This window comes from Cloeon dipterum, chromosome 2, assembly GCF_949628265.1.
Source record: "Cloeon dipterum chromosome 2, ieCloDipt1.1, whole genome shotgun sequence".
NCBI classification, from domain to species: Eukaryota; Metazoa; Arthropoda; class Insecta; order Ephemeroptera; family Baetidae; genus Cloeon; species Cloeon dipterum.
The window spans coordinates 10,557,700-11,116,037 of NC_088787.1; the positions used below are offsets into that span (position 1 = coordinate 10,557,700).

General features: G+C 38.7%; 41 protein-coding genes and 4 long non-coding RNA genes across 69 annotated transcripts in view; 29 read left to right on the forward strand and 16 right to left on the reverse strand.

The window, feature by feature from the left end:
• The window catches only part of LOC135936299 (uncharacterized), a 2,145-nt gene extending 1,423 nt beyond the window's left edge, over positions 1-722 (reverse strand). The window contains exons 1-2 of the long non-coding RNA XR_010574306.1: positions 475-722; positions 1-413 (exon numbers count right to left, since the gene is read on the reverse strand). The exon at positions 1-413 is cut by the window's left edge and continues 714 nt beyond it. This is a non-coding gene — a long non-coding RNA (uncharacterized LOC135936299). The remainder of the gene's footprint in view (positions 414-474) is intronic.
• A 3,085-nt stretch (positions 723-3,807) lies between these two features.
• Positions 3,808-9,454, forward strand: LOC135935721 (protein bric-a-brac 1-like). 4 transcript variants are annotated; one of them, XM_065478263.1, is made up of 8 exons: positions 3,808-3,954; positions 4,019-4,204; positions 4,674-4,858; positions 5,197-5,406; positions 5,469-5,628; positions 6,192-6,305; positions 6,356-6,418; positions 8,302-9,454. In XM_065478263.1, exons 3-8 carry the CDS (start codon positions 4,676-4,678, stop codon positions 8,670-8,672), a joined length of 1,101 nt encoding a protein of 366 aa, XP_065334335.1. In that variant the 5' UTR covers positions 3,808-3,954; positions 4,019-4,204; positions 4,674-4,675; the 3' UTR covers positions 8,673-9,454. The 4 variants fall into 4 exon arrangements, with proteins under 4 accessions (XP_065334335.1, XP_065334333.1, XP_065334337.1 ...); XM_065478261.1 differs by lacking the exon at positions 8,302-9,454 and adding an exon at positions 6,541-7,410; XM_065478265.1 differs by lacking the exon at positions 6,356-6,418 and having other exon boundaries at positions 8,302-9,452.
• Positions 9,455-10,431: 977 nt separating this feature from the next.
• Positions 10,432-15,881, forward strand: Tsp97E (Tetraspanin 97E). Of its 2 annotated transcripts, XM_065478267.1 has the most exons (7): positions 10,432-10,695; positions 10,762-10,929; positions 12,375-12,473; positions 12,532-12,669; positions 12,914-13,039; positions 13,200-13,300; positions 14,336-15,881. In XM_065478267.1, the coding sequence occupies exons 1-6, from the start codon at positions 10,636-10,638 to the stop codon at positions 13,272-13,274; spliced, it is 666 nt and encodes a 221-aa protein (XP_065334339.1). In that variant the 5' UTR covers positions 10,432-10,635; the 3' UTR covers positions 13,275-13,300; positions 14,336-15,881. The 2 variants fall into 2 exon arrangements, with proteins under 2 accessions (XP_065334339.1, XP_065334338.1); XM_065478266.1 differs by lacking the exon at positions 13,200-13,300 and having other exon boundaries at positions 10,435-10,695.
• A 133-nt stretch (positions 15,882-16,014) lies between these two features.
• LOC135936608 (chorion peroxidase-like) lies at positions 16,015-26,048 on the forward strand. The gene is made up of 12 exons (XM_065479488.1): positions 16,015-16,245; positions 17,645-17,879; positions 18,536-18,627; positions 18,808-19,311; positions 20,536-20,715; positions 20,767-20,963; positions 21,020-21,215; positions 22,608-23,101; positions 24,743-24,913; positions 24,982-25,180; positions 25,609-25,717; positions 25,836-26,048. Exons 1-12 carry the CDS (start codon positions 16,236-16,238, stop codon positions 25,915-25,917), a joined length of 2,469 nt encoding a protein of 822 aa, XP_065335560.1. The 5' UTR covers positions 16,015-16,235; the 3' UTR covers positions 25,918-26,048.
• A 595-nt stretch (positions 26,049-26,643) lies between these two features.
• On the forward strand, positions 26,644-38,981 carry LOC135936632 (uncharacterized). Of its 2 annotated transcripts, none has more exons than XM_065479511.1 (5): positions 26,644-26,837; positions 33,170-33,312; positions 34,871-34,928; positions 35,000-35,071; positions 36,319-38,981. In XM_065479511.1, the coding sequence occupies exons 2-5, from the start codon at positions 33,172-33,174 to the stop codon at positions 36,651-36,653; spliced, it is 606 nt and encodes a 201-aa protein (XP_065335583.1). In that variant the 5' UTR covers positions 26,644-26,837; positions 33,170-33,171; the 3' UTR covers positions 36,654-38,981. The 2 variants fall into 2 exon arrangements, with proteins under 2 accessions (XP_065335583.1, XP_065335584.1); XM_065479512.1 differs by lacking the exon at positions 26,644-26,837 and adding an exon at positions 29,427-29,515.
• Positions 38,982-40,410: 1,429 nt separating this feature from the next.
• On the reverse strand, positions 40,411-122,383 carry Scp2 (Sarcoplasmic calcium-binding protein 2). Of its 2 annotated transcripts, none has more exons than XM_065478774.1 (7): positions 122,323-122,383; positions 95,246-95,317; positions 75,425-75,477; positions 55,221-55,340; positions 51,492-51,606; positions 43,562-43,659; positions 40,411-41,954 (listed from the first exon to the last, which is right to left on the reverse strand). In XM_065478774.1, exons 2-7 carry the CDS (start codon positions 95,301-95,303, stop codon positions 41,838-41,840), a joined length of 561 nt encoding a protein of 186 aa, XP_065334846.1. In that variant the 5' UTR covers positions 95,304-95,317; positions 122,323-122,383; the 3' UTR covers positions 40,411-41,837. The 2 variants fall into 2 exon arrangements, with proteins under 2 accessions (XP_065334846.1, XP_065334845.1); XM_065478773.1 differs by having other exon boundaries at positions 121,981-122,359.
• Positions 122,384-130,717: 8,334 nt separating this feature from the next.
• Positions 130,718-134,386, forward strand: LOC135936297 (uncharacterized). The gene is made up of 16 exons (XM_065479058.1): positions 130,718-130,733; positions 130,788-130,846; positions 130,901-131,003; positions 131,062-131,306; positions 131,362-131,436; positions 131,497-131,671; positions 131,723-131,819; positions 131,875-132,092; positions 132,220-132,298; positions 132,567-132,687; positions 132,754-132,863; positions 133,530-133,598; positions 133,708-133,741; positions 133,802-133,878; positions 133,946-134,048; positions 134,101-134,386. Exons 9-16 carry the CDS (start codon positions 132,287-132,289, stop codon positions 134,358-134,360), a joined length of 786 nt encoding a protein of 261 aa, XP_065335130.1. The 5' UTR covers positions 130,718-130,733; positions 130,788-130,846; positions 130,901-131,003; positions 131,062-131,306; positions 131,362-131,436; positions 131,497-131,671; positions 131,723-131,819; positions 131,875-132,092; positions 132,220-132,286; the 3' UTR covers positions 134,361-134,386.
• Positions 134,387-136,000: 1,614 nt separating this feature from the next.
• On the forward strand, positions 136,001-136,374 carry LOC135936155 (uncharacterized). Its single transcript, XR_010574289.1, has 3 exons — positions 136,001-136,090; positions 136,143-136,221; positions 136,291-136,374. It is a non-coding gene; the product is annotated as an uncharacterized LOC135936155 (long non-coding RNA).
• Positions 136,371-138,791, forward strand: LOC135937485 (uncharacterized). The gene is made up of 9 exons (XM_065480637.1): positions 136,371-136,610; positions 137,050-137,789; positions 137,840-137,878; positions 137,936-137,966; positions 138,031-138,089; positions 138,143-138,245; positions 138,302-138,546; positions 138,601-138,675; positions 138,729-138,791. Exons 2-9 carry the CDS (start codon positions 137,202-137,204, stop codon positions 138,789-138,791), a joined length of 1,203 nt encoding a protein of 400 aa, XP_065336709.1. The 5' UTR covers positions 136,371-136,610; positions 137,050-137,201.
• Positions 138,792-138,834: 43 nt separating this feature from the next.
• LOC135936154 (uncharacterized) lies at positions 138,835-142,228 on the forward strand. Its single transcript, XM_065478868.1, has 13 exons — positions 138,835-138,901; positions 138,954-139,050; positions 139,105-139,322; positions 139,516-139,594; positions 139,661-139,710; positions 139,770-139,805; positions 139,857-139,977; positions 140,050-140,159; positions 140,494-140,562; positions 140,683-140,716; positions 140,778-140,854; positions 140,904-141,006; positions 141,067-142,228. The coding sequence occupies exons 3-13, from the start codon at positions 139,260-139,262 to the stop codon at positions 141,309-141,311; spliced, it is 987 nt and encodes a 328-aa protein (XP_065334940.1). The 5' UTR covers positions 138,835-138,901; positions 138,954-139,050; positions 139,105-139,259; the 3' UTR covers positions 141,312-142,228.
• Positions 142,229-143,279: 1,051 nt separating this feature from the next.
• LOC135935624 (MICOS complex subunit MIC13 homolog QIL1-like) lies at positions 143,280-144,303 on the forward strand. The gene is made up of 3 exons (XM_065478097.1): positions 143,280-143,354; positions 143,411-143,555; positions 144,039-144,303. The coding sequence occupies exons 1-3, from the start codon at positions 143,335-143,337 to the stop codon at positions 144,225-144,227; spliced, it is 354 nt and encodes a 117-aa protein (XP_065334169.1). The 5' UTR covers positions 143,280-143,334; the 3' UTR covers positions 144,228-144,303.
• A 27,847-nt stretch (positions 144,304-172,150) lies between these two features.
• Positions 172,151-173,383, reverse strand: LOC135937486 (uncharacterized). The gene is made up of 4 exons (XM_065480638.1): positions 173,222-173,383; positions 173,086-173,170; positions 172,742-173,032; positions 172,151-172,305 (listed from the first exon to the last, which is right to left on the reverse strand). Exons 1-4 carry the CDS (start codon positions 173,381-173,383, stop codon positions 172,151-172,153), a joined length of 693 nt encoding a protein of 230 aa, XP_065336710.1.
• Positions 173,384-174,788: 1,405 nt separating this feature from the next.
• LOC135937139 (uncharacterized) lies at positions 174,789-216,635 on the forward strand. Its single transcript, XM_065480227.1, has 4 exons — positions 174,789-175,124; positions 205,500-205,640; positions 213,604-213,694; positions 215,704-216,635. The coding sequence occupies exons 1-4, from the start codon at positions 175,083-175,085 to the stop codon at positions 216,030-216,032; spliced, it is 603 nt and encodes a 200-aa protein (XP_065336299.1). The 5' UTR covers positions 174,789-175,082; the 3' UTR covers positions 216,033-216,635.
• Positions 216,636-220,917: 4,282 nt separating this feature from the next.
• LOC135936661 (GPN-loop GTPase 3) lies at positions 220,918-223,088 on the forward strand. The gene is made up of 5 exons (XM_065479547.1): positions 220,918-221,144; positions 221,637-221,833; positions 221,892-222,035; positions 222,091-222,270; positions 222,749-223,088. The coding sequence occupies exons 1-5, from the start codon at positions 221,100-221,102 to the stop codon at positions 223,014-223,016; spliced, it is 834 nt and encodes a 277-aa protein (XP_065335619.1). The 5' UTR covers positions 220,918-221,099; the 3' UTR covers positions 223,017-223,088.
• EndoG (Endonuclease G) lies at positions 222,980-224,633 on the reverse strand. Its single transcript, XM_065479546.1, has 6 exons — positions 224,536-224,633; positions 224,010-224,216; positions 223,752-223,945; positions 223,465-223,701; positions 223,229-223,409; positions 222,980-223,175 (listed from the first exon to the last, which is right to left on the reverse strand). The coding sequence occupies exons 2-6, from the start codon at positions 224,199-224,201 to the stop codon at positions 223,080-223,082; spliced, it is 900 nt and encodes a 299-aa protein (XP_065335618.1). The 5' UTR covers positions 224,202-224,216; positions 224,536-224,633; the 3' UTR covers positions 222,980-223,079.
• A 78-nt stretch (positions 224,634-224,711) lies between these two features.
• Positions 224,712-228,398, forward strand: LOC135936542 (proline-, glutamic acid- and leucine-rich protein 1-like). The gene is made up of 13 exons (XM_065479393.1): positions 224,712-224,923; positions 224,978-225,042; positions 225,104-225,255; positions 225,314-225,417; positions 225,476-225,547; positions 225,600-225,818; positions 225,948-226,075; positions 226,136-226,318; positions 226,378-226,479; positions 226,643-226,787; positions 226,848-227,024; positions 227,583-227,786; positions 227,841-228,398. Exons 1-13 carry the CDS (start codon positions 224,810-224,812, stop codon positions 228,384-228,386), a joined length of 2,211 nt encoding a protein of 736 aa, XP_065335465.1. The 5' UTR covers positions 224,712-224,809; the 3' UTR covers positions 228,387-228,398.
• A 922-nt stretch (positions 228,399-229,320) lies between these two features.
• Positions 229,321-235,884, reverse strand: LOC135936541 (uncharacterized). 2 transcript variants are annotated; one of them, XM_065479391.1, is made up of 18 exons: positions 235,626-235,884; positions 235,067-235,265; positions 234,923-235,014; positions 234,706-234,855; positions 234,422-234,650; positions 234,053-234,215; positions 233,845-234,001; positions 233,635-233,792; positions 232,840-233,005; positions 232,611-232,775; positions 231,885-232,031; positions 231,525-231,836; positions 230,593-230,769; positions 230,269-230,490; positions 230,006-230,212; positions 229,761-229,948; positions 229,625-229,704; positions 229,321-229,573 (listed from the first exon to the last, which is right to left on the reverse strand). In XM_065479391.1, exons 1-18 carry the CDS (start codon positions 235,671-235,673, stop codon positions 229,494-229,496), a joined length of 2,940 nt encoding a protein of 979 aa, XP_065335463.1. In that variant the 5' UTR covers positions 235,674-235,884; the 3' UTR covers positions 229,321-229,493. The 2 variants fall into 2 exon arrangements, with proteins under 2 accessions (XP_065335463.1, XP_065335464.1); XM_065479392.1 differs by lacking the exons at positions 229,321-229,573; positions 229,625-229,704 and having other exon boundaries at positions 229,875-229,948; positions 230,006-230,061; positions 230,112-230,212; positions 235,626-235,880.
• Positions 235,885-241,471: 5,587 nt separating this feature from the next.
• On the reverse strand, positions 241,472-242,480 carry mRpS18C (mitochondrial ribosomal protein S18C). The gene is made up of 2 exons (XM_065477888.1): positions 242,457-242,480; positions 241,472-242,035 (listed from the first exon to the last, which is right to left on the reverse strand). The coding sequence occupies exon 2, from the start codon at positions 242,027-242,029 to the stop codon at positions 241,547-241,549; it is 483 nt and encodes a 160-aa protein (XP_065333960.1). The 5' UTR covers positions 242,030-242,035; positions 242,457-242,480; the 3' UTR covers positions 241,472-241,546.
• Positions 242,481-242,671: 191 nt separating this feature from the next.
• Positions 242,672-243,465, forward strand: LOC135937488 (UDP-N-acetylglucosamine transferase subunit ALG13 homolog). Its single transcript, XM_065480639.1, has 2 exons — positions 242,672-243,051; positions 243,270-243,465. Exons 1-2 carry the CDS (start codon positions 242,672-242,674, stop codon positions 243,463-243,465), a joined length of 576 nt encoding a protein of 191 aa, XP_065336711.1.
• Positions 243,211-249,169, forward strand: LOC135935496 (uncharacterized). Of its 3 annotated transcripts, XM_065477885.1 has the most exons (7): positions 243,212-244,974; positions 245,039-245,233; positions 245,284-245,506; positions 245,561-246,266; positions 246,316-246,674; positions 247,771-248,394; positions 248,459-248,703. In XM_065477885.1, the coding sequence occupies exons 2-7, from the start codon at positions 245,049-245,051 to the stop codon at positions 248,555-248,557; spliced, it is 2,196 nt and encodes a 731-aa protein (XP_065333957.1). In that variant the 5' UTR covers positions 243,212-244,974; positions 245,039-245,048; the 3' UTR covers positions 248,558-248,703. The 3 variants fall into 3 exon arrangements, with proteins under 3 accessions (XP_065333954.1, XP_065333956.1, XP_065333957.1); XM_065477882.1 differs by having other exon boundaries at positions 243,211-244,974; positions 247,771-249,169; XM_065477884.1 differs by having other exon boundaries at positions 243,211-244,974; positions 245,045-245,233; positions 247,771-249,169.
• Positions 249,170-250,289: 1,120 nt separating this feature from the next.
• Lipt1 (Lipoyltransferase 1) lies at positions 250,290-255,091 on the reverse strand. The gene is made up of 4 exons (XM_065477525.1): positions 254,471-255,091; positions 252,922-253,029; positions 252,622-252,832; positions 250,290-251,936 (listed from the first exon to the last, which is right to left on the reverse strand). The coding sequence occupies exons 1-4, from the start codon at positions 254,948-254,950 to the stop codon at positions 251,581-251,583; spliced, it is 1,155 nt and encodes a 384-aa protein (XP_065333597.1). The 5' UTR covers positions 254,951-255,091; the 3' UTR covers positions 250,290-251,580.
• A 749-nt stretch (positions 255,092-255,840) lies between these two features.
• On the forward strand, positions 255,841-259,629 carry LOC135935296 (deoxyribodipyrimidine photo-lyase-like). Of its 4 annotated transcripts, XM_065477521.1 has the most exons (10): positions 255,860-255,947; positions 256,148-256,208; positions 256,291-256,399; positions 256,456-256,582; positions 256,638-256,763; positions 256,855-257,057; positions 257,343-257,501; positions 257,663-257,861; positions 258,460-258,894; positions 259,113-259,629. In XM_065477521.1, the coding sequence occupies exons 3-10, from the start codon at positions 256,304-256,306 to the stop codon at positions 259,274-259,276; spliced, it is 1,509 nt and encodes a 502-aa protein (XP_065333593.1). In that variant the 5' UTR covers positions 255,860-255,947; positions 256,148-256,208; positions 256,291-256,303; the 3' UTR covers positions 259,277-259,629. The 4 variants fall into 4 exon arrangements, with proteins under 4 accessions (XP_065333594.1, XP_065333593.1, XP_065333596.1 ...); XM_065477522.1 differs by lacking the exon at positions 256,148-256,208 and having other exon boundaries at positions 255,841-255,947; XM_065477524.1 differs by lacking the exon at positions 256,148-256,208 and having other exon boundaries at positions 255,927-255,947; positions 256,295-256,399.
• Positions 259,630-263,342: 3,713 nt separating this feature from the next.
• On the reverse strand, positions 263,343-264,087 carry MED10 (mediator complex subunit 10). Its single transcript, XM_065478674.1, has 2 exons — positions 263,904-264,087; positions 263,343-263,838 (listed from the first exon to the last, which is right to left on the reverse strand). The coding sequence occupies exon 2, from the start codon at positions 263,833-263,835 to the stop codon at positions 263,422-263,424; it is 414 nt and encodes a 137-aa protein (XP_065334746.1). The 5' UTR covers positions 263,836-263,838; positions 263,904-264,087; the 3' UTR covers positions 263,343-263,421.
• Positions 264,088-264,214: 127 nt separating this feature from the next.
• Positions 264,215-272,399, forward strand: IntS6 (integrator complex subunit 6). Of its 2 annotated transcripts, none has more exons than XM_065478672.1 (14): positions 264,215-264,806; positions 264,865-265,107; positions 265,169-265,246; positions 265,641-265,880; positions 265,942-266,131; positions 267,008-267,363; positions 267,721-267,873; positions 267,934-268,161; positions 268,428-268,674; positions 268,980-269,180; positions 269,246-269,382; positions 270,029-270,359; positions 271,350-271,652; positions 272,051-272,399. In XM_065478672.1, exons 2-14 carry the CDS (start codon positions 264,991-264,993, stop codon positions 272,221-272,223), a joined length of 2,754 nt encoding a protein of 917 aa, XP_065334744.1. In that variant the 5' UTR covers positions 264,215-264,806; positions 264,865-264,990; the 3' UTR covers positions 272,224-272,399. The 2 variants fall into 2 exon arrangements, with proteins under 2 accessions (XP_065334744.1, XP_065334745.1); XM_065478673.1 differs by having other exon boundaries at positions 264,215-264,657.
• A 1,479-nt stretch (positions 272,400-273,878) lies between these two features.
• Positions 273,879-278,247, forward strand: LOC135935498 (tenascin-like). The gene is made up of 12 exons (XM_065477887.1): positions 273,879-273,944; positions 274,362-274,481; positions 274,539-274,694; positions 275,213-275,347; positions 275,413-275,550; positions 275,609-275,755; positions 275,880-276,008; positions 276,903-277,043; positions 277,107-277,247; positions 277,548-277,688; positions 277,765-277,899; positions 278,088-278,247. Exons 1-12 carry the CDS (start codon positions 273,887-273,889, stop codon positions 278,168-278,170), a joined length of 1,524 nt encoding a protein of 507 aa, XP_065333959.1. The 5' UTR covers positions 273,879-273,886; the 3' UTR covers positions 278,171-278,247.
• On the reverse strand, positions 278,210-285,808 carry Shark (SH2 ankyrin repeat kinase). Its single transcript, XM_065477886.1, has 12 exons — positions 285,669-285,808; positions 285,382-285,500; positions 285,105-285,248; positions 284,879-285,046; positions 284,440-284,624; positions 284,291-284,378; positions 282,611-282,972; positions 281,931-282,276; positions 280,954-281,316; positions 279,398-279,566; positions 279,213-279,339; positions 278,210-278,686 (listed from the first exon to the last, which is right to left on the reverse strand). Exons 2-12 carry the CDS (start codon positions 285,458-285,460, stop codon positions 278,474-278,476), a joined length of 2,244 nt encoding a protein of 747 aa, XP_065333958.1. The 5' UTR covers positions 285,461-285,500; positions 285,669-285,808; the 3' UTR covers positions 278,210-278,473.
• A 298-nt stretch (positions 285,809-286,106) lies between these two features.
• Roc2 (Regulator of cullins 2) lies at positions 286,107-299,550 on the forward strand. The gene is made up of 2 exons (XM_065480144.1): positions 286,107-286,285; positions 298,711-299,550. The coding sequence occupies exons 1-2, from the start codon at positions 286,132-286,134 to the stop codon at positions 298,890-298,892; spliced, it is 336 nt and encodes a 111-aa protein (XP_065336216.1). The 5' UTR covers positions 286,107-286,131; the 3' UTR covers positions 298,893-299,550.
• LOC135935803 (facilitated trehalose transporter Tret1-like) lies at positions 286,728-293,541 on the reverse strand. 2 transcript variants are annotated; one of them, XM_065478360.1, is made up of 7 exons: positions 293,338-293,541; positions 288,842-288,964; positions 288,656-288,779; positions 288,327-288,500; positions 288,136-288,270; positions 287,660-288,077; positions 286,728-287,585 (listed from the first exon to the last, which is right to left on the reverse strand). In XM_065478360.1, exons 1-7 carry the CDS (start codon positions 293,512-293,514, stop codon positions 287,174-287,176), a joined length of 1,563 nt encoding a protein of 520 aa, XP_065334432.1. In that variant the 5' UTR covers positions 293,515-293,541; the 3' UTR covers positions 286,728-287,173. The 2 variants fall into 2 exon arrangements, with proteins under 2 accessions (XP_065334432.1, XP_065334433.1); XM_065478361.1 differs by lacking the exon at positions 293,338-293,541 and adding an exon at positions 290,163-290,304.
• Positions 299,551-301,792: 2,242 nt separating the features above from the next.
• OstDelta (oligosaccharide transferase delta subunit) lies at positions 301,793-306,621 on the forward strand. The gene is made up of 11 exons (XM_065478826.1): positions 301,793-301,939; positions 302,100-302,293; positions 302,501-302,632; positions 302,694-302,848; positions 302,995-303,134; positions 303,218-303,390; positions 303,571-303,767; positions 304,871-305,080; positions 305,276-305,672; positions 305,764-305,859; positions 306,244-306,621. Exons 1-11 carry the CDS (start codon positions 301,930-301,932, stop codon positions 306,460-306,462), a joined length of 1,923 nt encoding a protein of 640 aa, XP_065334898.1. The 5' UTR covers positions 301,793-301,929; the 3' UTR covers positions 306,463-306,621.
• Positions 306,622-307,148: 527 nt separating this feature from the next.
• SMC3 (structural maintenance of chromosomes 3) lies at positions 307,149-313,563 on the reverse strand. The gene is made up of 18 exons (XM_065478411.1): positions 313,437-313,563; positions 313,234-313,309; positions 312,987-313,165; positions 312,769-312,927; positions 312,594-312,705; positions 312,354-312,535; positions 311,908-312,275; positions 311,236-311,553; positions 311,015-311,114; positions 310,566-310,871; positions 309,978-310,348; positions 309,288-309,636; positions 308,796-309,152; positions 308,453-308,589; positions 308,213-308,396; positions 307,847-308,026; positions 307,511-307,651; positions 307,149-307,456 (listed from the first exon to the last, which is right to left on the reverse strand). Exons 1-18 carry the CDS (start codon positions 313,449-313,451, stop codon positions 307,385-307,387), a joined length of 3,606 nt encoding a protein of 1,201 aa, XP_065334483.1. The 5' UTR covers positions 313,452-313,563; the 3' UTR covers positions 307,149-307,384.
• A 219-nt stretch (positions 313,564-313,782) lies between these two features.
• On the forward strand, positions 313,783-315,804 carry Sas10 (UTP3 small subunit processome component Sas10). The gene is made up of 9 exons (XM_065477895.1): positions 313,783-313,991; positions 314,054-314,243; positions 314,299-314,417; positions 314,468-314,606; positions 314,660-314,789; positions 314,845-315,063; positions 315,272-315,357; positions 315,413-315,624; positions 315,683-315,804. The coding sequence occupies exons 1-9, from the start codon at positions 313,878-313,880 to the stop codon at positions 315,770-315,772; spliced, it is 1,299 nt and encodes a 432-aa protein (XP_065333967.1). The 5' UTR covers positions 313,783-313,877; the 3' UTR covers positions 315,773-315,804.
• A 3,034-nt stretch (positions 315,805-318,838) lies between these two features.
• Positions 318,839-324,639, forward strand: LOC135935505 (WD repeat-containing protein 48). Its single transcript, XM_065477893.1, has 9 exons — positions 318,839-319,082; positions 319,145-319,361; positions 319,894-320,402; positions 320,862-321,047; positions 321,640-321,957; positions 322,084-322,195; positions 322,515-322,671; positions 322,733-322,912; positions 324,112-324,639. Exons 1-9 carry the CDS (start codon positions 319,035-319,037, stop codon positions 324,413-324,415), a joined length of 2,031 nt encoding a protein of 676 aa, XP_065333965.1. The 5' UTR covers positions 318,839-319,034; the 3' UTR covers positions 324,416-324,639.
• Positions 324,640-324,989: 350 nt separating this feature from the next.
• Positions 324,990-325,859, reverse strand: LOC135935507 (uncharacterized). The gene is made up of 3 exons (XR_010574225.1): positions 325,487-325,859; positions 325,224-325,422; positions 324,990-325,166 (listed from the first exon to the last, which is right to left on the reverse strand). It is a non-coding gene; the product is annotated as an uncharacterized LOC135935507 (long non-coding RNA).
• A 1,359-nt stretch (positions 325,860-327,218) lies between these two features.
• On the forward strand, positions 327,219-329,651 carry LOC135936812 (E3 ubiquitin ligase RNF121). The gene is made up of 7 exons (XM_065479779.1): positions 327,219-327,340; positions 327,515-327,555; positions 327,632-327,773; positions 327,829-327,983; positions 328,042-328,270; positions 328,459-328,592; positions 329,033-329,651. Exons 1-7 carry the CDS (start codon positions 327,290-327,292, stop codon positions 329,253-329,255), a joined length of 975 nt encoding a protein of 324 aa, XP_065335851.1. The 5' UTR covers positions 327,219-327,289; the 3' UTR covers positions 329,256-329,651.
• A 796-nt stretch (positions 329,652-330,447) lies between these two features.
• Synd (protein kinase C and casein kinase substrate in neurons protein Synd) lies at positions 330,448-350,087 on the forward strand. 9 transcript variants are annotated; one of them, XM_065477399.1, is made up of 11 exons: positions 330,448-330,676; positions 343,322-343,724; positions 344,134-344,322; positions 344,448-344,459; positions 345,813-346,039; positions 346,456-346,648; positions 346,727-346,834; positions 347,123-347,164; positions 347,235-347,371; positions 347,907-348,094; positions 348,556-350,087. In XM_065477399.1, the coding sequence occupies exons 2-11, from the start codon at positions 343,362-343,364 to the stop codon at positions 348,660-348,662; spliced, it is 1,566 nt and encodes a 521-aa protein (XP_065333471.1). In that variant the 5' UTR covers positions 330,448-330,676; positions 343,322-343,361; the 3' UTR covers positions 348,663-350,087. The 9 variants fall into 9 exon arrangements, with proteins under 9 accessions (XP_065333471.1, XP_065333476.1, XP_065333475.1 ...); XM_065477404.1 differs by having other exon boundaries at positions 330,450-330,676; positions 346,456-346,576; XM_065477401.1 differs by lacking the exon at positions 330,448-330,676 and adding an exon at positions 339,197-339,235.
• Positions 350,088-351,162: 1,075 nt separating this feature from the next.
• LOC135935338 (alpha-N-acetylgalactosaminidase) lies at positions 351,163-366,952 on the forward strand. Of its 2 annotated transcripts, none has more exons than XM_065477601.1 (10): positions 351,163-351,181; positions 358,871-359,036; positions 363,898-364,072; positions 364,464-364,638; positions 364,885-365,141; positions 365,388-365,585; positions 365,643-365,807; positions 366,252-366,324; positions 366,391-366,515; positions 366,616-366,952. In XM_065477601.1, exons 2-9 carry the CDS (start codon positions 358,873-358,875, stop codon positions 366,504-366,506), a joined length of 1,323 nt encoding a protein of 440 aa, XP_065333673.1. In that variant the 5' UTR covers positions 351,163-351,181; positions 358,871-358,872; the 3' UTR covers positions 366,507-366,515; positions 366,616-366,952. The 2 variants fall into 2 exon arrangements, with proteins under 2 accessions (XP_065333673.1, XP_065333672.1); XM_065477600.1 differs by lacking the exon at positions 351,163-351,181 and adding an exon at positions 356,712-356,863.
• Positions 366,953-368,893: 1,941 nt separating this feature from the next.
• Positions 368,894-369,933, reverse strand: LOC135935340 (uncharacterized). Its single transcript, XR_010574206.1, has 3 exons — positions 369,792-369,933; positions 369,375-369,601; positions 368,894-369,312 (listed from the first exon to the last, which is right to left on the reverse strand). It is a non-coding gene; the product is annotated as an uncharacterized LOC135935340 (long non-coding RNA).
• On the forward strand, positions 369,905-375,141 carry UbcE2H (ubiquitin conjugating enzyme E2H). Of its 2 annotated transcripts, none has more exons than XM_065477604.1 (3): positions 369,905-370,013; positions 370,435-370,791; positions 373,534-375,141. In XM_065477604.1, exons 2-3 carry the CDS (start codon positions 370,573-370,575, stop codon positions 373,864-373,866), a joined length of 552 nt encoding a protein of 183 aa, XP_065333676.1. In that variant the 5' UTR covers positions 369,905-370,013; positions 370,435-370,572; the 3' UTR covers positions 373,867-375,141. The 2 variants fall into 2 exon arrangements, with proteins under 2 accessions (XP_065333676.1, XP_065333674.1); XM_065477602.1 differs by lacking the exon at positions 369,905-370,013 and adding an exon at positions 370,185-370,332.
• Positions 375,142-379,421: 4,280 nt separating this feature from the next.
• Positions 379,422-481,439, forward strand: Mid1. The gene is made up of 3 exons (XM_065477935.1): positions 379,422-381,057; positions 474,668-474,944; positions 476,531-481,439. The coding sequence occupies exons 1-3, from the start codon at positions 380,170-380,172 to the stop codon at positions 477,343-477,345; spliced, it is 1,980 nt and encodes a 659-aa protein (XP_065334007.1). The 5' UTR covers positions 379,422-380,169; the 3' UTR covers positions 477,346-481,439.
• A 12,039-nt stretch (positions 481,440-493,478) lies between these two features.
• RpL35A (ribosomal protein L35A) lies at positions 493,479-496,169 on the forward strand. Its single transcript, XM_065477896.1, has 4 exons — positions 493,479-493,622; positions 493,992-494,277; positions 494,530-494,685; positions 496,089-496,169. The coding sequence occupies exons 2-4, from the start codon at positions 493,996-493,998 to the stop codon at positions 496,110-496,112; spliced, it is 462 nt and encodes a 153-aa protein (XP_065333968.1). The 5' UTR covers positions 493,479-493,622; positions 493,992-493,995; the 3' UTR covers positions 496,113-496,169.
• A 453-nt stretch (positions 496,170-496,622) lies between these two features.
• LOC135936251 (cryptochrome-1-like) lies at positions 496,623-508,130 on the forward strand. The gene is made up of 11 exons (XM_065479006.1): positions 496,623-496,839; positions 501,479-502,031; positions 503,618-503,726; positions 504,053-504,195; positions 504,258-504,442; positions 504,850-505,079; positions 505,134-505,301; positions 505,362-505,502; positions 505,563-505,714; positions 505,768-505,970; positions 507,364-508,130. The coding sequence occupies exons 2-11, from the start codon at positions 501,835-501,837 to the stop codon at positions 507,600-507,602; spliced, it is 1,767 nt and encodes a 588-aa protein (XP_065335078.1). The 5' UTR covers positions 496,623-496,839; positions 501,479-501,834; the 3' UTR covers positions 507,603-508,130.
• Positions 508,131-508,618: 488 nt separating this feature from the next.
• On the forward strand, positions 508,619-512,206 carry SCCRO (defective in cullin neddylation 1 domain containing SCCRO). The gene is made up of 5 exons (XM_065479646.1): positions 508,619-508,837; positions 508,916-509,129; positions 509,794-509,962; positions 510,841-511,054; positions 511,754-512,206. Exons 1-5 carry the CDS (start codon positions 508,835-508,837, stop codon positions 511,931-511,933), a joined length of 780 nt encoding a protein of 259 aa, XP_065335718.1. The 5' UTR covers positions 508,619-508,834; the 3' UTR covers positions 511,934-512,206.
• A 446-nt stretch (positions 512,207-512,652) lies between these two features.
• On the reverse strand, positions 512,653-518,235 carry LOC135936503 (protein takeout-like). Its single transcript, XM_065479333.1, has 6 exons — positions 518,101-518,235; positions 517,879-517,971; positions 517,329-517,476; positions 516,600-516,733; positions 515,793-515,945; positions 512,653-513,181 (listed from the first exon to the last, which is right to left on the reverse strand). Exons 1-6 carry the CDS (start codon positions 518,177-518,179, stop codon positions 513,021-513,023), a joined length of 768 nt encoding a protein of 255 aa, XP_065335405.1. The 5' UTR covers positions 518,180-518,235; the 3' UTR covers positions 512,653-513,020.
• A 14,542-nt stretch (positions 518,236-532,777) lies between these two features.
• LOC135936487 (uncharacterized) lies at positions 532,778-537,800 on the reverse strand. Its single transcript, XM_065479317.1, has 4 exons — positions 537,626-537,800; positions 535,784-536,549; positions 534,413-534,818; positions 532,778-534,172 (listed from the first exon to the last, which is right to left on the reverse strand). Exons 1-4 carry the CDS (start codon positions 537,697-537,699, stop codon positions 533,142-533,144), a joined length of 2,277 nt encoding a protein of 758 aa, XP_065335389.1. The 5' UTR covers positions 537,700-537,800; the 3' UTR covers positions 532,778-533,141.
• Positions 537,801-538,401: 601 nt separating this feature from the next.
• LOC135936489 (uncharacterized) lies at positions 538,402-540,362 on the reverse strand. Its single transcript, XM_065479318.1, has 3 exons — positions 540,201-540,362; positions 540,044-540,092; positions 538,402-538,917 (listed from the first exon to the last, which is right to left on the reverse strand). Exons 1-3 carry the CDS (start codon positions 540,212-540,214, stop codon positions 538,642-538,644), a joined length of 339 nt encoding a protein of 112 aa, XP_065335390.1. The 5' UTR covers positions 540,215-540,362; the 3' UTR covers positions 538,402-538,641.
• Positions 540,363-558,338: the final 17,976 nt, after the last annotated feature.

The following is a 558,338-nucleotide window of genomic DNA, read 5'->3' on the forward strand; positions in this document are numbered from 1 at the left end:
GTCGTGTAAACAGGGCTAGCAAGTAATTCGATGTTTGGTAAATGGCGAACACAGAAATTTTTCAGTTGCATATAGGGTCGAGTTGTTGGAAAACACAAAGATTTCAAGCTGGAAAATGTGCTTTTTACGTCCTCGATGTCTGTGAAATCTGGAAAATGCTCGTCTTTAAACATAATATAAAGGTATTTTAAACTGCTGAGAGTGTTGCAAATTGTCTTCACGTCTGAGTATCTGAGCTTGAACGGGTATATCACAAGTGCTTCCAGCTTTTCCAGCTTACAGATTGCGTTCACCATTTCTTCACTTGCAACGTGTTCACTTTCACTTGGATCAAAATCAAGGAATGTCATTTTAATCATCAATGATTTTATTGGTTTCGAATTAGTTTCTCTCTCTGAAATCCTTTCAATGACCTGTTTATAAAAATTAAATTAACTATAATATATAAGATAGGAAATTAAAGCGTCTTATTACCCTTGTACAATTGCTTTCCTTTGAAGAATCGGGGGAAAACGGCATCAGACCATCCCTTATTACCAATCCCACTTCCATTTCCATTGATATTGACTCCAGCAACTGTGTCAGCGCAGACAAGCGTGTATTGAAATCATCCATCAAGCCACGTGTTTCTTTAGGTGGTTTTTGTTTCATTATGGCTTTAAACAGATCTCTTCGTAAAACTTGAATTTTATCATTTTTGCAAGGAGATTGGTCTGATTCTTCTTTAACTTAAATAAATAATATATAATTAATAGAAGTCTTCAATAATATTTTGTAATTTTATTTACTAATATGGTTGTTGTCTAGACATAGACTTTCCAGACGGCCATCTTCAACGTAGGAGCAGATATTTTTAGTGGTCTGCTCAAGGGACAGTTTCCTTAAACTGATGTTTTTCAATCGTAAGTTATTCAACCTTTTATAGGTCATTTCCAATTTCTCCTCGTCATCTTCCATATCGGAGCTTCTGCAGCACAGAAGCCGAGAAAGTCATCAATCAAATCATTCTCAAAATATTTTATCAAAAATAATAATAAACGAGGAGATAATATATAGCAAAATTCCCTAAATGTGGTTGGATGTAACTTGAAAATAAATTTGGGCATTGGTACACACACATTAAACAAAAATAAATATAGCTTATTGTTTAGAGCATTCAAGACAAACAGAATGGCATAAAAGTGAACCATTCATCGGCATAACCACGAAAAATTAAAGAGGTTTGACACCGATTTTGCGGAATTTTGTCAAATTTATTATAACGCTTTATGATGTATTCTAAATAATACTTGGGATTTCCCTTTTTTATTTTTGATATCGCACCGCGAGCGAGAGCAGCGAAAAGGAGGAGAGAAAGTATAAAAATATAGACTTCCTTGCCTAGTTGCGTTGATCTAGGACAAAGTGGACGTAAATTCTGGCATATATATAATTCCGTGAAACATCGCATTGAGTGCTTACGTGAGATATTTGTTGAATTTATTGAATTGTGATGAAACACGTAATAGAAATGCTCTAAAAGTAGAATGGAATTGGATGCCATAAGAGAATTTGAGTGTAAATTGTGCGGCATCGGTCAAGAATTTGACAGCTCATCCGCACAAAAATTTTCGAAACGCGCTAACAATAAGAAATGAAGCTGCGAGTGTTGCTATAAAGATTAATGCCCAGGTAAAGTTTTGTTAATATAGAGATAAGGAGATTCCACGATTGGCCCCGCGGTGTTACCTCTTCCGATAAGCAAAGAAGAGAGAACAGTTTGAAATTTATTGATACGTTTTGAGCCTAAGTAAAGGTAGTTTTTAAAGCAAATTTTGAAGAAAACAAGTGTTTAGTTTGTAAATAAATAGGGAGTTGAAATTTTCTATCATCTGTTTTCGTGTGTTATTTTATTAAGTTTTTTTTATAAACGCACTTCCTACAGTGTGAAAAGAATCGTGCCAATGTAAAATTGTTAATATTTCATGTAAAATGCTTCTGTTAAAAACTCACCTAAATTCGAATGCACAAAAAGGTCTAGCACACGCACGTGGGTAGCCAAAGCACTGACTAAGAGTTTTTTTTTTTGGTGAAGGGAGAGTAAAACGCACCACCTGACGATAAAAGCGCCACATCGCCACCTTGTGATTCAGGGTAGTATCGCATGAAGGAGCGGGAAAATCTATTTATAGGGAATCGCTGTTAGTAGAAGTACGCGTCAGGGTTGCTTTGTTAAATATGGAATGATATTGTGGCAGACGCTTTACAACGCAGCAGACCAGGTCAAGTCACGTCAATTTGCAAAAACCTGAAAACAATTTAAGACTTTTTAGGACTGATATATAATTATGCAGTTTTAAAAAGCAAAATTGATAAGGATAAGGGTTGACTTGTTTATATCGCTTTAAACAGTGATTGAAAAATTAGGAGTTAATAATGAGGAGCAATGAGCGCTTCCATAAATTAAGGCGGTTGACGAATTTAAAGAATTTTGATAATTTTCCATTCACCCTCTCATTTTTAATGCAGCGGCACAACTTGAAAAATTGCAAGTTCGACATTGAAATTCCCCATCATTTAAGAACGAAGAGAATTCTTAAAATTCTGATTTTGTGCTTTAAAAATTTATTTCGAATAAAAAACATATTTCCGTTCCGCAATGAAATCTGTCCATAACTTTAAAATATAGGGCAATATTTGATTGGTGGCTTGAAATGTTTGTCAGACAGGCTAAAAACAATGTCAGAAAAAGATTAAAACCAAACTGAAGGAAGTGAATAATAGGTTTTTGGTAACTACTACATCACAGCAAGCGCGTAAATTGCCATAAAAAAAACATTTCTGCCGTCGCATTTGGTTTTGAGCTTTGAGAGGCAGAGATACACATACCTATACTGGGAGCACGCGTTTCCTCTGGCACGGCAAACGTCCAACAATTACTCCACCGACTTTTTGCGCCTGGTATCATGCATTTTCAATTCCTGAACGGCATTCTAGATGCAGGACCTATATGCACGTACAGATTGAAGGAAAACACATTAATAATATTTGAGAGTGCTGTGCTGTGTGTGATCCAAATATAATGAAATAATTTTATCAAATGCTAATAAAGAATACAATGACTTTTTCTGACTCGATGAGAAAGAGAGGATTATTAAATTTATATAAGAGACGATTCATAATTTTAGGCAAATTTAAAAAAAAAAAATTGAAATCGTGAAGAATTACACTACTTGTCACTCAACTCCGCGAAGAATCTTGTTGGCGAAAAATTCCAGTTTTTCTATTTCAAACCACGCACTTAAGTTTTTCGAGTCTGATTTATTTTCATTTTCTCTTTTGTCACAACCTGCTTAATGTGGCTATTTAGTAGTAAAATTTAATTACATTATTCTTTGCTGCCTGAAATAAAATAAAAACATGTTCTTTTAAACTCATCCAAAATACGTAAAATAAAATATTTGAATTTGGCAAAGAAATCGTCCTTCTCTAAGGGATTAGACGAAGACATTTTTTTAAAAAAAATATATATTTGAAGGCAAAAATAAGAGCAGTAGTTGTTCCAATGAGCGTGAATGTAGATTACAAATTAACATCCGTGCATTGTGCAGTTTATAAACTACAATTGACGCCCATGATTATTTACTAATTTCGCAGAAAAAATGAATAAAAAAGTGACGGAAACTGTCGCGCCTTTTGAAGCAGTGCACACTGTGCCGAATTGCATTGCTCCAGAGCGGGTTGCGTTGAAACTCAAGGGGCAAAAGCTACAGCAATGTAGAAGATGGAAAGAGGCGTTGAGTGAGCGAGGAAAACCAGCAGGCCACTCCCCCTTCCCGATCTAGCACCAAGGAGTAAACATCTTCCTGATCATCCGATTCTAACGCCACAGCCACATTATCTCGGACATTTTCCCTCCTGAGTGCGGGCATAATCTGGACCCAACGAATTTTCTACCCCTTTATCGTTGCCAAGGTATGAAGTAGATTGTTCGAGAGGAATATTATGCATTATTAACTACTATCTATCTTCTGCGTAGGATTCATGACAGCTCGCTGCATAACTGCATAACATAAACACGATTGACGAGGCCGTCTGACTTGCCCTGAAACTTTTCGGATTTCATCAGATTTCATTTTATGTAATAGATTAACAAACAAGATTTCAACAACCCTTCCTATTTCTATTGGGAGATATAGAAATCGTCGCTCTTCTCTTTTTGCTGGTGCGAATAGTTTTAACTGAATACAAAATCTGATTATAACCATTTGGAGCCGAACAAATTATTTTTGTGAGGTAGATTGCTGGCACTTAGTTTTCTTTGAGAGGAAATTAATGTGCGTGCACTATAAGCAGGAGCTATATTTGAAATGGGAAAGCTGGTAACTTCATTTTGAGGGATTTGGAGTCATTTTTTACTGTTGAAAACACTGACCATGCGTACACTACACACATAAATTTTCAAGCTGATAAGATGTTGTGTACGCCAACACGCATTTTATTACTTCAAGTCTTTTTCATGGTTTATTGTAACTTTCTTTGGATTTTGGTTCACTTAGCAATGTGCTCACTCAGTTAGCTGCAGTTTAATTGAAATTGAAATTAAGTTTCTTAATTAAATTGTACAGATGGATGGATGGACCATTGTGCATGCCAGCTACAATTCAAAATTTCTAATTGTTGTTTTCTTTTAGAAATGGACAGTCAGGTGTACTCTCTAAAATGGAACAACTTCGTGCCGAATATCATGTCCTCTTTCCGGTCGCTGAGGAGAGACAGGGACCTGGTGGATGTCACCTTGAGCTGCGAGGGAAAGAGAATCTCGGTCCACAAAGTTATCCTGTCAGCTTGCAGCTCATACTTCAGGACTGTTCTAAAGGTTTGCCATTTTTGCCATCCATTATCATTGAAAGAAATCAAATTTATTAAATGCAAATTTCGACCAGAATCACGCTAAAATATAATATTTATTTTATCGTGTTTAAATAGAAATAAATTATTCTTTATTTGAAGTTAAAAATGGTCTATTTTTGCTTAATGATCATGAAGTAAAATTTAAAAATCAACAGTAATTTACGTCCAAGAAGATTTTTTCTCAGTTAATTATCAACTCATTGATTTAACTTTAGTTGTGTTATAAATTTTAATGGCTAGCTCTCTTGTTCCTATTTAAAATCGAATTTTGCTCTAAATTGCTCGGGAATGTGTGTGTTTCAGGAAAACCCTGCTCAACATCCGGTGATCATCTTTCGGAACGTTTCGTTTGATGATCTCCAGGCCATAATCGACTTCGTTTACAACGGTGAGGTGAGCGTGGAACAGAATCGGCTCACCGCTTTCCTACAAACAGCCGAACTGTTGGAAATCAAAGGATTGACCAACGAAAGCTGCAACTCTAAGACTGCCCAGAAGACTGAGCCTTACGAGGTGAGTTATTATTTATTTGGAATGTACAATTTTGGAGTTGAATAATTGGGTTTTATTTTTAGGCGGAAACATATCCTACTTGTAGTAAAGAGGAACCTGAAACTCCAGAGAAAGTTTTCCCTAAAGCACCCACTAAGAATTTAGAAAGGGTCAATGAGAGTCCTGCAAAAAAGAGGAAGCTCTCTGAAGTTGAAATAACACCTATTGAACCATTAGGCAGGGGTAATCTTTTAACTCTTCTTTCAAAATAGTATTTTTGCCTAGTCATTATAATTTACTAGCGTCACTCACAATAATGAAGATAGTTATTTATTTACATTGTTTTGTAAGATTTGTAAATTTCAAATGTTTTCAACAAAATTAACTTGAAGCAAGGCAGTTTTTTTTAACTGAAAAATCATCAGAATTGTGAAAAGTATAGCTTCAAATTTTGATTTTTAATTAAGGGATTGCTATTTTATTCCTTTGGAGCTGTGTAACTCACACTGTCAAATTAAAAATAAATCACCTCTGGTGATCTAAATTTTTAAGTCCTCGCTTCCTGTAAACATCCCAAGAGATTCCTTATTGAGTTAATTCTTAATTTTTTATCAACTACCATGTAATAATTTCTATACCTATAGTCCGTTCGCTGGGACGGGAATGGCTCAGAAATACCGGGAAATCCCTGTTTAAATTTAATACATAGTAATTTGTCAATTGTTAGCTCTGTATTCTTATCATTTCTTTTCTGGATAATTAATGTGGGGGCTTGAATTAAATTGATTCATTTGATCTTTTTATAGAAGAGGAAACGACCGCTGCACCTGTTGCGTTGGATGAAGCAGATCATGAGTTATCATATCGCTCTGTCAGTCCAGAATCTCAAGCAGTTCTGATTAGTGACGAAGAACTTGATGGTAAGTTGAAATATAAACAACTCGATACTGGGCTAAAATTAAAAAATAAGGTGATGGGGATCTAAGCATTGTGGCGGCAGCTGGGTCTGAAAGGATTGAGGACAATGGCATGGGTAAGACCCCTTTAACACAATACTTGTCTTTCTTTGTGGAAACGCTGCCCGCTTTATCATTAACCTTTCCCTTTTACCCTGGGCCAAAGCTAAATTTTGTGTTCTGTTGATTTCTTTTGCAGCGAATGAAAAAAGTGTGGCTGAAGCATACAATCGGAAAAGAAACACGCGGACAGTCATTGGCCAAAAATCATGTTGCAGTTTGTGCAATGAAAAATCATTCCCGGACATGCCCTCGTGCAAAGCACACTCCAGCCAGCACTTTTCCAGCGCCTTTGCCTGCAACATTTGCTTCAAAGTTTTCCCCTCTAAAGAACTACACAAAATGCACATGTCAAATTTGCACTCTGACCGATTCAAATGCAGCATTTGCTCCAGAGTTTTCCCCTCCAAAGAACTACACAAAAGTCACATGTCAAATTTCCACTCTGACCGATTCCAATGCAGCATTTGCTTTGAACTATTTGGCAGCATGTCCCGACTGAAGATTCACCATCTCAAAACCCACCTCAGGTGTCTCTAAAACCCGCATTTTTTCGGTAAAAAACCCACTGCGTTGCAAAAAATGCGCATATTTCCAAAACACTCATTTTTGTTAAAGATAAAAAATTCTTATGATGGATGACCAGAAATTGGGATTTTTACTGCCACTGGTTTCATCAAAAGACCAAACGTTATAACACTCATCGTAATTTTCCGAAATTTCTGAATTTTTGGTGCGAAATGTGACCTCTTTGGTGTTAAATTCGGAAAAATGTGGAAACCCCAAAACTGTATTTTTTTTTGCGCAAAAACCAGTGGTGTATTTTTGCGTGCTGCAAAATTGACGGGCCCTGCAATTAATGATGTGTTCCTATTTTCGTAAAAATCCTTACTTTTGTATGTGTTTTATGTGAATGAAGTCCTGAGTTCATTTTCCCTGCCTGAAATTCATGTTTTTCCTTTCATATTCATCCCAGCTCTTATTTTAAACTTGCTTCTACGGCTTTTTTTAACAAAATTTCCTTGCTTGCTACTTGTACAGTGCTTTTTGTTTATAAATTGAGTTTGAGGGAAATTTTTTCGAATTGTGTGATATCTGTGATCTTTGGCGCTTGGCAATTTTCGCAGCTGCAATTTTCTCTAATTTATCAATGTCTTATACGTTGTTTCATCAAACATTTAGAAACCCCGCAGTCATTGCTAACTAACGAGCAATTTTTTGTCATGTTTGGATGAACCACAAGTTGGATTTTTTTATAATGTTTTTCTTTTTTATCCTTTCAATCAAGTTAATTGTGTTTATATTTATATGTGATGTTAATAATCCAGTTTTATTCCCAACCAAGAGATAGTTACTACTAAATTTAATGAAAATCTGAGTTTTTTTAGAGCATATTCCAGGCCAACAAAACATTGTAAATTTTTAATAATTTTCAGGTTTGTTTGTTTCGCACCATACATCGAAATGAGCTTCGCTTTCCATCTCTGATAATAATGATTCCTAATTTCACGTGATTTTGCTCTAATAAAGATTGTCTAGTCCTTTCCACCTTAACAAGCTCAAATTGAGACATAGATCATTTACGTCCTTTACTCTGCAACCCAGAGCGTTCATGTTCGTTCCCGGGAAACATCCTGCCCACGCCAGAGAAGCAGAAAAGTATGCTGGTCGAGATGCAGCTTCGATATAACGACTTGCTGCGTTTTTCAAAATTTACAGCAGTTTTTTGACTGATTTCCCGTCTGAACTCAACTCAGAAAATCATCTGTGGCATTACTTTCGGCGTGTGTTAATGTACGACTTGATTTGTCGACGTTTAGATCGCTTTTGTGTTCTGTCTTTTGGTTACCATTATTGTGTTTGATTTATGGAAATAAATTAATTAATAAATAATCCACAGGTTCTCAGTTTCCGTCGCTCGTGGCACCGCACGACTTTAACATCTCAAATGAGTCACGCGTGACCTCGCATCCCTCAAACAAAGAATCGGCACCAACCCCCATCAAATGCACCGGAGGCTATCGTTGCAGCGAGTGTAATAAAGTGTTTTCCCGTCAGAACCACTGCAAATCGCATATTAAGGTGCATCTCGGTGAGACGGTTTGTCACCTGTGCGGCAAAACGTTTCCGTTCGTGTGGAACCTGAAGAGCCACTTGGAGTTCCACCAGGGCCTCACCAAGTGTGACATATGCAACAAGACTCTCGGGGATATTTACAGTTTGAATGCGCACAGAAAAAGACACTTCCGCGATTCAACTGAACCGATTTGAATTTTTTAGAGATCAGTTTGGTAAATCGTAGTGCGTATTACTTTAATCTTCACAGCATACTGTGCAGTGGAATAATAAGAAAACGTAATTTCTAAATAAATGCAGGCCTGCAGGGAAAGAACATGGTTCAGCCAACCTGTTTTAGCTTATTGGTCATAAGAATCGATTGTACAACATTAGTGCTGGTCTTTGGAGGTGAAAGATTGGAAATCGATTTTTTTTTAAATTTTAATAACTTTTGCATCAAATAATTTAGCTGATTCTCAAGTCAATCGGTAACGAGATTGTATATAATAAGGGAAAAAATGGAAATGAATTATGCATTGCCTGTTTTTTTCCTTTAGTAGAAAATTTGACAAATACACAAGAGACTTGTTAATTTTGGTGGATTTTCTAAGCTTAGTAAACGACACAGAGCCAACATTTATTTCCAGCCCAAATAGCGCAACAACAAACACGTAAATAGTATCCTTGTTGCGAGAAAAGGGCAACAGTAAATTTGACAATGAAAATTTGACTGTTGAGCGATGCGCAATTTCAGAGCTGCTACGAGGAATTAGACCATTTTGACCAAAAAACGAATAAAAAATCGAAATATACAGTCGAAAGTTTCAAATCTTTATTTTCTTCTTGCACAAGCTGTCAACAATTTCTCTTAAATATAAATTGAACCTAAAATATAGTTTTTCTGGGGCTTGATTAATTTTTTGTCATCGTAAACTGTTTGAGAATTTTGTAGAGGTCACGGGCAGAAAATCCAAAATAAATTAAGCTGTCAAATAATTCAAAAATGTTTTTGTATCTGAAAACAATAAGAATAGCTGGGAAAGATTTAAAATGATTGATTTTTGTGTTAGTCCAAGAAAATAGACTAAAACGTAAACTTCACAATCAGGAAACCTTTATCTTTTTTCCTGTTTCCATTGGTATTTTTGCTTTCAAACAAATTTTGATTAGATCTGAACAAAGCCTTTGTTGAGGTATGTGTCCATATTTTGCAAAATTTGTCTGGGATATTTTGAAATTTAAAAGTTTTGATTCAAATAATGAGAGGAATTTCGGGTCATTTTAACTGTCCTTAATATCCTTCATTAAATAATTTTAATTTCCCCGGCCTTTCGCATAACAACGAATCATTTTTACATATGAGATTTATTTTTTGTTATTTTAGGAAACCATTTTCAGGAAAGATCTTCATAGGAATAAAAAATGAGCAAAATTTGGATATATCTTCGGATTTATCAGCAATTGAAAAAGCAGAAAAATTTAGTCTAATAAAAAGTTTGTTTTTTAATTTAGGAATAATAAAAAAATCTGCATCGGACGATTTTTGAACTAAATGATTTCATTTAGTACCAGCAGTCTTCTCTTATTATGTATTTGGTTTATTCTGAGATATTTTGCAGAAACAGGTAAAAATACATTTTTCTTTAGCAAATTTTAAGCTTAAATAAATAGTAAAAAACAATGAAAATTTTTTTATTAGGGTGCTCTGTGAAATGCAACCAGCCGATTTTTTCTGTAATTAAAAATCAACATTTTATCAAAATAATTTGTTTTCTGAACAATATTTCCTGCTTTGTTTAGGATTTGGGTGATTTTGAATTCAGGATATTTTTTTTCGTTTCATGATTTCCGCTATGCGCGGCCTCGCGGGCCTCGCGCTAGGAAAATAAGGAAGGCATCGAGCAGTGGGAGGTGGGAGTGGGAGTGTGGTTCGCACATTCCGCGGCGCTGCAGTCGGCCGACGAGCTTGCTTAACCCTTTCGATCATATGGTGTATTGATCAGCAGACGGAGAGACTGATTCCGGATTTTTCTCCGGACGTGTGGCCGCGACCTTCGTTCGGACTGCGTCTCGCACCCAGCCGAAAAAAGAAAAACCGAGCCTGAGCCCGGCCGGGTTGACACGAACCTTCCTGAAATCGAATTCTCTGGACAAGCAGCGGAGCCCCGGATTAGTCATGTGCGGCGGATTCACTTGTTCCAGAAATGCCCTCACAGCCTTGAATATTATTTACATAGTAATGCAATAATGCACACTCTGCTTTCTCACCACTTGCTAATCACCTTTGTATCTGACTCGACAGGTTGTGGCCTTTGTGCTGATCAGCGTCGCCGTTTACGGCAGGGCCTCGTCCAAGGTTACGGACCTGCCGATTGTCGGCGGCATCATAGCATGCGGAGTCATCCTCTTCGTCGTGTCCATCGTGGGACTGGTCGGTGCCCTCAAGCACCACCAGGTCATGCTCTTTTTCGTATCCTTTTCTGGAAAAAAAATTATGCAACAAAGAGTTGAGTTACAGTCGATCGATTAATTTTGAACTTTGTTCCTCCTATTATATAATCTCAAAAGTGGAGGAAAAATTAATTGTAAATAAGATAGCACGACAGCAGGGCTGTAAAATGGGTCAAGTTGTGATCCTCTTTACTTAAAACCCTTCTAACGGATTATTTGTTTCTAATTAATTCCATTATATCAAAACGAGATAAACAAGAGAAGGCATAATATTTATCCGTGATTAAAATAGTTCCTGCATGTTCCAATGAGAGATTTAATAATGGTCTGAAATTTTTAAAATTTTGTTTGAGCGCCATCTTGATATTTTGATGTTAGGGGGGAATACAGAGATGTTAAAAATACCAAGTTTGCCTTAATAATTAAATTCACTTTTTCAGCAAAATCAGGGTGAAATCGAGAGAAACAGTCCTTTTGGTGGTCCCAAAAAATCTTGAATTGAAATGATGGTTGTAATATCATTATTTAAAGTCATCATTTTACAAATTTCTAATTTTAGTAATTTGAGTTCATTTTTTTTTTAATTTTGAACATCCCAAAGTACCAAGTTTTGGTAGTCAGGGTGGCGAAACTTTTAATTTTGAGGTACACAAGATAAAAGGTTGAAAAAAGGGCATTTTTAGTTCGGCCCAGTGAACATAGTGAGAAATCCGAAATTACATGATTTGTTGATTTTTAATCTTGGAAAATGCTGGAGGTTACTCCTGAGGTCAGAAAAGACCATCATGACCGACCAGGAAAGGGCTGGGAATCTCCCAGTGTTTTTTTTTTGTGGTTTTTACCAGTTTCCTGCGGCTTTTTTATCTTAATTTAACAAGCTCGAAATTCGCCCGTTTTGCCAATAAAACCTCTGTTAAAAACGGCATCTATAAATCTGGGGTTCACAACGTGGAGCATTTTAAAATGAGTTTTCCCCATTGAAATTATTATTTAAAACAAATTTTGTTAGATTAAATTTATATTCTTAATTTGCATGTCCATTGTCCAGCCACTTCATCGACGCCTGATAGGCTCTGTATTGGTTTGACCCAGTTTGACCTGTAAGGAATAAAAAAACAATTTGAACGGCAAAGTCAAGTGCTTTCAGAATATGTTCTATTTGACCCTTTAGACTACTTCAGGGTGCACGGGAAATATTTTGATGTACTCATAATCTTGTTCCTGACTGCCCTGATGGGCGTTTTGCTCCAAAACCTTGACAAAAAAGCGAGCATTTTTCAATTTTTTTTCGCGCCTAGAACAGAGTATGAAAAATAATATTAAATTGTTTTTTTTACAATTTTGGCGTCAAAATAAAAATATTTGTTATATCTGATTGACAAAATTGCTTTTGAATCTAAAAAATGTTCAAATTTTGCAGAAAAGTTTTATGAAATTAAAAAAATTCCTTAGCTTGTGAAATAGTACATGCTCATCCTTTTCATGCTGTTCATTGTCCAATTCGCCGTGGCCTGCGCCTGCCTGGCTGTCAACACTGATCAGCAGAAGCAGCTGGCGGAAACTGTAAGTTGTAAAAACTTCCTAATTTCTTTAGCTCATAGACAGACATTCATTTTATCAGGGCTGGAAGAGTGTTCCTGACTCAGTCAGGTCGGATGTGCAAGCGACCTTCACGTGCTGCGGATTTTACAACAGCAGCTCTCCGAATGCTGTCCCTGACTCACCTGGAAACCTCGGCCATCCTGCTTGCAATGTTAAGGTGCGTTTGCATTTGTTAACTTATTGCCTGCTTGATTTATTTTTTTAAATGAATTCTAGTAGAATATTTGTCTTAAAGAATTTTACTTCTGTTTTTAACATAATTATTTTCTTTGTCCTCGAATTTCACAAATTGTTTTGATCTATTTTCTCTCTAGCCAATGTCAAGGCTAGAAATATAAATTGTTGAGAAAATGAATGCAATTTTGTTTGTATGTTATATTAGCATGTTTTTCTTTGTGCAGGAAAACAAGTGCTGCGTGCACGACAAGTGCGATAATTGCCAGCCATGCTTTGGCAAAGTTGAGGCCAACATCAACAAAGCCTTCAAGACCTGCGGCACCATCGGCCTTGTTTTCAGTTTCACTGAGGTAGGAAGAGCATTTTTTCACTACTTGCAATATTTTCCTTAGCGTAATTTGGATGGAATGGGATTTTTCCGGACTGGTTTTTAACACACATGATTTTGTCGTTTGTGCATGTTTCATTGTAATTAACCTGTGGTGTGGTGCGTCTTGGGTTCGGTTGCAGTTCTTGGGTGTCTGGCTAACTGTCCGATATAGAAACCAAAAAGATCCTCGAGTCATCTCTAGTGCTTTTCTATAGTAGGAGAGGTGCGGGAGAAGTTGGAGGTAACATCTATAAATGGATCACTTTTTAAATCTTTAGAATGTTTTGATTTTTGTTGTGGCTTTCTTAATTTAAAAATGTCTAACGCTCTGCTTTAATTTTTACTTTTAAATTAAACGTATCAGATCAACTGCTCGAAATTTGATTTTGAAATTTAAATATGCGCTGCTAACAGGAACTAATTTTTAAATCTTTAATTCGCCAGTTTTATAAGCCCTTAAAGTTCGAAGCTGCCAACAGAAGGCGCCACCGTATATTTTCGTAATAAATTTCTTTTTAAGGCACTTCCGCTGCGATTACAGACTCAATCCTACTACTGTGCAATCTTTACTTTCTTTTGACGTGCTGAAAACCAAAATCTACTAAGCCAATCGCTGTAGAATCGTGAAAAACTATTGTTTGAATTGCAAAATCTTTTCCAACGATTCTTTGGCGATTGGTTGAACTGATTTTGGTTTTCAGCACGTCAAAAGAAAGCATATTAAGTGAAGAATGCACATTGGTAGGATTGAACCTGAAATCACAGCGAAAATGCCTTAAAATTAATTTTATTACGAAAATATACGGCGGTGCCATCTGTTGGCAGCTTTGTACTTTAAGGGCTTATAAAATTCGCATAATATTTCAAAATAGGAATTTAATTTGGATTTTTTGAAATTAAAACCAAGCGCTGGTTTGACGCAATGAGCACCTTTGGCCTTTAAAAAGCTCAGAGAGTTTCAATTACTAATTTAGAAATTTATTGCTATTTTTATTAATTTGTAATTTAGCTCACTTAATCTTGCATTAATTTTTTTACTATATTCTATCTTACTTCAAGTTCCAAATCAAATAGCTCTTGACGTTGAAGGCAAATTAAGCTTAAATTGTTTTCGCAGAAATTAAACAAATATCTGTTCGACTAAAGCAATTGTATAAATGAAAAAAAAATTAAATTGCAACTGGATAATCACTAACCCTGCCTTAATTATTTTTTCTTTTTGAAAATATTTCTTAAAAGGTTATATGATGCTGAAGAATTTGGCGTTGTTTTGCAGTTGGTGGCCATCTTCGTCGCGTGGCGATACAGAAACCAGAGTAGAGGCCGACTACTTGAGACTGCAAGCACTCCCATCTTCTCCCCATACAGGATGCACCACCGAACAGACTACGTAATGTGACACTCTCACTGATCTCGCCTTGCCACAATGCGCGCGTTTCCTCATTTTGCGGCAACTGAATTTGACAAAAAGAGTAAAAGAAAGACTATAATTTGAATAATCAACATGATGAGCTACTTAACCAGCGCTGGGTAGACTGCGTAGCGTATTACACGGTTAGTTTGTAGTAGTGCTACCATGTGATAATGTCTGTCTATTTTGTGTAGAGATAATTTGCTTTGTGTCATCATGGCGGACGAAACTGGCTCATTTTCTCTTTACTGTGAAAATCAAAAAAGCTTCAAGACCCGTTAGTTATTTTTTAACTGTAAGCTCGGATGCATAGGAAGGATTTACTAATTTCCAAAGATTTTGTTTAGTATGTTGTACTTCCTGCTTTCATCGTGCCAGTGAGGGTCCAAATTCTATACTGTTTAATTTTTATTTGCAACCAAACTCTAGTGCTCTCTTATTATTATAGCTTAGTAAGCATTACAAGGAGAATAAGTCTCTTAAATCCAGTGTATTTTTTTAATTACCTCTTTCCTCGATGTAAAGGAGCTTGAAAGGAGAAGTGCAAAAAATATTCCAACCTCTAAAAGCCTACTAACCAGTGTTTACAAGGACACTCGATGGAATTGGCGTTTTAATTTTTGGCGAAATTATTGAACTCGTGTAGTATCCAACTAGTTACGCCAGTTTTTATTCAACCGAGGTGATATTTTTAGGTTGACTCTTCCTGACATGATAAATCGTTTTTATTTTCCGGAAAGTCCCTAGATTTTAGAATTTCTTAGGGAAATGTATAAATAGCTCACGGTTCAAGACGATGTTTTCAAATATCCTGAGCTGACTACCAGGTCATGTAGTTCCATTTTTGTTATTAGGGAAAATACTTTTTTTATTTTACTGTTTTAAGTAACTTAATTTTTCCCGAAATTAAAATTACGCAAGAAAAACTGGAGATTCCATTACCTTCCAGAATATGTTAGGGATTTGGCTCTTCGGTAAGTCATTGTAAAAACTTACAGAACGGGGAAAATATTTTTAAATCAATTTTAGGCCATTTTCTAAAATAATTTATTGCTAAATTCGTTGAATTGAAATTGTTCCACCCCTGTACATGGCTCACATGAGGAAATTCTACACGAATTCAATGGTTATCCAAGAAGTAAACAAAAACCTTACTTAAATACAAAGTACAATGTGAGATTTTCAAATTCTAAAAATTTGATTGTATGTCAATTCGAATTCATTCCATTGTCTGCTGGTTAGTTTCAAATGGCATCGCTTATTTATAATACACACAATTCACATACAGTTTTAAAAAAGGATGTTGTAGATTAGCGCTGTGCTTGTACCAACTGATGGACATAACCCTATCTAAATGTGCAATCTACACATAAATAAATATAAATAAAGAGATATAATGATGTGTGCTAAATATACTGTCCGTTTTAATTCGCACGCAGAACCTGAAAAATTATTCATCTAATCTCCATGGTGGTGGTGGTGGTGGGGGCGAAATGAGCAAACCTGGAATGCAAAAATGAGTTGCAAGGCTGTAAGAAGCGCGGTAGGAGGAGTGGAAGAGCAAAGCCCGAAGCGCGCGGATGCCTGCTCGCTAACAGCACTTCTTTTCCTGACACTGAGGAGTTCACAATATATTATACAACCTCGACCTGTCGAGTGAGTGAGTGAGTCGGAGAGCAGTGAACATGCCCGAGTGCAGAGAGAGGGACGCAGCCAACGTTAGCAATAATTATTATTGATCGTCGGCGCAGGTGCTTGTTTTAAAATGATTCAAGGTAAATCATTGTTTTATTTGATTGGGGGGTTCTAATGAGATTCTCCTTGAAGCGACCAACGTCATTTTAATTGCTCGAATTTTTTATGTCTTCTCTGCAGGGAAATTAATATTTTTATAGACATTATCTTTTATGTTAATAGATTATAGCTATAAGAGAAATGTCATCACTTTCATATCGGTAAAAAATTGATTTCTGATTTTTTTAGACTTTTTACAACATTTTTTTTATGGGAAAATTCTTTTGTGGAGATGAAGATTTGACTAAAGCAGTTGGGCTTAAACAAATTGTTTTAAAATGTGTAATAATCAAAACAGGACCTTAGTTAAAATTTATCAATTTTTTCCAAAAATTTCATCGCTTGGCCATATTTTCTTGGCAGATTTCGATTCTTCTCGTCGAGATCTAACACGACGTATGACGCATTTGAGGGAAACTCTTTGTTGAGGAATAAAATACAATTTTAAGTAAGGAGACAGTCCTCACCATTTGAAATTTGTTCTAAAACTTGGGAGTCACCATTCTAAAAATAAAAATCTATTGCTACCTTGGTCAATTTGGCAGAAATAGAATCCTTCTTGAGATTATTTGAAGCATATTGGAAAAAGGATTTTTCGTAATTTTGCAGAATCCCTCTTTGCAAATTTATCAAATTGTTCTCATTGGTCTATTTGATTAATTTACCAGTTGATCTTTGTGGACAATTCTATATTCGAAAAATAAATTGATCTAATTGCTACAGTTCCTTAGCACGTCACAATACGAAAGTTAAATTCTGGAGAAAGTAAATATTAGAAAAGTAAAATTAAAATGCATTTTTCTGCTCTTGTTTTAAACTTACAGAAATGCTAAAATCGATTTAAAATATTTATTCAAAGTCGAGAAGGCTAAGGTTTTTCTCAATTTAAGAGGCAAATCGATAATTTAATAAAATTGACCTGTTTTCCCTTTAGTCATTTACCGAATTCTTATTTCTAGCCCCGAAAAATTAGATATTCTATCCATTACAATCTACAAAACTTAAAAGAAATTGCCAATTGGCTAGAAATTAGAAGGAACAAATAAATTTCTATCCACCGGCCCCACCGCATACGAATTATTATCTAAATGGTTTAAATTAAAAATGGAGAAGATTTTAACTACTTGCTGGTGTCGACCGGTCTAACCACTTGCGGAACAAGACAGTGCGTACCATCACATTGCAACGACACAGGTCAAGTGCGCACCTGCCGTAGGTCGTCCCCTCAGGACGAACGAAATTCACGCTGCGACTGCTTAATTAGAGCCATTAAACGCGCTCGTTCGCCGCTCGCTCGCTCGGCTTCCATATACGAATCGAGGAGTGTTTTGTGAGGCAATAGCGTTCATCTCATTAAAAGTAACTGTTCCTTATTCGCAGGTGCGAAATCCTTTGTCCTGCTGCTCGCCGTTTTGGCCGCCTGCGTGACCGCCGAGCAGGCCGACGAGCAGCCTTTGATTTTCCCCACCGAGGAGAACAGCACCGAGCAGCCGGCCGCCGCGCTCGACGCCTCCGCCGATAAACCGCGGCCGGCGCCGCTTGCGAAATGCGCCGGCGAAAAGGAGATGTGCAAGCCGCCCGCGGGTTGCGCGCTCTTTTATGCTGACGACGATGAGTAAGCGTGTTTCCTTACGAAAATTACAAATTGATTACTATAAATCAATCTAGAGGCATATGCTGGGGAAACACGCGGACGTGAAAAGGTTTGGGATTTTTTTTAGCATAAATCTGAATGAAAAGCACTGAAAAATCAACATTAAAATTCATCTTATATCGTTGACGCTAAGAAAAAACACTCACATGATATTACCTTTTGAATAGAACACAAAAAATGCGAAAATTTGTTGCATATTGCACTTAAGATTTTCCAGAAAAATTATATCAGATTTATCAGGAAGCTGTTTATATCATGAACCTGTTGGTTCTAGCCGCTCTAGCAAAAACACGGATTAAATGCAAAGTTTTGAATTATTTTAGCTGTTTCGTCTAGGTTTTAATTCGATAATAAGCATAAAAATGTTCTCATTTTTTGAAGGTTTCTTTTTTCAAAATTCGTGAAATTGTAATCAGGAAGTAGGTGTTTAAGCTCTGATTTAACCACATAAAACTATATTTTTTACTTTGTAGCAGATTTTATCTATCCTGCTGAGCTAGCAACTGTATACAATCTAAATTTTTCAGCAACAAACCCGTCCAAAATTACCAAACTGTTATATATAGCAATAAACCATTGAAAATCGTGTTGTTAAATTTAAATAAAAAATGTTTCAGGGAAAATTTGCAAACGTGCATCCTAATTCCTGCGAATGAAACTACCAACGCTACTCTTGGTCTATGCTGTGAGAATGTTCTTTCAAATCGAAGTAAGTATCTAAAAATGTATTATAGAATAAATCCCAAAATTTGCTTATAAGAATAATTAGGAAAAAATACCAAAACTTATCCGAGAATAACTTTTTAAAACTCATGAACATTTGATTGTTCAAAAAACTGATGAGATTTATTTACCTTCATTGAAATTTTACTGAAATTTAAATCTTAAGTTAAGCAGCTGCTGCTCACGGACGACAACCGCGACCAACTTTCGCCGGGCTACAACACAGGCCCCGAGCTGGGCTTCATCAGCGCGGCCGACCTGTCCGCCAGTTCGGACAATGGCAAGTCATTCACGGACAAACTGGAGACGCTGGAGGCGGAGTTGAAGAAAAGCGGCATCAAAGTGGAGTCAGACACGCCGTCCGCCGGCCACCTGCGCGTCTTCAACACGACCAACGAGGCCCGCGAGTTGTCCCTCAAGGCCCTGCGGCTGGCCGCGGCCACCAGCGCCCTCACCAACCGGCTCGGACTGTCCAATCCGAACGGCGAGCTGCGGCAGGTGGACTTGCAGAACTCGCGGCTGGGCGAGTCGTGTCCGCCGGTGCCCGTCTGCCCTGTGATCGGCGGCAAGTATCGCCTGCACGACGGCACCTGCAGTAACCCGAGACGCTCGTGGATCGGAAGGGCCACCAGTCCCATGCAGAGACTGCTTCCAGCACATTACGATGATGGTGATTTTTTTAATAATTAAATATTAAAATAAAAATCTTTAAAATAAATATATATATAGCGTGGATAAATGTCAAAACAATTATTTGAAATGAAAAAACTTCATTACAGCATTCAGAAATTTTTGTTTTTTAAAAGGAATATTTTAGCTCAACACCTTGAATTCATTTTTCCATATTATTTATATTTTTGAGATTAATTTGCAGATCGAAAAATCTTGACAAAGCTCGAGCAAATTTGAATTCTATATTAATCAAAGTTTTTACAAACTAGAGTACTATGTAAAACACACACACATTATCCATTTTAATTCTAATTAAAAATAAAAACTACTGTACTGTATATTGACTGTTATATTTTAAATATTTATTTATTTACTACGAGTATTTAAAAGCGAATTAACTTTATATCGTTCATTCAACTTTTTATAGGTTCTCAATTTTTTATCGTTTTACACAATTCCACTGACCCACAATAATATTTATTTTTGTAATTCATATATTAAAATTTTAGGCACAGTTTTATACCAAAGATATTACAATATAATTTGTTCAATATGAGGTCCTAAGATCTTGGTATGAAGCATAATGAATATACAAGCGCTTCTCGCACAAGAAGTTTGGTGCGGGTGGTTTCTAACGAGAAAATTTTGGAAAATTGTCAAATTGGACGGCAACTATGGAAAAATCGCAAACTGGTACCGATCTCAGGGTGCGGTACCCTGAAAAAAGTCATCGGGGGAATTCAGGCGAAAGTACTCGCCAACACTTTTCATTTAAGGCGTCACTACTTAAAAACCGACAACTCGTCGAATTGATAGATCATTTAACCAATCGACAAACCGCGTTTTTTCCCGTTGGAAATCTATCTCCTCGTCCATTTTTTTTTAGAGAAATTGAAGAATTTGGTGCAAAGAGACGCAGAATTAAATTCCGCACAACTGAACAAGCCAATTTTGAGAATTTCGATCCGAATTTTTTTTAATACCCTTGTGAAGGTATTCAGGAAGGCAAAAAATCCGAACTTTCAACCCCTATAAAAACTTCCCTTTCGATTGCAAGGAAAACCGAGCGAGAACTTTATTTTGATGGGGGAGGGGTTGCGGAAACCATGGTATTACTTTCGAAAAAACCTCCTGCCGACGCGTAATTACTACATTTTAAACGATTTTTGGTAACAATTGAATAAATGAACTTCCATTACAACCTCCGTACGATTTCCGCCAGGCGTGCAGGTGCCACGGTCCGCTAGAGATGGAGGTCCTCTGCCCAGTCCTCGCCTGATCAGCATCCAATTGTCCACGGACGGTCACAGGGCTCCGCAGGACCGAAGATTGACAGCGCTGGTCGCCGACTTCGGCCAGTTCCTCGACCATGACCTCGTACAGAGCCCCTCTTTTCAATTGAGTAAAATTAATACTATTCGTGTAGTGAAAAACTAAATTCATTCATAAACAGGAGGTGGCGGCGGGATTCAGTGCTGCTCGCAGGACGGCGCGTCCGTGTTGCCGCCGCACCAGCGACACCCGCAGTGCATGCCGATCGAAATTCCCTTCGACGACCCTTTCTTCTCCAGATTCAGACAGGGCTGCATGAACTTTGTGCGCACCATGCCGGCCCTGACGCACAACTGCTCCCTCGGAGCAATTAACCAGGTACAAAATCCAAATCCACATACACCAAATTAATATTTAATTCTCTGCGCTGCCAGATGAATTCAGTTTCGCACTGGTTCGACGGCTCCACAATTTACGGCTCAGAGGGACAGGCGGCGCGGAATTTGGTTGGACCAAGGGGCACCCTCCTCAACAATGGTAACAGAGGCTCCCTGGCCCTGCTGCCGGCGCAAAACGGCGGCTGCACGCGCAGGAGGCAGACCGAAAACCCAAACTTCTGCTTCGTCGCAGGTAAGTGAGGCCCCGCGATTAAGAGTTTTTTCTAATGCGATTTGCACCTCGTGTCCGTCTTAAATTCAGGGGCTGCCAATTTTTCAATACGCAAAGATTCTCCTGTTTTTTTTTGCGCAAAACAGCTGGAAAAGGTGGTTTTTCCGCATTTTCAGCCACATTTCACGCCAAAAAGTTATAAATTTTGGAAAATTACACGATTAGTGTTAGATTTTTGGTCTTTAAGTGAAATCAGTGGCATTTTTACTGTATTTTAAAATCCCCATTTTTGTTGATCCATCATGATAATATTTTATTTTCAATAAAAATGAATATTTTTCGGAAAAAATGCAGAAAACTCGCAAAAACATTTTTTGCAATGCATGCAGTATTGGGTTGTTCCGGGGAAAATGCGGGTTTTTACGAACCCTGCTTACATAATGGTGAGTTCTGCTCAAAAAGATTTATAAAAACTCGATTCAGGCTTATTTAGGACCAAAAAGTTGATCGAAAATAGGAATGGTGAATTGACCAGTTGCATAAATCCTTAGTTATTAAAGCCGCCAACAGATGGCGCAACCACAGACTTTCTTAAAAATTTTGTTTTAAGCGGTTTTAAGGCATTTCCGCTGCGATTTCAGACTCAATCTAGCTATTTTGCTTTTTTTAATTAATTTGCTAATTTTTGACGTGCTGAAAACCAAAATCGGTTCAGCCATTCGCCGTAGAAACGTTGGAAATATTTTTTTATTCAAAAAATAGTTTTTCACGATTCTACGGCGATTAGCTGAACCGATTTTGGTTTCCAGCACGTCAAAAATTAGCAAATTAATTGAAGAATGCACGGTAGCTAGATTGAGTCTGAAATCGCAGCGGAAGTGCCTTAAAATCGAAAGTCTACGGTGGCGCCATCTGTTGGTGGCTTCGAACACTTGGGGTTTATGCAACTGGTGAATTGGCCGTTAAAAAATTCAGGACATATTGGAAATTTTGTGTTTCCTCTTGACGAAAGTTCATCTGCTTAAAATTGTACGATCTAAGAGAGATATATTGAATTATTTTAATGCAATAAAATATTTTTTGTTATGATAATTGCGGTGGTATAACAGCCATAAGCAAGTTTTGTAAAATACCTAGAATGGAAGTGTTACTAATCAAAAGTATCTGTCACTTGATATTTACGTTACGTCTCTTTGTTAATATTTATAATAATAAAAATCATGCTTTTATCTGAATAAGTCGAAAAATATATTAAATAAATAAAAGATAAAAATATATTAAATTTTTTTGGTATTACTAGCTATGTAAATTCAAACATTCATTATTCTATATCATTTATTTTGTTGTTTAATACACTTATTTTTAGCAATTTTTAACAATTAAACAACAAGATTATTAATTAAATTGTTCAAGGTGACAACCGAGTGAACGAGCAGCCGCTGATCAGTTCTCTTCACACGCTGTTGATGCGCGAGCACAACAGGGTGGCCGGAATCCTGGCCGCGATGCACCCCGAGTACAGCGACGACGCCGTGTACCAGGAGACGCGGCGGATCGTGATCGCCCAGCTGCAGCACATCGCGTACAACGAGTTCCTGCCGGTGGTGCTGGGCCGTCGCTTCATGGAGACGTACGGCCTGCTGCCCCTGGCCTCGGGCCACTCGTTCGACTTCAACCCCAACTACGACGCCTCCGTGACCAACGAGTTCGCCGCCGCCGCCTACCGCCTCCACACGCTCGTCAGGGGCGACCTCAAGCTGTCCAATAACGCAGGAGACTCCCGCATACCACTCAGGGATACCCTGAATAGTCCTCAGGTGCTGCTGTGGCCCGACGCCGGAGACGCTCTGCTCTCGGGACAGTGCAGCCGGCCGCTCGGCGCCTTCGATCATGTCTTCAGCGAAGAGGTAATTATTATCACTTCCAATATTCTTTGATTCAAATGGAAGGATCAGTAAAATTGTATCGCATCTTTCAATTGTTCCATAACTAAAATAATTCATCGTTCTCATGGCTTAATTTTTTTTAAATTAATATTTTCAAACCGTTTTCTCTCTTTGAGGGGATTTTATGAGCAAAAATATGCAGTGCAAAATTTTCAAAGACTCGAAAAACTTGTTTTTGAAGCATGTTATTGAGTAATTGATAATTTAATGGTTAACAAGAAGAATCTTGATAGTTTTAAAGTGAAATGATACTGGGCAACAATTGAAAATTATTTAAATTGTTGGATGCCTTAAACAATTGACCGATACACAATTTGTTCAACAATTTGCAATAATAAAAAAATGACCTTTCCTACAGTAAAAATTCAAATTTTGCCAATTTTCTCCAAAATGTACAGTGCTCGAACATATTTTCTTGGCATATTCCGATTCCTCTCGTCGAGATCTGTCCAACGGTGTATGCCACTTATTGGGGAAAATCTTGGTTTTGAAATTAAATCGGATTTCAAGTAAGGAGACAGCCATTACCATTTGAAAAGCACGGTAACTTTCCTGCCAATTTTCTGAAAAAATTACAGTGCTCCTTAGGTCAATTTAGGCTTTAACTGAATCCTAAGGGATGAGTTTATGCACTGGCAACAAGCATTTTCCATGCTTTTCCAGTATCATTCCTCTTTAACCCTGTATTTTAAACTTAAAAAAGTGGCACATAATTTCGTTTTTTTACCGAAAGGTTTTTTCTAGTGTTAAGTTACAATATTATTATTAATAATAAAAGTATTACAAATTTAAATTTAAATACATATATTCAAATTTTCTTCAAATGATTTAATTTGAAATTATTTTGCACTATTCATTTTTATTATTATATATTCAATATTTGTATAATAATTTTCTATTAGCCGTATATTGGAATATTAAATTTTAATACAGACAAAATAAACTTAGAAATTTTAATTTCTTTGGTCAAATTTTTGTATAAATTAAGCCAGGTTTCCATTTTACAATATATTTTGTGAGGATAAATTAAAAGAAATATGGCCTATCCTGTGTGATTAACAATTTAAATTTCTAAATCAATGTCTATCTGAACTCAATAAAGTAACACCAACAAAACATGAATGATAATACAATGTTTTGTTTCAAGAGGAAAAATATTTATTGCAAAAAGGGATTGATTTTTAACGTGAAAATGGATATGATTGGGTTAAAAATCAAAAGTTTATATAAAAATATATATTTCTTTATGTAAAAATTCGCTTTCCTATTCGCTAATTCGCTAATTTATTCAATTTAAAATGGCTTTCCTCTGCGCGGAAATTAATTCTGGATGGTCAGCTAATAGTGAATTAATTTCCACGCAAAGTAGAGCCACTCAATTTAAATGGCCCTCAAAAGCAAAATTTTGACGATTTAATTTCCTGTGCATGTCTTAAAACCCCAATTTTTCGATTATTTAGTGAAAACGCTGAATTCCTTTTGCTTGTTTTTATCGTTTTTATATTTTATTTAATTTTCTGGAACACATTTTTTGTGACATTTTTTCTTCTTGGTGATTTTCCTCCTTGTGAATGAGAAAAAAAAACATTTTAATTTCCTCAGATGACGCAGCACTTGTTCCAAGGCAGGGGTGGTTTCGGCCTCGACATCCTCAGTCTGAACATCCAGCGTGGCCGAGACCACGGACTGCCCGGCTACAACTCGTACCGGAAATTGTGCGGATTGAAGAGGGCCCGAGACTTCGCCGACTTGACAGACACGATCCGGCCGGAGGTGAACGCAAAAGAAATATATAATGATGGACCGTTCGTTTAATGCGTATTCGCGCCGGAAATTCGCAGGCGTTGCTAGTGCTGCGGCGGATCTACCGCAGCGTCGACGACATTGATTTGTACGTCGGCGGAATTTCGGAGCGGCGGTCGTCAGGCGCCCTTCTGGGACACACCTTTTTGTGTTTGGTCGGAGATCAATTCGCCAGGTTGAAGAAAGGCGATAGGTTTTTCTACGATTTGGCTAATCAGCCAAGTTCATTCTCTGCAGGTATGAAAATGTGAAAATGTTTAGCTGCATGAAAAAATGACTTAAATGCGTATAATATGTATTGTTTTAATGCTATTTTTTAGTTAAAAGTAAGTTAAAATTAGATGAATAAATAAACTATATATATATTGTTACTTTTAATTAATTGAAATATAATTGCTTTTATTTTTTTATTTTCACAAATTTATTTAATTTTTAAAATATTTAAAATACCATAAGTTTATAAAATTATAAATAATCAATATTTTTAAATTTATGTATTTTAAATAAATTTATGTTGAGTGTACATTCTACGTAATCCATTAATGATCATAATTAATTAATAGAATGCCTTGTACTATAGTGTCAAGTGTCAAGTCTCCTAAATTTTTGCTAATTGTATGTAAGATTATTCATTTATCATCCCTTCCTAAATCTTATCTCCGCAGATCAACTGAACGAAATCAGAAAGACGAGCCTGGCCCGGATAATCTGCGACAACTCCGTCGGGGTGACTCGACTACAACCTCTCGTATTTTGGCAACAGGATGATGCCAGGTACGATTCAAGCCGCATGCCGGTCACGTTCTCCGACCCGATTTTGTTGTTTTTCCCCGTCGAAAATGAGAATCTTCTCGTCACGTACTATTTATTTATTTTTTTTTGTATGTTTCAGAAATCCGATCGTGTCCTGCGACTCGGCATTGATTCCGCGCATGAGTCTTGAACCGTGGATTCCAGAGGTCCCAAACACGTGAAATGACGTCAACGTTTAATATTTAATGTCAGGGTCCAGACCCTGATACCATTCAAATTTCACGTTGAAATTTCATAAATTATTGTATATCTTTCTATTACTGAAATAAATTTTTATTTGAAGGAAATAAAAGTGTGAAAAATGATTTTTCAAGTTTCCCCATTCAAATGGTGAGCTTAATTTTACTTTAAACGTTTGTTTTTAGGAAAGTAGCTGCCTATTTTTAAAAATTTCCTATGCAAAAAGACATATTTTGTAATTTAATTTAGATGGCTTTTATTGAGACGTCGTTTAGACTAATTAATTCGTGTTTATTGTTAAAATTTGGCATTTTTTTAGGAAAAAATTCAAGTTATTCGTCTTTTTCTAAAGGATAATTTGCCACAGACACAATTTTGATTATTCTGCCTACTCTGATCAGCAACGGAGTTTATTTTTTTTATTTTTAATAGATGTGGTTAAATTAACTAAAAATATTTAAAATACTAAATTTCCCTCTGTTCTCTTAAAAAAGACATAAATCAACTTTTGCGATTGCTCCTGTTTGCAAATTTTGTTGTTACTAATTAAATCCACCATAAGAATAAAAAAATATTTTTATTGTGTTTTGTTGTTATTACCATTCCAGAAATAAATTGTTTGTGAATGTTCTAGGGGTGGTGGTGCGGCGGCAGAACGCAACACTTGTTGGCGTGCTTGCCTCCACACAGATATCGATTGTGCCATTTCGCGAGGCGGAAAACTCTTGAACACCACATCAGAGGTCTCTGGTCAAAGTCAGTGCCGGGCGCAAGGTCTGCCAGCAGTCCTCGGATGTCCTCTTCATTGTCAAATCAACTTGGCCCCGTCGTCGAGCAGTAGACCTGCCGAGAGGCGAATCAACCCCGACAGCACCCTGATTGCGAGCAGCGTGATTATGAGGTAAGTGCGGGCTGTGGACATTCGATTGGTGAGAACTGTGATGCCGACTCGTCGTGTTTGTTTTCGTTTGCGAGCGGAATCAGCGTTAATACGCAGTTGATGAGCATTACACTTGGCACTGATCTTGGGCTTTGAAACTGAAAGTCAGATGCTATTCCGGTGCGAAAAATAGCACGGTGGAAAATCAATACGGCAGCTGCCAGCTTGTCAATTGCGCACAATATAATTTTACGGCCTCTCCGGCACTGCTCTTTTTTTGCAATTTCGAATTTTGTCGGGATCAAAGTGTTAGTGTTATGGCGCGTGCTAAAATTGAACCTCAGTGCTCAGTGACCAGGCGTTAAATTTATTTTTATTTTGCTGGAAAAATCTGTTGCAGCAGGGTTTTACACACCATTGATTTTGGGGGTCAATACAGGGAATGACTGATAGGTTTGTGTGAGTGTGAAAGGACAAAAAATAAAGTTTATAAGTGTTATGCAACATGCTGGGTGCTGCAGTTGCGCCGGTTGCATACTCTATTTATCGCGATTGTGAGTGGAATAATTTACAACACGTTCGATGGGAAATAAACCTATGAATAATCGTTGTGTGTTCCATGACAGATTTATAAGCTTTTTCAGCTAAATGAACTTGTAAAGTGTTGAATGTTCAACTCACAATCAGCTATATTTAAAACACGGTGGTTTTTTAAAGTTGTCAATCAAAGCAGAAGCATGACACAACATTAAGATTAAAAAATGTTCATTTTCAAACAAGCCAATATTGTCTAACAGCTGTTTATTTTAAAAATAAAATAAAAATATTAAATACATTTATAATATAAAACTTTAATTATTTCTGTTGGCTTTGTTTGATTATGAAATTCATTCTTTTATTTTAATTGGTGAACCAATATTTTTATATTCAATTCTAGTGCTTTAAAAAGCCCACTTATCTGTTGCATTAGAGATCCAGGATCCTTTTTAGCGTGTCAAAGGTTTATATATTTACTCGTTGAAAAATTATGGAGAGCTACGTAATACTTTTGCATTAATCGCAAACAACATTAAGAAGATTATAGACACCTTTTCTTGTGAAATTTTCTAATGATAAAATAGGTTTTCACTCTTCTTTTAGATTTAGATGACAGTAAGTAGTGCTCTTCTAACAGCCTAAATTACAATTTATTGATTTGGAGGGAGATGAATACATGGCAAAATTATTTGTTAATAAAAGGTATTGACAAACTTTAAACTTTGTGTCATAAAAAAACTAAAGTAATGCCAACAGATTTAGTTTTACGTGAATTTTTGTAGAATATTTCTTGAAATAAACTATATTGATTAAAGCAGTTAAAATTCGCCAATTATTCAAAATCTACGCTTTCCAATCAGCAGTTTTCTTAAGAAATTTTAAATTAATCTGAAATCATTAGAACTTAAAGATAATAAATTTTTAACAAAAATTTGAACGTTTCTGCACGTTAAAATTTTTGTATTTAATATTTTGACGATTGTGGTGTATAGTTCAAGGGCTCTACAACGTAATTTTAAGCGGCGATTGAGCATTTTTACGGTGGCTGGCGCGGCTGACCAAATTTTAAAAGTGCAGCTTGATAGTACTTAATGGCTCGGAGGTACGGATGCCATTTTATTAATCCCGTACTATTTAATTTTTCTACTTTTTGGCTGGTGGCTGACGCAGCTTGGCCAAATTCATACGTGGCCCAAAATTTATCAGCTGATTGTGAGATTTCTATTTAAAAAATAGGTCAAATGTTTAAAAATTGTGTTATTTACGCATATTTCGTGTCTGGAAGAAAACTACATAGATGTATCAGCGAAATCAATAAGATTAAATACAATAGCTACAATCGCTCTTCAATATTTTTTATAGAAGCCATTGTAAAATTCATCTTTTGAAGTCGCCCAATTATTTTCTTTACCTTTAATAGAATATAAAATATTTTACCGTCTTGATGACCCAACTCAAGCTCATCACAACTTCAATTGAAAGTTGATGCGATTTAAATTGCAAATTTACAGTAGAACTCTAGATAGGCGATGTTGCTAGTCTCCTGTTCCACTTGTTAACTTTTCAAAGAGCTATCTGCTGGTGCTGGTATTTGAGCTTATCAGGAGGCAATAAAAACAAGCGATGAGAGCACCCTGGAGGAGCGACTTTTGCGTCAGCAACACGAATAAGAAAAGTTGCAGCCTCCTCGGAGATGCAGTGGCGAAACTTCAAACGTATTATTTCAGGCGCAATAAACAGAGATGGGCAGGCGAGAGGCTCTTGACCCAGAAAGGCGCTTTTAATTATTTCCCTTCCACCCGTGCGCCCCTCGCAATTAGCGCCCATTCTTGTGTGCGACTGCAGAGCGCAGGTAGGCCGATCTTACTTTCATCTGCCAGAGAGAAACCCGGCATCGATCCGCAGATTGTGTTGGTTGGCTCTCTGCGCCTCCCACACACACACACACATTCACATTCGCCGGCGAGGATAGCAGCCAATTACGCACGCAGTTTGTTTGGTCGATGGCTCGCCCGCCGGCTGGATGAATGGCTTGCCACCCGGCTAGTGCGCGACTTAATTACTGTCTTCCGCGCGCCGGTAATCAACTCGGCAGCCAGACAAACTGTGCAAACCGTGGTCACGGCCGCTGGAACGCACGCCGATCGAAAGTGGCGGAGAAGGTATTTGCTTGTGCGGATTGTAATATCCGGATGATTTGACTAATGCCACCGCACGCCTTTGGTTGGTTGTTTGGTGGTTGCCAAAGCTACTGCGTTCAGTCAGGGATTACTCAACTAAACCGTAAGCTCAACTTTAAACCAATTGACTGTCCATTTTCGGTCTAAACACTTATTCAAAACTTTTTTTTATAAATTGTTCAATTAAGTTGATGGAATGATTATTTTATGGAGAGAGCAGTGCACAAACGTTTTCCTCTATTGATGCCATTCAGGTCCTTTGACGACTGTATCATACTATGGTTTTTAAATAAAAAATTTTAAGATGGATCATACTCTAAAACAAGGTGCAACAATTAAATTTGAACAAAGAGACTGTCATTTCTGACCAAAATTAAAGTGGAATGATACTGGGCAACAATTGAAAATTATTTAAATTGTTGGATGCTTTAAACAATTTATCGATAAACAATTTGTTCAAAAATTCGCAATAATAAAAAACGGACCTTCCTACAGTAAAAATTCAAATTTTGCCAATTTTCTCCAAAATGTACAGTGCTCGAACATATTTTCTTGGCATATTCCGATTCCTCTCGTCGAGATCTGTCCAACGGTGTATGCCACTTTTTGGGGAAACTCTTTGCTTTGAAATTAAATCGGATTTCATGTAAGGAGACAGCCATTACCATTTGAAAAGCACGGCAACTTTCCAGCCAATTTTCTCAAAAAACTACAGTGCTTCTCAGGTCAATTTTGGCTTTAATTGAATCCTAAGGGATGAGTTTATGCATTGGCAACAAGAATTTTCCAGGCTTTTGCAGTATCATTCCTCTTTAACTCTTTCCTGCAGTTAACAATTCTAATAATTTTCAAGTGTTGTCTAGAATAAAACCACATAAGTTCTCCCTTTCGCACGCATTAGAAGATTTCCTCATATAATATAACTAATCTAGATTTCCGTGATCGGAACTGCAGCAACGAAAATGGCTGCACAAAATAAACCAAAATGAATTAATCACTTATTTAAAGTGTGACAATATTTTATGATATTTAAAATTTTCAAATTAATGTTTTCTCTCGGTACACAAAGCAATAATTATGGTAAAACGATTTTCTAACATTTGTCCTGCCAATCTACTGTGATTTGATTGATGGAAAATTATAGTTGCAAATGTCAAGCTTGTCATCACAGCAAGTGAGCTAATTCTGTTGCAAACAATCATATGAGCGTTGATTGCGTTATTCCAACGTCAGTGAGCGCACGTGTGCAGTGAACTCAAACTGATGAATAGTGATAGCAGCCCCTAGAAAGCGAAGCAAAGCACCACCTGTCCCCTGAATTTGAACAAAGCTCACTAGAGTGATGCATGCAACCTTTGTGCATAGGGTAGCACTTACTAGTTATTTCCTCACGGAAGACAAAATTTCTGTATCCAAGGTCTTCCAAAAATCTATCAACAAGATATATCAAATTAATTAGCCTCGCCCCAATGTAAGAGATATATATATTATGAAGTTATCAGACATCAGATGAAGCTTTTAGAAAGTTTAATTAAACTATTAATTAATTGTGCTTTAGAGAAAAATTTAAAATATATAGAAAGTAAATATTATAAAATGTAACATTTTAATTTATTACTAAAATGTTTTTTAATAAAAAATAACAATAAAATTTAATAAATCTATTAACATAAATTTTATAATAATCTAAACTCAAATGTTCAAAATTAAAATTTTAATATATGTTTTGTTTCTTTAATTTGTACAATCACAAAAACTTTAAAAAAATATTTTTTATAAAGAAAATAATTTTTTCAAACTAACATTCCTCTTGGTGTGCTCATGTCTACACGTTTTGCAATTAACAAATCTAAAAATTCAGATTGAGAGTGCTCCGAAGCAGCTAAAAAAGATCTCTGTCTGCATTATTCATAATTCTGAGTGCTCGGTAAAAGGAGGTGGGATGCAGAGCTCCTCTCATCTCATCTCATTTCGCCTTCTTCCTATTACAGCCACGTGTGCAGAACGAGAATCCATACAGCCGCGCTTTTTTCCATTGCGATCTATCTCATTAGTCACGAATGTCGGGCGGAACAGAACAATGTGAGTGAGGCTGGCTCACAATCTGATCCGCCGAGCTGTTGCTGCTGCCTCGATCCTGAATTTGCATTTGCGCACGCAACCAACGCCAGCGGCTGAAATAACGACCAGACTTTATCAGCATAGGGCCTGCAAACTTTTATCTTTCTTTCCACCTGAGAAACTTTTACGGCACACTTTCATGCATGCGTCTCCTTTCTCGCAGAACAGTTGAGCGAGAATTAGTTTATTTTAAAAAATGTTTCAACGCGAACCTCATCAAAATCAAGATTTATTTATTTTACATGTCATGAAATAAATTAAATTGGGAAATTTTGGAGACTCTTTTTGACATTGGACCTATTTAAATTGTAGAAAGTAGGACAAATATTGTAAAAAAATTCTAATTCACCAGTTGCATAATCCCTTTGTGTTCGAAGCCGCCAGCAGATAGCGCCAACTTTTGTAATTTAATTTAATTTTAAGGCTCTTTCCGCTGCGATTTCAGACTCAATCCTGCTGCTTTGCATTCTTCACTTGATATGCTTTCTTTTGACGTGCTGAAAACCAAAATCAGTCCAGCCATTCGCCGTAGAAACGTTGGAAAATATTTTGTATTTCAAATTGTAGTTTTTTACGATTCTACGGCGAATGGCTGAACTGATTTTGGTTTTCAGCTCGTCAAAAAGCATAATAAGTGAAGAATCATTGGCTAAATTGAGTCTGAAATCTCAACGGAAGGGCTTTAAATTTAAATTTATTACAAAAGTATACGGTGGTGCCATCTTTTGGCGGCTTGGAACACTAAGGATTTATACAACTAGTCAATTTCAAAAATTTTCATAGAGTTGCAGACTGCAAAAACCTCTGCTCTAAGGAAATAATGAGTTTTTAATTTTTTCTGGACTTTTCAGAAAACATAGAAAGCACTTCCTAATTTTTACAGTTTGATTTTGACACAGAAATGCGAGCTCGGTCTCTGTTTTAATGGGTATCGAACCTCAGAATGCTGGTTTTGATAACATTATTCCACTCAGCGTAATGACTTCGGCGATTTAAGACATAAAATATAAAAGAATAATTGATATTAGCATTGAGATGTTGCTAAAATCACAAAATTTATTGTTCCAAGGGAAAAATACTATCAAATTTCATATGGTTGTGTAGACACTAAACAATATTAATGTTTTCACCCCAAATTAGGGGTTAAAATAGTCACATTTGTTTTTATTTCTGTAGTTTTATTGTTTTCGTGATGTTAAACTGTCTAGTGTAATACCGCAGTATCTTTTTTATGTTCACAGTCTTTCCTGGTGAGTTGACATTGAAAGTGACAATGTCACAACAGCAATGAAATATTCAATACGCGGCGGCGTAATAAATTTCCCAATGCGGCAGTTAGCATATGCAGTACATACAATTTCCTCCATATAAAACGTAATAAGCCATTCGTGTCCGGCGCCGCGCCTCAACAAAACACGCAAATCGGCTCCTGTCTCGTGTAGGAAGCAGTGAACAAATTGAATTTGTGTCCACACATATGTAGTCCCGGATTGAGAGAGTCACGTAATGTTTCAGTGATGGAGTCGAGTAAGAGCAACAAGGCGCCGGCAATGATTCCTGGCCTGACGAACACGCCCCAAGGCAGTCTCGAGTCCTTGAGCGAGTACACGGACGCGCACGAGGACACGCCATCGGCGCCGACAGAATTCCTGGCCGAGGTGAGACCGACCTTCACCTTCACTCACGCTAGCACAACTTAAACGGGGAACATTAATGGCTTTTGCCTTTCGTGTTTAGGGCGGAATGTATATAAAGGAGAAAAAAATAATGTCCCAGTAAAATTACTCTTAATTTCTGTCAAAATAAAGTGCCTAGGTGCGAAATAATTTATTTTAACGGCTTTAAATATTTAAATGCTTTCTACAGGTTTTGCTGTGTTTTTTGTAGATGTGGAAATTTTCAATCTATTGCGATTATCAAAAATTTTACTCAAGGGATATCAAGGGTTTTCAATAAAAAAATCTTTCCTTCCTCTCCAAAACTCTAGAATTTGCGGAAGTTCTTTTTTTCAAATCGGTGTTTTGGTGATCAAGCTAGAGATTTTAGTCTGTTTCGATCCTGCAAATGTTGCAGCTCACATAAGTATGCAATGTTGGAATTTTGTAGGGTGTCAAAAGATCATAGCTGCCGCAGTATTTATTAAGAAAAAAAGTTATTTTTAAAACCATGCGTGGTATTTCAATTAAAAAAATAGATAACGGAATAGATACAAGGAAACAATTAAAAAATCATAGAATCTAATTGTAAGTTTAAACAATTAGTGTTAATCAAAAGAGGAACCGTTTGGCAATTTTCTACAACATTTACGCTGCTTGGACCAGATTTTTTTTGTTAAATAAAATATATTTCCAGAACGGAGAACGCACTCACAATATGAAATTCATTTAGCCGCATCTTTATAAAAAAATGTACGTTGCTACCTAGATCATTTTCGGGATTACATTGTGCATTGTCAACAAAGATTTACAGTGGTTTTGCTGTATCAATTTTCATTAATATACATTTGTATCTCTAAAAATAAAAAAAAAATCTTGAGTCGTTAAAAACCGTTTTATAAAAAATGTTTTACAATTGTAATAATTTTGATGTGATAAATTCAGAGTTCTCTTAAGCGGGAAAATATTTTTGCACCCTATTTCAGAATTTTTAATTCAACAATTTTATTATTATTTTTTAAAAAAAATGTGATACCATATTTTATATTTTATTCGTATTATTTTTACAAACGTTGTGTTTTTACAATTTTTCCAAGGTTATTATAATTTATAAAAATATTCAACACCAGTGGATATTTTAACTGATTGTGAGCTAGAATTAGAACTGAAGTGTTTCAATGCTTTGTTTGAAAATCAATAATGTGAACCACAAATAAAAGCGCTTTTATTCGCCGAGCCACCCTGCAAACAGATATTTCCCTACAGAGCAAATTTTGTTCTTCATTTCACCCCAAAGGACTGTTTTATTGCGGAGTGGTGAATAAAACAGCAGGCAAATCAATATATATGCCCCCAATTCCTAAACTAAACTAAACTATAAAGTGCTGTAAACAAGCTGCGGACCGACTCTGCGTAATCTATTGGCGGCGGCAGAGAATTGCGCAGCGTGCTAGATTATTTTTCACTGGTCCGTCTCCGCATTATAGTAGCATATAGGCTTTCCGGTCTCTTTTACAGCAGAACACACGCCTCTTAAATTTATCGTTGCCTCTTTTTGCAGTTTCTCTCCGCCATCATGATCAAGGACTACGAGACGGCGTTGAAATATTGCAAACTAAGTGAGTGTGCGAGCCAAAAATCACGACGCGAAACACGATTTAAACATTATGCCCTTGTGTGCGTGTTTCAGTTCTGCAGTACGAGCCGTACAACGCCACAGCTAAAGAGCTCTACCCGCTGATCATTGAGAAAATCCGACAAAGTAAGTTAAAGGAATAAAGCCAGGCGTAAATAAAAGTAGCAGTGATTTTCTGCAATACCAACAAAGAGTTAAAATAATAGCTATGCCCTAATTCACTAAATGATTTCAACCACGCCAATCAGTTTTATCCACTTTAAAACGAACATATTATTATGTTAAAAAATAATAATTAAATTTTTTACCCCATAGTACTATTTTACCTTCGTGTAAACTCATCCTACAGCAAATATTCATCAGCAAAAATTAAAAATTTACTTGTTTCAGAATTTCTGTATTTTTTTATCTTTTGTAACATTTTTATTTCATTCTGATGTTTCTTAAACTCTAATATTAATTTTAAGAAATCTTGAAGTTAACAAAACTGTTTAGAGAATTGACAAAGTTTTAAAAATGAAATTATGTTTTTTAAATTAATGTTCAGCAGCAAAAAATATGGGTTAATGTTTTGGACTTTTCTTTTTCAAGCAAATTTCTAACTTCTTAGAGTAAAAATTTAGCCGGTAGTTGGGTTTTTTAAATCAGGCACGAGATTTAAAATACCTTAAAATCTATGATAAGAAAAAATTAATTTTTTGCTAAATATTTTTATTGGGATTAAGCCATGTTGGTGTTTTGAAATTCGATTGTTAGAAATCGCCTAACAAGCAATATTTTCTCTAATTTATTGCCAAACAATTTTTTCAATTAATTGCTGTTAATTATAGGATGCCAATTGGTGTTTATTCTTAATTTTTGCCATTTTTCAACTGTTATTTTCTTTTTATTTTCATTTTAATTATTTTTCCTGATCATAAAATCACGTAGATGTGTGAGAGTATTTTGATACAGATATATTCATCTATATATACATTTTAGGTTTTCCAGCCTTTTAATTTTTACTCTCAAAAATCTTTACTTCCAGAATATACATAAAAATTAAATATAAAATTACTGAAATAAACAAATTAAGTAAATACATTTGTTAATTACAATAAAGAGTTTTAATTTTCAATTTTAATTCGTTTTTATCTCTCCACACAAGTCACGTTATTTTACAAACATTTAAAGTCAAGAAAATCACAATAGGAGAAATAAGGCATTTGTAGTGCTAGCGAACAACCCGCTTAAACATTACACAATTTAAATTTAACTATAAGTAGTAAAAATAGAAAATCAACAGGTTTATTTTGCTCTTAAGTTCTTCAAAGCAATAAAAAATGCTTGGGTAGTTAATATCAAATATTTTAATTCATTTATTCCTCTTGCAGGCACACAAAACGACGAGAGCGGCGAGGACAGCAGCGGAGAGCCATGCTCGGACGGCACGACGGCGTCCTACTCTAGCCTGGAAGACGAGGAGGTTCTCGAGTACGACAACAGTTCCTTCTACAACAACGGCAACGGCAGCTCGTCGTCGCACGGCGAAATCTCGTCGTTCCTCGACTCGCCCAGCGAGGACGCGAGCCACAAGATGCAGCTGCTGGCCGACCACGTCAACGGCAACAACCTGCTGGTGGCGCCGCCCACCAGCTCCGAGGAGTCGTCGCCCACCGAGCCGGCTGGACACTCGCTCCTCGAGCCAATGTCCAAGATGAAGCTGTAGAATTTAAATCCAACAACCCAATCTCGCCCATTCACGTTGTAAAGCGGGCAGAATGCTCGAATTTCATTAACCTTGAAGCACAACTGATATTAAACCGCATATCCTACGTCTTTGGAGGTTTTGTAAAACAATATATAGTCTAAAATATTTTATTTTGATTAAAAATTTGGTTTGATGTTTTCTAAGAAAAAAAAAATTAATTGGCTGACAGTTGGAGCTTGCATTGATGTGAAATATTTGATTTACAAACCATTTTCCTGACCTCTATAAAACTGAACTGCCTGTAATATTCTTTTGGAGAGCGAAAATACGCTAAAGAGGGACAGAATATCGATTTTCATGAGTTGAAATAATGACAGCACGTTGAATAACATCGTGATTGTAATAAATTATCTGATATAATTCGTATGGACAAAAAAACCAGTTTAAACCAATTCCAATTTAATTAGAAATTCGTTATTCGTGTCAGCAATCGCCTACTTCAGTGTTTAGAAATATTTTCAATAAATAAATAATCCCAAGTCTGCCTACAACTTGAACCATTTTGATGAAAACGAGGCATACTATTTTATAGAGCGAATGTCCAGCACAAGACGCATTTTTATAATTTCTCTGATCAATAAAATAAAATAAAAATTTAGTTTGGGAACATTTTCCCGTTTGATTCTTGATGTTTCATCTTCTGAAATAGATGGAGCACGCAGAGTCTGAAGCGAAAAAGTGGAGTCAGGGTGCCAGTCAGGGTTTTATGCCTGTTTACACAAAAGAAAATGCCCACAAATTTACAAAAGAGGTGTGTCTATATAGCATCTCGTTGCATTTTCATCCGAGAAAGTATGTAAGAGCTGCACATTTTTGAACCGTGTTACTAACTCAACCAAATTCGTAAAATTTAATCAAACGTCTTAATAAAATTCGAAAAATTATATCCGAATGTGGCCAAAAGAAATGACAATAAGGCTGTATGTGTGACTGATAATTATGGAACTAGCTTATAGTCAACTGAAACTAATTTAATTTAGTTACATACATGTTATAATTTTACAGCACTCCAAATTTGTGAATACGTAATAAAATTTCGGACGTGAGTGAAGTTTATCTTGGTGTGAAAATAACTGGGAGCAAAATTATTGTTCACTACTAATCACTTGACAAATTAATCGAAGTCAAATCTGCTTTATGAGAATTTTACCCACTCCCTGTATCGAATTTGTAATGAAACTCCTTCATATTCATAATGAAAAATAAGCCTAAAACCAATAAAAAATAAATCTCTGGGAAGAATACTTTAGAACTGGTCAAGTGTCGTTGAAAGATGAGCTGAGAATTCCACGAAACTTTTTGCCCAGCGAAACAGATTGCTTGTGAATATCTGATAAAAAGTTTGGCTGCCGAATTGAGAGAAAAAGTGGTCCAATATCTCCTCCCGAGCAGCTGATTTATATGCGCTGCTTCCCATGCAAATTGCCGAATCTGCCACTTGCGACGTAGAGAAGCTGCTTTAAAGTTTGCGTCTTGCTTTTCCTAAGTGGAGGCGGCCGTCTTCAAAATTAGCTGAATCCGCTTCTGTCATCCTCGTTTCTGATTTATGCTTGAGTCGGCACATCGAATAATTCTTCAATAATTTTTGTTATTTGTTTTAAAATTTCTGATGTCTAAATAAAAACGCCTCGATTGTGTGGAAGATTTGATCAATTACTTAATCTCAATTGTTCATAATTGAAACGGATACTTCTTATATTCTTAATATTATATTTCTAAGAATTATTATAAACTCTCTATATAACTGAATTTAAAAGTGTAACTTTTAAAACAACAAAATTTAAAGTCAAACAAATAAAACGAAATTATGATTTGTAGCCTAAAAATATATTTTCGATCAATTCTATCTAATTGTTTTCAAATATAACCATAAATTCAAGCATTATTTAGAAATTCTAAATCGTTTAATTTCTCTTTAGACCAAAGCAAAAAGTTTGGGTATTTCTGTAGGAGCAGCTGCCCTGTTTCTTTATGCGAGTGGAGCGGGCGCTACAGGCAGGCTAATTTGCATGAGAGTGGCGCATTTGGTGGCGTGACGCCTTCTTGTTCAGTTCCATTTCACATATCACGACTTACAATTGTGTCTAACTCGCGCGCGAGAGAACCCACTCGTTATACATTACACTACGTCTCTCGCCGTCTGTTCGTTCGTTCGTACGTACGTCTGCATATGTAATATTCCACGACCATATATACATATATTCTGCTCTCCATCTCTGTATGTGTTTAACGTGGATGTGTCTGTATCGTTGCTATCAAAATAAATCCATCCTTGCAGAAAAACAATGTTAATCCCGGGTGCGGGCGCGTGTCTCTTTCCCGAAATCCCCATCCTTGCAGCTGCTCTCGCTGAATTAATCTTGCTCTCGTGTGGAATTAAAGCGCACGCTGCTCCAGTGGAGATAATTTGAACAGCTTCCCTTCAATTGCCAGCTCGGTACAGGATGACGTCCGGAGGATCGGAGTAATCACCTCTCTGCGGTAGCTGTGCTCGGTGAAAAATTAATATACATTGGTACAGAAGGATTTCATTTTTTTTTAATTAAGAACAAGAATCCAAATTCATGGACTCCATTCAATTCTATTCTATAGGAAGCGAGGAATCTAATTAGAAATATTCATTTTTATTTTCATTTATCATTTTTTTTTTAATATTTTCAGTTTTTAAAATTTCATCAACTGCGAGAAACTGTCTATTACCGCATATTTTGCACCAAAATTCAGTCTAAAGATGAAAATTTGTGGTTTTTTGTTTGTGAAAAATCAAGTCACATCCAGGATTTTGTTCCTGAAAAAAAAAACAGGAATGAAAAATTCCTCTTCCAAATGCTCTCGAATTTTAAGAACAGATAAAATATATTATTAGAGCTAAACAACACTTAAAGAGGAATGATACTGCAAAATCCTGGAAAATGCTTGTTGCCAATGCATGAACTCGTTCTTTAGGATTCAGTTAGAGCCTAAATTGACCTAAGAAGCACTGTAATTTTTCGAGAAAATTGGCTGGAAAGTTAGCGTGTTTTTCAAATGGTAATGGCTGTCTCCTTACTTGAAATCCGATTTAATTTCAAAACCAAGAGTTTCCCCAATAAGTGGCATACACCGTTGGACAGGTCTTGACGAGAGGAATCGGAATATGCCAAGAAAATATGTTCAAGCACTGTAAATTTTGGAGAAAATTGGCAAAATTCGAATTTTTACTGTTGGAAAGTCCTTTTTTACTATTGCAAATTGTTGCACAAATTGTTAATCAATCAAATGTTTCTGGCATCCAACAATTTAAATAATTTTCAATTGTTGCTCAGCATCAGTCCACTTTAAATTGTTGGAATCTGCAAACAAGAGGCTCTGAAAATCTTCAAAAACTCATTTTTTGTGCTGAATTTGTTTTTTGCAATGAGTAAAACGAAATGATGATCTAATGAGACAATCCTATTCAGAAATTGCAAATGAGCTATATCAAAAGGACCACAAAATAATCCGCCAAAAGCCGAGCAGCGGCACCAACGGCACGCGGCCAGTCGAGGGAATAAATTTTAATTAGGCACTCGTCTGCCAATTAAGTGATGAGGATGATATTCAAAGCCATTATCATCATACAGCCGCACCATGCAAATTAACGGCGTCATTAACTCGTGCTGCTGCTGATTGAAAGCGATTGTAAAAGCGGAGCCTAATTAAATGTGTGCGCACGGAACAACAAAACAACGAGATATTTCACGGAGCTCTAACTTTATTGGACCAACTACACCTCAATCATTACACTTGAGTCGCGTATATATATGTATGTACCATAATTAAATCGCAATTGGTTACAAATGTCAACAATACACTGGATTATTTATAATAGCGTAATAATGCATAGCCGGTGAGTGTGTGAGTGTGTTTGTGTGTGTGTGTATAATTATTAACTAGATATTTCCATGCTCGCAATATATATATATATTTATTTTATGTATATGAGAGTAATAACAATGTGTATCGTCGTCCGCAGCGCGCGGACTGACAATATGTAAGCAGAGTGTGTATGTGTACGCGAGGCTGGAATCGACTTGAATGGATTTTATTTATTTTGCTCGTCGACAAATAATCCGATTGGAGAAGGCGTTCGTTCGCTCGCTCTCGCGCGGATGAAACGATCAAAGTGCTCACTCTCAGATATGGCACGCCTTCTCCTCTGCTTTCAGAGATATGTTTAATCGTGTTTTGTTGCATATGTTGTTGGGAAGAGAAAATCGCATCCGCGGTTGACTGGCTCGAACCGCGGATCCGATTCTCTTCCCGAAGCTTCTCTTTTTTTATATTGCACCGGTGATGTGAGCTGATTTTCGAATTTCGTTTAAATTTTATTACACACGTGAAAACATGGCACAATAACACCAAACAATCAAGAATTAATTAACACTTTGAGGAATTTTTTTCCAGCTTGCCAGGGTCCACAGTCAAAATGTATCTTGCTGCGGACGCTTGGGAAGCCTGACTAAAAAAGCAGTTCGCAGTTCGCAGTTTAATTTCTGGGAAAATAAAACGGAACCGAAATTAAAGCCGCGCGTGGCAGTCTGTATGCATAATATTGGTGTAATGTTCACGCTCTTTTCACAGTTGGCTATTGCTTTGCGTCTGCTTGTGTCACGCTCTTTTAAAACTGCATCATCTATTGATTTAATTAAAGCAATTTCCAACGTTTCAAGAACAGGAGAAGTTTCTCTTTATTAATATTATTATTTAGTTCGGTGAAGATTATTCGGATTAATTTAAACTTGCTCTTTAAATTAGCCGCCAGATGTGTGGGCGGCATTTTTTCTTTTGCTGACATTCCAGGTCTGAAATTAATGTTCCAAGAGAGGAAGAGAGGTGGCAAACCGGAACTCTTTTGCTGCTTTTATTAAAATCCTCGTTTTAAGATGTTTGAATTACACATTGGTTATTTAATGCGATTTGCTCGATCGGCTAGTAGTAATTAGAGAAAGACTAATGTGATAGAGAAGGAGAGAAGGGTTAAAATTCAAGATACAACGCTCGTTATTTAGTTAATTGAAGACTTGTGCGTACGGGTACAGCGCACTGCTATTTTTTGGGATACACAACGTGATTTTCGCACCGAGGTCAAGACTGAAGTGGTGAATTAAGAAGGGTGGCTCTTTACTCGAAGGTCACCTTGCCGAAGATGAAGTTGCCAGGCGCGTTGGGGTCCTCGGAGGCGAAGTACTGCTTCCACAGCTCGGCGAATTTGGCTCGGTCCACGATCACGGTTTTGTTCTGCACAACAAAAAGCAAACTGTGATGCTTTGGCCTCGACGATTAACCCCAAACGTGATTACGACGCTCTGGCGGGAGTTTTAATTTGGTCCGCAATAAAGCCAAGTGAGAAACGCATGTTGTACATATTCATTACTTGGTCTGGTTGCTCTGGCCGTAAATTCTAGACTTTTTTAGTGGAGGTGTGGTGAGAAATAAATTATTTAGACAGTAGTCGGTAAAAAAAGGCAAACGGAATATTGCTTTTAATGAAAATAAGTGGAGAAATTTTGTAAAATAATGAGTTTTACAAACGAGAACGTGCATATTTTTTTCCTACTAAAAACTTCCATCAATTATGAGTACAATGCGTGAATAGTAGAGCCATTTTGCCAAATTTTAGTTTAAAAAAATCTTGTGTGTTTATCTCTTTATTTCATTATATTTTAAAAAATGTCATTTTTCGCTATCGTAGAACCTTTACAGTCAATCAATTCACCAGTTCCGTTGCAATTTTTAAATCTCAATTCTGCCGCTGTGCTTTAAGCCTTTAAAATGATTTCTTTAGATGTGCTGAAACACAAATCAATCCAGCCGATCACCATAGAAACGATTTTATTGCTCAAAAAATTGTTTTTTTACATTTCTATAGCGATTGGCTGAACTGATTTTTGATTTGAACACGTCAAAAAATCGTGTTTAAGTGCAGCAGCCAGAATTGAGCTTTAAATCGCAGCGAAAAGTGCCTAAAAATTCATAAAGACTAAATTAAAGCAAAAATTGACCAGGTAGCACTGCAATTTTTTTTTAGAAAAGCGACTGCATATTTAGAATGCTTTCCAAATGGTAAGGATTGTCTCCTTTCTCTAACTCGTATTTTGTATCACAACAAAAAATTTGTCCAAAAAGTGATAAACACCACAGGATAGATCTCAATCAAAGGAATCAAAATCTGCCAAGAAAATATGGTCAAGCGCTGTAAATTTTAGAGAAAATTGGCAAAATTAATTTGAATTTTAACTGTAGCTAGGTCCTATTTTGATTATTGAGCATTCTAGATAAAATTGTTAAAACAAGCATTTGGAACGTACATTATGCCGTAAAAATTTATTCAATTTTCAATTGTGGCCTAGTGTCAATCCAATTTATAATAAATTACTCAATAGCTCTACATTTCCTCACAATTTTTATAAGAATAACTGGTCTGTATGATATTTTTCTTTAATTTATTAGTTATCCCAAACATCCTTTGTATGTTCTTTTCTAAAAAATTAATTATTCAAAAAGCACTCTCACCAGCTAAATTTAAAATGCCAGAGCTTACAAGAAAAACGTCAGCACGAGGAACCCTCGTCCTAAATAAAGTTTTCGACGACCAAAGCAACCAATTTTTTCAGCATCGATATTTAAAAATTGGCCAGTGCGGCGGAGTACTTTGTGATGCCAGTATGGAAAGCGGCGATCATTGTAAAAGCAATTTTGCTGCTTGCCGCCAAGCAAGCTGTCAGGGGATTTGGCCAACAGGGTGGGGCGCGTGTCATCAAACGCAGCTTAAGCGACGTGGAATCCCGCGGGGACAAGGGCGCCTAATGGAGTCAGTGGCACGCGGATCGGATTATTTTTCGTACCTGAGAGAATCGATTGAATGCCTCTGAACACTCAGCAGGGCTCACCCCGTAAGACGAACACACAGTCGTGAACTCTTCCTCGTCGATGCATCCGTCACCTGAAATTTTAATAAAAGGATGATTTTCATTCCATTCCAGAGCAGCAATACCCTACAATTAGAAATTATTTTTACTTATGGTTAATAGCGTGCAGGCTGTAATTTTGCGAGTATTTGTTTGAAAAAAATCTGAAAAAAGGTGGTTGAATATTTTAAACCCTTTTTTATTGGATTTTAATGTCAATATTAAACCCTTGAGATTTCCTCTTCTTTTGTCGTCCCCCTTTTTGTTTTTTAATCATTAGCAATAATAAGGTATTCAACTAGTTTTGTTGAGAAAAAATTGATTCTCAATTCTAATTCTTGGCTTACATATTTTAACCAATAAGGGATAAATTTTATCTTTTATTTCAACCACCCATAATGGTAGCATTTTTATTGGTAACCTTTTTTATCTTGAAATAAAACATCGGGTCTGCAGTTTGGAATTATTTAGTGGAGAAAATTTGTCACCTTACACTCCCAAAATCAACCCCCAAAGCATTTTTTTAAATGTTTCTATTGTTGAAAGCTCTTTTTTAGTAGTTTGTTACATTTTTATTTGTATTTAGTTTATTTCCAAGCAAAACCAAATTTCAACCCTAATTCATCCCCTTAAAATAATATCTTGTTTTAATTTATTTTCACCAAGATTTTAGCAGCTTTACTTCAAATAAAACATATTATATTGCGTCGGGTAGCCTGGATTTATTTTATTGAACCATTTGATATTCTTCAACCAGATCTAAAATCAACCTCAAATACAGTTATGACGAAGGAGCATTTGTTTTAAATTGCGATTTTTCCCGAAAAACGTTTAGGTCAGAAGCAAAAAAAATCATAATTTTTATTCCATAAAATCTTTTGCAGAAAAATATAATTTCAACGCGTAAAATTTTAATAATCTTTTAATCTGAACTCTATAACACAATTTAATAACAAGGCAATTTATTCAAATTGTAACAAAAACGTCAAAAAAATTAATATATTTATTTACCCTTTGAGTGTTCTCTTTCTCCTTTTCCAAAGAAATTTTTCTACTGTGGTTGCAACTAAAGGCAGTCTGTTCTATTCGCTTACTTAATAATTAACCATAGAGACCTTCCACTCGGCTCAAATTCCCACAGCTGACAAGAGTAAGACACACACGCCCACGACAGCAGCAAACTATAATTTCTAGTTTCGCACGTGATTGTTGACTGCAGTGCGAGTTTGGCTAACCGCGACCGAGACACAGAGAAATGCATGCAAGATGCTTATTTTCGGGTCGATTCTCGCGGATGTTTGCGCTAAATAATGGTTGTTCGACACGCGTTTGCTAAACGGGCGACGCTAAATGTACTAATGAAATATTCAGCAAGACGTGCGCACGTACACAAATGACAACATGTCTGTCCAACTGCGCGACACGCATAGCCGAAAGGGGAAATGAGAATAAATTTGATGAATGAGCCGAATATTCATATAGCTGGTATTTTTATACAAAAAATTTGATCTGATGTAGCAGTCAAGAGAAATGCATTAAATATTTAAGCGATTTATTTTGTTAAATTTAAATTCTGTAGGAATGCATTAAATTTGATTGATATGGTTTTCCTCCGTCTATTACATTAAAATTACAAAATTATAATGTGTATTAAATTAATAATACTTTCTGCAACTCTTCTCAAAGTCTTTTATAAATTTTTTAATTATCTATATTTATACACATAATTCCTCGATATTATTAAAAAAGTCATTTCAATCTGTGTCCTGCACTGACTCCCAATGTTTAAATTTGACTAGAGAACTTTCAGATGAGACCGATGAGCTATCAGCTTGTTCTATTAAATTACAAAAAATATCAAACAATTGGAAGATTCAAAAGAGCAATTAATTAATAACCTTCATCAATATTGCCAGTTACCATGATGCCCCATTTATTTTCTCTTCCAGCGTATGTTCCGCATCATCGCTAGCTCTCGGTACTCATTACACGAGAAAAATGGTACAATTTACGCCGGCGGAGGGCAGAACGTGGCCGCTGCTTTTCCGGTGATTAGAGACGCGAGCATGGAAAGAAAATAGCTATCGGCGCCTGTTCATCATCATCACCGTCACCATTAACTCGGTCTGGCTGAAATTTAATTTGGCGCCGCTCGTCAATTCTTTATTATCAGCCGCAGTTCGTTTCTTTTTTTTCCTCGTCTCCATGCCGCCTCAGGTCCTTTCCGCTCCAGCAGCACGCCGAGAGCGAATTTATTGACTTTTGCCGCGCCGCCCTTATATAGCAGTGGCCCGAATATGACACACACAGCCTCGATCGGGCCGCGGACACACGGCAGCAGGCCTAATGTATCTGCTTTGAAGCTCGGGTAATCCTTTCTCTGCGGCGAAATGCCAGGCCCCGAGACCCGAGACCGTCTTTTAACGGCGCAGGGGTGAAGGCTGAAGGCTGGAGAATGAAATTTGATGCGGAGAGGCGAGCGTGAAGCAATTCTTTGAGACGCGCGCCGCCTGTTTGTTTTGACCCCGGCGGTCGTAAACGATTACACAAAGAGGATGCGCTAAACAGCATAGCCAGGCCGGCCGCCGTTATGCTCTAGCATTCAACCCCTTCGTTCTCGTCGTGATAAGGGTATACGAGACATGAAGCTAAACAAACCTTCGCAACTTACAGAAAAAATGAGCGTAAAAATGTGCTCAAGTAACATTTACTATACTTGTTCATTATTAGTTTGTGTCAATTCAAAATATATATTAATTTAAATAAATATACAAGAGATAAAAAATATAAGTTAGAAACAAACACACTTAAACGCAGCGGGGGCCAGATGTGCGATAGAATTGATTCCCACTGCGCAGATGCAAGATGGCGTCTGAGTGTGGGAAACAAAAAGCTCTCTTTGGATTGCCGTACGAGTGTCAAGAGTTTGTTTTTACGACCCAAAAGACACATTTAGTATAGGTAACGCAAATAATGTCACAATATTGACGAAAACTTGGTTCTATTTGCGCATTTCTACAAGACCGTTTTTTGCGCTTTATAAGTGCAAGTGGGCACAAATCTGGCCTTGGTACTTTAAAAAAAAAAATTATATATAAAATAATGAATAAAAAATAATATGAAATAAAAATAAGTTTTTTATTTTTGTGTTTTTTGTTGTTATAATTTTTTTGTTTTAACATTTAATACAGTTGTTTAAAAAATTTTGACAACATTTTTAGTAAAAAATATATACATATATTTTGACTACAATCGTATTTATTAGAACTCGTAATACATAACTATTAATGCAATGTTTGTCTGCCCGAGCAATAATTATACAATTTTTTTTACAATTAGATGAAATTATAGATTGCAATTATTCTATCATATTTTATTCAATTTAAATATTAATAATTCAATGGCGAAAAAGGTATTGAATTTTATAATGTGTAGCTGTTATTATTTAATGTTGAATTTTAAGAAACTCGAGATACATGTATCTCGAGTTACATTATAACCTTAACTTCAAATAATATTATCGAAATACTGGGAAAGAGATTGAAGTCTCCCAGGTTGTCATTTAAATTACCGAGAAAATTGAATCTTGAGTTTGCACTTGCATGCTTTCCAAGTGGCTCCCTATTAAAAATCAGGATTTATTTTCGCCATTAAGACAATTTATCTCATAATGCGCACACCGTTAGATAGATCGCGATGGAGTGGAATCGAAATCAAGCGAAATATCACTGACAAAACCAATTAGTTTTTCGAGATATTTGGTAAATAAAATTTTTAATTTAACTGTTAGATTATTACACATTGTGTAGTGACAAACTACATAGTATATGTACTATTATTGCTGCAACTCCACAAATAATAAACCCGAGGAACTACTTTCCTTAGCCAACAATGCAAAATGTTCGTTATTGTTGCCTGTATAGCTCCTGCAATTTTAACCAACAGAATAAAAATTGACGTAACTATGGAAAAAATCATCCAAAATTTGAGCATAGCTCAACAACCAAACGCGAATTCCCTTGTTGCAAGAAAAGGGCAACAATCAATTTGAGAATAAAAATTTAGGTGTTTGTTGAGCGATGTGATGAATTGTTATTTTGGTTGATAGTCTGATTTTTTGTCGTAGATATCCGCGCAGATATGGCGTCCGGTGGAGTATGGCGCGAAAAATCGGTCACATGAAAATGTGCGTAAAGAACCAAGTTTTCGTCAATATTATGGCATAATTTGCATTACTTGTACTAAATGTGTCTTTTGGGTCGTAAAAACAAACTCTTGACACTCGTACTGGAATCCAAAGAGAGCTTTTTGTTTCCCACATTCAGACGCCATCTTGGATCTGCGCAGTGCAAACCAATTTTATCGCACATCTGGACCCCGCTGGTAGATATAGTACAAATAATCTAAATAATTTTGCCAGAATTTTCCAGAAGCCCAAAATAAACCAAGAGAGGATCGCCAGCAAGGGAAATTTTTAAGTGACACTTGATCGGTCAGAGAGAGTTATTCTGTGCGAAAGATTTACCCTTTTCAACCTTGACTGCCAAGTGCTGACAGCATCTTATTGCTGTGTGCTGACCTATTTGCCCTGCTGAGCGGCAGCAGTTGGAACACAAAAATGCCCAGCTTTGATCAGCGGTGTATTGTTCTCGCCGGCACTACTTGATGCACTCACTTTGGCCAGGAACTGCACTCGACATGTGCACTAAATGAATCCGGCCTAACAAGAATCGTGACTCTCTCTTTCTCTCTTTCTTTCTTTCTTTCTTGCGAGCTGCTTCTCTCTGCCGAGACGAAATATTAAATTGCATCCGCTTGCGACGATCTGGACAATAATAGCACACGTCGTCCGACTTTAATGAAATCCGCGAGACGTGTTATTTATTCGCGTGGCAACTTTTTTATTCTTCGCCGTGCTGTGTGCTTTCCTCTGCATTGCATTATTTTAATGAAAACGTCGAGCAGCAACTTTATGAAAGAAGCGGCGAGTGCAGTTCATCAAAACGATGCCATTAATATCAGTCCTCGGCGCCCCTCCCTTGTGAGTCAACTGTGTACAGCCAGCATCCCGTCGAGCAGCGACCTAGATGCTTGATTTTAGCCAATTCCGGCGCCCGCCCGCCCGCCCGCTTCTTTCTTTCTCCGCATGAAAAAACTCTTTAATTAAAACTGGGATGAGCTCCAGAAACATAAAAATGAAATGCTGCTGTTTGCATAAAGAGATAACCCATTTTCTACGAACTCTTTCACACTTAACAAACATTTTTGCTTTTACACAGTCTTGATTTCTAGGTAACAAAATAGAAAAAAGTCAACTTGGTATGTTTATTTCCTCTTGGAAGGCGGTGAACCAAGAGCATTTAATTTTTTTCCGAAATCCTCTAAATTAGTTAGAAGAGCACACAGATCTGAATTTGAAAAGCACCACTTGGTTTGAATTCGATTATTTTGGATTCTAGAAGTGCAAAAGGAACAAACTAAGCTCCATTTGAAAGCGTATTAAGCGGGCAACAAATTGGTAAATAAAAGTCAAGGTCAGGGGTGACTAAAATTTTGCCGAAATTAAAGCCCCAAAATATTTTTAACGCAGCGTATGTACAAAATTTTCCGAATTTTATGATTTACCCACTAGAACCTCGAATCTACGGTCATTTTTCTTTTGCATGATTATGTGAATAAATTAATTGCTTTCAGGTAGCTTTCGGAGGCTCTCAGATAGAGTCATAATTTTTGTTACTTATTATAAAAAACTCAAGAAAAAAGCCTGAAGGTAAGAACTTTTGAAAAGTCACAATTTCTTTTACACATTTAAAATTCTTGAGAGCTAATTTTTTTATCCGTCATTCCAGTCAAGAAAGAAGGAAAAAATCCAATTTAAAGAAAGTTCCCTCCACTTCTCCGATAAATCAAATTTAAAAATTTAATAAACGAACTCTCCGCGCGACACCTGCTGCAGAGGAAAAATGGAAATGCGCTTGTTTTCGCCGGAAATCAATTTTCGCGTCGAGCTAGTCGATTTAATTACGAGCCAAAGGAGTTGTTCGGCTGCTTTTCTGCTCCATTTCACTCGCTTTATCGCTGAAGTCGGTGGCTTGCGGTGTGATGTATAGCATTTCGCGTGATTTTGCTCTCGTTTGCTGTGTGTGTGTCTGTTAATCTGTCCGTCCATCGAGCGCCGCGCGTCTGCATTGCAGTCTCACTTTATTTGCCGTTCGTTCTTATACTCGCTCTCTCTCGCGCGCGCCGTATCGACTCATTTGCATTTCAGAATAATCCCATTCCACTTCGATTAGAGCGAGCGGAAAGATTTGGTTTGCTTAATAACCATCTCGTTGGAAGATGAAGATATGAGAGAGTGCAAAATGATGTCAATCAGATTAAATTCATTATGTATTGGGATTTTTTTTGTTACAGATTTCAATTTTAGAGCGGAAACTATGAATGGGTCAGTCTGTTAACACAGTAAGGAGTAAGGATCAAAATGATAAAAATAATCATCAAATAATTCGCTCTCGCTGAAATCATCGGGCACATAGTTTATTCTTCTGCAATAAGTGTATCGCCAAAAATTGGTTGACTGAATTTTAAAACTTAAGATTTGTTCGAAAACCAAATGAATTACATAACTTTCATTACTGGTTATAAACTTAAATATTTACTCAAATATAAAAAATATAAATTTTTTCAATGCGAAATTGAATTTACCTTTACAGAAAAATTTCCCATCGTTTATTTTATTTGCTAAAAATCATTTTCAGATATCATGAAGGTAGAAAAAATATTTTGGCTTATTTGGAAGTATTTTTTTTTTAATTTAGAACCACAAATCTTGAAGGAGAAATTTATTGTATAATTTTTCTCTTTGAATAACTTTTTTGAGACTTGAAATATTTATTAACCTAAAAATCACAAATCGCAGCCTGATTTTGAACATTTAATGTGCATTGGATTCCTTGGGTCAAGCCTTTTTAAAAAAAAAAAATCGGTCAAGGATAATTTTGATGATTATTTTATAAAATTTTCGGCGCTATTTGGATTATTTGAAACGACTTTGCCATTTAAAAAAATATGCCAAGTCTTCCAGAGGAAGTACTAATTGTAGGACACGTTTTAACTTGTTTGAACCTTTCAGCAGAGTATATTGTTCGCTTTTGGTCACGACGATTTCCTTTTTGAATTTTCTCCCTTTTTTCAAATCTGGGATTAAATCTGTCAGAATCGCGAAGCCCTATGTTTGCTGGGTACACTTATTTAACAATCCCGTTGCAAAAAAGCCAGAGGCATGACTTGCACGAGTGGCATGAATAAATCTATTCAGCATTCTGTGGCAGCAAAAACGTTAGCAAGAGAAAAAAATTTGTTATCCCAATCGGCTGAACCGTTTCAGCAGTGCTGAGAGAAAATTATTTTATTTGTGAAAGCAAATAAGAATTTGTAAAATTAAGCATTCGAATTAGATCTTGAAGTTCTTGTATTTTATGAGTTATTGGATCGATCTTTAATCTTCTTAAGATAAATAATACACTAACTAATATCAAGGACCCCCGGGAGAGAATTAACCTTTTATGTAAGCACACTCAAAATGACAGTTGCTGGTCAATTGTATTTATAATTATAATGCGAAACTTTTAAAATCTAATAAATTTTTTATATATACACTTTTAATTATTTACATTGTTAAATCAAAAAATATAATAAATTTAATAACAAATTAGTTGCAAAATTTTAAGTAAGTTTAATAAGTAGGGTTTAAATATTTTAAGCTATATAACAATTGTAAACTTATATATTATTTACTCTTTATGTTTAAATATGTTTTTTAAACTACTTTTTGATAATTAAGATACAGTAACATAAAGGTTCTAACCTGAAGTATCCTCGAGGTCGAACATGAAGTTCATGTAGCGCTGCTGCCACTCGAGTGCCGGTCCCGAGTTGCGGGCGTACTCGTCCCACATCATGCACCACTCCTCATGGCTCACCTGAAATCCGATTTAACAATAAAAATCCGGAAACAAAGCTCGTTCAACGCGCAAATGTGTTGCATTGAAAGCTTTCCGAAAGCACTTTCCAAAAGTGATGACGGCGGGCCGATGAATGCAGAGTTTCCGCTCGCCATTTTTCACACTCACACACACAAATACGTGCTCTCTGCGATAACTAGGCGCATTGTGTTTGCATCAACAATTGAAAATCGATGCTGCCTGCGAGCTGCCTCTTTGAAAAACCGCATCCGCATTTCCACAGCCAATACACGTTTTCATCTCATCACAAAAGTTTCAGAATCCCCGGCGAGGGTGTGCATAATAATGAAAGCTGTTTATGCGAAGTCACTCATTCTGGCGAGAAAGAAAGTAGGACGTGCCGCCAGGAAAAGGGGAGAAGACGAGAAAAATGGGATTCCACTTAAACTTTCGTTCTTGGCTGGGTTTGATCTTGATTCGCGGGGTGGATGGTTTGCTATTTGACTCTATTGTTCATTCAAACAACACCTAATTAATATTTTGAGATATAGAAGTAATGATGTACTTAAAAATCAATTATTTGAGCAAAGCGACCAATTAAAAAAGCAAAATTTCAGAATAAAAAATAAATAGTAAAAAAATCACAAATTATGAAATTCCTCACAAGATGGCACCACCGTTCAATTACAGGTTCTGGCATTTTTTTAGTGATTTCGGATTCAATCCCTCTGCTGTGCATTCTTGGCTTAAAGAAATTTAATTTAATACGTGCTGATAGCCAAAATATAATCAGACAATCGTAGTAGAAATGAGAAAAAAATTCCAGTGGGGTCCAGATGTGCGATAAAATTGGTTCCCACTGCGCATATACAAGATGGCGTCTGAATTTGGGAAGCATCATGCTCTCTTTGGATTGCTGTACGAGATACGAGAGTCAAGAGTTTTTATTTACGATCCAAAAGACGCAATTAGTGCAAGTAATACAAAATGCTATGCCACGATATTGACGAAAACTTGGTTCTTTTCGCGCATTTTCACGTTACCGTTTTTTCGCGCCATACTCCACTGGACGCCATATCTGCGCGTCGCATGAATCTGGCCCCCGCTGAATTTTTCAAGACTTAAATCTTTGCTCTCATTCCTACCACGATTGCGACTGAACCGACTTTGTAGTGGTCTTTACGTCAAATAAAATTTTTTACTCCGAGAACGCACAGCTGCAGAATTGAATCTGAAAATATTGCAGTGCTAGTAACCCCAAACATCAATTCAGAAATAATTCCTGATTTTCGCTTGATTTGGAACCGATATTATTATAAATTTAAACGGCAACCTTGTTAAATTTTAGCTCTTTTGCCAATTTTCAGGGAATATAATCAAGTCATAAACGTGGAAAATGATTTTTCGATTTTTTCAGTGCTGATCTACTTTACGTAACTGAAAAATACACCATTTGTTAACTCATCAGCAAAGTTTCAAAATCGCCAGTGAGGGCGTGTGCATAGTAATGAAAGAAGGCTCCTCTATTTATACAAAGTTCACTCTCATTCCGAGCCAGCGGCGCGAAAGTGGGACGTGCGCGCCATGAAAAGGGGAGCAAAACCGCGAGTCCACTTAAAATTTCGAGCTTCACGGCGGCCGGTAACATTTTTTGATCTTGATTCGCAGCGGAGGAGGGTTTGCATTCCGGCTGCTCCAAGAGGAGATTATACAGCAGCAAGCGAGCTGCACGAGCTAGTTTTTCTTTCTTCCGTTCTGCTTGCAGCAGGGCAAGCACGTATGAATAAATTTGCAGGGAAAAAGAGCGCCCGCCGCGCGCGGTCGTTCGTTTCACAGTGCACACATTCTTAATACAGCGAGTTGCATGTGATGGAGCCGGCAAGCAGCTACTTTGCAGCCTCTTGAGGAAAAACAGCCGTCCTTGGCTAACAAAGAGGAGAGAGAGAGAGAGGACGACCCTGCAGGCCTGTTGTATTTCGCAACACTCGATCTTTCTTGGCAAAACACGGCATTCACGTGGAACGTGCAGCAATGGGGTTGCTCTTTCTCAATTTGCTCTCACTTGAATTGGCGTGACGAGCCAATCTGCTCCTTTCACATACTGTTTAAAGAAAACCGTTGGGGAGAAGCAGGAAGAAAAAATCTAGGACATGGAAAACATTGTACCTAATTGTTGAAATGGGGTCAGATTTATTCGGTCTTTTAAGAGCAAAAGCCTGGAAAATCCTTGTTGCCAATGCATGAAATCATCCCTTAGAATTAAGCCAAAGTTGACCTGTAATTTTTTTTGAAAATTGGATGCAAAGTTAGCATGCTTTTCAAATGGGGAGGACTGTCTCCCTACTTGAAATCTGATTTTATTTCAAAACAAAGATAGTTTGTTTCCCCAAAAAGTGTCAATCTTATTAGAAAAAATGTTGTTCAAATTTGTTCTACAGTTTGAAATAGTCAAAAGATGACCTTGCTAAAAGTAAAATTAAAACTTTGCTAATTTTCCCAAATATTTACAACGCTTGACTTCATATTTTTGGTAGATTTCGATTCCTCTAGTCAAGATATCAAACGTATTTTGGGGAAACTCTTTTTTGTAAAATAATATAGAATTTCAAGCAGGGAAAAAGTCCTCAACATTTGAAAAGCACTCAAACTTGCAGACACTTTTGCCAAGAATTTACAGGTCAATTTTGGCTTCAACTGAAACCTAAAGAATTATTTTATTTATTGACAACAAAGATTTTTCGCGGACTTTTGAAGTATGTATCGATAATCCTCATTAAATTGTGTCTTGGGGTGACACTCTCTACGGGAGACTAATTCAAAGATCTTTTAAAGGTAAATTTGCCAAAATCTTAACAAATTATATGATTTAGAAAAAATGTATTTTAGCGTCAAAAATGGAATAAAATGAACTATTCTGGACCCAAAAACTATATATCATAAAACAATTCAGAGAAATAAAAACTAAAATATTTGATAAATTTTTTCTCACAGCCTATAGCTATCAATATATTGGCATTGTAGCAATTAAGTTTCTTCTAAACAGTTAAAAACCAAATAAAATAATTACAGTTTTGTAAATTAAACATTTGAGAATGAATTTTTCTAAAAATTTAAAGCGTAAAAAATCGTATTAAAATGACGCGTTCTAATTTTTAGCTGGATTTTCTTTCCCTTGAATATTCTACTACCAAAATTTTAAAATAATTAACATTTTTTGTCGTCTGTACGTGGCCGACCTTGTTTGTTAATAAACTGAATATTTTGAGATAAAAAGCACCTTAACTGTCGAATAATGTAGGAAGCAGAAATACTCTCTGCAAATAATAAATGAAACTTTGTCCCAAGGGCAGGCAACATTTACGCCCAGAAAAACTAAAAATAGATTTTTCTTGAGTAAATGATTAAAATAATCCTTTAAAGAATTTGTAGTTCATGTTTAGGGACTTCGTATTACCCAAATAAATTATTGTTTTAAAATTTTTAAGTTTTACTGCCAATTGAAATCAGAAAATAAATATCTGCCTCGAGTTATTGTTTCATTTTTTAAATATCTTGCGAATTAGATGTAACATAATAATGTTTTAATTATATTTAAGCACTTTTAAAGGTGAAAAAGGGTGTTGAATTCTCACCTGGCCGTCCTTGTTGGAGTCGGCGCGGGCCCTGAGTCCGTCCCAAACGTTGATCAAGATGTCCTGGGTCTGCTGGTGCTTGGGGTCTCCGGGGTTGAATCCTCGCATGCGGCAAATTCGCTGAGGACACCAAGATAAAGAGAGATAAAGTGAATTGAAACTCAGTGGCAGTGGCAGCAGAGAGAGAGAGAGAGAGAGAGAGAGAGAGAGAGAGAGCTGCTCTTCAATAGATTTCGCGAGAGACCAGCAGCAGCAGCACACTCTTGCTGCGCTGCCGGAAAGAAGAAATAAGTCGAGGGCTTTGCGACTGCGAGCAACTTTCTTTGTAGGCCAATTCCCCGAAAGACTGCCGGGAGAGCAGAGTGGCCGACTGGCGCACTGACTGCGTGTGTGTTTGCCTAACTCGTCATTAAAAGCGAGTGCCGAAGAAGCCGATGGACGAGCCAAAGCACAGTGTGTGTGTGTGTCTGCCGTCTGCCTGCAATCGGGTGCTTTGTGCGCGCTCAAAGAAACACAATTTAGTGTCTATGGCAGCTAGTTGCCGCACTGCTTCCATCAGAGAAAAGACCCTCCGCTCTTTATTGCCTTTATTTGAAAACGATCCTCTTTCGAGAATACAAAAGCCCCAGTATCAATTCTCACTCAATTTCCGTTTTGTGGCTAATTTTTAACATGATATATTTTACTTGTAAACTTTTATTTATTATCAAAAATTTACACGCAATATTGTTAAATCTTCTCAATTGTAAAATTTTCAATGTTTGTAAATTACTTATTATTTAATTAAAAATTATACTAATTTTATTTTTAACATTAATTTATTTTCATTTCAAATTATTAAATGAATAAATAAAAACTTTAATTTTTTATAAGTTTTTATATATTTTATCAACACAATATTTCTAATATTAAAATGCACAACTATACATAACATAATAGTTTATGCAGTAAGAAGTTACCATCTGCTATAATTTATTGTTTGCTTGTATTATTGTAAGGTTAAATTTTGAAATTCAACTAAATCAAGTGCATCGGAGCAACAAAACAATTTTGGCTTCATTTTGTCAATTAAAATCCATGACATTCACCCCAGTAATCTATCTGCTTAGAAAAATAGTTTAAATTAAATTTTCATTATTTTATTGGCGTCATTGGTCATTAGTCATTATAGAGCTGTAAAGTTTTTACGATCGACAATTTTTTTCTGAGCTTACAATCGTTTCAGGACTATTAAATCAGCACGAATCGTGGAATTTTAAGCCATTTTAATGACAATTATAATCGTCTAAAACTTAATTCCTTAAAATGCAACAAAAACAACCAACTTAAAATTATTTTTCCCCTCTGAGCTTTAGACCTGACGATGTTTTGGTCATAGCCATGGATTTTAGAAAAAAAATGGATAATGAAATAACGTCTGGATGAAACAGACTTGGACAAAACCGGACGGAAAATTAAGCGAGCTTTGTAAAATTCGCCTTGACTTCTGTGCCAAATGAGGAATTTTAAAAACTTGACAGAATTGAGCGATTTCAGCGGCAAGCTGGCGAGCTCGCAGTCAAAGCGGTTTTGGTCCAAACTGCAAAGCAAATATGCCGAAGCAGATTGCATTCCAAGCAGGCCGTGCGGGCGCATCCAAAGAGGAAGCGAGCCTCGACCCACTCTATATGTGTACTACATCCGAATTCATGTAAAGCCATTTCAAATTAAATTCAGCCAGCAGGCAGGCATAGGCAAAGCAGGCAGCAGGCGGTCTTAATCCTGCAAGAAGTTACGGGTCGCGCGTTTTAAGCCCTTTGCTCGCCACGAGACTAGCCTAATTGTGAGCGAGCCGGCGGTGTGCTCTCTCTCCAAATTTTTCAGAGTGCCGAATTTAACGAGGAAGCCCCCTCGTATACTTGCTACACTGCTTTTCGTCGCTTATTAGCCGAGGGGCCAGATTTGCGGCTGGTTATTATGCATATTTATGGCGCTTTAGCTCAAGATGCTAATTTGAAATTAATGAATTTAAAGGAGAGAGGGAGAAAGAGAGATTTAATTATAAACCCATTTTTATTTGTAGATGGAGGGCGACAAAAATTCATTTGAAACTGACAGTTCCATTGTTCCTAGACCCTTATAAATTATATAATTTGTAAAATTTTGAATCGAATATTCATAAAGTTTAATAGATTTTTAATATTTTCGGGGGATTTTTCGTATTCCTTATGTAATTAATTCAAGCATTATTTGTCAACTTTTTCATTCAATAGCAGGTGTTTTGCTTTTAAAAAGAATACCAATTTTTTTCGCTTTTTTTAAGATTTTTAAAATTTTACATTAAAATCCTCAACTCTGACTGTGAAAAGTACAAAAAATTGCTATCCAGTTCCAGTACAAAAACAAATATTTCGATGGTATACATTAATTGCTTTAAATTATGACCAATAAATAACAACATAATTTTATTTTTTTTTAAAATCACAAGACTAAAAGTGCATGACTTTCAAAATACGCATGCACCAAATACGCGGGTTCCTGTTGTCTGTTTCGTTTATATAAGAAAATTTAAAATCAGCACTTGTCTCGCAAAAAAGCCGTCAAGAATGTTTTCTTTTAGAAAGTTTGAGATTGGATAATTAAAGAGATGTCTATAGCGAAAGTGGTCAACTTCAATTTGTGAATATTTTACAATGCTAACAAAATATAGGGAAAAATAATTTCCAGCGTTTTCCGAATGTATGGCGTCTTTTGAAACTCAGTGAGACGTAGAGCTCGAAAAATTAAATAATTTTTCAAAATAAAAACTAAATTACATTTTTTCTAATCAGGAAAATGTTTCGGAAAAAATGCTCGAATTACTTTTCACTCTACATGGTTTTCCTAAACAAATAATGCTGGTTTTTGTGACCTCTGTGGTGAATGCCTTATTTATTTAGTTTCAGGCCAAGTTTTTGGAACCTCGCCAAATTTCTTTCCTGGTGGTGCAAATGAAATGACGCGAATTATAATTTAATATGTTAAATTTTATTCCATTAACCTTTGTCTGGCTGTAAACCTCGGTTTTTAAGTCTGCATATATGTAGTAGAGTGATGATTCCTTTTTATTTAATTCTAACTGACTATGTGGGGAAAATTTGCCTGCAAATCTCACCCCAATCTCATTTGCGGCCATTTAATCTGTTTCGAAACTCGGTGTACACACAAACACACACACACGCCGCCTTTCTGTGTTGTACACTCCCTCGCGTTGTGAATAATTCAGCGGAAAGGCTGAAGAATCGTGCCCGGCCTTGTTTCGTATGTACCTGAGCACTCTCTCGCAAAGTTGTTGAGCTAATTCAGCCGCCGGCTTTTGCTGCTTTTTACCCCTTTCGCCCGACTTTTTGCGCCACTCTGCGCTGCAACAAAAACGCTGTATGCGAGCTGAAAGACAGCTACTCCGTCAGGCCGAGCCGAGCGCAGAGCGCAGTCTGCACACTGCAGCCGCTAATGGCCCGACGGCACTTTGCCATTGTACAATCACCATGCACCTGTCTAGTGCCTAGCCGGTTCATTAGTTCGAATCACCTGCGCTCTCATTTTTAAGCTTTTTCTGCTCAGCGTGCGCGCGTGCTATGGCATATTATGGAGCAGGCCGTTTGCAACTCCTATAGCTGCAATTTTGTCCTGCTTGGCCTTAGTTTACATGTTATATTCTCACATAACGCGGAGCCTATGATTGATTCTTATTAGTCACCTTTGTTACATAATTACATCTCACTATTATCTGAGTTTCTTGATATTAATGAACGGTTTCGTCATCTACTATCTGTTATGCGACCGAATTATCAATCAAGGAAATAAGTGACAAAACCCATGAATTGTATGTCTTATGAAGCGTTTGATTGCTGATATAGAGCAGCTAATTAAATAAATAATATTTTTTAGAAAACAATTTACAACAGAAACAGAAACAACAAGTCAAAGTATGTTTGCAAAAAATTAAGTAATAATACAATTATTTAAATGTAAAATAAATAATTTAATAATTATAAAAAAATTTAAAAACTAATTCAATTAAATTTAAAATAAAACATGTGCTTTTAAATTACTTTAATATTGGTAGAATGCTATTTCTTATTTTAGTCATCAAACAAATCACCTTAAATACCCATTAAAAATACAGAGTAAATCGTTTTAATAAACTTTAATTCAAACTATCCTAACCCTGTTGAAAGATCGTGACAAACATAAAAAATTAAACAAAATCCAACTAATTTTTTTTTTTAATTAGTGGAAACGAAGCATGAAAAGTAGTTAATTAGATTGTAAATGTCTTCCCTATAGAGATTCGAGGGATACCTAAATTGTAGCACTGTCGCCATTGCAAATAAAAAAAATAAACGTTTGATTTCAACCATCAGGATCAGGAAGCCCTTCTTTTGAATTACAAATTAATCCTTTTTACAATAAAATTCATTTAATTTGTGACAAATCTTGTGGTTGCAATGTATCAGAGCTGAAAATCTGGGAAAAACAAAATTTTCCTTGAGTGACGTTTAAATTTTCAAAGTTTGCATGCGAATCAAGCAGCGAGCACTGTCACCCTACCAAAACTCTTGATTTAATTCACTAGTTGATAAAAAAATAAACTAATAATTCGCGCAAAGTTGGATAAAATGCGACCAGAGGAATTGAAATCGAGCGAAAAAAACATTTATTGATTTAAAGAGGAATGATACTGGAAAAGCCTGGAAAATGCTTGTTGCCAATGCATAATCTCATCCCTTAGGATTCAGTTAAAGCCTTAATTGACCTAAGGAGCGCTGTAATTTTTTGAGAAAATTGGCTGGAAAGTTACCGTGCTTTTCAAATGGTAATGGCTGTCTCCTTACTTGAAATCCGATTTTATTACAAAACCAAGAGTTTCCCCAATAAGTGGCAGACACCGTTGAACAGATCTCGACGAGAGGAATCGGAATATGCCAAGAAAATATGTTCAAGCATTGTAAATTTTGGAGAAAATTGGCAAAATTTGAATTTTTATTGTAGGAAGGTAATTTTTTTATTATTGCAAATTGTTGAACAAATTGTTTATCGGTCAATTGTTTAAGGCATCCAACAATTTAAATAATTTTCAATTGTTGCCCAGTATCATTCCACTTTAAGCGTTAGATTTCTCGATAAAATCTGACATTTAATTAATATTAATATTTTTCTGATTTTATTGAACATGTAGAGATGGATTGTTGCTATATTCTCCAAACGATAGATTTAATGGACCGCTTCTTTCATTATTTAACAATGCAAAAAATGCTATTTTCATGGTTGTCATGCTAAAATCTTTCAGGTGCGGCCTTTAATTCACTTTTAACGCCCTGTTTTTCATTAAAAACTTTCCCTGGAATGCTATGGGAGCAAGGCAACAGCGAAATATTAGAAAAATATTGTTATCAAAAATAAAATCTTGCGGACAGGCAATCCAAGTTGAATTATTAATTTAATTGGAAGTGATCTGAAGAGCAATCAAGACTGCCTTAAATTAAATAAAAATATAAATTACTCTTAATGTATTGTTTGTTGTAACGATTGGTGGAGAAAGCAGAGAAATTCCTCAGATAATTGGCTCTCCTCGAGGGCATATTGATTAACACGGCCTAAGACGCTTACAATTAGCCGCGTGATTAATTACCTGTTCTCTATAAACGCGATTAATATTCGTGGGGCGATGGCGCGGGAAGACGACCGCACGCTGATGCAGCAACCTTGCCACGCGCGCGCATAATAATCATCTCGGCAAGCGTTTGCTGAGGAGGCAAGCACGTGCGGTAATTAGAAATCAATGCGCTGCAGACAGGGTTTTGATGTGAATGAGTGACTAGCCTCGCCATTTATCTTACTTTGGCCGAGCGCACCACCGTGTTCTGCCCGATTACGCCTGTTATCAATATGATTTTATTAGTCCGCTCCGACGCACAGATTGCGGAAAAAGCGCCAGTGCGCGCCACTCGCGGCTAATGGGCTCTGCTTTGTGACAAATTGTCGTTATCGGACGGCATGTTGAGCGGACATCAATAAATCGGATGAAAAATTAGCTCTACACGCCGCGCCAAAATACGCCCGGCCGATTAGCGGAATTAGCCAAGCGTGACTATTTAAACTAGAATATTGGCGACGAGAGAAGAGAATTACGCGTTTTTGCAGCGCCGAAAACAAAATGTTAGCCAAGAGTCCCTGGAAAGGAGAGCTACGGCATTTTTAATCCAATTTAAGGGATGGCAAAAAATGTGAACGAAGCGTTTCAAAACACCAATAAATCATTGCACAAATTGACAAATTTGATGAAATCGAAACTCTAAATTTAGCAAAGTAATTAGCTTGATAGCATTCTCGTGTGTTATTTGTTTGAAATATTAAAGCGAATTTAATTTTAACGAACATGATGCAAATATTTAACTTTACATAAATTGCAAGCATGTATTCGATATTTTCCTTAATTATTAAGAGCGTCAAAATATGCATCAAGTTTATTTTTAACCACACTTTCCAACCTTTCAAAACTGCCAGAAATGTCTGAAATCAGCGGGAGCCAGATATGCGATAAAATTGGTTGCCACTGCGCAGATCCAAGATGGCGTCTGAATGTGGGAAACAAAAAGCTCTCTTTGGATTGCCGTACGAGTGTCAAGAGTTTGTTTTTACGATCCAAAAGACACAATTGGTACGAGTAATGCAAATTATGTCACAATATTCACGAAATTTTGCTTCTTTTCGCGCATTTTCACGTGAACGTTTTTTCGCGCCATATTCCACAGGACGCCATATCTGCGCGTCGCACGAATCTGGCCCCCGCTGTCTGAAATGAATAAATTTTATATCATTTCCCTTCAGTTGAAAATTATTTGTTGACATTTTTAGTTCAACCGGCTTTGATAAGGAAAAAAACAAATTTGAAACTAAAACTTCTTCAGTAATTCTATATTTTATTTTGGCCTAAAGTTCCTCGATGTGCAGCAAGCGCAAAATAATTTTTAATTCATTTTCCGTCAAAGCAGACTCGGAACTCTCCGCGGCAAAGAGAATCTGTGCAATTCCGCCAACACAGCTAATCAAATTACCGCACGGTCTCGCCTTTCGGCTTTGCGCGGGCGGATATTTGCTTGGCTCGTCCAAACCCCCAACATGTCGCTTTGAACAGGCCGAGAAATCGTTAATTTAATTAAAATTTGATCTGATCAGAGTGCGAGGAGCGCCGAAAAACAACGGCCCCTCTGGTTTCCTTTTGGCTCGCACTCAAATGATAGATTATGCTGTTTTGGTGCCACTCGGCGCTTTTGGCGTGATTTTTAATTAAATTTGCTCTGCGGCTCTCGCGTGTCGACGGCTCTCGAGATGTTTTCAATGAGAGACTAATCAATCACTGCAGACGCGCTCGCACACGCGCTGCTTTATTTTTTTCTTCCTTCTGCTCTGCAACAAAACGCCGGCGTCTTTATTCGCGGAGAAGCGGCTTTTGAAAGGCCCTCAATGGCAAAAGTTTGCGGTTTATTGTCATCTCGTCGAGTGGCTGCGAGACAGCCAATCACTTTGATCTTCCTCGAAAAGCAGTCTGCTGCTGCTGGAAAAGTTGGCTTCTTTTATTCAATATTGATACACCAGGCCGCACCCAAGAGACCAATAAATTTGTAATTGTTCTGCTGCTGGGTCAAACTGGGTCAAGCGGCGAGAGAAACTTTATCAGGAGCAGCTGGGCCGTTTCTTTTTTAATGTACGGTTTGGGAAAAAGAGACTCTGAATTATTGACGAAAAAGTATTAGAAATATGAGCTTCCAAATAAACTCGCATCTACAAACATGTAATAAACCAATCGATTTTTTATGTACACAAAAAAATATAAAATAATTGCATATATAGATATAAAATATAACGGTTTAATTTTTTTGCAAATTTAATAATTTAATAATTAAATAAAAATAAAAATTTTATTATAAATAATTTGTTTCAAGTAATTATTACAAATTTTGTTATCAATAAAACAATAATTTTTATGTTCTTTCATAAAATACCAACTAACATATTTATTTCAATAAATATTTTCAGCACAAAAAATATAAGATGCAAGAGCAAATTTTTGGCAAAAAATTCGTCGTTAATGTTAGTATAATTTAAGTAATTTCCATCATCGTGGGATATTTACTCCCAGCTAAATCATTTAAAATTGCAAAGAAATAAAATAAATTAGTCAATAATTGATGCAGTTCTTATTTTTTTATCATTATCACATAAATATGAAACGTAATATATTATAATTATGTCTTAAGATGTTCCATCAAAATGCCGTTCATACCAACAACTTAGAGGACACGTATATCAAAAAGATAAATAATTTGATGTGTGTTCAGCTATAAATTTTGAAAATCAGAGTGCTGTTGGAATTTTTGGAACCAGCCGTCAAACGAAGGAATAAGAGAGCGGCCAGTACATTGTGTGAAATCCTAACCTAATATTAAAGTGGATTGTAACAGGGCAAGAATGGAAAATTATTTTAATTGTTGGATGAAATAAGCAGTAAAGTTGATTGATAAGCAATTTGTTCTAGAATGTGCAATAGTAAAAAAGGACCTTGCTACAATAAAATTCAAAATTTTCAAATTTTCCCCAAAATTTGCAGCGCTTGATTACATTTTCTTGGCAGATTTCGATTCCTCTCGTAGAGATCTGTCCAACAGCGTATTAAACCTTTCAGGGAAACTCTTATTGTTGTGAAATAAAATAGGATTTTAAAGAGGAATGATACTGGAAAAGCCTGGAAAAGTCTTGTTGCCAATGCATAAACTCATACCTTAGGATTCAGTTAAAGCATAAATTGAGCTAAGGAGCGCTGTAATTTTTTGAGAAAATTGGCTGGAAAGTTAGCGTGCTTTTCAAATGGCAATGGCTGTCTCCTTACTTGAAATCCGATTTAATTTAACCAAGAGTTTCCCCAATAAGTGGCATACACCGTTGGACAGATCTCGACGAGAGGAATCGGAATATGCCAAGAAAATATGTTCGAGCACTGTAAATTTTGGAGAAAATTGGCAAAATTTGATTTTTACTGTAGGAAAGTCCTTTTCTATTATTGCTAATTGTTGAACAAATTGTTTATCGGTCATTTGTTTAAGGCATTCAACATTCAACAATGTAAATAATTTTCAATTGTTGCCCAGTATCATTCCACTTTAAGTAAGGAGACAGTTCTTACCATTTGAAAAGCATGTCAACATTTCAGCCATTTTTCAAAAAAAAATTACAGTGCTACTTAAGTCAATTTTGGCTTCAACTAAACCTCAGGGAATAAGTTCATGCATTATTGGCAACAAGCGTTTTCCAGAATTTTGCAGTACCGATCCTCTTTAAATGAAAATCTTGTCTATAGAGACAGTTTCTTCATTGAAAAATCCTTATCAGCGTTCTCATCTCGCCTCATTCTTGCGCGAATGAAATTAAGCACACGTTTGCCATATATAATCCGGATTAAATGCTTGTGCACGGCTACACCGTCTCGTTGCATAAATAATTGATCTCTCCTGTGCAAATCTGATTTCGCCAGAGACGCCGGCAGAATGGCAAACTCGGAAACGGTAGCCTTTCAAAAGGGTTGTTATGGGAGCAGTAAAATTCGAGCATCCCTTGCAAATTTCATGCTTGGCCCTGCCTATTTTGCCTGATGGCTTGTCCGTTTTATGCTCGCTCTATTGCAACTCCCGCGGGAAAGCGCGCTTCCAATGTTTTTCAGAGCTTTCCAAACGGTATTGCTTTCTAACAGACGAAGAAAAGTAAGTTTGGAGGAGCTGAGACTCGGCCAAGCGCAATCGCTGCGCAAAACTTGTTATGCAGGCTCCTCCTTGAATTGGCGATTCGCAGAAACTGATTTTCTATTTTTCAGAACCTATATATAATGTTAATTGTATTAGTTAATTCGCTGAAGACTGGATTACACACGTAAATTATTCAAAGGAAGGATCATTTACTTTTATTTTTTTCATTTTAATCAGCGGGGGCCAGATGTGCGATAAAATTGGTTCCCACTGCGCAAATCCAAGATGGCGTCTGAATGTGGGAAAGAAAAAGCTCTTTTTGGATTGCCGTACGAGTGTCAAGATTTTGTTTTTACGACCCAAAAGACACAATTAGTACAATGTCACAATATTGACGAAAACTTGATTCTTTTCGCGCATTTTCACGTGACCGTTTTTTCGCGCCATACTCCACCGGAAGCTGGGGATGCCATATGTGATCAAGAATTTTGAGACCAATATATTGAAACTGTAACTTTATTTAATTCACGCAAATCCAGTTCATATCACGGGTCCGTTCCTTTCGCTTCATTTCGCACAAAGAAATAAAAATAAGTTATTATTTCATTAAATAATTTTTACGTTTTAAATCCAGTTTTCAGCCAATTAACTAATGCAGTACGTTTTAAACCAATAATAGGAATTCAGCCATACACGGTTTAATTTTATATCAATCCAATGAAAGAGGTTTTTGTAAATCATTTGTTTCAGATGCGTCTTATTAGTTTAGCAATTGCAGGAAATTTATGTATTAATACAGAGATTGGGCTATATGCGCTGTGGTAGCAACATTTAAATTATAAACACCAATTTTCACTTCATTTGATTTGATACATTATTATATTATCGACCCTACAGAAGTCAATGAAATTAATGATTACAGCTCATACTAACTTTTAAATGAAACGCATTTATTTGTAGTGGTTGCGGAGCCGAGCTTCCACTCCTTTTTCATTTTTAGTCTAGGGTATATTGTTATTAATGATTGTTAGAAATTCGTTAATGCAGCAGAGAGAGAGAGAAATTTTGAATTTAAATTAGTTTTCGCCGGACACTCAAGCCAACAAGTCGCATCTTAATTGTTCCGAGCGTTTAATCGAGAAGGACCCGGCTCATTCGGGTAAATTCTTTTCTAATTTTAAATTGTTCTTCAAGACAAATCTCTTAAAATTGCCAATTCTAAAGTCGTTTATCAATTCTGTTTAAAGGTCCTTGTATTCTGTTAGAATTAGTCGCCAAGTGACTGTCGTACAAAGAAGATTATTTGCAGAAAATCCCGCAAGGTTTTATTTCCACCTCCTAACCCCTAAATATTTATATCTTTAAAGTTTAAATTAATAAATACGTAAAAGAGCAAAATCTTAACCTTTTTGTATTATAAAAAAAATTATTTAACAGTAAGTATTTAAAAAAATTATAATTTAAACAAACAACAAAATCTTAAATTTTATAAATGTAATTTAACAATAAAAATAATATTTAAAAAATGTTTTATTTTTTGGTTGTACTAGTTATTAATCTTATTTGCATATTTTGTGTGTATATGAAAAAGGGTCATTAGAATTGTCTGTTTTTTAACCACTTTGGTCTATCTAAACGGTTGGTAATTGATGATTTTCTATAATATTTAACTGAACATCAAACACACAATTCTGCAAAGGACTTATAAAACATTGAGCTAAAATTTTCCATAATGATGATGCTCTACTTAAATAATTTATACTGACTGATTATTCAGCCTTAATATCAATTGTGGCTTTAACCGATTCCATTTAGAGATAAGTTTATGCATTTGGCACCAAGGATTTCCCGGGGTTTTGCCGTATCATTAAAGCTTGCAGAAAAATCGTATGAAAAGGAGTGCAATAAATTTCACGGCCCTTAACAAGCCTGCCAGCTCTATGGAGTCTCTCTGCCGCTTGCAATTTGAACCGATTAGCCTTAAAACCCGAGGCACCGTTCGTTTTGCGGATACCACGAATGCAGGCCATGGTGTGTGTGTATACAAACACAAACACACATATATATGCAGAGACGGGGCTAAACTCAAATTAATTACCCTCCCGCGGCCGTGTGCTGCGGGCTGGTTGCGAGCGAGGGCTCGGCGCGTGCACTTTCACACCGATGCTGGAGCGCCAGCCAAACCTCGAGCCGCCCCTCAAAGAAGCCGGCCCGGCCAGGGCAAGCGTTTGCATTTTAGTAAGCTCTGTAATGCGGGCGCTCGCTTGCTCGTTCGTTCTTTTCTTTTCCGTCGGGCACACACTGCGGCACACGCAGCCGTCGCCGCGCCTTTTGCCCCTGGACGACGAGAGTCCGTCGGTTCACAGTCGGTTTCGCCCTTTGTTTCATCAACACGGCGCCGCCGTGCCATTTGCTCAGCACTTTGCACGGTGCGCGCGTCTTTAAATATGTATATGCAACGGCCGGCTGCAACGACTTCTGCCATTTCGCAATCTGTTTGCAAGAGAGCCAGTCCGCTTGGGGATCGTTGGATTAAATGGCTGATGTCGATACGTATGTCGTCTTGCAAATTTGCACGTCTTCTATTTCTTTGATAGTAAAAAATTCTTCAGCGTGATTCACGAGAGCGAACGTTGGAATAAAATTAATTTAAATGGGAAAGAATCTGGGACCAAAATAATTTGATTATTTAAAATTACTGTTTTTTATTGAAAAAGTTTGATTTATTATTTTAAAACAACATACAGCCAAGGTTACCTGATCTACATCGAATAGTATAATTTTGTTTTTAACGTCTTTTTTTAATTTAAAGTTAAGATTTACGAAAAATTTGTTAAAAATTCATTTTACCTTTACCTAAAATTATATGTAAAAATTAGGAACAGGCGTAAAATTTCCCCAGATACCGTTTAAATTTTTTAAGAAAATCGGCTCAAAAGTTTGGAATGCTTATCCAGCCCGTATGCATTTTTCCTACTGTTTTTAGTAATTATTTTTTTCACAATTTAGCGAATATTCCTCTAAATTTGCTCTACATTGGATAGATCGCAATGAGAAGGACAGAAACAAAAATTATTAACAAAAAACGTACATCCGGTTTTTTTCCAAAGGCATTTTGGTTAAAAAGTGCAAAGTTATGGTATAAAAATTTTATCAAAATTACCGGACTTCTGGACAACTTTTCTTTTGAGAGAATTCGGCTGTTAAAATTTTAAAGTTTAGGACAAAAAATAAAAATTGTCAACTTCATTGCCATTCTTGAAAACCTTTTTTTAATTCGTGCTTTCGGTACAATTCCCCCTGATAAAATCACATTTTTATCCAACTGCAACAGACACGCAAGAGTTATCCAGAAAAGCGAAATTGTAATCCGAAAACGATTTATTTGGTCCAAATTTGTAAAGTTGTATAAGTCCTTAGTGTTCGAAGTAACCGTATACTTTCTTAATAAATTTTGTTTTAAGGCACTTCCATTGTGATTTCAGACTCAATCCTGCCACTGTGTATTTTTCACTTAATATGCTTTCTTTTGACGTTCTGAAAACCAAAATCGGTTAAGCCAATCGCCGTAGAATCGAGAAAAGCTATTTTAAGAAACATAAAATCTATTCCAACGTTTCTACGGCGAATAGCTGGACTGATTTTGGTTTTCAGCACGTCAAAAGAAAGCATATTTTGTGGAGAATGCACAGAAGCAGGATTTAGTCTGAAATCACAGCGGAAGTGCCTTAAAATTAAATTCATTACGAAAGTATACAGTGGCGCCATCTTTTTGGTGGCTCCCAACACCAAGGGTTTCTGAAACTGGTGAATTGGCTCTGAAACTATCTGAACCCGTCTTTTTTACACCATTAAACAGTCGAAAAAATCCATCTCAATAATTCTCAATTCAATTTCATGAAATATTTTCTTTATATCTATCTCAATTCATCATTTATAACGTATTGATTTTCCTATAGGGCATTAAATTTAATTTCCATTACGGCCATTTTGTCTCATTTCGGAGCTCATCCCCTCGAAAGTTAAATTCCCAGCACTTCTACCTTATTTCGCAGAGCGGCTGGTGCAAATCAAGCCCGATTACGACGGCGGCAGTGGCAGTTCCCAGTGTGCCGGGCCGTTGCTGCTTTTATGGTTGATTTTCCGGCTCATTTACGGCGGCACAGAAGCGGCCGGAAAACGAAACAGGCTTTCAAAAGTGAAAAAGTGGCGCGGCCGTGCTGATGATGAGAAATTCCGGCAGCACGCGCCGCAGCCTCCCGCCCGGCCGTACCTTGCCTTAATTGAATTTTCATCCGTTGCCAGCTCGACAATCACGAAAGCGAGCGGCAGAGCGAGCCGGCCACGCGGGTGGCATACACTCCACGGGGCTCAACTGCTCTTGACCCTCGGCGCACGCACCACATCAAACTTTCAAACTCGAAAACTGTGCCTGCCCGCTGCTATAGTCTCGTTCAGTCCTTCCTCATCAGTAAATGAATTAAAAGACAAATATTTTCCATAGGTGTAGAAGATGATGTTTTTAGAAGCGGTTGAAGTTTGTTAAAGATGTGCAACAAAATTGAAAATATAGCTTTTGGATTCTGAGAGTGGAATAATCATGATAAAAACTAGAGGTCTCAGCCGCTAGATTTAAGGCGGCGGCTAGCGGGACCAGCTTTTTGCCTGGCGGCGGCTGGCGCTGCTGACAATATTTTAAATGTAAAATTTTGTAACGAGTAATTGTATATCACTCGTTGAATTTTGTGTATGATTGATATATTTCGCCATCTAAAGGATATATTTGGAAATATTTGTAATTCACTATTAGAATGTTTGTGAGCCGGCAAGAGCGAATGCTCAAGCCTGGCATTAGGAGTGCGTGTCTGGCCGAGTGCAGCACGTAGCTCGTTGAAGGTGGAATGGCCACGACGGGCCATGTCCACAAATGACGCACGCTTTGATGCGGATCTGCGTACCTTTGTAATTTGAACTGATGTTCAAATTAATTTTGTGAGTATTTTCTTATTGTGAATTTCTTTCCAAACTATTGTTATTCTTTTGTGAATTGTAAATTTATTATGGCGAAATATGTATGTTATAAAGGCAACCTGGCCGATAGGCTGTAGCGTGGACACGGACCAGCTACTATTTTGAATTAAGGACGAACCGATAGGATGTTTAATGCTCGGATCGGATACGTACGAAGAAGAGATTAGCTCCATTGAAGATCGTCGGTTGAAGACTCATTTGTATATTTGTTGAGCATGAATGTAGATTACTAACCATGAAACCAAAATTTATAATTTAATTGCCACACGTCATTTAGAATTAAATCTGACGATTTTTAATTGATTTTTATCAAAACAATCAGTTTAGTTCTCCTCTCGCCCCCAAAGAAACTTCTATTCGTTAGAATTTGATGGTGCTTAACGGCCGGTAGACATTTTTCTCTTGCACTTTTAATTTTTAACCCATTTTCACCAGCGGCTGGCGTTGCTGGCGCAGTTTAACCAGATTCATGGCGGCTTTTACCTGAGTGTTTTTTTTGTGACACATATTAATTTGGCTGTTTTAAATTGATGTTTCAACGTATTCCAAAATCGCACCTGTACATATTTCGGATTGATGGAATAAAAATTATTTTGAATTCAATTGAATTGTCTGGCGGCTGCTTACGTGACCCAAAATATTCCATCTGGCGTGGCGCAGACCTCTAATAAAAACCTATTTTTACAATTTTCTCGAAAATTTAGGGTATAAAATCAATTAATCGTATTAGGTTTTTATTCCTCTCGTCTCTTTATTAAAGTGATTTGGTGCAAAAATTTAGAAAAAAATCATAAGGGATCTTTCTACAATTATTTTCTCAAGTTTTCCCAGATTGGCTTTTAAATTCCCGTTAATTTGGACTCCAAATTGTGCATGCCAATTCAAATTGGCGAGCACTCTGCCTCCCTATTTAATTTCTTCAGGATTTATTCCACCAGCAGGAAAATTTACCTTATAATTTGCACACTTTTGAATTGAATGAGATGAGGAGAACGGAAATGGAGCGAAAAAACATGGACAATAAACCTTTCGTTTTATTTTTTTAATTGCTGTGTTTCTCGCCCAATTTGATTATACCACATTTTAGAGATTGCTCTGTAGCGGATCACTTTGATAGAGCCTGCAATGCGCAATTTTGTTTATTGTTGTCCTGTAAATATCCACTTTAAGATTTAAAGTACTCTCGTCATCTCTGCAGACAATTATTTACAAAAATATTAAATGAAATATAAGTTGTGTAATTGCTTAAAGTATCAAGGAAAATCTATAAAGGATTTTAACTTCTTTTAAAGGCCTGGATTTTGTAAAATTTATAGCTATTAACACAAACATGGTTCAACTTGTAAATTGTTTCATGGTATTTTATGTTTTAAAAAGTTTATTTATTTTTTATTTTGGACTAATTATTCACTTTCTTTTGATTCTATTAAAATAAGCAACGTGTAAATAAAGTTCATTTTACGTATAAATTGTTCGAAAAGTCATGCATGCACATCTTTACTGCTTTACCATGCATTGGTTACAGCATAATTTTACGATTGTTTAGAATATTTTATAAAAGCTATAGATAATCAAAGTGTAAAACTGAATCTTCGTACTAAAAGGGCATTTTCCGGTTTTTATGGCGTATTAAAGCAATAAAAAAAAATATTTGAACGAGCGTATGACCGACAGTGGCAGTGATTCACCTCAGAGCAAACTATAATAAAGCCTCTCGTCTGTTATCGTATTAAAAGCGCGGTGACTTCTGTCACGCCAGATGGTTTATTACTCGAGAGATTTGACACTTAACTTATCTTCATTTGCTCTCGAGCTGACATGCTGCATGAGCACCGTGACAAACTGTAAGCGCGGGCAGCGATAAAAAAAATACGAATGAAGCAAACTTGGCAATCGCAGCTGTTGAAACTTTATGATGAGTTAAAAAAATACAATAATAAAATCGAAGCAATTGAAAATACTCGACACCAAAGAGCGAAATTAATTTGTTGCAAAAAATATGTAATAGGCTATAAAACATCAAGGCAAAAAGAGTAATATTGTAATATTTCTTCCCGATAAAACCGACGTGAAACTGAGAGCTGGAAATAATCTTGATAATAAATCAGACTCGTCGAGCTGTTGATATTTGTTTTGGAAAACGGCCAAATGAGGCACCAAAAAGGGACGAGAAAGGTGAAAATAAAGTTGATTCACATTTTGTATTACTGCGCCAAATAAAAATATACATGTCTGGTAATACCTTTAAATAATCCTAAATGATAAAACGATTGGATTGAGCTAAAATCTACCGATGAATTTTTAAGAAAATTACCTAAATATTTTGTGCGCTTTTCAATTGTCTCTCCTTACTTGAAATTTAATTTAATTCACATCTTTAGATAGATCTCGTTGAAATTACCGAAATTAGTAATGAAACTTTGTTCAAACCGCTTTAAATGCTGACAAAATTGGTAATATTGAAATCTACCAACTGCTGCGTGTGTTTTTAATTCCAATTAATGATTTATTTCTAATTAAAAATCACTTTCCACGCCTCTCGTGATTGAAAAGGTACAGAAAATACTTTTCTTTGCAATAATATCAAGGATCAGACGAATCCAATCTTAACTAACTAATTAACTAAAGTAAATGTAAATTCGAATTTGTTCTGCTAAATTATAATTAACTCTAAAGGTTTGAAAAAATAAAATATTTAAGATCTATACTTATTTTCCATTCCTCACTACTCCTAAATTGTTAGAGCTTTTGGTAGGAGAAAAACTTCGGGTATTTCGTTAAAAAAATCATATTGAAAATCCTATTTTTTTGGTGTGTAGTGTCCCTAATAAATGGCAAAAAATTTAATTTTGGCAATGTATGAGAATTATGCAAATGCATCACAAACAATGCACCAAAAAAATATTTTGCACAAAACCGTCGAAAATTTAAAGACCCTGTAATATCTAAATTTTCTTGATCATATAATCCTCTTTTAATTTTTGTACCATTTCCCTTTGCTTCGATATTAAAATAAAATTCCAACCAACCGCTTGGCAAAACCAGTACTAATTAATTGCTTCCCTGTCTGATTCAATTCCTTTATGTCAAATAAGCATCGCACATTTTTCCAAAAGAAAACAGCGCATTCCACGGAGAGGACAACAATGCACGGGCGATTAGCCCCGGAAAGAAGGCAGCACTCTCGAGACACATTTCTCAAGAGAGCAAACGTCTTCATCCCAGTTGCACGACAGCGGCCGACCTTCATCCCACCCTTTTTGGATGTGTGACGCTTTTTGCCCGGCGTTATTTGCAGCGTGGAAAAAAAATAAGACACGAGAACCACCCACCCATCGAGCGAGCAGCTCGGCCGGACGAGCCTGCAAATAAAATAGCAGCGAGACGACGGTGGCAACGACATTCTCTGCCGCTTTTTATGGTGCACCACCGCGCGCATGTAAATAAAAAGCAGCCCGCCCCGGCAATTCCGTCTCGTGTGCACTTTCCGCGAGATGCTGATGCGCCGATATCCTGCTCCAGACCCAGACAGACACACCGAGCAATCAGTCTGGCCCGAAATGGATAAAAACGTGTTTCTATATATGGATATTGTTCATCATTAGTTTAAAAAGCCGGTATTCAATACGCGATTTGCAGCAGTCTGCCTCCAACATCGACACGGCCGACATTAAAATATCGTCAACAGTGCAGCACGTTAAAGTTGAATTTTTTACTCTTTTACGTGACACATTACGAACAAATTGGATTGAAAAACTCCGTGCCAGATTTATTTTTTTTACCGTTTTTGCCATCATCTGCAGGGTTTGCCAATTTCGCAATGTACAAAAATGCACCACTGGTTTTTTGCACAAAAAACCAGCTGGAAAAAACCACCAGTTTTGGGATTTTTTGCTTTTTTCTTAATTTCGCGTCAAAAAAGTAAGAAATTTTGGAAAATTACGCTTAATGTTAGAATTTCCGGTCTTTTGGTGAAACCAATGGCATTTTTACTGATTTGTAAAATTCCCTATTTTTGGTCATCTATCATGAGAATTTTTCAATAAAAAATAATGCATTATTTGTGTTTCGGAAAACTGCGCGAAATTGCAGAAAAATCATTTTTTGCAATGCAGTGGGTTTTCCAGGAAACGCGGGTTTTTGCGAACACTGATCATTTGTGAATGAGAACTAGGCTTTTCTTCTATTAATAGCCGTCATACTTGAGCAATTGATTATTTCCTATTTAAACTGTAGCATGAGAGGGTTAATAGGGATAAGGGAAAGTACCCCTAAAACCTTCAGCTGTTCAGGGGAGGTCGAAACAAGAGGAGAAGCTAACGGTGTGCAATTTTCCCAGTTCTAACTATTATAGATGCCGAGATTTAGAGTTGACAACAAACAAAAAATATAACAAATTCTAGATTTTCGAAAATTGATAAAGTGCAAAATTCCGTATAATTAATCCACAATTTGTATATTGTTTTATAGTTACATTGAAGACGTATAGGAATTAACCCTACTAAATTTCAACCGATATTGTAATTGAATGATGACTCGAAGTTTCATTATTGTAAGGAAGCAGTTACATACTTATTTTATTTCCGAAAAACGTTCAACAAAATATTCAAAAAAAAGCAGGAAAAGATAAATTAATATAAATAAATTCTCAGAAAAACTATTAAATAAGATTAAAAAATATTTATTAAATTTAAAGTAACTATGATACAAAAATCAAAATTGATATGATATAAATTGTATTGATTTTATTAATATTACTTGGTAAAGCTTTTTTAGCACTTATGTTATAATAAATCAATTTAATGTTACATTAAATATAATATTTGACATACTTGAAATACATACTTGAAGATACAAAATTTTTGTATCATCAAGTATGTCAAAATGTACAACTAACTTGACTATCATTAGATTTTCCCACGCAAAATTAACGTTATCGCTTGCGCATTTTGCCTTTTTAAACCTTCTGATTATCTCTGATGAATATTACTCGGTGAAATATATTATGAATTGATTGAACAAGCGATGCGACAATCTTATTTCTGTTTGAAGGTCAAGTGGACTGGGTTCCAACATTTGACTTCCTATTTATTTTGCTGGTTTGCTCCTTCCTAGCAAGCATGAATGAATTTTTCGGGACAAATGTCAAAGAGTTTCAATAAAAAGACCGTATTTCGGAGGCAACAACATGAGGTGGTCCTTTTCTAAAGCTCGTAAGCCCGCACGTTATCCAATTGCAATGTTTAGATTTTTAGAGTTATTAGATGATCATTTCATGAGTAAAAATTTAAATTATTTTAAAACCAGCTAATCGAAATGGAAATAATTTAACGAAATTAATTAAATAAATATTGAATGAATTTCAAGTTCAAGTATCAAATCAGAATTTGAAAAATGATTCTCTCAGCTTACCTCAATGGCGAGGTCAAAGTCCTTGCGCTCGATGGTGCCGCTCTGGTTCACGTCTGAAATCAGAAAATTAGCAAGGCGTCAGTGGTGCATCTCGTCGAGTGCATCTCCTCGTCCTCGCTTGAACGAGCCTTGTTATTTGAAATTCACGCTGCCACACGAGCAACGAACGCGGCGTGGCTGCGGAAAATATCTCTCGAGCTTTCAAACACACACGTGATGGGAAATTTCCATTCGCTTGATGGTTGAAATATGTGTTCTCCAGGTGGAATAGAAAAACGTCTGACTTGTGGAATGAGCTCTACTCGCGTGTTAACGTTCAATTTAGACCTCGATAGCAAAGTGAATATGTACATATGTGCGCTCTCGGTGCGCATATATATACCGCATACCCCTCGTGTGCTGCAAATGAGTTTCTTATCTCTTTACAGGCGGTTGGATTTATTCCTGACAAATCAGATGGAAAATGTTTCACAGAAAATTTGGGAAAATCCTGTTTAACTTTCTAAAAATTAAGATAGAGCTAAAAATTGTATTATTTGCTGTTCAATAATGTACTAATTGTCATAGTCAACAATGAAAAATGTTCTTAATTTTTGTCTTTAAATCTCTATTGTTAGTACATAATTTCATAATATTTACATATTTGGTTTGTTTGTAAGTCCACTAAATTTTCTGGCTAAAGAAGTCGTTCTTAGGTTTTAAGCTACGAAATGGCGATGTGCTTTTTTTATTGTTGTCATTTTTGTATGAAAAATATATTCTTTGGAATAAAAATTGTGCCAAAACGTTAAAATTTTGTAACATTTTCTTCTCTACACTCGGCAAAACTACAAACAAGTTATGACATTTTCGAGTTTCAAACTGTGTCAACTAAACGGATGGTGAAAACAATTTGATTTTTATAGGTCTCAAGTTGTTCCTTGAGCGGAACTATTGACAACTACAGATGAAAATTAAGAATTTACTATAAAATAATGATATTAACAGATTTCAACACTTCCCGATCTAATTAAATCATTTTTTGACTTACTAATTGGTTCAAGTCGTCTTTAACAATATTTTGTTTTAATTTGTTCACACTTGCCCTCTGCGCAGTTTGGAAAAATTTAAGTACAGTAAATTCCCAAAAGATTAAAATATATTATCATTATAAATTTGTTTTTTTTAAGTACAGAAACAACGATTAAGAAAGAAAATAAAAGAAAAATCCGCGAGATATATTTTGCGTCGCTACTTTTGCTGCAAATGGGAAAACATTTTGCCACAATTAAAAAAGAAAGGCCTGCATAGCCTGGTCACATTTAAAATTTAAACTATTTTTAAATAAACTCATGCCAATCCCGATTTTTCTTCACTCTACACCTAACAAAAACTGTAGTTTTGCGTACAGAAAAGTAAATTTTCTTGATATATTTACAAGGAAATAAACTTGACCATTTTTTTATTTAGAAACTAAAGATGTATGAAAATATTTTCTATCTGAATAACAGCGTGCTCTATTAATAAATTGTTTAATATGCGAAATTCCGCCAAATTTTCCGCAAGCTTTGTCACTGCGGGCAAGCCGGCCGTTTTAGCTTCTTGGCGTTCAACGCTGCGAATTTCGTGAAAACTTATCCCCGCAGAGCTGCGTCTAATTTAAAGATAAGTCACAGCGCAGTGGAGTGCTTTGTAACAGCAACAGCCTGAAATATTCACGCCGCTCGCCATGTCTCGTGATGCAAATGGGCACGAATCCACACGCAAACAAGTCAACAAGTTAAATTATGTATCGTGAGCGCGCGAACTCACGAATTCGTCCCGTTCGTTCTTGAAATCCGTCCAAATCCCCGTCCGCAGGGCCATAAATATTGCGCAAACACAGAAAGAAGCCCGTCTGGCCGGATCTGACTGCTCTTTTTGCGTTATTAGCCTCGTCGTTCATCAATTTCTCTTGCAAGGCTCTGGATCGCGTTGTTTGCCGTGCCGGGCGAAATATTCCTGAGTGAATAATGCATATATGACAAGGTTGTTTGCGCAAAATGTTAAGAAGGTTGGTGCCCGTAGTTTATTTTTGTAGATAAAATCAGGCAAATATTTGACTCGTGCTTTTTTTTCTCCTGCATGCTGCTCAGCAATCATCTTTCTTCTTGCATGGGCAATGAAAGAAGGAATAGCTTCAATAATTCATCAGTCTGCTGTTAGCAATGTAGGTCAATTGAAAACCTAACGAGATCTATTCACCGTGCAAAAAGTGGCATGATTTAATCTTATTTCACAAAAGGCAAAGATTTGCAGCCCCTTCACGTAGCTTTGAAGAACAGAAATACATAATTATATGTTTATTTGTTACGTTGATGTTGATAGATGTAATTGACAATAGATATTTTTTGCATGTTTTCTCTTTTTATTGCAATGTTTATCACCTGTAGATCATCATTTGGAGCGTCGAAGGTTGCACATTTTTTCACGTGACAGTCAATATTTCAAGGAAAACTGTCGCATGATTTTTTTAGTACAACACAAGTACTTGAATCTCTGCAGCATGACGTTCTTCAATCTCTCTTTGAACAAAGGGCCATAATTTACAAAGCGATTTTTAAGAAACGCTGAGCATATTTAATTTTGAAAGATAATTTATACAAATTTTCTTAGGGCCGAGAAAATATTTACATTCAACACGGAGCAAAATTAACTGATGTTCGTTTTATCTTTATTTTAGTTCTGAGTGATTGCATTTCTGTCTGTGAAAAAAAAACTGGTGAAATAATATATTTTTAACCGAGTTTCTCTTAATATAGCTCCTTACAGGTACTCAAAGACAAGATTTTGTGCACATCAGGGCCATTCCTGAGCACCCAGGTAGCTTTACCTGGGTTAATTTACACAATATTCTGCAAGATCTTGACTCGGCCGTTCAACGGTGTGCAAATATTGCAGATCTTACTACTTCAGGGCCGGTCAGGCGTCGTTAATTTAGTAATATCGTTCACTCAAAGGTTACCCTGACGCCAGGGTTTAATTTCTTACTTCTTCTGATGTTTTTTCTCACTATTAAGAGGTGACCTAAAACCTAAACCATGTTCCGTTATGTTTCCTTGTGTCAAAAAATCATTATTTCTTCTTCTCAATTTTTTTTTAGAAATTCAATACACACTTGAGACAACATTTTATTCCATGCTTCGAAAAATCGAAGCAACCTTTCTTGAGAAAAATTGTATTAGAAAAATAAACAATTTTTTCCCTACAACCTGATGATTACAAAGCCTCTTTATGAACCCAAAAACTAATTATAATGAAGTAACGTGAAAAACTTTAAATTGCAGACCCAAAATATAATATTTTTCCAACCAAAAACCCGAAATCCGAGTTAAAAAGCCCATAATTTAGGAATGAACGGTGGAGCCATCTATTAGCTGCTTCAAACGGTCAACTGGCAGATTAAAATATATTTCAAAAACTGTACTTGATATGACATATCATGTTCCTGAACATTCATCAAACAGAATTAATTTCAAAAATTGAGTCAGCTCTGAATAACTTCAAAGGTGCTATCGTTGGGGAGAAGTTGTCACTTCAAAAGTAGCACGCGGCGGAGAAAATGAAATTAAAACACATAATTAGTGCCTGCACTTGCGCCGAGGGCTGCGAGTGTCAGAGAAGTTTGCAGAGGGCCGACTTTTGCGATTAACCCGCAACTACTACTGTGTGTGCTGTGTGTAGTATAGGGCCGGCGTGCGAAAATGAACTGGCAGAGCAAAGAGAGAGATTGCGTCTCTTTAATCTGCTCGCTGCAAACGAGATTTCATTCGTGCAGAGAGAGAGAGCGAGAGCGGCGAGCAGGACGAACAAAAAGACGCGATATTTCACGAAGGCTGCAGCTTTTCTTGTTGCCGCTCTGGCAATATATCTGAGTGAGCGCGCGCGGTGGCGCATAGCGGCATCCATCCGAGTACGTATAATGTGTAAAATAGTGCGGTGCTCCGGCCACGGCTCGGCCTTTTATGAACAGCAGCAGATAGGACGGCACGCCCGCACCGCACCGCACACATTAGCCCAAATACGGACACACACACACACACACAGACACACACACGACGAATTATCGCCCAATCTTAATAATATTTTGCCCCTCTTTGCTCCTGCGATATCATAAATTAGACGGACGCCATTTCTCTCTTGTGTTGGGGAAAAAATAATACGGCTAAAATAATGCTTTATGGCGTGTGCGACCGACGGACCACCCTCGTCCCTCAGGCAGCTCGGAGGCAGGTCCAGCAGATCATTGATCACGCCTGATCGGTTTTTGCGCTAATGATGCTGGCATCAAGCTTCGATCCTCCTAATATTTCATATTTTACGCTCATTAACTTCACTTCTTACAAACTTGCTGTAAAAAAGTCCTTTTCTAATTCAGCTATTAGTGGAATAGTTTATAATTTTTCTTCGGTTTTCTTGTGCCATAGAGCAAATTGAATTGTTTTTTGGGCATTGCAAACGTTATATTGTCTTTTTGGGAATTCCAACAAATAAAAGAAATACACTTACTTTAAATCGAAAAAATTTGTAATTAAATTTCCATATCCAGATAATTTTTTAACATTAGTGGAGTTTGAAAATTTCAGAGTGAAAAGAAATTAAAAATAATAATCTATCATAGTCTTGTAGCTTGATTCATTCTTATGTTAATACGACGGATTGATTTTTTTATTTCAAGAGTTTATTTTTTTCTTAGCTGAACTTATCGGTTTTTGACAAAAATCTCACCAAATTTCCAAATTACCATTAATTATATATTTTCTATTGATTCCATGAGAAAACGCTTAAATTGTGCAGAGTTCCGATGACCGTTTTTTAATTTCCTAGGAATTTTAAAACAAAATAAAAATGCGATCAATACTCGAAGATTGACAAATTTTCAATGTACGCTTGATTTTTGCAAGTCTTCACCAGCCAACTGTTATGTGACCGTTTCTTTTTCACACAAAAAACTAGTGTTTTCTTCCCTTTTTTCGAATTTATACCGAAGATGTACAGATTTAAAAAATACATGGGGTGAAACTTTGGAAAAGTTTGTATTTATATCTAAGTCATCAATTGAATTTTCCGAAAAAAAAAAATAGTTTTAAAATCTTTTTAGTGCAGAGCTACTTTCCATTTTTTGTTTTATTTTCAAAAATTTGTTGGAAAAAGGCTCATCTATATTGCGGAATAACCACGAACTAACAGATGATTTTTTTTAAAAATATAACTTTCCGTAAAAATTCGGTTATTTTAAAAATTATTCCTAATTTTGGGAAAGATTCACTGAATCTTAGAACTATTTTTAAATGTTTTATTGGGATACAAAATTAAACACAAAAATATAAAGAAATACATAAACGCTGTAATATATGAATACCAAGAAAAAAACTAATGAAATGGCTAAAGGGATGTAGTTTTAAGACAATTTTCTAAGCTTTCAATCGTTGCGGGACCATCGGATAAACTCAAATCATGCATTTTTTAGCCATTTTGAACCAAATTTAAAATCGCATTAAACCCGTCCAAAATCGTCTTTTTGCTTCATTTTTGTAAGTCACACACAGTTGGTAAAGTATTCCTTAAAAATTTACATTTAGGCAAAATCGTAAGATATTTTCAGTCTTAATAGCACATTGTGATAATGATAATAAACAAGTGTTAATTGGGCTGAAACGATGTCTTGAAACCCCGTCTAAATCAATCCAGAAAGACCTTACTTGCGGGAAAAATAATCGACTTTATGTAAAACATTACTATATATAAAAACGTCTAAAATACACCATCCAAGAAATGGCTCTACTCTGTGTGGACTGTATTGCCTTCATATGGATTGCTGCATAAGGAAAATTAAAGAGCACATATAATCATAATCCTATCCTTTATCTATTCCGAGTGAAAAGCTTTTATCGTAACTCTCTTTATTTTAATGAAAAAAATCATAGGGTAAAAATTAAATTTATTGTAACATAAAAGAGTCTAATAAATCGATTTGCCGAAGCAAATTAAATTAGATCAAAATCTTTCTCTTTCTCTGTCAAGTCAAATTGGCAGCAAACACAAAACATGTGCAATCAAGTCAGCTTGGTATATAAAAATGTTTCGCAAACAAAAGCCTCGTTTGTTACAGTGCAGGATTTTTCACATTATTCCAGCACTGACAACTCGTGTTTCGAGTGCAGTAATTACTACAGAGGAGAGGGAAAAACTGCAGGACGCACTGGGGTCTCTTGGTGGCGGAATTATCACCGTAATTCCAGGCGCGCAGCCGGAAACATAAAGCTAGACAGCAATTCCGTCATGCCGCAGTAAAAACGCTCACACACACACACGCCGAGGAAAAATTACAGACGGCAATATAAAAGAGAGTAATTGTAAACCACGCAGCGGCGGGGCGGTGGTGGCGGTGGCGGCGAATCATGGGCAAAAAGTGGCGTCGGTGGAGCAGCGCACTGCCTGAGTGAATAAAATAAAAGCTCGAGGAAACGAGGAGCAAGGCGAAGTGGCAAACAACGCACGCCGGCTGAATCAATTGCAAGGGAGTATGAATTATAAAAGAGTCCGGCTCTTTAGCTGCGAGGACGCTCGCCCGGAATAATAATAATTGCGGCCGGCCGGAGAAAGCACGGCTTATTTTGCAATTATCCGGCTGGCGCGGTGCTGTTTGGCCCGGCACCGCACCGCACCGCACTGACGAGCACCGCCGCCGCCACCGCTTTCATTTACTCTTGGCCCACGCTCAAATCTGCTACTGCTCCATATGGTATCATCATTAATACTCGCCCGCCCGCCCGCCCGCCGCCCCACTGGCAAACACCCACCACTATACGCTGCTTTCTGCAGTTAAAAATTTATTCCCTTAATGCACACGACAAACGTGTTCAGCCACCGTGAGTTATAGCCCTCCGCAGCTTATGCGCGCGGATTTGCTTTCCACGCGCAACGCGCATTCGCAACTATTGAAATTTGGAAATTGTACCCAAAATTACAGTTTTATAACGTTCCTTAAAATTTTAGTGATAATAATTTTTATAAAAATTACAGGACATGAATATTTTTCTTATTTTACTCGGTTTGTCTACAAGATTTTCACTTTTTTAAGATATTTAATTCATAAACGAGTCAATATTGTATGAATTAAATAATTTGTAATTTGGTAAATGGTTACAAAATGTGATATCCACATCGGAGATAGAATAAAATAAAACGTTCTAAAAGTTCTAAAAAGTTCTAAAAGTGGTATAAACTTGCACAGAATACATAAAAATTAAAACAAAAGACGAGGACCGAAAACGGGAAGAGCCGCCATTTGCATTGACATCAAGATTTTTAAAATTAAGATCACAAAATTTGTCCTATTTGGTCATCAAACTGAGAAATTGCTGAAAATATCCTTTTACAAACTTGTCTCCAAAATCCCTCTGCCAATCAAAAATGAAGAAATATTCCTTCTTTAAAAAAATACGATAAAAATAGAGAACTCATGAATAAATTGATTCACTGTTGGTTAGATTTCTACAAGGGAAAAAATCGTCGACTATTTATTAATAAAATATTTTAAAATTTGACTATCGAATTTATTTCTGAAATAAATAAGCCAATTTTTGCTTCTTATTACAGTTAAATTGATTAAAATTTAAGAAAAATTAAAAAATAGGAAGTATCCCGTTTTCTTTTCTTGAATCCGATACCCTTATGGTCAAGAGTTTTCCTTCTCTGCTTATGAGACATACGTTATGTATAACGCTCCCATAAAAGCTGAACTTTCGAGACTTGCAACTATTGCATTAAAAAATCTATGCAGCATTCTATTCATGATATTCTAAATATTCATAAAATTGCATACAAATGTGTGTATTTAAGTTTTAATTTTACTAAATTTTTCAATTAAAAAATAAAGCTTAAAATTAAGGCCAGAATTAAAGGCTAAAGTGAAAATATTTCCACTATTTTGAATATTACATAGATTTTAAAAAGGATCTTTAGAGACCATAAATTTAATTTAAATTTTACCACTCCCAAGCAAGGAGTGGTTTATTGAGTCTATTGTTTGTGGAATTAAGCAACAATTAATCTGGAGCTGCTCTACAATTTCCAATACATAATCTAACAAGCAAACTTTCAAACTTTCTGCAAATAAATAATATAGGATTGAGTCCGCTATAGAATTTTTACAATTATTAAAATGAGCAAGTTCAACATTAATATCACAATATACTCCACAACCATAATGTTCCTGACCAAATAAGGCTGGTGCCAGTGGTGTATGGCGTGAAAAACGGTCACGTGAAAATGCGCGAAAATAACCAAGTTTTGATCAATATTGTGACATAATTTGCATTACTTGAACTAATTGTGTCTTTTTGATCGTAAAAACAAACTCTCTAAACTCGTACGGCAATCAAAAGAGAGCTTTTTGTTTCCCACATTCAGACGCCATCTTGGATCTGCGCAGTGTAGACCAATTCTATCGCACATCTGGACCCCGCTGCTTATATATTATGATGTCGTAAATCATTGAAGGACTGAGAAACCAATTTACATTCAACTATTGAAATTTGCATTAATTCTATTGTTTCACATAATTTACAGCGATATCAATTTAACAGAAGCCCCTTTTTAACATTCAATGGTAGAGAGTCGGCCTGCGCATGAATAGAAGACGCGCGTTTGTTTGTAAAACGGAGTAAATCAAGCGGCGCAATAGGCATGACAGCGCGCGGGTCCTCGACGCTGCTTCAGCCGGAAAATACGGCGGCCGACGCTGCGGTAATACCCGTTGGAAGCTGCGTCTTTCGCAAACGCTCGCGTGCCAAAAAATAAAATTATGCCCCCCTTAATGGTAGCCATAAAAAGTCGGCCGGGAAAAAGCCGCAGGGCCACTGGGCGAGATCAGCGCTCGGCGCGTGCATTTTAAGGGTCCCAGGCCCTGCTATACTCTTTGCTCACTCGTTCGCATTGAATATTTATTTTGTCAACAGCAGCCCTCTCGAAATCATTTCGCCGATATGAAACACACACGAACACACGCCTAACAAGCCGAGGGATGTAGCGCCAGAGCAGCGCCTGATTCGATTTGACCCGTAATTTGATTTCTTGATTGGACGCTGGCCTTCTGGGCCAATACACCGCCCGCCTCTTGCGGCAAAACCAATTATCGGACACCGGATGCCTTGGCCCCAAGTTTAACAGACACTCGCAAACTGGAGCAAGGTGCCTGAAATTTGGAGGAAACGGGAAAACAATTAATGATAATCGCCGGACGTACAACCTCAGGAAATTTGATAGAAGGGACGTGGAAAATTAGGAACACATGAGATTTTTTTATTAAAGCAGAGGATTGGTACTGGAAAATCCCTCAGAAAATTCTTGCTGCTAATGCATAAACTATAATCCTTAAAAATTGAATTCCAGTCAAAACTGACCAAGAAATTTTTGGAGAAATAATGTGACTGCAAAGTTAGCGGGATTTCCAAATGTTGAGGAGCGTCTCTCTACCTGTAATCATATTTTATTTTACAACAAAAAGTTTCCCCAAGATGGTCTATAGATCTCGAAGAGAGGAATTTAAATCTGCAAATAAAATATGGCCATGTGCAGTAACTTTGGGAGGAACTGGGCAAATTTTGAATTTTAGCTGTAGGTAAGGTCCAATTTTGATTACTGCACATTGTTATAGAACAATACAATTTTGACCAACTGCTTGTTCCCCAACAATTCCACTCAAAACGGGGAGAATCGCCTGCGCCTAGGAGGGTGGAAACTTGTAGAACTATTATCTGATTGAAATAAAATATTAAAATAGGTGCAGTTCACTTGCAAAGTTTCATCTTAATTAAAATGCAATTCAGTTGTATTTCTCCAAACAAGTGTCATTATAAATTATAATCAGATTAAAAAATATCAATGAAAAATCTTAGTGTGATCCGTTTCTTCATGAATCTATCAGGTGTATTGAAATTCCGGACATACATCCTCAAAGTGAAATAAAGAAAACAATCTGAGGAAATGTCTAGAATTTTAATTCAAAATGAATAAAGTAATTTACACTTCCTAGTATAAGGCTGTTTATAGCAATAGCGACATAATTGCTGAAATTAATTATTATAAGACATGGATATATAGCAGTTGAAGTGCATCGGCGGTCAATTCATTTATAAAAGAATATTGAATACCTTCTTTAATGAGTGTTAGAGTTTTATAAATATTTTTTAAAAAATTATAGTGATAAAATTTAATAATGATAATTTTTATAAAATTCATCAAACAAATTTTAAAATTAAAAACAAAATAAATAACACAATTTTAATTAATAAAGTTAATTTCTGTTTAAAAAATAATTATATGTAAACATAATATAATATTTTTTATATAGTATAGTATTTTTTAAGCTATAAATTAATACAATTAATTTTTTTATGTTTTTGATATAATACGTCCTAAAATATCCCCTTGAATCAATAATAATATTATTATTTCGAGTATGGAAACAAGAAGAACAGTGTTAGCCGAACAGGCCCGGCAATAATGCCGAGAAATTTGTGTGCCTTTGTCAATGAGAAACAAAATCCGCTCTCCGCACGTTCCGCAGGCGCGCATATTGTTTTCCAACATGCGAAACAAAAACAAAGGGGTGGCTTGATTGTGCGCGTTTACGAGTGCCGACCAGCGAAACAGAAACTTTATTCAAATTACACCGTGCTGCCAGAGGCAATTTCCAAAGAGCCCTGGTGCTGATTTTTCTGTTATTTCCGTAACAGGAATGTGCAACCAGCCAACCACCTCAAGTGGAAATAATCTCGCGATGAATTCCATTTACATATATGTGTGTGTGTGTGTGTGTGTGTGTGCCATGAGTCATGCATTCTTTAGGAGAGCATATTGAATTGCAAACGTGTTGTTTACTGGAGGGAAATTTTGGTGCAAGTCATAGTATTTTACTTTTGACATCTCCTGATTTCGACTGAATTTATTTATGATATCGACGAGATTTTCTGGTTTGATTTTTAGTCCAAGGGTCTCATTCTTTCCTGTTGGTTTTCTGGCAATTTTCTCTAAATATTTCACTAACATTAGGACAAGAATTCCAAATTAATAACCACCCTCTTTAATTCAATGACGTCAAAAAGATCTCTTTGATTGCACTCGTATAACGCAATTATCAATTCGCTGGCTCTGCCAACATTTTAGTATCTTACAACTGAAAGAATCGGAATGAATGCTGTTGTAGTGTAACGAAACACATTTTTGGAAAAGAGGTTGAAAAAAGTTGAAATGAGAGATTTCAAATAATGTTCTACTCGATTTTAAATTTTTGCTAGACTTGCATAGAGGCATGTTGTTATTATTATTCGAGGTTACTTAGCGGAAAATGTGTTTCTTTTCAATATTTTTCCTTCCAAGACCAATAAAACTGTTGTATCGATTCTCACTTAGCTCCTCTGCGTTACGTCGTAACCCGACCAGGCTGCGCATGATGGCTGCCTCAAGAGTCTCCGCGCGAAAGTTTTAGTGTGACTTGAAATAGTAAAAATGACAAATAACCATACCAGGTGAATATTTTATCAAATAATGACGATGACGAGAGATTTACTGCCCACCACGACCTTGGCGAAATGTTTACATCGATCTAATATTCAGGAATCTGCCACCAGGAGCGTACTTGCGCTGTTTAGGGAAATTTTTCACTGTCGAATGAAGTGTTTGCCTTTTCCTTGCAACAAGTAAAGAAATTTGAGTTTGCTACGTAGCGATTTTGACTCCTGACTCTGGAAACAAATATGTTGAATATATTTTGTTACTGTTGCGCTAAGAGCACGAGCTCATATTAACGCCGGCTCAAAATTTCAACGTTCTACCTGCAGAATAATTTTTTATAAAATATAAAGAGCCACAATCGCTGAAAACAACAAATTGCTGTCGATGGATTTTGATGAATTTTTTACGTTAACTATGCACTATATAACCGACCAAGCAGTTGAGATAACTCCGACTTTCCATTTTTTGCTGGTTTTGCGGGCGTTCAAAGGTCAAAATCTGGGAATTTTGAGTTCTTCATAACTTTACTCAGAGTGGTCCTAGAAGAAAAATTTAAAAAAACCGTAAACTCGTCTCAACAAGGCAAACAACTTTTATATTGACCTCAAAGTGGTAGGTTCATAAAAATTAATTCTTGGACTTTAAACTCAAATTGGAAAATTAATTATATTGAAATTTTTTCATAGCCATTTTGTAGTGCATAAAAAATTAAGTTTCAAACCTTAAGAAATGGCGTTTTTCTTCATACTTTTTTAATAAAAAAATGAAAACTTCGAAACCCCTTGTTTTTCAAAATTGGTAAAAAAACGATGATCGACCAAATCTCGACCTCTAATCATCCGATTCTGAAAAACCACATACCGTTAGACTCATCTCGACGTCCCAAAATGTACTAAAGGGGTAAGAGACCAACCAACCCCCAACCCCTTTTAACCCCCTCAATAGCGTAAAATTTAGAATTTTTTCGTCCGTTTCAACTCCTCAGCACGACGTTGACGAGTAATTGTCTTCTTCAAACCAATTCAGTTACTTAGTTCACTCAAAGAAGAGTCAAACGGCACGTATTTTTTGTAAATAGGACCACCACAACCCGAGATTCGGGTGCACAAAGTTTTTTATTAAACAGCCTCGAGGCACTGCAGCAATCTTCTTGCTTCTTTCGTGATGCACTTGAACAGTACACTCACTGTCTTCTACAGATCAATCGGTTTGAATGAGCCCCGAGGCTGCTGAGATAAATCAAAGCGGACCGTGAAATAGGTCGGATAACATGCAGGCGCCGGTTCATTGAAGGAGCCATCAAGCGACAATGGCTGCCGTCTCTTGCCCGCCGACAAAGGGTAAAACGTGCGGTCAGCCTCGTTGACAAATCTCTCGGCCGGCGAGCGGAGATTTGCCGGCCGATATGGTAACTTATCTTTCCGCTACTCGGATTTCTTTGTTCAAAGACGGCTTTTTGCCTCAAGGATGGAGCCGAAAGTTTGCTACTTTCTTGGACGGAAGCCGACATTTCCGCTGAAAGGGAAAGGACGCGATACACATTCATCAAACGCGCGCGCGACACCGGCTTTCGTAGCTACTGCATGCTCCACATCCACACCATGTACAAAAGACGGAAGTTATTTTGAAATTTACGACCCCACAGGCCCTAGCGACTCCAATTTAGGCGATTGGATTTGCGCTACGCCAAATATCTTTCTTGCCTTGACATTTGCCCGAGCAGGAATTCTGCCAGTAAAAATGCTATCAATCCGGCTACGTGATCAATGTTTTTATAGAGGGTATTGGGAAAGTGAATTGAACTAGATGGAAAAGCGTCTCAAAATTGAAGGGAAAGTTAGAATTTAAAAGGGTCGCGAATGAGCTATTTAAGAAGAACGAATGATTCACAAAAATTTAAAAGGTTCCAACTGCTTTTCTTCCTTCGTGGTCATTTAAAATTTAAAGTTGTAAAAACAAAATTAGGAAAAATTCGTTGTTTGAAAATGAAAATTGCTATTTCCTTATACGGTAACAAAAAGAAATTGTAAATAAATTGTGCATAGAGACAAATATCAAAATCGATTTTAGTACGAATTATACATTTTTTTTTGATCATTCAAGCAAACAGAAAATTTTCTATTTACCTCCAGCAAGGTATTTTTTTAGGTTTAGGCATCAATCCATAAATTCCTGCGTGAATGGGTAAAATTGGAATTAATAGTTTTAATTTAACGTTCATATTTTTTTTTTAATTAAAAATCTAAATCACGTTTTGTATTAAAAACAAGTCTTGTCGCCAAGCGAACAGACTGAATCACCTACTTTCTGCTTGATACAATTAAAGCCGTGATTTATTTCCGAGGAGCTAAAGAGTCGCTCTATTTCTTAACTGTCGTCTCTGTTAATCGACATTTTGTAGCGATCTTTGTCTCAGGCGCTTCATCAATCAATGAGTTTGATCCTGTTCGCTCTGTTAATGCTCTGCAGTTGCAAAGCCTAGTTAAATTGGATTTTTATCGAGTTGATTGCTTTTCTATGGACTCTGTACCAACCAGCGAGGAGCACTCTATTTGTTTTCAGCAAACTAGTTCAGCCAGAAAATAGAACCGGAGAACGAATGAAGCACCAAACACACAAAATGAGGCTGAAAAAGTTTTAAACGAGAGATTTGAAATGGTTTTGCTATATTTAAAATTTTGTTAGAGTATACTATTCTGATTTTTTGGTATGCTGTTAGCGTGCTTTAGAGTTGTCCAAATTACAAAGCTTGCCGGAAAATTTAACGCAACTTTCTCGGAACTTGGCGTTCACAAAATATCTCGAGTTCTAATGGTGCTAGAACATTTAACTTTGTACTAAAAAATGTCAATTCTAGAGATCTCTCCAACTCACAACTTTTAAATTTCAACCATATTTTGTTGCAATTTTCAAAAATGGAGTGACCCGAGTGACCTTTTAGTTTATATTTTCATTTTTTAATATCTCAAATATGCCCTAACTGTGTCTAGAAATTTTCACGATGGAGAAACTTTTAATAAAATGCATATCTCATTAAGTTTTGTCCCTACTTTTTTTAAAATATAAAAAATGAAAAAGGTACCGATTCAAAATAAACTCTACAAAATCACGTTTTCACTCCAGCAACGTCCATGCATTTTACCCTTTTTTAATCGATATTAAAACAAAGTCCCTCATTTAAAGCTTAAACTCGCCATCGCGTTTGTTTTGATTGCTTTAACAAAAAGCACTGAGCACGCACATTTCAAATCCAATAAATCCGCGGAACCCGCGTTTCCCCACGCTTCATAAATCCACGGGTGCGGAATCAATAGTCAGAATCACGAAAAGCAAACAAACGTGAGTGCGCATCCGAGGCGTGACGTCGGCCGCAAAAGAGCCGCGTGCGTGCGAATTAGAGGAAGTGTGTGTGTGTGATGTGTATAATTTGTCGGACAGGTGGCCGCGGGCACGTTCCGCTGCTCTCGTGCTTTACAAGGGCCGTCGGTCGTCATTTGGCAGAGTGTGAGAGTGCAGAGCAGAGAACACGGCAGCCGCCGCCGCCACCGCCGAGATAGCATCGCGAGAGAAATGAGCCGCGTGTGTGCATTGCATATGTATAAGGAGGTCGAGATACAATCGCGTGCTAAACTGATTAAGGGGCCCCGAGATTTATCACGCCCGGCTGTGGGTGTGCCCCGGCCGGGGGACCGCGCGCTGCTTATTTTTCATCATTACATTCGCGCAGTGTCCACCCGCGGTGGGTGATGCATTGCCTGGAGCCGCGCGACACGCGAGCCGACAAAGGCACCCACACGCGCGGGGACATTCATTAATTGTCACCGCAATCGGTCTTGCATGGAACCTTGAACAGAGTAAGAGAAAGAGCCTTTGTGCGAGTGAAAAGACGGTTCGTTCTTTTGATTATGAAGGTTGGGAAACGCAATTCGAATGCGAAATCGAGCTTTGAATGAAATTTCTTTATTTTAATTTGATATATTTGACTCCAAGGTGGCCATGGAGATTGATGTGAGGCAGTATTTCCCTGATTCACATTTAAGGGGATGGACATATTTAAGTGTAAATTGACTTTTATGGAAAAGGTGAAAATTAATCTCTCGGAGTCTTGAACAATTCTTCTTTTTATCAGTAAGTCACTTTTGTCGATTAGGACAAACAGAACACAAGGACCTTGAACAGAATTTAAATCGAAATCGGAGTAAAATTCTTAACAACAATATCAAATTTAAAATGTAACAATTAACATTATAAGAGCAAACGAAATGAACAGAACAATCTGGATTAAAATGGAATGATGCAGGGCAACAATTGGAAAATTATTTGAATTGTTGGATGCCATAAACAATTGATCGATAAACAATTTGTTCAACAATTTGCAATAATAAAGAAGGACCTTCCTACAGTAAAAATTCAAATTTTGCCGATTTTTTCCAAAATTTACAGTGCTCGAACATATTTTCTTTGCATATTCCGATTCCTCTCGTCGAGATCTGTCCAACGGTGTATGCCACTTATTGGGGAAACTCTTGGTTTTGAAATTAAATCGGATTTCAAGTAACGAGACAGCCATTACCATTTGAAAAGCACGCTAACTTTCCAGCCAATTTTCTCAAAAAATTACAGTGATTCTTAGGTCAATTTAGGCTTTAACTGAATCCTAAAAGGGTCGAGGCCTTAAAAATAATTCACCAGTAAAATATTTAAACTCCTTTGAATGTGTGGTGCTGAGTGAGAGACATTAATTTTGGCTCTTTCTGCCGCAAAGTTCGTTTATCAAAATGCTCCGTTTCATTGCTGGCGAGATTTGAGTCACGACGAGCCGCAGGAAATAAAGTTACAGATTACCCCAGTGAATATATAGCTCACCCGAATCTAAATTATTTCTCAGGGTAACGTCTCCGTCGACAAATCTTACGATCTTCATCGCGTGCAAGTTGGCCCGGCATCAAACTATTCCGACGAGCAGGTATAACGCATTCATCAGGCTGATTGGGTGCATCGCAAGAAAGGACTCTTTGGGTTTGTTTGAAGGACATGATTTCGCCGCTTATCAAGGAACAGTTTAGAACCCGACTAATGAGATTGCTCGGCTGATTGTGGGCCCGGATGGAACTGCAGCTCCGGCCGCAGAATTATTATTATTATTGCGGGCCGCCGTGCCGAGTTCGAGTGAGGAAATTGTGCCTTCAAAGAGAGCTAGGGCACTCAATTGAAAGTTATTAGGCCAAACGTTATGCCTGGCAAGTTTCAATTTCCATCTGCACGCCGCAGTCTGCGGGTGGGAGTGATATACTTTGCCCCAAAAGAATTTGTCTGAAATCATCTAAAATGGGTGAAAATGATACGACTGAAATTTGTTTTGTATGAAATTGTAATTTAAGATGTAGGGGAAATCAGCGGGGTCCAGATGTGCGATAAAATTGGTTCGCACTGCGCAGATCCAAGATGTCATCTGAATGTGGGAAACAAAAAGCTCTCTTTGGATTGCCGTACGAGTGTCAAGAGTTTTATTTTACGATCCAAAAGACACAATCAGTACAAGTAATGCAAATTATGTCAAAATATTGATGAGAACTTGATTATTTTCGTGCATTTTCACGTGACCGTTTTTTCGCACCATACTCCACCGGACGCCATATCTGCGCGTCGCATGAATCTGGCCCCCGCTGGAGGAATTGATCACGAATTTTAAATTTTTTATGATCTTCCATAGCTTCCATACGCAAATTATATTTTTGAACTCGTCTTGGCTAGCTTATTAAAAAATTAAAAAAAAATCCTCAACTTCCACCCATTGGAACCGTTTATAATCGTCACCGGGGTCCAGATTGCGATCTGTGTTGGTTCCCGCCGGTCAGAAGTCAATATGGCGTCGAAATAATGGTGGCCAATCGGGAGACAGTCCAGCGGCCAATCAGAAGCGTTAAAAAAGAGGCGTGGTGACCTAATAATTAGATTCAAATTTTGGTTTATTACGGATCAGCAGGGCAACTGTGCCCCATACATCCACATCCAGAACTTAACAAAAATATAAAGCATTTTTTTGTATTTGATAACAGAGGGAATAGTAAAATCAGTCTATCATATCAGTATTTGGCAAGAAATGTTTGGCTCAGTTTTTGTTTGAATGCACTTGATTACGTTCCCGCGTATTTTGTTACATTTACATTAGCCTGATGTGCCATCTAGTGGTCGATTCGCCAATTACCGGGCTAATCAGCTGTTAGTAAAGAAACAACAACAAAAATATTCATTATTTTCATGAAAATTTTCCAAGCGGATTTCATTTTACGTTTGAAACTTTCCCGACATTAAAAACCAGATGCCATATCTGACCATCGCGTGAATCCTACTCGTACTAACAAGTCTTAATTTTGAATCAACCATTTTGAACTAATTCTTTTCAGATAAAACAGGCGCTCCCTGCGGCTGGACGGACAGGCAGGCGAAGGCAGACTTCCCGCTGGACCGGTCCGTCGTGCAGGTTGCATGCACCGCTCTGTGAGCTCATTCATGAAATTGAATTCGAGCCAAATGTCATTCTGGCCGTCAGCACGAGCTCGAGAAAGGTTGCAAGAAGCTCTAATTCCTCCAGCGTCGTCGTCGCCGTTCACCGTCTTAAGAGGCTGCCGCTCGACGAGCGAGTAATTGCGCGCCGCTTTGTGACGCGAAAGTCGCTGTTTATACCAAACTACTATTAACTCGCTCTGCGACGAGTAGACTTTTATTTCCGTTTTTGTTGCGCAGCGAACGTTACTCGCCCGACCGAGATTAATTATGAAACAAAGGAGCGGCGGGCATTCTGCAGATGCAGACCCGACAAGCGTGGAATTCGCGGTGATATTGCATTTAAAACGATCTTATTAATTCGTAGCTCTGTATACTCTATCTCATTTGACCCACTTTAGCACGTTTAATTCTCTCCGCTTAGCAATTATGAAACGGCTGTTTGTGCAACGAGACTGCTGTGGGTCAAATGGGAACAAATTTATTATTTATACATACCTTTTATGCTTCGAACAAGAAGCGAAGTGGTTTGCATTTAATTGGTGTCGATGGGCTACTTCGTGTAATGATAATCTTTTCATTTTCCAGCTAATCCTTAAATAAATTGGACTTGTGATTTGAAAATTTAATGAAATTTTTAAATTTCCTTGATTTTTTAACATTTAATGCTCAATTTTTGACAGAAATCGCTTTAAATGTACTAAAAATTTGAAAGTATTTGCGCAGTCAATTTTAAAAAAAAAATGTTATTGTTTATTCTTGGCTAATCAATACGTACTATACATAGAATTGAAACATAAAAATTCTAGAAATGGCAAGAAGTCCTAGCAGTATACCACCAAAATTATCCTGAGCCTAAGAATCGGCTTTAATTTTCGCGGGTTTCAAGTAGCACGCACTGCCCGGCAATTTAGATTCCAAAGCAAGAAAGTTCTCCCACACTAATCCCTACTTAAAAAATCGTTGTAGTGATAATCAACTCTGCAACAACAGTAAATTTGATTTTTTAATGAATTTATAACTAATAATGCTCTTTTTCGGAAGAGTTAAATCAAACACAGGTAAATTAGATTCAGTCAACGCTAGAAATAAAGAATAGTAGTCGAGTAACCATTTTTTAAAACATGAAATAATCAAAAGAGGAACTTGCAACAGTTAAAATTACAATTTTGCTTATTTTCTCTAAATATTTTCTTCGCAGATTTCAAGATCTATCCGACAATCCATCATTATGTTTTGAGAAACTTTTTGTTTTTTAATAAAATAAGGTTTCAAGTAAGACAGTCCTCGCCATTTGAAAAGCATGCTAACTTTGCAGCTAATACTTTTCTAAAAAATAAATTACTGTTGAAACTAGGTCAATTTTAGCTTTAATTGAATCCGCAGGGATTAGTTTATGTCTTGACAGCAAGGAATTTCCGGGGTTTTCCAGTAAGACAGTGAGTGAGTCTTTTGAAATAGACTCCTGACATTTAAAGTTCTCATTCCCTACGAAAGTTCTCGCCAAACTTGTTGGGTCCACGTCCACACCCCATTCTGGTCGCAAAACTAAACAAGTTCCATTCAAGAGAAACAGTATTTTCACTCAAGCTGTTGACTTTGCAGCGCGGGAAGGAGCTGCTTGCTTTGTGATCGTGTGTGCCTAATTCAGGTGCCGGCCAGGCGAAACATGTCCCAAAGGGACACGCCCTCACCGACAAGTCGGCCTCTAATGACTTTTCACTTTGCAAGAAGTGGTGGGTGTTGTTTAACAGCTGGCAAAAGTTGGACACTCACCAAAGAAGACGTTGAACACGTAGAGCAGCTTCTTGCGCCGGAAGTTGGAGATGGACATGGTTTTTTTCAACCCTGCAACAGTAAAGAGACGAATGAGAAGTGCATCTCCGGCGCAATTGCGGCTCAGCGGGCAATTTGTCTGCGCTTGGCAAAGCACATTTGCTCATGCAATCTGTATTTCCATGCACACCCCGTGCGGGGCTATAAGACTGTTTGAGAAGCATAAATCAGTCCGATCGGGGGCAATTCTGCAGCCATATTTCGCCGAGAATTGCCGCTGCCGCTCGGCTGGATAAATACGCGGTATAAATCAGCGCGAACAAGCACTCCCGCACACACGCGGATGCTGAGGAGATGTTTCGCCTTTCATTATATTTGCTTTTATCGCGGCGACAAATATTATTTCCAGGCAGGCAGCCATGCAGCCGCGGGCTGCTGGCGCGTCGTCAACGTAATTAATTCTGTTATGCAGGGAGATGAGTTATACAAGGTGCTAATAACAATTTTCGTCTGCTGTGGGGTGCGTCAGTTTATTCCCACGTGAAAATATGACCCAAGGGGATTGAAGCGAAAGTTACAATCCTGAGTAAAACAAGGAAAAGGTAGATTTAATAAACTGCAGGATGAATAAATTGGAATGTTTTTGGTCCGGGTAAAAATACTAAATTGGGACAAATTTCTAGAAATGATACAGTGCACGGCACAAATTAAAAGCCATTTTTCTCTTTCCTAGTATTTTAGCCTCACGCATATCTGCATTAGTTCTAAACGAGGTTTCCAGCTCTAAAGTTATTGATTTTTTGTGGAAATCCAACCATTTATCATCTAGGATTGGAAATTTTAGATAGTATTCGACAAAAAAGACACCAATTTTATTTATATAGTTTTGGCTCGCTGAAAATATCCATACTTTCAGGGATTTTGCAGATCCTTTTGCTTCTAAAAAAGTGCTTTACGATTAAGATTGTTTCATAAGTGATTTTCAACATTTTTTGACGAAAATGAAATACAAATTGGAATTTTCCTAGATCCCAAAAGCTTCAGAAGTCAGCAACTGACTCTATTTCTCAAAAATAGATTTAAAACACATTTCCTTTTTAATATTGTCTTTGTAGCACAGAATTAACTGGCCAAATTGAGCTAAACCATTTGGTTCTGAGAAGAAAACCAACAAAATTGAGTGTTGACTTGAATGAAGACGAAAATTATTTATTTAAATAATTCAAAGAAAACTAGAAACTGTTAGAATAGTTAAATCAAATGTTAAATATGTAATATTTCTTTTCTATGTAGGTTTCACCGGTACCCCGACTGTCTTCAATCCTCAACCCTGGTTTTATTTTTTATTTTGTGAACCGCGTTTTTTAAACATAGTCAAAAGTGATATTTAATTTACCATGATAAAGTTCAGGCAGTTTACCATTGTGATTTTTATTTTATATTATGCTGCTGATGAGGCTGTATTGTTGTAAATGGAAGTAAACAGTTCTCCATCAAAAACACCCAATTTAAAATGTTAAATTTTGTGAACTAATTAAAAACAAACAGCCACGTATATAGTAACAATACATCAAACAAACGATTGGACGCTTTTTATTTACATCGCTGGTTTATAATTCAAATTCAGCAAAAACACTAAATCAGTCAGTCAGCCACAAACAATGTTTGTTTCACGTGCAATCAAACCGAAATTGCCACAATTCCGTTGTAGCCTCGAATGTAATTTAACGGTCTGGGATGCTGAGTGCTCGATTGGCGCGCGTGCAATCAGCTGTGCAGTGGGCGAGTAAGCCGTCCGATAAATTAATCATGACTCATGTTAATTAATGGATCGGCCAGCTTTCAGGCGAATAATAATTGTTTCTGTGCTTGTCGTCCGGAATATTTCACCCTTTACTTTAATTGTCGCTGCGCTGGCTGCCCGCCGCGGGAGGGGGCTTTTCCTGTCCACTGATTCGGATCTGTTTCGTGACTGTGACAGGCAGCCGGCGCACACGACAATTTTTATGCAGCCCAGCGATTAACATCAACTTCGGATGTCATGCCACGTATAGTGTGCGTGACGTTCGCATCTCATGTGTAATTCTCGAGGCCCAACTGGTGATAATATGATTGATTTGAACATAAAAAGTGTAAGTTATCCATCATGGCGTAAAAAAGCAGGCGAAAACTAAATCGGTTGGCTATATTGGAAAACGGTTCAATCTCATTCCAAATGTGCCACTCTGTTGAAAGTTTTTTGAAGGGGAACGTTTTAGACGGGAAGATCATTTAAAATGTGTGGAGCATGTCTAGTGGAAATAAAAATCCGTAGGAAACGTTTCTTCCAGAAGAATGAAATAAATGGAGGTCAAAATTAATTAGACAGATCGTTCAAGCGTCTTAAATTGCTCATCAGAGCCAACGTGACTGTGGCTTTTTATAATTTGAATCTTTTTCTGAATAATTATTGCTATCCAACGCTGCATGCCGTTTTTTTCAGGGAATCTCTTGGTGATAAAAAGTAAAAGAGATAGTAGGATGAACCATTAATTGAAAAATACGAAAACTTTAACGCCATTTTTTTTTTTCAAAATTTACAGAACTTATTGACCATTTGTGTGACCCCTTAGTGTTCGAAGCCGCCAGCAGATGGCACCACCGTATATTTTCGTAATAAATTTCATTTTAAGGCACTTCCGCTGCGATTTCAGACTCAATCCTGCCACTGTGCATTCTTCACTTAATATGCTTTCTTTTGACATGCTGAAAACCAAAATCAGCTCAGCCATTCGCCGTAGAATCGTCGGAAAAGATTCTTTATTTCAAAAAATTGTTTTTCATGATTCTACGGCGATTGGCTGAGCTGATTTTGCTTTTCAGCACGTCAAAAGAAAGCATATTAAGTGAAGAACCCACAGAGGTAGGACTGAGTCTGAAATCGCAGCGGAAGTGCCTTAAAACTAAAGTTATTACCAAAGTATACGGTGGCGCCATCGGTTGGGGCTTCAAATACTAAGGGTTTATACAACTGATGAATTGCCTATAGTTTAACTTACGCTTAGAATCCTTAAGATTTAGTTTAAGAAATTGCAACAGAGATTATTTTGTGATTTTCTTCAGAATATTTTCAAAAAAAATTTTTTTATTCTTAATGGCATCCTGAATTGAAGGTGGCGATTGATGTCATTTTGTGGATTGAAAATTACATTAAATTAATAATTTGGTTTTCCGAAATGTAAGCCAAACAATATTTGATGATTAAAAACGACCTCCATCGTTCAATTCTGGCGACCCTTTAAAACTGTGATGCTTTTTTCTATTTTCAAGTTTTTAACTGTCTGGCATCAATTGTGCAAACTTCAGTGAGGTGTGACTCTCGAAATTGGACCTTGTGCAAAGCCAATTACGGATCGTGTTTGCTTTCTATTCATCAGCGTCAGCGGCTCTAATTTTATTATTCTTTTTTCCACACCCGAGCCGAGTGTCACCGCGCGCGCACTATGTTTGCACAGTGCGCAAATTAACTTTCCGAGAGGCGTATGCACAGACGAACAAACAAACAAACAAACAGTAAAACGGGTTGCTTATCTCGATTATGCATCGGTTTCCAGGTGGGACTTAATTAAACGAGTCGCCGGCACGAAATGTATAAGTGTGTCTGTGCGTATATGGAGCCCACACTCGCCTATTTCGCGCGCAGCGAGAGAGAGAAAGAAAAAGCGAGCAACAATTGTTATCACGTCGGCGTCTGCCGTGTCTTATCGCGCGCGGCAATGGCTGGCTTTTTGGGCTTTTTGCCGGCGCCGGCAGCTCACCAGAATGCAGATAAGTCGGCTCCGAATGTGGTGCACAAGCGCGTTTTCATGACCCGCACAAATTGAAAAGGATTTGATGCACCTCTGAAAGAGCCGCAGATTTGTTCTTTTTCGCTGCGCAATATCGCACGACGCGCTCTGCATATTGAAATCGCGGAAATTGCTAAACTTGTTCGCCCCAAGGGAGCTCCACGAACAAGAAGAAGAGCGCAAAGAAAAACTTCACTGAGAATTTGATTATGAAATATGAATATTCGGATGTCTTGAGAGCCAATTTTTATTAATGTAAAAACTTTTATAGATGTGAGTGAATATGAGCTGAAATTTAATACATGGTCCAGATTTTAATATCGATTGAAACACGCCTATACCATGTTTACTTGCCACTCGGTTTACAAATCACAACGAAAAAGTATTGCGTGTATCAAAATTTTATCTTTTTTTACTAAAGGGTCATGAGGAAATGTCAAGATAATTCAAACGACAAGCATTGTTTACGTTTAAATTCGTTAGAGATCGAGATTTGGTGGTGACTTTTATTGCAAAAGTCGAAATTTCGAGTTTATGAGTTTCAAAGTGGAAATTCTCGATAGCAAAAGCAAATATTAGAAAAATCACGCGTGCCTGTTACACTTCTTAAAAGTGTTTCTTTAGATTTAAAATTATCAACTTAATTCTAAAGTATCAAAACTAGAAAACGATCCATAACCTTTGACCTTGACCGATGCCAAAAATATGATAAATTTGGAGTTCATTCGATATTTCTTGAGAGGAGAAATCAAATGTAAACCACAAGGAGTTGAGACATATTGCATTTTTTCCCAGAAATGAAACTTTTTACATGTATATTTTGTTAATTTTTCTTGAAACGTGTCCACAACAATTGTTCTTCCTTTTTTAACCGTCTAAGAATTTCATTTCATTTCAATTCAATCCTGTAGAGAATTTGGAGCTAAAACTGAGAGGATTATAAAAATATAGAGGATTCTCCCTGGATTTCCCCAGGCCCGATTGAATCAAAACAAACTCATGTTCCACATCAGCACAATAAAAACAAAAAACACGCCCAACAACAATATTTGCACTGCCTCTCTTTCAATATAGGGGAAGTAAATTTTTTTACCCAATTTCATTGAGACTCATGGGATGGTTATGTTTTGAAAAATATTTCGGATGCAGAAGCAACGTTGCCCCAAGCCTTCCCAGACACAGCTGATTGTGAGGAAAAATACAAGCGCAAAAAAGAGATTAAAAATGACTGCCTGCTTTTAATTAGAATTTGAGCAACAGTTTGACGCAATAAATTATTTTCAAACAGTTTCCACCTTGTTTACGACTGGCAATTATTACGGCCAAGATGAATTCAATTAGCCGGAAAAAGTTGATTAGACGCGGCGGCGGCGGCTTGGCCCAAAGTGTAATGGAGTGGAAAATGGTTCGGCCGTTATTGGCGTATATAAAGTGGCCGGCCGTAAAATCTCTAAACTCATTACGGCTTTAATGCAGAGACGAGAGGCGTGCTGGCTGCATCAGGTCTCTAGTTGGTCACGCGATTATTTGCCAACTTGACAGCTTTCTTATATACGCCTCCGTCTAATAAAAAGACCCGTAAAAACAGGTCAAAGTACCCGAATATTGCACGCTGTTCAAACTGAACGGGAAATACACCTGACAAAAAGAGCAAAACGCCAGATTAAAAAGCGTTTTTGTTCCTGTAGTTAAGTTTTTTGTAGCCAATCAACAAGGAAAATGCTTTTTTAACAACTTTTTTTATTTGCTCTAAAATTCGTAATATTGTGTCGATGTGTGGACTAGATTTTTTTCTTGGGGATGGATATCCTCGATTCAAGCACTCGTTTTGGTTGGACTTGTTTAATTTCCAAAAAGGCTTATAAACCGCATTTAATGTCGTTAAACATAAATTGTATACCAAAGTGTTTAGCACGCAAAATAGTTGCCGCTAAACTTTTGGGAATTTCCAGCAGAGGCCAGATTCGTGCGACGCGCAGATATGGCGTCCGGTGGAGTATGGCGCGAAAAAACGGTCACGTAAAAATGCGTGAAATGAACCAAGTTTTCGTCAATATTGTGACGTATAATTTACATTACTTGTACCAATTGTGTTTTTTGGATCGTAAAAACAAACTCTTGACACTTGTACGGCAAGCCAAAGAGAGCTTTTTGTTTCCCACATTCGTACGCCATCTTTGATCTGCGCAGTGGGAACCAATTTTATCACACATCTGGCCCCCCGCTGAACTTAACATGCCATAATAAATTGTAAGTTGAATTTATGTGGGAAAACTCTAGGATTCATTCGTAACATAAAAAATATGGTCATCTTTGTATTGACTACAAGGCAGCCTTTTTTCAATGAAATTATAAAGCCGAATAAATTATTTCCACGTAACAGGGCTGCAGTTTATAGCCGGAAATAGAAGGCAAAATAAAGACGACCCTGAGTAGTTTTTTAGTATCTAGTAAATTATAACTAGTAACAATGAATATTTTTCGTTATTATAGAATATTTATGATAATGATTTCCAACTGTGAACTTTAGGATCGCACTCTAGTCATGCTAGCAATAATTATTACTGACGGGAATTATTAACGTGCAGGGTTATAAAATGAATGAATTGGAGTTACTTTTTAATGAGGTTCCGAAAAAAATTTTAGGACTAATTATCTCGCGAGAGTAGCTTGAATTTATATTTCAGGACAAAGGTGACGCTAATCACATTTGCATAATAATGAATTATTCCTCGTTGCGGCGGCGGCGGCGGCCTATTCACTCAAGGAAATTCAGCCTCGTGCGCTTTTAAAGGAGAGTAAAGTAAAGCGCGGGCGAAATGTGTGCATGAGTAACGGTGGCGAAATTCTCGCGCTAGTCGTCGGTAATTGCCGGCGGCTGCAAATTGCAATTAAAAGTAAGCGGCCGGGCGGCTGGCTGGCTGGCTGGCTGCACACTGCACATTCAATAATTTAAAACTAATTAGGCCGCCAGTAATTCTCATTTGCAAACGAATTGCCTGCTCCGAAGCAAGACGCAAAACATGCAAATTGAGCCGATCTTGAGCGTACACGCTAGTTGCGACCGAGAAAATAATTGAGCCAATTAAATGCGGCTGAAGGGAATTGGCCAGATGCTTCGTGGGCGGACAATCAAACCGCCGCTGCCACCGCCGCGGCTCATTTTTTATTCATACTTTATAGCCTGCTCATGTTAAATTCATCCGCAGCAAAATTGGAAATCAATGAGGAATTCTCTGCTTGTTGGGTTTGCTCGTCGGCCGCGTCCCAGAACACAGCACACAGCCAACAGGCCGCAAGCAAACCAGAGTACGTGGAATCCATTAAGCGATTGCTGCTAATTTTGTCGTCGAATGAACAATAATTGATCTCTGGAAGTAATGGCGAAAGCGTGTTTAATTTCAATTAATTGACCTGTCCAGGCTCTAAAAAATGTTCACGTGACAGGTCTAAAAACCTCTGATATAATTGCTGTTTTTCGTCCTGTACAAATATTTAAGGATTAAAATATAATGTGCAATAGTAAATTAAGATAGTTGACTTTTTTGTATATTTACAATTGGCCGTTAAATGAATGTAAATTGAAATCATTCCTTTTAGCTGTTGGAGCTTCATTTTAATAGAAGTAAAAACAGATTAAATAGGGGAAGTTCAATTCTGAAACGATTCAAATAACAAAATGTTTTGAACGTTTTAAAAAGGATTTACAATATGAGCAATAATTGAAATGTTCTAGCATTGTTAGCTCAAGCAATCTGAGTTTTGAAATTATTTTTTAACAATTAGACTCACCAAAGAGAAAAATCTAAAGAGAACCTCAAGCTACGTAACAATTCCGATTTTGCCAGTGTAACATAAACTAACTGACCATTTTTCGCAGCAGATTTTGAATTAACTTGACGAGACCTATCGAACAATTAATGTTTTTGTGACTGTTGAACACTTGATTAATTAAAAAAAAAATATTTCAAGGAGGAAGACGGTACACAACAATTGAAAACCACTCAAATTTAGTTGCCAATTGGTTGGAAAAATTTACAGTTTTTGGATGTGCTGTAAGAAATAGTTTGTTTTGAAGACCATCAATTTTTAAGTAAGTTTCGCAACGGTAGAAAAAAAAACAAATCCAAAATATGTACTGCAAAATCCCGGGAAATCCACGTTTTCATTGCTCAGAATGATCCTTATAAGATTTCATTTGAAGCCAAAATAGAGCTGGGTATTCCAAAGCCAAGAAACGGGTGTTCGGCGGTGGGAAAACTGTCACCGCCGCCCGCAACATCTACGTGTGGTTGCCCCGCGCGTTGGCAGAATTTTGTGGGTCGAGACGGAAATATATCTGGTCCCTTTGGTGGTGGACAGCGAGCTATGAACTTTTTAAATGCTGGGAATAAATTAAAACAGACTTCATCCTCGTTGTTCTATTGAATTCGTCGTTTTAATTCTCCCAATATGAACACAACGTCGAGTGGTCGCCTCTATTTTTAAAGTTAGCACGCTTTTCAAATTCCAAATGGTGAGGGCTGTCTCCCTACTTGAAATCTTATTTCATTTCACAAAAATGTTTCAATCACCGCATTTGATAGATTTTAAAGAGAAAATTCGGAATTTTCCGAATTTTCCGAAAAAAGGCAAACGCTGTCAATTTTGGGAGAAAATTGGCAGAATTTTTATGGTCCAATTTCATTATTGCACATTAACAATTTGATACACCCCTTACTGTAGACAACAATTTAAATAGTCGCTCAACTTAAAAAAATGATTCTTTTGGCAGAAAACTATAGGTTTGTTTTGCTACGTGGGTATTTAAAGTGGAATGATACTGGGCAACAATTGAAAATTATTTAAATTGTCGGATGCCTTAAACAATTGACCGATAAACAATTTGTTCAACAATTTGCAATAATAAAAAAAGACGTTCGTTCAATAAAAATTCAAATTTTGCCAATTTTCTCCTTAATTTACAGTGCTCGAACATATTTTCTTGGCATATTCTGATTCCTCTCGTCGAGATCTGTTCAACGGTGTATGCCACTTATTGGGGAAACTCTTGGTTTTCAAATTAAATCGGATTTCAAGTAAGGAGACAGCCATTACCATTTGAAAAGCACAGTAACTTTCCAGCCAATTTTCTCAAAAAATTACAGCGCTCCTTAGGTCAACTTAGGCTTTAACTGAATCCTAAGGGATGAGTTTATGCATTGGCAACAAGCATTTTCCAGGCTTTTCCAGTATCATTCCTCTTTAAATTTTAATCCTATCCCTTTTGTTAGTACGAGTGAAAATGTCACTAAAACTCTGACAATGGGATGCAGATGCTATTCATATTATGGTAAAAGTATTACAATTTAAAACAATTCTTTCCTTCCAGGGCAATAAAGTGAGCAGAAAACAAGGTTTTCATGTCCGACCGCAGCAAGCAAGGAGTAGAAATATAAAAAAATAAACATATATAAGCGGGCTTAACATAAATTCAATTAAGCAGCCCACTGCGTAGAGCGACACGCACCGCAGTTTTAAGCCGTATGTAAAAACGAGAGAGAATACAAAACAAGCCAGAGGCCGAATTCCTTATGCAAACTTGCCTCTTCTGTTATCTTTTTTAATTCCCTTCGCAAACACTTTATTCGACATTGGCTGCGCAAATTAATGAAGATCCAACACGCCGTTTCGGCCCCATTATTTTTGCCATCAGCGCGCACGAACGCGATAAATCCAGAGGAGCGAAAGGCGTGGCGGATGAGCGGAAATAAATTCGCTCATTTCGCTGATAATTTGACATCGAACATAACGATCGCGGGTGCAGCAGCAGCAGCAGCAGCAGCCAGCCAGCCGCGGCGTGTGCCAACAGATGCACCATCAATTACTCGTGCGGCCTGCTGCACCAAGTGACACGCCGCAATCGTGCCATTCCGTCCGTCCGTCGCGGCCGCAGCAGCACACATTGTGCCCCGCTAACAATGCATATAATAATACATATGTATATGTACTATACACACAACAATCGGCCGCATACATTTTAACTGCGATTCCAGATCCAGACATCTCTGGCAATGATGATTTCAATTCAACGAATTTCAATTGAAAATTGTACAATTTGATAAAATCTTAAATTTCCAAGTTAGACGTTTCCTTTGAATTGGTTACTCTCTATTATGATAGAATGGAGCCTTAGATATATTTATTAATTAATACAAAATAAAACATCAAATTATCTCATTTAATATTTTGTAAAAAATTTTAAACTAATTAATGTCAAGTAAAATATATTGACCTTTCATAGCAAAAACTTAAATAATTAATAAATAAAAAACAAATAACTTGAAAATTGCTTTAAAAAATATTTAATAAAACAATTTTTAATTAAACTAAAATAAGTTCATTTTAAATTCAAGTTAAACCATTAGTAAAATTAATATTCGCAATTTTTCTTTGCTCAAATTGACATAATTTCTATTGCCATTTTTACTGTTTAAATGGTTTTTCTGGACCGCACTAATGCTTTTACGTGGTAAAAGTTTAAAATTTTGCGAAGTTTAAGCATCAAGGTTAGGGTTTAAAGTACTATTAAATTTCAATGAATGGAAAGAACCAAGACTGAGCCTGGCGCACTTTTAAAAAAATCTAAAATCACTTTCAAGTCATTTTAAACGTGTGTGAAATTTTCATAAGTGCAAAACTTGATCAGATTTCTATCCTTTCCGAGAAATTTGACTAGAAATCTGGAAAATGATTTATATTTAAACGCCAAATCTCGGGATCTGACTGTAAAAATATGAACTGTGTATCAATTGGCTTGTCTCGACCTCTCCTGGTGAACTGGAGAGGAATGCTCAAATTACTGATTTTGTTTTCATAAAATAAATGCTTAAAACAAACAGAATTGCATAGAATCCTAATGAAACTAAAAATTTGTTAGCTCTCCGCTCCTACTCTGACTTGTGAAAATAAATTTAGACAAAGTAAGTCAGATGAGTTGACTGCCTCCCTTTAAAAGTAGAGCTTTACAGACCAACAATAAAAAAACATTAAGCATTGTGTAGCCTATAGCAAGTGGTTCATTAAGACTATTCTTCGTGGAATTTAGCAACAGTTTATCTGCTTCAATGCACAATAATGAAATCAGGACCAAGTGACTGTTTAAGTCCAGATTTTGTAAATTTTTTTAAAGAGGAATGATACTGCAAAAGCCTGGAAAATGCTTTTTGCGAATGCATAAACTCGTCCCTTAGGATTCAGTTAAAGTCAAAATTGACCTAAGAAGCACTCTAATGTTTTGAGAAAAATGGCTGGAAAGTTAGCGTGCTTTTCAAATGGTAATAGTTACTTGAAATCCGATTTAATTGAAAAACCAAGAGTTTCCCCAATAAGTGGCATACACCGTTGGACAGATCTCGGCGAGAGGAATCGGAATATGCCAAGAAAATATGTTCAAGCACTGTAAATTTTGGAAAAAATTGGCAAAATTTGAATTTTTGCTGTAAGAAAGGCCGTTTTTTATTATTGCAAATTGTTGAACCAATTGTTTATCGGTCAATTGTTTAAGGCATGCAACAATTCGAATAATTTTCAATTGTTACCCAGTATCATTCCACTTTAAGAATCAAACTGTTTGTCAATGGTTTTTTGCTTGATTTCGATTCCTCTCGTTGCGATCTATCCAAACGGTTTGCGAATCGTGAGATAAATTTCCCTCTTCGTGAAATAAATCCTGATTTTCAATGGGAAGACAGTGCTACCAATTGATTCGCATGCAAACTTTGCAACTGGTTTTCTCACAAATTTTAACGGCAGCTTGGGAAAAATTTAGCTCATCTTTCTTTATTTTTAGAGAGTATTTCGTGCATAGATATAACGGATTTTGCTCAATTTTTCTGTAGACCGTGCGATGGTTTTCATGTAGCAAACTATTTTTTAAGTTTCGTCCGCAACTGTGCAATATTGAATAAATTCAAGCTTAGTTTCAAATAAGTGGAATCTCATCCTAAGCACAGCAGGTGATAATAAATGACTTTCAGCTGTGCAACTAGTTAGAAAAGCCCATAAAACACGCAGCCTTTTTACGCGAGTCACAGTTACAAATAGCATACACCACAATTCAGGCGTTTTTGGACAGCAAAACACAAAAGCTGCGCGTGAATGAAAAGCACATAGACACGCAATAACCTGGCGTAAAAGCGGCTCTAATGATCACTTTCTGGCCCGGATAATGCAGCAGGAGACACCCCCTGCCCTGGAGGGCGGCGTGTGCTTTTTCTCCGACGCACTGCTGCCACACAACAGCCTATGCGTACATATATGTATATTTTTATGAGGCACGCACTCACTCTCATTATCATAAATCTCAATTAGTGGTGGTTGCAGCACTGGGTCGACGCGCTTTTCGTTCGTTCGTCGTCGGAGAATCGTAACGATTTTCCACACGCCAGTTGGAATGACGAGCCGCCGCAGCCGCCGGGCTCGAGGACGCGAACGCCTCGCACTTTTGCCTCGGAACCAAGGAGGAAGGAGAGAGAGAGAGAAAAGACGTGTACGTGCGCTTAATTAAATGGACGTGTAAACAGCCTCTCACGCTGCTGAGCTAAATATGAAATAAATGGGACTTGGCACACTCACGCGCGGCTCACTACACTTCGCGGGCAAATCGGTTAAGGGGAAAGCTGCGTTTGATCCGAAAATGTTTCAGAATTATAAGAAGAGCTGAATTTCAGAATTCATCTTAACTTTTTACAATTAATGCAAATCTATCAGTATTTATTTGATTTCATTCTTGGCAAGGGTCTTTAGAATTTTTGACCAATGCTGAACCCTAAAATAATAGGCCAAAATACCAAAATTGCTTGCTTTACAGGGGCTAAAAGGAGAAAATAAGAATTAAACTAGTAAAAACTCTAATGCTACCCCATTTTGATTATGGTGATATCGTGTTCTGTAACCTTAGCGCGGAGCAACTGAATAAGCTGCAAGTTTTACAGAACAACCTCATGAGGTATATATTTGACGTCAAACGCGCGCAAAACTTGTCATCTTTGTATAAAAAGTGTCGTATCTTAAAGATTACAGACAGACGTCAATTGCATGTATTAACACAAACACATAAGATTTTGTACAATAATTGCCCTGAATATTTAAAATGTTATGTTACCCCCATGCGCGATGTTGACTTGATAGGCAGGTCCAGAGCTCATCGATTGAGGCTTCTGGCTCCGCGTGTAAATGTTACTGTGCCTGAACAGTGCTTCCAAGTGCAGTGCTATCGTCATTGGAATAGTCTTTCACCAAATTTGTGTATGAACGAGAATTCAAGTGCATTTAAGAAGAAAATTGAAGAAGCAATATTCTCAAGCTACCATTAATTATTACTTCCTTCCAAATGTTGATCCTACATAATTGTATCATTACTTTATGGATGTGTGCTGATTTGGGGCAGAGTTGCCCTGTCAGCCCATAATAAACTTAAATTTTGAAACTAAAAGGATTTTTTTTTTTCAAATCTAGTTTTTCAAACGGTTGTAACTTGATAAATTGAAGTTAATGGTGAGGAAAATTTTGTTTATGAATCGCCAAACAATTCAATATTGATCATTGACGAACCATGAGGTCAAAATTCAAGGTCATTAAACGTGATTATTAAGTTCAAGAAATTCACCACATATCAAAGGACAAATTTTTTACATGCCAAAATACGCCCCATTTAAAGACCGTCTTTGACGAAGTTTCTGAGCACACCAATCGATTCTTGAGGGTCCAATTAGGCAAAGTGGATATTTTTTCCAACCTATTTGCGAAGCACAAATTTAATATAACTTTTTTTACCGCCAAAACAATATGAGCCTATCTGCTAGAAGTGCGTATGCGTCAGAGCTTGCTGGATCTGACAAAGAAATCATTCGTACAGGCGGTCTAACCAGCTCTGACGCATGCGCACTGCTCGCTTTTATATCGTTTTGGCGGGAAAAAAGTTCTATTTTGTGCTACGCACGTCGCGCTGGACTTTTTGGTCTGAAAAAATATCCAATTTGCCTAATTGGACCCTCAAGAATCGATTGGTGTGCTCAGAAACTTCGTCAACAACGGTCTTTAATGGTGAATAACATATCTAAAAATGTTTACACGGTTTTTTTAATCTTTTTTCGAGATATTTTGGGCCCAAATTGAAATAACGTGGGTTTTGCACCCGAAAAAAGAAGGTTTAACTTGAAATTTTCCCAGATTTCGAGCATGAATATTAAAGATTTTTCAGTTAGTTGAGGGTTGGAAATCCTGCCTCCAAGGTTGGTTTTTGGGCTTAATTTAACTCACTCTAAACATGAAGAACTTGAAGTCAAAATTCATGTTTTTCACCATTACAAAATATTTTTATATTCCAAAGTAAAATTAAATTAAAAAGAATCACTTCCTGCCTAAATGACATGAACCTTTCAAAATTAGTACCTAATTGTAAGCTTTTTTTCTTAATAATTAATCAGACAGTTAAGGGGAAAGGTTGACACATTTTAATTTCGAGTCAAGTTGGGCGACCCCGCGGCAGCTTCGTGCGCTTCAAACACATCGCTAATTAGGCCGCCGCTGCTGGCAGTTGGCAAGCGACTGGCTGACTGACTGACTTTTCAAAAATTGTGCCATATTCAGAGTGGGCAAAATATTATTTCACGTGCTTATAAGCACGACACTGAGTGAGAGGGGAGACTTGGGCCCATTAAAAAGCGACGTGCGCGGCAGCAGCAACGGCGGCGGCGTTCGCGGAGCTTGCATAATAAGGGAACCCGTTGAATAAATACGTACACTCGAAACGAACTCTTTTATTCGAGAGGCGCGCCCGCTGCTTTTTGCCTTTGAGAGCTGATTATCATTTCGCCCTCGCGTCAGACCAGCGAGCTTTTGTCGCAAATTCATTAATCACGACCAACGTTTTGAGCCAGCTTCCATACGCGCACAACTCGCACATTTCACTTTATTATTTACACTACACTCTCGGCATTTATTTTTGCGGTGAACGTCACGTACTTTGAATAATTATTATCATCGTGTTTTGTCAAAGAGCAACAGCTGCGTTTTATCCTGCCCTTCGTTAATGCGGATTTTTGTTTTTCTTTTGTTTATTTTTAAACTGACTCGTCTCTGTCGTGCATGACATGTGTGCTACAATGGTTAAAACACTTAAAAAAAAAATTGGAAAGAGCTCAAACTTGTCCAGAGTGCCGGTTAAATTACCGTAAAAGTTTGCCCCGAAGTTTGCATGCTAACCAAGTGGTTGAGCATTTTATCCATATTGAAAATCACTATTTTTTTCTTCAGAAGGAAACTTTCCTCCTAATTCACACAGCATTGGATAGATCGTACCGAGAGGAATCGAAATGAAGCGTAAAATTATTAATAAGTCAATTAATTTTAGAGAAATTCTAAAATTTAATCACTTATTGGTCCTGATTCGATAATTTCACATTGTATAGATAAACTAACAGCTAAATTCCCCAAAAATAGACTCAATGAACCACTTCCTGAAGCCAAATGGTCTTAGTTGTTGGCCTGTGGATCTCCACATCATGTCATGTGCGTCAGTAAATTATTTATAAAAATAGAAAAAAGAAAAATATAGCTGCGGTAGGGAGTCTAAAAAATTAATAAATCACGAAACTGCTTTGCTCAGTGAAGAATCGACTAAATATGGGTGTCTGCGAGTGAAATTTGAAGAGAAAAATTAAATCCCTCGCAGTTAGGTGCGCATACCTCATAAGCAGTACTGTACCTTCAAAGCAAAATTCATGCCACTCTACCCTTTGCATAACATAATCAAGAAGAGCGAGAGCAAGTGAATAAATCTTGTGAAAGCCACTTGGCCTCCCTGTGATATAACTCTCCCTCACAAAAATTCACAGAGCCTAAAATTCCATTCTTTATTCAAACCTACTTTCTCGCAAAAAAATTTGCAGGGAAAAATCCAATTATCCTTTCTGACGGATACAACTGCTGCCCTCACCAAAAAATGGGTTTTCAGCAAAGCCAAAGCACCTTGACGTATATTTTTCCGTTTGAAAAGTTATCAAAAGCCACACACTAGGCATTAAGTTTTGGGAAACTCCGAGGATTTTTAGACAATTTTTTGGGAAAATTGTTTATGGTGCAAAACAGCGGGGTCCAGATGTGCGACAAAATTGGTTCACATTGCGCAGATGCAAGATGGCGTCTGAATGTTGGAAACAAAAAGCTCTCTTTGGATTCTAATACGAGTGTCGAGAGTTTGTTTTTACGATCCAAAAGACACAATCAGTACAAGTAATGCAAATTATGTCAAAATATTTACGAAAACTTGGTTCTTTTCGCGCATTTTCACGTGACCGTTTTTTCGCGCCATAATCCACCGGACGCCATATCTGCGCGTCGCATGAATCTAATTCCCATCTGGTGCAAAAATAGACAGGTTTTTACACCTAATCAAATTCTCTTCCTCGAAAATCTTACATCTTTTGGTCATAATACCTATACATAAAAAACGTGATTTTTTTCATAAAAAATCTAATTAAATAATAATTTCTGAGTGTAGAACAATATCCACTGATCGAAAAGCCGCTTTTCATTGCAACAAAAGCACGTCCTCGCTGCAAAAATAAATTTTCAATTTGCATAGTTGCCATATAATATAGAGGACAAAAGCGCTGCTGGACTAACTATTTGCGTTGCATACCACGGCGCGGAAGAGATGCTCACAGCCGCAAGCCACATATTTTTGCTGATTTTCAAAGTAAACGCGGACATTCCTGCGAGCGAATAAATAATGGATGGTGGCGCGTCAATGTAACTTTTGCTCGCGGAGCGCGCACGTCTTTAATATCGCAGAAACTTTGCCATTTGCAACCACCAGCCTTCCTCCACCGCCGAGTCAAACTTGACGGTTATTATTAGCGTATCACATAAAACACTGCACGTCCCTGGCACGATAAGAAGAGCAGACCTCATTTGCCGGCGCGCGCAGATTAAAAATGCCGCATTTCTCAGCAAAGGCATAAAAGTTTCTCCCTTTTTTACGCGAATTCCACCGCAATTGGCGAAAACACAGCGGTGCTGCCGGAATTGCTCAAAAGTTACGCCGCCGCAGAGTTGCTTGCTTAAATTTAATTCGCGCGCCCGCATGTGTATTTGTGTTGTGTGTTGCAGGTGCGTCATTCCGGGGGCGACAAATTCAATTTCCTGCTGTCGCACAGGGGCACGCGGAATCGAACTTCTTGCTGCTGAGAGACGATTGAAAAATGGCCACGCACGCACGGAGAAAAGAAAGTCTTTTGTCACCGAGGAGGTGTTAAAGTGCACCTGCACACCTAGTGCGCGGGCGGCTTGTTACTTTCCGCAGCTGGCGGTATTGGAAAAACGTTGCGGGTGCGTGTCGCCCTGTCAAATTTACCCCGCGTGTTGCAAAAGTCCTGTCAAAAAACGATTCCCTTTCTAGTCTCTTGACGGTGTAACTATAGGCGCAAATGTACACGTAAATAAACATAATTAAATCAATTTGTTTGTTTGCACAGCACATAAACCTATTCATAAACAGCGAAAATGTTAAGGGATTCCCAGAGGTATTAAAAATCCCTGAATAACAACAATAATAATAACAAGAAGAATTACTACCACAACACCCATTTACAATTTAGCTTTCCCGATTGCTTAATTTCATGTTTACATTAGCTGTTTGATTATTTATTTAACTGAATCTAAACTGAAAAAGGGAGAATAACATAAAAAATTATATCGAATGAGCTAAATTTTTCCGATAGAATTCCGAGAAAATCCTCAGAAGGGGAATTTACCACATGATTCCCACACGGTAAAAAAGATCGCGACAAGAATTAAAGAAAAATCAAGCAAAAAATAAAAAAAACAATCCCGTTTGATTTTTCGATACATTTGGCAAAATATGAAATTAAACTGTTCATAGGTCCTGATTGTATTTTTGTATGTTGTGGTTATAAATTGTTGCCATATTCCACAAAGAAAAATATCAAGCGACAATTTTTGAAAAATAAAAATGCAAAATTTCATAAATTTTTGCATCTATAGGGCTGCCACAACAACAATTCTGAGACATTTCCACTCTGATTTTAAATTTAATTACGTTCTAGATGTGCTGAAAATTAAAACCAGTTGGACCAATCACGGTAGACACGCTAAACAAAAATATAATAATTTTGAAATGAAAAATAATTGAAGTTTCTACCGCAAAATGGTTGAACCTTTTTTCAGCACATAAATATATATTGAATTTGCAGTCTTAAATGAAAAGTAGTAAGATTAAAAGCGCAGAGGACCAAAAACTCGCAAATTGACGTCGGAGCCAGTTTTAAAGAGATTTTAAAAACGATTTTTGTCACTTTATCGTCCAGAATGAGTCATCAATGCCTCAAAATTTCGTAATAATTTATCCACGTTTTAAGACATTATCTCCCTTGTGCTTATCTTTTTTGGGCTCGCCAGATTTTTCATTATGAAAAGTATATTTTGTGGTGAGTGCATTGAAAAGTATGTTTAATAGAAAAACGAGTCTGATTGTCAGAGAGGCAGCAAAACTATTCAAAAAAATAAGTTATTGTAGTGTTGTAGGCACCTAGAGCGTTTAATAAATTTTATCTTCTCTATAAAAAAGTGATAAAACGCGTACCCTTTATTTCTGGTTGTGACACCAAATCTATGCGACTCTCAGTCAAATTTTTTCGCTTTGAACCGGAATTGCTCGTACAATAGCATCGTCCGTCAGGGAATTGCTTGCGACAACCAAAGGCATGTGGTTTTTTCTCCCCAAAGTACGGCCGCACTCAATAACTCTGCATACAAAAGTGTTTCGACCACTCTGCGGTACTAACAGAAAAGCCGATGAAATTCGTTTTCGAACACTAATGTTGACAAGGCTTATTCTAGCACTTGAGTAATGGCCCATGAAGGAGAGTGGAGAGGCTCTGGGTCCGCAGTGAAATCCGGAGTGCCGGGGCTGTTTGCTATGGCGGTCTCGCCTCGCTGTGCGGCCGGGAAATAGGGTCAAGTATTGGCTTTTCGACGACAAGATATCATTCAGCCCCCGTTACCGATGGACATTATTGGATTGCTCGAAAGTGGGAAACGCAAAAAGAAGCCGCTTAACAAAGCCAAAATTCTGGTCTTCTCGAAAATCAAATTATTTAAAAATATTTTTTGCTCATAGCAAAGACGAATATTTTATCTGTGCGCCAGATTTCATCCCAGACACCAAACCAACTCAAATCATGAAATTTTAAGTGTGTGCCAGAATTTAAACAGACTCTAAAACCGTCTTTTGCTCCCAAAACTGTCGAAATAATGCCTGGAAGAATATAAAACTCATAAAATCGAGCAAAGTGGCACACTGTAGATGATTTTAAGATTTATTTTCATCGTAAAATTAATTTTTTCCTGTGATATTCGAAGTAGAAATTAATAGTGGGCTTTAAATCACAATTTTCGCATATTTTGGCCATGTCGTTTTATTAATATTGTTGATTTTGCTATCGGAAACAGGAGCTAAACCAAATATTGGACCTATATATTTTGAGCTAAAATATATCAAGGAAAATTTGGTTTACATAATTTATTAAACTACATATTATTAACAAAATTTCTGGCTTATGAAGGGCCTATAGGAGTAAAGAAATCAGACCATGAAAAATTTCCCAATTTTGATCCATTTTCATTAAAAAAAAATCGCCCCGAAATCCATCTGAATTTTGCCTAATAGATTTTTTAATTGCGAAATCTTTTAAAAATTGCTATAACCTTAAAATCTTCATATTATTAGCATGAAAAATAGACAAAAACAGAATTGGCTTCAAAAGCGTCTGAAGAAAATTCGTAATGTTTATTTCGAAACAAAAACCCAAAATGTTGCAAAACCTATACTTATTAGTAAATAAAAATGTAATTCTTATTTCGCTTTCAAATTAACACTAAAAAAACGTGAAAAGAAAAACTTTGCGAGATTATATTAAAAAATTAGCTGGCTGCTCGTTACGGCAAAAACTGGAAAGATTGAGTGTTCAAGGAGAAGAAGCGAGCGCTCGGAGGCTTTGCAAACAAAGCTCTTTGTTCTTTTGGGCGTGCAGTGGCCCGCCAAGATAGGTGCCAAGCTATAGCTGTATATTTCCCTCACACCAGCAGCACAGCAGCACTTTCATATATTTCGCCCAGCGAAAATCATTGCCCGCGCGCCACCATCGTTCGCTGCGTTTTTTACTTTACACTTTTTACGCACAGGTCCCGTTTACGAGCGATAAACACGGTCCATTTTTCACCCTCGCCAGCAATAAAAAAGGCAATTATTCGCGGCAATTTTTATTTTTTATTTTTTGCCTCGGCCGCAACCGCATCAAATTTAAACACTCTCACTGGATCCACTTTCTCCCTTTTAATACACAAAGAGCCTTATGATACTTTGACACGAGAGTACAGTGAAATGCACGCTGTAAAAATGTCCCTAATGTAAAAAACCGCAGTTAGTTCAAACCCTTTAGCTCTTTGTGCGATGCTGCTTTGCGATTGATCGTAAATATTTCAAACATTTGTGATTTTTTAATGTAACGATAGTTTTTATATATTAATTATAATTCTTAAGTCACTAATAAACTTTTTTTAAATTTTAAATATTTTTCAAAAAAAATTTAGATTTAAAATTATGTCCACAACATTCCTCTCAAAAAGTTCAATTGTAAGACTAAGAATTCTTAAGCCACCCCAAAACGGATTTATACAACTGTAACCTGTCATTTTGTCAGACGAAAAGTGTGTATTTTAATATTTCTGTATATTGAGTGCCACTAAAATTTCTCATTTTTAAAACTATATTTTTGCACAAGGAGTTAGAGCAATTTATGTCCAGATGAAAATATAGCAGAGATTTCATACAATTCTTGAGAGGGAAATGAATAACCAGACTTGCTGATCCTCGTTAATTTCAGAGTTATTTTTAAATAAACAACCGGCATTGGCGCCCTATTTAATGAAATAGGGCGCGTACTGGATTCGCAGAAACTGGTAGATGTAATTTAAAAAAAAAATCTCAAAAATCAACGAAGAGCGAATTTTACTACCGTAAAATTGTTGGAAATTGGACATTTCACTGCTACCTTTAATTTAAACACCACACACCTAAAAGGATTTAAAATTTCAGTATTTTTTCATCCTTGAGGTTTAAGGAATATTTTCTAAAAACTTCTGTAAACTTCGTAATTTCTAATTCAACCCACATATTTTCAGATTTCACTGTTTCGGAGAAAAATGTTACACGCGTTGACGCTGCAGTTCGCCAGCAGTGACAACCGAATGAATGAGTCACAAACATCCGTTTTATTTTGCCAGATTCTACATCATTCCAGCTTGAAATTGAAACGAGTTGATTTTCAAACCTTTGCATATGAAACATATGGATTTTTGCACCAAAACCTTGGTAGCACTTTAAATATGGCTTCAAAGTTTGTTTGTTTGTTTGACACGATCACGAAGGGAGGAATTAAAAGAAAAAATCGAAATAGTGACAAACTTTGACTTTTGATTCTAGACTGTGACAAAACCAAAAGGCACTTCTTCAGTCCAATTTATTGAATATGGAAAGGGTGAAATGTATGATTTTCGAAGTAGTTCAATATTTTTTTGAACGAGAATATAGCAAGCGTTACTAACTTTTTCAACGTTTATTTTCTGGAATTTACTAATTTTTAAATAATTAATAATTTTTTGAGGCTAAAAAACCTTTTGAGAACACAAAATTTAATATAAAATTATTTGCGTGCTATTTTTCAGATCGAGCTTGAGAGGAAAATCAAGATATAAACACGAAGAAGCAAATTAGTATTTTTATTTTTGTCCATTTCAAAACGATTTAATGTTTGTTTGGTGAAATAAAGTCTATTTATTTGGGCTCGAGGAAAAAATAAAATTCCTCGTGTCTTTAGTCTTACATTTTCTGTTATGTTCGAAAGTTTAAAAATCGACTTATAACTCAGCAGTAGGGTAGCGGGTTCTGCACGAAACGCAACAAATGAACGTAATGAAAAATATACATCCCAGAGCCACGCGCAACGGGAAAATTCGATGCGAGACTCTTTACTTTTACAGCTGCCGACAGTGGTGGGTGCGTGTTGTCGGTCATGTCGGCGCGTTCTTTCCCGGCCCAGCGTTAAATGGAGCACTACGGCAGGGTGCGATACAATCTAAACAGCCGCCGTCGATTCACGTATAATTCAAACAAAACACACACACGTACGCGTGCCGCCAGAGTTTGGTTGGCAGTTGTAGCGGCGCCGGCCGTGTTCCCCTGCGCGTAAAATTTTCTGTATTTCGGCGCGGAAATTAGTAGAGTTGCGGCCACAATGTTGTACTGTGAGTAATTTAAACGCTTTTAGCCGCAGGCTGGTGTGTGTCGCATTATTTCATAATAGTGTGCGACAAGAGAAAGCAGCAGGCAGGCGAGTGCGGGATTAAATTACGACCCTGCTTATATGCAGCCATTTAGCCCTCACGCGCGTTTACTGCCACGCGTACAATTGTCATAATTAGCGGCTATGCCGTCGACTTTTGGGCCTTGCGTTACTCCCAGTTTACGCTTTGAATAATAACAAGACAGAGCCGGATCCATATAAGCTTAATTTCTAATAGGATTCATGCAAATATTTAGACTCCCATGAAGATGCATTTTTTTCGAAAAAAAAAGGTTTCCTCGGATTGTGATTTATTGATGTTCCAGTAACAGTAATTTAATACAATTTGGATATATAAAAGTCAGGAAAATAAGATAGTTCAATTTGTAGCTCTTAACATATCAGTTAAATAAGCCCTTAGTGTTGGAAGCTGTAAACAGATGGCGCCACCGTATACTTTCGTAATGAATTTAATTTTAAGGCAATTCCGCTGCGAGTTCAGACTCAATCCTGCCACTGTGCATTCTTCACTTAATATGCTTTCTTTTGACATGCTGAAAACCAAAATCGGTTAAGCCGATCGCCGTAGAATCACGAAAAACAATTTTTTTAAAATATAAAATCTTTTCCGACGTTTCTACGGCAAATGGCTGGACTGATTTTGGTTTTCAGCACGTCAAAAGAAAGAATATTATGTGAAGAATGTACTGTGGCAGGATTGAGTCTGAAATCGCAGCGGAAGTGCCTTAAAATTAAATTTATTAAGAAATTATATGGTGGCGCCATCTGTTGGTGTCTTCGAACACTGAGGGTTTTTGCAACAACTGGAGAATTGTTTTGAAAACACAGAGTTTCTCACAAAGCACGCAATTTCAGTCATTTAAATTTTCCCCATCACTTATAAAAATAAAATTAAACCATGAATATTTAAATAAATAAATAAAATAATATAAATAAAGAGAAAAATCATTAAGAAAAAAAAATTATTTTTATAACTTCAGAGCAATCATTTATTCTATTTCAATAATTTGATACTCCCGCCAGATTAAACGTGCATGATTGAAAGAGATTAATTTGCAAAGTTAATTTAAATTTCGAAAGAACATACTCGCACACGTGGTTGACTAATTATAACTAATTATGCGGAAGACGCATGAAGAGAGACTCTGTTTTACACACCTGGGGCCTAATGAAATGCGTGCCATGCCGGGGCCCAGTCATAATCGGGCTTTTGCGCGCCTTTGCGAAATTAGCCAGCCAGCCTGCCTGCAGAGCCGAGCAAAAAGAGCGAAAGGGAGCTAGCAGGCTATACGCGGTGTCGCTTTAAAACGCGGCTTGGCGGGTTGGGCAGCAGCAACCCTAACCTAGCATCCTGCGACTGCTGTTTGCTCTTTTCCACGAGACACGAGAAGAGCAAAGGAATGCAGCACGGCGGAATTTCATCGGAACTGCATTGCGGATGGGTTTCGTTTAAATTTCGCGTCCTTTGCCACGGGTGGCGGATGAAATTGTATAAGCTTGCGAGCGAAAGCAGCAGGGCGGTTTGCTTTGACGATATGCTCGACAAAACACCAACATGCGTGCCTCTATTCGTATGGTAATGCACGCGGTGGCGTCAAATTCCGTGAAAATGTGTAAATTAATAGCTATGGAAATGGCTCCTTCCGGTTACACGGTTGAGAATTTTAGAGAATACGTAAGTGCGCAAAAACTGGTCAGAAAACAGAGAATTCGGAGCTAAATGTTAGGATTACTACGTTAAAAAGTCTATCTCCCGTAAGACTCGTTGAAAATGGTCTCTTTATATTTAACCTTACTAGTTTTAGTTACCAACTGCAGCCCGCCCATTTCATGGAATAATTAATATGGAGTTTATTCTTATTACAAATAAATAAGAAAGGTGATGAAATTTTTTTAAATACTTTTTACTGATTTTCACGTTTGTAAAATCGTTTTGTCTTTTCTTTGTTAATTTCCAATTTTGTTTTTTTTTATATTTTGCTGTGTGAATTATGAATTCCGTGTGTATTTTTCAATGAAAATTAACTGTAGAAAACCATTAGACAAAATTAAAAAAGCACCAGTTTCAATCACGCATGTCCTATTTTTTTTTCATAAATCCTGCTTTCAAAATGGCATTTTAATTACCTTTCGTCAGTTTAATTTGTGCTCACAAAATCATTTTGTTCGTTTAATAGTATTGCAGCAGCTGGCACAGTGGCAAATTTGCATTCGCCTATATGATATGCAAATGAGAGCAAGTTACTTTGCAAACACTCAAAGTTGACGAGTTTCAGATTTGAGATAAATTTGAATGCACACACGTATATAAGGGTGAAATTACAGTGCTTTACATTTAGATGAAAGCTAAATTAGATCCTGCTTCAACAATAGCAATATATGGCATACTTCAAACCAGGTTTATTCGCTAGTTTTCAAAGGGGTGAACAATTTTGTTTCACACATACATTCTTGATTTACAAATTTCAGTATGGTGGAAAATTATTCCAAGGAAATTAAAGGTATTCCTGGCAGTCGATTATTAAATTATATGGAAGACGCAAGCCTTAATAATCAAAATCCCTCACTTAATTAATTTATTTCCCAACGGTTGAGTCTCGGCTGAAATTAATCTTGTCGGAAGAAAATTTGTCAAGAAAACCGGATGAGTGATTTTCAAAGCACTTTCTGCTTACTGATGTTCGTGATTCATTTTACGCTACATGGATTCATTTTCCTCAAAGGCTTCCTACATTGAAATTGACAAGGGAAATCTTGAAATCATCCCAGGGAAGCATGAAACAAGAAAAATGTCGTGGAAATTGTTGAAATTTTAAGCAAATTCCTGATTTTGACTGTTGATTTTTTTGTATTGTAGAATAATCATTGTTTCTCCTTCAAACAGTCAATCCCTTAATTAATTGATGTTAACAATGCATTTTCTATTTAGATGAAGCCCATGTAGTTAGAACACTTCAAATTTGACCTCAATTTTTTTTTAAATAGCTCGAAATTAAGCCCCAATTATTTGAATTGGAAATTTAAATCAACCGATAATTTTACCGAAACTTCTGAAGACTGCAATAAGATGAACATACGATTGCTGAATTACGAATTTTTAAAGTAGAAACTGATTAATTTAAATCAACTAAATTTAAAAAAAAAGCTGCAACAAAATTGCGGACAGAAATCTCCGATTTTCTTTGAAGTCTTGATTTCCTCTCAAACTGTCAAACATTTTAACTTTGAATTAACTTTGACCCCAAATAGTGACCTTCGTCATTGGAAATGTAGCTCCTCTTGAAGGAGTAAAAACGGATGTGAAGTCTATCAAAGCCCAGAAAATAAATACGTGCGTTAGCTAAATTTTCGTTTTGAAGAATATTGACTGTTTCAACAACGTTTTCACCAGGAAATCGAATTAAAACCTACTCTATTGGTAAAATTTATGTGGAAATTGAAAATTATTAAAATTCTCTTCTCAATAAAGCATAAAATTGTTTAGTATATCACTTCCCAAGTTTCTCTCAGCCTTAAGACCAGAGACAAATTAGCTTTCTAGTTTAATTTTATTTCTCACGTCATGTGTGTAAACTTAAAAGCAAAGTTATACAACTCAGGGAGATAATTTCCGAAGTTTTTAGCCGAATAAATCGATCTTATAGGATTACATATGAAAATTTTTAGAAATCGTTTCCCGTGTTTAATGTGTTCAGGTGCTCGGCACCCCGCAAAGTTTCTAAAGCGACATAAATTGCGAGATTACACGGAAGACGGCATGCACAGCGCACGGGTATTTCCTTCAAGCCAATGTTCCGAAAGCTTAATCTCACAGGTAATGCATGCAGTTTAAAACAGGGTTTGCACAGTAACTGTGTCGCTGGATTTCCAAAAATTGAAAAAAAAAGGAAAGATATATTCTGATTTTTCCAGAATCAGAGGGAAACAAATACATTCTAAGAAGTAAAACATATTATATGTCAATATTTTATTTATATTGCTCCACGTAAATGACTCGTTTAGTATATATTTGAAGGATTCTTTTTCAAGAGAAATAGATAAATATTTTATCTTGGAGAAGTTTTAGAAAAAATATTTTTCGTCTGTGAACGATGTCTCCCAACATTGATTGGTTTAAAAATTAAAACCCACCGTGGAAAGTTTAGTGAAACATAAAAAGTTTAAAATATTCTTGGAGCAGGGATTTTTATGTAGGACTATGAGGATATTAAAGTTATATTGGAATAAAAGCTACGTTTAAGGAAATTTAAATTACTATTACCAATTTAAAAAAACGGATATCCTATTAATATTAACGTCTAAAAACAACCATGGGTTTTGTTAAATAACCGCCCTTTAGTCAAACCTTGTTTTAAAATTCAGCAGGAGTTGCGAATTACCACACAGATCATGCAGCACACGAAAGACAGACAGACAGACAGACATTCCCTCTGCGGCAAACGGCAGAGCATGCGGAAAAAATTGGTATTGGTGTTCTCACCTGCCCACTCCATAAACTTTGTAACAACAGGATTATTAAATAGCTCCGTGGTGAATGATTTCTAGTGCCAACTAGCGCGAACAACTAACGGGGAGGGGGTCCTCTAGGCAGGGCCGACAGGGGTGACTGCTGCGTTAGCTCAACTGTTTTTTTTTTCTTACAACTTGTTAGTCAAAAATTGCGGCTAAATCTGCTCTCAACTAACGCAAAAACTCACACGCACGCACACACCAAGAACAAACTGAGAAGCGGCAGCACTCTAAATTGTAAGTCGCGGGGTGATAGAATTTGTTCTGTTGCGTGAGTTTGGCTTTTTTGTGTGTGTTGCTGCAAAATGGGTACCTGCGACGAGACGGAGAGCGAGCGAGCGAGCGAGAGAGCGACTGGCCCGACTGCCTGCAGGAGATCCTATGCGGCGAACGGCGACCCACTGCTGCAGTATACCCTTCGCCTCCGACGCCACTTGCGATGACAGCCCCAGCGCCTCTGCGGCCAACCCCTGCATCAGGCGGCCGCCCTAGTCCCACCCGCCCTATTTTTACTGCTTGCTTCTCTGGGCGTTTTCTCCTGCATAAAGGAAAAAAACAGGTCGAGTCGACAGAATTATAATAAAATTCATACAAAAGAATTAATATTTTTTCTTAAGCCCTGATCACTGAAAGCAGATTTTTTTCGAATCTTTTGATTAATACCAGGAACCTAAATTCAACAAAAGTAGGACAAAAAGTCATGGAAACTGTCCAACTTCATCTATATCGAGTTGCATTCTCATCCATGCAACAGATATTCGCCCTGAATTTAGATTTTCATAAATGATTGAATTTTAATGTTTCCCTGACTTAAAATATTCACTCGGACGATCAGAACGAAAAATTATTATTTATTTTTAATTAAATTAAATTGCGTCAAACCTAGGCCTCGCCAGCAAACTTGACACTCGAACAACCCATAAATTTATGGAAAAATTTTACATTTCATCTCAGATTTAAAATCTAAAACCGGAAAATTTTTAAATTCAATTTTTACATACTGTTTTTTTGGTGGAGTAAAAAGACTTTAAAGTCAGGATTAAATTTACAATTTTTTTTCAATTTGACCTTTGAGGTTTCGGAAAACTTTTCAACACGTCTTCGTCCTTTTGTGCTGAAAAGCATTTGTTATTTTGGTTTCAATTTTCCTTTAGGGGTCCTAAATTTCTAATAAAAACTTATTGGGCTTATTTTTGTCAGATCTTTGAAGTTTGAAAACGTTTTCTGGCATTCAACTATTGGTACTCGCCTAAAATTTAGTGTCAACAAGCAGTTTGACTAAAAAATTCACCATTAAATTGAATTGATACAAGACAACAATGGAAATTCAATTGAATAGTTGACTAAAATTGGCTACAATTAGCAGTTGATCAAATTATTTGTTTATTTCTGCAATGAGTACTAATTGACAGTTGTATTTCAGAATTTGCCAAATTTCACGAAATATGAAAGGGTATTTGCAGCGGGGTCCAGATTCGTGGTATGCGCAGATATGGCGTCCGGTGGAGTATGGCGCGAAAAAACGGTCAAGTGCGAAAATGCGCGAAAAGAACCAAGTTTTCGTCAATATCGTGACATAAATTTCATTACTTGTTCGATTTGTGTCTTTTTTATCGTAAAAAAAACTCTTGACACTCGTACGGGAATCCAAAGAGAGCTCTTTGTTTCCCACATTCAGACGCCATCTTGGATCTGCGCAGTGGCAACCTATTTTACCGCACATCTGACCCCCACTGGAAAATTCCCAATTTTCAGGGCATATTTAAGGTAAGATTGAAGAACTTTTCTGAATTTGTCAGTATACTCTGATTTACTTTTAGGGGCCTTTAAAAAGAAACTTTTCCCAATTGGATATCAAAGTAAATCTAGAAAACCTTTTGAGCATTGAGCGTAAAAATCAGATTTAGATCCAAGTCCTTTCTTTTGCGTCATAAAATTTGCCTAATAATGTCTCATGAAACTGCCTCTTTCTCTCTATCGCCTATGCGTAAGTCGTGAATAAACTGAATGCTGCACTTTACGAGCTAATTTCTGCGCCAACTTCTGCCATTTATGGAGCTAATCTCCAGTGCATGCTCGTCTCGTTTTTCGCAATGCCGGTCACGCGTGGACCGGTGCCGAAATTTAGGGCCGCGCTGCTGCCATTGCTGCTGCTGCTGCTGCGCCTCTTTGTTTCTGAGAGGCCGGCGGCTTGTTTATTGTTTCTAATGCGACAAAGGGTGCTTGGGGTTTTTCTCCGCTCGTCTTTCTCTCTCTCTGTAGTTGCTGTGTGAGCGACACCGCACTGTATCTAAAATGAGTCAAGCTGACAAGGAAAAAGCTGGTCAGCGACGTAGTGACGAGGTTAAACCTTGTCGCGACAAGGATAAAACTTGTCAAAGTGCGATGACACGGTTAAAACGTGTTGTAATGAGAGGTTTTATCCATGTCAAAATATCCTGCTTAAAATGACATGGTTAAAACTTGTCAAAACGCGATGACACGGTTTAAACGGGTCGCAATGAGAGGCTTTATCCATGTCAAAATTTCCTGCTCAAAATGACACGGTTAAAACTTGTCAAAGCGCTGTGACACGGTTTAAACGTGTTTCAATGACAAGTTTTAACCATGTCAAAATATCCTACTCAAAATGACACGGTTAAAACTTGTCAAAACGCGATGACATGGTTCAAACGTGTCGCAATGAGAGGCTTTATCCATGTCAAAATTTCCTGCTCAAAATGACACGGTTAAAACTTGTCAAAACGCGATGACATGGTTCAAACGTGTCGCAATGAGAGGCTTTATCCATGTCAAAATTTCCTGCTCAAAATGACACGGTTAAAACTTGTCAAAACGCGATGACACGGTTTAAACGGGTCGCAATGAGAGGCTTTAACCATGTCAAAATTTCCTGCTCAAAATGACATGGTTAAAACTTGTCAAAGCGCTTTGACGCGGTTCAAACGTGTTGCAGCAAGAGGTTTTATCCGTGCTACGACGCAGGCAAACCGTCAATCTCGCGTGAGCTTCAAATCTCAGACTTAGAGCAACACCAACGGTCATTAACGATGTGCGTCCAGTTTTATCCGAGAATTCAGTGCGATACATTTGATTTTTAGTGCATATTCCCGCTCATGGTCGGAAGCTTTGAGGAATATGCACATTAATTATCCAAATTGTGCGAAATTTGGTGTTCGTGGTGCCTCTGGTGCTGGATTAAACCAAAAAGGTAAGACGCATTTTTATTTAATTGGGATAAATATCATAATTCAATGTCGCGCGGCGAACACCTGGGGCGGCGGTCAATTGGGTGGCCACGCCGGAGGCGGCCAGCACCGGGGAGGGGGGCATAACTTATCGGGGCGGCCGGTCAGAGGTAGTGGCCACCACCAGGAGCGGCCGCAGCGGAGGCGGCCATAGCACCGGGGATGGCGAACGTTTGAGCGGCTGGCCAGCGGTAGTGGCCAACATCGGGAGCGGCCGCGGAGGAGGCGGCCAACACCGGGGGGTGGCGAGCGGTAGTGGCGTGACCGCAGCGAAGGCGGCGAGCTGTAGTGGCGTGGCCGCAGCGAAGGCGGCCAGCAGCGGCAGGCTACCAATGACGCTTGTCAATTTGACAAGTTTTTTCCTTGTCAAATTGACGTTTAAAATTTTTAACGAGGCAGCCGCCGCATTAATTGGAAGCATCCAGCGTTAGCTGCGGCGGCCAGCGTGCGGCGGCCTGCGTAAAGCGGCCGTGGGGTGACAGGCCAGCGTACGCGGTGGTCACGGGGTTGCAGGCCAGCGTCCAGCGTACGCCACGGCGGCCAGCGTGCAGCGGCGGCACGGCGGCAGGCCAGCAGTGACACGGTTTAAGCTTGTCAAATTGACGATGACCGCGTTTTAACGAGTTTTAAGCTAGTCAGCGACGTGGCTCTGACAAGCTTAAACCATGTCAAATTGACGATGACCGCGTTTTAACCAGTTTTAAGCTTGTCAGCGACATGGCTCTGACAAGCTTAAACCATGTCAAATTGACGATGACCGCGTTTTAACTAGTTTTAAGCTAGTCAGCGACAGTATGCTCTGACAAGCTTTTAGCTAGTCAAGAGCTTAAAACCGTGACGAGTTTAAAGCTTGTTAAAACGCGGTCATCGTCAATTTGACAAGTTTTTTCCTTGTCAAATTGACCCATTTTAGATACAGTGCGGTGTACACAAAGGCGCGGCGGCTGCGAATTGCGTGTTATTGGTGCCAACTTTAGTGTCTCGCCCAACAACTTTAAGCAGTGCGCGGTGTGGCAGTTTCTTTTACTTAAAAGAGATTAATGAAGGAGGAAGTAGATCGATTAGAAAATTTAATGCAATTTTCCTACATAAGATAATATAGTACTTAATGCAACAAAAGAAATTTAATTTTTTCAACTGTTAATTATTAAAAAAACGCTTTGATCAAGTAATCTATCTTGATCGAAAATATTGATAAAATTTATAAGCATAAGACTAATTCTTTTCCGGCGCAAAATAACTGTTTTTAGTTTATTAAATTTATTTTAATTTAATGGTAAGAACTTGAGTATATTAACTGAAACCTAATTAAAAACTCAAGCTTAACCAAACGATCCTTAAGGAAAAACACAGCGGGGGCCAGATGTGCGATACAAATAGTTCCCACTGCGCAGATCCAAGATGGCGTCTGAATGTGGGAAGCAAAAAGCTCTCTTTGGATTTCCATACAAGTATATCAAGAGTTTGTTTTTACGATCCAAAAGACACAATTATTGCAAGTAATGCAAATTACACGTCACAATATTGACGGAAACTTTTTTCTTTCTTCTTTTTGCGCATTTTCACGTGACCATTTTTTCGCGCCTTTCTCCACTGGACGCTATATCTGCGCGTCGCACTAATCTGGCCCTCTTTGGAAAAACAATTTTATCTGCGGTGGTGGGAATTAGGCAAAATTATTTAAACACTGTTAATCTAGAGAATATCTGAATCAAATTGCTTTCCATTTAGCAAACTGAGAGGCTATCACATAATACAACACGACGGAGAGTTGTGAGCGGCAATTTGGCAGATCAGTCGACAAACTGAACACAGATCAAAGCAGCGGATGGTAAACACACGCAAGAGCAAGTCCCAAAGGAGCCTTTCGCGGCACCAATCACCGCTTTGATATACGTTATTCTGGCCTGCTCGCCCGTGTCCATTTAGCACCAACAGGTTGGATTTGCGGTGTAATCATCATAATTAAAACCCCTCATAATTAAACAGCAAAGTCTGACAAAATAAATAGCAAACAAGAGTGTTTGGACGGGCAAAGGTGCCAAATCGGTCGACCCGCTAATTGATGGAGAGCAGAGGCTGCTGTTCGTTGACACGTCGCAAGCGTTTTATTTTTTTTTATCAAGACGGATGGCTTGCTGATCCGCCGTTGGAGCTGGCGGCCCAGTAATGGCATCCATATCGTGTGGGTGAGCGGGCCAGACCGTTCGGTGTAAATGCAGCCGGCACTCACTGGCCAGGACAGGTGGGTGGCAAGGTTGACCCACTTTTTCTTCTTTGCAGCTTCGAATGGCAGTTGGAAAATACGAGTTATCGCCAGACACCTTACTGCGCTGCGGTTGCCGAGTGACTTGACAATGAGCTTCAATGCCCTTGCAAAGAAATAAAAATTTTGCACTTGCTCAATAATTAAATACAAACTTTTACATAAAACATTTCAAAATATTTAACTCTTTTAAAACCATAAAATAATAAAATACAGCTTTAAATTAATAGGATGTTTTTAATCCATATTTCATTGCTGCACATTAAAAAAAGTCAAAATATCTATAATCTCAAACAACAACTTATTCAGATCCTTCTTTTATTGGCCTCATCAGATTTTGAGCTGAATCAAAAAGAGAGCAGAAATTCCACGAAAAATCTTGCTACGCAGCGCTTTGGAGGTGGCAACCCAGCGTGAGGAGAGATTGAAGACGAATTTTTCCTTGTTTGCTTTCTACTCGACGAGTCCGGCGGAGGAAAAAGTGAAAAGTGCCCTTGGGTCTTACATTTGTGAAACGGCGCCTCGCAGACAGACGTGCTGTGGCCTTTTCAAGTGTGACCTTTGGCGCAAAGCTAAATTTGGAACGCATCACCTGCGTCCAACGATTGCGTATAAATGAATGCTGCAAGCCACCAGCATTAAAGCGGATCGATCGAATTTTTATTTAATCATTTCTGCGAATGAAATCCTTCTCCATTTTCTTCAAAACTTACACAAAGCCAATTGCAAAATAATTCCTAAATTTTATTAAAAAAAAATTAACTAAAAAATTGCACCATCTCCGCACTGAATTGCAATTACCAAAAACGTGGAATTTATTTTATTTCTTGCAAACATTTCATAAAAGCAACATCATTCGTAATTGATAAGTTTTATTAAATATATGTTACTTTTTCGTTTTCTGTTTTGAAATGAAAATATTTTTGCGCACCAGCATATTTAATTTATTTTTCACAATCTTGAGTTCTGCCTCGTTTGTTCTCGCACACTATGGCGGTATGAAATCTAGCCACTTGTTTTACGTTTTCGAATCTGCCAGTGACGGGGAATTAAAAAAAAATCCGTCTGTCTCCTATAGAGCAGCTTTGACAATGCACGCAGATGTGGAAAAATAGGGGCTTGTGAGGTATATATGTGAAGTGTGAGCGCTTGAAAATGAATAATATACTGCTGGTATGACAGCTCAATAAAGAACGCGTTTTGTGCGATCGGTGGCAGGCCACTTATCCAAAGAAAAACTTGGCTCTCGCGGCGACAGCGTGTCTGAGTCTGAAGACTTGTTATAGTCCACTCAAAAGCAGCATTTTTTGACATCTAGGACATATGAAAATGCGTGTGATGAGCTACAACCACAAATTTAAATGAACCAGAAACAAATCGCACCTCTCATAGAATAAAAAATGCGCTACATTTGAAAATGGTGCTTCACTAAATAATATAGTAGGCAGAGTACCGCCAAATTGATCGCCTTTTGTAAAATATTTAAAGCAAAACATATTATGTCGCTCAATGCACAGCAACAAAATTTGCATTTTTCGAGCAAACCAACGTTGCCACTGTATTGAAACGGTACACGGTTAAAACAAACCATATCATCCGTTTCGTTTTTGCTTCCTGCTCTGTTCGCCATCGACTGCTAAACAGTTGACACGTACAAATCGTCAATATGTGGAGCAGAAAAATTAAACTCTTGGTAACCACTGGAACATTAATTATTTTATGTGGTATGGTAAGTAAGAAACACGCACGAAAAAGACAAATGAAAGTCTTAAATCTGCTTTTTAGTTGGTACAGTCGTCTCAAAGAGGACTACCAAAAAAGCCAATGAAAGATTTAAGAAATTCGCATCAAGCTTCAAGAACTCGTAATTTAAAGAAATTAAATTGCTTTTTATTCACTCTGCCCGTTTTTCCAGCGGAGTTTAAACGCAGAAGAATTTACATTATCAAGTGCTGCGGGAAAAAAACGTGTTTACCCGCTCATCCAAAATTACGCGCAAGCATCATCAATTTTTTAATCTTTCTATCAATATATTTATTCTTACGCTCTCTCATCAGTCAAAAAATTTGGAAAACCACACAACCGTATCATCCACAGAAGTTAAAGAAACTTCCCAAGCGCCTAATCTAAAACAAACAACAGTTGACCTTCCAGAGCCTTCAATTCAAGCAACAGAGCAAACCACAGACCCTTATGACGCAAATAAATTAACGGACACTACAGCAAATCTGAATCCCACGGCAGGTAGAAGTGCAATGATTTATTTCGATGAATATAAATTGAAATTTTGCATTTTATATTTTTTCAAAGCTCAAAACATATATGGCACCAACATAAATATTTTAATATTGTTATATCTGCACCAATTTCGAATATGATCCTGCCATACTGCATGTTATAGAGTTTCTAGACGTGAAGTCAATTTATTTTTTATGTGCACTAAACTAACGACATTTATAAACAACGAATAAGTAAATTTGCCATCAAAGCAAAAAATATAATATTTCATTCGAGACTTCCGAAATTAGCTGGAATGATTTTTGTTCTCAACAAAAATCACATGGCACACTTTAGCAGCATTGAACTCGAAATTGGTGCGGATAATTAAAATGTATTGGAATGCCTTCTGTTTGCAGCATCAAAATTGATTCCGAATCCAAATTTTCTAAATTGAAACGAATCATATTTCCAGATAAAACAGATTTTGTTAAGCCAATATCAAAAGAAATAAATCCGTCCACTACATCTGGTGATGATGTAACAGAAGAATCGACATCGGCACTTTCCAATTTACCGGAAACAACTTTTGCTGCAGAGACACTCTCAACAGAACAACAATCGTCGAGTACTTCAACTCCAGCAACAATACATCAAGAAATTATTACAACACTCAAACCATCATCTGCAGCTACAACCACAGCAAAAATCACTACCAAAGCCTCGACTAAGGTATTAACAAATCGGCCGACGACCTTGAGAACATCATCAACCAAAACCACCACCACGTTTAGACCTCTTACCAAAGATGTGCGCAGCAATGCTAAATTTTCTTTCAGCTCTTGTATCAAATTTTTAAATTAATTTTTTAGAGACTATACACATGCAGCTCTACCAAGTGCACAAAAAATGTAATTTAGCTTATTATCTTCGTAAATATGTTAATTTTTTTTTGTTTTTAGAATTCGTTGGCAAAAAGTGATCCAGCATTCGGTAAAATCTTATTATAAAACTTTCTCATCATATTTTAACAACGCACAATTCAAGTGTATCGCTCTACTTGGTACAGTGCATGCGGGAGTTCATTCATTTTCGGAACACAACTGGTAACATTTAGCCAGCTATCGATATACAGTATAAATTATTTTTTTTTAAATCAGGTTGATTGGGAGGAAAACTTCAAAATGTGTTGCAGTGTAGGAATGGTCCCAATTTCAATAGAAAATGAAGGAAAGCGCTCTTGTATGGCGTCACAAATGAACCGTGAGAATATTTTAACTCTCTCTTTACTTTTAATTTCACTATATGATTAAATTTGTAGATAACTGGCCGTTCAGCATTTATTATTGGACATCTGGCAGAAAACTTTTCCACCCAAACTCGACTTTCGAATTTTGTCTTTCAAGGGGTAACATAGTAACAAACAAAACACCTAAAATGTGGGCTCCTGGCGAGCCTGTGGGAACGTGGGATAAACTGTGCCTTATGTTGGCGCTTGACAAGGATAAAACGAGTGCGTTGTTTTACGCCAGAAACTGTACAGAAAAATTCATCTTCGCTTGCCAGGTGGGATAGGAAATTGTTGAAAATATAAAGGATTTTTCTTTAATTAATGCATCAGGGACCGATGACCACCACTCCAGCACCGAATCCTCGCTACAACAACTGTAAAAAGGTGTCGAATTGCACGAAAAATGTAATAAAATCTTAAGGTTAATTTTTAAATGGTATCTAATGCGGACTTAATTTTTTCCAGAGCGCCCTGTTCACAGAATTACCAAATAAGGGCGTTGAATTGACGAGTCTATTTCACCAAAATCAATCATAGTAATTTAATTATGTTTATTTTGTTTATTTTAGATTTTGAGAAGTATGGAATGTGGTTGTTTCAATCTGGCAGAGCGTATTTGATCAGCCCATCTACTGCAACTGTACGAATTTATTTCTTATTTTGATTTAATTCTAAGCCACCTCTCAATTAGTGGGCAGACGCTTCCGCTACTTGTTGCAGTATTGGAATGAAATTGCTCAGCATCGACTACACCTTCAAGTATGACAGCCTGACTACTATCTTGACAGGTAGATTATTATACATTTTGACAAGTTTAAAACAACACCAATTGCATGTAAATAGAAAATAAAAGTATTGCCGATACGTATTGGACATCTGGCGCGAGAATCGGGGACAAGAACATCTTTGGCTGGTGCGCGACCGACAAAAGGGTGAGAGATGCAAAGTGGGCACCAGGCCTGCCAGGAAGCGCGGACGACTGTGTGGCGGTTAATTTGATAGACAACAAGGTCCAGATTGCAGACAAGAACTGCCAAAATACCTACAAGTACATCTGCGAGGTAAAAAAAAAACAATAATTTCTTCCTATTCTGACATTCAGATTTAAAAACCGCGGTGCACTAATTGATGACAGTTTACAATGTTATGTAGTAAATGAACTTATTTATTTTTAAAATTTAAATAAAGGCTAGAGACACGAGAACGTCGGCAACAGCTGGTCGGGCAATATTAAACGAATGCGGCTTACTTTACAATGTTACTGAAGGTATGTATCTCTTCAATTTTCTTTATTGCAAAATTCATAAATAATTCAAACAAAAATACCAATTTAGAACAAAGTGACTCTCTGTGGTCATCAAAAACATTCGATCTGCGTCTAAAAGTATATTTAAATATTAGTCAAAATATTTTAACAAGCCTGTAACTGCAATAAATTATAGTGCTATGTAAAGTGCGTTGGCGAATTTGGCAACTATGTCAGCTATGTTTATTATCATAGAAAATTTTATGTAACATTTTGGTCTCGGTTTTAGATAGTGGATGGTCAAATAGTGACACAAGAATTGATTAAATCGGCACAAGATCTTTCCCTCAGCTCCGACATGGACACGTACAACAAAAATGTTGCTGCTGCCTCAATTTGCGGAAATCAAGGTATGTAATATTATTTTGTTTCGAAACACAGCACTTACATTTCCGAGGAATTTGTGTTTTCATCAGTCGGCATGGACGAGTGTGACACTGCATCGCTCGCGTTTTCCTGCGTCCAGGATGAGTCACCGGATATTGTGCAGCGCGCCATACTGAATGTAGAAACAAGCAATGCAGTGGTACGATTTGAAAAGTCTTATTTATTGCAAAGCCAGACCAATTATTATTTATTTTAATGGCATTATGTGAGATGGAATGTGTTTCTGTGCTCTATTGGCAGTGCAGACTGTGTTATCGGGCGTAGTGAGCAACCCCAAGTTCCCCCTCCACTTTGGGGCTTCCTTGATCCTGCCAAATTTGCCCATTCGTGCCCCTAAAATCGTTGAAAAAGTTCAAATAAACTTCTTGCACGTTGCATAGGTGTTATTGCACTTTAAATTAAACTTCCTGTGCGTAATAACGGATATCTTACTCATGCACGTTGAAGGTGAAATTAAAATTATATTCTTTGGTTAAAATCATCAAAATCATCTCCAAATTATAATTCCTGGAACCCTGCAAACACGTTGTACCCCAGAGGTGCACCTCCTTGGATCCCGGTGCTTCCCTACCTAAAATCCCGGTGAAAATTTTGACCCTAGTCTGGCAATGAAGTGCAGAAGGTGCTCCCTATATAGCTTCTGTTTTAAAAAATTTTATTGAATTCAATTCACAATCCTGCATACATTTTAATCATTTTTCCTCAAACAGCTGGTCCTGCTCGTGAACGAGCAATTTAAATTGTTCAAGAGAAGCACAAATGCTGTTTTTGCGGTGCTGAAAAGCGTTTCATATTAATGTTTCAGGAATTTGCAGCATTGCCATCAGCACAGGCCCTTTGCTACGATAGCTCATTGGGGAAATTTCAATTCAATGTGCGTAGAATTTCTTGAGTATTAAATCATTCTTACCGTAACAAGTTTAAGATTTTCAAACAATATAATATCAGCACTGCAATTATTTGTATTTGCTTTTTGTGTGTAGGTTAAATGTAGAATGGCCTACGTGAATGAAGATCGTAAGATAGATTAAAATTCACCAATGCTAATCGTAATCGGGCTTCGACCTATTATTGCAGCAAACCCATGCGGAAAAAGAGCATTTTACAATGTTTGTGGGGGACGTAACTACATATTGACTAACTTCTACCCCACGGTATAAGGCTTATTTCATGTGACCAGGCGGTTTACAAAAAAAAATCTGGTTTTAATCCATTTCATAGAAAAACATTGATTATGCTTCTGGGGCGTGTGTGGAGTGGGGCCTGAAACTCGCATCGTTTGAAACATATGAAGAATTTATGTGTGTCGCTGAACTATTTGCAAGTAAGTCAAAATTAATTAATTATTATTTTAATTTTAAGAATACGATTTTGAGTGTCAAATCAAACTGTTTATGCGTGGACATCTGGTTCTTTCTGGATTGTGAGCGACAAGCCCGTCTGGTGTGGTTCAAATGCTCCTTTGGAGACGTCAAAATATCCGTGGAACCTTAATGGAACTGGAGAGTTGGCGGGAACACCTTTCAGTACAGATTTCTTTGTCCAACTAGTAATCCCTGCGAATAATCCTAAAGCCTCGTTTTTAAAGACTGTTACTAACAGTCTACAGCCAGGTGGAAGTATCTGTGAGAACTAAATCTAATAAAATTGTGGTGCTTCAGATTTAATCTTATTTTTCAAAGCCCTATATTTTTATTTTAAAATGTCTTTTCAGTTTAAAACTGAATTTTTCAATTTCAACTTAGGGAGATTCATTGAATAGAATCCTGGCTGGTATATTGTAATTTATTATGGTTAAAACTTGTAAAAGAAATTGTCATTTTGGTTGTTTACTGTACATAGCTATATAGTAATGATAGGTATTTTAAAATAGAAGAAATGCACACAGGGTTCATCTTTAAATTTTAGAAACTGTTTCTTCAATTGAAAGAATATAATCATAGGTATTGTTGCGAAGTTATCATACCCGTCTGAAAAATCGATCGTTACGCTTCTGGAAAAGAAGTACACTTGAATTATACGTCAGCGAACAAAAGGTACACCTGCAGTTTTCGTGATTTTACATGAGGGGTTTTATTTTGTCTGCTGCTCTAACCAAGCACACACCGTTTTATCGAGAAGAGGATAAATGGCCCTTTAATTGCCAGCTATATATATTCGTAGCTATATTATTTTAAAATTTAATATCTAAAGCGAAGTCAGATAATGTTGAATATATTTAATAGCAGACAGGTTACTGGACAAATGAATGACATAATATGCATCACTATCCATTTTTTATTTTTTTTTTTTTTTTTTTTTTTTTTTTTGTTAAAGATCTTTGCCACAGTATAAATAATTGATGGTGGAAGAGCAGTTTGGCTTTATAAATCAGCGGCTAGCGAAAAATTCTTGACAAATTCAGAAACATAAAAATGTGTCTCAATATTAACGCTTAATCTGAGGATCTCCGCAATTTCGGAAGACAAACTATTACGTTTAAAATCAAATTTCTTGGTAAAGGACTTATGACAAACTAAAAAATGAATGCTAATTTCGGCTGAAAATAACCGAAGCCGAAAAATCCGCTGGAGACTCCTATTTCACGGCACACTCTGTAAAGCAATGTAGGCATTTGGCTGATCACTTATGCCTAATAGGTTGCATACCTTTGGAACTCTTTGTTAACGCAGGCTCCACCAGAGTGAAGCACACGATTGATGAGTTTCAGAGTTCAGATGCATGCAAAATTGAATCAAACTATTTATTTATTTAACCACAATTTCTAAAATTCTTTTAGCAAAGTTTCCATCCCAGCAGCTGTCAACCAATATATAGTACACGTATCTTAATTATTTAACTTTTTGTGAAATAGGTTCTACACACGACGATCATACTTATAGTTCTTTTAGCAGATATCCGCTGCCCCTAAATCCAATAGGGATGTATTGAATTGTAAAAATGGTCAAACTAATAAATTTAATGAAAACGTCAGGGCAGAAAAAATACAGGCTGAGCTGATAAAGACGAATTCGGGTATCGTTAAGGAAGATTAGGGGAAAAAGCAAAAAGAAACAAGCAAATTGTAGACTAAAATTGTTCATTGAAAGCTTTTTATCACTTAAATTATGTCAAATTGATCGTCTTCTGGAAATCATTTTTCAGTCGCTCACTGCACAACTACAAAATTTGTATTTTTCGAGCGGACCAACGTTCGAAACTGTATTGAAACGGTTGTAACAAACTGTATCATCCGTTCTGTTTTTACCTTCCTGTTCTGTTCGCCATCGACAGCTAAACAGTTAGGACGTAAAATTTGTCAAAATGTGGGGCAGAAAAACGAAACTTTTGGTAACTTTTGTAACACTCATCATTTTATTTGGCGTGGTAAGTAATGAAAATATGAAAAAAGACAAAATAATTTTTTTATGTTTTTTAGTTGGTCCAGTCTTCTCAAAGAGGACTACCAAAAAAACCAATAAAAAATGCAAGAAATTCTCAACAAGCTGCAAGAACTCGTAACTCAAAGAAATTAAATAATTGCTTTCTTAATCTTTATACACGCGTCCTCTCTCCCGTTTTTCCAGAGAAGTTTAAAAACAGAAGAAATTACATTATCAAGTGCTGTGGGAAAAAAACGTGTTTACCGGCTCATCCAAAATTACGCGCAAGCATCATTGATTTTTTAATCTTTCTATCAATATATTTATTCTTACGCTCTCTCATCAGTCAAAAAATTTGGAAAACCACACAACCGTATCATCCACAGAAGTCAAAGAAACTTCCCAATCGCCTAATCTAAAACAAACAACAGTTGACCTTCCAGAGTCTTCAATTCAAGCAACCGAGCAAATCACAGACGCAAATAAATTAACGGAAACTACAGCATATCTTGATCCCACGGCAGGTAGAAATGCAATGGTTTTTTCCTCTTGAATAAAATAAAAAAAAATCAATTTTTATTTTACCCCGTTTTCAAATGTCAAAACGGATATGGCACCACCATAATATATATTATTATTTCTGCGCCTATTTCGAATCTGAGCCTGTCATACTACTGCATGTTCTAGAGTTTCTAGACTCTAGACGTGAAGTTAATTCTTTTTTTATAAGCACGAAATGACCGACATTTAAAGAACGGAATAGGGAATTTTCATCAAACCAAATCAGTAGAACCAATAGATGGAACGATTTTTTTCCCCAGCACATCAATAGGAAATATTTCGCGTCTGACGACATCGGAGCGGATATAGGCAATTTAAAATATTTTGGAATGCCTTCTGTTTACAGCTTCAAAATTCATTCCACGTCCTAAATTTCTAAATTAAAATGTATCATATTTCCAGATAAAACAGATGTTGTCCCACTGGTTTCACACGAAACAGATCCATCCACAACATCTAGTAATGTTGTAACAGAAGAATCGACATCAGCCCTTTCCAGTTTACTGGAAACAACTCTTGCCGCAGAGACGTTATCAACAGGACAGCAATCCGCAATGACTACAGCCAATTATCAGCAAATATCAGCCACACAAGATTTAGCAAATCTCACTACATCTTTCAAAATTTCAAGCCCCGCGTCGAGTGCTTCAACTCCAGCAACAGTAACTCAAAAAATTACTACAACACTCAAACCATCATCAATCACTACTAAACCATCATCGATCGGAGTATCAACAGTTCCAACCACAACAAAAATCACTACCAAAGCCTCGACTGTAGTGGTAGCGTCGACTAAGATATCTACAAGCAGCTCAGCCAAAATTACATCAACTACAACAGCAAAACCAATAATTACAACAGCAAAACCAACTACAACAGCAATATCAACTACAACAGCAAAGCAAATTACAACCGCAAATCCAACTACAACAGCAAAACCAACAACAACAGCAAAACCAACTACAACGGCCAATCCAACTACAACAGCAAAACCAACTACAACAACAAAACCAACTACAACAACAAAACCAACTACAACAACAAAACCAACTACAACCCTTAGAGCATTAACAAATCGGCCAACTACCTTGAGAACATCTTCAACCACAACCACTACCACGTTTAGACCTCTTACCAAAGAGGTGCAGCATGCTAAATTTCCAATTTGCTCTTTATAAAATTAATTTTTTAGAGACTATACACATGCGGTTCTGCCCAGTGCACAAAAAATGTAATTATAGCTTATCTTCGTAAATATTTTTTAAGTCTTTTTTTGTTTTTCATCCAGGACACGTTGGCAAAAAGTGATCCAGCATTTGGTAAAACCCTTATCCTTATATATTTTTACATTTTTCTTCATATTGTAACAACGCATAATTCTAGTGTATCGCTCTACTTGGTACACTGCTTGCGGGAAATCATTCATTTTCGGAACAAAACTCGTACAATTGTGCTAGCTATCGCTATACTCATAATTATTATTTTTTTAATTCAGGTTAATTGGGAGGAAAACTTTAAAATGTGTTGCAGCGTAGGAATGATCCCAATTTCAATTGAGAGTGAAGCAAAGCGCTCATGTTTAGCGTCTCTTATGAATTGTGAGTTCCTTTCTATTCTCTTTCTTTGCGCAGTATCATTATCATCGAGTTTCCAGCAAAGTGGCCTTTTAGTATTTATTATTGGACATCTGGCAGAAAACTTTTCCATCCAAACTCGACTTTCGAGTTTTGCCTTTCTAGCGGTAACATTGTGACAAACACAACAGCTAAAATTTGGGCACCTGGTGAGCCTGTAGCAATGTGGGATAGGCTGTGCCTTATGTTGGCGCTTGACAAGGACAAGAGAAATGCGTTGATGTATGCTAGAAATTGCACGGAACAATACATCTTCGCTTGCCAGGTAGACAACTCTCAAACCAAACTCACTATTTGATGTTTTTAAATTACGCTGTAGGGCCCGGTGACCACAACTCCAGCTCCCAATCCACGATACAAAAACTGCGAAAAGGTTTCAAGGTGCACGAAAGATGTAAACTATATCTTGTATCGATATAAGCTTTGGAGTTAGAGTCATACTTTCAGAGCACCCTGTTTAGAGAACTGGTCAATAAGGCTGTAGTATTGAATGGTCTGATAAGCCAGTAAATTAAATTATTAAAAATAATAAATAATTCTTAATTGTAGATCATCAGAAATATGGAACCTGGTTATATCAGTCTGGCAGAGCGTATTTAATCAGCCCTTCTGCTGCCAATGTATGATTTTTTTCTTCCACTAAAATCATGGATTTCAAGCTTTTGGATTCAGTGGACAGATGCTTCAGCTGCGTGTTGCAAAATCGGATTAAAATTGCTCAGCATCGACTACAACTTTAAATACGACAGCCTGATATCTCTCTTGCAAAGTAAAATTGAATTTTAACGAGCGGAGGAGCCAGGTAATCCAATCGTCTCAATAGAAGATAAAAACATCGCCGATACGTATTGGACATCTGGCGCGAGGATCGGTGATAACAAAGTTTTCGGTTGGTGCTCGAGTGACAGGACAGTGAGAAATGCGAAATGGGCACCAGGCCTGCCAGGAAACGCAGACGACTGTGTGGTGGTTAACTTGATGGACAACAAGGTCCAGATTGCAGACAAGGACTGCAAAAATACTTACAAGTATATTTGCGAGGTAATTAAATTAATTAAAATTGCTTCGTTTTTCTCTTCCCGTGGATAATTCTGAGAATAGAATATATTCAAATCCATTAAATTGAAGATGTAGCAATTTTTAACTACATATCAGCTAATAATTTTATGCAGTTTAAATTTTGGATTTTAAAAATGTACCTTTTAAATTATTTTTTATTGTATTATAAAATCAGGCGAGAGATACGAGGACATCAACATCACCTGGACGTGCGATATTAATCGAATGTGGCCTTCTATACAATATAACTGAAGGTTAAATTAAATTTAAAAAAAAATTTAAAAAAACTGCAATTCAATAAATAAATTAACAATTTTTAGATCAAGTCGATTCGCTGTGGTCTTCTAGCGCATTTGACTTGCGTCTAAAGGTATCTAATTTTTTTAATTGAAATTGAAAACATTTATTTATCTTCTGAAATCTCAAAAGTGCTTTGTCAAGTGTGTTGGCGAGTTCGGGAATCTGGTCAGATTTTTTAATTGTACATTTAATGCACTATATTTTTCCGCCAACTAGATAATTGATGGTCGGGTTGTGACGCAAGAAATGATTAAGTTGGCCCAAGAACTGTCTCTCGGCGCTGATATGAACACGTACACCCAAAACGTTGCTATTGCCTCTGTTTGTGGAAATCAAGGTATTGTTTTGATGATTTCCTGCCAAACACAGCGCTTACCAGGAATTTGTTTGCGTCACGCGATTTCATCAGTCGGCATGGACGAGTGTGACACTGCGTCATTAGCGTTCTCCTGCGTCCAGGAGCAGTCCCCGGATATTGTCCAGCGCGCCATGCTGAACCAAGAAAATAGCGGCTCAATAGTGCGACGCAATTATTATCATACATATAAGAGTGCTTCATAATTAATTTAATTTGTTATTTTTAATGAAAATATACAATATAACCAAAAGAAAATCAATAGGACCACAGAATAAATCAGCTCTTTTGAATAGGAATAATTAATTTTACATGCAAATGGCAAAATATTGCGAGACGAGTGTCTTTTAGACATTTGCCAAAATGACGAACTTCCAGGATATGAATTAAAATATCTAAAAAGGAGCGATAAAAATATTAAATCATAGAAAAATGATTAATTCTCTTCAAGGAAAAATAGATCAATGTACATTTTACAGTTTAAAATAACATTTTCAGGACTTTGCTGCGTTACCATCAGCACAGTCTCTTTGTCGGGATCTCTCATCTGTGGCCTCTAATTTGAACGTATGTATTTTAAATTGAAATTGGCATTTGCTTACTTTAATTTTATGCACATATTTTGAAACGGTACCCGTTTATCTGACATTACACTAATTTCATTACTTGACATGTGGCACTGTAAAGATCGAGTGCAGGAAAGCCTATGTGAATCAAGATCGTAAGAAGCGTGATCTGCTGTTGGCGTATTTAATTACAAAAATTTCCTTCCAACATTCCAGCAAATCCATGTGGGAGAAGAGCGTATTACAACGTTTGCGGAGGTCGGAATTACGTTTTGGTTGATAACCCTTGGACGGTGAATGAAATTCAATAAGGACAAGGTAATTTAATTATCATAAATACAGAAAGGTATTGGGCCAGCCAACGCAGCGTGCATGGATTTGGGTCTGAAACTCGCTTCGTTTGAAACATTTGAAGAGTTCAAATGTGTCACTGACATGTTTGCACGTTAGTCAACAACTCAGTTGAATTATTACAGACTTAATAATTAATAAATTAATTAATCAGTGCCATCTAGAACAATCTATATGTGGGTATCTGGATCTTTCTGGAATATGGCGACCAAGCCCGTATGGTGTGGCTCAAACACCCCTTTAGACACTACAAAGTATCCGTGGAATCTTGATGGCAATGGGAAACCAGCTCTTACGGGACCGGGTATTTTCGTTCAAGTAGTAATCAAGTCAAGTGGTTCATTTTTGAAGAATATTCCTAATAATAACCAAACTTGTGGCAGTCTCTGCGAAAATTAATCATATTATAATAGTTCTATTTTGATCGCAAAAAAATATTTGTTGTGCTGCATAACCTGTATAAAATCACGCACAATTATAATTCGTTGAATAAACTGGTTTTCATTGAATAACGTACAGCTATAAGTAAAATAATTTAAACCGTGAAAAATACAAAACGATTCTGAATGCTATTTTACGTGTGTCCGTACGTAGGACTTTATTTAAAATGGAATGATAATGAATCACTCATAAAACAAACCACTCCCGAATCTTGTCAATCAACCGGGACCACCGAGAAATGAAAGAATTATGAAATTTGTAAAAATTTTGAGGATGAGGATAGACATGTATTTACTCGATTTGCATGCCATGGATATCACTATTTGTTATGTTCAATTCAGATGTATAATTATTGTAGGATAATTGTAAATTTAGATTTTGTGGTGAACAGTGTGAAAAGTATCATATTTTGAAATGCTTAGCAAAGAGAATTAATTTAAGGAGAAGCAGCAAAGAGTTGTAAGAATTGATTGTAGGATTAGTGTCGCACGCATATTATGCGTTTAATAATAAATTCATTCAAATTTGTATAAATAAAAAATGATACAACTTTCACTAAGTTAAATAAATATAAAATATATCATACAAATATTTTGGGAAGTGCCACCTGCATTGCAAAAGGGCACGGATCTATGTAGCTAACAGGTTTTCATCGTGGAGAAACAGGAAATCTGAATAAAATTGCATATTAATACTATATTTTGCAGAAATTTTAGCATTCTTGGGTCTCAAATGGCCAGTGGCAAGGTCACCGACTCTTGATTTTTTAATAGTTAAAATTAAGCTAAATAACTCCCAATTTTAACTGCAAGGAAATTTATGGAATGAATACTAGGCCTGAAAATTTTGCAAGATATTAATAGGAAATAAATTTATCGTCCCTTCTAGAGACTTATTTTCGAATTTTACGAATTTTATTTATTTAAAGAAACAAATTATATTTATTGGAAACCTTACCAGCCCGGAAAAAGAAGAATTATCACCGCAGGGTTTGACAAAAAAACTTGTCCAGTGGGTTTTCCCGGAAATTTCGTACAATATTCAGTTTTTCAATGTCTTTGATATTGATACGTATGGGAATTTTGAGTCCCTCTAATTTATAATTGATAATTGGTATTATTAAGGGAATTTTTTCCTGCAAAAATCTCAGGAAAACTTGCCCGTTTCCAATTTAAGCATCTCCTACATCATAAGAAGCACGAAAACTTTATATAAACGGCAAAAATTATCCAGAAAATTTTATAATGATGCTCGTTTTGATATAAGCACCAGCCGTTAATTCTTCGGAATTGGCTGGACTTCCAAAGATTACAAATAAATATTCTTCTTAAAAAAAAAATATATAGATTTAAATCAACATTACAAGTAGCTTTCTCTGATGTCAAATGTTTTTCTAGCCCTCCGAAGCTCAAGATTTTTAGCACAAAAATATAGTTAACTAAGACATTTTTTACTTATTTTTTAAGTCTCAATTAAAAAAATTTACCTTTGGTCAGTGGCTTTAACGAGTCATAATCACGTCTAGAAACAGATAAAAATTATTTAAAAATAATCGAGTGGGCAACTTAGAAAGATTATTTGTGCTCTAATTAGCTTTTAGACCTGCACTTTTTGGTAATATTTTTGAGACTTAAAAAATTCAAAAAATAGCTACAGTCTGGGAAAAAATGAGGACGGTAAACTGTGCGAACCCTTTATTGAAAGGTTTTTCTGAGCTCTTTTTAATTAACAGTGTATGTAGTTATTTAATTAAACGAGAATGATATTAAACAATATTTAAAATACTGGAGCGCCTGTTCAAGTCGATGTAGGCATTTTGCTCTGCACTTTTGATACGCGGGTTGTATACCTTCGAGCTGATTGTTCCTGCTGGCCTCACCAGAGCGAAGCACACGACAATGAGAACGCCACGCGCCACGCCCCCTTTTACAGTCGTTTGTTGACATTCAGAGGTCGAGGCTGCCGGTCGTGCACCGAAAAAATGCTGTCCCGGCTTTTCTCGTGAGTGTTTGCCGCAGAATTTCGGGGTAGGAGTTTCAGAATTGATTTGTTCACAGGTGGAGCGTGCGAGGCGGACTGGCCGGAGGTGCCGTCTACTACAGCACCCAGGAAGGCCTGTGGGGCGATGCAAAGTCCACCATTAGCATGTACGAGAGGACATGTGACAAAACTAAGAGCCTCGTTAAGGACGTTCCAATTGAGGTTCGCTGCATTTATATTTCACAAATCAAGTACTAACCGAAGAATGAATTATTAATTAGTTTGGTTGTCATTATTAAACAAAAAATATTCCTATTTTATGGCTAACAATAAGGAAAATGTTGATCAGGTTAAAACTAAAATTTAGTACTTTTATCAACAAGATACTTTTCAAAGCAACCAGTTACATACATGTCTCACTGAGTAATAGTAAATTAAATGTTTTGAAATAATTAATCTAAAAGTTCAGGAAATATTTTATTCAACTGCGTTAAAATTAAGCTTTTAAATCCAACTAGACCAGCACAAACAGACACTGCTAAGTTATTAAGAATTGCTACAGATATTTCAAAACTCGTAGTTAAACAAAAGTTTAAAAAAAATAGATTTTTCCAGAGATTTTTAATTTTTTACCACTTGGAAACTGTTCATGTTCAACCTCATTTAATTGTATTCCACAATTAAAAATAAACTTATTATTTGCAGTTTCCAACCATTGATGTACCCAGACCCACTGAAATCGGAGCATTTTGCCGTGTGAACTGGAACAAGGCTGTCTACGCCGCTTTTGATGGCTTGTCAGCGGCCCCCAAGAAAATTAGGCAGTGGACATCTTGTGGCTATGACAGCATAGTAAAGCTCATCAACGAACCACCTAAGCCAGTGCAGGGATAAGCATGTTGCGTTAAAACTCTCCTAGTATTAGCGTGTTGAGAAAATTGTACAGAAATAAAGCGAGCATTAAATCTTACGCCTAGGTATTTACCTCCACTCTGCCCTTAAGCAGTAATTTTAGAAAAAACTGATTTTATTTAATTAAATTTTTCCAATTTAAGTCAAAATTTACTGCACATTTCTTAAACTTGTTTAACAAAACAGTAATAAAATGACTATTGCAATTAATTGTTCGTTGCAGAACTATGTTTAATCCACCGCTAAACACTACCTGCTCAAATTATTAGTAAATCAGTTAGTATGTTTATCGTTGAAAGACCTCTCTTACTAATCATCAAAATAATATCACAAAATTTAATGTTATTTTACTCTGTCGCACCTAATTTTGACATTTCACGTCCCATAAATTGTTAAAAAAAGGAAATTGTACATTTTCATGAACAATATTGCGACTAGATATAAAACCAGATTTTTTACCAGGTTGTGTAAATACGGAGAGAAAAATTCGAAAAATTCATTCATCTCACTGTATAATTTCCGTAATCAGACAAAACACTATCTTTTCCAAATTATAATTAAAACGGACTTCATTCTCGTTGCTTTAATGAAGTCCGTTTTAATTAAAATACAACAACCACGAACTCGAGTGAGTGGTCATGATGCATTTTCTGGTTAAAACTGGTGCCTGTGTCTGAACGAGTAAAATGATTATAAATTACAGTAGCACCATATTGCCAACCATTTCTCAATTTCATTAAAAATAATATTTTAACAGACGTTTTGATGCGAAATTTAATTATTAAAAGGAACCATAAATCAACGTTTCACTCAATATTAATTATTGAATTTCAAACAGATTGTTCCAGCATGATAGAGTGGTTTTGAATTTGAACGTGTGTGGAACAAACTTTTCACAAACGCCGGCATTTGATTACTAGGAAAAATGTGCCCAATTAAAAGTCACTTTTCCTTCATGTCCTGCCGCGGTAGCAACACATAACAAATCCGTGTCAAACTTGAATGCTGACGATCGATTCGCTGCGAAATGAAATTTATTTCTTGCTTTTGCAATTTCTCACAAACATTGCTAATAATTTTCTCCAATCATCCCAGCATGTATGTTGGAAAGACAAAGATGCAGTGTAAAACAGTGCAAAAGCAGAGAATTTCGGGAATAAAGTGGGGTTTGGATTCGGTCTTTATATTTTTTAGAGATAAATACAAAATTTATAGCACAATTATGCGATTGCAACAGTTTTAGATTTCAAGAAATTAAAGGCGATACATGCTGTGTGTTATGGAGGAATCGTTTTTTTATGGTTTTTACGTCTATCGAGATAAGCGACATTCTCATTGGGAGCAACTCGCGACCCAATATCATATATACCTTAAATTAAGTTTCATTTTAATCCATTAGAACCACGAATCAGTTGCCGTAAGATTTTGATGATTTCCATTGGTTTTTTAATTTATTATACGTATATATGAGATGTGTTGCATGATGCACAATTTATTTTATGTTTTGATGAATACAGCAGCCTGAAATGAAGGAAAAACAAATTCAATAAAACAAATTACAACAAGAAATAAATCCCCACCGACACATCAATATAATATATGAACCTCCATTATTTCTACAGGTTTGATCCGCGAAAATTTTCAACCATATTAGATTGGCATCAAGGGATAAGCATTCGGTGCAGAGTTGACATGGCTCACAAACAACGTTAGATCAACTATGACACATCGTCGATTTGTTACTAGGAAATATAATACGTGTCCAATTAAATTTTTCCAGGCCTTTCACTTCCTGCCCTGTCGATAGCGACACATTCCGAACTCGTGTCAACTTTAACACATAATCTACGATACTGCGGTGATGACGACGTGCGGCAAAATTAAATTAATATTTCTTGCTTTCGCGATCTTGGTGATCGTTTTCGGAGAGTGCGGTAAAGTAAGTGCTTTTGCACCTTGCTTTTCTTTCATCTAATAACGAAATGACTGCGTATTTTTTATTACAAGATAAGTGGCCGCTCTGACATTCGGGATGCAAAGAGATCCAACATCAATGTTGTTAAATTAAATCAAATAGCAAAATCTCGTAAGTGGGATATTTTAATTACTTGTTTCTACTGCCCCAATTCAATTTTGTAGAAAAGGCAAAAAATGTTAGGCGGATCCATATTATTAAGTGCTGTGGAGGGAAATCCTGCATTCCAAAAAAATTAATTTCTCATGTGAGAACCATTTTGTTCAATTTTAGTTAACTCTTTTTATCTGAACACTTGAAACTCAGTCAAAAATTGTTGATAACCGCACGACTCCAGCGAACAAGCCTCCAGAAATTAGAGCGACGACGCTAATACCTAGCCGCGAACAATCCGTTGCAGAACCTTTTACTGAACCTTTGAAAGTGAATGTGGAAACCACAGAATCCCAAGGAACGAAAGATAAAACTGACTCTATACCAGGTATAAGCATTTGATCATGACACTAAAACTATAGGCGCGAACAAGTCGTTGCAGTACATTTTACTGAACCTTTGAAAGTGAATGTGGAAACCACAGAATCCCAAGGAACAAAAGATAAAACCGAATCTGTACCAGGTAAGCATATGATCATGACGCTAATAACTACAGCCGCAAACAATGCGTTGCAGAACATTCTACGGTATCTTTAAAAGTGGAAACCACAGAATCCCAAGGAACAAAAGATAATACCGTATCTACAGTATCTACATCAGGCAAGCATTTGATCATAAAGAAAAAATGCCCTTTTTTTCAGCGTCATTTTAATTTAAACAATAAACTACAGAAACAACGCTGACCACAACCTCTTACACTACGAAGGCCCCTATTTACTTAACAAACAGGCCAACAGTCATCAAAACATCTACAATTCGTACTACAACCATATCTGTACCGCTGACAGCTGAAGTGCGAAAATTCCTTATTTTCGCTTATTGTATTTATACATATATACATAATTTGTTGCAGAGATTGTATTCTTGCAGTTCCATTCCATGCGACAAAAATTCATTTTACGTAATTTTCCTCGTCTTAATAGGGCTGTGAGATTTACTCGATTATTTTGGAATCGACAAACCTTTTTAGAATGTTTTTGGTGAAAAGAGTCAGTTTTGCGCTTCGTTTAAAACGCAATAATTCACACTGTCTTTAAATGGCACTTAATTTTAATTTTTGCGGGGATAATATGGTATTATATTTACACCAGTCTAATTTTGCAGATTAAAATAGCTTAATATACATCATTTGGAATTATAAAAAATGAAGTCATAAAGTTAGAAACAAATATAAAATTTTATCAATATTCACCACAAATGGTGAATTTTATGTTTTTTAAATTTCAATTTTAACAAGAATGGCTTTTGTCCTGTTTAGCCATAGAAGAAAAGTTCTAATTTTTCTCAAAATGCAAAAAATAACTCTCCTAATTGAAACAAATACTGCATTTAAATGATTTAAATTAATTTTGTAAATTGTGTTTCGGTAACGTTTCAAACCTCTGTATTTTATAAAAATTGATGCATTGCTTACACGAAATCACAAACTTAATTTACTACCAAGTATAACGTGTATCATAATTATTATCTCGAATTAATTCAAAACTACAAAACGCATTAAAATTTGTTACATAATATCCCCCAAATATAAAAAGGCTAAATAATATACCATTAAAAAATCAGCAAATACACGGAGCTACATTTGAAAAGGTTTTGGACTAAAATGTAATGAAAGAATGTGTCCAGGATGTAATATTTTACATGAAAATTTAAATATAAATGAAGATAAATTAATGAAATTTTTCCAAAAACGATTGAAAAAAAGATTTGTACTTTTACCAACGGATTTTTGGCCGACATGCAGTTTAAGACCATTTTAGATAATATTATAATGATGGTTTATTGATTTGAATCTGATTATTTGATTGGATCGTAGCCCAGAAATACAATTTATCGTCTAAATTTCACAGCCCAAATTAATTTAAATTGCACTTTCAATGAGTACAAATTTATCCACTTAGAAACATTTGGAGGCAAGTGATCCAGCAATTGGTAAAAGAAGCATTTATTTGTAACTTTACATAATTTATTTCACGAGCAACTCAAATTATCTAGAATATCGCGCTACTTGGTTCAGCGCCTGCGGCAACTCTTTTATATTTGGAACGCAATTAGTACATTATTCTTGTCGACAGAATTATTATTTTACGCAGGATTACATTTCATTAGCTTACGTGGGAGGAAAACATCAATAAGTGTTGCAGTATTGGCATGATTCCGATATCAATAGAAAATGAAGAAAAACGTTCTTGTATGGCGTCCCTCATGAAGTGTGAGTCCTAATTTATTGTTCGTCTAAAGATAAATGTCGTTGATTATTGGATTTTAGCCGACTGGCCTTTTAGCATGTATTATTGGACGTCCGGCAGAAAACTGTTTCACCTCAACTCGAGTTTCGAATTTTGTCACTCTGGTGCTCAAATTGTGACGAGAGCGACAGCTAAAATTTGGGCTTATTTGGAGCCTTCGCGATTATGGGATAAATTGTGCATTCTCGTATCGTTTGAAAAAGACCAAGCACGAGCGCAATTGTTTGCAAAAAACTGTTCTGAAAAACATATTTTTGCCTGCCAGGTACGCAACTTATACACGCGGTTATATTGTCTTTATTTTTAAATATGAAAATTTTAGGGCCCGTTGACCACTACTCAGCCACCTAATCTGCGTTACAGCAATTGTCAAAAGATATCAAAATGTGCGAAAAATGTGAGACTTTACACTGCATATAAAATATATGTATTTTGACTTGGAAAACTATACAATAATCTTCAGGACGCGTTATTCACTTCATTGCCAAATGGAGGCGTTTTGTTGAAAGGTTTAAAATGTTTTATATACAACCAATAGTAAATAACCAAGTTTGGAAAATTAATCAGATTACATGAGCTATGGATCGTGGTTAACATTGTCAGGCAGAGTTTACTTGATCAGCCCATCAACAGCGACTGTAAATTATTAGCTTCGAATTGGCATTTTACAAAAGTTCTTAGTGTTCAAAGTCGCGAATAAATGGCACCAGCTGTTACCTACTTTTTTTAAGGCACTACTTATTCCGCTGCGATTGAAGGCTCAATCCTTCTGCTGGGCATTCTGCACCTAAAATTGTATCTTTTATGAATCTAAAATTGGTTCAGTCAACCACCGTAGAGCCGACGAAAACAATTTTTCAATCTTTCCTACGGTGAATGGTTGGACTGAGTTTTGTTTTCAACTCATCAAAAGAAATAATTTGAAGTGAAGATTGCACAACATAAGGATTGTGTTTTAAATTGCAGCAGACGCGCCTCAAAATAAAACGTAACCGCTGGCGCCATCCATCTAAGGGTTTAATCATATTGTGAGTGTATGCATTTTTATATAGTGGAAGGATGCTGCGGCTGCGTGCTGCAGTATTGGACTAAAACTGCTTAGCATTGACTACACCTTTAAGTACGACAGTCTTGCCACTTTCTTGCAACGTAATGAAATTTTAACTTTCACTGATAAATACATTATTTCATCGACTAGAAAATAAAATTAAAAACGACATTTACTGGACTTCTGGGGCAAGAATTGGGGACAACAATATTTTCGGATGGTGCGCGACCAAAAAAAGGGTCAGAGATGCCAAGTGGACGCCGGGTCTTCCAGGCAGCGCTGATGACTGCGTGGCAGTTAGCTTGATGAACAATAAGGTCCAGATTGAAGACAAGAGTTGCGAAAGTAGTTACAACTATATTTGCGAGGTAAAATTCAAACTTGGTCTTTAAAATTAATATTGTTGCTGTTGTTTTCACACAACTTGACAATTTAATACTTTATTTCACTGCATCTTTTTGAAAAATTCCATTGTTCATTTTAGGACGAGATTTAATGAATATTCACAGTTAATTTGATTGCAAAGTTTGAAATACCTTCCCTGGTGCGGTGAAATTTCAGTTTCGGAAAAAGGTCTTGCGGCTTGTGCTATTCCATGTTATTCTGTTTGAGAATGTCATGGCTCATTACCAATTATTGCTTTAGCATAAATGCCATTTCTCAATCAGAGAACCAGCATTAAAAAATTGAAAAATGAAAAACGCAAAATTATCTGTCTAACAAATATGCCCTCTGCCATCTCTGACAATCGTGGGTAGGCAGAAACGCCGATTATTGTTAAGAAATAATAAAAATTTCGCTAGTTGTTGATCCTAACCAATAACGATCTGTAACTAATAATGCTTTTTGTCATTAATATAATAAGGGAAGAGATATGAGTACGTCATCAACTGCTGGCCGCGCAATTTTGAACGAATGTGGTTTACTTTACAATATAACCCAAGGTATACTTAAAACACTTAAGAATCGTGTAATCGCTGAAATACAATCCAATTAAATATTCATCAATTAGAACAAGTTGATTCCCTTTGGGCCACAAAAGAATATGATATACGTCTAAAGGTATAGATGATATATTATCAAATAATGTAAAAAAAACTAATGACATTTTTGCTAGTGTTATATGCAGTGTGTTGGTGAATTCGGCAACATGGTTTTATTTATCAAATCCAAAATTGCACATAAATGAAATTAAATAAAATGTTTCTTTAGATGGTTAACGGTCAAATATTAACACAGAATATGATGAACATGGCTCAAGAAATGTTTTGGGAAAAAAATTCAGACACGTCCAGCAAAAACACCGCTACTGCTATCAAATGCGGAAATCAAGGTATGAATCTCGTTCTTTCCTTTGCACTTTCACGCTGTGCCAATAATTAAATTTACGTCTACTTCATCAGCCGGCATGGATGAGTGCGACACCGCATCTGTCACTTTCTCTTGCATCCAGGATGAGTCACCGGATATGATTAAACTTGCTTTGTTGGAAGTAGAAAGAAGCCAGTCGGTGGTATAGCACAATAGGGTTCAAAAGGACAAAGTCAATCTCAAATTTAAAAATACGATAGCAAAAAGAGCGAGTTGCAATGAATTATTTATTTAAAACGCAAAAAATCATCAAGCAATTTATAGATTTATTTAGAAATCTTGCACGATTTTCTTTTGGCCCTGATGGTTTTTTTATTATCTAGAAACACACACACACAAATATATATATATATATATACACACACACACACACACACACACACACACACACACACACAATTGCGCTATAATCGATACGTGATATTTTGCAGTTTTTGTATGGCTCGTAATAAAAATACTATAAATGTTCTATATAATCAGGCCTCAATAAATCAGAGCATTTAAGATCTGTTCGCATATAATTCCGATCTTAATTTACATCGTTGATAATTGTATTTGATTGATATTTATTTCGCAATACCATTAATAACATAATTAATCCAGCAGCTAGTTTGCATTTATTAAACACATTGACTCGCCCCATTTTTATTTTCTGTTTCTTTTCGACTTAACATAAGAAATTAAATTTAAATGCTATTTGATTTCATATTCCCAGGAATATGCTGCTTTGCCATCAGCACAGGCTCTTTGCTCAACAGCGCTATCGACAGACAAAGTAGTTGTGCGTATTATTCGTATATTATTAAAATATTTATCGAAGCAGGCAAAATAGAAGTTCGTCTTGTTTTCTCTTGAAAAGCTCTACATATTGAAAACTCTCCTTCTATTTTTATTTATTTTTCCTTTGAGCATTAATAATAATTAACTATTTCTACATGTGTGCTGCTGTTAAGGAGTCATATAGGAATCGATATTTGAATGAGGACCGTAATATATGCATGACTTTTCCCGATAATTTAATTAGTTTCCATGCATAATAGCAACCCCGGCTGGACCTGTATTATCATATTACAACGTTTGCGGAGGGCGAAACTACCTGTTCGATAACAACACTGTGTTTAAGGATTCGGTGAGCATAGAGGATATAGCACCCGATCATTGGGATCTTTTACTAAAATTTTATTGAGAGATGCTGTAAATAAGGGATGGTATGTTAGGCGTTCCAAAAATCCCATAGTGATAAACTGATTAATATAAACTTTTTGGTTAATCCAGGAATTAGAAAAAAAGCAAAAAACTATTAATTTTTTATTTCTCCAATGCAAGATTGTGCTGACATGATTTATCTGCCTTTAATTACAATTTGTCTCTTATTCCCCCATCCTAATAAAATACATAATACACTCATTAAATTGAGCCACATATGTATTTATAGCTTATTTAAAATATAAATGCATTTTGTAATAATTAACAGTTTTTATATACCGATTAGAATAAACATTAATGTAATTCTTAGGCTTCAATCGATCGTGCACTGCAATTTTGTGTTCGTTTGGGTTTGAAACCCGCATCTTTCGAAACATTCGAAGAATTCAAATGTGTCACAGACCTGATAGCAAGTGAGTAAAACTTAATTTAATTCTATTATTATACTCTCTACATTCTTTGGTATTGATATGATTCAACAGACTCACAACCAACTCAAAAGTTAAGTCTTTGGACATCTGGATCTTTTTTGAACGTGCCCGAGAACCCTGTCTGGTGCAGTTCAAACACTCCTATGGACCCGTCTAAGTACCCTTGGAACCTCGATAGCACCGGAATGCTGCAGGGAACAGACTTCACAAAGAATTATTATGTTCAAGTGATCATCACTCCCAATGGCTCGTTTTTGAAAACCGTTCCAAATAACGTTAGTAGCACCTTTGGATCATTGTGTGAAGATTATTGACCTAAAATGGTCAATATCATTTTTTACGGCCATACATTTTAACGGCCAGCTTTAAATTAACTTTCAGTGAAAAATTGAAATGTTTGACCACATTTAAAAAAGGAACACATGAAGTTTGTTTTAGCACTTTGGTAATAGGTATAAAAAGCACCACTTTTGAACAATTTTCACGGTTTCATTCCCGTCCTTTCTTCAAACTTACCCAAAGACAAACCTCAGGAGAAAAGTACCTCTTTTACTTTATTGTACTATCATTGAAATAAAAAAGCTTTTTCAAACTGATTAATTGCAGCAGTCTTGATGTTGAACGATAATGACCATATGATTTGAAAAACTTATTTTTTGTACGAGTATACAAATATTGGCTTGCATTATTGGGGCATTGCTAGCAGTGTCAAGGAAATTGAAGATGTTTTAACACTTCGAAGATCTATTACTAGCTACCCAATGTCAAAGATGGTTAATTAGGGGACTTTGTAATGCTATATTAGCCCAGCGGGGTGGGAGGCGCACTCGCAACTTTGCTACACATTAGCTTTTCGTACCTTCCCAGCGGCTTTAGGGACAATCAATAAAAGAGCTTGGTGAAAGAAGCCGAATTAGGTCCAAAACTATAGAAGAAACAATTACTTATTAAAAGAATGTGAGCTAGGCATCATCATTAAATATTAAATTTAGTGCTGAAGCACACGTGCCTGCTGCGGTTTCCATCGGGATGATTCATTTGCACGCGCGCGTCTAAAAATTTCACTCCACGCGCTCGGTGTTTTTCCTTGCAGCCTTGAGCATCATCAACAACGAGTGTCCTCGCTCCTTATGAAAACCACAGCCAACTCTACATTAAAATTATCCTGCTCAGGTTCAAATTTTTCGAGCTGATATTCAAAATATGCAAATCAACCAGCCGTGAGAAAAATGCTGGCCGGATTATATTGAATAGACGACACACTAAAAAAATATAATATCCATTTCAAAGAGCATCGAATGGACAATTAAAATATACAGTGACATGTTTAGACAATAAACAAATTTATTGAAAATATTTATACAGTAAGAATAAAAATCAATAGTACAAAATAACCCATATTGAGCAATTTTTTAGGATTTATGAGCCAGTAAAAGTTGAATCTGCGGGCATTTTCCTATAAATTTTAATTAGGTTGATAAATATCAAACAAATTGACACGGCGGTTCTCGACAACATAGCATCGAATTTGACAGAACGACGTTTTTTACCAGGAATGCACGCGTGTATCCAATTAAATTTTACTAGGTGTTTCACTTCCTGTCCTGCTGATAGCAAAAAATTCCGAAACTCGAGTCAACTAAACACAATATTTTTCGTTAACGATGATGAGGGGTGGCAAAGTGAAATTATTTCTTGCTATTGCTATCTCAGTCTCTGTATATAGAGAAGTAAGTGCTCAAAACCTGATAATTTTCTCTACTTTATACTTCTCAAATCCTTATAGATAACAGGGAGCTCTAAAATTGGGAAAGCTGAAAGATCAATCAAAGCTGTTGTTAAATTCAACCAAAACACAAAATTTCGTAAGTTAAGGTTCTTCAATTATTTCCCTCAAATTCCTTAAATTAATTTTGCAGAAATAACAAAAAATGCCAGAAGAATCCACATCATCAAGTGCTGTGGAGGGCAATCCTGCATTCCGAAAAAATTAATTTTGCGAGTGAGGAGCGTGTTTTACAATTTTGATATAACCCCTAACCTGAATTTTCAAAACACAGTCGAAAATTTCTACTAACCGCACGACTCCAGTAGCTAGCGTAGTAACGACGTTAATGCCTAGCCGCGAACAAACCACGGTTCAAGAACATCCTAATCCTACGGAACCTATGATGCAAGTGAAAGTTGACACCACAGAATCCCAGGGGAAGACAGAAAATACCGGATCTATGCCAGGTAAACATATAATCGTAAGAAAAAAAGCATTCTTAAAAATAAATCTTAACAGAAACATCAGAAGCTAAAACGAGTGGTGCACCATTATCTTCTATTAGTCCCATTCAACCCCAAGAAACAACATCAACTGAATCAACATTGACCTCATCGGCATTAACCTCATTGAAAACTACCGTGGCAACCACCCTGATATTTTTAACAATTAATAGGCCAATAGGTCAACCCCAAGAAACAACAGCAACTGAATCAACATTGACCTCATCTTTATTTCCCTCATTGAAGACTACCGTATCAACTACCCTGATATTTTTAACAAATAGGCCTACGGTCATCAAAACATCTACAACCACAACCCCAACGACATTTGTACCTCTTACAGATAAAGTGCAAAAATACAGCTTCTGTGTTGCTTGTATTCATGCCAAATTTAATTGCAGAGACTTTATTCTTGCAGTTCCAACCCGTGCGAGAAAAATGTATTCTATATATAATATATAATTTGTAATTGTAACTATGCAAATTTATAATTTTTAATGTTTAGCAACTTTTGGAGGCAAGCGATCCTGCGATTGGTATTAATATTATGGATTTAATTTAGATATTTTCGAATGTTGTACAATTCTAGACAATCGCGCAGCTTGGTACAGCGCCTGCGGCAACTCGTTCATTTTTGGAACGCAACTGGTAAATTCTTACTCTGGTTGTAAATAAATCTATATTACACTTCTACTAGGCTACGTGGGAGGAAAACTTCAATAAGTGTTGCAGCATTGGCATGATTCCGATATCAATAGAAAATGAGGCAAAACGCTCTTGTATGGCGTCTCTCATGAACTGTGAGTTCCCAATTTTTTTTTGTCTCGCGCGCCTTAAGATAAATGTCGCTGTTTATGGGATTTTAGCCGACTGGCCTTTTAGCATTTATTATTGGACGTCCGGCAGAAAACTGTTCCACCTAAACTCGAGTTTCGAATTTTGTCACTCTGGTGCTCAAATTGTGACAAATACTACGGCTAAAATTTGGGCTCGTAAGCAACCTGTGGGAGAATGGGATAAATTGTGCCTTCTCTTGGCGTTTGAAAAAAGCAAAGCGAGCGCGCTGTTGTACGCCAAAAATTGTGAGGAAAAACACATCTTCGCTTGCCAGGTTCGAGGGCAGGAATATTTTGATTGGACTTAATTTTTTTTTAAATTTGACAATTTAGAGACCACTTACCACAACTCCAGCACCAAATATACGCTACAGCAACTGTCCAAAGATTACAAACTGCACAAAAAATGTACAGATTTATTAACGAAAATTTTTCTTCGCAAAAATTATTTTTTTCAGGCCGCACTATTCACATCATTGCCAAATGGAGGCATTTTGTTGAAAGGTCAGTATTTTATATTGAGTATATAAACATCATTTGTTAGCAATAAGAAAATAAATCAGATTACCCGAGCTATGGAACTTGGATAACCCTGTCTGGCAGAGTCTACTTGATCAGTCCATCCACTGCAACAGTATTATAATTTCTAGCTTTATTTGCATTTACTTTCAAACCTTTTTTAAATAGTGGATGGATGCCGCGAATGCGTGCTGCAGCATAGGACTTAAACTGCTCAGCTTTGACTACGCTTTTAAGTATGACAGCCTCACCGCTCTCTTGCAACGTATTTAATTTAATTTAGCTTATGCGAAAGTAAATTTGTTAATTTATACGGGCAGAAATGAAAATTACAAATGACATATACTGGACATCTGGAGCGAGGATAGGAGACAACAATATTTTCGGATGGTGCGCGTCTAAAAAACGGATGAGAAATGCAAAGTGGGCTCCGGGCCTGCCAGGGAGCGCAGATGACTGTGTGGCGGTCGACTTGATGGACAACAAGGTGGTCCAGATTGCAGAAAACAGTTGTCAAAATGCATACAAGTACATCTGCGAGGTATAATTTTACATTTAACAATTCAAAACTATATAGTCGCTTTCCGCTGTCCCAAAATTTGTATTCAAAACACCATTTTTTAGCATGTGAAACAATCTAATGGAGTTGATTATTCACTTATTTTATGCATATCTGTTAAAATAGACTGCAGACGATCACAATTATTGCTTTACGAGAGATTAACACTTTTAGGGGAGAGATGTGAGTACATCATCAACGGTTGGTCGCGCAATATTGAACGAATGTGGTTTGCTTTACAACATAACTCAAGGTAATAGTATAGTTGTATTCGAGAATTCAGAAATATGACAACTAAATTTACCAACGAAAAGAACAAGCGGAATCCCTTTGGTCTACGAAAGCATTTGATCTATCTCTCAAGGTACCAAGAGAAAAAATAATTTAAAATATAAATCAATCTCATATTTCTATTGTCTGTCAGTGCTATATGAAGTGTGTAGGCGAATTCGGCAACTTGGTCAGTTAAATAATTAAAAATTGTGACTGAATGCTCTATAAAACAGAGTCACTAGATGGTGGACGGTCAAATAGTGACGCAAACAATGATGAATTTGGCACAAGAAATGTATTCTGAAAGAAACTCAGTCACATCCAGCAAAGATACCGCTGCTGCTATATATTGCGGTAATCAAGGTATTTGTATTGTGCTTTCCATTCCACTAGAACACAGAGATAAATTTTGTGTCTCTCTCGATTTTACCAGTCGGCATGGATGAGTGCGACACAGCGTCTCTCACATACTCCTGCATCCAAGATGAGTCACCAGATATGATCAAACTCTCCTTATTGAAAGTAGAAAGAAGCAATTCGCTGGTATGGCTTTAGGCACAAGAGATTTTTCTGATTTAATATCAATTCACTTTTTTTCTCGAAAACTCGTAAACACAGCTTTTAGATACTATATACGGAATTTTCAGTCACAAAAAAGGACCAATCCAATATTAATTTCGCTTCTCCAAAAGAGCAACAATGATATGATAAAATACCTTAATCGTTACTCCACAGGAATTTGCTGCTTTACCATCAGCACAGGCGCTATGCTACGCAGGTCCACTAACTTCAACCACAGTCGTTGTGAGTAAATTACACAACTATTTCAAATCAATGACAATATTTTTTTTATGCTGTTCTTGTTTGCTCATTCATATTTATACTCTTTAAGCGTAATTACTAATATTTAATATTTTTTGTTTCATGTGGTGCTGTAAAGGAACTATATAGGACAGACTATTTAAATGAAAATCGTACTATGACCTATCCCATGAAAATTTTAAAATAATTTTTACATAATAATAGCAAACTTCATTGGTTCGCGAACTGTACCGTATTACAATGTTTGCGGAGGGCGCAATTATGTGATGTATAATGATTCTACAATGGGTTCCGGGGTGAGGAATAAATGCATGTGTATAATAATATAAAGTGATACATGCTTTACTGATTTAATTGTTCGAGTGGTGAATATTGGATTTTGACGGTGATATGGCTGTTAAACTGACTGACTATGTGTGCATGTGTCTGATCAAACTGGAGTAATACAAATAGCTATTAGGGCAACAATTCTAATAACAATTATAAAAAATTTAAACTATTTTGGGTGTGTGAGAAATTGTCAGAATCTGAATGTATGAGTTGAAAATGAGCAAAATTGATATAAAAGGGACAGTGGCGAAATACAAATTTCAAAATATGTGCTTTTTTAATTTTACCTATGATGTATTCCTTTTTAAGTGATAAATTTGGTGCATATATTGGAACGGGACAGCAACAAGTAGTGAAATTAAGATCATAAAAATAAAGCAACACCCACTACTCAAATTTCTATCTACAAATAAAATTACCGATACCACCTTTTTGTTAGGGGTAAATTTTGGCTTCGGCCCTATCCTTAAGCATCTTAGCTTATTATGCCCTTTGTGGCGAGAATTTTCAATGGGTTTTCAGTGTAGTTTCCCTTTAAAATTTTAGTAGAGATAATTTGCTAATTTTGTGCTTTTATACTGTTCAAAGATTTTAATATTATAATGTTATTTCTAGACCACGATCAACAATATAATCACACAGTGTTACATCCTTGGTCTGAAACTCGTGTCATTTGAGACATATGAAGAATTCAAGTGCGTTACGGAATTAATTGCGAGTGAGTTAAAAATTAAATACAATAATATAGCCATGAGTTTCTTTGGTTTTAATTTGGTTCAACAGGACCAACTCAGAATTTTTCTCTTTGGACATCTGGATCCTTCATGAATATGCCAGATAAACCTGTCTGGTGCAGTTCCAATGCTCCTATGGACCCATCGAAGTATCCTTGGAACCTTGATAGCACCGGAACGCTGCAAGGCACAGATTTTTCTAAGAATCATTACGTTCACGTGGTCATCACTGCCAAAAGCTCATTTTTGAAAACTATTCCTGACGGCTTTGTTAACTCTGTTGGATCTTTGTGTGAAGATAACATCTTATAAACAAAATTTGGTCATAATTTAGGTTTGAAAACTTCATTAATCTGGGACACAGCTTTTTGGTTGATATAAAAAGTAAATAAAGTTTAATCACAATCAGCAGAGACACAAAAATGTTTATCATAGCACTTTGGTTGTCAATTTATCCTTCACATTGGCTCTGTTGAGAATTGCTGCTTGCAATAAAAAACCACATATATTTCGCATCACGGCGATTTCGCTACACATTGTTTTAAATTTTTATCTTTTAAAAATGTCCTAAGTTTGTTTTTTTCATTTTGACCTGTATTTTAATCTAGAGAAACACAGTCAACGTTGATATGAAAATTTTCTAGATGGAATATTTGAGTTTTGTATTTTCAAATAAAAAATTTTGCTCTCTGATGGCTTCTTGTCAAAAATCGATTTTTATTGTAAATCCACGCAGCACGCACCCTTACATGATTAGATGAAAAATATTCTTACAATTAGTACGGAGAATCCTAGAAATTGAAATCAAAATAATACTATCTTTCATTACTCTATTTGATAGTGAATATTCCGATCACATGGAATCTAACTGTCAGAGGTATGAGCTATTATAATAAAAAAAACTGTACACGAGGTGGAATCGAAAATAATGTCCCTTTCGGACTCGATTTTCCCCTGATTTTCTCTTCTAAGACCCGATTGCTCTTCACTCTTCATTCAAAGACACAGCGTAAAGACTATTGGATGGCCAGCCAACGTTATACATATAGGGAACAATGAAAATTATATAGTGAAATTGGATTTAAATAAAACCTCTTGGATTTCTAATAAAAGATTTCCCCGTCCATTTAATAAAGTGTCCTTTTTCCTGCACTGCAAAAGGGCGCAGATCTTGGTCTGACCAGAAAAAGGCCAGCGTGATAAGGCACCACAAGAAGCGAGTATTATAAAGAGTCAGTTTTTACAAATAAATTGGGTGTGCTTGGATTGTTTTCAAAGTAAACAGGCTATGAGTTAAATATGTAATTTCTCAACACATTTTGTTCAATATTAAATGGCGAAGTTTGCATTTATTCATCTATTCTCGCTAAAAAAACGGGTGACCACCAAGAAATATCTTTTACAATAGAAAGACCAGGCATTTGTCCCCAAAGCCACCACGGAGGCGCAAACATACGCCAGTAGCAATAAGTCGGTGCCAATGTTTTCAATGCCTGTTCAAATTTTCACCATAAATTAACCACTTTTGCTATCTCTGATATTAGACAGTCAGTTTTATATCCTAGAAATGCTAAAATATCTTCCGTTTAAAATTGCCACAAAACAAACAATTCATATCATATATCATTTTCCGGAAAAAAACTTTTCTTCGCAACTATATTTTTACCTCCGCAAGCTTAAGTGCGAAGATGCCTACTTCTCGCTTATTCTATACATAATTTGTTGCAGAGATTGGATTCTTGTAGTTCCATCCCAAGCAGGGTTCGCCAATTTTGCTATGTGCAAAAATGCACCACTGGTCTTTTGCGCAAAAAACCAGCTGGAAAAACCCAAAAGTTTGTGAGTTTTTCCGCATTTTTACGAGTTTAACCCGAAAAAGTCATATTTCGCGCCAAAAGAGTAGGAAATTTTGGAAAATTAAGATGAGAGAGTTAAGATTTTCGGTCTTTTGGTAAAACCAGTGATTTTAATACTGATTTTTAAAAACCCCTATTTTTGGTCATCCATCATGAGAATTTTTGATATTCCATTGGAATGCATGTGTTTCGGAAAATGCGCAATAAAACAGTTTTTTGCAATGCAGTGTTTTTTCGGAAAATGCGTTTTTTTCCGAACCCTGATCCTATCCCATGCGATAAAAAAAACACTTTACGTAATTTCCACTCAATAGGGCTGTGAGATTTACACGTTTATTTTGGACGATATTGTTGGATCTTTTTGTACTGCGTTTAGTGTAAAGAGTCAGTTTTGTACAAAATTTAGCACTTCGTTTAGAACGCAATAGTTCACACATTCTTTTAATAGCACTTTAACTTTAAATTTTGCGGAGATATTATGGTAGTTAAATTTACATTAGTCTAATATGAAAGGTTATCAATATTCAGCAAATGTTGAATTTTTTCGTTCTAAAATTTCAATTTCAAGAAAGGTGATGGGTAGCATCGCTTATCAACGCAAATGGTACTCCTTAAAACTGTCCCACGCTATGCCATCCCTATATGCACTCTCGCTCTGTCATGTGTCGTGTGGGACAGAAAAGCCATAAAAGTGGCACAACAGCAAGACGGGCATTGTGCTTGGTGATGCGAACCCTTTGAAAACGCGCTTCACCCGTCCGTTTTCGCCGCGGTCGGAAAGTGAATAAATGTTTTTGTGCAAAGCAATTTGCGATAAATGACGTCCTTTTCTAACCTTAAGGGAACATTTTAATTTTCTCTCAAAATGGAACCAAAATTTTGACGTCCAGCGTTAGAAAGCGGCGCGTACTTTCGGCTTCGTGGCCCGCAATTTGCGTGGCTGCACGCAGAGAGCGATAAGGAAGGCGTACCTGACCTTCGTGATTCCCAAGTTGATTTACTTGGACCCCTGGACCAAGGCAATCATCGGGAAGATGGCTAGAACCCAGAACAAAGCCCTCCACTTCATCTATGGTCGACACGTCCCGCCGCCGAAAAACCAGAAAATAGTGCTGTCCGTCCCAGTCCGGTTGGTGTACAACGACCCAAGAGTATGTGCGGCCTCACGCAGACTACAACGCGATGGCATGCATCATCGTGGGCCGCGTGCTTCGCGGCGACGACCCGCAGCATCCGCGGCTGCAGCATCCACCAGCGCGCACCGAACTCGGCCAGTGTGTGTTAGATTATCGAGTCATCGCTTTTTGGAATGCTGCCCCACCCGCATATTGAAGGACTGTTCGGCGACACGGTTTCCTTCCAGCGTATGTGAGTGCGTGTTTCTAGTGCAGCTTCCCTTCCTGACCAGGCCCATTTCGCCATTTCGGCTCTGCCCTCCGGGTAGAGCTTTGGCGAGATGTTGGCTAGGAATGGTGCCTTTTCTCACTATGTGCTTTTTGTATTTTTTTAAATTAATATTGACAAACTGTTTTTTAACATGTGTGTACATGTTTTATTATGATGAGAATAAAAAAATATAAATGAAAAATGATTAACCCCTATCCTAACTGAAAAAATGGCATTTAAAATAAAATTTTAGAAATTATGTTTAGAGATAACTTAATTTTCGCGATTCACGTCTAAAATTTCACTCCACGCGCACAAGTTTCCTTGCAGCAACCTTCGCCTCCTCGTGAAAATCACAGCCAACTCTACATTCAAATTGGTTTGAAATTTTGGGAGCTGTATTTCAAAATATCTAAATCAACCAGCCAAGGGAAAGCAGCTGTATTATATGCAATAGAAACGACAAAAAAACAATTACATCCATTTAAGTGAGCATCAATATGAACAGTTAAAATATAAAGTGACAAGCTTTGAAAATATAAAAATTTATTAAAAATATTTAATACAGTGTAAATAAGAATGAATCGAACAACGTATAAATATAGAGCAATTTTTAAGGGTTTATGAACAAAAAATGAATTTGCTCGCAATTTCAAATAAAATTTAATTGGGTTGATAAATATCAATCACACTGACACGGTTCTCTACAACATTGCATTGCATTTGACAGGAAGACGTTTTGTACCAGGAATGTATGCGTGTATCCAATTAAATTTTACTAGGAGTTACACTTCCTGTCCTGCAGACAGCAGCAAATTCCGAAACTCGTGTCGACTTATTAACACAATATTTATCGTTAGCGATGATGAGGGACGGCAAAATGAAATTACTTCTTGCTATTGCAATCACATTCTTTGTATATAGAGAGAAGTAAGTTCTTAACACCTGATAATTCTCTCTACTTTATACTTCTCAAATCCTTATAGATAACAGGGAGCTCTAAAATTGGGAAAGCTAAAAGATCAATCAAAGCTGTTGTTAAATTCAATCAAAACACAAAATTTCGTAAGTTTTGAGGTACTTCAATTATTTCCCTCAAATTCCCTGAACCAATTTTGCAGAAATAACCAAAAATGTCAGAAGAATCTACATCATCAAGTGCTGTGGAGGGAAACCCTGCATTCCGAAAAAATTAATTTTGCGAGTGAGGAGCGTGTTTTACAATTTAATATAACCCCTAATTTGAACTTTCGCAACTCAGTCGAAAATTTCTGCTAACCGCACGACTCCAGTAGCTAGCGTAGCAACGACGCCAATGCCTAGCCGCCACGAACAAACCACGGTTCCAGAACATCTTACGGAACCTATAATGCAAGTGAAAGTTGAAACCACAGAATCCCAGGGAAAAACAGAAAATACCGGATCTATGCCAGGTAAACATAAAACCATAAGAAAAAAGCATTATTAAAAAGAATTCTTATCAGAAACATCAGAAACTAAAACGAGTGGTGCACCTGCATTCTCAGAACCATTATCTTCTATTGGTCCCATTCAACCCCAAGAAACAACATCAACTGAATCAACATTGACCTCATCGGCATTAACCTCATTGAAAACTACCGTGGCAACCACCCTGATATTTTTAACAATTAATAGGCCAATAGGTCAACCCCAAGAAACAACAGCAACTGAATCAACATTGACCTCATCTATATTTCCCTCATTGAAGACTACCGTGTCCACTACCTTGATATTTTTAACAAATAGGCCAACGGTCATCAAAACATCTACAACCACAACCCCAACGACATTTGTACCTCTTACAGATAAAGTGCAAAAAATACAGCTTCTGTGTTGCTTGTATTCATGCCAAATTTAATTGCAGAGGCTTTATTCTTGCAGTTCCAACCCGTGCGAGAAAAATGTATTCTATAAATATTTTGTTCTTGTAACTATGCAAATTTATAATTTTTAATGTTTATAGCCACTTTTGGAGGCAGGCGATCCTGCGATTGGTATTAATATAATGGATTAAATTTAGATATTTTCGAATGTTGTACAATTCTAGACAATCGCGCAGCTTGGTACAGCGCCTGCGGCAACTCGTTCATTTTTGGAACGCAACTGGTAAATTCTTACTCTGGTTGTAAATAAATCTATATTACACTTCTACTAGGCTACGTGGGAGGAAAACTTCAATAAGTGTTGCAGCATTGGCATGATTCCGATATCAATAGAAAATGAGGCAAAACGCTCTTGTATGGCGTCTCTAATGAAACGTGAGTGTCTAATTTCTTTATTTTTCTCGCCTAAAGATATATATTATGTCTCGTTGCTTCTGGAATTTTAGCCGACTGGCCTTTTAGCATTTATTATTGGACGTCCGGCAGAAAACTGTTTCACCTAAACTCGAGTTTCGAATTTTGTCACTCTGGTGCTCAAATTGTGACGAATGTGACAGCTAAAATTTGGGCTCGTATGCAACCTGTGGGAGAATGGGATAAATTGTGCCTTCTCTTGGCGTTTGAAAAAAGCAAAGCGAGTGCGCTGTTGTACGCCAAAAATTGTGCAGAAAAACACATCTTCGCTTGCCAGGTTAGAGGGCAGAAATATTTTGATTGGACTTAATTTTTAAAATTGACAATTTAGGGACCGCTCACCACACCAACACCAAATATACGCTACAGCAACTGTCCGAAGATTTCAAACTGCACAAAAAATGTACAGATTTATTAATCAAAACATTTCACCGCGAATTTTATGCAAAATTTTTCAGGCCGCGCTATTCACATCATTGCCAAATGGACGCATTTTGTTGAAAGGTCAAAAATTTTTATTGAGTAAACATATTTTGTAAGCTGTAAGAAAATAAATCAGATTATCCGGACTATGGAACATGGATAACCCTGTCTGGCAGAGTCTACTTGATCAGTCCATCCACTGCAACAGTATTATAATTTCTAGCTTTATTTGCATTTACTTTCAAACCTTTTTTAAATAGTGGATGGATGCCGCGAATGCGTGCTGCAGCATAGGACTTAAACTGCTCAGCTTTGACTACGCCTTTAAGTATAACAGCCTCGCTGCTCTCTTGCAACGTATTCTTTTCACATGGCTTTTGCGAAAACACATTATTTGTTAATTTATTTTGGCAGAAAATAAAATTATAAATAATATATACTGGACATCTGGAGCGAGGATAGGAGACAACAATATTTTCGGATGGTGCGCGTCTAAAAAACGGATGAGAAATGCAAAGTGGGCTCCGGGCCTGCCAGGGAGCGCAGATGACTGTGTGGCGGTCGACTTGATGGACAATAAGGTGGTCCAGATTGCAGACAAGAGTTGTCAAAATGCATACAAGTACATCTGCGAGGTATAATTTTACATTTTACAATTCAAAACTATATAGTCACTTTCCGCTGTCCCAAAATTTTTATTCAAAAACCTTTTTTTTTAACTTGTGAACAATTTAATTGAATTTATTACATTTATATGATGCACATGATCTATGTGTTAAAATATACTCCAATAAACGCTCTCACTATTATTGATTTATGCGAGATCAACACTTTTAGGGAAGAGATGTGAGTACATCATCAACGGTTGGTCGCGCAATATTGAACGAATGTGGTTTGCTTTACAATATAACTCAAGGTAATAAGTTGTATTCGAGACACCGGAAATGTTTCAACTAAATGTATTACCTCTAAGAACAAGCGGAATCCCTTTGGTCCACGAAAGCATTTGATCTATCTCTAAAGGTACCAAGAGAAAAACAAATGTAAAATATAAATCAATCTCATATTTCTATTGTCTGACAGTGCTATATGAAGTGTGTAGGCGAATTCGGCAACTTGGTCAGTTAAATAATTAAAAATAGTGACTAAATGCTCTATAAAACAGAGTCACTAGATGGTGGATGGTCAAATAGTGACGCAAACAATGATGAATTTGGCACAAGAAATGTATTCTGAAAGAAACTCGGTCACATCCAGCAAAGATACCGCTGCTGCTATATATTGCGGCAATCAAGGTATTTTTATTGTGCTTTCCATTGAACTAGAACACAGAGATAAATTTTTGTGTCTCTCTCGATTTGATAAGTCGGCATGGACGAGTGCGACACAGCGTCTCTCACATTCTCCTGCATCCAAGATGAGTCACCAGATATGATCAAACTCTCCTTATTGAAAGTAGAAAGAAGCAAATCATTGGTATGACACAAGAGATTTTACTTGTTTAAAATCAGTACTCTCGTTTTTTGGAGAATTCAAAACTCGCACACACAACTATTAAATAAGAATTGTCGCCTTCGGTGACAAAAAAGGACAGATCCAATAATTTCGCTTATATCTATAGATATATGGTAAAATAATTTAATTCTAATTTATTTTCCCCAGGAATTTGCTGCTTTACCACCAGCACAGGCGCTATGCTATGCAGGACCAGCGTCATACACTGTCACTGTGCGTGAATTAAAATTACCCAAACTATTTCATTTCAATTAACAATATTTGATGCTGTTCTTGTTTACTCTTTTATATTTATATTCTTTTAACACAGCACGTACTATATTGTTAAATATTATTTGTTTCATGTGGTGCTGCACAGGAACTTTCCAGGACAAATTATTTAAACGAAAACCGTACTATTTCACCTATCTCAAGATTCTTTAAAGTTAATTTTAATATTATAGCAACCCCCGGTGTGACGCAAACTGTAGCATATTACAATGTTTGCGGAGGGCGCAACTATGTGATGTATGATCATTCTACGGGTCTCGCGGTGAGGAAAAATTAATATAATATAAAGTGATTGATCTTTACCGATTTAATTGTTAGAGTGGTGATGCGTAAATATTGAATTTTGAGGTCGTGATATGATGATGATATGTATGGCTGACTGTCTGTGTGTGTGTTTGTGTGTGTGTGTGTGCATGTGTCGTGGATCAAACTGGATTAATATATGTTTAGCAAAGGAGACAATATGCTAATAAATATTACGAAAAGTTTGATTTATTCCGAATATGTGATATAATGTCCGAATATAAAGTTGAAAATAACCCAAATTGATGTTTAAGGAGCAAAAAGTGATATAATAAAATTTCAGACTATGCCAGTTTTCCCGTGCTTGTTCAAAATTCCAATGATTATAATTGAATTTGTTTCCTCTTTGTCGTCTTTTCGAGTTAAATTTGGTGCAAATTGGAACGGGTCAACTCCGATAAGAAGTGAGATTAACATTGGGTTCTAAAAATTTGGCCAGTGGCCTTGTCGTGACACTCTTCGGCCTGATCTGCCCCGACACGCCCGCCTGCAGACCAAAGGCGCAGCGCGCGGCCGCTACCCAATTTGAGAACTTTGTGCGATTTTACGCGTCTGATTGCAAAAGCCAAATTTATACATAAACGGTTCTTCTTGGGAAGCGGCCGCGCGCTGCGCCTTCGGTCTGCAGGCGCGTGTCGGGGCAGATCAGGCCGAATAGTGTCATGACCTATATAAGAAAAGCAAATATCAACAAATAAAGCAGCACGCTACTCAATTTTATATCTAAAATAAAAATATCGACACCAGGCTTAGAGGTAAATTTTGGCTTTGGCCCTATTCTTAAGAATTTCGCAAATGCACTTGACCGTGAAAATTTTTAATATTTTCAGTATCATTTTTATCTTTAAAATTGGTAGAGATCATTGCATATTATTTCGAATTTAGTGCTGTCCAGTTTTTTTTAACATTAATGCTATTTCTAGACCACAGTCGACAACATAATCTCACAGTGTTACGTTCTTGGTCTGAAACTTGTGTCTTTTGAAACATATGAAGAATTTAAGTGCGTTGCGGAATTAATAGCAAGTGAGTCAAAAACTCCAAATACAAAATATAATGTCCTATTTTCTATGGTTATAATTCGGTTCATCAGGACCAACTCGGAATTTTTCTCTGTGGACATCTGGATCTTTTTTTAATATGCCAGATAAACCTGTCTGGTGTAGTTCCAATGCTCCTATGGACCCATCAATGTATCCTTGGAACCTTGATAGCACCGGATCGCTGCAAGGCACAAATTTTTCTAAGAATTATTACGTTCACGTTGTCATCACTGCCAAAAGCTCATTTTTGAAAACTATTCCTGACGGCTATGTTAACTCTCTTGGATCTTTGTGTGAAGATAACATCTTATGAACAAAATTTGGTCATAAAATTAGGGTTGAAAACTTCAATAGTAAATGAGACACGGCTTTTTGTTTACTTTTGATATAGTTAATGTTTAATCACAATCAGCAGAGATACAAAAATGTTTATCATATAGCACTTTGGTTGTTAATTTATCTCTCACATTGGCTCTGCTGAGAATTACTGCTTGCAATAAAAAAACACATATATTTCGCATCACGGCGATTTCGCTACACTTTGTTTTAAATTTTTATCTTTTAAAAATGTCCTAAGATTGTTTTTTCCTGTCGTCGTAACTAATGTGCAAAACCACTCAATTAATTGGCTTACTTGAAATAAATATTCTACTCCAGGCGAGACCTGCCACGTGACCTCGAATATGATTGCATAATCCACGTTTTGCAGCTCTGCTTAACAATTATGGTGTTCCAAATTGACTGTCAAGTGAATATATTGAAAGAATTTTGCTTTCAAAATTATTTAAACATTTATAATAGTCATGAAAATTTAAAACTTCTAGGGGAGTTAAATTTCATTCAGCTATATTAAATGACAATTCATTATTGCTAAAAATATTCGCTTTACTTAATCAATGGTCGAATAAATCTAAGATTATAGCGATTTTAAAGAATATTTTTTAATTATTAGGTTCCATCTGAACCTAATTTTGCTAGAACCCCACAATTTTTTAATTAAAACTATTAAATTCTAAGGAATAAAAAGAAAATCACAACTATTTCATAGAAAACAATATTGAATTCATTCAAATCTAAAGCTTTTCACTAAATCACACGAGTTTACATTGCAAACGGGTTGTTCTTCGGGCTGGTCCTGATGCGAAGCTCGTGGCATGACCACAATGACCAGCACCTCGTCGGGGCTTGGGCACAGCCTCAGCAGCGCAAGCAACACCTTGTAATCAAGTCAGTGGCACACCTAAATTTTTCGAATATGTTAAAAGATGTGGGTTTCAAACATAAATCACACAAGATCGATCGTAACTACTACGCATTGCATTAAAATTTAATTTGATCGGTATAAAATTGTCTTGTTGCTACTCTCTTTAAATGGTAAAATTTCGTGTCGTAAGGCGTTTTTTCTGCTGATCGTCTTCATTCCCATGCTGAGTAACCGCCGTAACAATAATATCAACAGAATTTTCATTTTCCTCACAGTCAGCTAACGAAACAATCGAAAAATCACTAAAAAATGAACAATCTTATAGTATACCAACTAATCACCGAATAATTAAAAAACTAATCATCAATAAATTCCATTTTCTACTTAAACCGAACAAAGAAATTTTACGTCGACGCTCGTAACTCGCATTGTCCTAAGCGACATTCGAAAGTATAATCAGATGATCTGAGATTGTTGTACAACGTTCTGGCCTGCTACGGACCTTAGGGGCGCCATGACAAGGCGCCCAGAGCACCGTAACCAACCACCGTATTGCGAATTGAATGTAACGCGGAAATTTTGCGAAAATTTCGACAATTTGTTGTTGTCATAGTCTTCGCCAAACTCACGGACGTGAGCCTGGATCGTCGGTGCCGGGGCCGCAAGCCATGCGCCCGGTGCCGGCGACGCTGCAGTCATCGCGGCGAGCTGGGGGGTCTCAACCCCTTCAACGTTCTCATGGCGCCCCTAAGGTCCGTAGCAGGCCAGAACGTTGTACAACAGAGATGTTGGAAAAATCTTTCGGGGGAGGCAATTCAGAAGGGGTGAGCAGTGCCAACAGCATCTTTGGTTAAGTTTGACAATGGACCACCTCAACGGCTGGCATATCGATGGATGGGGGAAGGGGTTGTGGTTCGATTATTTGCTGAGGTATCATTGGAACGTCAAAGCTTCCGTGGTCCCCTGCATAAACCCATACTCCTCGCTGACACGAGCATAAGACGCTGAAGACACCCAAAGCACAAAACACCTAAAGCACGTACAGAGCAATTCTGCCAAAATCTTAAAAGATTTTTTATTAAATTTGAATTTTTTTAAAAAACCATACCTGCAGATACATTAATCCATGAGTCGTTGGCTGGTGTTTGACTGTCTTGGATTGTGGGTGCATCAGACGTTGGGTCGGTGGATGCAGCAGATGTTGCGGGCCTTCTCCCTATGGACCAAAATATGTTTGTAAAATATTCAGCAATTTTCGCTAATATGAACTTGGTACGGAATATTGAGAAATTGTAATTGCTACTGGGAGTATGTTTTCGGTCTTCTCGTGCTGGTAAAGGGCTCTGTAGCAGGATAGGGAGTAAAGAAAGAAAAAATTAAGAGTTGCAATAATTATTTATCGCTTGAATCGGCAACTGTTTTCTTTTCCTCTCTTTCCAGGGTTGCTCTTTCATTTTTTAAGAGACCCCTGAGTGAAATTCTCAGGTGATTGTGATTCTGGAATTGGATTTACATATATTCTGGCTGAGACTGGAACATCAGTAATATCCATAGGAAATTGCTTTATTTCAATACCAACAAAGAAAAAATTCTTGTTCTCACGTGTCCGGTAGAGTATCAAGTGAATTTTACCAGTTTGGTTGCATGGGAAATCATTGTAGCACTAGGGACAATGCTTTGCATGATATTAATTTCACAATGAAGGTTCACTGAAAAATTTAGTGACCTTTGATACACTACTTGAACTTTTGCCATGCGAGATGAAAAGTTTGCGAGGGTGGAGCTTTAAAAAATAACGCACGTCAAAAGAATCAAACAGCTGTCGAGTTCTTCCAAAACTACCGTTTGCTCAACTTGTTCTAATGATGTGGAAAGAAGAATTGCTTTTGTGTCTAAAATTGAAAACCATTTTTCTCATTTACCGACGCGATGTAGAGGCTTTTGTGCGGTGCGCTATGGTTTGTGCTAAAAAAAAGTTGTTTTTTCATTGAATAAATAAGGGGTGCATCAGAGGAAGAAACTCAAATGATAGGCAGGGTTCGCAAAAATTCGCATTTTTCCGGAAAAACACTGCATTAAAAAACGTTTTTGTGGGGGTTTTCTGCAATTTCTGAAACATGAAGATCAAAATTTCTCATGATGGATATAAGATAATTACAAAATCAGTAAAAAAAGCCACTGGTTTAACCAAAAATTTTAAAACTTCATCAAAAATTTCTGGCTTTTGGCGTGAAATGTGAACCTTTTTGTAGTTAAATTCGGAAAAATGTGGATAAACCCAAAACTGGTTGTTTTTTTTCAGCTGGTCTTAAGCGCTAAAAACCAGTGGTGCATTTTTCCGCATTGCAAAATTTGCGAACCCTGATGATAGGGTTATCAAAAGTTGGTTGGACAGTTATCTCACTAGTTGTGGTGCTGCTCCTACAAGACTGGCACGTGCAGGCAAGAACATCACAGGAAAAACAGGCACAACCTAAAAGAGGAATTAATAGTTTCGATTTAAACACTGAATTTTGAATATACCCCCAGTGCTGTTTTTCCTAGTCAGGTGGGTACTGTTTCCACAACCAGTCAAATGTTGGCCGACTGCATAGATAACTAAACAAAACTTGAGCCAATATCATCAAATATTAAAAATTAATAAACATACTATTCATGCATTTGTAGATGTTCTTGTACATGATGACTCGGTTTTCGTCATTACGCTCTCGCTCTATTACACTAACTTTTGCTTCTCCAGCACTTAGCTCAATCTTGTTCAGCGACGCGTCATTCTTAAATTAATTTATTAGCGTCATAAGTAAAATAAATCATATAACAAATGCCTTGTGCAACGCAAACACTCCATCAATCATCTCAACCCTCAATCCCTCAACATTGTCTGTTGCTTCGTAGAAAATGCACCCATCCGTCTCGCTCCACATAGCTGTTGGGTTCGGGAATGATCTCCAATCAAACAGCAAATCTAAATTCATAATAAATTTAAATTAAACATGCTATAGTAAATTTTATTATTTATCTATTTTCAATTAACAATTTTACAAATGTTTAATTTTTTTCAAATGCAGTACACTTAATTAATATTATTTAAGAATTGCGTGCGGCACTATTGTCTCGACGGTCAGGCGCCCGCTGGGTGAAAGGCGACCAAAGGACCCAACGTCCTTTGGGTGCAGGAAGCTCAGGCGTGCTGCCGAATTGCCCGTCGGCGCGCGCGCGCAGTGCTAATAAGCACATGAAGTGCTTGTTAATTTTTCGGGTTTGACCAACGACAGATACACACACGCTATTCTCTTGACTCTCTCGCAAGTTGCACCCAGATTATTTGATTGATATTTTTTCTTTTAATTTATTGAAATTCATATTAAAAATATTGCACGCATTTAATTTATAAGCTTTACCATTTGCTACCGCCATTCCTCCTCCAAGTTTCAATTCGGTACTTGATTCCACAACTTTCAGACGTGGTCCGTTTTCAAAGATGGAGACGTAACCAGAGCTCCTTCGGAGGACTACACTTTTCTGCAAATTTAATAGGTTGAGCATGATCATGTCATGTAAAAGACTTGCCTTGCGAGCGAATTGCAGCTTGTTGTTGCCGATAGAGAGCCAAGCATCATCTCCTTCCGTCTCAAAGTAGGCTGTATCAGATATCCAACTGAGCGTCACATCTACTTGGTGAATCGCCATTTCTGAAATAAACCGGGATTAGTGGGATGTAAAAATTCAACAAATTCAAACTTACCTAAGCTAAGTCGTGAGGATTGGAACGCATCCACATTGTAGTCCGCATATAGTTGACGAGTCTCTAACCACTCCTCCAACCACACCTTGAAATAAATTAAATTAGCGTCAAAAAGTATAAACAAAGACAAACAAACCTCTCCGATTTTGCCACTCTGCAGTTTTGCGTCCGGGAGGAAGTGAAGTCGCTCATCCATACCGCTCGAACACTCGCAGAAATCTCGCATCTTGGTGAACTCAAGAGCATTGATGATTTGGAGCGCCTTGACGATAATCATTAACCCGATATACCCGGTCATTACTGCCTCGCGCGATGATTCAAGTGTTATGTTTATTATTTTCACCCCTTTCCTTCCAAAATGTCACGATTCCCGAGATAGTTCATGCGTGACTCAACAGGCAAGGTCGCATTCAATCTACAATCAAAAATATTCCAGCTTTGTAACTCGACAGACAGCGCTGCGTTAAAACTAAAAAATACAAAATATCAGATAATCCAGCTCGACTTGCTGATCGAAATGCTACGTTGCTGTTAGTTATGTTGTTGTTGTTAGTTTTAAACTTTTTATTGATTGTTGTGCGTCGTCATAATCAATATTTACAGCTAGGTACGTGGGCATATCACTCGCTCCAGAGATGATTATTTTTGTTCCCTTCCAGGTGTGAGTGGCGGCTTCTCGAAATCCATAGATTTCAGACTGGCACGTGACACCCCAAGTGGTCTCACATCCACCCCCCCCCCCTACCCGAGCCGTCAAGGTGGCTTTCGCCGGCTCCGACGAGGCGCGCGCTGAGGCAGATCTGCAGGGTTGCAAAACACCCGCATTTTTTTAAAATAATGCAGTGCTGTGTTAAAAACCGTTTTTTCTTCAATTTTTACCAGTTTCTTGCAAACCATGTTTGCACCTAAAATTGCAATAATTTTCTAATTATTAGCTCATGACCTCGACTTGAAAATTTTTAGAGATAAATTTTTGGAGAAATTGAGGCAGCAAAATGGCAATTTAAAAGAAAAAAAATATACAGAGTAGAGTAAATTTTGACCACAAATTTTAGATTTTCATAGGGGAAAAATGGAATAAATTCATTTCTTTCGTAAGAAATTGGTAAAAACCGGGTGGTAAGCAAATGCAACCCTATACAGATCTGGCGTGTCATGACCATGACAGGATACAAACAATGCCTTTTTTATGTGATAATGATATCATATCGTAAGGAAAAATTGGATAAGTGAATACTCGTATGTACAGCAAACTAACCACACCGCCCATGATCTTAAAAGTAGAGAGACAATAAATAGTATTTTTCAGATAAATAGAATTGTTCATTTCAGCAAGTAGGACTTTTGTTTAATTGTTTGATCAGTTCAACTCTACGTACTACAATAAAGTAGAGAGCGATTATTTTGTGTCCTACAAAAGAGAGTAGATTAACAATTTAGGATATTACTTGATAAGCATTAAATTAAATCTTTAGGGTGCGTAGATACGGCATGCTCTTTCGCGTGAAATAATTGGCTATCAATAACAAGTAATTCTATTGCAGTAGCTCATTTCCCAGTTTCCCGCCTGAAAACAGCAAATTTAAAACACTTTTGTTTAGGGGAAGGTACTACATACTTTAGGTTAGAGGAAAAGGTTACTCTTTACAGAATTTCAAAGAATTCGGGAGGTGCTTTAACTATAAGTAGCGCTGGTGGCACTGCTCTTGGGTGGCATCTGCAACGATTTAGCGCAACTAACTCAAGGGCTAATACAACAGGAGGGAGCACCAGGCAGCTGGACCGGCGCGCGGGCGGCACGGCGAACGGCGGCAGGCTGCCCTGCCTCTGGCTGGAGCACTGCACGCAACGCACATGTCAGATCAGTTTGTCAGGCTCCGTCTGCCGTCTGCACTACGTTCAATTCTCGTTCACTGACAGAGAACAGAAAGAAAAGAAAAATAATAAAAGCGGGTTTTCTGCGGAAAAGCGGCTGACTCGCTTGCTCCTAAATCAGGATGGAAAACAAGATTTGTATCAGCACCATTGAGGGGGAAGCTGTAAGTACCGATTTTACTTTGTATACAAATTTCTAAATTAAATTGTCGCGGCGACTCCTCGTTTTGGTGAATTTTATTATGAGAGGATTAACAGATCAGCTTCATCAGTGACAGGATTTGATAGGCTTTTGGTTTTTTTTTTCAGAAACATATTAACTTTTTAACTATTTGAATACACATCGGAAAAATATGGCTATTACTTCTGCGTGAGATGCTATTGATAAAATATATGTAAAATTATAATTACAATCTTATATTTAAAAAAATATCCGAGAGACTGCTCTAAATTATTGGTTGGAAATAATAATTATGCCTCGGATATCGTGTTGGAAATTCACATTAAGCGCTGGTTGGATGGTTTGTTGTTTAATGCAGTTATGTAATATACATAAACGGGAAAATAATTAGCTTGTTTCAAATTTACTGACAAGTGTATTAACGACCATTTAAACCACATGGCGGGCGGAGATGATCTAAATAAACTGTGGGAGGCAAAGTCAAGTCATGACTGGATGTTTACACGCATTAATCAAAAGCCACCAAAATGTTTGCTGCGTTGCGGTTAAAATTAGAAGGCTTAAAGATTTCAAAACTGCGCTAGGCCCAATAACTTTTCATATTAAAAGCAGATCAATTTGTTATTCTGGCCGTGCGCAATATTTCAGATTTGCATACAACTAACTAAATTAACCTAATTTAAATATCCTGCATGCATTATATAAATGTAACCAAATAAACTATATGGAAATTTTCTAGCACACAGCAAAAATGTGAAAAATAATCTACTGCTATATGGTGCTTTTTCTCAGGAAATATCATCAACAGAGGATTTCCTGCTTTTTTTAATAAGTAGTAGTCATATACTTATTTTAATTTCATGACTTCTGAAAAATTCGAAGTCACAGTTAGTAAGAAAAATTGGTGAATTTGTGATATTACGTCACTTATGATTTTTTTATTTGCGCTCAGCAGTCAGCACTTGATAAAGTTAATCCTTTTCCGCGGACAGGATAACAATAATTCTGGATTTTTTGCAACTAAAGTAACACCGAAAAAAGTCTGAGGGGCTGCCAAAACAGCTGCTGTCTAGTTTTAAAAGAAGCGAAATAATTTTTTCTCTTGCATTTGCGCTTAACTGTCTGGAATTTTAATCGAACTGAAATAAAAGCCGTTAAAATTTTTGCACAATTATTCGTACGGGTTTTTGCAAGGCCGTTTTTAACTCTAAGAAAGAAAGGAGTAACCAGTGTTGAGTTTTTTTCATGGCAAATAGGAATTATTGTGAAATTTTCACCAAAAATATGCCAATATCACAAGCTTCAAAGGGGATTTATTCAAAATTTGCCACACGAAGAATCTTGAGCTGGAGCGCTCTGGGAAAATTGACATCCAGAACGCTTTTGATGTCTGAAATCGAAAGAAACACGTCAATTTTTAATTATATTCTGGATTAAATCACTTCTGGCGTACGTATTTGTTAACCTTTTGGAAATTGTGCCGTTTATTTATTTTTCTAACTTCTCATGTAGTACACAGGATGCCAAATTTTAATTAGAGTTTAAGGTTAGGTTTTAAACAGATCTTTGAGGAAATTGATTATTGCAATATACCGTCCATTTTCCTATTTTATATCTTAAAAAACAAATTGGCACACTAGGCAGTCTATGTTTCAACTGTTCGCACTAAATTTCAACCCATCAACGATAAATCACCAATTTTGGCCCAGTTTTAGCTTTGGTATTACTGTTGACACGATCTGAATCCGCCAGCAATGTTAATTTTCCCATCACTTAGAGAGAATTCTTTCTTTTTAATTAGTTACATGAGGGTGTGCGTGATAAAGGGAACGGCGGGTGACACACATCTACATTCGTTTGTGTGTAAATCTGCCGCGGAAGCTCGTTGCCGGCGTCGAAGGCGAAAGAGGATGAGGGCAAAGAGTGTAACCCCCGTGCAGATGAGCACCACGACATGATTTACATAATATCTCCTCTGCATGGCATCCGAGGGTCCCTTCTTTCTCTTGTCGCGTTAATTAGAAGCTCGCTCGCTCGTCGTGTGGAATTTTCACTTTGCTTTTGCTCCTCCCTGCGCCTCAAGACTTACAAAGGCTGAGGGAATTCTATTAAATTCGCTCGTTAAATTTTATAACCTTGAATGCGAGTTTTTGTCTCCAACGGATCATTAATCTTTATGGAGCGGAAATTATTTCAAATGGTTCTGCATGACTTTGGCTTTTTTATTGCTCACCGACCGTTATAAATGCAAATCGACTCAATTCAATTATTTTCACATTAGCTTACACAAGCTGATGGCTTCCTTTTGGGGACGCTGTATTTTGCAGCGATGCGGAGATTGTTTTAAACCCCTACAAGTGCACACATGGTAAAAAATAAGGTTTACTGTCTTCTGCTCGCTGCCCAATTTTCGTTCTAGAAAAAGTTAGATTGCTTTCTGCACCATTGGAAATCGATTTGTCCGTTACACAGAAGTTTGCATAATCATTTTGTACTCACTGGAGGGTAATTTATAAAAACAAACACACGTGATTGTAACCCATTATTTTCTGTTAGAAAAGAATGATTTAAATATGCAATTTCAATGAATGAAGTTGGAAGTTTAAACTATCTGGAAACCTTTAAAAGCTGAGGTAAGCCCATAATGCATTTTGGTCGTCAAAAGTGAAAATCTGTACAAAGCAGCTTTTTAAGGCCATTGGCATATAAGCCTGCAATTTAATTTGTTTTCCCGAAATTTTGCTTTGGCTCCTTTTCTATATAATTCTAAATATTTCCAAGGCACTGCTCAAACATTTTTTTTACATTTTGCTTGCAAATTTGTGTATTTCAATATAAACACTTAATTTCGTGATTCCTGCAACTGAAAAATTAATCAGACAAAGGTCATGTTAACTCAAAAACAAAGAACCAAATCTTGATGGCTAAAAAACTAGCAGTTATTTTAGCAAACAATTAGTATTGAAGTAAAATCTGACTTGTCCTCTTTGTGTTAACAAAAATGTCGAATTTTCTATTATCTAATTTATTTCCTTATATTTTATTACATTTTATTTCTTTCGTTTTTTCTCATGATTCGGCGGGCTGTATAGGAGTAGCCGAAACCGGGTCGAGATGATTTAAAATTCGATTTGTTGAGAAGTCCTATTTTGCTTTATCATGAATCATGAACATTCCTCGAGTTAAGGATTTTTTCAGATAATTAGAATTGTTCGTTTCAGATAGTAGGGATTTTGGTCAGTTAAACTCAACATAGTACAATAAATAAATAAAATCTGAAAAAAGTGTTAGCTAGATTTGACTCTTTCCTTTAGGACTGTTTTTTGAAAAATCTCTACAAGGATAGTTATTTGGGTTTCCAGAAATCGTTGCCCTTAAAAAATACAAATTTTCTACAAAATTATTTAATCATCGATAAAACAACCGAGAAAATTAACTCACAAATAATGACAGTTGAAAGAATTACATCTGTTTATTGATTTTCGTGTATTCTTTGCAACATTTTTATTACACTTTTTGAAACGATGCGATACGCAGTAAGAGTGTCGGGAAATGGAAAAGAGCGACCAACGATGTCCCTTTTTGCAATCAGGGAAATCACTTTACACGCGCACAACAAGCAAGATGGGAATGGGTCAAATGTGTGTTTACGAGCGGACTGAGAGCAGGCTCATGCCATCACAATCGCACTCATGCAAATCCGCGCGTTGGATGAAAGTGTATGTCGGACGCCGCCGCCGCCGCCGCCGCCGCTGGGTAAATAAAACTCGTGAAAGGGCATGTTGTTGCATACGCATTCAGAGGCACCGTGTTTGCAATGTCGACCGCGCTGTTTATTTTTGTTATTGTGCCCAGAACTTCTGTCTGGGGATTTGAATGTTTAAATATGGACTGGTTTATTCGTTTTCCTAGTCTGTTTTGCATATCGGGAAAAGACAAACGACCAATTTGGCTAATTGGTCCATTAGTATTAAGACGACTAGTTAGTTTGCGCTAAAAACGCTCACGAGCATTTTCTTAATTACGTTTTGTGCTCCGTTGCAAACTTTGCTTTGCTGAAGTTTTCCAGTTGACGAGTCTTGGGCTATTTAGACAGAGAATATACCGCCATTAATATTAAACTGAAGCAATTAATATAGGAAAATAACGCAGAGGGTGTGCTACTAAATGGAGTCTAGCGCGTCATGTGCTGTAAATTAAGCACGGAAACTTTTCGCGCTGAATAGCATGCGTTAAACGCGTAAAGCAAAAACCAAAGTTTAAAACATTTCTCTATATACCGACGCAAAAATAATTGCCTTTCGTGCCCTGGAGTTCAAAACAAATAAAAAAGCGCACGCGCATCTCTGAAGCTCTGTTGTCGACAAAAGTCTGCTGCGTTTACCAACTTTTGGTATCGCTTTGTTTGCTGCGGTTTTCATCACTTTCAGCCGCGATTTCTTTCAAAGATAAAACTTTTCATATTCGGCCGTGGTTTTATCAAAAACGCCAGCCGGCGTCTGGGTCTGGAGTCTGGACGAGGACAACACGCGCTGATGCCGTTCCTCGATCGCTTTCTTTGTTCGACGTGTGTTTCTTTTATTCCCAAAGTGCCTTTGATAACTTAATAGAACAAAGAGTTGCCCCAATGGAGCGCGAACTTCTGATACGCCAGACACTGTTTTCTTTTTTCGCTTGAGAAGCTGAAGCAGTTGCGAGGAAAATATCGATGCGGAATATGAGCAGCGGCGAAAGTGGTACGTGTATTCCTGGCACGTTTCGCAACCTGATCTTACTTTTGCGAAAAAGAAAATGTTATCGACACTTCCTCATCTTTAATAGACCGAGAAGGAAATATGTATTTCACAAGCGAATATCAAACGATAAATGGATCCGTACAGAACATATCATTAATTAAACTGTCTTGTACATTCAAACATCATTTCATAACCAAATTTAGCAAGATTTTAGGACTAAAAAATTGAACTTCGGCCAATTTATAATCGGAAATGGGACTTAATTAATTTCGGTTGTTTTTCATCAGGTTGAAAACTAAGAACACTTTATTGTGCCTTAATTTAATGGGGTGCGTCAGAGGAATATTTTTCATATCAATGCACCCCCATGCTGACATAATTTCAGATAAATAAAATTCAAATTAAATTGACAGAGCGTGAGAGCTGGCTGGATCTGACAAAGAAGTCATTCGTCTCTCTGCAAGTGCTCAAACCAGCTCTGACGCATGCGCACTTCTCGCATGTAATTTCATATCGTTTTGGCGGTAAAAAAAGTTCTACTTGTGTGACGCACGTCGCGCTGGACTTTTTGGTCGAGAAAAATATCCTCTTCACCTAATTCAACCTTCAAGAATTGATTCGTGTGCTCAGAAACTTGGTCAAAGACGGTCTTTAAGGGTTGGTCACCATATTCAATTGATTTTACAGCTGACAGGGTTGCATTTTCTTTCATTGCCTGGTTTTTTCTCCTCGTTTGTTTTACCAATTTCTTGCCAGACATAAATTTTGCGTTTGATCGATTTGTGCAAACCCTGCAATTTCAGGATTGGTTCTTCCATTCGAAACCAATCGAGCGTAAATTTGCATGAGCGACATTTTGCGTGCACCGTTTCCAGCCCCTTAAGGTGCTCTAAGTGACTGTTGCAAATCCTTGGAAAATGCACTTGTTGATTTACGGCTCGAAAATAAGCGGCAATTCGACCCACAGCACTCAATTCCCTGAGGGAGGAGAGAACGCTGCGCAATTCACCGGCGCCACATGATCGCCGCAATAAATAACGCATTTATGAATTCTGGAGAGCTTCCAGCGCGAGGAAATCGAGGTCGTACCGCCGCCACCGCTGCACACTCACTCTCTTTACGGTCAGTGCCGTAATGACCGTGAGGCGAGCAATCATAAAGAGTTGAAAAAGCCGAGAGACCCGCACGCAATTAGAGAATTGGCTCGCTATACTTGCGCTCGCATAAACATGTGCACTCGCCTCGCCGGATGCTGAATAATGGAGAAATTTATTCCCTCGCGGCCGCGTAAAGGACGCTTTTTACGCTGGGCGACGGCGATATGAAATATTTAATGGCTGCGCAACTGCTGATGAGAAAAGTGCTGCCGCTGGCTGCAGCGCAGGAGAGAAAAAAAACAATGCAAAAGCCTGTTGAGCTGCTTGGAAAAATGTGCCGATGATTTGTGAGCGGGTGACAGAAAAAATCACATTATACGAAATGCGAGCTGACGCTGGTGGAATGCTCAATGACAAAAAATCTCCGCGGCGTTTGTTTTCATCGTTATGCAAACTGCCTGGCACGGCTATCGCGGCGGTTGCCCACATTCATTTTGCGCTGTTGAAAGCCAGAATTTTTTTAAATGAATAATTAAATTGGGTCGCTCTGTCGCATGTAAACGAACAACTCTTATGAAAGTGGGTCAGATAATAAAGGGAATTATAGGAAAATACATCTGAGGAAAAATCTATATTATGGTTTTACAATTAAAAGATATTAGAATTGTTGGCTGAAAGAAGATAATTTACAACGCTTTTGGCAATATTTTCTTGGCAAATTTTCGATTCCTCTCGTCGAGGTCTATCCAATGGTGTGTAACGGTTTCTGGGGAAACTTTTTATTCCGTGAAATAAAATAATATTTCAAGTACGGAGACAGTCCTCACCATTTTGCTTACTTCGCAGCCATTTTTAATGACACTTTAATCAAGTAGGTCAATTTTGGCTTTAACTGAATCCTTGGGGATTAGTTTAAGCATTGGCATGGAGGATTTCCCGGGGATTTGCAGTATCAATCCTCTCTCGACCCTCTGAACTGCACGATGGTCGCTATCTTGAACCATGAATGTTAAATGGAATGTTGCAAAATGCTAAGATTATATTTCAACGCAGAGGTGTTTCCTAATAAATGAAACATATTTTTTTTAATAAAATTATTGATAAAATGATAGCCATGCATCGTGCCCTTCAAGCAAGGCAAGCGCACCAGGAATTTTGGCTCATACATGACAGCGGATGGGATACCGCGAATTCTGCGGCCAGTTGTTTGTCGCTGAAAAATCGAGAAGTCCCCATCCGTCGCGGCCCTGTTTCTGAAAGGAGTGGAGGGAGTGTAAGTGAGGGAAATAACGTGCTCTCCCCCCTCCACTCGCAGCGATAGACACAAAATAAAAGGAAGGTTAGGAATGGGGCGTGGCATGTGAAATTAAATTTGGAGTTACTTAAATGCCTGAATGAACAAAGAGGTTGAAAAATCAGTCATTTTTTAAATCAGAAAAATAAATAAAATATTTACACGTTAAAATGCAAAGTAGCAGGATTTAATCAGATATTGGAGAGAAACTTCAAAAATTGGAATAGTTGTGTAATCTGTTGAGGGCTGACAAACATGCGACGTTAATGGTCGTCTCACAATATATATTTATTGTTTATGCAACCTGCTTCTTGGTAACAACATGCCGGTTGCCTACGCTTTTATCTCTTTTTCCAAGCTAAATATTATTCAGACAGGTTTACCCACAATAATTGAAGTGCCCCAAAGCATTTCGATGAATGTTGACAAGCTCCTATGAGAAAGTTTTTGATTTATATTGACAGAAGCACAGAATTTCAAGTTTTGTTGCCGCGCTACAATGCCACCACTCGCTCGAAAATCCGGCTTGGTGATCGATCGCGGCCAATTCATCTCCTCCCATCCGTGCGCTGTTATTTTATCTCGAGGCGTCGCTTTCGTGCTCTTCCTTTTTCTCGGAAAAGAATAATGACAATATGAATGGAGAGGCCAATGAAAACAAGGAGAGCGTTCTCAATTAAGATTCATCACCGTCTCCACTCGTCCTCCAATCAATTTCCTCTCGGCTGAGTGCGCTGGAATTCGGCCTATTTTCGCACCGAAGATGATTGCGATGGGTGCGGTGTGCGTGCGAAAACTAATGGGAAAATTCCACTCTTGCAAAAGCAATCAGCCAATCGGCCAACCGAAAATTTTTAACGACCTTATTTGCTGCGTAAACCCTCAACGCAGGCCTCATTAGCGAAGACGGCCGTATTAATCGATATATTTATGAAATTAATTTGATTGGCAAGTTTCTCCGACAACTCCCACGCGGCATCGACTTGTCGTCTCAATCAGTGCTTCTGAAACTTTTACCGAATGTCAACAACTGCTGCGTGGCCCGACTGCTCGCCCGGCGGACGCGATTAATTTCCAGATTAACTTTCGGACCGTACCGCGTGCGGCACGTTTTTTATTTGAGAATAAGCGTATCATAAAACGAGGGATTTTGCTGTCGTCGCCGCTTATAATCCTTCGGGGAATTTTCCCTCAGCATCTCTCAGGCCGGTCTTTATCGATTTAGCCTCGAGAGCATCATTAGGGGACAAATAATAATATTCTGCGCCCCCTCAGCTTGGGGCACGACAATAAATTCGCGAATTCCGCTGTCACTCGTCCTCGTCACATAAATCCTGACGACTGATTGCAAGCGGAGCTGCTGAACAAATGGATGAGAGCAAAAAAAATGTCAAGGAAATGCTGCATTTGTTGATTCAAAAGTGCTTTTGCGTTGAAAGTCTGCAGAGGGTTTATAGCTTTGCATCAAGATAGAGATGTAATACAAACAACTTTTTATCACTTTTGCATTCAGATCAAAAGAGGGATTTGATTGCATAAAGGATCACTCCAGCTCTATTGAAAGCAGTCAACGTTTGAATTTAGGATTCTAGTGCCGCCATGAAAATTTTATTGATCTAAGTAAGTAAGGTCGGTGAATTCAATTTCATAGGACGTGCTGAAATGTTTGTGAGTAACTTTGGCAGAAACGAACGCACAAAGTTAGGAGTGAACTCTGCAGATGACGCAACTGATGACCTGATTTTCATGAAACTAATTTTCAAATCATTCAGTAAGAACATTTTCGGACATTAAACTGATTACGTAGCCAAAATGCGAGCAAGAACTTATGTAAATAAATGTTTCCATTTAAAAAGCAAAACTGATTTGATCAACATGTTTTTATATTATTTAAAAATGATAAGTGCTGAGCTACAAAATTGAATTTCTGAATAATTTAATTTGTTATTTGAAAATTAGTGCAAGTTAATTTTTTTCATTCTTGTAAATAAAAATCACGAAAAACGTAAAATGTTTTCAGCCATCCACCGTAGAAACGTTGGAAAATATTTTATATTTCAAAAAATAGTTATTCACGATTCTTGGCTGGACTGATTTTGGTTTTCAGAACGTCAAAATAAAGCATATTAAATGAAGAATGCAAAGTAGCAGGATTGAGTCTGAAATCGCAGCAGAAATACCTTAAAATTAAATTTATTACCAAATTATACAGTAGCGCCATCTGTTGATGGCTTCAAACACTATGGGCTTACACAACTGGTCACTGGTGTAATAAAAAATTGTTATTTCGGGGAATATTATTAAAATTTCTAAGACACAATTCCAACAATTAAAATTTAAACTCGCAATTACATATTACAATGCATTCTTGAAGTTTTTATTTATTGCTTCGAAAAATTCTTAACTTTCACTACATTCACTGTTATAGAACTATTAAAATAATAATGGTTAATTTATTGATTCCATATTGCCTGTTGAATTTGATCCTCTTGAATTAAACGAGTGAAAATTGAAGATTGATCCTGCTAATATCTCCACTCCCCAACCAGTGGAGTTCATTCAGAAAAGTCGCCACCGAAGCCACGACTAATCCTGCACTTTCTTCTCCAATTTCCTCTATCAGCCGCAACGGCTTAAACCTTTACTGCCATCCGTCCAGAGATTGGGTTAATGCAGCGATAAGGCGGATAATTTGCGAGTGCGCTTCACTGGAATTCGCCGTCATTTGGCAGCCAAATTGCCGCAATTACGGGGGTCGCAGCGCGCTATATCTGGAACGGATCATTTATTCAGCAGCCAATCCAGGCCTTGTGCTTATCTTGCGCTCTCATTCCGCATGCCGTCTCCCCTGATTATATGTATGTGTGCGGCAACCGTGCCGACCTCTCTCTCTCTCGTTACGCATTGCGCGTCGCCCTGCTCTAGTCCTGGATGGATAACAATCCCGCCCGATGACGCCTGCTCGCATTCAGATAGATAACGAACAGACGCGATTTGCAGCCCTCTAATGAATTCGAAATGTTGCGAAAAGCACTTCTTTTTGTTCTAACAGCAGTGCTTGGTTCGCCAGCATTACGGTTGGAATAATGGTCTCTGCTGATATTTTTAGAGCTATTCAAAGAACGCCTAGATGTGAATCCAGGGTTTTTTCGATCAGTAAACTTTGCTGTTTTCCCAGGGTTTTCAAAAATTGAAGACTTAAAAGGATATTTTTCCTTTATTAATAATTTTTATTTAAATAAACCAAATGAGGAAACACAAAATTGAGCTAGGCTAAGTTAATGGCTGTGAATTGTTAAGTTTATTTGTTCTGAGTTTTTAACTCATATTCGTCTCGGGACCATTAAATGAAATTTTGTAAACCATATAACAAATCCGTTTAAAAAGAATTTAAAAACCATCCAAATCGGTTAAAAATACTTGCAAAAGAGTTAAGGTTTTAGGCTTGTATATGGGAACATTTATCTACATTTTAAAATTTCCAGAGGAATTTTTAAGCAAAAATATAATTATGTAAACCTGTTTTCCAGCAGTCCCAAAAAGTATTCCGTTGATACAAAAATTCGGGGATATAATAAATTTTGCAAGTTAATGTAAAAATATATCTGTGAGATGTTACACCCTGCTATCTCTTTACCATTTTTTATCATTTTTAAGTGTAGTAAACTTGCTTAATTTATTCAAAAATATATATTACATAATATCAAGAGTCAGAAACACACTGAAATCCGGTATTCATTCAAGAGGTTGAAAGAGATATTTAATTGTAGCGGGGGCCAGAGGTGCGATAAAATTGGTTCCCACTGCGCAGATCCAAGATGGCGTCTGAATGAGGGAAACAAAAAGCTCTCTTTGGATTGCCGTACGAGTGTCAAGAGTTTGTTTTTACGATCCAAAAGACACAACTGGCTCGAGTAATGCAAATTATGTCACAATATTGACGAAAGCTTGGTTCTTTTCGCACATTTTCAAATACCGTTTTTTCGCGCCATACTCCACCGGACGCCATATCTGCGCGTCACATAAATCTGGCCCCCGCTGCATATATTTGTATTTTTGCTTCAACTATTATAAAAGAAACCAACTGTCCAAGAAGAAAAATAAAAATTTGTTGAAATACATATAATGCTCATCCTCATCGAACAAAACAATCAAAAGCCTGTAAGTACGTGTGAATCATGTTTCAAACGATTCCTTGAAAGCTTCTGTATCGACCAAGAAACTTTATAAATCAAGTTATATCCTCCAAAAAACGTCTGGAAAAGTCAATTATTTTTGCTACACACAAAAAATCCATCTCAAATTCACAGCATGGTTCTTATTATTGTTACGTTGTTATGGTAGCTGAATATTTCTCCGAAGTTTACAAAATATTTTGTGTGCAGCGGCACAAAGAGCCTTGAGAGGCTGCCTGCCGGAATCTCTTTGAAAGCGTCGCTAAATTAAATTTGCTAATTTTATCCACCCATTTTTCTCGACGCATCTTCAAAGAAACCCACGCACCCGTGTTAAAATGCTGTTCAGCTAACTGCTATCACACGCATCCTTTCACTTTAAGTGGATTCTCGGAACTTTTTGCCCGCACACACGCCCTTATAGAAGTCGAACACGTGCCGGGCAAAGTTTCGCCATTTGTTGGAACTGTGCAACTTTAATGCACCTCATCAAAAATTTGCTGAGAATAAAGATCCACTCTCTTTAACAATTCACGCCAGTCTGCGTGAAAGTCAAGCAGAAACTTTCCGATCCCGCCGCACTGTTTGCCTAATGCAATATGCATTAGCTAATCTCGTCGCTTATCTGCCGAACACAATGGATCCCCAGGGAGATCCTCTTTGATTATAAAATGCCGTTTCCGCTCCGCCGCCCAGAGTCTATTGATTACCCCCCTTTTTCCGCTGCTCACTTTTCAGCCGCATTCTTTTCCCATCTAGGTGAGGTTATCTATTTTCCTGACAATGAGATTCATTGCACCCGCGTACATGCAATCAGAAGTGCTGATGATCGATAACCTCGACGTGCACAGCTTGTCTAAACTGCGCTGTTGTACTTAAAAGCGGTGTGATTAACTGATTAATTTCAAATGCAAGTCATGTCGCAATGAAAGAAATAATTTCTCAGCACGTGCTTCACGTTGTTTTTTTATGTTCCTCGTTAAATCACAATATTTTGAAATAAAGGCACATAATAATTACTTTAACCAGTGGGTAAGAGGAAATTGCTGAGTGAGCTTGGGACCATAGAAAAATTTGAAATAAAATCCCAATGGAATTAACCAAGGACCAGGGGGCCAGATTCTCGTGCGACGCGCAGATATGGCGTCCAATGGAGTATGGCGCGAAAAACGGTCACGTGAAAATGTGCGAAAAGAAGCAAGTTTTCGTCAATATTGTGACATAATTTGCATTACTTGTACTAATTGTGTCTTTTGGATCGTAAAAACAAACTCTTGACACTCGTACGGCAATCAAAAGAGAGCTTTTTGTTTCCCGAATTCAGACGCCATCTTGGATCTGCGCTTTAGGAACCAATTTTATCGCACATCTGGCCCCCGCTGCCAAGGAAAAAACAAACAGATTTTAATTTATAAGTCGGGGATTTTTGCTCTCATGGACATAAATATAAATCTCCCACTATTTACCAAATTTTGGAAAGTATTTTAATAAAGATGGAGAAAAAATAAGACAGATTTTTTAACCGCCAAGGACTGCGTCCTAAATCTAAATTGCTGTATTTATGGTAAATTTTATTCAACCCCCTTAAAAATTTCGAAATTAATTTGAGTAGTAATTTTTTGCTGGTTCTTTAATTTAAAATAAAAAAACAGCTCATCTCCATTTTTCCACTCTTATCATTTATCATTTTCTGCTGCTGACTAACAAAAGTCACCCAGAACGCGGAATAACGCCTGACTATGGACAAAAGGTTTTTTTTCCAGCTGTGCATGCTAATTGGCAATTAAAAGTTAAGAGCATTTCAAACATTGGCGTTTGGAACTAATGTGCAGTCTCACCATTCAACAAAAACAAGAGCTAAAAGTAGTTGGTATCGGCTCTCATTTCAACCGACACGTAGGCCTGGTGCTGACTGCCCAGCTCTCTCGCCTACTTATTAAAATATCGACCGAACAAAAGCAGCTCTCTCACTGGCAGTGCAATTTGTTTGCTTTTAATTATATTTCCCTCACGTGGTGGTGCTGCTGATGTTGGTTGTTTGACAGAGAGTGAATGGAAACTCTCCGAAACGCTACAATACACAGAGGAAAAGGGATACCATTATTCAATGATAATAGATACAAAAAATCTGATTGTGGATTCAATTGTGGCAAAAGTTAGACCAGTAAGCATTTACAATTTTCTAGAATAACATTTTTTTAATCAACATCTAGTCAAGACAAGTTTAAACAAAGTAATTTTTCACCGCATGAAAGAAATTTTTCTTGAAAAGAAAATTAAATTATCTTTTTCATTTGCGCGTGGCGTGGAAGAATGGGATTGTTCAAAGCCTTGCTCATAATTCATCTTTTCATCCCGTTTCCTTTATGTAGATCACGAGACTCGCGAACTTAATTGAAAATGAAATATGGAACTTATTCGCTTCACCTTCAGGCCTTTGAGGATAAGAGAGATTGTGGCTAGCCGCGCGAGGAAGGGTCGCAAACACGAATATGGCCGATGACAGAGGCGAAACATGCTTTTCCCTGTAGGCCGACGTGCGTGTGCTCGTATAAATTTCCATTGCAACGATTTATATGCGGTTTCGGCCCAGATAAACACCCGACGACAACCGCCTCGGAGATATCTCCCCGCGGAACCAACTTTGCGCGAATTTATTGCCGCGCGACGGTAGCCAAAGGCGCGCCTCCCGCCGCAATGTTTGTATACACACAAAAAAAGTTGGCACTAATTAGCAAAGTTGCCAGCACAATGCGACACTGAAACTTATCGCTGCGTGCTCTCGTCGTTTCATCTTTTGCTCTTGAATTTTTGCCCGCCGGCTGTCGTGCTGCTGGGAAGTCGACCGAGGTGAAGCAGCACTTGTTGCGACGCGCGCCATGATGAGAAATCGCCGGGTAAAACTTTTTCTGACACGGTTCGCCGTGTCGTTATTAAACTTCTTTCCCTTTTTGCCACCACAATAGCTAGTTCCGTGGCTTGTGCACTACCTTTTTATGTAGCAACAGGGTGTGGCTAAACAGTTAATGATTAACAAAAAGAATTTCTGGAAATAACTAGAATTGTCTATTATGACTTATAATACAAGTAAAAAATATTTGAGTTAATAATCAAAGCAATACGTAATTTTTTACCTCAAAGAACTCGTTGAGTTGCTCAAAATCTTATTTCTAGCCTCTTTTTACATACAAAATGCACTAGGTAATTTTTGCTGGTTTTTGTTTCAATTTGATTAGTCAAAATTGTACTTCAATTTGTGTTAGTCATATCGAATTTTAAATATATCCAGCTGAAAATTCAATTTATAGATAACATAACCTATTAAATGAACTTTTCTATCAGCGGGGGCCAGATGTGCGATAAAATTGGTTCCTAATGCGCAGATCCAAGATGGCGTCTGAATGTTGGAAGCAAAAAGCTCTATTTGGATTGCCATACAAGTATCAAGAGTTTCTTTTTACGATCCAAAAGACACAATCAGTACAAGTAATGCAAATTATGCCACAATATTGACGAAAACTTGGTTCTTTTCGCGTATTTTCACGTGACCGTTTTTTCACGCCATACTCCACCGGACGCCATATCTGCGTGTTGCACTAATCTGTCCCCCGCTGTTTTTTATGATTTATTTTCCGTGTTTTTGGAAGTAAGCCTTTGTCTAGTTTGTTTAAATTTTTTCTCATGTGAAAAAACCGAACAAAAAATTTTGCAAACCCTGCGTAACAACAACGACGACCATTTGAAAATCAGAATTTGCAAAAATAGCATTTTCCTAGAACGTATTTTTACAGATTAAAAAGTAATAAAAAGGGGAGACCATCCAAAACTTTGTCTGCATTCAACCATCAATTAAAAAAAAAATCACTTTTTCAGGTGTTTGACTCTCATGTCATGACGTTGTATGTTGCCAAGGTAACACCACTGGGGGCTATAACTGAAATTTTCGCTTCGTTTGGCCAATTTGTGTATGAAAAATGTACGTCCGGAGTTGAAAAATAAAAGGGGATGTGCGCTAATTAAAAAAAGTCAACCCCCGGCTTTGTTGCAGCAGAATATTGTGGAAATGTTCTGACTGATGAGTGGAATAAAAATGGCAAGAGGCACTTGAGCAACAGAGAAATACGCGTTTTCCCTCTGGCATTTCGAGAGCGCGCGCGTAAAATTTTGTTTTGAATCCTGCGTTACCTGTCCGCCATCAAAGAACGCACATGCAAAATATTCCATTCCGCCTTTGAGTCCCTGCTCTTATTGGCTCTACGGACAGCGCTGGTCTCGAAAGGAGCCTAATTGAAGTTTCTCCCTCTCTCCCTCGCTGTCGGCCTGGCACACAGGAAGCAGCCTTTCCGCGGACAGGTGCAGATGGGGGCGTAATCTACTTTTGCACCTCAAAAGGCCACTTGCCCGAAACCAATTTCGCTGCCGCTGCTACCTCGCAAAGCACACAAGTGCTCTTCCATGTGCACGTCGCTCCAAATTAATAGGCAAATCACCCAGCAAAAATCAATTCGCTTTTACCTACCTTCCTACCTACCTGGGTCTTTTTTTAACTGTTTAACAGCCCTTTTTAATGTTTAGTATCATTTACCTAAGATTTATAGCAGCAGCCTGCAAACCAGCCTCAAGATTTTTAAACTACAGCTTATTTTAATTTTTCCAATATCTCTTTACATATAGACCACTTTAGTTTAGAACAAATTTATTGTTACTTATTTTCCCGCATATTGATCTTCAATGAAGCCATGGATAGACAGAAAATTTTGCGAAATTAAGGGCCAGGCTAAAATTTTAATGTTTTGAAATTGAAAACGTTGGTAAATATTGACTGATAAAAACAGAAGCGAGAGAAAAATAAAATGGATGGTTAAAAATATTACAACCCTGATTTTAAAGTTAATATTTCATTTCTATATAAAATTACCCTACCCCGAATTTTTTTGAAAAATTAATAAATGGCCGACTTTTGTGGACACTTGAAGTTACCTCACGTTCTCGCACTGAGCAACAGCTTCTTTTAATCTTTTAAATCTTAACCTGAAAAACAAAATCCACACCCTGAATCATGCGGATCATTGGTCTTTGAAAACGGTCGACTGCTCTTTGTTTGCCAAACGCGGCAAAACAAGAACAACTGATAAATTCCTCGATTTTCGCCACTCAGCAACACTAACCCTCTCTTAACAAATTCATAAGACAAAAATTCCTTCCATTCGTCGAAGCAATTTATGGACACGACACTTCAGCTTTAAAAAATAACAAATACGATGAAAAAATATTTGACCAGTTGTATAAAAACTTAGTGTATGAAGCCCCCAACATATGACGCAACCATAGACTTTCTTAAAAATTTAGTTTTAAGGAACTTCCGCTGTGATTTCAGACTCAATCCTGTCACTGTGCATTCTTCACTTAATATGGCTTCTTTTGACGTGCTGGAAACCGAAATTAGTTGAGCCAATCACTGTAGAATCATGAAAATGTATTTTTTGAAATTATAAATCTTTTCCAACGTTTCTACGGCGAATGGCTGGACTGATTTTGGTTTTCAGCACGCCAAAAGAAAACATATTAAGTAAATAATGCACAGTGGCAGGATCAAGTCTGAAATCGCAGCGGAACTGCCTTAAAATTAAATTTATTTCGTAAGAATACGGTGGCGCCATCTGTTGGCGGCTTCGAACACTAAGGGATTATGCAACTGGTGAGTTGGGCACCTTTTTATCAATAACTAATCATTTTTAACAGATTTTTAAAAAAATTGATTATGTCTTAATACATATTTTTGCAATTTGCGGGTGATTTTATTACTCACTTAACTAGTTTACAGATATAACGTTTTAAACTCAATTAATAGTGTCTTCGATGTAGAACGCATTCGCTGTAATAATATTGAATAAACTAAATATGCCTACACCTGACATGCGTGTTGCAACCGTGTAATTACAACCGTGCTGAACGCACAATGCACCTGGTGCTTGATGTGCCGTGCATTTTGCCGCTAACGAGCTAACTGATCCCGTGCCTTTGTCTCTCTTCATCACTCTCTCGCTTTAATTAATATTATGTCTTGTCGCGCACCGTATTGCAGCGAATTATCGATCAGTAAGCTGGAACGGAAAGCTGGCAGGCCTTGGGCGTGAACAATCATTATCGGAATTATTTATATACTATGCAAACCTCTGAACACGTTTCCAAAAGCAGCACGCGCTCACCCCGTTCAATATGCGGTATAAGTGACTGTCAAATAACGGGCATAAAAGCAGCGCTCTCAAGCCATCAAAGCAAATTTATGGCGGCTGCTGATGCTCGCGGTTGTGAATATTCAACACTTTGTATTGTACCGTGTTTGAGCAGCGAATCGTAACTGCTCTGGGCCAAAGAGGAAGGCATGTTTAATAGGCTCTGCGTGATAATTTCGAGAGCATGTTATTACTTTCGCTTTTCGACGTTTATAAGGCTTGCTTAATTTAGAGGAATAATGGTCCATATAAAAAGTTTAGAAGACAATTTTGCCTCTAGAGAATTTTTATAAATTTTGGGGAGTAAAAATACCATGACGTGAAGAATTCAGCTATCTTGGAAATTTTCAACTCAATTTGTTTGAATATTAATTAGCATAATTTGTTATTAATTCTATTGCATCGCAATGACGAGTCCATTCGGAGTTGAGAGGATTGCTTTCGGCAGTCTGAATCGCTACTTATTGCTGCTTTGCGCCTTTCTGGCACGCCTGAATTTCACGGGATGAATGTCTTTAGCGTTTCAGTAAAAGAGTCCGGTGCGGGGTACACGAGCTTGTCCTTTTCTGGACATCGTTAGCCTAATTTAGTTGTTGGAATTTTATTCGTCGTGTTACTAAGACGCGAGTTACATGCTATCCAACCATCTCGAAAATAAAAAAATGAAACAAAATGTGCTGATATTATCAAGAGCAAAACATGTGAGAAAAGGCTCTGTCCAGGAGGACAATGTCAAAGTGATCCTTAAACTAGGAATTTATTACTAACAATGGAATTGATTTATTCAAAATATAATTATAAAAGAATTTTCAAGTGCTGGGATGCCTAAAAGCGCCCTTGAGTCAACCAAACCGCAAGTATGGTGCCCAAGGCCTGTATGTATAGTCATTCACGCATTCACTTTGCGCATATTTCATAATTTATCATGCGTCGACAGTGCAGATATGTACTTTTTCGAGGACGCCGGGGCGAAAAATAATGACACGCCGAGAGCATGCTGCAAAAAGGCAGCGGGAGCGTGCCGAGGAAATTGCGTTTGACAGGCGAGACGCGTCTCCTCCACGCCTCTTGGGGCTCCTGTGATAGGGATGCCAGGCTCTGCGCGTGTCACGTGGATTTCCTGTTTGCACATCCCCTTATCAAGGCCATCTTTGGAAAATTAACACGTGGCGGAACTCCGGGTCTGATTTCCTACACGTGTGACGTGATTTATTAGAGGGTTGCTCTCAGGGTCGGATTTCCGGCGCAGCACTGGCAACCCTGCGGGGAGAAATGCTGGCAAAGTGAGAGGCGAACATCACTTTGCTCCTGCCATCTTTGACCCTGCTGCTTTTGTTTTTGTTGCGCAACATAAACACAAAAGAAAAGAGATGAGGGTGAGTTTATTTTTGCATCAAGCTCTGTGGAAAACAATTTATACAGGAAACTCTCCTTTGATAAAAAAAATCTTGCGAGTTTTCTGGATTTGAATCATAAAGGAAATCTGTTTCTGCCCCTATTGAAGCCTCTGCAGAACACAATTTTCGAGGTATTAATCATATCTACCATGTATATTTGTAAAGTGATTAACCTAAAAGCCGTGTTCAATCCATTTGAAAGCTTGTAGGGTGGCTTTTGAAATGCCTGAGGGACCACCACATCTGACCACATCTAAAATCCCGAGCATGGGTATGACGGGGTCTGGTTTTGAAGAGTTACACAGAATCCGCAGGTGAAAAGGGCAGCTGCGTGGAAAGCAAGCCACCCGGCAAACCGCTCAAAGGCAGAGAGTGCGAATTAATTACACAGTGGCGGCTGGCATGCGGCCAAGTCTACGCAGACTCACTCGCGGCTAGATTGAACGCAGTGTTGCAATTTCCCATTTATGCCGTGCCAGAAGGAAATGACAAACATATTCTTTGGCGACGACTGAATTCCCTAAAAAAAGATTGATTTCTTTTGTGTTATTCGCGTTGACTGTTCTAATTTTTTTCTGAATTCAATTTGAGGGAATAATTATATTTTGCACCTCAGAGAGTTACCACTGTCATTTTTTTTAACTTAAGAGTTTAAAATATTTTATTTGCATATTAGCCAATATATACGAACCATTTTTGCTGTCAAGATGCCCATGGTTAAAATATTAGACACAAATATTCCGACTCCAATTTTTTATGGTCAGATCAAGACACTATTATTTTAAGTCATATAACATTAAAAAATAAAGTTTCTTGATATAAGCCTTTAGTGTGAGAGATGTGTAAAATCAGCGGGAGCCAGATGTGCGATAAAATTGGTTCACACTGCGCCGATCCAAGATGGCGTCTGAATGTTGGAAACAAAAAGCTCTCTTTGGATTGCCGTACGAGTGTCAAGAGTTTGTTTTTACAATCCAAAAGACACAATTAGTACAATGTCACAATATTGACGAAACTTGATTCTTTTCGCGCATTTCCACGTGACCGTTTTTTCACGCCATACTCCACCGGACGCTATATCTTTTGCTGCCATTACTTTACTCCTGGTGTGAAATTGGTTTTGAATTCTGGTTTCATGTCAATATTATAAAATTTCAATTTTTTTATTGATATGATAAGAAAAAAAATAATTCATTAGAAATATTCGCTGCTTGGCTTATTCTCAAATGATTGGGAAGCAGTAATTTAATTACTGTTTATCCCTGGAATCTGAAATGAATTGCTTAAAGACAAACACAAGTGCATACATGTCATGGAATACGCATTAATGAAGGAATTTGATAGGAGTTGCTCTCATCCCACATCAGATTTGCCGAGGGCCGCTTGTTTCCCCAGATGGTACGTGCGTAAAATGAGCTGTGCGCGTTGTACAATAAAAGAAGAAAAGTTGGCTGTCGGCACACAGTAATAACAAGGCGTACATTCGATATCGCACGCGGCAGCTTTACGGCGGGCGGCTACTCAATTTTCCACGCACAGATTCCTCGTAACAAGAGCTTTTTGTCGGCCCATAAATGTGTGGAATGTCTAATGGAAAAACATATTGGACGACTCCTCATGTGTGATGGAATGAGCTCTGCCATGCTCTCTTGTTTTATTATTGGAATCATGCGTTCAACTATGCTGGGAATTTTTAATATTATTTTGCATTAAAATCGCTCTTGAGAAAAATATCTCTTATAAGAGAGTTAATAAACGAAAGTCAAGGCAGTTGGCTGACCTGCCACCTCGCTTCCGCTGGCTGTCGCTGTGGCGCTGCTGTCTCGATCATAGGCCAGTGCTACGTCAAAGAGCAAATCAGAGAACCGCTCCCTTCTTTGATTGGTCGCCGGCATTATTGTGGAACGTTTTGAAAGATTCCCACCAATGGCTTCTATATAATACGTTTCCGCAAATTTCCGAACTAAAAAATCTAGTATGAATGACTTGCATTAATTTTTTTCACCATTAGGATTGATCTAGGAATATTTTTTGGATCAGTTTAGGAATAATCAAAAAAAAAATCTATGGATATTCGTTGGCTCGCATTGTTAATAAGGCACTCTCATCAGGAGCGTCAAAGGAATGAGAGGTCTTTGAGCAGTTCGAAGATTTAATACTGGCTACCCAATGTCAGAGATGGCAAAAGGTGGTTAGTTTAGTGACTCGATGAAATGCACAAATTGCTCAACGGGCGGGGAGGCGCACCGGCGCCGACTCGCTACTTGCTGGTTTACACCTTTCCAGCATGCGTGATTTGGCTTCACGGAACGAATGTCTAGCGTTTCAATGCAGTCCTCGGTGCAGAGGCAAGTGGCCCTTGAGTGGGCTGGGTCCCTGTGCGGCCTGGTGCGCCCATGTTATCCGTTCGCGGTGTTATTGGGACCCGGGTTTCAGCATTCGTGCTAGTGCAGTGCGCGTCCTTCCCGGTCCTCCGGTCCTCGGACGGGGATAAAAGAATATTCTTGAAGATTAATCTTCAGATTGATCTCCAACCATTCTATGACTTAACCCAAGATTAATTTTGGAATAATAAAAAGATATTCCTGGATTAATCCAAAGATTTATCCTTTGGATTATTCCAGAATCATTCCAAGATCATCTGGAAGACTATTTTTTCAGTATCAACTTAGAATGTTCTTATAGAATAGTCAAAGATTAATCTAAGGTTGTGTTTTTGGGAATATTCTTTTCTGCCATCCTCAGAATATTCCGGCCAAAAAATTTCTGTGCGGGAAGTTAACAGAGGGTTTCAACACTTTTACATCTCATTTCATCGCAATTCTACCGACGTATTGACCACATATAAAAGGATCCTTTACAGGTTTCACTGGAGCAATTTGTCTCCTTCCACTCGCTTCGCTCATCCCTTGAAGCAAAGAGGCCAAGGAAGCGAGGAACCTGATTGCGGATGTTCTTCCGAGAACAAACAAGCTAGCTTTCAAAGGATCCGCGCGACGCGAGGCAAATATCCGTTTCTCGCCTTAAATCCATTTCACCTCTGCACACGTGCCATGGGCTCGTGCTTGCGCGCGGAAAATACTTGTAAATAAATTGCAATCCTTGTCAGGCGGGCAGGCAGACAGGATGTTTGGGGAACGTCCGCTCTCGGTATTATATAACATGTTCTCTCTAGGAAATCGATTCTCGCGTCGATGCGACCACGCGTTTTGCTGTGTTTGTTGTTACACTGGCGGGTACTTTTTGTTTGCAAGGGTGTTGTTTGCCCAGCGCCGCAATAATTAATCGAGAGACAAAGCGAGGCGCACGCTCCATTTCATAAACAGGTTGCGGCAACCGACGATTGATGGAGAGTGATATGAGTGTGATTTGGACACACACATAAATATTGTTTTATTTGTCATAGACTCTGCTTTATTTATGAAGCCACTTACAGAGGATGACACAGGAAACCCCTGGAAAATCCTTGCTGCCAATGCATTAACTAATCTCAAAGGATTTATAATATGCCAAAATTGAACAACTGTTAATTTTCGGGAAAAGTGGTTACAAAGTTAACAAATGGTGAGGACTTTCCCTAGTTGAGATCCTCTTTTGATTATTGCAAATTGTAAGAGCAGATCGTTTAAACCGACAAATTAAACAAATTCTTTTTGTAGCCTAAAATTCTATTCATTTTCAATTGTTGCCCTGCTTTATCAATCTAATTTTATAAAGCACCTTATTTAATTAAATTGATTTTGAACGCTGATATAGCGAGAATATTCCCTAATAATGAAAAATGCATCAATGCATTTTGATGGAAAAGAAAACCAGCCATAGTCATTTTATTACTAATTTTCTGCTGCGTATGGAAAACGCGTTTTGAAGTTTAGATGATTCTATATTTTCCCTGCTGGACGGGTCATGCGCCTTCACATGAACGAACAACGAACGTCCCAGTTTGCACAGTTAGCAGGAATGCAATTTTCCGCTGAGCTGCCCGAACCGTAAGTAATAAGCTCGTGTGCAAATAGAGACCAACAGAAGAGTTCGTTATTTGAACACGCGCGCAGGCTTCAGTGCACAATTGCGCTCTTTGTAGCAATTAAACAAAATGAATTGCGTCCTCTTGTGTGTGCGCACGAGACTAACAATAAGTAAGTGGAGTAGATGAGGGCGGACCTCTTCGAGTCATGATTTAATAATCTACACAGAAACTTGATTTAGCCATCTGCGTCTGCTTACTAACTTCATAATATTGCTCCGTGCAGCGGAAAATTGCTCTGGCTGTGCTGCAAGAGAGCAATTAATACGAGAAGAGTGAGAAAATGATTTATCAAAGGTATTTGTAATTAGATTTCCCGCACTTTTCCGTCCGTTGCATTTTCTGTAACGTCCGATTTTTATTACATTATAGGATCAATTTATGACTGAGTTGCATTTTCTTCTCCTTGGGCTTTTTCCAACACGATTTATCCCTGTCCAGTTTCTTTTCCTCAAGAAATGCAAGGGATTAATTCTCGGAAAAAATTCCAAAATTAATGGAGGTGAGAACAATTTTGCTGATTTTTTTTTTAAATATGCTATTCCTGCCCGCAATTAAATTTTGCCAGAATTTTCTGTCAACCCATAGCTCAAGTCAAGGCAATGTGAAAATTATTTATAGCAAACAAAATGTACAATTAATGTCTGCAAAATATAGTTGACAATTCAAATAAAAACCAAAATGCACTGCTTTTTTCAAAAAACTTATGGTCTTTGAAAACCTAGTGTTATTCCAAATTGCTAGATGAAAATTTTGCAATTGAAAAATGAAAATATTCGCAAACGAAATTAATAAAATAAATCTGGTGTGCGCTATTGATTGATGTACAGCGCCACACATGCGCTTGTTCTTATTTTAGTCACCGAAATGAGGTTCTTTTGAACCGTGACAAGTCAATCAAAAGTTTTATGCGAGACTCGCCTTTATATTCCCTTGCCCCTAAGGGCTGCCTCTAACTCAAATTTAAGCCCACAAGGGAGGTAATGCAAAACCGGATTTGGCGAGAGAAGTCTCTCTTGCTCTGCTCCCAAGATGACCTGGCTTTGCGTATGTATGTACGATTCCAAGCCACAAATATATCCCGGAAAGGGTGGCCTTTAGCTGTTTTCGCCCTCTAACTAACCCGTCGCAGCGAGAAAGCAAACAGAGCTAATTCCCGAGGCCCGACCAACATTTGCATTGCAAAATTCGAAACTTTTGATATCGGGTTGGCACGCTATCCGCTTGTTGCTAGCTGCTTTGCGTAAATGCGTTACAGCTCGCACAAAAGCGCAAACACGCCCAGGTGGTGTGTGTATTTACCCGGCTGCGCCAGCTGTTCTGCTTTGTAGTTTCGGATAAATAAGGGAGACGGAATTCCGTTTGTAGCTGCGCCCTTAATCGCGGAAAATAATAAGACGCCGAGCAGTGCGTTTACAGCGATTGAACCGCTGCCAAAAGTTTCTTCTCGCGCACACAGCACCAGTTCTGAAATAGTCCATAAATTTTTTATGGGGAGCGCAATTCGTTACACTCGAGGAAAAGCAGAACTGGTGTGTTAAGTAGAGCTGTCAAACAGCCCCAGAATTTCACAAGAGCTCGTTAATTTTAAAAATTCGAGTAAAAATAGCTAAGGACTCGAAATGAATTTTGTGCTATAAATTTACTGATTTTTTTATTATTTTTCAAGCAGCTAGACTAAATCTGGAAATATGTACATCGATATACAGTCTATTTGATATTGAATTGAATGCTTTTAATGCGACAGATGCCAATTAGTTTGCTATAGTGACAAAAGCCACGAGTTTATTATATATGTTTTTCTATAAAATGTATGGGACTATACAGAGACGCAGAGTCTTGTTTACTGCCTCACATTGGCGTGGTTTTAATTCCATTTCCTCGGCGTAGAAGCGTTGCAGAGGGAAGATATCTACAGTGTCATATAGCGTGAAAACGAATCCAACAAAGGCAAGTGAATTGCGCGCTTGTAAAAGGGAGTGTAAAAAGTGTGTTCATATATCTCCAGCTTGCAAGGCTTTCGAGGCTTTTTCTGACACAACTAGAGTGAGAAAAAGCGTGTAAAAAACTGGGAGACGGAAAGTTGGTCTCGCACATTGGCTATTGGCGGCACTCTTTGAAATCAATTATTTTATTTTTAACTTATATTCTAGTAAATTCAGGAAACAATTCTAGCTTTCATCTATCCGTGTCCATTAACAAGAAATGATTGCGTTTTGTACAGAATAAGAAATTAATGCAAATAATTTAAAAATTAGGTCGCTTGCTGTTTTATCCGCAGTCTATTTCATATCCAATTTCGAAAGCTTGCTGTCAGCCATGTGCAAGCATGCATGAGAGAATACACTTTGCACGATTTGTAAGCAGTAAAAGCAATGCATAAATCAAAGAGACAAGCTTCTTTCTAAACAAAAGATGCAACACACATTTTAACGGAGGAAAGAATTGTGTGCCAAGTGGATCTCGTCAGAATAATAGAGGTTCGTGAAATGAAAACAAATGGAGATCCGAGGGACTTAATGCATATTCTGTTACTGAGAGTGTGCGCGTATGAATTATTCCAAGCCCACGTGCTTACAATCATTTTCAGCTTAAGCTGGTGATGCAGTGCGCTCTTTGCTTAAGTCTCTTTTTATCCGAAGTGAAGAGCGTTCAAAACATAAAAGTTTGCGACTAAATTTTAGGTTTGAATTTATTTGGTCGGATCCTGAAAATGAAAACAAGGATTACGTTTAAAAATTTAAATGTTTTGTTCTGGGTTGACTATGTTAGGTGCTGATGGCAAGTAATCGTTATTGGAATTATTGAAGATTTTCAACGTATTTTTCAATAATGTGCAAATGGGAAGATTCCTTAATCATGACGTTTTCAAGACCAAATTCCCTGCAGCGCGTTATAAATAAATAAATGCATTCTCATTATGCTCCTTTTGTAGTTTTTCGTCAAGTGATGTTTGCAAGGCATTCTACGTCATCGTCAAAGTCTATCGGGAAAACTATGCTGATAATTTGCAAACCAGGATTGCTCTCAAACAGTTTGAACATATTGAAGCAGCAGCAATTATCAACTCGGATAACTCTAAGGTGTGTCAACTTGCCGAGTGCCTCAAGCAACTTCAGAGTCGGTGATTTCGTCTTGAACTCTGAACTCTCAAACACAGGCACAAGCTGGATATAAGACACACTAGCAAAACACATATAAGTGTGGACATATACACATAATATTATTTATTTTAATTACGAAAGTTTTGAAATTTTTAAACTTCTGAAGCATGCCCGACTGGCAAACCAAACTTAAACGACAAGTTGTTGGATTCGTTGGCCGCAACTCTTACTTTGCCGCAGGCAACTGTAAACAGTTTAATCCGTGCCTTGTCTACCATGGTTGCTTAGGCCCAAACAAGATTTATATATATTATTATGGTCTTTTCTGTGATAGAATTAGAAGAATCCGGAAACGATAAAAGTCCGTCCAGCTGTTTGTTGCCTTTATACATATGTTCGTGTATTGAAGTGTGTATCCAGCATCAGCAGCAGCTGGCGCGTATGAATAAGGTCTTATTCCCCCAGGTGGCGCGCTGCTTCAGGAAAAAACACCTACATTCAAGGGCTCCAGTGGTGGGAGACGCGTTGCAATTAGAAATCAGGCTGACCAATAAAATGGCCTCTATCAGGATGGATAAACTCTTTAAGTTTACAACAGACAGTAGATGATGATCGCATTTTTATTGAGTACGGAATGTGTGGAAATCTAAATATTTGGCGTTATTTAAACTCAATCTTGCTAACTTATTGTGACAGATAATTATTTTCATCATCATGGAGGACGCTAATTTTCTAACATGTCCGCTCTCCAAAATCTTTGCACGTCCTCAAATTTAGCAGAACTATAATGACTATATCAAAGCAAATAGAAAAATTGCCTTGCTCGTCGGAGCAGTTTGGACTGGCCAAGGCAAAAAGAAATTATCTTTCCCTGGGATTATGTGAGGATCAAGATAAATGGCATGCAGTCTGTCGGGCTTGTCTGAAACACGCGCCTTGCATTTGTTATCGACCATCCCGTCGCGGAGGAATTGGACAAGTAATAGATTTTCCTCTTTCCTTCTACAAATGAAGAGAGTATAGAATATGAAGATTTATTTTTAGGTTTTTAGGTTCCTTTATTTGTGACCCACTTCTCATGAGCTTTAAATTTTAAATTTTCATTTGCTCTCATCACTAACAGCACGATATTGTATTCTTTTTTCAAGTGTTTTTCTCTAAATTTTGCTGTTCCTGCTTCATTCCATATAGGAGCTTGTTCTTTATTGTGTGTGCACAGAGTGTTAATCCTCTTTGTTTGTGGCTGTGTGTCGGGCCGAAATTAATCCCATGCAGGCAAAAGAGCCACAACAAATTCTGCCGCCGCGCGGTGCTTGCACCCTATATCGCGATACAAATGAAAAGCGACGACCCCGTGACCTCAACAAAAGCAAGCGTGGGTGGTACGCTAAACTAATGAAATAATTGATCTTCCCCAGCGGATTATACTAATCACACGCGGCAATTTTCCGACGCATGTTGCGCCATGCATCTAAATTAGCTGCTGGAACGGCTGACGCGCGTAAAATATGGATTGCTTACGGCCGGGCGACAATTTATGCCCAACGGGCTTCAAATTTCACAAGCATTTTTTTTTTTGCTACAGCTAGGATGCCATTAGTGCGGTTTTAAACAGAATTCGGCACTGTTTAAGTTTAAATTTTGGGTATTTCTGCCCGTAATTCAGATTCAATCCGGATATTTTGTGCGTTTTACATGGTAAAATATTAATTTGATGTGTTGTTAAATATAAACCGATTTGAATCATTAGTTAAATATTGATGTAATTTAAAAATACTTTTGTGTCGTTCTAACAATATTGGCTAAACTCTGATTTTGATCATCAAATAAACTCAATTTTAAACGATCGCCGGATTTTATCCAAAATAGATTGACTATGGAGAAAAAACCAGATAATAAAAGAAAATATGCAAACCCTGAATTTGTTGAACAACCCTTAAAGACCGTCTTTGACGAAGTTTCTGAGCAGACCAATCGATTCTTGAGGGTCGAATTAGGTATAATGGATGTTTTTCGAAATGTCGAGCGCGACGTGCGTAGCACAAGTAGAACGTTTTTTCACGCCAAAACAATATGAACCTATATGCGAGAACTGCGCATGTGCCATACGCCGGCTGCTATAGAAGCTGGCGTGACGCCTATCCTCGGCCACACCAGCTCTGACGCATGCGCAGTTCTCGTATATATAGGTTCGTATTGTTTTGGCGGGAAAAAAGTTCTACTTGTGCTACGCACGTCGCGCTCGACATTTCGGTCAGAAAAAACATCCACTTTGCCTAATTCGACCCTCAAGAATCGATTAGTGTGCTCAGAAACTTCACCAAAGACGGTTTTTATAAGTATACCTTAGAGTAGTAGAAGATACAGGAAAACTTTATTCAATACCTGTATAAAGCATTTTCAAAGTATGTATCTTTTCGGACAGATTCTGCTTTTTTGGCCGATCTCCGGGGGCTTTGCACAGACACCATTTTGGACGATTTAAGTGAAAGCTTTCAGGACAAAAATTATATTTATTATAGAGTCAGAATAATAACTTGTCATTGAGAATGAAAGGAATGAATGAAATCGGAGATTTCTTCCACGTAACGCAAATATTTCCAAACAATTTCAGCGTAAAGTTTATTATTTGCCCAACAATGACAGTTCCATTTCTTCCGCTTTTCCATCCCACTGCGCGCTCTCCTATACCAAAGAGCAGTTTTATTTTTTTCACCGGCTCGATCGATGGAATTGTGCTGACCACCGGAATGAAATATTATAGGCCCGCTATCCAGTCGTGGCGGGAAATACATTTTACCGGCAGCGTTCTCCATCGACCTGACGGCTTGATTTGGAATAAGGGCCGGGAGGGTTATTGGTCCGCGGCAAACAGCAAAGTTGGCCCGTCCGTCGTGCGCTTGCTGGCTGGCTGGCAGAAAGGGAAAAATATAGGGTAGGCGGTGCGGCCGCCGGAAATTATGGGCAGGAAACGACGAGGCGAACTCCATAGCCCGAGAGGCACTCAATTAGTTTTGTCTCTGAAGGCTAATTGGACGTGAAAGAGAGAAGAGAGACCGCGGCTTGTTATCCGCAAGAACGAGCGCGCAGAAAGGAAATCCACTTTTGATTTACATTGCTTTCCGAATAATTGCGTGTCACGCTTTGACGGAAGCAGCTAGCGGCGAAAGTTTCTTGCGCACATTGAAAAGGATATGAAATATACCGCACCATTGTTTTACGAAAGACATTTTCCGCCTGCCAAATCAGAAAATGGGAAATTCAGGCTCGACTTGTCAGGGAAAGTGAGATGGGAGTAATTCCCATAAACAGATCAGTCGGCTACAAATTGGAAAACCACTTTCGGACGGCGTTCAGCGCGAATAAAAAAGTAACAGGCCAGCGTCACACAGACAGTGATGCATTCAAGCTACCTCTCTGATGGTATTATGCATGTTTCGGGCGGGACGATTTCGCGCCGGCTGGCGCCATTCATAACGACCAGACGCGAGAGCTCTCAACAAATCGGGTAGGGAAAAACGGTAAAAGCGGCTGAATGCAAAATGTGTGCAGGGGGAAAATCGGAGTTTATCGATTTGCAATTCCTTTGTTACGTACTGCGACACGACGGGGTGGCACACGGCACAGGAAAGACGACAATTTGCACATCTTGCGTTGCGTAATCGTGCTTGAATTGGTTAAAGGAGAAGAGCTGTTGGATTAAGTTGCAATCCGTGCAGAATTGGAATTGCACACGTATAAAATCCAAGTCGTTAAATGAGATCAAGCTGTTGGAATTTTTTCTTGTTACGTTATTGAGGAAAATGCCTTGGATGTCAGCGTTTGATTGATAAATTTTGGTAATTTTATACATAAAATCTTGAAATAAATCGAAAGCTCGTGATCAGCATTATGGGCGTAGTCTATGCCCTTTGAGAACCTGCTGTGTTCATTGCAGCGGGGTCCAGATGTGCGGTAAAATTGGTTGCCACTGCGCAGATCCAAGGTGGCGTCTGAATGTGGGAAACAAAAAGCTCTTTTTGGATTCCCGTACGAGTGTTAAGAGTTTGTTTTTACGATCCAAAAGACACAATTAGTACAAGTAATGCAAATTATGTCACAATATTGACGAAAACTCGCTTCTTTTCGCGCATTTTCACGTGACAGTTATTTCGCGCCATACTCCACCGGACGCCATAACTGCGCGTCCCACGAATCTGGTCCCCGCTGGTTCATTGTTGAAATATTTTCATAATTTCGGTTTTACAAAAAGTGCACATTTATCTATATCGAAACCTAAAATTTTGTTTCAGGCCTCCGTTGTCGGTCTAGTGAGCGCTCCTTCATGCGCCGACACAAAAATTTGCAGCAGCGTTGAGGACGACGAAGACAACATTCCAGTTGATCCCAAAGCGTACCCTTTTGCTTTGGTTCTGCGCCTCAGAGTGATGCAGGTAATTTTCTCTCTGTGTTCTATTTACGTTTCTCACAAGCACCGAGCATCAATGTATTGATGGAAATCAAACAGAAAATTTCATACAAATATTCTCAAAGGATTTAATTTCTGGCAGGTTGCGCAAAATCGAGCGCGGAATGCGGCATACTCATTACGCTCAGGCACACAATGCGCGTTGAAGTTGTGTTAGAGGGTCCAAGAATAAATTTGTTGAATGGGGTGCGATGCGTTGTACATTTCCATAGAAATTTCAGTCCCAGATGCCGCCGCCGCCGTCTGTGCTTGCGTAAACGTAAACAAAGGCGCGCGGAATGCGAGAATTTGCATCATTTGCATGGCATTTCTCTCAACAAAAGAGGCTGCTCTGCTAAATTGAAGTGCGCGCCCACTGCTGCGTTTCAAATAAATGTCGCAGCGGGTGAGCGAGAAAACGCTCAAGTGCTAAAAAAGCATTAGTGTGAAAAATGCGTTTGACAGAATAATGTATAGTGTTTAGCTGTGTTTCTGTTTTTTTTTTTTTTAGTGAAAATAAGGCAAACCTAAATAGGAAACAGTCGGAATCAAAAAACAATTAAAAAAGCTCTAAAATCTCAATTTCTGACAGATTGAACAAAAACATTTATCGCATTTCTTGGTCGGCTGAAAATTTCAAACCAAAGAAAATGAACGCACTGAAATAAATTTGAAAAAAGTAGTTTCCAGGGCTCTATAGCTACTTATCACATTTTTAAAATTCCAAAATCCCAAACTCATTACCTAAATTTTAATTAGAAACCAAAATTAACAGTAATAAATAACCTTTGACTGCGACCTAGGCGTTCGTTTGATCTGATTTTTGAAATTACATCTCGGGGAGGTGAGGTACTGAAGTTCAAAAGTTTTCCAAAATTGTACCGTAAACCCCACAATCAATTTTATAGCGCAATCAATCTACCAGTATTAATGATTTCTTGAGTGTGCTTGACCTCATGCCACTTTTGTCTTGCGCAACCGTGATATTTCGTCATTTCGTCATTTGCTTTTCACAATAACCCATCAGAATTAATACTATCTCTCGTGAATTCACGCTCTAAAATGGCTAGCAATATGTCAGCCGAACAATTTAATTAAGCGTGCGCTCCAATTCCATAGGTAGACCACAACAAATCGACCATGCTCGGCGCTGGAAATAATTTTCGATTCGCACGCACCAGTAACAGTAAAAAGCAGCGCCGCATATATATACTTTTTGCTTTTGTTCGGCCTCGTCACACTGGGATTGAGACTGCAGCTTTTCCGGCCGGCGGCTATACTTTCTGCACTTTGTCCCAACGACCGACACCAGACGTCGGCATTTGCAAACGTGTCGCTCGACCATCAAATAAAAGCTCGGCAGCTGAGAGGCAGCCACTGCATTATTTGAGCTGGTTTCACCACAATTCCAGTGCAAAGCGCCGCAGCACTTACTTTGGATGGCAGATGGCACGTAAACCCGCTGACGCGCTTGTTCAGAATTAATTCGGCGAAAAGAGGTCACGCTCGCAGCAAAATAACCGTCCAAATGAATGAAGCCTGAACATAATCTGACTCTGTTCTGCATCATGCTCATTTAATCAGGGTGGAAATGAAGAGCATATATATAGAGAGAATTAATTTTTATCAAAGGGATGAAGTGCTTTTAAAATTCAATAGAAGGGTACTGACTAAAAATATCATATTTTAATGATTAAAAGGCAGTGTAAAATTTTATCTATTGAGTGAATATTGACACGATCCAGGCATTTTGTTGGCAAGAGTTTTCAAATTTGATGAAATTTCGTGGAATATTCCAGGTCAAAATTCCAAAGATTGCCCATTTTACAGGGGCTGAAAAGTTTGCAATTTATGGAAAAGGTGTTTTTTGGGCGAATTGTAACTTTTGCTTTGATGCGGTGAAAGAAAATTGAAGCATTTAATGCTTAACAACCTGACAATGCTGACCAATTTCGTATGTTAGAGGCACTAAAATCATGTAAAATTTAACAAAATCCCGGGTATATTGATGGGAAAATAATGTTTAAATTGGATATATAGCATAAATGTGTCTCGTTTAATGGAGAATCAATGTTTATTTTCCTTGTTTACCTGCAAATTATACCTGAATATGAAAAAAACGTGGGTTTTTGCAATCCAGTAATCGAACTCGTTTGCAAATCGTCTTGGTAGCGGAAAAATTGCGCAACTTTCAACAACCAAACGGGAATTTCTTTGTTGCAAGAAAAGGGCAACAATCCATTTTACACTGAAAATTTGGGTGTTTGTTGAACGTTGCGCAATTTTACCGGGACCAGGACGAAATGCACCAATTTCGCGCTGAAGTTGGCAGTTCGAGGTGTCGATTGTCATGATTTTGACACTTCCGAACTCAAAATTTAGCAACAATCTTCTATAGATGGGTCAAATTGACATTTTTAGCCTTTTTGACCACGTCCAATTGTGACCGGCATACTCGTCGCAGCTGAGCTTTATGATTTATGATGATAAAAAACGAAATTAAGTGTATAAATTTTTAAAAACATAGGTATCTCCATTTAAGCCCACAGACTTAGCTTTAATTTGGCTTCAAAAATCAATCCTCAGAATTCCTCTTTGCATTATAGCAACAAGCATTTATTTGTCTGAGTGAGTTTCAAAGTGTCATTCCTCTTTTATCCCCGCATTTGTTCCTGCATACCAAAATCATTTATTCACGTGAAAGGTCTGGCTTCAGACAAAAAGGAGGACAGAGACAGACAGTTGCGCAATGTAATAAAAAGTGTGTGGAGTAAAACTGTGCCGCAAGTATAAATCTTTAACCCTCATCTATTTCCAAACAACAGCAACTTGCCGTCGGTCGCAGCCATTTCATCCGCAATAAAAGTGCAGCGTGTAGCCGATCGAGTTTCAATTAGAAAGAAGCGAGTAACTTTTTCTTCTTTATTCAAGCCTCGATATATTTTTCTTTTCCTGCGCGAGAAAATAAAGCTGCCAAGCGCTCTGCGCAAATTAAACCAGCAGCCGCCGCCGACGCTGCTGCTGCCAGGGTGAATATTTATTTTGCAGTGGATGAAAAAGTGAAGCTGTCTGACTTTCGGGTGGCTGGCCGGATAATTTCATCTCGTGTCTGATGGCAGCGATTCGGGGGTAATGGCCCGTCGTTTGGCGGCCGCCGAGCACACGGCGGCGGGCACTAATCACGCACGATAACACTTCTTTCAACGCCTGCCGGGAAAGATACAAAATAATACATCATGCTCAGTGACTGAGTGAGCGAGATAAAGTATCAAGACAAGTGCGCTCCCGACGCCTTGCTGCTCACTCCCGAGAATAATGATGTGCGAAAAGCTGTGAAACTCGTCGGATCACCGTGTTCGTAAAGTTGCGACTAATCGAGTTAAAGTTCTTATCCTTCTTCGTCCGCTCGATTAACTTTTTAATTGTTCATTACAACTTTTGAATCTTGATGTCTTTAATAATAATTATTTGTGTGAAACATTAAATGTTTACAGCAGTCGTAAAATCTAATCTTCCCTGAAATTTGTTTACATTTACACCCATTCTATTTTATAGATTTTCAGATTTGCAATCGACATTAAGTGATAAACAATGAAAATTTACATTCATTTCTGAGTGAGAGTGATGTGAAGTAAAACCGTTCAACCCACTTTAAAAACATTTTAAGTTTGGTAATTTGGTGTAAAACTTTTACATGAAAGAAACATGTTAAATTAAATTGCAATTAGTTTTTTAGACCATTCAATTTTAAATGTTTACAACTTTCCATTTGATTTTTTACCAGGATCGAGAAATCTTATCTATCTTTAAAGCTATACGAGAACCAGAGACCGATTTGATTGACCTAAAAATTTCAATTTTACGATTTTGCGATCAAACAATCTCGATTACAGCCGAAAAGTGCAGGCAGAATTTTATTTTAGCACTCTCGCAGTATTTATTTGTAGATCCGGGTCTCCACTTGCTATGGAGTGGCAGGTCACTTCCTGACAAGATAAATAATGAAAAACGTGAGAGACGGAGAGCTTTGTAAACACATGTCTTCGTAGCAAGACAGGCCCCTCTTTTTATTTCTGGCTAACCGAATGCGTCATATTCAGAAAAAATAAACCTGCTTTGATTGAGGATTTTTACTTGTGCAGAAACTCTCTAGCGGAAATCCTGCAGAAATTCTATCGCAAAACTACGAAAATTGGCTCTACCACTACCACCCTGTGAAGATTTAATTAAATAGATTATTAGCTAAGAAAGAAACTTGAAGAGAAAAGTTAACTCGCGGAACGTTATCTTTTCCGTACAGCCAGCTGTTTCGGCTCCTCGGGCTTTGGATTAGCAGCCTTCGTCTTCAAATCAAAATTTAGGCAACGCATGGTTAACTCCACTCTCTTCTGAGCACAAACGAGTTACAAAATCTTGTCAACTTAACCTCTCGCACCTCCATGCGATTTAGCTTTATATCTAATTAAATATTCATGATCCCCAAATTCCTTCCTTTATTTGAAGATATTTCAAAGAGTTAAAATCTACTTAAGTTATAAAGAAAAATCCAGAAAGGAAAATTCCGTTTTAAAACTTCTGGCAGCTGTAACAACTTTACTGTCATAATGAGAAAGGATTTTTCTTCCTTTATTGAAGTGACCGGAGCTTTACAGACCAACAATTTTTTAAAAACATTTTTGTGCATTGTTAGCTTTTGGCTTATTAAGTCTATTGTTAGTTGAACTTAGCGACAGCTAATCACTACAATTTGCAATAGTGAAATTGGGACCGAATAACAGTTAAATCTAGATTTTGCTTGATTTTGATTCTTTTCGTGGCAATTTATCCAACGGCCGGATTGCCCGGTTTGCAAATTATGAGCTAAATTCCTCTTCTGCGGAGAAATAAATGATTCAATAAGGAAACAGAGCTTTTGCCGCTTGGTGAGGGTGCAAAGTTTCGAGTCAATTTTCCTCTCAAATTTTAACGGAAACCTAGAAAAATTTAAGTAATATGTATTAAAAGTAAAAAGGATTTATCAAAATTTTTTGTTTTTTATTTACCATACATTGTATTGACTTCAATATGTCACACTTTTCTCCACGAAATGGGACTGTCATTTTCAAGTATAAAAGGTGACAAAATTCACGTCGGAAATTGGAATTCCGCGACTTGCCAAAGCCCCCGGCGCAGGCTCAATTTCGCTTGAGCTCTAATTAAAGCGCAGAAAGCTCAACAGGCGCGCCCGCGTTTAATTACATTTTTCGCCCATGGGCTGGAGAGGGAAGTTCTGTGCCAAGTAAAAATGTTTTTGCCTTCTCGGAAAACAAAATATTCATTCCCTCATTTCGAAAAATCCATCTCGGCAGCAAAGAGCAAAGAGCTTAATTTGCTGCTGCTGCCGCGCGCGTGTTTGATTTGCAATAAAGAGGAAAGTCACTGTGCACGCTCTTCTCGCTTGCTTTTTTGCAGTTCAGAGATTCAATTTCATTTTGTTTGCTACGCCGCCTCCCTCGCAAAACTAAATATTCCTTCTTGTTTCGTATAATATTACGCGAGAACTCTTTGCATAAAGCCCTGTACTGCTTCACTTCGAGACTCAGTTAAGTTATTGGACTGAATAAATATTTTTCTTGCAGTATGTACATATTTTTCATGCTCTCAAACTTTTAATTATGATTTCCTTGGAAATTTGAAAATTAAATGGTGGCAGAACGATTTCAGATTTCCTTGGAAATTTGAACATTTTATGGCATCAATGCGGTTTCAGATTTCCGATGGATATTCATAATTAAATGTTTGAGAGCATGAAAAATATGTACTGAAAGAAAAATATTTATACAGACAACGGAAAAAATATTTGGGAATCTAATCCTTCAGTCCAGCAGGTTAAAAATGGCGGTAATTTATTATTTTTATTTTTATCATTTAGTTTTATTAAAAACCGATGATATGAGAGTTTGATTTCAATCGGTGTACGGTGTATCGTCTTAATGTCCAAAATTCGATTAAACAACTGAATTTCAGCTACGTAGAAACCTCCGGAAGGCTGCCACACAGATCATTTTGGGAACTTACTCGATGCAGATTTAAAAACTTATTTTAACATGGTAATAATTAAATTAAAAACTATATTAATGATCATTAAAAATGCAAAATAAATAATATATTCTACATATTTTGATATGCAGGTCAAGAAATGTATATATTTTGTGTCTTAAAAATTTTTAATTATATTTTTCAACACCCGAATCTGAATAAAAAATATATTTTGCCATTATTTGTCATGTAATTATTTATTATTCTAATTTAAAACCGAATATAACAGCTGCATTTTTTTCACCACTTTTTTAAATTCAGAATGAAAGCTATGAATTTCACACGTATACATTTTGCGAGCCAGACGGCTTATTTTCGAGTATTTGAAAGGCTTATGGACCAGAACGTGCCTTGTACTGCTAAAAAGATTTCAACAGCGCTATAATGAAACTGCGGGAGGGATAAAGAAAAGGCGGATGAGGGTTTTACAGGAAGAACGTGCGAGCGCAAAAAGCTTTGCAAGGAGACGCCAGAAGCACGCGGCGTCTCATAAACATATTCCGCTTGCTTTCCAGCTCCGGCTGATTTAATAAACACACGCATAGCTCCTTTTCCAAAAGCTTTTAACCTCTCGCTCTGCGTGCTCCTGCGCCTAAGCGAGTGCCAAAAGCACACATAGCACACGCACGCGGAAAAAACCCCGTAATGCGAACGCCATTTTTCTCTTTTTAATTTCTCTCGCGGCCTTTTCGCGGTTTAGCTTTTTGTTCGTTACGGCGAGCGAGAACATTTTTCCTAAATTTCAGCACATTCAGAGAGAAGACAAAAGGCCGTGTTTGTTTTCTGCCTGCCGGCGTAAACAGGTGTTTAATTTCGCGTAAAAGCTTCTTGCATGTTTATATTGCCTGTGGGACCTCTGGATATATATAATAGAAATCCCAGGACAAAAAGTTTGTTGCCAAGTAATACAAGCGGCTGCTCTGCGGCGTTGTTTCTTCTCGGCTCTGCAATTCCTGCGTGTACGCCCGACCGACAAATAATAATAATACGTATGTACACCGAAGCGCAGAAACTGCGCATCGTGTTTTATATAGAAATCACTTTTTTCCAGGAAAGGATTGCATTTCGTTCTGTTGACAAATAATTTACAATGCACCGAGAAAATTGTGTTGAGAAATGTGAAGAGCCTTTTTAAAAATTTTGTGTAACATACAACGATAAAAAACTTATTATCATATTTCTGCAAAAATTTAAAAAGGAAAAACAGGTTTTAGAAGGTTTTTTTTAAATTCTGCGATTGGTCAGAAATTAATCCTACGATATCAATTTTTGGCGCAGCTGACAGGAGCATAATTTTTAATGTATTTCTTTTACCATTTAAATTAATTTTGATAAATGCGGAAAATGTTGTAGATTTATTTTGCGCTGAGTTGTTGTCGCGTGCATCGCAAAAAATGGCACTCTGTTCGTTGGGTATGCGGGGAAGAATTCAATTCTCCTGAGGTAATACAGCGGCAGTGACGGCACAAAGCAACAAAAAGAGACAGCGTGCGCACAGCAGGGAGGAAGTCGCTCGCTGTTCAGCTCAATCAGAACAATTAGACGAGGAAAACACGATCGGGGCGCTTGCTATTTCAATCTAGAAAAAAACATAGGAAACTGAAAACACGAAGCTTATATTTTATATTCTTAAAGATAATATATTTGAATTGTTTCAACAATCCTGTAAAAATAGAGCCACTAAAATACTCAAACGACGTGAAAAAATTGACTTTTCCATTTTTACTCCATTAAATATGTATATCTTGTCAGTTTGGAAAGATATTACTGCAAGCTTTAGTTTCTAACATGTTAATCTCTCTAGCGGCGTGAAATTTACAACCCTCCGTGAATACCCCACACATCTAAGCACCCAATAAATTATGTTTCAGATCGTGTGCGGAATTTCAACCATGGTCATGGGCACCGTGGCGCTGATAGAGGAGAAGGGACAGATGAATTTAGGACTTGGAGTTCCTGCAGGTAAAACTCTTATTATTATTTTTTGCGAAATTTTCTTTTCTTTAAAATAGCAGGGAGTTCAAAATAATGTTGTACTTTCTCAAATGGAAGGAAAAATGTTGATTATCTCCCGTCTTGCACTAATAGGGACATTTTATTTTTGTAAAAGAGTAAATCTGACAATAAATAAGGATTTTTTATGCTCTCGACTCTTGCGGAGGGCAGTTTAGAGTAAAATTTAAGAAAGGGATTTTTTAGTAAGATAATAACTTTGTTGAAAGCCAAAACAATGGTTGCTGAGTTCTGAAATACCCTCTGGTATTATTTTATCAATATTGGGTTGAATTTTTCTTAGCATTCTAAGCTGGCAAGTAATAAAATATGGGATTTTAATCAATAACATTTACGACTTGCTGGATATTCAGCAACGGTGCTGTCTATATTCTTTCATTTAAAAAGGTTTTCAAACGAGTTAGCATAGCAATACATGCCGCAGGCTGGAAAAAGCCTCAATCCAATCAAGACCTTTCTGCTTTTTTAATTTTCACTGCTTTTAAAAAGATTTCCTTTTCCGTTTTCACTAGAATGGGAAATTTAAATAAATTTTTACTTTATAATTCTGGGTTTCCTGCTGATATTATTCTTTCTCAGAGATAAAAAGTTCGTTATTTTTTTATGAGCTGTGTTTAGTGGAAAAAACGGGGTCGGAAATTTTATTTTGAAAATGTCTCAATTTGACTTTTTATTGATAGAACAACCAAGATTTTAAATAAAATATCTTAGATGTTTTTATCCGCAGTTACTCTTTTTAGCGATTTATTATCTTACATTTTAATTTTTGATGCCTTTTTAATTTGCCATTTTTACTCAAAATTTCATGATTTGTGTTTGGATATGAGGGCAACCGCTGTGCATTAATTTATGAACGCTTTCAACTTTAAAATGTAATCATATGCGAGACTTTTGGAATGTACGTGCAGCATGACCAAATTGAATTTCCCTCCCTGTGCGAGAAGTTCTTGTGGTGATGTGACATTGATTACGATGAACTGTTTATTTGAGGCAATGGCAATCACTTAAGTTGGCAAAAACGTAATTCTGTAGAATATCTCATTTATTTTGGTTTTTTTAATTCTATGTGATTCGCGTGCTGACCGAGACGGAACAAAATAACCCGAGACTATACACAAGAAAGCGTTATATCCATTGTGTGGGCCATAGAAACATTAGAAGGTTACCGTTCTGCCAAATAAATTATAATCAGCATTCATTCTTTTCATCAAGTTGGAGTCTCACAACTGCGGGTCGCGAATTAGAGCTTCTTTTATTGGTATACAAAAACGCATTTTCTTGCTCCTCGCTCCATTCAAACGGTGTCTTTTTCCGCGTCAGTCGAGTAAGCGGCTCGACAATTGTTCTAAAATCACTACTGTAAAAAGTAGATATTCTACACAACTTGCCACTGTCTCAAATAAACAATTCAGGGTTGCAAAAACCCGCAGTTTCTTGCAGGCAATGTTTTCACCTTATTTTTCAAAAGTTCTCTAATTTTTTAGCATGTAACCTCTTGACTTAAAAAATTGTCAGAGATAAATTTTTGGATAAATTGAGGCAGCAAAATGGCAATTTAAAATAAAATGTATGCGCAGTGGAGGAAATTTTGAGCACTCCGACCAAAATTTTAGATTTTTAGAGAATAAAAATTAAATAAAATCATTTCTTGCAATTCTTGCGCAAGAAATTGGTAAAAATTGAGTGGTAAAAACCGTTAACAGCCAGTGGTGAAAAAACCCGGGTGGTAAGCAAATAATGCAACCCTGAAACAATTCGATTTTGTGAGTATTTAATTTATTAGCTAACACCACGTGACAACGGCGGATCAATTTTTGTTTCGGGCGTTTATGTATTTTGTGTCATTTTTTGCCAGTGTTCATGAATCTCAATAAATATTTAAAATGAGCAATAAACGATAAAAAGTATGAAAATCTCCCTTGATATAATTTCTAAAGCAAAAAATTGACGTTTTGCAGGCGGGGTGGTGGTGCTGGCGGCGTCGCTGAGCATCCACTGCAGCCGCGGCTTCGGCGGCTACGAGCCGAGCGGGTGCAGCTGCAGCAAACTGCGCTGGCTGGGGCCGAACCCGCGGACGGCGGCGCTGCTGGCCGCGCTGTGGGGCACGGCGCTGCTGATGGTGGGCGCGCTCGGCGTGCGCTGCGTGCTGACGCTGGCCCACGGCGTGCCCGACACCTTCGCCACCGACCTGCACGTGCTGGCGCTGGTGCAGCTCAGCCTGGCGCTGCTCGTCTTCGGCGCCACCGTGGTCGCCGTCCGCGTCGACTGCAGCCGCGACCCCGACTGACCTGTAAACGCCGGCCACGGCACGATGGCCGTCTCGGCTGCCAGCCGATCAGCGTGGATCGCGTGAATTTGTGAAGGTCGATGCGTGGGTGGCTCTGCCGAGAGAAATTAACAACATGGACATTGCTGGAGATGTATTAATTTTATGTTTTGGGAATTTCTTTAGTGCTTTTGGTAGTAAGAAGCAATTTTTATTTTTATTTGTGGCAACAAGGTGGAAAAAAATGCTCTGTATGTAATATGTTTAGACGTATATGAACAATAAATTGTATGCATTTAATTGAACACAGCGGGGACCAGATTCGTGCGACGCGCAGATATGGCGTCCGGTGGAGTATGGCGCTAAAAAACGGTCACGTGAAAATGAGCGAAAAGAAGCAAGTTTTCGTCAATATTGTGACATAATTTGCATTACTTGTACTAATTATGTCTTTTGTATCGTAAAAACAAACTCTTGACACTCGTGCAGGAATCCAAAAAGAGCTTTTTGTTTCGCAAATTCAGACGCCATCTTGGATCTGCGCAGAGGGAACCAATTTTATCGCACATCTGGCCCCCGGCCCACTGATTGAACATACAAATTTATGGGAAAAAAATATTGTCGTTTTAATGGATTTACAACCTTTTGAATTTTAAAATATTATTCGGAGTATTCAACGAAGCATCAAAATTATTAAAACTGAATCTGATCTTACATTCTTTTCCCAAATCTTAAAAAATACAATAACAATCTCACGTCTGGCTTTTTATATTTTAAGTTTCATTCTTATCTGCTTTTGTACAAGCAAATTAAATTTTAAGCTTACGCGGTGAGTTATTTTCCTTTTGTGTGTGTGTAATTTCGAAGAAGTATTTTATATAAGATCAAAATTTTCAACAGGATTTTGGGCAGTTCCCTTTGGCATGCAAAATGATAGACTAGGTTGTGATACTAATGTTACTTTTTTTATTGAAACTATATTTCTAACCATAGGCTAAATTAATACTAAGGTACAAGTAATTTTAATGTAGATATTAATGATAAAATACTAAAAAACAATTAATATATAGGCTATATGCTCAATTAATTCTAATTAAAACTAGCTTATTCATTTTAGAAATAATTTAGCTGTGAAGAGAATGAACACTAATCAGTTATCCTTCGTCGGTGAACCAACTCGTTCAAGAGGATGATGGATGTCACTGAAAAAGTCCCTCGCGTCTGGTTATTCCTCATTGATAATTCACGCCATCGTCGTGTATCCGTTTTGTCGGAGATAGATTTATATAAAAAATTGACACAGTTCAAAGATGGGAGAAATGCCACTCTGCACTTAATAAATTAAATTATTGCTTTGAAATGATCAACGTCATCAAGGGCCCCAAAGGAGCCTTCTTCTATTAGAATGATTAGAATTTCTAGAAGATTTGTCGGTTTCCAATCAAGAGGAGTTTAATTTTCCGGGTCCTCAATATTCAAACACTGTCCCGTAAATTTAAGCTTCTCCAAATCAGGTGCATGCAGAATGTTAGACAGCTAGCTCCGTTCTTCAGATAGGCTGCGGTAAACAAAAAAGGTTTTGCCCTTCTAAAAGCGTTAACATAAAATACGATAGCAAATTCTTTGAACCTGCTGACCAAGTTCAATCTAAGTTTTTCCAGTTAAGGGCAAGCGGAGAAAATTATTTCATCAAATTTCAAATTCGGCTTGTTTGTTTGAATGCCGGTAATGACGAGAGAGCGCAAATTTTAACCATAAGACTGAACTATGAGTAATGTGGTGGAAAGTCTATCAGATTGGGTCTCTCAAAATGAGGTAAATAATGCAGAATAAGATGTTTCCACTCATCTTTTGAAGTTTTCAGCTCCGCCTCATCTTCATGACGCAAATACCAATGCAACTGAAAAATTTCATAATTATTAATGTTTCATGCAAATAAACAGACTTTATTTCTCATACCTGTAGGTGGTAGACTTTGTGGAAATGTTTAGGTTTATCTCTACAAAAAACATAAACAAAAGTTCCGATGTTGAAATAAACGGCAAAAAGTGAAGTTTTTAGCTGCTGCATGATGATTCCGTGGAACAAAATAGCTCTGCGAAATTCATGTACGTTTGACATGCTCGATTCAAATTTTTCCTCAAACAGTTATCTATATTCTTCATATTCAGAATCATCATAACTCATAACTGAAGGGAAGTTTACGCTAGCAAATCTCAGTGTGGAGAGATTTTCACAGAGTTGAACGCGCACCATTCATCCAAATATTTTGGAGCACTCAATTTGGTCAACTTTTGCCAAGAGCGCGTCCAAAAATTCAGCGTCTTCAATTGAATCATATTCTCTGTTTATTTTTTGAGTTTTTGGTCCTTAAACTCAAAAAATACTCCGGAAGATTGTAGCTCTTCATTGTCGTGGGCAGTGTGCGAAATCATTATCACGGCCCATTTTAAGTATTTATACTTGAGTCGAATAGGACAGTAGATTTATACGCTTTCATATCGATGAATTTGAATCCAAGCGAAATATGAAGCTCCGATTTAACACTGGATTCATCAGCACGCGTATTTCCTCTTCGTTTCTTGATATTTTTGTACACTCAGTTGACATCAGGTCTTTTAAAATTATTTCAAGCCTACTTGGAGCTGGAAAATAGCAAATATTAATATACCTGGTTAACCAAATTAAAAAAAATCTATAATTAATAATGATACCATTTCATGAAGCTAATGAAATGAAGACTCAAAGACAATCAGCATGACGCCTTGATATTCCTACCTGGTTTCAATAAATATTAGCCTAAAACTGTTTCGTGGTCCCTTTTTACTGTGAATGCGCATCGTTTAAGGTTAATTTTTTTATTCTCAACCAAGTTAAACCAAAACAGTTGAGGTTTATTTTACTGATAAAAGTTTTAATTTCTTTTAAACAATTTCGTAATTTGCTCGCGTAAATGTATATGAGTTTATTTTTCAGTATGAATTATTACAATAAATCGAAAGACTACTTAGTGTTTTTTTAGCAACTACTATAGCAATAAATGTTTCATTTTTTTCAGGTACGTATCCCCGGCTAAAAAGGATTCGTTTTTAATCTTAAAAATAAAATCAATTTTTAGACAGGCATCATCGTTATTGTGACCCGAATCTGTTTAATTATTTCATTTTATTTATTTATTTTAAAATTTAAATTGCAAAAATGTTTTAGCAGCTTTTAAAACCTCCAGGAATAAAGTAATGTTAATATAATACATCGTCCTGGTCCCGGCAAAATTGCGCAACGCTCAACAAACACCCAAATTTTCACTGTCGAATTGATTGTTGACCTTTTCTTGCAACAAGGAAATTCGCGTTTGGTTGTTGAAAGTTGCGCAATTTTACCGGGACCAGGACACGACATGATAATATTACTGGTTAAATTTTGCACTCACTTGCTATTAGATTTTGTATTTCGGAAGCGGCCCTCATCGGCAATCCAGATTTGACGGCACAATCTTGGATTCGCTTTGCGCCGTTTTCGATCTGCTGAATAATTTCGCTCCAATTAACCGGATCCTGATTTTCCACATCGAGAAGATACGCTGTTCTTGGTCTAAATCGAGGCGCAACCCTTCAGGCACTAAATTAGGTGGAATTATGCCGAAAAGTCCGCTGATATTCCGAAAATGCGAGCACGCATGCGGTCGCTCAGTTTGTTTCTTAGAGATCGAAGCAGCAGGTGCTATGGCGTGCGTTGCGTTCTCCTGTTGATCCTTCAGGTTCAGGTCGCACGCGCCCTCTGACGGGAGGAGATAAACCTAAATTGAAATACTGTTTAGTTTAAGGGTTGGTGGCGGGAGAAGTGTTATCGGCTCACTGAAATACAACTTATTATATTGGTTTAATAAATATGATGCTCTTGTTTATTTTTTGAGTGATTACGTTCAAATAAACACAGAAATAAATTGAATTATTGTTTCATGGGAAATTATTAAATGTTACAATACGCCTCATCCCGAAATAGCCATTCTATGGTAAATGGTAAAGTGTATTTTAAAGAGACCTCATTGTCATTGCTTTTATAAATACACAGAAAAGTAAATTATTTTTTAAATTCCAATCAAACAGTTATCCATTGTAAAGCGTATATAGGACAAAATAGCGTAAAAATTGTTTTAAATGTTGCTTTCATTTTTTTTCTTGCCACGGAAACCATTGTATTGTAATAGAAAAACCTGAAAATTAAAAGATTTAACACTTCCGATTACCACCTATAAAAAGACTGAAATATTATATATTCATATTTGTAGAATCTGAATTATAAATTAATAAGGATAATATCAAATGAGTTTCCAACGAATAATGATCAGTCACTGCTCCTGCGTATCGCATTGCCACATTTTGTTTATTAATTTTTCCTTTCATTTATTATATTGCCCTTCTAATTAATGAGTTCAATTTTTACGTCAGTTTTTGTGCTCTGCTTTTAGCTTTTTTGAGGTTGACCAGATTTTATAAATATAATATTAAAGCTCTGCAGAATACACAGCGAGACGGCTGCGCTTGATGGGACCTGTCACTCAATGTTGATTGATCACATTTATTTGTTGGCGTCGCTCTCATAGTGATGCTGATTGATTCACGATTTCACCCTGACCATCCACCAGCCAGCGTCCACTACCATCACACAACGCGGGCATCGCACACGCAAAGTTTATTAGTGCACATAGCGAGGAAGCGCGACTCGATTTTGTGGTCTCTTTTTGCCATCTGCCCGACTGCCACGTGCGCCCCACAAACGCATGTTATCATTAGAACTTTTCCCGCCACTCCCGGTTTCCCGCTCTTCAGAGTGAGAGTTGTACCTATTAAAGGTTCACTAAACATCCGCTAGAGTCGCTGCAGAGCTCTAACAATAACAAAACAGCGTGTTTGCTCAAGCTGATATCGTTTTTGTGCTTATATGGCCCCTTTTTTGGGTTAGAATTCTTAAATTTAAGAAATTTTGCGATCGTTATAATATAGGACAAGAAAACAACGTAAGGTTTCTGGAGCCTGGCATCTACAACTGGTAGAGGAACACATTCACGTTGAATAAAAAACTGCAAAGATGCGGTACGCTCAACTTGTTATGGGTCCTGCAGGCTCGGGAAAGGTATTGGAATTTGACTTTAAATCTGAATGAAACTTTGATATTAAACATAGACTTAGGAATTAATATCAGTCGGTTAATTTTTATGAGCTCTGTAGAGACGGCGAATCACACAACTCTGATTTAGAGTTTAGAGAACGCGGCTTCGTTATTAAAATCGAGTACACATAACAGACCAATTTTGGTCATATTAATCAAATAAACCAATAGAATTGCGTAAAAGTGTAGTGACAAAAATAATAATTTGCTTTAAAATTTTTGATATTTATTTTCACTCTGGAAAAAATAGCCTCTCATTTTTTTGCCTTTGATTTGAGAAAAAACAAACTCGCAATTTACTCAAAAACTATAGGGAAGAATTAAATAAAACAATATGTTATATCCAAACAATGGTCTCCCATACATAAAAAATAAAAAAACGACTCAAATTCTCAAGTCTAGTTAAATACTTAAAATAATTAATTAATAATTTTTATTTATTCTCTTTCTCTGCAGTCCACTTATTGCGCGATGATGATGAAGCACGCCCAGACCGTGAAACACACCATGGAGGTGGTGAATTTGGATCCAGCTGCCGAGTATTTTGACTACACACCAAGCAAAGACATTCGGGACTTGATAAAACTGGACGACGTGATGGAAGACGAAGACCTCAGCCTCGGTCCCAATGGAGGCCTTGTGTTTTGCATGGAGTAAAGAACAAAAATTATTATCTCTTCGCCCTTGATATCTATTCTTAATTTCCTGCAGATACATGTTGCAGAATAAGGATTGGCTGGAAGAAGCGTTTGGAGATGGAGCCGAAGACGACTACATAATCTTCGACTGTCCAGGCCAAATCGAACTGTACACCCACATGACTGTGTTTCAAGAACTTGCTGACTTACTTCAAATGTTGGAAAATGATTTTAAAACCAATTTAAATATTAATTTATCTATTTGAGATTAGGTGGGGCTTTCAAGTGTGTGGAGTCTTTCTTCTTGACTCGCAGTTCATGGTGGACGGGGCGAAATTCCTCTCTGGAACCACCGCGGCGCTAAGCACAATGGTCAACCTGCAAATTCCTCACGTTAATGTTCTCACCAAGATTGATCTGCTCAGTAAATCGGTCCGCAAAGAGCTAGACAAGTGAGTTGATTGAATATAATATTTTAATGCGGCAGTGCCCATCTTTTAGATTTTTTTCCTAATATTTTTGAGTTTATTTGCATTTTTTGGAGGGAGTATTTTTGGTGCATGTTTGCGAATCGCAAAATTGGCAAACGTTGGCTTGGAGTTATAATTTTGGATTAGTTAGTGAAATTTAATTTCATAAATTACCTGTGCGTTTTTTCAATTTTATTTTCAATCAATTTTAGGTGTTAAAATTTCACAAAATAATTAATTTTTTATTATTTTATAAATATGTTTCGTTATAAGCGCAAAATATTTTCTTCTTACAATTAGGGTTCAAATCCAGAAAAAGTAATGTTATTTCAGGCTGTTTTATTTATTTTTTAAAAATTAATTTTTCTACCTTATTTTAAAGAACAGTGTTTAGTTATTGTTTATCCATATTACAATTAGTATAGATCAGAAAATTTCCTAATTTTAGGTATAATTGTAGATATCTGCTTCCCGACACTGAGGAGTTGATGGGCACGATGGAGCACACAAGCAAGTGGGGCCAGAAGTACTGTAAATTGACTGAAGCCTTAGGAAACGTGATTGAAAACTTCAGTCTAGTGCGTTTCATCCCTTTGGACCGGCGGGACGAAGAGAACATTGCTGATGTGCTCCTTCAAATAGACATGGCCATTCAATACGGGGAAGACCTTGACGTGAAAACAAAAGACTTTGATTACCCTGATCCAGAAGATCAGGAGGACGAGTGATTTTATTTAATATTATTAAAAGATTAACATGCTGCTAAATAACAGTGTTAAATTTCACGATTTTCACGCCCATCTGCCGTTGATTTTGTTCAGCTTACTCCTTGCGACTTTGTCAAAGAACAGCAGTCCAGCTGATCGCTCTATTGTCTCAGGCGGCACCTATAGATTTATTTTTTAAGTCAAAACTGAAATTTTGGTGCTGTATAATTTACTTGAAACACATTCAAGGGAGTGTCGTCACTGATGACGGCATTTGGCATCAAATAAGCCTCCATGTCCAGCTTTTGGCTGTCGCTCTCCATGACTATTACTTTAAAAAAGTGCGTAGGTACTGCCACATTGTTTTTGCCAATCACTTGATACTTGACATAGCTTTTGCCATCTGCTTCTAACCTGAATTTTAAAATTTTTAATATCGCAGCCTTATTTAAACTTAACCTAGACCCACTTTGGTAAATACAGAGGGCCAGTGCATACGTAAACATTCTTGTAAAAATTGGTCAGTTTTCTGACGTGCATTTCGAGCCTGTTCCATGAGTCCCGGTTGAAACCTTTTCCGACCTGAGGTGCCATGTTCGACAAGACGAAGGTTTGGTCGCAGTGCTGCTGGGTGATTCTGTGGTTTCCTGCAGCCGCCATGTGTCCTCGGTCGAAACCACTCCCTTTGTAATCTGAATTTGTGGACCTGTATTTCAAATTATGACTGTTTACTGTTCAAATAAGTTTGATTGGTACCTGAAGAACTCGTGAACGGACTTGTCTTCGTAGAAGTCACATTTAGCACGGTCCACTTTGTCATTTTTCTTGACAGAATCTTTGGTAATGTGCTCAAAAACCCAATTTGGCACCCGGTTTCTTTTGTCGTAAGATAAAACAAAGTCGTCCAATGACCGGATGTTGTCCAAACTGGGAAAACCAAATCGCATGATCTGGAGAAAATAAATTATTTTGGCATTATTTACGTTTTAAAATAAAATATTGACAGTGGCATACTTCAGAGACTCGGTTAACAGGCTTGATGATTGCTGGAGATTCTAATGGGGTTGCAGCCGAGACTGTGGAAAATATTGGCAGGCCAGGTTTGTCCAGCTTTTGGCTCAGTCTGTATCGCTCGGACACCATTCCGCCGAGCCATGCACTCGCTCCGACGCCCGCGATTGTGAGTATGTGATTTAGCCGTGACATGATGAATTATATCGTCTGGAATAGGTTTATTTAGGTTATAATATGCTGCAAAGCCGTCCAAAAATTAAAAAAAAATCGCTTGATTTATTTAAAGGAAGATCAAATAATAAGTCAATAGAATATATTATTAAATTAAAAAAATGCTGAGAAGTGCATTATTATCATAGAAAAATAAAAATAACCAAATTTGCGGTCTGCGGTCTTTTGCATATTGGCTCCGTATCATATCTACTTGAAATAATTTTTGTTGCATAATGCATTATATTTTGGTTTTTCCAATACAATATAGTTTGTAGAAAAAGTATAATTTATTTTAATAAACAGTACAATATACCTTATTAGAGTTATAAAAACCTTAAAACAACAGCAAATTTAGAAAAAAAGTCGAAGAATTCGTCAACTTTTACACATGAGATTATGGAACCACGCCCCCTTTTACACCACACCGTCTTGTTTTGTTTATTTCACGTCAGCTGTTATTTAGACACACCACGGCCACCACCAGGCCACCACCACGCGGTAGTAGGACAACAAACATTCACCCGGATTGAGTTTCCACAATTTCTGAACTTTTCGCTGAATTTTAATCAAATTTCACTTAAATCACGATGGATCGAGAAGTTGAGTCAACTTTGGCCATGCTAAACAATCCCTGGGGTGACGGCAAGTCAATCAAATGCATCACTGAGACTTGGAAACGAAGCAAGCTTTTCAAAAGAGCTGTATGTAAATTGATTTTTCTCAATTGAAAAATATTTTATTTAATTTCCTTTTAGGACCATGCGACAGTGCAACCAATTGTAGCTGCTGTAAATGCCAAAATTTTGTCAGCAAATGAAAAGTGAGTGAAAGAACGTTATTTTTAATGTAATGTCACCTGAAACTTTGAATTAATTTTACAGGATTCATGGATTGAAACTTTTGCTTCAAATTGCGGCAAGCTGTTCAGAAAGTTGCTTGAATGAATATGGTGCGCAATTTGTCCTGCAAGCAGCAAGATCTTGCGACAAACACAACAGTTTCAATGTCAGATGCTGTGCACTATTAATTCTAAGTAAGGAGATATTATTTGATTTTTTTTTGTCAACCATAAAACTGATTTTGACTCTCAGAACGACTCGCAAACAGAGCTGGAAAGATTCAGCCAATGGTCAAGGCTATCACAGGAAATGCAGTTGCTCAGGTTGTGGATGCACTGAATGAAAGTTCGCCTGCTGTAAGATGCTAAAATACATTTTTAAACTTGTATCTAATTTAATTTCACGTGTGAACAGGTGAAACTTTATGCCTGCCACGCACTGTACAGCATCCTCACCCACTTTTCGAGCTCGTGTGGCTCCGTAAAGGTTTGCTAAAACTTCAAAAAAAATTTTAAATCTAATATTTGATTGTTTACAGGCAACGTTGGAGCAGAGGCTAGTAGAAATTTTAGTTATGAATGATGAGCGGGTGGCAGGCTTTGCTGCACGCTGCTTTGCAAGACTTCCATTGATAGGTGGCGGAGGGGTTGGCCAGCAGGGCCACCAAGCCGCAATTACTGGCCTGATGAAGAAGACCATTGCGGCTCTTCATCTAGAGCTCGATGGGCTTTACGAAGGAGTGCACGAACTGCCCATGGTAAATTAACTTTTGATGATTGATAACCATTAAAATTTGTGGATTTGCTGGAGACTTGACTATGATTACAGTTTTTATATTTTATAAGTTGAATTAAAGCTTTGCTAAAGTAAATCACAAAATTTTCAGACCTATCCACTCACATCAAAAGAAAACCTCGGCCTGCCACCAGTGTCAGAAATAAAGCCAGCAATCCGGCTGCAAAAGATCAAGCAGAGGATCGAGTGTCTCTGCCTCTATCTGAGTGCTCTCTTTCTGTAAGTATTTCTATTCAGCTGCAGTAAAATCACTGAAGCCAACCTCTTATATAAATTCAGGGAGCCCATGTCGATTTCAAAAGCTGTGCCAGTTCAGGACATTTTTGGACTTGTCTGTCGAGCCATTGGTGTCACGGGCACAAGTTTAGGGACGAGCCAGCTGATCGAAGTGTTGGTGTTAAGGGATATGATTCCTTCAGTTCACATCTCATTCATGAGCGTCATGGAGTCACTCATAGACATGTGAGTTTTTTTCTTGATTATAATACCAATAATCTTCACTGTACAATTTTAATTTTTAGCGGCAAAACCAACCTGCTGCTTTATAATGAAACTTTTTACCAAATGATCATCAACTGCCTTTCCTGGAGGCAGCAGAAGAAGGACAGCAAAGCCAGCTACAGGTATGACCTCCGGTGTTGAGATGATATTAGCTCCGTACACCATCACATGAACCAATTGGAAAAGCAATTATTTGTCACTTGATTAGAATATTTAATCACAGTCAATATGGAAAGAGAAACATTTTTGATACAAAAATAATAAAGCTGTATATTTATTTTATAGCTACCTGAGAAGTAAGGTTTACGCAATGCTCTCCTGCTGGCTGAGCAACTTGAAGGGAGCCTCCGGAGTGGAAACCTTTGCTGACCGTATTGTTCCCCACATCTTCCAAGACATAACTCCTGAAAAAGAGGCAGTTGTTCTCAAAGTAAGAGTACCAGATTGGCATAAATATTTCAATTAAACTATTTTTACATTTCATATCCAGGCTGTGAAGCAGACTTTAAAGCGAAAGAAAGGTCGTGTCGCTGACCAGTCGTCTGCAGTGCCTAATGAAACCTCTACCCAAAGAGTTTATGACGAAGATTTGTGTAGTGCTGGGCTGGAGGCGATGAATTTGATTTTGAAATCGGCTGGAAACCTCATCAAATCCTCTTTCCACAAGGTAATTTGGTTACCTTTCTTAGATTTTGTACTACATTATGCCAAATTATTTCATGTATTATCAAAATAATCACTGAATAAATTACAAATCGAAGGAAGATATTGATCATTCGTTAAACAAAATTTAGACAAATTTACAATAATTATAAATAATTTGTATTTCTTTAAAACTTTTTAATTTTTTAGTTTATCAGGGTTTCAAAATATAATTATTATCCAATATCTTGCAAATAACCTCATATTTAGTCAGATTTTTTTAACTGCGACAGAAAAGTATTAGGACCTGACGTTTGGACAAATTTGAAGAAATTAAATTCTTTGGAATGTAATTGACTTCTGATCAAATCCATTATTTATAATATAGATCAACACTTTCCTTGGTGCTTTCCGAATATTTATCCTTTAAATTTATTGTGAACTGTCCTTAAGAACAGTAGCTATAACTCTAATTGGTTCATCTCTTTTCTTTTGAGATGGGTGACCATCTTTGTAAAAGAGCCTGCAGTCATAATTTATTTTCCCTATACTCAGTTTTTTACAATTTCTTTAACTTTAATAGGCGATGCAAGAGCTAGTGGTCGCTTTGCTGGTCGATCTGCAGCGTGGCTTGGATCCACATCCACTGTACAGCTCCGAGAAGTGCCAACTGCAGCTGTACGAGATTTTGCAATCGCTGATCTTGTTCCCTCATCCTCTGTGTCCGCCAGCGACTATCTACGCATCGACTCTCTTCAGTTCTGGACAGTTGAGCAATTCGAAAGAGGTACGTCGTGCTAAAATCAGCAGCAATTTTACTAATTTATTCGTTTCACCGCAGATTTCAAGATTTTGCCAACAAGCCATGCAGGTGGTGCAGCGGCTCTCCTTCCCTGTCTATCCCAGCATCGTCTTGGAGTCTGAGGTGCTTGAGGATTTGAAGGACCAAGCCTTGGCCAACGCGGCTGCCGAGGAGGAGTCTGAGGAGGAGGAGGAGGAGGAAGAATCCGCTGACGAAGAGGTTCAAGTTCGACCTCAAGCGGTTGAGCTCCCCAAAGCTGTTTCAGTGATTGTTGCCGCAGAACCTGAGCCTTCTGAGCCTGAACCTCCTGAAGCATCAGAAGCTGACAGGACTGACTCAGACCTGGAGGTTCTGGAGGAAATCCCTGTGATGGCAGTGCCTGACGCTGCATCCAGTGAAAACGACGATGAGGAGCAACAACAACCTGAGGAGATCACAATCGATGACGTTGTCACTGCCAATGATCCATGTAGCACGGAAAATGACATTGAACTGATTGCGGAGCAGCCATCGAAGAAGGCGAGGATTGAGGTGCTGGACAAAAATGCTGATGTTGCTCTCATGTTGGCGGATTTGGTTGAATAAATAATTTTCACAAGAAAAGGTACCTTTTTCAATATCACACTTCCTCATGAACATAATATCTAGTCTTTTTTAATACTTACGTAGAACGCAGCAGATTTTTATAATAATTAGGGCTGAGAATTGTAGACGTTTTTTCTCTCAAAAAATTGTCCTCTGATTTTTAGATGATAACATTTTAAGTAAATTAATCGGTTTAATGCATTTTCCAAGTATATGGAACAATAAGTTGCCCCGAATGTTAATAATTTTTCTGAAATTTTGGGAGGTTAAATTTTCAGGTTTCGAGAGTTGGAGGATAAAGATTGAAAAAAGTTGTAATTTTTAGTTCAAAGTGGATAGAGAAAATAAAAATTGCACGATTGATTCATTTTTACCCTAGGAACATGCTGGTTTCATGACGATTGCGTGATAATTTGTGCTCATTTGATGGTCTCTCAACGCCTGGAAGCTCACTGAAAAATTAGTCTGCGTTTTGTGTCTTCACTTCACAGCCCTTAATATGCTATTATTTGTTAAATTTCCCATTTCACATCATCGCACTATGGATTAACACAACCAAAATTAAATTTAAGAATTTTTCCTCTTATTTAATGTAGAAATACAAGGTTGAGCTGTAGCTGCACTTGTCAGCCAGCATCCTCCATGGTTACTTTTTCTCTTTTCTACCTCAAAGCTAATATTTAAATCTGAAGATAATCCTTTTGTTAGTCAAGGCTGTGGGCTAGTTCTTCAGGAAACTAACTGAGGAACTCCTATTTTTGTAAAAACCACTTAAAGGAAATAGAATAAATAAAGACCTACATTTTTTCAATTCAAGGCTTAAAGAATAGTTCAGGAAAATGCAATTTTAAACTAACTCTGCATAATAGTTTTCAATAATTAAATTTAATTATAAAGACTTTTTAATGACACAAATTAATACTATTACACGAGATAAATTTGAATTGTTTATTGAGAGGCATTAAGTTTGATAACATCTCTTTTAAATATCAGAATTTTAATTGAAAAATACATGAACCAAACTCAAATTAACAAAAAAGTGTCCGTGCTGAACAAAGACATGGGAAAATCAATAACCACTTGAGATGCGCATAATACAACTTGCAATCAGTACTCTTCCGAATCACCATCTTCGATGTCTTCCATTGGAGCATCAGGGGAGTCATTGATAGGCGCCTCTTGGAATCCTAATCAAGCATCAAGTAATTTAATTATGTAGCACAAAATAAAACAATTACCTTCAGTTAGAGCAGTGTGGTAAATTCCAAAGTACTTATTCCCAATTTTCTCGCCACGTGAGATCGGGAATTTTTTCAGCCTGAAAATTGATTTCATCAGATAGTGAACAAAAAAAAATAAATTAAAAATACGAACAATTCTCCTCTGTCTTTGGGGGTTAAAGCACCCACCAACGGAGCTCCAAATGCAGCAAGTAGAATTTCGTCTTTCTTCTGACCATTGCTAGCTTTTAACCAAAGCGATTTGTGCGTCATCAAAGTGGCCTGCCTGAATTTTTCGGAACGATTCTTGCCCAACTCCTTCATAAGATGCACAACTGATCGCTGGTATAGAGATTAATGAGCAAATAAGTCACAATTAAATAGGAAAATGTTTAGTACCTGTATGCGAAGAATGAGAGCATCCAATGTAGACTCTTCAGCTCTTTCAATGGCATCTGTTGACAATCCCATCAAGACACACAACGGCACCTTCGAAAAACCTAACTTCTCTTTAGCCTCGGCAGCCTCAGCAATGCTTTTGATTGCCTGTATAAACAGCTCTAAGAAGAGCTGGCAGACAACCTTCTGGATAGACGTGCAACTGTCCTGTAAGGGTGATAGGGTTCAAACATTTTTCATAGCATTCACAAAATCATTTATACATCTCCAACAGCGAGGAACAGCTCTGCGGAAACTTTCTTGAATAAGTTAATGCATTGGATGTGGCACATTACTTTCAAGGCATTAACTCTCATTCGCACACCGATTTTCGCTTCACCAGTGGGCCTCAAAATCAGCTTTTGCAAGTTGATTACCAGCAAGTCTTCATCTACTTCGACAGCTTCAGGACTGCGGAGGAGTATTTCAAAGAGATACTGCAACGCCTGTAATATGTTATATTAAATGTTTTCCTACTCTAAATATTAAATACAAAAGCTCTTAATTGAATAATTTATCTGCGTGCACATTACAAAAAATTCACTTACAGTTATGCCCACTTTAGGGCCCAATCCAGTCAGAAGGAGCCGTTGAACACCTATTGCGAATGATTTGATGGAGGGGAGAACATCATCAGATTGCTGTTCCATCTCCTCATCACTTTCATCGTCAATCAACAAAACGTGGCAAGCTAAATTTTCAACTGTGAGGGCTTGCAAGATGAGCTGCAAAAGAACACAAATATTGAGTTATGGCATCGGAGTATCTTGAAACTTAATTTTGTTAAATTAATCCTGTAGCGGTGAATTGATTGAAATTATATGTATATATATGTATTATTAAGATTAAAAATTCAGTCTTCACTTGAATAAATGGGGGGAATTTTATTATACAGTTGAGATATGTATTAAATAGGCAACCCACCACCATGAGGGTTTGCCAATTTAACAATGCGCAAAAAACCAGCTGTAAAAACCCACCAGTTTTGGGTTTATCCGAATTTAACCCCAAAAGGTAACATTTCATGCCAAAAAGTCTATAATTTTTGGAAAATTGAGAATATAGTGTTAGAATGTTTGGTTATTGGTGAAACAGCGGCGTAATTACTAATTATTACTGATTTGTAAAAATCGCTATTTTTTAGTCATCCCAAGAAAACTATTTATTTTTAATAGAAATGAATGTCTTTCAGAAGAGTGCGCTAAATTCCAGAAAAACCCGCCAGTGTTTTAAATGCAGTGAGCTTTTTGAAAACCCAGACTCCCACAAGCAAAAAATAAGGCAAGTAAGGCTAACAAGACGAAAATATGTACAAAAAATCACGTTTAAGAGGTGCAATACTGCTGACTATAGACCTACGGGGCTGAAAAAATAGCTGCACACGGAACAAGATAACAGAGATCTCCATTTTTCACAATCATATTAAAAATTTGCTGGCATTTGACACATCTCAAGATTTGAAATTGGATATTGGTATTACCTGTTCAAATTCATCAGCGTCTTCTGATGTGACATATCTGGCCAGTTTTCTCACAATGCCCTTGCAACTCAGAGCCAATTCTTCAGTACCATCTTCCATATTTTCAAGGCAGAATTTTGCCTGCTCCAGCGCCTCCAATGCTTCCTCGTCGGTCGCATTGCCAGAAATAATGGAAGGCAGGTCTTTTTTCCACTGCACAATGTTATTCTTGACCTCTGGGAGATCATCTAGCTTCAACTTCTTGTCCAGATCCGTACTCAAATTTTGTTGTTTGGTCTGAATCTTGATGCACTTCTCCAGGTAGACCTTCTCCTGAAAATTTATATTTTAACTTAAAACTTTTAATTTCGTTGAAACAACCTTGGCTAATTTCTGGCTGGGGATGAACTGAGAGTATCGCTTAAGAGACTCCAACACTTCCAGGTTCTCCTCGAAACGACGGGTCAGCCGGCCAAAATTACTGACCAGCAGTACTTTGAACTTCTTTTTCAACTCGCCAAGCTTCTTCTGTGAATGATTGTTAGTACCATGTCAAATATATATTTTATGCTAATTTATTAATTGGTCACATAATGATTTTGTCTTTGCACACATCTTATTAATTTTACAAAGCTCATTTTCTTTATAGAAAAAATTGCTAAATACTAGATATTGAAAAAAATTCAGAAATATTTTTTCAAATATTACCAACATCCTAATCACTTTAACTATATTGCATTATTTATATTTATAACAAATTTTTTAATTTTTTTACAAACTACCTTGACTTGAACTTTGGGACAAACAGAAAATGTGGCGAATTTGAGCGAAGGAACATGGCAAATATTAAAATAGATAAAAATGCTAAGCAGAGCAATTTCTTCATCTAGAGAGTTTGGATTTTTCTGGGGGGAAATCATATTATTTTGAGCGCAAGATAATAGTAGAACATGGTTTAAGACTGTTGGTGAAAATGTAGGTTGGTAAGAAAATGCATCCCTGCCAACTTTCTTAGAATGAAAAAATTATAATTTGTAAAATATAATGAGCTATAATGTATCTAGATAAATATGTCAGAGGGTAACACAATAATCGTAAGCAATTCACCTTCTTAACAATCTCTCCAAAGTGTTTGAGAACTTCAATCAGGTACAAACAGTGTTCATCAGAGAGATCCTCATCATGCACCAAAGCATGAAAGGCTTCATCAAGATCATCTGGGTTAACCTTATCAATCAATGCTTCAATTGGCTTCCACATATCCTTGAGGTTCTGTTCAAAGATAATTTAACCTTAGTTGGCCCATTTTTTCATTTATGTAAAAGAAATATCTGACCTCATTATTTTCGCACAGAAACTGAGAGAGTGATAGAAGAATATTTTGGCCAGCGTACTTCTTGACAAGGAAATCTGCAGCATACTTGCGCAGCTCAGGAAAGCGACTGAACAAGTGCCCAGTCATGACCAATTCAAACAACTCATTTGCCTTTCTGCTTAGCCATCTGCAACAAAGATAACAAAATCCAATGCACATTAAATTTAAATATTTTTCAGCGCGTCCTGTGGGATACGAGCTCACAGCCGAGCAGATAACTTAGGGGCTCGCAAGTGGCCGCAGAGAAGCTTGGACCCATTGTGGCCATCTTTTCAGCTATTTTATTGAAACGCCTCAAATTTGTCATTAAATAAACCGCTGGAAAGGTGCGAAATCCAGCAACTAGCGAGTCCTCCCAGCCAGGAGCATTTTGGGGCACTATTAATTAACCACCCTTTGCCATCTCTTTGACAGAGTGCAGCCAGAAATAGATTGCCAAATGCTTGAATATCTAAAGCAGTCTCAGCCAGCCATGCTAACAGGCTAATTATGGGTCACATGGTCAGCCACTAGCCGCCAAGAATTTAACCAAAAAAGTCGACAATTGTCTAAGCGTGCCAAAGAAAAGAGCGGCTCCCGGCCCTTTAGTAGCACTGTTAATAATTGATAATGTTTGTCAGCCGCAATCAGGGAGCCAAAACTCGACTGCAACCGGTTAAGCCAGCCCATAATAACGCACACAGACTGACACTGACAGGAATGCCAATACAATGAGAGCACACGACAGTTAAAATAAATAACCTTAATAAGACATACCCCCGTTGACGACTCGTCTCCAAGATCTCGTAAGAAGGGCCAAACTCCATGCATCGATTTTTCAGGTTGAGGTTGAAAATGTCACCATTCTCCTTCATGAATCGCTTTACATGGCTGCTGTGAACGTCATCCAATTGTTTCACCACAACACTAAAGCACTATATCAAATCACTTTAATAACTTTCTCAGTAATGTTAAATTTTCGTTTACTTCGATTGCGTGCGCTTGCTCTTCCCTTGTCAAGGACGTAAGACTCAGTGCAACATAATCCATGGCCTCTCTTTTGGCCACAGCTGCAGGGTGTTTGACCATCAAGCTACACAGCTCCTCACAACTGGCCTTTCTGATGGGAATTTCGCAGTACTCACTGAAAAATAAATCATTAAATTCAACTATATGCTTTTAAGGAATTACTTGCCGAGAACCAAGGCCCAAGTGCTGAATGAATGGTGGGACTTGGTCATACAGGAGACGCAGTTCTTCTCTGTTCTCAGCATCAATTTCTCCGCCGCCAGATAATCTCAGACTTTCATCTGTACGTTCTTGAAGAGTGTCCAAGATATTCCTTACAACCGCTCGCGCTGTAATTAAAGAAGCGGAATTTCACTTAACAACAGTAATAATTAGAAAATTCGCCAGTGGTAATATGAATAGTTTCGCCAAAAAAGCATTTTCTGGTAATTTCTCAATTTGACATTTAGTTGATACGTTTAACATTCTAATGAAACGTTAAAATTTGGAAATAATAACGCTTGGAGGGGCAAATTCATTTTTTTTTCAAACTCGCCAATCAAATTTCCAGTGTATCTTGCTTGAGCAGCAAAACAATTCGAGAGTTTCTTGCAGAATTTAAGGAAGAATTTAGCCTGTTCCTTGCAATTGGAATCATCAGGGAAGCAGCTTGAAATGAGGTTTAAGAACGGTTGCTCATAAGTCTCATTTGTGGAGCTTGCATCAGACGAATCATTTTCGATAGATAGTTGATATGGCATCTTCTCCACTCGCATATCTTCCAGCTGATTGTGAAAAACAAGTTTGTATCTTATTAAGGTCTATCAATGTTAAATCTACCTGATCTGACACCATATTGACAGCAGCATCCAAATTAGCAAAGCGAATAGATGAGATATTGGTAAATCCCATGGCAAAAAAGACGGATATGGTCACCTCTCCCATGTACTGTTCAAAAGTCAATGACCCAGCATAATTGGAGGCCGAGATCTATCCAGACATAAGAAAATTAAATAAAATTACATAATTATATAGCATTTTTAAATCAAATCTATACCCGTAAGGCTGCGTCATCCTTGGCATTTTTGACAAAAAGCTTGAACAGTTTTGGGCAATCGTTTCGCTCCATGAGATCAATGCAGTTAATTGCTAAACACAAAATTTGTAATAGTTCACAAAGATTTTCAAATTAAGCTCATACGTTGTTCATTTTGCTCTGCTATAGAGCCTGATGAGGATGAAGCATCAGTGGCAGATACAATGGAGACTGATGTCTCAATATTTGCTTCCACGTTGGAGGGAACACTCCCAATGCTTTCACCCCGCTCATCCCTTTCACCAACTTCATCGGGCACTGAGTAGTTCGTGATATTATGTGATGCATCCGAATCCATGACTCTCTGTATGTACAGAAAAGCATGATGATGATGATGTATGTTATCATAAAACATAGAATAAAACGAAGAATTTTATATTCTGTCTCAAAATTAGTGGTGGAATTATTATGTATCTACATTATTAATATTGTAGATACATAATGCATGTAGAAACATTACATAATTATTATATTATGGTAAAGTTACAGTTTCTTCCGGGTTACACATCTCGCCAGTTCTTATGAGAATCCCATGTTAAAGTAAGGGTGGCAAAAACTGTAACTCGGCGACAAAAACTGTAATTTTTCCATACATATATGTACAACATAATATACATATGTATATAATTTGCATGTGTATGATAGTTCAATTTAAGCGACTCACAGCTGGTGTTCCGCGTACGAGCCCACAGTCCTTTTCACAATCAGACATCAGTTTATGTAGAAGCTAGACAGCTACAGCTACAGCTAGCAATAATGAACGCACAGTCGCACACTGATGATGATGACTGAACTCGGCGTTCTCTGGGCAATCTGGGCATGCATAATATACATAGTCTGTTCCGTGCTACCGTGGGGCGTCGGCTCGGCTTTCGGCTTCGACGGCTTCTTCAGAAAGTTCAGAAACACTCAACACTCCTTCACACACTCCCTCTCCTCCCACAAACTCCAGCCACTGAGCCACTGCAGCACTGCTGTCTTGCTGTAAGTCCTGTAAGTAGTGCGCTGTAGCTTCTCCCGCTTTTCCCATCCTCCAGCGGCTTGAGAGTCATTGGTCATGTCATATTGCAATGCAAGCATACATCGCCACACTCTGCATCCTCTGCATGGTCCAGTTATCCAGTTTTCGTTGGCGCTCTCGGTCAGAAGATGCATCTGCGGCCGCTGGCGAGCCGCGAGCTCGGCGCAGTCAGGGTTCCGAAAAACCTGCCTGGGTTTGATTGAGGAGGGGTAATATGGGTTTTACTGTTTTTTTTTTCAGATTTGCTATTCACTGCAATTTTATGAAACGAAGAAATTTATTCCCCATATTCCAGGAAGGGCTTGCCTATTTTCCAATGGCAAAAATGCAACACTTTTTTTAGCGGTTTAAGAACGGCCAAAAGACAATTTTTAGCCTGGTTAAAACCGAAAAACCTGGGTAGGGAAAATTCGGAACCCTGGGCGCCGTGCGGCACCCTCTTCCGCAGCGCCTGCCACTCGAGGGGTGGCTCGGTTGCACGCACTTTTGAATGTTATAATTATTACGCGCAGTAGAGGAAAACCAGTGGTCTATTTTTTGTGTTTTTAGCATAATGTTTGACATTAAAAAAAAAATATCGCTGCACCCTGGTTACACCAAGCAAGTTTACTCTCTAAATAGAGAGCAAGGCTCTTAAATTTAAAGTAAATATTTAACTTCACCGTGCAGTTTAGTAGAAACTGTGCCGCCGAGCAGCCTTGACGTGCAAGTTGCATAATATTCCATTATTTCAATATACAAAAGCGAGGAATCGCCTAAATGGAATAGTATTTAAATTGCATTTCATTTTAAACGAATGGAGCATTTTTATTTCTATATTTTAGGAGGGCAGACTTTTCAAAAAATTAAATCAATAATTCATTCAGTCTCGATAAGTTTGTTATTAAACGCCACCATTGATTTTTCCATGCTACAGTCCTGTGCTAAAACATCATAGCACACAAGAGAAAATAAGTTCATAACCTCAAAAATTCCTTCCCTGGCAATTCTCTGCTCAATTCCTTTATTGAAGGAATTTATAACATTTGGTGAATTTTTCTAAATTCCTCGGGCGTTCATTCCTTCCAAGTCCCTATTTACAATAGCTAAACTCCCTTACTAACAATCGAGCTCGTGCCAGCACCAGAGACTTGCTGCACCAAGAAAAAAACCGTCTGGATGACTATCAAGAGATAAAAAAGGGCTGGTAAGCAAGAAACAGTTATTTTCCCTGCAAATTATATATTATTTGAGCATGTTTTCACGCAGGCAGGAAAAGAATTATGGAAGAAAGAGGTCGGCTGTTGGCCCCAGTGCCGTGGGTTCCGATAGTCAACAACCCTGATTTGAAGCTGGAGGACTCTGCAGTGTTTAAAAATGTTCAATTCCGCAGCAAAGCCGAGAAGGAGCAGCAAATCGCAATATTCAAGAACCTCAACAAAATGTTCCCATTCTACATTCCAATTGAGTAAGATATTATTTATATTTCCTTAAGAACAATATTAAATGTCTTATAGGCACCACAGGATGAACGTAAATGGAATGGTCAAGAATAGACCAAACGGACAGTACTGGGCAGTGGCGCTTCACTTTTTGATCAGCAGCAAGGGCCACAATCAATACGCGTGGAACGAATTCCAGAAGCATTTAGATGCCAAGAGTAAAGGCAAAAATATAAATAATTCCACCTGCGCGGCTTCCTACATTTCAGATTTCACGATGAATACCTGGTTCCCGGTATGGTAAAATTTTGATTTTTGTCATTACAAAAATATTTTTATTCGACATGAATTTAAGGAAGGGAATCCACCGCAGTGCCGAAAATTAGTGGGATATTTTTCCGATGATTGGGTGCGGATGCAGCTGGAGTTCCAGCCAGTCTTGTTCCACCAGTGGCTCGTCGCATTGATGGTCCCAGTTATCAAGATTTCGATGGAGTTGTCAGAGCTAGCTTACTTGCCGTCCGGTTTACACGGCAAAGCTCAAGAAGATATCATCCGGGTCTTCAAATGGACCAGATCCGCGTGGGACTACGTTTCGCAGGGTTTCAGCTTCCTTCAGGCCTGTGCTGAATTGAACTCTAATTTTGAGGAGTTGAAAAAAAAATTTCCTGGGATTACATTTCCACATCACTTCGTGTTTCATCACTCAGATGTGTTAAAAGTGATCAGGTCGTCCAAGAAACTCGCTTGGGGCAATTCACAAGTCGCTCTGAGCAAAATCGATTGCGATGTCTATCAACCAGCACTGTTGAACATTTATGATTTGGAATTTTGGACAAACACTAAATCGCAACGTCGCAAGATTTTTTATAATCCGGCAGAACAAGATGCAGGGCTCCGAGAGGAAGAAGATGAAGAACTTGATGGTACTAATTTAGAAATTGACGAATTGTTGGAATCGCTACAGGTGCACTGCAACCACAATCTCGTATTCACCGAAAGGCTGAAATTATTTTTGTTTCGAGACAACATATTCGTTAGAGCTATTTTAGATTTGAAGAGAATCGAAGGTATTGACTTTTTATTATTTTTTTACAGTTGTATAGTTTCAAAATCATTTTATTTTAGAAATTTCTATTTCGATGCGGTTCAGAAAGGAGGAGCATGGAACCATCGGATCAATTATGAGTATCATGCAATACAATCTAATGAGTATTGCCGCCAACAAAGCGAAGATGCGTATCTGCGAAGTGAGTGGAGTTGACCCGAGCCGGCTGCTCAGGGTAAATTATGATGACCTTCCAGATGTGAAATTATTTGAAGACTTTAATGCTAAAGATTTACGGGATTACTCCAAAAACGACAAATTTTGGTTTGAGCAGAAACCTTTGGAGGAAACACTTGATCACGAAATCGGAACGGTAGATAAAAATATTCCCAGCTACAATGAAGATCCATTCCAAATTGCAAATAGATTCGTGGTAAGGCCGGAATTCCAGTAAAATGATCCCATTCAAAAATATCATATTTGGTAGACCAGTAGTTTCATAGAAACGTTAATTGCATACAAGTTTTTCCTTTTAGTTCTTTTTCAGTAAATTTTCACTAAAGCCGGTGTTATTCTGAACATTTCCCTGCAGGGCTAAAATTAAATATTAATCTGCCGATGATTCCCCCAGGGCTGGAAAAAACATAGTACTGTTGATTACAAGCTACAAGCACGTGCAAAATAATTATTTTCTATATCCATCGCTCATTCACTGACAGCCATTCCTTCTTATAGATTAATTTCACGCAACGCGAGTGTTTTTGGTTTTTAATTTCATGCGTTACCCTTGAATTTATACAGCAAAACCACCTAATTGATCATTTGCTTTTAGTGCATACAATATACAGTTGAACTTATTGTACTTTTAATTACTTTTGTGATTTTTATTTCTATATTTAAATCCATTCATTGAAAATTTCCACAATTTTCAGGGGAGAATCAAGAAATTAGTGCAGAATAGAATCGCAATGCATCGCGAAGTGGAAGACCTCATCGAAGTTTCAAAGGAACGCGGCAACAACCACGAAGTCAATGATTGGCAGTTCGCGCAGTACCTTTTGCCTTGCTTCGTGGCCTCGATGCTCAAACTGTTCACCCAAACACAGAATATTGATGAACATTCCAAAACATTTTATATCGAAGTAGTGGACAAGCTCATCGCCGCTTACGAAGATTTTGAGGGGATTGACTTTGGGCTAGAGGAAAAGTATCTTCCTTTGTTTTTGAAAAAGCGGTTTGCGTGTCCGAATTTGCTAAAGGCCTTTATCGAATCAACGATCAGAGATGATTTTTATCTGGAAAAAAAACAAGAAACATTTGTGAAGCATTTTAAAAATGATCTACAACGCCTGTTGACGTTTAACGAGGTGCTGGACAATAGCTGCAAATACTCACCGAGTGCTGAAATCTCGTCGCAGACCAACCGCCATTACGACTTGGTGACTTTTGATTTTTTCCTAAATCTTCAAAATGCTTTGAGCGTCAATCAAGACATTCTAAAAAAACTCTTCATAATGGATCCCAATGTGATTAGCGATGCAATGAACCACTTGATCAAAGTTTTGTGCCATGTTGGCTTTCATCCAAAAAACATCGTTGATGATGTTCCTCCAGGCCTGGACACTTCATCTATCCAGTTACTTGCTCTAGTAAAATATTGCTTGCGGCAGAAAGACGCCAAGGATGACCTCACGGGAGTTCATCGTTTGAAAAAACCCGACAAGAGTTTGGACGCACTCATGAAAAACGCAAGAGAGGAATGTGAAAATTTGACCGAGAGCAAAAGGCAGAGTCTCGCTTTCTATTTGGCTATGAAAATAATTCCCAGAGAAAATTTCTCCATGCTGTTGAATAAAAAATCGACCCAGAGCTGTCTAGATCACGTTTTGGAGGACTACGTGAAGGGCGAAAAAATGTTGTTGCTCAAGTATTTCTTAAATAGGATAAAAAACATGTCTCTCCAAGAAAAGCCGAGAGTGTCACACATTTTCGCAAAAGAAAAGGCTCCGGTCCTGTACTACGTCGCCCTCAACGAAGTTGGTAGAAGCAGCAATAAAATTAAGATCCACTGCCCCGGGGAAACTTGGTTCTTCCCGATCGACCACTGCAGGAATTGCGGCTTGGTGGACATAGACGGTTCCAAAATCCATCAGTGTTTTAAGTGCAGCATCATTTACTCTCCAGACACACATTTCTTCTGCTCGGAAGAATGCCAAAAGAGCGCAATGGACACTTACCACGCCAAACAGCATGAGGAGTTTCATAAAAAACTAGTATTTTAGAATTAGTTCTTCAATCAAGGTAGAAAAATTTGTTTTAGAAAAATGAGTTCTTTTTATATGACACCGCTTTTTGCTTATAAATCACAAAATCATTCCTGTTCAAATCAAACCAAAATTGATTGTATCCTAGTATCTGATTTAATTAATTTCCCATTCCGATTTGACAATCAGAACTTAAAATTGTATATAAATTGATCGTTACTACTACTGCAGTAAGTGCGGCTTACTAACAGACGTTTATAAATACCCGCGCTCAAAGTGCAGCAACTGCGAGCAATATTTTTTTTCAGTTTGGGATGAATGCAAAATTAGCGCCAAAGATTGTGCCGAGATAATAGATTACTGCTAGGTTCAAAATCAATGTCACATTTGTTCAAAATTTGCTACTGATATAAACAAATAAAAAATAGCTGGGATTCCATTTTACCTATTTTAATCGCCTACCAAAAGTAGAAAGTAAAATTTCCCTTATTCTCCTTCCAATTCACCAGTACAGTAGGTGCTACAGCCCTTAGTGTTTTAAGTTTCCAGTGGTTTCCTTCGACTTTAAGGCAATACCACTGCGATTTCAGACTCAATCCTGTTGCTGTGCATTCTTCAATTAAAAATATTCCCTTTAATTTGTTAAAAACAAAAATCAAACTAGCCAATCGCAGTAGAATATATCTCAGCAAATAATATTCCTTTATGAGGAAACCACCATTAGTATGCTGATGTTGAATATAAATATAGGAGTAGTACATTTTAACAATTCGTTTATTTTAATCAAATCGATGAGTTCGCACAGCTATGTGATCATTCTTAAACAGACTTTTAAAACCTATGAGGACGCAGTGGCTTTTCAGGATCATAAAGAGCAGGATCCTTCAAAAATTTGACGTTTTTCAGCATGACTGGCATCATACCCAAGCTCCTGGCTTTTGCAATTTCTCTGGCTACCTGCTCGTGTTTGTGTTTGCACAGTCCGGTAATGTGTCTGCCATAGGGTCTGCCGGTAAAAGAGGAGACAAACTGAGACAGCAGCCGAAGATTTTTGTAGCTTGGGCTGATGTCCATCTGGCAAAGAATGCATTTCACCTTCTCCTTTTCGTATGGATTTTTCATTTGTGATGCGGGCAAATCATTTTCTCTCTCAGCAAAGACCTTCTGCAAGACAACCTCCTCGCTCTTGCTACTAGGGTTTTCTGGAAATGAGGTGATGACAGCCTCTGATGGTGCTGCCACGGAGGACCATCTGGTTGAATTGAATCGGGTGATGCGAGTGACGAGTTTTCGGCTAGCCAAATTTCGCAGCATTTTTGCCTGAAAGAAAAAATTGATAAAATATTTTATATACATATATATACCCAAATTTTCATTGTCGAATTGAAATTGTGGATATTGTGTTAAAAAAGCGCAATTTTTCCGATACCAGGAGGAAGTTAAAGTTAGTTGATCTTACTCGTTAAAAAATAATATATCTATTTATGTATTTTTAAATCGATAAGAGATGACAACTTGAAAAATGTATGTTACATATTTATATGCACATCATGCACAGTCATGGTCAAATCGGGTGAATAAAATTTAGAAAATGATTGAAAATCGAGCGACATGACTCAGACACATGAAACCATCTGTTTTAACAAAGCAATTATTACGTACCGATCAAATTGAAATTGACTTGAGCCGATATTTCCAGCTAATTTTCTGAAAAACAAAACCAAACGCCTGCAGTTCTCACCAGGTTCTCACGAACACAATAATATTATGTTGTTATTGTTATTTAGCAGCCGGTAAGAGAAGGTTTTTTGTTTTTATCTTCCTATAGAAAACCGGTTATATTGCAACACCGCTTCCCTTATGCACCATGATAATGATCATCTTAAACCTGTATGCAGTGAACGCAAAAAATATACCGGTTATTACGCCGGAAATGTGCGCGCGCAAGCAAATCATATGGCGGGCGTAAACAAGACTGTCTTTGTCACTGTCGGCTCGACAAAATTCGACAAATTCACCGAGGTTTTGGTCACCCCAGGCGTTTTGAAGGTACTGAAAAGTCGAGGTTACACCCGGTTGAAGATCCAGTACGGAAATGGCTCGTTTATTCCTCCGGACTGCAGTCTGGAAGGTGTGCAAATCAGCTCGTATCGGTTCAAGGACTCGCTCCAGCAGGACATGTCCTCAGCAGATCTGATCCTGAGCCACGCAGGAGCCGGCACGTGCCTCGAGGCTCTCGGACTGGGCAAGAAGTTGGTCGTGGTTGTCAATGAAGACCTGCACGACAACCACCAACTGGAGCTTGCCCAGAAATTCGCTGAGCTAGGCTATCTGTTGTATTGCACTTGCGGCACTTTGTACAAAACCCTTCAGAAAATGGACTTAAATAGTTTGAACGATTATGTACCTGGAAATCCACAGCTTTTTGCCGATTTTCTCACAAACGCCATGATTTCAGATTCTGAAATATAAATTGATATGTAAATAATCTTGTAATGAGAAAATAAATGTGCATCTTTCTTCAAATAAAAAGTAAATAATGGCTTTTTTTCAGATTTAACAGTTATGTCAAGGCTGCATGTAAGTTTGACTGGCAGTTTGTGCCAGCGAGCGTCCGGGATTCATCCATCCAGACCTCGACAACTCTGGCCGTGTTGATGCCGAGGGTGTGTCCTTACCACTTGGGAATGTTTATGGGTGGAAAGGCCGGAAAATGTGGCCGACGCGGGAGCAGGGCATTACCTCCATAGATCCAAACCTACATTTTGCAATTTAACATGTTGGTCTAAAAATATGCCAATCTGTCCATTACTCTGAAGGACATTTCAAGGCCTCCCCAAACGTCCATTAAATTTGTTCATCGTATATGCATGAGAACACCTCCCAGAAGTAGTTTCGGTCTATTGCAAAAAATCCTCCAGCCATTGTAGGAGACCTATGGCAATTAGCGATATTTTAAATCGTTAAAATGTTGACAAAAAAGAAACACGTGGAAGTAATTTTATGGAATTTATATTACTGATTGGCTTAACTATTCACGAACTTACTCAGAAGAGTAGTGTTTACTGCGGCATCAGCTATACTTTTAAATAATCATTTTTGTAAGATATTTATTCCAATTTAATTTACCGATGATCATTTATTAAATATAGTTAAAACAACTGAATTAATGACGACGCATAGCATAGTGCATGCAGGTCATTCAATTCGTGCAAGAGTACTCCTTTTTTGCTTTCGTGTGCTACCAACAAAAGACGGTTATTTTATTTTCCACACCTAGTACGATCTGGACTGACTTGCCTAGTTGCTCATCAGCCGCGGCCAGTAATATGGCCGCGCCCTTTCCCTTCTGAAACATCAGGGTTTCGTCTCAAATCCCGTACCCGTTTACCCCTAGACGCCGTGTTCAAGAGAAACCTCAAGAGCAAAAAAACGAAATAACACTGACGCTGCACAGTATGAGAGAGATTTTTCCCCTTAAGATTTTACTAAAAGCTATCCATACTGCGCAGAGCGGAGTCATTTGATAAATTATATATCTTTAGAAAAAAGTAGTTCTAGCTTATTTAAGCGTTTTTCTCATTTTTAAAATTAGTCCAAGAGCAAAACTAAGTCATGTTATTATGTAACACTGCCTAAAATTATTTTCACAGACAACTGGAAATAATTTGATAAAACAATTATACAATTCAGCAAAGATTAATGCATCACTAAGAAGAACGAGAAGAACTGGGCTCCCTCCAATGAGGCCAGTGCCCCCAAGTGCCTTTCATGCTTTCGCCTTGAAACGAAATAAACACTGTTCCGCTGAGCAGACATTCAGTGCGGGTAGCATAACTTTCTCATTCATTCAAACGCGCGTAATTAATATTATTGGAATTGTTTTATTAAATTATCTATTTTTAATTCAGAAAATTGTTAAACCCACCATTTATTTCATGACGTTTAATTCTAGAAGGCATTGCAGAAAAAAGAAAATGGAACTGCTCAAATTTTGATAAGCATGCAAAAAGCCATCAACATTGTAAAGATTCCAAGTAACATTTCATTTCTGAAATTCGTAGAATTTGTAGGGGCAAGAATTTCTTATGTTCTACAAGGCCTTCCTTTTCATCCACATTCTTCGCTTTTATTCCCACTCTCATGAATAAAACCTTCTTTATTTCCAAATTGAGCACTACATACCCTGGCCTGCAACAAAAAGAGGCACTCTGCTGCGCTGAGTAAAATTCGCTTGATTGCCTAGAATTCAAAGGCTGGTGAGACTCCATTCATTATTTCCATAGAAAAAAATAATATATTCAAGCCTTTTTACATAAAAAGGAAAAGAATTATGGCGGAGTCAAGTCGGCCGTTGGCCTCAGTGCCATGGGTTTCGATAGCAAACAACCCTGATTTGAAGCTGGAAGACTCTGCTGTGTTTGAAAATGCTCAATTCTGCAGCAAAGCCGAGAAGGAGCAGCAAATCGCAATATTCAAGAACCTCAACAAATTGTTCCCATTCTACATTCCGATGGAGTAAGATATTTTTTATATTTCCTTTAATTTTTTTTTTAAATCTCTGATAGGCACCACAGGATGGACGTAAAAGAAATGGTCAAGAACAGTCCAAACGGACAGTACTGGGCAGTGGCGCTTCACTTTTTGATTAGCAGCAAGGGCCACAACCAATGCGCCTGGAACGAATTCCAGGAGCATTTAAATGCCAGAAGTGAAGACATAAATTCTAACGATTGCACCACTTGCGCGGCTCCATACATTTCTGATAACAAGATGGCTGATTTGTTTCCGGTAATATGAAATTTTGGTTAGTATTTTGAAATTTTATTTTATTTCAATTCGAAGCAAGGGAATCCACCGCAGTGCCAAAGAGTCGAGGAATATATTAACGATCCTTGGGTGCTGATGCAATTGCATTTCCAACCAGCATTGTTCCACCAGTGGCTCGTCGCTTTCATGATCGAAATATACAAAATTTCAATGGAGTTGTCAGAGCTAGATCATTTGCCTTCTCGTTTACACGGCAAAGATAAAAATGTCGTAATCCGCATCTTCCAATGGAACAGATCCGCGTGGAACTACGTTTTGCAAGGATTCAGCTTTCTTCAGGCCTGTGTTGATTTGAAGTATCAGGACTTGAGAAATTTATTTCCTGGAATCGATTTTCCATATCAGTTCATGAAAATTTACATTGATCACGATTTGTTAAACGTAATCAGGTCGTACAAGAAACTCGCTTGGGGCAATTCACATGTCGCTCTGAACAAATTGGAGGTAGTCAAATATCAAGTGCCGTGTAACATTTACGAGTTATCCTTTTGGAACAAAACTACATCGGAACGCCTCACAATGTTTGAAAGTGATGAATATGTCTTTGAAGTAGGGTCTTTAGAGGAAGTAATAGACAAGACTGTTGTTGGAATTGACGAATTATTGGAATCGCTTCAAGCATTCTGTAATCATAAACTCGAGTTCAGCCAGAAGCTCAGAAAATTTTTGTCACAGGACGATGAGTTCCGTAGAGTGGTTTCACAGTTGAAAAGAGAAATAGGTATGTATTAATGAGCTGATATTACTTGTTGTAAAATACTTTTATATAGATATTACCGCATTGCTGCGGATCAGGAAAGAAGAAAATGGAATAATTGGCACTGCATTGACCATCTCGCAATACCTAAAAATGAATGACTTTGCCAACCGCGCTAAGAGCCGTCTCCACGAATTGACGAAAATTGACCCAAGCAAGTTACTAAGGGTCAATTATGATGATCTTCCTTGTGATGAGAGATTGTTAGAAGACTTAGATATTAGAGATTTTACCGAATACCCTCCTGTCAAAATATCGAGTCTGCTTGGTAACAGTGGGATAGAGTCAAAGTTTCAACCTGAAATTGATGCGGTGGATGAAAAATGTCCTTGCTACACTGAAGATCCAGCCACGATTGCACACAAATTTGAGGTAAATCTAAAACCGGATTTAAATATGATAGATTTCCCGCAATCTTCAAAGAATGTTTTACGGTTTAGCGCCACTTTAATTAATGATTTTTACCTTGATATGCGTAATGCGCTTCAAAATTTTATTTTACATTTTTCTTTTATATGCTTTTTTAACATTTAAACTAATTTTTACCTCTAAGTTAATGTATGGTTAGTATTTGCTAAACGGCCGCTAATATTTATATACGAGTAGGCCAGAGTACAAAATCCTTGATATCCAAACTTTTTATTATTATTATCCAGCCCGTTGGCTCGCATTGTTATGGCACTCTCAGGAGTGTCAACGCAATGGGAGGTATTTGAGCAGTTGGGAGATCTAATACTGGCTACCCAATGTCAGAGATGGCAAAAAGTGGTTAGTTTAGTGACTCGAATTGCTCAATTGCTCAACGGGCTGGGAGGCGCACCGGCGCCGACTCGCTACTTGCTGGTTTGCACCTTTCCAGCATGCGTGATTTGGCTTCACGGGACGAATGTCTAGCGTTTCAATGCAGTCCTTGGTGCAGAGGCAAGTGGCCCTTGAGTGGGCTGGGTCCCTGTGCGGCCTGGTGTGCCCATGTTATCCGTTCGCGGTGTTATTGGGACCCGGGTTTCAGCATTCGTGCTAGTGCAGTGCGCGCCCTTCCCGGTCCTCCGGTCCTCGGACAGGGATAAAAAAAGCAAAAAAAAAAATTATCGATTTTTAATTCTCTGCCAAGAGCAATCCCGTGGCTTAAGAGATCATTCCAAAATCGCACCTGTATATGTTTCGGATTAATGGAATAAAAGTTAATTTGAATTTTGAATTTGAGCTCATCATGTCCCAATATATGGCACCACAGAACCGATAACAATAAATGAGTAGCCGCCGAGGAGCTTGCGAGCCCATTGTGGCGGCTATCTATTTTCGCATCCCCAACTCTGTCGCTTTATTCAAAATTTTGCAAAATATATGTATTTAAATTCAGATATGTATTTCAATTACAAAGTTATTGACCGACTCCAGATATTTACTACGTATTTCTCTTTTTGTTTTCAAAGGCGAATTTTTAAATGGTTTTGTTCATTCTTTACAGGCAAGAATCAAGAAAGTAGTAAGGGAGAGAGTAAAATTGCATAGGCAGAATATCCTACATAAGCCCCATAATTACATCGCCATTTACCCCGGACTGAATGATTGGCAGTTCGAGCAATACCTTTTGCCTTGTTTCGTGGCCTCCATGCTCGAACTGTTCACAAACGACAAAGAGACGGCGATCAGCAGTGAAATGAAAGGATGGTACGTAGCTACAATCAACATGCTCATTTGGGTATACGATGTCCAAATTAATCAAGACCATAAAATGCATGTTAAAAAAATGGATGGACAACACCTTGCATATTACGTGAATAGGGAGTTTTCATCGCCGATTCTTCTCAAGACCTACTTTAAATCGACGTTAGACAATCTCCGTTTTATTTTCTCCACGGACAGATCATTCCAGACCCATTTTGACCAATTTTTGCACTTGTTCGACTCGCTTTTTGAGGTGCTGATAAACAGAAGCGGGTTCTCATCAAGTTCCGGACTCTCATCACAGACCAACAACTACTACTATGATAGGCAAACGATCGATTTTTTCAATTTACTCGAAAAGGCAATAGACTCGCATCCCGCAACAAACGTCAACCGCAAGCCGGATTCCGACTATGCGGCCAATGTAAGAAGCGATCTGATGAAAGTGTTGTGCGAAATCGGCTTTCACAAGGAAAATATTTTCAAAGATATTCCTCTGGACTTGGAAATGTCATCGATCTTGTTACTTGCTCTCATTAAATACTGTCTCCAAAAAAATGACGACCTCACGAGAGTTAAACGTTTGAAAAAAGCCGACAAGAGTCTGGACGCCCTGATGAAAGACGCAAAAGAGGAATGTGGAAATTTGACCGTGCCCCAAACGCAGTGTCTCGCTTTCTACTTGGCTCTAAAAATAATTCCCAGAAAAAATTTCTCCGAGTTGGTGGGTAAAAATGTGACCAAAAGCATTCTAGATCGCATGTTGCATAAATTTGCGGAAGGAGAAAATATGATATCTCTGGTTGATTTCATGAATAAAGGCGTTCCTCACGAAGAGTCGAGAGTGTCGCACGAGTTCGCAAAAGAAAAGGCTTCAGTTCTGTATTACGTCGCCATGAACGAATTGAACAAATCCAGCACTAATTATAAAGATGTGCTTAAAAAGCGCCAGGAAGCTTCTTGGTTCTTCCCGATCGTTCACTGCAGAAATTGCGGCGTGGTGGACAAAGATGTGTACCAATATCCGTGCTCAGAGTGCAGCAACAACGAGCATTATCCGGACAAGAATTTTTTCTGTTCAGAAAAATGCAAAAATATCGCCATGGACACTTTCCACGCCAAAGAACATGCTGATCCAAACAATGCGTATGGTGAAGGCAACTGTGTTTGAAATCATAAATCATCTCAAAGATATGTAGATAAAACATATATAGTACAATATTTTGATAGTGAAATAAAAGCACTTAAATAAGAAAGTTTTGATTGAAAATATGAGACCGTTTTATTTTCCTACACACCACGCAAATGCTATAAAAAACTCAAATAAATCTAATAGAAAGTGCAGCAAATACTCAAACTCGAAGTGGTTCGGAAATAGCCTCCGCGCCATGCATATTACAAGAGCACTTTCTAAAGAGTTGAGCGACACTTGTCCACTCTATTTCATCTATTTTGGAAGGCGTATTTCACTACAGTATGCGTATGCTCACTAAAGAGTTCGCTGCATGAAGCGTGGGCTTCGACCATCCAGCTCTCAATTTTATATATTTTCCAGCGTGGAATGTCCTTGAGAACGACGAAATATATTTAAAATGATGCTATACCATTGGAAAGATTAGAAAAGTTCAATTTCAAGGATGAAATGAAAATGTTGTGGGGTTTTAAGAATGTAACAATGTGCAAATGGAAATTTAAAAAATTGTTACCATTGTTTTTGTCACCGCAGATGATGCGCTGTATACAGACATGACCTGTTATCATTGCTAAAAATATGAATTCTTCCGTCCACTATATCTTTCTGCAGTCCCAAATATTCATAGCAATTAAAACAAGGGAAGAAATTTCGACAGCTAATTTTTTAGTTTGCTATGATTACACAACAGTTTCAGAATCATATTTAACCATCTATAGTGGAAAAGCCCTTCATTTAAATAAATGAAATTAATTCAGATTTCAGTATTTCCCCGCTAAATTCATAAAAAAAATAATTATTAACCAATTATTGCAATCAAAACGAGAAGCGCACACACACCTCCTGGTGCATGACTAGAGACAAAATAAGTCTCTTTCACTTTTTTGCTTGTAAAAATATTTTATTTTACTTACGTACGAAGAGAGATAAACAGGCGTACGTCGTACATACAAGAGTGCGCCGTTTTTTCCAATTAGCACACACGCGATGAGCGAGCTGTTTGCTCAGCTTTGGACGGGGTCGTCGCGCGCGCTACGCTCGCGAGAGGATGAAAACAGCACTGATATTGCCAGAGTTCACGTGATCCAACCGCCGGCGGGGTCCAAAACCAAACAAAAAGGCTTCGATTGCGTATACTTGTGTGTTTCTTTATTCGTTTTCAGCACACGTCACTTTTAAGTAAAAATCGGAACACTCCATAGTACAAATGAAGCAAGTTACAATGAGGGAACAAACAAGCACCATATAGACGCAGAAAAACGCGCGTAATTCTAATTCAAAGAAAATAATAAGAAGTTCGAACAAGAAGCGCCGTATCAGTCTCTGGTTACAAAATTTTAAGCCTGCAGTGATTGTAATTGTGTGTGTGTGTTCGAAGCTTATTGTGCAAAATCCAAACGAGAAACGACAGAGCACAAACAAGACTATAAAACGGGCAGGCGCTATCGTCAGCGCCGCCCGCGCAACGTATTGATATGGTTACATTCTTGTTAAAACGTTCGCTAACATATTCACGTGATAATAAAACAGATATTAATTAAGACTTAACATAAGAATCGAACGAATCTAGAAGAGAAAGGGTTGCAAAGCAGGGATTGTAATAATAATTATTGTGCGGCTAATCGTTTGCATGGTACAATTTCTTCGAGCACATCCACATTTGGTCTGTCTGCGTTTGCTCGTCACTTGCGAAAAATTAGTTGAGCAGCTAGCAGGGTTATTAGTGGAAGCAATAGAGAAAGAGAGGAGAGCCCGGCCCGGTTAATTTGCTTTCGCTCGCCTCGCCCGTTCACCAGACTCGAAATCTGGACCGAAAGGGTTTCTGATCATGAGTTTTATTCTTTTAAAACGAGTTTGGTGAGCCTATTTCACAGAGCTACAAATCGGGGCTCAAACGGGATGCATAAATATTTTGCTGGTTCAGCTCATTTTCCAGAAGGTATTTCAAAACACAATACTCCAATTCAAATAAAAAACACGCTCTTTTGATTTTTAATTTCTGGAAGTTTTTTTAACACATATTTTAGTCAACAAATTTAAGCTGATAATAATAACACAAAAAAATGGGGGAAATATTTTCTCACAATTTGTTTTCTTTTGAAAAATATTGCAGTTTTTTTAACTCTGCGATGGTGCGAATTGAAAGAGTGGGAAAAAGTGGTGAATTTAGCCATGACGAAAGTCTGGCGGGAATTTCGAGACTGTTACGTTGGAAAATACTGAGCCGGATGCATTCAATAAAATGCAGCCAAATAAATTGTTTGCTCCGTCGTTGATAATTAAGTCCAACTCCCACCGGCCGAAAAAATAAGGCCCACTTTCTCCTCACAATTTCCAGCCAGCTTTCTAAGTGATCAACTCTAAAACTCTCCCGTTCATCCCGTTTTGACAGCCTGTTTATTGTTTAGGCGAGGGGCGTCACTGGACGACGCGGCGGACGCATTCGGCAACGAAACGCTTCTTCTTGTCCGACTTGTCCTTCTTGGCGAAGGCGGCCTCGACCAGGCCGACCGCCTCCTCGGAGAACTTCTGGCCCTCGAGGCCCGAGAGGACGGCGACCTCGCCCTCGGGCGCGTTCGACACGAAGCCCGGGGGCACGGTGACGCTCATCGAGGCAACGCGGCCCTTGACGACGCGCATCTGCACCTGCAGCTTGGCTCCCTCGGTCACGCACATCTCGCGTGGCACCGCGAACTCGCGCCTCACCGTGAAGTCGGGCGTCCTGCCAAAGCGCCAGCCCCAGCTGGCCAGCTCGGCGCGACTCTTTTCCAAGCCTGCAACCACGCAAAGCATAATATTACTTTTTTGCCCTACCCGACATTGCCAAGATCGAAATAGAATCGTTTTTTGACGCACGCTGGTTATAATCAGAAATCCAAATAATGACGTAATTTATTTTTGCAACAGCTTTCAAGCCGAAATAATGGTCACGGATGCAAAGTTTCGACGTATATACGCCGCAGTTAAATTTGAATAGAGCCATTTATCAAATAATAGAAATAAAAACTACAAAAATGGCAAGAATAATTTTTTTTAATATTTATTTGATTTTGAAACATGGAATTTTAATAAATTTTTACTGGCCAAAACGTTTTTTCTCTACTTTAGTTTTACTGCAATTATTTTCTCAGTAAGGAAGTTGTTGCGACTCGCCATTCGATCCGAGTTATGCATTTTTTCGCAACGTAAAATTGAAAACCCCAGCTAAAACTGCATGGCATCACGTTAAAATTTGTATTGGATAAATATAAACTTGGATAATAATTTAATTTTTGATAAACTAATTACAAATTTTGTCTGAAAATGGTTGTATCACCGAAAGATTTCTTAAAAAATATCAGGGCTTTTTAGGAAAACCTTTATTTCACAACCATACTAAGTCTTCTTTAGGAAAATAAAAATTTTCGTAAGAAAAGCAAATCATAAGGAGAGAATGATTTTTCGGTACGGCGATTTTACCTGGGAACCAATCGTCGGTGGGGTTGACAAGGGTGAAGCCGAGCTGGCGAGAGATGGCCGACTTGCCGAGGTCGACGCCGCGGTCGTCGGAGCGAAGGAACTCGCGTCCAACGGCGCCCATCAGACTGGCCACGTTCAGACCCGGATGCATGCTGGACAGGTTGCAAACCGGCGAACGCACGCTGTCCGTCGCCTTCGTCTCGATTCCACACTGCAACAGCAAAAGCAAAAAAAAAACAGATCTTTGTTTGTTATGAAAATGGGTTAATTTGAATGAGGTGAAATGGGACGCGCGCTTACGTCATCAGAGTTGAGGATGCCCTTCATGTTGTCTAGGTCAACGTCGGCCAGCAGAGTGCAGTGGTGGTATGCATTCGGGCGGCCCAGTTTCGCAGCGGTTCCGGAGATCTAAAAGTGGATTGAAAATTTTGAGAGTTGAATGAAGAGATGGAAAGACTTGTTTCAAGAAAACAATGGGCCTGGAAATTCGATAAAAATTATTAAAATGAGTTTGGAACCTAAAAATTGATTATCAAAGAGGAAACTCAAGCTCTTTTGGTCTTTGTTCTGCGACAAGTTTAAAAATAGCAAAAATAGCGGGTTGAGTGAACCTTTCTTTGCAGATAAGATCTATCAATTCGCAATGAACGAAAAATATGTTTGTAGATAACTGCGTACTCGCGTTGGCGAACAGCAGCAAATATATTATTTCATCGAATGGTGACTCATTTTAATTTTAGATTGTTTGCAAATAATATATTTATCTAGATTGATTTTTAGGCAGATAAATGTTCTCAGGAGCTAGCCAGCTCATGGATTCAAGCAAAACTTATTTTTTAGGCTTTGCTGGACTTCAAAAAATGTGTGATTTCAGTTTCCTGAAACCTTCCCGTATACAAAATATATAGAGGGTCAAAAATCTGAAATTTTTAGGACTAATTTTTCAGATTAAAAAACTTGAAAGGAAAGTCGAGATTTGAACCATAACCTAGAGTTTCACGGTAATTTTTTGTCTAGTAATATTAATTGTTTTTGGCTCACAATTGGTTTTGATCGATTTAAAAACAAAGTAAAAATCAATAACATCGATTTATAAAAATATGTTAGCACTTTGTTGTCTTTTAAATATTAGAGAAAAATAGACTGAATTTCCTAAGAGTCGACTTAAGTTTAAAACAGAATATTTGCGATTTTCGATTTATTTCTTCCCAGTAGAAAAATTCAAAACGGAACAGGGATTGCAAAAGCCCCATTTTTTCCAGAAAAAAAACCACTCCATCGCACAAAACAGTTTTTTCTGGTTTTTTCCATAAATTTGTGCAGACTTCTAGAACTCATAATTAATATTAAATGTTTTGTCATCCAAGGAATGAATTTTAAAAAAGCGTATAAGAGCATCTCGTGTCTTTTTTAACACTGATATAACTTTTTTCTTACTCCCCTGTCATATTTGGCACAATATAATGACATTTTTGAGGTCGATTTCGATAAAAATGAGGAAGCTCTTGTGATTCGTAATATTCCCGGCTGAATTTTTAGCGCAAAAAACAAGAGGTGCAAAGCCAAATTGGTGAACCCTGCAGATAGATAGCAAGATTGTTGTCCTATTTTTCTGTTTGCAAACAATATTTCTGGCAAAAAAAATGGTTAAAATTTACCAGTGGAGTAAAATAGGTTGAAAAAAATTAAATTTGAGCAATCATTCATCCAAATTTTAAATAAATTAAATTAAATTTTAATTAGATAAATGAGCCGGTTATTCTCAAATACAAAAAACCATAATCCGAACTATCCGTTTCAAACAAAATTAAAAATCCAAGAATGAAGGGAAATTTGAAAAAATACGCACTTTGTAGTTGCCGTTGAGAACCAAGTCATCGCGGTCATTGACGGTGGCCTCGAGGCCGAATTCCCTGCGGAGCGCGTTGGCGACGACGGTCAAGTTGGTCCTGCGGTTGTAGCCTTCCCTGGAGGTGAGGAAGGAGAGGTTGAGGTTGCCTTGGTCGTGGTAGACGGCGCCGCCGCCGCTGTTCCTGCGTGCCAGCACCACCTGCTTGTCGTGCAGGGCGCCGACGTGCGTCTCCTTCCAGGGGTTCTGGTGTCTTCCGACGACCACGGCGGGTCCGTTGCGCCAGAGCAGCAGGATGCGGTGCTGCGAGAAGTCGTGGTGTCTGTACAGCCAGTCCTCCAGGGCCAGGTTGGCGAAGATGTCGTCCGACTGCGAGATGAACACGGTCTTCGGCGTCGCCGACCTCGAGGACCGCGTCGCCGATGAAAAGGCACGCAGCGCCCACCTGCCCAGGGCCTTGCCTTGGTTCCAGAAGGTCATTGTGACGAAATTAGGCGGTCGCGTGTGTGTTTCAAGCCGGATCCAAGCTGGGCTCTTCTCTTGATTTCGAATTCGAGTCGATTGAGGGGTTAGTGAGTGATTTTATTTACAAAATGCGAACGACAGAGGCAGCAAGGAGTTATAAGAAAAAATCCTGCTCAGCGGAGGTGAGAGAGACGAGGAATTCGTGGACGGCAATGGTGAGGTGCAACCACTTCCAAGTTTGATGGAGTGTGGTGATGCGGTACCTGAGGTTTATACAATCTCTACAGTCTTTTAACATTCCTCTTTTGAGTTCGAGTTGGGTGGAAAATCTGCTTCAGCAAGAAAAACGACTTTTCTGGCCGGTTGAGGGCGAAGGTGCACTTCTTGCGGAGTCGAGGAACCCGATGCGTCGTCTACGTGCAGACTGCTGCGCCTGGTAACAACTCACTTGGTGCGTGCGAGAGCAAACAGCGAAAAAATGTAACTGTGCGGGTCCGACGATCTCCGTGTAACCCTTTTACTTCTTCTTGTTTATTCGATCACGGACTGATCATGTGATCATTGCCACCTGACTCGATTCTTTGCTGATGATCCAAAGTCCAAAGTGTAAAAAGTGGAACGACGATTCACAATGTCGCAATGTTGCCAGCACTGCCATTGAAAGAGATAGGAGGCGGAGTGTGCAGTACGGAGGAGCATAACCATTATTGTACTTGAGCAGAAAATACGCAAAAAAGTGAAAAAAATCGCTTCTTAATGGATAAAATACAATTTTCAGCTCTCTTTATGACTAAAAAGCTATAGATAAGAGAATATTTACGAAATTTTCTTTAGCCTTCTTCTTGCTTCTTTAGCTTAACTCATTTTTATGCCTTCTTCTGCGGCTTCCCCCACTACCATTAGAGCACTGCCTGGGTGATTCACGTTCACACCTGATCCCGAGTGTGTAATTTGTTTTTGTTGTGAAGTTTACAAACACTCAGCAAACAAATCTACTCACTCAACTTGAGTCGTGAGTTAGACCTCATTATTATGTTGCTCAAATATACACTGATTGGAGAATTTTGTAAACATTTGATGATTCATTTTGGATTTTAGAGGACGTTAAGATATTTTACCGCGCTTTTTATGCGTTACGTAATACGTATTAACCTTTTTCTACCTTCGTGACAGAAAATTGACAATTATTGACAGTCCTTTGATTTTTTTTAGAATTGACCACGATATTCTTAACAAGGATCTTTTTTCTTTCGGTGGCGAACTCTTTTATCAGGTATATTGCCATTCGAAGGTTTTATTAATTTATTTACATCTTCAAAGGATTTGTTTGAATTTCTGGCATTTCTGCCCGGCAGGCAGAGTCGCACCATGGCCAGCGGACCGAAAAAGCTGAAACTCGGCGAATCTTCCAAGCCTATCGACAATGATGCATTCTTTACAGAAATCAATGAAGCAAGAGCCAAGGTGCCCTAAATTTTTAAGTTTTGAGTTAATTTTTAATCATGACTTTTAAATTTAAGGCTGGAAAATCAGTGATGGATTTCAAATTCAACAAGAAAAGAATCAAAGTGCTGTCCAAGGCGTCTGACGTGCCTGAAGAATGCAAAGGCATCGTGTACTGGATGTCCAGAGATCAGAGGGTTCAGGGTGGGTTTCGGAGGACCTCGGAATGCAATTTTTTATTCAAAATGAATTCTTGCAGACAACTGGGCTTTCTTATTTGCTCAAAAGCTTGCGATCAAGAACAAAGTTCCACTTCACATCTGCTTCTGCCTGCTCTCCAAATTCCTTGGAGCACCCTTCAGGCATTTTAAATTCATGCTGGACGGTAAGAATAGAAAAATAATAATTATGAAATGGTTAATAACATGAGGTGGATCATTTTTACCTTTCTATTAATATTTTTAATTTATTTTTAGGTCTGCAAGAAGTGCAGCAGGAGTGCAAGAAGCTGGAGATCCAGTTCCACCTTCTGGAGGGTGAGGCGGCCAGTGTGCTTCCTGCATTCATCAAGGCGCACGACATTGGCGGCGTTGTAATTGACTTTTCACCTCTTCGTACGCACAGGACCTGGGTCGACGAGCTGAAGAAGAAGCTTCCCTCCACTGTTCCCCTCTGCCAGGCGAGCTCTTTTAGTTTAAATTATTTTCCAGGTCATTATATTTTCAAACCGATTAATTGGGTTGATTTTTCGGCAGGGATTTAAAATGTTTTAAAAATAATTTTTTTAATGTAAAAAGGATATTTTATTTTTTATTATTTTAAGCTCCTCGTGCTATTTTTTGTGCGCAAAGAATAAAAATTGTATTCTTTTTGTTTCTTTCTGGGGTGCTTTTTTCAAACAATTTTTGCTTTATTGTGTGTGTTGAAATGGCAATTATTCGTAATTAGAGAATTATTAATGAAGGTGGACGCACACAACATCGTGCCTTGCTGGGTGGCTTCAGACAAGCTTGAGTACGGCGCTCGAACAATCAGGAAGAAGGTTATGGACAAGCTGCCAGAGTACCTCACTGAATTTCCTCTGGTGGCCAAACACGAGTACCCCGCCAAGTTCAAAGCAGAGGTAAAATTCTCCCATATTTTCCAAATTCTTCTCTAATTTAATAAGATTTTTCTGCTCTTCTATTGGCAAACAACACAATTGTTTTCGTTTAATCAAATACCACCAGCAAAGTAATTTTATCTGCCCTTTGCTTCAAATCTATTTTTTATTTGCGAATGTAGCCCATTGACTGGACAGCAGTGGAGGAGAAGCTGGAGGTTGACCGCTCAGTGGGTCCAGTTTCGTGGGCCAAACCAGGCTCAGAGGCAGGCCTGGCCATGCTGAATGAGTTCTGTTGCAAGAGGATTAAATTGTTTGGCTCTAAGAGGAATGACCCCAACATCAATGCGCTCAGCAACCTCTCTCCTTGGTTCCACTTTGGTAAGACATTTTTGTCCTTCCAGATTGAAAAATTGAACTTTAATCTTGATAGTTATAATCTAGAAACGCAGAGAAATTCTTTGCAAATCACTAGAAAAATATTAATTGACGATGACGCAGAAGTAGTTCTGTCTCTATCTTTATTTCTTACAGTGCGCAGTATTTTTATGTGTAATCTAGTTTTACTGCATACTTATGTGATCTTGCTTTTCCATGATATCGATTCATTTAATTTTTTTAAATCAGATTCTAGTAAATCGCATCATGCAGAATTGTCTAGAATTATATTTTAATTCATTTTAATTCTCGACAAAAAGACATTATTTAATTTTATTTTTGATCTGGAAAAAGTTATTTTCTTATCATTTTTAATGCAGCTCCATATTTGGCAAGATCTTATAATTTCAGCTGTACAGCAAATAATTTTAAAAAAATGCGGTGTCCGTTGGTAAATAAAAAATTTCCAACAAATTAAAATTTAAGTTTAACAAAACTATCAATTTACTTTATGTAGAAAATAATAATTACTTCTCTCTTGTCCTTCTTCATTACCTTGGATTAGAAAAAAAATCAATCATTTCCCTGTTGTCGTTCTCAGGCCACCTGTCAGTGCAGCGGGCCATCAAATACGTGCAGAAGTTCAAGAGTAGCCACTCAGAGAGCGTAGCAGCTTTCGTGGAAGAGGCGGTGGTGCGGCGCGAGTTGTCAGACAACTTCTGCATGCACAACCCGAAATATGACAGCATTGAAGGCACCAACAACTGGGCCAAGGAGACGCTGGAGGTGCACAAGAAGGACAAGCGCGAGTACATTTACTCGCTGGAGCAGTTTGACCAAGCCAAGACGCACGACGACCTCTGGAACTCGGCGCAGCTGCAGATGGTGCGCGAGGGCAAAATGCACGGCTTCCTCAGGATGTACTGGGCCAAGAAGATCCTCGAGTGGACCGAGTCTCCTGAGCAGGCCCTCGAATTCGCCATCCACCTCAACGACAAGTACAACCTCGACGGCAGGGACCCCAATGGATATGTTGGTAAGTAAAAAATCGTTTTATTGTTCGTTTTTTTTTGTCTGAAAACAATAATGAGGACAAGCTTGCAATTTATTTATTCTTCCACGAGTGAAAACATCTTCAATTCATAATTACTTTTATTTTATTTAAGCTGATTTAAATCCTGGAGACAATTTTCCTTTTTGTTTGAAATGTTGGTCAAAATCCACTGTAAAAGAGATATTATTTTTATTTTTCAGGTTGCATGTGGTCTATTTGCGGCATTCACGACCAGGGCTGGGGCGAGAGGCCAGTGTTTGGCAAGATTCGCTTCATGAACTACCAGGGCTGCAAACGCAAGTTTGACGTCAATGGGTTCGTCAGCCGCTACGGTGGCAAGGTCCATCCGTACAAGAAGAAGTGAAAGTTATATTGCAATATGAAATGTTCCAAAACACACGGAATAAATGGTGTTAAATTCGCGACATAATAATAATGCATTGCACGTTAAAAATTGTTTTTTGTGATCAAAAATAGATATAATTGTTTTGTGAAGTCAATGGCATCCAAATTACGAGTACTTAAAGTATTCATGCATTTCTGGAAACTGTGGTAAACCTAGAAAAACAGTATTATGTTATGCTATGGGTTTTTCGGAAATTACGGGGTTTCAAAACCTGATAAGCAGTCTCAATCTCTCTTTTACACGTTTGTATGTGAAACATACGAATCTCAGTTGATATTTTCTTATAAATTAAAGCATTTCTTCAACCTAAACATACCATTTTTTATTCATGGCAAAATATCCCAATCATCTCCAGAAAAGATTCGAGTGAAAATTTCTTGATATTTATAGCTTTAATTATTTTATTCTATGTTTTAAATTTGGCTACGACTAAAATTCATAAAAATAACGAGCAAATTTTTCCGCATGGTGAATTTTACTTCATTTTCGATTAACTCACTGACATGAGGTCACGAATTTCACCCTTGGCAGACGGCCAGACGCCTCCCTCTCGTGCGCAAATGCTGCCTTCCAGGCCGCTCCTTGACCTACCTCACTCGAATGTACATTGTGTCACGTCAGATAGCGCGGGCTGCACTGAAAAGTCTCTTTGACATAGAAGGATTTTTTGTCGGAGCGGCAGAATGTAAAATTCATTAATTCGTGGACAAGCTTTCATTTTATTTTTTCTATTTTAATCTTCATAAAAAACCTGTTCAATGGGCCATGTTATTCTCAATTAGGTAGGCACTATAATATACCTCCAAAGAAATTTTATTCGTTGTCAGTAGTCAAGAATAAATTAAAAATATTAAATCTAGAGAAAACAATTTATTATCAATAAATTTTACAAACCAAAACAAATATAACAAGCCACCAAATATGATTTTAATTTCGTAACGCTGCTGGTCGCAAACAAACTATTTTTGTTTTTCCAAGTTCAAAGAAAAAAGGTACCAAAAGAACAAGCAGTGTCACAGAAAAGGCTGTCATGGACGAAAATTCAAGGCTGGAACGTGCCAAAACAAGGCTGAAAAACTTGCGGCTCTCAAGAAAAAATTTACGCCAACTCACAGCTGAAAAGATCGTGAAAAACGTCGGGTATTTCATCGAAAATGAAGAGAGAAAGAAGAAACTGGCCATCCTACGTGAGTCTCCAAACCAAATAACAATTTTTTGTTGAAATCGAGCTGAATTATTTATTGTTAATTCTTTCAGCTCTACATGCAAGAGAAACTATATTGCATGAGTTGATGAGTCTCAAGTGCCTGGCCGAAGATGGAGACTGGGACCGATTCTCAATTCACTCGAGAGCTTTGCCACATTTGCTCGGCCGAGATACGAAAGTGGTCAGTCTCAATGGATATATGACGTTTTGTCCCAAGCTTTCAAAAGAGTCGCAGCTCACTAAAGTATGCTATTCCAACATCGTTTATTATATTTAATCAGCTTCCAAAATCTAAATTTTCAGACGTTGGAAACAATAGTTACTTATGCTCCAAATATCCGGATTCTCGAAATCAATGAGATAGTAAAACCGGAAAGAAGCAATGAAATAGTCCAAATAGACACGTAATGTTGTTCTGCTATTAAAATAAAATGGTGAATTATTTAGTTCATTTAAACAGGAAATCATTTTGTGTGCCCGATTTTGAAAAACACCTGGACCAAAGATCGTGCAACTTGATTGCCAGATTGCATGATCTGCGGAAACTGCGAATCTGCAGCAGAATAATAAATTTGCCGAAAGTGAGGGAGCTGTGCAGGAAATTGCGGAAACTGGAGTGGTTAGAAGTGCGGGTTGATGGCAAAAACAGCTGGCCATGCCACTTCGCCTTCAGGCACATCTTCAAGAACCTTCGCGTGTTTGTCTTCTTGGACTGCTTTACGCCAAGGGATAAAACGGCCGAGATGCATCTCAACCGGCTGGCACACGTCTGCGTCGACAAACTGCCCAAACTGGAAATCATCCAGAATTTCGCAGACGTCAGCATTTACGATTTGTACAATCTCGGTTTGGGACGCGTTTATTCTAAAAAACTTTCGATGCGGCATTTGTGCACCGAGCCAACATCCGTTGACATCTGCCAGCTCTTCCCCAACATCACTCATCTCAAGGTACCAAATTTTTAAATAATATCTTCAAAACTATAGGTCTATTTTTCTTAAAAAGAAGGTTAACAATGTGATGAAAAATGTTACCTGGCAAAAGGCGATAAAAAATATGATTTTTCTCGTATAACAAAAAAAGACTTTTATGAATTTTCAAAGCAATATATAATTTTTAGTTTGGTAAAGAGCCTGTTGGTTAATATTTTCTAAGATTTTTTAGTTCTTATTGTTAGTTAAATGTCCGTTTTACCTTTCTTTGAGTGGTGTGGTGTTACATTTCTCTTTTTCTGGTGGAGATTTTAATTATTGATAAATTATTTTGAGGAAACTTGATAACATTTCAAACACACAATATTCAAATATAATTTAACAACAGATCCAAAACGTCACGTCAGTGTTTTCAATTAGCAAAGCAAATTATTTTATTGATAAAAAATACCAGGCATATCCAACATTCTCCTTTCTCCCTCAAAGTCTCAAACAGTAAAAAATGTGACTTCTTGAATTAATAAGGTTTTAAAATTTTTTATGAAACCAACTCTTCGTTTTCATTCAAAATTTTTCGTACCGGAAAACAGATAAAAACATTTTAAGGCTGGCAATTTCCCTAATATTAATTTTCAGTTTGAAAAAATCACACATGCACTTTTTGGTGGTATTTACTGATTTTAGTAACTAATATTCAAATGACCTGAAAAAAACGTTGATCTTTTAAAATCAAATGATTAATATGTCCGTAAGTAAAAAAAAGTACAAAAACGTTTTATCTAAAATTCCAAAATGAACAGCAGCCAAGAATTTAAGAATTTGGTTTAGCAATTTCCGAAATTTCTTTGGCCCAAAATCTAATAATTAATTCCTTTAATGTGTTTTAGGTTAAAATTCGCAATTGTTTTTATACTGACGACGCAATAAATAATTTGCTGAAATTCGAAAAATTGGAAAGCCTGACCTTGCTTGGCCTTACCTCATTGTCAGAAGAACGAATGCAAAAGTTTCTGGAAAAATACGGGCGAAATCTGCGCAGCTTAAGTTTGAGGAGTTTGAAGGAATATGCCAGAGTCAATTTCAATAAAATTGTCTTATTCTGCCCAAGACTGGAGAAACTCAGTTTGGACATGATAGATGCAGGTCATGCGTCGGAAAGAATTAGGATACACCCAACATTACAAGAATTTACTTGGATCTTTCCTCGTGTGTAAGTTAAAATCTGTTTTTTTTTTAATTAATTTCCTAGAAACACTGTTTAAATTGGAAAAGAATAATTTTGTCAAGATCTTGGAAAAAATTGCTTATTTCATCCTTTTAAAATTTTAATATTTCTTGTTTTTCATTTATGAGAAGCCTGCACATGTCGAGCATTTTGATGGCTCCGATGCTGAAGAAATTTTCGCTAATATGCGAGGACAACTTTACATCTAGCGACCTGTCGAAGGTGCGGTCCATGATAGGGAGTGGGGAGATCTTGCAGAACCTCGAGTCTCTGCTCTTCAAAGTCTTCACCAAGCGGAGTCTGGACAACAGCACCACTCAAACAGCATTCAAAGACTTCAGCAACTTTGTAAAAGACGCTGCTGTTTTCCTACCAAAACTGTCAGACCTCGAAGTCAACTTTAGTTTTAAGGATGGCGAAGACTGGGAAGCCACCGAGGAGGACCACGCCAAAAGATACCCTTACTCTCCCTATTGCAGTCGGCACAATGCTGCGGCATTTGACTCCGTTGGCGATCACAACTTGGTCAACTTCCTCAACGCTTTTAAGCATGAGTGATTGTTTTAAAATGAATAAAATAAACATTGACACTATATATTTTAAACGTTGCTGTGATAATGAGTTGTCTAGGTTTTAAATGAGTTAAATAAAATAATTCGATTAAAAGTAGTAACTATTTTGTATTATTCACTTATCATCGACCTAGAGTCACACATATTTATACACAGGAGGAAGCAACTCACGAGGATTGCGGGTTGTTGTTGTCTCCGCGGATGGCGCGGTACTTAGCCAGTTCGTTGGGGAAGGTGGTGTGCAGCTCGGCAAGGAGGTGGGCTTTGAACTTGCGGTATGAGTCGATCTTGCCCTTAACCTCCTCGTTCTTGCACAGCGCCTTCTCCATGCAGTCCTTGGTGTAGAGCTGAGGGTTGCGGCCCTGATCGATGTAGTCGAACACCTCCAGGGGCACGCTGATGTCCTGCACCTGCGACTTGAGCCGGTCGATCTCCTGCAGACCCTGCACCATTGACTGAATCTTCTGGTTCAACACTGTCTGGCCCTGCGGCTGGAAGTCGCTCACGATGATGCGGATCTGCCTCACGTTTTCCACAAACATCTCCAAGCTCGACTCGAGGTTTTCTAGCGGAGATGCCATGATCTGAAATAAATAATGCAGTCAACGTGGTCAAAGAGGATTAAATTGAGCTGAATTAAATTGTTTACCTTTAGAATAGCAGGTCAGAGTTTCTTTAAAATTTATTCATCAGGATACTGCTCGATGAAAGTATCTACGTCCACGGTTGCTAAGAGATCCCGCAAGGCAATGCTTGTTGTGAACAGGCTCAACTCACGCAGCGGCAGCAATCCCATAAACACAAATCCCAAGCTGTCGAGTTGAAGGTGAAATAATGATAAGAATATCATCTAGAATACAACACCAGATAAGATGCCATTTTCAATGTCATTTTTTAAGTGTTTTTCAAGCCAGGGATAAAATAAGATGGCGCCCATTCTAGTCCTTCCTTGTTGATGAGTGTAGCAAACTTTCCATTTGTGTACATGCGCACAAAGCAGTGGGTACAACCGTGACCAAAAATTACAGTTGTGTTCTTCAGGCTTTCGTAAATTTTTTTAACGAGTTGACGTAAATTTTCTTGAATAGAGCCCTCTAGAATTTCCGAATAGAAACCCCCTTCGACCTTTTCATTTGCCCCATTGATCAGAAATTTTATAGTTTTCGTCATCTTAAGCGATAATGCTGTTCAGGACGCTTGTCATTGATGAAGCGAAAAATATTTTCGGTGCACACGTCAGCCCCATTGTTGGCTATTCCCATTACCGAGGAAATGGAGGCGAATGCGTTAACTCCGAGCGCTCTGTTTTCTGCTGATTTTGACCGCGAGAAAGACTGTTAGGGACACTTCAGAGTATACGTTCACGTGTATAAGATTGTCGGCTAAGCTGCTGCAGAAGCTCGGTGCGGAAAAACCTGCTTTGGGCGGGTTAAGGCCCTAAATTTACACACACATTGATTTTCCTCGTTTGCTCGTCCGTCACTTTTGGCGCGAAATTTAAAAGCCGCCTCTTGGGGTGGTCTACAGCGCGTGGTGAATCTATTATCTGGTGGTGTGTGTATAGCAGTACTGGGTGAATTACTCTTTATATTTGACAATATCAATTTTAGCCGCAGCTCTAACGATGAACCAAAATGGCTCTGGACGAGGCTTCAAGAGGCAGCACTAGGATAAAATAATCCGGCGAGGTCCAATTCAAAGAGCATAATTTAATCATCAGTACCTGAGAACCCAAGATGACTATCATTGTTTTCCTCATCGACACCTCGGCGTCGATGAACCAGCGTGCCTTTAACGGCGGCAGGCCCACCCTGATCGACGTGGCCAAGAGTGCAGTCGAAACGTTTGTCAAAGTGGGATAATTAATAATTATTATTTTGATAACGACCTAAGACTTGATTATCCTATTTTCAGTTCCGATCCAGAAACAACGAGAGTCGCGGTGACCGATACATGCTTTTAACTTTCGACGAACCGCCTCACAACGTTAAGGTTAATGTCGATTTGTCGAAAGATAGTTCCCTCCCCTGTTGGTAGTTTTGTCCCTACGTCAAATAGAAAAGAAGAAAAACATATTTAACTGAGTTTGGGGATGTTTAAGAGAGTAGGGCGGGGCTAGGAATCCCCAAAACAATGGGGGTTGTTTTTCCTCCAGTCTCTTTCCATTCCTCCCCCATTTTATCTGTTCAAACTAGCCTCCGATTGGCTTCTGTCTAAAGTGTCACAAAACAAACTACTTTCCCTTTCATCCCTCCCCTCTCACCTGTCTCCCCTCTCACCTGTCACCCCTTACCCTTGTAAAATCTGTACAGCTACAATCACCCCCATTATTGCACAATGCATGCAATACCTCCTACAAACAAACTAATGATCGATCCCTCTCCAGGCTGGATGGAAGGAAAGCCTGCAGGTGTTCATGAACGAGCTGAGAAACCTGCAGGCTACGAGCATGACCACAATTGGCCAAACGCTTGGGCAGGTATTCGACCTGCTCAACATTAACAGAATGACAACAGGCATCGACACTTACGGCATGGGCCGTTGTCCCTGGTACCTCGAGCCATCGTTCATCGTGGTCATCACAGACGGTGGAAAGCTGTCCACCATTCATAATGTCCAAAACGAAGTATGCGAACTCTCGTTCTTTGTGCCTACTAAGATATTATAAATTGTTAATTCTGCTTTAGTTCAATGTGCCCATAAACAACCAGATCAAAGGGATCGAGCTTACGCGTGAGCCGTTCAGGTGGGACCAGCGGATGTACGCGTTGGTCCTCAGGATGTCTGGCACCCCTCCTGTTGACAGCAGGGATCCTAACGTCACCATAGTTCCAAGTGATTGTTCTATCATCGACACCATGTGCGAGGTCACAGGAGGTAATCAATTGAACAGTAAATTCACTAACAAGCTGTTCATGAGAATTCTAAAATGCTCAGTACGCTTTATCAATAGTTTTGCTTTTTCTGCGTCCTTTAAATTTTTTGACATCATACTAGCAAAATCCATACAAATCTGGCTTTAAGCCATCTGGAACCGCAGTGAACGGTACAAATTGCCTGCTAAGCTTTAAAGACGTTATTTCGGAATGGTTTAATGATCGGGAATCTGAAACCCCCGTTTTTTTTCATTGCCCATCGGGCCGAGTTAATCTGGTTAAAACCGGGTTTGACTAGTTTGGCCCAAGACACAAGACGACATTGTTTTTTAGTTTCGTCACATTCACCATGCTAAGTCACTGTCGGATAATTTTTTCATCATTAAACTTTTTGAAATTTTTATGGTTTTATGCTATATGAAATGAAAAACCCGGGTTCTATTATCAGGTTTAACCGGGTCGATAAAACTCGGAACCCTGATAATGATTCAACAGTTTTTAAATTGAGGGCATATTTTTTCAAGCTTTGCTTATTACCATATGGTTAAGTAAATTAATTTTTCAAAATGTGTCATTGAATGAATTATTGTTCTCTTAAATTATTACTTTTTGAAATGCAGAGCTAAAACTTAAATAGGAATGACTTTTCTAGTGATGTTCAATTAACCTACATTTAATTCTATAAAAGCTAACAAAATTTAGAGTTTTTTCATTCACAATTTCGCCCACAAAAATATCTAATGAGGCATGACCAAAATATTAATTTTCTAAAATAATTCAATGACTCACTAAAAATTAGATTTTAGAAAATTCAATTGATTTATTCGCAATCCTCGTTTCGATTAAAAAATTAAACTATATTTTTGTCATTTCACAGGTCGTTCGTATTGCATTACGACACAGAAAATTCTGAATCAAGTCCTGGAGAATTTGGTGTTGAAAGTAACCAACGGCGTTGTGATACACTTTGAAAAGCATGGGATAGACCCGATCCCGGTAAACACAACGGATTTGATGGAGGGCGGTGAGGATCTCGAGCTGGTACCGCAATTCAATTCCTCGCGGCCGCAGACGCCGACCGGTGGCGGCAACGGCGTCAACATCCAAAACACTGCTTGGCACTCTTGTCGAAAGCTCATCTACGTCGGTCGCTCAACACCAAACAAAGGCTACACCCAAGGCTACTGGCCCATCCCTGAAAGCTTCTGGCCAGATTCGAACCTCACAGCCCTGGTGAGTTTCTCCTGGCTTATGTTTTTTCACCCGATAACCATTCTTCTCATCAAAATCAATTTTACCATCAGTTGACTTGAATTCCGTTAGGGTGTGAAGGTTTGATTATTTACGCCAGGATTTAGGCCCCGAATTTCTCTGTAACATAAACGATTTTCAGCTCCGAATTATGTTTTCATTGTTTATCTAGTTTGAGAATACATTTTCTGAAAATCCTGCAATCAATTATAATGCTCCATTCCATTTCCTTAATTCCTGCGTTCATATTTTGAGTCAATTGGAACGTGCACTTTTAATAGTTCGATGAGATAATTTATTTTAATTAAATAACTACTAAAAATTAATATTTTAACCCAGCCTGTGCGGTCAGCGCAACCAAACGTCAAGTTCGTTTGCATCAATCTTGAACCGATGGTGGTGGATAACTTTCCGTTTGACAAATACGAACTGGAGCCAAGTCCACTGACGCAGCACATCTTGTCGAGGAAGCAGCCAAACTCTTGTTGGCAGGTGAGCTCTCTTTACCTTTGGCAAATAATTGATTTTCCCTCTAAATATTTCTCTTGATAGGTTTTCGTGCCAGGTAGTTCGAAAAACAGTGAACTTGGTTTTCCTTTTGGATACCTGAAGGCTAGCGGCAACCTGCTGCAGGTCAACTTGTTCATCATGCCGTACAATTATCCTGTTTGTCTGAGCCTGATCGATGATTTCTACAAAGTGCACCATCAAAAACCGACTCAAGAATGGAGAAATGCGTTCCAAAATTACATCCGTTCCGTACCCTTTTACTACATTCAAGTGAGTCGTTCTCTTTCCTCCTTTGTTTTTATTTCGGACAGTCAATTTAGTTGTTAAATAATTTCCTTCAATGAAATGCAATTTTTAAAAGAGGATTTTTTCGCAACTTTTTACATCAATCTAAATTTTTCCATGAATTCCCTCGCAAACTGGCGAAATTAGAATATTACCTTGAATTTCACATCAAATTTTTAAAAAAAGGTGTCACGTCAATTAATATTCAAAATGTATATAGATGTCTAATTAATTATTATCTTATATTTCAGCCTCTGAAGCGGGCTCTTCTAAAACTAAATTTAATTAATTTGATACCCGGAATCATGCCCGAAGAACCTACATACCAGCACTGTGTAACTAACTACCTGAAACTTGTCAAGACTTTGGCCAAGGCGGAGCAAGAGAGGCTGATCACTGCAGTTGCCAAGGCGAAGCAAATGACAATCAACGATGGCATCAAGTTGCAACTTCGCTCGGCACTCAGGCGTGAAATTGTGACACATCCACTCCTCCAAGGTGAGTTTTTTCTTTGCCATATGATAATTTTTTCTTTTTGCAACCAAAATACTGATTCTTAACAAAGTTACCAATTTGTACTCATCAATTATGTGAGCTGTCTTAACTATATTAATACCTAGTATTTTTTGCTTATTTTTTCTCAAACTGTAAAGAAAATATGGCTAGTTTGGGGAAATTCCCAGCTCTTGGACCTTCCAAATCAATACTCGCCAATTTGTTTAAGATGCCAGAAAAATAACCTAATGGTTATTTTTGTTTAGGAATAATTTATTATTTATGGTATTCACATTTTTCTGGAATAGATAAATTCTCGCACCTGAGGGAGCAAATGGTGGATTTCAACAACTTTATCATCAACACAAGAGCGGTGCGCGTGACACGCTGCCTCAGCTACCGTAACCCGTTCGATGTGCCGCGGAAGAGCCTGCTGGATCAATTAGTGCGGATGCGCTCCAACTTTGGCAAGCCGCTTAACAACAGCTACTCGCTGCTCCACGACGATGGCAAGTCCTTACCTCTCCTCCATCTAACTTCTATTTCTAATCGAATTTCTTGCTTTGCAATGCAGACGAGGCGCACAGCATGCCTGTCAGTCAAATGGGCAACTACCAGGAGTACCTGAAGCGCAGCCCGCCCAATCTCAGGGAGCTTGAGTCGGCACCTGTCAGGCAGCACATTTTTGGAAATCCTTTCAAGCTCGACAAGGTAAGCCTTTGTTTTATTTAATTCTAACTTGACGTTATTTCTGACAAGGAAACTTTTGTGTGTGATTCTACGTTTTAGTCTTTTTGTAAAATAATAAATAATTATTGATATCGCGTAGTATCCGACGAGCTTAGAAGTATCACCAGTTTGAGTCAAAGGAGTATAATATATGATTTATAATTGTTCGAAGCCAACAAAAAAATCAACGTCAATTCCTATTGAGCCATCCATACAGTTACTTACTTTTGTTAATTTTGATAGCCAATTTTTTAATGTTATCTTTAAATCAAATGGATTGGAACCTTTGTACCTTCTGAATCGCCTAGGAACGAAATTTATACCATTTAAGCTGAATGAAAGGAGAGAGAGAAATATTTTTAAAACCTGTTTAGGTCCTTTTTGTTTAAGTGTCTCTATTTAAGACGTCTAAAAACGAGAAAAAATGCTTAAATGCGCATTTAAAAAAAACGAGACAAAATGGACTAGTCAAGAATTTTAAGTTTATTTATTTCACGATCTTGAGAAAAAAATCCTAAAATGTACTATTAAATTTTAAATTTTTGGTTTTTTATATTTCAACTAGTGTCAAATTTGAAATTACACTATCATTTGTCTTCTAAACTGACTTATATTTTGCTTGCTTTAGCGGGTGATGGTGGACGAGGCGGACATGGAACAGACGAAATCAGAAGGCGGTGGAGGCTCGCGGAAGCGGCCGGCGCCTGATTCGTCGCCGGCAATGGCACCCCGTATCGGGCGCGTCCGAAAGCCGGGCCCGCTGCCCAGGGACTACGTGTTTCGGCGGCCCTGCACCCCGTATCCCTCCCCAGCCTGCTCGCCACGGCCCCTGTACCCTTCGCCTTTGATGCTTGGGTCTTCCCCCTATTCCCCTGCGTCCCCCGCGCCGCCCTTGCAGCTCCCAGAGCCGGAGATGCTTGAGAACAGGCTGCCAACGCATCTTGTGAACGGCACTGCAGGTATTGTAGTTCGCTCAGCAGCGAGCTCATAATTATAGAGTCAGATACGACTGGGAGGAATATTTCCGTTTTATGTTGATTGATACTTCTTTTAAGAAAGCCATTTTGGTCGGTAGTGTTTCCAACAGAGATTGGGGAATTCCTGATTTGATATAACTTTTTGGATGAACAAATTTTGGTCTATCAGGATATAAAATAAGCTGTTTTGTTGAGATAAAATTCGAAAATTTTAATTAAAATACAGTATTCAGTGTGATCAAGAAATTTAAATTCAAGTTATGAAATATGAATTCTGTTTGAGTTAGATGATAATTAACATCTTAAAGGGAAATTAGGATATAACGTTTGGGTGCTTCTCGAAAAATATATTACGACGTCGTTAGCATCCAATAGAGCTTTAAAGGATTAAAATGGGATTTATGCTGGGAATCGTTTAAAAATAAAAAAAAATTCTTTGTGTTTTCTTGTGATCACGGTTTATTAAAGATAGACTATTTAACGAGATGTATTATTCTAGATGAATTATTCAAATTTTCCAAGCTTCACTACTAAAATGATTCGGGAAAAATCAACCTTGGCAATTTTTAATAATTAAAAGTTTCCTAATTTGAAGAGAAACTAACATAAAATTGGAGCAATGTGAATAAGTTAATATTTTGTCATCCTTCAAGTAATATAAATTTTATGGTCCACGGTTAATTTTTAAAATGATACCTAGTGCTAAATGAAATTTTGATATATATTTAGACAGTAAAAACTGAAGTATCAACTTTAAAACTAGATTCAAATATATAATCTGACGCTTTTGGTATTTTTCCAACAAAATTTCAGACGAAATACCATTTTAAATGTATCAATTTTCACCTATCTAATCCCCATATGTTATTCCCTAGAATGATCAACAAATACTCTGCATTCCTTATCAAATGCAGTTTAAAACTTCACTTTATAAGAATAATCTTAACGAGAGCCTGCTCTTTTGGATTTCAGATCATAGTGAGCGCGCGCGGTCGCCGTCGCCCGAGCTGATCTTCCTTCCAGAGCCGCCGCTACCATCGCCACCACCGTCAATACACTTGGCGGCGGCGCCGCCTCTCCCACCAGCGGCCAGCACCAACCACGTGGGGGTGGTGCCTTCTGTGACAAACCACCTGGGCAATTCGGCGTTGCGGGTTGAGCCCAGGGTGGCTTCCGTCGCCCCAGTCCAAGCCAAAGTATCTCCTGAGGAAATCAAGGAGCACAACAATAAGCTCTTGAAAAAAATCTTCAATGAAATCAAAAGACCAGGCAAAGGTGTGTACTCTGTTCAGAAACAAATCTTAATTTAGTGGAAGTTTAGGAACTGGATAGTTTGAAATTTTGGTGAATTAGCTACAAAAATTACTACATTTCAAAGGTTGGAAAGTAATTGAATTGAAAGAGCTTTATCAGGAAGTCAACCACCAATCAATTCATCTCGTCAAGGGGAATCTATGTACCAAAAGTAATCGTTAATTTGAACATTTGATTTTTAAGTTTTTCCAAAATGTGTGTCCAGTTCAAAATCGGACTAAATTTTGATTGGTTGTGGTTCTTTTGATGCTAAATATTAGTCGCGGAGGGTTTCCTTGTCAGTCTAAACAGCAAAATTCAACTAATTCTTAAAATATTTTCGTGACAGTTTCCTTTAATGATGATAATTTTTGTTACAGTTAATATGAGGAACTTGATAGACCTCATGATGTCTGCGAAGGGGGACTCGACAGTGCGACGCAAACTATATGCCGATGTGGTATCAGAGGCGAAGCGCTACAAAAAGACAAAGTTAGTGTCGGAGCTGGAAAAATGGTCGCCGAAAGAAGTGAATGGACAAGCGGCGAGCTAGATGCATTTGTGCCGCACTGCCGACAGACTCGCAACTGACATTAGTGTGTTCGGCAGGTGTGCGGCTTTTATCCGACCCTGAGAGATGCCTTGATCCTCTCACTCCCCAGTCAGTTACTTTTGTACTTTTGCCCCAGCGAACTATGTTTTGTAATAAAACCGTAAATTGTCAATTGACGTCACACGCGCATTACTCATCAATCCGATTCAATCTCAGGGAACGAGTGTTTTCAAGGAGATCATATTGATAGAAGGGTGATTTCCAGCAAAAACTGTCAGTGGGGACCAAAAGTGTCAAGTGTCTTCCCTCCTCCTGTTCCTTGCGGCTCTATGCTTGGGCTCGGGGGTACGTGTTCTGGCTGTTGATGTTCTCTCTATTTGTGCTTTTTTCTTTTCTTCAAAGCAAGGCAAGAAATCGTGTCTCATGCATTTTAATCAGACATTTATACTCGCATCTAAAAATAAAAGATATATATAAGGACATGAACATTTGAAAACTTTATTTTGTGATCTGTGCAGAATATTGAGTTGCGTTGGAAACCATTGTCCTGTCATATAATTGATTGGGAAGATACGTGCCAAACTAAAAAAGCGCATTCAGTTTTGACACTTTAACAATTACGAGTTTTGGAATGGTCGTGTCCTTTCAAATGAAACTAACAGAAACCTGAAACTCCCTAGTTAATTTATTTCAATTAGAATGACGGGAATTCAATACTTACGAAGAAGTGCAAAAAGATATATTAGGTTAATCTGTAATAACTGTATTTAAAAACATTCTTTTGATCTCTGATGGTGGAAGGAGAGTCTCCCTCTAATAATGCACCACTTAGTCATTACTCTAATTAGTAAATTTTATACCAATTAATAGCAAAAAGAATTTGCTATTAATTAAAATGTTAAATAAAGAGTCATTTCATAGCATAAATTTAAAGCAACTTTTAATTTTCTTTTCTATAAAATATTTTTACTTTTTGTGGGCGACTATGAGTTGTCGACGATCAGCTACTTTTCTACGCTTTCAATTGTCAAGCGCCTATCACATATGAACACGAATTTTAAGCAAAAGTTTAACTTGAAACCGTCTTATTGCTAAAATCACAAAAAGAAATTTATTTGCAGTCTTAAATTGTCGAAATCGGCCCAATGCCTTTTAGTTCAATTCATAATTCTTTTCGTTACAGAAAGGTTTCCTCACGATTGATATTTTGCCTGATAATAATTTTTATCGATTTTCCAGATTAATTTTTTTTGCCTCTATATATCAGGGGCTTGTTGCTATAGTGTTAGAATATTCTATAATATTTATATTGGTATTTGTAACTAGTCCTCCGATCGTTCCAGCGAGGAAAAAACTCTTGCCTTGTCTGTTTCGATAACATAAGATAGAAGATCTCAATTAGGCCAATTAAATGTCAAGATAATAATATATACAGTTTATATAATTACAATTAAAACAACTGGCGTTTAATCTGCGGAGAGATTTTTTTTTGTCAAGTAACTAAAAACTGTAAATTGACGTCACACGCGCATTACTCGTCAGTTCGATTCAATCTCAGGCATTAAGTGTTTTCTATGGAGATCAGGTTGATAAGCGTGCTGATAAGGACGGCGTAATTGATTCCCAGCTAAAACTGTCAGTGAGATTTGGCGTTGTGACCATCATGGTGACCAAAAGTGTCTTCCTCCTCCTGTTCCTCGCGGCTCTGTGCCGGGCTCAGGGTACGTACTCTCTCATATTCGATATTCCGTTTATTCAAGCATTTTTTCTGCACGAAAAAAATGTGAATAGTTACATTTTAATCAGACATTTACATATTTACTCTCAAAATTAAAATATAAATCAGGACATGATCATTTGAATTTTTGCCATGCATATTGTAATAAATTAGAGTTGAAATTGAACGTCAATCGGAAGGTTCGTGCAACCCGAATTCCTAACTGAAGTTTAATAGTGCTAAAAAAATTTCGACGAAAAATTTTTTATTGCATTAATGCGCTTTGCAATTTATATTTTAAAATCGAGAAACTGGCAAAATTTGTCAATAAATCACATCAGAAACCGTTTAAAACCATCCATTTGCATGAAAAAGTAGAAAATTCAGAGCCCAATTACAATCAATCGTCAAATTTGAGCAGGTGTCGGCGAGAATTGCGACAGCAATGGAAAGTGCGTCGGTGATGGCGTCATCTGCGGCGCAGACCAGAAATGCATTTGTCACGAAAGACTTTGGTTTGACGGAACGAATTGTGTCTCAGGTATACAGCGGGATTTTTTTTTCTACTAGGGCATCGCTTTTTAATCCGAATTTGCAGCTTTGGACGCCGACTGCAACTCTGTCTCCGCGGCTTGTGCAGTAATTCCTTTCGCATTGTGCGAGACCACGTCCAATTTTTGCAAGTGCCTTCAATCCTACACTCCAGCCTTGGATTCTAGCGTTTCAGCCAGTGCCAATGTCGTCTGCGCAGCAGGTAATTTTGATTAGGGCCCCTTTCGTCAGAATTCGACGAATGTTTAGTTATCTCACTGATAAAAACTATAGTTTTTGCCATGACTTGATGAGGCGGAATACCAAATGTGATGATTATTTATTCAGTTTAAGCCAAGTATGCGCGGGAAAATGTACACTATTTTTTCCGTGGATTTTTTAAAGAAGAATCTGTTTTTTTCATATTGTAGAAAATTTGAAGTAATTAAGAAAAAAATGCAAATTATACCACCAAAGATTAAAACAATTTGGAAAAATTTAAAGTAAAAAATGCAAGAGATTTCACAAAACTAATATTTTAGGAAAGCCAGAAAATGAGAAGAGCCTTTTGGTCTATAAAAAAAAATTAAAGCTCCAAAGAATCGATACTTCCCTCTCCTCACTCTAATCGACATTATTGGTTTACTAGGCTAAAATTAACAAATATTAATTTGTCCGTTAATTTTTTCAATTTTCTAGCTGAAAAATTGCTGGTCTTACAAAAAAGTAATCTTTTTCAAGCTCAAATCGGCGACTTTTGCCTCGAGGCTCAACAGTGTCAAAGTTTTCCCAACTCAGAATGCTCGAGCAAAAGCAGGTGTGATTGCAAATCTGGTTACGTTCCTGACGAAGACCCTACCAAAGGGTGCGTGCCAGGTATGGATGATCGACAACCCGAACAAAATTAGATCACCCGGTAAGCAGAAAATGGCTTGTTTTAGCTCTTACCTTGATCGGAGAAACATGCAAAAACTCCATGCAGTGCAAAGCCATTGATGAAAACGCTGAGTGCGTCGACAAGAAGTGTGCTTGTGCTGAATTCTTCCTCGTCAACTCGTTGAAGAGTGAATGTCTGCCAGGTAATTTTAATTAAATTACAAAAGACTGTGTTTTTTATTATTTTACTCGGTATTGCAGTGAGATTTAAAATCGGAGATCCTTGTGAAGCGATTGAACAGTGCACCACGGAATTGGGATCAGAGGCGCTGTGCAGTCCGTCGAATAAAACGTGCGTTTGCAAAGATTCTACAGTAGCCTCCGCAGACGGCAACACCTGCTTACCAAGTAATTCATTATTTTTTATTGTGGGTAACATGTATACTAATTCCTTTTCAAGACATTTTTGATCAGCTATAAATTAATGAAATTAATTGGAACATTAAGTACTAAAAGTAAAGCTCATTTTCAGTTTCCTCCCTGGACGGTGTGTGCGTGCAAGAGCAGCAGTGCACCCAGAACAACGAAGGTTCCGAGTGTAAGGAATTCACGTGCACGTGCAAAGAAGAATACGAAGTCGTCAATGGAAAATGTTTTAAGAGTAAGCCACTATATATCATTAGAAAATACATATATTAAGAATGCACGATCTATAACAAATAAATCTTGGAGCTTTCTAGCTTTTGGCGAAATCATTAAAGAGTTTTTGAGTTATGGAGCTCCGAAGGTTAAAAATTCTTAATGGGAAATGTTTTAAAATCGCATTGATAGATAATTTATATTTTACGTTCCGAAAACGTCCCAAATTTTAAGAGTTTTCCTAGAAAATTAGCTAATGGCTCATTTGCGGTTAAAGAGACAATATTTTAAATCTTTCTAACTGACTACCAGATCACGTATCTCCGCATACAAATCTTTGAAAAAATATAAACAATTGCTTAATTTTTACATGTTATTCAACATATTTTTTCGAGAAAGATTAGTAGAAATTTAAAAAAAAGTTAATTTTATCAGCATCATGTATTCATTTTATCACAGTTTTTATTAAAATCTTACACAGCTCAGATTTTAACCATTGAGAAATTTTTTAAAATTTTCCGGAATGTCAAAAATTAACCCGCTGATCGATTTGTCTCGGTGACAGTGTCTACAAACCAATTAATTTAAGCTAAATTTAAAAAATCTGTATTTTAAAATTTTATGCCACTTTCTTAAAATCTCAAAATATTGTTTAAATTGTCGAGATCGAAAAATACCAACCACTCTACCTGGTTAGCAACAGGGAAGACTACATTAAAATCCATTGGTTTCGCCGAACACTAACGTCGGATTCTTAAAGAGTTTCCTTATCGACGAGTCTAATCAGAAAGCTTTTAATATTTTGCAACAAATTCCATGATTTTCTTTCGAAGCACTTTATTGCTTTTTTACATTAATATTAAAAACTAGATTAAAATACTCGGCTTATATCTGATTTTTGAATTAAATTATTCAGCTCCTGATCTCCTCGGCGACCCTTGCACAAACGAGGAGCAATGCGATATTTTCGGAGCAGATGTTGCCCGGTGCTTCGAGGAAAAGTGCCAGTGCATCGACGGCTACGTCCCCAACTCACAACAGACGGGATGCCTTAAGGGTAACAATTTAATATTTAATTTTTAGTGCAAACCGATTTTTGTGCTATTTTATATTTCATTAGGCGTGGGAACGATCGGCTCCCCGTGCACCGACAGTACGCAGTGCAGCTCCATCTCCAACTCGAACTGCGACATCTTCTCACAAAAATGCGTTTGCAACGAAGGACACGTTCCGTCGGCCGCAAATACAGACTGTCTGCCAAGTAAGTTAGCTATTAGCGATTTATCACTTCGTTCTACTGATTTATAAATATCCATTTTTGAAAAAAGTAGTTAAATTTAATTTCTTAAGATATCTGAATTTTCTCACAAAATAAACAAATATTGACAATTGATTTTCGAAGATTGTAAAAATTCCGATAGAATATTTTTCATTTTTTATGTTTGATTTGAAAAAACAAAATTGTTTTTGCTGGATGACAAGATCTCGCGAATTGAGTGAGCTAAATTTAGAACCATCAAAATCTTATATATAATATTAATAATTTCGCGGATTTGGACAGAGGTGGAAGGCATCTATGAAGAATGCAGCGATTTGGGACAGTGCACAGCCGCCGTCGGTGGGGAGGTGGACTGCATCGACAAACGGTGCCGCTGCAAGGAAAACTGCCACTACATATTCAACGATTGCTGGAACAGCCGACGTACGTGACTTTCAATTTCGAATTACTTTTCAATAAAAGGGTTTAAAATGTTGACTAATGGGCTGGTATTTGGCAGGCCTGTTCGAAACTTGCGTGGACAGCCGCGAGTGCCTGCTGGCGGATAATGTTGAGCGAGCTGTGTGCCAGAACAGCACTTGTGCGTGCAAGGAGGGTTATACGGCGGATAGGATCAGCAACACGTGCAACTCGGGTTCGTAAAACTCATTGAAAATATTTTGAAGCGAAACCTCCATATTTTCAAACTTTAAATAAGAAAAATGTGGAATTTGACAAATATCTCTTGCCACCTAAAATTCGTTTTCCTTATTTTTTAATGTTCTGTTCCATACTTATTTATTAATTTATGTTCCATTCATTGATATAATTTCCTTTCAACAGGAGTTTTGGTAACCGGCAGCGCTGTGACTCTTTCCCTGCTGTTGCTGGTAACGCAGAAAGAATGGATACTCAGCTTCTTTTGACGCACATAATTCAATATACTTTATTTCATAATATTTAACAACAGATCCTTTGAAATACAGACACATATAATATAATATATTGCTGGCGTTTGGAGGTATCACATAAGTAAATTACGATTCGTAACAGAGATAAAATGGCGTGTTTCTCGAACATGTAAAAATACAGATTGCAAGCTCGATCAATAAAAAAATGCAGCGTTGCGGTAAATGCACCAAACAGCAGGACAGGCACTCCTCCTAATTACCTGATTCGTCTCTGGATTCAAATCCGTTTCTAAGGCACAACACACTTGAGACTGGCGATCAGACCTCGACCGGCTCCGACGCCTCGATTTCCAGCAGGTGGAAGCTGAGATTTTCGTAGGTGGCGTCGGTCGTGAAGTGGGTCAGCAGGTCAGCGAACGACGGCCGCTCAGATGGCTGGTACGACCAGCAGCTCTTCATCAGCCGGAACACCGCGTCCGGGCAGCGCGGCGGCTTTGACAGACGCTCGCCCTTTTCCACCAGCTGGATCACCTGCCAGCCAAGACAAATTTCACTTTCAAAAATGCAAAAAATTGAAGATACTATAAGATGACGATAAAAAGGGGCGTTAAATCCTGCTTAATTTTCAAAATTCCTGCGCAGATGAATTCAAAATGGCGTCTGCTAGAGTCTCGATGTAAGGAAAACTCTCAAATTTCAGTCACTCTTTAAAATTAGATTTATATTTGCGGAAACAGGTGAACAGATTGACAGAACTGCCCTAAAAAACCCGAAAAATTTGAAATAAAATCCACACGGATTAATTTGACCTGCTTAAAGTTTAAATTTGAAGCTTAATTTTCTATAGAATTAAAAAAATTCGGAAAAAAGACCAAGAACTGACCAAGACTTTTTTATTACTCAAAAAATAATTATTTTTTAAATTTAAAGTCATTGAATGAGAATATAAATTTCTATTCTAATTACTTAAAAAAACCTGACAATCTATCGCATTTCTACCCATTTGTTTTATATTTTCCATTAAAAAAGAACAGATAAAAACATTCCGAGTACGAACCTCCGCGCCTCTCTTGTCTCCATAGGGCTGCTTGCCGTACGAGTACATCTCCCAAAGCGTGACCCCAAAGCTCCAGACGTCGCTGGCGTGCGAGAACGAGCCGTAGTTGTACGACTCAGGCGCGTACCTGAAACCAGGGCACGAAAAAATAGGGATCAAGCGATTTATGGAGGTGAGAAACGTACCACTTGATGGGCCATCTGCCGCCCTCGGAAGATTGGTAGTCGTCGTTGGAGCTGACCGCCCTCGACAATCCGAAGTCGCTGATTTTGGCTTGGTGCCTTGAGGCCAGCAGGATGTTCCTGGCGGCCAGGTCACGGTGCACGAACCGCTCGCTCTCCAGGTAGTGCATGCCTGCGAATCGAAATCGAAATTTTGAATTCTAGTTGAGTTTTTTGATAACCACTATCTGAAAATATATATTAAAAACAAATTTTTAAAGATTTTCACATCTCTTTTCAATGGCCTAACAGTCATAGACGCCTTTTCCAACCGAGAAAAGAATTTTAAAACTAAGAAAACCTTTAAATCCGTTTGGATTTTTAAAATTAAAAAGAAAAATACTAATATTTTATTTTCAATGGCTACTTCCACTAAGGGTGGCTAAAAAATTATCATACGCTCTCGTACCGTACGCAGGCCTCATCAGCAGTACTTTACCTTAAAAAACGAAATTCATAGCCACAGTATTAGCTGCAGCGATCGTAGGGAAACATCCGTCTGCACTCATCTCTGAGCATACACGAACAGAGAAACGAGCAACGATATTGACAAACCCGCAACACGAATCTGCCTGTTCCGGGGATAGAAATTCCTCTTACAAAAATTCAACTAAGCTATAAATTCCACCCTTTTTATTTGAGCTATTTTCCAAAAGTGAAAAACTGTTCCTCGTCACCTCACGAAAATAATTCTAGAAGTGAAAATACATAGAAATTTTGTGTACTTGCTTGAAGGTTGCAAACCGCCGCTCAACCAAGAAATTAATAACCTTAAATATAATGCTCCCACTGAGAAATATGTTTTTAAGCCTACAAAAATAATAAATATACAAAAAATGGGGTTATTTTATTTTTTACTTTAAGATTCATTAGGTCAGAGTTTAAAACAGAATAATATATTTTGATAATATATTCCTGACCTTGATTGTCCAAAATAACAAAGTCAACTAACTTTAAAACTAGTTATAATTTGAGCTTTCTTAAATTTAAATAAATTATATTCAACAAATTTTTGCAATATTAATTCTGTTTCATTTATACATCGAATTTTAAAGTGGTAGGTTATATGATTTGAGCAATGTTGATGGTTTTTAATTAGCAGTGAAGGCTTTTGAAAAATGAAATCTACACATTGCTTTGCTTTTGAATTGAAGCAACAGAAAAATTTGACAGTTAATTTCTTGCAGTTCTACTCTAAAATAAAAAAATTTAGCAACTAAAACAATCACCAATGAAACAGACTGTCAGAGTATTTTCTAGAGCAAGAAAAACGTAGAACTTATGATCTCATGGCATTTTTAAATGATAATTTTAGCCCAGAATGTTTTTCCCAAATCTAATTTAATAAACGACTTAGCCAGGAAAACTGACTAAACACATATTTCTTTTCGGACTGCTAAAAAGTTTAAGGTCATGCGATTAAACGAACAAAGCTGCAATCTATTTTCGTGAGAGAAATTTCCTACCAGGAGAAATTATGAAACTCTCGATTAGACAGAAAAAAACAGTTTTTTTCCTACCTGAAGCGATCTGAGCGGCCCATAGTTTGATCTCGTGGGTAGGGCTGACGAGATGCGGCGTGGTGCGCAGGAAATCGAGCACCGAGCCGAGCGGCACCAGCTCCTGCACCATCCACAGCGGGTGTCCGTCGGTGACGCCGAGCAGCCGCACGATGCACGGGTGCGAGAGGCGCACCATGAGGCGCGCCTCGCGTAGGAACGCGTCCTCGCGCGACGTGTCGCCCGGATCGCCGCGCAGGGTCTTCACGGCCACCTCCAGCTTGGCGCCGGTCGTTGGCGAGCTGTACGTGCCGCGCAGCACCGAGCCAAACTCGCCCTCGCCAAGCACCTCGCCAAGCGTCAGGCAACTTCGCTTAATGTGCTCTGCAATATGAAAACACATTTAAAGAGAAGTTACATCTATAAGGCATCATCAAGAGAGAAACAATTGATTAGACAGATAAAATTTTTATTTTTATGAAAGTCAGTTAAAATTCTCAGACTGATAAAAGGGAGAAATCCTGCAACTAGTTGTTACAGAAGAACAATTCCTATGTTAATACAAATTTTAAAATTTAAAATTGACCTGTTACCGAAGAAATAAAAATTTGTTATCATTAAAAAATCCCCACCATCAAATTAAATAGTAAAATATTAAATTTAATTTTAAAAATGCTGTAATTTAATTGTAACTGAGTTCCCTGTTCTCAAAATACTGTAGAATGTACGTAATGATAAAAAAATGATGTAAAGTGTGGTGTGTGTGGTTAGTGTTGTGGTTAATTTTCCTTCTATTTTAATCATGAATTTCAGCGACTTGTTCACTTACATTACAAAAGCAAACATTGGATTTTTATTTCAATTAAAAGTATGAAATGAATTATTTAGGAGAAATAAAATTTAATTTGGCAATACAAATTATACCAACTAATTATAAAAGTTTTCAACTCTTTTTCTTAAATTTATTAAAAATAAATCAAATAAATATTTCAGCGTACCTCCAATTATGGCCAGTGGGTTGTGGTTAGAGTCAACCGAGATGTTGGTGACCTGCTCGAGAGGAACAGGCGATGGAGTCCTCCTGCTGGTGACGCTGCTCAGCGAGGTGGTGAGACTGGCCAGCGAGGTGGTGGACGCGGAGGCCACCGACAGCTGACCTTTGTTCCTGCGGCCCTTCAAGGTGCCATTCAGCACGGCCGGGAACTCTGGCACAGCTGGCTTGGGCGGCGGACGCACCGGCTCGCCTAGTTCGATCGGCAGTCCGTCCGAAAAAGTGCTGAAGTGGCTGATCACGTGCTCCAGCGAGTCCAGGTACGGCCCGTTGTCGATGAAGAACAGCTTGTTCTGAGAATAGAAGTAATTTAATTTTCCAAAAGTGATAAAATTTTATTTTAGCCTTTCCAGTCCAGCTGCAGTTGAGTTCAAAATTAAATTAAATTATTCTTTTGCAAAAAGGGAGCAAATTGCACTTAAATTTGATGAGGAAAAAATAAATATCCATTGAAAAATTTATACAATAAATAACTTCTGGAACTGATAAATAATTTAAAGGCAGTTTTTCTACAATTTCCGAGATTCTAAAAATACTTATGGGCAATTTTAAGTTCAGTCTATTTTAAAACCGTGATAATGAGGAAAAACAAAACTATTTTAATACAAAATAATATTTATAACCAACCTGCTGTCGTATCTGGAAGTGGAAGACCGTGCCCATGTGGACCATGGAGAGGACGTGTCCTGTGAGGCGGTCGCTGCGGCGCACGAGGTACTGGCCGTCGCGCAGGCCTTGCCGCTGCAGAATGGAGACGGCCTCGTGGCGTTCCATGTGGCCGTGGAACCAGTCGGACGACTGTGTGCGCGCCGGCGGCGCCTGGTACTCGTGCAGCAGCGACTCGCACCGCTTGTGGCCGTTGGCCGCCGCCACCTCGGCCGGCGTCTGCCCGTCGTTGCTGCGCGGCCGCGACGGTGCGTTCAGCGCCAGCAGCTCGCTCACCACCGCCGCGTTGCCCCTGCTCGCCGCGTCGTGTAGAGGAACCCAGCCTGAGCCGAAAATTACGTTCAAAATAAATTTAGAAATGTCGAAGCAGAATTAAAAGACGAAATTTTTTCTGAGGTTCTATTTTTTTAAATTAAATATAACAGTAAATCGTGCAAAGCAGATGATTGAAAATTACTGACATGATCTAAAACCAACTCTTTAAGAGTCTAAAAAATGTCTACATAGTCCTAGGTGCTGTGCAGATTCGTTTTATTTGGCTTAATGATATGTGAAATAATAAACTTTTTGTCCTGCGTAGTTGAAAAAGCCATATCATTGAAGTTTAAATTCGTATAAAACAATAAAGTTTGAGTTTCCACATCAATTTTATCTTATATATTAATATTTTTTAAATATCTTGATTTGAACCCCTAAAATTCAACTACCTGTTGTTTTAAATTCCCGATTTTGACATGTTTTAAGCCAATTTCTAAACGAAGGAGAGTTGGAAAATCAACTTTTTTAAAGAGGAATAATAATTTCCTAGCTACTAAACACACTAGATTCAGAAATTTAATTTTTTCAACGATGCACTATGAAGTCAAATTGAATGACAGTACTAATAGATTTTTAAATGCTCCGCCTGTTCGCATCTTTTTTTTAATTAAAAATATTTACAATTTTTCTCCAACACACAACTACCATGATGTGATGCTAAAAAAAAACGATTAATATGTACAAAAAATGAAATAGATTTCATTTGATCTTAGCTAAAATGATCTTCAACAAAATGAAATTTTAATTACACACGTAAACTATTTAAAAAAAACTTGAATTTAAGTAAATTATGAAGGAGTGTCTGTTAAAAAATAATTTAAAAATAATATAAGAAATCGCAGCTTTTTGAAGCCCTATCAGCTGTGTACATTGTAAAAATGGGAGGAAAAAAGGATAATAATAATAATATTATACCAAACTTTCTGAATTTTTAAAATCAATTTGATACAACCAGAGTAACTTAAAGCTGTCATTTAAGTTAACATTCAAATCTCAATTTTAACGCTTTTATTTGCGAATTAATTTGACACTTTTACTTGAATATAATTTTTAATGAGGATTGTATTTATGACAGTAAGTAAAGTCAAGGTAACGATTAAAAATTTCTAAAATCTAATAATTAATTACTAAAACTGTGAGTGCAGTCTATATAGTGATTGTATAAAATTTATAAAAACTCCCGATAATTGGGCCAGTTGATAACTTACCAGGCTATTCCAAAACGCGTCAGGAATTGAAAGCTAATCGTACACACACAAACATTTATTTTTCTTTTCAGGATAAATCTTTCTTCAGGAAAAACAACAGTGATTGAGCACGCACCTGTGTCAGGGTGTCTGACCTGGACGTTGGCCCTGCCCTGCTGGACGAGTATTCGCACCGTGAGCGGCAAATTGGCTTGGGCAGCGTACTAAAATCAAAATTAATCAATTGTTTCTCCTGTCAAAGTGGTTGGAATGAGGTTCACTCACATGCAAAGGTGTGTATCCGGCAGTGTCGCGGCAGTTGACGCTCGCATTTTCTTGGATCAGTCGCTGCAGAATCTCGTTCTTGCCCAGTTTGCTGGCCAGGTGCACGGCAGTCTGGCCCTCAGCGTTTTTCGCCTCCAAGCTTCGGTATCCGCACTTGAGCAGCTCTGACACCACGTGATAATCACCTAAATAAATACCCAAAGAAAAAAGAAAGGGGAAATTAAATTAGCAACAGCGTCAAGAGCAAATCGGGGTCAGATTTAATTGATTTTTTTCTGCAATGTTTGGGAAGATAATTTTTTTTTTTAAAATCTCCTTTGTTTTTTTTACACAGATCACCGAAGGAAGCAAAATATAAAATAAATTTAATAAAATACGCGAATTAAAAATAAAAATCGTTTAGCTTGCAGATTTTGTTGTGCCCATTTTTTTCTCAAACCTTCTTTGGTGGCCCTGTGCAACAAGTTGGTGCGTCCATTGCGGCGGCTGTAGTGAGGAGGCGGGTCCTTGGGCAGAAATTCATTGGACAGCGGAGTCACCAGCCATTTTCCCTCCTCCTGGTAGTGCTCGATCAGTTGCTCCAGTCCGTGGATGATTGTTCGAGAGTCTGTTAAACGAACATTAACTTAAAAAATAGCAACTCTCAAGAATCCGAATTTCGTTACCAATAGAGTAGAAGGCGTCCTCTTCATGTCCGTGCCGGAAGATTTGGTAGTGGACAACTTCGCCATTGTGCAGAAGGGTGAGGACAAAGTCGCCCTGGACCGAGCTGCTGTCCCGAACCAAGAAGAAGCCGTTGTTACTTCCATCTGAAAACGATAATCTGTTTAGAGATTGTAATATAATTAAAAAGGCCTCTATGCATGAGATCAGTCATGGCATTGAGCAACAAATCCGGGAGAAAACAGGCTACAGCTACGCAGCATCCATCAACACACGTACTCGATTTGAGAAGGTTCTCGGCGTCTTCCCTGGACAGCCTGCCGTGGTACCAGTTGATGTTCTCGTTTTCCCGACTCATGGTGTCCACTCTAACTCGCTTACGCTGTTTCCGGCGAGTACTGTAAATGAGGAAGAAAACAGAAGTCAGCACTCAAGGATGTTTCCGTCGTAACGCAAAGTAGGATTGTTCCGCGCTGACTGAGCAGGAAAACGACGGACGGAGTGGCATTAAACAGGGCAGCATGCGTCCGAAGGGAAAACAAGATAGGTTTCAGCAGACAACTCACCATTGCGAACATGTAAACAATCGAGTCTGATTCTTGATGCTTCAGACGTCTGATCAGGTGTCTGAGGATGAGGCTTGAGGTTTTGGGAGATTCCCAGTCAGTCACGGTTAGTGATGCCACCTGTTTAACCAGATGAGAACTAAAAACATTACCGGTTAATATAAAAAAGACCGGTTACTACATAATTCTTTCTGAATTTTTCTTCATTGCCTAAGAAATAAGATAAGTTTTTTTATTAAAATAATGAACATTAATTAAAATTTTGATGAAAGAACTTCAGATTTAGAACAATTGAAGACTAAATTCCCAATTAAAACCGATTCAGGTTAGCCGGTTTAAGTCGAATTTCTAAAATCCCTAAAATCAAGGCGTATGTACCGCTACAGCGTGGTAAGCGCGCGGAGATTCAAATTGTTGAAAGCAATGCTTGCACTTGCAATCATTCCGAGATAGAACATTCAAGATGGAAGACGTGACTATGGCTCCCGTGGAAAAGTCTGAGGCGAAGAAGGACAAACCAGACAAAATGTTCACCCTGAAGAAGTGGAATGCAGTTGCAATGTGGAGTTGGGATGTCGAGTGCGACACCTGTGCCATTTGCAGGATCCAGGTCATGGGTGAGTGAGAGTTATCAATGTTTTGAAGCTTCGTTTCCATTGTTTACTAGATAAATTAATTTTTTCCATACCAAGCATATAACATGGTATTTTGTTATTTCCATCTATGATGGTACGCCATCATTTTCGGAAAAGGTGCACACACTCCTTGAACGTATCTATTTGATTTTTTAGTCATATTAGCGTTATTCGAGGCTGCAATTGTGTTTTTTTTAGTCTGCCAGGTCGATTGAACCTGAGAACCTTCAAACTGCACTTGGCCACGCTCAAGTGAGTTCACATGTTGGTCGTTGAAATTGATTGAGTCTTGGGCAAAACCTTTAAAATAGTAAATCATGAACATTTTTTTTATTATGCTACTGGCTGCTCGTCAGACACTTTTATTATTTTTTTCTGTGTTTAGGAGTGACCTAATTTTAGAGGTGAAATAATAACAACCAAATTCAAATTTTTTTCGCTCTTCATATCAAAAGAGGCACATTTTATTATAAACATTTTTGGTGGAAAGCTTGGTAAGCATTTTAAAAGTTTTCGTATTTACAAAAATAAAGAGTCGCGAAAGATAAATTAATAGGCGTACTTAAATTACTAGTTCACTGTCCAGTGGGAATACATTGAGTCGAATGTTTGCATTGGTCGAATCGATACTGTCTACATGTTTGTCACAAATTAATGTCGTCGCACGCGTCACTCACTCACTCATTTAAGTCATTCAACATATTTGTTCAGGGCATTTTAATTACAAAATAATGACTATGAAGGTGCTCTGAAGGGCATAAACCGAGGAGAAGAAGGAAAATTTTGCGCTGTCGAAAAACACGACGGTCGGCACCCTCCAGAGGGAAAGCGAAAAAATGCAGTGGTGGGTCGTTCTGAGGGGAAGGCTCCTCAGGCGCCGAAGGGGAGAGGTTTCAGGTTGGCTATGCTGCTCATGCGGCGCACGCGGCGGCCGGTGAGGCTCTTCTCGATATCTTCGAGGCTGCGGCCCCTGGTCTCGGGCACCCAGAACCTGACGAAGACCAGCGACAACACGCACATGCCGCCGAAGAGGGAGAATGCGCCGTGGATGCCGGCCACGTCGACCAGGAAGGGGAACGTCTTGGTCACCAGGAAGGTGCACGACCAGTTGACGGCCGTGGCCACCGAAGCGGCCGTGCCTCGCACCTTGGCCGGCAGAACCTCACCCATCATCAGCCAAGGAATGGGCCCGAAGCCTAGTGAGAAGCCAATCACGAAGAGCGCGAAACAGATCAGTGGCAGCAAGCCCAGCAGCTCCAACAGTTCCTCGTCCAGGCTGGGTCTGAAAATAGGCAGAAAATGGTCAAAATTCTGTCAGGGTTCTGGGAAGTCATCAACTTTGAACTGTTGACTTACTTGATGTAGAAGAATACGGCGAGGCCGCACAGCGTTATGGCCATGGTGGTGCCAGAAATGTAGAGCAGAACCTTCCTGCCGAGCCGGTCGATGAGAATCGTGGCCACGAAGGTGGAGCCAAAGTTGACGACGCCGACGATGATGGCGGCCAGGTTGTCGTCGACCGAGCTGCCGGCCATGCGGAAGATGGACACGGTGTAGAAAATGACGGCGTTGATGCCGGACAGCTGCTGGAAGAACATGAGGCCGACGCTGATGCTCAAAGGTCGCAAATTGCCCTTGGTGAACAGATCGATGAGTCGCGGCTCGTCCTTCTGGGTGGACGCGTGGGACCGCTCGATTTCAGAATATTCGCTTGTGATGTCGTAGTCAGGACCGCGTAGCCACTGCAACGCTTTCTTGGCGGCACTTGTTCTGTCTGTAACAGGAATAAATTAGAAATACCGTTCAGGACTAGTTAAAAAGCCTACGCTCACCTTTCGAAATGAGATATCTAGGCGTTTCTGGAATGAGACACATTCCGATGGTGAAGGGAATGGGCAGGCAGGCGCCCATGATGGCCAGATTTGACCAGCTCAGGTACTTCCCCGCCACGTAGCAGACGAGGATGCCTGGTGGCAATCATGAAAGTCAAGAATTTCCGCGTTGTTTTGTGCGTTTAACGTACCGATATTTCCGAGGGCGGTGGGTAGGAGGCCGAGGGTGCCCCTGACCTCAGGTTGTACAGTTTCTCCCAGGTACACGGGCAGGCAAAGGGAGGCGATACCTACGCAGAAGCCTCCCAGGGCACGGCCAATCTTAACCATCAGCACGTTTTGGGCAAATGCGATCACCAGGAAGGCTGGAAAGAGAACAGTCCAAATTCAAAAGTCTCTTCCTAGAAAATTAAATGAAACTCCTGAAATTTTAGTTTAATACCAGAAAAGACCTCTTTCATTTTTTTAGAACATTCTTGACCTGGTGTTAGAACATTTATTTCAGTAAAAATTGACTTACAAATAATGAAAGGCAGGGCGGTGCCGAGGATGGTGGAGCGTCGGCCGATGTGCTCGATCATCGGCCCGCCGGCGATGCCTCCGACAAGCCCAGCCAACGGCATCAGGCTGACGATCCATGATTCCTGCAGACAAATATGATTCACAGGTCAGTGCGGTTATTCACAACTGCACTTGTCTAACTTACGTCTTCTGTCGTGATGGTCAGCGTAGCGTTGTCCTCCTGCATCTTAACCAGCGCCGGCGCTGTGTATCCTGACGCAAACCCTACGATCATGGAGCCGAGGGATACAGAGATTGCCGCCATGACCTGCGAACAGGGAAAAAAATTGTTAATCAGGGTAGATCTAAACTTAGGATTCGTTTGGTTTGAAAATTTAATTTTTTTAGAGTAAAGTCGTTTTCTTATATCTGGTAATGTGTTGTACGAAGGGGGATGCTGGCTGAAATCACGTGTTGGCAGCATGCTCAATTCGTAAAATGGAGACCTTTGAAACGCCTTGACCAAATGCGTAAACAACGGAACAATGGAATTTTTTCGCATAAACTCTTTCTGTAATTTCTTATCGGACGCTTGTTATATAAATGATCAGGGATTAAACAGCTGGCTTAGACAACGATTACGTCAACTTGAACAATTTGTTTTTCAGATTCAATTTCAAAATAAAATTTGATTGATATTTACTCTAAAAATAAAAAAAAGCATTATAATAATTTGCGCTTGATGGGTGACGTAGAAGTTCAAAAATGTTTAAGTCGTTACAAGCTATAAATTTAATGTTCATACTCGAAAAAAATGGTGCTGTCCAAAGTCGATGTTTTTCTGTTAGCCTCACAGATCCGTGAAGAGAACATTATTTATTATGTTAACCATCGATATCAACTCAACCATGCTAGTCAAAGGGTTAACTTTTTGTACTTATCAGTTTTTCCCAACTTTGTTCAGCGAGAATTGCTAACAAAATTTTCGATTCATTTCGGCAGAGCCAGCAATCAACTTTGCTGAAATTTAAATTTCGTAAAACTGCCTGCGTATTAATTTTTTTAAATAATTATTTGGTTCGCAGAATAATTTTGTCACTCTGCTTGAAACTCCCAAACCCATTTCGTTGAGGAAAAATTGGATATTTTTCCAAATTAATATTTTCCGTAAATTATCTCTATCCATTCGGAAAAATTCATGCACAAACAATTTAAAATAGAGTAATTAAAACGAATGCACAGCATTTTTAACCGTTTTATCCTGTCATATAGAATATTTTCTTTAATTTTATGTTTTACTTTTGTTTTGCCTAAAAATATTGCTAATCCTCTTGCCTTAGTTATTTTGATTTCATTCATTAAGTGAGTTTAACATTCTAAATTCAAACAATTCCGATACAATTTTTAGATCTAATTGCTAGATTGCGAATAAACATGCGATCTCCAATCGGTGTGGAAAAATTTTAGAATTGGAACTGGGCGCTATGCGAAATTGAAATGATTTCATGGGCTTAACGATTAGGTACCTGACTGTATGTGCACTTGGGCTTGGGCCCTTCGCAGGGCACGTCGAGGTCGACGTGGGTGTCTGTCCTGAGGAGCACCTTCATTGTGGGTGGTTTCGCGCCAACTGCGTGGGCCCTTTGGTGTCGGCGGTGCTTATATCCGCGCCCCCGATAACCCCTGCGCGACCCTTGACCCTGCCGCCAATGACGTACTCGCAAATCGAATCAGCAGATTCGTTGTTTTGTTGCGTTCCGGCCGAGATTCAATCAAATCACCAACACCGCCGCCGCCGCCGCTTCGCAAACTTTATTTGGCCTCTCTGTAAATATACGCGACTGCTCGGCAACAATGAACGTGACAGAAAATTTCCTTGTTTTGGGGGAAGCGCGCGCGGCCAGGGTCGACGTTCGGCCGTGAACGCAACCTTTTGCTTTTCCGGATTTGTTCGCCGTCGCTTCTGGTCCAAAGACCGACTGCCGGCGAATTTTTTCAAATAAATCTAGAGAGATGAAGTTGTGCCTGTGTTTGAGTGCCTAGTGGGACTCGGGAGCGTGTGTTACGTCAGCTGAGGATTTCATTACACAAGCAAAACAGAAAATATTTTATTTTTTAGTTTTTTGAAAATATATTTATTTAGGAAATTTTACAAGTTTAGCCAATTCAGAATGAATTATCGGCTGGTTCTAGCTCAGCTCGTAATGATCTGATTTTCTAGAGAAAATCAATTAATGTTTCTTGATTGCTAAATTCTGCATAATTATTTTAAATGCAAAATATTTTAATTCCATCGTCCATTTGCAAATAATTTAAGTTTGTCGGCACTGAATGACTCATAACTCTCTTTAAAGTCTTAGAGCTACCTATTCATTGTTTTTTTTTAAAATAATCTGAAAATCAGTGAGTTGTAAAAAATTGTTAAATCGGGCAAGCTTTGGATTAGGTGAGCTGTGACGTCATCATTGCTTAAGATGGTAAAGATACGGATGCGCCAACTGTAATAAGTCTGCTATTTGTTTGATGCCTTTGTAATAAAAATACCAATCAATCGGTCACAACCAACAGAAGGCAGAATCGGAATATTCGAGGACTGCTGACGTCACCATTTTTGCTTGTTCGCTTATTTGGTTGGTGATTCAAAAATTTCAACGGCGCTTTAATTTTCTCACTAATTTCGCAAGACAAATTTTAATTATTATGACGTCACTAGTCATTTGGGTTTGATAAAATAAGTTTATGGCATTCCATTTCAATCAGATTTCTTAATTTAAGAGATAATCAAATAGTTCTGAAGAACTTTAACGCACCCACGCAATTTACCACCACCTGTTATTTGTTTAGTAACGTACGCGCCTACAAAGTCAGGGTTATGCAACCCTCTGGACCATCGTGGCGTGCCGGTTGCAGCAATCTGAATTTGCGCAATCCTCTAACAATAAAAGTCTCCTTCTTCTGTCTTGCGAGAAAATCGCACTTAAAATGCGTGTTGCGCGCGTCGAAATCGCCCGGTTGCTTGTTTTTCTCCCGATTTCGACGACGTCAGCGAGCGCAAATAATATTTCATCCGAATAATAATAATAAAAAAAGGCGTTATGGTGTCGCAAAGACACGAAGGCAGGTGATGCCGACGGCCGCAACAGCTGATGCTGCGCGTTTGTTTTTATCACGACGCGAGCAGCTGATCGATTTGCAAACGCGTTTTCTGCCGTTCGCCGTCGCCGCCGGCGGACTAGATGTGTATGTGTTGTGACGACTTGTTTATTAGACCTACATTTCGCCGGGTCGCCCTTTGATACGGAGGGAGACGACGCTCGCTCGCTCGCGCTCGCACGTCCGACCAGTCGCCGCGAATTTCAGGCGGACTATCTCCGGAAATGCAGCATTGCAGGAAAATAATTTTAATTGATTCGAATGGAAAATTACGTAACGCCACGTGGGGACGAGAATCGATAAGAAATATTTTTAACATCGAGGTTGCAAAAATTTAAAGATAATGCGTAACGATATGGCATAAACAGAATGTTTGAGGAATGAATTAATCATCTAAACGGTTAATTAAATTGCAAGGGCGTGTGTGCTGTGCCAATATTCCACGTAATGTGTCACGTAATAAGTCGTTATTCGCAAATTGATTTTAATTAGCCGGTGCATAATTGCGCTCATTGTGCCAATTGATTTATTTACATAACTGAACTAATGCATGGAGATTTTCTGCTGCTGTTGTTTTTCCCTGTCGGTGCGGACGCAAACAGTAGGCATTGAAAGAAGCGTCCGAGAGATTAGATAGCACCTGAGATACAGCGAATGACAAAACACTCCTTTGATGTGAGACGCACTTTGCACCTCTCGAATAATTGAAAAACACTGCAGCCTTCTCACTAACCCGAGGACACACGCTTTCTTCCCGCTTATCATTGCATCAAGTGATACTAATCGTGACGGAAAAACTCGATATTAATTTCTGAACGTAAAAGGGTTAACCAATTCAACGTAACATTGTTGCAAATCCCAAAATTCTTAAATGAGTGTGGTTGCAAATAATGCCCATCAATTAATACGATGATTAATTTTTCCCTTTCGCTCATTATTTCGTCGCATTCCGATGTGAAGACGAAATTAAATTCAAATTTGATCTGAGGAGCGTTCCTCAAATGCCTGTTGCGCGAACCTTAGTCGGGCGTGCAAGGTGTCTCACTTTTACGATTCTCACTGGTTCTGTCAGAGAAAAGCTAGAAGACGCGGGGCTGCGGCATTCAGACTCAGCGGCGCGAGCTGCTTGTTTTTTAGCGTGTGTCAACTCTCAAATAACACACTCGTGTATTGCACACCTGTCTCATTCAACGATGCTCCAAAAACCTTTCAATTTGAAGGTGGAGCTCACAGTTAATGTGTTAAATTTTACAAAGCAACTTTTAAATTCAAATTTCTGCGAATTTTAATTTTCTTTAAATAAAAATCAAGTAAATTTGAGATACGCTGTAATCTGATGTGACTACCGAGCAACCTTGATTGAGATTTTCTTCGCAGAGTGAGAGATTAATTATATATTCACCGCCAAAAGCGGTCGCAAAAATGATCACTTCCTTCAACGTTCAGAGATTGAACGAGTTTAAAACTGGTTTCAAAATTAATTACTGGTTCTCAGGGTCCAATTCAAATTATCAGGATTTTTAAAAGGAATAAAAGTTTGGCACCAACCTGCGGCAGCATCTGTCCGACGGGGATGTCGCCCGAGGCGGACGAGGTGTCCGACTCCTCGGCCACGCTGAGCGGACGCTGCTCCTCGAAGTGGCATAGCGTCTTGTCGGGGTCCTTGGGGGCCTGCTGCGCCCCGGCCGACAGGGTCATGTTGATCTCCTTGTAGCTGGAGCCCATCGTGTGTTGTGGTGCGGCCGCGTGTGCGGCCGCCGACTTTATACCCCCCACCCGCTCGGCCGCCACGCCCCCCGCAGCGTCCAGGTGAGCGTCCGGCAGGGCCCTCGCCGCTCGTCCCGCGGATCACGAATTATTTCCCGACAGTGACAGGCTTTAAGAGGCAAAAATCTTGCTCTGATTTGGAATTGGTGTATTTTTCCTTAGAACTGGATTAGGATAAAGGCCTGAAATATTTTTTTCTTCAATGGAGCATTTTTTTGTATTTAGTTTTTCTTTTTTTATCTCAGCGGAAAAATAATAATAAAGAAGTTTTTTCCTGCTGCACTCGATTCTTTGATGGGTTATGCTAGAGGCTATTGTTTCATTTTTAAGTCTGACTGATATTTTATCGCACGCTTGGAACCAAAACAATTTTTATTTGAGCCTGAAACCAAAACTGGTTTCATCTTGAATGAGGCCTCTAAATTCTAAACAAAATTTGTCAGACCAAGAAATAATATAATATTTAGGTTAAAAATTAGTCCTTCTTTTCCGCCATTTTTTACCCGAATGGTTTTTAACTCTTATTAAAATAAAAACTGCTTGAATTAATTAGTATTTCTGTTTTATGTCAGGTTAAAATTTTCAGGAATTTCCAAACCCTTTTTATTTTGAATTTGACCATATTTCCTACAAGGTTTATACCAACATTCTTCTCATCGAGTGTAAATTATCAAGGTGAAAAACAAATTTTCAGGACCGCTTTTTGGGACCGTGGAAATTGTTCATGGCCAATTTTTGGACATACAAAACAAGCCTTTATTTTGGTTCCGGTTTGTCCATCAGCCCGATAAAAATCGAAAATCAAAGGCCGCGGCAGGCGCCAGGGTCAGATTTTCACGCGCATTAACCAAAATCCCTCTGCAGACGTCACCTACCTGTGAAAGTCTGTAAGAGGGATTAGTAAAAAGCAGAAGAGCAAACAAACAAATCAATTACGATCGTGTCAAATCAAATGTCGCCGGCGTGGGATTTGCCCTATCTTGTCTTTGTCTCCTACTCGCAGATAACGAAAGAAAACGCGTTCCAAGCTGGAAACGAGATCGGTTCCGGGTGGAAAAGTGCGAAAGTTGGTTGGTTAGCTCGCGCATCGTCACTTATCGCGTGCAAACAGCTGTTTTGCTGCTACTGCTGACCGACGGAATACATGTACATATATATGTAAATTGTGTGAAGTCATCTTCGCTTATCTCAAACTCGCACAGCCTTGCCACTCGCGCATACGTAACCGTGCCCCGAATGCCGACCAGGTCTTGTATTTCAAATACTTCAGAAGCTTCACATATATCGTAATTGATAAAAACCGAAACAGTTGCTTCGTAGGGTCTGTACACTTGTATTAAGATGACAAGTGTTTCTTGATTGAAATATGTTGTATTAGGTTTCGAAATCTTAAAACTAGATGTGTTCATGCTACTTGAAAATTTTCCATCAACTCGGAGATTATTGCTCTGTCGAGTTGATTTAATCAATTTAAAAATAATTTGCGGAGTGGGCTAACAATCAGGAGAACAGGGAAGGAAACGACGACGGAGATTCGGAGAACCCTCAAAAGCTGATTGACGTCAATTTGACTGCGAATGTGCGCACAGTGGCTTAATAGGCCTGATTGGCCTTGAACTTGACTCTCGCCCCCCAATAGTGATAGATTGTCCCCGGGACAACATCGCGGCACGTAACCAAAATCTTCCTTGCTCCACACTCTGCAATCATAGATGCACTTGGACTGAAATTTTGAAATAAGAATAAATTCTTTATCAGTAAAATTATTATTTTTTCTCCTGTATCATTAGGCGCTTTTCACTTGTTGAAGTCAATCTTATCAAGAATATTTTCGCTGCACTGCTCATTAATCTGATTAGCTGCAATAATAATTGTTGATACAAGTAAAGCGCAGTTCTTCTAGAGATAGATAATACGTCACGAGATATCGAATCCGACGTATTTACACAAAGATTTGTTTTAAATAATAACTAGGGCTGCAATTTTTAAACTATGGACTGTTTTCTCTTAGCTTCAAATCGCCATGGAATGGTTGAATAAGCGCGAACCACACCATTTAGCACCAAAAACATTCTTAAATTCACAGCCTAATTTCTTGGATTCAAGTGTTTAATTAATTAATCTGGACCTATCTTTTCCGGTTTCGTGACTCCTGTTTGTTGAACCGGTCGGTCCTTTTCATCAATCTGGTCTATTTGCTCGAAGAGATAAAATCATCTCGTATTAATTTGTTTTTATTTACCTCTTGCCGAAATTCGACACTCTCCTCGATTGATCTGTAAATATTTCAATCTTTAAAAGGTCTCTTTGTGTTAACCGATTTGAGCAACAACAAAATCAACAGGAAAATTTTTCTTTTATTCCAGCTCTGAACATATTCTGGGAAAACTCATAACCCTGAAAATATCAATAAATGGACGTTTTCAACACAAGTGCAGGCAGGCTTGACTACCCTGACACAGGGATTTTTGCCCTGGTATCCAACCTGGGATTCTTGTAAAATACATCGACCATAAAAACATGCTCGTCCCTGAAAATAAATCGCTGACCCTGAAACTATCGCGGCCGTGAAACGACAACTACTGCTGCAATAAAAGTAATTATTACTTTTTTTTAAAAAGGCGTGTTCGGAATTTGGTTCGCACGTCGAAAAATTCCTTTTACAAACCGAACAAGAGCAAACAGGAAAGGTAAGCGATCTTTTTTTTGTAGAGCTGACGAAACGTGAGCAGGTCGTTTTTATAAGGTGTGGCCGCCGGCCGACCAATGGGCTTGCGTGACGTGCGCACACACCTCCTGACGGCCGCTCAGGTCGCTCGCCTTGGACAATTCACCTGAACTCTCTGTTTCTGTGCAACGTCACCAACGCTTTTAATGCAATCTCTTTTCAAAGAGCCACGTTAATATCAAACCTAATTTTAAAATGTATTAAATGAAAATTGACACAACTTTTCGCCGCATCGACAATTTATTCCTTTAGAACTGGTCCTTTTTCCAGTACATTTAAAGAAATGGGCACCATTTCAGAAAAATTTACCGTGGATTTTCATCAAAATATTTTTCTTAATGAGTGTTTCCTGTTTTTAAACCTTAAAAACTATGATACCGGTCTAGTCTTAATTCATTAAATTGATTTTGAGATTAAAAAAATGGCTTTATTTTAGTTTCAAATCGTTTTGTCCAGCAATAGTTTCAAAGAAGACACCGAAATGTTTTGTTCGTCACTTTTGTCACCTTGCTTTCTAATTCAATCTCAATAAATTGGTTACGTTGCAAATAATGCTTGAATATTTTTTACATTTAAATTGGCGGATCAACTAACTCTGACTTGCAATCCGTTAAGAATGCAAGACTTAAATAGGGAAAGGTTGACGAACTTGGGGCCAGCTTTCGCAACAATTGGGGTCGTTCATAAGAATTCCCTAAAGCGAACAAAAAATCGGCCGAAAAGGTTGATTGACAGCTGCATGTGCGAGCGTTTGTCTGTGAACTTTCGCAACTAGTAATTACCACGCGCTCGCAAACGTTTCTTATTCTTACGTGATCTAGAACATGACTCTTTCTCATTTTTTTTCTCGGCCAATTACACGATTATGGCATCGCTTTCCTCGCCAAGCAGCACACAATTAAACGCTGCTTGCTACTTGTTGCTATACGCTTTTCCTCTGCACGCGTGGCGCAACTCGCCCAACTTGGAACTTTTCAGTCCGACCAGTGTGCCGCCGACTCGCACGCAATTTCACTCCTCGCCCGTTTTGCTCCTTTCAGCCGCTGCTTTCAAACCGACTTAATTTGGGGGCTGATCCGGCTTCAGCTCCTCTAGTTTCTCTTGTCAGTCTAAGTTTTTACAGCTTTTTAAATTGCCCTTTGACAGCTGTTAATTATGCATGCTTGAAATATATGTACATTAGTTTTTTTAATTCTGTTAATGAGTTTACTTCAAATTGATTTAGGGAACTCTACATATAATTAAGGGAACAAATAATTATTTTCGGACGGAAACTAAATTCTTTAAAAAAACTAATATTTTGCATTTAATTTTGAAAACAATTTATTCTGTAAATTATTAGCAAGTTACAACTTCAACAGAATAAGGCAAAAGGACATAATCTTCTCCGCATCATAAACACTTTCATTTTATGCTAAATATAAACTAAAATTTATTACCACGTTTAGAGTTATTTTAATTCAATCACGTGTTCACATTTTGCTGAATCTTTTTTTACCTCGCTTTTCAGTAGCAAACGTCAAAGTAAAAATGAAGCAGTTTTTCCCCAATTTTATGACCTTCTCATCTCTTGTTTATTTGATTTCATTAGATTCCGGTTTAGGCGTGTGTGCGCGCAAGAATCTGATTTTGAGCGTGTTTCTCGTTTGCACTGATAATTACTCCGTGGCGTGATGGGCATTCAAGGCCCTGCGCCACCACGCCCTGAGTTTGCAGAACCTTTTAACACAAATTCCGCAGGCAAATTTGTTTTGACGCTTGTGAAAGCGAAACAGCATCCTATAATTATTTCATGATTTTCACCTGAACGGCCGGCAATAAAATGTTTCGTGTCCGCAGGAACCTAAATTCACACTTTTTTTCTTTGTACACCAATTTTAATAATTGTTATTATATGACCATTGAAATTAATTCTTTAGGCGTTCAATTTAATATATGGGTTACTTTCTTCATTAAATAATCTGTTAGTAAAAGTTTAAAAGTTTGTTGTGAATTTAACTGCTGATAAATACATTTAAGAGTTTAAAAAAATGAAATTTTCGTAGTCCTTAGCAGCGGGGGCCAGATTCGTGCTACGCGCAACTATGGCGTCCGGTGGAGTATGGCGCGAAAAAACGGTCACGTGAAAATGCGCGAAAAGAACCAAGTTTTGGTCATAATTGTGATATAATTTGCATTTCTTGCACTAATTGTGTCTTTTGGATCGTAAAAACAAACTCTTTGACACTCGTACGGCAATCCAAAGAGAGCTTTTTGTTTCCCACATTCAGATGCCATCTTTTGGATCTGCGCAGTGGGAACCAATTTTATCGCACGCATCTGGCCCCCACTGGTCTTTAGTAATTTAAACAATTATTTGCGTCTGCATCCCTAAATCACGTTTATTTTTTCCATAAAATTAACCAAATATTTTTATTTGTTGTCAGATTCGTGTCTTCGGTGCCAGTCGGAAAGCCAGAAGCAGGAGAGTCAGAAGCAAGACTGCGTGGTGGTTTGGGGCGACTGCAACCACTCGTTCCACTACTGCTGCATGTCGCTGTGGGTCAAGCAGAACAACCGATGTCCCCTGTGCCAGCAGGAATGGGGCATCCAACGCCTCGGACAGTGAACCCAGCAACCTTCCTTACGCGGTCAGTGCGTTGCCTGCTGCACAAAGGCAATGTTACGAAACGAAATGTACTCGTGCTGGACACTGGAAACGACGGACTCTTGAAAATCTCATGATAATTCCTCGCTCTTGTAATAAAGCTGCTTAACAATTAAGAGAAATTATTATTCTTTTCTTTTGTGCACAATCAGTAGAATCGAATGCAGCGAGTTATACTTATTAAAGACTTAAACGCTCGGATTGTCAAAAAATCGGAAGTAGTTGCCTCTTAATTTTGAACAGACCACAAGAAACACGATTTCTGTATGTGTACCTGCATGTGTTTAAGTGATAGATATTACAACAATTACGCGTTTGACACAGAGAAAATCACGCAGGAACAAGTAGTTCCTTTAATCTATGAATTAAATTAGCTAATAATTCTATGTAAGCAATTCACACCACCTTCCAGACGTAGGAATCAATCGCTCTTCGTTTACAGTAAATACGCAAAAATATGAACAACTTCTCTGCTTCAAAAGTTTATTTTCTGTAAAGGTTCTGGTAAAGTGCTCGCCAAAAATTAACAAACATATTGCTATTTTGACAAAAACGTAAATTGTTCATTGAAAATGCTTTTAATTTGTAATAAAAAAAGAAAAACAGCAGAAAACCACCATTTTCTATTATTATTTCCGCATCTTTCTCAATCCAACCCCGATCAAATCAATGATTAGACAGAGAAATATTTATCAATTATTGGGATATGTTAAAAAAATAATTTTTGTGAAACCTGGAGCATTAGCATTAATTTTTGATCAAAAAATTCCACTTTAAAAATTAAAAATGGCAAATCTTGCCTCGTATACCTGGCATCAAATAAATTCAGCATCAACTGCCTAAAAAATATGATTTAATTTTCCCGATTAATAAAACTGAAGCATAATGCAATATGGTTACTCTATTTGCTCGCGGCCAAACTGTTCCAGAGAGTGCTTTGCGTTGACGTGCTCTCGATAAGACGCAATTCGTTTGGCTTAAACACGGTCAGAACGTGATTTTGATCTCGCACGTCTGGAGACCCTTCAATTGAGTTGATTTATTTACCCTGGTGTTTGAATGTCAAATTTATCGAATGCGTACGTTCACCCGCGCGTCAGCACTCGCCAATGAGGTCCTTTGTCCAATTCGCTGGCCGGCTGGCCGGCCAGGCCGTCGTCGCCATTCATCACCGCATGCCACGCTCGTCGTTTCCTCTCGACGCTCTCCATAGCATTATTGCAGCTTCAAATTGCTTTTCAATTGGCCACGATTCTCGAATCGCCACCCTCGTTTCATGCGTGAGAAACAGTGCACGTGAGCAGATCACGTTTTATCCGTCTAATTGTGCAACCTAAATATTTTTATACGAAACATTTGAGAAAAATAATCACTTCCCTGTCAATCTTATTAAAAAAGTTGTTTTAAATTAACAAAATAAATTTTGAGTAACACAAACCAATTAACAAGCTCTTTCTAATTAAGAAATGTTTAGAATTAGCTGATTTTTTTTTCGAAAATAGCTTTTTGGAGCCTTTGAAATCGGTTTTTCTATATTTCTAGCTACTGAATGAAGAAATTAACAAGAGGAAACTCTTGGAAAGAATAATTTCCTGTTAGCAACATGAATTTAATCAAAGCCTTGGACATAATTTTAATTATTTCGTATTAGAAATCAGGTTTCTTTGATTAATTTTTTTTCTTTAGCGGTGATGAAGGGTTTCGAAAAAATTAACGCTTCTAATCTTGTTGGATTTTTCACGGAAATAACGACAAGTCAAAAAAGAACAAAAAAAAACTTAAAATAACGAAGAAGACTATTTTTCAAATTAAAATAACGAAAATAACAAACAATTACGGTTTCTATGGGAATCTGCATATTGCAACTCATGCTCACAGACACGTGATGTCAAAGGTCACACTCGTCATCGCTCAATTTATTTTATTAGACATAAGGACATTAAACGCCTGCCACAAAGCGAGGTCAGCAACCTGCGTTGCATCCGCAATGAGACAGTTGCCTATTGGTTAGTAGTCTCACAAGCCCCTTTGAGATTTTGACCCAGCGGCTGCAAGCTGCAACGGACAATATTCAAATCAACAGCTAAAAGCCAGATGCACATTTTCTCTCGTTTTCAGATTTTTTTAATTCCGATCTTCCCACAATCTTAAAATCTAAAATTTATTTTTAAATGTTAATTAAAGACACGGACGTAACTAACAAATTCAAATCAAATAAATTTTACTCTAAATCAAGGTTTGCCAGATCGCCAGGGCCTGCGAATTTTGCAATACGAAAAATGCACTAGTTTTCATTCTAAAAAACCTTTCGATTTTTCTTCAAAAGTCAGATGAAAAATTCATTGTTTTTTTTAAATATATAGCTAATTTTCAGTGACGCAGAAGTGGTGGAACATAATTTAAAAATTCATAAACATATCTTCCATCAAACAAAATATGCATAATAATTCACTAATATGCTATCTCGTAGGTTTGATTTGTAAAAATGTGCAAAATTGCGGAAAAGCCGCAAAACACTTTTGTGAAATGGAGTGAGGTTTTCTGGAAAAATTCGAATCATGTTATAAACTAATTTTTTGACCTAGTCCACAAATAATATGGTTCACAAAAAAGTGCAAATAATTATGGCAAATTACACGGTCCAAATATTATCACGCTTTGATTTAAGGAAATATTTTTTCGGAATTGTTCGGTGTATATTTTTCAAATTATTGCTGATTTCCCTAGTTTCGGAGACTGTAACAGTAAAAATATGCGATGATTTGAATTTGAAGTAGTCAATGAGCTAATAATTAAACAACTGTACTGATCAGAGTAGTACACAAACGAGTTGAAGTTTCAAAGAAGGCGCGACTTTGGCGCCACCAGCGACGGACAAAAGTGTGAGTGACCTGGCCGGAAATAACAGAACACGTCCCCCTGCTGACGACGATATTAGCTCGGGGTCTGTTTTCCGTCTTTCCAGGGGTTGATTTCCGTGTCTCCAGCCGGCAGACCCATGAGGGCAGGTGAGTCGCGGCCCGCGGGACCTCTGGGGCCCTGCACCAGGCCCAGAATTGGCTTAAATTGCGGCAATGCCGCATTGAGTCGTGCGCCGGGGGCGTTCTGTTTCGCCGGCCGCATCGCCACGTCTTGGATTTCTTGACTGAATAAGCTTTTCATTCGCAGTGTGGCTTTTGGTTTTGGGCTTGGCGGCCGTTTTGGGCCAGAAAAGCCAATCGAGCACCGATTTCCTGACGCCGGCCGACCGGCTGCGGCTCAAAAGCTCGCTGCAGTCCGCCCTCGACTCCAACGACATCACCGCTGTCCACTATGCGGTACTCGGCCTAAACCTGCTCAAGGAGAAGGTCGCCAAGACTGAGGTAAAGACTCATTCGAATAATTTTGAACTGTTTTTTGTCAAAATAAGCTGTTTGACTGATATTTTTTGTAATAAAACATCGTTTGAAACGTCCGAACGCTGTGATTGGTTAGTTTTACGAGATGCGCCAATCAGCGCATTCCTCGTAGCCAGCTCTGGAAGAAAGAACCAATCACTGACCAGGCTCACGATTGTGTTAAATTTTCAGGATATTTGTAAACTTGCCTTGAGTGCTGCGACAGCCAGCGGTCCGAATTCGTCGCCAGTGCTGTACCATGTGGTGGACACCTGGAAGCTGCTTGGAAACTGCCAGGGCAGCCTGCCTTCAAACATTGCCAAAGTACGAAATAAATTAATCAACGCTCCGTAGACAGTTTTTAATCATCTTTGTGCGTTTATAGGATCTGAGTTCTGCCCTTGAGAGCGATGAGACGAGCATTCCCAACCTTTACTTCGCCTACCAGGGCCTGGTCAGCCTGGGCCAGACGCCCAAGGATGTGAGCAAGCTTGCCAAAAATCTGCAGGCTGCTATTAAGAAGGACGACAGTCTGCTCAAGTAAAATTATTTTTTTAAAATAAAATTTCATTCTAATTTATAGAACTGTTTATTCAGGCTCTCGCTTTATCGGTATAATTTTGTAGAAAATATTTATTAATTTTATGCCAAGTTGTTTACATTTTCCCTTCTCTTTTGTTTTACAGTCTGGGATACCTCTTCCATTTGGCTGCTTTGCTTGGAAACAACGGCAAATTTGCTTTTGACAGGATTGAGGATGCCATTGTCCAGGCTGACGAGGTTGACGGAAAAATTCTCCAGTTCGAAGGCGGCATCAGCATTACAGGTTTACAATTTTTCTATAACTGGACAATTTTTACATCTGAAACTTATTTTAATTTATCGTTAATATCATTTTTTTATTTGTAGCTTTGTTGGTGAGTGGAGCTTACAAGTTGGCGGCCGCAAATGACAAGAAGCCGCCGATCAGTGGTGACCAAGTGACCAAATTCGCCAACTTCTTCATCAGCCGCAAATCCGTGCAGTCTCCAAAGGGCGTTTACAGTCTCCTTGAAGTGCTGCAAACTCTCACCAGCAACAAGGTAACAGACTCTCACCACGCGGCAAAATCCCTCAAATTTACATGATGAATAAAAATAATACTTTCGTTCTGCTGAAAATGTTTGAAGACAACCTTTATAATTTCTGATTGGTCACAAATTCCCAAATACTACTTTTTTTTGCGCTGGACCCTGGTTTGACTTGTCTCCATTTTTTTATAGTTCCACCAGCCTGCTGTGGTGACCCTGGCCAGCTCGTCCGCCCTGACGGCCGCCGCACCGCAGGTTTCAGTCAGGGTGAGCGACCTGCTTGGTCGCTCCCTTGGCCCGATGTCCGTGACCCTGGACACCGCCACCCGACTTGCTGACGGCGTCGTCGAAATGGCTAAAGTCAACCTGGCCGCTCAGCAAGGAGACAGGTTCGTTATTTTCACTAATTCTTGTATACAATTTAAAGAAATAGTATTTTTTTTCAATTATTCACAAATAAATCACACTTTTAGGGTTTAATCTGTGAAGGTTAATTTGTTTTCAAATGAAAACAATTTTGTTTTACATGAAAGGCTAACTCTTTAAGAAAAATTCAAATCGTGGTGCTCCACCCTTGCATGTAGCAGAAGTCTTTTTTATTGCAGATTATTTTTATAATTATTTATTAAGTGAGACTTTTAGTTATTTTCTAGCTTAAAAGTCATTCTTATTGAAGAAAATTCCTTTTTTATATAAATGAATTTTTGAAGCCAATTAATTTTAAGATTGAAACATTTTCCTTTACCGATTTACTAAAATTTTGAGTTTCTTGAAGCCGTTTAGAGGATTAAACTAGAAAAATATCAGAATTATTTAAATTTCAAGATCAGATGTTTTTTCAGAGTGAAAATATTAACAGCTCAAGAGGAAAATCAAGATTTCAAAGCCATTAGTAGATTTTTTTGTCTGTAGTTTAGCGATTTCTTTCGATTTTTGCGAAATAAATACAGTGATTTTCCCTCAGTGTCTCGATATTTGTCGATTTCATGACTCCGTTCATAAAAAATTTGCAAATCCAAATAAATTTTTAAGCCTAAACGTTGAAAGATGTAAAAATATTTCCAGTCCAGCAAGTAGAAGAGTTACTGGCGTATTGGTAAATCACATAGTTTATAATTTAATACTTGTACATTTTGTGTATTTATCGTAACCCAGAAATAAAATGCTGTGCGTTTATCAATCAAAAACAAAAAATTAATCCAATTGGCATGTTCCTAATCCTAAAAGTGTTTTGTTTACCGAAAAGTTAACCTCTGCCTGAGTTTGTGTGAATTATTGCCTGAAAAATGTTTGATTCGCTTCCAGTAAATTGCTCTGCTAGGTCTTTCATGGCCGAAACAGATCTCAATACTGGAAAAGCGACTGTTTGCCCTGCTGGATTTAGACCTGGCCCTTATTTCCAGAGGGAAGGCTCTCAGCTCGGCTGACACTTGACCAGAAATCCAATCCTGAAGCAAAAGAGAAACTAATTTTCAATTATTTTTCTCCTCAGCACGCTGTACACCCTGGACCTGACCAGCGCCAAGGGCAAGCGAGGCTTCTACAACCTGGCATTAAGCCTGAAGCCAAGCAAACCCGACGAGAAGCTGGTTGGCCTGTCCGGAGCGCAGATCCAGGTCAAAATCCTTGGTGAAGTGTCGGTTGATGTCGCTGAAATCGGGACTGCAGACGCTGACCAGACCACTGCTCCGAAACTAAACAAGTAAGGGATGACTATTACCCCTAGAGCTGACCCTGAAATGCCTTTAAATCGAAAACCTTGGAATCAGGATATCAGCCTGATTATCTTTATTAAAATAATGAGCATCATTAAAAAACAGTACATCTTCGGAGAAGGGTTTATATCCAAGAAACAACTCTCTTCACCTCGACTAATCAACGTTTTTGCTCTTTTTAGGGTGAACTACCCTTCTAAGGCGACATTCGCCATAGACGCCGACTGGCACCAGCGACTCGTGATGAAATTCACGCTGAAGGACAAGTTGAGCAAGGAGCCGATCGCCGTGCACCAGGCCTTTGTCAAGCTGGTCAACGTGGCAACCGACAACGAGGTCATCTTTGTCGCCGAGCCAGACTCAGGAAAGTCTTACCGCTTCGACCTGGACGTGGGCGCGCGCGCCTCCGACTTCCAACACCAGTCGGGCAAGTACAGGCTCGAGCTGCTCGTCGGTGACGCCGTCCTCGCGAACTCGTTCTCCTGGCAGGTGGCCGAGGCCTCTCTCACCTTCGCCCCCGCCGCTTCTGCCCCCGAACTCGACTTCCACAAAGTGTACAAGCCCAAGCCGGAAATCAAGGTGAGTCAAAACTTTTGATTTTGTCTAATCACTAGAGTGTAGTAGTTAAGATTTGATTTGATTGCTAATTTTTTAACGTATTGTTTTACAGCACTTATTCCGTGAACCAGAGAAAAGGCCACCGGCGACGGTGTCCACGCTGTTCACAGGCCTCATTTGCGTTCCTCTGCTTTTGCTACTTATCCTGGTGAGTTTTGATTCAACTGAGGATAGTATTTCCAGGGAAAGTTCAATTTTCCACAAAATAAAAAATAGATAATAAATTGAAATTCGGTTTGATTGATTTTTTTAGAATTATCTTGGAAAATTGCACAAAATGATTATTTTGTGATTAATATTAATTTTTATAAAGAAAAGAAAGAAATGACTCTGTGTCAGAACGAAACCTAGATGTTTTTAAAATGGTTCACAGATTGTTTCTGGCAGTATGAATTCTGTGGGGTTTGCAAGTCGAATTGTGTAATAGAAAATGCTTGAATAATTAAAAACTTTTGGATTTTTGATAACCCTTTTTGATAAAAAATAAATCTCGAGCTCAAATAATTACAATGCTGCGTGTTTTCCATTACAGTGGGCGAGGATTGGCGTGAACATTTCCAACTTCCCGCTATCGCTGTACGCTGTTGGTTTCCACCTGGGCCTGGGTGGCATCTTCGGCCTCTTCGGTATCTTCTGGCTTCAGCTGAACATGTTCCAGACGCTCAAGTACCTCTTGGGCATCGGCACAGTCACCTTCCTCTGCGGCAACAAAATGCTGGCCAAGCTGGCGCAAAATCGACGCCAGCGCTGAAACGGCGCGGTTGCATGGAAATTGAGCAAATTGTAATAAAAAAGTGTGTGCCGAGCGAGTGCGTGAGCGTGTGACGTTCGTTTTTGTTATTCGTGCTGAGTCGGGTGTTGAAACAAACGTTTTGTAAAGACATTCCCTGAATAAAAATTTTATTTAAAATACGCGGCCCTTATTTCAATGAACAAAATTCAATGACTTATTATATTATCATCATGCTGGTACCACAAAAAAGTAATGCGGGTTTGGAGATAATGCGTCAAAGTGGCGTTGAAATAAACCCGCATTTTGCTATAATGATTGAAAGTTGTTGCTAAAAATGTTTACTATCTTGCTGGATGCAGCGTGTTTTTCGAAAATGACGCAAAAAATAAATGGAATTTATTGGCTGTTGAAATGTTCAGTGTTGTGTTGTAAGGAGAGAAAAAAGAATGTTTATAATGAATTTTTAATCTGCTCAATTGATCGAAAAATCTTTTTTGACGGCTGGTAAAGAAAAATTTAACAACTTTCTACTGTTTTTAGGATATAGACGTAACTGCGTGCTGAAAGTAATACGTAAAAAATGCGCTAAATCTTTCAAAATAACTTTTCACTAATTTTTTCATGTCTTTTATCTTACCATCCTAAATTAAGAGTTCATGGGGCATCCAATATTATAAGTACAACACACCAAAATGAAATACTGATTATTATTCATATATAAAAAAGCTTTTATTTTCCATCAACTCCCATCTAAAACGACTTACAGCGGTCATGTCAATCGTTAAAACCGAAAAACAAAATATTTATCATTGTGAATATGACTATTACGCTAATGAACCAATGTCTACCATATTGTTTACAGATTAAAATGTAAATATGGGTTTCGCAGACACAGAACGAGAAGAGAAAACACCAGTGAAATGCAATGATTGGTTCGAGTTCAGCCCTGCGCCGTGTCGTCCTCCACAAAGTCTCTGGCCTCTTCGCGCGTCACACACTCGACGTGGCTCACCTGAAGCGAATTAGTAATTAATTTCAAGACGGTTAAAAAGAGATTGAAACGCACCTTGTTGCGGAATTTGACACCGTAGAACTTGTTGGCGTGCTCAAGCAGCTCTGGCCGGAAAGTGGTTGTGATGAACTGCGCCTCCTTGGACAGCTCGTGAATCATGTCCGCCACTGCCTTTCTGTGTTGTGCATCTAGAGCCTGGAGGAGATAACTTTTTAAGTGAAAGTTGGGAATTTTAGATGTTTCATTTAATCATTTGCCACTAAACAAATGTATTTATTAACAAATTACACTTGAATAGTGATCAGCTGAATTATTTAAATAATTTTTAAGAATATTTTTATAACTTTTGAGTTCTTTTAAATAGCAAACAATTTAAATTTCAAGCGTTACCTGATCGATTTCATCGAATAGGTAGAAGGGAGCTGGGTCGCACATCTGGATGGCGAAGATGAGGGCTAGAGCCACCAGCGACTTCTGACCACCAGACAGCTGGTTCATCTCACGCATTTCCGCAGTGTTGCTTGTGAACGAGACACGGATGCCAATTCCAGAATAATCGTATTCTCCACTCTGTCGAAAAATTAAGGCTCAATTATTTTTTGTATGGTTTCATGAAAAATAAAAACAGCGAAGGGTGGACATAAATTTCCAAAAGATGTACATCAAAATTTTGATTAATAATTTCCTTGGTAAATTATTTAAATTTAATTAAAATAGTCGTACACCGCTGTCGTTTAGAAAATGTTTAAATTTTACCTGACCGCCACCCTCTTGCTCAATGTCCTCATTGTTCTTTCGCATGACAAGTTGGGCAGTACCAGCGGGCACTAGTTTCTTAAACACCTCGCTGAAGTTCTTGGACACCTGCTTGAACGTCAGCTGGATGGCCTCCTGCTTGCGCTGCTCCAGCACGTCCATCAGCATGTGAATCTTTTCATCTCTACAAGAAGGAGTAAACTTTTAGTAAGAAATTGGGTTTTAAGACAAAATACGGACCCTCTCTCCAACTCAGCGTTGCGGCTGTTGAGTTTTTCTCGCTGCTCAGAGAAGCTCATGAACTGGTCCAGCGCCTTTTTGTTCACGTGGCTGTATTTCTTCAGATGCTGGTTTGCCTTCTCCATTTCCTTGAACAGCTGTGAACAGAAGAGGGGAGAAGATCAGTTTCAGTTTCCAGCAAATATCAACAAGTTTCAAGAAGTTTCCAATCAGATATTTTCAATATTAGATTTTCAAACAAATTCGAAATTTTTAATATAACTTCTTTTCAAAAAACGTTTAAATTTTTAGAAAAAAAATATTAAAAAATAATTCAAACATCTGAAATCAAAGACAAACTCACGTTTTTGGTGCTCATGTTCTGATACTTGTCGAAACAGTCGGAGGGGAGGGAGCCGAGGTCGCAGATCTTAGCAGTGCATTCATCAATTTTCTTCTGCAACATATTCTGCTTTGTGGCCATCTTGTCGAGCGACCTGGCGTCCTCCTCGAGCGCTTCCTGTGCCTCCTTCTCCTGCCCACGCCACTTTTCCAGCTCGCCGTTGGCCGAGCGCTGCTTCTTCATCAGCTCGGACAGTTTTTTCTCAGCGTCCTTCAAGCTTGACGTAACCACGTCCTTGCGCGAGTCTATGTTTGTCAACTCAACTTTGCAGTTCTCCAACTGCCGCTTCCGGTCTTCAACCGAAATTTCTTGCAGCGCCTTGAATTTAAGGAGATGATTTTTTTAATTGAAATCCAAGAAAGAATCAGTTGAAAAGAAGCTTAATCACAAGACATGGACATTTCAACCTCAAGAAATTTCCAAAAGCAATAAAAAATTAATTAGGAAGCTGACCTGAACGAGTTCGTCCTTGCGTCGGATGAGATTGTTGGTCAGCAAGTTCTCAAGCTTATTCTTCTCAGCTTCGAGACGCATACGGGTGCTGAAAGCCTCCTTATTTTCCTTGGACAAGCGCCTGATGTCGTCATTGAGGTTGTCCACGACGTTCTGGTCGCTCGAGGACAGCGTCGTCATCAGTTCCTGGTGTAGCTCATTCTCCAGGCCCTCCTTGGTCGTCTGCATGCCCTCCAGGCTTGACTTGAGCTGCGCCAGTGACCGTTCCTTCGGGCCGCGAGACCGCTCGATCGCCGACAACTCCTCCTTTGCCAGACGAATGTCCGCCTTCACCTTGTCAAACACGTCCCTAATAGCGAGATTTTTTTAATTTTAATTATCAGAGCAGAAGAATATTTTAAATAAAGGACAAATATAGCCAATTTTTTTTCTAATTCTGTAGTCAAATGAAAAAATACGTAAAAATTTTGAAGTATTTTTTTTAAAAAGTAGGCTTCATCACCAGGCATTAAAAAACTTAGTGCAAAAAATTATCAAGAAGAACCAGAAAAATCTAAAAAAGCAAGACCCCTCCTTTAAATTATTCCACTTTAAATTCAATTCAAAAAACTTAGTTTTGGACAGTTTTAATTCAAAGGGACATATTTTATCTGACAAAAAAAAACAAATTAATTAAAATTGTGCACTAACTTTGACTTGCTGTTCCTCGTCTCAGTCTGCTGCATCTTTGAGACAATCTTGTTGATTTCGCCCTCGGTATTCATGAGATCGGCGCGCAGCTTGCTGAGCTCCTCCTCGCTCCCCTTGATCTGCGCCATCAACTCAGAACGCGTCTTCTGGATCTCAAGACGCGAGCGGCTCGTGTTGAAGTAGCCGCCGGTCAACGAGCCCTTGGACGACACCTGATCGCCCTCCAGAGTGACGCAGTCCAGCTGCGTGGTACGCGCCAGCTTGGTCGCCACCTCCAGGTTGCGGCAGATCAGGGTCTTGCCGAAGATGTAGCGGATCGCCTTGTCGTACTTGTCCTCGTAGTTCAGCTTCTTCACCATCGGCAACGCATCCTTAAAATCAAAATATTATAAATTAATATTTCTAAGTGTTTTTGCTCATAGCATGATTATTTTCATAGCATTTCCACTTAAAATAGCTACATTATTTGATTGATATTTTAAAATTAAATTTATTGAATAGCTATTTAACCAAACACAATGAAATATTTAAAATTAACACGTTTTTTTCCAAATAAAATTGAATAAATGATATTTTGTAAGTACTTACGGCGCTCTCGGGATAGGCGATGTCCTTGACGTTGAGCCGGTTGAGCGGCATGAAGGTGACCTCGCCTGGCAGCTTCTGCTTGTTCATCTCCTTGAGGATCTGCGTGCCCACCTTGTCGGAGTCGACGATGTGGTGGAAGAGACGGTTGCCGGCGGTCACCTCCACGGCCGTGTACACCTGCTTCTCGCAGTCAAAGTTCTCAATCACCGGCCCGTAATAAGAGGCGGCAACCTCAGCAAGGTGCCCACCTTTTTCTTTGAAGTGGTCTAGCACCTTTCGCACTGAGTCACGCCCGTTCAGGATCGGCTATAAAGTGTCAGTTTGTTAAACCTTTTTTTATTTTCTTTAAATTAAAAAAAAATGAAAATTCATAGAATATTAGCAACCCTTGCGAGAACTAAAATTATCTCTTAAATGTATTTAACTTCTGATAAAATCACAGCTCATACCTTTCCGGCCATGGAGCGGAGGGACTGGTCGGCCTTGGCCAGGTCTTCTCTCAACGATGCAATTTGCTGCTGAAGGGAACTCTCCTTACGCCACAGCTCACTGAAAAACATTTACCATTGCAGAAGAGGGAAATGATCCTTTGTACGAAAAAAAAAACACTTTTTGTCCCTTCATCTTAATAAAATTGACTTAATATAGAATAATCTGACAAATAACTTACTTTCTCTGTGCCTGGAGTGAGTCTTTGCGCTTCTTGTCATCATAGAATCCCTTGTTGTGGCAGTCGATGTTTTGTCTGTGATTTTCCATCTCGACGTTCAGCTCCTCGATCCGCTTCTCAGCCGTCACCTTCTTCTCAGCATCCTTCTTCAGCTCCTCTGTCAGCCGTTCGATCTGCTCCTTTTTGTCTGACAAGGCTTTCTTCAGCGAACGCAACTCAGTCTGAATCCACTGGTCACGCTGCTCCTTAGACGTGAACTGGCTGCCGCGACCCTGCTTTGCATAGAGCTCCTTCCTCTTCTGCTCTTTCAACGCCAACCTGAGCAAATTCAAATTTGGTTAGCAATCAAAAATATTGCTCAAGTAATTCAGAGAAGAGGGTTTTTAGAGTAAACACAAACTTTCTTCATTATACAAATCTAATAATAATTAATTTTGTATTTAATTTACTATAGTATATTATATTATATTTAATAACTTGATGGAAGCATCACGAAAACATTGAATTCATTTGAAGCCAAAAAATTCTAGTTTAATTTAAATTTTGAAATCAATCAATTTGAAGAATTTAAATTATGATACAAAAATATTCGAGGGAATAAATTTCAATCTTGGAGATAAGTATCATGCATGAATAAAATCATAAAATAAAATGATATAAAATTAAACTCACTCTCTGGTGCAGTCCTCCTCGCGCTTTTTCATCTCCTCATACTTGGGCTTGAGCAGCTCAAGCTCCTTTTCCTTCTGTGCAATCTGGTCTTTGAGCTTCTCAAGCTCCTTTTCGGCTCGCTCCTTGGAGTTGTTATCTCCAGTGACCTCGTCAGTCAGATCCTGCTTGGTCAGCTCGAGTTTGGTGCGCTCCTTGATCAGCTGCTGCGTCTCTGCCTGGCACGTCTCCTTCTCTTCCTTGCACGCACTCACCTTTTGCTTCACCTCCTTCAGCTCTTTCATCGCCATCTTGGCGTTTTCTTGCGCCTTCTGCAGTTTTGTCCGCAGCTTCTCCTGGCTCTCGCCGGAGTTCTTCCTCTGCTGCTCCATCTGAACAAAAATGATTTGATTTAATCAAAATGTTAAAGTTAGTGACAAAAAATGATATTAAAATTATAAATATCGCACCTCATGCAGTTTCTTCCTTGTCTCCTTGAGTTCTCTGTCATGGATTGTGTATTCAAGAGCACGCCTCATCCTGTCCCACTTTTGATACTCTTTCAATTCCTCCTTCTCGTCCTCTAGGGTCTTCAGCCGATCCTCGATCGTCTTCAGAAACTCCTTGATTTTCTCCACTTTCCCAGTAGTTTCTACAAAGAAATAAATTTTAATGAATAAAATCCTAGAGCATCTTTAAGAAATCCGCACCTCTAAGAATTCCCTGAGATTCCTCACGACGTTCGTCGTAAACCCTGGTGCCGGCGACCTCCCTGAGGAGCTTCAGCCGCTGTGAATCAGGTGCTGTGGCCATTTGATTGATCTAAAAATCCCCAAACATTAAAAATTCCCTCTAGATATCATTTAAAATAATCTCTTGGTATACCTTTCCCTGCTTGACGATGTAGTAGGGGTTGGATCTGGAGAAGCCTGCAGACTCGAGCAGATTCATCACGTCCGCCCTGGTGACCATCTTTTTGTTCAAGAAGAACTGGTCCTTCTTGGCACCGATCATTCTCCTCACGCAAACCTCATCTTTGTCAATCTAATAAGACAAAATAAGTTATAATTTTGTATGTGAACCAAAAAGCGGGAAAAACTTACGGGAAGCCTGCCGTCAGAGTTGTCGAAAATGATCTCAACGTACGCCGAAATGACCCTGGGCCCTGTTCCTTCGTGCAGCAACGCCTGCCGCTGCTCTGTCCGCAGGTGGCAGTACTCATCGCTGAGCACAAACTGGATGGCCGAGAAGAAGTTGGACTTGCCAGACCCGTTTCGCCCGACTGTCGCAAAGAATTATAAAATCAGATTATTTCGTATCGAAATTTAAACCTAAGTAGAGAACACTCACCAACCACATTGTGCATGGGGTCGAAAGGCTCGACAACGGTCTGTTCTCGGTAGCTTTTAAAGCCCTGGATAATAACCTGAAAGGGTAAAATAACAGTAATCAGGGTTTGTTTACAGTCTGCTGAAAAGTGGGAGGGAATGCGCCGGGGCCGGATTTCACCTTTGCGACGGCCCCGGATATGCAGTTCGAGATGGAGGGCTCACCTGTTTGATAAACATAATGCTCTTGAGGCGAAAATAGTTCGCTCCAGCTCAAATCATTTGAAAACAGTCCGAATTCAGCTGACAACTCGCGTCTACTTGGCGCTTAGTTCTGTTTTGACTTAAATGATTTTACAAGCTGCCGCATGATGGCGCTGCTATTACGCGCCATACGCGCTGAAGTCTTAGAGCACGCGGGAAGAAAATGAATCAACCAATGACAAGCCACAAAATTTTTGTTCTCTTTCAATGATTGGTTTTGTGTGTGCCTCTTTCTTATACGGATCATTCATTGGTTGTCCGCCTGTTTTATCATCAATCATCATTCATTATTTACAAAACCAGTCGAACTCACATGGCGATTGTGTTTGAGAAACATTGATGCATAGAATTCAGTGTTTTGTGCCTTTTTAAGAGATATTAACGTTGCCGCAAGTTTGTAAAATGGGTGACAGTGACGACGAGCAGTTTTCGGACAATGATCATTTCACCGAAAAGGAGAAAATGCTCTTGGAAAAGCACAGGAGCAAAATCAACAAGAAATCCAGCCGAGTGGAGGTGCCAAATTAATTATTATATCGATTATATCTTTAGATTTTCTTAAAAATAAATTTCTATAGGAGAGTGTGCTTGGATTTGACGATTCCAGTGACGAAGATGAAGAGCTTATTGAAGGGGACGAGGACGGCGAGGACATGGAAAGCGACGACGTGTTGGATGACAGCGAAGACGATTTGCCGAATTTGCATAACTGGGGAAAAAAGAAAAAGGCCTACTATGACGCGGACTTTGTTGACAAGGATTTCGGAGGTGAATTTCAATAATTTACTAGCCCAAATTTCATTTTCACGTTACGTTATTACAGTCTTGAATGAAAAAGAGGAGGCAGCTGCAAAGCTGGAAGAGGAGGAGGCTCTTCGTATCCAAAAAGCGCTGGCTGAACAGTTAGATGAGGACGATTTCTTGTTGGGATTTGACGAAAAGGTTGAATTTAATTCAATTGTCTGTAATTTAAAATTTATGAAAATCTCCAGCCCGCAGGAAAGAAGCAACAAGATGACGTGCAGCAAAAGGAGGTGAAAAGAGACCTGAGCTCTATGTCAAATCGAGAGAAGCTGGAGATTTTCCGCCAGGAGAATCCTGAGTTTTCCAGTTTGGTAGAGGAGTTCAAAGGTGCGTTTACCTGAATCTCAAGTAAAAAAATATTATTATTCAAATTTAAACAGACAATGTGGACATTCTGAAGAACTCGGTTGAGCCTATCAGAGAAATGTTGACCAAGGTTGACATCTCGGCAGCTGAAGACGGAGTTAATTTGTCAAATGCACTGGAAACTTACTACCAAGTCTTGTCAAAGTATAATAATTAATCGTTTACAAACAGTTCCAATTCTACAATCTTTTTCTTTTAGCTACAACATCAATTTGAGTTTTTACTTGCTGCTGAAGGCCCGTCGGGTGTCAGTGAAATCGCACCCTGTAGCTAGGAGGCTGCTGCAGTATAGAGTTTTGCTGAAAAAAATCCACAAAAAGTGGATTGTCTCCAAGGAAAATAATCTCATTCAGAGAATTCTAACTCTGGCTGAGGAGCAGATGCAGAAGAGTGTTCCTCTCAAGGAAATATCAAACAAGTAAGAATAATTTTTAGAAGTTTTGCAAAAAGTGATCTTTAAATAATAGTTTTCCTAAAGTCACATTAAATGACAGTGCTGATTTTTATAATGTATAAACAATAGCTTTTGAAGAAATTTAGTTTAACTTTGCTTGTGGAGATAATTTTAATTTAAAAAAATGGTTATTATAGAAGTTGTTAAAGTAATTTTTCCCTCATTTTTCTAGACACAAGCTGTTCGTTGAAAAGCTTTTGGACACTATTGATCTTACCAAGGACGAAAGCAGTGAAGATGAGCAGCAAGAGTCTGAAGGTTTGCATTTTAATAAATTCACAGATTGAATTCAAATTTATCTAATCTATTCCAGATGAGGAGATGGCTGCAAAGGAAAAGGACCAAAAGAGCGACGCCGAGGAGGAAGGAGCGGAAGAAGATTTGGACGAAGAAGGAAAGCGGAAAATCACGTATCAAATTGCAAAGAATAAGGGTCTGACACCCTACAGAAAGAAGGAACTGAGGAATCCGCGTGTGAAGCACAGGATGAAATACAGAAAAGCCGTCATCAGGCGAAAGGGACAGGTACGTAAATTTATGTTCCTAAAATGAACAGTTTTTTAATTCATCAATTTTCTGTTAGATTCGGGAGCACAGGCCAGAGATTAAAAGGTATGGAGGAGAATTATCTGGAATCAAGGCTTCTGTCACAAAGAGTGTAAAATTCAAATAAATTATAATGTGATAATATGTATTTTATCAATACTCTATTCTTTTTTTTAATTGGTTTCAAATTCTTTAACGTGAAGATTTTATTTATAGCGTGACATGAAGTCTTAAGTCAGGGTTGCATAAAATTCACATGTCATGTTAAAAGTACTCTCGTTTTCATACGTTTTTTTTTCGATTTTTCAGAATATCTTGTAGATACTTTTTATTTTTTAAAAGTTTTGATAGTGTTTAATAATCAGTTCAGGTTAAAATGGCCAAGAACTTGCTACTTCTAAAAAAATTAATTGAGGATTGAGGGGTTATTGTAATGCAATAAAAAAATTTCCTGAGCAGGTAAAAAGAGAGCTAGCAAGCAACATACAAATTAGTCGCCCTGGGTGACAAGGATTAGGGACAGGGTTATAACCGTGTGTTGCCTTGAGGAAAATTTGCCCTGCGACTCAAAAGTTTTGGAAACTCAAATTCAGGTGACAGTGTGTGCTTAATATTATTTTGAAAGGTGTGCCATGTGAGGATGAAACAAATGTTTTCCTCTTAAAATTTTAAATATATTGGACAAGAATTTATGAGTATTAAAACATCGTAAAACTTTTTTTACAACAAAGATTTTTATTTCTCTTAAGAATTATACAAACGCTTGCTTTATTTGTTTCCTACATTCTGCATAAACTCGCGCATTGGGTTGAACGTGTATTGCATGTGTTTGTCTCCTGGACCAAGAAAACTGGTGCAGGTCATATTTGAAAAATTATCAATGTACATTAAAAAAAGATATTTTTGAAGTCTCTATTCATTTTTAAAAAATTTTACAGCGCATAACGCAAAAGATATACTTTTGGCAGAGTACTGGCTGCTAAATGCGGGAGCCTCCTTCACTTTAGCCACTGATATTGGCTCCAGAGTCGACGCTGAAGGGTATCTCGAGGCGTTTTGGACTCTGGCCCTAAGAACGTAGCGGTAGGATATGCTCCGAGTGCCAACAAAGGACAAGTAGTCTAGAGTCTAGGAGTTGATCAGTCGAAATGACGAGGTGCAGTCCGCGGACATGCCGGGCGGTTTGCCGACATGCCACCCCTTAATCGTTGTTTTTTGGGTTCTCGAGACAATCGGCAGGGCAGTGGCCATATTGTTTGCAGATCATACAGTAGAGGTACTGGCAATCTTGTAGTCTGTGTCCGGTCTGTTTGCACAGGAAACAAGTGTATTTCCCGTCGGAATCTTGTCTTCTTGGTGATCGTCCTCGATACGACGTCTTCGTGGGTTCTTGGTGATGGCCTCGTTGGGAGGGTGGTTCAAGTAGGGCGCGCGGCTCGCTGGTGCTGGAGGCGGCCGCTAACGGGTCAAATCTTACGCACATGGAAACTTGAGCGGCGCGTATCTCCTCGTCCACTCGAGCTTGATATATCTTCATCGTCTTTTCGGCCCTCAACGCCAGTTGTTTCGCCTCCTTCAGGGTTCCCGGGTCAAACATGCCGATTTCCCTGAGGAGATCCGTCTTTAGTCCATGCATGAATTGGGAAGTCGCTCTGCGGTCCCAATAATCGTCCCATAACTGTTGGGGAATGTCGGAATCCAGTGGCGTGACTTCGCGAAGTTTTCGCAATATACTCATCAGATTGCTGTAATAGCGAAACACGGAGTCTGAATTCCTTTGTCGGCATTCGTTAAATTCTCTCTCCAATAGGCACCTGTTCTCAGGGGGTTCGAACTCGAGTTTGAATGTTTTCTTAATTTCAGAGTACGAAGTCAGTTGCCGCAGCTTCAACTCCTGGACGAAGTCGCGGGCTTCATGCTTAGTCCGCACGGCCATCGCGATCCTGAGCTCTGCTGGAGTCAGGTCGGGTGTAAGTAAGATCAGGCTCTCGACTCCAGCGAGAAAATCTTCTAAAGTGGTGGCATCTTCTTCTCGCCCGGAGAACATGGGGATAGTTTTCAAGTTGAAGTACATGCCTATTCCCAACTGAAAGGGTAGTTGGTGACCAATCGGAATACCTTCCAATAAAGGATGGTGCACCCAGCGGGCTGGTTGTGAATTTCCGGCGGAATTGATGGTGTGGTGGTCAGCTGACAGCAGCGAAGCCGATCGAGGAGTGTTCTGCCTTCTGCCCCCGGCTCTGACTTCAACAGCATTGGCCTCTTCTAGGTCTAACCGTTCCGGCTCCATCCCTTCTCTGGATCTGCTCACTGCCAAGCTGCTGCAAGGCGCGCTCCTGCAACACACATTTAGCCTAGATGAGCGGAAGCAAAATAAGTGATTGTCGACGAATTATTTAGGTCCAGGCCGATAAAAATATCTCACCTGGCCTTGAATAAATTAGCCCACCTGTGTTTAGCACTCATATAATATTGTCTTCTTCTCCGTAGTGGACGTCGGCTGCGTCCGGATTAGCATTGCCTGAGCACTCACTGTGAAAATAAGAGGAATCAGGTGATCAGACTGATCGGTTACTCTCAGGACGGGGTGTGTCACTTACATAGGTAAGGATTTCCCTGCGACAGATAGAGGAGTAAATGCGAGAAGCTCAACTACCTCTGCCGGCCGTACCTAAGATCTACGGGGATCTGTTTAGCCTATGGCTCTCCCGTGATTCATCGGTCGCCAAGTAATCTTTAGAGCTGCGGTATAGCGATGAGGGCTGAAGCCTCCTCTAGCTCTCTCCTGAAAGTGGCAGTCTAGAAGCGGCTAATAGAGTAGTCCTCTCTGGGGGTGGCGACCTCTCTGCTGAGCGGTAGCTCGCTATCTGCCCTGAGGTGCGCGTCGGCGGCCTTTTTATTCACCTTGTTGCTGGTGGTGGTGGATGGAGGGTGGATCCAGCTCCGGTGTGACCCTCCCCTAGTTCAGGTGATTATGGAACTAGGAGGCCCCTTCTTTAATTAAGGTGGCGGGGGCAATATTTGAATGTTATATCTCCTATCAGATAATAACAACAAGCTCCAGAAGTCGAAGCACTTCAACGCGCAAACCTCCCTCGTATTGCACGCCTTTTTCGCGCCATTTTCTCCAAACCGGCCATCCGCAGGCAATCAACAAAAAAGCTTTGCACACGCTGCGTCATCTAGCGTGTAAATCTGGAAGCCGAATCTAGAGACCAGACAAATGGCCGTCTCCAGCTGAGAGTTGGAATGTTTTCGTCCGAGCTGCGGCTGATAAGCGAGCGCGAGAGATAAGTGTCGAGGGCCGCGGGCAAAGAGCAGGCAAGACAGTCATCGGACACGGCCGCCCGGACCAGATGGCAGCGAGCGCGTGCTGAGAGAACTGCGCAATGTCGACGCACAAGCCCGGCGGCCAGCCCGGCCGCAAGCGGGTGCAGGTGAGCGCGCGAGCCGATTCTGGAGTCGACTTGTGTAATTGCCTGTTTCGCCCTTTGTGCAGGTGTCGTTCGTGATCCGGGACGAGGTGGAGAAGTGCCACCGGTCGGGCGTCAACTCGCTGCAGTTGGACCCGCACCAGCAGCGCCTCTTCTCCGCCGGCCGCGACTCCATCATCCGAATATGGGACACCAAGAAACTCCAGGACCCCTACGTCCAGTCCATGGAACACCACACCGACTGGGTCAACGACATCGTCCTCTGCTGCGGCGGAAAAAACCGTACAAACTTTCACCCTTTCTAGAGGCTTTAAAATATTTGTCAGGAAAACTGCTTGATTTTTGACAGCACTGAACACGTTTTGCCCGCGTTTTTTGGTATGTGTATAGAAAATTTGCATGGTGTCACTCAATATCAGATTTTTACGTGTCGTGTGAGTCACTCATTTAAATTAGTCTGCGGAAATTATCGTCTATCTGTAACTTTGCTTGGCAGCAGCTGACTTGTTGGTTGCGTCTAAATGATGCAACGAAATAACTGTCAAACTCTCTCGTTGGTATTGGGTTGCGATAAGGCTCGTTTAATCCAAGGTTTTCTACTCTGGTTTTTAATTCCGGCAAAATAATAATGCTTTATATTGGAAATTTGCTCTAAATAATATTAAACCTTTTGATTTAATTGAGTTCCGGGAAAATAAAATCTTGACAGAAATCGGTTTTAAAGTTATCCTAAAAACTCTTTGTTCAATAAAATTTAAAACAAAATAATAAATAAATTTTGGACATGACTAATTTTTGTAATTTCCTCTTCCAGTTATTTCGGCGAGCTCGGACACGACTGTGAAGGTATGGAACGCGCACAAGGGCTTCTGCATGTCGACCCTGCGCACCCACAAAGACTATGTGAAGGCGCTGGCGTACGCCAAGGACAAGGAGCAGGTGGCGTCGGCCGGCTTCGACAGGGCCATCTTCCTGTGGGACGTGAACACCTTGACGGCGCTGACGGCCAGCAACAACACGGTGACCACCTCCTCGCTGACCGGCAACAAGGACTCAATTTACAGTCTGGCCATGAACTCGTCCGGCACCGTGCTGGTCAGCGGCAGTACGGAGAAGATCCTCAGAGTCTGGGACCCCAGGTCGTGTGGCAAGCTGATGAAGCTCAAGGGCCACACGGACAACATCAAGGCGCTGGTGCTGAGCCGCGACGGCACGCAGTGCCTGTCCGGCAGCTCGGACGGCACAATCAAATTGTGGTCCATCGGCCAGCAGCAGTGCGTCGCCACCATCAATTGCCACACGGACGGCGTCTGGGCGCTTCAAGTAATTAATTTTTTTATGTTTAGCTCACCTTTTAACCCAACAATTGTTGCGTTTTTCGCTCCCATTTCATAGTGTTGCATAACTTGCTGATAAATGCAAATAATCTTTTTTAAATGGCTTTTCTAATAGGTTGGGGAGAGGAATTTATTTTTTATTCGCTTAGATTTTGGTCTAGCAATCATACCCAGCAAATTCGTATCTCTCATTTAATTTGTTAAATTATTTGGGTTTTAACTTTAAATAAACTGCCAAAATTGTAAAATATTAATCAAAATTAAAACTCTACATGAGTCATTAAGAAAAATCAATATTTTAGATTAACAAATGTGCTCTTTTTGCCGGCAAATTAAATTTTCCATTCATGCAGACCAGTATCTTTATTTACAGCTCTATTTAAATGTTTGAAATAATTTAGCTGCAAAGCTAGTTATTAAATTTGATGTCCTTGTGGTGTGACAGGCGCCTGACTCGTTCAACTACGTCATTTCTGGCGGCCGAGACCGCAGAGTATACGCCACAGACCTGAAACAGACTGAAAGGAGCGTTCTGGTCTGTGAGGAGGAGTTGTCCGTTTTGAAGGTGGTCACCACTCCAGACCAGCAGTCCATGTGGGTGGCCACTGCAGATTCAACCATCAGAAATTGGGTGAGTCTTGGTCATACAAGCATTTTCTCAAACGAAATGGATTTTAAATTTTTATTTTCCTCATTTTTGGTAAAATAGTTTTGATTTCCAGCAGAAGTTATAAGACCAGAAAGACCATTAAATTTTTCAGTCAATTAAGAACGTAATTAATCTTGGACTCAAATTGAGATCTTGACTGGAAATGTAATTATTCTCTAGAAATAATCACTTGAGATAATGGGTAAAAGTAAAAAATGTACTAGTTTCGAAAAATTTAGAATATTTTTATTTCCATCACTGATTTAAAATATTATGTGATAATTATTTCACTTAATAAATAATTCATTTCTGTCAAGGTTCAAGGTTCAGAGGTTACTATATTCAAACCAGCATTTTTGCTCAGCAAAAATTATATTAAAATGGAAATCATTTATTTCTATTAGAATAAACTAAAAAGCAATGGAAAGGAAGCTTCCAAAAAAGTAAATTGTTCATTATAAAAACCTCACTGGAATTTTTAAAACAATAATATCAAGAAAATCGAACAGAAAACAATCATTGACCAAGCTAAAAGTGCTTAACCAAGACGGAAAATTATATCTTTTTTTCGCAGAAACTGCCTGTAAAAGATGGTAAGCTGTTAGACGAGGATGGTGAGGAAGCGGACAAGGGCAGCGGGCAGCGGAGGGCAAAGTTCTCGGAGCCTGAGCACGAGATCAAAGGCGGCCCGGCCATAATCGAGTACCACGTGCTGAACGACAAGAGGCACGTGCTGACAAAGGACACAGAAGGCTGCGTGTGTCTGTACGACGTGCTGCGTGCGAAGCAGGTGTCCATGCTCGGCCGCACAGACTTCAACAACGAAGTGACCGAGCGCTCCAAGAAGCGGGTCTACGTGCCCAACTGGTTCAACGTCGACCTCAAGACTGGGGTAAAAATAAATTATTCTTATTTTTAAAAGTTTGATAACTGTATTAGATCTGGAGGCTTCATAAAAAAACAAAAATAAAGACAACATTAGGCTGAATGTTAAGCATTTCCTTTTCTGTGCACGCAGATGTTGACCATCCACTTGTGTCAAGAGGAAAACGACTGTTTCTCAGCGTGGGTGTCGGCGCGAGAGGCTGGTTTCTCTCAGTTTGAGTCGCCAGACTCAGTCGACCAAAAAGGTAAACCTCTTGTCCCATTGAATTCTACAGCTAATTTTTCTGCTGAATTTAAATTATTTTTAAATATTCGCCATACTATCTTTTCACCATATTTTTCACATTTTAAAACTGCACTAAACTTAGTCTAAAATTTAAGCGGATTATTTTCTATACCTAGATTTTACAGACAATTCTATAACATTGATTAAAAATTTAATAAAAAGAAAGATTTTTACCCACACGTAACATTGGAGCCATACGTGGGCATTCAAAGAGCCCTTTCACACTTAGAACCTTTTAAAGGATCAGAGAATGAATTGCAACTTGTGTATTATTGCAGTCAATTACGGCTCTCTACTTCTGCAAGCGTTACTGGAGCACTGGTGGCGTCCGAACGGAGAAGAGGACCTGGAGGGCGCCAATGGTGATGCCCACTCAGGCCATCAGGGCGGCAACGACTTTTTCCAGGTGCCGCCGCACACGCCCCTCATTTTTAGGTAAGAGTGCTCCGTTGAACCCTGATCAAAACTGATTTTTATTGTTCGTTTGGGGTTCCAGTGAGGTTGGAGGGCGCACCCTGTACAGACTGCTAGTGAAGGACGCGGGAGGCGAAACGGAAGGCCTGCTGCTCAACGAAACCGTGCCACAGTGGGTGGTTGACAAGAACCTGCCCAAGTTCATCAAAATTCCTTTCTTCCTCCAGCCGCATCCCTCTTCTGGCATCAAAAGTGTCAAAAAGTAAGTAAACCAGATCTGGTAGGAAAGGGAGACTTAAATTAATTAGATGCAGCATAATATTCATTGCCTATGTTTTGGTTGGAGGTTGATAAGTGTGTTAAATTTTTAGCCCTGAGATTTTGGGTTCAACAAATTTAGAAGATTGAGGCCTTTTTTGGGTTTGTTCATTAAAATTACAGATATGTTTTAAGAGAAATTATTTGACAGTTTTGGCTCACTTCCAATATTTTGCTCTTTCCTGGGATGGTAATTTATTATAGTATTTTTGCTTTTCTTAATTAGTTTTTCACTAGTATTTTTAGCCATTTGCCCCATTTTTAAAAATTGCTGCTATATAAATATTTTCTATTTTATGTAAAACCTTATCTTAAGGACGTACATAATTCAAATCAAGAAATCAATATAAGAAGTCAATTTTATGGCTTAGCTAAGAGATATTTCACTCCAAATCTGAAAATAAAGGCTTTAGAAACTTGAATTTGGCTAATTTTTTAAATGTGAGAAAAAAGAGCCTAGAACGTGCCTTTCTATTTCAAATTTAATCGCGAAAAAGACTCATCATAAACATATCAGGCTCAATTGCTGATAGCAACCTTATAATCAGAGTCATCGTATATATTAAGATAAGAATATTTTGATACCAGAATGGATTTTAATATTATCATCAGTCCCTGTCATGTTTAAAATTGAAATCAAAGGAATTCGATATCATATAAAACGTTTGCTTAAACGCTTAAACCTAAATTTTAAGGTTTTAATAATTAATATTACCTATTAAAACTCATTATGCTGATGGTCCAATTGTATCTGTTGGCGCGGGAATGTATGGAATGGTGCGTTGACAGATTAAGAATAATGTTAAAATCAAAATTGAGAAAAATGAGGTTGAAATAATTGAACATTTTTATTAATTGTGCAGAGATTCAAATAAACAAATCATTTGTACGATTGACTTTGTAATTCATATTTTATCTAAATTCTTTAAAAAAAAATTCAACCCTCTACCGCAGAAGCGAAAAGAAAATTTCCACTTCCAACTAAGATTATTTTATCTCTAATTATTTGTAACGTCTTTTATAGATTCTTTGTTGTTTACAATCGTAGGAAACGCAAACCATTATTGACGTGAAGTGTCACTTAAGCGTCTTGATTCATCGAGATTGATCATAATCAGCAAGTCGTGCTTGGATTGCTTTCAGGGAGCGGCTGATAGCTAACGATTTTATCCAGATCCGCAAGGTGGCCGAGCACGTGCTGGAAAAGGTGCTGAACGCGGAGGTTCCCGCGTCAGGGGCTGCGTCGGCGGCGCAGAACGGGCCTAACAGCTCGGACCTGGGCGCCGCCGCCGCGAGCCACTCGGACCCTTCGACGCCGCCGGAGGCTCGCGTCGAGCTGCTGTGCAACGACCAGCTGCTGGACCCGAACATGGACCTGCGCACGGTCAAGTACTACATCTGGAAGTCGTCGTCCGACCTGGTGCTCCACTACAGGCCCCTCAAATGAACGAACAAACAATTTCAGTGCGCCTCATCCTACGAATTGCGAGTGCGAACGCTCCTCCCTCCCGCCCGCCTGCCCGCCGGCGATAGTATTAAGCTACGATGAAGCATTCATTCCAGTCAGTTATGAGTTTCGAGATTCCATCAGTAAATATTAATTGATAAGAAGAATTATGATGCCGAGGACTGTATTAAAGGTTATTCACTTTGTGGAACTTTCCAACGTTATCCAGCGTTGTTTCATTCTGTCACAACTTTCCCTCGGCTATCAGAAACATCAATTCCAGTCTTTCTATTTTTTAACTTCTGCTCAGCACATCTTTTAGGCTATCAGTAGGAGCTCACCGGGTCCAAATGGCCCCACCAAGCATCAAGATATTTTTAAACACCAGATATTTGTCTCTAAAGCCACTAGAAAAGTGCGAAAACCAGCCTGTTGATCTATCTGAGCATTTCAATTCACTTAATTAACCACATTTTACCATCTCTGACATTAAGAAGCCAGTAATAGACCTTCAAAAAAACCTAAAATTATTCCATCTATCATTAAATTAAAAGCTTGTAAAAGGAGGTTTATGAGCATAAAAATGGTCATACTATTTTATTTTCTGGTTAGTATCCAACTGTGTCTTTGTAGCGGAAGAAATATGCAGGTGTCCAAAGCAACTGCAGCGTCGAGAGAGTATTGATGATGTGATGCATAAAAGTCGAGCGCATGAAACCAACTTCGCCTTCAGATTTCGGCAAGCAAAGACCTGAAAAATCTCAAAATTCTAAACTTTCCTTTTTAACTAGTTTGTTTTAAATTTTACGTGTTTCGTCTGAAGATGTACATACAGCTTCTTTATTCACTTCTCTTTCTGAGCATTGGCCCCTAAAACTCAATAGCGCAAGAATTGTTCCTAAATCTTGAGGAATGTTGTCAATGTCGCAAATCAGCGTCTGGTCCGACATATTAACGTTGCTTTGAAATTCACACCGTTCCATCCACTTTAAAACAGGAGATGTGGGCTAACAAATTGCAAGTTTTTAATTTTTATTCTTTAAAATCAACATTTCCAATTCAAAATTTTACCTGTGTGAAGGAAGGAGCTATAAGAATGAGGAGAAGGGTTCCAAAAATCACTTCACTTGGGTTTCGCATGAGAGCAAAGTAAAAAACGATATTTTCTGAAAATTCTGCTCCCTGCGTGCTGAATTGTGCTTTGAAATAAATTTAATACACTTCTGCTATATGTGCTGCTCCCGGCGGCCCTCTACCGTTCGGGGGAAATCGACAGGAAATGAAGGGAGCAAAAGCAGAAAACAATAATGGCAGTCAGGTGAGATCATAACAAAAACAAAATCATTAAGCAATCAATTACAACATACTCTCGCTTGAAATTAGTTGTTATCGCAGCGATGAGTAAAATAAATAATCAAGAAAATTTCAAAAATTTATCTCGGAAATCTGAATTAAAATTTTGAGATGGGTTCTTGTATTTTTATAATGATATAGCAGGAAAAAGGATTAAATTTTACCGTGAGTGAGAGCAAAAAAGAAAGTTACGAAATGCACACATAATATGTAATCTCAATAAATCATTAGAAAAAGCTGTTATTATATGACGCATCGCTTGATAATAATAATAAAGAGATACAACAATATGGTGTCATTATTGTCATTATCTTAGTCAATAATGACGAGGCATACACACATTATATAATATTTCATATTCATCATTCAAAATGTTTAAAATATGCCCATGCATTGAAACCAAAATATTATTATGCAAATTCTGTTGTGTTGTTGTTGAAGACAAAAACTTTTTTAAAATACAATTAAAGTGGAATGATACTGGGCAACAATTAAAAATTATTTAAATTGTTGGATGCCTTAAACAATTGACCGATAAACAATTTGTTCAACAATTTGCAATAATAAAAAAATGACCGTCCTACAATAAAAATTCAAATTTTGTTAATTTTCTCCAAAATTTACAGTGCTCGAACATATTTTCTTGGCATATTCCGATTCCTCTCGTCGAGATCTGTTCAACGGTGTATGCCACTTATTGGGGAAACTCTTGGTTTTGAAATTAAATCGGATTTCAAGTAAGGAGACAGCCATTACCATTTGAAATGCACGCTAACTTTCCAGCCAATTTTCTCGAAAAATTACAGCGCTCCTTAGGTCAATTTAGGCTTTAACTGAATCCTAAGGGATGAGTTTATGCATTGGCAACAAGCATTTTCCAGGCTTTTCCAGTATCATTCCTCTTTAAAGACCCTGCTTTAATTGTCGATAACTTTGGTTGCTTGAAGTTCCTCTATAATTGCACCATAAAATATATTCCAGGAAATAAAGACCAAAAATAGCCAAACAGAGACAACTGTTTAATGTGTGGCACATTTTTTATATTATGGCGATAAAACACTACTATGCTTTCGATTATCATTTATTTTATTACCGTATTTAATGAGGATGTTAATATTGAAATTAAATAAACCTTAATAATAACATAAGGTCACTCCACGTCCACAATATAAAAATTACTATAAATATTTTGGTGCTCATCTCTAGTGTCTACTATATAACAAAAATAATTTTAAAAAAACATCATGAGATGACAACAAATTATAAAAGCGCAAAATGCAATCATTTTATTATATTTTTTTCGTAATTTTCTAAGATTGATCATTATATTATTTCGATTATTTCATTCTCCGAAAGAAAGCGAATTGCGAATTCGCGGGCTAGAAGGTGATAAAAGCGACGATTGGGCGCTTTGAACGGGCCGCGCCCACTTTGTTTTCCATTCCTTGTTTTGTCAGGTGGTGTCGTCGGCGAAGTGTAGGCAAACGGCAAAACCACGGAAAGCAAAAGCGACTGACGACTATGGCGGATTTGGAAGATCACATACGTCAGCTGGAGTTCGGGATCAACAAGGTGAATGATCTAGCAATCAGTAAAATGCAAGGAATCCGCTAGTTTCTCTTACTGCTTTGAAATTATAACGCACAAAATACTATAAGCCTGCGCTGTGATCTGCCGGCCGGGCAACTCCATGTCTTTGGTTTTTCTTCATTGTGCCTTTCTCACAAATCGATTTCTTGATTGCAGTCTGTCAACATCGAAGATCTCACTCCCGAAGAGAAATGGAGGTTTGTCCCTTTCTTGCTCGCCGCACGGCTGAGCCCTTTTTCTCACAATATTTTCCTAATTCCGTCCGTGTCACAGACTGGAGCACATCAAGATTCACGAGAAGCACAAAGGACACGACGCGATGCACGCCGAGATGATAATTATCCTGATCGTCACCCTGGTCGTGGCGCAGATCGTGCTGGTTGAGTGGAAGAAACGCCACTACCGCTCCTACCAAGTATAATCAAAAAATAGAATTTTGTTTACATTTTGATGCAAACAATGCTTCACAGATGGTTTCCCTTGTGGGCATGTGGGTGATTCCTCTGGGGCTGTCCTTGAATAACCAGTGGTGGCGCTTCATCTTCTCCTGGCTCCTTTTCTCCTGCATCACCGGCTTGGTAGTGCGCAAGGCCCTTCAGAGGCCGGTCCAGGGCACTACTCCAAGGTATGTTCATACACTCTGAAACTTGCTGTTTGACTAATTTTGGATTGATTCTGGCCAGACTGGTGTACAAGTGGTTCTACCTGATCTATAAGGGTAGCTACTTCCTGGGCATCCTGGGCTACGTCGTGATGATGCTCACCTTTTTCGGATTCAATTTACTTTTCAACGCCAAGCCCACCTCCTGGATGGACTTTGGTCTGCTCAACCTCTTCTACGGACTCTACTACGGCGTCCTCGGCAGGGACATTGCTGAGATCTGCGCAGATAAGATGGCCTCGCACATAGGGGTGCGTCCAGACCTTGATTTTTCTTCAGATTTTTTAGACTTAATTTTGTTTCAGAAAGTAAATGAAAATGTATTGAGGATATAGAAGCTGCTTAATTTTTATTCATTCAAAGTGAATTTGGATTTTTTCCAGCGATAGGACCTTGTATTGCTGAGTCATGATTTCAACTTGAATTTGTGTTTTTGCAGTACTACACGCCGCATGGAATGCCAACAAGGCAGCTTGACTCTGGTGTGTGTGCCATTTGCGGCAACAAGCTGCTTGTCTCCACCGAACAGGAGGGAGTCATCGAAAACACTTACAAGCTCACCTGTGATCATGTGTGAGTCTAATTTTAGCCTCTTTTTTCTTGTACTTAAGAAGTATTTTTAGTATTTTCCAATTTAATGCTGATTAAAAAATGCAGAATCTATTTCTAGTAATTTTACAGAAATGTTTGGATTTGGTCAGTGATTTAAATCATGATATTACAAAACCGTTTTTTTCTAAACTTTCTGCAGAGAATGATAATAAGAAATTACAGTGTGTCAATGCGACAACGTGTCTAATTTACTAAAAATAAGCAAACTAAATCTCAATAATATCAAATTTTTCGCGCAAAACATACATACCGATTTGCACAGATTTGGATTTTTGTTTTAAGATTTAATATTTTTGTTTTTGGCTGCGTTTTACGATTTGATATACTTTGATTGAAATTGGAGTTCCTTAAAATAATTGCTGCCTATGCTAAAAATTTTTCTCGTTCTTTGTTCTGGTCAGATTCCACGAGTTCTGCATTCGCGGCTGGTGCATCGTAGGCAAGAAGCAGACGTGTCCATACTGCAAGGAGAAGGTGGACCTGAAGAAGACGTTCTGCAACCCGTGGGAGCGGCCGCACGTGCTCTACGGCCAGCTGCTCGACTGGATCCGCTGGCTGGTCGCCTGGCAGCCGCTCATCCTCTTCTTTGTGCAGGGCCTCAACTGGCTGCTTGGACTCGAGTGAATTCACTCTCTGCCGACCATAAAAAATGCCACACTATTGTTTTTGTTACGTTACTTCCATTTTTGCATTAAATTTCAGTTCCAAGTTCCTCTCGCAGCTCACGAAATTGGACGGACGAGTTGAGGACCGTTGTGCCTATGTTTAATTTATTTTGCAACCCTCGCGTCGTGCTATTATATAAACTGTGCGATTGTTTATATTTTTTATCGAGGCCCAAGCCTGGTCGCTAGTCTGTCAAAATGTTTCGATTGTAAATGACGACCTAAAGAATATGTTTCGTGATTGTGTTGTAATTCGTAAGTTATCGCCTTGCCTCCAGTCGTCTTTTAAATTATATAAAATAATGTTATTAGACAATCCTTGGTACATTATTAAATAAATTCAAAATTAATCGTACTCCTGTGTATTTCAATTTCTGCCAGTAATTTTTGGTGTTTTTTTTTTGTATCAGAAGGGAGAGTTGGCAAACACAATGTGCGTTTAAAAAGTAGGTTTCAGTTCGGAAACTTCTTAAATAATAATTCAAAATTTGTTTAAAAAAAGAAAGGAGAGGTGATTTAAATTTTTCAATTCGTCCTGGTCGCGGTAAATTTGCGCATCATTCAACAAATACCCAAATGTTCATTGTCGAATAGATTGTTGCCCTTTTCTTGCAACAAAGAAATTCGCGTTTGGTTGTTGAAAGTTGCGCAATTTTGCCGCTACCAGGACGAATTGCAACGTTTATGTTAAGAATTGATTGATTCCTTGTTAATATTCGTCTATTGCAGTAAGATCAAATTTTACAAGTTCCTTTCAACAAATTTACTTTTGATTAAAAAAAATTGCATGTTTGCCTTTAAAGCAACCATTTAATCGTTTGAAATTTTTTAAATAACCCTCAATGGCCATTTAAATTTAAATGGTGGTGACAGCAGGAGTCTCACATCAGTCCTCGGTCATTTTTAGCCGTTCATGTTTACAGTTTTTAAATTAAAACGATAGGGACTACTTCACTATTTACTATGATACAAGAAGTTAACTCTCATGCGATTCGTATTCTTATTCTTTCCATTCATTATCCAGCAGGGGCAAAGCAAATTCGGGAAATTTGCGAGTGAGCGAGCCCGCTCCTAGTGGCGGACTGCCAAACCACCTGTGCTTTAAACGCCGAGGCAGCGCGCGCGGCTCCTGGCGGTGGTATCGGCAAGCTGTGGAGAGAGGGGCGGAGTAGCTCGGCTGCTGAGCTGACTGAATTGACTGACTGTTGTGTGCGAGCGAGAGCAAGCAGTGCCAGGATTTGTGCTTCCCCCGTTCGCCCCCCGAGTTTTTCCAGCGTCGCGGACGCGAAAGGTGCCTGCACCCGGGCCAGGTCGCATGCTGTGAGGGCAGCCAGGAGCCGTTCGGATTACCTTTGGACGCACGCCAGCTGCAGCAGACGAGTGAGTCAACACAGAACACGGTGTTCGCACACATCTGTCCCGATTGTGTCCCTGCTGCCCCCGGGCCCGTCCGGCCGCCGGGGTTCGAGGCCAGCGTTCGGTTCGCAGGGTCGGACGGCCGCCGGGGGCCGCCGAAGTGCCCCCGCGGCCTCGCGTCGGGTGCCGCCGCCGCCGCCTTCTCGCCAGGTTCAAGGTCAAGCGGCGCTCAGGTGAAAAACAAAATGATGCCGCGCGCGCGGTCAGGTGGAATTTTGCGTGGCATTCCTGGCCGAATGAAGCAGCCGCTTAATTGGCGGCCAATTAACGCCGTGTTGCGCTTTTTGCCTGTGAATCGACAGGCGACAATTCTCGCCCACTCGCTTTTTCTCGCCTCAGGCACCTTGACGGACCTTTATTTAAACCTTCTCCGCGAAGAGTTCAATTTACATCATACGCAGTGTCCGGAGTTTGTAGTAATATTTAATATTTTACATTATGCAATTGGATCTGGAGGTGCCCGACCCTGAGGACGTTATCAGGTGGCACGCTGCTACTTGTATATATATATGGCGGTGCGTGATGTGGGTCGCAGTTACGATTATGTATTTCATTCTTGATGACGTTTTCCTGAGCTCGTTTGAGTCGGGGGCTGTAACAAAGCGAGAATTCCATCGATTCGGTCGCCTCCGAGATAAGATAAGAGAGGAAGAGAGAAAAATTACCTCTCTTTGTGGAAGAGCGAGTCTAAAACACGGTATTACCAATCAATTTAACACTCGTAATTAATTGTTTTCGTTCAGAACTGAGTTTTTTAAACGTCTGAAGCAATTAATTATTATAAATATTCAACTAAATGGCCAATATTTATTTTCCCCCGGCCTTGATTTTGACCCACATTTTTCGCCTGATAAGCAGACTCTTGCTTGCGCTCGGTGTACACACACTCAAAATTAAATGGTCGCGGAAAGGGAGAGCGTGTTGTCGCCGTTGAAATTCATTGACCCAGTTGGAGACAAAAGAGGCTCTTTACCTCGTCAACGATGCCAGTTAGCACTAAAGAAAGGCTTCTGGAGTTCATTGAATAACAAAACGGGCTGCTTTTGCATACATAAATTCGGATTGCTGCCCAAAAATGCTGCCTTGACAGTTAATGGGCCTTTTGAACGGAAAACAAGAGGCTTTAATTACCGCACTTTTTAAAATACAGTCTATTCATAATATATTTTTTGTTTCATTTGCGTATAAGTTATCGTTTTAAATAATTCATTTTTTATTTTCGGCATTTGAAAGTAGAAAATAGTCGTGGTAATTGCCCGACTTGATTTTCTTTCTTTTTTTAACTCTTTTTACTAACTGCGGTTGTCTCGTGGGCTTGAGAATTTTAACAATCGCGTTCGCCGGTTAAAATAAACGACCGAGTTGGCGAATGAAAGAAAGAACGAAAAGAGCAGCAGCAGGATGAAAATAATGCAAATTTTGTACGCCTTCCCGCGCGTTAACGAAGCCTCACTCGCGACCTAATAACCTTTTCAGTTTCGTCTTTTCTTTTTCTTGCTCGATCTGTCGGCGCCGAAAATGAAATTGCGACCAGGAATTTAAACAAGCACAACAATAAATTCTATTGCATTAAGAAAATTAACAGCTCCTCTGTTTGTTTGTTATTTTATTCGCAATATTTCTGGTTGGATTTGCGTGCAGACGTTATGAGTCTGGGATAAGACGAACTAACTCGACCTATTCGGCTTGGAACGCGAGAAGTGCAGCTGTGGGAAAGCTGAAAAACAACGGCGCTTGCGAGATGGCACGGAAAGAAAGAGACGCGCGAGTTATAAACTGACTGCAGCAGCAGCAGCTCTTTTACCGCTCAAAGGATTCCGTTAAAGTAATTATGCCCGCCAAATAATATTAATTATTCGCCTCCTCGCCGACTTGGAAAATTGTTATCGCTATGATTTATTTCGTTCTTTTTCACACGGATTTCCAATTATTATTCTTTACACTAAAAATCAATTTAAAATATAAAATTTAGAGCCGGTTCTTTTTCGCATAAATTTTCAGAGCTGTCTCGAAATGGAAATTACTAACCAAGACAATTAAAATAAATTATACAAAAATTGCCATTGAACCAACGTTTATTAAAGTTTAAAAAAACCTTTCGGCTTAAGTGTTAAATTTTATTTTATTTTCTGTCCTGGGAAAGCATCCCTCTAACTCTCTGGTGCTCCGTTTTGGTTTCACGGCCGGACCGAGTGTGGCTGCGCAGGTCGGTGGCCAGGTGCCGTACCTCGTACCTCGCCGATGAATGGCACTCGAGCCTTCCGAGAAGAGACGCAGGCGCCGCTGGTCGTCCGATAGGTCGTAAATGTACGTGTAATTATCACCGAAGGCTGCGGTTGCGTCACATCCAAAATGAAATGAGAGAAGGACAGGCCGTTGACCTTTGTGCCCGCCTCAAAACAAATAACGCCGGCCAGCGTGGAACGTGGAACAGGTGTTTGAGCCGCGCCGTCACGCTAATTATCCGTGCTAGATAATTACTATATATGAGAGCTGCTTGGATTCGGTGGCTTTAAATGCAAATAAATTAGTTGGACTTGTGGCGTCAACATTTTTTTTTAAATTTCCGCTCGTAGAATTGCTGCAATGAGATTGATTTTTACATCAACATGATGAGTGGATTTTTATATTAGTCGATTGAAGCGATTCATTGAACTTGCAAGGAAACCTCGTATACCGGCTGAAATTAATTTTTAATTAATGAAGACACGTAGACGTTCATGTAATTAGAAGAAAATGACCAATGAACGGTTTCTTGTACCAAATAAATATGAGCTATGGAGTCTCAAGGAGATTCCCATGTTAATATTTTTTTTTAATTCGCAATTTTGGTCAAATCATTGTGATATTTGGTATGCAGGAGCGGACTCTCTGTTATTTTAACTATTATTCACGAATTTTTAATATATTTTACACTTCGCTCAGTAAGGAGCTTGTTTCTTTCGAATGGATTGAAATATTTTTATTTGAACTGCTTCAGAATTATTTTTACTAAATTAATATTGAATTTCGTATTTACTGTTTTTCAATATTTAATTTGAAAAAACAAGCAAATTTTACCAGCTTTCAGAATATATATTATTTCATAGTTATAAGTTATTAGTAATTGTTATTAAAATTATAATTCCGAATTATTGGCCCGAAGTAACCCCAGTTGAAAATTAATAGGTTTTTCAGATATTTTAAAATGATCCACCAATTCAACAATTGATTTGGCTCTTCAAGAAGAATTAGTTTGGAATTTTTCTGCTTAATTTAGATGAAATACTAAAATCATAGACAATATTTTTTAGTGAGACATGTCGATTAGTGGTTCATTTTAGACATTCCAATTTTCCATAAGTTAAAATAAACAAATGTTTTCAAAATTTTAACCGTAGGCCAAAAAACTAAACGATAATATTTCCTAGTTTTTACAAACTGACACAAAAAAAATGTTTTCAACGAAAATCTGAACAATAAAAGAGAACTTATTTTTTGACATGTTTTCCCAATGAAAATTTTATCAACGTTTTTGTACTTCGACCTAATCCTTTTGCCGATAATTTAAGTAAAGCTTGCACGGATAACGCGGTATCAAATCCACTTTAATCACAGGGAATTAGTCACGCGTCACATTCCAAATTGAAGCGTTTGATAAAGGATTGCAGCAATCAGATTTTTGTCAACCGTCAACGCAGATGCAACGTGGCCACTCTCTTAGTCCTTTCTCCATTATTCGTGCAGCGCCTTTTTCAAAGCCAATCAGTGATCCGTGAGGCAGGGACAGTATGGAAATGCGTCGTTCATTTCCCTTTTGCGCGCAGATGAATCGATTTGTCGCATTTTCCCTTGTGCTGCACGTTGGGTCACGTGTGTGCACGCGACTCTTATTACGGGCATAGTAATGCACAAATTTAATGCGCGGCACGTGAGCCCGCGAAGAAGCCGACAAACGACGCCCGGCAATGGCTTAGGTGCGGCGTGCCAGCAAAAACAGCCACTTTTACGCTTTTCAAATTTCACACTCGGTCGATCCGCGCCACCCAACCATCGATCCATCGGGTGGTGCGAGCCGACCGACGCAAAATGCAGCAGACACGCGCCCAACGCGGCCCTATATATCACCTGAGTTGGGCAAAACTCAAAACTGCTGTTGAAAATGAAAAAAAAATCGAAAAAATTGAAACTCTTTGTTGAGATTTTTTATTTAGAGTCCTGACACTTGTTGGAGGAAGAGAGTGATGGAAGAAAAAAAGAACCAAATCGTCCTGGTCCCGGCAAAATTGCGTAACTTTCAACAACCAAACGCGAATTTCCTTGTTGCAAGAAAAGGTCAACAATCAATTCGACAATGAAAATTTGGGTGTTTGTTGAACGTTGCGCAATTTTGCCAGGACCAGGACGAAATATGAAATGAGAGATGAACACGGAAAAAAATCAGGGTAGTCCGTATTTTTTTTTAATTTATAATATTCCTTATTTAAATAATTAAAAGGTTAATAAATTGAAATTCAATATATATAATATGATTGTATTGCATGGAATTTAAGCTAACATTTAAATGTATTGAATAAAACTAGTTTAAATATTTTAAATTTGAATTAATAAATCTTATGAGCCACGAACCCTCACCTTGAACACAACTAATCGAAATAATTCTACTCCAATTAAAAAAAGCAGTTTTCAAAGAAAAAAAATTAAAAAAACAGTATTTACAATAAAAATTCATGTCTTCCAATTATGAGGATAATTCGACCCGGAGATTTTCCCATTTAAATCTCATTTTTATCTGACAGCGAGACTGTTTCCAATCAATGCACGCGCAACGCGAATGAATGGCCGCACAGCTCGTTTTTATAGATAGAAAGCAGCTGGCCGAGTGAAAAGAGCCAGCCTGTGCATCGGACAAACAAGCATTTTTTGAACGATCCCTATGAGAACGCGAATTCATTCATCACGTTTGGTTTGGTCGCAAGAAAGAAAGAAATGATGCAAAGTGGGCCGATCGTTCCACTAGCCGACGCGAAAATGGAAAAGGAAAACAACTCGGCACGGGTGATAACGAGCCTCGTCTCACGGCCGGTCACCTTATCGTAGCTTCCATTTCTCCATTTATTGCTCTAAATTCGTTACGACATTTCTTTCAGCTGGTTTATGAGGTCTGTTGCAATATTCAGTAGTTTATTTATTATTTTTACGGGTTTATCCATTGAAATCAGTCAGAATTGAGTAGAAAATTCATCCATGTCGTAAAATTTGACTAAAAATTCCTCCCGTACGACCTATTTTTATGTTTTGTTCAATATGAAATCCAGCGACTCCCCACGGGTAGTTTAAACACCGTCAAATCTTGTTGCCTAAATGGCTTTGGGGTCGGAACGAGCCGGTTTTTTTTATGGAGTTGCTGATTAAAGTTCAGGAAACGCCTCGAGAATATGGTGAAAAGGGGGCAGTGGTGGATCGATGCTGCTCCAAATTGCCGTGCGGGGGTGCTAAATGAACTCCCTTGGAAAGGAAAAAAATATAAATCATTTGACGTATAAGAAAAATTTATTGAAGTTGTTTTTTATTACTTGTTTTTTTAAAAATTAAAAACATTCTTATCTAATCTTACTAACGGCAAATAATTTAAATTATTATTACTTTTTTTAAATATCACGGTGATTTTTATTTTAAATTTTCGCTTGTGGGGAGCAACTCGAATGTAGCTTGATGCTGCACGAGATGCAACATTCTTCCGTTTTATTTGCCTGACAAAGAGGCTGTTGAGGCGGATTTATGTCTCTCTGTGGCACCGTGTCCGCATCGATTCGGTGGTGCCCGTGGATCGAAGCACTTGTCTTGCGCCGCTTGCTGCACGAGAAACGAACGAGCCTTGCATTCCACCGAGCTGGAAGCCGACCGTCCGCAGGAAGGAAGGATAAAAAGGGTAGCTGCGTTCGTTATTCGTCGCGAAAATCGATCGAGTTGACGACGAGAGTGACTGTGTGAGTGTGTGGGAATGGGGCCGCTACCGCCGCACTCGTCGTGCAAACAAATAGTGCGCTCGTCGACTCAAGAGAAGAGGAAGAGACAATGCGTGACGGAAAATACTGAAAAGGCTTGTCACCAGGAATTAACTAACCACTTCCCGCTCGAATTGATATCGGTTATTTCTGTATGGAGACGCGGAAATTTATAAAAATGAATCAGTAAAAGAACATTATTTAAAATTTCAAAATTTATCCACTGAAGAATTCCCAGATTATTTTGCCCTTCTAAATTGCAATAAAGCTAAAATTTCTGGTAAAAAAGGGTCCAAAATTTTGAATGCAAATCTGTCTCCCTATTGAAAATCAAGATTATTTATTTTATCAGAAGGGAAATTCGCCTCTAAATTTGTACTTGCAACGAATAAAAATCAAGCGAATAAATAATTAACCCAATCTGAAATTTCTCTTTTGGTCTTAATTTGATTATTAAGCATTTTAAAGTTCAATTATTGGTCAATTCCATCAACAATAAATTCAATGGACCATTTATTAGAGCCAACAATGCAAATTTTTTGTTATTTCTTGTCCTATAAAAATCCAATGCACTGAACAACCAGGAAAATACCGAAAATACATATATTTATCAATGAATTTGATAGCGAGTATAAATAGAATCTGACCAAGACGGGAATACTCAGATTTATTTCCCTCTGGCGCATCAGCACCTCATTAAAAGCAATTATTCGCATTGGGCCGAGCAGCATTATTTCCCGCAAAAGTAAAAGCGATAAATCGAGCGTGCAGTGCATTTTGGCGCTCGGCCAGCGTTCTTTTGTGTTCGGTTGCATAAAATCCACTGCGAAATAATGGAAATAATGCTATCACTCTTATTCTTTGCCAATGAAGAGCATAAAATCAGCCGCTAAATCGGCGGAAACGTCGTCTGCCCTTGAGAGGAACGGCTTGAAATTGTGCACTTTCGCCGCGGCGGACGCGTCTTCTTGTCCTAGGTCGGCGACGAAGCAAACAGGCTGCGATTGTCGTCAGGTGAAAGTTCACGCGGCGGCAGGAGGACAGGTGCGCGCGCTCTCGTTCGTCCCGATGAATAATTCATGATGACGGACGGACGAATCTAGACTGCAGCATTTTCACCAGACCCGCGTTTGCAATCATTTCATCGCCAAGTGGTCGCTCTTCCGGCTCACAAAGCCAAAACGAAGCTTTGTCCTCACTAAAAATGCTATCAAATTGGAACAAATTCAATTGTTCGACAGCCTAATCCGAGCGGGGACTATATTATAGGAACTGTATCTGTACTAAAAAATTGGGAAATATCAGTCCTATCTTTGCCTAAAATAATTTATAAAAGTTGAGAAAGAGCGCTTAGGTAACGTTTTCCCAGGTTGCCTTTTAAATTTTTGAGAGAATCGGTGACAATTTTCGCATGAAAATCAAGCGGTGAGCACTGCCTCCCTATTGAAAATCAGGATTTATTTCACCTGAAGGGAACATTACACACGATGGGCAACGAAAGGAATCGAAATCAAGCAAAAACCATTGAAAAACCGTCCAATTTTTCGATAAATTTGGCCAAATCCATAATTTAACTGATTTTACTGTTGCACATTGTTGCCGATTAATTGTAATTAGACTCTATAAATGACTTCTAATATCATAGCTTAAAGAGGAATGATACTGGAAAAGCCTGGAAAATGCTTGTTGCCAATGCATAAACTCATCCCTTAGGATTCAGTTAAAGCCTAAATTGACCTAAGGAGCGCTGTAATTTTTTGAGAAAATTGGCTGGAAAGTTACCGTGCGTTTCAAATGGTAATGGCTGTCTCCTTACTTGAAATCCGATTTAATTTCAAAACCAAGAGTTTCCCCAATAAGTGGCATACACCGTTGAACAGATCTCGACGAGAGGAATCGGAATATGCCAAGAAAATAAGTTCAAGCACTGTAAATTTTGGAGAAAATTGGCAAAATTTGAATTTTTACTGTAGGAAGGTCTTTTTTATTATTGCAAATTGTATTAAAATTGTTTATCGATCAATTGTTTAAGGCATCCAACAATTTAAATCATTTTAATTGTTGCCCAGTATCATTCCACTTTAAAATACAAAAGTCGTTTACTGTTGTCCTGTGATGAGCCACATTTACATTTCGAAAAATTCAGCTTCAACCTTTATTTCCAGTTAAATAATGCGGATGAGTTGGTGATTTGTCACTTTGTTTGCGTGCACGGCAAAGTCTGCAGTTGCGAAAACTCGTGCTCTCCACTTGGCCAGCTGATCCCGCCGGGATTTGTGTGCATGCGGCTGCAGAAAATCAATACGTTTCTTCGTGGTTAGGTCACACAACACAATTAGAACTATCATTTCACAAAAACATTCTTAAATTAACTGTTCTATTATTTTTCAGTTAATTATTTTTAATTAACAAAAATTTGTTTTCCGCTGACGTTATCTATCAGGGCCGTTAATTTGAAATGCTTCTAAACCCCCCCAAAAGCACTAAATCTACTTTGGCCTTTAGTAACAGTTTAACCAGCCATTTCATTAGTTTGGTGAGTAGATTTTGGTACCTAATTTGTCTTTTCCGGAGCAAAGTGCGTGTGGACGGAAGAAAAAAATCGGTGTGTTGTGCTTTTTGGTAAGAGAAGAGATCGATCGAGGCGTGGTTCGGCTTTGTTGCACAGCTGTTCATGTTCAGTTCACTCTCGAGAGAGCCGACCTTTCGTTCTTTCTTTCTTCGCGACGAACAAATAAATCATGGCTGCTGCTGCAGCGGTCGAGACGAAAGTGAAAACTGATCGGCGAATCCGTCCACGCACACACGCCGCCGCCAAATTTAGAAACGCCGCCAAACTCGAAGCGCCGACGCCTTGCCTCATTTGCAACTTGCACAATCGTTTATGCAACTCATTGTCGCGGCTGGCGAATTGGCGTTTTCAATGTCTGCTCCGAATTTTCGACCCATCGGAATTTTTCAAGGCGATCGCGTGAGAGAAGACGTGCGGAGAGATGCACGCCAGCTCGAGATGGAATTCGGTGGCTGGCGAAAGAGCGTCTCTCCTTTTCGGGCAAAAACGAGACGACAAGTAAGTGGCCAAGGTCGAGTCGAAAAGGACGAAAATCGATCGAGCGAGGCACGTGGCCGCCAATCAGCTGGTGATCCGCGCGTCGTGCCAAATAATCTCGCCACACACGCACTCTGCCAAAATAGAAGGCGACAGGGTGCAGTCGCCAGAGACCGGAAAGGGTTCGACAAACTCAGTGAAACTTTTCCTCGTTCGATCAGCTGATAGCTTATTTTTTTATTCCAAGCCAGACACAATACCATTAACCTTAGTTTGATTTCTCTTTAGTCGAGGATAAATTTTATTTCGTCTGAAATGATTGCTTTTAGAGAAATTATTCAGCAACTGTTGCAAAAGCCAGGAAATTTTCACGCCTGACCTGTAATTTTAATGGATGTTTTTGAAAACTAATTGCTTAACGATCAGTTAATTAGTTAATATTTTGGAAAGTGTGAAATAATGCGCCTACTTGGCACTCTCGCCGGAATATTCGGGAGGCGGCACCGTCGGCCGCCCATTCAGACCGACTGCCGTTTACTCGAGTCCAGACCTCAGCTGTGAAGTGCAGCACACAAGCAGTCTGTACAGTGCTTTTTGGCGAATCGAGCCAAAAGGGAGGAGCGGCCGCAGCCGCGGGTTATTTGCGGAAACGAGCCCGACGCCAAGAGTCACTCCGGCATTGCGCCTTCGATAATTTGTCCGTTGAAATGCACGCACAGGTAACTTCCCTTTCTCCCTGACCCATAGTTGAATTCTTAAATTCAGTTATTTCTAATTTCCTGCAACATTTAAAAATAGATTCGATAGTTTAAACCTGGGCTGGAGTACCCATCATTTAACCGGCTTTATAGGGATGAACGTCTGGCGTTTTTCACAATAAAAAAGATAGCCAAAAGCCTCTCTGCGGCTTCTTGGGCCTCATGTTATCCGCTTGGTAGTATTATAGGGACCTAGTGAACTACGTGCTGACTATGAAAAATAAAATTATTCGAAATTTCGGATTTGTGATTATTTGCCATCGCGGCTGACGCAGAAAAAGACCGGAACCGCCGCATAGGTGCCCTCATACACACTCGTGGGCGTGTCGGTTCATGAAATAATGAAACGCGGCTGTAGCTCTATGAAACAACTCTTCCTTACTTCCTCTCATTATCCCGTTTATACCGACTGTTGATTTGTTCCCACACGTCGCGCCACACCGAAAAACATGAATTAATTGCCCGTGCGTCGAATAGACACATTCACAACGCAGCAAGCGAGAATGTTGAATTTAAAAACTCAATAATATAGGTTTTGTTTTTTGGTCCTTGTGTTTTTCGGTATTTTTTACCTTCCTGTTTTTCTGATTAGATAATTGTTACCTTTGAATCGAGTTAAATAACTTGTTTTGTTGACCTATTTCCACAGCACATAACTTTGCATCTGTTTGATTCTTTGATTGATATGTCTGATAATTCGTTTTGAAAAATATTTCTCCGTCATTCGAGCTCATCAGGCAGAGCCAGTTTCTATTTTTAAACATGCTCAAAGGTTTGATTCAGACCAGTTTAAATGTGAGTTTGTTCACCCTGTCAGTCGATAATTGATATAAAATTTTGAAACAAGCAATTCCTTCTTGAATTTGATCCGCTTCACGTTGGGAGGCTGTGAAATATTTTGAGAGATTCACACTCGATTGAATTCTTTTGTCGTGTTCGAGCCGCGAAAATAATTGCTGCCACGCAATTCTCGCCGCTCTATTATTTATTTTCGCGACTTGTTAACAAACGGAATGAAACGCAACCGCCGGAACGCATCTTATTTTTGTTCATCGGCGCGGTTTGGCCATTTTTTGCATTTGACAGCATTTTTCGTGTGCGCAGAGGAAGCTTGTTAATTATGCTGACGCTCGAGTGTCGCTTTCTTTCGGCCGCGACTGTGAGCGTAATTGAAGCTGATTCAATTCAATTGGAAAAGTCGGCAAAAAGAGGCAATGTCGCGCACGACCGAGTTCACTGAACCGCAATCCCATCTCTGGCCAAGCTTTCTGCTTTATTTCCCTCATGCGGTGGTCTCTCACGAAACATCTGTGATCTGTGATCTGTGACAACCGGAAAGTCATCATGAGGATCATCGCTTTACTTTTATTTTAAATCACACGGTTCAAAGGGTAAAATTTTATTGCGTGTAGAAAAATGTAGGTCAAATTTAAAATTAATTTAAATAATTTTAAAATGTGATTATCGTGAAAATCGAACACTTCTTGCAAAGGAGGAAATCTGCGATGAGAGAGCAACTCGCTGAAAGAAGCGGCTTATTCTGTCGGTGCGCGTGCGTTTGGCCGTCGGCGATCGGAGAGTACGGCATTCCTGGCCGGCAACTCACTCTGCCGTGACCTGACCCTGGGGACGCAGCTAGCTGCTCCTCTCCGCAGAAGCACCACCTGCTGCCGTTCCCTGAAAATGCCGACGCGGAAATGGGGAATAGTTAGACTCAACAGTCAACACCGAGGCTCGGATTTCGCGCGGTTGTTATTGTCGTTGCAAGTACATTCGCAAACAAGCGTCTTGCTTATCGCCGCTTCTAGTAGAACTCTGACGAAAGGGGAAAATAATGCCGGCTATTTATAAGTTATCAATTCCGAGAAACAGCATACGGTTGATCAAAATTTTTATGGCTTTTAGGCGGTGTTAATCGAAAGAGGATTTGTACTGGAAAATGCTACTCTAAAAATTGGTTGCCGTTTAAATTTCTAGGAAAATCGGCACCAAAGCGATGAGCACTGTTTCCTTATTAAAAAGAAGGATTGGATATTTACATACATCATAAATTCGCCCACCGTCAAGCGAAAATGTTTTTTGCAAACCGGTAAAATTGGCAAATTGTTAAATTTAACGATTTCACTATTGCAAACACTTAAATTTAATTTCAATCCACTTGTAGTTGGTGACCCTCTCATTCAGCAATAAATGATCTTTTAAAATTTTAAAATAGGTTCAGAAACTCTGATTCCAAATTTAATGTTTTGAATCATTCAAAAAATGAAAGTTTTACCTGAAAATTACTTGTTTTGGATGACGCAAGAAGTGATGTTGTCCATGTTATTCATATTAAATATAAATTGCAATCATCTCACCGTTAATTACTAAATAGTACGATAGATCTATTGGCAGAGAGGCAAACAAGTCTCCAGTCGAGGCCAAGTGCAGCTCAACATCTCGCTGGGCAGCGATAAAAGCGTCCCAATCGACCCCTTTAGAGAGTGACTACACTCGGAGATTGTCCACCTCTCATTGTCAGATGATAATCGGAAAATGACTCAGAGCACACACACAAAATCACATTACAATTGCATCATTGACATGCTTGTTACTACAATATTATTGACAACAATTCGCGCTGGTATCGCTGCCGGCATTTTCCGGCGTGCTATTTGTCACCTTTGTTTGCGACAAAAGCGAGAGTGCGCGCGGTTATCTAATCGGCGCGGCGGAGAGGAATTTGTGACGTCGTGAATCCCTCGCATAGCACACGCGCGAGATAGAGTCAGTCCTCGCTGTTTCTCATTCGGTGGTGTGTGTTTGCGTGTTGCAGGAGGCGAGACTGACCGTTCGTGGTGGTTTCTGGAGGCAAGATGTCGCACCACAGTGACGACAACATGCTGATCGCGACCAGCGACTCGTTCTGGGAGCCCAACAACTACAAGCGCACGACCAAGCGCATCGAGGACGGCTACAAGCTGTCCTCGGACCTGGTCACGCTGCTCCAGGAGCGGGCCGAAATCGAACGCACGTACGCGCGCAGCCTTAGGACCTGGTCCAAGAAGTGGAACGACCTGATCGAGAAGGGGCCAGAGTACGGCACCTCGGAGGCCGCCTGCAAGGGCGTCCTGGTCGAGGCTGACCGCCTCTGCGACCTGCACACCAAGGTCAGGGACAACATTTGCAACGACGTCATCACGCAGGTCAAGAACTGGCAGAAGGAGAACTACAAAAAGGTTAGAATCTGTTAAGCAGAGATTGAGGAAATTGTAGCAATTATTATTGACTTGTTTGTCACAGTATTTGCAATCGCGATGTGTCACTTTCTTGCAAACTAAGTGATGACTACTTTGAGAGGCGTGTGTCAAAGAACTCTTTAATTGTAAAATCCTTGATGATTTATTTTACGCCAAAATTGTCGCAAATATATGCACTTATCATTGGATTAGACACATTTAAGAATGGTTCAAATGACTTAAAAATGATGATTTTTTGGAAGCTCAGAAAATATTATCTGATTTCTTAATTTCTCAACCATACTTACAAACTGTCCATCCTGGTTTCATTATATCCGTTTTATGTATTTCACTTTGCGTGTGTTTTCCTTCCAACTATTCCTAGTTCTAAATTGAAATTGAATTTCAGTCGATGATGCAAATCAAGGAGAGGAAAGACATGGAGGACAACTTCAAAAAGGCCCAGAAGCCGTGGGCCAAGCTGCTGACCAAGGTGAACAAGGCCAAAGCTGACTACCACAACGCGTGCAAAACGGAGAAGTCAGCCGCTAACCAGGAACGAAACGCGACCGGCGACAGTTCGCTCTCCCAGGACCAGGTATTTTCGGAAACCAAAATAATATTGAGAGAAGGAAAAAAACGAAAACGATACGCGCTCGGCTTCCTTTTTGTACATACGTTTGCGAGAGGGCGCTCCTGAAATCAATTCTGCATCTTTTTCAGAGAAACAATTTGGTGAGTGCTGTCTGTTGGTGGTGATAGAGTCAACTTCAAGTCGGTTTCTATTGCTTGTGATTTTCCCGTTTTTCGCGTGGCTCGAATTAATTAAATCTCTCACCAACCGCTTTTGTAGACTAAACAATAGCACTGATTGGAACTCATAACAGACATAATTTAGGCTTGATATCGCTTTTTAAGAATGTGTTATAACGATATTGATACTATTGCACTAATTTCGCTTCACATTACCAGCAACTTGCTCGAATTTTTCTTTTTAATTCAATTGCACTAAATTTGAGGAAAGAAACTCTGGGGTTTAAAAGGGATATATTTAAATTTTTACAGTCCCTTTTTTATTTAAGTTTTATGTTAATTTAACTTCACTTCGTCCCTAACCGTGACTTAAACTGGAGGAAGAGTGTAATTGAACAGGCAAAAGGGTTTAATTTTTAGATAGCAAACCTAAAAAGTTTTAAAACAAACTATAGTTAACAGGGATTGGCAAAAAGGTGTACAGTTGTGAGATGTGTTTGTTTTCTGGAAGTAATCGCCCTTTTCTTTTGTTATTCCGTTTGGATTTAAAATAGAAAAATTATCTTACAATTGGTAAAAATGGTTAAAAACACGTACAACAAGAATTCAAGGGAAACTCTAACCGTTACAATTTAAATTAAGCAACATGCGCTTTTCTTGAGAAGCCTGAAAACATATAAACGGGAAAAACAACAAAAAAGAAATCATTCCAGAATATTTTGCGGTGGGGTTTTTTTTTTAAATGATTTAACGCTGAGTAATGGCGTTCTCAGCTGTACATTTTTTCCGAAGCTTTGAACGTCAAGATCAATTAAATTTCCTAAGTCGGTGATTTAAATTCCATTAAATAAATCTTGCATTAAAATTAAATTTTCATAGGCTTAAACGTGTAAATTTCTTGTCTAAAACTGGAAAAAAAATCAAATTTGCAAGTTTTGTTCCCCGCTAATATTTTGGCATATGCTTTTCGGCAATTTGATAAAGATTAAAAAAACACGAAAGTAAAACTCTATAATATCAGTAGGATTAATTTTGAAACTTTGCCACGTTTTTCTTATCAAGGTTTTCATCATTTCCTTTTCATTTTGTGTGACAAATTGGGGTCATAAAATAAAGGCATTGAGAAATTAACCAAAGGCACAATAGAAAAATTGCCTTTAATAAGTCATAAGGTCTAATTTTTGGAGTGAAGCTGCTCGTGAGTGGTCTAACCCCTTTAAACAGTTGCTCTTGCGTTAAGCACTAACAAGGCTAGCTTTAATTTACTGACGCTCGTGGGCTGAGTCTACTGTAAACGAGTTTTCGTACAGGACTGATTGGAGCTGCTGATTGCAGGTAAAGAAAATGCAAGACCGCGTACAGAAGTCGAAGGAGGAGGTGCAGAAGTGCAAGGACAAGTACAACCAGGCGCTGAGGGAAATCACTGAGTACAACCCCAAGTACATGGAAGATATGACGGTCGTGTTTGAAAAGTGCCAGGAGAACGAGGCCCACCGGCTGCAGTTCTTCAAGGAGATCCTCTTCTCGATCCACAAACACCTCAACATTTCACAGGACCCAATGTACGAAATCTAATCTTTTGCTTAAATTTTTGTCTTGGTTGGGAAAAGGGTGTATAATTTTTGTAAAGAATTTCATGGAAATAACCACGAAAGTTTTGATTAATTTGTTTACTGAATTTAACAAATTCAGATTATTTTTCACATTTTTTACGTGTATAAGTCTCTTTCAAATTTGAATTGACAGTTTTTTAAAACTTCCATTTAAGCTTTTCGTTTTGTCGAAAAATTTAATATCAACAAAGTCCATCACTTTAAAAAATGTGGAAAAGCTCCATTTTTTAGAACTTGGCGGTCAAAATTGCAAACTTTTTTTATCAATTCATACAAATAAAAAATATTCGGTTGTGTTTATCTGTTTTATTTTAAAAAATATTTTATTTTTTCCTGGTCACATTAAAATAAATTTTCGTTTACAGGCTGCCCCAGATCTACGAAGAATTCTACCACACGATCAACAACGCGGACCACGTGAAGGACCTGAAGTGGTGGTCCAACAATCACGGTATCAACATGGCCATGAACTGGCCGCAGTTCGAGGTACCGAATCTCAATCGCACTTCACGCATGCCATTCTTCCGCCTATCGTTTTTTGCTTGGTTTAGAACTAAAGTTCGCATTTTTTAATTTTGATTTCTGATTTCTCATGCATGTTTGTTTGTTTGTTTTCTTTTGCCGGTAATGTATCAGGATTACACGGAAGAGTTCCGCGACATTTCGAGGGGCAAGGGCAAGGACGGCCTCCCTGCCGGCCAGATCACCCTCATCCACCAGAGAAGCGTCTCCGAGGACGTGCATGTACGCCAAATTTAATTTCTCCTTTCCTCCACCCCAGAGTGCGCGTGGGATATTTTTACTGAATAAATTATTTATTGCATCAGTAGATTTGTTTTTATTTTTTCATTTTTTTCTTTCAAGTTCATGCAAAAATAAACAAAATAAAAAGCAAGGTTCAGAAAAAAGTATCCTTGCAAAAGTATTTGTTTTAAATATAAAAATAAACAAACTATCCCAACGCTAGCTCACCGCAGTGTGTATCAATCATATTTTCATAAAATTATCTGTATGTTTTGTTTCGCTTCCAAGCATGAGAAACCATTTTTGAAAAAGCTAAACAAAATGACGCGGGTAACGTACACACTTTTTCGAACTGTCTGCATTTGGGTCGAATTGTGACGCTGTCTCTTTCTCTGCACAGGAGTACCCGCCGACCAACAACAAGAGTCTGAAGAAGGCTCCCGCCTCCCGGATGATTTCCAACGACGTCACTGACACAAAGGACGTCAAGGGCAGCAAAGAGAAGGTCGACAGTAGCAGGCCGGCAGCGCCAATCACGTGAGTTAATATTTCAGTTTGATAATTATAATTACATTTATGGGATGAAAATAATATTTAGACCTTTTGTTTTAAACGACACAATCGCTGTGCAATTATGATGATCGTCATTATCTGATAAGAATATTCTTTGGATTCGACGTTTTGGCTTTTATTCGAATTATTATTAAAATCGTGTAATATCAAACGAGAGGAAAATGTTTAGTACTGCGGCCTTACATAAGTTTTAAGGCTGTAATCATACTTTGCCAATTTAGAGCAGCTTCAGAGCCCATAAAACAGCAATAATCAGCGAAATTTTAAATAAGCAAAAAAGAAAATTTTGAATTTTATTAAGAACGCCATGCCAAAAAGCTTTTTCTCACACCGTTTAAATCTCACAAAAATTGGCAACATAACTATTTACGTTCTTCATCGTCATTAATAATTGTCTTGAAATTTTTTCTAATTTTTTGGTGTTCCATGACAGTCTTGTTTTAAACTCTGTGGCAAGTAACTAAAGGCAGTGTTGAAATAAACCTGTGAATTTTTGAAGGAACGGCAAGAGTCCGCCGCAGCAGTCGCAGAACTCACAGAATTCGCAGGACAGCAACCCGTTTGATAACGAGGATGAGGAGTGGGAGGATGACAGCGCGCTCAAGGACAACGGAGAGCCAGGAGTTCCGGTCAAGGCGCTCTACGACTACGAGGGAGCCGAATCTGACGAGCTCAGCTTTAAAATTGGTACTAAAATAATTTTTTCATTGTCTCATGGCTCTGAAATTGTTCTAAAATATATTTTTATTTGATGATTAAAAGTCAATTTAGATTTGAACAGTTGATTTTCGTCGGTTTTCCTGGCCTTAAAATAATAAAAAATAATTTGTTTGTTTTTGACGAGAGCCATTACATTTCAGCTCAAATTAGTAATGTATTTTTAATTTTAAAAAAGTTTGTCTAAAATTCTACTGTTCTTTAAAATCTCAAAAAAGAGGGAAAATAATCATTAAGGATCTGGAAACATTAATTTAAAGGCAGATTATCGCCCTCTTAAGTAAAAATATTGATTTCTGGAGAGGAAAACAAATAGAACTTGCGCTAAAATAATTTCACGCCCAAAATACTAATTTATTTTCCATTTTTTTTATTACGCTCCTTTTTTACTGAAAAAGCCCATAGTAATAAAAATTTTCTTGCCTTCGCAGGTGATGTTTTTGAGAAGCTGGAAGATGAGGATGAGCAGGGCTGGTGTAAAGGGAGGAAAGACGGCCGTGTGGGCCTGTACCCGGCCAACTACGTGGCGCCAGTGTAGGCCAGAAGCACGCGTCGTGTCGTGTCGCGGTGGCTAGGACTAAACAGACTAACTGGTTCTTATTAACAACAACAACTACTACAAACACAGCGAGCCGAACACGCGCTCGCTCGGTTCAAACGAGAGAGAGAAAGAGAGACGAAATCAGGAAATCAGCTCAGCCCACCCCTGTCGTCCGACAGTGTCACAGTTCTGCTACCTCTCTCTCTTTCTCCCCGTATGTCTGTCTGGAAAAAGGTTTTCTCTCACTCTCAGCATTCGTCTCTGTGTGTTAGAAAGGGAAACGCGTCGTGTGTTCCCCTCAAGGCCGTAGAGACTTGATCGATGATAATAATTCACAGTTGTTGCCGCCGCTTCTCTTTCGTTTAGATTGTGTGGACCAATTTCGAATTCAAACACAGACACGTAGGCAATAATATCGAGTGCAAACTGTGCCAACTCGGTTTAATTTTGATGTTTTTCTCCCTCCCGTCCGCCTCAGTTTTTTTTTAATCCGAACGTCCCGTGTCGAGTCGATCGCTTCGAAAGTTTACGGAATTTCAGTTGACCTGGCAGCTTGCCTGACAAGAAAATTCGCAACCTAAAATAAACCATTTATTTGTATTCGTTGCTCGAAACTGATGTAGAAATTAATGAAACTCGGAAGCGATCGTCCAGCTTTGCGTTTCTCCCGCCCTCCCCTGCCAAGGCTGTATTATGTATTGTGTACCAACCAACTGCGTAATAGTTATTACTATTTTATCAAATGTGTTATGTTTTCGAGAAGTAAGGAAAGAACAGTAACCATTCCTCATTGATCATTGTTTAATTCTATTTAGAGCGACGTACGTACGGTAATAATTCTACGAGTTAAGTTGCAATCATTTTAACCTAGAGAGTTTAAACACAGAGGAAGATTTTGTCTAATTAAACACGAGAGTGCTGTACATACATGGTTATTATTATGAGTTGAAGTAAAAAAAACCGCCTGTCCTGCTGCTAAAAAGTGATCGATTGGAAGGAAATAATAATGAATAAATATATACATATGATTGTAATGCTCAATTTTTGTGCTCGCCCACTTTTGCGTAGGATGCGGTCCGAGGCAGCAAACAAACACACACCCCGCACTTCGATTGTTGAGTAATTGTAGCTGATTATTAATTTCTGAGCTATTTTTTTTGTTTCCCGCAATCGGACGACTAACCAAGATTTATCTTCGGGAGAATGGAACATGCTGATTGTGCTCTGTATATCGAACGTGTATACATAAATTACATAATTATTATAAATAAATACATGATTTAACACACAGCAACAACAACAAAAAAATAGAAAGAACACTCATATACATCTGTCTGTACACTTGGAGAGATTTTGTAATAGAGGTGCTTCCCTTTATGTTAAAATAATAATTCAATAAATAAAGATGTCATTGTAAATGATTATTTTCTGTTTCAAATGGCAAAGCCTTGAAAGCAACATTATTCAACCATTTTTATAGCTGCTGCAGTGATGGTCATAAGCAAAGAGTGATTTGTGTTGACGTTTTAAATGTCATGGCTCCATAAAACTTATGATATTGATTTCATAATTAAATATTTCAAATAAAATCATTGAGACACTAGCTTAGTCATGGAACGATCGAATGAGCATGAATAAAAGTCCAGATAAATTAGTTTTTTTACACGCAAAAGTTATTTTAAGACATAATTGATCAGTTTTCATTACTTTAGGGCTGTAGGAAAATAATATGCTACTCTTGAACATTTAAAAAATTCATGCTAGAAAATCTCATGCCTAGTCCGTTTCGATTGTAAGCAAGAATTCTTTTTAAAAGGCCAAAAAAGGTTTAAGAAACTATACGATTAAAAGTGGCGTTCAATTCCATAATTTAAAAAGAGGAGAAAAATCACACTTTCTTTTCTTTGTTACAATATTGCCGTTTGGAAGAGATATTAAAATAATCAACTTCAAATACCTTTTATACAACTTATTTTTAGCTTGAGCGTTTAATTCAATTATTCCTAACTAAACTACATTTTTTATCAAAATTATTCAGATTTTATTGGTAAAGCGTAATTTCAATCGAAATAAACGTGTAAATTTGGATAAAATCAGGTGTCGACTGTTTTGCAAAAAAAATAAATAAAATTCAGAGCCCTAATTTTGAGTAATTTTGGGAAATTTTTCATTTAAAGAGGGAAGAGACACATTTCAAACTTATTATTGCAGTTTATGAGTCGACTGCTGCGCAAATTTCAGCAAAAGAAAAAACCCAAATTTTAGAAACGCCACACCAAAATATTTTCCAATTCGAAATGTTCAAAAGCTGCCGTCCTCAGAGGATTCCCAGACTGGGATTGGTCGGGCTTGGGCACGCACTTCCGCTTTGACATAGGCGGCGACGGTCGGCGGTGTGCGCGCGTGTCCATATACCGAGCGACAGCAGCAGATAATTCTGCGCCTTTTAAATAATTCAGCAGCTACCGCTGCGTAGCGTCGAAAGTGCCCTCGGGATGCAGAAGCTGATTTCAAAGGTACGCTGCTTTCGATCGCAATCTCTCTCCTAATTCCCCGCTCCAGTAGCAGCCGCAGTTGTTGAATTGTCATTTCATTCGGAGACAGGACGGAATCATCCACGAAAAATTAATATCAGCGCGCCGTCGCGTGGCGCAAAACGCGCTGAGATTTGGCCGGCGTGACCGACCCTGGCCTAATTCATGCTCCCTTTCTAAAATCGCCCTTTTTCCAGGCGTGTTTGCGTTTGCACCCACAACACCTTTTGGGTCTCTTACAATGTATATTAATGACGTGCGGCCCGCCCTCACGTGCGCATTCCTCTCGCATTATGAGCGTCACACCACACACACACACACACGCGTGCTTTTTATTTTGACGGGCTTGATTAATTGCTTAATGAACGCCTCTAGCTCGTAGGAAGATATTTGCAGCGGTCAAAGTTCAAACCATTTTTTTTTGTCAATTATTAACTATGAAATTCCAGTTATGGAAATTCAATTTTGCGTTTCGTCAGGGTTTCACTGCTATTAAGGCGTCAGCAAAAATTAGTTTTAACAGTTTTCTCAATTCTGATTTGATCGATTAATTAAGAAAACTCTTAGGATGCTTTTTATTGAATTTCTTAGACTCCGTTTAGCATGTTCTAATGTAAAAACAATTTGAATTTTTTCATTTTTTTAATTCCAGACATGAAAATGATTATTTGTTTGGGCAATTGGAAAATTAGGGGTGATTTTAGTTTCAAGATTATTTGTAAGATTTTTTAAAAATAGATTAAATTTCCTTAAAATGTGAGACAGAAAATTCTTTTGCTGGTAAACTAAAAAATAAACCATTAACATCTGAGGACTCCATTGCATTAGTTTCTCAACTTATTTATTGATTTAAAAAAATTGAATATAAGTCGGGTATTTCGGAGCGTTTTTTTATAGTTTTGGCAAAAAATTAAGCTGTTAAGCTTTGCATGCTGGATACAGGATGCGAACTTCAAATTGGAGGGTAGTTTCGTGTAGTTTCCCTCTTTTCAACATTGGGTATTCATATTTTTAGACGGTCATTTCCGGAAATTTTGGTTCCAAAGACGATTATTCATTATTTAATTTAAATAAAATCTTAAATTACGTGAGTCATGCTCATTTCAAGTTTGAAAGTGAGTCAGTCTCACAGAGAAAAAATAGTCAATCACCTTGAATTTCCTATTAACCGGTGACGAAACTTAATAAAAATATAATTCAGTCTCAATTTTCAGTACATAGCGAAAGTAGGTTCGTTTTGGTTTGAAATAAAAGTGTTGGTAAATTGTGCAAATATGTATGATAGTGTTGCAAAAGTGCTCATATCGTGAGATTTTATTCAAATATCACGCGATTAGGGTCCGCGCGGTGGAGGTCATGTGCATCTCTCAAAGGTTGTCAGCTGCAATAAACACGCAGATTGCAGGAGAAGCCGAGATTACGGGCGGCAGTAAATATCGCGCAATTCGTAGCCAAGAAAGACAGCCGGCGGCGAGCGAGCGAGAAAAATTAGCTCATCTCATCTTCATCTGTGCCGTAGAGCAATAAGTGAGTATGGAATAATACGACTGCTTACATTATGCAGACCGACCGCTCCCACGATAGCAAACGTAATAACTGCTTGAAATGTTATTTATGAAAGGAGCGGTTTCGACAAACCTTAAAAATTGTATGTAAGTGATGTTAACACAGTGAGATACATCCGTTATCCATTCTAGTTGTTTGGAAATAGTACCAGCTGGTGGTCTCCGGCCCTTCGAATCAGTCGTAAATTGCGTTTCTAAATGTTAAGTCTTTGTCAGATTTTTTTAAAAAAAAAAAAGATTCAAAAGAAATTATCAAAGTAAGTTACTTTTTTAAAGTGGAATGAGACAGGGCAACAATTGAAAATTATTTGAATTATTGGATGCCATAAACAATTGATCGAAAAACAGTTTGTCAACAATTTGCAATAATAAAGAAGGACCTTCCTACAGTAAAAATTCAAATTTTGCCAATTTTCTCCAAAATTTACAGTCGTCCTGGTCCCGGTAAAATTGCGCAATTTTCAACAACCAAACGTGAATTTCCTTGTTGCAAGAAAAGGTCAACAATCAATTCGACAATGAAAATTTCGGTGTTTGTTGAACGTTGCGCAATTTTAACGGGACCAGGACGCCTGAAAAGCTGTAAAAATCAAGTAGAGCAATTGCAAGACTTGAAAATGTGATTAGCCAAATGCAAAATCTGACAAAGTTTCTGAGCACACCAGTCGATTCTTGAGGGTTGAATAAGGTAGAGTGGATGTTTTTACGACCAAAAAGTCATGCGCGACGTGCGTAGCAAAAGTAGATTTTTTTTCCCCGCCAAAACAATATGAACGCGAGAATTGCGCATGCGTCAGAGCTGGCTGGATCTGACAAAGAAGTAATTCATACAGGTGGTTTCTCTGCAAACCATTTCTCACGCATGTGCAGTTCTCGCATTCATATTGTTTTGGCGGGAAAAAAGTTCTCACACGTCGCGCTGGACTTTTTGGTCACAAAAAATATCCACTTTACCTAATTCGACCCTCAAGAATCGATTGGTGTGCTCAGAAACTTCGTCAAAGACAGTCTTTCGAGATGGCTATAATTACCTCTTTATTTGTAAATGGTTTCAAAACGAATTTTCATGTATTTTTCTGTTGTTTTATCCATTAATGAATTGAATTTCTTACGATTTTTTATTTTTCTAGACAGCGCTCCATGGGGAGATATTTTGAAATTGTATAACTGGTTTGGACGGTTTAAGTGTGGCTCAAACGTTTAAAAATTTATTGAGAAAGGCACCCGTAAAAAAGTTTCCTAATTGTTTTCAAAAATTTCCTAACAATGTTTATGGCACATTAAAGAACAACTCCCCAAACTGATCGACAATTATAAGGTAGCTTTCTATGAGCAGAGCATATATGTTATCATTTGGGCTTTCGAGGAATGAAGAGCTTTGTTAGTGATTAGCGTGAGAAGTATTTCAACTTTACTGCTGCAAAGCGAGACAGATTAATTGTACACACCGAGTGTGAGTGTATCGAATTTCGAATTTCTAGCATTCGTTTGAGAGTGTTACAGTTCTTGTACTGATCAGCATGTGTGAGTGAGTGAGTGAGTGAGCGAGTGATCTTTCTCCTCTTGCAAAACGGATCGGCGCCGCCTGAGGATCGAAGCAAAATATCCTCCGACACGATCCTCCCGTCCCTTTCACATTTGCGTCCATGCCATGGCAGCTAGCAGCACAAAAGATCCGTTCTCGGTCGGTTCTCGGCCACACACGGCACAAGTAGACACACCACAAACAAACCCTTTCTCGTCGGGTCCGCCGACTCACAAACTCACAATCGAGAGCAACAAAATTCTGAATAATGTCCCTAGAGATACCGTTGACAGGAAAATGTCAAAACCTTGACATTGCTTGAATTTGTCCCTTGCTTTTCACTGCTTTTATTAACACATTTATTTTTCATTTTAATTTATTTTGGAAAAATATCCTTTCTTAAGATTCTATATTAATTTCTAGAGTGAAAAATTGACAAAATCATATTAATTTAACCATCAGAAGAAATTAAATGTGTAGCGAGCTGTTAAAATTTACATATTTCTACAGAAAGGTCTATGGTTGTTTATTCTCGCAGTTTTCTGCTTTAAAATTCAATCCTTCTACTTAGCCAACAAAATTTGGAGTCATTTTTTGACCAAAAACCACAGCGATACCATTTTTTGGCATTTAACAGTGTGTTTGTGATTTTTTATTCAAAGTTTGATGCAAAAATTAGACTATACTTTTATAGTTTCTTGTTTTTTTTAATACAAACTGAGATTTCGTGTTAAAAAAACGTTTTTACGACGCTTTGTCAGCTTGCAATTAAAAAATTCCATTCCAGAGAAAGAAACAAAGGCACGCGGTTATTTTCGGGCGGAAACACATACATGCTCGTCACGGCAATAACAAATAATGGAGCGCCGGGCGAGCGATTTTGCGCGCGCGAGAAGAGCTAGGTGTTTGTTTGTTGCTTCACTGCGCGATTTACAAAACACGCTAAAAGCTCGACGATCGCTCGTTCGCTCGCGCTCTCGGTCAAGGAAGCAAAAGAGCGCGTGAGAGAGCAGAGCCGAAAGAAAGTATTTTGCAGCTGATCCTCCGCCGCCGCCACTGTCGAGCCAAAGGTGTGATTGTTGACTCCCGAACGCGAAGTTCATTAATTTAAATAACCGCTCACATTGTTATCTATGGTTTCGTTGCTGAAATTAACCAGTTTTCATAGCCTAACCTAATAATTTTCTTATCAGCAACAAGATAATTGTCACCAAGAGAAATGATTTCACGAGCTACGGATATCCAAAGGAGAAAAAAGAGATAATTAAGATTATTAACTGCTCCAGATTTCCTAAGATTATGCAGCTTCAATTTTTTCATAGAAAAAATAAAAACAAAATGTTTAATTATTCCGGAAGCATAAAAACAACAAGAGGAATAAATTATATTAACATGAATAAATATAGGAAGCTCACAGATTCGTGAGGATAATTCGATTTAGTTTTATTAAAAATTAAGAACCCAGATCAATCCGCTAAGAGAATGTTTTTTTTTCAAATTTTAAAATATCATCTATTGATGTCCAAACCCTGTCTAAAAAAACACACATAAATTTAACAAAAACATCCTTTTTTAAGACATTTTGTTACTATAGAACGTTCCTTTGAAGCTCCCATGTTTTAAAATTGTGATGAAACTAAGCTTTTGATCACATAACAGGCTTCAAGGATCCAAAGAGATTATTTCTTTTTCAAAACGTAGACCTGCTAGGAAACCAATTATTATTCTTTAAAGTGAAACATTATTGAGCAAAAATAACAACATTTTGCATACTTATTAGTTCTAACAAGTGGTCCATTTAATTCATAGAATGTCTATTCGAACAACAGTTCTTCTTTACAACGTCAATACTCACTGAGGAAATAAATAAATTCCAGATTTTATACCATTTTCTCAAAGGTTTTACGGTTTTTAATGCTTTTTCGCTTAATTTCTATTCCTCGCGTTGCGAATTATGAACTAAATTTCCCTCCTGAAGAAATAAATCCTTATTTTCAATATAGGGAGACCGCGCACACCGCTTGATTAGCACGTTAACTTCCGAGCCGAATTTCTCAGAAATTTAAACCTTTAACCAGACAGATTTCTAGCTCTTCGCCAGTTTTCCAACAAAATTTTAGGCTAAGATAGGAATACTTTTTCACAATTATTCAGTACACTTTTAATTCTTTCTTGTCAAGCGCGAAATAAAAAATAAAACGGTATATATGAGCTCTGAATAATTTATTTTTTCGCGTAGAGTGTACAACACGGAGTGGTCGGTAGGACGTATATGCATGCACGATGGTAGCGTATACTCGCTGTGCACTTCCTCAAAACTAGTTATGAGATCGCGAGCGAGTGTTCGTTCGCAGCGAGCGAGCGAACGCGCGCGCGGCGCCAAAAGTAGGGCGAGTGAAAGTGATGTCATTGAGAGCAGCGCCCCCTCCCGCCCCTGCGGCCTGCCACCCCGACCCTGCTGGCCAGGGTACGCACCTGAGTCGGCTCAGTCGCTCCTCCGCTCTCGCCACAGCTACGACTCGCGCGGAATGAACGCAGTTTGCTGAATTCTTTTTCTTTCGTCCGAATCTTCTCGTGAGTACTTACTCGCTTCCTTTGTTCGTTTACTTTGTTGCATTGCTGTTGCCTTTCGAATTTATTATTATTTTCTTTCTTAATTTAAATTTAAAAGGTAATGTTGTTGCTTGTTCGATAGACGATTTTGACCGGTTAAACTTTTAAGGGCTTTCTGCAATTTTGACTTACTTATTAATTTTATGGATACATTTTTTAATTCTTTGATCTACATATTGCATAAAATGTTTTAAAAATTTCCTTTTAATTTAATTTTCGCTCCATTGAAAATACAAACATGACAGTTTTGGTTGAATTCAGTAAGAACAATGATATATTTCTTTAAATTTAAAATTTCTTTAACAACAATTTACATCAAAAATAATTTGGTCCTCAAAAAACAAGTATATCACTCAAAACTCAAATTATTGGGACGGAAAAATTGGCACTGCATTCACAGTTTTTGTTAATACCCTCGAATTAATATTTTGTCCTTAAATGGGCTATATAGAGACTAAAAAAACTGATAATATTGTAAAGTATAGCAAATTCCAGAAAATAAATTATGCAAAACATGCTAGTGTAAATTCCATTTTCTTCCTAAAAGAAATAAACAATGCAACTTTTTAAATCTTTGGGTAAAATTTCCGGCTAAATTTCCTAAATTCTCTAAAATATGTACGGATCAGAACTTTTTCGCTCGTATAGTAAACAAAACAAATCCAATTTAGGGAAACAAATTACTGCAGGATTTTCACGAAGCAAATTTCGATCTGTTGAACATTTTTAAATTATGTCAACATCTGGTGAGCTCGTTTAATCAATCAATGAACAAACATATGCAACAAAAAATTGTAGAAAATTACAAAACAAACCAGTTGTAACAAGTTTAACATTTTTGCACTCAAAAGGAACCGGAAAATATAATATGCACGCAGTTGTTAGTGTTTGTATTTGGAATTAAGGTGTGGGTTTCATCTGGTTTCATGGGAGGCACGCCCAAAGTGCGAACAAATGCTATCTAAAATGAGAAAAAACCTCATAAACAACTTTCAACTATTTCAACGACAGTTTTAAAAGACACCTTATGGTTTTATAAAAATTGTAAAGGTTATTGTGACCAGATACGTCAACGTCGGGAAAGTAGAATTGTCATAAAATGGCTTCAAATGGAAAACTGCCCTAAATGGAAGCTGGTTTATTATCTATTCCAAATTGAAAAGATGCCGTTTATCTTCAATTTTTGACATTTTGACTAATTCCCAAGCAATGAAAACTAAATATCTTAATTATTATATCGTTTTAAGTAGTTGAAAATAAGCCTAATTAATTTTATGTGTATGATTTTTATACCCTTTACTCAACTTGAATGTGCTTCTTGATGAGCATCGTTAGCATAAATTAGAGGCCAATTACGCGGAGTATTTTTTTATTTGCCCGGCAAGACTCGTCTGCCAGAATTGACGGGCAAAGGTCGGTCGTGCAGCTCGAAATTCGGCGGAGGCACGAGCTGCTTGTTAGTTTCGCAAAGCGCATACGTTTTACCAACAGAATTTTATCAGCGTGTGAATTTTGCGCCGCGCTTCTTGCGCAATAAAGAGAGCGGAGATCTTTTTCATTTTTTTTAATGCAAATCCTGAGATAACAATCTGAGCCTACATAAATTTAAAATGACTGAATTGACAAATTAATGTCCTTCATGCTAATAATTAGCTTTTTCGGCATGTTTGGAACATCAGATTATTAAATAATTATAAAAGTTTGCAATTTGCTCTTAAATTTAAAGTTGTAAGTCCAGGCAGCTCACTTTTCATTAAAATTTGCAGTGATAATTTTTTTTAAAAAAATGGCAACTTCACGATGCGAGGAAGATTACACTTTTCTTCAACAAGAACTAACAATTAGAATTCCTGCGGAAGTATGAGATCATTTAGCACAGAAATGACAATTTTTCGGCATGCTTATTTAACATTTTAACAAACCATGCATGATAATATTTTCACAACGTCACATTATTTGACATTGCAGGAATGGCGGCGGCGATAGTGGTACTGGGCCTGGTGGCCCTCGTGGGCCCGCCGGCGGCCCTCGGCCTCGACAACGGACTGGTACGCACGCCACCTATGGGCTGGCTCGCGTGGGAGCGCTTCAGGTGCAACACTGACTGCAAGAACGACCCTGAAAACTGCATTAGGTCAGTTTCTAACATGAACTAGAAAATAGATTTGAAATGAATGTCCTACTAGCTTACAATTTATTAATAGAAACATAAATTAACTAAGCTGCCAGGCAGTTATTTATTAATTATGTCTCACTTAGAAATGAAATCTGCAATTCTATATTCAATTAGCGTAATTTCATGATCTGATTATAGCCTCCACAGGATTTATTAATGCTTCGAATCAAAATTAAACTTTAATTCCTTTCCTTTTATAACTCTTTTAGAAAGGAGTTTCCTCGCCACAATTTTTCTGACCAATTTAAAATGGTTTTAAATAGAAACTTTATTTTTTTTCTTGGACCCAATTTAATAAAAAAAAATTCCCACAATTTAGCGGTCAACAGTGAGAGTAAATAGTCCCAATTGCAAAATAAACACGATGCTGCTTGAAGTACTTTTGTGCTCCATCGACAAGCGCTGTGAAAATTCCGCGCCTCGTGGGAGAGTAAAACAACGTTTGTTATAACGCGCGTGTTTGTTTTTTTGCCCCACGCTCCCTCGTCTGTGCGGCAGTTTAGTAGTGCAACACGTTTGTGCAGTAAACCACCACGCAACAGCCACGAAAAAAAAAATCCAAGGCTCGCGCGCGCGCGCGCGCGAGATGAGTGAGCACTTGCGAAAATTGTACAATTTTCTTTCAATTCACACGCTGAATGACGAGGCCGTGAACGAGATCACTAGATCACTGCCACTGCTGACGGCTGACGAGCGACATTTTGCAAGATTTTGTCTTGGTTAATTAAGGAAAATTATTCTTTTTATCTTTACTATTCTAAGGAATTAGATAGTGCCAAAATAGAATGTTGTAAATTTACCGAGAAAATTTGCCACAAGGTTTTTGCCTACTGAAAACAAATAGAAACGGGAGTAATTTGAGAGTTTTAATCTGCCATTGCTGAAAATTCCCGCTCTAAAATTATTTTTTTTGTCATAAATTTTTGTTTAAAATAATATTGATATGTTAAAATACGAATGTTAAAAAATTAAAACTTATTTGATTCTATTTACTGAGTTTGATTAAGCCGTGAGGTTTTTTTATTTATTATTTTAATAATTTTAATATTAAAATACGTAAAATTAGCCATGCCAAATGCCATTATTTAAAAGTTAACAGACAATTGAGACGATCATATATAAAACACATGGCGAAGATATGAAATTAAATCATTAAACAAGTTTTAATAATTAATTGAAGCTAATTTGGCTCTCTAGAGACTTCAACGCACGCAAAATATACAATACTCATATATTTATGCGATAGTACATAAAATCATCAATTTCCTGTCATTCCCAACAAAACTAGACGAGGAAAAATATCAAAGTTATATTAGAATTTACTCATAATTGCAAGTGAAGGCATCCTTAAACAACACAAACCAATGTGAGAAATTCCAATATCAAGAAAAATAACTCAAATTTCTCGCTGGCCTTGGATATATAAAGAAAATTTATGTTTTTTCTGGATTTTTTTCTTACGTTGATTAGAGTTACTCGAGATAGCCTTTTCAAGGAATTACGAGTGTAAATTCAAATTCATTTTGATTTTTTTAATTCCTTGAATTTGCTCTAGATATCTCTTCATTAAATTAATCCCAGATATCTCGTAGATAATTTCTGCTTTACATTAAAGCTTGAAAGGCAGCCAGGTTTTGCATTGTTCCGAATTATTGGTGTCGGCTGCGAATGGAGAGTTTAGGCCGAAGGTAAAAGCAACCGAATTCCTCATTGTATCGGTCACGCCCGTGAACGCGCTCGCAGCTGGAAGGAAAGACGCCTTGAACGAATTTTATTATGACAACAATAAATATTGAAGGAGTCAAAGTCACCACGATTGGATTGCGTTTCGTTCCTTTGTATATAAACTCTTGTGCTCCGCGCGTGGAGCGAAAAGAAAAAGCAGCGCTACCAATATATATTCACGCGAAACTGGTTTCTTCCACTTTATATACCAAACTTCCCTTTCGCATACGTAATCAGGCAGCTGCGCGCGCGCGAGGAAGAAAGTAATTTAATTTATTGTCTCGACGACCAATTAGCGCCTCCCGCCGTGTAAATATCGGATGGAGATTTTGTCCGACGTGCAGATTTATTGAGCTCGTAAATATCACTCTCGTCTGTGTAAAACAATGCAGGTTTCTCTTCCCCTCATGTCGATCTGATTTTTTTCTTTGTTAAAAATAGATTTGATTCGGATAGTTTAAATTTAATTTAAAATTAATTCAAAATCATGTACATTAAATAACAAGTGCTTGATCAAATTTGAAATCATATATAATTTAGGGAAAATATTTAAAATAAACTCTTTTCTTCCTTGTAACATCTTAAGAAAAATGTCGGTTGTAGTTTAATCACTTCGACATGCTGTTTTTTTCCGTATTACGGAAGACATTTCCTGCTATGTTTCTTAAGGAATACGGAAAAACAGCTTGATAAACACCGAGAGCAAGTTGCATTTAATTGCAAACTAAACATGTGACGTCCTCGAGTGCTCTTACTATCAATCTTTAATATTTAAAATTCCCACTAAGGAGGGTATAGATACTGGAAAAGCCCGGCAATGCATAAAGTAATCTCTGTGGATTCAGTCAAAGCCAAAATTGACACTCTCCACACTCCACGTGCTGTCACCAAATCGCATTCTTCGCCTTCTGCTGAGTCGGCGTCTAAAGAGTGCAAACGAAAGCCCAAGAAAAGCTTCGACTCGGATGTTATGGATACTTGAGCACGCATACTGAACAAACGCCTGTCGACGGCTCGCATTTCTGTGCCTCGCATAGCTTGAGGCTTCACTTTTACACTTGATTTTTAACGTTCAAATAATATTCCTTCACAACTGAATAAATTACCTCTCAGTAACACAGTAAACGTTTGAGAAAAGTGGCTTTTCGAATGGTGAGGACTGTCACCCTATACTTAATAAATATCTTATTTTATTTCACAACAAAGAGTTTCCCAAAAATTTGTCATGCACTGTTCTAATTGATAATCAACGATACGAATCGTCATCTGCCAAGAAATTATGGTCAAAGCGCTGTCAATTTTAGAGAAAATTGGCAACCTTTGAATTTTAACAGAAGAAAAGTCCCCTTTTCATTATTGAACAATTTAAAACAAATTGTTAAAACTAACAATTTGATCAACTGCTTTTTGTAGCCAACAATTCTAAAAAAAATCATTTTTTGCCCAGTGTATCAATCCACTTTAAAGTAAGGTGTTTTTATTTTAATTCAAGCTGTCTATTGCTATAGTGTTAAAACTTGCCCAATTTTCATCGCGGCTTTTAGAAATTTCATTTTCCCCGAGTAAAATAATCTGTGAAACTGGCCGATCGGCCCCAGTGCCCCAGTTGATATAAATCATCCAGAATAGGGTATTGTTTTCAAGCAAGGATATTGTTTCACCGCACGCACAGCATTAATTTATTTTCTTGGCTCATAAAATTGTAAAAAATGGTCGTAAAATCTGTCAGCCAAGTAAATAAATTATTTCGGGAAAGTTGTAGCATTTCCTTTGTTCAGTTTTATGACAAGTTGATGGCTTGCTCATTAAAACGTGTGTTTTGGGCTGAAAATCAACTTGTTGAAAGTATTGTGTAAGAAAAAATTAATGAAATATCGAGGGTTCTTGGATTTAAAATCCCTTTTAGTATTTTTATTAATAACACATTTGAATTTTCTCAAATGAAATGCATCTAGATTTTACCAGAAGAGAGTTTTAGATTTAGCGTCGGTGCCAAATGTCACAAATTTCATAACAGCGAGCGATTCAAAGTTCAGAGAAGGTAAAAGTCGCTTCATCGCCGTTCTAGATTATCGAGATCGTGCAGATTTGCGTGTTCCGCAATTAAAATTGGGAAAGCAGTCGCAGTCTCCTGTGCGATCATTGGTCAACTATATTTTGTAGTGCTCTGAAAAGGCGCACTCGTGACGCAACGCGCGCGTCTCTTCCGCCGCCGTCTCCGCGCGCACTATCCCATCAAGCAACATCACGCACGCAAATTAATCTCTTTTTGTGGGTGGACTCGCTCAAAACGAACGATCCCAATCTCATCGATTTCTCCTTTGCACCGCGCGCAGCATTCCGTCTGAGATAGTGTTTCAATTTCCATGGCTCGCCGAGCAGCTTGTATTCTTTTGTTTCTCAAAATGAAAGCACTTCAAACTTTCGAGAAGAAATATAAATTCGTGTACTATTTTAAAAATTCAAAATTTGTGTTGCTTGAAATACTAAATAAATTCAATTAAATTGTTAATTATTTTTTGCTCAAGGTGATTTTTTTACGTTTAACGGAGTGTTGCTTAAAAATTACAGCCCACAACACGTGCCAATTATTGGTTTGGTCGCGTGCAAGTACAATAAGTAACAAATTCACTTTTCAATTACTCGTACATGCGGTCGCACGTTGCTTAAGCTGAAATTCGTGCGCCACGCATGTCTGGATTTTTTAAAAAGCTGATAGAGACCTGAAGAGGCTGTAAAAATTAGGAAATTTACTTCGTGAGGATAAAATCGTGCAATCAAAATCAACAAAGTTAAAACCAATCTTATTGAGATATTTTGCGTTATGATTTGATCAAAGAAATAACTTCCAAAAAATTAATTTCGATTTTTGAATAACCAAAAATGTCAAAATATTTTTTAACGCAATTTTGTAGATTGTGCTAGTTATTAACCAATTTATTTTAAGATTCTAAAAAGCTATATGTGATTTGTTTTACAAAATTAAATTATCTGTCCAATTAATCAATTTAAATTGTTCATTATTTTGTAGAAAATCTAACATCGATTTAACGGAATTTGAAATTTTAATCAGGATTTTTAATTATGATTTCAGCGAGCGGCTGTTCCGAACAATGGCCGACTTGGTGGTGTCCGAGGGCTACTCAGCCGTCGGCTACGAGTACATCAACGTGGATGACTGCTGGCTGGACAAGGAGCGCGGTGCCAACGGTCAACTGCAGCCTGACTACTCGCGCTTTCCAAACGGAATGCGCGCTCTCTCCGACTATGTAAGCGCAATTTGTATAATCATTATTAAACACGTTTAATTGGCCCAGATCGCCACTGCCGCTTGCGTAATCGCGAAAAACGATTCTTGCGACGCTGCGAAAGAAGATTGTGCCTGTTGAAATGTTTTATTTAGTGTGGAATTTGACATCTATAAGATTAAAAAACATTGCTTGCGGTTATCAGGGTTTAATTTTATTTTATTTTGAGGCAATTTTTTGAAAATTTCTCTCAGAAGGTTTTATGTTCGAAAGTTAAAAAAAATATTCTAATTTGAATTTGGCGAGTAAAAGGTTTTTTGCTTACAAAATCATATTTTGGCAAAGATATTTTTTATTTTTTGGACTTTTTTTAATTCTTTGAATCTTCTGCTTAATGAATTTTTCGTTGCAGGTGCACAGGCTCGGTCTTAAGTTCGGAATCTACGAGGACTACGGCAACTACACGTGCGCCGGCTACCCTGGAATCCTTGGCAGCCTGGAATTAGACGCCCAAACGTTCGCCTCTTGGAACGTCGATTACGTCAAACTCGACGGCTGCTACTCGCACCCGAAAGACATGGATAGAGGTGAATATATTTAATACATATTTGCAGCAAAAGTTTGATTATTCAGACCAATTTGCAAAAGAAATTATGTAAATCAAATAATTCATTATTTATAATTATTTTAAGTGCACACGTCGTAGTCTTAATTTACGTACCACATTCTAAACAAAAAACTTGATCGTTAAGCTTTTTTTCTGCGAAAATCAGATACTCAATTTCTAGCCATCGGCGAAGAAGTGAAATTTAATTTTTTTGAACTGATTTTAGGGTACCCTGAGTTCGGCTACTTCCTGAACAAGACCGGTCGGCAAATGGTGTACTCGTGCAGTTGGCCAGTGTATCAGATTTACGCGGGCATCGCGCCAAACTTCTCCTCCATCATCGAGCACTGCAACCTGTGGCGCAACTTTGACGATATCCAGGACTCGTGGGCCAGCGTGGAGAGCGTCATCGACTACTACGGCGACAACCAGGACGCCATCATCCCCAACGCCGGCCCTGGTCACTGGAATGACCCCGACATGGTACGTACAGCCACACTTTTTTGCTGAAAATAAGACTTAAAATAATTATTTAAATTTAAAATGGCAAAAATGTCTTATTGGACCATTTTATTTTTCCTCCCAAAGTCCCAAATATTTAATTTAATTTCCGGTTTTTCTTTAAAAAAAATCTCCAAATTTTTTGGACACATTTTTTATAATGTTTTTTAGGCAACAGAGAAAATTTTAAATTTATGTGAGAGTTTTTAATAAAAACTTCATTTCCAGTTGATCATCGGCAACTTTGGGCTGAGCTACGAGCAGAGCAAGACCCAAATGGCGATTTGGGCCATCATCGCCGCTCCACTGCTCATGTCGGTCGACCTGCGCACCATCCGACCAGAGTTCAAGGCGATTCTGCAGAACAAAGGCGTCATCGCGGTCGACCAGGACCCACTCGGCATCCAGGGCCGCCGCATTTACAAGGCATAAAAATTGAAATAACTATATATCTTGGACGAAATTAACTGTATTTTTTATTAGAAAAGCGGCATTGAAATCTGGTCGCGGCCGATCACCCCGCTGCAACAGAACTATTTCTCCTACGCCGTCGCCTTCCTCAACAGACGTACCGACGGCACCCCCTCCGACGTCGCCGTCACCCTGCAGGAGCTGGGACTCGCCTACCCTGGAGGTTACGCTGTCGAGGTAATAGAAAAATTAACTTTGGTGGAGAATTTTTAGCTACTTTTCATAATAATTTATTATGATGATTTCCAAATTAAAAACAACAAACTATAACCTCTCAATTACATTAATTATTTTAAGCAAGGTTACCGATGAAAAATTAATTTAAAAAGTTGTTTTTGCTTCGGTATTTTATTTTTTTATAAACGGCGATCAACAGCATGTCGTTACCACACAAAGACAAGGCGGTATAATTTTTGTTACTGCCTCTCCTAATTCAATACAAAGGACGATAACCAAACAACTAACATAAAAAGTGTGTGTAATCATGCTTAAAGGTATAATTTTTGTGAAACACAGTGTTGTACAACGTTCTGGCATACATTTGAACAAAAAATAAAAAATATTCTTTTTTCAAATGATTATTTTCCTTTTTTAAGTAACGAATTTTTCGCATAATTTCAGGATCTCTTCGAGGAAGTGAGTTATGGAGTGCTCTCGCCAGAGACCAAAATCAAAGTCAAAGTGAACCCGTCAGGTATGTGACTAAATCTCGATTCATGTTTGCAAACGTCGGTACGAATGCCTCTATTTTTATTTGCAGGCGTCGTCATCCTCAGGGCGAACATCCACCTTCCAAGATTTCAGTCGCAGAACCAGAAAACCGTCTACGACCCTTACCAGCACGTTTTCCGCACCACGGCGCGGCCGAATTTTTAACCACAGCAGGTGAGATTTTTCGTGAAAAATGTGTCCAATTTATTAGCAGCTTTTTTTATTTAATTAAAAATATTTATATTGGTTTAAACCATTTTTATTTTATTTTCAGACTGTGATAGACCACGAGGACTTGCGTCTTGACGAAAGTTACCAAGATTTTTGTTGAAGAAGCGTTTTTATGCTGTAAGGACCCATAGGAAGAGAAAAAGTGTGTGCAGTGTCATTGACCAGAGTGCACATCTAGTTCCTAAGCAAAAGTGTAGTGTCAGCATATTGTTTTATGTACTTTAAAAGATACTATTAGATATGTGATTAAAAATTGATTTTGCATTATTAAGAGTTAAGCAGTCGCATATGTACTTGTTAATATAATCTTTGTAAAATTTAAGCTGTGTGCAAAGTTTTGTAATGATCAAAATGAATTTTTAAATTATTGACAGAGATAATCGGTACGACTTTTATTATTAATCGATGGCTACTCCCACCAAAAAATTGGAAATTGTAAAATAAAATCTACATCACATGCTCTGTTTCGGCCCACTGTTTATTTCGCTGGTGACTTCGGATACAAATTTAAACCTGCATTTCTTTATTTATTTTTGGAGCAGACCAAGACATTGTCATGTCGCTCTCTGTGTCCCCAAAATAGTTATATTTAATTTTTACCATCTTGATTAATTTTTATTCATTCATTCATAAACGCATAATTTAATTACAATAATTGTAGTAACAGAAACTCAATTTTATGATTTTATTAATTCAATACATATGTTTCTGATTTATAATAATAAATGGTATTTGAGTTTGAAAGGGAAGCCAGTAAAATAATTTTGAAAGAAGTGTGTTAAAATATTGCTCGTCAAGCCAAAGAAAAATAGACATTTAAGTTAAAAAATGTTTTCGTTTTTAGTGATGGTTTTAGTTAACGTTGAATGATATTTAGGCCGCTAATGAACGCTACATAAAAGCCATTAACAAGCTGGTACACGACTTCACTGTGGTTCTAACTCCTGTCGGTTGTTAATATTCTTTCTGCGGACGAAAAAGGAAAAATTAAAATGCTCTCCAAGATCATCGCCCTGGTTGCAATCGTCGCGATTTCCGTAGCCACAGGTGAGTGTTATCTTTTTGTTTAAATTTCATCCCAGATTATGTATACGTGCACCCGCAATGAGAGAATCCGAACGATTTGAATGCAGGCTGTTACGTGCCTACATTTGATTTGGGAGGGTTGTTGTCAGCAATTCGACTAGCTACTTGCTGGTTTTCACCTTTTCCAGCATGCGTGAATTGATATCACGGGAAGAATGTCTAGCGTTTCAATAAAAATACCAGGTTGCAAGGGCTTGTCCTTTTTTGGACTGGCCTTCCTCAAGTGCGACCATGTTATTCATCCACGAAGGCTTTTTCTCTTCTATTTTTATCATTTCCTGATTTTTCCTCCAATATTTCTCCCTTCAGAGCTGACCACATTTTCCAATTGTCACTTCGCTTTTCTAATCGTATATTTTTTGTTGTTAATTAGTTTTTGCCTTGATTACCAACCCACTGAGTGAGTTAATTTCTCTTCGTTTTCAGGTTATCCACAGTCTTCTGAAGAAACGGGAGTTGCTAATTACTTCAAAGCAGGTGAACCGATAAAAAAAAAATCAATTTTCTGACTTCATATTAAAAAAAAAAAAAAATGAAAATTGCAGACGACTCCTTGCCAGCAGCTTGTCATGTGAGTGGCAACCATACGACGACGGCATTTAACAGAGTGATGAATGGATTGGCTAGTAGTTCAGCAACAGTGCTTGATTGCCCACCTACAAATGCAACAGAGATCACAACAAATCACGAATACTGCTGCTTCAGCATGAGAGACTGGGGTTTCTACTGTTGTGACTCGCAGAACGCCTTGAATGTCACGTAAGATATTTTCTAAAAGGAAAATAATCGTTACTGTGACTTGTGCGAAATGATAATTTTCAATTCCCCACAACGCCGTGTGTCTCGGTTTATAAAATTCAAATTTCGGTATATTTTTTTAATATCACATTTTGTGGTTTAAAAATTGATACTTTAAAATATATTTCCTTGTAAAAAAATGCATATTACGTGACTGATTGATATCTTGCTTTCAGATTTCAAAACAACTTGATTGCAATTACCATGACGGTCGTCATAATCGTGAGCGTTTCGCTTTTGTTGTGCTGCTTGTGTTTTGCCTTCTTCAGATGCTGCACTGCTAGATATTAGGAAGTTCATCAAATTGAGTATCTAAGAATGTTTTTCAAACTGTTAAATGATTTGATGTTGGAGCAACAGAATTATCACTTTGAAACTAGCTGCAGTATAGTTTCAAATTTAATGTAATATCAGACTGAATAAAACTTACTGGAAAATATACTATAAAATATATATGCTATTTTTATTCTTTGAATGAGCCTGAAACAAGCGAGCGCGCATCAAAACTGGTTTCTTGCTAAACTTGTGGTGACGCTCCAAAAATACTATCTCTCTCTCTCTCTTTACAGTTTTCTTGAGTCGTTTCAAAATCAGCGAGAAAAATATAATATTTAAGGAGCTGCCCCATTAAGCTGATGCTTTTGAACATTTTTCAGAGGGGGAGAACTATTAATAATAATATTAGTAGTCAGAAACACGTTTGAATACTGGAATCAGACTTCACACTGGTAGGAAAAAACACGAAGTGAGTTTTACTAGCAGATTTTGTTCAGGAAGCTCTCCTCAGGATTGGTTCAGAAAGTGCTCACGATTGAGATATTTCATTCTGTGTCCCTCGTACCTTCTGTTCATTTTTCTGCAATGGAATAAGATATTTTAATTCACTGAATACATTGCAAAATTCCCATTTTTATATACCCAATACTCTTTTTCCACTTCGTTGAAGAAAATGCAGACCATAATCTCCAATGCGGCTCTTCTATTTTATTCTTTTCATTTATTTTTCATCCTGATTTGTCTGCATTAACTGTTGGAAGAAGTTCCGAATGTGGCCAAGGCGATGAAAAACTGCTGACGCATTTCCTAAGTTCAAAATGACGTCGGTTTTCTGCACGGTGACTTTCCAAAATTTTCAAGTGAGTCCTCTGCAAAAAGTTTAAATTGGATTTTGAGCAACACACAATAAAATAAAAATATAAATAATGGAATTTTATCTCATATATCTAATGTGTCAAAAATCACCATTTAAACGGAATGACAACAATTAGGAAAGGTTGAGAATCAAAGAGGATCCGTTTTTATTCAATTCAATAAACTAATGAAAATCCGCTGTACCTGCAAAGTGAATAAAAATTCGCCGAAATAGACATCGCTGACGGTGTTGCTCAGTGTTGCTATCCGCGACCGGGTAACGACATGAAAGTGGAAGTGGGCGATGAGAAGGTATTCACTTGACAACAAGAGGAGCAACAGCTGGTGAAAAGGGGGCGTGGCATTCACTACGCTTGCGTCCGAAGCACCGTAATTCTTCAAAACTTGGAGTTGCAGAACCAAAGAGTAAGTTTACGGCCGAGTTTCAAAACGTTCGGCGCCGAAAATTTGTTATTTGAACTCGTCGGACGAGGCATTTTGGCGAGCTGCCGCGGGCCGTGAGGGCGGAATTCGTCGCGGGGCGAAGGGCGCACCACTTTAACTATCGACTGCTTTGCGAAATCGATGCGCAGCGGTGGCAGTGGTGGGGTGGGGGAGCTGACTGGCTGGCCCGTGAACAGCTGGAGTGGGACAGTCAGCTAATCGCAGATCGCAGCAGCAGGCAGCAGGGAAATTGGTTGACAGGCAGCACCTTTGCGTAGCTCGATTCTCGGGGTGATTTAGCGTGAGTAGCACCACCGAGCGAGGCAGCCCTCGGGGCGAAAAATACATACGATTGCGTCAGGGGCTGGCGTTTGAGGCTGAAATTGGCGTCTCTGTTTTGCAGGCCGTCGCTCGAGTCGTCGAGCCAGTCAGCTGGCCTCCATGTTGTAAAACAGCCTTGAGCTTGGCAAGACGCAAATACACACGGGAGTGAGAGAGCAGCCTTCCTGGTCGAAAGCCCAGTCGGGACAGCAGCGGGAAAATGTCGTCGCCGAGCGCTGGAAAGCGTCGCATGGACACGGACGTGATCAAGTTGATCGAGAGCAAGCATGAGGTCACCATCCTCGGAGGGCTCAACGAATTCTGCGTCAAGTTCTACGGAACCAGGGGCACTCCGTACGAGGGCGGAGTGTGGAAGGTCAGGGTGCACCTGCCAGAGCAGTACCCCTTCAAGTCGCCCTCGATCGGCTTCATGAACAAGGTGATTTTGCGCCGACCCAATTTTTTCTTACTTATTAAAAATTTATTCGGTATTGACCATCTCCTCTTATCGTGGTTTCACAATGTTGTTCAAACTTTTTTTTTCAAGATTGACATTGATACGAAAATTAAATTTTTACACGCTAGAATTATATTGATTACGTTTTGTGCGGTATTGATTACTCGCCTTGACCTTCAGATGGAGACCATTGAGTAATTGCAATTATTATTTTGAAATCTGCAAGTCCTTGAAATTGTTTTGAAAAAATGCGTCAGTGGATTGCGGCATTCTGTATAAAATTTAAATATCGTTTTGGTATTCTCCGTCGTCAATTATTCTTAAAACGACAGTCAATCTCGACGTCAAGACCAATTTAATTTTATTGTTACTTATCATCAGCCTCGTTTCGGGTTATTTCCTGGGAACCGACTGAAATACGTCCAAAGGCTGACCAAATCAATAAAAACGCATATCGAATCTATCTCACTCTCGTTATCAAAGTGTTGTTACTAACACAACACAACATGTATTTTGAAATGAGCACGATATTCGATATTCGTAAGCCATTCCTCATTTTACTTATTTTTTATTACGCTCTAGCTCTAAAGAGTCGATTTCAGATGTTTTGAACATTTCATTGTATGAACTAGTTTGGTTGCAATCCAATTGCAGGCTTTTATATTCAAGTCAAATCGGTGAGATTTAAATTTATGTCCCAAGTTTGTTTTAATGTAGATAGCACCCATATCATGAGAAAAACAAACAATACATATTGTGAGGGTTTGAATGGAATTTTTCATTCACTAACTTTGTTTACCATCAACAAAGGTTACAAAAGAAAAAGCAATAAGGGATGAAGCTATCAAGTTTTGAGCAACTTATAAAAATGAAATAATTACAAAATTGCTTCGAGTTTGAAATAAAAATGTTGTTACGCAAATTTTTTATTTCCAATTATATTGATGCGATTAACCATTTTACAAAATTTGTTGCTGACCTTGAATTAAAAAAAGGGATTGAAAATATTAAATGTCCAACCTTAATCATGTAAAATGAATTCGTGAAGTGCTTGAACTATTCGGATACAAAAAATTATCAGCATTTCATTATTTTCCCTTTTTATGGGAATTTTGCTCTTGGAAAAAAATGAGATTAATTCAGAAAATTATGACTAAGAATTATTGTAGGAGATCTGCAAAAAATTGCTGGTAAATTCACGTGATTTATTTTTGATCAGACTGATCTCTAATGAACACAATTGAGCCACAGTATTTTTATTTTAGTGTTGAATGATTTGACCCCATCCTATTAAAGAAACGAATTACATTTTGATTTTCTGATTTGAAATTTTAGAGCTTTGGTCGCTTTAATTAATTTATGCACAAGTTCCCGTCCGTTTGTATGGAATTTTTTAGAGGGAAACTAAAATGGCCAGAAAAGTATTTTATCCAAGCTATGAAAAATATAAATTTTCTTACTTTTGGATATGGGATTAAAAAATCGGTTACGATTTTCTTCTTTTTAAAATTTTCTTTGGTCGATGGAATTAATTTTTAAACGACTAATAAAAAAGAAAATAAAAAATGATCAAACGTGTTCAGAGTTAATTTCTTTTAGGAGTGTTCTTGATTGCGTAGTTTGATTTAAGATTTATGTAGACAATGTTTACTCTTGAAATTATGGATTTTTTAATATTTATTTAACAAACAAATGAGCAGTTAATAGAACGTTGTTATATTTTAATATCAAATACAAGTAGGACAAGTGTATTTTGATCCCAAATATATTTAAATATTGAAATCCAATTTTTGGTAATATTTGAAGTTTTGAAGGAAGAGTGATTTATTTGGTCGGCTTGTGGACCTTTTTTTAACACATTCCATTTTAGAGGCACTATTTTATTTCCTCTGCACAACCTGGGATTTTAATAATATTTAAACTAACTTCAAATAAGTGTTACAAATTTCAGATGACCCTGCAAATAGCTGCTACTAATCACTCTACAGCCTTTTTCTTACTGTCAAGGTTTCAAACAAACCTGCAAGATTTTTCCTTTTTAAATTCAGTTGATGTTTTTTTCTGATTTATAAACATGAACTTGCAGGAATTATTTGCACGAAAATTTCAATAATTTACTAGCATGACCTCAACTTGATCTTTTAGATTCAAAGTGATTTTATTGCGGATCAGCAGAGCAACTTTTAGCAGACTGAAAATTCACCAATTGCGAAAGCCCCTTAGTGTGCGAAGCCGCTAATTGATGGCGCCAGTGGTTACTTGTGCATTTTTTAAGGCACTATTGCTGTGATTTCAGACTCATTCCTATCACGGTACATTCTACACTTTTTCTAAGTTCTTTTAATGTGCTGAAAACAAAAATCAGTCCGGCCAATCGCCGTAGAACCGTTAGCAAATATGTTTTTCAATTGCAAGAATTTTGCACGTTTATATGGTGATTGGCCATTGGGGAATCGAAGGCAAGAAGGGCATTTTTAAATTGCAATGCATATTTTTTTCACCTACAACCGCCAATTTTTAATTTTTAGCTGGGAATCAAATATGATTTTACATCTTGCAATCTTTGCGCATTAAATTGATAAAAACCATTGGTGGAAAAACGAGGTGGTAAGAAAATGCAAACCCGCTTTTTCTTTTGTAAAAGAGCACCGATTTAGTGTCTACGCAGAATTTTTTTAACTGATTTTGAATTTCTAGGGAGCTAAAAGAGTGTGTGTCTTGCAGGTGTACCACCCGAACATCGACGAAGTGTCTGGGACGGTGTGCCTGGACGTGATCAACCAGGCGTGGACGGCGCTGTACGACCTGTCCAACATCTTCGAGTCGTTCCTGCCGCAGCTGCTGACCTACCCAAACCCAATAGACCCGCTGAACGGCGACGCGGCTGCCATGTACCTGCACAAGCCAGACGACTACAAAAAGAAGGTGCAGGAGTACGTGCGCAAGTACGCGACCGAGGAGGCGCTGCGCGAGCAGGAGCAGAAGGCGGTCAGCTCGGACAGCGAGTCGTCGCTGTCCGACTTTAGCGAGGACGAGGCGCAGGACATGGAGTTGTAGCCGATCGTGATCCTCCCCAGCAGCCCCGCCGCCGCGGACTTGTTCCAGTGCCCGACGAACTGATCTCCCCCCCACTCTCACACACCACCACCACCACAAACCACCACCAAACAACCAATCTCGTCTGGATGAATTAATTATAATTGCGCGTGTGAACAAGGCCAGGACCAGAACCGCACCTCGGCCGCTAAAGTGAAATAAAAATATATTTACAAACAAACAAACAAACAACGGCTGACACGGAAGCACTGCAACTTCAGCCCCTGGACAGATGGCGCCACCGTCTGGCTCTCGAACCCAAAAATGCGGTGGTGCCGGTTTTCGCATCTCGTCTATGTTTTCGGATCTTGTCAAAATTATTCAATGTCGATGCGAGTTCAACAGTCTTTCCGATTTCCAGTCAGACAGTGTCCGTTCTGTCAGCCCGAGGGAAATACACCGACACACAAATTGTAAATAGCATGGTTTTTATTACATCAAATTGATCTATTCTATATTCGGAACTCGCATAGCTTTTACGGTGATAGAGAGCTCTTGTCGCGAAAGACACAAGAGGTGAGAATGAAAGGAATATTATCAAACCAACAATTCGCCACTCTTGCTTTGCACGTCCGCCAGCCCGTTCGACTCGATTATTCAGAGTCATTCTCTCGTGTTTTGTCGTGGATGTCTCAAATCTAAAATGAATCGAAGCAAAAAGAAAAAAGCTAACGCGTAGAGGAGCAAATAAATAATGTTTATATTTTGTAAAAGTGAGAAAGAGTTAGGCAAACTAGCGCAGTAACGATTTTAATTAATGTTGTGTGCTGGCCCATGGAAATAACGACGAATTTATTTGAGAAAATTCTAAGAATTTAAAACAAAACGATGAAAAATTTCTTGTGAATTAGGCTTTAGGACAAATATATATTGATATTTTATTTTTCATTTATTCCTGCAAAAGATTTGCGTAAATTCGTGATGACACGTATTTTATTTTCTCTCAACTTGGTTGGTCTGGAGATGGAAGATGACACAAGCTTTAATTAGATTTAATTTCGATTTTTCGTCCCCCACAAATCGTGGCGAGCTCGATTTTTGTACACGGCCCACAACACTAAATTACTTTTAGTTGAGTTTCATTCTATCCATGATATGAATTAACACATTATATATAATAATTATTATTATCTTTGTGCCCGCAGTGTATAAGTCGTGGAGCGAAACAAATACTTTGTTTTATATCAAATAAAAATCAATGGAAAAGCCAATAAACACGTAATAAAACTAATAAAATGACCTGCTTTTCATTTTTGCCCAGATCGCCCGCCGATCTTGCAGCTGCCTCGTCGGTATGAGGGCGAGGGAGAGAGAGAGAGAGAACATAAGCAATCGATGCGCTTGCTTCACACTAGAGCGAGAGAACAACAAAAGTAGGTCGCTCTCGAAAAGCAGCCACTTCTTGTCACATCCCGTGCAATTCTATTATGTGTGCCCCTCGACTTGTCAGGGGCGTCCAGACTGACAAAAGACGCTCTTGAGCGCGCATCACAGCCACGGCCGTTGTTGCAAAATTATCGGCCTCGCCGCTGCCCACTACAACCATATATATTGATTCAAATTGAAAACTAAAAACTAGCTGTTGAAAATTTTCGGCTAACTTAAGTGGTTGTGGAAATGAGACAAATTCGCTAAAATTTGAAGTGTATTAAAAACGAAAGGCGACAGTTGAAAACTATTTGAATTTTTAGGACCAATTCGCGGAATTTTGAGTTTACGCGTTAGCGGAAATTTTGACGTAAAAAGACAACTATTTTAAGACTGGTTTGGAGGAAATTAATTAACAGACGTAGACTGTTTAATCCCACTTTTTATATAACTATTAACGAAAGTAGCAAATTTATTTCAATATTTAAAAGAGCTTTAATTAGTTAAACCATTAATTAAGGTGGTTTCTTTCATTGGATGTTTATACTCACATTTTCATAATTCTTTGGCTAATTTAAACGGTTTTTCATATAAATTCATCACAGTCGGGAAAGTTTCTTACAAAGCCCAAAGAACTGTCGCAACCATTTGATACATACTAATATTTTTGTCTTTTTCGTTAAAAAAATACCAGCTTAGGCTTTTTATCATCTGCTATTCCTAATTATAATGAAATGCAAGATCTACAGAAAAAAAGAAAAATGGAACCAAAAAGCAATTGAAGTTATAATTTTCAGGATTATCGCTTTTAAAAACTAGCAGTGCCTAACAAACTAAAAATTATGGTAGCATTTAATTGGCATTTTTCTGTTTCTAAGAATAAGCAAGTATCAAATTGGAACTTTTTAAATAACAAAAAAAGCGACTGTAAAATAAAGTATTTTAATTGAAACATTGTAATTGTTCCGAAATTTTAGTTAATTTTCCGCAGATTTAATTTTTTTAATTTGCTTATTGAGAGATTTAGACTGTTTTGGGTATCAAAGACGGTCTTAGTAGGTTTTAAGTGTTACTTAAGAGTCTTAAAAGTTTTTAAATTGCGTCATTTGTGTTCGATTTAGAGCAAACGCAAAATGTCAAAAAAGTGACCGTAAAACCCATGAATGAGGGAAAATCAGGTTTTTTTTTGTTCAGATAGCGCCTAGTTTCAGAAAAAAATTACAACTAGATCCAGCTCCAAAGTAAATTCCGAGCAGTGACGTCGTAAAAATGAAAATTGCTTGATTTCTTATTCCTTTTCCTTTAAAATTCTATTAAAGAAATTGTTTCAACTCTGGAGCATTTTGAAGACATCTCATGTGGGAGCACCGTCGTGGTAAACGAACTTGGAAAGCAAACAATCCACAAGGGTTTACGTTTTGTGTGCTCTCGCCAAGTGCGCACATAGCAGTCAGCAAATGTGAATAAACGATTTGCAGTTCGTCCGGAAAAATAATTCGAGCTCTGCTTCGTGTTGCGCCACGGCGCTGCCGCAGCTGCAGAGTCGCACATCATTTTTGTGCTTCTGCACAAGCACAGAGCAGCGCGCCTGAAATAATTAGTCGGAAGGAAGCAACACAATCCATGCGCTGCTCTACTCTCGCGTGTCACCGAGAATTTAATTATTTGCTCCGTGCTCGGCCAAACAAAGTGCAGTTTCTGTGGCTTTTGTTTTGCCTCACTCTCTCGGCGCCGATGCTGACTAAGATCAATCTCTTAATGGATGTTGTATATATATATTCGAGCGAGGCAAACAGCTTTTGCGTCGCGTCTACTCGACCGTGTGTTCATTTTCTTGGCAATATCGCGAATGGTTTCCATTATGTTTCGTGGAGAAGAGCTGAATTATAGTAGCATGCTGGTTGCTTCATTTGTACCAAACAAATATTAATCAGTTGGAAAGGTATTTTGCATCAATATTGTTTTTTTCCCATTGACAAAAATAACTCATTCTTAAACAGTTGCAGCGGCCGCGTCATGTATGTATTTAGGCACTGTTAAATTTAGTCAGTAACTTTTTAACGAAATATAATGCTCATTAATTAATTATAGACGTTTCACGAAAAGGTCGACTAAATATGACGGATTGTTAAATTTTTTTGAATGGTTATCGAAACTCCGGAATGAAATAATATAAATAAATAAAAAATCCCATATTTATAGTTGTTGAATTAAAATTAACAATCTCGAGGTTTTTTATTTTTTGTGCCATTCCTAATTTTACAAAAAATGCAGAACTCTAGCATGCAATATAATTAAATCAATAATTATAACAAAAATATCCTTGTATAATTTGGCATAAATTTAAGTTAAATTAATAAGCAAGTCTAATTTAGCTTAAAAACTCCGTTGGAAACAAGATAAATTTTGGGACGGCAGAAGAATAAGGTCGAGCCCCTGGACGAATCCTGGCAGGCTTATTGCTAAACACGAATGTCGCGCCGGTTGCATAACTCATCTATGCCAGCGACGGGTGGGACGTGCGCGTCACGGTAGCGGGCACCTTCTTGACCGCGCTCAGGATTATTATATACGCGGGCAAGCAGCACTAAATCGGCTTCTCATAGCCAACCCAACAGAGAAAATATGTGCTCGAGTATCAGAGGAGAACATTATTTGTGGAACGGATCGTTTGTGAGACAGTCAACTGTGGAATTTCTAAGCTTTGAGCGGTGGCCGGCTAGCCGCACAGAGGTTTTAACTTCCAAAAACGGAGAAAAATGATTTATTGATATTTATTTTAATTAGTCTAAGAAATTATAAGTTTACCTTATACTGAAAAATCACTAAAAACTCTTGTTGCTAATGTGTAAAGTAATCCACACTCTCCACGGATTCATTTTAAGCCCAAATTGACCTGGTTATAGTAGAAGAAAAATTCAGGCATTCCTCGTTGCAAAAAAGACATCGTTTTATTTATGCCAACTAGTTTCTGCTGTCAACTGCAGCCCTATTTCATGGAACAATTATTATAAAACTATATTTAGATCATACAATAAAAATACACAGAATAAACATTGGTTTTACAGCAGTTATAAATCAACTAAATATTTTTTTCCTGTGCATGTGTGAGTTGAAAACCACTGAATTTTTTTTAGAAAGGTGGCCGCAAAGTTATATTTTTTTTAAATGGTAAGAAGTGTCTAACCTACTTGAAATCATATTTTATTTCACAACGAACACTCCCAAAAATTTGTCGTACACTCTGCTCGACGAGAGGAATCGAAATCTGCGATGAAAATGTATTCCTGCACTGCTAATTTTGGAGAAAATAAGACAAAATTTGAATTTAAATTGTAGCAAGGTCCTTTCTTGATTATTGCAAAACAAATTGTTAAAACTAACAATTTCATCAACTGCATTATTGTAACCAAATATTCAAATTAATATCAGTCGTTGCCCTGTATCAATCCAATTGTTGTGCTACAGTGCACCATAAAAAGACCTTGTTTCAATTAAAAATGAAATTTTGCCAATTTTTCCAAATATTTACAGCGCTATTGTCAATGTTTTCTTGGCAGATTTTCGATGAACTGCGGTGTGTATGACACCTATTGTTAGAAACTCCTTGTTGTGAAATAAAAATAAAATTTCATTAGGGATTCATTCCTCACCTTTTGAATAGCAGGCTAAATGTCGCAGAAAATTTAAAATTTTGGGAATTTTGGCTTTGACAAAATCCGTAACATTTAGTTCGTGCAATTGGCTACAAAAATCGTGCAGGCTTTTGCCTTCTTTAAATTTTGGATTTTTCAAGTTTTAATTTATTTTAATGCAGTACCACTCAACACGTGCATGAATTGAAATTTTTTAAAATCTATTTACCTCCTGATTTGAATTGAAGAAAATTTGTTTTGTTACTGATTAGAAAACAAAAGGAAAACCCGGTCGAGTATAATTAGCTTAATTTAGGAAGGGTGTTTGTCAATTTCGGCCGAAAGAACGTGGGGGTGGGGGTTAGAGTGCGAATCGACTGTCGGAGCCGGGGTGTGGGGTCGCCATCTGGGGTGGACGGCGGGAAGCAGGGTTCGGCTGGTCGCAGGGTGGCGCCGCCCCGGCGCCGGCCGCTGGAAACCGAGCTGGAGCGGCGGCCTGGCCGCGGCAGAGCAGCTCGCTCGCTCGGAGCTGGTGGGCCGCGACGACGGTGGTGCCGCCGGTGCGGGTCGGGCGCGCAGAGAGAAGCTCGCCGCCGCGGAGTGTGAATGTGAGAGAGAGAGCGCGCGTGTGAGGAAGGAAGGAGAGAGGGTTCAGCCTTGGGACAGCCAGAGAGAGCAAGAGCAAAAGCTAGGATGGCAGCAGCATGAGCCGCAGCAATGGGCTCGTCGTGAAATTGTCGTCGTCGTCGTCGTCGTCGTCGTGTGCTGCAGCAGCGGGTGCGTCGTCGTCGCCGTCGCCGTCGTCGTCGTCGGCGGCGGTGTTGGGACTGTTGTGCGCGCTGGTGGTCGGCGGCGGCGGCGGATGCTCGCCTAGCTGCCGCCGGGTGGACGCGTGCAGCGGCGGCGGCGGACCGGCGGCCGAGCGGCAGCAGCAACTGCGGCACCAGCAGCGGAGGCGGCGTCGGTTGTTGTTGCTGCTGCAGCAGCGGCGGCGGCGGAGCAATGCGTCGACCAGCCGGCGGCGGCAGCATCACCTTTCGCCGCCGCGCCGCACACGCCTGCCGCAGGGCTGCGGCCCCCGGCGGAGCGTGCCGCCGCCCCCGCCCCCGCCGCGGGGGCGGCGTCGGCTCGCCGCCGCCACCGCCGACGGTGCCGACGGAGCCAGCAGCCCGGATTTTCGCCGTGCCGCCGTTCGCCTGCCTTTTTTCCACCGGGCCCCGCGGGGGCCACCGCCGGGTACCCGCCGGCCCTAAGCAGGGCCATGCCCCTGCACCGGCGGCTGCTGCTGCTGGCCGCCTCCCTGCTGCTGCTGCTGACGCTGGTGGCCGGCCCGGCCGACGGGGCCCACCCGGCGGGGCCCCCGGCTAACCGCTCTGCCTCGTGGTGGCCGCTGACCCTGCCCCAGGAGCTGCTCAACAGCAACATGGGCACCACGCAGCAACAGATCATCGGCGTGCCGCCATCTTGGGGCCTCGGCTGCCCGACGCCGGGCAGCATGCCGCCCGCCCGCGACCCCAGGCCGCCGCCCCAAGGGAAGAACGCCACCGCCACCGCCAACACCTCCATCGACGCCGCCGCCAACCAACATGACCAGCCGTACCACATGTGTCCGCGGGCCTGTATGATGGAAACTATCCGTAAGAACGACTCGAATCCGTCGACCCAGTCCGCCAACACCACCAACAACGGGCGAGAGTCAACAAGTCAACATTCTCCGGAGTTAAGCCAGTGCCTTCATTATTTAAAGCCAAGTGTTTTTGAGACTTTGTGTGAAAAAGACTACCAGAGTATTTACCAATTTCGAGACAAGGTTTCAAATTTGCGACTTCCGTTTTGTTGCGAGCACTCTGTCGAAAGTGTGCTGATGGCCGGTCTTGAAGAAGAATATGCTGCTGATATGCGCAACCAACAACAACAAAATACTATTGACAAACTTGAAAACCACAATAATACTAGGAGTAATGAAAATAATAAAACAGAGGTGCCTGTAAGTCGTTTGTTACGTACTTTTGAGTGTAATCGCCACCTTGAGGCTCTTCTATCTTTGGATCGGCTTGCAAGAAAGGCTACACATCTTTTTGATGCTGTTCTACAACGTTATGACTGTGGCCAGACTTATTCAGTACATTTCAAGTGCGACGATTGTAAGGTAAGACTCTGCACCCTTTTCCATAAACATGTTTCTTCTCGGAAAATCTCGTCAAATCCTTCCATCCGCCATCTTCTGGTGAAAAATGTCCCGGACACTTCGTAAAGTCTGCATTTCCAACTAGGCTTTATTTTTCTAGTGTCCGATATTTGCTAGATTTTCGTGTATCCGCACTGCCGTTAACTTTGAACGAGACAAAGAAACGTTGAAAACCCGAATGAAAAAGTTGGGAATTCGCGTCTATTAAATAACAATTGCAATCGTCATTTCGAAAACAGGTAAGTTTCGTGTTTATTGTACAGAAAAGACGCTTTCGGTTCTTATTCAGTGAGAGAAAAACCTTCAACTGCTTCCCACTGACTTGAAACCAAATATCAGGCACGAAACTCGACATCTAACCGAGAGAATTCTCTTTGAAGAAATTGAATGACAGTTAAAAACATCGATTTTTTTATATATTCAAAAGCGAAAAGCCATCTTGCTAGTCCTTGAAATTTACCTCTTCATATTGTTTTGCAGGCAAACTAGGTCAAAATATTTTTTTTTCAATTACAGACTGAAATTCCTTATTTTTTTTTTTCAGCAATGAACTATCTCATTTTCAAACCAGATGAATACATTTTTAGCCATTGGGGGTTGACTTAAAACCTTCCTAACTGACATGAAAATAAAAATTCAATTCAACCGGCACTAAATCTGCATCAAACCGGTCCGATTTTATTTCATTTCTGCTGCCGAATTCATCCAGCCGGGCGAAATGAGCGCGCGGAGGACACGTCGTCGGACAAAAGTCGTCGATCCGCTTTGAAACGCAACAAAACCCCTTTCAATCGGCCGCTTTCAGTCCGCCACAGCCGCCGCCGCCACCGCAGGAAAATACTAGAGATGTAACGTTTTATTTACCGTGCGCGCACTTTTGAATGGCGGCTTTCATGCTAATTCCCAGCAGCGGCGGCGGCGATGGCTGTGTGTGTGTGAGTACGGGGAGCAAAAAGGGCCGAGACTCGGAATTCCATCCCCCGGCGGGCACACAAGCAAGATCTGTATTAAAAACGATGATGCGTGCCTCCGGCGAAATGATCAGCCCCGCGGCCGGCTTTTTGTGCTAATTATTTCGAGATCGCGCGCGGCGCGGGCAAAAACGCGGAGCGCTGACCTGATTGCTGCCTGCCATCCGAGAAGCAGCAGTAGCAGTCGCGCGCGCCAGAATTATCGACCGTAAATCATGTCGCGTGTGCACACAACATCCGCCAAGATCCGAAAAGATCGGCCTCCCCTTGCAAATCTGTCGGATAAAATATTTACATTCGTTTTTTTCACGATAATAAACAGTGCAATCCAAAAGTGTGGCCTCAGGAGTAAAAGGAATTTTTTCTCTAAATCTTAGGACAAAATTATGTTATGTAACCGGTAAATTTAAATTAGAAAATGTCTGGAGGAAGGAGGAAACAATTTGTCTGGAAATTTTTGAACAATGCAACGAGCGCCACGCCAATGCCAAGCCGGTTGCATAATTTTGATATAACCTTCAAAGGGAGTTGTGTTTTTGTACATAACTATGTTATGCCACAGAAACAGGCAGGATGAAGGCCGTCAGAGTCCCTCCCCTGACTCAATTTGTGTATGTTAATTGAGTTTGTGATGGATTATCAATTTCATGTAATGAAGCGAAGTGTGCTCACAATTTTCTACCTTTTGAACAATGCCGTGCATGACTGAGATGGAAATGGGAATTTTTCTCTAGAAGAAATCACTAAAACTTAATTGCAAATTCTTAGGGATATGCAAAGAAGTCAATTTTTTAAAAAAATATCGGTTTCTTGGTGTATATTAGTAAATTGTTCTGCAAACGATCGAAGATTTATCGCTTTTCTGTAATTGCATCGGTTGCATTCAAGCGTGAATCTCTTTTTCCACGCATAATTTATGTGGTTTTGACTTTTAGTAGTCTTTTGTGTCCTTTCGACACAATCTTTACGAGACAGTGACCACCGTAAAAGGGCGTGGAATTCGTAAATGGGGATGTGAAGACGTGTGTGGTTCCCAGATAATTTAAATAATATGGGCGTGGCACATGCCATCGGTCCGCGAAGAAATCGGAAATGCTGAATTTTTGGTAACGCACCCTTAAAAAAATCAACAATTAATAGGTTTCATGGAAATAATCACAGAATGGTCAGTGTTGTCGAAATAAAAATTTAAAAAGTTTATATGTAACATAAATATGGAGTTTTACATAGTAAAAGAGCATCACGACGGTAAAAAACACAATCGCGACGGCTGGTTTTCTGCATCCCTGAGAATTTATCGAAACATTAAAGCCACGAAGGAGAGCAATAGGCAGGTCAAATAACATTTTAGGCTCATGACAAGCAAAACAAACCAGTCACAGTTTATACGGTGGGAAACTTTGTAAAAAAATCGTCAAATTTTTTATTTTGAGAGACATATTTTGACAAAATTTGAGAAAGAAATTCTCCCTTGTGGTCCAATGCAAAAAATAAGGTGTGCACTGCATTTCTCTCGTCAAACTCGAGTGAATGAACACCAAAAGTAAGGATTTCGGTCAAGGTCAAAGGTCGTTTTACGGGTCATTTTCTGAACATGTTGAGAGTTTTTGTATCTTTTTAAACAGTACTCAGCATTTTTTTTTTAAATTTGAAAAGACCCTCAAAACAATCCTCAAAGCACGTGAAACCTTGAGCAAAAATTTGAGATTTTTCTGTTTGAACTGGAAAAATACGAAATATGTTATGCGTTTCCAACATTTCCATCAGAATTGCAACATTTGCACACTCGTTTTGAACTCCCCTGATCAATTAAAGGTGTTTTTTATGCCAAAATTTCCCCCAATCTCTGAAATCGCAGTGGAGTGGATGAAACAGCGATTTATCTGAAATTCCATGCGAAATTCGGCGGGGCGTGCCGGTGCCGGGCAGTGGTGCTGGGACGCGACCCAGATCTCGTCTGTCACCGAAGCAATGCAAAGCAGAGAGATAAACCAACCGCATTTGGAAGTATAATATTTGTGTCGGCTGGCTGGCTGGCTGGCTGGTGGCGTAATTAACACGTCGCGGCGGTGGCAGCGCGGCGGAGGCCGGGTCAGAGAAAGGGGGGCGCAGGTGACAATTTTCCCCCGTGATTGTGCCGCCGAGATATAATAACAACGGGGGCCGCCAGTGTAAACACGAATGTCATCGGGCGCGCTGGATCCAATCGGGGCCGCGCTCAACTTGTTCCGCCCCGCACCCTCTGCTCTCTCTCTCTTTCTCTCTCTCTTCTGCCATGCCCGCGCGCTCACTTTTATCGATTGCCCCGCGCGCACTCACACACACACATACACATTATAATCATTCCCAGGGCGACACTTAACGCCTCGCGCATAATTTAAGCTTAAAAGATTAATTTGACGGATTTATAACGTTCGAGTTAAACGCCGTTGGCACCGCCGCCGCCGACGCCGCGATTTATCAGTGGCGAGATTTTTGCTCGGAGACGTAGACGAATTTCGACGTCGACCCCCCCTCCGGCCGTCGCCCGAAAGGATCAATCTCCTTTGGATTGGAGGCTGCGTTTCCCAAAGAACACTGGCAGAAAGTGTAAAGTTAAAATTTAATTTCAGCAGCGATTTCTGCTTAAAAATGTCAGGGTGTCTGGACAGCTGTTTCGGCCCCTCTGGCCCCGGACCGTCACTTATTTACCTGCGAGAGAAACCTGTTGAGAAACCGCAAAATTTGTGGCAATTTTTGTGGGGTGTACGTGCATCCAAAGATCGAATCCCGGAAATTTTGAATAGTAACGTTTAGGTTGGCCGCAGAACGAAAATTCGGACACCGATAAATTCGTCTCGTCGAGTTTAACAAATTTGCAACTGGGGTCACTAAAATCGAATTTTCAAATTGGGAAATGAATGTGATTGTAATTTTTTGAATTTGAGACATTGCCAACATGTAGAGTGCAAAATAAATTGGGGAAAAAACGTTAAAATCGGGAATGCACTAATTTTATAGAAAAATGAACACAAACTATAAAAATTTTACATTATCAAACCCTCTCAACCCTTCAAATAGTTAGAGAAGGTCGAGACAAGTAGAACAGTGGGTAGATTTTTTAATTTTGATGGTTTTAATCCAAGATTTGGTGTTGACAATATTTGCTTTACGGGAAAAGTCGAAATATTAATTGTTTTCCGAGGTATTCGTCGAAAACAAAAAATTACGCCACTCTGAAACTTTCACAAAAGCTCGCTAATTTTTTCATGCGACAGATTTTAAGCAAATTTTTAAAATTTAAAATCCAACTTTGTATTTAAAAACCAAAATTAACAGTAGTGACCTTTGATCTTGACCTAGGACATTAAATTTAGTGTAAGTTCGATTAGGCGAGTCAAGAGGAATTCGAAGCACACTTTTTTCAAATCGCACTGCAAGGATCTCAAAATTGTCTCGTAAAATCCGTAAAAACGAATATTTTGTTCTAATTTGTTTAATGATTATTCAAATTGTAAAGACAAATTTCTGATGTAAATTTCGTGGAATTTGCTTGACCCAAAATGCCAATACGTTCTCCGACCCGTTACAATTCATCAAACACGTTTTTCACCAAATCTCGGCTTCTAAGCGTCATATTTACCAAAACTGCACACTGTTTGAACCGTCATGGTTTCCCCTAGATAGCTAAAGCAGTCAAATGGTGTCAAAATCTTCAACCCTCTTTCCTACCTATCAAAAAGGGTGACTTTAAAGTTTTAAATTCGTCAACCTTTTGGCAGTTTTGTCTAAATGTTTATAGATTGATTGAAACTTCTATAAAATATTTTAAATCGTGCTTTTCATCCTGTTTTTTATCTTTTATTTTTCACCTTATGAAGTAAAAACTGTTCTTTAATGTGAAGTGCCAAAATTGGCGTGCAATCCAGTGGCAGCGGTGCGAAGCCACCACCAGCATCCCCCAAAGTTTCACGCTCGCGGCAACTGCAAAGAAGTGCAAGATCACAATCTCTTCTTCTCTCGTTCGAGAGGCGGAGAAATTTTGTCGTCGCGTGTGTCGCGACAATCTTGGCGGCGCGTGAAATAATTTGTCACGTCGAAAGTTCTCGCGCGACAAATTGAGCCCGAGACGAGCGAGAAACACAGTCCTAATCGAGCGGAACCATTTTTGGAGAGAGAGAGCCGGGCGCGCGCGGTGATTTATTCAGCCGCAGCCTCCGCTAATTGAAGTTTGATTGATAATGCCGGCTGCCACGCCGCCTCCGACGAAACTGCAGCGCACTCGCTGTCCCGGCCCCGCACCGCCAGCACCACTCTCGAACTCGCAAGACAAATTGCCCTCCTGGGGGATCAGTATGGAGAGCCGGGCCGCAAGCAGGCAAGTTGAGCTAATGCAGTCAACTCTCTCACTTACACTCCAGCCAGACTGGATCACATCGACACTTTTTCAACTCGGAGGGATACGCGCACAGTGTCGCCTGTCGCCTGGCTTGGAATACTGACAAAAAATGTATTCTGTCGAGTGAAGTGAATTTTTCTTTCTTGAAACTTCTCAATTAATAAATAACGTATGTTAACATATCTATTTAAATCATGAAATTCTGATTTAAAAAATAGGCGTCTTAACGGTCTTTGACGAAGTTTCTGAGCACACCAATCGATTCTTGAGGGTCGAATTTGGTAAATTGGATATTTTTTCCGACCAAAAAGTGCAGCGCGACTTGCGCAGCACAAGTAAACCTTTTTATCCGGCCAAAACAAAATGAACGTATATGCAAGAACTGCGCATGCGTCAGAGCTGGCTGGATATAACAAAGATTCGTACAGGCGGTCTCTCTGCAAGTGCTCAAACAGCTCTGACGCATGCGCACTTCTCGCTTATACGTTCATATTGTTTTGGCGGGAAAAGGTTCTACTTGTGACAATCTCGCTCGACTCTTTGGTCGGAAAAATATCCACTTTGCCTAATTTTACCCACAAGAATCGATGGTGTGCTCAGAAACTTCGTCAAAGACGGTCTTTAAATTTAAAATCGACTGTTAAACAGCAAAAATTCAAATATATTTTGATATTTTTTATAAAAAATTTATTTTTCTCTGATGCTCTCGTTCTGGAAATATATTATACCGTAAAAATTGAAGTATTTCTGACCGTTTTTCATTTATTTTTTTACCCCTATTCGACTTAACAAACTCAAAAGCTCATAATTTATGTGTGGAGTCTAGCAAAGTCTAGAATAGAAATGTGGCAAAAAATGGGCGTGTGCTAAATATTTCAATTTTCATTTCAAATGAAATTTTTAATGACCCCAAAAATCATAAATATCGTTATTTTATTTCTGAGAGAGGTTCTATCTAGCCGGCAAACACGATTAATTATAGCTTTTTTGGTCAAAAATGGATCGAAGAGTCGACTTATTTGACAAAGTATTAGAATGTCCATCGTGACTAATTTTCTCCATTTTTCGAATAATAAAATGCTATGAAAATAATAGCTATTGTTGCTCAGCACCTTTTTCTTAGCTCTTTTGATGCAATTTGACAGTAATAAATTGGACTGAACTCTCTGGACGCACCGTATAGAAAATGGAGCGATTTACTACATCTAAAAACTAGTAAACCCCCAAATATTGTTGATAAATTTGCTGTGAAAATTGTATTAATTTTCTTCCAATGCCTAAAGCTCTCAGAATATTCACTTTACAACTTTTTGCTGTTTTTTGGTCAGAAAAATAAGTCAATCTCGTCTAAATTTCCCAGTTCAACTAGAATCATAAATGACAGTGTGGAAAATGAATATGCATGCAAACATTTCCAAAACAATGACGATTTGTGAGGGGTTAATACCTCACTTAGCGGCCGGGGTTGAACACTGCTAAACCGAGGGATCCGCCCTCGAAAATTCGCCCGTCCAGCCGGCGAGTTTTGTGTCCGTGAGTTTTCGGGCCCGCCAGCAGAGGAACGAAACAAACGAGCGCAGAGGCAACCCGTTCGCCCCTCGCGCGCTCAGAGAGCCAGAGCCCTAGCTGCTTTTAAATTTGGTCGATAATTGTGCTCGAGAAACTTGTCCTTTTCGACCCACCCGCGCTCATCGCCCGCAGCTCGTCGACCAGTCCGGGTCTTTGGTGCGTTTTCATTCACTCGACCATTCATTCATGCATATCTTTGCCCTCGGGTGATCCGCAAGGAACGCAACTTGTCACGTTTGAAGTGATAAATTCAAGTGAATTTGTTTTTTTCATGTGAAACATTATTACTCGTAGCAGCTTTTTATTAATACATTTTTATTGGTGTAATGTACAACAAAAAATGACATCACACGTCCACAATTTTGTGTTTACGACTTCAAATAAATAACAGAGCTTTTGCTAAAATAAAAACACGGCGTGTTTGTCAGGGGGCAAACCAGATGTTTCCGTGTCTGATCAATAATTTCAGGGGTGTAAAAAACTGTAGCTTTTGTGGAACATGGGGAAAGTATATTTTTTATCAGCAAACATTTACCAGAAAATTATGAAACTTATTTTTATATAAAATTCAAAAGTATTTTAAGGTGAATGACTGGGCCAAGTTAATTCTGGTTTTAAGTTATGACTAAAAAGAAACTAGATATTTTGCTCTCGATTCTATTTAAATTTTCGTGAAGCATAGTGAAAATCCAGGCAAAAAGCTCGACAAAATTTTGATTTTCCGCTCGGGGTAGCACGTACGCGACTACGCGTACGCTGTTCCGGCTGCGGCCAAAGTGGATTAAAAATTGAGAGTGGCCGCAAGTCTCGAAAGCAAACAACCCTGGCAGGCGAGGGCGTCCCTGAGGGCCGATCGGAGATTCGAGGCACGCTCTCCGTCCGCTGCTCTGATTAATAAGGCCCGGCCGTCGATATATCGCACGCACAAAGGACCCCGCTGGCCGGCATGAATAATCATGAATAAATACACCCCCGCGGTCATCCCCCGGCTACCCGAGCCATGATACGCGGCTGGTCGGCTGGTCGGCCGGCCGGGCAGGCGGGCAGGCAGGTAGCCGCGTGAAGATGAAAGTGCCGCAGCCAAGGCCGCTTTAATTGCACCCTCTCGCTGGCTAATTGGTGCGCTTGCCACGCCCACCCGCCACTTTCGGAATCAAAACCCGAAGAGGCCCTCTCGACCGCCTAACAGAAATTTCTTTGGGAAATTTTTGGAAATGTGTTTACAAATCGAGCGTCGGTTTGAAAAGAATCAGAAATTTTCATTGTTAAAAAGTTTCCTCTGTGTGTAATTTTTTATACGAGAAATTTCCTCGACGTTAAAATCAAATCTCTAAAAATAGCTGGAAACCTCGGAAACAATAAAAGGCAAATTTTTCATGTGAAAGAGCCAAAAGTCAGACAGTATTTCCATCTCATTGTGCTCGCGCTGGGGTATTTTCGTCCAAACGAGAACAAAAACACTTTTGTATGGTCTGCTGCTATTTCCGTGCCGTCCTATTTCGCGAGTGCGATTTGCATAAAAAAGTTAAGTGTGTCGCAAACTGACTGCTGGAGCGCGATTCAATTTTCTGCCACTCTGCGTCTGGTCACGTCACGCGACATTCTTCATCCATTGACAGCATTGGGTTTCCATTTCGGACCTTTTCTCGTTCCCATTTCCAGACGCACACATACACACGTAATAAAATGGCACGAGCGTCTGCGTCCACGGAAATACTTATATATATATTTGCCGAAGCGACCGGTTGAATGTGCCATTTCGGGCTCAAAATACAGCAAAACGATACCTATCGAATCAACCCCCAACAACAGTTTCAAATTTGCGGAAAAAATTAAATTAGTACCATCTTCCTTTTTTGTTTTGAGAATTCAGCAGGAATTTTTCAAATCTTTACTTTTGAAAAGGTAAAAGAAAAGGTTTCATCAGATCAAAATAAATTCTCCAAATTTCCATCTGATTTCTTTTGCCTTTGTCAAAACAGGCAAGAATGCTTTTGTGAAAATTTCGAGCTGTGTGTCTGACGGGGCGCAAGAAGCGTGTCAGGCTGGCTTGCACTTTGAAGAAAGAAACGTGAGGAGCGACTTTTGGCGTGTGTGTGTGTGTGGATGTGTCGCTTCGCTTTGGTTGGTCGTCGGAGCGCGCGCGTCGGGCCGAGTGCTCACGTACGATGACACTCTCAACCCTTTGGATGGTTCGTTTGGCTCGAACACAAGCGAGCCCCCCGCATACTTGGCCGCCGACAATTTGCACAGCCGGCCGACCTTTCAGCCCGCCTCTTGACATTTGGCTCTTTCTCTTTCTCTCTCCCACACACACACACTCGGTAATTAGTATTATTTTTCGGAGGCGGGGGTGGGTGGGCTTGGGGCGGAATTTGGACTGACGAGCAGCCCTGACGGCTTGATTTATCGTCGCTTTGTTTGGACATTTGAGGAGTGTGAAACACGACACATGCACACAGCGTTGACATGAATTAGCCAACCGGGGGAAATTAAAAATAACTGCTATTAGCCCCGGTTGCTGTGATATAAACCACCCCCCAGCTCAATAATCCACCACATTTTATTGTTGTTGGTTAGACCTGTTATGTCTGGTCTGAGAAAGATGATCTTCTTTAGAACGAATGGCACAATCTTGGAGTTAACGATTGGAAATTTGAGACTAACGATGTTATCAGAGCAGCTTTGTCAACAACAGGAAAAACAAGAATCTCGGAAATCGTTGTCTCATTCAAGGGAGCCAATCGATTCGTCAGGGTCAAATTAGCTTTATTGGCAGCCAAAACACTGTTTCGAAACTTCAACTCGACACGTGCCGGAAATTGGCGGAAATGTAACGTTTCGGTCTGAATCTAGCAAAAAGTACCACAAGGATTTGAGCCAGCAGCCAGTCTTGACGCTTAATTTCTCTAGCTGTCGCTTTGGCGCTGCTGTCTCGATTTTGGCTGGGAGCCACTAGTCCAGCGCTAATTAACTGTAAGTCAACAAGCCAATTAGATCTCTTATTGGTCGCTGCTGGACTTCTTGTGGGGCGTTTTGGTGGGTTCAGAAAAAAAACAATAATTATCAGTTTTTTCCGTTTCCACCGATTTTCGGCTGGTTCGTGTCGAATTTTTCTGTCAGGAAAGAGCTGTCACTGTTTGAAAAACATACAAATTTTGAAACTGATTTTTTTATGATTTGACCAAGCTTAGAGGAGTTTGTATGTGTTTCCTGAATCACGCAGTATCAAATTCATTAATTTTGAACAGCGGGGTCCAGATTCGTGCGACGCGCAGATATGGCGTCTGGTGGAGGATATTGCGCGAAAAAACGGTCACGTGAAAATGCGCGAAAATAACCAAGTTTTGGTCAATATTGTGACGTGTAATTTGCATTACTTATACTAATTGTATCTTTTGGATCGTAAAAGCAAACTCTTGACACTTGCACGGGAATCCAAAGAGAGCTTTTTGTTTCCCACATTCAGACGCCATCTTGGACCAATTTTATCGCACATCTGGCCCCGCTGATTTTAAATTGATATGCACCTTTAAAATATAACTATAGTATTTCGTGAAGATGTCCAAAATCAATTAATGATAACAGTTTTTTAGAAGCAATTTATTCAAGACGCTTTCGTCGATCTGGCCAAACCATAAATATGTATGAACAAAAAAGCAGAGAGGAAATCGTTTTCCCAAATCGCTGGCGGAGCGATAAAAACGATCGGCTGCAGGAAACATTCGTTCTGATTAGAGCGACGCAAACAGCTATACCAGTGGCAATCTAATCAAATTACATAACCACCCGCCTGCCAGCCAGCCGAGTCGCAGCACAGCAGCAATAATTATAATAATTAATCGATGAAATCCGATAATGAAGAAATCGGAGCACAAAGGGGTCGGGCCGGCAGCTTGCCAAATATCTGCCTGCCGGCCGATATTAAATTTGTTTGCTCTCGGCTGAAAAGTAATGGAAGCTGATTAGAGCCTGGCTCTCTCTCTCTCTCTCTCTCTCTCTCTCTCTCTCTCGCTCTCTCTCTGCGGGCTGCATGCTGCCTTCGCTTGCCGGGCTCTGCCGCTGCCTGGCGAACGGGAAAACGGGCCAGCCGCCGCCTGGTGCGCGCGGCTGGAGCGCCCAATCGATAGCACACACACACTCGCTGATTAACTAACTATACAAATGCAAAAAAAAGCGAGCAGATGCTCCTCGGAGCGGCTCAGCCTGGCACGTGTCGGCGTTGTGTGTGTGAAACACTCTGCAGGTCTGCACAAACCGCAATGTGATATATTAGAGGAAGTGGGGATCAATCGCCTAAATTCTCAATTTAATTGTCAGCCGGGTGGATCGATTTAAATGACTGTGCGGTGCTGATGCTCTTTTAATTAATGTGTCATTGCGCGCGGATCATTTGCCTGCTCACTCGCGAATCAGCAATAAAGTCAGTCAAATAAGCCCAACTGCGCTGTCATATTTGTGGCCAATTGAGTCCCATCAGTCATCACTGACAATGAGATAATAATTCAGCTAGACTGGATGCTTTTTGGCCTAATATTTTAATCTCTTCATGAATGATTTCTATAATTTAATTGTTTTGGTTTTAAATTTTATATGATTTAATTTCACCGATAAGTTTTCTACCATTTTTCCCAAAACGATTTTCAGTTTGATTAAATTCTTTTATATAATTTTCGCTTCTGAAGGGAGCTTACATTTAAAGGTCAATTCCAGATGATAGTAAATAGAGATACACAGTAAATCGTGGGAATTTTTGTTGGTCCGGAAGTTTCCAACACAAGATTTCATTGCTCTATGTGATAAAAAATGTTCAAATTCCAATATTTTTTCTGAAAAGAAATTTACGGAGCAAGGCTAGACTTTTAGTGACATAATTTTAAAGATGTATGTAATAAATTGGAAAAGAAAATCTCCGGAATAAATGAGATTTTACAAACCAGGAAATTGAAACTATAGCTAATAAATTAGTTGAGTAGAGGACATTTCTATAGGAATAATGAATTACTGTTTGATAAAAAATTATAACAAATTCAAGCCGCAATTGCCTGCAACAATTGAGCTTTCAAAAGTTACTATTGAAACATTGAAATTCAAATAAAACTAAAGAATTAAATTCGCTATTTAAAAGGGAATAAAAATGTTATGAAACATTTTCCTTGAACTCAAAATATTTGGATCAAATTTCAAAAGCAAAATCCCATAAAAATTTAACAATCAACGAGGCAAATGTGAATTTAAAAATTACATTAGGAACTCGGACTTTTTCTTTCAATACAGAAAGCACCTGAAAATCTTTAATTAATTTTATATTCAACTAACATTTATTAGTTTCAATTAACATCAAGGTTTAATTTGTGTGCATAAATGTTGAAAGGAGATATTAAAAAAATTAAAATTAAAAAAGAAAACGGTTAGGTGGCCAAGATTCAGCAAGCGTATAATATGTAAATTTATTTTCAAAATATTTGGAAAACGCTTAAACCAAATAATGGCATGGAAGACGATTTTATTCAATTTTCCCTTTCACGGTGTGTCGCGAGGGAGCTGAAAACTCTCGGCTTTGAGAGGACAAAAACCGAGCATGAGCTGGTTGGCATCTGCTGCCGCGCTTGCAAAAATTATATTGTGTTATACATGACATTCTGCTGCGGTCTTTGGCACGATCACGGCCGTGTGTGCGACCGGAGCCAAAATTCCCAGATGGAGCCGGACAATCCGCCCTACTTGCCCCTCTGAGACGCAAACGGCGAAAATGGGCGTCGGTTTTTTCCCACCCTGCTCCGTCTGCCACAACGTGTGTGTGTGTGTGTGTGTGTGGCTGTTAGCGTGCTCGAGTGTCGAGAGCAATTTCGCGAACGGCGCTTTTACGTCCGCCCGTTACGCCGCGATAAATAGAAAACGGCCAGTTTAAGCGAATGCCGCCGATGCCGCCGCCGCCGCGTTGAACACGTTGGCAATTAGACTGGTGAAAAACGAGCATTGCTTTCTGGCGAATCGAATCAAAATTCTAAATCTATAGAGCTGTCACTTTTACAGGTTGGTGACGATTTTCTGACGCTTTCAATCGACTCGGGACTTTCAAATAAATAAGAATCACGTAATTAAAATTATTTTAAACTGGCAGAAATATCTTAACGTAGTTTAAAATGGGTTAAAAGCTGTTCTAAATTAGAAATTACAATTTAAAAAGATTGAGAAGTTTGGAGTTTTAACTGGTTTTCAGTTTCCAGCCCAAAATGGCTTTCGCAAATAAAAAATACATCGTATAATTTTTCGAATCCCTAATTATCATGGCTAAGAAACCTATTTTTCGATTTTCCATGTCCTGATTTTAACAACAGCTATTTTTTAAGAAGTTGACAATTATGCAATTCAAGACCCTTCTAAACAAATCCGTCAAGCATGGCAAATATTAAAATCACGCTGAATGCCGGGGCAACCGCTGTTTTTTACATTCAGAAAAGTCGAGAAGTCGTTGAAGCCGAGTGAAAACCGCGCACAATCCAAAGAAAATAGCAGAGAAGGGCGAAAAAGATGCAGCTCGGCCGAGTCGGGTTGGAATCGAGTGGCAGCTGCAGCCGCGGAAAGCCTACTGCTCTTTCCTCTCATAAATATGCGAGCGCAAACACACGACGCCAGCAGCTTTTTACGTAGGCAGCTCGCGTTTACGGCCCCTCGCTGCTGGAGCTGCTCCGACGGCACACCAGCGGAATTTACATTTTAATTATCCCGATTGCCACGGCGTGCCTTAATTTTCGCGTTTAATCGATATTCACAGCCGGCCGTTTCAATCGGGCCGCGACACATTTGTGCCCTTGCCGAGCCTGTGCCAAGATAAATATTATTAATCGAGTGCCCATTGTCGCAGGGGTAAGTGAAAATTTCAAAGCCGTAAAAGATTGCGTGCCTTAAAATCCCGTTTTTAGGGCTTTGAATTTGAGGCAGTTTATGGCAAAATATTTATAGCCTGCTTTTAAGGCAAAATACTGCTTTATTAATATTTTAGTACCAATTTTTTATGGATAAAAATTGCTTAATTTATTTCAATAGGGTTGCAGACATGATAAATAAAAACCAACCCTATTTTTTAAATTTATATATCTTCAAAAGTTTAATGGTGAGTTATTTTTATCCAACAATGTTCTTCAAAAACCCAAAAGGGTTAATTTTAAAATTAAAAAGGATTGATTTAATTGGAAAAATACGACCACGTTTGTTTCCACGTTATTTATTCCTGAAAGAAAAAATCCTAGAAAAGTCTAAAAATTTGCATTGACGCACGTAACATTTTAAGTGGACTTAGGGGTTGATGAGAGAGGGTGTGTAAAACTATTTTAAGGTGTTTCCAAACATTCAGGGCTCAAAAAGCGATGGACTTAGGATAAATTCCGTATAGTTATAAAAAAATATTCTCTTCTCAATTTACATAATCGGCACATATTGACGAGACGTATAGGATTGAGCAATCAATCAGATCTGATTTCGTTTCCTGCAAGTGTAATTTATTCAGAGCCACTTCCGGGAAAGGCTTGCACACGGTTTGGAAATGAGCGTGGAAATAGAATGGGCGGAGGCGTTGGTTGCCGTCAGTGTCACACAGCCTCCGAGTCGCTTTCGCAATCCGCGTCCGCTTCGGCGTTTGACAGCCGAGGAATTCGAGGAGACTTCTTGTCGAAAGCAGCAGGTGCGCGAAGCGAAAAACGCCGATTTTCACCTGAACCTGTTATTCGCAGCGTGCGAATTACGCAAGCGCCGTTTTGCGGCTTCTTAGTTGCGAAAATGAATGTACGCCCGGCCCGCGTGGGCCGCAAATAGAAATGTTTATTTTGGAGTGAGAGAAAGAGAGAACTCGTGGAAATACTTAGAAAACACGCCCGTCCAGCTTCGTGCACGCTGGATTCGAGTTAATTATCAATTCACAAAAAACGTGCCATGGCTGTATAATGAGCAGCAGGAAATTTTATAATGCTTTTTTGCAGAACGATAATTTTTCTTATGACGTCAGCAGTATTGATTTTATAAAGTATGATATATATATTTTCTGAGTCTCTCTGGCATCCGAATCGTATCCGGAAAATGCGTCCAACTCGAGAAAGTTCTTTTAAACTTAAATAATTTCAGCTCGAAAGTTTTTTTGTTAAATTTTCAAAGTTCACAAGATTTCTTCCACGAGATTTTGGTTTTCAGAACCATGTTTTTATGTAGTTAATAATAGTGTTATATTTTTAATGAAAAATATTATTTTTTATAAAATTAAAACCATTCTTGCCCTTTGTTAATTACAGATGACAAAGAATCAGTTTTCTAAATAATATCAAGGATCATAAACATATTTAATCCGTCGTTCATAAAATACAAACATCATGTTTAGAAACATCAGCAGGCTTGGTAGATTTGTCTCTTTCTTATCGTAACAACAATATAACAAATAATAACATTGTGATCCGATCAAATAGTTTAAATTTAACATTAACAGACGAAGGGTAGGGAGAAACGTGTAAATGTATAACAATACTATAAAAAATATCGAAACAAAAATTTTAAATGAACTAAAGATTTCAAATAAAATTAAATACAAAATATGTGATACAGTGTTATGTCATTTTGTTAAAATTTAATCTTATTTAGCATAAAATAAAACATTTAACAGCATGTAAACGTCATAGCTTATTTAAAAAATTATTAATAATTCTTGAGAAAATAAATCGTTTACAAAAATGATAAGATTTTTTGATGGATGCGTGAAATTTAAGTAGTGCTACAAACGAATGCACTAAAAATCGTATAAAACAACAAATTCTATGATGAAAAGTTAAAAAATAGTCGGATTTAAAGCCCAGATTCACTGTCCAAATTCACAAACAATTTTTGTCGGGCTAATTGGCTTGAAAATAAATATGTACAGCTGTTAAATTTTTGGTTGGAAATTAAAAAGACGCAGAATGGCTGTTAAAATTCTTGATGCCCAGTGTATTTTCCACTGTGGGTTTCTCCATTTTTCAATAATTCATGTTGTTCTTAAGGTCAAAGTTCAGATAGGGGTCACCAATAATATCAACGGCGCGAAAAGCGTTCGACAGTATTGATTATGGACGTCTTTGCAGTGCAGTGGCGGCTACAGTTTCAATGTAATCAAGTTGTATGCTCACAAAAAATCGTTTGAACCCGAACAATATTTCAATTAAATGTTTTTAAAGAAATCAATACTTGGAAACCATAAAAGGTCCAGCCAGCTCTTCTGATTCCACAGAATAATATTGAGGTGCGTGAGGTTCAGGATTAAAATTTACCCTGCCTCTGGTACAACAAGCTACGCTATAGGATATAAAAATGAGCCCGAAAATCGCAGAGATAATGAGGTCGCCAGTTTACTAACTCTTTTATCCATTCTCGGTGAAATATGCTCTTGGTGCGGGGTATTTAAAAAAGAGTCCGAGAAGATCAAAGGTTTCCACTCAATCCGGGCCAGGGTTGAAAAAAATTTGCAAGTTAATACTATCTGCCGGAGCGAAGAGACAGAATGAAAAAAGTGAAAACTTTCATCCGTGCGCACTTCTGCGTGTGGGAGAGAAAAGTTTTTGCGACGCCGGCGGAGTAAAACGCTGCGAGACTAACGCCTTATTTAGAGATGAATGAATACATGCATACATAAAATTTAAATGCAAATAGCAGCGAGGCAGGCAGAACGAAGTCATCCAGTGGAAAATTGGTTGCGGCTGCTGAAAAAGTGTGTGTGTGTCTCTCTCTCTTGTGTGAGCGAGCGAGTGTGTGTAGCTTTTCATTTTACGACCCGGCCGGGCCGCGCGGCAGCCGGCGCGAACCGCGCGCGGCCAAATTAGACGGATAAACCCCCATCTGTGCGGCCTGGTGAGACACGCGCGGCGGCGGCATTGGCGGCGCTCAAGGACCGGCCCTTTTTGCAGAAAAGGAATAATCACATTTGCTGTTAGTTCATCAGCAGTTGAAGCGACTCGATTTATTCTGCACGAGCACATTAGCCCATCAATTTTGGCAGCGCACGACATGTCCCGCGTCTCGGCAAAGTGAAAAATGTGGCCGAGAAATTGCGATTCTTATCCTTGCCCCGAGCCGCCCCCGCACTGGCAGAGAACTCGAATGTCTCGACACACGTCTAATGCACAGGTCCGGACTGGCCAACGGATATAAACTAGGCAGGAATGAGATTTTGGGCGTTTCCTCAGCATCCTGGTGACTTTCAAAGGGTAAAATTAAACATATTCTGGGAGCTCTTGACTTGGCCGTTCCAACGGTGCGCAAATCGTAAAGATCGAACCAATACAGAGCCCGTCAGGCGTCGTTAAAGTGTTCAAACGAAGGAATTTGACTATTTTAATCGCTCAATGGCTACCCTGACACCAAGGTTTGATCTATTGACTGCTCTGATTGTCTTTTCTGACCTCAGGGGTAAATCACAGAATTTTCCAATGATAAAAATCGACCGATCGTGCAATTTTGATTTTTTTTCACTTTTTACCTGAGCTAAAAATACCCATTTTTCAACCTTTTGTTAGTTATATAAATTTTCTAATTAAATTACACAAACTTCGTGCATTAGCTTACTTAGAAAAAATTTAATTCAGCATTTTTGAGATATTCTAAGTTTTAATAACAAACTAAAAACTTCTCAAATTTGATAAAAGTGCAAAATTAAAAAAGTTATTGGCCATCTAACGTCTAACGATGTTCTAGCTTAATTAAAACTCGAGATATTCTCAATTTTCCAGTCCCTACGAGGCTGATTTTCCCTGATTTTTACTCTGATTTTCCGGGAAAACAGCCACACATTTTTTACACAAGTTATTTCGTCACGTTTATGGCTCCCAAACAACGTATAGAGTACAAATGGTGCTCAACAAAAAGTAGAAAAACTGCAGACAATTCCAATTCGAAAGTGTTACGAAGCGGCAGTCCGTGCCTGACGGGAGGCAGCTGGGTCCGCGCTCTGCAGTTGGCCGGCCGAATTCGGAGCTGCTTTCAATTAGAATGGCAAACTTGGCCGGAGAGCCGTCTGTCTAAATGAATTCCCGCGCCCTCAAGATGTTGGCTGGCTGCGGCTTAATTGGCAGACTCGACACACACACAAATTGTTGCAGCCACGCGCGCGCTCGTGTGTTGTGTGTTCGTGGTGGGCGCTTCGAGACAAATTTCGGGTGTCCACACGGCGTGTGACGGCCGACGACACACACACACACACACATACAGGATACAGGCGAAAAGTATTGATCACCGCGCCAATAAACGCGCGAGCGATATCGCAAACGCCGGCGATGGCCTCGCGCCCCGTGCATTATCAGAGACGCACCCTCACCCCACCCGCCGCCGCCCAACCCTCTCGGAGAGAGGCAGGCGGAGGGCGCTGCCGACAAAGTTTGCGCGATCAACAAGCGATATTCTCGATAGTAATTATTTAATTATCAACGCACGCTCGGTGGGCTCCGGGATTTTGCGTTTGTCAATTCTTTTAAAAGAAAATAACTCTTTGGCATAATTTTAGCATCCTGTTGATTTAAAAAAAATCCTTGAGAAAAAGGGGATTATTAAGTTATAATTAAATAAAGGACTTCAAGGCTTTTAATTTTTCTAATTGGACTAAATTAGTATAAATTTTTATTCTTCTAGTTAAACATTAGACGAGTTTGTTTTCCTTTGAATGGATTGTAAAATGATCTTTATAGGGGGCGGAATTTGAATTAAAACATTTTTCCAGTATATTATTTTCTCTCTTCTAAAGGATTGGTAAGGAAATTTAATCAATTTAACATGGTTAATCTCTGAAGCATTTTTGAGAGTGCCTTTTATTTAATTTAAGAATGGGAAAGAATATTTTAGTAAAACAATACTCTTATTTTCACACCCAACAATTAGTTCAACTAATTTAAAACTAAAAATGTATCCGGTAAAATGCACCACCGTTAATTCAAAATTTCCAGTTCCAATTTTACGCTGTCAAAACGTCAAAAGCAAATTTCCACTCAAAAAGCATCTTGAAAATTGTGCTCGTTGATGCAGCCGGAGTGAACTCGACTTTTGACGAGGCCTGAATCACCTGCTGAACAAGTTATTCAGCCGCGCCGCACCGTTAATTTATGCACCATTGTGGGTGTGTGTGTGTGATGCGAACTGGGGCCACTCGGCCGGCTATTTTATTCATAAAGAGGCAACAAGCTGGCTCATGAATGATGGATGATTGTCTGCACCTGCCGCGCTTCCCAGCAGCTCGCGGATGCACAAGAATTCGGCTCCACGCTTTTGATCTCATTAGCGTGCGTTCGGCTTTTAGGATTTACTGCGCGCGTCATCAAAGTGAAATGAATTGAATTGCGACTGAATGCGTTATGTAACAGGTTTCCTAACATTTTCAGGAACCAGGGATGAATGTCGCTTTTGTATTTGTTTCACGTGATGTCATTGTGCCACGCAATTGTTAATATCCCGCTTTAAAAAAAAAAAAAATAGAGCACTGGTAAAACCCTCCTTTTCAATTTTATAAATTCGGTTCCAATTAAAAGATTTCATAACAGACGTTTTGTTGAATATTTCAAGGATTCTAATTAAAATGTGTTTGCGTTTAGTAAAATTTTCTGCGAAAAACCAGTGGTAAAAAAGAAAATGCTTTATTTTTGACTTGGTGCGGCATATATCTAGTTTATTCTCTCTGTATCCTGCAAAATTCTCAATTTTTTATTCATACGCCTTTAGGCCCTGAGGGAATTTGTAAATTTTCTATTAAAACGTGGAAAAATATTGGACCCGGCGGGCGCTGAACAAATAAAACATCCGTCGCGGTACACATACAAGGTAGGCGGCGATGTGGGTACAATGGAGAGTGCCACTCTCACGACCAAAAAATAAATAAAAAAAATGGAAAAACAAAAAGCTATTAAACGCACGCAGAAAAAAAACTGACTTGAATGGGCTGGCAAACCGAGCGTGGCGAGCGTTTGCAGTTGGCAGCGCGTGCACGTGGCCAAGTGCGTGATCAATCGGGGCCAAACCTGGCAGGTCGATTGCCGATCAAACGGTGCACGAGCGCTCTGCACTCCATCCCCTAAGCCAGCTGTGCAGCCACTCGCAGATCTGCTCCATCCACATTTCGAGCAGAAAAGACAATACTGGTAGTAAATTTCAAATCCTCGTCAACAGGAAATTTTGCATACCGCAAAAATTTTGTAATATTTCTTGGCATACTCGCCATAATTAAGAATGTGATCAGTTCAACTGCACGATCGTGAAAAACATCAACTTCTTAGGAGAGCAAACGATGAATTTAAATATTCACGTTGGAGCCTTAACAGCTGTTCCAAATTTTTGGATTTTCTGCAAATGACGGCTCGGGAAATGCCGAACTATTTATTTTGCCAGTGGTAGACAAAATTATTGTGTTCTTTACAGATTATCCCCTTTGCTTGCATTTCCATTGCAATAAACAACATTTGGCAAGAACCAGAAGAGTTTTTTTGCCTAAAATCTGTAATTAAAAATTAATTTTCTTGAATATTTAGGCAATGAATTTCGTGATCAGCAGGAAACTCTGAAAAAACCAGTTTAAAAAATACAAAATTAACTTTGGTTGTAGGGGAAAAGATCTCTCCTTGGAATTTTTCATTTCAACTCAAAAATGCTTCGGTCTCATTTTGCATGGCAAAGAGCAATGAGCAAAAAGTCGAAAGACAAAACACGGTATGCGAATCAAACAGAGAGTGATCATAAGTTGTCACGGAAACTGGACGTTAAATGTTTGCTCATTAGCAGTCCAAAACAGGCTGATTAAATCGACAGGCGGCAGGAGAGAGAGAGCGAGCGAGAGCATTCCGGTGACGACAAACTTTGCAAGTTGCGGCCTGCCTTTTGCTTTTCGCTTTCTGCGGTGGCGAACGAACGAACGCGAGAGAGAGAGAGAGAGAGAGAGAGAGAGAGAGAGAGAGAGAGAGAGAGAGAGAGAGAGAGAGAGAGAGAGAGAGAGAGAGAGAGAGAGAGAGCTGCCTTAAAGGAGGCGCCGATCCGCCGATGTACCAAACGACTGGCGCTATTTTTGGCCGCGCGCACTCACTCCAGCTGGAATATTTCGCGTGCCTGCCTCTCGTCCGCGGCGTCGTTTCGTTCTTCCCTCCTCTCTCTCTCACACACACACACAGGCTGGGAGCCCAGCCCGGCCCAGCCGTCCTCTCACACTGACTCACTCACTCGGGTCCCGTATCTTTGCCGAGCGGATTATACCTGCCGTGCAACTCATGGCCTCTGCGCTGCAACACTATTTATTTTTCTTACTTTCCTTCCTTCCTTCCTTCATCGGCCGCCGTCTCATTTGCAAATTTCGTTCCCAGAAACTAACACCACTTGCGAAATGAATTTGCTGCCGAAACGGCATGTTGTCCAAAACATCAGAAAATAGGTGCACCTTTAGAGAAGTGGCGCCTCTGGCTTAAAATAAAAAGTATTTGGCCAAACGCGTTTCCAATTTTTTAAGAAATTACGGAATGCTAGAAAAGCTTTAAATTTTCTTCTTAGTCTGAATAATTACGTTAATACTGACTAACGTTGTTAATATTTAAACTTTATAACTCAGGTAATTACACCAAGATTATTCCCATCAAACGCTAATTACAATTCCAAGTAACTTGTTAATCACGACATGAACTGCATCAGTTGCTGGGAATTTAAGACGACTGACACTATTCTAGGCGTCAGATTTCCATTCAGGCATCAAATTAACACGAATTATGGCTTAAAAGTCACGTTAAAAATGATATAACACCACGCAGCTTCCGCAAAACCTAAAAATATCATTTTGTCGCGCAATTCCACCAGAAAAAAGACGTTTCTGTTAAGTTTAATACAATAAATTGATGATTGTAAGAGACATCTAACAAATATTTAATTTTTCTCGTTGAGCTGCATTATTTTTAGGGTTGTAGCAAATTAGGGCATGGACGGAAAGATTCGCTTATAGTCTAAAGAAATCGATATTCATTGAGAAAAACACCAAAATGTGACATAAAAACCTTTCTATGAAAACGAATACAGCAATCACTTAAAACTTGATTTTTTTATCAGAAAATGATGGTTATAAATGTCTAAAACAGTCTAAATTGTATCAAAAATCCGTCTAAATATCCGAAACCTTTTCAAAAGTCTTCAAACAGTACCTCAATTGTTTCCGCGAACAAATCATTTGTTATTGATACTGAAATCTTTGTGATCCTCTTCAGTGGACCTTGACTCCTTTCACAAACCCACTGCTCAAAAGAACGCAACACTCCATATATAATGTCAATGGCCGATGGAAATAATAATTCTTTATCTTGGTCGCGCGGGTTGCATAATGCGGCTGGTACGCAGGGGCCACCAAATCGCATCAATTCTGCTGCTCATTTCCCACCAGGCCATCAACTTGTGGGTTTTTCGTATCAACGCAGCGAGTGAGTGGAAAGTAGGGTCTGAATGCATCCAAAATCCACAAACTGGCCGTTGTTTATCACGTGGCTGGATCGAGGAGGGTGACGACTGCGCCAAAAATCTTTATCTGCGTCCTCGCTCGCCCCGGCTTTGTTTGAGCTGCGGGGATGATTCGGTGCCACTCGAGTCTTGATATTTATGACGGGGCGCTTCCACTCCACACCGAGGTGCTGAATGTTTCACCAGCTGGCGAGGGAAAAATATTGCGTAGGCGGAAAAATGAATAGTTCCATTTCGTGCAACTTCTTTCGGCGCATATTTCATTTCAAGTTTTGCCTGCTCTTCGTAATTTACTCCCCAGGCAGATTTTATCGCTGTTTAAAAGACCTAGAAAATTGTTTCAAGAAAAAATATCCCGTTGGTTTTGGAAAAAATTATGAAAGCCACAATTTTGATTTGTTAATAATTAAGGCTGTGAATTTCCAACAGAGAAAGTAGCTGGTTTACACATTTGCGTAAATTTATTACCGAATTAAAGTGTTTTGACGGTTTTAACCGTAGTTTGGAATGGTTTAAAATTTGAATGATGATCATGAGAGGATTGGAAGCCAAGAAAAAATAGTCGATCTTCTTCAATTTCTCTTAAACACACAAAATCGCTGCCTTTGAAAACAAACAACCATCGCGTCGTTGAAAAAATCTTGGCATCTTTTGAATGCATCCCAAATCATCTTTTTACAGCCGCGAATTGGAGGAAGGCCAATTAAGTGTGCCATATTGACGGGAATTGCGTTGAAAGTTGAAGGCCATAGAGAAGTCGTCGGTGTCGCAACGTCGGCTGATGACTGCACGGCGGCGATGATGATCGAGTGACTCTCTCTCTCTCTCTCTCTCTCTCTCTCTCTCTCTCTCTCTCTCTCTCTCTCTCTCTCTCTCGTTGATTTTCTTCCGAGACAAGCAGGCTCATCGAGCAGGGCGCGCATAATTGCACGCAAGAGCAGATCAATACGCACGCACGCACATGGCGCGGCGAGAGCAAGGAGAAAGAGACAAGCAAAAGCGGCCTTAATTGTCGTGGCGCAATCACCATAATTATAATTGCCCACAGCAGCACGGCGGCGCGCGCACGGCCCACGCATCCCATCCATTTATTCGAGCCGGACCCACGCTGCGAGCCACTTTTCCCCCCGCCAAAGTGGGTGGAAACAAGGCAGGCCTGCCGCAGTTCTGCACATTTCAGCTTAAAAAAATTTGTCGGAGGGCGGGCTCCGTTCCTGACAACATATCCTTTTTAAATTTGGATGTATGCATCAAATCAAGGAAATTTTTAGTTTAAAAACTTCATATTATCTGAAGTCGGGTTTGGATAGTTTGATTTTTTTTAATTTTAAAAATGCGTTTTTTGAAATTATTGTGATTTGATTAAAAATAATTTTACAAAGCTTTCAAATACTCTGGTCACGATTTTTCGGGTTGCACGTTGCACCGACCCATTTTGTACTTGAAATCCTAATTTGTATATTTTTTAAATGCAAAAATAATTTTCAACAGAGGAAATTATTTTTGCCTTTCAATTTTACCGTCCGTTTCCTTTTAATTTTTTTTGTCAACTAAATAGAAGCAATAACAAACGAAAGAGGATTTTTTTTAAATTATCTAAAAATGAAAAAAATTAAATGATGCTAAAAGCCATTTTTTATTGTTGAAATGTTTGCAAGCAATTCAAACAGAATGTGTTTGAGCGAGAAAATAAATGACAATTGAATTAAAATTTCCTTTTTTATTGGGTCAAACGCAATTTGATAAAAAAAAGCATAGCCTCTGAGACAAAACTGCCCAAGTTTGCCCAAAAAACTCGGCTAAATTCGAATCACATCAAACTGATTCAGAAGGATCAAGTAGTATAGGAGTCTGTTGTCCTGCAAACACACACACAAGCGTTAATCAATCAATCGGCGCGTGAGGTTTATGAGGTTAGCGTGCGCGGCCAAATTTGAATAATGGCCCTTTTCAATCGGCAGTCGAGCGCATCGATTAAGTGGGCTTTCCAAAGTTCCGCGCGCCGCGCCGCACCGCAGCAAAACACACGACATGTACTGCGGGCAGATGGGCGATTTGCAAATTAATTGCGCGCACCGTCGACCGTCGGGCCGGGCGACGGGGCGCGGGGGCGGAGGCCGAGCGGCGCCGACCACATCAAAATGTTTGGCGATGAACACGCGCCGGACCAGACACGCGCCGCGCATGGACACATACACATACTTGCACGCTCCAGAACGAGTGAGAGAGAAGAGAGAGAGAGAGAGAGAGAGAGAGAGAGAGAGAGAGAGAGAGAGAGAGAACGTCTTGCTGCTTTTATTTCGACACTCACGCCCGGTTCATTAAAAGAAGAGCCTCACGTTGTTCGCCTCTCTCGCTCAGCAGGCACTTTGAAAGCCTCGCCGCCTGCCGCTTATTAATTCCGGCGCGACTCCTTCGCGCCGGCTGCAATCGTTGTCAGGGAAACACGTTCCAAATGCGGGTCAAAATAATAGAATGTCGGTCAGGGTTCCACCCTGGGCACTGGAAATGGCAGAAATATTTATTGATCTTGAAAGAAACGCATATTTAGGGCTTTGTCATTTAGTTTTATTTTTTATTTTCCCTTCAGCTGGTCAGGAGAGGTCGAGATGAGTCTAGTGGTGTGCATTTTGTACAATTATAATGGTTAGAAACCGAGATTTGGTGTTGGAAATATTTGCAAAACAAAATAAAGTCGAAAAAATCGTGTTTCATCGAGTTTTGCAGGAAATTTCTGGAAAAGAAGAACATCACCCAAAACCTTGAGGCACACACATTTTCAAGATTCCAAAATCCTGAGTTAATTCCAAATCGGAATCCAAAATCAACGGTCGTGACCTTGAATTTTCTTTACATAGCTTGAAATTCCATGAATTGTTCTCATGCTATTCCATAACTTAAAAAAACCCTAAACCAACAGCCCTTCGCACATAATTCACGTTTTAGAGAAGCAGAAAATGCCGTGTTTCTAAGCCAAAGAAGATTAAATCGCAACAAACATCTTTAGGCCAAGGTCATTCGCCCTCGATGGAAACACAAGCCCTTCCTTTTAAGTACGCAATAATTCCTCCAGCTCTCAGTACCCAACAAGCTCCTATACGTGCTGTCAAAATGCCAAGAGAGTCTCGATGTACACAGCAACAGTTGTGCGAGCGATCGAGGTTAACAAAAAAAAAATCACAAATCCGACGTTTATAGTGACCCGGCAGCTGACGTGAATTCGTTTCAGCCGTTCGTCCCGAGTCCCACGGCACTATTTTGCACACCAATCGTTTCATGCAGCACGAAATTGTTGCATGCACCGCCACAGAGTTGTCCCTGCCAGCGCCAAAATCGATAGCACACAGCTCATCGTGTGATTTAACCAGGCTTCTAGCTGCGGATTATTCACTTCATGACCGAGAACTCTGTTAAATGCGGGAGGAAATTCCAAATTTCTATATAGCAAAAAACATTGATTCAAAATTATCTGCAGCTTAATTGCGGATTGAATTTTGTTTTCTGCCGATTTGAGCTATGAGAACGTACGAGATAATTTTCATCTTCAAATTTCACTCACAGCCGTCCATCCTTATTGCTAGTCAATGCTGATCAAAGCAGAGCCATTTTGCTATTTTTGGCTGACATAAAATGCATTTCTTTGAATTTTCCTGACCAGAACAATCCCAAACAGCGTCAGAAAAAAATCAAGAAATAGGCAATTCGCCTCCACCCTAGGTTTTTCAAGCTGCCAAAAGATGGCACCACCTTTTATTTCCAATTTTCTCTTTCCATTTCAAATTTTATCCTGCTCATGTACATTTTATAAAGGGAAATATTCAATTTGTTGAGTTGCAAACAAAAATCAAACGAGCCACTTCCGGTGGAACAAAGACTCAAACATTTCAAAGGAAATCTCTCCCCGTTTGGAATGCCCAGCAAATGGCTCCAATCCTTAAACCATCTCGAAAACCAAGAGCTTTAACGTCTTAAGTTAGAATTCAATCTAATTGACGTAAATCTGGAGAAGCCGGCCTTTGAAAAGCGCATGAAAGAGCTCGTTCAAGAGACGATAAAAGTGTACTTTTAGCAGATTTAAACCACCATTATTTGGTGCAAAATGCCTCTCCCCTTACCGCGCCGCACACACACACACAATATATAATCTTTTTATTTTGCTTTTCGAGGCGTGCTCGGCAATAAAGTTTAGTGACTCGGCAGCTTTTTGCCGAGTGGACGCGGCCGGCCGAGTGTGTTGACGGTTTTCTTTCTCACTTCACCGCCGCTCCGCTTTAATTCGTCTCGTAATTAAGCCTCCACTTTATGAGCCTGCAATATTGGGTAGCGTCGTAAAACTCGTGCTTGTTTTGCACTATAAAAGGTGGACGGACACACCGTCCCACTCACAGCAATCATCGCAGATAGGGTGTCGCGCAGGAATTCCACGTGTCTCTAAACGCCGCCTAAGCAACAATGTTTCCGCGACTCAATTCTGCTCTGATCAAATCTGACGTCGCGGTAAATATTTAAAAAGGGTTGTTTGTGAAGTTTCAGCACCGAGACAAGGGATCGAAACTGTCAGCACGAGCCGTGATTGATCTGGCAGCTCATTTCAAATGCAGAGATAAAATATGAAACCCTTCAAGCTGCGAGAACTCAAACAGAAATCGGAAGGTCTTATCGCCAGAGTTATCCTCGTCAAAAAGAGGATGAGCTGCAAAATTCCAAATTATGCATAAGCTAGAGCTGGCTGCATGTGAACACAAAAGGCGACAAATGCAGCACCAGCGGCGGTTGTTCCCAGCGTTTTGCATGCAAATAAACAACAGGGTGCACAGGTCTGGCGGTCGTCGTCTGCAGGCGATTTGCAACCGTCTCTCTGGCAGTAGTCGTATCGATTCACACACACAGCAGTGTGTGAGCGAGCGAGCGAGTGAGTGTGTGTGAAAGAGAGACAGAGAGAGAAGCATGCCTGGTCGCCTGTGCCCGCCAGGAGAGTGAGAGAGCAGCACACAAACTAACTAAACTGAAAACACCACGCTCCGCTTGCCGTGGAATTAGCAACAACTAATGCCACTGCCAATATTTATCCAATAAAATAAGTTCCGGTTGCACGGCTCTTGCGAGTGAACACTTTCACCTCGGAAACAATGACTGGTTCCTGTTACGTCACAAAATATGACATAATTTTTTCTCAATGAAAAGCTGAAAACTTTGGAATTTAAAGGGCAGCCGTTGGAATTTTTGGAATTGTTCGTTACCGTAGCAAACAAGGACTGGACAGTACATTGTGACGTCATCCCTGCTCACAGTGGCAAAAATAAAGGGTGCATTGATTTTTTACAAAGGAGGAATAATTGAAGAAACGTCATATTGGTTTTGTTTTGGTTATAATACCGCACTATCCTTCTTTTCTGATGTTCCTCGTCAATATTTTTCTAATTTTTGTTCAACAAAAGAAGGGACGTGGTATCTGAACCAACTGAATCAATGTATGGCCTTTCTACCCTTCATTTTCTTGCCCAAATTTCATTTATACCAAATAATCGACAAGGATCACAGCAAAAATGGCGTGTCCTGAACATCACTGATGACGTCACAATGTAAAATTCCAACGGAACTTTCCCTTCCAGATATTTTATCTATGAATTTCCGACGCCAATGACCTTTAATGCTTGTTACTATAATTTGGAGTATATACACATTTTTTAGATTTCCACGGCAGGAACCTCACAGACTTACTGTGTATTTTGCGTTTCCAAGTGGTTTTTGATTTCAATCAAAATGTTAGCTTAGCAAGGTCCGAAAATTGCGAATGGAGCGGAAGGGAAAATGCACGCCAGCAGCGAGCTAGCGAGCGAGGTGCGGCGTGTTTGTGTGTGCGAGGGCCGAGCTGGATCAGATTTTAATAAGTGCCTTTAGCCGGCGCGAATCCATGCTCGAGTGTGCGTGTCGTGCAAAATGGGGAGGTGTGCCGAGTGGCTCGCCAGGCTCGACGAGCGAAAAAGGGGCGAAAAACAACCTACACCACCGCTGAGCAGAGTAGCACACATAGTCATGCACCAAGCCCCTTTGTACAGGAATCCCTTAGAAAACATGGCCGTGACGAGAAGCTGGATATGTTATTGTGCGTTTAATATTTACTTTGAAGACGCAAAAATGTTGCAATCTTGAAGGTTAAATCAAAATGGCGATATTTGGAAAAATTCTAAAAATAATTTACAATTTTTATGGTTTTGACAGCAAAATAAATCTACCTTTTCTCTTATTAGATAGAAAAAAGCAGAGAGGCGCTCTTTTATCAAATAGCTAGCGTGAAAATTGCTGTGACAGAACAAGCGTTTCGAGTGCAGTTTTAAATTAAACTATTAAACCCGTTTATATTCACGTGCGGCTCGGCTGCATTAAGCGTGTCAGTGTGGCCGAGTGAAGGCCAGATGTGCAAATAAATTGCAAAACTCAACACCGTGCGCTGCGCTATGGTGAGCCTTGTTATTTTATTTAAGCTTTTGTTGCTCGCCAGCACACAGCTTTTGAAGTTTGAATTGTGGCGGGCGAAATTAAAAATAATGATGCCTGGGTGCCCGTTTTAATGATGCTGGAAAATTTAATTATGCCTCGCGTACGTGCACCCCGCTATATCGTCCAATCGATCGCAAAAACAACTTTGACTGACCAAACACGGAATCTTAAATCTTGTTTGATTTGTCGTGAGAAAATATTTTCTAATTTTTAATTAAAAAACCGTTGGAATTATTGAAGAATCGATTGATTATTATGTTTTTGGCGAATATTTTAATGATTTTATGTTTGAATTGTTGATTCCTAAGAATTTTTGTTATAAAAATTGATTAATATTTATTTATTTATGCTCAATTGGCAGTCAATCGATTTCACGGCCGTTAGGAGATTCAAAATCCGCTACAATTGATTTGCGTTACAAGGCTAAAATAATTGCTTTACCTTTTAATTTAAATTTACCTTTTAACATTAGAAAAGCAAATAAATTTTTTATTCTCAAGCTTCAACATCGAAATTACCTTTGAAAAACTCATATAATTTAACTTCCTAAACCAAACCTAGTCTTCCATTGGCAGGAATGAGTTTGTTTCTCCTTGAATTGATGAATTGCGAGGAGACACAAGACGCATTTTCGGCTTAATTTGTTCCGAGATGATAAGGAGCCATAATACACAGATCTGATTTAAGGCTTCCGAGGCCCGTTGGAGGCTGCGGTGTAATTATATGGCTGGAACAAACGACGGATGATTCGTCTCTTCCGCAATAAGCGGCACACTCGGGTTATTCGGGCTCTTTTCGCGGCAGCAGGCCCCGAAGCGAGCACTTGTTGAGATTCAAGAGGAAATTCGAGCAGTCCTTTCGCTTTGACTCTCGCCGCCGCGCCGCCGTTACTGCACAAATGTGCACACGTTCGTTCGGTCCTTTGTTTTTCCCGCTTCGTGGCCTCGGGTGAACGAACGAGCGAGCGAGCACCGGGACCGCTTTTGCAGCCATGAAATTCACCCGCTGGCCACTTCGGGGGGACGCAGACACAGAAGCGCTGAATGTCCAATTGTCGAGCTGCTTCTGCTCTCCGCCCAGCCGCTTGCCTTCCGTGCTGCTTGGTCGTTTGTGTGCAAAATAGTCATTGGACACATCAAAGAGAATAAATCAACAATGGAGAATATTATAGCTGCATGTGTAGTAAATCAAAACAATTTGAATAATTTCTGAAAGGCTTTGATCAGGATTCAGCTGCTTAAAGTTGAAAATTCAAGGGTCAAAATTATCTCTCACGCAATTAAATTTGGCCTTTTATCTGGAAAATAAAATTGATGCCTAATAATGAACTAAAAACGATTTAAGATCGCTCACTGGTCGTAGAAAAGATTGACTGCATTATTGCTGAGCGCTAGCAAAAGAAAGGGAGTTACAAAATCTCGTGCAATGCGACCAACCTCCCCTTTTTTGCGAAAAAAATAAATCCTAAAAATCAACTTCAAAGATAAAAATTAGATCCTGTTTCTAACGAATAGAAGTTTCTTTGGGGCGAGAGGAGAAATAGACTGAATGTTTCGATAAAAATCAATTAAAAATCGTCAGATTTAATTCTAAATGACGTGTGGCAATTACATTATAAATTTTGGTTTCATGGTTAGTAATCTACATTCATACTCAACAAATATACAAATGAGTCTTCAACCGACGATCTTCAATGGAGCTAATCTCTTCTTCGTACGCATCCGATCCGAGCATGAAACATCCAATTGATTCGTCCTTAATTCAAAATAGTAGCTGGTCCGTGTCCACGCTACAGCCTATCGGCCAAAAAATAAAAGGACACGCGTTTCTGAAATTCAGAAGTCAGTAGCTCAATTTAAAGTGTCGTTCTACCATTTTTTAAATGAAACGTTTAAACAGAAATGAGAGATATTAAATTCATACATTTTATAGATTAACTTCAGGAATTTCCACGAGCTTTTCTTCAGGGTCATTTGTACAGCAATATTCTGACCTTATATGGGTGGCTTGAATGAAATTACTGTCTTAGAAACGTTTCAAAGCAAAAATTTACTCTAGTTGCCGTGTTCCAAGAAAATCGGCGGCAAAGTTCGCGTGCTTTTCAAATGGCAAGTAGTGTAATTTATTTCGCTGAATGGAAAATGCCCTTTCACAAGCTCTCCTCCCTTGAATAGATCTCGAGAAGAGAAAATTGAAATCAGCCATGAAAGCAATCAAGCAGAGTAGATTGCCAAGAAAATGTCCAGAATTTGGCTATTTTTTAAAAAAAAATTGACCCCTACAAACCCCAGAAAAATCCTTAAACTTATCCCATGGATTTATTTTGTCAAGTTTTAGCACCACAATTTTTTTCAACCATTATAATAATTTAATGTCCTTTATTTGGTGCAAAATAGAACAATAGTTCATGCAGGTTTTGACAGGATTGACGTATCCCTAATCTTTATTCCCACATTTTACACGCGAGTTGGCAGCGAGATTTTTCTGCTATTAAAAGGAGATTTGTTAAACTCGCCGTTGACTTTTTGCTGGCGCAGCTTTCTAAACCAACACAGTAAATCTACCTTGAAACTAATAAGACATTGCGGGAACAAATTTTGACATCGCTCTGCTGTTGGCCCAGATCCAGCTTTCTTTTTTCTGCGTTGGAAACATATGAAAGTGCTGGGTTTCGCACTTCAACAGTCGACTTATGCTCGCTGTAAAAGTTTGCAAATGGGACGGTCGTAAATTCCAAATGAGGTTTTTTATATTTGGGTTCGATTAAATCTTTAAATGAATGGCCTCCATGATGGACAGTTTAAAAAAGCTTTTAGGGGTTTAAACGAAAGACATAAAGAAAATGAGCAGGGTACTTTAGGGAGTTTTGGAGCGAATTCAGACGGGTTTAAATAACCAAATGATAGAAATAGGAATTTTTTTCTTGAGGAATTTGGCCAATATTATCCAACATTTACTATTTTCTTGTTAAAATTCGAATTCTCTTTTTCGGGAAAATCTTTGTAATGAAATAAAATTACTTTCAGGTAGGGAAACAGTCACCACTATTTGAAAAACATTTTGGCAACAAGGATTTTCCGGTAACAATACAAGTGTGGCTAAAAAAGTATTAAAATTGCGTGAAACATGCTAAATAAGTCTATCAGAAACGCACAGAAAATGTCGGTCCTATTAAATTCCCAGCCCTAATAATGTAAGAATGAGGCTGAAATAGTTTATATTACGATCTGACTGATGCCTGAAGAATTAATTACGATATACAAGCCCCAAATCCGTTGAAATTGAGCCAGAGGAGGATTCAACACAATTCATTGGTCTAGACCAGCTGATTCCAGTCTTTGGCAAGAAGCGCGACGCAACTTTTCTAATAAAAGTGCCAGGAGCAGGAGAGAATCGTCTGTGCGCGTTTCTTTCAGGGCGGCCGGCGAGCCAACAATCGATTCGCCGTCCAGCCGCGCGCAACAATGAAATGGGGAAGGTCGCCGCGCTGCGAGGGTAATGATCCAGGAGAGAGATATAGAGAGAGAGGGAGAGAGAGAGAGAGAGTCTCTGGTGCCGTGGCTGCTGCGGCCGTCGGCCGGCGGCGAGTGAGTGAGTGAGTGCTGCTGCTGCTGCTGCATCCGTCGGGGCCACACCCACCCTGCCTGCCTGCCGCCCCCGCGCGATCAATGCCTCTCGCCGCCCCCCGCTCGCCGCCGCCGCCGCCGAGCCGGGTTCGCCACCGCCGTGTGTTGCACTTGCAGGCCGCCGCCGCCGCCGCCGCGAATCCGCAATTTCGCAATGCCGCCCTGCTCTCTGCTCAAAGCTCGCACCTGCCTTTGTTGGCCCCGCGCGCGCCTCTCTGGAATGCGCCAACCACCCCCTTGCTGCGGTTTTCTTTCGCCTTGCAACTATCGCGAAAACCAAATCCGAGAGAGATCAACGCCCTCTTTTTGCTGCACGAGGAGAAACTATTTCACGCCTTTTTTGCACTAAACTATTGGTTTTAAGAAAAACGATCGAGTGTGATTGATAAGTGCGAATTATTCGATTATTTATCTGGCATTTTTAAATTTAATTATGTTTTTTCCTCAGATCCTTTGAAAGGATGTTTTATAAAAGGCTCTTTTTACCGTTTCTAAATTCTAAAAATTCTGTAAAATTGAATTGCCTCAGGGGAGAGCAACCACTTTGAAAGGGACTGTCAGGAAAATTAATCCTTGTGTGCACTCCCAAGAGGTCCAAAATAATAGATAATCTATTCAATTTTTTATTATGCTACTTAAATTATGGTTGTCTCTATAAATAAATCTAGATTCAAGGGTTGGGTACAACGAAAATAGATATCTTCTGAAATGCCAGCATGATGCATTAGTTTTCACGTAATCTTATTAAGAAACTGTTTGGTGCATTAAAAAACTATTAAATTTACAAAAGTTGACCTACACTGAACTAACCAGCATAGGACTAAAAATGTGATCTTGCTTCAATCGAGCTTTGAATGAGAAATGCAATTTTGAATAATTTAAAGTTTTTAAACTGAAGCAGACAAATAATAGGGAAAATTTTTTTAGACTTAAATTGTTTGTGTGAGTTTGATTTTTTTTAACTCTAAATTTTACGTACAAAAAGTGCAAAGCCACGATTAAAAAACAAAGTCAGTTTATTTGTGCTCTAAAATTATTTTCTGATTTTCATATCTTCACGGAACCTTCAAATTAGCATGAATCATGTGCCATTTTTAAATTTATAAGCCATATTGAATTAAAATTACTAATTAAGAGTGTAACGATTATGCCACCCGCGCTGAAAAACTGTTCGGCGGCACAGTTTCTCTTCCTTCTGCAAGGCGTATATATGTGACAGCAAGACTTTTAGTGTTTTGATTTCCATTGTACTAATTTGGATTCACTTCGGCATTATTAGTCCTTAGTAACTTGTCTACCAAAAAACCCTCTCTCATATGCTTTTGATTTTGTCTTGAGATTAATTTTTCTTTTATTTTGAAAATTCATACTGCTAAAAAACCAGGTCCTGTTTACTCTTATATTAAATTTTTTGCCGGAGATTTCTCCCATAAAATTAGTTTTTTCATACGAAAAGTCGGTTGAATAGCAATCAAGTGTGCCTTATATTTAGTCATTAACGATCTTTGGATAAATGGAAAGAGAAAGCCAGTAAACAAATTATATTTCAACCCAACAAAATTTCCTTCTACGCAGCAAAAAGGGGACTGTAATTTGGCCAGAGAAAAATGGCACCGTTTCTCAGCCCTTTTCATTCAAAACAGCGTAAATATGCATACAAAACGAATTCAATGAATCTGACTAAAGAATAAGAGCATCGCTTTAATTACCATTCTGGCGTTTCGCCGCTTTCCGCGGCGCTGGGCGTTTATGAATGAGAGCAAGGCGCTTCTGTGTAATCCGATTTAGACAAAAGAGAGCGGCTGCTTAGGCGTTCGCCGAATTCGTCTGCTGCTCGCGCCGCGTTCTCCGTAAATTACACTACATCTCTTTATACCAAGTTGTGCAGATTGTTCATTTCGTAATTGTGTGTGTGTCACGTGTGCTGCCGAGACGCGAGAAATGAAGCAGAAACAACAGCAACAGCGCTTTCTTTTTCCGCCTTTTATTATTAGCAATCAGTGCGCGGAAACGAGCGAGCGAGCGAGCGCGTCCTTTCCTCAGCGGTGCGTCGGCAATAAAACGGCCGCGCGCGCACCAGCCAGATAGGTTCCGTCCGTCCGTCCGTCCGACTCTCGGGCCCATATAAAATAATAACGATTTCCAAAAATAAAAATATCGGTGTGTGTGTGTGTGCACGCGCGCGGAGTCAAAGGCAGAGACTCGTGTGTGTGTGTCGTTTATTGGTCTATAAAAACGGCTGGTCGGCCGGATTATTTACGGCATCAGATTTTCCTGTTTGAGCAAGAAGAGAGACAATAACACGCGCCACGATTAATTAATCGAGTGGCGAAATAAATTTGGACGCCATTGTTCTGCAAATTTATGCACGCGCAGGCTGCCAGCGTAATTTCCCCCTTTTAAAAAGTCGTAAGCGCCGGACGACTTTATTTCTTCCTCTCTCTCTCTTCATTGTCGGCGCGCCGGCGAAGACGCCAAGGGGAGCAAATCGCGAGCTACAATCTCCCCGAAATTCATTCTCAAAGATTCGAACAGCTTTTTTACTGCGTTGACGCAGTTTCAGCTTTGTTTTCGTGCTCATTATCACTGTTTATTCTAATCTGGACCGCAGAATAAAATTAGTGCGGGCATTTAGCAACATGAGTTCGCATCAATTAGAGAACAGACGAGAGTGGGCAAGGACGCTTTATAATATAGCTGAATACATAAGATTAAAACTTCAACTTTTTAAATCAAATTAGTTGACTTTTTACGGCCAATTCACCAGTTGTATAATCCCTCAGTGTTCGAAGCCGCCAACAGATGGCGCCACCGTATAATTTAGTAATAAAATTGATTTTAAGGCAATCCCGCTGCGATTTCAGACTCAATCCTGCCACTGTGCATTCTTCGCACTTAATATGCTTTCTTTTGAGGTGCTGAAAACCAAAATCAGTCCAGGCATACGCCGTAGAAACGTCAGAAAATATTTTTTATTTCATAAAATAGTTTTTCATAATTCTACGGTGATTGGCTCAACCGATTTTAGTTTTCTGATCTTAAAAAGAAAGCATATTAAGTGAAGAATGTAGAGTAGCAGGATTGAGTCTGAAATCGCAGTGGAATTGCCTTAAAATCAAATTTATTACTAAAGTATACGGTGGCGCCATCTGTTGGCAGCTTCAAAAAATAAGAGTTTATACAACTGGTCAATTCCCACCGGAAAAAATGGTAATTTTCAACCAGAGTATTTTTAGAGAGCTATGCAAAGCCTATGGGAACGTCCTTGTTGCCAAATGCATAATGTAGTCCCTAATATTCCAGTTATTAAAGTCGAGATTGACCTGGATAAAAGTGTACTTTTTTTAGAAAAGTGGCTGCAAAGTTAAGCATACTTTTCAAATGGTAGGGAGTGTCTCCCTACTTGAAATCTTATTTTATCTCACAACAGAGTTTCCCCAAAAAGTTCTCGACGAGAGGGATCGATATCTCCAAGAAAATATGGGCAAAAGCGCTGTACATTTTGAAGAAACTTATAAAAAATTTAATTTTAAGAAGGCCCTCTTTTTGATCATAACACATTGTAAAACAAATTGTTGGCTTCAACAGGCGGTGATTTATTGGGTTGATTGTTTGAATATCTTAATAATTGTATGCTCTACAAATAATTGCAATAAAATAAACAGGACTGTACTATCTCAAATACAATTTTTTCCCCAGTTTTCACGGAAAAAATTAATTTAACCATTTAATCTTGGCAGATTTGATATCTCTCAAGAAGGTCTAACCAAGGGTGAATGTCTATCATGAGGAAAGAGTCCTAATCGTTTTATAATCAAATTTTACTTTTCTCAAAATATTTTATTGTTCATATTCTCATACAAATCTCAAGTACAAAGTCTAAGATGAGAATAGGTGGGAAACTGATCTTAAAATTCAAGAAAAACCAAATATCTTATTTATTATTATCAGTGTTCCAAATAGCTTCCTAACCTAACTGAAATTCCAGAAGAGAAGAAAGCTCTCTCGCGGCGGAATGGAGCCGGGGCGAAAAAGCGTGCGTGGGAAAAGAATGTGTGTTAGTAGGGTGGATAAGGCGTAACGCGGGAGGTGCGTTGCGAGCGAGAGAGTGGTGTAAACAGCGCGCCAGGGCTCGGTCTGACTAAGTTAAAGGCAGAACGCCAGGGCGGCGGACGGCTGGCTGGCTGGCTGGCTGACTATGGCTGCTTGCTCGGACGAAGGACGCGCGCGCGCCTACAATCGATCCCGCCAGAGAGAGCGGAGCACAAACGGTCTTTTCCAGCCTGCTGCACACCCGCCGCTCGCTCTCTAGGCCACCGTGCCGCGTGCATCGGCAATGTGAAAAACGGTGGCGCACACCGCCGACCACGACAATGGGGACCAATCAACTCGGCACATTTCTCGTGCACGGATAATAGAATAGAATTGTTGCCTGCAAAATAATGCTAGAAAAAGTAGAGGTCTGGAATCTAGATTTGAAAAAACAGCCGCAGATTTATTCTTGCTGGAGGAGGAAAAAATTCTAACCTTGTTGAATAGTTCCTCATTCATCTCTATCGTGAAAGCAACATTCGCAGTGTTTTAAAGCAAAACACCGATTAATTAACACCGGCAAAACGAGGTAATTAAGTGTAAAATCGGTGAATGAGGCTTTGCCGTGGACGCAGCTGACGACCAGAGAGGCCACCGCCGCCGGGCCAATATCGCAACAACGTAGGTACGTGGGCGACACAATTTTGCCGCTGCCTCCAACTAGCGTGGGAACGCACACGGAGAGGGTGCTTTGTTCGGCTCGTTATTGCTAATGCGGCGCCAAATTAGCAAATCATAGAATGCCTCTTTATTGGCAAACGCTGCGGGGGCGGCATCCTATTCGTATCTATCAGGAGGGAAACCCACGCGAATTTTGTTTGTGTCGCGTTATTCAATCTACTGAAGGTATTTCCCATTTTAGTGAAATATTAATAATATAAATAATGGATATTTATTTAAAAACCTCAACCAAAAACACAAAATAACCAAATGTGACTCTTATAATTTAGAAAACGACCAATCGTCTGATGGTTCATTCTGTCTGGCTTGAAAACCTCCCAAAAAACCTTGTTGCTAATGCATAGGCTGTTCCCCAAGGATTCAGTTTAAGCCAAAATTACATTGGTGATCTTTTTTTTTAGAAAAGGGGCTGCAAAGCAAGCAAAATGTTGAGGTCTGTCTCCCTACAAGAAATCTGATTTTATTTCCCGCAGTAAAGAATTTCGCCTAAAATTGAAATACCTCGTTGGATAGATCTCGACGAGGGGAATTAAAATCTGCAGCCAAGGAAATATGGCCAATTTTGATAATTTTGGAGAAAATTGGCAAAATTGTAGTCTAAAGAGGGTTGACACTGCAAAAGCCGGGAAAATCCTTGTTGCCAATGCATGAACTCATTCTTAAGGATTTAGTGGAAGCCAAAATTGATCTAAGTAATTCCGTTAATTTTTTTTAGAAAAGTGGCTGCAAAGTTTGCTTGCTTTTCAAATGGTAGGGACTGTCTCCCTATTTGAAATCCTATTTCATTTCAGAACAAAGAGTTTCCTTAAAAGGTTTCATTCGCTGCTGGACAGACCTTGACGAGAGGAATCGAAATCTGCCAAGAAAATGTGATCAATAAGCACTGTAAATTTTGAAAAATTAGAATGTTTATGTAGCAAGGTCCTTTTTTATTGTTGCAAATTGTAGAACAAATTGTTTATCGATCAACTGTTTATTGAATCAAAAAATTCAAATAATTTCCAATTGTTGCCCTGTATCAATCCTCTTTAAATTGTAGCAAGATCCTCTCTTGGTTATTTCACACTGTAGAACAAATTTCAACTTGATCGACATCAGCTTATTGCAGCCAACAATTCTTATAATTTTCAATTGTTGCACTTTAATTCAAATTTCTCGTGTACTCTTCAAATCAGAATTTTTTATTGGGTGTCTGCATTGAAATCTTCATATTATTTAATTGAAATTTTTTTATTTTTAACACATCTGAAGTGAGCATTAAATTACAGAGAGGAGCTGTGAAATTTATCAAGTGTGTATAGAGTGTAACTGAATGCGCGAAAATGGGGTCGCTTTAGGGTCAAATTCCAGCTCTGGGCGGATCACGTTGCAGCGCACCATTAACACGCGAAACCTGCACTAAAAGTGATTTAATAATGCACTGCAGCGACGAGGGTGCGAGAATTCGCCAAATCGGCCGACTAGGCTAGTTTATTACCCGCGAAATTAGCGCACTACGCGTACTAAAATAAAACGCGCGGCGCGCTTAATTGGATTATTAAAAAGGCCGGCTTTCGGGGGGTGGGTGCGCGCGGCGGGCAATTAAACAAAATCACCCGCACGCGCCGGCTAACTGCGAGTGGGTGTGCTAATTGAATCGCGGCCATATTTTTATCTCTCTGTTTGCAAACGCGGCATAATTAACGGGGGCGAGCGCGGGGAGCAGTACGTTTACCGAGTGAGCTGATTTATTTATTAGCACACGTACGCCGGTGCGTAAACGCCTCGCAATTATGCAACCGCAGCCTTGTACACGTACGCGCGCCGCAGTGCATTATCGTGTGATGATTATGTTCTCTGTGTGAGTGCGGCGAACAGAGCATTCGAGATGAGGGGTGAAGCAGTGAAATTAGCTCTCGGGTTCCATTAAAGCACTCGTAGTTTAGCGTAGACATTATAGACAATAAAATGAAACTCTGCGATGGAATATTTTTTGACCAAAATTATTTGGGTTTCTCAGGGCTGCGCAATTGAAAAATAGAATGTTTTCACGGGAATTTTGGCAACCGTGGCCTACTATATTGAAAAATCCCTCTTTTATGAGATTCAAAACACGCAAAGAAGATTGCCGAGATTATTCCCCAGCAGTATTCAAAGATAAACATTATTTTTCGCTTGAAAATCCTTGTATCTCTTGGTTAATAAAGTTTTCTTTGGCATAAATTTAAAATAAATCTCAATAAAACATTTAAACTAGTGTTTGTTTAGATTTTTCACCAGCTGTTTCATCAGTTCACGTTTTTGCATTAGTAATGTTTCTAGCTGTTTAAGATTTTCTGACTAAACACTGACAATAAACAATAAATTTTGTAAATTCCTAATGAATTTTGTTCCATATTTTGAATGATGAAATTAACTGAAAACAATTAACCACTTGTCTTTGGTTCTTAGTTAAAAAAACGGCAATAATTACATGTTTCCAAGGTTTCATGATTATTTACCAAATATAACATAAAAAAATGAATTCCTGAGCTTATAGACTTGCAAATTTTTGGTAACTTTCCTAGTACGCGAGTTAAATATTAGGAAAATTCTTATCATCTTGAAAAAACGGGATCCTTCTTGCTGATTCTTGACGAGTTTTTCCGAAAAAATAGACTTTGGAATAAACAGGATGTTCGGAAGAGTATTTCCACAGTTTAAAAGAGTAAATTCAACAATTTTAGTTTACTTTAATGCATTTTAAGCAGGTCTCGCCAATTTTTCAAAAAAGGACCACTGGTTTTTTGCGGAAAAACCAGCTGAAAAAACCCACCAGTATTAGGTTGACCGCATTTTTCCGAATTTTACCCAGAAAAGGTCTCATTTTGCGCCAAAAAAGTCAGGAATTTTGGAATATTAGTGTTAGAGTATTCGGTCTCACGGTGAAACCGCAGGGGAATAATTACTGATTTGTAAAAATCCCTATTTTTGTCATCCATCATGAGAATTAATAATTTTCAATAAAAATGCAAAATTAACCCCGCAAAAAACAGTTTTTTTTGTAATGGAGTGTTTTTTTTCGGAAAAGTGCGGGGTTTTGCGAACCCTGATATTTATAGTAGGTTTTAGATGAGATATATCGATTAAATAACACACTTTGTGCTCAAAATCCTCGAAACAATTGAAAAGAAACAACCACACTCAATCTCATTCAACGTGTCATTAACAAATTTTCAATTTAATTAAATTTTACGCGATATTCAAATAAAATTTTAGCCAGGGTGCAATTCCTCAACAATATTTTCGACCTGGAAAGGTGAAAGGGCTGTGACTGAGTCAGCGGCTGGCTGGCTGGGGCAGTGCAAGCAAGGGACCACGCACAAGGAGGCAAAGTAGCAGTAAATAAAAAGGCACTTTTCCAATAGTCGATCTGGCTCTCCCGCTAAGTGGGTCGATGATTAATGATCCTGAGCAGCAGTCCTTGGCTGCGTTGCGCCGGGGCCCTGGCGAACGCCCGCCAGGCCAACTTGTTGTGTTGTTGTTGTTGTTATTTTTATTTACATTAGTCGTCGACAAGAGTGATGATGGCTGCGCCGCGCCGCGCGCCCACTTGCCTCCGTTGCAACTCAATCCGACGCGATTTGTCATTACAGCCTCGTGCCCGGCACAGCTTTATATATTGTTTCCTCTGATTGCAGCCATTGAAAAGAGCAGAGTGAATTTGAAAAATCGTTCGTGTCGGAGTGTTCATCACCCGCGTAATGAACTACCAGTACAAACCACTCGCAGAACAAAGGCACCCGATTTAAATTTGATAAATGGATTTCATTAAGAATATTTTGATGTGCAGGGAGAGTGAAAAATTTGGCCCTTTCTCTTTTGAATGAAGAACAGTGTGTTAACTAAATCTCTCTTTACTTTTATCGATACTATTCATCGGGCAAAGCGTGAAGTTAATGAATTGAACGAGCAGTACACAGAGTGGAGAGCGAGTGAGCAGCATAAATCCGCGTCAGCACCGTCGACTAATTGGCCGGCCGAGTTAATAAGGCGTGATTCTGCGGCACCATAGGTCGGCTCGCTCACTCGCTCGGGGTCAGATTCTCGGGGTTAATCCTGCTCCTGAGGCGCCGCCGCCGCCGCCAACGCTAAAAGTGCAAGGTTAACTCGGCGCGAGTAATTAATTAGCTCTCTCTCTCTCTCTCTCTCTCTCTCTCTCTCTCTCTCTCTCTCTCTCTCTCTCTCTCTCTCTCTCTCTCTCTCTCTCTCTCTCGCGGAAAATCGCGCGCCACGAGAATAAATAATTTATTGTGAGTCTATTTTTAGGAGACAAATTTAATTCGTGAAGATCCCCTTGTTGCTTTTCACGTCTAGAACATCGCCGCTTTAAATGAGCACAAAACATGAGGTATTAAACACTGCAATATGAATTTAAAGCTGTAGAGAAAAATTTAGAACACTTAATAATTGGGGTTGAGCTAAGTTTTGTGAGAATAACGGCTTCAAAGTTTGCTTAATAATAAAGTTGTGAGCACTGACTCCCCTATTTAAAACCGTGCTTTATTTAATTTACCTCATAATTCGCACACCGTTGGATAGATCGCAACGAGAGGGAATAAAATCAAGCGAAAAATCATTATAATGTTCAAAACATTTAGCAAATTCTGAAATTTAACCAGTCGCTTGGACCTAATTTGATTACTGTACAGTACGTATATCGTAGAGAAACATTGTTGCTTAAATTCCACAAACAGCAGACTCTATGAACCACTCTCTATAGCAACAATGCAAAATGTTCTTAATAATTGACCTGTAAATATTTAAATTTTTAGACGGCTTAAAACCTGATTTAGAAGATTTTTCAGTACATAGTCGTGTCTGGTAAATTAAAAAACAATTAATATGGCCTTTTTCCAAATGAAAATGTAGCATAATATATGAAAGATTTAAAAAAAACATGTTTCGACCAGAAGAAGGAAATTTCCGTCACAGCCGAAAATTAAAAGGAGTATATAAAGTCTCATTAAATTTAAATAAAATAGTTCAAAAAATTTGACACTTTTGCACTCAAATTCCCCAAAAATTAATCTTTTTTGCAAATAATCGACACGAAACAGCGTGATATGGAATCAATTATCTGTTGGCTAGGAAAACACACACTAGTCATTTCGGGGTGTGGCGAGCATTTTCAAATCTGTGCGAGCGAGTCGACGACAAATTGAACGATTTGCAGCCAGCTTGCACGCAGGCAGGCAGGCAGGCGCAAGAAAATCCATTAAATCAGCAAAACGCTCAGAGTTAATTGTGAGAGCGAGGACGTGCCTTCAACGACTGTGTCACATTTGAAAGCAGCTCGCTTTCGTGCTCGGCGCGCGCGTTTAATCTCTCGTGTTCGCTGCGCCGAAAATTAAGCTTCTCTCGCCTCAATTAATCCCTCGTACGCGCGACGACGCGGATTCCTCCTCCACTTCCGCTCACTCTCTCCACCCCGTTTTTGTATCTACTTATTTTTCGCGGCTAATCCCTGCGTCGATTCAATCTCGAACGCCGCCAGCTTGAATGAAATTGGAACATCGATTTTTTTGTCCGTTGATGAGAAGCGCGAAATGAGCATACCCTATCTTAAAGTTAATTTTAAACGGATTAATATTGATTAAATTTGCTGAATATCGTCAAAAAGATTTATCAAGTTTTTTGGAGACGAAAACTAATTGTGAAACCATCAAGAGATGTTGATTTTTCGAAGGTTAAACATTAAAAATTATTAACTCTTTAAAGAAATTTAAGAGCTGCTCTAAATTATCGAAGATCGACCAAATTGTAATCTAAAAGGAGCTAAAATACATATCTTTAGGATTAAAAATTAAATTTGTTAATTAAATTAACTCTTTTCCTTAGGAAGAAGACGCCTTTTTGGGTGCTTTGTCTCATCAACGCGATAAACTTGAAATTTGATCGAGGGGCGAGCACAACTCACGCCTGGATGCACTTTTTAATCACAACAAACACACGCCACGCTTGTGTTTTCCGAACGGGGTCAACGCACTCGTCCTGCTTCCTTATCTCCGCGTGCAGCCAAAAAGACGCGGAGTCGTCGTTTGGCACGCGTCCAACTCGGCCCCTTTGTTTTTGCCGCGCTCGAGACGCAAAACGAAAGCGAAAACATAAAGCATAATTCACGCATCGATGGCTTCCATTCAGCTGATGCGAACAGTGAGCTTTACTTGCTCTTTTTGTTCCCGAAATTTTTGATGAAACGGATGAAAAAACAGTTGTTTACCCATTTAAAGTCGATTGATACAGGGCAACAATTGAAAATTATTAGAATTGTTGCATGCCATAAACAATTGATCGATAAACAATTTGTTCAACAATTAGCAACAGTAAAAAGGACATTCCTACATTAAAAATTCAAATTTTGCCGATTTTCTCCAAAATTTACAGTGCTTGAATATATTTTCTTGGCACATTTCGATCCCTCTCGTGAAGATCTAGCAAACGGGTTTTGCCACTTATTGGGGAAACTATTGGTTTTGAAATTAAATTGGATTTCAAGTAAGGAGACAGCCATTACCATTTGAAAAGCACGGAAACTTTCCAGCCAATTTTCTCAAAAAATTACTGTGCTTCTTTGATCAATTTAGGCTCTAACTGAATCCTAAGGGATGAGTTTATGCATTGGTAACAAGCATTTTCCAGGCTTTTGCAGTATCATTCCTCTTTAATCAAAATGTTAAACGGTTTGTCGATGGTTTTTCACTCTATTTAAATTTCTCTCGTCGCAGGATGCGAGTTATGAAGTAAATTTCCATTCTGGCGAAATAAATCATGATTTTCAATGTGCTAATCGCTTAATTAGCATGGAAACTTCGGAGCCGATTTTCTCAGAAAATTTAACGGCAACCTGGAGAACATTAAAAAGCTTTTTCCCAATCAGAATATTTAAAGTATAAAATGTTTTTAATTTGTTTTGCTGCAAAGATGCACTCTAATCATTACTGAATAACGAATAGCGTCATTAATTTAGCATATAAACTGTCTTGAATCTGCATGTTTATTTGTCGCAATGCAAAACAAAGTGTTGCTTTTACGTTAACAGTGTGCTCCCTTCACAGAGATAAATATTGACCGATTTCTTTCGTTTAACGCGGACACAGAGAGCGATCGCAAATTGGCCGTGTTTCGCTCTCGTGTATTCCCCCGAGAGAGCGATGAGCACGAATTTTTCGCCCTGACAAAACATAGGCCGGAAACGGCGATTCACAGAGGGGCAAAGAGATGAAACGAACGGATGAACGGATGAATATATCCTTCACCGAGCGCGCGCGTGTGTGTGTGTCTGTCTGCAATTTATTAATGGGCGCGCAGATGACAAAGGCGGCGCGCGTACAGAGACACTGACGAATGCCGACGCACGCATCGACCGGCATTTATTCGGCTTAGCCGCTGATTCTGTTTCTCTGCATTCTGTCAATACCCGACCAATGGAGCGAGCGAGCCTCCCGCGGCAGCAGAAAGGCGTGAATTGATCACTTGATCTCCGTGCGAGACATATATTCCTCCCGTGTGCGCTGGCGACTGACGCAAGCACCGCATATTGATTTCTCACGAATGAATGTATATGTGTATACGCCTTCCTTAAATGTCTTCCGCGAGCGAGGATTTGTGTGACGCCGCGTCACTCACTGTTCCCGCCGGCACTTTGCGATTTTGATGAAAGTCAAGATTGAGATTATAATTTCAATTGTTCCCCACAATTTCTTAGACTACTTTGGCGATCTAGGGGAAGTCGTGACGAGTTTAATGGTGCTCAAATTCCGCAATTCTGAACGTCTATTTCTTTCGGAGGCAGTCATAATAATTATAAAAAATAGTTTGTCGACTAAATGTCAAGTTCTAAGAGTTGCATTAACAAGTATTGCTGCTAAATTTTAGACAATGTACTGAATTAGTTTAAGGGGAATAAACACCAAAAATTCTGATGCGCAGTGAGGTGCGAATAATAAAAAAAAATGTACAAATCGATGTTTATTTTTGTGTCATCTTAAGACTGCACTTCGGCTGTCTAGAGGAGGTTGAGACGAGTCAAACGGTGTGTGGTTTTTTTAAAATCCAACTTTTAGAAGCTGAGATTTTGGCGTATCAACATTTGAAAAAAAAAAACACGAAAAAGCTCCATTTTTGTACGCTTCATTTTTTTTATAAAATATGAAGGCAAAATTCCATTTTAAATTTCAGATGTTCTAACCTACAATTTTACATTCTACAAGATAGCTAAATCAAAATTAAAAATTTTAGTATATATTTATTTTCAAATGTAATAAAATTTCCATTTTGAAAATTAGATTCAAGTGACCTCTCTCTACCACTTTGAAGTTAATAGAAAAGTTGTTTTAGCAGACGAGACGATTTCATCAGTTCCCGAATTTGTGTCCTGCAACCAATAACCATTTTAAACGATTATTTAGAGAAAATTCAAAATTTTAAAGCGCCCAATCTTCCCGTAAATACATGGGGATGGCGATGGTTTCTTAGTGGCATTTTTTCATCAAGATCCTCCAGGGCTGGGTATAGGAAATATTCAGTTTATTGCAGATCTGGTTATTTGCGGCTCGTTACTCCCGGGTTTTTGCAAACAAATTTTGCAGCTATTGATTTTTTTACCTTTTAAGCTCTTGTGCCAACTTTTTTATGGCATAATTATTTATTTACGAAAAAAAATCTTTTAAAAACTCTAAACACTGTGAACCCAAGATTTTCAGACACTATTTAACTGGTCTATTTTGAGTTCTTTATATTAAGTGCAATAAACCGCATGAAACTTGTAATAAACGCTTAAAACCACTGCACTGCAATTTTGGGAAACTCCCCGAGAGATTCCCAGCCCAGTGATCCTCCAACTCCTGCCAAAACTATAAACCTTTCCTGTTACTTATCTCTTTTTATGCTTCATAACCTATCTAACTAAAGTGACCTAGAAAAGAATTGAATTGATAAGGCCAGGCAACAGTATGTTAGCCGCTTCTCTTAATAATAATAATAGTCCGATTGTTGCCGACAACAAGAACGGACGCACTTCAAATTCGCTCCTCAGAATTTTCCCCTTTTGGCCCCGACGTTGAACTTTGACTGGGAGAAACTGGCATCTCCTTGCTCAGCTTTTCACGCCGCATCGATCGACGTCAAAAATTTCTTCCGGGGAACAAGATTTCGGCCCAAAATTCTGGTTTTGAAGTTCTGACCGGCGAGTGAGTACGATTCCATCCAAGCAACAATGGCAAAGACCAACAAGCGCCGAGTAGCTCGCCAACGGCACCCTGCGAATTTTCGCTCGCGACATCGCAGAATCGCGCCGAGGGGCTCTGCCTTGGCGGAGAGGAGTCCTCTTTAGCCGGAGGATGCGGCTCTCCGTCCAAGAAACCGGCCACCGCAACGACCATCGAGGGATCTCGGCTTGGGACGACCCAGAGTCGACCCCGCCGTGCCCTCAACCTTGCCATCAAACGAGCGACAGCCGGCACTCCTGAAGAAAGAAATTCATTTTCGGACGAGGGGTGGCTCTTAAGTCTGCGAAGAAGTCCGGCCGGGGGAGTGAAATCGAGTTCCAGCGCCAAATCTCCCTGACGAGTTGCTGGGGGCCAGCGTGGAAGAGCGTCAAGCCTTGGCTAACGCCCGGCTGCTCACCATGCTTCTAACTCAGCCAAGTCAACTTTGAGAAAACCAGCCCAAGCTGACATCGAAGTTCCTGGCTATCATTCTGATCAGTCGAACAGGCCTCGCGGCTCCTGGTGGATGGTGGCTACGTGGGACCAAGATTGCAGTGAGGACCGGCGCCCTGAACCCGCCTTCGGAGACGACCCCGGCTATTCTAATTTGTCCAGGCGCCAATTCCCGACTTGGCCTCTTTTGTAGGCCCGTCGGGTCTTGTGTATTATTGTTAACCCAGAATAAATACAGAATAATAATAATAAAGAGAAAGTATCAGCCGCTTGCAGTGGAGTTGAAGGAAATCTACAACCTGGGGAAAATCAACGTGGTTCCTGTTGTCATTTCTACAAATGGAGTTGTGCTCAAAGACTGGAAGAAGCTGATGGAGACATTGCCGCTGACAACAAACCACCTCAAGCTGATGCAGAAAGCTGCAGTACTTGGAACTGCCAACATCGTCAGGAAGACTCTCGCACTTTAATTTCCACACTGTTTGTTTGCTCGCCATTTCCCGGCTTGGCCTCTTCTTGTAGGCCCGCCGGGTTATGTGTATCACTGTTGAACCAGAATAAATCCAAGATAATAATAATAGTTAAGATTTTATTAGCTATCGTATATATATGTAACGCATTGCTTTGTGTTGGCATTAGGAAGAACAGACGCGAGTTTATCAAATCACAAAGAAACAAAGAGATAAGCTGGCAGCGTGTCAGAAAAGCGCACATCTGCTCTCTCCGCACACATTTTTGCAGATCAAGTTCAATGTTTGTTGGTGTTTCGCTGGCATGACAAGCGAGAGAAGGAAACTGCGTAGCGAGAGACGGATTAGCAGATATTGTCCGATGCGTTTTTATTTCCTTCACTCGGCGCAATATATCAATTACCTTGCTGTTTCATTCGAGGTGACAGCCGCGCACAGGATGAAGGGGCAAAGTGCCTTTCCCGCCGGCCCAGCCCCGAGTAGAGCGGCAGGGGAAATCAGGTTGTTTGCCGCCGCGCCAGCCGACCGGCATAACGCTATTATATTGTGCCGAAATCTCCCCTTTCGCCGCTGATCAAATACGTGCGCACCGTCTAGATTCTCTTGGGGAAATTCATGAAATGACTCCTCTAATTCCCTTGAAACTATTAAAGCTATATTCTGTAAATATTCCTACTTGCTCTATTATCATGAAAAATGTATGTGCGTGATCCAGGCTTAACTGTACGCACTGGGATACAATTTTTTAATGGGAAAATTCGTAAAATCACGAATACCCACAATCCCCGTGGCCTTATAACCTGAGATTTTGATTGGTTTTGTGTTTTCTCAGCTAATTAATCGACTTTTTAGACAGTTTTAAAGCAAAATTATTCCACTTTTACAAATCTAAAAGAAGTGGGATAGGAAACGGATCTTTTTTTACAATTTACCAGTTGTTCCAAGCCGCCAACAGATGGCTCCACCGTATACTTTAGTAATTAATTTAATTTTAAGGCACTTCCGCTGCGATTTTAGACTCGATCCTGCCACTGTGAATTCTTTACTTAATATATGCTTTTTTTACGTGCTGAAAACCAAAATCAGTTCAGCCATTCGCCGTAGAAACGTTGGAAAAATTTTATATTTTAAAAAAAATAGCTTTTCACAATTCTACAGCGATTGGCTGAACCGATTATGGTTTTCAGCACGCCAAAAGAAAACATATTAAGTGAGGAATGCACAGTAGCTAGATTGAGTCTAAAATCGCAGCAGAAGTGCCTTAAAATAAAATTTATTACGAAAGTATTCGATGGCGCCATCTGTTGCCGGCTTAAAACACTGGGCTTATGCAACTGGTGAATTAATCGACTTTTGAAGCAAAAATACTGTACTTTTACAAATCTAAATGGTTTTTGGACTAAGAAAGTAGATTACTTTACTTTTGCAGTTGATTCGTTATGTTCAAGTATTTTAATATTTTTTTAAATGCCTAAAAATGAAATTATTTTATATATAAAATTTAAAGATTTTGAGTTTTGTACAAAAAAAACTATTGGGCTTCGTGTCCCAATAACATTGTTATTCTGAGTGACATTTCGACCACATTTTTTCCTGTTTTAAATACATTTATTTTTTTAACTTTTTTCGTTCTATCTCTTTTGAGATGGGTGAGTGACCAACTAGTAGCAAAAAACTAGCGAAAACTTTGTCCCAATCACATCGCGAACATTGAAAATCACATCGCGAATGAAATCGAAAATGCACAATTCATGGTGGTCTGCTGATCGACGTTCGCGTGCAAATGCAAATACATTTCCATTGGTTACTATTTGTTTTTGCACGGCGCATGCATTATAGGCACAAGCGGCAGTGGCGACGGTGAGCCGAGCCGGATGAAAAGATTTGAAAAGCAGACTGTGCGCTGTTTTGACTGCTTTTATGTGTGCGGCGCGTGCAATAAAAGCGGCGCGGCTTTATCGCTGTGTGTGCTCTCGAAGCAGTGAATCGCGCGGTGAAAGTTGCGGTACTTTGTGCACGCGGCAGCTAGACGCGAATTCGTCGTTTGACGCTGCAGAAAATATGGTGTTCGAATTGAAAACAGTTCACTGCGTATTATATAACCTGTGGATTTGCTTCTTCCCCCTTTTGAAACGAATGTTGCGTCTCTAATTTTCACTATTGCTCTGTTCCAGGTAAGCGATCACACCAGGAACTATTCAAACCATGGAAAGGAACTGCGGTGCAAAAGTAGGAAATTTAAACGAAAAATCGAATTTAGAATTTATCCTTTTTGTTTTAAAAGTGCAGATTTTGTTTTAACATGTCATAAATTAAAATTAAATATGGCTGTATACCATTTTTGTGTGGTAAAAATGGGCCTGACCAAATTTGCGTTCTGGCATTATTTTTTTAATTCTTATAAATATGCTGTAAAGGTTGATGAGAGGTGCTTAAAATTCCGACCGATATCATTTCGGTATCGGATTTATAGATTTTTTTAAATTTCTTACATAAAAACTAAATTTGACAATAACTGTGGCTCTATGCATGCTAGAAGGATGCGGTTTCAATCAAAATATATGTTTGAGTGTTCTCTGCAACTTTAAATTTACAATTAGTACCCATGTCAAAAAATGAACTTAATTTTTATTGAATTTGATTCATTCATAAATCAAAGAAGCACTCCTTCGATAATTCCATTTCATATTTCTATATTTACATGAGGAAAGTTCTGTGAAAACTCCACGTTGGCATTTTATTAGTTTATAGCGTATTGTTGATTTGATTGTTGTATTTGTTCTGTATTATTTCATTGTTGCCGTGTAAGAATTGCAAATCGTCATTGTAGTTTTCTAATTGTTAACGCGAATATTCAAATTGTATAATTCTTCATCTGGCAATTCAGTGTAACGGACGTTTAGTAATTCGCAGTCACCAAATTTGGTCGCAAGGGAAGAGTTGACCAAATAATAATTCATCTTTTTAACACAGACTTGTTTAATCGTCAACAGGACTGTAATACAATTCAATCAATTACAATTACATTAATATTTTTATCGTTAATTGCACTTCCCCCAAATTCTTGGATCCGCGAATTATTAAACGTCCGTTACACTGAATTGCCAGATGAAGAAATGATACAATTTGAATATTCGCGTTAACAATTAGAAAACAACAATGACGAGTTGCAATTCTTACACGGCAACAATGACATAACAAATACAACAATCAAATCAACAATACGCTATAAGTTTTTGAGATGAGAAATGAAACGTCTAGCTGGTATCAAGCGCTCCGGCTCGAGTGGCACTGCTGGACGTTTGAACGCTAATATCGAAAACTAAAAACAATGCCATTGTGGATTTTTCTCATAGCATACCTCGTATAAGAAGCTTGATAGCAAGCTTAAAAGAGAAAAATTATTATGAATTTCGCCAGTTGAATGAGCCCTTAGTGTTCGAAGCCGCCAACAGGATTGAGCCATTTTATACTTTTGTAATAAATTTAATTTTAAGGCACTTCCACTGCGATTTCGGACTCAATCCCATTAATGTGCATTCTTCACTTAATATGCTTTCTTTTGACGTGCTGGAAACCAAAATCAGTCCAGCCATTCGCCGTAGAAAATTAGTGAAGAATGCACAGTGGCAGGATTGAGTCTGAAATCGCAGCGGAAAAGCCTTAAAATTGAATTTATTACTAAAATATACGGTGGCGCCATCCGTTGGCGGCTTCGAACACTAAGAGTTTATACAACTGGTGTATTAAGTTAATTTTTCGACATGAGTTTAAATTACAAAAGTTGTCGAGGACTTTAAAATATTTTTTTTGGTCCAAACCACATTTCTCTACCATCTCTAATTTATGAGTAGATTTTTTTTCACATATTGTCCACAAACTTTAAAGGAAAATGAATCGTCCCGTCCCCGCATTGGTGCGAAACAAAATACAATAAAAAAAACTGGGCCATTGCGGTAGTGCTGCATCTGCAAAGCGTTTGCCACGAATAAAAACAGTGCGGTGTTTGCATTTGCACGCGGCAGCCACTTAATCATTAGCACTAAATCCAAGTGCTGCAAGCAGCGAGAGCAAGCGAATGGGCCTCTCTCCGTCAATTAACGCGCAAAAAGTAAAACCGCAGACGGCCGAGGGCGGGCGATGGTAGCGCAAAACTTTTGCAAAACACAATCGCATTAGAGGAAACTGATGCCGCGCGCGGATTATGCCGATTTAACTCGAGCCAAAGGAGGGATCTTTTGTCCTACACTGAATTAGCTTTTGAGGCAAATTAGCCTGTATTAAAACCGCGATTTAAAATAGATTTAGCTCGTTTACAGTAAAATGTTGTAATTTTTAGGTTCTATTTATATACTCAAATGTTGAATTATTGGATTTTAATGGAAATTCGATTGAGTATATTTTTTCGGTGACTCCCATTGAATATTTTTGCTTCAAATGAGCTCGTTTCACCATTAAAACCTATTCATACCTAACAGACTTGGTAATTTAAGACCTATATATACTTATTCGGTTTATCCGATCCCTTTTTAGACATCAATTCCATTTTATGAAAATTAATTTTGTGGACAAACAAAAATTAAGTTTGTTGAACCTTGTAGTTACAGTAGCTTGGGAAAAGATTTTAGAGCAAATATTACAAGTCTAAATTGATTCTCATTGATAAAAATAATTTTGGAGCTTAGAAGGCTTTAAAAAAAAATAATTCACCGGGGAATCAATCTGAATTTTTTCCTAAAATCGTGTTGAATAATATATATACTTTTAATCTTTAACTAGGGAAGCGAATTATTTAACAAAAAATATCTGTTTACAATCTTCTGGTTGAAAGCAAACAGATTTTTTGGTCAAATGGTGTGCGATCTCTTTTAAATTGGTAAATGGATAAAAACGATTGAATTAAAAATCATCTTAAAAGTAATATTTCCTCTTGAAGACCCGTTCTACATTCCTAATTATAATTATTACTACCAGCAACAACATAAAACAAATGAATGCTAAAAAAATATTGATTTACAAAATAAAACTTTAAATATTTTTCCAGTCACAGCTATTTACTAAATTTTGTTATTTACTTTAAGGTTAAAATACATTTGAAACTTCTATTTCTTTAATTTTTATTGTTAAGTGAAAAATAAAAATAAAATTTGTAGCAAAAATCAATCCTGAAATATTTTAAGAGGGATTTTTATAAAATATTAATATGCTGGCAAAACAAGGCATTTAACAATTTTGAGATCGAGGACAACATTTTTCTCTTTATTCTCTTCAATTCTTATATATGAAAATACAGCATTTGACAGCCGAAAGTAAAATTATCTAATAAATAAACACATCTAATTTCTTACAACGGAGTTTAAGTAAAATATCATGGATATGTAATTTAAAATGTAAAAATACAGTTCAAAGTCGCTTTCGACTGTGCGAAACAATAGAAATTTTGAATCCGTTGATATTTTGCGAAAGGAATCATCGAAAATCAGCATCAATTCGCACTTGATTCAATTTGGCGAGTCTGGACGATTTTGCGAGCGTCAATGAAGGAAATCTAATCCACGAAAATTTCCTGGGATTGCCAGCTATGCGCAGGTTGAGGAATTTCACGAGCGAAAATTGCCATCGGCGGGCATGTGTGTGCGCGTGCCGAGTGGGCGGGCGGCGTTTTGCGGCCACTTAAAATCTGAATAATTCACCGCGTCGGTGGGACGGCGAATTATGTCAGCGGCTCCCACGGCGGGAATAAAAAGCCGGCCGTAAAAAATGCGTGTGCTGGCGCCCCGCGATTAATATTTAAAGTGCACACATGCAAATGGGCCGGCCGTTCGCGCTCGCGCTAATGATAAATTAGCCAGGCTGCAAACAAACACCTTAAACGGCGCTTTTTGCGTCCGAATTTCCCGCTGACACGCCGACATCAGCCTCGACACGCTAAATTAATGCACATGATTGTTGCGCGTGCCGGAGAGCTTTTCGTAATGCATCAGAGCCATTGCAAAATTTAACGACCTGTTTTGACTACAAAGTCATCTAATTCTTTCTGTAATGTTTTCTGTCTGCAATTACACCATTCTGATACAGGAAATTTACAGCGGAAAAGCGAAATTTAGAGATCAACGATCACACATCGCGTGACTTTTTCTAATTTGTAAACACAGTCCCCACTTGAACAGGAAGAAATGGCCACTTTTTTACACACCGTGATAATGATAAGAGCAAATGGTTTTTATGATTTTAAATAGGAAAATGAAATCTCATATATTTTCTAAGGATTTAACAGCTATGAATTTGATATATAAGTAAGAAATTCACAAGTTGCATAAGCCCTTAGTGTTCTAAGTCGCCAACAGATGGCGCCACCTTAAACTTTCGTAATAAATTTAATTTTAAGGCAGTGTCGCTGTGATTTCAGACTATATTCTGCCACTCTGTGCATTCTTTACTTAATATGCTTTCTTTTGACGTGCTGAAAACCAAAATCGGTTTAGCCAATCGCCATAAAGTCATGAAAATCATTTTTTTTTTAAATACAAAATCTTTTTCAACGTTTCTACGACGAATGGCTGAACTAATTTTGGTTTACAGAGCGTCAAAAGAAAGTATATTGAGTGAAGAATGCACATTGGCAGGATTGAGTCTAAAATCGCAGCTGAAAAGTGCCTTGAAATTAAATTTATTACGAAAGTAAACGGTGGCGCCATCTTTTCGCGGCTTTGAGAATTAAGTGGCTATAAAACTTGTGTATTGCTGAAGAATGATATTATATTTCCATTTCCTGACCGTACAATCCAATCTGAAGCCTAGTCTTTGCCCTTGGAAAATTAATATATATTAAAAAAAATTATTTAGGAACTTTAGAAGTCCAGGCAATTCAGAAGAATTATCGGCCGGTGCTTATACAGCTGCACAAGGCAGCACAATTATTACGGTCATGTACACATTATCAAGCAAACAAAAATTAATGCAGTATAGTCGATCAAAGTCCGATTCAATTGTTTATAAGTAACTTTTTGATTTTAAAAAATAGTAAATATTTGGGATGCAAGCTGTTGAACTCCAATGGCAGACAAAGAGCACTAGATTTAACTCAGTAAAATGGGTTCACTGCAGACAGTGCAGACCTTCGGTTCCGTGGATATAGTAAAAAAAATATTACTCACTTTAAAAAGGCGAAAAGAAAATAACATTTGCAACTATTTTAGAAAATAATAAATATTTACCGGATTTATTGCACTGATTCGAAATATTTGTTTTAATATTCTAACACTTAATTTGAAATGCTGATTTACATTAAGAGTTTCAACCTTCAGCCAATTCAAGTGGGTTACAGTCGATTTTGGTACTTTTTTAAAATTTAATTATCCTAAAATATGCACATAAACTGTCAGATTTCAAAATGAACGTTATCTCACGTCATTAAAAAAGTCGATAGCCTGTCATGGTTCGTAAAATTCAAGTTTTAATTTAATTTTTATCTTTCGTCGGCCGCGCCAAACTTTTCCCCTGCTCGCTTGGCGTGCGAAATTTAATTAAAAAAAAAAAACTTCGCGCACGCACTTTGCAAGCGACACTCTGCTCGTACTTTCGCCAAGATTGATGTAGGCTTTCCGCCGTGCACGTGGGACAAGCTGGTGGCCTAGTCTGAAATTTCGCAGGCGGCGTGCATTAATTGTTTTGTGAATAATCCTGGGCCAAAAGGACGAGAAATTACCGGCCGGAATGAGTCGTTTGGCCTGTTACTCGTCCCAAAGAGCAAAAGAGCAAGTCTGCTGCCCAGCAACGGCCGGCCGGCCGGCAGGTGCATAAATAAATAATAAAAGACGCACGCGCGCGCTCTCTGATTACCCTCGCTGGGCTGTTTACCCCCGAAATTGAGCACGTTTATTATTCACTCGCCGCAACGCGCCGACCGGAACCCGCGAGAATTCCGCTTTGCACTTTGAATTAATAACTAGAGGGAATACGGGCTCGAATTTCAGCGACGAAGGCAACAGTTTTATCCAACACTTTGAGTTTGTGGACCTTCTTGGTACACAATTGCATATTACAAAGGGAAATTTTGATCAGAAAGAGCTTCAAATTTGTCACCTGGTTTTCAAACAACACCAACTAACTTATTTATTATTGTTTGGATGTTTCACTTTTGGGCCAAACGTCCTAGTCCTATTCAACTGACGTTTATTATTATTTGGACCAAAAACTTGATGATTTCATAGCTGTTGAAATCAAGATTTTAGGAAATTTATTATCTTTATCTACGGAACATGATAATTTAAACTCGTTTTATTTCACAAGTTTATGCAGACAGTTCTTGCTTGTAATATTTTATTGATGATATTATTAGATTGTAATAATTTTCATACATACATGAGCAATAAACATTTGAGTGTAATATTGTTGAATGTTTTCTTGAGATTGCGATTTTTTATAAATTGTTACATTGAAGCTGACAGCTTATATAATTTTGAGTATTTTTTCAAATAATTAAGCTTGTTTTTTTCAACTAACTAACAATAAGTTAAATAAATAAGTATGATTTGCATAAATCTGCGTTTTCAGGATAATCTAGCTGCTGAAAAGTCACAAGCAACCGATGCTTAGCGAAAATCCTGGCAGTCTGTTTAAAATTAAAATCATTTAGCGAAAACCTCTTATTAATATTAAGTTTATGCCTACAGTTTATTTAAAAATAAATAAAAAATAATACAAATTTTAGTTAAATTTCATTTTGCTTAAATATTTTATTTTTTTGCGGACCCTGTTCAAAAACGAGTTCATATAAAGGAACGGAAGCACACAAAATTCTTAAAAATATATATTTTCTATCAAGATAGAAATTGGATTCTGAGTTTTTTACGAAATTTAAGTGTTGTACTGATGTTAATACTCTTTCCTGAGTTAAGAGTCGTAAAATTAAATTTGAAGCTCATTCGCATGAAAATTGCGTGCAATTTATATCAAAATTGAGTTATGAGTTATTGCCATGTATAAATTTCTTTGAAAAAAGTGGCTGCAAAGTTGGTTTTCTATTCCAATGGGAATGAGTGCATTACCTTTAGATGCTTGAAATTTATTAATTTGTGTCAAGAGTTGTCCTGAGTTCGACAAGATAATCTTCCATAAGATCATGGGCAAGGACTTAACAATTATAGAAGAAAATATAAAACCGGAAAACATGGAAAATTTTTTAAAAAAGTTTGGTACAGGAAAATTAATTAAATAGTCTCCAGTTTTTCTATAACGTGTTATAATAAAATAAGGACCGAGAAACAGTTTTTCTAAAATTTCTCAAAAAATAGAACGGTTATTTATCAATGATTTTTTCATTTGATTCCTCTCCTCGCGATCTATCCAACGTTGTGAGTTAAATTTTACCCTCTGGCGAAATAAATCCTGATTTCCAATCGAAGACAATGCTATTTAAAGCAATTTTTCTCAGATATTTAGACGGCAGCCAGGAAATTTTTTAGCTCTTTTTCAATTTATAAAGAGCTAATAAAGGGTTTTTAACAATTAATGTTTAGATTCAAAGTAATTTTTATTGCGGATCAGCAAAGCAACTATGCTCCACACCTCCCCACATTCAGAACACAACAGATAAATATACAAAACATTTTTTTTTGTTTTTTATAACAGAGGGAAATAAGAAAATCAGTCAGTATACAGCTATGATATTTACAGCTATGATTTAACAATTAAAGTATTAATTAAAGTTATAAAATTCTACTTCGAATTCATTCAATAGAGAGTAATCGGATTTTATTAAAGAGTATTATAGTAGAACAAACGTCGTTTCACCTCGATAATAAACGAGATTATGGTCAGACAGTCATGCGGACACTGAGAAGAAAGCTTGTTGAAGTGTCCGACAGAGTAATTTTCAGGGGGCTTTGGGAGTCAGTTGGGGCGTCTCACTTTGCTCGGCGGCGTCACTGCTTTTATCCAAGCTGGCGAGAGTGATTGATTGCAGGCTCGCTGCGCTAATAACTAGATGCAAATATGGCTGGCCGCGCTCGGTCGGTCGGCAGCACCACCACCACCAGCAGCAGCAGCAGCTTAATGACACAACACGCAGCTGCTTTTCCCGGCCACTTTCACGCTTAAACACCGCCGCCGCCACCCGACGGACGGACGGACGGGCCGAGTTCATCCCCGACAGGATCATTTTGCCCCGGATTGATCACCTCAGAGTTCGAAACTGCCGCTTTATATGCATCCGGCCAGTGCTTACCGAGCTGTGCCCGTTAAAATTTACTCGCTTTTATTTGCCATTGGTTTACATATCCTGTCAACTATGAATTTATCGACCGCAGCACTGCTTATTTGAAAATAAAAATATGAAAAATATAATAGTGACACTAAACTCAATGATTGAGGACAATTTTTATTGTATTTATACACTTAGGGTCGCGTCAGGGTTGGAACCTGAAGGTTTTACAAGACCTCAAATTGGTGTTTGAGAAATTTGGACAGAAAAAATTGATTTCGTCAACGTTAAGTACATTTTCATTTGAGGCAGAGTGGCTTAAAACCAGTTTTTAAACTTAAAACTAAGATTTTGCCACTTAACTATCGTGATTTGTCACTTTTAAACTTAATGAACTTGTGCAGAATTTCACGGGCGAAATTTTTGTCCATCAACTAGTAAAAATCAAAGGAGGCTATCAGCCTGAAAAATCGACTTTCCTTAAAAATTTTGCAAAAGGTGACTTTGATCTTTAGCCAGCGATTTTTTTTAAATTGAAAAGTTTTTCAGGATCCAAATGAAGGCTAGGAGGCTGAAATTTTATGATGATATCTCGAATCAATCACCTGTTACAGTCCATCTTTCATTTTTGGGTTTTTGAAATAACCAAAAAACAGGGAACGCATCCCCACTTATCGGGATTCCCGGGATTCAAACTTGGAGTTTCACCACCTCTTAAGCGTGATTACTAAATTTTTCATTGATCCGCTTTCAACAACATGTTCATAATAATAATTATAGAAAATCAATTATCATTAAATTCTTTTGGTCGGCTTAAGGGGAAATTTAAATAAATCTTTTCACTGAATAACATAATTTTTTAACTTAAAAACTAATTCTCGACTTATAAATTTCAAATTACAGATCAAAATCCCCTTGTAGATTATTAAAAAACTAAAAAATCTCCATAATTTGAAATTAATTAATTTTTTATTATTTATTTTTCACTATAAGTAAAATCAACCCAAACAATGTCTAACTATAATTGCTGCTCAGCATCACTTTAAACTGCTTTGCTTCAAATCAGGTGTAAATTTAAATTTAAAAAATCCTTGAATTTAAATTTTATTTTGTATAAAAATGATTTAATATATTAATACCGTTTTTTATTTATCTTCTTAAAAGAAATTTCAATTATATTTCAGTTTTGTAATTCACACAGCTCTGATATCTACGAAGAATAGAGTGATCCAGGACACTAAACAGTTGAAACTGAAAAATGTAAACTTAAAATTCACCATTAGCTTAAACCTGAAATGTTCGAAGCCACCTATAAACATTTATACAAATATTTGTTGCATTTTTTGTACACTCTTTTGACGGAAAAAATGGAGATAACTGTCCAAGAAAACTTTAGAAGATTGATATTAACCATTTCCCTGCAGAGCCCTTTAAAACAGCACAGTAGAAAAGGCCGTTTTTATTATCCGACCCTCATTTACAGCTCGTCTCTCCATTAGAATCCGGGAAATAGTAAATACACTGATTCTAATACACCGTCCTGATGCAATAAAATGCTACAAAAGTTTTGATTTGCTGCGGGATGATTCGTGTATGTGTGTTTATTGCCCGCTGGCATCGCTCCCCTCTGCCGGCTGGCGGTGCGAATCGGGCTCGTCAAATTACAGAGCGGGCCAAAACGGCAGTAAAAACGAGGCCTCGGCGACGCCGGCACGGCACCACGTTATTAGAGGCGATGTAAACGAGTGGGCTCGCGTAATGACATAGTGTGCGGTGGCGGCGGGCTTGCACTCTTCACACTCGAGCGGTGTTAACGTCCAAATCGACGCCACTTTTCGCTAAATTTTTCATTGATCCGCTTTCAACAACATGTTCATGATAATAATTATAGCAAATAAATTACCATTAAATTCTTTTGGTCGGTGAAAGGGGAAATTATTTTGTACGTTCTTTTCCCTGAATAGCAGAATTTTTTAATTTGAAAACTAATTCTCGACTTACAAATTTCAAATCACAGACCAAAAACTACTTGTAGATTTTTAAAAAATTAAAAAATCTCCACAATTCGAAATTAATTAATTTTTTTAATTTTTTTTCACTTTAAAAGTCTCTCTGCTGCTGATGTTGAATATGATTACATAACCAGACGTGTGCGTGTGTACCGTTTAGACAGAGAAATTCATTTTCTCGGGAGCAAAAACACAAGTTAGTCTGAGAGGCTTTGTCAAGAATTAATTATTCGCATCCGCTTGTGCCGCGACAATTTCCTGTCTGGACCGCCTTCCTGCGGGCAAATTCCAGACCCACGAGTGAAGGTGCGTCGCGTAGAAAGAGGTACAGGTGCCAAGAATAACTCGGATCGCAAGCAAAACACCTCCAGGCTCCGAAATTCTCACGCTCCCTCTCAACCGGAATTAATTCTGTTGTCTTTTGCTGTATGATTGACTCTCAAATGATGATTTGAAAGCTCCTATAGCGTTTGAAGCCGCCAACAGATGGTACCACCGTATAGTAGCGAATTTATGGAATTTAATACTCATTGCTGCACTTAAAACAATTTTTTATTTGCCTGTATACTAAAAATCAGTACAGTAAATTGCCGTAGAAACGAAAGAATTTTCCTTTTTGGCAAATTTTCATTTAATATTAATCTCTGTGGGAGGAAAGCAAAAAAATACGTGCGTTTTCCTTGCGAAATCTGACAACCGAAATAATGAAGACAAAAATTAAAATTATCTCAATCCTACAAACGCTTCCAGAGTCTGGCAACAATCTGGACTAGTGACTCGATCTCTAAAAATTTCAAACCAATTAATAACAACTTAACTTTCGTCAAAATGTTACACATTTCAATCAGGATCGATTATAAGCAATATATTTGCTATAAATTTTTACTCTCAGGGGAGGAAGGGACTCGTCTCCGCAGCAAATCCCGATTGTGACTTTCCTGCTTCTACCAAAACGTTCAAATTATTACAACACCGAATGTACAATGCAGGATTATGTTCTCATCTCCGCTGCTGTGATTGTGAGCTAATTCCGATTCGAAGAACAAAAGCAGCCGCGTCAAAATTTCCTGCAAGGTGAGAAATCATTTAAATAATCACGAGGCTGACGTGTGTAGGTGCGTGTGTCTCTCTGTGTAATTCGACCGCGCGCGCGCCACAATGGGCCTTTTGTTCCTGCCGCAGACCAAACGCGCGGCGCGAGAGACCGACCGACTACTGACTCACAGTAGTTGAGTCAAGAGAGAGAGAGAAAGAGAAAGAACCCCCGCGCGTTAAATATTAGCTGTTCAGCCCCTCAGGGACGCGCGCGGCTGTGTTAGCAGGACAGAGACGCACACTTGACGCCCGGATTAAAATGGCCGCGTGCATTATTAAACGCCCTTTTAACACCTCGATCATTTTCCCGCCAAAGAAATGTGCTAGGATAATATGTTGGGATTATTGTTCATTTAATTATTTATTGACACTTATCCACTGGACGTAATTCAATCTTTAGGTGTCAATAAAACTGAAAGCAAAAATTTATTGCAGATTTTTCCCGAACACAATTTCTGCCTCTTTAGTAGTTGTTCTAGATATAAATAAAAGTTATATTTACCAATCTACCGGCATGATTATTATGGTTTTTCAAAGAAAAATGGAGATTATGGACCCATGGATCTCATCGACGATTTCTTACATAAATTTTTATTTCTCAAGTAGCTTCAAGCGTCTTCTTGGATAAAAAAAACTGACAAAGGAAATTTATTCGATTGCGTATTAATTTTTGTCCCATTTTAAAGGTTAGAAGGTGTATGTATCATCTGTTCTACATTTTCCACGCCTATATCAGTAGATTTCCCATAAAAACCCTAATGATAAAATAAAATCAGCTCCTTTTTTACTGTTTTTTTCCAGCGGTAGCCAGATGTGCGATAAAATTAGTATTCACTGCGCAGATCCAAGATGGCGTCTGAATGTGGGAAAGAAAAAGCTCTCTTTGGATTCCCGTACGAGTGTCAAGAGTTTGTTTTTACGATTCAAAAGACACAATTAGTACAGGTAATGCAAATTATGTCACAATATTGACCAAAACTTGGTTCTATTCGCCCATGTTCACGTTACCGTTTTTTCGCGCCATACTCCACCGGACGCCATATCTGCGGGTCGCACGAATCTGGAAACGTAATTTGCCAATATATGTATATCCTTTCTAACCGAAAGTTTTTCGTCAAACTTTACTCTTTGAAAAGTAAACTCCAAAATAATTTCCTAAAATTTTCAACTGAATGAAATTGAAACTGGTTCTGAGAGGGTTGAGCAGAAAGGCCTCGAGTGAAATTGAGGAAACACTTTAGGACCGTATGTATTTTGAAGGATATGCACTCTAGCCCGCACTGATATTAATTTTGGGACAAACGGAGGCGCCCGCTGGGCGAAAAGGGGCCGCTTTTCTTTATTCTTTGTGCAAAAGTTGAAGCTGCAAGCTCGTTTAAAGCTGCCATTGTTCGCGGCATGAAGTAGGCTCTCTCTCTCTCTCTCTCTCTCTCTCTCTCTCTCGCTCTAATCGAGCTGGCTGTAAAATCTCACCCCGTCGTCATTGTGGCCTCCGCACAACTAGGTCGCCGCGAGCCGACTCTCCCCCGCGCCGCTCTCTCGCGAATTTGCACATGGAATGTTTTGCGCCACTGCCCGTGTTTTGCAGGTTCGGCTGCAACTAAATTAGGACAAACCATTTCAGCAGTGTTAAATTACCTCGTGGAATTTCAATTCCACATTAATTAGCGAGACAAAGTTGATAAATTCCAATTTTATGTAATCAATTAAAATTGAAAATTTTTCGTGTTTAGCAATTTTTTAAAAGTAAATTTCAACGCTCAGTTTTGCGTAAAAAAGACATCCGATTTTTATTCGAAATAAGATAATATTTGTCTGCTAAAATTTAAAAAAGTGCAAATTGAAATTTAAGTAGCTAAAAATTTAAAGGCTTAAATATACTAAAAGAAAAATATGTTTATAACATTTTGTCAATTTAAATATAATTTACATTTAACCCTTAAGGTGAAATTTTCGAAATTTTTGCAACATTTTTAATTAAAACAAACTGCCTATTGAAAAAGATAATCATAATAGTTTGAAACCAGCAGTTTAGAGGGTAAAATGCAATCCCAAACTTGAAACATTAAATCAATATGAATACTCAAAATATAATAGATAAAATAAACATCCGAAATGCAGTAGGGTGTTCCTTAATTGGCACTCGACACCTACCTGCACTCAAAACTTGTTCAAAAGTTCGGCTCAAGTGGCCCACTTTCTCATCAGATATGTGAGGCTCCTATCCTCACTCGCAATCACCCGCCAACTCATATCTTTAAATTGTGTCTTTCGCACAAAATTGTCGATCCTTTCGGTCGCAGAGCGGCTAATTACTCCACGTGGCAGCCCCAGTTTAATTAGCAAGAATGGGGTGGGGGAGGAAAAATTGATGATGCATGCGGTGAAGGAGGAGCGGCGACGGCGGGCGGAATGCCTTCTTTCCCAGCAGCACAGCTCTTCAAGTTTTTCTGCCCGCCCGCCCGAGCGGCGCAGAGCCGTGCCGTGTCCTTTGAGCCGTCTTCAAATAAACCTCGAGATGGTGCTCGAGAAAGTAGTATGTTCCCTTTTCTGCAAATAAGACCAGCACCCGGCCGAGTGGGATTGCCGCGCGCACGCTGAACCGAACGGACACCAAAGTCGATTTTCCAGCTTGCTCTCGAAATTTCGCCGGAGACAAGCGAATCCCCTCCGACTAGCTGCAGTTGTCCGCCCCAAAGACGCAGAAAAATGTACTCTGGCTTCGAGTCTCTTCAAAGAAGCCCGCAAATAATGATGCATTTTTGGTCTTTTGAGTCAATATCTAGGTCCTTGCATAGAAACTGTACTTCTGGAGCTCTCTAGGCCGTAGAATACCACCAAGAAATAATTTAAATTCAGAATTTACCAAATTTCTCAAACAATTCGATTCCTGTAGTCCCAACGGTGTGTGAATTTACCTTTTCATGAAGTAAATCCTGATTTTATTAAGGTAAAATTAATTTTTTATGTTTTAAGCAGATGGGAATGATTTTTCCCAATTTTTTCCTACTTAAACTCTCGTAAAACCAGTCGTTTTTCATCGTTGCCCTTAGATTAGAGACGTATATGACAACATACAAGTAAAAAACAAACAAAATTCCCACATCTTGAGCCAGAAAATGTAACGACGAGTGTGCCAGATGCGAGATCTCCAACTTGATATTTTCCCTGCTCTTGCTGCTCGGTACGTACGCACGCATTGCTGCTTTGCTGGTGGTCGGTGCCAAGCAACACACACTCACTACTACCACCACCACCACCACACACTGTAGCAATAAAAGAAAACGGCTTGTCAACACGAGGAGTGGCCGCCCGCGTCTCTCTTCCATGTGCAGAGCCGCTGCCAAAAGCCCCAACAATCGAGTCGAAATCATTACCGACGAGAGAGAGCTAGGTTATGCGTTCGCCGGCGGGTTGCGGCAGGTCAGGGGCACCAGGGGCGGCGGATTTGGCACGCGGCTCCCACCCCCGTCGCAGCAGCCGCACCCCGCCGCCCACTCACCGGAAAACGAGACCCACTTGATCAGCCGGGCTCGAACGGCGCACCGGATCGGCGCCGCCACTTTTTAATTTTATTTTCAACGGAATTTTTTACAGTCAGGCTTTACCAGAGATAATTAGGGATTATTCGTTATTTTAATTTAGGGATGATTTCCTCGTGAAACGCGCTACTTAAAAATTTAATTAATGGATACCTAAATGTCTTAAAAATTATCAACAAAGCGATACATACTCCTACTAATGGGAGTTTATTAGAAACAAGGTATTTTGAGAATCGTTATAGTCAGCGAATATTATACAATTTTGTTGGAAATAATGTTTCCCTACTTCCCTATAGATTCCATTTTATATTCCTATCACGGAGGAGAGAGGGGGAGGGGACTAATTCCCTTTTCACTCGTTCCAAAGACATAATTCTGTCAAAAGAGTGGTTTTCCTTTAAAAAAACTGCTTTTTTTCTGTAAATATTTCTCCTTTAAACTGAATATCACGTTTCACATGCCATTTATTTTTTATTCAAATGGTTCTCAATACAAAGTTAAATCAATAAATAAAAAATCGCCCTCTCTCTCTCTCTCCTTTATAAAAGATCGCATATTTTTTGCCTTTGCTTCCGTCAAGTGTAGTAAGAAACTCCCGTCACGGCATTACACCTCAGCCTTTTACAGCTGCTGAGGGCTTGCAGTTTGTATATTTATTATGAAAAATGTGATAAAAAGAAGCAGCGTGTTAGCACGCTTGCGGTGCGAAAGACGGCGGGCGGGCGCGCGCGTCAGGCAAAAAGGCTTGAAGCCAGCCACCCCTGCATGCGCTCTCTCACTCTTTCTGCTAAATTTAACTCTCTCTCTCTCTCTCTGCTGCTTTTTTCCCTAATTCCGCACACGCCAAACAAAGTGCACAAACGCGCTGGCAGTTCAAACGACCCTCGAACCTGCGCCTCGAGCAAACGAAAACCGCGTACATGCCTTCGCCACTGCCTCCAAAAACGTTATTCGAACGTCGCGACTTTCTTTGTTGGAAACTAGACAAGAACGATCTAAAAAAAACGTTGAAATTAAGTCTGAACTGAGCCTACAAAATATCGAATTTTTTCGAAATAGTTGAAATTTTAGGGAATTATATTTGTGAACAATATTTGAATTTTAAAAACATCTAAGAAATCATTTTCCTGATTTCTAATTTTTAATTCAGTTAAAATATTTAGTGATTTTTATTATAAAATTTAGCAAACCTATCCAATATATCTCCAATTTCAGCTTAAAGCGATATTTGTTATTCTTTTGTTCACACCCTAATTTAAAATTAATGTTTGTTAGTTCAAATTATGATGACCTCGTACGTGACCTTCTGCCTCATTGGCATCTATCAATCATTTAAAAATATTATTGTTTAAAATAAATTTCTTACAGATCAAAGTCTGGAGTCAATTTTAAATTAAAATTATATGTAGTCTTTAATTTAAAAACTGATGAACACACAACAATGAATTTGAAAAGCGCAATGAATAAAATGATAATTTCTTTGATTTTCCTGTTTTCTCAAGACCATTTAAAACATTTATTTTGAAATATTAATTTAAAATGATCCAAAAACGTCATTTTCGGTGTTAAGAACGAAACAATAAATATCTAAATTTAATTTTTATTCATTTAAATGTTCTTGACGGCTTAATTGTCAATTTTTGAGGCTTTTCATGGCTTGAATATACGTTTTGGGCCTGGTTTTGAGAGTTTAAGTTGTTTGCACTCGTGGGTTAAATGGCAAAAAATGTATCTGCATGACCGGTGCCTCTTTAATTTTCCATGAAAACTGGAATTTAAGGCACAGAAACACGCTAACATATTCTGGACCGATTTTTTTCTGTATCTGATTGCACCTTTAATCTCCTAAGCAAAAGATTGCAAGACCTCCGAGTTGGTCAATGATCACATGCTGTTTTGCATATTTTTTTGAACTAAATTTTAGACACTATGAAAATTATTAATTAATATCATAATCATTATTTTTAGCATAACGTTTATTGCTCAACCTTGGTCCACTATAGAGAAATAACTCCAGAAAATTTCCTTTTAAACATAATTAAGTAAAATATCGTTAAAATCATTCACCTGCTCACAACGCACTCGCGAAAGGTTTAGAACCTAGCTGAAATTGAGCATTTTCAAGAGCGCGTTTATTCTATTTCACGGCCGTTTAGACGTGGTGCGAAGAAACAAACAGAGTGTGGGAAAACACTAGCCGACGATTGAGCCGCTGGAAATAAATTCCGCGTCAGAAAGAAAGGGCGCAAGCAGCGCATATTGTAATAACATGCGAGAGAGCAGCGCGAGGAAAAGGAGCAAAAACACGCGGCAGAGCAGGCGAAGCAATAAACTTGGCCGGTGCGGGACGGCGAAAACAATCATTCCGTGCTCCGCCCTGGCATTCAGATCAAACGAAATTGTGCAAAAGCCGAGCGCGGAATTTATGCACGAAGGCAGTATTTCGCCTCTGAATGAAAATAACATCTCTGAATGGAGAAACACGTCATTGTTTATTTTTTATCCTACAAACGACTTCTATAAAACATTCCTAACATTAAATCTACGATGTTTGTTTCAGGTAAGAGCACCAGCTGAGCCCTATGGATTTTTCCAACTTGAAATAAAGCAATTCCGAGGTAGGAAATGACCATAGCACATAATTTTGTGACCTTCAAGAATGTATAATAATTTCAGACTGCTAAATTTAATTAGAGAACATTATATATTTACGTTTTATTATTATGGACGTAAAAATTAAAACGCAATACACTAGTTGCATAAGCCCTTGGTGTTTGAAGCCGCCAACAGATGGCGCCACCGTATACTTTTGTAATAAATTCAATTTTAAGGCACTTCTGCTACGATTTCAGATTCAATCTAGCTACTGTGCATTCTTCACTTTAATGAGTTTTCTTTTTACGTTCTGAAAACCAAAATCGATTAAGCCAATCGCCGGAGAGTCGTGAAAAGCTATTTTTGGAAATATAAAATCTTTCCCAACGTTTCTGCGGCAAATGGCAGGACTGATTTTGGTTTTCAGCACGTCAAAATAAATCATATTAAGTGAAGAATGCACATTATAGCAGGATAGAGTCTGAAATCGCAGCGGAATTACCTTAAAATTAAATTTATTACTAAAGTATACGGCGCTGCCATCTGTTGTCGTCTTCGAACACTTAAGATTTATACAACTGGTGTATTCGCAATTATAAAATTATTGCACGTTGAGCCAGTAAACCTTGCGGTGAAATCAGAAAAATTGAACAAACACGTCCTAGTTACTCTCCGTGCCTTTGAATTTATCGACCGTCGCAATAAAGGAGCAGCTCAAATTTGTACATTACATGCGCGAATTTTATTTATCACTCGCCTGCAACACGCCGGGGCCGTAAAAGCCGACCTTTTTATGGAACGCTGCTCCGAGCTCTTTTTTTACGGCCGCCCAAACGTGCATGCACTTTGCATGCGTGTCGACTGCTTGCTGGCAGTATAGTGCCGGCCGGATCGAACCGAAATCCCTTTTCACGTGTGCCGAGTGTATCTGTCCGCCCGCCGTGCCATAATTGAGCCATTTCAAAGCGGAAATAATGATATAATTCAATTTTTCTCTTCAACAAAAGCCCTAAAATTTATTCATGAACAGGAAAAAGCAAAAATTGTTTAATAGCATTCGACACTTCAAAATAAATTATCCTGATTAAATCAATCAAATTCAAAGTGTGAATTTTACCCATATGGAGATTTTTATGCAAAATTGGCTTCATATTTGAGTTCCGAAATCATAGGAATCGACACAAATTCTCATCCTCTTGGTTGGGCGTTTTATTCATCCCTCTGAAAAACTCAAAATTAGACAAGGGCAATCACATTGAAACCAAATCTATTCGAAAACTGCGTGGAAATGTTGAATTTGCAATAAAAAGCCCAATTTTTTATGTGCGAAAAACACGTTTTTTTTATTCAGATGCGATTTACTCAAAAACGAGGGGAAACCAGGACATTTTTTATTTGTTTTTCTCCACGAATTGAGGAATTAAGAGTTTTTGTTCTCTCCGATATACCCGTAATTTAAAAAAAAATGTGACTTGATTGTTGTGACCTTGACCTTTGACCTACGAAGTTGGTCAGCAGTGCAAAAGCGTCTGCATAATTTAATGTAGATTTTTTGGACACCACATTATTCAAATTCTTTCCATCCTAGCAAAATTTAATATTTGCTCTAAAAATTACCTTTTTTTAAAAAAAAAAAATAGTAATTTTGTGTTCCATGAAATTGGGAATTTCTGGAAATTTGTCCTGAAATTTTCAGGTGGTTCAGGCGATCCTCAAATTAAATAAAAGGAAAAGGATCAAATGAGGTGAATTTAATTTAGATTAGCTTCTCCCATAGGCTAACAACAAGGAATGGAATAAAAAAAATTCTCAGTCTTAGCCTGGTGAATGCTAGGGTTTGGGCAAATTGAATGCATTCAAAATGAGATTTACAGGAGGGTTAATCCACGGTCTCGCACCTAAAGAAATAGATCCGTGCCACTTTATCTATAAGGGCAAGGGGCCGCTGCAAGCAATCCATCCTCATTTGGGCAGGCAAAAAATCCCCTGCAGGGCGGCCGGTTCTTTGTGGTTCTTTGTGGCCGCTGACAAAATGTTTTGATCGACATCAACAACAAATGCCTGACGTCGCTGGACACGCGGCCATTACGGGCTGCGATACAAGCAGAAAGGCCCTAATGGTGTGGCGTGGCGTGGCGTCCACCTCTCGTCTTGCCCATACGTCCATTGTATGTGTGTATATAAATGCGTGCGCGTTGGACGGGCGGCTGGCTGCTTCCGGCCGCCGTTTCGAAAGCAGCTTCCGCCGCACACGCACGAGCCTTTCGCGCCTTTTATTAGCAAATTGGATTGCGAAATATCGGCACAGGGTCGGCGGCCACTCGTGCTTCCCGCCAGCAATTTCTCAAACGGCGGAAAGGGAGGGAGCTGTTGAATCGCTGTTGAACCTATAAAATCCCGAAATCAACTGCTACTTCTGCAATTTGAGATTTTTCTCCTTCACTTAAACCAGCAAACAAAGCTAGAAAATGTTAATGTGATTTTTGTGAAGCAATTAGTTCATGAATATTAATTTCAATACACCAGTTGTATGAAGCCGCCTACAGATGGCGCCACCGTATACTTTCGTAATAAATTTATTTTTAAGGCAATTTCGCTGCGATTTCAGACTCAATCTATCTACTCTGCATTCTTCACTTAATATGTTTTCTTTTGACGTGCTGAAAACCAAAATCAGTCCAGCCATTCGCCGTAGAAACGTTGGGAAATATTATTTAATTCAAAAAATTATTTTCACGATTCTACGGAGATTAGCTTAGCCGATTTTGATTTTCAGCTCATCAAAAGAATACATATTAAGTGAAGAATGCACAGTGGCAGGATTGAGTCTGAAATCACAGCGAAAGTGCCTTAAATTAAATTTATTACTAAATTCTACGGTGGCGCCTTCTGTTGGTGGCTTCGAAACAAAATAAAGAGTTGATGCATGGGAAAATGTACATATTCTCAAGCAGCACAAACCAGTCTGATAATTTATTTACTCAAGAAAAACCAAACATTTTCAGAGCCAAAAACGTAAAAATTGCTTAAAATATTTTAATTTAACCTTCCCAGATTCTTCCATTCAAAAAAATATATAAATGGGTATATAGGTAAAAGTGATCATCTTTTCAAGCGAGTCGCAAATTTGATGCGCAGTTCTGATTACGAGGGCCATAAGGCGTTGTCCACTGCGGCTGATTGGGGGCTCTCTGCGCCTCAGCCGACGACAACGACGACGACGGCGATGAGAGCGAGAGGAAAAAATTGGCCGGCGTGCACCAGGCAATATTACCTTTCCTTGTGTACACATGGCTGCACATAAAATAGAGCTGAAGGGCGGACAAAGAGGGCCTATATTCCGGCCACGTCCCGAACGCAAATAATCAAAACCAACGACGCCGTTCTGATCACAGACGCTGCCGCGAACAAGAAAAATGCGGAACAGAAACGAGACACGCCACGCGCCAGATTGGATGGAAATCGAGTCGATTCGTTCGTAATGAAAACGCTTATTTGCATTTTACGACGGCAAAAGACGTGTATTGAGGTTTGAAATGGGCTTTAATAAGGTCGATTCGTATCGACTCATTTGAAATATACTCTGTAAATGAGGTGGCAATGGTGCAACGTCGACATATTGGAGACTGGATTATCTCTGTAATTCTGTATTGTGGAAGAATCATTGAAAACTCAGTGTCACGGCCGTCAAACAGACGATTTAACTGGGAAATCTACCAAGAGATCATTCCATCGAAGGGGTAATTTTATATTCTGAGAAAAATTAAATATTCCCGTGAGAGTTTGTTCTAGACTCCATGTATTCTAGAAAACTTCATTACAAAGCGAAACTCTCTGAGAGGAGATTGAAAAATTCCTCATATTTCTTTTTGATCAAAATGCTAGTGCAAGTTTTTATATATTTTTTTGTGAAAAAATCAGTCTTTCTTATTCTAATCCTTTTTTTGACAGCATTTTTTTGCTATTCCACTCAATCAACTAGTTTTGTCTTCAAAATGGCGGAAAAACTAAAAACATCAATAATAAGTAGATTTCGTGTAACATAATTTAGGTAAAAAATGTTGCAAAAATGTACATGCAAGCTAAATAATATTAAAAATGGCTCTGGAAATCACGAACCACTTTTCTGTACTTCTTTAAAAGCTAAAATACTGACTATTTTGGCTCAAAAAGTCGAATTTTTAGCCAAAAAAAGCTGACTTAAATTTCAAACGTGTCTAAATTCATGGATATCATGGACTCTCAAAGATGCTTTTCTTCTAAAGTGTTGTTCTTCATCTCATTGTTAATGAAATCTGTGGTTCTGAGAGGTTTGGATCTTCATTAAAGAGGATTAATACTGCAAAATCCTGAAATATCCTTGTTGCCAATGTATGAAATCATCCCTAGGATTCAATTGAAGCCAAAATTGTCCTTAAAAATTTTTTGAGAAAAGTTAGCATGCTTTTCAAATGCTTAGGACTGTCTCCTTATTTGATGTCCTATTTCATTTCACAACAAAGAGTTTCCCTGAAAGGTTTCATACGCCGTTGGAATGATCTCGACGGGAGGAATTGAAATCTGACAAGGAAATGTGGTCACGCGCTCTAAATTTTGGATAAAATTTAAAAATTTTGAATTTTTACTTCAGCAAGGTCCTTTTTGATCATTGCAAATTGTGCCCTTTTTCAGAAGGCAAAACCTAAAAGATTTTTTGTCAGGTTCATTTTATATATTTATTCAGAATTTGTGCCAAAATCATGCTCTCCACCAGTTCATTTGGTTAGTTATATTTTATTTCATATTGTTTCCTGTCCCGCCGTCGACTCCAATAGCGCCGTGTTCTAATCAACTGTATGAGTTGGCAATGTTGATGAGAGCGTGCTAAGTGAGGCTGTGGCCGGCCGGAGCCGACATCTAATCGCGCTTGGCCCATCCCGCCGACTCCCGACTCCCGACACCGAGCCGAGGCTGGGCGGCTCGAGTGGCAGGGCCAACTTTTCACTTAATGCCCTGTGTAATCAATCAATATTACTCGGCCAGCGGCTGCGGTGCCTCCATCTTTTCTCCTCGCGGTAATTTCGGCCCTGTCAATTCAATTATGGGCGCGATCTTTGATTCGCTTCCTTCTTATTTCCCCCGACAAACGCGAATTGGAGCGACAGGCGGGGAGTGGAAATGAGTGCAAAACTTTTATTCTTGAAGAATGGCGACCGCACGCTTGTTGTTTCCTCTCTCTCGCACAAAAGGCTGAAATAAAATTAAAAAAACAACGTCTCGCAGGATCGTGTGTGTGTGTGCTTTGTAATTTTGTGTTTGTTTGAGTAATTTGCGTGTCTCTTTCGCTCTGGCCACGGAAAATTAACGACAAAGCGAAGGGGATGGCGATAATAAAGAGAGGAGAGCGAGCGAGCGTTGGCCTAATGGACGCTGGCCACGAACGCCCCAGCACAGCACGCCGAAAACAACAATGTGCTGCAAACAAGTCGGCGGGCCGCAAGGGCTAATTGCCACTACTCTTCCTCCTCCGCTTATACTTTCACTCTTTTCTTTCAAAAAACACTCCAAATAACAATATTCGGTTGATCATTTTATTAATTTAAATTTATAATTTTTAAACTGATATTTAATCTTTAAATATTTAGAAACTATTTAATTAATAAGCAAGGAAAAGGACGCAAAAATTATGGCCTCATTTTGTTAAAAATTATGGAATTCGTAAGTGATTATTTAAAAATTTTAAGTTTCAATGCACATTTTGAAAATCAAAGAATCAATAATCAGTAAAAACTGGATTTGAGGACTAGAAGTTTCGTCATTTTATTTAGGTAAATTTGATAAAACAATAGATTCCCGATTCGACTTAAATGTGTGTGGTTTTCTGTCAAAAATTATCAGTATTTTTAGTTCCTAGTATTAAGCGTTTAATTCACTTCATTATAATTCGTTTGATCAATGGAAATCAGTTTGATCGCGTGTATCATTTTGAATAAACGAGATCCGCGAGATCCAATTCAAAATTTTTTTTTACGAAAGGTTAATTATTTTTTCCTTTTTAAATTACAAACCCAACCAATTTGGATGGATTATCGACTGATGCTCTGCTATGTAAATAATATAATTTTCTTATTTTTCCACAGTCAGATCGAAAATGGAAATGTGCCTATTTGCATGAAATTACTTTTGCGTCCATTAGTGGTAGCGTTAGTTGTTGTACAAATTAGCTCTAACGTCCGGTTTTATTTGCTCGTCGAACAATGTGTTTTGTGTTCAGTGATTTGTGTCTTGAAATGATCATTTTTTGACGAAAAGTAGGTATCCCTAAAAATATAATTTCATTCTTTAAACATTTTAAAAACAATAAAACTAATTTCAAGCGCGTATGTACTTGACTTCGTTTTAAACAAAATAAATTCCCCGCATAAAACACGAAGATACGCAGGAAATTATTGATTGGATTGATGCAATAAGCAGTTAATCTAATAGTAACATGTTCTACAACGTGAAATAAAAAAAAATGCAAATTTCCTACAAAACTACTGCGCTTATCCATTTTTTCGGCAGATTTCGATTTCTCTCGTCGAGATTAATCCAACTGTGTTTGACACTTTTTGTGGAAACTCTTTCTTGTGAAATGAAATCTCAAGTAGGGAGACAGTCCTCATACCATTTGAAAAGCAGCCACTTTCTCAACAAAATTACAGTGCTGCCTCGAAAAAATTTGACTCTAAAGGATTAGATTATGTTCAGGTAAAGATTTTGCGGCACAAAATCCTTTTCATTTTTTTTAATCAAAATATATTACATTATTACATTTCAAAACACCTTTAAAATTGAAAAGTACAGAAGATTTACAATTTAAATGGGGCTCCTCAACTCTCCATAATTCAAACCAGATGAATTACTAAAGATTAAAAATAAAACCAGCACTCAGAAAATAAGTGAAAAATACAGTCGATCACTGCTTCAATCCTCGAGTCTAGTCAAGAGGGTTATGATTGTTGTTGGCTGTTGAATGTTGAAGCACAACGTCGGGGCTGATGCTCTCTCTCTCTCTCTCTCTCTCTCTCTCTCTCTCTCTCTCTCTCTCTCTCTCTCTCATTTCGCCGTACGTCGTAGATCAATTAGACAAAGCACGCAGAGGGCCGTGTATTGTAATGGCGGACACAGGTGCGTGCGCGTCCCCGCGGCGGGGTGCAAATTGAAATAAGGCACGCGCGCTCGCTCGTTCTGACGACCCTTCCATTGGGACGATTAAAATTTCAGGCCGGATGTGCTCTCTCTCTCTCTCTCTCTCTCTCTCTCTCTCTCTCTCTCTCTCTCTCTGGCTGCGCGCCTCGTGCAGCCTAATAATGCTCATTACGATTTAAGCCTCCTCGGGGGCTGTTTCAGCGGCGAGCCGGCCGACGAGAAGAAATGAGCCGCAAAGTAGCTGGGCCGTATTTCCCATGGGAGCTCGGCTAGGTAATTTCCACACCTGTCTGCGCCGGCCGAGAAAAATAATTCGCTCTCTTTCTCTCTCAATCTCTCTCCCCAAACCCTTCGCAGATCATCCAAGCCCACTAAAGGCGAGCAATATAAATTACGGCTGCTCTGTAACTGCGCCGTCACAAGTGGCCTGCCCAAAATTAACTCCAACTTGCGTGTTTTTTTACTGTTGATTTAAGTGGATTAGTTTTCCCTGTAATGTACTTATGCTAATTGTTACCACTAGTTTGTGTTTCGAAATTTTGAACTGCTGGAAGAGGAAGTTGAATACTAAACTTACAATAAGTCAATATTTAATTTTTTTTTCAATTTAAATGATCTGGAAAAATTCCAAACAATTTTAAAATTGAAATAAAAAATACATAAAGGTCTCAGCCAGTTGCGCTGCACCGCGCCAGCCGGAGAAAAAACTGACATCCAACCATTCAGGCCATTAAACTCACTATTCTTATTTAAAAATTTATCAGCCGCCACTAAAAATGCTCAGCCACAGCCTCCAGCACAAAATTCGGCAACAGCTGGTTCACCCATCCACTGCCTAAAATAATAGTAATATATTTGGCTCAATTTAGGGAAAATTTAGTCAATATATAAACAATTTCTAAGGATACAGCTCGACTGATGACTCATTTTAAACGCTATGCAAAAAATTCAAAATGTTCTAAAAACTAATATAATTAATTTACAATTTTTTATTTTGTGCTCTTGCAGTTTTTAAACTGTATTTCATCGATTATTTCAATTTCCCCTTTAATTCACATCGACTTGAATTGATTTACATCACCTTTTAAAACTATCTCAGACAATTTGGAGTAATTTTTCAAGCCTTATACGAGAGCCCTTAGCCAATATATCGGGCAGAGTCTAAAATATAGGGGATTTTACAGGACGGTAAAAAAATGGCCCACCGATCAATTCGTCTTGATCAGGAGATTCTCCCCAATGAAACCACGATGGAAAAAACAGACTGCAATATTCGATTTTGAAACAAATCCTGAAACCTTTTAGAGAGCTCAAACTCGCTAAAATTGCCGCAATGAAAATCTTAACTGCAAATGCAAACATTAAATTAAGTTTTGACGTGGACTAAAAGAATGTCCTTGTTTGCCTTTATTAACAGCTGATGATTCCAAATTAATATTTTAATTCTGAGGGGCTAGAGAAAATGGTGTTCTATAAAGAGCAAGATCATTCTCCCATTCAAATTTTCAATTTTTCTACCAATCCTGAAATGAAAAAAATACACCATTTGTTTATTTTTTTATTTGAGCTGAAGTTAGTCAATTCAAATTAATTATTTTTCCTCTCTGTTGATCAACACGAGCATCAAACTAGCTGTGCACATTCGAGAACAGTGCTCCGAGTGCAAACACGGCGCGCGCGTACGCTATAACAGGTTGGCGTTTTAATTGCCTTTGTGATCATTACATGGGCAAACAAGGAGACGGCCGCCAGTTTCTGCGGCCTACTGCTCCCTTGCTAACTCGCTCAAAGGCAAATAGATGAATGTGAGAGAGTGTGTGTGTGTGTGTGTGTGTGCAATTTTTAAAGGAAACCTGTGCTGCAAATCCTGCAGCGTGCACAAAGAGCACGGCAGACGAGAGCGAGAGCCACAGGTTGAGTTATTATTTAGCAAACACGCGCGTGTGCGGTTCTCTGCGCTTAATTACGATTTCGCGCAGGCTGTCTTGTTTCAGCACTGCCGCCTCCGTCGCTGTGAACAATGAACAAGGCTCAATTAAATTTTCCCTGAGGAGGGAATTGTGATGCGCTCAAGAGAAACAACAACAGAACTACTGTTTTTTTTTGGAAAATGGCCGAGTTTGGAAGTTTATTTTGTTTTTTTTTGTTTTTTGCCTGCCAAACACCTAAAAAAATTCGTAAAGTGTTTTTCATATTTACTTGTTTAGTTTGACCCAGTCTGCAGCAAAATTGGTTCCAAAAACAACAATTTAAATAGCTAAATGATTTATTTTACTTCAAGGGTTGTTCAAAATCAGACTGCTCTGGTGCACAGCCAAGAAAAAGGGTTAAAAAGAAATAAACGAGATGTTTTTCCCCAGTCAGGTAAGCAGAAAAACTTAAAGACCGTCTTTGACGAAGTTTCTGAGCACATCAATCGATTCTTGAGGGTCAAATTAGGTTAAGTGGATATTTTTCGCGATGTGCGTAGCACAAGTTGAACTTTTTTCCCGCCAAAACAATAAGAACGTATATCCGATAGCTGCGCATGCGTCAGAGCTGGCTGGATCTGACAAAGAAGTCATTCATACAGGCGGTCTCTCTGCAAGTGCTCAAACTAGCTCTGGCGCATGCGCAGTTCTCGCATATACGTTCATATTGTTTTGGCGGGAGAAAGAGTTTGCGCGTCGCACTGGACTTTTTGGTCGGAAAAAATATCCACTTTACCTAATTCTACCCTCAAGAATCAATTGGTGTGCTCAGAAACTTCGTCAAAGACGATCTTTAAATATGTAAAAAATTAAAAAAAAAACGAGTTTGTGACATTTCTCTAACATGATCATAAGCCATATATTCTAAATTGTTCCAAATTTCAAAGGAAATTTTTATTAAATTCTTAAGACTAACCTAGAGGCTTCATTCAAATCTATTGAACTGCGTTACACGTGGAAATTCAATTTAAATAAATAGCCTCTGTAACATCAAAGTTTCAGAAAAAATTAGTGTGCTTTAATTCAGAGCAATATTCATGCATTCCTCCGTTATTTACAACATCTATATAACAAAAAGTGTTTATTTTGCCTCAGGTCTGATTGACTAACTACTGCGGTTTATATATTTTTTAACCGTTGCCGTTCAGTCTTTCCGGCGTTTACCCTCAATTTCGCGACAAAGCAAGCAAATAAGCGATTCGCCGATTGCACCGGCAGACAACTTCAAACAGCAAATACAAAATAAAAAACATGCACGTCTGTCTGGTTCTCTTTGTGCACTTGATTGTGTTGGGCTGCGCCGGTGCCGCGGGGCGCGCCGGGGTGGCGGCCGGAAAAATTGCCAGCCATGTGCAAAATCGACACCGCGCGCGCATTGTTGATTTCGAGTGGAATGACTCGGGGCCTGATCAAGCGAGGCGAGCGAGCCAACCGCTCTGCTGCGGCGCCGCTCGATTATCCATTCGCAAATATACATATACCTGCGCCGCCGCCGCTGCCGCCGCACCCAATGTGTCTACAAACTGCAAACTACGCACACAACGCAACACACACCAACGCCGCAAACGGTAAATACTGTGCAGCGAGTGCTGGACGACCGTACTGGACCTAAATTTTAAAAAAGAAAATCATTTTACTGCTAAATAAAATAATTGAAAAATTAATTATGTTGCTTTATCGAGAGAGGCAACATGGTGGTTGTCAGGGTTCTCGAGTTGGGGGGCAATATACATTGTCTTAAAGACAATTATGTCCCAAATTAAAATTTGAACAGGGCACAATATTGCGAAAAATCGGGCAAAAATGGTTTTTTAGCAGTGCAGTATTTTTTCTCTTGAGGATGAATGAGGGATTTCGCAAACCCTGGTTTTTACGAATTTATTCAGACTTATTTTCTTCTTAAAACAATCATATTTTCTTCTTAAAACAATCATATTTTCTTTTTTTTAGAATTTAACTCCAAAAAAGGACTCTAAAGGTCACATGTAAAGGATTTTAGAGGTCTTCGCCAGCCCTACGGCGCCAGTCACGCCAGTTGCTAGCCAAAAAGTCAAAATTTTTTATATAGAAATCTTTTCCAACGTTTCGTCGGCGAATGGCTTCACCGATTTTGGTTTTCATCACGTCAAAATCAACCATATTTAGTTTAAAATGCATAGTGGCAGGGTTGAGTCTGAAATCGCAGCGGAAGTGCCTTATAATTAAATTTATTACTAAAGTATACGGTGGCGCCATCTGTTGGCTACTTCGAACACAAAGGGTTTGTACAACTGGTGAATTGTGAATTTTTCTCGATCAGAAAAATATACCCGGATCTCTTTAAAAGTCAGAAACTGACTGCGCAGCTCTACAGGTTGGAAAATAAATGTCGAGACAAATTTCCTTTGAAATTGAATTGGTCACGAAATCGGCTTCAACATCTGGATTCTGAATCTGCTTGCAAAACTAAAACAAAACACTTTGAAATATTAGAAAAATTAAATTTGACGGCAAAGGTTTTCACGAATATCGCATATTATAAAATTTAAAATGACCAAAATTATGTAGTTATCATCATTAAAAATTATAACTTAATTCTAATTAAACCCACCTAAAAATTAAATTTACTGTATATGCAAAAAATTTAATATCACCGTTAATATATTTCTTATAGTGTTAATCTGAACTCACAAGTGATTCAAAAGGTTTGTATCTTCCAATGCGGTGGAAGACGATTTTTTGAGTGTCTCAATAGACTTAAAATTCCGTCATTAATGCTCATTTAAAGTCTTAAAGTAGATTAAATGCACACAAATAATTGTTTATATAGAAAGCTTCCAAAAAAACAATATTTTCGCATACATAGCAGAGATTTGGCAAAGTTTAATACTATTTCTAATTTCAAAGTCTGGTCCAATTGGTTGAAAAAGAAATTCAACCACCATGACACGAACATGGAGTGGCGGATACAATTTCGAAGCTCTATGACGGGTCTCACTGTCAAAGCGGATATCCTTGGGCTATTATTGCGGAGGCAAGGCAGCGCGCAGAGCAAAAAGCCGCCGTTTGACACACATGCAAAAACGAGACGCGTTACTTTCTGGCCGCCGACCCCAGCAGTCGGCAGCTCGCCGCAACCCGCAAATAATGCGCCGAAAAAGCAGCCCTCCGAGGCACTTCAATGAGCTGCAAAATTTGCCACGATTTCTTGCCGCTGGGTTCCCTGCGAACCGCATGTTTGGTTGCCGTTTTTTTGTGGTTGCATTCCAATCCTTTCCACAGATAAATCGATTTAAAGCATCAGTCAGTGTTACATATTTAATTTAGCTATAAAAACGTAATTTTGTCAAAAGTTGACCAGGCATAAAATAATTTTAATTGGGATTTTATATGTTAATCTAGAATAAAATTGGCAAGGCTACAATTTCAATTAATCTCGTTAAAATTGATATTTTTGGTGTTTCCTTTTTTACAATTATAGAAAATATTTTGCAAATTTTAATTAGCACAAAAAATATGAAAGATTAATTTTTTAAATATTATATTTTAAATGAATTTATTTTCTTTTTAGTGGAAAAATACTATTCTCAGATTAATTTGTGTAAAAAATTATCTATCACTCCATGAGTGAGGATTGTGATTTTACTCCCAAAATATCCTTAACAATTTGACCTCACCGCTAAAGAAAAAAACAGGAAAACATATATTTATTTTACCGGTTATTGTTTAATGAAGCTGAATTTATCTTCATTTTTCTAACTGTCACGATGTTTGTTAAATCGAATACAGTTTTTTTGCGTGCATTTCAGATTTGAATATCATATCTTGTGTCAGTCGATGCCTGGGAAGATTGCAGCATGAATTCAATTCTTGGCAAAACATATCCAAAATCGGTCAAATCCACTTGGATGTCGAAATTGTCATGCAGGCAGTTTATCAAAAAATCGATTTCAATTCGGCGAGTCGTGGGAACGGTATCGGAGAGCGTCCAGTGAGCAAAGCCAGCACCGTGCCATAAATTTTGCCAGATCGAGCGGTGCGAGTATTTGTCAAAGTCGGCTGCTCTTCCCATTCGATTTATCCAGAGGTAAAAAACGGCCAAATCCATACGTTTCGCCAGAATACACCATATTGGAAGGCGCACGGCGTGCAATATATATTCCGCCTAGTTCTGTCTCGACCGGCTGATACAGGCTGACCCATAAGTCTAATGCAAACTTCACGCTCCGATGATCGCGCAGAATGGGAATCAAATAAATAGAGAAAGAAAAACGCGAGAGCCTGGCAGACACGCGTGAAAAATTGCTTTATTTCCAACGATTCTGTTAGTTCTACAAGTTCAGGAACAGGAAACAAAGAAGAAATTCATGAGTGTTCCAAAAAAAAAATAAAGGTTTTGATACCTCAGTGTTCGAAGCCACCTACAGATGGCGCCACTGTATACTTTCATATTAAATTTAATTTTAAGGCTTTTCCGCTTCGATTTCAGACCCAATCCTGCCACTGTGCATTCTTCACTTAATATGCTTTCTTTTGACGTGCTGAAAACCAAAATCAGTGCAGCCATTCGCCGTAGAAACGTTGGAAAAGATTTTGTATTTCAAAAAATAGTTTATCATGATTCCACGGCGATTGGCTTAACCGATTTTTGTTTTCAGCTCGTCAAAAGAAAGCATATTAAGTGAAGAATGCACCGTGGCAGGATTTAGTCTGAAATCGCAGCGGAAGTGCCTTAAAATTTAATTTGTTACGGAATTATACAGGGGCACCATCTGTAGGCGGCTTCAAAGACTGAGGGTTTATACAACTGGTGAACTGTCATAAATTTTTCGCTCGATTTCGATTCCTCTCGTCACGATCTATCCAACAGCGTGCGAATTTTAAGGTAAATTTTTCTTCTCGTGAAATAAATAATTATTTACAATAAGGAGACTGTGCTCACCGCTTAATTAGCATGCAAACTTTGGAGATGATTTTCTCATTTATTTAAACGGCACCCCGAGAAAAATTTTAGCTCTTATTCCCCATTTTCTGAGACTATGAAAGATACGCATTTTTACAAATATTTATGATCGATTTATTAAACGCCAAAACATTGGTTGGGAAAGTGATATTATTTATGAAAAGAGCATCTGATTAACGTAGCACTGATAGCATGGTCCTTGCAATTACTCTTCACTCAATCATTATTTCACATTGCTGGGGCTGAATAAAATTTTGGCTCGATTAACTGCCTTTTTAAAGTAGAATTATTTACAAACCTTTCGTACGCAACCGTGCTGAGGATAGAATAATTTTCATTTCCTTTTCAAAATACATATATTCACAAACAAAGTCGTGAGAGTATGTAATGGAATCTGTCCACATTCAGGACACAATCTGTCCTCTAAAGAGATGAATGCAATCTAGCGGCCGAATCGCAGAAGAGCACGCCTCGCCGGGGCTCGCACACAAACACATTATCACCATTGATTATTATTATATGATCGCGGGCAGGCGATATGGGCGGAAAGAGAAGAGAGGCAGCGAGAGATCATATAATAAAGCACGGCGGCCTGTTTGTGAATCAGAGTGTGACAGCGGAGCTAAAAATTAATGCCACCGCAAACACAATCAGAGCAGAGCAGGTGCAATTAATGGCGCTCGATCGCGACCCGTCATTTCCATTAACCCCCGCTCCCTTTCAATTATTATCCCCATGCTCGCGCATCTAGCTAAAAAATTGCGCTGCTCTCGTATTACTCCGTGGATTAAAAGCTTTTGTTGAAATCAATCAGCCGAGCCGATGGATATGTGGAAATCTTTTGTTTGTTTATTCTCGCTTGCTGCATTTCGCAATAAAAACAAAAGTGCAGCGTTCTGGATAAAAGATTTCAATATAACATTATCTCGGAGCCGGGCATTTCACTTAGTGAAACAAAAAGCCGTGGGGACTTTATCTCTGGTCGCGCGCGCGCGCGAATAGTTGGGGCGACACGCGAGTAATCCTCGGGCGAAATCAAACCGCCCTTGTGCCGCTTTTTTCCACTCACCCACCCACCCGGCTGCCTGCCTGGCCGGCCGGCCGACGGAACGGCTTATCAGCAGATTCGGCAGCTTGCACCAGTCACGTTTCACCTAGTCTTTTGTCATCTGGCTTGCAACCCCGCCCGCCCGCCAACCCGCCAACCCGCCCGCCCTGCCAACGATTTTTCTTTCGCGCCGGCCTGGCCCAAATCAGCACTTTTCCTGCTCTTTCAGCCCGTCGCCGGCAACGGCTGAAAAATTATTCCGTCGTTTCCTCGGGAACTGGCTAAAATTGGCTGCGTAATGCGTGTCTGGCGCAGTCTCGGACCAAATTGAATGATCGCTCCGAAAGAAATAATATGTAGTTCGCTCCATTTGATTGTTCCGGCATGACTTTGCTGGTATTCAAAAGGGAAAAATTGGAAAGCTCTCTTGATGTATTAAAAGAAGAGGAAAACTTTCGAGCGCAAAAGGAAATGAAAAATTCAGCAGTGAAAATGTGGATCGACTTTTAGACCGATTTTGAACTTACAAAATAAAAAATCAACACTGTGGTAAAATTCATGACATTTTACAAATTTCATTACTCGAAACAGACCAAAAAGCAACCTATCAACTAGTGCCCAGCCAAAGCTTTTTTAAACCAGTCAAAGCAGTTATGTTTGCAACAACCTTCTCCAATTTTCGATGAATTTGTTGTTTCCAATTGAAATGACACCTGAAAAATAATAATAATTTCTCTATTTTAACTTTTAACCACGTTAATTTAATAAAAAATCCCAGCTTTGCGGACAAATGACTTTTTTGCAGATTGTACGAAACACTCATCAAGAGGAGAGTTGATTTAGCCACGAAATCGCTTTCCCCGCAGCGCGCGGTGTAAAGGGCGATGCGGGTAAGACTAAATAATTATCAGTAGCTTGCGCGGGGGCCGTCGAGCGGCAGCTCATTTATCATCGGCGCCGCAATTTGTAACGCGCGCGGCGCTTCATCCTCGTGTGTCGGCGGCGTTTGCAGTATCAGAGTTTAAGCCACCGCACGCCACTCACCTGCGAATGCACCCTCACTATGTGCTCTCTCGCTCTGCGCCGTGTCGCAGAATTATGCCGCCCCGTGACGTTCTCAACAGAAGCCGGAGCGCGTATATTGTTATGATGTAACACGCTCTCTGGAATTAATTATACAAAGCGGCACACAGAGATTGCTTTCAGTGTGCGCCGCCGACAAAATGACAACACCGATTTAATCACTTTGTTTCTCCGTTCATTTGGATTTGTTGGGTATATTTCGTAAGATTGCTGCAATAGGAGGAAACTTAAAACCAAAAAAGACAGCCATTCCTAATTTACTAATTGTGGACAACCCAGTTAAAAACGTTAAAATGAGTGGATTCAAAAAATGCTGTTTAATTAAAAAAAACTTTTTCTTCGACTTTTATTTACATACTTTTGGATTAATCTGCATTTGTAGATTAGACATATGTTTATTCTGTCAGATGACTAAAATATGAATTTAAAAATAGTATCCATTTTTTCATGAGATCACCTCGATTGGGTGATATAAAATTATTTCAAAACGTACTTCATTCAGGGTGAAATAGAAATGATTGTCTTTTTTGGAGCAAACGTGACGTTTTTGGAGGTGAAATTTGGAATTAAGTTCGGTAAACCCCAAAATTAGTTTGTTTGTAGTTAGTGTTGCATTTTTGCGCATTTCAAGTTATTGGCGAACCCTGAAATTGCGAAGATCGTTAAGAGCGGGAATCAACTATTTTGACACACTTGAGCAAAATTTGGATGCCTTTAGACATATCAAAGTAATAAGTGAAGCAACAAATTGTGACCAACAGTTTCACGAATTTCTCCTTGTCCTAAAATTGAGTTTTTTACGTATTGGAGATTTAGGGAGGAAATATGACCTCCTATGCTGAAACTCTGATTGTTTTTAATGGCTCACGATTGACAAATAATGTATAAGAAAACTGAAACTCTAAATAATAACGAGTGTTAAAAATCTTCTTATTCAAAATAAAATTGCTCCTGTGCTAGATTGAAGAATAAACTACATTTTTTTCAACTCTACGTGTGTAAAACATTGAAAAACGTAAGAAAAGTTGCACCTTCATTGTTTTGTCAAATAATATATCCGCAATTAAATTTATTACACAAAATGGACAAGCAAAAAATCTCTTCGAACCTCTGCCTAGCACATTTTGTGACCTATCGGAGTGGCCGCATAGAGGAACTTGGACCCAATGAGGCCATCTTTTCGCCTCCCCGCACCAAGGTCTTTTATCCAGAACCTTCCCGACATTTGTCCCTAAAGTCTAGGTCCCCGAAATTCTCAAATGTCTCCCACTACTTTGAAACTGAGGAGAATGCCTTGACAATGCGAGTAAAATTTAAAAAAAAAAATCTAAAGGCTGGCCCCAATCCTCAATTATTCCCAGTATGTCAAAAATATATTTTCCGGCGAACGTTTTAACGCAGCTCAGAGCAAAATTAGACGTGGGGCAACTTGAGAAGCAGTGCCTGGAAAATCATCCGTGCTAATTGCGGAGGCCGAGTTGGGAAGCTTGACACGCGATCAGCTGATTTAGCGAAACGCGGCGTGCGGAAGTGGCGAACGCTGCTGCTGCCGGAGGGTACAGCGGGGGAGGGGGTGGGGGTGCGGTGCAATTGCCGCATCAGCAGTATCGAGTCCTCTTCTGCTGTCACAAGCACCTCGAGATGGAGAGCGAGCGAGCGAGGCCCGCACCCCGTTCCCGATGCCATTAGGCACTCGCGCGCGCGGTTTATTATCGATGCGCCGGCGACTGCGAACGCGTTGTGTTTTAGCTGCAATTCTTGCGGCTGCATTTTTTCGCATTCGTAGTGGAGTCCCGACGGATAGAAAATCATTTTTAATAGGACTTGGAGGCTGAAGAGGCGGCGCGGCGGGCAATTCAATGCGCGCCCCACTCTGCCCCGGATTTGCCTTTTAGGCGTTCACCCAGCAAAGCCAGTCACGCCTTCTTGAACTGATTAAAAAGTGCTGCTTGTGCTGAAAACCCACAACCCACTCTTTCTGCTCCCAACTCGTCTCGTCAAGGTGACGAATTGAAGCCGGAAAAACATCAAAACATTTCGTAGCCGTGTATTTTTATCAAGATTTATTGGAAATTTCTTAGCTTGAAACAAAAATTTATTTCGTGGCAGGAAAGGAAATAATTGATTATAAATGTTTTTTTAATCATTTAACATGTTTTAATGTGCCTTATATATCGATGAAAACCAAATTAGATAATTCATGTCCAACTGCAAACGAAACAATTGATGAAGAGCCTCAGTCGGCCCCAGGAGATTTATTAATTTAGAAACGCGTAGAAATTTTTTGACTCTTTTTCTGAGCTTTCAATCGTTCGCGGGAAAATCTAAGCCACATAAACCATACAATCGTTTAAAACCGTCTAAAATTGGCAAACATATCCATGTAATAGTGCGTATTTTTTGCTTCACGCATTTGGAAATTTTTCAAACTTTTTCATTAAAGTGGATTTTTTGGTCAAACTCGTTTTTCACGTGCCAAAAAAGGTAGCTTCTATTTGCAGATCTATTGCAATTTTTAGACCTATCGATTCAAAAAATACAGAACTGCTTTCATTTTGGTTAAAAGTAATTGTACCTATTTCAAACAGTTTTGGTTTCCTTTTGGGTAAAATCAAAAACTTGCTGTACATTTTCGAATAATTTAAGGCCCATCATGAAAAAAATTCAAGCCTTTTTCATTTCGGTCTGTTGGTGGTAATGCAAGAAAAATTTAAAAATACCAAATCCGACGTTCAGAGGTTTGATTTTTATAAGCCTTTACGGTTAAAAAGCGTTCAATTTATAATCAAAAGAGTGGCAAAATTGCACAATAAGATAATTTTACATTTTACTGTTTAGGATGGAAAATTTGTTGAAATCTAAGAGTTTTTTAAACTTTAAAAATGATTCTGATATTTGCCTACGGAAGAAACCATTTAAAAATAAATTTTATAAATTCCAAATGTCCACCTACATTTTTTAAAGTTTGTGTATTTGGTACAGTTCACCCTAAATGCTAAAGATTTTAAATTTGGACATAAATGGAAGATTTTTCCGTGAAAATGCCATATTTTAACGGTAAAAAAAAAACAAGTTATTAGGACTAAACGATGACTAGAGATTAGAGAATCATCTAAAACTGATAAAACCGCCTTAGATAGTCAGATTTTCACGGAAAAAGTCTCTAAACAGTCAAAAATTTCCGAAACAAAAGTGTAAATTTGATAAAAGAAAGGTTGAAATTTTAATTTTTACATATAGAAGATCCTCTTTTTAATACGGCGCACCAATCGTTTCAATAATCAACGAAAAATTCAAAATATTTTTAATCACTGCCATGTAGAGTCGATCGACAAAAAAACAGCCACCCAAAGAATTTAGAATAGTTCATATTCCTGATTTTGCCGTTTGAAAAAATAACATTCCGTTTTGTCCCAGCGGGTTTTGAAATATGCAAAATGTTATTCCACTCGTCGTTGACTGCATCTGGCAACCAGTTTTATCGCTTGACGCGTTTCACAAATAATTTCGGAACAGCGAGCGCGCGTTGGCATTATTTAGAAGACGCGTCTCAAAGGGCTAGAGGCGCGGGCGGGCGGGCGGGCTGGCGGGCAAAAACTTGTGTGCCTTTGATTGCAAAGAGAATTCAAAAGCACAAAGTGCGATAAATAATGTGTTGTGTATGAGTGTGTGTGTGTGTGTGTGTGTGTGTGTGTGTATGTATATGTGAGAAGGGAGGTGGTGCAAAAAGCAGCGCAGGGGCGATGAATGCCGCCCTCTCTCAGCCCTCTCGGCTCGCACGCCTGCTAATCTCTCTTGAGCCGGCCTAATCCCCCGCCGCTCTCGGCCTAATATATAGGAATAAGTGCTGCTGTGCTGTGTGCCTCGTATTAAAAGTTAACCCAATCCAATACACACACACACACACACACTTCTTGCTTTTGCTCGGCGCTCGCTCGCTCGCGTCCACGCGGACCCGAAACGAGAGGCTTGCTTAATAAATGCGATCAAGCAACTTTTATGACGAGCAGTGTGTAGCTCTTGAAACTAATTTCGCAAGTTGGAGAAAGACGTGCCTGGCCGCACGCGCCGTGTTTAAAGCAGTACGCACCTTCAATAGCGGAAGGAAAACGCTCGTTTTTAAAGCCTCGTGTCGATTACCCCCTTCAGATTTTCCGAGCCTCTAAATTAGGTAGCGCATGAGCCATTGAAAGGTTCACAAAACAGAGTTTAATTTACATTGAATGGGGGAAGGGAGTCATATTTAGCCCCAGATTTGACTTTCTGATGTCAAAATAAAATTATTAATCACAAAACACATCATGATTTGATCTGTTTTTTGCCACTTTAAGCCAAATAAGGTGAAGTAATTTTACAGCGGTAAAAATTTAAAAATAAAATTAACGTGGAGTTGAGGATTGGCACGAGTCCATATATATACCGAAACGCTAAACCACTCACTGGCCTTTTGTGCCGTAATGGAATCTGGCTGAAAATGGTGGAGAGAGAGAGAGAGAGAGAGAGAGAGAGAGAGAGAGAGTGCAATGCATAGCGTTCCCCGTTCATCCCCGCGCGCATTACAAACCTGACCTTTTCCTGTGGGCCGCTCCGTTGGGGAAATCCGTCACAGCCAGCGCTTGATTCATGGCTTTCGGGCTGGCAGCACGCCTTCATCTGCCGTCGGCCAAATCCTGCGCACGGGGACACCGCCTAACATTACAAGAGTCTCGATCACGATTTTCCCTTTATACCGGATAAGGCGCGCGTTTTTCATATCCACCTCCTGTAATGAAATAACAAGTGACTTTCGATGGATAAACTAGGGCTGATGGTTTTTGACGGTTCTTGGGACAAAATATAATCAGATTTTTACGGTTCTTAAGCGGTACATCGTTTTTTTCACGAAATTTATTTTAAAGGAATGATTAAATATCAATTCTGGTAATAATCGTTTTTTTTGGAAACAGAAATCTGCCAAAAATATTTAATTGAAAAATTATAGCCTGGTTTTAGAATCACACATTTTTTAGACGATTTAGATTGTTTATAGACTCTTTAAAACGTGGTTTTTGCAGTTTTAAATAATTTTAAATGGTTCGAATGTCTTCAAATTTTGTCAGTTGTTTGTCAAAATTTTCAGTATTTGTTACGTTTACGTACAGGCTTTTTTCGGGAGTCAATCGGTTTCTTCTCTCAACCCTGACAGTATCGCTCATCGACTTGCAAAATTATGGAAGGGCAGCAATTAAAAACAATTTTGAATTCTTTGAAGGTCGCACTCGAGGATTAATTCATGAAAATCAATTAGAATTGTTGACTGCAATTTAGAAAATTTACGATTTAGCGCAATAATCAAATTAAAGGACCTGAAAATTATTTAAAATTTTAGATCTACCGAAATTTCCGGGAAAATTAGGCAGTTTATCAATGATTTTCGCTAGATTTCTATTCCCTTTTTAGATATCTACCCAACGATGTGCATAATTAAATCGTGATTTTCAACAAGGAGTCATTGTTCACTGCATGATCAGCATGCAAACTATATTTAGCCGATTTTCTCACAAAATTTGAGCTTTATATCTAAATATTTTAAATTTAACTTAAGATCTAGTTAAAAAATATTTTTTAGAACCAGGATTTTCGGTTTAGATCCCCTTCAAAGAATAAAAATGTCATGTAGTTTGAACCAGCAACGTCGATTCTACTATACTAGGTCACTTTTCTTTTCACGTGTTGCAATTGAAAAAGGTGAGAGAGCTCTGCTGATTAGGATTAGCGGCGGATTAACGCAACCTTTCCAGTCGGATGCGACAAAAAAGTCAGACGTAGAAAGTGCACAACGTAACATTTAACGCTCCTTCTGCATGCACGTCTTTTACGTACACACGAAATCAATTAGCGTGGAGTATAATCACCCAGCAGAGGGCCATTATCTGCGTGCAGCAGCATAGTATAGCGCGACGGACGATAAATTAATATATATGCGTGCACTGGGTTATGATGCCAGCAATTAAAGAGCGCTTCTGTTGGCCGTTTGTCTTTGTTGCGCGGCTCAGAATTCAGACATTTCAACGGGACCATTTGCATTGCATTAGCGAATTTATGCTGTCACGCTGTAACGCACCACCGGACATCATAAATCCTGCCCCCGGAGGCGGCACTTCATTTGTGTGCGAATGACACCGCCACTCTCTGTCGTCTCTGCCGGCAATCGATCCGCACGACTCGTGTTTTCATCTAGCGCTTTGATCTTTGCCAAATGATCAAGCCAGCCGTGGAGAATTTCACTCTAAACATTTATTTGTCGTTGGTTGTTGTCTCTTCAATAAAGTTACATACTTTTCATGCGCAATTTAAACTTAACAACATTAAAATTAATAAAGTTGAGAATTTAAAGATTATGAAGCGGATTAACTGGGTAGGAAGACCTAAACGACGAAAGACGCTCCCCCTCCAATGATCATATTCCCTATTAGAGGATTGATACTAAAATCCTTGTGCCAATACATGAAATAATTACTAAGCATTTTCACAACTTAATGAACATGATAACTTCATAGCCGATTTTTTTAGCAAAATTAAATGGAACGTGGCTTAACTTTTTATCTAAAGACCGTCTTTGAAAAAGTTTCTGAGCACACCAATCGATTCTTAAGGGTCAAATTTGGTAAAATGGATGTTTTTCCGACCAAAAAGTCCAGCGCGATGTGCGAACTTTTTTCCCGCCAAAACAATATGAACGCGAGAAGTGCGCATGCGTCAGAGCTGGCTGGATCTAACAAAGAAGTCATTGGTACAGGCGGTCTCTCTGTAAGTGCTCAAACCAGCTCTGACGCAAATACGTTCATATTGTTTTGGCGGGAAAAAAAGTTATATTTTTGCTAATTCCGTTGCGCTGGACTCTTTGGTTGGAAAAACATCCACTCTAACTAATTCGACCCTCAAGAATCGATTGGTGTGCTCAGAAACTTCGTCAAAGACGGTCTTTAAATCTTCACGGAGAGCCCAAACCGAGTGTAATAATTGGATTGGTCAGTTTTTAGACTTGGGTTTTTATATGTGAGAGAGCACAAGAGACCCGCACGTGACAAGCTTGGCGCTGGGCACAATGGAATCTCGTGGCCGAGCAGTTTTGTAAAAGGCACGAGGCTAACCCGGCGTGGCCGCTGGCGATCGCTTTGAATCAATCAATTGTTGGCCGGCGCACTAATTGACAATCGGGCTCGTCTGGCGGTGTCACTCAAAATTTGACGCGCGGCCGAGGCCACCCCCGGTCCCCGCACACCCGCCTGCCCGCACATGTGCATCTCTCTCTCTCTCTCTCTCTCTCTCTTCTCTCCGTGATTGATCGACTCTCACTCAGCTGCACGCATTATGCCACGCCGAGGGGTGATTAGCCAACCCTCCCCACTCGATTTGCCTCGACGCCCGATTAATTTCGCTTATATATGCTGTATTTAATTCAATCAGGTTCCACTCGTGCCCGTGCACGTGTGGTGCTTGAAATTTTAATTAATAGTTATGGGGGCTGTGCCAATGTAAAACAGAAATTGTTTGTTTGCTCGCTCACTCAGCAGACACCTTGAATAAACGAATGATGTTTGTTTTCTTTCTATAGATGGACAGTCATAATCAAAACTGCTGGCTGGCTGGATCGTTTTTATTGTCGGGGTTTGAGCAATTTGCCACTGTAAGGGTTCGCAAAAATCCCGAATTTTTTCGGAAAACCCACTGCATTGCAAAAAAAGGTTTTTTTGTTTTCTGTAATTTTTCGCACCTTTCTGAAAACATGGATCACCAAAAAATAATTTAAATAATCAATAAAATGCCACTGGTTTCACCGTAAGACCGAAAATTCTAACACTTATCATAATTTACCAAAGGTTCTGAATTTTTCAGCGCAAAAATGTGACATTTTTGGGGTTAAATTCGGAAAAAAACAAAATTGGTTAGTTTTTCCAGCTGTTTTTTGGCACAAAAAAAAACCAGCTAGCATTTTTCCACATTGCAAAATTGGTGCTCTCTGAAAGATACCAGTAAGGACCATTTAGTCCATCTTTTTCGTGTAATTTTAGTCTTCTTCTAGTTTGTTCCTGGATAAAAAAAAATACTGACCGGTTGTAGGCTTGGGTATTTTCATACGTTTTCGACCTCAAAGCAGACTTTGAATAGTTCCAGACAGATTTAGCCAATCTCAAAACATACTCACGTACTTCATGATAGAATAACAAATAGAACGAGTTGAAAAGGATTGATGAAAGAAAGAAAAAAACTCTTGTGGAAATTTTGTCATAGTTTCTTTTTGGAAGCCACGAAAATATGTAATTGCATTACCATCCTATTGTGAAAATACAAGAAACGCCTCATGAAAAATGTGTGGAGTGGAATTGGAGTTGAAATTTCCGACTGCGGTGTAAATTTGATGCTTTTTCAACTGCAAACAGAGGAGCAAATCAGAGTTTGGTCGGTTGGCAGGCAAACTTTGCTCCTTCGTCTGCTCTTCATGAGGTCAGAAACGGCTGCTTCCCTCTCCTCTGGCGCGCGCAAGACGTGCACATAAGCAAATTTTCGCCAATTTCGCTCCGGCGGGCCTCTTCACAAGAAGTGACTCCGCAGCAATAATTCAATTTGCCGAGCCGCCTGCTTAAGAGCTTTTCTCTCTCGCTCGCGAGCGCGCGCGCGCCTTTTAACACTCTCTCGGCTCGAGCAAACGGCTCTTTGGTCTTTGATTCGCCATAATGCATCTATAATGCAACTGCTCGGGCGTTTTCACAGCTCTCGTCGACACGCCCTGGGGACAAATATATGCACTCGCTCTCACCACACACTCCTATACTCACTGGCAAGATGCTCTTTTTAAACGGCGCTTTGATCTTTCGGCCCTTTTCTCCCTCCCGGCCTCGTGGACCATGTGTATAAATTGCTTCCGTCTCGTAACTCGATATATGCCGCTCGACTCACACAGCAATGCCAGTCAGTCGTTCATTGAGCAAAAATTTATCCATACGCTTCCTCCGCCATGCGCGTAACATTCGATGGAAGTGACAATTTGCTCTTCCGCCGCTCCAGCCAAAGCAAATCGATCCGACGAGATTGCTCCAATTTGCTCTTGACAAAGCTGTGTCACATGATTCACAGCCAACCCATACTTTTAATGCAAAGAAATGTGTAATTAATACTTAATAATCATTATTTAGATTAATCAAATTGAAAATTATTATTTTTTTGTCAGAGCTGTGAATTTGAGATGCTTATATTTTTTTCTAAGCTCTAAAACGTTACATGCAGGACCGCGAAATTAATGCGAATCATTTAAATTCTAGCAAAACCTGCTAAAACTGTTGAAATCACCCAAAAATCCTTGCAAATTTTCGGCTCTTGAAATTATTTTTGAAAACTTTAAAATTTCAGGTTTAATTTTATAATTCCAAAAATGTATTTTTTTTCAATTCGTGATCTTGAATAGTTTTTCCAATACTTTGAAATTATTTTGTACTGTACATTTTGATTTCATTTGGTAAATTGTATTTTTTAGGGAGGAAATGGCATTGCACCACACACTTTTAAAACAGCGTCGTACATTTTCGGTTAAATTTCTTACGTATTCAAAACCTTTTCCAATTTACAGATCATAAATATAATTCCAATTTTTAGCGCTCTCATTTTTAACTATAAGGATTAAAAAAGTCATTAGACAAATTGAAAAAACTCTTTAGTAAATAATATTATTTATCTTGTAACCGAAAACGAAACATAATTGGCCAAAAAATGTTTAATTTGTATTCTAAAATACTCAATTCAAGCAATTTTCCCAAAATGTTGGTGACATAAAAATAAATCCAGGTCAATCCTGTGGCGAGTGAAATATAAAAACAGAGTTGACGGAAAGAGATCTAGAGTGGCGTTATTGACGTCGCCTGTCGCCTCATGCGGACCCCAAGCTTCATATTTCCTCTTGGAAAAATATACCTTTCTGGTGATTAACTAATTGGACTTGCTCTCATTGATCGTGAGTTGAGACTTTATTTTTTCAACATAACTCAGCTTTCAAACAACAAGGATAAGTCCGACTATTGAACCAATAGAAGTCCACCCTTCAAGACGAAAATATACATATTCTCTTAAATCGTCGTTTTCCTGACCCTCAGAAATAATTTTTCAGCGGGAAACTCGAAAAATGCTTCAACTACGTGTCAATCATGCTAGAAAATAAGAAAAGATGCTGCAAATCATCGTCCAACACGACTTACTAAAAGAATTCGAGTGTTTAACTTAATAAATTTCAATTTAGTGTAGAACAATTAATTATTGCTCGTTCCACACGAAAATTTAGAGTTATGCAACGTGCTTCACACAAATGTTTCGCCTGTTGCATAATTTTACCTCGGGAATCCACCTCGGGATTGCTAACATTTATTTCCCTTGTGTCGAATTCCCTTGTAAAGTTGCTCTAATTCATTTTTTAAAATTCACTCACTGCCTGTTTCAGGATGCGTATCGGCGTTGGGTGTGCGCGTCCCTGTTGCCTTATCACGAGCCACGTGAACCAGCCTCGACGTCGGCGCCAAGCCCGGCCACGGACAACGGCAAGCCGGTCGGGCAGCCTGAAAGGCCGAACCCGAGTCGTCGGAACGCGTGGCGAAAAGTGCGCCCGTGTCGTGATGTGTGCCAGCAAGTGGAGCAGCGGTGCCCCTTCTTTCTGCCGGGGGACCGTGCGCCAGGATACACCACACAGTACGCGGGTGAACCCACCTTCCTGTGCCTCGGTGAGTTTTCAACAATTGAGAAATGACTGGATCGCTTCTGCAGATTTTAAATTTGCTAAACGCCCGAGCAAAAATGGGGCGACGGCTGGCAACCCTAGCCACTTAGCCCAAATTATTCCCCAAATTCCCATAAATAAACGTCTTAAAAAGCGGTTTCCCTCCGGCAATTATGTTACACTCATTTAGCTAATTAATTAGGCAACGCGCTTAATTGCAGCCGACGCCCAACGACGTTTGCGTTTCGCGGTGGGCGACAGGCTAATTAATTATTATTGACTGCGCGAGTCACTTTCCCTGTTTTTCGGCGCTGAAAATAAGCCTATGGCCGGAGACAAGCGAGGTCGAAAAGTTTGCAAGGAACAACTTTCGATCAGTTTTTGCGCCCGTTTCTTATTTCTTCACTTCCGTTCGATTTTGATCTTCCTGCCCCATCAGCATTTTATGTGTTCTCAATCTCTGCACAATTTTTTAGGATCGTACGGTTTTAAGCCTCCCACAGCTAACGCCTAATCTGCTTTTCTTGAAAACTTTTTGACGGATGTGCTGAAAAATTGCAAAACATTTTTAAGATTTTTTTAGTTGAATTGGACCACTTTGTAGATTCTAACCTGGTTTCCAGTTATTTTAGTCCAATTGTTTTACTTTTATAATAAAATTTTCCTGAACAGGAATCTGGCTGTAGAACAAAGTGACACAAGCGAAATCTGACCAACAGATATTTTCCTTTTATACGTCACAAAGCATTCTTTTGAGCTCATGGAGCAGGTGTCGAGTGTCGCTGCGTGTTTTTTGGGTCAGATTTAGTAAGATACCCCTGCTAGAGCTAGCGTGGTAAGAAAAAACAGCCCCTTACTATTTGGGTGTTGAAAGTTGCGCAATTTTTCCGAGACCAGGACGATAAACTGATTATTGCACCCACTTGGGCAATATAAGAAAATTAAAGACAAAGCAGTGGGGTCCAGATTCGTGCGACACGCAGATATGGCGTCTGGTGGAGTATGGCACGAAATAACAGTCACTTGAAAATGCGCGAAAAGAATAAAGTTTTCGTCAATATTGAGACATAATTTTCATTACTTGTACTAAGTGTGTCTTTTGAATCGTAAAATCAAACTCTTGACACTCGTACGGGAATCCAAAGAGAGCTTTTTCTTTCCCAAATTCAGACGCCATCTTGGATCTGCGCAGTGGGAATCAATTTTATCGCACATCTGGCTCCCGTTGAGACAAAGGAAACAACATTCCACTAAACCCGATTTCCGAAATCAATTGCTGACTGTTGTGTATTGTTCCTTAGGTAGAAGAGATTAGGAAACATCAATCCAGATAGCCTGCTTATTGTTGGGTATTACAACAATATGACAGTCTAACCCAACAAAGGGTATCCGGATTGACGTTTCCTAGGGTCTATACAGCGTCATATCCCGATCTCTTCTATCTTACAATGGAAGAGACAGGATGTAGGAACAAAATTTCCCCTATCGTCCTTGGTTAGAACCTGAATGTTGCATCGATTTGTGCAATATATGTACTATAGATACAGATGGCGGCCAAGTCTAACGCTGGCGCTGCTTGCGTGCTTTCAGATCCCAACATTCCTGAGACGGGAGAGCAACTAGAGCGTTCATCCTACGGCCGTGAGGATTGCTGCTTCCGGTACTGTGATACTACCGACAGCATCGCTCACTATCAGAGGACGCGGGCCAACCAAAGCCGTAACTTCGACGTGTGCCCGACGACCGCGTGCGACACTAGCGCATTCAGCGTACAGGCACGCTCCACTCTTCTCCAGGCCGAGAACAGTGCAGCCACGCGGACAAGCAGACGTGTTCTTCTCAGCACCACAGCAGCCACAACCGCCACCTCCACCTCCCATTCCCCCCACCGACACCCCCCGCCGTCTATGTTGTTGGCCCCCGAGCCCCTTAGTCTTAAGAGTCACCATAGCTGGAAGCAGGCGCCGCAGCATCAACACTCCTCTTCTCAGCAGCAGCTGCAGCCGCGTCAGAATAAAAATGAAGTCGTCGTTGTTGACACACGCAGAGGGCAGGACGAGGTGCCGTCGTCGGACAGTGACAACGCCGGTCGGCACGTGCGGGACGCTGCCGGCGACAGTGCTGCCAACCGCGGCGGTGGCGTCCGGACCCCCTCGTTTCACATACACTCTTGGACTATTAGGCAAGTGCGGCGTGCCAGCGGTGGTGCGACAGTGGCGCTGCCACTCGCGAGTGATCCCACTACAAATATTTTCAGTGATAATAGATTACCCGTATTATGGCGGAGATGGTGGTCATCTATTTTTACTAAAATATTCGCAACTGCCGAGCTGATCGCCGCCCTGTTGCCGTATGTGTTGTTATTTTTACTCGTCCAGAAGAGAGCGGTGGAGGGATATCTCTAGCTAATACTACAGGGGAGGCGGTATATTGCATCCTGGCCGCGCACGCCCCTGCGCGGCAGCCGTCCAGGGGCGGGCGCGGCAGGCCGGACGCCGGCTGTCCCCCGCCAAGGGGCTCTGCCCTGCTCGGCCGCCACGAAGGCCACTTCTGGCTAGTTTTATAGCTGGAAGAGCCCAGGCCACGCGCACAGTGAGTGAGCGTCTGTCCCCAACACGATTTGATCCGACCAATGGCCGCGAGCTCGCCACTTTTTCCGTTGACCACTATTTCGCGAAGTTCCAGTCAGGGCGACAATTCCATATAGGTTGAAAACCCATCCAAGCGTCAAGTTCGAAGTTTAAACTCACTGCGACCGTGCAGAATCGCTTTTTTGTCGATATTTTCAACTCGAAATTAGCGAGCCAGGCCCGTAACACAACGCCACTCCGCTAAAGGCCCCGCGGGGCCGCGCGCCTTTGACCCGCACTCACTGGAAATGCGAGAGCAGCAAGCAGAGCAAAGCACGGCAGACCCGCGGTCTGGAGCCAATATGCAGCCTCCTCTTGTGCATACTGCAGTATGATACTAGATAACGTCATAGTTACAAGTGTAAAATATTAAAAGCATAAAAATACTGTCCTGTGATTAGAAATAATTCAGACACGACACTGCATTCGCGCGTTTATTGATTAATTCTTTTTGATTATATAAAAACAGTTTCAATGCAAAACGAAAACACACGTACAGCCAGACGAACAACTAAACCCCGGTTTGAAGACCACAATCACATACACTTACTCACACAGAGACAAACAAAAATAATATCTCGAAATTCGCTGTAAGATGGGGCCGTCGCCGCGCCCCACCGATCGATGCCCCAGGGGCCCCAGAGCCCCCACCGGCTCCATAATCACCTGTTGCTCACGAAAAATAAAACTAAATACTTTGCATATATATTGAGAAAACGAAAAACCTTCGCAAGTTGATTTGTGAAATCAAAAAAGACGAGCGTAAAATCAAGAGAAGCCCCGCGATTGTTTGAATATCAAGTTAAAAATGAAGGAACATCACAGTCACATAACACACTCCCACACACACACACACACACACAAGCAGAGAATTGATTGAAATAAATTTTTATATAATTAAAAAGCATGAAAAGTTGAAAAAAAGAAGCAAAAACAATTTGATGGACAGTGAAGCGTAAATGTGTTTTTTAAAAGAACACGTACTGTTTTTAATAGCAGCAGGAGTTGACTTAAAAAAGATGCAAAAAATGAAAGTGTTTAAAAAGAAATAAGAGAAAATCCAGTTTATCAAAGAAAAAACACACACGGAAAATCACACACGACAAAATACAAACACACACGACACACTCTCTTTCTCTCACCACCAAACTCCGTAAAAATGCAAAGAAAAAGATTATAAAATGGAAATTCTTCTCACTTGATTTAGTTGAAGTTGATGTTCTAGAAAGAATATTTAAAGAGGAAAATATTAATAATTAAAAAAAAGAGAACGTATTGTGTCTGCAAAGTAAATGAAAGTATATTTAGTCCTCACTTCTAGCAATTTACTCTACTTCAGCAGCAAGAAAATATGGAGCAACCGAAATGTAAGCGCGTCCACCATTTCTCTCACTACGCATTCTCAGCATAAAAGTAAAAAATAAATCGCGGAGATGAACGGAAAAGGAACAGAAGTTGTGTATTTTCACCAAGGGCACTGCTCGAGTAGAAACGAACAAATTTATGAAAGGGGAGGGCAGTCTGCACCTGGAAGGGAGTGCCTAATTGCCGATTGGGTGCTAATCATAGCCATCTTGGATTTTATGATCACACCCATTGAAAGCATTTATTTTTCAGTTACCTGACCGATACAGAAAATTTTATTTTAAACCCAGGATGTTAATTAATTTTATCGGCTTGGTGGAAAATGAATTCGACCAGCATTTGATTGCCGAAAATATCCCAGAGGTGCTACTCATAAATACATATTGTTAAAAAAAATAAACAGGCACTCGGAATTGCAGCCATTCTGATCGATCACTGCCCTTGTCTTCGATATATGCATAATTTGCTTCCGTTTCTTTCCACTCACACACACTCACATGCTGCAAAACAATTAGAGGATGTGAAAAGAGCGGCCGTCCGCAAAATATTTTTATCACACGCACCCGCTGAGGAAATTAAACTATAACCACAAAGGTAACGACGGATGCGAATTTTTAAAAGTACGATCGGGTATAATCATTAAGTAAAATGAAAATCTGGTGTTGAAAACAAAAAGAAAGCACTCACACGCAAACACACACACACACAAACACACGTATAGAATTAAAAAACTGATCACAAAAGTTACGGGATGGTGTGAAATGAAAACCTAAGGAAAAGAATCAAACGAAATCGTTGTTTTTCATGCAAGAATTCTGTTATTGATGATGAGAGTATATTATATTATGAATTGAAAAAGGGAAATAGAGAAGACCTTTATTTATATAGACATTGTTGTGTCCTAAATTGTATTGATCATATAGTTTTTTATAGGATGTACATGGTAAAACAAAACAAAACAAAAAACCGACACAAGAATCTCACAACGTGCTTGGATGGTGCAATATACACATTATTATCTGATAACGCAGCAAACAAGCCTGTTTTACCGTTGATTTTGCACAAAAGCACATACACACACACAGAGTGAATCGGATCAATACGAAGCAGATGCCCGGGTCGAAAACTTGTGTTATATTATGTATTCGTGCATGAAAAGTGAGAAAAGCGCTTGTTGATTTTTTGCACTGTCGTGTTGATTTGATGATTGTGAGCGAGCAAGAAAGAAAGAGAGTCGTTATAATTCTAATAAATTATTATTACAAACATGCCTGTTACACCAAAAACAACTTTTTGTGGTAAATGTTGAAATGAAGAAAATGCTGAATAATAATAATAATGTTGAGAAAGATCTGTTCTTTATATACACTGCATTCTCTTTTGGGTCACACGAAAGGAATTTGCGCCAGTTCATCCTCCCAGTCCGTTGATTTATTCTAAACCTACCGAAACGTTTGGTGAGCGTCCATAGCTTTTGTGTGCTTGTTGAGCGGTTGGATTTCAGCAAATTCAGTTCCGGAAAGTTAAAGGCGTTTAAAATCAGACCTTAGAGTTGATCGAAACCACCTCCAGTAATCGGAAAAAAGCGCCTTAGAGACTACCAAGAACAGTTTTGTTGGTCTCTTAAAGTTGTTGATTTTAAATGCCTTTTGATATCGATGTTGAGCATGAAATTCGATTTAATTGTGCGCGTCTCCATAGCTAAAGTGTGCGTAAAAGATTAGCTGTCGGTTCGTTTTTTCACTGAATGCTTTTTTCACGTAAGAACAATGAGGGGAAATCACGTGTCTGCCACTGGATCCGGTTTTTGTGCCGCGCACGCACGAGGAAATGCCAACAAAAGACTGCATGCCTAAAACCACACACAAACACAGAGAGAAAATTAATTGAATACAAAACAAACAAACAAACAAACAAACAAAAAACACGATGATGCACTCGAGTACACGAAAATAAATAAAAGCTAAACGACGAAAATGTTTTGCGGAATGAAGAGGAACCCACGCAGAATATGGGAGGACCTAAGGAGTGTGAAATGTCAAACGGAAATGTATTGTCAAATGTTCAACAAAACCAGACAATTGTGTAAATACAAATGCCTCGACGCAAATTCGCACGCAGCCCGCCGTTCGACTTTTGCAAATCGATTGAGAGCGTTTCGTATAACTGATGCGCGAGAGAATGAATCCGAAACGAGAAATAATGCTTTCCATTGCTCTGAACTAACAGTAAATTGAGACCATCTGCGACTAAAACAGAGATGAAGAAGTCAATCTCTCTCTCACACACACGTACACACGAAATGAAAACTCACAAAAAAAAAACACTTACATACACAAACACGCGTTTGATTTACGAATTACGATTATTATGTGGACTACACGTCATCAGGATTTTGTGAATGAGAAGGAAAAATTTTATGCGGTCACCTTAAACAGCCCATAATTATTATAGTGTTAATTTACTGGTAATAAAAACTAATAAAGTTCAAGAAACACTGTTAATTATTTGATTTGCTTCATCTATCACTGTCCGTGGGTGTATTCGATAATCCAAAATGGGGAAAATTAAATAAGATGACAACAATGCTAAATCGTCATCCACTTTAAATAAAAAATGGAGAGGGTCGATCGCAACAAAAGACCTCGGGCTTTTGAAACTCTGGGTTTGCGGCAAGTAGCCAAAATGCAAAGTAAGTATAGATTCGAGTTGATTGGTGGCAAACTTGGGGCTCAATTAAAAGTTGCCGCGGCCTGAATTCAGTCAGCACTCGAGAGCAGCGTGGCGGCGGCGACGACGACGAAGACGAAGACGACGAGTGAAAGAAGAAAGAGGGAAAGAAAGAAGGAGCTTTTTGTAGAGAAAAGCACATCGCGAGGCTAAAATCAAGAGGGCGAGTGAAGAGAGAAGAGAGAGAGAGAGAGAGAGAGAGAGAGAGAGAGAGAGAGAGAGAGAGAGAGAGAGAGAGAGAGAGAGAGAGAGAGAGAGAGAGAGAGAGAGAGAGAGAGAGAGAGAGACAGGGAAGAAAGGAGCGGCGAGATCGGTGGGCTCTGCTGGAAGCGAATCAGGTGGTGTTGGCCTGTGTATTTTGGCTCGGGCCGGCCATTAATGAAGCTCGGGTTAAAAAGGAGGGCAGTAGGGGTTCTCTCTCTCTCTCTCTCTCTCTGCTCTCTTCTCTCGGTGCACAATGGGCTTATAGATGCAGTGTAAGGTGACGCCGGGTGGAGCGGGGCCGGGCGGCACCACGCGCGCGGGGAGGGGGCGGCGGGGGCGGAGAAGAGCACCCACCGACGAGAGTTTGGCTGGGCACTGCTAGCAACAGCCTCTCTCTCTCTCTCTTCTCTCTCTCTCTCTCGGTCGGTCTCTCTCTTCTCTCTCTCTCTATGGCACACTGCCGCCCGCAGATCAATACCGACGACGAGGAACCAGCGGCGGCGGCCGACGTCGTCCAAGTGGCCGAACGGAGAGGACGGCCTGTCGGCAAGGTTGCAGAAACACGCCGGCATCGATTGAAGTAGCTTGAGGAAACTGAATTAATTAAGGAACACCCCATCCACGGTTCAATTCATTACACTCTTGAGTCAAAGGGTTTTTTATGGTTACTTTAGAATGCTCATTGATGAAAGTGACACACAGAATCAGCCATCAAAACCACACCTGAGCTCAACGCTAAAAAAAGTGAAGCAAATAGGAACTTTGTTGTTGGCTTTGCAAAGACATCAAAACATATATTTTTAAATCATTTTGATTTTAAATTTTGGTGGAGTGAAAGGACAAATTTATCACTAAGAGAAAAATTTATTTTTTTACCAAAAGTCTTGTATACTCAATTAAATTCTGATTTGGAACTTTTGGAAAAATGAAAATGGAGACTTAAAAAGTTTGAGGTAAATTGAAAAAAAAAATAGAAACAATATAAAAGGGCAAATAAGAGCAAATAAGCTCTGGAAAATTTGCACAAATATTTGTTACCTTTACTTTAAATATTCTGTGAAATTGGAAAATGGCCAAAAAATAGATTAGAAATCGACATTCCAGTTGACCTACTGCTCGATTCAAATTTTAAATATTGTATAATTTGGTACAATTTATGCAAGTCAGACAAGAAACCCGACAATCGGGTGAACAGAGTCAATTTACTTTTGTCGAATCCTAATCCCTACCATCCATAGCTTGTAGAGTCGTAAAAATCATTAGGAAATTAATTATTTCAAGCAAAATTTGCAGAATGTAAACTAAGAATTATTTTATGAAGAAACTGTCATCATTGTTTTTTCATAATTATATTTTGAATTTTGTTTTATTCGTTTTAGATACTAAATAAAGGTCAAATGATCTAAAGATCTGTGACAACCCCTTTTTCCAAACAAAAAATTTAGATTTCTAGTTCATTCCTTCAAATGAAAAATTGAAAAATACTTTTCTTTGGTGTGAGGGAGGGGCACACACCCAAATTGTATATTCCACTGCTGCATGACGCGCCTCCGTAATGTCATTTGATCTTTGTCCGCGGAATCAAATTTGAAAAATCCCACCGCCCCGTGTGTATGTGTGTGGATGTGACACGCACGAGTCGAATTTTATTTTTTGCCCACGCCGTAACACACAACAATGTAATGAAATTTGCCGCAAAAGCCATAACGGCGTGCATGATGGTGTTAAATAATTTGCGTCCAACATGCTTCTACTGTCGGCCATCTGGAAATACGAGGACGCGAAAAAGCGCTTGTTTCGTGAATAACACGATAATCGCGAACATGCAGTCCGGCCCGCTTTATGGATTCGCATTTTAATTTCCTGCCCGCGCGGCGTTGTAGCAGCCGATTGCCGATCAAAATGAAATATCCATCTCGGTGTGCTCTCTTTTTGCGCAGAATCTGCTCGCTGAATTGAATGAATCCTTCGCGTCTAGAGCAAACAAATCGCTGGGCGGACAAGACTGTGCGCTCTGCTCGCGCTCTATGGCCTATTCCATGGTTTCATTCCTTTGTGCTCGACTTGAGGGGCGTGTTCAGTTTTTTCCCCACAGCCAGACAATGCATTATACATTCTTTGCACATTTTATGAATTGAAATCGTTGCAGACGGGATTTTTCACTCAGTATCAGTGGGATATCCTTACACCAGTTGTTTTTCTGACTTATTGTCCGTAAGCCAGGCAAGATGGCGACTCTTAAAGTGGATCTTTACGGCGGCGAGACAATATTTAGCACGTGCGGTCTGTTGAATTTATTTGCGGACTGCATGTTGCGGCAGTAATTCATCTCTACAATGTGAATTGATTAAATCTGGATCGAGACACGATTTAATGGCCTACTGACTGACTGAATTGAACTTTTGTCGGCATTTTAAAGTTATAAAAATCTTTTTTGGCATTAAATTTCGGTTGTCAAGTAGTTTTCACTCAACAATCTACCCAAAAAGTTCGTTTTTATTTTAAAATGGCGAAAAAAGTTCACCTCAGTGGGCCTTTTTGATTTTGCCATATTTTCAAAAAAATTATATAGTATTCTCGCATGGTTTTTTCCTCTTGATTTTGATTCCTCTCTCGTTGCGATTTATTGAACGGTGAGCGAATTGAGATAAATTTACCTTCTGGTTTAATTTTATTGTGGTAAGTGAAGAAGGGTTTATTTGGCCTTTCCTGCGTATTTAGTAAATTAATTAGAAACCCCAATGCTCAGCAATGTGCTTTTAATGAATATTACATATTAAACTATTTAAATAAAAATTACAAAAATGGCTCCTAAATAGCTCTCTTTGGTTTTTGACCCAGTATTTACAGTTAAAAAAAGCGAAAATGAAAAATTATCTTTCGCGCTCTCGCTCATGACAGCAGTTGTTTCAGCTCGTTAGACCTTGGCTCTGTCTAAATATGCAGCATCGTCTATGAAAGCAAAATTCATTCTGTATCAGTAGCTATTGAGAAAAATACTGCAATCATATCTGAAAATAAAAATAATTCTTCTCTTCGAGTTTGAAAAATCTCCGTGTAGGAAAAAGAATAAAAATCATTGTTAATATCGATAAACCTGTGCTCTCAATTGCTGAGCACGGGGGAGATTTAAATTTTAATAAATAGTCCATAAAAACTAAAACAGTTTCTTCTGCAAACACCGGGGCAACTTGATTGTGAGCTTGTTTGCTTTTGTATAATATGGAGCAAGTATTAAATATCGATTCGAGGTGGTTGTGAGTCAAAAGGAGCCGCGAGTGACACCTTTGGCGGGCAACACAATGAGCGTGGAGAAATAAGAAACAACAAGCAGGGCGGAGCAGCGAGACAAATATTGCGGCCGCATGCGGTGGTCAACAGGCTCTCAGGTTTCCTTGGATGCGTCTCGATACGTGGGCGATGGTGTGTGTAAAACTGAGACGAGACGGAAGCTCATTTGACAAGTAAAAAGCGAGCGATAGTGTGTGCGAGGCAGATTGCGCGATATTGCATTACGCGCGGGGCCGTGTTATTAGTAAGTAGTGCAGTTTGCGGGGAGGCAAGCAAGGTACTATCAGCAACACTCGGCGCTTTGATGCTGAAAAATTGATGATCGGGCCACTTCTCGCGCCTCCACCCTAATCGATACACATCGCGCGCGCACAGACTTTCTTTCATTATTCGCGCCCAATCGAGGTCACATTCACGCACACGCTCGCCGCGTTGATGATGATCCCTCGCACTCGCAGCCTCCTTCAGTTTCGTTCTGGGACTTTTGCATGAATTCATCCCCCCCCCCCTCTTCCACGAACTACTGCTGAAGGTTTAACCACAATAGCGGCGAAAAAGATGTTTGGCAGGCAGCCCAAGGACATTATTTGGACATAATCGAAAGCAGGACGTTGCTGAGGCTTCCGGAAATTCATTTTTCTTTATTGGCCACTTTATAAGAGTTATTATAGAGTTTTGACTCCTCACCAGATGACACCACGTATTTCCAGATTCAATATAATCTCGCTATAAATAAATTCGTGCGAGACACCGGGGTCCAGACTGCGATCTGTGTTGGTTCTTGCCGGTCAGAAGTCAATATGGCGTCGAAATAATGGAGGCCAATCAGAAGACAGTCCAGCGGCCAATCAGAAGCGTTAAAAAAGAGGCGTGGTGACCTAATAATTTCATTCCCCCGTATTTTGTTGCATATCTATTAGCCTGATGTGGCCACCGGGCTAATCAGCTGTTAGCAAAGAAATAATAACAACAAAAATATTCATTTTGCTGAAAGCATTTTAATGATAAATTTTCCTCATAAAAAAATATCTAATTATGTTTAAATTTACTCGCACTTAAATATTTGTTGGTGAAAATAGCAATAATAATGTCCGCAGATGAAAGGAATCCCAGACTGAATATATAGACGCCATTTTGAACAGCTCTCACTCATTCATCGAACGTAACTGCCGCTTTTACTTCCAGCCCGCTGAGTTTGTCTGGAGGAAAAACTGGATTTGAGTGGATCAGCGGCGGTGGCGGCGGCGGTCGGCAGAGAATTTAAAACCGATCACTTCTTTCTGCACGCGGCCGTGACTCGGCTGCCTCAATAATTCATCGACGTTCAGCCCGCTGTTTGGCCAGCCTTTATCTAACGGAGCAGCTCCGTTTCTCATTCAGCCCCCAATGGCTCTCTCGATTTTCGCGTCTGCATTATTGAGCACACGAACGAGCCTCGACTATTTGACCAGCACACGCGGGCGCGGGCGATTCAATTAATTGCCGAGTGTCAAGAGAGCTATCCGGGGCTGGCTCTGGCTCGCTCGTTCGACAAAGAAAAACGCAAAAAGATTATTGAATTTCTAATCGCTGGGCTAACAAAGCGAAACAAACAACAGTCGGCTCTTTTGCTGCCGCGGGGGAGCGAGCAGAACGGAAAGAGCCCGTTTCCCCGATAAAATACAAGGAGTGGAAGCCGGCCCGAGCGGCGGCTGCAGCAGCGGCGACAAAGTAGGCTTTTTGTTGAGCACATGTGTCGCGCGGACTGCATACGTCGCGGCACTCTCGCCACGCAGCACTAATGGCCAACTGATTCGACGCCGCTCCCTCTCTCCCTCGCGGATAAATTACACTCTCTGGCAGACGACGAAGGGCGACCTCCGGCCTCGATTCCTCCCGCGCGCTTCTCACAATCACCTCCATCTCATTCGATTCCAGACAATAAGGAAGTTGCTCCTGATGTCGGGGAAATTGTTACTATTATTGCGGATGATGCGTGTGTGCTCAAATAGCGCCCAGCTGCCATTGACGCCAATGGAGTTGTCCAATTCGGTGCTCATTAAAAATCTCGCATTGGCCTTACAATTAGAAATTTTTGAATGGTTGTGTACAAATCATAAAAAACTGCACTTTTGGCTTCAACAAGAGGGGGTTTACAAATTAGTCCAATTTTTTTATTTTTAAAGGGCATTTAGCTCTGAAAAGTGGTCAGTAAAGTGGAATGATACTGGGCAACAATTGAAAATTATTTGAATTGTTGGATGCCATAAACAATTGATCGATAAACAATTTGTTCTACAATTTGCAATAATAGAAAAGAACCTTCCTACAATTAAAATTCAAATTTTGCCAATTTCCTCCAAAATTTACAGTGCTTGAACATATTTTCTTGGCATATTCCGATTCCTCTCGTCGAGATCTGTCCAACGGTGTATGCCACTTAATGGGGAACATCTTGGTTTTGAAATTAAATTTGATTTCAAGTAAAGAGACAGCCATTACCATTTGAAAAACACGGTAACTTTCCAGCCAATTTTCTCAAAAAAATACAGCGCTTCTTAGGTCAATTAAGGCTTTAACTGAATCCTAAAGGGCGAGGTTATGCATTGGCAACAAGCATTTTCCAGGCTTTTGCAGATCGAACAAGGGGGAGGGTTCAAAAACGCTTTAATTTCAAACATTGCACAAATTCTCTAAAATTTAATGGTTTTTCTAAACGTTTTTCCTTGCTGCAACTTCCTCTCGTCTCGAACAGTGTACGAATTATGAAGTAAAAAATTATAATTTGGGATGTAAAAAGGTTTTTTTTAAAACAACAAAATAAAGTATGTTTATAATGCGATTTAGAGGGTATGATTGACTGGTAATCGGATTCGCAATACGATTTTTTGCTAAGGGTCATCAATTAAATAGCCACACGAGCTTCTTTTCCTCTTAAAAATGATAAATAAATTTATTTCAAAGAGTTACCTTGGAAAAATAGCTGAGTTTGTTGATAACTTCTTATTATTTATTACAAAAGTAATAATGTCTACCGGATTCTCTGAGAGCAATGTCCACTGGGAGAGGGAACTTTGAAATAGGGCGTGGTTCCCTAGAAAATTAAAAAAGAAGGCGTGAAATGTGTTGCAAAGAGCGGGAAAATGGTAAAATTGTAAAATGTTTTGAAGAAATATTCGGTTTAAATCTAGCTAAAATTATCAATGCAGAAACGGTTAAATAATAATCGATTTTCAAAATGAATCCAACTGGTTTAAAACTCATTTGATGATCCAAACATCATAAAAAAATAATCGGCTATGCCCAATCCCTTCATGATTTTAAAGGGAGAAAGTTCTAATCGCTGATGAGAATGAAAAATTTGTGGAGCGAATTTTGCCAGAACTTTAAAAAGCACCCTGGGAATATTTTAGCTCTTTCCTAATTTTAATAGAGTGGTTAAGGCAAAAAGGATGCAAAAATTATTTTCAGAATATTGGTGCACAGATCAACTTTATATTTTACTTAAGAATTAATGCAGCCAATAATATCCTTATTTCTATGAAAGATTTTGACTCCTTCAATTATGTTTTTTTGATATTAAACACGATTGTTCACAAATATCAGTGCTCTTATTTTAAAAATCACTAAATCACAAATTTACGGACCCCTTTATTACTTCAAAATTGATATAATGACCCAGATAAGTTTTGGCATTTATTCAATTCTTTCAAAGAGAATGATTTAACAACGTAAACCATGCTTTTGCATCTATAATTTAATGATGCATTCACATTTGACCCAGATTTCGTTAGGTAAAATTGCTCAACCGTAGCAGCTACTGGTGTTTTCACCTTGTAATTATTCAAAACATTAAAAGAGTCGGAGAGCTGGCACTTGGGCCGGCTGTTTATGCACCAATTCCCTTCTCATTTATTCCACATTACCTAAGGCCCTTTTTAAAGCTTTAAATCCTTTGCTTGCTTGCTTCTGTAGCGCCGTCTGCGCGCCGCGCGCGCGAGAGAGATGCAACGTGTCGGGGAATCGTTTTCTATACTCTACTTAGTCGTCAGTGGCATCAGCAGCAACTCTTTTTTGCTCCGTTCTTTATTTCTTTCACACGAGACGCACGCCGCTGAAAAGGATAGAAAACTATTCTCTCTCTCGTTCTCTCTCTCTCTCTCTCTCTCTCTCGCACTCGGAGTCGGTTCATCGCTGCCGTTGGCTCGTTCAAAAGAGCAGTTGCTGGAATTTGAAAGCTGGCGGCTGCAAATAAACACACAGCTTTTGGGTCAAATGGAAAAAGCGCCAGCAGCCGGCATTATGCAATATGTATACATATAAAAATGCACACAAAGGAATGAGCACGGGCGGCGACGATGAGATGCTCATCGTGATCGAGAGAGAGAGAGAGAGGCGAGAATTAATTCTTTCGAGTGCCATCCTTTCGTTCGCCGACACGTCGCCTTGATGAGCCTTTTTGTGCCCAACTGCAAATGTGCTATTAAAGATACGCTCGTTAGTTTAAACGTCTCATCGGTTGCAAAATTATTTTAAAACGACCAGTTGGATGGTACATATATATATGGAGGCTTGTTGGGGGTGGCCGCGGAAAGTGTGCCAGCCGAGCCAGCAGCAGCGTTCTTGCACCGATCGCGAGGAACGGGCGCCGCCGCGGTGATGGTCAAAAGGCAACGTGCAATAAAATATCCAGGTCACGGACACTCTCGTGCAATTAAAGCAGATTCATACTGCCAACTGCGCGAAAATTGTTTTTGTTGTTAGTGAAATTATTCTCCAAGGAATGAGCAAGGCCAAATTTTATCCAAGCTCCAGTTCTGAAGTATCAATATAATGTAGCTTTTAAAAAGTGATAAATAAAATTCTCTGAACTTTTTAAAAGCCATGCAAAAAAGGAAACACCTTTTCAATGGTTTGAAACTAATTTTTATTTCTTACAGTTGATCCGTTAAGCAAAATTCTGAAAATCATTTTATAGAATTTTCCAGGTCACCGTTTATATTTTATAGAAAATCCAATGAAAAGTTTTCGCGCTAATCAAGCGGAGAAAATCAGAATTTAACTCTCCAGAAGAGAAATAAGCTTCATTATTCGCACGCCGTTGGATAGAATGCGACGAGAGGAATCGAAATCAAGCAAAAAAAACGTGGACAACCCGTTCTATTTTTAGAGAAATTTTTAAAAACAAATAAAACCCCGTCTTGGTTTGATAAATGCACATTTTTTGTAAATGTTGTTATATCCCAACGTACGAACGAAAGATTTAATGGACCACTTGCAGGAGCCAACAATGAAAAATATTGTTGATTTTCGTCTTGTAAAAATCAACTTTTAAATTGATTTAAACTGGGCAACAATTATTTCGATTCCCCTCGTCGAGATCTATCCAAACTTTTTGGGAAAACCCTTCGTTGTGGAATAAAATAAGATTTCCAGTAGGTAGACAGTCCTCTCAATTTGAAAAGTATGCCAACTGAACAGTCACTTTCTAAAAATAATTTAAAATTAAAAATTACTACCTAGGTAAATTTTGGCTTTAACTAAATCATTAGAGATTGGTTAATATGAATTGCAACAAGGATTTTCTGGGGTTTTGCAACAGCAATCCTCTTTAACAAGGAGTTTACCTAAATTTAAGTCATACGCCGTTGGATAGATTTAGTCGAGACGAGGACTCGAAAACAGCCAAAATAAAATTTCCGGGAAAATTGAAAAATTCATATTTTTATCACTTTCTGCGGATTTCATTCGATTTCTGCACATTCAACTTTTTCCGTCAATATTTGTTGAGCCAAAAAATAAAATGTATTAAGTTTCTCTCTTCAGTATCAATCCTCTTTAGCACTTTCGCACCTGCAAGGGGTCCGGGCCTCCAGGGGCCCCGGGGGTTGCGACCGAAGAATCGAAGCCGACACGAGACGGACGGCGCATTTTTATTTGTGTGTTCTTCGGGGTGTAAGGTGAAAGAGCCATTAATTTTGCCTATCCCTGTACGCAAGGCCTGCTGAGGAGAACATTCGAGTTAGCTGCATCGATCGGGGGAGGAGGAGTGCTCGCTCCCAACCTCTCTCTCTCTCTCTCTCGCTCTCGTGTCAGCTGATGCGAGCGAACGAGCGAACGAGTGTCGGTCGGGCCGAACGCCGCGGATGCCTGGCGTCTCGGGCCCGCACGCAAAAATGGGCCAATCCCCCCGGCGCGCCACCGATGCCCCTCGAAATTCGGCAATCGGGCTCGACCCAGATTCCAGGGCTCACTTTTAAAGCAGCTGCCGCCGAACGCGCGCACCCACACCCATCCATTCTCGCCTCTCTCTATGTCGTTGTTGTTGCAAATCTGCGCTAAAAGAGCGCCCCTAATGAGGTTTCAACCTAACTCTATTTATCTTCCTACCGAGTTCCCGAGAATTGCGGATGTGCCAGGTAAAAAAATTAGAAAGAAGTGTTCTTCCTCCCTCCGCCCCGCAAATAAAGATAAAAAAATGTACCCCGTGTTACCGCAAGAAGTATTTTATTTAAAAAATATATTGGATCCCTCCTGCGAATTAAATGACGATTGACGCCATTTTTGTGGTAACAAAATGAATTAAATTGTTGAAAATCTGCAGCAATTTTTAACAAACATTTTGGCTGTCTGTAAATCAAGCCAAATAATTTTTAATAATTAAAAATGACATCATAGTTCATATCAGAGGGCCTGTAAATTGCCTTTATACGTACAGGGCAATGATTTTTAGCTCTGACAAGTGGTTATTGAATTTTTTGTTGGTGAAATTTAGCAAAAGATCATCTGCTAAAATGTGCAATAATCAAATCAGGAACAAGTATTGTACTACATAAAAAGAAAAATGTCAGATTTTGTCTTCAATGATTTTTTACTTCCTCTCGTTAGGATCTATCCAACAATGTTCGAATTATGAGGTAAATTTCCCTGTAGACGAAATAAGACAAGTCTTGATTTAAAATAAAGAGACAAATGCTCGCCGCTTTATTGGCGTGCAAAATTTGTAATTAATTTTTTCAAAAATTACAGTGACTTGTGAAAACTCTATCAAATTTAAATCTATATAAATAATTTTTCGGTTGAATAATTTTGATTTATAGCCTTCTATGAATTCAAATTAAAGCCACCTCATGTATTTAATGAGATAAAAAAAATCAGTGGCGTCGCAACGTCGCAACCATCGCTGGCATGACATGTGTGACTCATTTCGTGAATGACCAACCCGAGCCGTTTGGGCGTGCGGAACGCCCCGCGGGGGCACCCTAATTTTGGGCCAGAGGCACCTGTTGCCCCCTCTCTGGCGTTCTCCAAAAAGCCGCCTGCGGACTCACGTCCGCAGGAAGCCCACCGACGGCCTCATTTTCGTCTTCCTCCGCCGTGCCGTCGCGATATTACGCGGCTCTGCTGGTGCATGTCTTTCTCTTTGCAAAGCAGCGCACCAGGTTAGCAGGTTATCTTTCGTTCGAGCGAGTGAGCGAGCCCAGAGTGGCGAGGCGAGAGCGGAGGAGGGATGCCGCCGCTCGCTCCCTAAAGTGTGGGTGGATGTTCGGCCGCCGGGCCGCGCCTGCTTCTGCCATCTGCCGGCGCGCTGAGCGAACACGCCGCGGGACGGACGGACGCGTGCGTCGACCCGGCGTACTAACCTCTGCAGGACAGGTGAATTTGGGTCAGCTGCCCGTTCTCATACGCGCATTTCAGAAACGGGGGAAGCCGAAGCCGCTCTCCGGCCCTAGGGGTGCAAAAACTGGTTCGCCTGCACGCTCGACACACGACAGTGATGGAGGGCGTTTTCGACTAGCTGCCGACTTTTTTGCGACGCATTTAATTGTCTGTTCCAGAGTGACAATGTAAACACCAATCCGCACCAAACACTACAATGCCTCCAGCAAAAAGTACAAACTGAAAAAAAAATGTGTATAAAGTCTTGCATAACATGGGGTTTTTCATTTATGTAAGTTTGACTAATGTAGAATGGAATCGATACGGAAAGATTCGAAAAATTACAGTTTCCGCTGGGTTACACATCTCGCCAGTTCTTATGAGAATCCCATATTATGGAAAACTGTATAAATCGCCGCGAAAAGTGTAATTTTCCAAATTTACATGGCCTCTACATGTTTAATGGTTTCAAAAACTTCAATAGGATTTCACGAATTTTCCATAATTTCAATATTAATGCAAGCAATATCTTGAAAACACCAAAGTAATCGAAAAACCATCACAGAAAATCTGTTATTATAATTCTTTCTTCGCTCCACGAATTCTTTTAAGGCCTGGAGTAGGCGAATTTTTCGAATTTTTCTATGATGACTGTGTATAATAGTGTAGGTAGCGTAGCTTGACATGTGGCATTCGCGCCAAGCGCCATTTTCGAATTTCAAAATGTCTCCCGCAATGACGACGCACGCGCCATCTATCAACAGTGGTACTAGTCGGTCACTCCCACCAATCTTTCGTTCAGCTGCCGCTTGATTGTACCAAATGTAAGTGCTCACATTTTTAGTCAAATTTGGCTAAAATTATTATTATTTAGACTCATCGAAGGGCAAAAATAGAATCTTAAATAAACGATGTAGGAAATGCAATCGTTTTCTGGTCATTTTCAAGTTCATTCCCACTAGATGATGTCGGATGAAAATACCGTCGGCCATGTGATTGCTACGTGTATTTAACTGCCCGGCATTGCTGCTTTATTAATTGTAGTTTTTTCCGCTTTTCCAACGGGAAGCCCGCTAATATCTCACTAATTTTGGCCAAAGAAGATATTATCTCCATCCTTCCAGTGCCACTAATCATTTAGCCGAGCGGCCGAGCTTTTGTTTACATGCTAACAGTCGCGTGTTTTTCCGCAGCACAATGGCAGATGTAGAAAAGAAGTCGAAGCCCAAGGCGCCGAAAGAGAAGAAGGCGCCGAAGGAGAAGCCCGCCGCGGCGCCAGCAGCCGCTGAGGCACCCAAGAAGGTGTCCAGGAGGCCGCTCAAGAGGCACGGTCGCCTCTACGCCAAGGCTGTCTTCACCGGCTACAAGCGTGGCTTGAGGAATCAGCACGAAAACACGGCCCTTCTTAAGGTAGAAGGATGCCTGAACCAGCTAGACACCCAATTCTATGTTGGAAAGAAGTGTGTCTTTGTCTACAAGGTAAGCAACCGAGAGTTAAATTGTTTTAAGGCCGTGTTTTGGAGGGTGCAACACATAAACAAGAGCCATGCGTTGTTTAGATTTTATAACAAACATCCTTGTGTGTAACTTATTATAATTGTAGTTGATCACAATTTCAGTGTTATCTTTTTGATTTTTACTCGTTTTGGTTTTCGACAAACCTTTCTTACAATAGAATCGAGTTGAACCTGTGGTTATTTGTCACAAAATTCATTATACTTTAAATTTCAGGCGAAGAGGAAGACCAGGGTGCCCAACTCTAACAAGAAGTCGAAGGTTCGGGCTATCTGGGGCAAGGTGACGAGATCACACGGCTGCAGCGGTGGAGTTAGAGCCAAGTTCAGACGCAACCTCCCGGCTAAGGCTATTGGACACAGGATCCGCATTGTAAGTTTGCGTTCTTCACATCTTCACTACTGTGACGCCAAACTTAACTGGCCAGACACCCCATAAAGACCTAAATTGAATAATTGTTGAGAGAAAGACTTGTGTAAATCTTGCCTGTATTATTTAAAATTTTTTTGAAACCGGCCAATATTTTAGAATCAGATTAAATAGTTAAAAATATTGTACAATGATTGGAACAAAATCAAATCGTATCTTGGTGGCATACATGATCCTGTCTTTGAAATGAAGGTCTGGTTTTCTAATTTGCAAAACTTAACTTAAAACTTAGTTGTTTGCCTCCTACAAATTGACGTACTTGATAATTAATATTGCTGTCCCAAAATGAAATTAATAGCTGTTTGCTCCGATATTTATGTGCTGAAATTTCCTGAGCAAGCCGCTGAGTTCTCCCGGAGAGTAAAAACTCTATAACAATAGAAAAAACTTGGTAGCTCTTCTAGAAACATTAAACTTGTGTGCCAAAAAAATGCAAACAGAACAACTTTCAGTTCTTAAAAATATTTCAGTCCAAAATATTTTTTTTTTGCCGCTGGGGTTTTTAATAAGAGAATACTGGATTCGTTTTGCTCTGGCATACAGATTTTCCTCTAAATGTGTTCACTTTTGTGATGTTAACATGGACCACCAGTCCAAATTTTTCAATCTAGTGCTGCTTTTGAGCAATGGACAGTACAATTTTAGGCGAATCAATTTTAAAATACAATTTTCGTTAAAACGTCATAATTTTTGCTAAATTTTCTCCTCACGTCATGACTAATCAATTGACGGATCATTTCCAATCATTCTAAATTCTGGATGGTTTTCTGGCACCCCTTTTGTTATGTTTTTCTTCTTAAATTGATTGCCTACAAAGTTATTACCATCATAGCAAGTAGAATTGACCATATTTTTCATTTTATTTTTTTAATTTTCGAAATCAAAATTAATTAATCGTTAAAATAATATCATTCATAGTACATAGCTTCAAAAATTTGCCAAAATATTGCTCATAAGTTACCACAAGAATTAGTCACCCTATAGCTAATAAATACAAAGTTTTTCAGTTTATATCATTTTGGAAATAATTGGAAACCAAATATTAGTTTTCAGGGGTCCTGTTCTATTACATTAAAATATTTTTGGTGGTATAAATATTAAAAATGCGTCTTTTTTGTGCTCATTTTCAAGATTAAAGCTTGAATTAAACATTCAAATTTTAATTTTTGACACGTAATTTAATTTTTGATCGGTTTCAACTTCACATTGACCAATAGCTAATCATAAATTGGTTTTGGTGTTTGGTGCGACATTTCTTTATTAGTGCATGGCAAATTACTAAATTAGTCATCATCGTTGAACAATTTGATTAAATTTTAACTTGATTATTTTTCGCTTTGTTGCAGATGCTGTACCCATCTCGGATCTAATTGCTCTGCCCTGTTCCAACTTTAATATAATAAAAAACAAACAATTCTTCACAATAATCTCTCTAGTTTTTATTGTTTCTAACTCCACCACAAGAAATTACTGGATTAAGTTACAATATTTACTGCTTAGTTATTGATGTAAATTTTATAATCGTAATCGACTAAAAGTTACAATTTTCAATTAATACAGTAGAATCGGATAATCAAACAATTCTTTGTCGTTAAAGTTGTTTCACAAATCATACTACCAGTAATTATTCCATTCCATTAATTGCCTTCCGGATAAATTTGCAACTCTGGCACAATGAACGTGTCGGAATGAGATCAAGGTCCACACTCGCACAGTTCAATTACAGGGAAAAAATGGCCCCAAGTGAATTTGAATAGGACACGATTGGAAACAAAGGGAGTTGCTGATGGGTGATGAGCGAAGCGTGACGTCACCGAGGGAAGCACCAAGCGATATTGAGCATCCTTATCCAGTGGACTGGCCGGTATTGTTTCGTCTGCGTCACTCGGCACGTTCCCAGTCACTCTGTGGCTCTGAACATTGGTGCGACCAGTGCACCGCATTAATTCTAATTTTAGATTTTAGGTGGTCCTACGCGCTGGACAGTAGATACACGTGGAGCACGAGAGGAGCCAGCAGAGTTTACTTTTCGTGCCATCTGCGAAAACACAGAGGGAGGCCCTTGCGAAATCCGCACTGATAAACGCACAACACTTGGTGAGTATTAGTTATTTTGTTTTGTCTGTCAGGACTGATTTTCTGTCACTAAATCTGTTAAAATGTGAAGTAGAAAATTTTAAAGTCGTTTGGGACACAAAAAAGTTGTAAAATGGATCGACAACTTGTAATTTAGAATTATTTTCGATTGGACCAAATCTAAGCAAAATTTGCCAGGCATAAAATTTTGGCTCCAATTTTTTGCTGTTATATTGGTGACTATTGATTTATATCGTTTCTTCTCCCAGAGGAATTTAAAAGGAAAAAAGCAGTGTCAAGCCATGAAGCCATGAGAATGAAATAGAAAATTTTCATCGTTTCTTTTTAGAGATAAATAAACTGGTGTCTCTCAATCCCTTGATGAAACTGATGCGAAGAGCCGCATGACCAAAACGAACAGAGGTCAAGAGATTGTGCAATAAATTTTGCTCTAAATTACCTCGATTCAAACAATGCAAACACGCGTCATTTCATTAATTATTTATCGATCCACAAAATACTCACTAGAATTCATTTCACCGATGTTACATATTATTATGTTGCGCAAATGCGTGTCCACTCTCCTTCCCTTTTGAATGAGTCTAATGATTTCAAACTTATTTGAGGAAGAAAACTGGTAAATATTGAAGAAAGGATAAATGCAAATCAGCCAGGATATTTTATTTATTTTTGTTCAGAATTAAAGAATGAATTTAAATCAGGGTTTCAAAAAACCTTTTATTTAAAGAGGTTTGATTCTGAAACCCACCGATAACAACCTCTAAACTAAAATCGGTGAAACTGCACAGGAAATATTTGAGAAAAGTGGCTGCAAATAAGTTAGCATGCTCTCCCTGCTTGAAATCTTATTTTTTCCCAACAAAATGCGTTTCCCCCAAAATGATTCATCTGGTTATCATCATGCAATGGATCTTATTGAGAGGAATCGAAATCTGCCATAAAAAATAAAGTCACACATTGTAAATTTTGGATAAAACTGGCAAAAGATTTTTTTATAATTGCACTTGTAATTAAATTGCAATTTGGTCAACTTTCTATTGAAGCGTACAATTCTAATAATTTCCAATTCACTTTACAACAAAAAAAAAACGCAGAGCCCTTCTAAAAACTGATTTTTTTTCTATAGCCATGACCAATTTCTTGCAGTTTTTGGCAAAGAGATGTAATTAAAAGAAAACATTATACTGCTTATCCGGAATTTCGAAATGAGGAGTTGGGTGACGTGTGCTGTGTGGCGAGAGCATGTGTGTCCAGACGAAATTATGTTAAAATAAATCTGATCTATATTCCTTGCAACTCGCATAACATTTTTATAAAATATGCCCAACAAATAATTTCCTTGGGCAAGAAATTTCCAAAATTTAATGACGGTGGTACAAAAATGAAACCTTGCTTCTTTTTTATTTTAAAGTCTTATGTATAATTTTCAGTGAAATTATGACCTTGAAATTTGGTCACCGCAGACGGAGGGAACGATGAACGAACTAATCGTTGCACAAGCAGCTTAAAAATACGACCACGTGATATTTTGTTGGGCCAATAAGTCGAACGGTCCCTCGTGCTAATGCGATTATTCGCGTTTCGATAAAAAAAAAATAAACAAAGGAGGGTTGTCGGAGCGAGGGTTCGCCTCTCTCGAAAGAGGCTCCGGGACGGCTGGCCGATTCACCAATTCAGATTTATGCACCATCCACTCGCTCTCTGTGCGCGAATCTCACTTGCTAATCGCGCGGCTCGACGGTCGCGTCCGTCTGACGCCGGAGAAAATCTTCATTGCACATATTCGGTTTTTGGACGAACGATTTTCAGTTGCCATGGCGCTCCTCCAAGGCCACTTTCGCTGCTCTAATTGTAACATTCAACTCAAATAGTTATTTTTCTATATTAGGCTGTCTGCCATGAAAGAAGATCAATAAAGCTAAAAGAAAATAGATTTTATTTTTATTTCTGAGCTGCTATTTAAAGCCGAGTTGCGTTTAGTCACCCCGTTGCTTGTTTTGATTCGATTTTTTTTACTCATAATTAGTCATTCGCCTTCCCAATTAAAAAACTTCTCGTTTTATTTTATTTAAAAATATTTAAAATTCCTGAAATTGAGTGGTGCAGGACAACAACAATTTGCCTTTAACATTGTTTAGCACACCTTGACGGCGCAGAGGTCAATTTTGTTGTGTCTTGAGCGTATACGCCCAATCGCGATGCGCATGCAAAATTCATGCCGATCCATTCTGCGATCAGTCAAAATGTACACAATGCATATATAATTCTTTTGACTAAAGCAACAAACAAATCATTTTGGAATCACCGAACACGCGGGTCCGGAAATGAATGCCCAAGCACGTGTGAATCGCCTACGAGCCTCTAGTCACGTAAACATCGTATTTTATGCAAATTTTTAGGGGTTCGTTTTGCTAATTTCCCCCAAAAGGACCTCTGCTCTTTCAAAATTCAAATCTAAAACAGCCAACAATTGTTCATTTGCCGAGTTTGCAACAAGTGGAATTTGTATTTATAAAGGGAAAAAATGGGAAATTCTCTACTTCCTCCCTAATGACCATTAACATTTTAATAATAATTTATTCACCCGTGGAAAATAGTTGTTAATTAAATTGAATAGGAGTTAATTCTGTCAACACGTGATTGCATGATTTGTGGCGACTAACAAGCTGTTACGTGCGGGTGTGCGCGCGAAATGAACTGAAAATAGCGCTTGTTCACCCCAAGAGTCTAAAGCCTGCACTCCCGCGCCACACCCAAAGCACGTTTAATATGGCTTATATTAATTTGCTCGGGTATTACGCAGCAACAGCACAATAGGAAAGTCAAACTGATTTATTGAAAATGAGCACAGCTTGTGAAATTACTGAAATTACAAATAGGTAGAGAGAATAATGTTTTCGTTACATCCGCTGACCCAGTTAGTTAAGTACAATTTTTAGCTATATACCGTCTGTGAACTTGCGCAAAAGTCTGATTAGAGAGGATTCATCCTTCTAAACACCAGAAAATCGTTCATGCCAATGCACAAACTAATTCCTATGTATTTGCTTCTTAATCTTTTTTTAGTTTTTCAAGCTTAAGAATAAATTTTAAACAAATTGTTCGATTTGTTTAATAGTTAACCTGAACAATTTCTAACTTTTTTGAATAATAGTTCATGGCTTTCATGATCACTCTAAATTTTTATAAACGGACAAAATGTATATTAAGAGAAAAACCTACCCCTAAACTTTGAAATATTTGGTAATCATCTTTGAACAAAATTAAAAATTGCAAAAAATTCACACTGTCTGGGGAAAAAGGGATGTTTCTTGCTGGTTATTTCCGGACAAAAACTGGACAGACAAAACTGCAAACCGTGAATAATTATTTTCTGAATTGTTCCTGCAAAAATATAAATTTATTAAATGTTTAGAACTCTTTCACATTGTCAGCTGCAAGCTGTAGTCAGCTGATAACAATAATTCTATTCAGTGTAACAATTTGTTGGAAAATTGAATAATGAGAAGTATGACATTGACACGTCAACTGAATATAATAATATATGCTACATTCATTGTGGAATTTTTCACTATAAGCATTTTGCGCTTCATTTGACACATTTGAGACACAATAATAGCGGATAGTGTATGCGAAAGTATCTGGGATTGTTTTCCTTGTTTTTGACCTGAATAGAAGGCGACTGTTGATGACGCTTTTGTACCGATTTTGACATAAACTGTTGATTTGTCATACTGCTAGGCGGGCTCGAGTTCCATTTTTGCGAAATCGGCAATATTTTTTTGTAGAAATTAAAGTTCTCGTGTAGAGAAAATTAGTCAGTTTACACGGCTGTGCCAATTTTCGATATTCAAATGTCCAACACTTGTCTTTGTTCCACCAGAAATCCAATGTTTCAAGGAAGAACTTTTTAAAATTTAAAGAGCAGTTATAGCGAATTTTGACGGAAATTCCGGGTGTCAAAAATTATGAGTGGCCCTTAATTTTCTCAAAGCACATCATAAGAGGTGAGGAAAATGCCAAGTTTGAGGCTCGGGGTTCCCGATTTTTGGTTGGTTCTATCTCAAAAACCCCTGATAATGAAAGTTTGACAGTAATTTTTCCTTTTATCCTGGAAAAGTTTTAAATTATTCAAAGGCCATCTGTTTAGAAACCTCGATTTTTGATGGTGATATAGCCCCTTTCGATTTTATTTAGGTTCAGGGCTTAAATAAACCTCGTGAAATTCTGCTCAAGTACCCAAAGTTTCAAAGTAGCAATCTTAGTTTGAAGTTCAAAAGCAGCTCGAAGCTGATAAGCTGTGCGTGAGCAAAAAGAATGAGTAAATTCGGTAAATTCCAATTTTTCACGTCAAAATTTTTAATTGTAACAGAATCGGACCATTTGAGATAAAGTTTAACCTTCAGGGTCCGATCCTGATGTTAAACACGAAAATATGACCTTTGATTCAAATAATTATTTTTGCTTATTGAGACGGCTTCATACAAATAATTTAAGAGGGGATGAAATAAACTAAATTTAAACGGTTTTTTCGGTTCATGAAACGTTTGGTGGCTCAGAATAGAAGTGTTTGAATTTCATAGCTGACGCAAACGGCTTTTATTTTATTATTCATTGCTGTTTTCATTATTATTTACAGAGGAAGGCGTGAAGCGTGTGTGTTGTGTTTTGCGCGGCACGGTGATCGATCGGGACCGGGGTGCGTCCGCGGCAGCAGGGGCGGCCGGACACGTGAGGCGGCGGAGCACGGGGCCGGCGCCTTGCTCCGTGCAACGTGACCGCGCCGACCATGTGACCGCGGCGGGCCAATCGGCGGAGGCGCGACGTCAGCGGGCCGGCGGTCACGTTGCGTGCGGTGTGGGCCGCCGAGGCACAAGGCAGCAGCAACACACAGCCTAGTCTTAGGTCCTGACAGTGCCAGCAGCAACCGATTCGACAGCGTGGAGCTGATATGCTGATAATACGCACCACCGGCCAAACCGACCCTGCCGAAGGATGAGCGGGACCGAGATGGGAACCAGGTCGCCGCCGCACGCAGAGAAGCACACGGTGCACTGGTTCCGAAAAGGGTTGCGTCTGCACGACAACCCCAGCTTACTCGAGGGCCTCCGCGCCGCCACCACCTTCAGGTGCGTCTTCATCCTCGACCCCTGGTTCGCCGGATCCTCCAACGTCGGCATCAACAAGTGGAGGTAGGTTCAGTTTCCTCTCAAAATTTAAAAAAAAAAATTAATAAAAATGAAAAAAATATATTTTAAGTGATTAAATATCACAAATTTTTCTGCATATGTATTTTTAAATTTTTATTTCAAAAAATTTTCCCCGCGTCCCGTCAGCCAGCAGGTGTCTCAAGTGCGTAGTACGGCGCGCCGAGAAGGTTCGCTCCTACGTGCCCGCTGCCTCGCGCCTTTTTATCCTATAGCTCTCGATATTGCCGCACGGACTCTAATTTTAAAAGCTGTTTTCGTCGGTGTTCAGAGTTCACAACAGACGCGCAGTTTGCCAATTGCAAATCTGTCTGGTTAATTTTAACGGGCTATCAGGATAAAATTAGACGGCAGACTCGTGGGAGTGTTTCTGTTTAATTATTTTCACGAAACACGTGAAATTCGTTCAAAAATTCCGTGTCCCCGGGGGCAGTGAGCAAAATGGAGTCGAAGGTTAGCATTTCTTTTGCGCAGTTATGTAAAGTGCGCCCCTCTCTCCCCTCAGATAAAGAAAGCTTTTCGCAATTACGCAACCTGAAATCTCTTTGATGGAGTAGGTGTGACAGATAAATATTGTTTTTCCTCATTTAAAACATTTTTCGCCAATATGATGAATTTATTTTCACTGTCCCAACAAAATCAATTCATTATATTATATTAAATATTTTTGTGAATTTTTTCAACTAGTGTTTTGCCATACACCTTGTTATTAGCTGTATTTAAAAAAGTATATAATAAAATTGATTTATTAAAATTTAATAAAATTTTCTGTCTTATATTGGGAATAAAGTATAAATGAAAACAGACTAAACTTCATCTTCGTTGTTCTATTAAATTCGTCGTTTTAATTCTCGACTATCGACATCAACCAGTACGCCTAATCATGAGTAAACAATTGAAATCAATACAATATAACGTCACAACTTAAATTACAAAAAACTCGGTCATAAAAATTTCAAACACTTAGCAAATATCACCCACCTATTCATGAGGCAGTTAAAACGACGAATGTAATAGAACAACGAGGATCAAGACTATTTTCATTTATTCCCAATATGAACACAACCTCGAGCGGTCGCCTATTTTTAAAAATTTCTCAGTCTTGTTTGGCGCAGAATATATTATCTTTTTGGGGGAAATGCCTAAAATCAGTGGATTTTCCAACGGTTTTTTCATGCAAAAAAACGGTGCATTTTTGCGCATTTGCAAAATTGGCAAACCCTGATCATCTTAATTGGGGAGGATTTTAACTGAGAAAATTCAGAATTTGAGAGCTGTCATTTACGCCAGAACGATTTTGCGAATTCGTTTTGACTTGTAATGAATGCTGCTAAAGTGAGCAGAAAATATTCCAGACGCATTTTAAAAACGGCAATACTCAAAATCCAATCGATCTGAAACTTCCACTGTTCTATTTATCATTTTTTTATTTGTTTCCTAATTACATGCATATTAAATTTAAATTCAAAATTACCAGAGGTTCATATTTATTTTGAATGCCGCGTCATTTTTTTTAAAAATATGTAATTGTGTATGCATGAAATCACTCTATGTATGAAACAAACTTGCAGATTCCTCTTACAATGCCTGGAAGACTTGGACCGCAGCCTGCGAAAACTGAATTCGCGCCTTTTCGTGATCCGGGGCCAGCCCGCAGACACCCTGCCAAAACTGTTTAAGGTGCGTTAAACATCCTTTGTAGCCGGCATTTTATTGGTTTATGCGATTTATACTTTTCAAACCGAGTCGCATTCCTTTCCTATTAGCTTACACCGCTGTCATATCTTGTACAGTTTTTTCTATGGGTTCTTTTTCTATCGCAATATTCCGCGATCCCCGATAAGCTCCACGCGTTATATAAAATATCAGTTGACCTGTTATCTACCTTCAAACTTAAAAAAAAATGATAAGTCAAATGAATTTCATCAGGCAATCTCAATTTAAAATTTCTTGTTCAAAACCATGATTTTTTTTTATTGAAAATAAATCATTTTTAAAATAATTAGGAATGGGGCACAACGTGTTTGACGTTTGAAGAGGACCCGGAGCCGTTCGGTCGCGTCAGGGACCAAAACATCATGACCCTGTGCAAGGAACTTGGTCTGTCGGTCGTCTCGCGCATCTCGCACACGCTCTACGACCTGGAAAAGTAAGTAAAACTCGCCGACGAACGAGGTTTGTGGCACCGGTGGCTGATCGCCAACCTTGCAGAATTTTAGAGAAAAACAACGGCAAACCTCCGCTGACGTATCACCAGTTCCAGAACGTGGTGGCCTCGATGGAGTCGCCACCGCAGCCCGAGCCAATGGTCACCCTGGACACCCTGCGCGGCTGCTGGACGCCCCTCACTGAGGATCACGACGACAAATACGGCGTGCCGTCGCTGGAGGAACTAGGTTTGCAAAAATACCACACTGGGTTTTTGTATCTTGAAGTGAAAATAAGAAAAGTTAGAATTTTAGATCCTTTTTTAAGAACGTGTTTATTTGTGAACAATAAAAGTGTTTAAAAAATTAATTGAGAGCATTTTGAAGAAGTTAATATTTTGAGTAAATTAATTATTTCTTTCATTACGATTTTGACTTTTCTCTTGACACAAAAATTTTCAGAAAAAATCTCTTCTTGCATATTTTTTCACCCGCTAAATCATTTTCTGAATGCTAATTGTTAATTCTTATTTTGAATTGTGGGAAAATCTTACTAACAAGAATTTTATTTCTTGACAAATTACTGAATTTTGAACAACAAAACTTTACTTTCAATTTTTTTTCTAATTTTCAATTTTTCGTTTGTGGCCTTGCAGGTTTTGACACGGAAGGGTTGTTGCCGCCGGTGTGGAGAGGTGGAGAGTCGGAGGCGTTAGCCCGGCTCGAGCGTCATTTGGAGCGCAAGGCGTGGGTGGCCTCGTTCGGGCGGCCCAAAATGACTCCGCAGTCGCTGCTCGCGAGCCAAACAGGCCTTAGTCCTTACCTCAGGTTCGGATGCCTCTCGACAAGACTTTTCTACTACCAGCTGACTGATCTCTACAAGAAGGTAACTTTAGTTTTGCCTGATTAAAGTTATAAATCTGATTATTTTAATTAAAAGATCAAAAAAGCTGCACCTCCGTTGTCGCTGCATGGGCAGCTGCTGTGGCGGGAGTTTTTCTACTGCGCCGCCACGAAGAACCCCAACTTTGACAAGATGGCAGGCAACCCTATTTGCGTGCAGATCCCGTGGGACAAGAACCCAGAGGCGCTGGCCAAGTGGGCCAATGTGAGAAAAATCGAATACGCCACACGTAGCATTTTTCTAATTTAATATTTTCTCCTTCAGGGCCAGACCGGATTTCCCTGGATCGACGCCATCATGACCCAGTTGCGGGAGGAGGGCTGGATCCACCACCTGGCCAGGCACGCGGTCGCCTGCTTCCTCACAAGGGGCGACCTGTGGATATCCTGGGAGGAAGGCATGAAGGTTGGTTTTTTAGACAAAATTAAAAACTTACATAAAATTCATCTTTTATTTTAACATCAGGTGTTTGAGGAACTTCTGCTTGACGCCGATTGGTCAGTGAACGGGGGCATGTGGATGTGGCTGTCGTGCTCCTCCTTTTTCCAGCAGTTCTTCCACTGCTACTGCCCTGTTCGGTTCGGCCGGAAAGCAGACCCCAATGGCGACTACATCCGGTAAAAATCGACACAGAAACTCGGCGGCAGTATGCTTACTTTCCGATTTTCAGGAGGTATTTGCCTGTACTGAAAAACTTCCCGACTAAGTACATCCACGAGCCGTGGAATGCGCCGGAAGCCGTGCAACGGGCGGCCAAGTGCATCATCGGCAAGGACTACGCCGTGCCTATGGTCAACCACGCGGTCGCCTCCAGAATCAACATGGAGCGCATGAAGCAGGTCTACCAGCAACTCTCCAAGTACAGAGGAGCAGGTCAGCCTTTATTTCTGCATTACTAAAAATTAGAACCGTCAAAATTTGAATAGGCGCTCAAAATTTTTGTACCGAGTTATGTTCTCAATTGGGATCCGAATTAGAGGTCGCGCAAGTATGGCCGCTTCTAGGATATTTTTGCTAGAATTAAATGTTAGTTATTTTATTGTTTCAATATCTTGAATTACAAATCACTAAATCTCGAAAACAATTTTATTACACTGTCCGCATTAGCTGGAATACCCTGGCAGCCGCCATCTTGCCTGTCTGACCGCAGAGGCAACATTTCACCCCACTTTGAGGATCTCATTGAATTTTTCCAAACTATCAGTGAAACTGGTCCAACCATTCCGTATTAGTGTGTAAGAATTTGCGCAATATTTCTCACAAGGAAACTTTTTTAGGATTTGAGGGTTTAAGCTTTTGGCGAAGTTATTGAAATCTTGTATTGTCTAACGAGTTAAGAGATATATCCTATGGGGAAATTTTTGATTCGTTATTCCGTTTATGGGAAGTTATGGAGCTCCTGAGGATTTAAATAGGGAAATCATTAAAAATCGAATTGCGAGACGACAGAAGTTTTCATTCAATCGTGGTGGTAATTTAAAGGTCTACTTGACAAGACAAATCGACCGGTGGGTCATTTTTACTTTCCGGAAATTCCCTAACTTTTAGACTTTTCCCGGGAAATTTGGAAATAGTCTAAACCCGAATTGAGATAATTTAAAAAACCTTTTTAGGAAATTATACCAGGTTAATTTTTGTCATTTTAGATTTAAATATTTTTTCGGTTGTAAAAAATTGCGTCTGCATATAAAAATATGAAATATCATCAGCTCTCAGAATATGTTTAGATTTTGCTCTACAATTTACAGTTAAAAACTTACAAAGACCAGAACTTACCCTGTGGGTATAATTTATTATTGTTTCTGGAATGTCAAAAAATACCCATCAATCAATTTGTCTCACTGAACAGTGTCTGCCAAAAGAATTTCAGCTAAATTGAGCAAAAACCGTGATTGTCATAAAACCTCAAAAAATTGATTAAATCATCAAATCGAGAAATTTCCACTGCCGCACGTGGTTCACATTAGGAAAGGCTTTCACATATAAAAGTAAATCGTCGGAACCTAAGAGTTTTCTTGTTAGTGTTTGAAGTTTAGAGCCTTTTCCCAGAGATAACAACTCTGTTTTGGGGGCTCTTTTAGTTAACTTCAATAATTTTTCATTAAAATATTAACTAAAAAAATCATCTCCTGACACTAAATCAACCTCCTGCGTTTCAAAAATGAAACGATATTTGGTTTAAAGCACTAACCGACCGTCAAGCCAAGCAGTGGCGCCTTTGTTCCCGGCGAGAACTAATCAACCAATCATAATTGCGATTTTACAGGTCTATTGGCGACGGTGCCGTCGTCGCAGAACGGCGTGATCCCCAGCGAGACGCCGCACAGCGTGACGACCATGTCACAATCAGGGTCGCCCAACAACATGAACCTGAAGCAGTCGTCGTTGTCGCCGCCCAAGGACAAGCACCGCAGCAAGTCGCCCGGCGCGCCGATGCTGCCCCCTGCGCGGCCGCAGCAGCACCACAAGTCCAACCAGCACTTCCAGAAGCAGAGCGGCATTTAGTGATGATGATGATGCCGTGTCGCGTAGTTCGCCCACTTTTCTCAAACACTCATAGACTGCGTTGAACCCAAAGAGCAGCGAACTCTATCTATTTTGGCAATTCGCGCATCCAGTGGTTTTGATGTGCTGGCACTTAATCCCTCCCTCCCTCTCTCTTTTCCTTATTTTTCGTGCTTTTGTGTCATGAATGCATTTTGTACGGACCCTATATCGTGGATAACAAAGAAGTCTCCGTTAAAATGTGCAATTAATCACAGTAAAGTTCCTGTCATTGGACTCGATGTCAACACTAACTGTCATTTTGCCAATTCCTGGTGGTGCATTTAGGCACTGCAAATTAAACGCATATGTTTCAATTTTGTTTCTGCATTGAGGAATTCAAATGTGATGTCGTTTATAAAAGCGTTTAAGGTGCAAGTAGGGAGGCTACAAAATATTTTTAGATCTATATTGTGTAAATATCGATGACCATACTGCTAATCTTTTCTGTAAGATAAACAAATAAAGATGAAATTCCAAAGAGACAAATGAATTTTTCTTCTTAATTCTGACACTGATGATAAAAACCAAAATACATCAAGTGTAAACCTATGGAAAATATCCCATGCGAATTTTAGGAATTTTAAATTCGCAAATGACGTCACTGCCACGTTTCTTTCCGATAACTTAAGCCTTCACTCAAATGCGAAGTAGCATCAATACGCAAATATGTAGAGAACTGACGTCTTTCCCGTTCCATTCCAAGAATTTGAATAATCTGCACTGAATTTCATTCTTAACGGAGGCCAAACACGTACATATGCGGACCGCTGCTGACTGACGCAAGTTTCAACAAACGACCCGGAAATTCAGATGAGTTGCATCTTTCCTGATTTAATTCATTCATTGGAACAAGGAAATGTCAAAGACGAGCAATGAACATGACGGAAAACAGCAAATTCTTGAATGCAATGAAATACTTATGGGCACGCACATTTGGCGCTAAAATTTGAAAGCTGTGACGTCACTCGGCAATCTGCAGTCAGACCAGACAGGCGAGCATCGCTGATCGGACCCGAACTAAAGCAGAAAGAAACACCATCGGTATCGAAGCTCTCTGCCTCTGTTGTGTGGGCCGCATTAGCCGAAAAAGCAGAGTCCCTGATCGCGAGCCGAATGGCGCGTCCAGCCGTCTGATCCGAGTCGTTGACCGAAGCAGCAGCGACGCCGAGCGCGTGGCCCTGGCCGCCGTAATGGTTCGTGTGGCGCTGGCCTACATAGTTCTCGATCGCAATATAATTCGCTACTGAAACTAACTGCTGTCCTTATTCCAGCACAAGCTGAAGAGCTCGCAGCGCGACAAGGTACGCAAATTCATGTCGTTCACGCAGGCCGGTGAGACGACGGCCATCTACTGCCTCACCCACAATGATTGGAAGTTGGCCCAGGCCACGGACAACTACTACCAAAACCCGGACTACTACTGCAAGGAGTCCAAAATCAGCGTCGATAAGAGAAAAGTCGAGCACATTTTCTCCGCCTACCGAGGTACGTTTGTATGATTTATTTAGAAAAACGAAATGGAAAGAAATAGAGCGTATTTTGAGGTGGCATTTTGCCAATTAAAAATAAAAATTGTGCTTGTTTGTGACCTTCAAATAAAAAGGTTCAAAGGTAACCTATTCATTCAGTCATTTAACATGGATGAAGCAGGATTTCTCTTCGTTTTTTCGATAAATTGAGGGATTTAAGAGTTAGGGAATTTTTTTAGAAAAGGATGTGAGTGGCGACATTCACGGCATTCGTCACGCTTACTTTATTTCGTTCAGCAGCTGACAGTGCAGTTGATCGTTTTGCACGGCTGGGGAGGTTAAAATCTCAATGTGCTGCACCTGCTGTTGAATAGAAAAAATATTTTTAAATTTCGCTGCTATTCCAGAATTTAAATAACAAATTTAGACGTAAATCATTCTTCATGAATTTTGATTTTAAAACATAAAAATTATCTCAATGGTGAAAATATAATTTTAACCTTAAGGTTAAGTGGCTTGATTTCGATAATTTTTTATTTTATCACTTAGATAAGTTCTAAATAAATCCAAGGTCACGCAAGGAGGCGCTTCCTCGAATATCGAACGCAAGGTCATCTCCGTTTGCGTCGCGTCATTGCAAAAGTAGTGTCAGTTACCGAGACATTCATATCCGTTTTCAGATCCGACCGAGCAGGATAAGATCACGGCGGAGGGCGTGGAACGGTTCCTCAATGACCTGTGCCTCCCTCCAGATTCAATCAAAGTGCTCATCTTCGCGTGGAAGTGCAAGGCGGCCGTCCAGTGTGAATTCTCCAGAGACGAGTTTGTCACTGGCTTGAGTGACCTGGGGTAAGGATCGATTGCGTGATGCTGGAAATTAAATTATTAGTTTTGTTACAAGAAAAACAATTTAAAAAATATATATTTAAATTGTGCTTTTATCAAATAAGAGATGAGAGCTTTAATGGAATAAAACTTCATTTTCCAGCCTTTTTTAATTAAAATAAGTATTTGCATATTTTTTTGTTAATATGCTCTAAACTAATTAAGAAACTAGGAGGATTCTACTTTATAATTTTTGCCAAAACCGTTGAATTTTTAAGCATTAAAAGAGCTGTGATAATTATCCCCTTGATTTTACACAATTTATGAGCTTTGCAGCTCCTGATATTAAAAATCCTGAGGGATTGTATGAAGGAAATCGTTCAAAATCGACTTGTGAGGCTAGTTTTCATTAATTTTTAAAAACAGCTGTATTTTTGTAGTCAAGAAAAAATAGTTGACCTTATTTTTATTTTTCAACTTTCGTATTTTTGTTCGGAAATTAAAAATAGTTCTAGATAATGTTTTTTCAACCTGTAACTAATAAGTTTTCAGCCTTTTGCTCTGCAATACAATTAAAAACTTACAAAGCAAGGAATTTTCTTATTTTTTCCTGAACTCTGATCAATTTATCTCATTAAATTTGAACTATAAAGAACAAAAACAGTATTATTTTTATCGTTTTTGGAGTTTCTGGCCATTTTCTTCATATCTTCAAAAATTGCTAAAATCATCAAATTGAAACATTTCCATCACTCCTTAACTGATCCACAAATTTAATGGTTTGCTGAAAAAGTAATCAAGTTTGTTTCCTTATAAGCTGTTAAATGAGATTTAAAATCAACATTTTTCAAATATAACACCAATAAAACAAAAACAATTATTAACTTCCCATTGCTTTTCAGTTGTGACTCGATGGAGAAGCTGCGGAATCGCCTCCCGGTCATGGAGCAGGACATCAGGGACCCAAACCACTTCAAGGAGCTGTACCATTTCACCTTCAATTACGCCAAGAACCCCGGCCAGAAGGGTCTCGACCTGGACATGGCCATCGCCTACTGGAACATAGTGCTAAGGGGCAGGTTCAAGTTCTTGGACATGTGGTGCCAGTTCCTCCAGGTACAAACATAACCTTTTAGAGATATTTAAAGCTTCAAACAATATTGTTATTGTTTGTTATGTGCTATTTTCAAAACAAAATCATTTTTAAAAGCACAATGAACATTGCGCTGAAGTTAATAATAGGATAATATAATTTTATGAATAGTTTATCCAGCATGAAAATCAACCTTTTGAACAAATAATTGTTTTGAACGCATTTCAATAACAAAGAAACTTTTAGTTTGTCTCAAAAGAATTGAATTATATATTTGTGTCTTCAAAATAGTGCTGCTATTCAAAACATTTTAGTGTTTATTGATTTTGTGTGTTTACCAGGATGTTTTCTACTGATTTTTTAACCGCCAAAATATTGACACCACATTGACTGTTGTATAAAAGTTGAGAATTTTCTGCACACTGAAAAATGTTGCAAAATCAGTTCTATTTTTAAGGTTAAATTTTTATCCACCTAGGGTTACGCCTCTGGTTTTAAACTCATCAATTTTCCACATCATAAAAATTCTCAAATTAATTTTAGACCCGCAAAGGTTGATTATATTAATGCTGCAAATATTGCTCACTTTTTCTACGTTGTTTGTCTTTTTTTATATATTTGCTAGATGAATATTTTTTAGACCAATTTATGATACCTTTTGAAAGAATATTAAAAGTGACAAGAATTAACAGACTAATTTTGGATTTTTTTTTTCTTCGCAGGAGCATCACAAAAGGAGCATCCCGAAGGACACGTGGTACCTGCTGCTGGACTTTGCCGGCATGATCAGCGACGACATGTCCAACTACGACGAGGAGGGCGCGTGGCCGGTGCTGATCGACGACTTTGTAGAGTGGGCGCGGCCGCGGCTGCTCAGATCTCACCTCGGCACGCAGGTCTAGCAGCCAGTGCCGCTCGCCAGTGTGTTTTAAACTCGCGAACCCACAAGAAAGAGACACTCCGACTCAGACGGACACATGTTTTATTTCTACATGGTTTTTTTTTTCATTTTATTTTTGTCCAAAAAACGATGACCCAATGAAATTGCTAAAAGTGTGCGCGCTGCCGATGACAGGGGCGTGAGTGCTTTGCCGCCTGCTTATTCTTTTTCCCTCAATTACTCCCATCAAGTCCCAACTCTATAGAGAGATAAATAAAGACTTCTTATAAAATTATTTGGAAGTTTATATTTTGATGATCCCCACGTTTCACTTACAAATTGGTAGCAATTTGAGATCGGTAGTTGCTCTAGTGACTCTTCCCTAAGACAAAATTAAAGGATTTTTTTATCGAGATTTCTATTTGGAAATAAATTTTCTGAAATGTTTTGAAAAATATTGTTTTACGAATGGGGTGAAACTATTTTTTCCAAATTGTTACCCAAATCTTCTCAAAGCCTGGGGTCCACAGCCTTTGGAACCTCACGCTTCACGCTAATAACCAAGCGTTAAATCCTAAAAAATCGGACTCTGGAGCCTTCATCCCTTATAAAATTATTAGGGAAAAAATATAAATTACTCGCCATGATTTTACAGGGTTTTTTTTAATAAAAAAAAAATGAGTAAAATCCCAGCTTACAATTAGATCAAGGTATTTCTGGTTGAATCAAATCATCCATCAGTTCATTGTAAATCACGTGTTTTTATTTATTTATTTTTCTGTGTCCATTCACGGCCAGTGACAAATTATTCTATTGCTCTCAATGGAGCTCTAACTTAAGAACAAAAATCACGGACAAGAAACACCATCAATCAATCAATCACTCATTTTGCATGTGCTCAAGTAAAAAGTCGGTGTCCAGCGCAAGTGGACGAAAATGTTTGACCCTTAAATTGTGTCAATGAAATGCCAAGGGTCCGCACAGGTGCGTAGGTGAGAAAAAAGCTTACAACAACTATCAATAGCAGGAATAAATACAAAATATATATTTAAACGTACAAAGACCAGTGTGCGTGTGTTTGCGTTTTTTGAGCTAAATTAGGCAGCTTTTCACGCCGACTTGAGAGGGAAGAGTGTGTCGAAGGGCACCGTGTTGAAGATGCTCTGCGAAGCTGAAATCAGGAAGGCAGACACCACGTTCTCGATGATCGGCCGCAGCTCGTCCATCACTTCTTTCCAGTTGCTGTTCAGGAAGCGGTTCATGTTATCACCTGAAAATAAAATTAGAAAATTAGATACATCAACAATGAGGATCGAAACTGCTTATCAAATCGGTTCGTTTCAAATGATATCAGATCGTTAAAATGGGTCTGTACTGAAAATTTGAGAAACATCATGCCTATCATAGCCATAGATAATAGATATGAATTCTTTAAAAAAAAAATCAGAATAAAGCAAAGATTTTCCCTGGTTGCCAATTAAAATTTGAGAAAATCAGCATCAAAGTTTTTACACTTATAAAGTGGTTAGCTTTGTCTATCTGTTGAAAATCAGGATTTATTTCGCCAGAAAGGAATAGGATAGATTTGCTATGCTTTGCTTTGTTTTGGTTTTTTTTACCAAATGATTTTTGCGCAAAATTCAAATAGACTGGCTGAATATTTTTCCAGCTACAGGGAGCAATGACGAAACTGTCTAAGCTTATTAGTTGATTTTTATTTCCTTTTCCAATATTTGCTAAAAAAAATCAATATTTGTTAATTTCGTCAGGATTTGCAAAGTCATTCAAACGCCCTTTTTTAGAGTCGTTTTTGTAGTTTAAGAAACCACTGCGAAAAAATCCATTTCCATGTTTTTTCCTCATTCAGGTTTGAGCTTTATTACATTAAAATTGTCCAATCCACCTTGAATGAAAATTTGGACATTTAAAATTTATACAAGCGTAAAGTTTCATGATTTGAGCTTGGGAGCTCTCAATTTATTTTCCTTTTATAAGACGCCACAAATACTTTTACTTTCACAAATTTTTGCTCTGCAAGAAAAATAACTTTCAAACCAAAGAGAATTCAAAAGAATCGTATTTTTGTCAAACCCTGGATTTCGGGAAATTTTAGCACATAAAAAAAGAAAATCACCGAAAAAATTTCTAGTCCAAAATTGCAAAATTTGCTTAACCCTTTTTGCTACGCATAAGATGTTGTACAAGATATTATATAATAGTATTAATTAATGGATAAATCGAAAGTAATAGTATTCAAACGGTTGATTGCCTCCAATCGTTCTGATTGTCAATGAATGGAGATAAAAATAAAATTGCTGCCTGCGGCAGGTTGGCGGCGCGGGCACGAGAGCGAAAGTGCGCAATCGGGCTGCATATTGGCTTCATATTCTCTCTTTGGCCGCGTATTCGCTCCTTCTCTAGCCTTGTGTCGAGTGTGCACGCGTGTTGTAAGTGTATAGTGATATATTAAGAAGAGAGCAGCCAACAAACACGCATCAATAAAAACACACACACACACAGCAGTGTGTTATTTTCGCGGCCTTGGATGAGTTAATTCCGATCGGTATGCTGCGCAGGTGCTTTTCACTCTCGGCAGGCAGGGTTCAAGTCACAGTTGACCATAGAGTGACTTAATTGCGACCAGAGCCAACACTGCGGCGGCGCAAGGTCACACGACGTGTGTCTCTTCGAAACCTTATTTGAATTTGTTGAGTGTGTGAGTGCGAGTACGCGCGCGCATTGAAATTCGATCGCACATCCAACACACGCAGCCAGGCAGGCAGGCAGGCAAGCAGGGTGCTCTCTTTTCGCTCGACCTTTTTTCTCAAGCAAAGTTCAAGGTGACCGCGTGCAAACGAGAAACTGAAAACGGTCTGCCCTACATTGCTGCAAAGAGGGAAATTATTTATCGGGTCAATTTTCCTATTCCTGCACTAATTGGTACTCCATTTTTTTTTTAATTAAATTCGTCGGGAAAAATTAACAATAAAATTGCAGGTTTAAGACGGTGCATTATTTGAAAATAATTTAAATTTTTGGCTCCAGTTTGCAATTGCGCACTTTTTGTCGTTAAAATAATTCAAATTTCACCAATTTTCTCCAATATTCACAGCGCTTGACCTATTTTCCTGGCACATTTCGATTCCTCTAATTCAGATCTATCCAAAAGTGCATGACTCTTTTCGGGAAAACTCTTTGTTTTGTTAAAAACGGGATTTCAAGTAGGGAGACAGCCCTCACCATTAAAAAAGCAACCACTTTTCTAAAAAATTTATATCGCTACTGAAGTCAATTTTGGCTCTAACTAAATCCTAATTACGGCAACAAGGGGTTCCGGTGTTTTCCAGTATTTTCCAGTGTTTGTCCTCTTTTTATTAATTTGAGGAGAAAAAATGTTATACCATTTTTTGCTTTTCAGCGCATCTCAGGTTTATTTCTAATAAAAACTCCTGTTCCAGAAGGACAAGTTTTTCTACTTTGCTATATAAAAGAATAAATACTGGTTTGAATGTCTGGCACACAAAAATTGTCAACATTATTTGAGGAAGCAATTTGGGCTGGAGGCTGCGTTAATTTCGTATGCCAATTAACGCGACACGCGACCGGCCAGACCTTGGGCGCTCATCAAACCTAACTCGGACGATATATGAATCTGTTATTTTTCAACCATAAGGAAACGCGTGCGCTGCTGGCCGTTTCCTCAATTCTCGTCATGACAGGAAAGGATCACTTTCGCGTGCGTGCCCTCTGCCCGCTCGCCGACCGAGAAGAAGGAGGAGGAGATGCGAAGACAAAAAAAGCGTAATTTGCAGCGAGATCGAGGAACCGGATCCTTCCTGAATTCGCGGCGCCTGCTCCAAGGTTATTGGATTGTGACTCACCCAACTGCTTGTTTCCGCCGAAGAGGTTGTCAAAGTTCAGCTTGACCAGGCTGGCCGGGCCGATGTTGACGGGGAAATCCTCAACCTCCATGTATTTGACGCCGTCCCGCATCACCGGCTTGCCGATCAGCGTCGCGTTTGGCGAGATCTTGTCTGTAATGCAATAAAACATTTAATTTATGAAAATAAAATTTTTTTTGTAGTAAAAATTACAAATGCTTGTGAATAAAGCGCTGGATGAAGCTATTGTGACGTCTTAAAAATTGAGGCTGGTAGAGATTTTCTGTTTGTCTGTTCTGTGCCGTGCGTTTTGAATATAGAAAATGAAATCCAAGAAAAAGTAGATCGAAACAATGTGGTGGTGCCCTAAACATTGATGACGTCACTGATATGTATGACACACTCCTTTGCCAAATGGTCAAACAACGATTAAAAAATACTGCATAAAGATTTTTAATGAGGATAAAATTAAAAATAAATATTTTTTGGTGTACAAGTCCTTTAAAGGATCCTTGAAGTGCCTTTGAGTTTCCATTTCAACATAATTGCTGTATAATTTAATTTTTTTCCCGAACATTGATGTTTCAATTAATATTTTTCTAACTAAAATCCCGCTTTTCAGGAAAAAATTCTAAAATAAATCGAATTTCTGACAGTTCACACAATTTTATGTAAATTAAAATTCTAATTTTTGGTCTAGATTTGATCAAATTAGAATATGTATCGTTTAAGGTATTTAAATCTGGAGTACAGCCGTGAAGTCGATCTAGTTAAAATAATTGGAGCAAAGAGTGAATAAATACTCACAAACGATGATGTCAGCCACGCCCTTGCCCTTGATGGGGAGCACGAGGGCGCGTCCGTCCATCTCGTAGTCGCCGTGCATCTCCAACACGGGCAGGTCAATGCTGAAGTGGATCTTGTGGTTCTCCAGCTCAGGCCTGCACACGTGGAACAAATCAGAAATACGAAATTTAATTTATTAAAAATGACAGTATAAATATGGAAATGCAGTTTTTCGCAATTTCCATGGTTTATTTTAATTAAAATTCAAACTGGAAAAGCCGCTGATTTAAATAAAAAAACAGTTCATAGCTATTAATTTTTAAGGATAGAATTGTTCTGCCAATTATAATATTTATATTTTCTGCTTGACTTTATTTTATTAATTTTTTCCCAGAGAGATCCTGTCTATGAACATTTTCATTTTGAAAAGCAATATATTACATAACACAATTGAAAAAAGGTTGAGCAGAAATAATGTGTCGCGCACGGCGGGTGATTCACGCGGCGATTTGAACGCAGGACACGTCGAATCGAAGCGAACAATAGATTACAGCACATGCAGCGAACGCATTGGTGTCAGGATGATGCGGTAATCGGCCTGTTTGACCGCCGAAGGCCCGAAGTCCGCGGCACAAATCGAAATCAGGGGTGAAAAAAAATCGCGTGGTATTGAAAGATGAAATTTGCTGCTTGGTCACGGTCGAGGCTGTTGAACTTGCGGCCGGCGAGAGAGCAGAGAAAGATACTCACCTGACCCAGTTGACTTTGTAGTCCTGGCCACCCTTGACGCGCAGCTTGGTCAGTTTCAGGTTGATGGCGACCGGGCCCGTGCCCTCGTCGATGCTCACCTCCTCCAGGCTCAACGGGTTCAGGGGGGGAATCTTGAACGACCGGATTCCTGAGCGAAAATTGAGCTCGTCAGTAATTGCACTCGTCCGTCGGATAATTTAAATAATTGAAAAATGCTACAGGGCCGAAATACTGATAAATTTATACTTGTTTTATTGAAAGTTATTGGCATTTCGTAGCTTTAAAATGAAATTGTTTGGCGTTTGGTGGTTGATATTTTAATTTTTAAATAGAGAAAATAGAAACAAAAGGGATAAAAACCATATTTTGTTAAAATTTGGCTGGTAAAATTATAGATTGTAGCTTAAATTAAAAACCCAGGCTTGCAATTTGCTCATTTTTCAAATTTTAACAGTGCGTAGTAACAAAAAGAATAAAATATTTTTCAGGACAATTTGGAAGCTTTTTTAATTGGTTTCAGATCATGAACCAAAAAAGAAAAATTACTCACCCTTGTCCAGATGCGGCCGAAGAGCGTTGACGGACTCTACAATGCATTCGCCGAAGTTGTCTGCGTCGCGCTCGCACACTTTGAAGTAGCTCGCTGCAATGAGATAAAATAAGTACAATAATTATTTCCTGATTCCGATAATTTTCTCCGCGTATACAAATGCAGTTATTTATTATTTCCCATTTTCCTGCCTTGAAAATGAAATATATAGAAGTTACTCACGCAGCGATTTGGCGTAATAAGTCGGCAAGGCGGCCAGGGCGACGGCCACGAGCGCGACCAGGCTTTTGGACAGCGTCATCGTTGGTGGAGAGGCGGCGGCGGCGGCGGTTGGGGACTAACAAGCGAGCTGCCGCTCGGCCGCCGCCTTTTATAATCTCAGGCCGGTCCAACCTTGGCGGACACCACCACCAACACCACCACCCACGGCTCGCGGCTCTTCTCGGCCGCAAATAATGCCGCTTTATTCGTTATCTATATGTTGCATTGCGATTTTTTTTGCAACGCTGACAATTTTAAAACTGGTTTGAGCTTCAAACATGCCTCGAAATCAGATTTATTTTTGTCAAGAGCAATTATTTATAAATATAAAGCCGTGATTCTCGTAAATTTCCAAGGATTGCTGAGCCAAGGAAGAGGCTTTCATAAGGTGTCTCGGTCTTGAAAAATTAATTAATAAATTAGAAGACAATTATGCACACCGTTTTTTTTAAGATTAACCTTAAAATAAATTTTGAAATAGTCTCTGTGCTTAATTTTTGATAAATTTGAAGATAATGGAATATTTGCAAATTCCTAGTACATTTAAAAAATTGAAAAAATATAAACAGAATATCAAGAAAAAAGTGAGGACGTTCAGACGATTAGATTTCATTCAAGATTGATTGAATTTTAATTTCATGAACAAACCTAATTTTTCCTTAATCGATTAAGAATTCCGTCTACTCAATGAAAAGCTTTTGACCAGAACTTCAACATTTTAATTTAAATAAAGATAAATCATCTCTTGAAATTTCCTTGCAATAAATAATTGTCCCTGTCATTTTCATTGCAAACTAATCTTGACATTAAATAAAATTATTTGCCGTGCATGAAAATGATAAATAATTATGCAGTTGAGGTCAGGCGGAAATTCAAGCGTCCCATTGTTCGACTCGTCTCAAGTCTGAAGACGCTCGTTTGTTTGCAAATTTGCTTTGCGTTCGTTCAAGTCTCCTCTGAACACTTTTCTTATTATTTATTTATTTTTTTGTGCAGGCGGGAAGCACTGGACTGTGTGCAAGCAAAAGCGCTTGCATTTAATTCGATGTACGCGATTACCGCGTCCAAGGTCTGTCGGAAGAGCCGTACGCCATAACACACAATTTATCTATGTATCGTTCACTTTTAATCTCTTTTTAATTGCGTAACCTCTGCCACCGGCTAGAAGTTGTCTGAAAAATATTGCTGGCAAAATTTTCCTCTGCTTTTATTTGTCTTCTATTGCAGAAGGCAAACTGGTGGGGAATTTCCCTCTTTCACAGTTGCACACGACTGGGAAACGAACACAGAGCCGGTTTTTGGATAATAATAACTCTATAATCACTTGAGAATGATTAAATTTTATTTGCAAATTAAAGCCACTAAATTTTTTTATCAAAAATTCCAATTCTAAGTGGAATTTCGCTAATTTAGTAATTCCTTTCCTAATTATTTTGGGGAAAACAGCACAATTTGAAAATTCCTTATCTCAAAAAGGGTTTGATTTTAGTACAATTTATTCTGCCATTGTTTGAGGAAGTTTAAATTTTAATCAACCACCGTGCAAATTATTTTCAGACGCAATTGCTGTATTTAATTCCCTCTCATTTCTTTGTTTTCCGCGCAGACGGACTTATCGTCGGTCACGCATTTGCGCTCTTAGTTTTTCAATAATAACACCTTATTATTCACCGCATGTGTTATAAAAGAAAAAAAAACTCTTGGTAGTGACGCGAGAGGTGCAAAAATATAAATATCTTACTTTGCAGGCTGTAGTTTCGATCATTTGCGATGCGGAATTTCCAGCGCGCGCGGAGGCAAAAAAACAGCCAGAGATCATCTCCGCACATACGTACGTTGAAATTAATCGCGTAGAAAGTTCGAGAGGAAAATTTTACGAGAGCGAATTTCCTTTGGATGAAAAGTACATTGTCATCTCTGCTGAGCGACGAGATCGGTTTTACTTTCTTTTCTATACACTGCAAACGAACGGAGGAAAAAAAATAAAGGCCGACGAACGCAAGCAAAACTGAGAATTTTCACTTTATGACGGTTATTCAGGTAAAAATGTTTATTATATTTTTGGAAGGCTGAATTATCAGAATAATTATTAATTAATTTTATTTCTTTGCAAAGATAAATGCGTGGCTCTAAAACGGCCGTAATGATTCCTGAACTATTTAATATGGATTTCTAATTTGAAACAATTTTTGGACCAATTAATTTTTAACAAATCCAAGATTAGCTCAAAATGGAAACTACCGAGCCAGAAGGTTGAGAGATCCTGGGAAAAGATTATAAAAAGTTAGAAAAAAATGAAACAGGTTTAAGATAAAAAAATCGTCGAGTTAAAATTAGAAGCAGCTACCTCAGTGTATAGTTAGCTAATTATTTTTCCATAATTCTACAGAAGTTATCAACTTCCCTGCGACGGGAAAAAGCAAAAAGCTCAACAACCAGTAGTCAAGAGGCCTTTTTTGAAGAAATGAACAGCTCGCTACGCGCCTAAGAAGCTGCTTCTAATTTTAACTCGAAAATTACGGCAACCTTAAGTGCATAATTATGCCATCATTTAAGAACAAAAAAAATAATAAGGAATTGTGCTAATTTGCAAGAGAATTTCCTGAGAGGGAAAATTTAGTAATGTCTTTAATTTTTTCAACAGATTTTCCTCTATAATTTTGTATTAATATGGATAAAAACCGAATATTTCGATTTTTAAGACCTCGGTTTTAAGGTTCGATAAGGTCTGAAACAAATTTTTGATCTCAATGACAAGCGTAGGCCACGAGACGAACTGGGCCGCGATTAATGCGAGCTCTGACGTCATAAACGCATATTATTATTGCGGCGGAGGAATGCGACACAACAAACAATTTGCTGAACTGGTCCTTCCACGTGTGTTTTCGTGGACCGTGTGTGACATAATATAAGGCTGTTGGATGCAGCCTTGATCGAGAGAGCTTCAATTATGATTATATCACGTGGCGCCAGGAAGGAAGGAAATTTAATTTGTATTCTCTCTCGCACGCGCACAAACAAAGACTATAACACACATAGCACGCACACTTAATGACGAGAGACCGACTCTTGGTCAGGTTCAGGTAATGAGTGCCGCGCTCTTTTCGGCTATGTCAAGGGCGGCTCTGCGCTTACTCAGGAATGCCTGTCAAAAAACGCACAATTTTTTATCCTTCTCAATATGTATGTTGATCAATATCAACAACACTGCATTTTTCTAATAGGGGGAAATTTTTGTCGCAAATAAACTGAATTCTTGTTACAAATAATCTGGCTGGGAAATTTTTGTAAATTTAATCCTCATGAGAGCCAAGTTTTTTTTATCACAAGCACAAATATTTAGCAGATTTAAACTGGCTTAAGCGATTTTTAAGCGGCTAAAAATTGCATATTTAATCGTTCGTGATGATTGGAATCTCAGACAAAAGTAGTTGATCGCGTAAAATTTTCAACCCTGGCCACGAGAACTTGCTCAGGCAAACAATTAATAACATTTTACATTATTGCAAGAGCAAGATGTTATTTTTTAAATTTAGCAACAAATTATCTTTAAAAATTCTGACTGAGAAACAGATTTTGCCCAATTTCTCGAAAAAAAAAACTGAATCAATGATTTTTTTCGCTTGATTCCTTTCGTTGCGATCTATCCAATGGTTTGCGTATTAATAGCTAATTAAGTTTCCTTCAGACAAAATAAATCATGATTTCCAATAAGGAGAGAGTGCTCGCCGCTTGATGAGCATTCAAAAACTTTTGCGCCGATTTTCTCATAAATACGGTTTTTTAAGTGAACGTAAAAAATTGTTCAGAAATTTTCTGTACAGCTTTGCTCTAAATTTTTTGAAAAATGAAAGTACGAATTGAAAGCGATTAATAATTAATAATTGAAATTATTAAAGTCTTCAAAAAGAAGAACGTAATTCCTTTGCTTTTTTCCTTCCTGTCAATATACCAAGAACAAATTAAAGAGTTGCAAAAATGAGAAAAATCTGGCGTGTCTGGAGTGCAAATATTTATTCATTAGCGCTTACGTAAGCCCGCATCATTACAGAAGCTGGTTTTGATGCTCAAGCACGAAAAAGGATGTTTGCTCGTTGACATTCCGAACCGCAAACAAAAAAGGCACTCTGCATTTCGAGAGCAGACGAAAGGTGGAGGGAAGGAAAAATATGGACGAATTTTAATATTTGATGCCGCAATTATCGCGTGTGCGTCACTCTCTCTCTCTCTCGGCGCATATTGTCCTTTGCACATTTTCAAGCCGGCCGACCTTGCCTGATGGCCGCCAACGACCTTGACCATCAAAAGCTCTGGAGTGAGCCAGCGAGCGTCAATTGATTGAGGCAACTGCTACTCCTCTTCCCCGTTCCTTCCGCGATTATTCTTGAGGCTAGACAAATTATTTAGGCGCCTCGCACGATCGCGGAAACATAATTTCCATTTGCCCCATTTATGGTTCATCGTTAAATACTAGGACAGATTCGAGTGGTAGAGTACCGGGATACTGTCACGTGTTTGATGTCCAAAATAATTATTAGCCAGTTTTAATTGAAAGAGCCTTGCTTTTGACCAGGGCTAGAAATTTAAATGCAAGATTTGTATAAATATCACGTCTTTTTTAAATTTATTTCTTAACTTGGATAAGCTGGTAAAAAATAATATATTTTATTAGGGAATCTTTCCCGCATATTTAAATTGAAGGAAATCAAATCGGTGATTTTCCAAAAATGAGATGACGCCATTACTGTTTAGAGAAACCAGCATTACCCTAATTTAAAACTTTAGCGAGGTTGCTAATTTAGCTAATTTGATTTAGGAGTTAGAATTTTTTGTAGTATACAATTAAGGAAGAACTGTTAATGTTTTTGGTTGTGATGTGTTTTTTGCATTGTTTGATCAAAATTTGTAACGTGATGCAGCTCATGGCCCTTTAGTCTTTGGTCATTGACACCTCGATGCGCGGCTAATTAGTGAGCTGTTGACCTTTGCGTTTGGCCAGTTGCGGGCCAAAGCGGACGTCCTTTACAGTCTTAACTACGAAAAAATGAGCGCGGCCGCATTAGATTCGTCTGCTCACACAACACCACGTGTTGACCGGTTTATTGCTCTTTTGGACCAGGAAGACGGAAAAACGTGAAAATTCGCAGCGTTTCTGCCTCGAGATGGACCCAGGAAGAATGATGATTTAATTTACAGCCTTCAAGAAAGTGATTATTTTTTGGAGAAATAGAACGGAAGGCACTACATTTGCATCAAATTTGTCATAATTTATGTATAGACTTGAAGGCTGCTACTGTTTTTTTCACTCTAAAAATCTTTTCCCCAAACAATTAATTGGAGATGCTTCTAGAAAGTCTGAGATTTGAATTTAGGGAATTGTAGTGTATTTTTGGTAAAAATATATTTTACACCGTGAAATTTGTAAAAAAAATCGTTATTTAAATGTTAAACAATTTCAACAGAACATTATTTCTAGAAGCAAAAGTAACATAAAATTCTATCTTTCGACAAGGTTGCATTTTCACATCTGTTTGTGGTCAAAATTTTAAAATAGTAATACGTTTTTTACTATATTAGTCAACACCATATAGAGCCGATTTTCTCCTGTTGAAGAGAAGGTTAAAAAACCTATTCAACATATATTAAAAACATGGTTACATTAGCAGCACTTTTAACTGAAATTAAAGTCCACAACACATAGAGGATTCTGAATCAACGGTGGTTGAAAAAGACGACTACAACCAGTCATCAGAGTAAAAAATACGTAATAAAAGAGACGATATATCTTGCGAAACCCCGCCACTTCACCGCCTTGTGAGACTATAAATTCCTCTTACGAAAATTCAGAAGCAATTAACTCGATTTCCTTTACTTCAAGCTATGTACCAAAGTGCGAAATTCTGTACATCTCGTGAACACACAAATAATTACCAAGGATTATTTTCATGGCTGCAACAACTGCTGATCGATTTAAGAGAAATTTTGTGGCAAATGACCCTTTGAGATATTTTCTTATGCGAGAGTTCAATAATTAGCTAGATTTTTCAAATTCCCTATTATTATTTTTGTTTATTCCTGCAATGGATATTACAATAAATAATACATTAAATATGAAAATGTATACATTAATCGTGGTAGCGGAAAAATTGCGCAACTGTCAACAACCAAATGCGAAGAGCAATCAATTTAACAAAATTTAAATTTATGTGTTTGTTGAGCTTTGTGCAATTTTGCCAATACCACGACGAAATATGAAAATTTAAAAGCAAGAAGTGGTGAACAGTAGTAGCAAAATAAAGCTATGTGAGTAAATTTGTCTAATATCTAGTAATGTGTTTTTTTTATAATTTTCCATAGGGAAATAGGATTTATATACGTAAAAACTTCAATATTACTTGTTCGCAGAATCAATTGATTTAATTGATTTATATATGTTTAAAAATCTGATGAAAAAATGGCCGATTTAACACAACAAAATAACATTTATTCCTAATAGTACAACAAGGAAACAAATTCAAAACCCACTCTCAGTCAATGGTCCGAGACCCAAAGCAGCGGGGCGCAGCTTTGAAAATTTTTTCGAAATATTATACAGCGCAAAAAGATAACAATAAAGCTCCTTGTCCACTAATGCGAATACAGGAGCGGTCAAATTCAACAAACTGTTTTATTTCGGGTGCCTATTGCAATGCATAGGCTAATCACTGAGACCTCCACCATTAAGTTTAACTACAATCGGCAAGAATATAGCGTGACTAATTTTTCATGTGCAATTTGAATGCGTGGCGACTGTTGGAAAATAATTCCCAGTCCTTTAATCCTAAATTGCAAGGGCGGCGTGTGTTTGACGCCGCAGGTAAAATGGAATTAATTGCGGACTCACTCGATCAGGGAGAGAAGGTGGTGGATGCCGAACGGGCTCGTCCTGGCCACCCTCTCTATGGTCTCGGTTGGTTCGAGCATCAAATTCTTGACCTTCGAGGGTCGATTATCCTCGTAGCAATCTGCTACGTAGCGACAGTAGTTGTCCCTTTCCTCGATGACCTTGCGCATCAGTTCGTCCTCCGACGAGCACAAATGGCCTTGATTCTCCTTGACGTACAGCACCATGCGGCGCCAGGCAGTCTTGCCTCTCGCTATCACCGAATGCATGTCCTTCCGCATCTCCTGATAACTCCCGTCCTTCAGCTGAAAGCGGCATAAAATTATAAATAAGGTTTAATCCGTGATTATTTTAACGATTTATTAATATAAAAAGGATTTTTACCGTTTGGCGCGCCATTATTTATTAAGTTGTTGAGAAATAATCTTCACCTTTAACCTTAAATATTCTCTGAAAATGGGGAAAGAGCTAAAATGTACCCAGAGAGTGCCATTTAAATTTTTGAAAAAATTCTGCTCTTAATTAAGTTTGCAATCATGCTAATCAAGCCAAGTCTCCCTATAGATAATTATAATTTAATTCACCAGAAAATTTAGCTCATAATTCGCTCACCATTGGATAGAGCGTGACGAGGGGAATTAAAATCAAGCGAAAAAGTATTTCATAAATAATGGAAGTACATTAGGCAAAATCGTAAATTAGTAATAAGTCAATAGCTGATTAATTTTTTATTTTTGCAAGCGATGAGAAAATCAGGTGTGAAAACAAATGCAACCCTGCAATAATATTAATTTGGAAACAGAGAGTTGGTAAAATTTCTAGTAAAGATAGTGACAAAATTCCAGATCTAAAAAAAAAATCAACAAGTGTTCAAACAGAAGGGAAAGCACCAACCTGCTTTTTCTCCAGATGAACCATCTCCCTAAGGCAGTTCTCCCTGTTGAAGATCTTGTGCATGAGGTGCAGCTGGGCCATGAGGCGGCGCGCGTGCAGCGAGTCCCAGCCGAGCTTGGCGCGGTTCGCCTTCCAGCTTGGATGCCAGCTCTGCGAGTGGAACGGGGTTTCCAGGATGAAGGCAGCCCACTTCTGCTGCACCCTTTCCAGCCTGGCGAAGAGGTCGTCATCCGAATAGTTGCTGCGCAGACCCCAAATCGAGGAGCAAATCTCGAGCTTGGGACGCAGCACGTGTATGTAGATGCGCCTCTTCATCTTGGCCGGGATCAGTTTGACCAACTCCATGTAAAGGTCCAGCGTCGGCTCGTGCTTATCGATCAGGTTGATGACGTGTCTGTAGGGTGTCAGGTCAAACGACAGCGTCACGCCCAGGTACTCGAGGTGGCTCACGCGAGTCACCTTCGCGTCGAACATCAGGTACTCCCGCATGATCAGGTTTTCTTTCTTGAACTTATCAGGGTTGTAAAAGGTGATGACTTGCACCTTCTTCTGGTTCGCCTGTGAATGGAATTTAATTGGCCAGGGCGTTATTTAGGGCAAAGAGCACGGACCGTGACACATTTAAAATATCCATACAGTTAAAAAAAATGTGTTGAGCCTAAAGGCACAATTTTCTGGGTTAACATTATGAGCTGCAGTGATGAGCAATCAGTTTTGACACGCACAAGTTCAAGTGCAGCATATTGTTCGCAATGACAATTTGATAAATGTTATTATGAAACACTCATAACAATTATTGTCTATTAAATTAATCAGGGCGTTGAAAAACGATGGACAATTGACAAATATCCAGTCCGTCAGTGATTCTTTTTTGCATTAATTTCTACGAATAACCAGCATTATTTGTATAGCAGTTTTTTCATCGGATCGACCCTTTTGAGATGGGTGACCCTCTGATAGCGAACAACTCGCGGAAATTCAATTTCCCAAGAGCATGATGCGCAAGGACCTCATTGGAGGAAGCCCAGTCCAGAAAAGGAACCGTCATTGCAATGCAAGAAAATCAAATGTAGGCGCAAATAAACTCTAACCCCAAACATCGCTTGGATTCTCACATTGCAATGTGCACGCAGTGCATGCGCTCAGCAGTAAGCCAAAAACAATTTGCTGCTTTTTTTAGAAATATAATATCAATTTGTAGACGAAAATTTGGCAACCAAAAAAGATCAAATCTCTATTAACCAACCATAGCGTCAATCTCAGCATTCCGAGGCCATAGAAATAAACTAAAGGAGTGCAAACCTTGAGGCCGTGGTCGTGGATATATGTTTCTAGCTGATAGAGGTCCTCCTGCAATGAGTACTGATCGTCTTTGTTCTTGATCTCCTTGTATACCAGAAGATCATCCCCGAAGCCTCGGATGCGCGACTTGTTCCTCAGCGCTTTGAAGATTGAGTTGATGTAGATCAGGAAAAGTGGATTGGTGAGGGGGCTTCCCTGCGGCAGGCCCTGGCGTAGGTCCAGAATCGGCGATACGGCGCCCTTCACCTTGACGGTCTGCGTGTGTCCGATTAGGAACGTTTTAATGAACGCGTACACCGGCCGGTCGATAGGCAGGCACTTCAGCTTGTTCAGCAGCAGTCGGTGGTTCACGAAGTTCGTCGCGGCCTTGAGGTCGACCTTCACGCAGTCCACTTGCGAGCCGGAACGCGTGAACAAGCTCACCTCTTCTCGGAAGCAGGCCAGTTGGCTCTCGTTGCTGAAACCCTTGCGATGACCGTGCTGCCTGCGCAGCGAGAAAAATAAATAAATGATAAGTACGAACGAAAAACTGGATAAAATGAAAATATACAGCTTGAAAATGCAGGGTTCGCAAAACACCGCATTTTTTTCGGAAAACCTACTTGCAAAAAACTGTTTTTCCGGGGTTTTCTGCAACACATGCACTGTTACGGTAGATAAAAAATTCTCATGATGTAAGACCAAAAATAGAAATTTTACAGTATAAAAGCCAGACTTTTGTTTCACTGAAAGGCAGAAATTTTTATTAACTCTGACCATAGTAATTTTCCCAAAATTTCTGACTTTTAAGCTGAGAAATATGATTCATTCAGGGTTAAAATCAGAAAAATGCAGAAAAACTCAAAACTGGTTTTATCCAGCTGGTTTTTCGTGCAAAAAACAGTGGTGTATTCTGGAAAAAAGTGGATGCTTTTAGAAAATTGACTAAAATTATTTTTCCTTTGCATAAATGTACTCATACAATTTTAAAAGAGCTCATTTTTCTCAGGTCGTCATTTCATATTCTGGGCTCCTAAGTTTGCATGCAAAAGTCATGTAACACTGTTACACATCACCAGAAGAGAAATGTACCTGGATAATTTAAATACCATTGGATAGATCACAACCAGAGGAATCAAAATCAAGCGTAAAATCGTCAAGAAAATTAACTGATTGATTTTTCAAGCAATTAAACAAAACTATAATATCTTACTGCAGCTCGGTCCCAATTTCATTATTGCACATTGCTAATTGTAAATTCTACTTCTTTTTTAACTCAGCAAGAAGTTTTGGTCAACTCTTACCCTTCAACTTGAAAAAGGCCTCACCTGACATGCAGGAGAAAGAGTTCCTTGAGGACATCATTGAGGTAGTCGCCAATGATGTGCTCGAGAAGCCGTCCCAGAGGCGGCGAGAGACTGATGGGCCGGTAATTGTCTTCACTGGTGACTTCTCCCTTCCCCTTGTACGCTGGAATAACAGTGCTGTGCAGCCAGTCTTCTGGAATATTCCTGCCATGGAAATATATCGTTCAGTTACATACTAAATCATCTGGTTTACACATTAAAATTTTTGTAATAATTTTGTTAAAAGCAAAATAGCAATTATAATATAAAAGTAAACAATATGGAGTCGCACCTGGTTTTCAGAATGAGTTGATAAATTCTGTAGAGGAAAGGTGCGATGGCAGTGGCGTCAAGCTTGATCATCTCGTTGGAAACATCGAAACTTCCATGCGACTTGTTCGATGGCAACAGAGCGATCCTCTCTTCGATCATCTGAATGTCAAGTTTAAACTCCACGCACTGTAGAGAAACAAAACCAGAAGATGATTTATTGAAGCAATATATAATATACAACATTGAATTCTTAAAACTAAAGAAACCCGAAGATCGGGAAAACAAAGATTTTGTAATGATTGCTGGCTCATCAAAAAATATTTAAATATGTTTAAGATTAATTTGAAATTTTTAACACAAAATGTGCACAAAAAAGAACTAAAGTAAAATAAAGAACTTTAGTGTCAAGCTGCAAAGTAAGCACGTGATGAAGGATGATCTCTCTTTATTTTGCTTTGTCTGTCAACTTTTACAATTAATGAAATGAATTTTTTGTTTCGTGAATTTAAAAGCCAAAATAAAAAACAAACCATCTCAGACAGTAGTTGTACGGTTGTGCCATATGAACAATTTCATAAACCATTATTTATTACCAAAATTTATATTTTCCGATTAAAAAAAGTCATCCAGTTTTTGTCGAAAAAGCTCAACGGGAAAAACTAAAGTGTTAGTAAAATTTTCAGTTCTTCCTTCAGATGAAGTAAAAATTAATTATCAATGAAAATTTGAGGAATTTTAAAACCTGAAGCAAACTTAACTTCAAATATTTAACAATTAATCAAATTTCTTTATCATTTTGAATTAATGTGCGTGTCCTTAATCATGATTTTCCAAATTCAAAACATGCAAAAATAAATCCTAACCTTTTCCGGTTTGATGATTTCAATTTGGAGAATTTCCTCATCCCTCGAGGTTGGTTGGGACCACAGCAGGTTGAAATAAGTCGCGATTTCCTGCGCATCTTTGATCACCTTGCCTTTAGGGGTGATCAGCTTGTCAATGGGCGGCTTGCCCTTCACCTCGTCGTGCAGGAACTGCACAGCCCGGTCGAACGCGTCTTCCTCATTGGGTTCCTGCTCGAACATTCTTTTGAGGAGCTCCTGCTTCTCTTCCATATTCAGCACATGCGACTCCTTTCTGTGCCTGTAAAACACATATAACACATTTTATTTAAATTCTGCGCTGGGATCTCGCTCACTTTCTGAAGCTGGAAGGAACTGTCTTATCCACACTTCCGACAATCAACTCCTCGAGTCCTTCTTTGGCCAACTGGACCATGGTGTCTGCATCGCTTTCCCTCGAAAAGGATCTCTCCCATTCTTTGAGATTGGTCGTTAGCAGCTTTCTCAGCTTGCCCTTGTCGGCCATCGAGTACTTGTAAACTTTTGTTGGAGCAGCCATTCTTCTTTTCTATCAACATGCAGTCATTGAAATTCATAAATATTATCACGAAAGCAGGTGATAAAAAATCGAAAGAATTTGTTACATTTAACATGAAAAATAAAAAGATCCATAAAAGTTAATTCAAAAATCGTTAACAACCTAGAATTTAAACAATATTAGTCTAATGGGCAGAATTTCAATTTGTTTGCCATCAGGGGAACATTAACGGTCACTGACCTCCTAAAAATTTATTTCTTCAATTTTAAATATTTCGGGGAGAAATTCCAGCAAACAAAGGGAAAAAATTCTTTTGGAGGTACAAAGGGTGTGCATCCGAATTTTTGAAATTCTGAAGAGAATCTCAATGATGTATTTTAAAAATAATATGAATGCCTTTTAAATCCTTAAAATGTATATATAATAATACATATACATACCTGTAGTTGAAAATGAAGAGCTGAAATTTAAACGTCGCAATACGAATGCCGCCTTTGCTGCATCAATCAACAGCAATCTCACCGTCTCATCGCATCAAATTAAATACATACAAAACGTAGGATCGGGTTTAAATTTTGTATGTGAGAATGTCAAACGACAGTTCAATAAGTCAGTGTTGTCCGTGTCTACATACAAAAATGAGTTATTGGAATAAGGAATTACATATTGTTAACAATATGGAAAAGTCACGCACGGTTTTCGCCGCCGAGTTACAGAGTTTTCGCCACCCCTACTTTAACATGGGATTCTCATAGGAACTGGCAAGATGCGTAACCCGGCAGAAACTGTAACTTTACCATAACTCGGCGACGCACCTTCGCAGCTTGCCGCCTAAGAGAGTGAAAAATCAGTGCGAAGTCATGTGGTACATAACTGGGGAACAACCAACAATAAACAATAATGGCAGGTTTGCAAAACGAAATCAGCGTTATGCCCGGTAACGTCCGATTCTACCGGTCTGGTCTATTTTGCTGGAATCAATGAGTGCGAGTTGACAATACTAATTTGTGAGGAAGTAGTGGCGCCACTGGGGTTTGCGGTAAATGGTGTTTAAATAATTTTGGGAAGGAAGGAGGAGGGGTGAGTGGGGTGAAGGAAAGTTTCCTTAGGAAACTTATGTTCACACCTGTACTCCGTTGGTTGCGAGTGTGGCTGGCAAAAGAAGCGACTCTTCTAGCCTGCATTTAAACCGCAATTTTAAAGCGATCAGTTAAGAGAAAAAGACTCAGGAGTTGAGAGCGAGTGGGTATATTTTCATCCCTCCCTCTGCCTTGTCCTATATCAAAATCATTATTTTAGTGTTGAAGACTCTTATTCTCTGATATATGCGTTTATTAAATTTCCAATCTTTTCCTATGGAATGACTTATGTTTGGGAAAATCTCCGGAAATAATTTTTTAAATTTGTAATTAAATTAATAACGTGCATGGTTTGATGTTTGATTTAAATAAACAATTTAACTGTGTATGTAATATTTCTCATATTTTTGTTTAAATTTTACAAATCATCGCTTTGCCACTAACGCAACAAGAAACTTTCCATAATTTGCTACTGCCTAAAGTAATTCCTTTTTTTTTATTTTTTGAAAAAGTTTTCAGAGCTATAAAGTCATGGCATCGGTTAAATTTAAAAATCAGGTAAAAATGGCACACAATGTTGTGTGATTACATGGTTTCAAATTAATTGTAAGCTCCTGCGGCCGTTCATCTCACGGCCGGTATATATATTGCATGAATGTGCAGCTAAAGATCATTGCTCTAAAAAATATTTCACAAAGATGGGAGAGCGGGTTGGGAATGCGCCACCACAATATAAGAAATTTTTGTAATTTCATTCAGGAAAAAATGCAGCTATCCCAAAAACGAGAGGTAAAATAAGAAAAGTAATTCTCCTTTTATACAAGAGTGCGCAAAAGAATGGTATAAATTGCTTTGAAAGGTTAACGACCCCTATTTTTATTTACTCTCCTTATGGCAGTGGCGATAGCCATAGCAAATAATATGCTCACAATATGAAATCTCTACAATTTAAAGAACAATTAATTTTCAATCCTTTTTCTGAAAGTTATTGGCAATCGCCGGTAATTCAAATCCAAACAATCAGGGTAATAAAATCAGATACTTTTGTCCTATATCCTAAATGCAGCTCATTTTGGCCATCCGCTGGGTAGTCACACGTCACAAACGCACTTTTGAGACGCTTCCCTTTTTTGTCAAGTGCCTTCTATTCAAAATATTAGGCGGCCGCGATTCCAGATAACAGCCACTGATTTGTAGATTATTGTGGATCATTTTTCAAACTTATATTTTTTCTAGCTCTATCTGTGATAATTAAAGGCGGGTACGGAGAGTTCCCTTATTGTTAGGAGCATAATAAACAAAGTATGTAAATGGTATTTTACCTGATTTACAATATTGGTGGCCGGTGGGGTTGGCTAGACGCTTAATGTGACGAATCAATCACTCTGTCACCACGCACTGAGCAAAAACGCTGCGGAATCGTATTTTATTATGTCTGCTCTCTCTTTTCTCTAGTCGTCCTGCGGGTTGAAAGAACTAAAGCTTTTAGCGAGTAAATTAAACCAAAAATTGCTGATTCTCATCTTTTTATTTGCTGCCCCTCAGAAGCGACGTCAGCAGATTCCTAACACGCGCGCTTTGAGACATGCATGATTCATTTCTGCCGTTATGCATCGAGAAAGTAAAATATACAAGCAGTAGATCGCTATTATTTAATAACTATCAAGCAAGACATGTTGACTTTTTGCGTGAAATTGGAGCTTTGTCAGCAATACCCATAGTTATTTAGGGCCAACAAATTAGCAAAGAGAAATGGTTTCAAAGTCCAGCTCAAATCAAAATTCCTCTCCTGAAAACTCATTGCTCATGGGATAAAAAAATACGTTTATTATTTAATAAATTGTGAGTTTAATATAGAGTCTTACATCATATTATTCCGAAAATCTCGAATGTGAAGGACAGAATTATCAAACATATTAAATAAATGAAAAGTCGATCACCACGCATTTTAAACAGTCTTTTAAAAAATTTATTCCATAACAAACTGAAAATGTTGTGGCTTGGATGAAAACATTTGTCGAGCAAACGCAGAGCACGGTCGCTGGGTGGATCCTTGCACCATAAATCGATGGTCAAAAAGCACCAGGCGACGGTCAGAATCCACCACAAGCTCCAATTTATTTTACCATCGGCGTATTTGGCGATTTTCTTTCGAGAAGAGCTGTTGAAAGAGCTGCTGAAGCACGTCGATTTGTTGAAAGAGCTCAGCTCAGCGACGGCATCCCCGATGATCGAGTCTGAACTAGACACAAGCGATTCGAATTTGTTGCTCCTGAATCTGGTGCTCCTCTTGTCGAGGCACTCGTTGATCAGCTCCTTGTACGCGATGGGGCGTCTGAAGAGTTTCAGCATGAATTCCAGCTTTATAATTATCAACCGTTCGGAGAGGGAAGGGTTGGCAGCGTGGTCACGGCGGATTCGGTCGATGCGGTCAAATAATTTTGGGTTGTCCCGCTCCAGACGGCTGCCCCAGATGAGGCAGTACTTTTCCAGGCCATTTTGTATGAATAGCTGGTAGCAGACAGCCTTCTGCTTGGCGGGCAACTTCTTGAAATACTCGGCCACAGGCAGCCAACGTTCAAGAAGGCTTTTGGCGTGCTTATCCCAGGTCAGGTCGCAGCTCAGGTGGAGGCCCAGGAACTTGATGTGCGGCACGACAGGCACGGAATTGCCATCCAGCCAGTATTGAACCTTCAGAGTGGACGCCCTACGCTGATTGGGCCGCTGGAAGGATATGGCCTGGCACTTTTCAGAGCTGACAGTCATGTGGTTATATATCATCCACTGCTGGACCCAGTCAAGCGCCAACTGCAGCTCTTGGCGGTCCTTGTGTTGCGTGATTGCCTTGGCAATCAACGTGTCGTCGCAGTACTGGTACAGACGTGCCCTGATTGGTCCTGGAAATCCAAAGACAAAATAAATAGATCTATACTGTCCTAAAATTCAAAGTAAAGCTGTGCAGAGAAATAGTAAAAATCATTTTGAGCTTATTTGGAATATTTTCTTAAGATTAAAGAGCTCAGATATTCCTGGTTGTCATTACACTTTCTGAGAAAATCAGCTAACTCCCCATAGAAAATCAGAATATTTAATTTACCTCACAAAGAAAAATCTGGCCAAACATTTCCCATCCTCACCTTGGTTCAAATCGTTCAGGTAAATGGCGAGCAGCACGCTGCTCAAAGGACTGCCTTGAGGCAGGCCGCACGTGACCTCTGCGAAGGACGAAATCGCGTTGCCGACCCGCACGCACTGCTTCCGTCCGCGCAGGAACGCTCGCACCCAGCCGACGGTGGTGGCGTCGACGCCGAGCCGCTCCAGCTTGGCGATCAGCACCGAGTGCACCACCCGCTCGCCCGCCTTGCTGAAGTCGAGTCGTAAGCAGTCGACGCGGCCGTAGCGCCGCAGGTCGCCTCGGATATCCTCCAGAGCAGTCACCAGAAGGGTCTCGCTGGAAAACTTTGGCCGATTACCGTGCTGGGAGTGACTCCAGTGTCTCTCCATGAACTGCTGCAGGTGACTCCCGACTAACGACTCCAAAATCTGTCAATGAGGAGGATGACATTAAATGTAATTGATATTTTGATTGTTTACATACAGTACAAAAAATGTCCTACACTTAATTGTTTTAAATTTTAAGGACAAAATTTAACTATTTTAGGGTGTGTTTTCTGCATTGCAAAAGGGGATGGACCAACAAGACTTTAGGTTTGATAAAATTTTTATTACACTTTTGTAAAAGAGAAAATAGCAAAATAAAAAAAAAACTATTTGGGAGGATTTTACTTTTTATTAATTTTATTATCGCACTGCTCTCATATTAATGCAAAGAAAAAAGATTTTTATTTTTTGAAAAATGCGGCCACTCGAGGTTGTTTCCATGTTCAATATAATTAAAACCAGAGGCTTCATCCTCGTTGTCAAAAGAATTCGTCGTTTTTAATCCTCGACTAGTTTCAACGTCATCAAATATACGTCCTAATCATGAGTTTACAATTACAATCATATACTGTCACATCTAAAATTACAAAAAAATTCCAAACACTTTATTAATTTTAAAATAATAGCCTGTAAATATTATTTCTAAAGGAAAAATGCTCCACAATCTAGACCATGATTTTAGCGTGTGTGCTTAAGGCTTCACAAGAGATTTAAGCGGTTTTTGGCTAACTCCATTATGCATGATTTAAGACGGTTTCAAATGTGGCTCTTAAGCTCCAAAATTGCGTGAATCATGCTCATTTGGTGACAGACGAACAGAAAATATATTATTTGTCTTTAAAAGAAGTGAAAAGCACGCAGATAAATGAGTTTGACAAATTTAAAAAATCTCGATCAGGCTTGGAATGTTGTTTCTATATATATAAATATTGAGGAATTTTGCCAGTAATTTTTTTATGGCAATAATAATCACCGTGAGAGTTAGCAGCAAATTTTTGAAAGACAGTATTATGATTGCGTTTATAAAATAATACTATATCCTTATTAATTTAATTTTTATTACTCACTTTAGAAGGAACACAGGTGATTCCAATCGGGCGATAATTATCGACGAGTGTGGGGTCGAGATCTGTGTCTTTGTGCGCCAGGGTGATGACCGAGTTTAGCCAGTCCGCCGGCAGACTCTTCTCCCGCAAACTTTTGTCATAGAATTTGTAGAGCACCGCTGCCATCGCTCTAGGGGCCAGGGTCAGCATCTCCTGCGTGATGAGCAAAAGTCCGCTGCTTTTTCGCGATTCCTTGATGTTCTCGATGGCTTCTAACACCATGTCCTCTGTGACGACCCTCTGCATCCTTTCATGCTTTCCAGGTCCAGGATCAGAGCCAGCAAACAGAAGCATCGTCTGCTTCAATTCACCGTTGGCGAATTCAGCCATTTCCGTGTCCGTGCTAAAACTTTTCCCTCCGCGTTTGAGGCATCTTATCTTCAGGCCAGGGCTGCTGCAGAAATAGTCGCTGAGCAGGTCGGCGACGTGCTTGTCTTGTCCGCGGAGCAGCTCCTTCAACTCCTGCTGCACCACCTTCACGTCAACCTCGTCCACGGCGGTGGAACGCTGGAGGGGCACTAAAAATCCCTCCAGAGGTGCCATTGCGTCTGTCATGAAGAAGTCGTAGAACGAATTCCATAAAGAGTCTATGTCGTCGGTCCGAAAACGCTGTTTGTTTGTACTGAGCCATCTCCAAATCTTCTTTTCGATTGTATTGATTGCATCATTAGAGGCTTGCCCCAGGTGGTATACGGGCCTAGTTTTACTTCCTTTCTGCAAACGGTACCTGAGAAAAAATAATAAATAAAATTAGAACATTTTTAGTAATTGACACTAGAAAATTTTATTAAGCGCGACTTAAAAAATTTTTGTTTAGAAAAAAAGTTTAATTTCCTATTTAAACAATTTTTCTGTGAGAAAGTTTATTCAAAACTCAGCGCGTGTGTACAAAAATGCACCATTATTTCACCTATTCACAGCAGACGTAGACTGTCTTTATTAGGAATATTATCCATTCTTATTATCCACTCTTATCCTGTTTCGTATCTGCTCAGGTAATATAATTTCCAGTTTTTTCCTTATTTGAAATATTGCGTTGCTCGCGATTTTCGGCGTCCTGCAATAAGGCCGAAGATGGGTGTAACAATAAGCCAGTATTGAATGGCTTATTTTCATATTATTACAAATTAGCCAGTAAGAAATAATGCCAGTCACCGGAACTTGAGTGAGACTCAGTGCAACTTGACCATTCCAAAAACCCTTCGCGGCTGATACTTGCACTAAATGCACTATGAAGCAGCGAATAAAGTAAGATTTAATCTATAGTAAAGATAAACTAAAACTGCGAACAATAATAAACACATAAAAATAATTCATCTATAGCATAGCCAAAACTTTAAAAATCAATTAATATTTAAATTTTAAAATTCATCTACATATCTTACAGGATCATAATTAGATTTAAAACAGATGAAGATTAAAAAACCAAATATTACAATAATTAGGGAAATACATATAAATAATTATAGATTTCATGCATGCTCTGAAAAAATTCCTGGCTTTTGGCTACTGATAATAAAACTCATCTTGTCTTTCCACAGGAAATACTGCGGCGTTTATCTTGGAATGCACACTTTGTCAAACAAAAAATGTGTATACAAATAAGAAAAAAATGAGATCCACTTTTGATTTTTACTGTTTGGATTGGAGTACCTTACACTAACAAACAAATTTGTGTAATAAATTACTATGTTTAAATTAATTCCCAAACTTATTAAGGTTATTTGCAGCGCTCGCTAAACTAATATCGCAAAATCGGCTGTAACAGTTATAGGAAAAATTGCCTCTCCTTTAATTATGTACCTTTGGCCATCACAGGTGCGAGTTTGCAGCAGCATGGGTGTGTTGTTTGATGATGTTGCCTGGAACCTCCACATCAGGCAACACTCGAGGGATGAATTGAACACCAAGAAAGCGAAAGCACGGGTCCTTACTGTAAGCACTACACAACTGTTGAATTTGAGATGCAAAGCAGGGGTAAAGGATTTTGAACGAGAGATGCAAGGTTTGAGGAAAACTCCTCTACAATCCAGCACATAGGAAGTTTTAAGTCTAGATCCCAGATTAAATAAGTAAATAATAAGTGTGGGTTTATCTTCTATTTTATTTCATTTAAAGGTTTAAAAGTATTTCAATGGGCAAGTAGATAATGGTTTAATTTATTGTTACCTTATGTATTCCACTCCCCAGTCCCCAGACAATACAAAAACTTCCAGCGTCCGCCGCCAGTCGTTGATCGAGAGTATTTTTTCTTCTCAATGCTCTTTCGCTTTGGCTCTTGTGCTTTGCCTCTCCCATGTACTCACGTTTGAATATAACATGAGAAAACTTAATGGAGGGCTGAAATGCATTGCTCGTCAGCAAGAGAAAAAGTATACAATGCAAAAATAAAAGTTGGAAACAAACTGTCCAAACATTTCTTACTAGTTGTTAAAAAATTGAAAATTTTCTCAGTAATTATTAAGAAGAACAGCACCATTGTAAAAAAACCGCAAGCAAAGATTTAACTGCAAATAGATTTGTCCTCAAAATAAGCGTCAATATTTTGAACAGGAAATTCATAATTAATAAGCCTTACCGACATTTGAAATAATTGATTTATATTTTATTTTAAAACATATTTAACTATATAGTGTATCACTGAGTGTAAACCAAAATAACATAAAATCACAAGAGTCTAATTTTAGAGAATAAATAATATTCAAAGCACCAAAGTGCAGCTGAAAGTTTTGAATTCACCCAGAGTTTCATGGTAATGAGTGGCAAGTAAACTAAACAAATAAATAAAAGAGTCAGAGAGCAGTGGTGGTTGAATTGCGTCAGTTAATGTGCTGGCTGACGTGCGCCACGTGAAAACAGTTGCGGGCGTCAACCTTGGTGCAGCACCTGCCCTCATAAGAGTCGAATTTGTAACAGCAAATGTCATCGCCGCGGTCCACCAAGTCGTAGCCCTTGTTGCACACCCACTGCTCCTTTTCCTCGTCCTTGATCGGCTTCTGGAAAGGGTCGTCTGGGTTGCGCAACCCCTGCAGCAGGATCCTGTAGAAATCGTCACCACCGCCAACCATCCTGCCCGTCATCGGTGCCGGCTTGCGCTGCAGTGTACAACGAAAATTTTAATTGATATCGAGGTTGATTTCTGTGGATAAATGCGACGGATACAAAATTTTAAACACCAGAAGCAAAACTAAAGAGTAGATTTTTAATTCCTCATCTAAATAAATATTTGAAATTGTATACGAGACCATTTTAGACTCTTTTAAATCACTAAGTATATAAATTATACTAAATTTTTACGTAAAATACGATTATCAATATTTTAAAATACAAAAAATATGCCTCTGAGTGTTTTAAATTTCTTGATAGTTACTTTACTTAGTTATGTTTGCAACAAAAAATTATTTAGTACTTTATATATTTAGTAAATTTAGGACCAAAACGCAATCGCTTGTAATTAATTGACATTTATTTAAAAAAAACTGGTCAAAAATGCCTGATGATTAATTTAAAAGATCTGCAGTAATTATTTAATGGCATTTGTAACACTTAATTAAAGTATAATTTCTGCTAGGATAATAGACTGTATAGGCAGAATAGATGTATTTTCAGCTGTCACGTTTTAGCTAATGACGTTCAAAACAAAGCCAGATATTCAGTTTTGTCTTGTTGTTGCCACTCTGGTCGGGTTTAAATTTAGAGATCGTAAACACGCAGATTGAAATGAATGACTTCTGTGAGTCAGCGCTCGATACACTGTTGAACGCATTCGCTCAACACTCACGTTTGTGGAAACGTGAGGAAGCTTTTGCGCACGTGCCCCTCAGCGCACATTTTCTGCTGTATTTTCTGTCAATACAGCAGCAGTCCAACGAAATAAACAAGAAAAGAACGTAATTCCACAAGTTAAGAGCGAGAATTTGTACTTTATTGTGTGCAATCAAACAAACTTTTAAATTTTAATTAAAATAATTTTCCTTAATTTATAATTTTTTCAAAAGAATCACAACGGCATTTTAATCTTGGTTAAAGATTTGTTTTGATTGTTAAGTTTATAACCTTGTATTGGATTTATTGCCTTATGACGAAATTGGATACGTAAAATTACTCACATAATTTTTGTTATAAGTTGAATAACTCGTAATTGATCATACGTTTGAATTAAATTAAAGATTACATGAAGGAAGAACAAGAAGTGTAGTAAAATTTACTAATGCAACTCACCCATGCGGTTGTTAAGCAGATGGCCCCTATGAAATAGACAACTGCAAGCCTGCAAAACCATAAAAGTCGCATATATATAAATTGAATTTACGAAGTTTGAAGGAAGTTAAAAGAAATTCAGAGCAACCCTAGCAGATCAAAATGTAAAGAAACTTACGCTAGGCTCCTCATTGTGATGCTGTTAGATTTGACCGTGTGTATTCTCGAAACTGAAAGGGAGCGCGAGTGTAACAGATTTATAACAGCGCCACTTCCAGAATAGAATGATCGTGATCGCGTTCTCGGCGCGCGACCCCAAGGCAATGGCGGGGATGAGTTCATGTGTTCTATACATGAATATCAATGAAAAACAACACACACACAACTCCCTCTTCCGCTGAATCGGGTGCTGCGCCTTAGCAAAAAATCACTATCGCCTCTCTCTAGAGGGGAAGTGGTAAAGCTTATGACTCCGATTTAAATCAAGATACTTTTAACGAAAATTGTATCCAGTGTGAGGATGAGTTTACCAAAAATCTTTCTATTTCCCAAAAACTTCTACATTTCCTATTATCTATACTGCTGATAGAGCTAGAAAATTATGAAGCTCTTAATTATAATTCACAGTAGTGCAAACCTTTAGAATAAAAGATGATTAATATATATATATATATATATATATATATATATATATATATATATATAAAAATAATTCATGGTATTTTCAATTCTTATAAGTGATTATTTGATTTGAAAGGGAAAATGAGTTTTGATCATAGTCGTTTTTTATTGCCTGTATTGTCTGAAGTATGTATCGATCAATATATTTAATTGTTAATTCTTGCCGGTCATAATAAGTAAATACATTTTGAGAAAAAAAAACACCTTTACATTATTTTTAAACAATTTAAAAATTTAATATCATGGCGCACTGTAATAAATTGAAAATAAAAATAGAATCAAATTCTTGTGGTTAAATGGAAAACCAGTTAATATAGCTGTAAACAATAGCTACAAGAGTTTAAGGTGCAGAGCTAATGATTAAAACTTCTCATACCTCTATCTAATTAATATTCCAGGAACTCTACAATTCAACACAGCTGCTAGGTTGCGCAGAAGGCAGAGAATAATTATTTCTTGGGAGGCAAAAAATCTCATAATAAGAAAAGAAGACTTGAATGGCAATAAATTTTCAGACAAAGCTTCCGGGGACAGAAAGAGAAAGTCGGGGTTGAGTTACCACCACCCATGCGGGTTCAGGCGGCGCAATTTGAGGAAAAGTTCTCGGGGCCGCGCTATGCTGCACAAACCCCACTGGGGAGGAGGTTTTTGATTCTGGTATGCCAACTCCTGGCTATTAAACATAAGATTTGCTGCGTTTTCCCATATCACATAAATGATATATTAGGAAAAATAGGATAAAAGAATAGTTGAGTGCGGAATTGCGGGTGGTATATAGTATTTATAAATAGCTTTTTGAAAGATAGAAGGTTATTGAGTTAAACTATTTTCTGTCAATCACACGACACGTGTGTTAAAGAGTTAGCAGTTATAATTTTAAGCAAAATTAGGGTTTCAGAGATGGAATATTGAAATAAATAAAATAAAAAAATTCCAGCACAAGACCAAACGAGGCATTGCTCCTACGCCATCAGTTCTCGTTAAAATACTGTTGATTTTTTCTTTTTTTTTTTGCTCTTTTTTATCCCTGTCCGAGGACCGGAGGACCGGGAAGGGCGCGCACTGCACTAGCACGAATGCTGAAACCCGGGTCCCAATAACACCGCGAACGGATAACATGGGCGCACCAGGCCGCACAGGGACCCAACCCACTGAAGGGCCACTTGCCTCCGTACCGAGGACTGTGAAGCCAAATCACGCATGCTGGAAAGGTGCAAACCAGCAAGTAGCGAGTCGGCGCCGGTGCGCCTCCCAGCCCGTTGAGCAAGCAATTTGAGCAATTCGAGTCACTAAACTAACCACTTTTTGCCATCTCTGACATTGGGTAGCCAGTATTAGATCTCCCAACTGCTCAAATACCTCACATTGCTTTGACACTCCTGAGAGTGCCTTAACAATGCGAGCTAACGGGCTGGTTTTCTCAAGCATAAAAAGCATTGGAATTTTGTATGTAACTATGGATGTAGTTTCAGAAAGTCAAATTAAATATTACGACTTTAGGGACCTAACAAATTAAGTACAAATATTTTTTTAAAAAAATAGACGCGATTATCTGGGCGCTTAATTTGACAACCTTTAAAACTTTTAACTTTAAAAATACCTTCCAACCATAATAATTTTAAGCCTCCACGAAATTCTCTTCAACAGAATAGATGCTGTCTGCCTATTGATGCCCTCTGTCGGAGAATGATTATTTCTCTCTCCTCGACAAATATACACCCCAAAAGGTTTTAAGCTTTACACAATATACTAAAGCAGGTAGTTTTAACAGAGGCTTGCTCCCCTACAGAGCTTCTCACACAAAAATGGAGTCGCAGAAGACACAACATACTTTGGGACGGTTGAACCGTGATTTCAATTCGAAAATTCTGGAAAGGCACAAACAAAACTTATTATACAGGCGCTGTTTGCTCGTGTTTGTTACATGATAATATGCTCTCTAATTTATGAGTAAATGGAAGATTTTCTAGTAATAAATAAATGACAGTCTAATTATGAAAATGAAGGTTTAAAATAACAAAATCTTGAAGAAATACCATGGATAAACAAAATGTAACTTTGCTATTAAGTTTTTATTACCTCTTGTAAAATTTGGAATACCTTTGATCGGACAATTTTACCGTTGGTGAAAAAGTCCGTCGGACTTTTGCTACAAAGTGGCAAGTTGGAGATCGGACTTTTTCCGCGGCACGAACGACATGCGCGATTTTTACGCCATCAAGACGATTTGATTTCGTCCTGGTCCCGCAAAATGTGCATAACTTATTTTGGTCCACCCGCCGAAGCTGCGCAACTTTGTTTGGTCTACCCGTCTATGTTGCACAACTTTTTTTGGTCGACGCGCAGAAGTTGCGCAAAATGCAAAACTTTAATTTTTCAGGAGGGGGAAAAAACTGTTTTGTTGCCAGCATGTTTAGAGCACAGAACAGCTGTCAGTGGCTTTAGTTAGAACTTTTTGTGCTTTAAAAGCTTATGTAAAAAAAATTTGTCTATGCGCAATGGAACGCCGAAAAGCGTATTCCTTTTATGGGGCCCCTCAGGCCCGGACTGGCACCAAATTTTTTACTGGGGACTTTTGATTTTCGCGGCCCACTACCTCCCCCCCCCCGAACTTTAATAATTTTCAATTGAAATAAAAGGCAGCTTCCTCGATGGATAGAGAGCAGGTTTGGAAAAGACCGGCATTTAAAAAAACGCGGTGCAGTGGTAAAAAGTTTTTTTCGATTTTTTACCATTTTCTTGCAGACCATGTTTGAATCTCAGTTTTCAATAATTTTCTAATTATTTGTTCATGACCTCGACTTCAAACTTTTTGGAGAAATTGAAGCAGCAAATGGCAATTTAAAAGAAAAAAATGCGTACAGTAGAGGAAATTTTGACCACTTCCGACCAAAAATCTTAGATTTTAACAAGGGGAAAATGGAATGAATTCATTTCTTGATTATTTTTGCGCAAGAAAAGGTATCAAAAGCGATCGGCCGCTTCTCGTACTCACTGTGATGCCGCTCGCTTCAGTCTCAACTGAGAACGAGTATTTCGATCTAACAGTGAGTACGAGAAGCGTCCGGCCGCCTCTGTTACTCACTGTGAGACCCAAAGTTGCATTATTAATTTGAGAACAGCATTTTGATACTCAGTGAAAAAATTTTCTGTGAGTGAACCATTAGCCGAAACTAGTAGAGCAGGATATTTCTGTTCTGTAGAAATGCGGAAAAATATAAAGCTCGCTATTCACCGAGGAAGCTGCCATTCATGTCAACTGATTTTTAACTGTACGGATTATTTAGTTGTGCAGTTTAAATATATATCATCTGATATGGATGGAGTGACGTCAAATGGATCAATAATCGACCTATTCTGGCCTAATTATTTTGGAAAACTGGGAAAACTTGACAGTTGAATAAGGTTGCGTTGTTAAAATCTGTGTTGCTCAAAATTCACTCTTGTACGAGGTTCAGAGCACTAAATATTTTTGTCAAATTGTCAGATTAATATCACCTTTTTTCCCTTTTGAACAAATCAGTTTGACATTAATTTTTTCTTGATAATTTTTTAAATGTTTGACTTCTAAATAAAATTAGAAACGTATACCAGAGCACTAACAACAGCCAGCCTGGCAAAATCTTGGCCAGCCGCTTTGGTTTTAGCTCGCCAGGCACGCCAGCCGCCGGTCAAAATTTCGATAATGGAAAAAAGAAGTTTTAGCTCCTTTGTTGGCCTATTTTCATCAAAAAATCTAATTAAAACGCAGCCCAAATAATGCATTCAATAATTTCCGCGCTAGTTTTAAACACACATAGCGAATTTTTCAATCTCGAAGTGGGGGACACCGATTCCTAGTACCTGATCAACCTCTCGGTTTAATTTCTATTCCTGAGTGCAAAGACGGAAAAAAAGATGATAGTTTTTCCCGTTTCCTCACTCCCCAACAGAAATATGATAAAATAAATTTAATGAGGAGCGGGCCAAACGGCCAAAGCGATGGGCAGGTGGGCATGCAACAAACGTAACGAAAATGAAACTTTATTTTTTCGATTTTTTTTTTTAAAAGATTTTTCCTATGATTTTGAAATTATTTTAGCTAAAACAACGAATTGAATAATAAGAGCGTGTGTTGCCTCCAGCCCCAGTCCCAACACGGGAAAGCCACTAAAAAATATGGGCCGCGACAGCCACAAACGCGGGCCGCTTGACAGTCTTGGAAATATTCGGCGGTCCGGGCGGCCCACCGGGGTTTCGCCCGGTGTGCCCGATTACCAGTCCGGGCCTGGGACCCCTCATGATGAATGCATGTTTTGCAAAGGAATTTCGCGATTTGCTTTAAAACCTTTCGTCTGATGTTTGCAATTTATTGCAGCCTCTTAACATAGATATAGGTGTAGAGATATCAAGCACCTGATTTTTAACTACGCTGGTAGATTTTTAATAAAAGCTCAATAAATTTGAATCAATTTTGAGAAATCCGGGTTCGATTGTCCCGTTATCATATTTAAACACCTTATGGGATGTTGTTAAATGGTAAGCCACAATTTTGAATGCAAATTTAATTTGCAAATATTCTGGCTTCCATTTTTAAAGAAATCCATGCCACCAAAATATTTTTAATATTCACTGTACAAATTGTGCATGCATTTTTGCGAATCATGCGTGTTAATTATTAAAGAGTAACGTTTATTTTTTTTAAATGTACATTATATTAATCTATATGCATAAATGTCGCTGAATAGGTTTTTCGTTTTAAAACTACATTCATAAAAAATTTATTAAGTCATTATGATGAGTTCCTGACAAACAAAATGCAGATTTATATTCTAGTATGCAACTCTTATGCATAATAATGATGGTAATTATGTATCTATTAGAGCATTGTGTGGTATTCACTATAAAGTTAAATAATCCACTGTCTAAACTTTTATTACCGCGCCTTTTTTAAAATAGAAAAACCACAACCACAGCCGTCCTGACCACAACCGCAGTTGCAGTTAACAGCAAAATTACCGCTATGCTGCAAATTATTACTATGCAATTCCTGATGATTAGAACTTGGAACACAAGATTTGAAGATCCAAAGAACCCAAAAAGTAAAAAATATAATTTTTGGGTTTAATTTTTTTGAAGTTAACTTCCTGAAATCTAAAAATAACGCCAATTACCATCATTAATATGCATAATTGTTTACTGATACTTTATTCGTGTATAAATCGATATTTTATCTGTCAGCAACACATCGTTACGCGTCCGGAAAAAAAGTAAATATGCATTGTGCGTCAGCGAACAAATGGTACATCTGTCAAAAGGTAAATCGTGAAAATGGTAAATATGCACTTTTGACGCAAAACGATTTTATTCCACCAATGAAAGATTTGGGTCAAAATATATGGGGTGACTCATTTTTGCATCACTAGTGACATCTATATGCAAATAAAGGAAAATTTTGATTTAGCTTATAGACTGACATAAGGTGTCATTTGCAAAAATCTGTGAAAAAGGTGAAAATCAATAAATTTTGGTCCAGGGATCAATGGACTTTAAAGAAATTTTTTTTTGCGCAAACTTTGCCTTAAAGAGGAATGATACTGGAAAAGCCTGGAAAATGCTTGTTGCCAATGCATAAACTCGTCCCTTAGGATTCAGTTAAAGCCTAAATTGACCTAAGGAGCGCTGTAATTTTTTGAGAAAATTGGCTTGAAAGTTACCGTGCTTTTCAAATGGTAATGGCTGTCTCCTAACTTGAAATCCGATTTAATTTCAAAACCAAGAGTTTCCCCAATAAGTGGCATACACCGTTGGACAGATCTCGACGAGAGGAATCGGAATATGCCAAGAAAATATGTTCGAGCACTGTAAATTTTGGAGAAAATTGGCAAAATTTGAATTTTTATTGTAGGAAGGTCATTTTTTTATTATTGCAAATTGTTGAACAAATTGTTTATCGGTCAATTGTTTAAGGCATCCTACAATTTAAATAATTTTCAATTGTTGCCCAGTATCATTCCACTTTAATTGACCGAGAAAATAGTTGAAAAAACTCCGAATTTCTAATTTTTGCGGGTTTTGCGGGCGTTCGAAGGTCAAAATCTGGGAATTTCGAGTACTTTGTAACTTTGCTCAGGGTGGTTCTAGAACAAAAATTAAAAAACCGTTTAACTCGTCTCAACATGGCAAACAACTTTTATATTGACCTCAAAGTGGTAGGTCAAAGGTCAAGGTCATAAAATTGATTTTTTATTTAAAACTCGAATTTGAAATTGAATATACTAAAATTTTTTATTTTTTCCATAGCCATTTTGTAGAGTACAGAAAGTTTAGTTAAAAACATTAAAATTTGGATTGGAGTTTTTCTTCGTTTTATTAAAAAAAATGGAAACTTCGAAAAACCGAGGTTGTTAAAAAACGATGATCGACTAAATCTCGACTTCTAATCATCTGATTTTGAAAAACCGCATACCGTTAGACTCGTCTCGACGTCTCAAAGTGCACTAAAGTGGTACGAGACCCACTAACCCCCAACCCCCATTTAACCCCCTCAATAACGGAAAATTTAGCATTTTTTCGTCTGTTTCAACACATTGGCACGACGTTGACGAGTAATTGCCCTCTTTAAACCCATTCAGTTACTTAGTTCACTTAAAAACTAGTCAAACGGTACATATTTTTCGTAAATAGGACCACCACAACCCGAGATTCGGGTGCACAAAGCTTTTTTTTATCAAGACGCGATGCAATAATATGCTCGATGATCGCCCAAATCTCGACTTCTAATCATCTGATTTTGAAAAACCGCATACCGTTAGACTCGTCTCGATGTCCCAAAGTGCACTAAAGGGGTACGAGACCCACTAACCCCCAACCCCCATTTAACCCCCTCAATAACGGGAAATTTAGCATTTTTTCGTCTGTTTCAACACATTGGCACGACGTTGACGAGTAATTGCACTCTTCAAACCAATTCAGTTACTTAGTTCATTCAAAGACTAGTCAAACAGTACGTATTTTTTGTAAATAGGACCACTAAAACCCGAGATTCGGGTGGCACAAAGTTCCAGAGGTAGAAAAAAAGCAGAAATTGGGGTTGGTGGGGTAGGTGACCACCCCCAAAACCCGTTGGCTGTCTAGGGGAGGTTGAGACGAGCCAAACTGCAACTTTTTAAATGCGCAACTTAAGTGGGTAGACCAAACAAAGTTGCGCAACTTCTGCAGGTGGACCAAAAAAAGTTATGCACTTTTAGCGGGACCAGGACGATTTGTAAAAAATTGACCTACCACTCCTGCGCGAGTGAGGACTGTATGAGTGCAAATTCTGTGATAAACCAATCAGTTTCTACCATTTCTTAGAATGTGAATGCAATTTCGACGGGGTAACCAGTTACAAAACGTGGCACGCCCCCAAACATTTTTTGTTTCCCCTAACCTTGAAAAGGTGGCGCCACCTACCCACTGACTACAGATCTTAAGGACTATTGTAAGAATCAAAGCGTCATTTAGTTAAAAGCGACCCCGGGTCCCCGTGCTCGTCCGGCTCGTTTCGGCCGCCTCCACCACCTTCGCGAATCTCTCCTCGATCCGACGACCCGCCCCGTAAGTGCCCCTTGTTCGCGGGGCTCCCGAGCACCCCTTGGATGTCACCGGGCTCCCGCGACGACGGCGCCTAACTCCACGACCCCCGCGCTAATGCCCACGCGAACTTCGGCCCGATCGGAGCGGCCGTTCCGAAGCCGACTCCGGGGATGCGAACTTCGGGGCCCCGCCGCGCCCCGCGTCCCCGGGTCCCTACACCGGTCCGGCGTCTCGCCCCGGCCGCCTCCGGCGCCCCCGCGAATCTCGCGCCGGTCCGCCGCACCGCCCCGCGCGAAGTGCACCTCCTTCGCGGGGCTCCCGGGCGCCCCACGGACTTTTGCGGGGCGAACGCGCCCGCACGGCGGCCTCCGGGGCGGCCGCCGGACCCGCGCGCCGAATTTCGGCCCGATCATTAGACGAAAGTTCGGTCGGGGGCGGTTTTCACCCCCTTCTGGGCGCGTCCGGCGCCCAGGCGCCCATTCGCGAAAACGCTCGCGGGGACCTCCCCGGCCGTGCTACGCTCTCAGCTCGAGTTAGAATTTTTCGATTTCTTCGTTTTTTTCATATAGTGTAAGAGATAAAAATCATTATGGACGATTTTCGCGATAGGATTAAGGGTAATTGTCAATTTTTTCCGACTTTCTTTGCCCATCCTGAATTTTACATATGTTATTAGGGATGTTTCATAGTGTGTAACCTGAAATTTTGAGCAAAAAATTCGGGGGCTTTTGTTGGGAAATCGCGATTTTCGAAAATTGAAAACTTCAGATAGTAAATCCGAAATATCAAGTTATCTTCGGTCCATATTGGAATTTCGATGTGGTTTTTTCACCTCCAGGCGTAACTTTTTGAGTAGAACATGTTTGCCATTGATCAAAAATTTGTAGGTCAAAGGTCAAGGTCACAAATTCGCATGCCAAATGTTTGGTTAAAAATATCGCAAAATACGCCCCCTCGGATTTTTTTCATGAAAACGTAAAAAATGTAGCCCTAAATGCGTAGAATCGAATGGTGAAGAGAAATCGATGGGCACTCTCATAGTTTGCGAGATATATTGAATTTAAGGATTCGTGTCGAGCGTCCGGCACGACGGCAACATCATCCGGCGATTTTTTACTTTCGTAATTTACGTCGCAATTTGATCTGTAACCCCACATGTTATGCACATGATTACCTAGAAAAATAAACGAGCTTTCCAGTGGTGTGTTTAAAATTTTTCTTGGTCTCAAACTTTTCAAGTAATAGCGGCGCGCGAAAAGAAAATAGAGAATTTTCAAATATTGACATTTTAGCAAATTTTAAAACTCGGGTTCTAATTATCAGAATTGCAAAAACTACCCACCGTTGGACTCGTCTCGACCTACCCTAACCAGCTGAAAGGTTTAGGGGTGCTTTTACCCCCTACTCCTAAGATGCTACACTTTTTTTACTTTTTTTGAGGGGGTTTAAATATATAAACTTAGGGGTAGGTGGTAAAAGCACCCCTAAACCTTTCAGCTGGTTAGGGTAGGTCGAGACGAGTCCAACGGTGAGTAGTTTTTGCAATTCTGATGATTAGAACCCGAGTTTTAAGATTTGCAAAAATGTCAATATTTGAAAATTCTCTATTTTCTTTTCGCGCGCCGCTATTACTTGAAAAGTTTGAGACCAGGAAAAATTTTAAGCACACCACTGGAAAGCTCGTTTATTTTTCTAGGTAATCATGTGCATAACATGTGGGGTTACAGATCAAATTGCGACGTAAATTACGAAAGTAAAAAATCGCCGGATGATGTTGCCGTCGTGCCGGACGCTCGACACGAATCCTTAAATTCAATATATCTCGCAAACTATGAGAGTGCCCATCGATTTCTCTTCACCATTCGTTTCTACGCATTAAGGGCTACATTTTTTACGTTTTCATGAAAAAAATCCGAGGGGGCGTATTTTGCGATATTTTTAACCAAACATTTGGCATGCGAATTTGTGACCTTGACCTTTGACCTACAAATTTTTGATCAATGGCAAACATGTTCTACTCAAAAAGATACGCCTGGAGGTGAAAAAACCACATTGAAATTCCAATCTGGACCGAAGATAACTTGATATTTCGGATTTACTATCTGAAGTTTTCAATTTTCGAAAATCGCGATTTCCCAACAAAAGCCCCCGAATTTTTTGCTCAAAATTTCAGGTTACACACTATGAAACATCCCTAACAACATATGTAAAATTAAGGATGGGCAAATAAAGTCGAAAAAAATTGACAATTATTACCCTTAATCCTATCGCGAAAATCGTCTATGGCCCGAAGCAGAAAAGAAGGCTAAAAATTTCTTAATTTTCAGAGTGTTGTTAATTTTAATTTTCGTGAAATTCCACTTCAAATTTTTAAAATAAACATGAAATATTTCTATTTTTTTGGTGCTTTGCGCCTCAAAATCTTCCAAAATTAATTGCAACAACTACCCATCGTTAGACTCGTCTTGGCTTCCACTAACTAGCCAAAGTGTTAAGGGGGTGCTTTTTTTTACATCCCCTTTCAACCCCATTGCTCCAATTATTATAATTTAAAGTGGAATGATACTGGGCAACAATTGAAAATTATTTAAATTGTGGGATGCCTTAAACAATTGACCGATAAACAATTTGTTCAACAATTTGCAATAATAAAAAAATGACCTTCCTACATTAAAATTTCAAATTTTGCCAATTTTCTCCAAAATTTACAGTGCTCGGACATATTTTCTTGGCATATTCCGATTCCTCTCTTCGAGATCTGTTCAACGGTGTATGCCACTTATTGGGGAAACTCTTGGTTTTGAAATTAAATCGGATTTCAAGTAAGGAGACAGCCATTGCCATTTGAAAAGCACGGTAACTTTCAAGCCAATTTTCTCAAAAAATTACAGCGCTCCTGAGGTCAATTTAGGCTTGAACTGAATCCTAAGGGATGAGTTTATGCATTGGCAACAAGCGTTTTCCAGGCTTTTCCAGTATCATTCCTCTTTAATTGTTGTTTATTTTTGCCAAAGTCATAACATAAGACAAAAAATATAAAAATTACAGTAAGATATTTTGATATCAACAATTTTGCCATGTTACATCAGGGATTAAAAATATTTTAAACCATCCAAAATTCAATCTAAATAACCACCCCCTCCCTTCTTTCAAACTAAAAAATGAAAATATTTTTAAATAATGTGCAAATCAATTCAAATTTCCAGATTTTTAAAATGTTTTACTCTTTTCGAGGGGGATGAAGTAAAGCAACTAAGGGGTGATTGGTAAGTGCCTCTAAACCCATCAGCTGGTCAGGGTAGGTCTAGAAAATTCCAGCGTTGAGTATAGTTTTTACAATTCTGATAGTCAGTACCCGAGTTTTCGAGTTGCAAAAATAGCGACTTAGGGAAAATTTCTCTTAGTTGAAGTGGAATTCTTTAAATATAAACCAGTCTCTATGAAATTTTCTACTAAGTTCAGACTTGTAAAGGGACCACATTTTTACCTTTTCTAATTTTCCAAAGCATATATTAAAAAATAGTTCAATTTTTTATATATTTGTAATTTTAAACTTTTAATCTTGTTTTAAAACTTATTGGAATTCTATTTGTTGATGCATAATTGCTTATTTATCTAATTCTCCTTTATAAACTAAATAGGATAAAAGACCTTCACAAACTAAAATTATCCATACAAAATATTCATATACCGGAAAAAATGCGTAACATACGCAAAATTGAAGAAAATTGCGGGTTTTAACGAAATCCGATCCGAAGACCGAAATTGAAAACCGGAATCCGGTCCTTTTCCGTTTTTTCACAAGGAACCGGAAATATTTTAACCGGAATAGGACCGGACAGGATCTTCTCTGAGTTGGCTTAAACAATAACCGGAAACAACCGGAATAACTTTTTACCGGAACTGGAAAGACAAGATGCGAAAATCTGTTCTTGAATACGCTCTAGTTTTCACCACCTTCAGCGCGTCTCGCGCCCGCGCCCCCATTGGCGAAAACGCTCACGGGGACCACGACACAGCAACAGATAGAATGAAAATTTGTCGATATTTTGTATCTGCACTATCATCGGGTTATTTTCATATTACTAAATTTTTACTATCAAAATTGTAGCTATGGGGTTGAAGAGGGATGGGGTTGCACCCCCAAAGTACTTTAGCTGGTTAGTGGAGGTCGAGACGAGTCCAACGGTGGTTAGTTTATGCAATTCTGATGGTTAGAACCAAAGTTTGGAAGTTTAAAAAATAACGGAATTGAAACGATTCATATTTTTTCGTGTTTTCGTGTCATCTTTGCACATCCAAATCTCGGGTTCTCAGCATCAAAATTGCAAAAACTAACCACCGTTGGACTTGTCTCGACCTCCTCTGGGTAACTAAAGGGTTTTGGGGTGTTTTATATCCACCCCTAAGTTGCCATACAGCCTTGAACGATGCAATACTGAGCGGCGCCAGGAATGGTGGTCGCTTATTATCAAAATTTAAGTAATGGGGAATGGCTGTTTCACCCCCTAAACCCTTCGGCTGCTCAGAGGATGTCGAGACGCAGCAGTAGAAATTGTGAATTTTTTTCAAATAAAAAGCAAATTAACATTGATATTTCATACCGAATTAAAAAGGGGTTGACAAAATAAGCCTATCAATGCCCAAGCACTCTTCCCATCGCGTGGTAGTTTCTAATTTTCTTTTTTTATTTTGCAAGTATTTTGTATGCCTTTTATTTTTGTATTTTTAACTTCATTATTGACATGCAAGAATAAGCAGGTATAAGAAAAATGTGCGTTCTTAAATAATGTCGAGGCTATGAAGTTATGCTCATAGATCAGAAAATAAATTTCAGATGAACAACGACAGTTAAAATTGAAAAGGAATAAGGAAATCTTCCGTTTATATGTAAATAGTATTTCGACTTAATTTGAATTAGGGCTTCAATATCAAGCATTTAACTAAAAGACCGTCTTTGACGAAGTTTCTGAGCTCACCAATCGATTCTTGAGGGTCGAATTAGGTAAAATGGATATATTTTAAGACCAAAAAGTCCGGCACGACGTGCGTAACACAAGTATAACTTTTTACCGCCAAAAATATGAACCAATACGTGAGAAATGCGCATGCGTCAGAGACGGCACACACCAACAGCCGGCTACAAGCGGCTGACGGGAAGCCTCTCCTTGGCCACACCAGCTCTTGACGCATGCGCAGGTCTCACACATAATAGGTTCAATTTTTGACGGTAAAAAATTCTTGTGCTACGCACGTCACGCGGACTTCTTGGTTCCTATATACCTAATTCGACCCTCAAGAATCAATTGGTGTGCTCAGATACTTCGTCAAAGATGGTCTTTAATTTAAAGAAGTATAGTGTAAGGAAAATCTTCAGAGGGGGCTCTTCTACAAAATTTAGATCCAACGCAAAGGTTGTTGGGAGAGCAGGTGCCTGTTTCCATTCCTCTGAAATAATAAATGGGTCTGCGTTACCCGCATACCAGGGGGGAGAATGAAGTAGAGGGTATTAGGCTGTGAAGGAACATAACAGACAGCAAAGCAAGCTGCTCGCTTGCTCTATTCATGACAATAATAGCGTCCACGCGGATAAAAGAAATCAGCCTGTTAAAGTGTGTACAGCGGCACTACTTGTCTCCTGTTTGCAGGCAACTTCTCACTCTTTGCTATCGTCATCCTGAGAATGATGGGAGTTGCATAATATTTTTTCACAAACAGAAATGCGCACAATATATGAGACCCCACAGTGTCATAAAATCAGTAATTTTTATTGAAAAGGATTATCAAAATTGACATCCAGCGTTTCGATTACAGAGAGAATAGTTTTCTTTGGCTAAATCTACAGTTAGTTGAAAATTCAAATTTAAATTGCGTTTGGTTAGGTGAAACCCTTAGATGAGTCTAGTTTAAAAGAGATTTGATTCATCCACTTGTTTAATATTGAAGTATTGATTTGTATAACTAAAAGCTGAAATTAAATTTATTGGAATTTTGCCTACTTACTTAGATGGGTTACATTTTAAACCAAAGAATTGTAAAATTGAAGGTTGAGAAATGACCTTCGTTCTCCTTACTGGCACCTCTTGTTCCAGAATTAATCATTTTAAATACTATTAATGATGAATAAATTTCATTTTATAGTTAAATGTTTTGGGTTTCTATCACTTCATCAAGCTTATGCGAGATGATCGACCTAATGATAGCGAATAAAAACCAAAATTCGCATCCCAATAAAATTGCTAATGAAAAACATAAAATGGGCTCACGAGCCTCATTGGAGGAAACCCAGTCCAGCAAAGGAAAAGCTTGTGTAATCCGCACCGAGTTTTTTAAATTAAAATACTGTACATTCGCCCCATGTGAAATAAATTCACGCATGCTGGAAAGGTGGAAACGATCAAGTAGTGAGTTGGTGAGCCATTCAAATCCGAATGGTTTCGAAATTGCTAGAACCTAATGTGCGTGCAAATCAGACTGAAGTGTCTGAACTCGACCCCCTAAACATCACTTGGATTCTCAGACTATGAGAGGAAGGAAAGCGAGCGGCGTGCACTCACCAATGCGAGCTAACGGCTCAACCTTCAAGTTTAGGGATTTATTTTATTTACTACATATTATCTGGTTTTTAAAGGTTAAGCGGTGCCGCAACTGCGGCTCCGCCGTTTGTGAGTGATTGCTTCATACACTTCGGGAATAATTTCTTATTTTGAAAATTTGATTTTCACGTTCCTGCGACGGTTAGTGGACCAAATTTTGGTTACAGCATATCAAAAAGAAATAATTTTAGATGCAGAATGCACATATATGGATTGAATGTGATTTTTGTCTTAAAATAGCAACTGATGAATTCATGTGGCAATTGTGAATTCCAATTTTTTTCCTTGCTAAAAATTCATGAATCATGCTGTTAATTATGCCCTGAGTAGTACCAGCGCCAGCTTTAAACTCAAAGAATTTAGCGGCACCCTCCCCCGCTAGAGGACCATAGGCCCCAATATCTTTTTAAAATATATCCAGGCCACCATAATTTTTTAATCTTTGCTGAGCACATCCCGTGGGCTATTATCTCACCGCTCACCGAGTCCCAATAACACCGACAAGCTCAACATATTGGACCCAAATTTATCTGCGACCTCTCAGGCCCAATGTGGCTATCTTTTCGTCTCCCTGAAACAAGGTCCCTGAAACGCCAGACATTTGTCCCTAAAAACCGCTGGAGAATTTATAGAATAACTAAATTAACTACTTCTGGTCATCTCTGACACTGGGCAAACAGTAATAATTGATTCCCGAAATGCTTCAAGCATAAAACTACCTTCCAATGCCTTTGACACTACTTTGAATGCATTAAAAACTACCAGCCAAAGCAATTTCAATTTCAATTTTTCAGCACGGTATAGCTAACATGAAATATATATAAATTATTGTGCCCTATAATTACAATGCTATTTTAATTTACAGATCATGTCACAACAAGAAACTTATTGCTGCTGGCATTGCTGCCATAAAATTTTGGATCCTGAAAAGCGCATGCGGATAACTGTAGCCCAGTTAAATTTATTAGAATCAGCGGCGCCCTTCCCTGCCCCGAGGAGGCCAAACTATTGCTGCAAATGGGCTATTTGCAATTCCTGTCGCCATTATGTTACGTAAGTATCAGATCATAAAGGAATTAGTAGTACAGTGTAAGTAATAATTCACTCATTCCATCAGAGAAATATTGAACGTCTTAAATAATCCCACGGTGAGGGATGTTTACGGCCATCGGGCTGTGTGGACTCGCGCCAAGCGGTAATAGATTTTCTTAAAATAATATTTGTATTATTTTCTTAACTTCTCTTCTATACAGGAGTCGAGCGTTACGCCTGCGCAAGAAAGGTCTAGTTTAATGACAAGGATCCCCTTCACGCACAGTGACGTCAGGAGACCAGGTGCCACCAAAATTATGAGAAAAAATGGTGTTGGCGGATGGCAGGGTGGGATGAGTGGGAATTGGGAATCAATTGGTGCTGAGTTACAAAAATTACCCTTCTTTGTTTATTTTAGAAGTTCGTTCAGGGCCGTAAAACCCTGGAAAGACTTGCCTCTTGTGCTCAAAGACTGCACTGCCGCGCAATTTCCCGCACTTCTTCTAAATCAGCAATTGTGGAGTGAATTTTGAAGTGTTTTTTTGAGTGTCTAAAATAGTGATATATAATATTCGGACGGGCGCAGCGCGATGACTACAGTCTGATTTATCGGTTTTTCGCTAGCGTTGTTGCCTTTTTTCATCTGTATACTACCTGACCTACGCATTTTGTATGTATATATTACTTGGATGAAAAGAAACAAGTACAATAATGGGCGCACCAGACCGCACAGGGATCCAGCCCACTGAAGGGCCACTTGCCTCCCACCGAGGACTTTTTGAAACGCTAATAGACATTCGAACCGTGATGCCAAAGGTGCAAACTAGGAAATATAGCATGTCGGCCTAGAGCTATGCAGCCGGCAGCCACCTATCCACCCTTTGACTGCACTCAATATTGCTTAACTTGGGTGATCTAACAAGAACCGGTGGGTCCAACATGATACATATACAACATAATACTTAATAGTTACTTATTTGGTCTGATTCCTACAAAGCAATAAACTTAAGAAATATTAGAGATATTAATAACGTGCAACTATATTATTTTACTAAATATTCCAGGAGGTTTAAAAATAATCTCAAAATAAATAAATGCACACACGTTTTACTGTTAACTTTAAAAAAACATCATTGAAGGGCTCTACATGTAAAATAATTCAGGGACGGTCAGCTTAACAGTAAAAATTCTATGAGGAAATGATTCAGAATTCTCTGGGATTATTTGTTTTGAGGAGGTTAAATTAAGTACTGATAATGAGGCCTTTGGAGCTGCACCAGCCGCATTTCAGCGCGACAATTTGTCATTTAATATTTCTTTCTGTAACTTTGTCTATCCGACCATCCAAATTAATTTTCCACGCAGTGTCAAGCCATCAGTCTTATATTAATATTTTCTGTTGGCATCTAATGGTTAGGACCTATAGTATAAAATGTTTGGGAATTTAAACTTCTTGACTGACTTTAGCCAAAGTACAGAGACAAACGCACTCAATACACTGGCGAGACAAATACAACCAGCAAATATACACAGCCGCTAGCATTTATATCAGATGTAGTCTCACGTCAAGCCAATTGATAAATTATAAGAAAACGGGTTAACCATTGATGTGTTCCAGAAATGCATGCTCTCTGTAGACAATACTTAAACAGACTGTATACTTAATCCTGATCTTAATTTAAGGTATTATGTAATCCATCTCAAATAAGTTTAATGCCTAATTTGATTTAAGTTCTGGTGTCCCAAATCCAGTACTTCCAAATTTATGTTAGATTTTAATGACAAAATGAGTTAGCTATAATTGAATTTTGTTAAATGACTGATAGGAAGACATTTAAATATAATGCACATGTGTTTCACGCCTGTTGCGTTTGAAGCTAAATAAATTATTAATGTAAAATAATCTATCATAATTTTCGAGAAACGAGTTTATTTCTATTATTCACAAAAGATTCCCTGATGAAGAGCGTGGACTCCATTTTTAAATAATTATTTAATACGCGTCACTAGTTAAATTAATGAAGAATTCAACTGATTTGCATCTAATTACTCCCGCCATATTGTGATAAAATATGTTTCAGACAGTTCTTGAGAGATGCCAGTGAAGGCAGAAGCAGGTAAGGTTGCCATAATTTTCAGAAGATATTTAAAATTAAAAGCAGATTCCTCAGTCTGTGGCTAGTTACTAATTTAACTGTATTTCTTTGGATATGTCCTGCTCAACTATATTATTGTATTTCAGCTACTGGTGGCAACTCCAATTGGAAACTCTAATGGCCAGTTGCTGATAGTAGTTGCTACAGTAGGACATTTTCTGTCTGCATCCAATTTATTCAGACCAATTTGTGTATTAAAGATAAATTTCAGGATGATAGGCACGAGATAGGCTTACCGCCTAGCTTTGGTTACAGTTGCCAACATGCCATTTTAACCCCAATTTCGTTGCAAAA

Coding starts and splice junctions, on each gene's coding strand:
- LOC135935721 (XM_065478261.1), top strand. CDS start 4,676: ATGGACAGTCAGGTGTACTCTCTAAAATGGAACAACTTCGTGCCGAAT. Junction 6,306..6,355: donor TAGTGACGAAGAACTTGATG/GTAAGTTGAAAT, acceptor TTAAAAAATAAG/GTGATGGGGATCTAAGCATT. Junction 6,419..6,540: donor GATTGAGGACAATGGCATGG/GTAAGACCCCTT, acceptor TTTCTTTTGCAG/CGAATGAAAAAAGTGTGGCT.
- Tsp97E (XM_065478266.1), top strand. CDS start 10,636: ATGTGCGGCGGATTCACTTGTTCCAGAAATGCCCTCACAGCCTTGAAT. Junction 10,696..10,761: donor CCTTGAATATTATTTACATA/GTAATGCAATAA, acceptor CTGACTCGACAG/GTTGTGGCCTTTGTGCTGAT. Junction 12,670..12,913: donor ATCCTGCTTGCAATGTTAAG/GTGCGTTTGCAT, acceptor TTCTTTGTGCAG/GAAAACAAGTGCTGCGTGCA.
- LOC135936608 (XM_065479488.1), top strand. Junction 21,216..22,607: donor AAACTTCTGCTTCGTCGCAG/GTAAGTGAGGCC, acceptor AAATTGTTCAAG/GTGACAACCGAGTGAACGAG. Junction 25,181..25,608: donor GCCAAGTTCATTCTCTGCAG/GTATGAAAATGT, acceptor TTATCTCCGCAG/ATCAACTGAACGAAATCAGA.
- LOC135936632 (XM_065479511.1), top strand. CDS start 33,172: ATGGAGTCGAGTAAGAGCAACAAGGCGCCGGCAATGATTCCTGGCCTG. Junction 33,313..34,870: donor CGACAGAATTCCTGGCCGAG/GTGAGACCGACC, acceptor CTCTTTTTGCAG/TTTCTCTCCGCCATCATGAT. Junction 35,072..36,318: donor CATTGAGAAAATCCGACAAA/GTAAGTTAAAGG, acceptor TTCCTCTTGCAG/GCACACAAAACGACGAGAGC.
- Scp2 (XM_065478773.1), bottom strand. Junction 75,478..95,245: donor CGTGTTCAACGTCTTCTTTG/GTGAGTGTCCAA, acceptor TTCTGATTTCAG/ACGTGAACCAGAGCGGCACC. Junction 43,660..51,491: donor CGACCTCGAGGATACTTCAG/GTTAGAACCTTT, acceptor TTAAAATTTCAG/GTGACGGATGCATCGACGAG.
- LOC135936297 (XM_065479058.1), top strand. Junction 133,742..133,801: donor GGCCTACGTGAATGAAGATC/GTAAGATAGATT, acceptor CTATTATTGCAG/CAAACCCATGCGGAAAAAGA. Junction 134,049..134,100: donor TGTCGCTGAACTATTTGCAA/GTAAGTCAAAAT, acceptor TACGATTTTGAG/TGTCAAATCAAACTGTTTAT.
- LOC135937485 (XM_065480637.1), top strand. CDS start 137,202: ATGACTACAGCCAATTATCAGCAAATATCAGCCACACAAGATTTAGCA. Junction 138,090..138,142: donor TCATTTTCGGAACAAAACTC/GTACAATTGTGC, acceptor TTTTTAATTCAG/GTTAATTGGGAGGAAAACTT. Junction 138,547..138,600: donor AATACATCTTCGCTTGCCAG/GTAGACAACTCT, acceptor ATTACGCTGTAG/GGCCCGGTGACCACAACTCC.
- LOC135936154 (XM_065478868.1), top strand. CDS start 139,260: ATGGACAACAAGGTCCAGATTGCAGACAAGGACTGCAAAAATACTTAC. Junction 140,855..140,903: donor TGGTTGATAACCCTTGGACG/GTGAATGAAATT, acceptor TCATAAATACAG/AAAGGTATTGGGCCAGCCAA. Junction 141,007..141,066: donor TGTCACTGACATGTTTGCAC/GTTAGTCAACAA, acceptor TTAATTAATCAG/TGCCATCTAGAACAATCTAT.
- LOC135935624 (XM_065478097.1), top strand. CDS start 143,335: ATGCTGTCCCGGCTTTTCTC. Junction 143,355..143,410: donor ATGCTGTCCCGGCTTTTCTC/GTGAGTGTTTGC, acceptor ATTTGTTCACAG/GTGGAGCGTGCGAGGCGGAC. Junction 143,556..144,038: donor TTAAGGACGTTCCAATTGAG/GTTCGCTGCATT, acceptor TATTATTTGCAG/TTTCCAACCATTGATGTACC.
- LOC135937486 (XM_065480638.1), bottom strand. CDS start 173,383: ATGACCGGGTATATCGGGTTAATGATTATCGTCAAGGCGCTCCAAATC. Junction 173,033..173,085: donor ATCCTCACGACTTAGCTTAG/GTAAGTTTGAAT, acceptor GGTTTATTTCAG/AAATGGCGATTCACCAAGTA. Junction 172,306..172,741: donor AGGAATGGCGGTAGCAAATG/GTAAAGCTTATA, acceptor TTATGAATTTAG/ATTTGCTGTTTGATTGGAGA.
- LOC135937139 (XM_065480227.1), top strand. CDS start 175,083: ATGGAAAACAAGATTTGTATCAGCACCATTGAGGGGGAAGCT. Junction 205,641..213,603: donor TGCGCCTCAGAGTGATGCAG/GTAATTTTCTCT, acceptor ATTATGTTTCAG/ATCGTGTGCGGAATTTCAAC. Junction 213,695..215,703: donor AGGACTTGGAGTTCCTGCAG/GTAAAACTCTTA, acceptor GACGTTTTGCAG/GCGGGGTGGTGGTGCTGGCG.
- LOC135936661 (XM_065479547.1), top strand. CDS start 221,100: ATGCGGTACGCTCAACTTGTTATGGGTCCTGCAGGCTCGGGAAAG. Junction 222,036..222,090: donor CTTGCTGACTTACTTCAAAT/GTTGGAAAATGA, acceptor ATTTGAGATTAG/GTGGGGCTTTCAAGTGTGTG. Junction 222,271..222,748: donor GTCCGCAAAGAGCTAGACAA/GTGAGTTGATTG, acceptor GTATAATTGTAG/ATATCTGCTTCCCGACACTG.
- EndoG (XM_065479546.1), bottom strand. CDS start 224,201: ATGTCACGGCTAAATCACATACTCACAATCGCGGGCGTCGGAGCGAGT. Junction 223,946..224,009: donor CTGTTAACCGAGTCTCTGAA/GTATGCCACTGT, acceptor TATTTTCTCCAG/ATCATGCGATTTGGTTTTCC. Junction 223,176..223,228: donor CTCCCTTGAATGTGTTTCAA/GTAAATTATACA, acceptor ATAAATCTATAG/GTGCCGCCTGAGACAATAGA.
- LOC135936542 (XM_065479393.1), top strand. CDS start 224,810: ATGGATCGAGAAGTTGAGTCAACTTTGGCCATGCTAAACAATCCCTGG. Junction 225,418..225,475: donor TGAATGAAAGTTCGCCTGCT/GTAAGATGCTAA, acceptor ACGTGTGAACAG/GTGAAACTTTATGCCTGCCA. Junction 226,319..226,377: donor ATGGAGTCACTCATAGACAT/GTGAGTTTTTTT, acceptor TTTAATTTTTAG/CGGCAAAACCAACCTGCTGC.
- LOC135936541 (XM_065479391.1), bottom strand. CDS start 235,673: ATGTCTGATTGTGAAAAGGACTGTGGGCTCGTACGCGGAACACCAGCT. Junction 230,491..230,592: donor GCCCTAAAGTGGGCATAACT/GTAAGTGAATTT, acceptor AACATATTACAG/GCGTTGCAGTATCTCTTTGA. Junction 229,705..229,760: donor CCCAAAGACAGAGGAGAATT/GTTCGTATTTTT, acceptor ATCAATTTTCAG/GCTGAAAAAATTCCCGATCT.
- mRpS18C (XM_065477888.1), bottom strand. CDS start 242,029: ATGCTGCGAAATTTGGCTAGCCGAAAACTCGTCACTCGCATCACCCGA.
- LOC135937488 (XM_065480639.1), top strand. CDS start 242,672: ATGGCGGGCGTAAACAAGACTGTCTTTGTCACTGTCGGCTCGACAAAA. Junction 243,052..243,269: donor GCTGAGCTAGGCTATCTGTT/GTATTGCACTTG, acceptor GCTTTTTTTCAG/ATTTAACAGTTATGTCAAGG.
- LOC135935496 (XM_065477882.1), top strand. CDS start 245,049: ATGGCGGAGTCAAGTCGGCCGTTGGCCTCAGTGCCATGGGTTTCGATA. Junction 245,507..245,560: donor AGATGGCTGATTTGTTTCCG/GTAATATGAAAT, acceptor TTCAATTCGAAG/CAAGGGAATCCACCGCAGTG. Junction 246,675..247,770: donor CGATTGCACACAAATTTGAG/GTAAATCTAAAA, acceptor CATTCTTTACAG/GCAAGAATCAAGAAAGTAGT.
- Lipt1 (XM_065477525.1), bottom strand. CDS start 254,950: ATGACCTTCTGGAACCAAGGCAAGGCCCTGGGCAGGTGGGCGCTGCGT. Junction 253,030..254,470: donor TTCTCAACGGCAACTACAAA/GTGCGTATTTTT, acceptor ATCCACTTTTAG/ATCTCCGGAACCGCTGCGAA. Junction 251,937..252,621: donor CACCGACGATTGGTTCCCAG/GTAAAATCGCCG, acceptor GCGTGGTTGCAG/GCTTGGAAAAGAGTCGCGCC.
- LOC135935296 (XM_065477522.1), top strand. CDS start 256,304: ATGGCCAGCGGACCGAAAAAGCTGAAACTCGGCGAATCTTCCAAGCCT. Junction 256,400..256,455: donor TCAATGAAGCAAGAGCCAAG/GTGCCCTAAATT, acceptor TTTAAATTTAAG/GCTGGAAAATCAGTGATGGA. Junction 257,862..258,459: donor CTCTCCTTGGTTCCACTTTG/GTAAGACATTTT, acceptor TGTCGTTCTCAG/GCCACCTGTCAGTGCAGCGG.
- MED10 (XM_065478674.1), bottom strand. CDS start 263,835: ATGGCATCTCCGCTAGAAAACCTCGAGTCGAGCTTGGAGATGTTTGTG.
- IntS6 (XM_065478672.1), top strand. CDS start 264,991: ATGACTATCATTGTTTTCCTCATCGACACCTCGGCGTCGATGAACCAG. Junction 268,162..268,427: donor TACCCTTTTACTACATTCAA/GTGAGTCGTTCT, acceptor CTTATATTTCAG/CCTCTGAAGCGGGCTCTTCT. Junction 270,360..271,349: donor TCTTGTGAACGGCACTGCAG/GTATTGTAGTTC, acceptor TTTGGATTTCAG/ATCATAGTGAGCGCGCGCGG.
- LOC135935498 (XM_065477887.1), top strand. CDS start 273,887: ATGGTGACCAAAAGTGTCTTCCTCCTCCTGTTCCTCGCGGCTCTGTGC. Junction 277,248..277,547: donor AAATACAGACTGTCTGCCAA/GTAAGTTAGCTA, acceptor GGATTTGGACAG/AGGTGGAAGGCATCTATGAA. Junction 277,900..278,087: donor CAGCAACACGTGCAACTCGG/GTTCGTAAAACT, acceptor TCCTTTCAACAG/GAGTTTTGGTAACCGGCAGC.
- Shark (XM_065477886.1), bottom strand. CDS start 285,460: ATGAGTCGGGAAAACGAGAACATCAACTGGTACCACGGCAGGCTGTCC. Junction 284,625..284,878: donor GCACAGGGCCACCAAAGAAG/GTTTGAGAAAAA, acceptor GTATTTATTTAG/GTGATTATCACGTGGTGTCA. Junction 282,277..282,610: donor ACTTCCAGATACGACAGCAG/GTTGGTTATAAA, acceptor TTCTATTCTCAG/AACAAGCTGTTCTTCATCGA.
- Roc2 (XM_065480144.1), top strand. CDS start 286,132: ATGGAAGACGTGACTATGGCTCCCGTGGAAAAGTCTGAGGCGAAGAAG. Junction 286,286..298,710: donor TTGCAGGATCCAGGTCATGG/GTGAGTGAGAGT, acceptor ATTTGTTGTCAG/ATTCGTGTCTTCGGTGCCAG.
- LOC135935803 (XM_065478360.1), bottom strand. CDS start 293,514: ATGGGCTCCAGCTACAAGGAGATCAACATGACCCTGTCGGCCGGGGCG. Junction 288,965..293,337: donor TCGGACAGATGCTGCCGCAG/GTTGGTGCCAAA, acceptor CCCTGTTCGCAG/GTCATGGCGGCAATCTCTGT. Junction 288,271..288,326: donor CACCGCCCTCGGAAATATCG/GTACGTTAAACG, acceptor GATTGCCACCAG/GCATCCTCGTCTGCTACGTG.
- OstDelta (XM_065478826.1), top strand. Junction 302,633..302,693: donor TGCCTTCAAACATTGCCAAA/GTACGAAATAAA, acceptor GTGCGTTTATAG/GATCTGAGTTCTGCCCTTGA. Junction 305,673..305,763: donor AGCCCAAGCCGGAAATCAAG/GTGAGTCAAAAC, acceptor ATTGTTTTACAG/CACTTATTCCGTGAACCAGA.
- SMC3 (XM_065478411.1), bottom strand. Junction 312,928..312,986: donor ACTCTGACGGCAGGCTTCCC/GTAAGTTTTTCC, acceptor TTGTCTTATTAG/ATTGACAAAGATGAGGTTTG. Junction 308,027..308,212: donor AGCAAGAGGGTGGCGGTCAG/GTAAAATTTAAA, acceptor ATTTTTCGACAG/AGTGGAGAATACGATTATTC.
- Sas10 (XM_065477895.1), top strand. CDS start 313,878: ATGGGTGACAGTGACGACGAGCAGTTTTCGGACAATGATCATTTCACC. Junction 314,244..314,298: donor TGTTGACAAGGATTTCGGAG/GTGAATTTCAAT, acceptor ACGTTATTACAG/TCTTGAATGAAAAAGAGGAG. Junction 315,064..315,271: donor CTCAAGGAAATATCAAACAA/GTAAGAATAATT, acceptor TCATTTTTCTAG/ACACAAGCTGTTCGTTGAAA.
- LOC135935505 (XM_065477893.1), top strand. CDS start 319,035: ATGTCGACGCACAAGCCCGGCGGCCAGCCCGGCCGCAAGCGGGTGCAG. Junction 319,083..319,144: donor CCGGCCGCAAGCGGGTGCAG/GTGAGCGCGCGA, acceptor CCCTTTGTGCAG/GTGTCGTTCGTGATCCGGGA. Junction 322,913..324,111: donor GGCATCAAAAGTGTCAAAAA/GTAAGTAAACCA, acceptor GATTGCTTTCAG/GGAGCGGCTGATAGCTAACG.
- LOC135936812 (XM_065479779.1), top strand. CDS start 327,290: ATGGCGGATTTGGAAGATCACATACGTCAGCTGGAGTTCGGGATCAAC. Junction 328,271..328,458: donor AGATGGCCTCGCACATAGGG/GTGCGTCCAGAC, acceptor GTGTTTTTGCAG/TACTACACGCCGCATGGAAT. Junction 328,593..329,032: donor AAGCTCACCTGTGATCATGT/GTGAGTCTAATT, acceptor TGTTCTGGTCAG/ATTCCACGAGTTCTGCATTC.
- Synd (XM_065477399.1), top strand. CDS start 343,362: ATGTCGCACCACAGTGACGACAACATGCTGATCGCGACCAGCGACTCG. Junction 347,372..347,906: donor AGGCCGGCAGCGCCAATCAC/GTGAGTTAATAT, acceptor GAATTTTTGAAG/GAACGGCAAGAGTCCGCCGC. Junction 348,095..348,555: donor CGAGCTCAGCTTTAAAATTG/GTACTAAAATAA, acceptor TTGCCTTCGCAG/GTGATGTTTTTGAGAAGCTG.
- LOC135935338 (XM_065477601.1), top strand. CDS start 358,873: ATGGCGGCGGCGATAGTGGTACTGGGCCTGGTGGCCCTCGTGGGCCCG. Junction 365,586..365,642: donor AGGGCCGCCGCATTTACAAG/GCATAAAAATTG, acceptor ATTTTTTATTAG/AAAAGCGGCATTGAAATCTG. Junction 365,808..366,251: donor CTGGAGGTTACGCTGTCGAG/GTAATAGAAAAA, acceptor GCATAATTTCAG/GATCTCTTCGAGGAAGTGAG.
- UbcE2H (XM_065477604.1), top strand. CDS start 370,573: ATGTCGTCGCCGAGCGCTGGAAAGCGTCGCATGGACACGGACGTGATC. Junction 370,792..373,533: donor CGATCGGCTTCATGAACAAG/GTGATTTTGCGC, acceptor TGTGTCTTGCAG/GTGTACCACCCGAACATCGA.
- Mid1 (XM_065477935.1), top strand. CDS start 380,170: ATGCCCCTGCACCGGCGGCTGCTGCTGCTGGCCGCCTCCCTGCTGCTG. Junction 381,058..474,667: donor TCAAGTGCGACGATTGTAAG/GTAAGACTCTGC, acceptor TGCCTGTTTCAG/GATGCGTATCGGCGTTGGGT. Junction 474,945..476,530: donor ACCCACCTTCCTGTGCCTCG/GTGAGTTTTCAA, acceptor GCGTGCTTTCAG/ATCCCAACATTCCTGAGACG.
- RpL35A (XM_065477896.1), top strand. CDS start 493,996: ATGGCAGATGTAGAAAAGAAGTCGAAGCCCAAGGCGCCGAAAGAGAAG. Junction 494,278..494,529: donor AGTGTGTCTTTGTCTACAAG/GTAAGCAACCGA, acceptor TTTAAATTTCAG/GCGAAGAGGAAGACCAGGGT. Junction 494,686..496,088: donor TTGGACACAGGATCCGCATT/GTAAGTTTGCGT, acceptor GCTTTGTTGCAG/ATGCTGTACCCATCTCGGAT.
- LOC135936251 (XM_065479006.1), top strand. CDS start 501,835: ATGAGCGGGACCGAGATGGGAACCAGGTCGCCGCCGCACGCAGAGAAG. Junction 504,196..504,257: donor ACGCTCTACGACCTGGAAAA/GTAAGTAAAACT, acceptor CCAACCTTGCAG/AATTTTAGAGAAAAACAACG. Junction 505,302..505,361: donor CGCTGGCCAAGTGGGCCAAT/GTGAGAAAAATC, acceptor TTTCTCCTTCAG/GGCCAGACCGGATTTCCCTG.
- SCCRO (XM_065479646.1), top strand. Junction 509,963..510,840: donor ACTGGCTTGAGTGACCTGGG/GTAAGGATCGAT, acceptor ATTGCTTTTCAG/TTGTGACTCGATGGAGAAGC. Junction 511,055..511,753: donor TGTGGTGCCAGTTCCTCCAG/GTACAAACATAA, acceptor TTTTCTTCGCAG/GAGCATCACAAAAGGAGCAT.
- LOC135936503 (XM_065479333.1), bottom strand. CDS start 518,179: ATGACGCTGTCCAAAAGCCTGGTCGCGCTCGTGGCCGTCGCCCTGGCC. Junction 517,477..517,878: donor TCGGCCGCATCTGGACAAGG/GTGAGTAATTTT, acceptor ATTTTCGCTCAG/GAATCCGGTCGTTCAAGATT. Junction 513,182..515,792: donor CGGCGGAAACAAGCAGTTGG/GTGAGTCACAAT, acceptor TTTTATTTTCAG/GTGATAACATGAACCGCTTC.
- LOC135936487 (XM_065479317.1), bottom strand. CDS start 537,699: ATGTGGAGGTTCCAGGCAACATCATCAAACAACACACCCATGCTGCTG. Junction 536,550..537,625: donor CGCACCTGTGATGGCCAAAG/GTACATAATTAA, acceptor ATTTTTTCTCAG/GTACCGTTTGCAGAAAGGAA. Junction 534,173..534,412: donor CCTGAACGATTTGAACCAAG/GTGAGGATGGGA, acceptor TTGGATTTCCAG/GACCAATCAGGGCACGTCTG.
- LOC135936489 (XM_065479318.1), bottom strand. Junction 538,918..540,043: donor TCTGCTTAACAACCGCATGG/GTGAGTTGCATT, acceptor TGTACACTGCAG/CGCAAGCCGGCACCGATGAC.